Source organism: Numenius arquata, chromosome 12 (genome assembly GCF_964106895.1).
Source record: "Numenius arquata chromosome 12, bNumArq3.hap1.1, whole genome shotgun sequence".
Taxonomy (NCBI): domain Eukaryota; kingdom Metazoa; phylum Chordata; class Aves; order Charadriiformes; family Scolopacidae; genus Numenius; species Numenius arquata.
In genome coordinates this window covers 13,529,255-14,045,785 of record NC_133587.1, presented here as the reverse complement: position 1 = coordinate 14,045,785, position 516,531 = coordinate 13,529,255, and the positions used below count along the sequence as shown (strand labels likewise).

Below are 516,531 nucleotides of genomic sequence, written 5' to 3'. Positions count from 1 at the left end.
GAGGAGGAGGAAATACGTAGATAATAAAGATCAGGTTCAGCAAGCTCATTTTATAAAAGTTTTTTAAAAGTTTAAAATGCATGAAAAATCGAAGTTTTTTTTTATTACAAAAAACCAAACCCCACACATCAAGATTGGAAAACCAAATGGCCTGTGAAATTAAATAAATGAGATTACAACACCTAAGCAGCGCAAAGGGACTTGAAACTTTAAGACAGCAGCTGCAGCTCTCCCAGCAAATGCAGGCTACCATTAGCAAGTGTTTTGCATGGACCTGTAATGGGCACCTTCCAGCATGGACTGAGGAGTGGAAGAAATTTTGAGATGAAAACGTGCAGAGCGAAAGAGTATAACCAAGGATAGCATATCTCAATATTTTTAATATGCTTGGTTCAGTGTTCCCAGACAAATGGCTTGTGGGAGATGTCATTCATGTTTTTCTGTCATCCCACTATTTGAAATATGGTTGTACTAGGAAGTTGTGTGGACTGTTACTGTGTCCTTCACATGGCTCTGCCTTTACTCTCTGTGCTCACCATGGCACACCCTGATTTTGGAGTGCAGCTCTGAGCAAGTGAAGGCTTTCTCCTGTAGTTTTCTCTTCCTTTAGCACAATGATTGAAAAAGTTTTGTGCATTGATTGATGTCTGCGCTCTGAGATATTGATTTGGTTTGTTGAAAATGGTCAAATAAAGTAGCATTTGTTTTGGTGCAGACTGAAAAATTCATCTTTTGCAGGCTCCTGGTGATTAGATCGCATTGTGCTTTTTTTTTTCTTTGCACATCTTTGGCTCAACTTGGCACTAAAAGCCCTTGTAATAGCTGAGCTATTTACTGTGGCCTTTCAGATAAGGTGAGTTTCTTAGGGCCTTTAAAAAGAACATCTCCCTCTACAGCAAATAAGGACTGATACAGTGACCTGACCCTTCCTTGATCCCACTCATAAGAGGTGAGATTGTCTTTTTTTTTTTTTTTCCTTTTTAGGCAAAAGTTACTTCTAGTGTGCCAGATATAAACGGTTGTGAAACTGTTTTTGCCTTCTACAAAAAAAACCCTCCAGCAAACAACAGCGCACGCTACCTAACTCCCACACCCCACCCCATCCCACCCACCCCCCCCAAAAAAAAAACAAACCAGATCCCGATGTTTTGCTTTTACCTGTGAAGTTGATTACTGTCATCACTGGGGGCTAGGGTTTTGATAAGAGTTGCTGAACAGTCAGCTGAATTATATTAATACCTTTCAATCTATTAAATCCGATTTGGGAAATTGAAAGAACTCCACAAAATGTGAAGAAGGCAGTCTGATGCCTCTCAGGACTACAGGCATTTTAAACTCGGGCATAGCAAAATTGTTTCTTTCCCAGCCCAGTTAGCAGGGAAATGGCCATACCACTTTGTCAGGAGGGATCTTGCATAGAGTTAGCCTTTTTCAACCTGAGTTCTGGGGTTTGTAGCCTGCAGGAGAAGTTGGGCAGCATACACACAACTGAGGAAAGAAGGAGCTATGTGTTTGCAGCAGTGAGGTGCTCAGAGCATATTTGCAGAAAGCATCAGGCTAAGACCGAAGAAGCACTCAGTTCCTGAAGGGCACTGCAGGAGAAGGGAGAAATGCAGGAGAAGGGAGAAATGCAGGAGAAGGGAGAAATGCAGGAGAAGGGAGAAATGCAGGAGAAGGGAGAAATGCAGGATAACTTATTAGTCTGTTGAGAGTTGCACTGAGATGAGACAGAGTTGGCTCAGAGTAGGTTAAAATAACTTTGCTTACTAAGAGTAGCATAGTAGCCACCTGCAACCTACTGTCCTGGATGACATTTTCCCATAGCAGAACATATGTAGTGCACTAACCAGTGCTTGAACCCTGGTATTCACCAGCTTAAGGGCTTTGGATTGTGTATGATCCACGTTAACGCAGTTATATTTACAACTGCACATGGGAGTCTGCAGTAGCAAGCACTCTTAACCTCGTGTCACCTGATAGTTGCGGGTGATATTCCTACAACTACAGTTTCATTTATTTTGTACTTGTCCATTTGGAACAAAAAGTTATTGTGTAAGAAATGAATGGTTGTTCCTGTTCTGCACTGACAGCTAAACGACTGGATCTACGTTGCTTGTTTGCTTCAACGTACTGCTATCGTAATAGAACATTTTCAGTGGATTAAAGATTTGTTTTAAAAACAGTTGATTTGTCCTTCACAATAGCATTAAATTTTCTTATTCTTTTTTCTGTGAAATAATTTGTTTCCTTCTTTTGTTGTCTCTGGAAGAGAAGTATTTCAACCACTTGGCAGAAGAATAAACAGACCCAGCTTTAAAATAACTTGTTCAAAAATCGCAAGAAGCTTCTTGAAATGGAAAGAGGAAAAAAACAGGAGTGGGGGAAGCTTATTGTTTAATGCTTTGCTACAGCAATAAGTTGCCCAGTTGCAATGCTGTTAATGACATAAGTCCATTTTTTGAAGTCATCAGATGAAAGAAAACTCGGTGCTTCTTGCAACTCCCACTGTAATCTCTGCTTCACAACATTTCTTAAGGGACTTTGGTTTAATATATTAACATGGGAAAAGCTAATAGTTTTAAGGTAAGTATATGTTGATTTGAAGTTTCTTAATCCTGAAGCCTTTGCTGTAAAATACAGCTATTTCTCAGTTGTAAGCATAAATGTCAGTGTTCTGTTGTGTGGGTTAGCAGTACATTGTGCAGCCTCAACTCTGTTTTTCAGAAAACAACCGTTTTATTCAGCAGTATTGTGCAAATGCTTGAGCTCCTGTGGGGGAAATGTTGATGTAATCCAGATCAAGAGCTTTCTTGTTAAACATAGTTGCTTAGCTTTGTCATAATGATAGGAAAACTGGTAAATGATGGTGTCCTTGGTGCTTCAATCACCCTTCAGATTCAAGGAGCTCATGGAAAGACAAAGGAGTTCTTACATCTGACAGAAATATACATCAGAAAAATATTGATGCTGGTGAGAAGCCCCTGGGAAGCTGTTTGGCTGAATAGACTGGAAAATAGTTGTGTGTTCCCCTCTTGTGCTCCATCAAGTCACAAAGGAGTGTAGGGCTAGCAGTGTGGCCAACTGGTTATTCCCATCTCCCCACCTTCAAATGTGCCTTTATCAAAATGTTAGCTCTGAACATCCATAAATGCTGAGATGTTTCCCAGGTAGCTGGTTGTTTGCCTCCTCTCTACAGTCACACTTTGATCCGCTCCTGGATAGACATGGTGTATTAGCAGGTGTCTCCCAGTCCAGATTTTTAAATGTTACCCTTATGTGGGTGTGTTTTCCCAAGTTTGTCTGTGGGAACAGGACTATGATGGTGTCACAGCAGCCTATGGGTGAAGTAAACCATGTTTGCAGAGTGTGCTCAGTATGACTTTTTTAAAAATTATTTTTTAAAAGTATTTACTAATGCAGCTTTCATAACGTAGTGTACAAGGTACATGAGTTAGTTCATAAATGGGTTAAGGTACCTTGGGTGCTACAGGTTTGGACAGAACTCCAAGCTTCATTTTGGCATCCGCGGCTACTGTTGCATTTCTGATGTGTGAGATGCAGGTACCCTGTTGGCAGTGCCTAAGGGAGTCCTATGCCAAGTAAAACTGGTGAGCTCTTGAGTGCCTTAGGAACTTTATATTGTCTGATAATCCATTTTCTCCTGAATCGCTTGCTTCATTCCAGATTGTGTAATTAAATGGATTGATGAGTGCCAACAGATTGGACCTCAAAGTCTGCATGCGCTATCTATACCTGTGTTAAAGAAAAAAGAAAGGGGGGTGGTAAGGCTTCTGAAAAATCTAGATAGGAGAGCACCGAAGAAGCATCGAGTGCCTGCGATATTCAGAGTTGGTTTGAAATGAAATTGTACTTTGTGCCAGTGTCTCCTGGTGTATTTTCTCATTGTAGGGCTCTTCTAAGTATCACTGAAGTGCTGCTTCTATGCTATAAATTCCTAGAGTTAAAACCAGAGAAGCAGGCAGAGCCACCTCTCCAAGAGACCCTGTAATTACATTTTTGATGACTCAAGGCTGGTGTTTGTCTTTTTGTTTGATGCTGGCAGGTAACATGTAACAAAATGGCTTTTGAAGTTACCACCTAATTAAGATGGATGGAGAAGGTCATAGCACTGCTAGAGCTATTGGTTCAGGCTGTTGACTGCCTCAGTAAGACATCAGTGAGAAGATTTACAGGGAACTGTTCTATGCATCCAGGATGGGAAATGTTATTTAAAAATCAATCGGTAAACAAAAGTTCATGAGTTCTGCACCTGGAGATAGCTGTCTGCCAAACATGAAAGCCAAGCTACTTAGCTTGCTTTCTTCTAAGAATATCCTTGTCTTCTCCTCTGATTAAACGCAATATAAGAAAAGTGAGATTCACATGGACGAACTGGAAATGCTGCTATATTCACCGGTGTGTAATGGAGATGCACTCAGTGTGTGGCCATCAGGCTCTACCTAGATGGGGCAGCCAAGAGCACCCATGCTCATGCACCCCACTGCTCAGCTGTGTTCTGTAGCCAGTAGTGTGATCTGTGCCACTATAGCTAGATTACTGCTGCTACCCGTGGCAGCACAACACTGGATCAAAATACAGGATACAAGCACTGAAATATGGATAGGGACAGTTCTTAAGTGTACACCTAATCCTGAGCTGATGTTACTCTTTCTATGGAAGCTATGTGTGAGCTTTAAGTGAACCCTAGACTATAAGACACAGGAGAAAGGGAAGCACAAGGCAAAGTTTTAGATAACACTAAATTAGTTAACACTTCTCAGAACCCAGCTCTGTTCATTGTGCGGTGTGGATCTGAGATATATACTGAGCTAGAGGTCAAACCATCTTATGATAATATTAAGTGGAGAAGATAGCCAGACCATTTCTTAAACGCATGATGTATTTTGTGTGACTAAAGCAGGCACGGACTAATGAGTACCTGTGCTGTGGGAATTCACACTGCTGTTAGACTAGAAAAAACAAACTAAAAGGCATACGCTGCTGTAGTCTGCTGTGCGTACCTCTGAGTTTATGGATAGCAAAAGTCTAATCTGTCTTCTTCCTGAATCCAGTCCCTGCTTGTTTATATTTTCAGCCTTACTGCTCTTTGCTCACCACTTCTGCTCAGCTGGCTGAGAGTTTCCCAAACCTTAGATGAGGCATTACAGCTGAACTACAGAAATCTGGTCTCACGGTGGAGAGCTAGAAGAAGGTGGTGCAGTTGGGTAAGCCCCACTTGAATTCATTCACGCAGGCACTAGCAAATGTTTTTCACCATTCAAAATTCAGGATAAATAGTGAGAAAACACTGTTAGATAATGACAGTACAGAAACTAGTTTCATCCTGGATAATTCCTTCCAGCTGAAAATCGGGTCTTGTTGGTGCTTTCTGAAGAATGAAAGCGCTTTTCGGGACCTCATTGGTAACCCAGATACAAGCTTCCTTTGCACAGGGTGGGTCAGTTGTGTCAGAGAGATATAATACATATCTAGGTCTAGCGGTGGATGGGTTGGCATGTTAGATTGGAAAAAAACTCCCCTAAATTTTCCACATAGCTCAGTTTGTGCTAACTACAACCTTGTTTCTTCATGTCAGTTTGTTATTACTGCCTCCTACACGTTCCTTAGCACATTGGCCCTGTCATGGTCTCTCCTGCTGCTTCATGTAGTTAGAAAAATATACACTCGTGCCTGCAGTAAAAGTACATGGTTAAACAGGGAAACTTTGGAGGTGTGTTTATGAAGATGTGGAAAGACAGGATGGCTGGTTTAGTTGTTAGTTCTTGTGTGAAGGTGTGTGGGTATTATAATTGGGCTTTACACTGGCTCTGCTAGCTGAGAATGGCTGTGTTCTGTAGCTATTTTCAATTAAATTTTATTTTTTTTGCTGCTTATGAAAATATTTAATGTAGCAAAATGCCAAGATTTGTTTGTTACTATATTTCTCTTTAAAATCTTGTAAAGAAGTCCTTCAGCAGTATTAACAGAATAAAAACTTGGGGAAAAAAGCGATAACGTAAGTCTTTTCAACGTTGTTGTAAGTGTGTCATTACTGATTTTTGGAGAAATTTCAGCTAGGATTAAATTAGTCCCTTTGTCTTACTTTGTTCAGCAGCACCTTGGATTAATTATGGGGAGGGAAATTGCAATTTTGCCATGCTAGAAGAGATTGCTCTGGTGGTCTACCGATCTAGGTATTTAGCAAAGATAAAGTGGAGAATTAAAATCTGAGCATTTGGACATCCATTAGTAACGTGCCTTTCTTTAGTTTTTAGAGGGCCTATTCAGAAGTGGAAACTCAGTCCTGAATAAGATAGAAGAAAAACCCTTGATCTAAAGGTGTTAATGGTTTGGTGTGTTTAAAAGTCTACAGTACAGGGCAGTGGCAATTTATAAACAGACATTGCAATATAAGTGTTTTCAGTAGATCTGAGGAATTCCTCCTATTTAAAGACCTGAAATGTGTGTGTGACTGTGGGGGTTTTTTTTGTTTTTTTTTTTACTGAGCAGACCATCTTTTTTTTGCATCAGTATTTCAGCTGAGTGGGTGAGGATATGTGTAGGGACTTGGGTAGTATATTGCCCCGTGTATTGAGAATGAGTGTGTTGCTAGGAGGATGGAGAGGGAGGAGGAGGAGAACCTTTAGGATCATCAACCAGAGAATATGTTGGCTTTCTCATAGCTGTTTCAGGGGATGGATCCTTGTTCTGCTGGCTCCATCTGCTATACAGAGTGCCCAGCTATTGCCCTGTTTTCTTCCTTCCTTTAACCATGAGTGCTCCTGATTTGTTTGAAGCCAGTGATAAATATGTCAGCATTCAGAAAGAGGCACCAGGAGTGCTCACACTGAGATTTACACTGGACATTGAGTGTTCCAGGTGAAGCTGCTGGCACCTTTCAGAAGTGAAAGACTCTGGCCAGTCAGAGTCATCCTGCTCCTCTTCCATCCTTCATGGCACGTATGCTGCCCCTGTGTATTCACCCAGTGTGTTTCTTATGTCCCTGAATTCATTCCTCTGATCCTCCTGCATTAATTCATATGGGAAGATCATATCAGATAAATGATGGTTAATGGAGATGGATATTAAATATTTGGTGATGAACTCTGAAATACTGTAGAGAAGTGATATCCATCAGGGTGTTGCTGTACTGTAAACTTTGCAGGATGTAAACACAAGTGAATGCTGAGGTGGTGGTGAGATTTGTTTATTTGGAGTCAGGATGTGGCAATGTCAGGACACCAGAGTAATGTCTGGGGGTAATGGAGAACACAGAGGTAAAATAGACTGTGAAGAAGAAACAGAACAGGAGGAGGATTTTTTTTGAGGACTAAGGAACAGGAGAACTTAAGTGTGTGAGGAAGAAGAGTAGAGAAAGTAGAGGAAGTTTGTTTTTTGGAGGAAACAAGTCAAACACTTCTAAAGAACTAAAAATAAGGAGGGTTGACTAAAGGAATTGCTATAAAACAAAGCACTTGTGAGACTGAGGAAGCAGTTACTAAAATGTCATACAAAGGCAAGATCTAGCAAGGATGATTGAGGGTCTAGGAATATATTATTTGGCAAGGATTTTACAAAACTTTAATCGTGTGTAATATTTCCCATGTGAGTGAGGAAATCTCTGTGTTCCCAGGCTGATGAGCCTCTTGAGGACATCTATGTTGCAGTCCCTCGCAAGGGACAACGCGAAGCTCTGCGTCAAGGCTCCTGGGTGCTTTGCTGTGTGTCAGAGCTTCCTGAGGAAGCCCCAGCATTGGGGAACGTGGGTTTGGGGGCAGAAGGGACTGTATGGCTGCAACTGCTTGTGTCCTTTCCTGCTATCAGGGACTTTGAGGCTCCTGGAGGGAAGACCCTGAAGTTTTCAGACTGCTTTAAAAAAAAAAAATTGCATTATTTTTAACTGGCCCAGAGCAATTGTTCAATGGCCTTGTGTTGAGCAGTGGGACAGCATGGGTTTGGGGTCATTATTCTTGAGATGCTAACCTTGGTCTTTACATCTTTTCCTCTGGTTTTTCAGCCATATTTTAAACTACTGTTACTAATCAGGTTATTCGCTGGGGAAGATGACGTTTGCCACCTGTGTATAGTCCTTTTGCTTTGCAGTTATCTTACATTTTAAGCAAAAATTTTGCTTGTGCATTTGGTCAGAATGCATCACATTGTCACTAGCCTCTTTCTAACACCCTTGAAATGAGGCATAAATGAGATCTCCATCGCTAATATTTATTAGTGTGCTACACTACAAAGTACTTTATAGCTTTTCTATCATATATGTTTCAAATGATTCCACTTCAGCCAAACAAATTGTCCAGGCTTAATTTCCGAGAAATCATTGTCAAAATTGCTGAACCAGTTTAATTCTAAAGCACATATTTATACTGAGCTGCACAAATCACACCGCCAAGTGAGATTACAAATGGGAGAGAGAAAAGTTTAATCAGAAATGAGATTAAATTTGAAAATGTAGAGTGTTAGTGATTGCTGCTGAGGCTTAGACAGGGTGTAAAGTCATAGATTTTTCTTAGCAGGGCTCAGAATAGCTCACTTGAAGAACCCGAAGAGCACATATGCCCTTGTGCTGACAGCGGGAGAGTGCGGTGGTGGCCTGAAAATGGGGAGGCTGTTATTTGTAGCAGGTTGCTGCAGTGTTGTGTTGTGGAATGAAGTTAAAAGTGGGAGGAAGAAAATAATTCAAAAGGCGTGTCCTGGTGCCAAGTGGAGACGGGGGACAGGGAAGAAATGAACTGGTTTGTGCTGATGCTTTGGGAAGTCTGACCCACCTGCCCCCAGTACCTCTGAGGTGACTGGCGAGGGCTGTTGGTTTGTCTTGAGCAGCCAGGAAACCTCTGTGTGTCTCAGCAGAAGGACATGCAAGATGAAGTTAAAGGGGAGAGGTCAGTAAAATGGCATTTCTCAGGGATGCCAGCATCCCTGCCACACTCCAGCAGTAAAATAACAGCACAGTGCTTACTGATACCAAGGCTCAATTTTAAATGCTGCCCTCCCCCAGACTGATGCAAGAATTGCCTTTTTGTATTATTCCTCATACCATTACAGTTGGATGGACTGTCCTTGTTCTTAACTGTTAGCAAACAGTTGTATGAATATATTTTATTTGTATCCATAGAGCTCTGTGGTACTGTGCATCCAAGCAGCCAGTTACTCCATGGGAAGGAGCATCGGTCTGATGCAGGGAGGAGCAGGAGGAGATAGCGCTGTTTTCTGAATCTGTTTTTCAGTACACTTGACAGTGCTTCAAAGTTTCTTGGATATAGCTGTTGATCGCTTCAGCTGTAGGAGAAAATCTGAAGCTTGAAATGGGATGCTTTGTCTTTGGGGAAACTTTTTTTTATTTTAAATGCTTTTTTGTTGTCTAAGTCACCTCTTAAACATTTTCAAATAGGAAAGAAGAATTGGTACAAACCTGCTGTCATTGCCATATATGAAATACGGAAAGCAGCAAAAAAATCCCTTAATTGAGAACTGAGCAGATCCCTGCCCCTGACACTTACAAAGATTATGTGCTGGCTTATAATCGCTGCAGGGAGAAGCAAGATGTAGCAGCAGCTTCTTTTACTACAGAGGAGCCAGGATGTGCTCAGTAATCTCCCAGCCCAGTATTAAATCTGGGAGGCCTCTATTTAAATTGCAGGTTGATTAGAAGTACAGCCCAGGAACAGCATTACCATCAGTTTGTGTACCATAGATTACACTAGCCACCAGTAAACTGCTAGTGTTGCCTGCACTCTGAAATGCACGTCTTCTGGCCACCATGGGGGTCCTGATCGTCTTTAATTTTTTTTATTAAGCATCAGTGAGATAATTCCCGATTTAAGTCTTGCACTTCTCTGTCACCAGTTATTTCTCAGCTCTGTTGGTTCTACCTTCTTTTCTCTCTTGCAGCTCTTTGGTTTTGCCTTTCCTCCTAAAATTTGTTCATTAGGTAGTTTGTTCTTGGTGGTGGGTATTTTCAGTGTACAGTGGGGTGTAAATTAGAGGTGGTATCTGGGTTTAAAAGACTCTCATTTAAGGCATCTTCCAAGTAGCACCAAGGCACTGCCACTTCTCTTCTTGGTGCTGCAAGGGTAGAACGGAGAGAGACAGAGTTGTCTATTCCTTGATGGAGGATATCTGCATGGAAACTTAACCCATAGGGTGTCAATTTGGACCAATATAGAAATGGCATATGCCATAAAAGAGGCATAGACCACCTAGCTGGATTAATACATCAGATGACGACAAATTCTGAGCATCTAAATAACCCTGCAGTAGGCAGAAATGGTCAATAACCCAGCCTCAGGCAAGTCTCCTACCTTGTTCAAATCTTGGCACTCAAAGTTCTGCTGCTTTTGAATGACCCGTAAAGCTGCCTGAAGATACATTGGGTAAATGTATTTGTCTTGGGAATGGGGTGGAACATCCTGGGAACTGGAAAAAATGTTTTTGTTCCTTTTCATACCAGTATTTCATATCTTGCAGTATATGGTGTAATTGTTACTGGTGCTAGATTTGTAGCTGCAGACTAAATTTCATGTTCAGTTACTGTGGCTGTGTTTAAAGAACTAGAAAACTGGGGAGAGCAGTGGGTCAGATGCTCAGCTGGCCCTGGCTGCTTCATACAGAAATGAAACCTGCAACAATGTGCTTAATTGGTTAAGAAAAGGTCAGAACTGTGATATAACACAATAAGCTCAACCTTTCCTTTGCATATAGGTAGCACAGTTCTCGTGAAATGTCTCTCCTCTTGTAAGTATTGGGTAAGCTGATGTTCATATAGTTTAAAAAACAAAACACCACAAAACAAAAAAAACCAAACCATCATCCAAAAAAACCCCAAAACTTTCTAACATGCAAACACCTGATTGCCTGATTTCATATTCTGATTTTATTTAATTTAGTGCAATGCCAGCTAGCCATAAACTAGATTGCAGAGCTGCTATTAAGAGCAAGTATTGCTCTTTGGTCTTTGAAACACTAGGCAAGCTTTAAAAAACCTTTACTGACTTTCAATATAGTAATGGTAAAATCAGCCCAAGAATTATATTGTCACTTCTACCTAATGTAGAATTATTAAAGCATATAAGGAGAGGAGCAGAGCTGAAGGCCTATACATCATGCAATAGACTTTGTGTCAGGCTGCTGAGGGAATGATGCTCATGGAGGATAGGGCAAAAGTGTTCCTTTGCAAGCAAGCAAATTGGACAAAGTGGCAGAAAACTGTGCTAACATTAAAGAAGCATCCAATTAGGGAGGAGGAAGGCACTTCCGAGGAGAAGAGGAAGCTGGTGGTCATAGCGTAGCATGAGCCAGGGGAAGGAAGGGCTGTGTTGATGAGATCAAAACTTGGTGCTGTGGAGAAATCCGTTAAGCATCCCAGAGGGACCCATTAGACAGTAAACACTGTATGCGGTCTTGCACCGGACCAGTTGTGAGAAGCGAAGGATGAATAACGTGGGGTATTAAGTTGGTTGATAGCATGCCCTTAAGTGTAATGATTGCTACAGTGCTAAAGTGCCACGCATAGAATAGACTCTGGTGTACTGTATATGTTTTCTCTGTAGCCATAAAGAGGTGGCATTGTCTGCATATAACAGGAAAATGAAATGTCAAGGAAAATCTGAAGTGTTGTTGCTTCTTGGAAAAATGGTTAGCTTTGCATTGACTGAAAAGAGTCACTCACTTGCATGAGCATGGATCCTCTCCTTGGTTATACGTGTTCTTGCGGTGGCTTCCAGAAGCTCTAGTGTAGAAAGGTACAAATTAGTCTGTAACCTAAATCTGAGCTCTTACACCAGGAGTGAACCTGACTTCTAATTGTGTAGTGCCAATACAAATCGGATGGGTTTGAAATAGCTGGCCTGCACGTGGGTTAACGAAGCCATTAAAAGCATGGCTTTCTGTTGTGCTGCTAGCATCCTATGGAGGACACTTAGCAATTATTTTCTTTTCCTCCACTGTCCCTAAAAACATAGATATAAAAGGAGACAGACTGAAGAGTGAGACAGTAATTTTGTGGCGTTATAAGGACTCTTACTTTTTTCAGTTCTTTCCTTCTTTCCCCTCAGTATTTTGTTCTACATCTACTTTTATTTCAAGTTAGTGCTATAGCTCCTTGCAGAGGACACCGCTGAGATGAGGTGACCCATGTGAGTTAAGTGTGGCAATCAGCATGTAGCAAACTGTGTAAAGGATGAAAAACTTTGGCTATGAACACCAAGTTTACAAAATGTCTTTACAAGAATAAAATAGCACTCGGATCTCAAGAGCTTTATCAAGTATTGAAGAAATTATTATCTTTACTCCATACATCAGGGAGCCGGTAGCAGAGAACAGCAGTTTGATAGCTGCAAGGGAGACTGTGTGTGACCAGTACAACCCAATACTCTAGCCAGGAAACCAAATTTGGGGGTGGAGGGTGTCATTTGAAGACCCCAGAGGAGCTCTATTGCACACTTTGGACCATAAAATGATATGACATTTTGTTATTTTTGCCTTAAAAAGAAATGGTGCCAAGCAGATCCTGTTGAGATTTGAACTTGTAGTTCCACCACAGCTAGCTGTTTAAAAACTAGACCATTTGACCAAACAGCTAATGTGATGGCGGCCAATCCTATGAAGGGATGTGTTTTTGTGATGGAAGGTTCTCACTTGCTTCTGTCAGCCAGCCAGAAATGGGTTATTCTGGAGGAACAAGAGATGGACCCTGGGCTTTTGTCAGCTTCAGAGCTGTTTTTCTCTGGTTGGCAGCCAGCAACTTGCTGTGCTGCTATCCTGTTCCTCAGCTGGGGTTCCTCAGACAAATTAAACAGCAGTGATGATGGAGCAAGAAGTGGCAGCAGCACTAGAAGATGCCCCTTAGACTCACATTTGCTTAGCGAACCAGAAGATCCTGCAGAGTCTTATGGGGATGGAAGTGGCAGTACTTAGCTCTGCTCTGACATGAAATTTTTCTACACACGCCTCCCCTTTCTGCTATGACTAAAATGAGAACTGGGCTATGTTCCAGACCTGTAGCCTGTGGCATTGGGCTGAAGAGATAAGAATTACAGAAATGTAGAGCACCAGAAAGTGTACAAGAAAAATTGAAATGACAAAGTTCTTAAAGTAGAACTTCCATAATTGGAAATGTTTCAAACTGTTTCATCCTTTCAGATAAATGCAGTCAGCTCTCATGCTCCCTTCATATCTTCTCCTGCCATGTATGCAATTATCAAAAATGTTTGTTTAAAAACTTCCCTTGCTTGGGATTGGTGTTCTGTGGAAAACTCTTAGAGCCAGACTGAGCGTGCACATAGGTGCTACCTCCCAGAGGTCTGAGCAGTGTGCTGTCTTCTGTCTCTGTATCTCAAGAACTAGTTGTATGCAGTGGAGCAAGGCTTGGTGTTTACAGACTCCTACAGCCCAGGTAAGCCACAGTCATTGTGTATGCACAAAAGATACACAGTTATTTGCACTGGAAAACAAGATATTGCTTGTTTGGCAGATACAAAATTTTACATATGTAAACTATTTTGCAGGCACGTTATTCTGCTAAAGAACTGCTTGGGTGCTGAAATACAGCTACTACTTTGTTGGTGTAGTTCTCTGATGTATGGGGAAAATGAAAGATGAGCTGGACAAAGATCTTTATCACCTTGCTGTGATCCTCCCCCGTCAGCCCCTCTGTTTGCTTTTCATTGAGTTGTTCTTGCAGTAACTTGACAGTATTTTGGGGGAAGAAATGGCTCTTGACACAGAGAAGCCCTTAATCATTCAGTGGGGCCCTTGTGACTTCAATAGCAATGAAAAATTCATTGCTCCCTAGTTTTGAGAGTAGGTGCTGCTTTGTTGTTACAGGTGGGTGTATGGTACTGTGGTATCCACAGGGGTCATGAGCCAGAACCTGTAGGTTTTTACTTCCTTTTAAATTCTTTAGTTGCTTTCCCTTTGCCAATGGGTAAGCTACTTGACTTCTTACATCCTTAAAAATGTTCTTCTCTTATAGTGTCATTTATCATAGTTTCAAAATAGCATTATTAATCAACAGGTCTTTTCTTCATAATAAGCCTGGCCAAACATCAGGAGGGATGTGTAAGGCATGATCTTGGCCCCATTGTGATGTACCACAGTTCTCGTTCCTTCTCTTCCTAGAAACCAGGATTCTTGTCCAAGACCAGCATTTGGGGATGCCTCACTGGGATGTGATCAAGTCTCTATTGCTTTCCTTTTACTATTGTTTTCCTTGCTCTTGATCCTGAGATGTTGGGTAGGACTGAGAGGATCATCGAGAGAGGAGTTCAGGAGTAAGTATTGCCCATCTGTGCGCGTGTATGCTCTCCATCCTGAGCAATGTTCTCTTGCTAGCAGAAGAAAAGGAAAAGGATAATGTATAAATTTGCTAGATCAAGCTGATCTGATGAATGTCATCAGTCTGACAGAGCTCTTGATGACAATTCAATAGCTGGAATAGATTCAGTAAATTTTCCAAGCCCGGTAGCTCAGAATACATTACATACTCATCTATTGCCGGACTCCCAGCATTGTAGCTATTGACAGTTGTGTAAAGCGAGAGATGCTGTGCAGTTCTGTAATGTCATTCCATGGTAGCGTGATTTACGTTACCAGGTGTAAGTGGTGCTATCTGTTAGAAATACAATGCGATTTTTTGCTTTTATATCATAATAGGGACAAATCTAACACCCATAAAGACTTCTTTATTACACATGCCCTGTTTTATATTATATGCATACATAGTTGCATATGCTTTTCCATTGCACTACAGGACTCTACAGGGCTCTGCCTTATTTAAGTCTCCAGCAGCAGAAAAATCATATGACCAGGTTCGTTAGGGAAAGCCGCATTTTTTTTTCGTGGGGGTTGGTAAAGGGAGGGAGGAGAAATGGGAGGGTGAAATAGCATTGACATTTATGAGTGAATAGATGGTAATAGATGAATGTTGTAACAAGAGACACAGTGATACTTTTCTCCTCTTACTGACATTCAGTGATGCTTTGAAGACAGCAGGAGACTTTGCTTTGGATCCCAAGCATATCAAAATTAGATAATTTAAATTTTTTTTTTGCCTCCAAATATACCTTATCCTCAAGCAGTTTTTATTAAGGATGCTAATTGCCCAGACCCTGACTAATGCAGGCTGTACTGTGCTGCTGGATTATTCTCCTTTGCCTCTTCTGAAGTCAGGCAAGGCAAAAATTAAAGCAGAAGATGTAAGTACCCCTTTAGTGCTTTAATATTGCAAATGCCATTGCAAGTGTAATTTAGCCTGAAGCCATGGCACCAATGGACAGCTTGCATAGTTGCTGTGCCTGTATTCCCTACTAGTACATATGAACCAACAGCATTGTGGACATAATATCTTGCATACCAAGAAGCTGGCTACAAATTCTTTGTTCTATAAATTTAATGTATATGGATAGACACATTGAATATATGCTTGTATAGCGAGATATCCGAATTGGGTCACAGTTTCCATTTATCACTTGGTATACCAACTTCATTAGTTGCATAATTATGTTGTATAGTATAAAGTAGAATAGCCGTCCTGCAGTTGATGCCCGTATATGCCTGTCCATCAAATGTGCGGGGGATGCCTGTGTTCCTATTCCACGGCAAACAGCTGCTTGGCTGTGAGTGTGTGTGTCTCGGATAAAAGGGACTCTAAAGCATAAGTGACAGTGAGCTGGGTGCTTTCCTCCTTTGTTGCTCTAAGGCAGCCTTCAGTTTTCCCTTTTAATTTTTTTTGCATTACTAAATATAATCTCCTAAAATATCAACACTTCCCAATGATTTTTTTTTCTCAAATCAAGCCTTATTTCCCTATAACCTCTCAAAAATCCTTAAATTTGGTTTATCTGTTTCAAGTAATTCGGTGCCTCTTGAAATAATGAATTAACTGCTTGACCATTTTCTTTGATACTACCCTCATTGGTAAGGAATGAGACTATAGATGTTTTCAGGTGAAAATCTATAGGGCAGTGTAGTTTATGCTGGGTAAGAGCCTAGAAATCTTAACTGCTTTCTTCACAGACTGTAAATACAACTAACAACAGCTGTTTATGGATTGATCAAGTTCTAGCTCTTCAAAGTTCTTGATACTTATTTAGATGGGTTTTTTAATAAGGATGCAGGATGATACCATAGCATGCACTATATATTTTCATTGTCCTTATAATTTACATTTCAATCTACTTTTCCTCTTATAAGCTTTGCCAGTTTAACTGGTGGCTTATCTTGCTGCTTTTTATATGGAGAAGAAACTAATTAAAAATACAGCAGCAATCCAATTCGTCAGCTGACAATACACAGCAGCTTTCTGGGTACCCACAGGATCTCACCTGGATTCTGCTGGCAGTTTTGTCTCTCTGCTCCCTAGATTCACTTCAGCATTCCCATTTTTTTGCTGCACCCTACAAAGGCACACATCTTGTGCTGCTATTTCTTTTTTAGCATGGGGGTGACCTGGGAGAAGAAAATTCTTGTATGCAGCGCCCATTACTGGGCGTACCAGAAGGAACAGCTTGATCTGAGAATGAAGATCTGGAAGGTCCTTCTTTGCCCTTGTCGAGAAGGACCGCATGAATCCATCATTGCAGTGTCAGATCAGCTTCATCTCAAGTGGAAGTTCAGGGAGTCAGCAAAAGTTAGGGTGCTTGTGGTTTATTGAAGAATAATTGCTCACCTTATCCTTATCTAATTCAATAGCCTACAGAGCATCTTTCAAGTTTCAGGACAAGATAAGCTGTTTTAAAGAAGTGTCCCTCTTATTTGCTTACCTCAGGTACAGCTGTGCGTACAAAAAGGCTTGAAGTTAATGCTTTTGTTCAAAGAACAGCTTTGCTCTGTGTGCAAGGAGCGATAAGTATGTCTGAAACACAAACTTTCAGAGGAACTGAGCTCAGTCATGTACTGACCAAGGTGCAGGTTTGCTCATAGTCTAAGCCAATTAGTCTTAATTTGACCATCTTAAATAGGTAATGGCAAGCAGAACTTCTTGTAACCCTGATGAGGCGAGTAGCTATGAAGAGTGGTGAAGTTTTATGGGGGACTAAAAAGAGTTCAGAAGTACCACCCTCCCCACCTCTTGATTATCAATTTAGATGTCATGCACAAGTCTGTAAGTGGTTGAGATGCCACAGGGAGAATTTTCACTATTTGTCACTAATTTGCCATTTATTTTGACTTGTATATTGTGGAAACCCTTGCAGTAGCAGTGTCTGTGATAAATCATGTGAAGTTGTGTCCTAGAGAGGCATTAGAAATACTGTTTGGATCTAGAGAGCTCTACAAACCACTAACTGGAAACCTCTATAGGTGATATCCTGTAGCTTCTGTTCACCACTGGTGGATTCCAGCTCCAGTGAAAGCATGTGCCTTAGAGGTGCAGGCTTGGGTGTTTCCACTCTGTACTTAGAACGTCTTTAGGAATTAGAAAATGTACTGGTCGGTACTGGCCTGCTGTGAACTATTTCTTCAGCAGTGCAGCCCGTAGGACCTTGCCACTGATATTAAAGATTTGGTTATGCCTGGAACTTGGCTTGTGCAACATCACAGTTGAAGGCTGAGAGGGAGGAGGGGTCAATATTAAATTCTGCTAAGTGTACCTTGTAGTCTACTGAAATGTACTCCTAAAATTGTGATCCTCTTCCTCAGTCCTGTTTTGAACAGAGAGGGAGTTTGGAGAACGAAGGTACATGGATGGATATCTCTGGATGTGCTTAATCAATGCTTGCAATTTACCTTGAGCCTTTCAGATGAAAAATGCTATGAAAGAGTCAAAATACCATTTAAAACAAAGACCTGTTTGGAAGATACAGTGTATGTAAATGAGCTAAACATCTGGTATCTGTCCTTAGTTGAAGCTTTTGGGACAGATCCTCAGCTTACAGAAAACAGACTTGGCTGGGGCTTTGGGGGAGATAAGGCAGGGGAAAGGAGAGCTCCGCAGGCACTTTGCAGCAAGGACAGGTGAACTTTGGAGTTGAGGAGTGAGCTTTTATGTTCTGATTGCTCTTTATTATTTGTCATTTCTATTGAGTCTTCCCACTGGGTTGGTATTAGCTGTATAAAATATGTCTTCATGAAGGTGTAGAAATGTGTCATAGGCTCCTTTTTGTTTTGCTTCCTAAAAAGCACTGCATGCTGGGCAAAGTATGACAAAGTGCTGTGTGTTTACAAACTGCAGGCAGAGAATAGAATAATAGGATCTTTGTGAATTATGCTGTGTATGGTTTTAGCTTCTTAATAGAGAAGCTTATCTTGAAACCAGTTTTGTTCATCAAGGTGATGCCACACTGTCATTTTTGTGGCAGTTTTGGTAGATTTAAGATTGAAACAGAAATGGGTATCTCTATAAAGTCAGCAATGGGCCATATTTAAGAGTTAAGCCATGTCAATTTGGTCTTTAGCTACTAACTTCAGCATCCCTAATGACCATTTACACTGCTTCACAAGGTATAATTTTTTTTATTAGGGATGATGGTCGTAGGGGAGAAATAATGTTTAGTGTTTTTTTTCCCCATGGTGGTTGGGCAGGGGAAAAAAATACTTGCCAAGTTTTTAAACTTGTCCAACTTGGCCTTGCAGACATTGCTTCTTGTTATGTCGTTCTCTATTACATTAAGAAGCTCTTTAGTAGCTGGTATCTTATCCCCAAGGACACACCTATAATCAAGTCCCTTTCAATCTTTTTGATAAAATAAACAGACTGATCAGTCTCTTACTGTCCATTGTGAGACACTTTCTCCTCTGGCTAAAACAAATAGTGTCTGGATTTTTTCTTTTCCCCCAGTGTTGTCTCTGAATATGAACATGAGTTTTAACAATCTCTGTTCTGCCATATGTAGTGGTGGGAATAACTGCTGTTCTTGTTTCATACATCCTGGAAAGTTTCATTTCTTTAAAATTGCTCATAAACATTTTATTACTGGGGTTTTTACTGATCAGTATGACCTGTTAATTTCTCTTGATTTTTCCTTACCAGCACCTCCCATTCCACAAGTACTCACACCCTTTCTAGAAAGAGCACTTAGCATGAAGTTGTACTAAAATACTTTTTTATGGGAGTGGATGTGTACAAGTCAAAGCCCTCCAGTCTGCTGGACATGACTGGCCTTCCTGATCTTCGTTTACTAGTTCTCCAGACACTTGTAGTCAATGTGTTTAGGCTTACCCCAGATGGTCGATAAATGTGATGCTACCTGATGGATTTATTCTCCCTTGTTGGAGATCTCAAGACTAAACTGTCTGATCACAGCTCCTGGACGATGACCACTGTTGTGGAGCAATCAACTTCCTACTGCTTATTCCAAGGGTTGTATTTTCCTTACAGCTTACAATAGCAATTAAGAAATTGGTATTAGGGAATGATGTGCATGACTAAATCAAATGCCTTAAAATACTCAAGACATCTCACATCTGTCAAGGTCAATTTTCCCAATGGGAATCAACCCAACCTTCTATAAATTCCTGTTCTGTATCTCAGTTAAATTGTTGGGCCCGTTTTTCCTTTTTGCCAAAGACATAGCCCGGAGCTAACCAGCTTTTGTGAAGCTGAGTCATTTCATTTGCCTTACTTGGATATTGGTATGATGTTATTGCTCTTCAGAGATGTTTTAAAATTAGTACCAGCATGTCAAACACGTCCCAGGGTGTTTTCAGGGAGTTCCTGTTGTTATCCTTTCTGAGTTGCTCCTGATTGCAGTTGCAGCATGAAGTACTTCATCTTTCTCAAGTGATACAAGTATATCCTCCTGCTTCTTTCAAAAATGTAAACTAGAAATATTTCTGCCATTACTAATAATTTTACCCTTCTTATGCAGTAAAAGGTCTATGCCAATGATAAAAATCTCATTACGCTTTAAAACAACTACTCTTTATCATACTTAGCTCTTCTGCTCTGGATTTTCCCTAGTGTCTTTTGATTCGTCTATCAGTTATTCCACATTTTATAGTCTCTCATGTATATTGACTACCCTCTATTAATTTGTAAATTTTTTTTTTAATTTGAATTGCTCCCTTCACTTTTTTTTTTTTAGCTGAAGCAGGATGAATTTTTTCTCTCCAGTTTCCCATTTCTTGCTGAGAGGGGTGTTGGCTCCATGTTAACTGTATCAGAGGTGATAATGATAGAACTGCTCAGATGGGAATGAAAAAAGAAAATTGGGTGTTAGAGCAATGCTATGTGCAATTGACCTATTGTATGTGATAGTCAAGTCTTACCTAGCCATTAAATTCTGATGGTGGATAGCACATAAAATATTATTTTAGAGTAAATCAACTTTTAAGAAACTTCTTTTTTTAATGTCACCTGAGGGAATTAATTTTTACTTTCATGGGATTTATTGGAAGCTTAATGCTACCTTTGTGTGTCTCTAAACTCCCAGCCTAATCTTTTCTTTTTCTAAATGTCATGAATATATGCTTAAGTGCTGTTGACTTTCCATAAGAAACTGATCCCGGTATCACTTTCAAAATTGTAACAATCCACTTTTGCAAATTGTTGCTTTTTAGTGTTGAACAGCCAGTTGTATGTCACTTAACCACATGGTGCACAACATGTGTGCAAGGTGGAAGCGGATCATGCTCTAGGCTTGGTGTTACACACTTCTCATTCATAGGGGTATATTTATTTGGGATTTGGGGGCAAGAGATACCAGATATTGCAGAGGGCCAAAGTTGTACCAGCTTGTGATCACTGAGAGTGCTTAATCTGATGTTATGGCTGAGTGAACTGGATTCTTATAATCTTTGTGCTGTGGTTGTGCCCTCAAGTTCAGAGGAAATCTTGTCTGTTTATCTCAGAGGGAAGCAGAACTAAAGACTTCTGCTTTCTACGAGCTGTTTCATTGCTGTTACCATATGACATGGACAGTGAAATTTAATCTTTAGCTTGCTGAGCCTTAAGGCTAAATCTGGTTTACCTGTCATGTAAGGGAAAGTTTGAATATTATTAACTAGTACTCTGGGAAGCCTGAGATAATGCAATGGGGGGGGTGTCATGTAGGTGAAAGTGTTGGACTATATAACCTGCATTTTCTTTGGCCTCTTTTTTTTTTTTTTTTTTTTTTTTTTTCCCCCCCTTTCCCCAGTAGCAGGTCTGTTAAGTGGCTTAAAAAAGAGGAAATCCGTTTCTGCTGGCCGAAGCAGTAAGAGCTGGGTGAAACACTTCCTATCTGGAAGCCACTCGGATGCGTATTACAATTAGTTAGCAAAATGTTCCCATGTGAGATTTCTCTGATTATATAGATTTCGGAAGTTGTGCTTTTACAATTTCACTCGTCAAGGTATTGCTTTTACTGCAGACTTAACAGGTTTATTTCTGGCTCCAGCAGAAAGCAATTACAGCAGAAACCAAAATATTGAGTATTGAACTAGAACGTTCAGCTTCAGAATTTCTCGGCCTCTTTTTTTTTTCCTCTGTGAAGCAGAATTTGGTGGTGTTATACAGAGATGAATTTGATTTGTGGTAGTTTGACTTAATAAAAAACAAAAAGCAAACCCCCAAAATCCCAACCCCAAGCCATGGTTTAAGGCTTACTGCATGTCAGGGTAGGTTTTGTTGGGGTGAGGTGTGTGGGAGTTTTTTGTTGGTGGTTTGGTTTTGTGTGGGTTTTTTTTTGTGGCTGTTTGGTTGTTTTGTTGGTTTTTGTGGTGTAGATTGTTTCAGTGGCTTTTTTGGGGGGACCTTGATTTTAGTACAGCAGTGTGTCTTGTTTTCACTTCTTAGGTATGGTGACTAGCTAGTGGGTTGGTGGTAGGCTTGCTCCTCTTAAATCAAAGGTGAGATGAAATCTCAGCTGAGGATCCTGGTTTCTATTTAGATGTCCAATTTGAATTCAGTCTTATATTCACCAAAATCAATGGCAATGCTCCTATTAGCTTCCTGGGCACACAACTCTTCATGGTTTCAATTGCAGCGTCATCTACAGTTACAGGAATAAAACGTTGCACCAACCACTGGATGAATGCTCAAATATTTCTGCAAACACTACCTTCTAAATGTGATTGAGGTTTTCCTATTTCATGAGACATTTAAATGGGGCATGTCTATTTTAGCAGATATACCTGAAAGAAATACTATTTTTTTTTTTTTTTAAATTAAACTATTGCTTGGTGTTTAATAGAAACCAAATTTTGGCATTCCAGCCTAACTGCCAGCTGCAGGCACTGGGTGGTCTGAGTGGGTTGAAGCCAACCAACAGCAGAAGAAGAAACTCCAAGTACCAAATCCTTGCAACGAGCTGCTTTCAGAGCACTGTGGGACTGCTGCATGCATCCATTGCTCTATCAAATGAGTCAAGCATGTGCAAAGAAGTCTACCTGTGGTTGGTTCATACAAATAATTGAAACATTTCCAAATATCTTTCCCGAAAGCTGAGCTTTCGGAAAGAAACTGTGGTTGTCTGCTATGTTTTCAATCCTTGGTTTTTATTTGACTGCTGTGGGCCGTAAGGGTACTGATAACACTGTAATAACACAGTAATAGTTACAGGTTTTAATCCTAGTTCCACTATGTACCTCTTTAGTGTGTTGGGAGAACTTGACCTCTCTGTCTGGTTTCCATCTGTAAAATGGAGATAACGATGCTAGTCTGTTTGGCAGGGTTATTATGAGGGTAGGCGCTTGAATGTGTATAAGAGGATGTTAGCTGAAAAAGAAGCTTAAAAAAAAATGTAGGTATACCTATATGTCATGTACATAACCAGAAGAATTAGTATTCTTAGTTTAAGAGCAGGAGTATGATAGCCATACAATCTCGTAGCAGGAGGGCTGAAAATGAGGTGAGATGCTTTTATAGAGAACTCTGTAAAACTCTTTTTTTTTTTTTTTTTTATTAGGTGGTAAAGCTGATGCTTTTGGGTACAGAGATCCTTGCCATGCTCCCAGTAGGGGACTGATTCTTCACATATCTCTTTGAGTGCACAGCCACTTACTAACTTCCTAGGCTAAAATGTTTTCTCCCATCAAAAGCGTAGAGCTTTTGTGTTGCTGGTTGGTTTGTTGTGGTTTTTGTTTGTTTTTGTTTTTTTTTAAGAGACCCTATGTGAGTGAGCTAGAAATATCACCAGTAGCTGTGATTCAAGTGAAATTCCTGCTGCTAATTACACAGGCTTTTTGCTAAAGGTAGTAAATAGAAATCATTCATGGGTCCTTAGAGGCCTCAAAATCATTCAGTATTCATGGTAAATATATCAGGGAGCTTCATAAGAGAATCATTTTAAAACAAAGCCTGGTCAGCTGTTTAATAATTTATTGATAGTGATAGCAAGGAGAATATCTAATAACTAGCAAGATTTGGCTTTCAAGTAGAAAATAAATTAGTGTTAGAGGAGTGTTTTTTCAAAGAATCATAATTACCATTAGAGAAACATTTAGTTACCCTGTCAGTTCTTGATTGCTTTACAAACACTTACCAAGGCAAAGACACTTTATTTGATTATTTAGGAAGCTGCAAAGCCAAATTTAGTCACGTGACACTTATCTGAAATGGGCAGTGCTCTTAACAGTTTTATAGAGTCCAGCTTCAAAATAAAAAAGCCTTTTATTGGGCTGGGTGCAATGTCTGATGCTAGGCCATATTTGCTGTTCTGTCATGGGAGGGGACATTCCTTGACTTGGGCTGGCCGTATACAGCTTTATTTTTAAAAGCCACATTTAGAATAGCTACAGGAATTCAACAGGAGCTGAAAACTTGCACAGAAAGGCAAGTCCTCACTGTAGGATGTATTGTCTGTTGATGGTGGCGGCTTTGGGAAACCCAGATTATACAGCCTGCAGAAGGACAATAAGGGGGATAAAAAGGAAATGTGAGCAGTCCTTGGCTGCATCCTTTAGGCCTGGGGTCTGTTTTGGTCCCAGTGGCCAAAGCAAGTTGGCCACTGAAACGGCAAGGCCAGGATGTTTTGGTAAATTTGGTTGTTATGGTGGGGTTTAGGCTGTCAGATAAAGGGAGGTCAAGAACCTTAATGTGGAAAATGTAGGGAGGGTGAGGGCTTGCACCCTTGTGCTGTCCTTGAGCGTTCCTCTATGATGGTTGGTTGCATTCATCTAAACAGCTTTAGATTGACTGTACCAAGGGGTGGGATGGTTGAAGGAGGAGGTAAAGTTAATTAAGAAAGGGTGGGTGGGGATTTTGAGTTTCCTACAGGTCCTTTGTCTCTAGCACCATATTGGCATGAGGGAGAAATTGTTTCTCTGTTTCCAAGCTAATAAAGATCTGCTGTGTGATACTGTGCTCCTGCCTCTTCTACTAATGACTGTTAATGACACAGTGCTGTAGCACTGAGAGGAAAATATGGCCTTAACGAACCCTGATGAATACTTATCACTTCATCCCTTTATAAGACTTTTTTTTTGAGGGGGGAAGAGTGAAGATTCAGAAATTCTGATTTTGTTTTTTTAATGGTGCTCTATATTTTCCAAATACTTGGTAAAGTTTATGCTGAGTTGTGGTGCTGTAGTACGTTCCTAACAAAATGTTTTCTATTATGTTAGCTTATAGATTTCTCTCTAGATTTTTTCAGATGAGCTTCATGAGTAATCCATTAAAAATGGGAGCTCTAGAGTTTACAAGTTTTCTGTGTAGTTTTTTGTAAGCTTCTATGCTTTCCTGAATGAGTGCATAATGGACGTGACTCCTTAGTCACAATTCGTTGGTATATTGCTGGGGCTGGTGTTTAGCATGCTGTGCAGGAGGAAAGGCTTACACCTCCTGCAAATACTCAGCTGCTTTCTTTTTTTGGGCTCAAATCCCTCAGGTACAACTCCTGAGAATAAGTGAACAATTTATGGTTCTGTGAGCTAACGCACATCATCATAAATTTTAACATAACTGGTTTATTTTTAAAATAATTTCTCCCCTTCACTAATGTTCTATGCCTTTTTCTCCTCCTAGAGGCCGCCTTATATTGATCACTTGTGTGGTACATCCATGTAGTGACAGAGATGCTGCTTTTATCTGCAAAATGGAAGTGAAAACCCTGCTGTAGGTTCACAAGCATGAAGTGCTGAGGGTTTTTTGCTTTTCTGTTCTGACAAACTGTGCTTTTGTAAATTTGATGAGTTGGAGCTGTTGAGAGCACTCTTTGCTGACAGTCATTCTTCACTGATTAACTTAAATGGCATTAACTGATTTTTCTTTTTTGTTTGCTTTTTGGTTTTTTGAGTTGGGAATTTGTGAAGTGTGCCTTGTGGAATCTTAACTTTCCAAGTAGAATTCTGCAATTTCTTGGAGGGAAGACAGAGTGAGGCAATGAAAGAACTGGCTGTGATTTGTCATACTGAGTTTGATGTATTTGGGGGGGGGGGACAGGACACATGATGATGACGACGACTTCCAGTTATGCTAGCTAGAGTTAAACTTGGCATAGTTGTTTATTCTTCCTTCTAGCCCTAAAAATCAAGAAAAGATACAGTGGAAATGACACCACAGCAGCAGAATTTGTATCAAGATAACTGGAGAATATACCTGTATACTGAGGAGTAATAATTATATTTACATTAATAGTCACAAGTTAAACAGATTTGCCTCTGAGTTTGATGCAGTAAGTCAGATATTCTTATGATTATGCTTCATATTTCTGCTTGAGCCTCTCTTGCTTCTTAATAAGCTTTGCTTGCAAAAGCACATAATAATATTCTTACTAATCGATTACTTGGCTTGTAAGGAGGAGCTGTTTTGGCTTTATTGGAGCAGCAGGGCATGATTTAGAACTGCTAAAGTGAATGCTCAGTAAACTGGGGACATAAGAGATGGTGTTGGTTATGCTGCCCTGTCACCTTCTGACAGGCCCCACTGTCTAATTATTAATCCCATTTATTATAGTGGTTTCTGATGGATCCACTGCTCTAGGCATTGTATACACAGGGTCTGTGTGCCTGACAGGTTTCCGTGTCCAGGGCAGGTATGTGATGAGGTGGCTTGGTTTAACCCAGTCTGTCTCCCCATGCCAAACTTGGATGTCATTAGGAGACTGAAACTCCAAGGTTCAATGTGCAGTTGGTGGAGCGGAAGAGGCTCTTCCATGGGACAAATCAGTTTCCTCCAAGACCAAAATCATTCCCTGTGGGTACTTTTGTTTTTGCCAATTCTCCAGTCAGTATGGGGTAACAAGACTCTTAAGTTGCTTAAACTGGGATGAAACCTGGCAAAAGTGAACTCTAAGATGGCAGTAAGTCGTGTGTGAGTTCCCTTATTTTTCGTGAATTTGCTTGAGATACACTTTCTTCTGCCTTCTCCCTTTTTATTTTTTGTATTGAAGTGGTGTGGAAGAGCAAAGGAATAGAGAAATTAAGGTAAAGGAACAGGGCTGGGGTGGGGCTGGGGGGGGACAGAAATCAGATTGAATTTCTAGAGGCGGTTCCAAATACTCGGGGTTTTTTATTTATTTTCTGAGATACCTCTGCTGGCTTCTCTTCTGTTTGCCAAACTGGGTATCTATGGTCTCCAACAGCTGAATATCTGAGTGTGGTTTATTCTTTACTTACAAGCAGAACACACATCAGTAGAGGGATGACTTCCATATTTAGATATGAAGCTGAAGGACAAAGTCTAGGTTGGGTTTCTACTTTCATCAAAGAAAAAGATTAATGACAAAGGATAAATACTATACTGGGGGTGGGGAGGGAGAAGACTTTCCTCCAGAGGTGCTGATGCAGTCACCCCTGTTCTGTCACTTCCTTCTCTTACAGCAGTGAGTGTGCTCTGTCATTACACCTGGAGATGGGGGAAGCTCCCAAAAGCTGGACAGTTGCATTCAAAATTCTCTTTGTGTGTGATTGTTTTCCTGAGTGTAAGTGACCTTGAAGTGCCCAGACCACCATTTTTTGAAATATTTGTTAAAGCAGAGCTGATGCTACCAGCTGCTCCAGAAACTGGGCTTGGAAGAGTCTTTCACTGGAATGAAACTATTTGGCCTCCCTTCTTTATACCTGACAGATTTGATGGCTATTTCTGAATCCCAATAGATTGTAACCTACAATGATATCATATCACTTCCAGATGTTTTTCTGAGTTCTCGTATTACAATAGGAATCTGTGAGATGTCTGAGGTAGGTAGCAACAAATTTTTGTCCCCTACCTGGAGGAGCTCTTTCTGTTACTTGTGACTAATAGGAACCTGCTCCCACATTTAATGGCAGCATCCTCTAGAAAGCTGCGCAGAATAGATTTAACCATCTGCTTGGTAATATGTATATAATCCAGATCCCTATTTCATAATGTTAATTCAAGAAAATGTTGTCTCGAGCAAAACCTGCATGGAGGCTTTTAATAAGAAAAGTGAGCGGTGTCGAGGACTAGTGCTTGGAATGTATCGTAAGAGATGAAACTCAGTCGAACACGAGTTATACCTCTTCAGTGTTTTGGAAACAGCTAAAGATAATAGGATTAGTGGAAAAATATTCCATGCAGAGAAATATGCTCAAGGTAGTACTGAGTCAGAAGATGGCAGTAATGACACCAACATCCCTTGTCTTTGTTCTTTACTTTGAAACTAAGTTACAGCTGGCACTGTGAGTATTGCAAACTTTCTAAGATAGTACAAGCTCAGAGTGATCTGGAAAATATTGAATAAAAATAAAAGGTCGGCTAAGCAAGTCTTGCCCTGCCCACTCTGCTCCTTCAGGGTCAGCCTTGTCCTTCAACTTTGCTTTCAGCAAACACCACAGTGGCTTCCTGCAAGTGCTGCAGCATCTATTCTGGGTGCTTAGGAAAAGCCTTTCTAGTCCCTCCAAGGCTGGCTGCGTATCTGCTCCTGTTCTTCTTTGCAGTCTCCCTAACTGTGCTGCTGATGTGGGCTCCCTTTTGACTGGTGCTGATTTTTTCTGTCCCTGTCATCTCAACCTGCACATAAGGAGCTTTCTCCACTGAGGATGTTCAGGTGTTTTCCAAAGGGAATATCCCCTCTCCCAGCACAGGGTTCTGTCCACCTGGAGTCAGCAGCCAGCACGAAGAGCCAGGTGCTGCCTCTTCGGCTGTTCAGCCTTTTAAAAAAAGCACAATGTGTATATAGTAAACTGCAAACAGCCAAATTAAATGTCGTGTATTACAGCCGTCTCTGCAGTTTCATTAACTTTTATTTATAAATTGAGCTACAACCATGAAAAATTGTGTTTTATTTTAGAAAGGCGCTTATTGGAGTACTCTGACTCTTATTCTATTATATATGAAGACAAAGAGTTTAAGTTCAAAATTCACTGCTAATGGAGAAGAACAGTTTGGCTGTTTGACATTTTCAGACTGTTTCAGTGTCGCTGCTTTGCTGTACCTCTCTACTTCCTTTTCCATGATAGAGCATTGTAGAGAGAAACTGCCGGATCCAGGCCTTTTTGGCATTTCCTGGAAAGTGTCATTGTGTTAGTGTATAAAGGTGAACTTGTAGTTCTGAATAATTGATGGCTGGTAATTAGTTCTTTATCTTCAGAAAGGAAGAAACTTATTAATGAGGATGATGCATAAGAGATCAATGCCAACGTGCCTGACATCGATTAATGATTTCATCGAGTAATGAGATTTAGAAAAAGCAGCTGGTATCTGTATTTGCTCACATAGTTATCTGCAAATGTGCTGATAACTTGGTGGGAGCAGAAAACAGACAAGGTACCACTTAAAGGGTACAGGCAACTGGGCAGAGGTCTTCTCCCTGATACTCGCTGAGTTAGCCTACTATTAACTCGGTATTTCAGGTGATGAGCAGCTGTGGTTTGGGTTTCTTTTTTCGGTGGGGGTGAAATGTCTGTGCACATGTACATGTGTAAATATGGGTGAGCCCCTATTTGAAGCTGTTCCTGAAGACAAAGTTTTATTAATAAAAATTGAAATTGGGAAGACAGATGGGTGAAGCTGCAAGTGGTATCAGGAGAACAGCACAAGGTGTTAAGTTTCCTTCCTTTAACCCTGGTGTGCCCACTAGTGACAATAAAAAAATTAACAGATCATGTTTTAGACCAAACTTTACAGTGCACAATATAAGGAAGTGGAAACTTTAATCTACCCTTTGAACTTTACCTATAACTTTCACCCATGAATCCTGCTGTGACTAATTTGTAAGGATGATACTGCATAGTAGGTAGCTCTGTAACAAAAGCTGCAAACTGTGTGTGTATTTATCTGAAGGTATATACATACTGCTTGCCCTGGGGGAGAAAAAAGTTTACTATATTTGATCAGACTGATCTTGATGTGCAAGGAACCCCTCAAAGAAAGATAAGGATCTCTGTATGCACCCATAGGGTGTGTGATGCTGTGTATATGGAGCACACTTTTTCTAGCCTCTCTAGGAATCTGTCTGTGCCCAGAGAGTTGACTGGCAGTCGTGTTTTGGTGACCTGTGCACCATTGAAGAAGTGTGTAGAACTGCTAAAAGACGTTTTCCTTTCCTTAAAAGCAGCGCGTGGGCTGTGGAGTATTCCCCTTAATTTTGGGAAGAGGAACGGTGCTGTCTCTAGGGGGCAGAGGCAGCCTGGCTACTGCCTGTGAGCTGCCTGTCTGCTGGAGGTACCAGGGATGTACACGCTGTAGGGCGCTGGAGGAGTTCCTCCGCAGTTCTATTCTAGCCTGGTAGCAGGCTTAGATATTTGCAGACTAATTTGTTTGTTAAATATTTCAAAAACATATATGTATTTATTCAAGTCCAGGAGCTGATTTTACTTTTTTTATAGGTTTTCTTGGTCAAATGCATTTGGTGTCATAATATGATGGAGCTTTTAGTTGTTTCCCGGGGCAGGCTGTACCAGGCTGTACTCATGCACATGGGTAAAACTCAGGATTAAATTTTCTTCTCTCACCTGACCCAGTGAGGGAACAGTCTTATGGAGTCAAGGAGTGTCAAGCAAAACTCGAGAAAACCTCAAGTAAACTTCAGAGCCTAGGTTAACGGTTTCTTTTTTAAGCTGCTTGAGACCTTGCTTGAGTTACTAGCAACAGCAAAATAAACTGTGATAATATACACTAGGATGGGGTCAGATTAGAACTTTTGCCATTTTTATAAAATAATATTGTATTGGAGACAATAGCCCAGAAAGCTAGAGATCTAAGAAGACCTTTTTGCAGGGGTTTCAGTTCTTTGTGCTGGATCAAAGGCCACATTATATAAAAGTATATACAGTTGTGTGTTACTTCTCGGTTACTGTCAGCATTTCAGAGCACAACTTGTCCTTGTCTTGCTTGATGGTTCATCACTGAACCAGTATCATGGTCCTGTTTTGAATTTCAGGGGTTCCCTTGGCTGCAAATGAGTTATACTGATGGTACGTCTGTTTTATTTTTAAATTATACGTTCCTGATCCGGCAGCATGTTTTCTCATTGCCCTTCTCCAGCGATACAACTTATTTTAGTAGCTGGATTTCATCCCACCGCTATACATCCAGTCCTCAAAGATGTTGTTGTTGTCTGGAAGACTATTTCAATCTTCTTGTATTGCTAATATCTATTGACTTTTATCATCAGAATTTTCTATTGGAAGCCAACCAGTAATGTTAATGTAATAATTAAACTTTAACAAGACTCTAAAAGTACTTAACTGTTAACCTCATGTCCTTATGATCTCTGCTGGCAGCCCAGTCTTGTTGCCTTTCTCTTCTAAGGCAGTTCCTTGCTGCACGTATTTTCTGTAGTAATGCCTATTTTCATATGTGCTGTTCAATTGGATGTTCTGCTAAAACATCGACAGATGTGACCTCATCATATTTGTTTCATTTACAAAATTACTTGTGTGTTGTAGGAGTTCTGGGTGTTTGTTTGGTTTGTTGGGGTATTTTTTTTTTAAGGTTGGATCTATCTATTTCCACTTGAATACCCATGTTTTATTTTAGCTATTTTTTTGTTTAGCTCTACAACTTTATTCCTTCATAGTTTCTTCTACCAAAGGCCTTGTACAAAGACCAGTGGCTCTGGAGTTGATGCTGTGCTGCTTGTTCAGCAGTTAGATTATTACCAGCTCAGCGTTGTCATTAACTGAAATATTGACTTCAGGGTATGGGAGTTTTGTGCTAATATCTCCCTCATTTTAGTTTATCCTGTCCTTGCTGCAGTCATCCTGCATCCTCTTGTGTTTTTTGGTTTCCTTTCTCACAAGAAAGTGTTCTTGAGTTGAGATGATCCTTTATAAGGTTTTAGCCTGATTTAGTTCAACTCAACATTTGGCTTTACACTATTTGTGTAAAGTTGTCTTTTCTGATCGGTCCTTTTTCTAGATTCTTGTAGATTATTTCTAACCTCTTTCTGCTTACCCAGTTAGAGGTAAGGATCTTATCTTCTACTCCTCTTCACATTGCTTATGATGCAAATATTTTTTTTCTTGGGTTGACACCTTTCCTTGGAAGAAGTATTAAGTTGCTCTGCTTTCCATTCCCTAAGCTCTTGGGACCTCAGTAAATCACTTAGTTTATCCAATTTTTATCATTCTGAACATGAATTGCACACTTAAATTTGTTTCTTCCCTTTTATTTAGTTTATATATAAACAACTGGTGATCACTTGAATTTAGGGTTGGATTTTTTTTTTTTTACAGCTTGTTCTTTGCTGCTCTTTTCTTCGCTGCTTTGCAGCACCATCTCTGTGTTTCAAGGCTCTGTATTGTCATATTGTCATATTGTCTGTATTGAACCTGTCCCGGGTTAGATATGGGTCCAGAAGACATCCAGAGCCCCAAAAGAAAATCACCTTCATAGTTACCGTGTGACTTAAGGCTCTCAAGTATTTCATGTGAAACGGGTATTAATGGTACAGTTTCCCTCCTGGTTTGGGCAAGGGTCAAAACAAAAGGGACTGGAGCATCTCTCTGAGGAAAGGCTGGGAGACGTGGGTTTGTTTAGTCTGGAGAAGACTGAGAGGAGATCTCATCAATGCTGAACAATATCTAAAGGGCAGGTGGGAAGAGGATGGGGCCAGATTCTTTTCAGTGAAGCCTGGTGACAGGACAAGCAGCATCAGGCACAAATTGGAACACAAATTCTGGCTGGGCTTAAAGGTGCCAGAGCCCTAGAACAGGCTGCCCAGAGAGGGTGTGGAGTCTCTGTCTCTGGAGATATTCAAGTGCACCTGGACTCGTTCCTGTGCAACCTGCTCTGGGTGGCCCTACTTTGTCGGGGGGGTTGGACTAGATGATCTCCAGAGGTCCCTTCCATCTCCTGCCATTCTGTGAGAAGAAGAATAAAAGCGCGGGGGGGAGAGCTCTTCCTGCTGTTGAGGAGCCTGTGCGGCTTGTCCGAGCCCTGCTGGTGGGGTCCTGCAGCCGAGCTGGCTCCGGGAGCGGGGCCGGGAGCCGCTGCCAGTGCAACACCCCCCCCTGCGGGCTGGTCCCGCCGGTGCCGCCGGGGCGGGGGGGGGACACGGGCTTCGGGGAGTGAGGGGGCAACGGGACACAACCACAGAGAGAGGGGGAGCCAGAGGTTAAATGACACTAAAAGCAAGTGTTAGGTTTAATGAGGAAAAAGTGTTTTATTACATCCAGAATACTCTGAGTAAAAGCGTGCCCGGCACCGCTGGAATTTCTTTTGCAAGTTGAGTGTCTAAAATAATCCCCTGTTGTGTTGATGATTAAACAGGTGCTTTATCCTGTTGGTCATCGCTTTCCTTTTCCTGTGCAAATTCAAGCTTGGTCGATATTAATATGCCTCCTACTTTCTGCTCTTTATTTCTTATGAGAGGCATGCTTTTTTTTTTTTGTAAAGAAGTTGCCAATGGAAAGCAATTTTTTAGAAGGCTGTTCAAGACTGTGTCTCTGCCCGTGTATAAAGCCTAGGAGTGCAGTAGCACACGATGTGATTAGGTATTTAGCAGTTAACTCTCTCGAAAGTAAAGTGAATAATCATGAAAATTACTATTTTCAGCTGCAAATGCCTGTGAGCTGTTCCTAACAGCCGCTCTAACAAAAGACCCTCTGAAACCTGCAGTTTCTCGCCGCCTGGCTCTGCCAGAGGGTCGCTTCTCCCTTCCCATCCCCGTGCCGCTCCGCTTAACGCAATTCCCTGCATTTACTCTCCATCCCCGCTGGAAACAGGGCAGGAGCAGGAAACCTCGATTTGCTGGCGAGATGCTGCACTTCAGCCGCTGCCGATAGGAGATTTGTGTGTGTGTGTGCGCAGCTGGGCTCGAATAGGAGGAGGGGAGGGGGGGGGAAAAATCCCCAAACCAGCCCACAACCCAGCCCCTGAGGAATCCGTGGGAGGGGGGACCGGGGTGCTGCCCCCCGCCGCGGCGGGGCAGCGGGGCCGGCTCTGCGCGGGCGCGGCCGGCGCTGGGCTCGGGGGGAGCCTCCCGCCCGCCTCCCGCCCCGCTCCCCGCGCCTCCCGCCGCCACTTCGGCGGCTCCGCCGAGCCCAGCACCGCGGCTCCGGCTGCCGGGGCCGCCGCCGCGCCCGGGCCGCCAATGCGGGGGATATTGGCAGGGAGGCAGCGGCACGGCGGCAGCGGGTAGGGCAGGTGAACTCCGGGGAAGGATGACCGGCGTCGCCGCGATCGTCTTTCTCCTGCAGCTTTTGCCCAAGGCGGAGGGACAGGTCTTCGCAGGTGAGTGCCGCCCGCTCCCGCGTCGCGTCCTTCCCTGCCCGGCTCCCCCGGGGCATTTCTCCCCCCCCACCCCGCCTCCCGGGGCAAGGCAGCTCTCCCCGGCAGCCTGAACTCTTCGCTCCATCCTCTTCCTCCAGCCCCTCGGCCTCGCAGCGAGCTCCCTGTGCCAGCCCCGGAGCAGGCAGGGGATGGAGCCGGCTCTGGGAAGGCGGCTGGGCGGCGGGGGAAGGAGCAGTCTTATTAAAAGTCGGTTTTTCCGGCGAGGCGTGGAGCCCCGGCAGCGCTCGGTGCCGGCGGGGGCTGCGGAAGGCTTTGCCGGGTGTGCTCGGTTCTGCGGGGACCCTGCTGGGGCTAACGGCAGTGTCGGCATTTCGGACTCGGGGGGCTCGCTCCTGGGAAAGTTGCGTGTGGGGGGAAATGAAAGCATCGCCTTTATTCTTGGATTCACGACATTTGGGTCCTTTCTGTAGTAAGCAGCCTCTCCGAGCGCAAGGCAGGAGTTGGCTTCTGAAGGATGTTGCTGCCTTTCTCCGCCGGGCGAAGGGCTCTGGGGCTGCTCGCAGAAGTTTCGCAGCAGCTTTTCCCTACCTTGCATCCCACGGCTCAAGTAACTTTCTCGGGGGGGGGGGCCCTCAGCTACTCAGACTGGCTCCTTCCAGTTGTCACTTTCTCTGATGTTAAGGAATACTTTGCTCCCTGGCATGTGTACATTAATAGTAGCCAGCTATTTTCCTACTACTACAAGTTCCTTTAGGCGTAGTTTGAATTACTTGAAGATGACAGGTGCTCGTAGAGCTAGTTTTCTCCTCTTGTGCTGTGTTGTAGGTAAACCAGAGATATGCATGGCTTGGATTTTTCCATTGGATCTTTTAATATGGCATTAATTTTTTCATGCAGTTTCTATTTATATTTAAAAAAAAAAAAAAAACAGTTATAACTTTCTTCTCTCCCGACTTCATGTATCTAGCTAAGCTGGGGTGTTTTTAAATTTTTTTTTCCCCTGTCTGTAAAAATTCTGTGTGCAACATTGCTTATTAGGGATAAATGTCAGTGCTTCAGACTTGGTTTCGTACCTCCAACCTGTCCAAGTTTAGTTTCTCTCAAACAGTGGCAGATTTTTTCTCAGTTAAGACTGAGAGCTCAAATGACTTGCTCTTGTTGCTTTAAACTAGCAATAGTGCAGAGTGCAGGAGATGCTGAGTCTGCAGCCAGAGCACTATATGTGCCTTTAACTGAGGTCTTCGGTGCAGTATATGGCTCAGAAGAAAGTTTGGGGTGTGAAGGGCCGGGTGGGCACGGGAGACCCCCGCGCAGCTCAGGGAAGGAGATGGTGTAATCATCCCACCACCATGGGATCTTGTTTACATTGCTAGGCAACTGCACAGATCCGCAGATTTATTAGAAAGGCTGGAAAATCTAACCTAGTTAAACAGCTTCTTCCTTGAGTAAGCAATATGTGGAGCTATTTATTTTTTTTTTTCTTTTTCTCTCTCTTCCAACTGTGTTTTCATGTTCTCGACACTTGTCATATCTATTGAGATTAGATCCTCGGCTTTTGATGAATCATTTAGCCAGATGCTTAGAAAAAAGAGTTTTCTGTGAAAATGGCGAACTTTTAAGGGGGCAGAAAACACTTTGCATTTGAGGGAAATAGCAGTATAACATAAGCTATATGAGCTAAACACATGCAAATTTAGGGATTAGTCAGATGACTTCATTATTTTCAGAAAGCCATGAAATATTTTGTTTTAATCATCAGTACGGGGGGGGGGGGGGGGGGAAGTGACTCTGAGGTTTCCTAATCACTGGCATCACCTTTCATCTATTTTGGTGCACTCCTTACCATTCAAAATAAGAGGAGCTTATTTTAATAAATAATGTTTTCTGAGCTGCTTCTATTAACTAAGTTAAAAGAAAAGTTTTCTTCTCTTAGACTATATATCTGGCATGAAGCATAGTGATCTGGACTCTGTCCATATAGCTGATATTTTTATGGTAAAAAGCGAAGTTTTTCAGATGCACTTTTGTCTCTAACATTTCAGTGAAGTTTGGAGAGATTCCAGTTAATGCCATCGGTGTGTTTTCGCATCTTCCATCAGGTGGTGCTGTCTCCATAACTATTAGGATGCAAATACTGCCTGTCTCTGACTGAATTATTTTTCAAAGCCGAATGCATTTATTCAGCAGCCTTTTGTTAAACATCCCGAAAAATCACTGTACAAGAAGCTGGCTGGGTTTTTTTGATTTATTTTCTTATATGGTAGTTGGGCTAAGAAGAAGGAAAGCCCCAAGTCAAGACAAAATGGTATTAAGTTCCTACCCGAGTGGCACAGCTGCTGCTTCCACACCTTATCCACAACATATAAAATTAGAAATACTACGAAGTGACAGTAGAACACTGATGGCTTCTTCCTGGAATACCTAATTTCATGTGACAGAGCTGGTTAACACTCATTTCTTTATGTAATTTCTGTATTGCTCGATTTATAAATCTTCTCCCCAGCAATTATTTTCAGTTGCCTCTGTATTTATTTATAACTGAAGGTATTCTTTTGAGGTTCTGAACTTTTTGTTAGCTTTTTTTAGGGTCAGCTACTAATTGAATTCCTCTACTTGCCCACAGAGAGAGAAGTAACACCAGGTAATTCTAGTAATTAGTGATTCTTTCAGGGTTTCAGAAATTAAGGAACTTTGCTTATGGGGAAGTTTTTTTCCTTAAGGCACATGTACAGTTTGTCTCCCACCAAATACGTGGAGTATTCTTGCAGTTGCTGTGCACTTTGCTACGGTCTGTTTTGTGTCCGTTTTTAGCATGACAGAGCAGAGAATAGAGAGATTAAAGTCATTTGCAGCTGTGAAGAAGCATTCAGGGGGAAAAGTAGGACAGGGGGTTTACATTGGGACTGTTCACCTGAACACATGATTACTCTGACATCAGAAGGCAAAAAAAGGGTCAATGTTTGATTTCTTCATTATCCTCCTCCTTTTCTTTGCTATGGCAGAGCTCCCGAACGTTTGGACATGGAGCTGTTTGCTGTCAAAGACTGCTGCCACCTCAGAAAGTTACGGGAGCTGATAGTTCATTACCCATGGTTTATCCAGGGAAGATGAAAGGGGAGCGAACTGCAAGGAATTTTTGGGGGAAGATTAATTCATTTACTAGGAGTTCATTTACTCACAGGTTTTGCTGTCAGTAAATTGGCAATGAAAAATGGATCTCTCGGAGCAAGCCACTCTGTGTGGCAATTGTTAACAATGCAGCCATTTAACTCAATAATCACTTTTCACTCCCTCTGGGGAGCTGTTAGCTCTACAATTCAACTTTATTTTTCATTCCTGGCTGGCTTGGTTTGTTTTCTAATACATAAACAATTATTATTAAAAAGATGTTGTGAAATTGCCTATTTCAACAGTGGCAAGGAAAGGTCAGTGTGTGTATAAAGGCATATGTGAATCTCTGAGTGATAATCCTTCTCTCTTACAAATGCAGAGCCCTTCTTTACTGCCTGTCCGAAAGTCCCTCAGCTCTGCTCTTCCTGTTTAATTGTACTTTTTTTAGTCTGTTATGCTTTATGTGCAGGCCCACGTGCTCTAGTTTTCATTAATATTATGGGAATGATTTGGGACACTTACTGTAGAATATTACAGTATTTTTTTAGAAGGCACCATCATCTGTTACCATGGAAACCTGTATAGTGGTAAAGATGTAGGTCTGAGGCTTTGTGAACCTCGAAAGATACGGACAAGGGTTGTTTCTTACAGGAACAATTACTTTTGAATATAAAATCCAGTTAAGTGGAGAGAAGAAAAGGAAATAAATTGATCTGTTCAGCATTGCACTGACAATCCCTCTTTTGAATAACATTCTGTATAGAAGGATCAGTGTCTCACTGATTCTCTCTCTGTATGCGTATGGGTTTTTTTTTTTTAAAGCTCATTATTTATCATAATAGTTGTTTTATGCCTCTGGTAATTTTCATTATAATTTTATAAATTAGGTAAACGAATGTGTATTGGCAGGTATTGTTCTTTGCTTGAATGGAAAGTGCTGAATGTAGAATGGAGAGGTGTGCAACATTTGCGCTGGAGCTTAAATGTTTTGGCAATGAGCAAATCTGAGACTGACTTAGCATGGCCCTAGTATTACAAAAATAAGACAGATGCCATCTGAAATCCACTTCCCAAAATCTGATCGAGGTATATATGGGTTTGCTCACTAATGCAATCAATAAGAGCAACAACACTTATCTGTTTTGCCGCAGAAATCCTGAAGCCTAGTTAACATTCATAAAAACTCTTGTGATGTTTGGGTGACGAGCAGCAGGAGCGTTTGTGTGTATTGCTATATAAAGCATACGTCTTTTAGAGAGAGATGTCTTAATTTTTTATGGAAACTGCTTCAGTCTGTTTCCTCGGTGTCTTGTAATGCCTAGATAAAATATGTAAAGAAGCTTCTCAAAGGTGCTTGTAGGTACATTTATAGACAAGGCTTTCCTTGCAGAGAATTTAAAGAGGAGCAGTGTATAGAGGTCCCCCCGCTGTTATAAACTGACCCAAGCTGTAGTCCAGATTTTCCAGCTGCTATGCGAGAAACCTCCTGTTGCCTCAGTACCGGAGGGCTCCACTTGCACAAAGAAGGGCTTGCGGGTTGATGTTTCTTGGCTCTGTGTTGTCATTCTTGAGAAGAACATGGTGCACTTGGCTTTTATGGTATTTCTGAACATTTTATGGAGCAATATTATTTAGCTCATTTAAGCCAGTGTATTTGGCCAAAAGTCCTTTTTTTCTGGTGCTATTCACATTCATATCACTTCATTTAAATGATACTTGCTTATGGGCGGAAATCCTTACCCACCTTTTGACCAATTGCCTTCTTGGCCCTGTGTTGCCTTTTACTTTTTGAATGCTGTTTCCCTCCCACCACCCTGCCCTGGGCAAACCCAAAGGAAAAGAGCACCCCAAAGCAGAGACACAAAGAAGGTGAACGGTGTTGATGGCATCGGTAAAGGACATCTCACAACCTGTCCCTGTCTCTGTGTACACTTGTGGTTGCATAATAAGCAATTGCTCCTAGTGTTCGTTACTGCAAGCTCTAAAGATTGTATCTCTTCATGGTGGAAGAGACAATTACTATGTCTTAATCAGACTATACATCATTTAATCAGACCCACTTGTTTTTTTAATATCTGATAAATACATCCCATCTATCATACCACGGTTCAGAGATGTTGGACGCTTTGCAAGCTGAATGGCAGGGCATTGAACGTTCCAGAAAAAAATGCTGATAAGTCAGTTAAAGAAGACAAGGACCTTTATTTGGAGAAAGAAGACTGTGTTGTTTAATGCCATAATTAAAGATGATATAATTCTGGGGAGTGCAAGAATATCTACCTGTGAACAAGGCCTGGTAAATAGGACAAGAAACCCTGGGAAGAGTGAACCTACTTAGTGCTTGGTCTCCTCTGGCTTTCTTGTTTTCTTTTAACTAGTGCTTGTAAATCAATCTAAGGCCAGCTGCTTGTTTTCTTCTTTTCCTCTGGCTAGATCTCCCTGGGACTGCGGGCTTGGGAGTTGAAGCCAATGTGGTGAATTCTGCCACGGCTTGAAGTGGTGTAGCTCATGTAGTTAAGGAATGATTGAGCTGCTTGTGAATTTTGGGAGGATGGGACCTGGCTCTTGTTCCTTGATATTTTTGAGTTGATCTCGCAGGAAGGCTGTTGGGGTTTGACAGCTGATGATGCTGTGTGGGCACAGATCAGTGCTGCAGCCTGAGCAACCTATGGTTATGCAAACCTCTTTATTCAGCTGTGCCATTTCTTTTGTACTGGAAACGCTTGAAGTATCCCATATCTTATGTTTTGTTAGCTGAATTGACTCCAGACTCAACAGAGAAAACAGTTTACCACATTTTTTATACACATCCTTGTCGTAATCTCAGCTTCATTCCTGGATAGTGACTATGTTAAATCACTGGGAAGCAGCTCTTGGCTGCTTATACAGCTGTATGTTGAGCAAAGGAGGGCTGTTTAACTACTTTTCCTCTGCAATGTTGTGAAGAACAACAATATCAAAAGTATAATGACTTAATCCAGGGTTTATCCATTTTCATGTTGGGGATCAATCCTTCTTTCTTTGAAGAGCGTATCATTATCTGCTTGAGCAGAAGTAGGGCTTAGAACTGTGTTAGGGATGATGATCTTGAGATGATGTAGTTTTGACTCTTAACACTGCTGAATTTGTTGCTGTTACTGGAATGACCTTAATCTGCATGTGTGTGAATTTTCATTCCCTTAGTATCAATTCAAAGGTCAGCTCCTCAGTAATGGAGGGAGAAGCTTTGCACATAGGAAAAAAGGCCTAAATAGGCAAATAGAGGAATTGTGTGCAGTGGGCTTTCAGGTTCTTTTTTTTTTAATGAAAAAGCACAGAGTTGAGAATGGTATCAGTGTCACATGGCTTTATTTAGTTAAGAAGATAATGAAGACTGGTAAAAGTGTATCTTGGCAGAAAGAGTGTGTGGTTGTGACCACCTTGTAGAAGTAGGGGGTGAAGATGAAGTGGGGGAGGAAGACAGCAGTTAGAGCAATTTGACTGCTATATAGATGGGTCTTTCTTCCTTTAGAAATATACTTATTGGAATTGCACCAGTATTTGCTGGATAAGCAGAAGAGCACTTCTGTCAGCAAGATGGGAAGCTGCTGTGCTTGATGGTTCATTTCTCCAGAATAGGGATTTTCTGTCAACGTGTACCCATTTATGTGCTGGCAGCCCAAACCTTATTCTGCATTTCTAGGTGTGAATTCCATGCTCTAGTAGAAATGGTTGTTGATGAAACTGTAAAGTGGAATGTATTTCTACCACAATTGGTTGGGAAGTATTTCACGTTCTGATAGTTGTTCAGAGGTGTGTGGCTGAAAGAGGTATATTAAAAAAAAAAAAAAAAAACAAACAAACTCCAAAAAAATACTTAAGCGAAGAGGCTGTGTGTATGTAACTTCATACTTGACTGCATTGGGTTGGTGCCGAGAATTTTTACTACTTTATTCTCTATGTTCCTAAGAACTAAAAAGTACCAATATAAACATTCACCAGTTATTTATAATGTTTTCCATGTGAGTCCACCTGCTTGCAAGAGGTGCATGTACCTGCATTTCTGTTCTAGCAAAGGGACCCACTGGATTATCTTTTAGCTTGGATGCTGATCTTTCAGCTGGCTGAGCAGAATAGTTTGTTGCCTGCCTTCCCATTCTGGACTTGATAGGCAATTGTCAGTTTGTAGCGGCATCAAGTCATCTCTCCTAGTGAGCATCTTTAATAGAAAGTCCCTTTTTTCCTCCAGATTGTTTATTAAACATAATGTGATTGCTTTATTGTATAGTAACTTTGAAACATCTGAAGAGCCAACTGTGTTAAATGCTTCAGAGGCACAAATGACTCATTTTTGTACCCCGAAGAACGCTTTCATCTTGCAGTTGTACAGGAGAGAAACAACAGAAGAAATGGGAGCAGTGTTGCAGCCAAGCAGCAATGTGGGAGCTGATGAGTCGCTGGTGTGTTTGGGTTGGGGGTTGGTTATGGAGAAAGTGATGAAAAGTGAGTGTGCTGAGGTTATAATAGTAGGAAGAGGAAGGGAACAAGTATCAAAAGAAACGGGAAAGGTAAGAGGAGCCTGACAGGATAGAAATGGTGGGGAAGCAGACATAGAGCTCAGAAATCGGCTGTGGTTCCTGATGTTTGCAAACTGGGAGGTGGCTGTCGCTGCCGCCGTCCCTGTGCGTTAACTGTTGAGCAAAGTTACTGCTAGATAGCTCGTTGCTGCAAATTTTGGTCCTTAGGCCAAAACATGGGCTGCAGTACCTAGTGTTCATTGTCCTTCCTTAATTTCACCGTGATGGTCTCTCAAACTGGTTGAGAATATCTCTTCACAAACCAAGCTGTTACGAATGGTTTGAATTTAGCAGTAAGCCATTTTAAGTTTGCTTAGAAAAGTGTACGAGCTTTATATGTTAAACTTGTCAGTCACTAATATTTTAAGAGCCTAAAATATGATAGAAGCAGTTTTCCCTGTTGTTACTTTAGGTCAAGTGATGTTTCAGAGATCTGTTCCTGTGTTCACACTACAGTTGTGTGCTGTTTATTTCAGTAATGAAAGGAATAAGTCTGCAGAAGGCAAAGACTTTGATACATTTGCCCTCTGAAGTACGTTGCTCTCCATTCCTGCCTGTACCAGTGCAGCTTATTGGGACAGCAACTGTGCCTGGGTACCTCAGCGCATCCCTGGGCTCAGTTCGGAGCCTGTGCCAGGCAGCCCAGATGTGATGTGCAGTTTTACTCAGCAGCCAAACAAAATTAAATGGCCAGAAGCTGTCACGTCCATCAGCAAGCTAAAGCCTTTTGATGAGCCTATTGCTCATCTTTGCTCCTTCCCTTCAAAAAAAATTTTTTTTAACTTCAGTATGGGTTTGATTCAGACCTTTTTATTGCATTATTGGCGCTGACTAAACAGGACGTAACCTTCTGATAAATTTGACTTTCAGATTGGTGGCTTCCAGCTCTCCCTGCTCCCGTGGTCTGGCTGTTTGTTGCCAGCACTGACTCATTCCCTTTAGGGTGAATGGATCTCTTGGAGGCTCCCTGCAGTGCTCCGCTCACGTCCTGCCTGCAAAAGGCAGGTAGAGAGGCAGTGATGGCCTCTTTGCTGGCCAGACAGCTACTTCATGTTACTCCTGCATAAAAACACAGGCAGATAGTTATTGCCAGGGATGCTGCTGACTGTTTGGATGCTGCCCGGTAGAACTGGAGTTATTTAATTTTTGTGCAGGAGAAAAAAAAAAATTCATTAAATCTAGAAGTAGCTGAAAAATTTCCACAGATCAATTTGTGGGAAAACAGCTGTTTTAAAACAAGCAGCTCCTCTGCAGTCTTTGAGATTTAAACATTCCAGCATTAATGGGGAAAAAACATCCATATAATCTAGAACAAAATAATAGGTTTCAATAAATCTTATAGGAAATCTTATGCATGTACTTTTAAAAGGGATTTCTACTATGAAAACATTGGTGAAAACACTATTCCAGCTCCCCGAATAAATTATTTTTGTTAGCAATAGTGTCTCCTAGACAAACAGTAAATATATTTTTATGATGAAAAATAGGAGATGGTGTATGTACTAACAAATATCAGCACGTGGTAGCAATAATCAGAGAAGCGGAAAGCTTGGAAATAAACAAACACACTGTCTCTGTTGGCACAGGGATAACCCTGCAGACTGCCAAGGCCAGAGCCTGCAAAAATAAGAAAGCATAATTAATTGTCCTTAAATGAACCTACAGAGCAAAAATAACCCTTTTTAAGTAAACTCTTAACTTTGCATTTTTTTATATTAAAGCTTTTCCATGTGCCAAACTCTTTTTTTTTTTTATTCTATAATGTGCTTATTTACACTTCTGTGCATGTTTAGTGTGAAGAATTAGCATACGGCATATAGCTGCGTTGGACATCTGTGTTACTTTTGTGCTTTGCTTTTGTAGCAGTAATACAGAATTATTTCTCAAAATGGCTGAGAAGTAATGTTTTGGAACAAAGTCTTGGTGGTGTTTGAGGGTCACTCAGCAGCTATATTAAATCACTCCCTTGTTTTATTTAGAAGAGACTTTCTCTTCCTTCCAGTGGTTCTTATGCCTGTGTTGATGTAAAGAGCTCTCATGGCAAGAAAGGAAAGTGTTATTTCCCTCCACCCTTCCACAAAGCTCTTTGCTGATGAGCTTCTATTGATAACAGAATGATACATAAATGAGAAAGTTTCAATGACATAAGTACTAAATTTCCTTTTGTGACTTAGTAACCGCTGGGAACCATACTGACTTCAGGGTGACTTGCAGATGTTTGGGACCTGGAGTGTGCAGGAAGCAACAGAATCATTATCAATACATGATGTAAGTTTGGAGTGTATCCTGCTCGGACAGTGTAATTCATGTCCAAATTTCTGAAAGAGTACAAAATGAGTGTTTGGATTATGTAGCATGTAAAACAACTTACCCATAACATAGTATAGGGCATGGCAGAAAGATTGTTTATCAGGATTGGGCTTCAGATACCATTTCCATTAAAGTTCAGGGGAAATGTAGAAGTAGTGCCTTTAAGTTTTTCTTGGTGTAGGTAAACTTTAAAGAACTGCGAACTGCAGAAATGATGTTGGAGTTAATCACAGGCAGAAATTTAGCCCCAGTCTTCGGAAATATTGCAATATAGATCCAGAGTAAATATAAACAAAGTTATTTTAAGTGGATGGGAGAAATCTGGGAGTGATTAATGCTGAGATTTTGAGAGGACTGAGAATTGACAGCATACATAATTGCATGGAACTGAATATGAATTTGAAAAGAAGCAAGTACACTAAAGGCAGAATATGCCACCTGCTGTGTATGTAGGTTGTTTGTTGTGTGTTTTTTTTTTTTTAAAAAAAGTGTGTGTCTGGGACTTTTTTTCTGTCTGGAATACTCCCCTCAGCCCTGAACATCAACTTATTCCTGAGAGTGATAAATTAAAGTATTGAGAGTACCTACAAGTGGCAATTTCTCCACTTCCTGAGCAAAGATTTACAATACCTAAATACATTCAGTTTCTGGACCTGTAACTGAGAATGGAGCTGTGAAAGGGATAGCATCTCTCGGAGGAGAAAAGGAAGGGGAAGAAGGGAGAATTATTTAATGTGCACCGAGAGTAATAGAATGAGATTAAAACAAGAGAATAATTTACTTTGAGCATTAGGAGAAATCTTATTGCAAACCCATGAGGTTGTAGATTTGTGTCCCAAAGGAAATGGTGGGAACTGTTGCCTGAGTCGTTTTAATTTAGACAGGACAAAATAATTGAGTATCTTCTGTAGAAGGGAAAAAAGTACTGCACTCTGAGAAAACAAATTGAATAATCCACTGCAGGCTTTTTTTCCCTCTAAATTTCAAACTTTTTTGTAGTGCTGTTGAAGAGGGAAAGGAGGAGGAGGTATACTAAAGAAAAAAGAAAGAGGATGCTGTATTTAGCATATGTATAAGGGATTACACTACAGTGTAAGGGTTGTTAACACAAACTAATGCTTCTCAACTGTTTTTAATTCATCTGATTAAATATCTGTTGCATGTCTGTTAAATATCAGCAGCATTATAGTCAAGATTGTATTGTGTCCCTCTCCAAATTCCTCCTCCACCCCCCCAATCTGTGTTCAGACCTGATCTAACCTAGGAGCAAATAGGGAGTGCAGTATTTAAAACAAACAAAAATCATCCCGACTACAAGTGGAGTGAATTGTAGGTGCTAAAGTAGTACATAATGTACAAGTTGGAGAGAGGAGGAGTGTTAAGCATTTGATGTCTTATTTCTGCTTCAAAGTTCCTGAAAGATACTGAGTGAGTTGTTGAAGCTTTGGCAGGTGAGCATGAGCTGTTACCTAAGGGGGGGGTATGAGTCGAGGCCCTGGATTTAATATCCAAAAAGGCTTTAAAAGTCCCATCTGCAGCTGAAATCAGTGCTGCTGTGTTTCCCATGTTTTGTGGGATTGATTCCTGAGGACCCTGAAAATCCCTAGGTGCTTCCGATGGGGAACATGGAGTTAATGTGGGCATCTTCCCTTAGCCTCTCTTTCAGTCCCTAAAATGGGAAGGGTTGAACAGTGCTGGGAGGTAGGGGGGCATCTGCAAATGTTTGTGAAGCAACAGAAATTCTATAGCTGTAGAGAAATTCAAGAGGAAATTAATAATTCTCTCTGTGGAGATCAGTTTGCATAGCATGCAGTAAATTATGCATAGGGCCACGGAGCTAACAATAAGAATAAAACAAAATATTGAATAGCTGCTCAGTTGGTAAGTGCCATCCATCTTTTGCATGGAACAACAAAAGGTCCCATGGCAGAAAAGAGTATGTGATCAGGCAATTTTTTAAGTCAAATCTACAAGAGGATTGATACAGGGTTTTATGGACAGCCTTCTGCTAGGGCAATTAATACCCTTCAGAAAGCTTGATTATCTTCTTTAATTTTTTTCATTGTTAACAATATTACTTTTTCTTAGTCTCCCTCTGTGATAGGGAAGCCCATCACCAGTAAGAGCTGGACAGTAATTTAGGGGCTTCTCTATTTGACTGCATGAGTGTACTGGGGGGGGGGTTGTCTGCTGCTTTGCAATCACGAGTGGGTCTGCATAACTGTGCAATACCCTGCCTCCTCTTTCTTTGTACAATATCCCCCCAGAATAGGTAAAGTTAGGCATACGAGCAGAAGTTTGGATACTTGGGCAGAGTGAGCTATGCAAACAAGTCCTCTGTGTGATGATGGTGGAGGGTTGTGTGGAATTGTATTGTGGCTTAGACCTGACCTGAAAGCAGACAGTTGGACTATAAATGAATTGGGATTTGAGGTTTTATGATTACTTGTTTATAAAATGATGCTTCACAGTGCGCTCATTTTATATTCCTTGTTTGAATTGAAATCAGCATCATGTATGCAATTAAGGTCATCCTGTGCTTTGTTCCCTTTAACTGAAATAGTAGAGAGCTGGGTGGGGAAACCAGTGCTGCTGTAACTAAATTGAATAATTGATCATTTGAATTCCATTAAAGAAAAAAAGGAGGTGAGAAACTGCTGTGTTGTTTATCAGTCAACTTGAGGGAATTCATCTCATCTGAAAATTAACTTCAATTCTATTATTTTGTTATTGTTCTCAGTATTTACATTATTGCAGTGCTAAAGAGAACAAATACTGAGCTGCTTCAAAACTTTATCCTTTTCCTTTATATCCTCAGGCTTCTAATTAACTTTCCTTACTCTGCTCTTTTGCCAGCCATATATAGTGGCCATTCATTCCTCCAGTGTCCACAGTGCGTTTCCTGTAATGCCCATCAGTGTTGTTAGGTGATGTTCTAGGAATTAATTGTGGTGCAACAGCAGGTGTGTGTGGCTGTGTGCTCACAGCATATGCCTAATAAATATGTAGATCAGTGCCTGTTCTGAGGCCGTAAAGGTGAGTGGATTTATTTAGGATTCCTCTCTAAATTCTCCACTGCAACAATTCTTTGCTAAGAAGAATAAGAAGGTAAGGAAAATTCAGTGATTAAAAATGTTTCAGTAGAGCTGCTTCTAAGAGGATTTTTCTTAGAGTTTTCTGTCTTAAAAACTAAATGCCATATGTGTTTGATAGATGGAAGGCAGCACTGTGGTGGCTTTATGCCATGCTGTTGGTACAAGGAGGAAAGCCCTAGTGAAGGGGGATCTTCTAGTGGTGTTGGGCTCCTGGGTTCAGCTCCTGTTGTTCAGCTCCTGGGTTGTGTTTTCCCAAGGCTGGTCCTGAAGCTCATCCTAACCAGCCACTGACACGATGAAACCTGCCCACTGCTGCTGCCTGTTAAAGCATCTTCTGCCCAGAGTGCACACTGAGGATCTCGATGTCATGTAACAAGCTTGTGACAGGTCACCAAAAGATGGGAGAAGTGTGATGGGATTAATAAATTTGCTTCTTAATGCTATGGATTTAGTTTCTACTGGCATATCTAATTCATGCAGGAAGGGAAGGCTGCCATTTTTCAGGACATCTGCTTGCGTCAGAAGGGTGAGTTAGTTAATTGTTCAGAAATAGATGGCACTTACAGTTTTTCTTCTATGGGAACTTGGGACAAAACAGAAGTGTGGAAACTTAAACTGCAGTTTATCGATAGTACATGTCCATACGACACAGTAATGAAATAGCAGGAGGTAACAGGAGTGGGAGTCACATATTCAAGCTGATATTTATATAGGACTTGACCTTGGCTCGCTCTTCTCCCTTCCTTCCACTTTAATGTTTTAAAGTAAATACAGATGAAGAATTACTTGTTGTATTGAATACTGTTCCCCAGGATACCTCTCTTCAGATAATAACTTTGCCAAAGATGTTACAGAGGAGGAAAATGTTTATATTGCCATTTTATAGCAAGGCGAATCGAGTATGAGAACATTATCTGTAATATATGTATAATTACACAAGGGAAATGATTTAAAGAAAATGTATTCTGAGATGAACATGAATCAAGGTCTTCCCCTCCCCCAGTCCTTTATGATACTTCACTGTTAATTAATCTTTTAGAAGTAAGTATATTGCAGCCCTCTGCACTCTCTGTCCTCCTGGTCTTCTAGGAGAACTGAAGAGCTCTGACTCATTGTGCTTGTATTTTGTCATCTCACAGGTGAAAATGAAACCTTGCCCTTTTTAGCTAGCTTTAGCTTTCCTTGATGACAAAGCAGCCTATTGAATGTTGTACTGAAGTCATGCAAATTGTGAGAGAAGCTGGCTCCCTTCATAATACTTTTTATACTCGCAGGAATTTCTGCATTGAGAGACACTCGGGCAGGGAATAGATGAATATTTTGTAATGCTTAGATTGGGGATTTGGGATTTCGAGGCTCAGGTCTTCTGTTCCAACTCTGTCCCTATCTTGTTTTATAACCCTGGGCAAGTGAATTTTTCCATGTCTCAATTAAGTCTATTGTAAATGGCATATATGTTTCCTTTCTATCTTACTGGAGTCTGGGGAAGCTTAATTAGCACTTGTGAAATACTTTGAGATCTTCTGATGGAAGGCAGTATGAGTCCAGTGTGCTTTGAGGCTGGCTCCCCTCTCACTCCCAATACTATTAAATGATACCTTCTCTAGAAGGTTTGGTAAGATGTTGACTGCCATCCATGAACATGCATTGAATGAAATCAGTACAGCTACGTGGGTTTTTTACTTTCCAAAAAGTTTCTTATGAACACTAAGTTGTGCACAGCTCTTTCTTGCAAGAAGAGATACCAGTCCTCTACTAATCAGTTGAAATGAGAACTGGTGGTTCCACCACTGTGTGTAAAGGTGGTGGTGGGGGGGGAAGCTGTCTTGCAGAATTTATTTTAGAGTACGACAGTTTTGTGTCTTAAACTCTTCTGCTCTTGTTGCCCTTTGTAGCCAAAGCGTAGAGGTCAGGGTTAGAAATGAAACTGTGCTTTCATTGTCGAGCCCTGTGTGCCAGACAGGCAAGATAAATAATGGTTTATCTTGGGGTTGTTGGGAGAAGGTGGCTGTAATTGTCTTTGGGGAGCTCCTTTGGGTTAGGTACTGTGTGCAGGCTTTTTAACAAGAGAAATCGAAGAGGTTTTCTGGGGAACGTGGATATCTTGCTCCCCTAGAATGAGTTTTGTGCTTCCTCAGGCAAAAGCAAACTCCCGTGAGCCCCTGACCCAAGGGAATACCCATGTGCACTGCTCATGCTCCTTTTCTCCTTGCAGCTGGTCACACTGCTGTTATAAGCAGCCTCAGGGAGCCTTGTGTATCAGACTAGTGCCTGAACAAGTAGTGGAGCCACAGCCACGTTGCTTTTGCAGTGTAAATGCCTGCGGATGTCTCCATTGTAACTGGATTCTGGAACCTGCCTTTTCAGAGGGTGCTCTGTGGCAGGTGATGGATGCATCGAGGCAGGGCAGACATCGATTTTCACAGAGCTGACAAGTTTTTTTTTTTTTAAGAAAGACAGTGTGATAGTAAATACACAAATGCTGGGAAGTGAAAGAGGTTTGGGTTTTTTCCATTTGAGAGGTTGTTAAGAATTGATTTTGAGGTGAGACCATGTTTTTCATTTGTGAGTGATTTACGTCTATGTTGTAGTAGAGATGAATGTAGTAGAGAATGGCTAGTAGAGAATGTTGTAGTAGAGAATGGCTAGAGAGCAGCCCCGAGGAGAAGGACTTGGGAGTGCTTATGGATGAGAAGCTCAACATGAGCAGGCAGTGTGCACTGGCAGTCCAGAGAGCCAACCGTGTCCTGGGCTGCATCAGGAGAAGTGTGGCCAGCAGGTCTCGCGAGGTGATTCTGCCCCTCTACTCTGCGCTCGTGAGACCCCTCCTGGAGTACTGTGTCCAGCTTTGGAGTCCTCAACACAGAAGGGACATGGACCTGTTGGAACGGGTCCAGCGGAGGGCCATGAGGATGATCAGAGGGATGGAGCACCTCTCTTATGAAGACAGACTGAGAGAGCTGGGGTTGTTCAGCCTGGAGAAGAGAAGGCTCTGGGGAGACCTTATAACAGCCTATCAATACCTGAAGGGAGCCTACAGAAGAGCTGAAGAGGGACTCTTTGTCAGGAAGAGTGGTGACAGGACAAGGGGCAATGGTTTTAAATTGGAAGAGAAGAGATTTAGATTAGATATAAGGAAGAAATTCTTTACAGTGAGGGTGGTGAGGCACTGGAACAGGTTGCCCAGGGAGTTGTGGATGCCCCATCCCTGGAAGTGTTCAAGGCCAGGCTGGATGGGGCTTTGAGCAACCTGCTCTAGTGAGAGGTGTCCCTGCCCATGGCAGGGGGGTTGGAACTAGATGATCTTTAAGGTCCTTTCCAACTCTAGCCATTCTATGATTCTATGAAGTTAAATGTGTTTCTTTTGGGACTGGGGGCACTTTTAATGGACCCAGGTTATTCTTTTTGATTTTGTCATACAATGACAAGCTTGTGAGTGGTGAAGCACAATGCTATGCAGATAAGCTGTTGGTTTTTCCTTGTGAGTAAACAAAGCATTTAATCTGACTGCTGAACCTCCTTCCCCAACCCCTCCTTGCCCCCAAATCAGCCAGAAGTAGTTTCTCTTATCTTTATCATGTGTGCTTTATTGAACAGTGAAGATGCCTCCAGTTTAAAACAGCCTAAAAGGGTACTTTCCACCTTCTTGATCTGTAGTTGTTCAAGCATATGTAGAGAGCTATGCAACTGTTAAACAGTATTGATATTGGAACTGAACTGCAGAACGGTTGAGGTGAGGCAGGACCTCTGGAGATGGTCTAATCCAACATCTGCTCAACACAGGATCACCACCTCCAGCTGGTTACTCACGGCTGAGTTCAGGTGGGTTTTGAATATACCTGAAGATGGAGACTCAGAGCCTCTCTGGGCAACTTGTTCCAGTGTTTGAGCACCTTCACAGTAGAAAAGCACTTATTATCAAGTTTAAATGGAATTTCTTGTACTTCAATTAATGTCCTTTCACTGGTTGCCACTGAGAGGAGTCTGGCTCTATCTTCTTTACTCCTTCCCATCAGGTATTTATAGACAATAAGATCCCTGTCAGCCTTCCCAAGGCTGAGCTTTTCCAACCCCGCCTTGTATGTCACCTGCTCCAATCTCTCAACCATCTTTGTGGCCTCTTGCTGGATTTGCACCAGTACATCTGTGTCTGTCTGTAATACTTGTGTCTGGGCACGACATGCACACACATTTTTACTCTCTGCTCTGGATTTGCATATTTTGTCTGTGTATTTTTACATGTATATCTATTTTAGGGTTTTATTTGGAGATAGCTGGTACATAAGGCAGGATTTCCCAGGTGGTTCTGGTTTGATTAAATTTCAGTTTGTGCTTCATCAAATATTTGGCTTTGCTGAATAAATTGGTATACTACCTCATCCTGATTTACCGTCTCAGTGCTGTCTGCTAGGTACAGAAAGGCAATAATCAGTATGTCAGTTGCTGTTATTTTCATTTAAGGAAAAACATACTAATTCTTTTTTGAGACAATATACAAGAGGGGAGAGGGATTTGTAGGTGGAATTCTTGACCTACCTAGAATGTTTTCTGATAAAAGCTGAGACTTTTTTTTAAGGCATCTTGAAAAATGGGGGTCTTTTGGAGACCTGAAAAGGCTGCTAGGACTCAGACCTCCTAAAAATCTGGAGGTATCACCACTGTCCAGGTGGCTTGGCTTTGTAGAACTGAACGTAGAGTGTGTTCACATTCTGTAAATCAGAAAACAAAGACAGTTTATTCTCTCTTATGGTATGTTGAATGAGGTTGTTCGTGTTTGTCCTGGTTTGAGGTAAAACAGAACCAATTTTCACTTAAACCTTTTTATTGGCAGTGGTGCTACAAAGTAATGTTGCTTATTTGGTACCTCCAAGACTGTAGGAAAATCCTTTTTCTGCCAGCACTGTATTTTAAACTTATTTTTGCATTTGTTCACATCTTAAATAAAACAGCATAACAGTCTTTGTAGGAAAAAGAGGAGGGCCGTTTCATTGTTGGAATTAAATATGATCAGATAAAGCTCTCTGAAGAAGATTTCTACTCTGGATACGAGCTGTCTGCCCGAACCCATTGCAACTTTATCTGGCTGAGGGTTGTTCGCTCTATGTTCACACATGGCTCTGGTACTTCTAGTTCCCATTACAGGACTGATAGTACCACTGCTCTGCCTGCTCAGACCGATCTTATTAAATTTAATAATTTGCAAAATATGACTTTGACAACCTGCTTCCAGTAGTCTGTAAACTGCAAGCCCTGCAAGTAGTCTTTGAAACACAGTTAATAGTATTTTAAATGCATGCATTAAACAAGGTAAGAGAAGGCTCGCCAGGCCAGGCCTCTGCTTTAAGCTCCTGCTGCTTCAGTGAGGAAAGGTGTAGCCATTTATGTAGGCTTTTTGGATGTGACACGAGATCAATAGACTTTTCTTCCCCCGAGTCTGATTGAACTCCTGGTTTGTGATGATTCTTGTCTGAGTCAGCTGATTGCAATGGTTGTACAGGCTCCTCTCTGGCTGTAGAGAGGCTTCAGTTAGTCTGCGTGCTCACAAGGTAGCAGCCACGGCCAGACCAGAGCTGGACTCGGAAGCATCTTTAAAAGACATGAGATTTCTCAGATAATGGATGTTTCCCAGTCATAATGTCCCATCTTCTACTCAAAACCGGAGAGCTCCACAACATTAGCCCAAACCCTGGGAACTTCATACCAATCTGGGCAGAGAAGGGAACAAACCCCCTGTGTCAGTATAAGATGTGACCCTGGCTAGCATAAGGATCTGTAAATGTGTACACATCTTGCTCCTTTCTTATGGCCCATCACACCTATCGTTGGGAGAAGGTAACCTATTAATACAGGGCTATAGGTGTGGATAGCGGACCTCCTGCATTAAACTTTGTTTTCATAGCACTGATCTTTTGTGGTCTCGCACAACTAGGCTGGCTGGCGCTTCTAGCTGAGTGAGGCGGCTGGGCTGGCCGTTCAGCATGGCCTTCAGCAGAAGGGACCTGTCTGTGGTGCAAAATGCTGAGCTCAGCAGCCTGTTAAGGTAACTGCAGCCCTTCAAATCTGACTTGTGGATGGAGCGAACTGTCTTCAGTTTGGGTCATTGACCAAGAGAGCTTCCCTCTATGTGAGAAAACCCACAAATGCCTGTGTAATGTTATCCTCACATTAAGTTACCAGTAATATTGGCTATTAGTCTTGTTTAGGAACGATGAAAGGGAAGGACAGTAGCAAAGAAGTACAGGTTGGAAAGTGGAAGGGAATTTGAGAAGCTCAGGAGGAGAAAGGAGTGAAAAAAGAAAGTAGTGAGAGAGAAATGGGCTGTGCTGAGCCCAGGCAAATATACAAGCAGATGTAAAAAAGGGACTGTGTGCCTCTCTTTTCAGAGCCTCCCAGGCCATGCTCTGTTCTGTATGCCTTCCTAAAGAACCTGCTACCAGGTGCAGGAAAGTGAGGACTTCTTAATCCTTAAGAAACTGGGGGGGGACCCGGGCTGCTGTTAGTCTGCTTGGTGACTCTTTCCACAGATGATTTAAGAGTTCTCCCTGCAAAGACGTGCCGCAAGAAGCGTTTTTTCCAGCCTTGAAAGAAAATTCCTTTCCTCAGTGGAAGATAGGAGGGGGAAACAAAGGTAGTGCTGAGTAGGTCTCTCTTCTGAATGTGTGTTGAAAGCTGCCCCGGTTTTGTACTTTCTGTTTTGAGCGCTGTTTGGGTGGGAGGCAGGTATCAGTCATGCTGATAAATGGCCCAAGACTGAATTACTCTGTAAAGTCACTTCAGGGAGTCCTTAGATGTGATGGTTGGTAAGAGGAAGGAGGCAGATGGAAAATCAAAAATGAGAGTAGTAGGGCAAGAATGGGAAGAAAACAATGTGGGGGATGTTTTGGGTCAGCTGAAAACTGGTAACTCTTATTCCTGCTTTTTCTGTGAGTCTGGGTGTTCTGAGTTGTTATTTGGAAAAAGCCTAGTTCCTTTGGCCCCTACTCTGAGGGCAAGTACTCCAGCCCTGACTGTTCTGATGGCTCCGCTGTGCTCACTTTCCCCTGTCCTCCAGTCCCTCCCTTACCCGAGGCTCTAACCTCCATCCTAGTTCAGATGGATCTTGGTCAGGATGGCAAATCTGCTGGCAGAGATACTCTTGCTTTCTCTGTCAAATGGATGCTGTCTCTGGCTCCTGGTCCTCAGCCCTTGGAGGGTCCTGGGGGTGTAAGAGCCAGAGCTCTGTCTGGGACCCCAGCTGTGCAGCTGTGTTCAGTGGAACTTCAACCAGTATTTCTGCCCAGTGGGATGCTGAGATCTCATTATGACAGTATTCTTAAGAAATAAACCCTGAAAAGGAGCTGTGATACCAGGTAGTTACCAAAGGCTGTAATGTGGCTTCTAGTAAGTTGGTATTTCAGGGTTCTAGTTTCAAAACATCTTAAGATAGTTTTGAGGTTTTTTTCTGCCTTTTTAATGCAGAATCCAGACCTGTGTTGCCTTGTTTAATGTCCCTATTATGTCCTACCACTGAATTTTTAACTAAATCTGTTTTTAAAAACTGTTAAATAAGTGCATCCTGGTTTGTTTCTTGTCTGCTCTGAAGAATTTTAACAGCTGACCAGGATGTCTTGGACAGAACCATATTCCTTTAGACGTGCTTATGGTAGCAATGCAGCTGATAAAACAAACTTTTTGGAGGGCGTGGGAAGACAGGAAAAAAACCTGTGACTTTAAGCAATGCTCTGACTACAGTACATTTTTCTGTTGAAAACTCAAGTTTTATATTATGGGAGGTTGAAATTGAGTTTGTTTTACTGCTGAGAAAAATCTTGATCGATACTCAATACTTGTTGAGGAGCTTTCTTTAGCAGAAAATGTGGAGACTTTTTGCTTCAATTCAGAACAAAACATTACTTTGCACCGAACAATTAAAATCTATTGATTTTTAACTTGGAGGTATTAAAGTAAGGAAGTTAATGCCAGCTTCTAAATTGCTTTCTCTTAGTGCTGCTTTGTCATACAGATAAAGCCTTGCATATATAGAAGACTACTCTTCTTTTTTTTTTTTTTTTCTTTTTCTCCCCTACCTTCCTCCAAATCTCTTAAAATGTCTGGGCTGAGCGGTAGATCTGAACAGACTAGTGCTTGTCAGAGTTGCTAATGGGTGCCTGTTTGCATATACAGAAATATTTCTGAATTTGATAGAGAAGTGCTTCTGTAAAGCCTCTGCTGGCTTTAGGAATCTGATGAACTCTGAAAGGAAGTTCTGTCACGTTTCTCTGCTCCATACACATCCTATCCCAGCCACATGTATTTTCTACTGTGGCAAAAAAAACCCCAAGTTGTAAATTTTATCCCAAATCAGAGGTTGAGTCAAGTGACGCTCTTGGGGTTTCTCTTTTGAACTGAATGATAGTAATCTGCACAAAAATTCTCCATACAAATTAGTGATCCCTGCTGAGAAAACAAAGCTGGGAATAGCCCCCCTGCTCCTACAAAGCCGTGTGGCCTTCTGAAATAAGTTTTTATGTTATGTCCTTAAAATGTGAAACTATTTGAAGAAGTTTTTTGGTTTAGGGTTGATTTCCTCTGTTCTCCCACACCTATTTTTAAGGCTTAAAACTTAAAATAATGTAGCTGCTTGCATTTCAAACACTTGGCACTCCTGTGTTTTGACTCTTAACACTGCAGACAGGTTTTCTATATCTTCATTTTGCAACTAGGAAGGTTCAAGAGTGTGTGTGTGTGCATATACACATTTGTGCACATAGTCCAATGCAGAAGAGGGGACAGAGGCTTCTGGGGGAGGTCTTGAAGTGAGTTCTCATAATTCTAACGAAGCTGGAAAGTTAATTAGTAATCCCATAAGTATTTGTTTTTAACTTCTTTGCTATTAATTATTAAAGGTAAATTACAGTGCTAAAAAAGAGTCTGTGGAAAAATTGTAATTTACATATATGGACCAAAATATATGGGCCAAAGTGTCTTTTCGGGTATCGTAATTTCCAGTAAAGCAAGAAGGATACTTAAGAAAAGGCTTGGGGCATGGGGAGAGTTGGTAGATGAATCTTTAGACTGAAGAAAATCTGTGTTTCTGATCTATCTTGCTTTTATTGATCCTGCTCACAGATAAAACACAAGCAGCTGAATTTTGGATGTGACTTCAGCCATATAGAGAAGATGTGAAGGCGTTCTTTGAATTTATTTAAAGGTTTGCATGTTAACAACTGAGCAGCTGTGCTCAAGGGGCTGCTTGAAAGCCCATCAAGATATGTAGAAAGGCTCCTGTTGACTTGTTGGAGCTGACCCACAACCATTTCCTACTTGCAGCTTTTGTTGAAACAGATGAGTCCCAGCAATTTTTGAGCCATCTTTCTTCTTGTGATCTTCTTTCATGAGCATGATATCTCTTGTTTGCAGACCTTAGACAGGGTTATTACCACCAGTTCAACTGATAGACCAAGCACTCCTAGGAGGTGAAGGTGCTTAGTTCAAGTCCCAACAGGGAGAGAGACCTTATGCCGCTTTGATTGCGAATCCTCACACTGTCAATATTTGGTGGTTCTACTTCTCATCTGTTGGAATATTGCCCTTCTCAGAAAAGCAAACATTTGCTCTTCCCTTGTTTCAATATTGGGCTGTGAGAGAAAGGTGGTGATTACTGCTTCATACCAAGTCCCTAAAATGCATCTAACTGCTGCTGTGTTGTTTTTTTTTTTTTAAATGCCAGCTTGTTTTTCTGCTTGGATTGCTGAAAATAATGTGTGTGTGTGTGTAATGGCTCACTAATATGCAGATGGAGGCCCTGACTAACTGTGAGGGTTTGGGAGTAGCTTGGCCCAGTATTAAAAGGATTAATCATATATGTGAAGCTATGCATGTAGTTTTACTTTTGCTGAATATAAAGCTTATCTGGCACCTACAGTATTATATTTGGGCCGATATCCAAAAATAAAAAATGGTCAATAATGATTGCCAGCTACCCTGGCAAGGAGCCAATTATCCCATTCTGTTTCCATCCCTCTATGCACATGTCAATAAATAATCACTCAGCCATGATCCTAATCAACGTGTTCTCTGATTAAACATATGTGTCCTGAAAAGCTTCTAAACTGTAAGTGGTGACAAACATCAAAATGCCTTTACGCGTTTGTATTTCTTTCGATCTGTTAAAATACCTATTAAGGCCTTAAGTTGTTTGACCACACTTAACGTATACTATGGAAAATCAGTTACACGTTGAAGGGAGTGATCCGTATTGACACAGAAATACCCATGCACTGTATGAACTCTGTAAGAGCTCTAGGAAAGTGAGCACTAAATAATGGGACACTGTGCCACAAGTAACTGCTTTTCTGTCCGTTTTTTAGAACTGTTCAACTGTGGAAGTTGTACAAAGTGACTTTGTAGTTGTTCTTGTTTGCAAGAAGATTTATAATAAGCTGTTCTGCATGCAAATTATGCATCCTCAGGACTTTAAGATCAATCCAAGATTAAAAGAATTACTTTATAAACAGTAGATACAGTCAGTAATAGATGTTGACAGGCATGAGTGATTTTAAAGACGGTGGGGTGGTTTTAGTGGTTGTGAAAGGCAGCATTGCCTGTAGATTCCCCAGCCCACAACCATGCTGTGCTTGAAAATAATGATCGCTTCAGCACTTTGGTCCATACTAAGACTACAGCAGGCAGCATCAATTTGGTTCTTGGACTCTGCAAAAGAGAGCACTTCAAAACAAAGGTGGTATTTGTGTTTCTCCATGTGCATGCCCTGTACTACTGGGAAAAAAAGCAGTTGTAGAGAAAACTGTGGTGACAACAGTGTGGGTGTTTCTGGGGACCCTCTGCACTGTCAGTGTGTTCACCGTTGCTGTAAATACCATGTTGTGATGTCAAGTATTGTGTGACGCATCTTTAATTTTGATGACGTGGTTTCCGTTGATCAAAGGCAGATGTTCTTTTAGTTTAGGAGTCCATATGTGGATGTTGGAACAGTGGGGCAGGAATCACTGCTGGAGTAAGAGACTGAGGGTTTGTAAGCAGAGAATGAAGTTTGCCAGAAGGACAGTTTAATGTTAAATGTAAATGCAGGGCTGCAGATGGCATCCTCAGGTTTAGAGCATGTGAATTTCAAGCTGTTGCTGAGATAGTTTTGAATTGTCTTCCAGCAGGGAGAAGCTGAAGCTGCACAAATTGGACCTTGGGTTTTCCTTTGTTTTGAGGAGAACAGATTGCTCATTTTATAACTGACAGCATTTCGCACTGAAAAAAGAACAAGTTCTTACAAAGTTACAGGTGCAAGGTGCCTCGGCTGCGACAGATTTTTCTTGTCTTACTGTTTTGTTTACCTGATCCCAGCCATGTTTTATTTCATGCATCAGTAATCACTTAATTTGTAATGATCTTGCACTTCCATGAACTTTCAGTGCCTGGTTTTCTACCAAACAAAACTTCTTTTTTTTTTTTTTTAAAAGTGCTGCTTTCTGTTGACTCTCCCAGGAAAAAAAAAAGGCTAAATAGTAGTATTCTACCTATTTGCATTTGTTCTTTCAGTTTAATGTGTCATTTTTTTCAGTCCTTGCTCCAAGTGTTAGCAACTGGTTCATCCCTGTCCCATCTGCATTTTAGTGCAGTATGAGCTATAACACCATCAATTTTGTCAAATTAAAATATCATAACTTTAAATATAAAAGTTTTTATTCATCCCAAGAAAAAGCTTACAATGTCTCAAATCTAGTAAGGTCCTTTTCTCTGCTGCATCAAAACCTTAGCTGTTTGATGTTTATTTTGCTGTCTTTCCTGGTGCTTACGTAAATGAGGTACATCCATATAAATCAATTATTTGAGATTCTGTAATGTACTAACTGCTATGGTTTAAAAATGGGGGGATGAAGATAAGGTTTCTATTGCAGATTTTCTAGCCTAACACCCTTGAATCTCCATTGGGCTGTTATTTTTGAAGAGCATTTGCTCCAAAAGATAGTTATGTTTAGACCTTGATCTCAGTTTTAAGGTAGTTTAGCTCTTAAGATCTGCCTGCTTGACTTCAGTGGGAGTGGACTTGAATATATAAACTTTATGCAAAGAAAGTAATATTTATCAAATGGTTCTTTCAAAGATCCTTCTGTGTATAGTGCTTCCTCTGATTCTCTGTTTTGGGGACTTTCCTGGGTTGTGGTGTTTTTTTTTTTTTTTTTTTCCTTGCTTAATTCATCTGGAGCTCCTGCCTGTGGTAGAATTTGAGGTTGTTTGGGCATAATGTGGCTATATCCAAATGCGTTGCAAGGCTCTTTGATTGTATATATTATGCATACAAAACGTGTATTGTCTAGAGCTTTTCGGATACATTAAACGTGTAGCAAAGGTGCTGTTCAAGTAGCATTGCCCGTGCTGGTCAATCCAGTGCTCTTGTGAGGTTCTGGACATACTATTTGTGCCAACACAGCCCAGGTCATGACACACTTGCCCACTCTTCTCTGAAGCTGCATAACATCAACTTCCATAAAACTTGCACGACTGCGCTGAGAGAGTTATGGAGGGGACCATGTGCTGGATCCATATGAAGGAACCAGAATTCCAGCATCTTTTTGAACTTGAGGCACAGTTGAATTCCATTCCAGGAATGCATTGAAAATATACTCCTTTAGAGAGAAATGTGTTTTCTGTGCCTGAAGTCTAAAAACTGGTGTGCAAATTTGACTTCAGTGCACAGTTGTCTCCCCTCTTGCAGAAGGGATGTGTAAGGGCACAGATGTCACATGACAAGTATTAATTCCTTAATATACCAAGAACCAATTTAACTACTGCTTTGTCACTTCTATAGTAAAGAACTTATATATAACAGAATTTGAGAAAAATCATTTGTAGAACTAATTTTTATGGAAGAAGTTGGAGGGTTGGTTTTGTCGTTCTGTTATTTAACCCCCTGAAAATATCATAGAATCATAGAATCATTCAGGTTGGAAAAGACTCTTGGGATCATCGAGTCCAACCATCGACCCTACTCTACAAAGTTCTTCCCTATACCATATCCCCCAACGCAACATCTAAGTGACTCTTAAACTCATCCAAGGATGGTGACTCAACCACCTCCCTGGGCAGCCTGTTCCAGTGTCTGATCACTCTTACTGTGAAGAATTTCTTCCTAATGTCCAGTCTAAACCTACCCCGTTGCAGCTTGAAGCCATTCCCTCTTGTTCTGTCGCTGTTTGCTTGTGAGAAGAGACCAGCACCAACCTCTCTACAATGTCCTTTCGAGTAGCTATAGAGGGTGATGAGGTCTCCCCTCAGTCTCCTCTTCCTCAAACTAAACAGTCCCAGCTCCCTCAATTGTTCTTCATACGATTTATTCTCCAGGCCCTTCACCAGCTTCGTTGCCCTCCTCTGTACCTGCTCCAGCACCTCGATATCTCTCTGGTATCGAGGTGCCCAAATCTGGACGCAATACTCCAGGTGTGGCCTCACCAGTGCTGAGTACAGGGGGACAATCACCTCCCTGCTTCTGCTGGTCACACTATTTCTAATACAAGCCAGGATGCCATTGGCTTTCTTGGCCACCTGGGCATACTGCTGGCATCTAACATCTAAAATAGTTTAGAGAGTTCAACAGGAGTTGTTTTCAAATTAAGGTGTTCTTTGTAAATGGTAATTAAAGCTCCCTCTGTGCTTCATAAAAGCATAAAGCATCTTCATATATTGTCTTTCAGAGCCTGAATTTTGCAAACCAGATACTGACTGCTGTGTTTGGAATGGAGTTCACTGGCCATCCTATGAGACTGGGGAAACCTTGTCAACTGCAGGATTTTATCCATTCCAAATAGGCAGAGGCCTCGCTAAAAGTAATTTGTGTGTTGAGAAGTGTGTGTGTCCAGAGGGTTGTGTAAAAAAAATTCAGAAAGCTTAACTTTGGTTACGTTAGGGCAAGTTAATAGCAGTTGTCATCACAATGAATGTGGAAAATTGCATAATGTGAACATCCTCTGAGCCAAAGGAAACTTGATGGCGCTGTAGATGACACAATCAATAGAACAAGAAATATGAACAGATCAATAGTTTCAGATGGCTCTTCTGATTTGGAGAGAGGCACAGCATTGATTTGTAAAATAAGAGTATGAATGCAGCAGTTAAAATACACTGTGTGTACATGCATTAGATAATAAAATAATGTGAAATGCCCTCAGCCTCAATCAAAGGCAGATAGTAAATCATCAAACAGTAGCACGTGTCCCCTCTGAAGCAGGAGGCTATGAAGCATGCAAATGAACACTGGAGCCGTGCAGAATGAACTGTCCATGAGAGAGAAAAATAAAACCCAAAGATGTTCTTCATTAATCAGGAAGATGAACATTCCTTGCTCTATGTCGGGTAGTTGTCATGCACAATGCCATGTGAGAATTAAAAACGCTAAAGGATCACAGCAAAGCAAAAAGCAGCATCTGCTATTGTAGACATCTCAAATTTTCACCAGCAAATTCAGGCAACTGTTTTGGGACCTACTTCAATATATAAAATCAGGAAAATTCATCTTTCTCTCCTGACGTATCATGCTTCTTGCCAACATAGAAACACAGAGAAGAGCTGACTTCAACTGGGACACATTGATGTGCCAGAATTCCTTTGTTATGTTTATTTTGTTGTTAGATTTCATTCTGTTTATAGCCAAGGTGGTGCACCCTCTCCTAGCCTCAGTTGCCTACGTGGGTACGAGTGTTGTGGGGACAGATCTTGCATGTGATTCCACTGTTCATAGCGGTTGAAGTGGGGAAATCCAACAAGACTGCAGAAGGTCCAAATGGCATTCCTGTAGTAAACAGCAGCAAGCCCCTATAGCTGGATGAGAAAAAGATCTTGACATTGCCCAAATATTGTTGTTAGAAAAATTGTATTATTTAACAAAATAATTAAAAAAACAAACCTATGTTCTATGAAACATCAGTGCCCCTTCCTCACATCCTTGTACCACCGTGACTTTAACTATTGCCATGTTTCTAGAAATGCATATCAGTTTTAACATGTCATAGGTTATACTGCTTCAGGTTTGGGTACTTATTAAGCTAAACTAGATGGGTTTTGTGTGTGTATGGGGGTGGGTTTAACATGTGCAAAGGCAAGTTATGAACCACCTTATAAATTTCCTGCTCTGAACACATGATTGAAATTGGGCATCTGGGACCCATGTGATATGGCACACCGCAGAATCACTCAGAATTGAATATTGATCTGCAGGTGTTCTGGCAGTCTTCATTTCAGGTAGGCAGTGGCAATTAATTATTAAGAACCATACATGCAGTGGTGATGTTTAGTACTAAAGTTTGTTTCTTTCATTTGTGGTGTTTTGAGCTGAGTGTATTCTTCACTTGCTTTGGGGAAAATTTATAATATTAGTGAGAATCAAAAGCTGCAGTTTTGTAGTTCTCAGGTGCCTTTGCTGCAGTGGTGGAGAGAATGACTGTGCTTTAAAGGGCAGATTTTGGGAGTGTTTTCCTCTGTCAGAAAAGATGCAAAGTGACTGCAGATGTGTATGCTACACATGTGTATTCTGTTATAGAATCATATAATGATTAGAATTGGAAGGCACCAGGAAGGGGTCGAGGGAGGTCATTCTCCCCCTCTACTCTGCACTGGTGAGGCCACAACTGGAATACTGCATCCAGTTCTGGGCTCCCCAGTTCAAGAGAGAGAGGGAACTACTGGAGAGAGTCCAGTGCAGGGCAACTAAGATGATTAAGGGATTGGAGCATCTCCCTGATGAGGAAAGGCTCAAAGAGCTGGGGCTCTTTAGCCTGGAGAAGAGAAGGATGAGGGGAGACCTTATCTATGTTTACAAGTACCTGAAGGGTGGGTTGAAGGAGGAGGGAGCCAGACTCTTTTCAGTGGTTCCCAGTGACAGGACGAGGGGCAACAGGCACAAGTTGGAACATAGGAAGTTCCATTTAAATATGAGGAGAAACTTCTTTGTGGTGAGGGTGCCAGAGCCCTGGAACAGGCTGCCCAGGGAGGTTGTGGAGTCCCCTTCTCTGGAGATTTTCAAGACCCACCTGGATGCAGTCCTGAGCGATGTGCTCTGGGCAATCCTGCTTCCGCAGAGGAGTTGGACTAGATGATCTCTAGAGGTCCCTTCCAACTCTGACAATTCCATGATTCCGTGACCCTAAAGATCATCGAGTTCCAATCCCTCTTCCATGGGCAGGGATACCTCCCACCAGACCAGTTTGCTCAAAGCCCAATCCAGTATGTCTGTATTAAAGGGGGGGAAAACCTCCAGGTGCCAAAATCATATGGACATTAAGTCTTCCCTGTCCAACTATGTAAGACAAGCCCATATTCAGGTTTAGAAGTTGTAGAAGATAAGCATTGTCATTTGGTGCTCAATGGATTCAAATCCAGCTGGCGGCTGGTCACAAGTGGTGTGCCTCAGGGCTCAGTGTTAGGACCATTTCTGTTTAATGTCTTTATTGATGATCTTGACAAGGACATAGGGTGTATCATCAGCAAGTTCGCAGATGACACCAAGCTAAGCAGGAGTGTTGATTCCCAGGAGGATAGGGAAGCTCTACAGAGAGACCTAGATAGATTGGATCATTGGGCCAACATCAATGGTATGAGTTTCAACAAGGGCAAGTGCCAGGTTCTGCACTTGGGCCACAACAACCCTGTGCATTGCTACAGGCTTGGGGAAGTGTGGCTGGAAAGCTGCCTGGAAGAAAGAGACCTGGGGGTTCTAATTGACAAGTGGCTGAATATGAGCCAGCAGTGTGCCCAGGTGGCCAAGAAAGCCAATGGCATCCTGGCTTGTATTAGAAATAGCGTGACCAGCAGAAGCAGGGAGGTGATTGTCCCCCTGTACTCAGCACTGGTGAGGCCACACCTGGAGTATTGCGTCCAGTTTTGGGCACCTCAATACAAGAGAGATATCAAGGTGCTGGAGCGAGTGCAGAGGAGGGCAACGAAGCTGGTGAAGGGCCTGGAAAACAAATCATATGAAGAGCGGTTGAAGGAGCTGGGACTGTTTAGTATGAGGAAGAGGCTGAGGGGAGACTTCATCACTCTCTATAACTACTTGAAAGGACACTGTAGGGAGGTTGGTGCGGGTCTCTTCTCACAGGTAATTAATGACAGAACGAGAGGGAATGGCTTCAAGCTCCAACAGGGTAGGTTTAGACTGAACATTAGGAAAGAAATTCTTCACAGAAAGAGTGGTCGGGCATTGGAACAGGCTACCCAGGGAGGTGGTTGAGTCACCATCCCTGGATGTGTTTAAGAGACGTTTAGATCCGGTGCTGGGGGATATGATATAGGGGAGAACTTTGTAGTGTAGGGTAGATGGTTGGACTCGATGATCCCAAGGGTCTCTTCCAACCTGAATGATTCTATGATTATGGTTATAACTTTAACAAAATAAGCTCCACATTGGGCTTCTGAGTGAGCTCCTCTGTGCAGACAGAAGAGAGACTTCGTAACACTACCTTTGTTGCGGTCTTTGCAAAGCAAATCCCTGTGTGAAGTCCGTGTGAGACTTACTTGAACCTGAACAGAAACTCTACTTGAGGATTTGGAAGCCTCTGTGCCTATGTTGGTATTATCAGGAAAGCTAAAGACAAAATAATCCCTCCAAAAGAACTTCTAAATAAGCAGTCTTAGTTTTTCAGCCTTGCTTTGTTCTAAATGATACGTTGGCAAAGATAACGTCGAGATGTTGAAATATTTTAAAAATGTTATTGAATTAAAATGTGAGCAAGATCCAGCCCAAGCCATTCTGTAAGTATCTTATTATGAAAGGCTCAGAGATGTTTCTCTTAGCAAATTTAAAATAATCATTAGAAACCTTCAGCAGATTGCTGTTAATTGGATTGAGAATTAAACAGCTTTGTATGAGTGCAAAGTTAATTAATAGCTCATTACTTTTTAATAAGGTAAATTCATTTGGAAATAAAAGAGATGCTATAGAGTTTACCACAGATTTGATATGAGATTGGGAATATCAGCCATTCTTTTTGTGGGAGAAAAGATTTATAATGAAGTTGAGAACATTGGCTGGTGGTGGGGGAAATGGAAAGGAATAGAATTGATTTCCAGCCTCTCAAAGGGTTCAGCCCCTGAGATGCCCTGGGGGTCCCTGCTGCCCCACAGCAGCACAAGGCACGTCTCTAAACCCTCTCTGCTGGTGGCGGTTTGGTGCTCTGGAAAGGTGAGGCACTGCAGAGCAATGATGGGAGGCTAAGAAGCACAAAAGCATTGTGTAGTTAACATTTGGAAAAAAGGCATTCTTTTTCAAAAGTGCCTCTTATGTATGGAAATATTCGTGGCTTTTTTTTCTTTGGCAAGTATTTATCTTTCCCAATCTCCTCGCCAGAACGAGCTTGCTTTCTCTATGGCTTCCTTCTTCCTCATCTCTAATGTCCTCTGCCTGTTTCTATCTGCAGACAGGCTATTCTTTCTATGACTTTTCCTAGTCCATTAAGCTGTCCGTATATCTCTCGGGTCTCAAATGTGCTGGTTTAGCTTCATACCAGCAAATTGGGGGAAAAGGACCTGCACCTCAATCTCTGTTGCATTTCTGGCTGCTTTTATTTATGCCTCATAAGCTGTGCTGAGGAGATGTTTTGTGCTGGTGATCCTGAAGGAAGCCTGGAAAGTGGCCCAGCTGGCCCTGGTTCTTGAATATCAGGGATGGAGGTGATGCCTTCACTGTGTAGTAGGTCTGGAAATGGTGCAGTTCTTGCTCTGTGCTCTTACAGCAGGCTGCTTAATTGAGCAACACCTCAAATCATGGCAAGTGAAACACCTTTCGAAAGTCTGAAGTAATCTTTGTCAATACTTACCTTTACTGGTATTAAATGTGGAAGAGATCATGTTGATCTTGTCAAAGGCCTGTTATTTCAGTCATTGTGGGTTTATGCATGAACTGTATTAGTTTTCTTTAATTCTTTATTAATTGAGTTATTAATATTAATATTCTTTAATAATTGAGTTATTAATTTAATTCTTTAATCAGCTGTTCAATTATTTTACCTGGGATTGATGCCAAGCTGACAACTCTATAGTTGGACAGGTCATGTAATTTGCCCTTTAAAAACATATCAGTAAAACCAACCGCAAACTCCACTGCACATCTCCTCTAGGTGGTCATAGTTCTTGCTTTTTACTCAGTAAATAAAAGTAATTCACGTAATTTCTTTATCTCACCACTGCTCCTCATCACACACACTCTACAGGGCCATTTCTGAAGTTTTTGTGTTCTAGAGTTTATATTTCTTCTGTTTCCCCATTTGTAGGGGTGTGATGGGTATCTTCATGTGCAGGGAAAGAATTAAAAAAATATCACTTCTCTGTATGCATAGTTCCACAAATCTGTGGGTTTTTACATTCCTCTTTATTTTCTTCCTTGGCGGCAGTTAGCAAAGTGGTTTCTGATCATATTAAAATACGATTAACGCTTTGTGCCATTTATTAAACTTGTTTTTAGAAATTGGCTTTGTTTTCCTCTTTTTTTCCCCCCTCCCGAGGGAAGTCAAGATATGATCCCCACCTGCTTTCCTCCCTTCCACCTCTTTTCTCCCCTATAAAATACAACTGATGCAATACAACTTGGCCAAGTGCAAAGTCTATTTGTGATGGCTGTAAAGAAATCTTTATTGCTTCTCGATACTTTGGAAGGGAAGGAAATCCCCTTTCCATTCCCTTGCCTCAGCCAACCCTCCTGGTTCATGCTGAGCAGGATCTGGCCATGTAGCAAGACCAGCCAGTTGGTTAACAAGTTGCTTTTGCAAGCAGTAACTAGAATGAATAAAGAGTGCAAGCTCCTTACTCTTAACGGCTTCTTGAACTATGACTTTTGGGAAGAGGTAGGAGATCTGAGACATGGATTAAAAAAACAAAGATGGTACCAAGTGTGAAAGCTGGGGGGGCCTCACTCAGCATCTTTAGGGAGTGCTACAACTCCAGATAAAAGCTCTGCATTAGCAGTAGCTATTTTTAGAGTAAGAACAAGGAAAGTAATTTAAATATTAAGAAGCAGTTTTGTTCCTGAATCAAATAAAGCTTCACTAGAATCACCCTGTGATTTGTTGTGTCAGTTAAGGAGATCTACGAACTGATAAATACCTGACCATGCATTTCTGACTCTCTCCATCACTTCTAATCCTCGGGACTCGCTGTGCTATAGGGATATACCTTGTACGTGGATCCATCGCTGCTGACCTCAAAGGTCTCCAGTGATCAGTGGTTTGTCATTTGAAATCTCTGCTTAAAAAAAATAAATTGGAGAGTGCTTAAAGCCATTTACCATTCCACCCCATAGTTTATCTGTTACTAATATTTTGAGAAGCATAGAAATCACTGGCTTAGAAATGTAGTTAAGGATTTCCAGTATTACCTGGAGAGAAAGGAAGGGGGGAAATGCCCCAAACCCCTCTGGGCTCATTTAGAAATAATTAGGTCAGAACAAATGACTGAACTGCACAGCTGATTTTTCAGCCGTTTCTAGGCTATGAGGACTTATTTCCAGGACAGAGCACCCTGTTCCTAGGAGTTTTCTCAACTGATTTGGAGTGTTCAGGTGAAGTGATGGTCACCGTATCAGTGATCCCATCCAAAACTTTGTGTTATTAAATGCTTCAAATGGAGGAATTGTCTAATTGAGCCTGCATCATTGTAGGCAGATAAGCAACTTGGCTTGGAATGTAGCAGGATTGGGGCGTTTGCCTTTAACATTAGGATTTCACCAGCCTGTGCTCAGCCTTAGTTTACTCAAGCAGGGTAAATGCTGTGTGCCTCTCCCATTTGCCCATCACTGCCTGCTTTACAGCCAGAAGAGTTATTCTAAATCCTGATATGATAATCCACAGGACTATAATTGCTATCTAATGCCATTCATTTTTTTTTTGCCTATTAAGATGTTGTTTTGCTCCAGTGGTGGGGAGAGATGGTAGTTCAAAGATCGAGGATGCACCTTCAGGTACGATTGTCCAATTAGCACAGGAAAGAGTTGAGGGGTTGCATCTTGGGATTAAAAAAGCAAATGTGACCCTGATTAATGCTGCAGGCAATACCAATGCAGGCACTGAGAAGTTGGTTAATGCAGCTCTTACTGCTTTTTAAAAAAAACACACCAGACTGAGTGGGCATCAGTATCACTTTCAGGCTTTCTGAGGCGTGAAACCTGGGCTTCCTCTGAACTATTTTTTTTTTATTATTATTTCAAGATGTTTTAAAATAAGCTGAAGATCCACTGGTATTTTTGATTCAGCGGCTTCATTCCAAGGTAAAAAAGCTGGAAATAAAAATGTTTGTATTCTTCTAATATTGCAAACACAGTCACTGGATCTTTAAATGTACTGAAACAGTGGCCTTGAAGAGAACAGGAAACTTGTTGAACACAAGAAACCTATTTATTAAATGAAAGCCTGTGAAAACTATTAATTTCTGTAGCTATTTGTTATCACTTACTTCTGACCAGAGAAAATCCTTTCTTGACCACTAAGCCATTGCAAAGACTAATTTGTGAATAAAAGGACTAACGGGGTAGATATTTTCAGTTCTTTTCTGGGTTATATATGGCTTGCCTTAAACATCATGGGCATCCCCAAATTTTGGCTGGTTTGTGCAGATGCAGCTTAGAGGAGAATTTTATTCCCGTTAGTGTGCTTTGTGCCATGCCAAGCATTTGCTGCATCCTGATTGCTTTGTGGAGCACCTTCTCCAACAGGCATGTCTGGGGAGGAGCAGCACTGGGCAGAAGGAGGGTGCTGCAGACCTTATCCTCTTCTGGCTAAAATCTGAAGATGCTACTTCTGCTATTCTGGGAAAGTGGCCTTTAATCAAGAATCAGGAAAAAAACAAAACAAAAAACCAAACTAGTTGAAGGTCTTGGTGTTTTAGTATTGGTATTAAAGTATTAATATCTTTGGTATTAAAGTAATAGGTTCAAGTTCTTTATAACACTGATGTTTCCTGGAGTCTACTTGGTCCCTCTTAACTGCTCTCTTGTTACCATTGGGTGGGTGCATTAGGTGGTCGAGCTCTCTGGGTGTTTGCCAAATGGTCCTGAGCAGCTCAGCAGGGCTGTGGAAGCCTGGGTAGTTCCACCAGCAGCATCACCACCTCTGGCCAAGTCAGGGGTGGAAATGGGGCGGTGATGGGGGCAATAATGAGACTACTTGCTATAAAAGCCCCTTTTCAGAGAGTGGGTGGGGATGAGGTGTGGCCCGTGCTTTGTTTTGTGCCTTTTGCTGAGAGCTGACAGGGAAGAAGTCAAGGCAGCAAGCTGGCTTTTGCCTTAAAGAAGAGTTAATTGTATGTGATCATCAGGAGTGGTGGAAAATAGACATACAGGTGTGAAACAGTCTGCTTCTGTGCATTGTCTTTGGCAGAACAGCCTGTGATTAAAAACTCTGGGTTACCATCCAAATCATCTCTCAATTTAGGGGTCAACAAGATCTTTCCCTTGGTGATGTGCTTAAAAACCTGGTAAAAACTCAAATGACTAAAACAACTTGTTTCCTCTCCTTACATGTAGAGTATCTAGTATTTGCTGGAGGATTGGGATTTCCTTGGTTTTTCTGAAAATGTTTTGTTTCTTTTGTGGCTTTATGGCTTGTGAAAAATGTTAAAGTGATGCTAAATTTGGCTCCTCCTTGTACTTAACTTCATTGCAACTTCTACTAATTATAGTAGGAACTTAATCCATGCAAACTCTATGAAGAACTTGAGTTGTGTTATTGTTAAACTAAAACATTGATCATCCTACAAGCAAACAAACAAATTGAAATAGCTGATGTTTCTGACAAGGCTATGGAAGATGACAGCTGAGAGCTGTTTTGAGGGTTGTTGTATTTTTATTTTTTTTTTAAAGCTTCTGTCACTTCTGTTACATTTTTAATACATACAAAAACCACGAGTCGTGCATGTAAAATGCATTTTGCACTGGTGTGCAGATAGCAACACTGCTTTTATTTACTTTGCTTTTGGAAAACGAAATTCTCTTGAAATGTTTTTCAAGAGGAATCGGTAACAAATTTGTAATATGTCTCTCTGCCCAAAGCAAGTGTCTTTTAAGGTGATGAATAGCTGGAAAGATGAAATTTGCACCTTCTGCAGACTGTTTTCCACCACTTACCTCCAGACGTGTATAAATCTTCCAGTATTTTCCCCTCCAGCAGTGCTGTGAGATGTCTCAGTCTTTTATCTGGCATTTTCATTATATTTCAGGAATGTTCGAGAGCAATTGAATTTTATATCAGTGAATGTAGCCAGAAGATGGGTTTGGTCACTGGTTTCCTCATAGGTTAGCCTTGTCTGCTCTGTATTTCTCATCTTTTCATAAAAAGCCAGCTTTTATTCATTTTAAGACCTTTAAATCTCTGTTAAGGTAAACCAGTTATCGTAGATCCACAGGTCACAAACTTCTGCTTGTATTGTATGTGGTCAGTCCTAAAGTGATATACCAATTGCAAGATCCAGTTGTCTCTAGGGAGATGCAGGTGAGGTTGGATGTCAGTTTGACTTGTCCGTAGTTTTTGGTCATGGTACCCACTATAAGTTTAATTTCCTACTACTTCTTTCTTTTTCAATTTAAAAAGGTAAAGAAGAATAATTAGTGATGAGTAATAATAATGATTGGCACTCAATATGAACTAGATGATAGGAGTTCATAGAATGGTTTGGGTTGGAAGGGACCTTAAAGATCATCCAGTCCCACCCCCCTGCCCTGGGCAGGGACACCTCCCACTAGATCAGGTTGCTCAAAGCCCAATCCAACTTGACCTTCAGGGATGGGGCAGCCACAGCTTCTCTGGGCAACCTGGGCCAGGGTCTCGCCACCCTCACAGCAAAGAATTTCTTCCTTCATATCTCATCTAAATCTCCCCTCTTTCAGTTTAAAACCATTCCCCCTCATGCTATGGCTCCCCTCCCTGATCAAGAGTCCCTGCCCAGCTTTCCTGGAGCCCCTTTAGGGACTGGAAGGGGCTCTAAGGTCTCCCCAGAGCCTTCTCTTCTCCAGGCTGAGTTCAAAGGCATAAATGGCTCTTCTGTGCTATAGTAGCCTCACAGTTGGAGGGAAGCCAAATCTGTGGACACAACCTGTCCTTTTCCCATTGGAGCTGAGCAAGTGACCACAGACACCCTGTGGTTGGTATCCAGTTGACAGCTGCTTATAAATCCCATCCCTGTTTCCAGGATTGAGCCGTAAGGTGACGTGTAGGACAAGGCTGAGGGAAAGGTGTAGAGTCAGGAAGCTAAATGAATTACTACTTAAGTTCTGTTCTAGCTTCTTGTCAAACCTCTTTTCTAAAAGGGGCAAATAAGATGAATGCTGCTTTCAAAAAGAATGATGATACTGGGGAAGAGATGTTTTGCCTCAAGGAAATACATTTGAATAGGTGCTAGCTTAAGCAACTGAATAATTTATTTTGAGAATAAGGTATAATTTTGTATATCTCAAGTATAAATTTTTGGGGTTTGTCTTATTTACCTGATTTGTCAAAGGTTTTTTTAAGGAATTAAAGGAAACATTGGGGTTTTGTCCATGTCAGGTAATGCAGTGCTAACTCTTGTCAAAAAGCTTAATTTATTTCTCCTGTCTATGTATTAGCTAAGCTTGTTTTCACACAGGGGTATTTATAGAAGAAAACAAAGCGTAGATATATGCAGTATCAGACTTTGATCCCTGATTTAACCATTTGGCCCAGCCATGGTAATGGTCCTGGCTGGAGTATTGCACCCCTGTGGAAGTCTGAATGCTCTCCAGCTCCCTATGTACCCGAAAGTCTTTGTGGGGCTGGCCTCCAAAAGCACCAGGTATCAGTAATGGCTTGGTTGCCCTGGGGCATCTGCTCTGGGGGAGAAAGGCTCCGTATGTTGCTGTTAATATTCTGACAGCATCCTTAAGAATGCTTTTGTTTGGTTTGAAAAACTTCTGTGACAAACACTTGTGCCTATGTGGAATCTTGGTGTGTTTGGTTTTTGTGGTTGTTGGTGGTTTGTTTTGTTTTTTGTTTTTTGTTTTTTTTTTTAAATAAGATGTTATAGTTTCCTTCTGTATTTTTTGTGTGTGTGTATTTGGGAGGGGCAGAACGCAGGTCATCTGAAAGCTGCACCTAAAGCTAAAGAACACCAGAATCATAGAACAGTTTGGGTTGGAAGGGACTTTAAAGATCGCCTGGTTCCAACCCCCTGCCCTGGGCAGGAACATCTCCCACTAGACCTGGCTGCTCAAAGCTGCCTCCAACCTTGAACACCTCCAGGGACGGGGCATCCACAGCTTCTCTCACAGTGTCTCACCACCCTCAGTGTAAAGAATTTCTTCCTGAGATCTCATCTAAATCTCCCCTCTTTCAGTTCAAATCTGTTCCCCGTTGCCCTATGGCTCCACTCCATGATCAAGAGTCCCTTCCCAGCTTTCCTGGAGCCCCTTTAGGGACTGGAAGGGGCTCTAAGGTCTTCCCAGAGCCTTGTCTTCTCCAGACTCACCAACCAGTCAGATTGAAAATTACTGTTTCTTGAGATCAGTTCTCCTGTGCCCTGAGATTTTGGGTGATGCATGGTCAGTGCTTGTGGTTAGGGGTAGGGTAGGGGAAGTGTTTAAGTCCCAAGCTGAATAGCTTCGTGAACTAAATTCTGTACAAATAAGTGTCTTTTGTGATGCTTGTAACTCACAGGTGTGTTTGGTCTCCAGCAGGAACAGAGACAAATTTTGGGGGGAGAATTCTAGGTAGCAATAAACTTCACTTGCATGTTTGCAGAACAGCCCCTCTGCTGCACAGTGGCTTCTGGAAGGTGAGCTGAGCAGCAGCAGCTGTGATACAGGGATGCTTCAGAGGGAGCAGCTGTTACTGCCTTTTTATTTTGCTGGGCAGGGCAGATCATTGGTGATTCATGGAATAGAAATGTTGCTCTGAAATTTTAAAGCAGAAATAACTGGAGTCAAGGGGTTTATTAAACTTGCACCCTTATGGAGGAGAGATGGTTTACAAAAAACATGCATAACTAAGCAGGTGCTTTTATAAAATAAGGGTTTGCATTCAAAATGTGCAAGGACAAAACAAGTGACATTGCCCAAGTCATGAAGGATTTCCAGTCCTTTTCTGTCTGAATGCATTGTGCAAAATGCATGGTCTGATGTAACAAGTCCTTTTGCCTTTTGCTCTTGTAGTCTCCTCTGCTTCTGTGTGGTGACTTCTTTTATTTTTTTATTTTTATTTGAGATTCATTTCGGTGTTTGAAGCTGAGAACAAAACAGATGCTGATTTATCCCATCTGGAAGGGGAGCTGCCTCCCTCCTCCTTCTCCCTCATTGAGCTCCCCACAGTGCTGTCTCTGCCTGACTGAACATGTCCATTTATACCTATTTAGCACCACAGACAAGATAGCTAACCTGCGCTTGATGGATTTTTGGCACTCCCCACTCTACAGCTTCTTATTTCTTCTCTGTTGAAGCCTTTGACGGCTTAAGGATTTGATATACCTTTTCTTTCCACATGGAGCGACTTTATCACAATTCAGAGCAGGCACAGCTGATGCTCTCCGTGTTCTTGCAAATGGGAACTATGGTGCCAAATGCCACAGATGAGCCTGCCGATGTGATGCATGGGTGGCTGTGGTGGGTCGGATTTGATAACAGCGTCTTACAGAAATGCTACTCCATAATAGCAGGTTTGATGACCTCATAATGTGTAAACAGGCTGTCTTGGACACGCTGCTGCTATGAATACTCGTGTCAGCTTTGTAGCCACTTTGGAGAGGGGAGGAGAATCCTTTGCTGTGACTCCTGTGCCAGCCTAGGATCTTGCTCTGCAACCTCCCCCCAGATGCCTTGTGCTTGTGCCAGAGTTCACCCAGAAAAGGAGCTGCTGGGTCCTCTCCATGTCAGTAGCAGGTGAAGTGGAAGAGGTGAGACCTGTGAGCTGAGTAAGACCTTCAGGAGGGAGGCTCTGGTGTTTGTGGGAGAGAGGTTCAGTACAGATGGACTGGTTTCAGCTGCTCAGGGGTAAAGACCACTTCCTTCTCCATCTTAGCCTTTAATTATTCTTGGGAACAAAACAAAAGCTCTGCTAGAAGAAACATCACATCACCTTCTGGTATGGATAATTCAGGAAGGGCTCTGCTGAATGGGCTTGTGATGTTTCTTCCAAATGCCTTTTATTGGTTTTGTTTGCTCTTGGTAGAAGGACCACAAGAGGATTTAACATAGAAATCTGGCTGGTTTGTACTGGGGGTGCGGATTAAATTAATGATCCCAAATTTAAGGATGCTACTTATCTTTGCTTCTACTGCAGTCTTCAAAGAAATGAAATTCATGAGGTTTATTGGCTTGTAGTTATAAAGCATCAGTAACATTCCCCTTGGCAGGCTTTTGTATGTGTGTCTGAGTGTGTGTGTGGTGAATAGAGGGAAATGCAATCTCCAAGTTATCAAACTGTTTTACAGTGTTCTTCTGAACTGCAGAAACCCATGGGAATATTTATGCCTCTCCTGGGTCTTATTACCACAAAAATTATATGTGTATTTTATGGGATAGGAAATATATTGTATTTCTTTCTGATAATAAACAAAACAGAAATATGAGCTCTTACAAAAAAAAAAAAAATGTAGTGGATGCTTTTGGACTTGTTTCAGTTGTTGAATCTCATAGTGATATTTTTTTCCCCTTGATTCTTGACACCGCCACCCCTGAGACAGTTCTTGGGTTCATTTGCTTTCTTCCCCTTTGGTTGCATCCTGTGAGCTGGAAGCTCCTGCTCATCACAGTTCCTCATCCCTCATCAGAGCTGCTCCCCAGGCTGTGTGAGGGCAGGCAGCTGCCCAGAACCCTCAAAGGAAACTCGTGAGTGAAAGGATAGACGGGGCTGAATTCTGACTTTAATTTTTTTTTTCCCCAGATAAATAAATTGGTACAGCACCTTGAGAAGTGTCTGCAGATCACATAGACTTGACTGGGAAGTGAATAGCTTATGGGATTGCAAGATCAAGCACTTCTGTCATGTATTCTTGCTCTAGGCTCTTCCTTGGGTTGTGTATATCCTGCCTCTGAGTATGAAAGGATTGTTTAATGATGTGAGGCTGAGCTGCAGACCAGGGTTCACTTGCCTTTTCACAGAATTTTTGCCTAATCTTGGATAACTGAGGTCTCATGGAGCTAATGGAAATGCCTGCCAAGGCCCTCGGTGTTGAGGCACCTGCTTATCTTGACAAATCTGAGCTGTAGTTCTTGTGACTTATTTACAGGTGTGCTGTCAGAATAAAAGTTCTTTCATGTCCAAGGATCTAGGCAAACTAATAAAAAGACTTGATGTGCCCAGATGCCGTGGTCATGGGGGACTATGTAATTAATGTAGATGTAACTTAAGTGTTGGTAAGTGGCTGTACACCAGATAATACATGTGTTCCCTGTCCCAGACAGTATCCAGGCATAGAGGTGACTCTGAGGACTAGGGTTTGGTAGCTTCAGCAATGCCAGTATCTTTGAATTTTACCCATGTTGAGAGAGTTAAATCCAGGTGCAAGGAGTAAGTGCAGTGTGGAATAAACCTGCTCAAGTGGTTCCTCTTAATCCACTGTAGGTCTTTAGTTAGATGTGTGACTGTAAAAAGCATTTTGATTGCTCCACAAGTGACACATACATGAGCACACGAAAGGAGCATTCAAAACCAGTATTCTATATTTCATTGTACTTGACATAAAATCTGCCTTTTACAAAACTTACAGAAATGTTTTCTGATAATTTAAGCTCATAATTATCACTTGCTTTCAAGACCATTTCACTCACCTGAAGGTTAGGAGGAAGGTCCTGTACTAGACTATTACTGTCTGGGGGGGACAGAGTTGGGGGAGAAGGAAATGTTAGCTTTTTATGTGCATGAGCACGGCCTCTTGTGTTTTGCTTATATATGAAATGCCTGACAGAAAAACAAAAGTGAGAGCACCCTGGCCTTGCTTTAAAAATGGAAATCTGCTACGTACTAGATGAGGGAATACAGCGTATTCATCTGCTCGATGTGCTGGTGAGTAAGTCCTACTGCTGCATCAAAGACCATACCTCGTTGTTGATGGTTTTTCCAATCGACTCTATTTCTTTTTTTTGTGGATGCTGAAATCAAATGGGGTTAAAAAAAACCAACCCAAAGGAAAATTGGACCATTCCTTACCAGAATACAAGAACAGCTGAGTAAATTACTTTCTAGCCTGGCCTGTGGCCCTGAGGTCACACATGCACCATTGTGTTTGCTGTGGTGATGCTAGTGGGGAAATTGGGACAAGCCCCTATAGGATGAGGCAAGCTGGCTTTAGATAACCTTTTATTAAGAAATTTATTTAGTTTCTGTTATAATATTATGCTATCACCAGGAATTCAAGAACTGCTCTGGCAGTAGGGGCTGCTCCTTTTCTTTTTTTTCCTAGCTCAGTTTCTCTGTAAATATTGTTCAAAGTCCTTTCTTCCCAAGAGACCCTAATTATTTTTAGAAATTGCTTGGTATTTTGTGAACTTCTTTTAGCGCCAAAGTGCAGCTACCCAGAGAGCAAAATACGGTTCTTGCTCTGTCAGTACAGAGCTACTCTGCACTTGTTGCCACCGGTTTCAGGCTCACAAGCCAGCTCTGGATTGTTACTTCTGATGTTGAAAGGTACTGTGCTGGCAATCCTAATTAGGAGTGCCATGAGCCGCAGTTAAGAACAGAGCAGCTAACTAAGACAAACAAATGTGCAAGTGACAGTATAATTGAAACTGCAGGGGAGTGTAGCAGGAATAGTTTGCAAATGTCAATTCAGCAAGGGCATTGACGAAAACTATTACTCTTAAAATTTGCAATAGGAGTTTCTCATTGACCATAGGCAGTCAGGACCTCTGCTGAGTCTTTCATCCATTTTTAATTAGCTGTTCCCTTTGGATTGATTCCTGCCTCTTCTAACAATCTTCATCTGTCCCAGCTGCTGTATTGGCCGAATGGATCCACTGGTGTCCCCAGCTGTCCCCATGGCTGCTCTTGCATAGATAGTGTTCTTGCACAGTCCTGCAAGTTGCGTGGTGCCTACATAGCTGTTAGTGTGGGTGAGGTGGATGCAAGTTCTGGAATTCAGTACTAATTAAGTTCCTGGACACGAACTGCTTCACAAACTCCACTTAGAGGATTTGTCTAATTGACTGAGGAAATAGTTTGAAGTGGAAGAACATTTCTTTCCATTAATGTTCAAATGAACTGCAAATTACAGAACTTTGAAGCCTCCATATTTCCTTAAGATAAAAGCTTTTTAAAAAATGGGAATTGAACTTTGTTTTAAATCAGAAAGAGATGCATTTATATGTGGTGGGGGAAGGGGTTTTAAGTAATTTTCTGCATGAATAATTTGAAAGCTGCCGATGACTAGTGGAGATGGGCTGTAATGTTTCTCAGTCTTAGATTGGGGAATATATATATATTTTTTTCCTTTTTATAGAGTGGGGACTGATGAGAGAGAAAAGAAATTCCCTAGGCTTAGCAAATGTCTCAGCACCTGAGTTGACTCTACTGCAGAGTTGCTCCCTTTATGCAGTTGTGGGTATTAACTGGATTCAGGATCTACCTTGCTATCATGGTATCGTAGCAGAATTAAGGTGTGGATTGCAGAACACAGATGTGTTCCTTAGGGGATGAAATATCAGGGGGAGGAGGAGTATGTGGAGGGAGGCTACTAGGATCAAAATAGGAAGGAACAGGACAGGGCTACCAGATGGATGTCTGCTTTTCCCATGACTCTTTAGAGATGTATACAAGATCTCAGAGGGTCTTACGTGGTCTGTGCGTTTAATTCAAGGTCTGACACTAGTGTATACCGGCTGAACTGTGGTGGCTGACTCAGCAAATTCAGGATGCGGTTGTATGTCTCTCCCTGTGGTAGATCACTAAGCCTTGTTGTACGAACTCGCATTCGTTGCGAGCTGAGAGTGTTCACGCACGTCGTTACAGTGTGGTACCAGGTTGCCTGGAGTTTAAACGGAAAACTGAGTAGAGGGTATATCTTTTTGTGGCAGAGGGGAGGCTGGAGATCATATTTTGGATAAAACAAACATTTCTTTAAGAGGATCTGTGATGAATGAAAGATTGAAGAACGTGTGCATATCTCTCCTCCTATTATCAGTCAGGAGCTGAAGAGGTAATGATGCATTTAACCAGGTAACATTTGACAGTTTAACCATTTGGCATGAAAAAACAGAGGCAGGTGGGTGCTGTAGTCATGGACTGATGTGACAGGAGACCACCACCACCACCATCTCATACTATTTTACCATATTTGCTTTTTCTTTTAATCCAGATTACATATGGAACACTTTAAGTGTAAATTCTGCTATTCTACTATAAAGGATGCTTATTAAGATCTACTCTATGTAATTTTTAAATTTCCAGGAGCTGCAGTACGCTTCTACAATTCACTCCTTACCCTTGTGTAATTATATAAGGAACAGAACTGTTCCATGTAATATGGGGTTGTCCTAATAATATCCTTGTATTGTTTTTCCCCATCTGTTCTGCAGCCATTATATTTCTGTGCGGAGTCGTATATAAGGAGTAGAGTCTTCACCTACAGCTAATGTGGATACTCTCAGGGGATATAAATATCATGACACTTTTTCTGGAAAGGGTGACAGATGGCATCTAGCCACGTACATGCTTTGATTTTCTGTGGGCTGCTTTGACGCTATCTTGGGGAAAATAAAACTTTAGTGTGCAGCCATTCTTGCTATCCTCAGCAGCCAGAAGCCTTAAGTGAGCTGACCTCCGGTGAACAATGTCAGCATGGTGAGCAAAGATGACAGGGGAGTCTTTGCATATGCTTTTATTTTACGGAAAGAGGATGCCCTCGAGTTCTGGTTCGCAGATGTAAAAGGCTGATGGGTTCTCGCAACTACATCAGCTCATCCACATCCTTAAAACAAAGATGAAAGATGTTTCCTAGGGAGAACAATGATGCAATATTTACTCAGAAGATAGAGAGGCAGATAAAAGGAGCCACTTTGTTCTTTCTCTACACTGTATGATGCTGCTTTGTCTTGAAGAATGTTAAAGGAAACTAGCTGTTCAAAACAAAGCCTAAAGAAAAAAGATAATAGGGATTGAATTCCATAAGGCTTATTTAGCTTCATAGCTCTGCATCTCCTTTTTGCTGTGGAGAAATGATCCCTGGTTTGTATTAAATTAATGTAGATCTATACTGTGTTAGCTTAATTCTGATCTATAGCATGTATCTTATCCATCTTTCAAAGTATTTCAGTTTTCTAACTTTTAGCAGCTTAGCTTTGCAAAACTAGTTTAGGTCTAGAAATTGTTTTTAACCCTGAGCCTGGATGCGATGATCATCAATCTCTGACCTAAGAGCATTGCTGGTATGAGGCATTGCAGCTCTGCTGGTGTCAGAGGAATTGAATACCTGTGTACAATCACTCAGGGAGATTATTGTGTTTACAGAGACATGCAGGCTGAGTGTGCATACAGAAACTGTATTGCACAAACTAAAGAAATTCTGCACACACTAAAGAAATATACTCTTTTTGAGCATTCCAAGTGTCAAGTAATCCCAGGTACCTGCCATTAGGACAATGAAGCAGAAAAGGAGGATTAACTTTACTTTTTACCATTTCCTATAACAAGCTCTGCCTTCATGCTCAAGACAAGTTCTATTCAGTTTTGCAGGTTTTTGCAGTCTTTGCTAGAACCTGGCATCTCAGAGCCACAGGAGAATCCCATTTTCACAACAGCACAGGTTTACTATGGTTAGATTTTATGTATCTTGTGCTTAGCAGAGGTAGTTTTAGAGGCTTTTATCATTTGTCAAGGAAGAGTTAGGAAGGAAAAAAACAAATCAAAATGAATGGTTATTGTCAGAAATTTCTCTGGCTCTATGCAGTGAAGAGGATATGTGCAATATTCTCCGCCACACAGATTAAACACTTTCTGGAATGTTTTGCCCTAGGGTAAAAATGATCCCAGAATAATGTGATGGTCCAAGAGAAGTACGTTATTGGCTGTTGTCTGTAGGGCATAAGCTGCATGTGAGCATTATCTTATCAAACTGAGCTTCTGAACCAGACCCTAAATCCTACACTAGGTTCTGCGGAGGAGATACAGCCAGCTCTGGGCGCTGGGGCAGGGCCTTAGTAGCATCCTGTGTCCACAGAATCTCCATGGTTGGAAGGGACCTTTGAGATAGTCCAACCACAAAAAAAAACAAAAAAAAAAACAAAAACCCAACAAAAAACACCACACCACAAAAAAACACAAACCCACAAACAAACAAAAAACCAAAAACAAACAAAACCCCAAAAAACAAACAAAAAAAACCTCTACCACACCTACCCACAGACAGACACAAACCAACAATCTCAGGCACTAGAGCATGCCCTGAAGTGCCATGTCTACATGTTTCTTAAATACCTCAAGGGATGGTGACTCCACCACCTCCCTGGCTGGGCAGGCTGTTCCAGTGCCTGACCACCCTCTCCATAAAATAATTCTTCCTAATATCTAATCTAATCCTCCCCTGCCACAACTTCAGACCATTTCCTCTGCTCCTGTCATTATTCCCTTGGGAGAAGAGGCCAACACCCACCTCTCTACAGACTCCTTTCAGGTAATTGTAGAGGGCAATGTGGTCTCCCCTCAGCCTCTTCTTCTCCCAACTGAACATGCCCAGTTCCCTCAGTCTCTCCTCATACCACTTGTTTTCTTCTGCTCCAGCAGCTTTGGGTTGTGTGTTTTGAATCAGTGGTTCCTTAATGCAAACCAGTATTTAACTCTACTGAAGGCTTGGAATTATGATATCTTAGGGCACGCTTGAGGCTTTCTACCACTGTTGGTTCCCCTTCTCTAAAAGCATTACTTGGTGAAGAATGGATTGCCAAATTTTTTAGTGGTATGAGCTGTGAATGAAAACCCTTGTATGGCTGGGGTTTGCAAAGTAATTGCTGTGTAACTCGGAGTGAGGAGGACAGTACGATCCAGGAGCCCGAAGCAGAGAGTTTCAGCTGGAGGAGGGGATCCTGCCTCTGCACTCTGGCATGGGGCTTAGCATAGCTAAAACCCTCAGTGGGGCCAGACCTGGCCCTTGCCAGAGACAAAGAATATCTATCAGCAGGGTGAGGTGCCCCAGCTCTGGTGTGGAAACTTCTCTTGAAGGCTTTTGGGCAGTTCCTAGAGCTCCAAAGGTGAGCCATCCAGCTGTAACATAATGTATAGGTAGCATCCTATAGAAAATCAGTTTTCTTCATGTCTAATATCGTCAGTTCATTCATCTGTTGAAAGGAAATGGTTATAATAATAGCTCTAAATGCCCTTAAGACTGCCCTATGCAGTCACACATATCTCTCATTTTTCCCCTCAAGGCTGCTAAGGAAAAGCCTAAATGATAAATCTGTGGAGACAACTAATGGGAAACGATATTGATTGTTCTTTCAGAGTGTTAACTTTTTATGTGAATGGTCTGTGTGTCAGTTGTTCATATTCAGGTTGGGGGTTTTATTTTTTATTTTTATACAAGTTTTATTATGGGGCCCTAGGGATGTTTGGAGTGACAGTAGGTGGTGGAGTTGGTAGGAACTTGTTTTAATTTACTTTAAATTCTGTGTTTCTGAGAAATAGCAGATGATACCCAATTCCTGAGTGTGTCGTTTCTATCTATCAAGTACCCTCAGTGCAAGGGCTTTTTCTAGCCCTATGAGGACAACTGTTAGCACTCTTTCTTTCAGCCTCTTATGTTGGTGGAAGGAGTGTTTTACTGATGAACACCACATAACAGTGGATGCTTCTGCATGAAGCTGTGATATCTGTCCATACAGTATAACTGTGATATAGGTTCTGCTAATAAAGCTACACCTTTTTTTCTTATCACTGTCTTTTGCATAGCACTGACTCTGGCATGTTGGAGCCAAGTCCTTGTGTGAAATTTACCTTTTTTTTTTCAGTATGCCATAGTCCTCAGTGTCTATCACTGGTGTCCAGGACAATTGCAAAAAACTGGAAATTAAGCTGTAACGATAGCAAATTTTCTGGTTTGCTTATCTGATAATGAGTGACAATAAGAGCATATTATGCCTTGGAAAAAAAAAAACAAACAAACAACAAAACACACTAGATCTCTTGTTAGTTAGGATTTTCCAGCTATCGCAACCAGTGTACATTGCCATCTCCAGCAACCGTCACGAGCAGTGGGGTGCATCTCTGGTGAGATAAGCAGGTAAGGTTGACCTCAAGCCTGGCTTGTTTGCAGAGGTATTGATAAGTAACTGCAGATGCAGCACTATTACATTGCCCTTACAGCCTCTCCTGAGTGTCTGTAAACCAGTTAGGTATTGCCTTCCTCTAAATTCATGTTCAGTAGCCTTGTTCTACTTTGGATGCAACCACGATACCAGTAGAAAATGACCTTCTGCTATCTTTTTGCTGCCAGTGTTACCGGAAAATCCCTGATTTTCTCAGCCCTTTATCAGACAGCTTTCTAAACTGTTCAAGAAAACATTGTGCTATTGCACAATTAGCAAAAATGTGTATAGATCTCCTGGAATATAAATGCTATGTCTACTTTCAATGGAATAAAAATGATGAAGTTTGTTTGTCATGGGCTGCCCGGAAAGCATAAATCTCTTACTGGAAATCCTGAGAAGAGATGGAGTAGCGCTTTTTTTGTCTCCTTGAAATGTCATCTTTAAAAAATACTGTCACATAACTCTGGATGATGTGCTGTATAGCCACTAACGCTGAAAACTTGGTACTTTTCTGCAATCTCAGATGTTTATCTAGAACATATGTTGTGAGATTGGAAGAAAAGCCATTGCAGAGAAGAAATAGTTGAGGCTGTTCTGGGTAGGCTGAAGATGTCATCTTGGTTTTACATTTTCAAATGTCGGAAGTGTTGGCTTAGCGTGGGAGAAGTCACAATATTTGGTACAGGGTTTTGAGGTTGGCTTTCCCCCCCCCTTCAAATCTTTACTCTCTTCACTGTGTGTTTTTTGTGAAAGTGTCAACTGATGTTATTACACTTGGCATCCTGAACCCTAAGGTTTCTAAAAAAGAAATTTCAAGTGTACAATTGCTTTCTCTTCAATAAAGCAGACTTTTTGATGTTGTAAGATCTTTAGGGCAGGTACAGCTGTGTTTGCACGCTGCCTGGTACAGGGAGCAGGATACTGCAACCTTTTCTCAGTCACCGCAATATAAATATACCACCACCAGATTATTTTGAAGGGGGGGGGGCCCAAAAGAAAATCAGTCTAATCTCATGGCTTCTGGTACACTTGACCTTTGCAGCAGCAGTTTAATCTCTGAGTTTCAGCTGCTTCTTATACTTGGAGATATGGACTCACTGAAGTTTATTCTACCATACACAATGGTGTATGGTAGAATTTACATTCACAGCAGTCCTGGATTTCTGGACTTTGTTCTCTTGCCTCATACATGAGATGTTCCCTTTGTGCTGGAATAGACCATAGTACTCGGTGCAGGTAGTTGAGTTGGGTGGAAAAATGAAATATAAGACTGTAGATATCTATAACCTGCACAATTTGTGTGCACCTGTGTTCTCAGTCTTTGCTTGTTTACAGCAAAAACTGCTGTGTAAAGGCAGAATAAGTTTCAGGGTAACAAACTGGTGAATGTTGAACATCAAAAATAAATCAATAAATAAAAATCTAATTACTTTTAAATTCAGTGTCTTGAACCCAGGAAAACTTAAAAGCAAAAGGTGCCCTCAAAGAACTGTGGCACACAGATGTTACAGTGGGCAGTTGCATTGCTCTAATCTTTACTCTGTGATTGCCTCTCTTGGCATTGGTTCTGGCATCAGTATGAAGCGGGATGGGGGTGAGTGTGAGAGCCCCAGTGTTCCCTGGCGGCGCTGCCCGGACAGTCAGGCTGTGTTTCCAGCTGGGGTGGTGAATAGTGGGATTGTCACAGGGGAGCGCTGGTGGTGGCATGGGAAACCTGCTGGGGCGGCAAGGAGCCCTGGGTGCTCCTTTCACACACACCCCCCGCATGCAGCTGGAAGCTGTTAGGTGCTTCATGCACTGCCCTGGGGCTCATGTGCAGGTTCCACATGCTGTTATGTGTTTCTAGCTATAGGTACCCATTCTGATCAGATTCAACTCTTCTATTACCAAGGTTTAAGTGTACATTGCACTTGTTTATGGCCATTTGGCAGGGATGCGTTTCCTTTTCCTCTTCCCTAAAAACCTCGTAACCTTATTTTTTATGCTATGTAGTATCAAAACCCCTCTTTCATTCAAAACTATAAACATAATAAAGTAATTATAATCTGGGGTTTTTTTCCCATTATAGATTTGTGAATGTTATGGTAATAGTGCGGCGTGTACTTTTAATCTCTTGTTTAAAGTTTGAGTTAATCTTTTATTTGTGTACGTGCATACTCAAAAACCCTGAGCTACTTCCAAAATTACTTTCTCTATAGCAAGTACTATAGTACTGCTTTTTGCATGCGGTGTCTGTAGCCTTGTATCTGTGTGATCATAACTGTAAAGTAGGTAAATTACTCAAGGGGGATTTTCTGCTTCGGAAACGCGGGTTTACCTTGTGTACTAATAGACAGAGCCCTTGCCAGTCTTTCCAATTTTTTATGGCTTCTTTGTGTAACTGTGATCGCTGAATGTGAGCTAGGTGTTAACTGGTGTTAAACCAACAACAGTGTTAAAACTCGTGCTTTAATTTGGATTTTTCTGTCTGCAAAGAACCTGACAGTGTGTGCTGTGCCCTTGGGTAAAGGGGTTTTTTCAGAAGTTTGGGCTTTGGGCTGCTGTTCTACCTCCTGCTGTGGGATCACTGTGTCGTTATTTAAGTTTATTTCTAGGGAAGACTGTAAAATAAGAAAGGGAAATGTATTTAGAATATGCCATGGATGGGGAGAGACAAGGAGGGAAGCTTTGAGAGCAGAAGTCCAAAAGATTTCCTCTGAAAACTTGGAAGTTAGGAGAGGAATGAGTAGTTATGCTATTATACACTTATTGTGCTTTTCAGGGAAGTTCAAGAAGAATTAGCAAGCAGGGAAGCTGTAGGTGATATTTTTTAGCTGACTCGTGCAGTCACTGGTTTTATACCCAGGCAAATTTTTGAACCTTGAGAGAGCCGGGTGGAAGAATTCATAGCAGAGTCTCGAGCCCATGGATGGTTAATCTTATATCCTTTTAAACTTGAGCTTTCAAATTGAAACAGACCATAATAATGCTGAGATTGGGCTCTGCTGAGTTTATAGCCAAAGTAACTTAATGATGTAGTCCTTTTCTGCTTCCTCACCACTGCCCTCATTCCCAGAACACTGCAAGTGCCTGTTTTGATTTTCTTTCAAAATCAAAGACATCCATATTGGGAGGCAGGATGAAGTCTCCATAATAAACAACCGCTAATGGATGACATAAAGTCATTTTCCTTAGTAAGAGAAGTCAAGGTCTATAGTAACCTTGTGGCAAAAGCAAATCTAGCATCAGCTATTCAATTTAGCATCAGCCAGCAAATTGGAAATGTGTAACAAAAAAAGGTGACTACGTCTGCCAAGGAGTGTGGGAGCAAAGGAATACAGGGCAAGCATTATGAATTGCTATATTGACAAGCATGTGATGGCCTCTGTGTCCCCTGGGGACTGCTTGTGGCAAGAGCAGTGTGGCTTTGTCCTTGGGTTACTTTGGAAAGGGATGTTTTCCAAAACTGACTGTTGAGCTGTGGCCAGGATTCATTCCTGATGGATTCACAAAGTCAGAGGAGGAAAGGAGATGAGAAAGGAGTGTTCTGCAGAATTACCCAACAGAGGGGCTTCCCAGATACATTGAGAGAGCTCCTGGTTGAAATATTGGTTTGAGTGGAAGCAAATATTTTTGAACAAGAAAATCTTCCTGTCCTAGGGGAATTTATAAAGAGACTTCTCCACTGTAATCAGGTTATTAACATTCAGTGGATCCTGACACATCAAAGGGACTTCTGTGTCTGAATGCATCTTACTGTAAAGCAAAGCCGTTCTGTGGAAAGCTCAACTGGGAAGTTCTTCAAAAGGGGGAACGTAACCCCTGGTCACCCTGTCACAAAGCAGGCGAGAGCAGTGCAGCTTTTCCAGTGGAGTCTTGGGCTCAGATTTTAAGACTTCCATTTCTCTTCCAATTCAATTGTCAGCAGTGCTGTCACAAGAGGGTAAGTAATATTAATGATATTACCTTAAAAAGTGATTACTCTTATTGGTTGGGTTTTTTTTTCCATTTTCCGGAGTGATTGTGTTGGTTCTCTTGGGGTGGCCTGTGTGGGACTATGCCAGGAGCAGCCCTGGGCTGGCTGCAACCAACCCTGAGATGGAGGGTGGCCTTCACAGTTGGCATGTTGGTCTGGAGTCCACCTATTGCGGTCTCTTCCACAAGTTATTTTGCAAGTCTCTAGTGGGAGCACTTGATAAGGAGGTTTAATGAGAAGAGGGTAGATGGACAAGTGGTTATTTTTCTGGAAGCGGCTCGTTGACCAGCCCTCTGCTGCGGGGGAAGGTTTTCCCAGGGGAGCTTGGGAAGTTGGGTGCCAGTGTCTTGCAACCAATGACTTTATGATGACTCTGGAATGGGGAATTGGGGGCAATATCTCGCTTCAAGAATGGCTTTTACGGTCTTTAGAATAGAAAAAGCGGGGTTATAACCCTTGTGTGCTGGAGTGGGTTGGTTGGTTGGTTTGTTGGTTGTTTTTTTTTAACAAATAGCATTTCTAAGAGAGTGGTTAACAGAAGATAATTAGATCATTTTTTCTAAGCTGAAGAAACCTTATGTCCCATGGAGAACAAGGGCAAGGAGGATGGACGGAAAGATTTAGAAAAGCTTTCATAGTATTAATGTCTGATATCTCTATTATGCTTATTACCTAATTTTGTTAAATGGCAAACACAGTAAAAATTCTTTATCAAGCACTTACAGCGCAGTATTAAGTTCTTACAGTTTGTGAGTATTGTACAGCACCTATAGCAGAAACACTCTGTAAATCACCATAAAAGGAATACATACTATTGAGATGGATAATCATGATTATTTAAATAGGAAATAACTTTTGTCAAGTAAAATGCGAACTACTTTTTTCCATTTAAAGACCACTCTAGAGAATAAAAAAACTTGTCTCCTGTATAAATTTAGCACAGAAGATTATCAGTTAATTTGCCTCTGCTTTCATACTCAAGTATGCAAAGCTGCTAAAGACTATTTTTGCCTTAAACATCCCTGAGCTTTTTTGTCCTAATTTATTCTGTATTTCCAATTAAGCTGTATGTTGTCAAAAAAAACGTTACATCTTTCTCCTTTTTTTCTGAAAAATAAATTCCTCTTCTAGTCGAATAAATCCCCAATGGAAGCCTCCTGCAGCCTTTATTAAGGCAAAATTACAACATTTTTTTTGTGGAAGATCAAGATCTACTCCAGAATAAGACAGACATGGTGGCCCCTGCAAGAGCCAATCACAGATGAAGATAAAGACATGATATTAATGTTATAGCATTCTTACACTGGTCTGAAAATTCAGATGCAGAACACTTAAAGGGAGGAAGCAAAAGAAAAGAGCTTATTTAGGCTTTATTTAACACTTTGGGGATTATTTCACTGAAGTTAAGTGCAGCTGCATCAACGGATTCTAGTACTGAGTCATTGCAGCCACGTGGTCATGATACAGGTATTCTTTTATTGGAAGCCACAAAGAAGCGATGCTCATGCACCATAAGGACAAAGTGGAGGGTCATTTTTAGATACAGTGTCACTGCTGCCCCTCAGGTACGACGCTACTGTACATTATTGCGAGGCCTCAGTTCATCTGGTTTTTCTTCTTTCTCAACCTGCCATTTGCACTGCAGGTGTGGGAGCTGGGAAATCACCTTTGAGATACCTTTATTGCTGACCTTTGTAACTGAAGCGGGTGAATGTAAGAATTAATTACACATGTATATGACGGAGGAGAACTTGGTGGTGTTCAAGGTTAGGATCCCGTCGTGGCAGAGGGGGAAGGATAAGGGACGTAGCTTATAAGAATCAGTGAAACACAACTCTGGGTTTCCACTGGAAGAAGCTGTTATGTTTAAACTGAGTAGGTTTGCAATAGGTAGGTTTGCAGATAACGATATATTAATGTTCCCCTCCAGGTATAAAGCTTCTTTGATTCTCAGTTATGGGTATTTCCCATAAACCTGGAGATGTTGATATATGTCTAGGAATGGTAAAGCCAAGAAGCTAATCTCTTGCAAAGAAGGAGGAAAATGGCTCTTTTTAAGGCAAATTCTGAATTAGGGCTGTGCTGCCTGGGACGGGAGAAAGTGAGACTGAGCCCTTTGCCTCAAGGACTGTGCCACAGAATATTTTCCCACTTTGGGACTACTCTCTGTCCTGTCCTGGTCTGTGTAGCTATGGCAGAGCTGTATTGTTCTCTGTATTGCCACCCATAGGTGGGTGCAAGTGGTACTGCAGGGTGCACAGAGGCATTTCCCAAGACAACCGGTGCTTCCCTGTGCTAAATTAGTGTTTTGGTTTTGAGATTCTCAGGCTGTGATTTTTGAGCCTCTGGGCTGTGATGAGAAGTTATTGGGAATAAATTCATTGGAAAACCAGGGCTGCACTTGCAAGATGCTTGTCAACACTAGCTGACTTTTTTCCTAAAGCCTGGTGCAAAGAGGTATAACAAGAACGTTGTATTTCTGTGTTCATGTGACTTTTTTATGTTGTTTTAAGATGCGTTCAAGAGTGTGACAGTGGATATCTTTTTTTTTTTAATATAAGTAGCAAATACCTTGTGATTTACATAATACTATCAAACATCTATATGCAGGGGAAAATTAATTACTGCACACAGTGCTTCCCAGGCAAAGGCAGGGCACTTTCTTGATAATCACAGTATCACTGCAGAGTAAATATATCAGTCTTCAGCTGACAATGTAATTAATAACATCTATTGAGCGATTTGACTGCTGTACTTAGTTATTGTTACAAGAATGATTTCTTTTTTTCAGTAGTGCTGAGCAGCTGTAAGTCCCGTAGCTGCAACTGGAGCTGTTTGCTCAGTGCCTCTGGAAACCACATCAGCAATACCCACAGTTCATGCATTTCCCTTTCTGATTGATGAGCTATTGGATTCGAAGAGTTGGGATAAAAGCAAACTTGTTTTTTGGTGTTTTGTTGGTGGTTGTTTGGTTTTTTTGTGACCCCTCCTGCTCAATCTGAGAGAGAGAAATCCAGAAATACAAATTTCCCCTGTGGGCTTCTGGTGCAAAGTTTTTGACAGTTAAATCATGGAAGTTGTAAATTTTACCATTTTGGTAAAACCTGTGCTGAGGACACACAATTTTAGCCTTTCTGTTCTGACAGGACATGCTGTGCAGATGAAATTTTAAATGTGTCACTGAAGGAGCAAAGAGTCTCTCTCCCATTTTGCTCTCCCACCCTCTGTTTTCTGACTGCTGCAAAGTCCAGTTTTGTAGCTCCTGAAGCCTTTACCATCTCCAGCCCATTAGTGGTTGTACTTAACGCCTTTGTCCATCAAATGATGTCAAGAGATAGCTTGCTGATTGCTTCTGTGCTTAGAACACAAGAAAGGAGGGAGGAAAAAAAAAACCAAGAAAAAAATTCAAACAAATAGCACCTTACTGCTGTCTTTCCAGTGGCCGGTATGTCTCTGCATTGTTTCCTTCACTGACAAAAACATGAGTGTCTTGGACAAACTGCCGTGTTTCATAATGGTGGTGCCTGCGGGGAGTTATTTTGTTTTTAACTTAATTCTCTGCTTTTATAGCCTCTACCTTTCTGCTCCTGTTTGTTGCCAGGGGCATTACTTAAAAAAAAAACAAACCCACAAACAAACCCCAAAAAACCGCACACAAAACCAAACCACAACCAAACCTTGAAACTAAAAAAACCCCAAAACATGCTTTGTTGGCCGGATCTGTGAAACTTTAAAGCCATGGTAGTATTAATTAATTCCATTAAGATTATATTGCCTTATTTTTAACGTTAAGCCTCAGGTAATAGTTAATGGTGCTGCAAAGTATATTAATAAAATTACTTGTAGCAATTAAGGAAGAACTGAGTGTGTGAGGAGCTCGGAGTGGTAGGTTGGAAAGAAAAGGGAAGGCAGCCCAAGGGGCTTCTAAGGCTGCTTGTCTCCATCCTCGCTACTGCGTGTGGCTGACCATGGGTGGACGCATGGCTCTCAGAGCTGTGTGGGAACATCCTCTGCCCCTCTTCCGGTGACAGGGGACTGATAACACACAATTATAGCTGTCTTTGCCTCATTAGCATTTACAAAAAGGCAACTGAACGATGGATTGACCTGTAAGTGTTAAGTAAGAACAGGATAGATTTAATTCTCTCTTCATTTACTCAGAAGAATTAGTCATGGATCATTTGCAGTGTTTTTGCTGCTGGAGAGAAGCAGTGTAAAGACCTGAAGATTGATTCCCACTGCCGCTTTGCAGGAAGCATCACAAGTAGTTGTACTGTCCAAGTATCCTCCAGCTTTGGACAACAGTTGTATCAACAACTTCTGGCACATAAAGTAACACATGTATGAACTGAGATGTGGGAGCAAATGAGATTTTGATTTTGAGCAAAGCTGACTAATGCTGGTCTAACTTGCTCCATTCTTCCTTCTGGTCAGGTAACTTCTTTACAGGCAATCATTAAAATCAAAGGGCTTTTGCTGACCATATACAGATTACCTATCTTGCCAGTCTATCTGATTGTTTTCCAGTAGATGGTTGTAATTGCTTTGCTTATTGCCAAGCTGATTGGTTTGAATTAAGTGTGGGATTTTGCAAAGTGGAGGTCAAAACACACACCTTCAGTCCCATCCTGCTTCCCCTTCCTAAAGCCCCAAAGCACCCCAGGATCATCTCTGCCCCTTTCAAACATTACTGCATCAGATCATTGTTCATGTCACCTACTTTATCAAGAGGAGAGAAATAAAGGTGATCTCTGTATTTTGCTTTTCTTTCCCTGACTTCAAACTTTGGCACTATCCAGCGTTCTACGATTAAATCTTATGGCATAACAGCTACCGATATTGCATGCCAGAGCGTGTGGTTTGTCAGCAGATCTTTCCTTCAAGGATAGTGTCTGCTCAGGGTAAGAGCATACCAGTGGGAGTGAAGCAGGAGAAGGTGCCACAAGAAATAGAAAAGGTAAAATATTGCCTTAGGATCTCTCTTTTGAGAGAGAATTGAAGGGTAGTTAATTACTTGAGATGCTATGTGGCCTTTTTTCAGTCCCATGCTATACATAGCATCGTGCTAATTACCAAGACCTCAATGACTGCAATATTTTATGTTTGTTCTGGAAGCTTCCCCTCTGTATTTAAATGAATCTGATCATTCCTCCTGATGCAATAGGAAAAGTGAATAAAAGTAGATCTCCCAGAGGTTATATGAATATCTATGTCTGCTGAATTTCCAAACGATGTTTCTCTGTTCTGGCATTGCTCGTTTGTATTCCTGGCTTCCTCAGATGTTTTTGCTGGCTGCTTCAGAACAGATGCAAAAGACAAAAAAAAGGCAATTGGAAGATTAATGACAATTGGAATTAATTGCAGGGAGGTGCTTGTGGCCCGTCAACCAGTACCCAGCCCTAAAGGAACACTGAGGGGAAGAGAAGTTGCAATGAACAGTTCAAGTATGACTTAATTTAGTTTTTTATGTAAAAACCATTTGGGAATTATTCATCGTAATTATTTTATGGTAGAAAGTGCAATATCTGCAAAGTCAGTTTCTCTGTGGAAGTTCCAAGCCTAGAGTCTTGAAAACAACCAAGCAGCATTTCTCCCTTCCCCTTTAAAGACAAGAAAAGCAAGAATGCTCTTTTCACGGTCAGTACAAAAATATTAGTACTTGGACAGAAGCGTCTGAACTGTCTTCCAGTGTTTACCTTTTGAATCAGAAAAAATTGTCTGTGGCTTTATTTTTCTATGAACTCCTTACTGTCTAGGACTTGTGAAGCTGCTGAGAGCTCAGCTCACAGATAAAAGGCTTGAGCTTCATCTCCTGCAATAATGTTCCAGACTTCTGACGGCTCACTAGAGACCTGCAACGGGACGTCCCTGGAAGAGATGGTCCCGCCAGCCTCTGAGGAGAAGCAAGCTCTGGGTCGCAGTAGGAAAACATTACTTAATACTGACTTGCAGCTTTGAGAACTGAAAGAGCTGTTTTGGAAATATCAAAATGTGTCATTTTGATTAGGAAGGCTATCAAAACAGAGTTTGACAAGGCCTATTTTAGAGGTTAAAAGAAATTCAACTCTTTATTCTGATTCGGTGATGCAGAGAAATATTTTCATGTTTGAATTTTTCCCAGCCTAGAAATTCTGAGTTTAATTCAATTTCTGTTATAGCCTGGCAAAAATATCTGGTGTGTTTGATCCTTCTGTTCATTAAGGAGAAATGTTAAATTAAGATGAGAATGTTTTTGGTTTATCCAAATGCGAAATTCTCTAATTTGGGACTTGGAGCAAACAATCAATGTGAGTGTTTTCCAGTATGGATCTATTTTCTCTCTGAAAATGTAGCAAGATAAAAACAAAATAATCCAGATTGCGTTATCCTTTCAGTGATAGTAGCCTAAAAGAGTATTGTTGTCTAGTAGATAGAAGAGCACCAGATGGAGAGGCTGTGGGCTGTGTTTCCAGTTGAGTCCTTGTCTGTTTTATGGCTTTTGGGCAAATCACTTCTACTTTCTTAATTTGTAAAGTGCAAATAATAGTACTTAACTCCCAAGAATGCTTAATGTACTAATCTTTCTGCAGACATTTGCTTCTATCATAGAAATGGAAAAGATAGTAATGTGCAAAGCCAGATTTCATTGTCTTGTTTTCCTTAAGCATGTCAGTTTAGGGTGGAAAAGTACTTGATGTGATCTTAGTTTTCATTTCCCCATGTAAGCCCATAGCAGTCCTCGTGCCAGCTTTGTCCTGACTGGAACTGAACTTTGCTTGTTAAAAATATCCCACTCTCAATTTTCTGTAGTTACATAAAAAAAAAAGGTGTTTACCAAGTGAAAAGTAGAAATTAGTTTTCTTTCAAGGTTTCTAGTAGCATCCAGACACCAATATAGGTTAGGGGTGTACTTGCTGGAAAGCAGTTATGAGGGGAAGGATCTTGGGGTCCTGGTGGATAGTAAACTGTCCCTGAGCCAGCAATGTGCTCTTGTCACCAAGAGAGCCAATGGGATCCTGGGCTTTGTAGGGAAGAGTGTGACCAGTAGGTCGAGGGAGGTCATTCTCCCCCTCTACTCTGCACTGGTGAGGCCACAGCTGGAATACTGCATCCAGTTCTGGGCTCCCCAGTTCAAGAGAGACAGGGAACTGCTGGAGAGAGTCCAGCATGGGGTAACAAACATGATTGAGGGATTGGAGCATCTCCCTTATGAAGAAAGGCTGAGAGAGCTGGGGCTCTTTAGCTTGAAGAAGAGAAGGCTGAGGGGAGACCTTATGAATGCTTACAAGTATCTAAAGGGTGGGCTGAAGAAGGATGGAGCCGGACTCTTTTCAGTGTTTCCCAGTGACAGGATGAGGGGCAACGGGCACAAGCTGGAACATAGGAAGTTCCATTTAAATATGAGGAGAAACTTCTTTGCGGTGAGGGTGCCAGAGCCCTGGAACAGGCTGCCCAGGGAGGTCGTGGAGTCCCCTTCTCTGGAGATTTTCAAGACCCACCTGGATGCAGTCCTGAGCGATGTGCTCTGGGCAATCCTGCTTCTGCAGAGGAGTTGGACTAGATGATCTCTAGAGGTCCCTTCCAACTCTGATAATTCTGTGATTTCGTTATTATATAATAACGGATTTTTATAAATGATTCTCTCTCTGGGCTTTTTGGGCTGTCTTGGGCAGTAAGTAACAGAGGAAGGTCAGTGTGGGTCAGGAGGCTGCTGCCTGGGCGATTTAGCAGCTGATACAATATTCATTGCACTGGTAGCAACACTGTACTTCCTGCAGTTAATGTAAGGTAAATGAGAAAGCTGGCCCAGGCAGTTTCCTCAGAGTCCCTGAGTGAACAGGAATTTGTCAGATTTGTACTTGATGGGATCAGGGGAGAGATGGATAAAATGATGGATGTAGCTTGCACTGGGATGCTCTCTCCTCCGCTCTGCCCACACCTTGTGTCAGTGCTGCTTACAATAAAGTTTGGGGCGAGGCCTTTATTAAGAAGGTTAGAAAAAATACCAATTAGCCCGGTCTCTCCAAAGTGACTGGTATGGATCATAAAGAACATAAATTTAGTGTGCTGCTACCGTTCCTGCCACCACAGCCGCTTAATGCGCAGTATCGCTCTGGGTGGGAGGTTGGGGCTTCTCTCTGTGAAATTTGAAGTTGCGGGTTTGATCCCAGGCTCGATTGGTAACCTCTGAAAGTCACTGCCATCTGCCAGCACTCTCACATGGCCTGTGTGAGAATGATTTATCCGCTCCTGTATTCTGATTTATAAATAAATGCACCTGTTTAGTGCAATGCTGTTCTGGCTGGCATTCACTTCAGAGCTGACCTGTGATTTTACCTCTATATATGGGTTCTCTACTTTTTCAAGTATGTGTTCCACCTTAATTTTCTCTTGTTCCTGTTGCTGCAGATGGATAGCCGTTTTCAGTCGTGGGCACATTATGCTTTTTTTAACCTCTTGGAAGTATGTGCCTTGGGTTGCCTTCTGTGCCTGCTACACAGCAGGTGAAAGTCTATTAAAGCTCTGGCCGGGGAGTTTCAGATGACTTTTTGTTGCTGCAGGTAAAACAAAAGCCAGCTCAAGCAGTGAGAAAGGCATTTTTCCTTGTATACAGAAACATAATGCAAACAAGTGGCAGTGTCGTAACAGCCAGCCGAAATCATCTGTCTCAGGGCCGAGGTCGCAGGCTGAATGAGCCCTGTAGCTTGAACTATGCTCAGATGCAGTGCGAGGTTGAAATATGTCTGCAGTGCACTGTAGGAAGCTTCTTGTTGCAATTTTCAGTTTGTAATTTTTTCATGGAATGTTTGGAAGAGGACTAGGCCAGTCACTACTGTTTGCAGCAGCTTCTGAGGTCTAAATTCCCCTCAGGAAGAGAAGAGCCTGATACAGCTTTGTGCTTCTGTGATGGCACTGTCACGTGCTGAATTCTCCACTCCTCTCCATCACCATCTCACCAGCTGCCATCATGAAAATCAAATATAGAGCACGCCTGCTCTATAGTCTGCTTGCAGCTTGAAGAACTATCCCTTTAATGGCCAGTGTGGGCATTATAAAATCCGTATGCTTACGTAGACTGTCCAGAGGCTTCCAGAGATGTGAGGGGGCACTAGTGAGTTAAATTTGGAGCCATTAAACCACAGCTCTTCTCCCGAGAGAAGTTTTCGTGAAACAAAAATTGTATTTGATAAAGATGTTCATGTTTGCATTGTGGGTTTCATTCTCTGGAGCATTATTTCATTAATGTGTGATGTTCGCTCTGAATTTGGAAAGGCAACACTGAAAAGGGAGCTAAAGGAGAAAGAAGTTGTGTGGTTATAATGCTCCCCTATCTGATGGGAGGGAACTGGGCATCAAAAGGATGATGTTGCTAAAAGATACAGAGGAGCTTGGGTTTATGGTGAAAGAGAGGTAGCAGTTTGTATTTGGCGCCTCCTACATCTTAAATGTGTCTTGAGTCCCTTCCTCTGATTTTGAGAGATTGAGTTGGGAGGAGCTGATGGTTCCAAGGTCCTCTCCCTTTCTTCCCAGGTGTTACTGAACAACAGAATTGCTGAGGTTGGGAGGTGTCTCTAGAGATCCTTCAGTCTAACCACCATCCTCAAAGGAGGGTTAATTAGAGAAGGTTGCTCTGAGCCTTGTCTAGTTCTAAATATCTCCAAGGATAGAAACTCCACAGCTTTTCTGGGCAACCTGTTTTAGTTTAAATAGAATTAACTGTGTCTTCTCTTGTTCCCATTATCTCTTGTCCTTTCACTGGGCACCAGTAAGAAGAGTCTGCCTCTATCATCTTTATTCCCCCCTGTACATGAGTCAGCTGGAGCAGTTGTACCTGGTAACAACACACCCTTGAAGCTGCTTCTCACAACAGTCCCTTCAGCAGAACTTCACAGTGTCTTCATCCCCTCCAGCTGTTCTGCTGAAATCTTAGTTTTTCACTTATCTGTTGCCAAATTCACGTCCTCTCAGGCTTCCTCTGACTACTAGCTGATCTTTGATTTTCTTTTACCTTGCTGATGGCACAGAGATGAAATGGGACTCCTGTATCTCCACCGTGTAATTTTGCTGCTTCCCTTTACTCTAGGCTGTCCAAACCCTCTGAGAGATGCAGGACCCCTTATCACTTTAAACCGCTGTGCACGGTCTGCAGAGCTGCTCTGATAGTTTGTCCACGGGTCAGTACAATCACCTAATGCACTTAATACTGCTGTGTTCTCGCAGCTTGTTCCTGGTGATTATCACCTTGCTCTTTCCCTTTGTTTTCTGTCTCTTGGAAGTGCTGTACGAGCTATAATTTTTTGTCAAATTGGTGGTCAAATCTGAAAACAGATTTAAGTAAATCTGTGGTAATTGGCATGGTAACGAATTAAATTGCAGGTATCTGAGGATCACTGTCACACCTAGATGAAAACCTTGACTCAATTCATATTGTGAACGAAAGGCTGTTTAAACGCTAACAGTAATCAGAGTGGTTATTGATACTAAAGCTCATACTCCAGGGAGATAGGAGAAAGTTCCCACAGAACAATTTCTGCTTTATCTTCTTCCCCCCTTCCCTAAGATATTTCCTGGATTTTTTTATTAGCATTTATATATAAAGATTAAAATTATATTTTAAGTAATCGAAATTTAAATCTTTGTCTCCTTTAAAAGCACTGTCCAAATAAACCTGTGCATTTCAGAGCTGTGACATTACCAAGAGATTTGGATGCATTATTTTGGTAATCTTTATGAGCTGTTAAGAGAGCTACACAGATTCCCTAAGCAGCATTTACAGTTTGTGGGGAGGCTTAGGATGAGGACACAAAATCCAACCAATCTAAACAAATTACAGAGCCCCATCCTCTTAGTCAAAATATGTGGAGATATTTAAAGAGGAATTAGTGAATAAAATAACGGCTCAGAATTAGTAAGAGTGGGAAAGCTCTCCAATCCCATTTTCATTACAAGCTGCAAGATAACTGTTTTCTTGCATTTCACAGTGTACCAGTGCATTTCAGGAAGGGGTGCTGACCCTTACTGTCCTTGGCAAGTCTGGAGGCCAGGAAGGATTGTCTTTTGTGGTGGGTAAAGGGAGGTTCACAGCTCTGTCCTGCCAGATTTAACCCTAGAAAATGCCCACAAACAACAGAAGCAGCACACATCTGTAGATCTCTGCCCATGCATTATATTGCTGCTACCTGCAAAACCAGCTTCCGGGCTTCTGTCCTTCACTAGGATAAATAAGTTGGTGGTAGTCTTCTTTTTTTTTTTTTTTTTTTTTAATTGGCCAGATGTGGCCAAAAAGCCAGAGCTGCCTCTGCTGCTATGCCAATGGCTTTCCCACTGATGCTTTATTATTTCCATGGTGGTGTGTTTTTAGTTTAATTAGTTGTGGTAGTGCTAATCTGCTGCCTGTTGTTTTTTCTTTTTCCTGTCTTGGCATTCAGAGACTGCAATACAGATACTGGGAAAGTAATGGGTCTCTTACCAACTTCAGCTTACTTGGCAGTAGGAGGAGATAACGACCATTTTGATGATGGCTTGTAAAATGGGAATCTTCAAGAATCTCAGAATAACATGATAAAAGAAAAAATTTCCCCCAAAAAATTTTAAATGTTACATTGAAATCCAAAGAATTGGTAATCCAGGGCATGTTTCTACTGCAGAAAAACATTCATATTTGATATAGCTACTAAAGGAACATTAAAACTGTAACTCTGCAAATCGTGCCCCTTGCCTCTCTTCACAGTCTTTTCTTTATATTTTCCAGGTATTGTCTCAGTCACACATAACTCTGCTTGTGGAGTCAGGAATAGCAAAGGCAGGAGAATCTAGCTTTGGTAAAACAGGTCTAAATCAAAGGTACTGCATTTGCCATAACAGTCTACAGCAGTCATCGGTCATCTATAGTGTCTTATTTCTAGCTATGTCCAACACTTGATCCTTAAGAGAAAGACAATGCTCCTCCCAACAAACAACAGGCCTATTCTTTTGGTAAAATAATCCTGTCTTGATCTGCTTCCTCCAAGAGCAAATCTGTGTGTGATTCTGTACTTTCCTGTCAGTATACTATGAGAAAAAAAATGACATTCATACCACTCTTTGTCACAGTGTTAGATGCAACCAATTATTTCAGCTGATGGATCCACTTAGTCTGTAGAAGCTATAGCTAGCTCTTTGATATCTAATGAAAGTATTTGCCACTTTCAGTACTTTACATCTTCAAAGCACTGTATAAACATTTAATTTAATACAAAACCCACTAGGGATGGTAAATGAATGAAGTATGTACAAACTTGCACTTAAAGGACTAAAAGGCCTTTCACAGAATTGATGGAAAGTTACGCTTGCTTTACATGGCATGTCATTTCTGCCAGTGCTGACCTCTGTTGCAGGCATTATGTGGGTACATCTTCCCAGGTCAGATAAGCATAGATAAAACCTTGTCCCCCCTCCTTGGCATTCGTTGCAGCTATTCCTTTTACTGCTGTAAAACACCAAACTTGTTCCCCCATCAACTGAAGTGGTTGTTCTAGGAAGGAGGTTTGCTGGTCAATAAACTGCCAGCTTGAACCAAGCAAAAGCTAGAGTTCATCTTTAAAAATTTTACTGCAGCTCTCGTACCCTGATTCAGTGTCCCGGGTGGCTGCTAACTTTTAGTTGATAGCACTGAGGTTTCTGGCTCGTGAGACGTGTGGTATATTATCATGCTGAAGATATCTAGTGAAAGGTCTTAAAAGGAGCCTGTGACTTGATTCCGGTGGATTCCCAGTGTAGACCAAGTACTTTCTGAAAGAGTCTTAGATGTGAGTGCAAGTCCCCAGGTGTCTGTAATAACAGTTGCTGCTCTCCTGTGCCTGCTTACCTCTCCCCTGTGTTGACTCAATTTTGTCAGCCTTTTCTCAACATTGAGTCTGATCTACCCACAGAAGTGTTTTTATTTCAGCTGTTGCTATTATAACTTAAGCTTCCCGGATTAATCTTTGTCACCTGCCTTGTCTGTGAGCAGCACACAGCTCCTGTGTGGGGTTTTGGTTAGGTGTGGGATGCACAACGCTGTGGCAGGGGGGTGCAGTGGGGCTCACGCAGGCAGCGGGCACCGCTGGGCATTGGCTACAGTCCTGCTGTGTTAATTGCCACTGATTGAAATGCAGCATTCATCCTTTCTGCCACTGCTGATGCCCACTGCCACGCTAGGTAAAAAGGTGCTGAGTGTTTTGGTGTTACCGTATAAGTTACAAGGCCTGAAAAGTGGAGGACGAGGTGTAAGCTTAATATATTGCAAGTAAAACTGCTGATTTCCAGCCAGTCATGGAGACTGGAGGAGTTAAACTACCTTACAAAAGTCATACTGCTGACCAGCTCCCAAAGAGTTTCTTTTATCTTAAACCAAGCAGAGATGTGGAGAAAGTGGTCTGTCCTCCAAGGACGTCTTTTTGTGCTGTACTCTCTGCTGTGTTTGCGGCTGGCAATTTTGTGAGCTATTTCTCTGCTGTAGCTTCTGGTAAACAGATATCTACAGAGACGCAATTAGAGATGGGGATCTGTGAAGTGTGGTCACTACCGAGTCTTCAGCACAGGTTTTGGTGTGAGCTGGGCTGCCCAAGAAGGGATGCGGGGTCCTGGAGCTGGCACTTCATCAGTGTCCAAAGGCAGCGCTGCCAGCTGCCCTGCAGATCCATCTCCCGACAGCACAGATGTACTTTAAATCAATGAAAGAGAGTCAAAACAGGCAACTTATGAGCACGTGCCTAACAGACATGATACATGGTATTATATACTTTTTGCTTTATGCATTTGATTCTCAGAAGTGTTTCCATTGTCCCGAAGGTGTTAGGTTTGATGTGATCAAGTAATTAATGCCTCCAAGTAGCTGTTTCCTTGTGCCGTGTTCCAAATTCCTCATGGGTTTGTTAGTAAAAAATCTAACACAAATTACCTTACTAATCTATCTTTTGTAAATACCACTGTAAAAGAAGCCAACTTTATATTCATGCATCCTTTCATTATTATGGTAATTAATTTCAATTTATAACTAATTAATGCTGTTCTATATCTAACCTGCCCCTTATTAGCAGTAGCACGTGGGAATCGGTGAGCGTATGAGTTGCAGGTGCTGGGCTGTGGGTTGACAGAACAGCTACCTGGCAGCAGCCACATCGTAAGGATCCTGTCCCACAACGAGCTGCCACTTTGAGACCGTCACATTTCCTGCTGCTGTAAACCATGACGGGTACGTGGAGCTTTGCGTCCCTCTGATGTCCGGGGAGGAAGGTGAGACGTGGGAACATCTCGCAATTAAAAGAAACAATTTAGCTGACGGAGTGATGAGAAATACAAACCTGTCTCGTGGAGCAAAGAGAGGGCAGGAGGAAATACAATAATGCAATGCACAGGTGCTCTTTGATCTTGGCTATAATTCAGAGCAGCACAGTCCTGCTGCAGGTAGCATTAGATAAGAGGATGTACTCCCTGGGTGGATTTCGCTGGCACTCTGAAGCAATTAGCTTTTGCTTGTTTGTAAAGTGACTATAACCAGGTGCTCCCCCCCCCTTTTCCCCAGAAAAGTATGTTTGAGACAATCCATTCGGGAGATGGGGATAATTATGGTTTCATCTCCCTCCTGGATCAATTACAGAAGTCTATGCTACTGGGTTTGCTAAGGGGGTTTCTTGTTCCCTTTCCCTCTCTTTTTTTTTTTTTTTTTTGAAAAAAGGTGCTCTTGAACTGAAATATCTCTTAATGGATGGAAAGCAAAAAGTACAGAAGTTCTATAGCATTAAAATGAGACCCAGATAGTTTTAGTTCAAGGGCCAGGAATCTCCTTGCAGGTGTGCATTGGCATTTTGAAGGTGGAGGAGGAATGGGGTGAGATGCAAGAAGAGAGTACCTTAGGGAAGAAGAGATGCTCTTCAGAGGGCAGAGCTGCTGCACATCCTGCTTCAGCAATATACTGTTATTTTCAGACTTTGTTACAGAATACAAATCTGCGTGGTGGCTTTTCTGCTTTGTCCTAACTTTGTGCTAGATGACCCTTATGATAAGTAATGGCGTGCATTAGGAACTGCAGTGGGCCCAGAGAGCTGCAGCAGAAACAGGGAGCAGCTCTGGCGCTGCAGATCAGGAGAGGCAGGTATGACACTGCTCTGGAAGGCAAACCTGCAGCCCTACAACCCTAGACTAAAGCCTCACCTTAGCAGGGACGTTCTTGCTTGCATTCTATAGATGCTTCTCTGAATACGGTCCTGGAGGCAGATGGGAGCTGCCCATCAGGAGAGGGCTGCTCTGTTGAGAGATCAGCTCTTAGAGCTGGAGGCAAACTCCTACTGCAGCTTATAAAATGCACATTTTAAATAAACCTCCTTTCTCCTGTGAAGAAATTCACAGGTAAAGAGTTGAGATGGCTCAGGTTACTTTCTCACTCAGTCCTTTGTTACCTTTATTTCATCTCAAGGAAGATCCAAGGATCCATTCTGTAGCATCCCCTAGGAAGTGTCGAGATTGCATTTTGAGCCGTCGCTTACTAAACTTCTTACCTCCAGGAATTAGTCTAACAAATCAGCTTTCTGAAGATCCTCAGCCATTTGCTGCCTTACAGTGTAATTGTGCGTGACTGTTTCTCATTAGACAGCAATATTTACCTCTGGGGAATGGGGCTTTTCAGGCTAGGATGAATTAAACCGAAACTTTGGCAAATGTCACTGCTTTTGTCAGGACTGAAATAAATGAGCTGGCTTTGAGCGTGTGTAACTCTCAGCACCTGGATATTGTGTGGCTGGATGCTACGGGGGGAGGCAGTGAAGCTTTGATAAAGCTGCCGCTCTAAAATCCCACTCCTTTCCTGTGGAGCTGGGAGTTACAGAACCTGAGCAATGTTTGAGCGTGTTTTATTGCGCACATTTGGTTTGCACTGGAGACCAATTGGCTGGGAAGCCTTATTCATACCAATGCTGCGCCGGCTGCCAGACATGCTAGCAGTTGTGTTTTAGGCTATACACATCTGTGACTCTGACTCGCATCCAAACTATTAGCCTACTTGTGCAGGAGTGCAAGAGGTACATTCCAGCTTTTAGCTGGAAGGTTGTAGTTCTCCCCTACATCCATCTCTGCAAGGGAAGGATGGGAATTCCCCTTTTTTTAGGCTTTTGACAGAAGGTGGTAGTGGTAGGGAAGTCCTGCTTTGCTCACTTTATCATCTGTTATTTTATCGTTTTGTTTATCTTTTGTTGTCTTCATACAATTCTGTTTTAGACAGTGGATTCTTATCTCCAGGGTCCAAGCAGAAGAAGTTAATGAACCGTTTGAACTCCAGTAACCACTGATCTCTGTTTAAGCTGAATAATGCAGGCTGCAGCTGCCTGTGCTCCTGTAATCCGTGCAGAAAGGACAGTGATAGGATCGGGGTGCTGGGAGGGAAAGGAGAAAGAGGTGAGTTTGTAGAAGTGAACTAGCCCGAGATTATTTTTTATTATTATTATTTATTTTCTTTTACCAGGAGCTTACTCTTTAGGGTTGCTGCCTTCCATGGAAACAGAAAGAAGGAAAAGCAGAAGGGCTCTGAATTGGGTCTTTTGCCCTTACAAAATGACTGTTTCCTTTGGGTTTGGAGTGTATTTATAAGGAGATGTAAGAATATAGTTGAGACTGCCTGGTGACTGCTATTGTGGTATTTCTCTGAAAATCCAGATGTTCCTCCATGGATAGGTGAAGGGTCTGAGTTTCCATGCCTCAGCCTGGATAATCCCTGTCCCTCAGGCACTCCTGGGAATGCCTGGCATTGGTATCTGTCAACCAGAATTGCAATCTTATAATGTCATAACTCTTTTTGCGGAGATTACTGCAATTCTTATCTCACTCTCTACTGTCCACATTTCACTTATCAATATTAAACAGTATATGAATTTTGTCTCGTGGACTGTAGGTTTCCAAACATAAAACGGAGGAGTCATGCTTTTGTTAGGATGTCAAGTGGTTCAGTCTATCCTGAGAAGCATCAATGAACTTCAATGAGAAGCATTTATTCTGGTATGGTTATGAACTAAATTCACGTGGGGGTTAGATCCTTTGTTTAAAAAAGAACCAAAACCCAACCAAACAACAAAACCAACCAGTACTGAAGCGAAGGAGCCATATCAGTCCAGGATGGCCGAGCAAAGGGACTCTGGTCATGGAAAAACATGGCTGTTCTGAGAACTGAGGTGGTACTTTTAATGCCTTGGTCAAACTTCAGTGGATGGATAAGGGTACCTTGGGTTTCTGAACCATAAAATATGAAAGACAAGATTCATCTTGCTTACTTTTAGATGTCTGCGTTATAGACAGCCGCACTGGAGCGAGTCTTCAGCTCCCTTTAGAGTCAGTGGAGAGGAATAGGTGGTTCTCAAGGATGATTCGTCTCACCTAGACATCTACATGAGGATGAGATGATGTTCAGAATAAAAGCACTAGTTTCTCCTCACTAACTGTAAAGAGAGCATAGATGATATGGGTGTCTGTTATAAACATCTAAGTTTTAGATAAATCCCACCTCATGTGCTTTCTTTTCCTCCCTGGAGTTGGTAGGATTTCAAAGCATTCAGTTTGATGCAGGGGATATTCAACATTCACCAAATCAAGCCTGAGCTGCCTGTGTGAGATGTGAAAGCCGTTCTGCATTTGTCCTAAACTTCTGTGGGCGGCGAATGCATTGCTTTTACTTGTCAGGTGGAAAAGAATTACTGTTGGCTACTATGACAGTAAGAAAGAAATATATGTTTTTCTTTTGATCTCCGCAAAAAAACGTAGTGTGGAGATTTGGAATGAGCCACTGTCCGGTGACATTGGAGCGTAGCTCAGTGTATCAGCTTAAAAGCTGAATATGTCCAGATGTTCAGAATTTGCAAAGATCTTACTTTGCTATACTCATTTTAATGCATTCCTAGGGCAACATAGTTCATTCTCTGCCTCACGTTTCGGATGGAAAGCATCCAGTTTAAATACAAATTAGTCTGAAAACAATCCTCTTTTTACTTTAAATTTTTAAAGCTTGGATTTAGCTTTTAGGCTCATTTGTATTCACAAACACTGCTTAGTTAAGCTTGCTTTAATTTCTCTGTGTGCTTTGTTAACAGGGATTATAGTGATGTTTGCATTTGCATGCAAGAATTTTACTATTGTGTAAATTTTGGTCATTATTATGGAAAAAAGAAATGGAAAAAAAAATGTTGAAAATCTACGACGGTCCCTCTAGTACTTCCTCTAACTCTTGTACTTGATAGTTTGTGAGAGCATTTCTTTCCATATTTATTAGGTGGATTTTTCATCTCTCGTTGAAAGATGTTTGAGAGTCTTGGAACCCCAGAGGAGAAGGCAGGCTTTTGGTCTCCAGGTATGCCTCTGGCACACGGTATCGACAAGGGAACATACCCCTTCAAATCTGGAAAGCAAAGACAGCCTTGGAAGAGCCCCACAGTCGTACAGTTTTTCACTCAGCTGAGACAGTTGTAGGCATTAGTTACCAGCCTCCATTGCCCTGGCCAAATGAGCTGGAAGGCACAGCAGCATTTTCCTAATGATGTTCCGCAGCCAAAGCCTGCTCACAGCAAAACACCTGTATTTGCAGCCAGTGGCTGGCTGGCTGCGGAGGCTGTGAAGTGTTTACAGAAGGATAATCCGTAGCTTCTTTTTTTTTTCCTGTTTAATTCTAAATGTGTTCTGTGTTCTTGAAAAGCAGCAGATTAATAGCTCTGGAAGCTGCAGCCTGTTACCTGTCCTGAGAGAACACCCAACTTGAACAGCCGCCGGGCTGGTCCAGCGTGTAACGCTGACTACACCACAGATCTGCCCTGCTGAAGATCTGGGGGTGGCAGTTCCTCTGCGTATGGAGGTGGCAAGTGCCCAGTCAATGGGGCACTTGATTGCTAGAACCAAGATTGGTGCCACAAGATTGTCTTAGATAAGCAACCAGTGCTGCTGTGTTGACTTGGGATGGTTGGAATCACCTTCTGAAAAGTGGCAAGATTTGATTTAATTTCCACTTTTCTCCTGAGTCACAGCTTTAATGTGTAGAACCTTTGGGGCGATATTTTTTGTTTATCTCAACATTTCACATATATGTCATTATAGTGCTCCTTTAATGCTTAGTTTTTAAGTTTATTTCAGTTCCATCAGGTAAGCCTTTCCTCCTGCTCAGTGCCACTGGTACCTTTATTCCTGGTGGGAAAGACAGCGCAAAATAAGTTGTTTCCAAGAAACGGGATGGCAAATAAGAGTTTGCAACTAAGGTAGAATCTTGAAACTTCTTGTCTGCAAGGTATTTTATTACACCTGCCCAGGCTGCTAGATGTGACAACCCCATCACCTGGGGAAAACTCCTCCAGTTTGCCCTTCAAATGGTGTCTTTGAGAGTGCCAATCAGTGAGAGGGAAGACACTATACAGAGGGTACGGAGTGATGAACAGGTTTGATCTTGAAGGCATAAATTTGCTCTTCTGAATCTTATAGGGTTCTTTAGGCGCATCTTCTTTCGTTGTAGAGCAGTTTGTAATTTTCTTCCTCCTGTCAGCCTGACTTACAGAAGTACTGTAGCACAGCTTTCATGGTAACTTCCAACCTGTATCTTCTAAGTCATTGGCAGCAGTTGTCTGTAGAGGCATCTATCCCAAATATTAATGGTATAGAGAACTTATTTAGTCTCTGGAGGACCTCAGGTTCTGGGGTTTTCTGTTATGTATTTACTGCCAGGTTTATCTAGGTCTGTGAGTGACTAACATAGGCTGCTTCTGTCCTGAGCTGTAGAGGAAAATCAGTGCCTGTGTGAAAGCTGTGTGAGCGCACCAGGGCAAAGCTGGAGCTGGGCAAGCAGACTCTGCCTCTCAGCTGGGCTTTTTAGCTTGGACTTGGTGCATGTGGCTTTTTGGCAAGCAGGGAAGAAAAAGGAATGAAAGGCTATGTCATATAGGCAACCTCCCCTGCATATGAAGAGTGAGAGGGATACAGATCACTGCACAATGTTGTGGATGATCAAGAGGAGCAGCTCTTCTGTGTGTATAAGTTAGGATAACTCTACGAAGGGAGCAGAGGTCTGCTGAGGATACCAGGAGATAATCTTGCTTCAAATGTTACTGATGCTTGTCTGAACCCTAGAGCTCAGTGTAAGAGCTCAGAGTGGGTATTCCCTTTCTTCTCCTCATCCTCTCCCTCCCTGAAAACTCAGCTCTCAAATCGGCACCCAAAGGAAATTTTTTACATGTAGGAACTTCCTATGCAATGAGAGAGCTTCCTTTATTTACCCTGTTTTGAATGCACGCATATTGCACCTTCCTTTGGTGTCTTTGACAACATGTCCCCTGCAGTCTGTAATTTCATGCATCCCTGTAATTTTTCACTCATACAGTTTTGGCTTATGTAGTGAGAGAAGTAGCAGAATCTATAAATTGGATAAAAGATTACTGTGCTTGCATAATAACAAGTATCTATATTTATTTCATGTTATGTCTTCAAAAAATGGCTCTTGGTGGGTTTTTTTTGGGGGGTGGGGCATGTTAAGGGGATAAAATACAATGGAATTCTCTGGCAGACCACCTTTTGCATTTGGACTTGGCAGGGGATAATTCATTAATTCAGTACCTACTTCAGACCAACAGTCTGCCCGCTCCCCTTTCCAGAGTGAATGTCTGCTGTGGGGTACATCACAGGGGTACGTAAGAAACACAGGAGGAACCTCATGGTGTAACTCTTCGGGGTATTCCCTTTCCTGCTTCAGCTAGAAAGGTGCAGAGAGTTAATACGCCTTTGGATTTGTTTGTTTATTTATTGAAATTCAATCTGGTGGATGCAGGATTTTCCATTATCCATGTCAGTATCTAATCTTTTGTTGAACCAGTAGCAGGATGCAGTCTTTGTTTGCTCCAGTTTAATAAATCATGGGAAAGGATTGGGAGGATAATAGTTTCTGTATCTTTTGCATTATGGAGTGCTTCATCCAATGTGTCATTAAACTAATCTGTCCTGCTCAAAAAGAGGTGAGAACCTGAAGGTAGCCTTTGGTAAAATCTAAGATAGAAAGCAAATAACCCCTTTGTCTATTTAATACATGTAGCAATTAAAACTTAGGTTGCATGGCAGTTCCATACATAGTTTTTGGCATCTTTCTGCATTTATGAAGGAGATGCACATATGCCTGTCTTGCTCGTGCTTATTCAACTGCTTTACAAAGTCAAGTCATGATGGGTATTAGTCTGAAGAGTCTTGTAAATTTGTGTAATAGCTGTCCACACAAGCGAAGATTGTAGGCTTGGGAAGTGTAGTTTGCAAGCAATATTGTTAGCTGTTCTCTGTTAAATTCCTTCACAAGGATCCACTTTTCTACTTTTATTCTATAAAATAATTTTTGCTTTTCTTGCTGCAATTACTGCTGTACCCTGACGGCCAGCACTGGTCACAGAGACATTGCTTTAGGTCTCTGTAGAGCCCTATTGAATGTACTTGTGCAGATGTGCCATGTGGACTGGATTTGGGGTTGGGATTTATGTACTGAAGAGAATAAACAGATGCAAAACGTGGTTATCTTCTTGTAGTTCAAACTGTCAGAACCTTTGGGGACAATATTGCACTAAAAATCAGTGTTGGCTTTGGCTTTTGTGTTAGAGGTTCTGGCTTTCTGATACTGATTCATTTTGGGATTTTTGTTTAGTTTTGTTATTTGAGTGGGCTCCAGCAGAGCAGTGTTCAGAGCAAAAACTTGATTCCGTCAAACACACACATGTGTTGCTTGAGTCCTGCTGATTCAGATCAGAGTGCTTTAGATTATATTGATACTCATTTATGTAATTTGAGTTATTTAGAATTAAAATAGAGAATCTGCCATAGTTTACAGAATCTGTCACTCCAAGATAAAGTAAAACTGCCAGAAAATGAAGTTTTGAGACTTAAAGTTTAGGAAAATAAAGTTTAGAACTGTGAAAATCATACAGCATCGTAATCATGGAAGTAATGGAAGAGTCCGAGTCATTAGATCTTCCACAATTTGTTTTGGTGCAACAAACACTGCCTTGCTGAATCCTGCTGAAGGGAAGGATGTTCTGAGAAAGAGCTGCTGGGGCTATTAAAAAGCCCTCTTCAGACGTGCTTCCTTCTCTCTCGCTGTGCATCTATAAGAACTATTGGTATATCTTACCTAAATAGAAATTAGTCACTAAATAATTGATAGTATTTCTAAGTATTGTTTATCTAGAACCAACTAGTCTTTACTGTCTGTAGTTTTTGTTGTGATATTTCAGGGTGAAAACCCCACGTATACAGCCCCAATATTAAGGGATTAATTACCTGAAACTTTACTGTTACACACTTAACACAAAGAAATTATTTTTAAGTTGTATCATGGCTTCAAGGTATTATTTGCATCCATAACATCTGAGCATGGGAATAACTTTGAGCCTGAGGCTTAAGGTGGGTTTCTGCTTTGTGTGCAGCTTAATGTAGCATCAAGGCTTAAGAATTCATCTGTGACATTCATTTATTATTGTGAAAGAAAAGGACTATAAGAAAAAGGAAGTGACTAAAGATCCTGTAAGAGCCATGAAAACATCCAGTGGCACAGATCTGTAAACGGGAAATCTTAGTGGTAAAAATGAGATTGTTTCTGAAAGCATGCTGAAATAACGCACTCTTTGCTTTTGAGACAACGATGAGTCCCTTCATATACTTTGTAATTTTAAGAGATGAAAACTGCTAAGCAACAGAATATTTTAGCTGTGTGCTAGCAAGATTTTTCTGATTATGTAGGAAGGTAATTGCAAAAAAATCACTTTTTTTAAAGAAACAGCAGTAAAACATGCTTCCAAAGCAAAATCACCGTTTTCTCTACTTTAATAGTCAAGTTCCAAAGTATGTGTTGAAATAAACCTAAAGTAGTTCTCTCTACACAAATATTTTCACTTATGTTTTTTTATATCTTCAAATTTATGGTATACTGTGAAGGGATCAGTGTTGCCAGACGTTCTTCTAATGTAGTGTAACTCTGCCTATGAGCTGGTTTTCTCAAGGAACCTGGGAAAGGTGGTAGGTTAGAAATATAAACCTTCAAGGCTGGGTGAACCGGAAATGAGATTCTTGTCTGGATAGTGGTGAAATCAGAAGCTGTGAGATTGAAATGGTTCTTTTTTTTTTTCCTCACCTTTTAGTTGAGTAAAGTTTTTAGAGCTCAGGACATTTGAACCAGTGCACAGAAGACAGAACAGACTAACTAGTTTATTGAATCCTCTTTGCTTTCATGCTCAAGCCATAGCAGTCACTTTTATTTGAAACAAAAGAATAGTTCAAACTCAAGCTATGGCTTATCATACTGTGATAAGAAAATGCTTGTTAGGAATGAAAGAATTGTTATCTAAAATAGGACTGTTCCAACATCCTATGGCTCTGTAGGCTTGAAAAATCTCAAATTACTGCCTTAAAATTCTCTCTCATAAAATCCGTAAGCTCACTATAAAAGGGTTCTTGTTTCAGTTCTTCTCTCAAAAGTGGATCCTCTCTTTTGGTCCACTGAAGCATGTCACTATCCTAAGGAAAACCTTGTAAAAAGTATTTTATGGAATATGCTACATGAAACCCCTTGGGGGGTTGTGGTGAGGATATTTTCAGCTTTGAGTCATTTGCATCCTTCCCTTTCCCACTCCTCCTTTTGCCATGCACACACATATTCTTTGCCCTAGTAAGAATTCAGCACTAGAGCTCACATGTGAATCTACCCTGAAAATACAAAATCACAGTAGATTGGGTGTCTTTGGTAAGCATGTGAAACAGTTTCCACAGCATCATTGTTATGTGTGTATCTCTTAAATTACTGATTTGGTTTGGTTTTTTTTGTTCTGCATTAACCTTTCCAGTCCCTACCCTTCCAAAAGTACACTTAAAAACTGTGTCACACTTAAAAAACACTTCAAAAAAGGTCACAGACTGGTCCCAGAGAGAATCTCACTGTAATACCTGTCTTTTTTCAGCTGATCTTTCTTGAAAGCTTTGACCATACTCCAGAGGTGGAGCATCCTTTTTTGTCAGTCCTTGCCATTCTTTCAAGGCTTTTCTTACTCTTGCAGTTCTGTTGCTGCCCCTCCAATGGTACAAAGGAAGTAGCAGGAGCAACTGTGGAATAGATTCAATGGGGTTTGTTAAGTTTTCCTCTAGAAAAAGCCCCAGCATACTGGCATGTAAACAATATTGGTGTACATTTGTCTAGATTATTCCCAACAATGGCAGTATTTATTCCCAATAGTGAGGTTATGTTCTCAGCAGCAACTTCACTAGAACGTTTTTTTTAAGCCTGCTTGTTACATCTTTGGGGTTTCCCTTTTACCTGTTTCTTTAAATCAGAGGGGCATATAGTCATCACCCCCATATAGTCCTCACCTGAAGAATTATCAGTCTGTCTCTTGCTCCCTTTCTTTGCTGCTTGCCTGTTAATTCTCATTAAGCTTCTGCCTTGGATTTTAAAGCTATTAATCTAACCAACAGACTTCAGTAAATATCTTACTGTATGAGTTTTCCTAAACTTAGAGCGTCTGCCTTGATTTTTATTGAAACAGGCTTTCCCAGGCTGCTTGGCTTCTCTGTTTTCAGCAAGACAGCAAATTTATTACTTTCCTCCAGTTTGCTATTTTCACACCAAGGGGCTTTACATTATGATTAAGAGTTGAATCACCCAAGGACTTCTCAGTCTCCGCAGTTGTATCTTGTTCTGTTAAGGTATAGAAAGTTCAGAAGATTGCAAAATTGTGTGTGGGAACAGTCATTAAAACCCATGGATTCACAGAAGGGACCATCTAGTGGTACCACATCCTGTGGTAGTCAGGTTACTCATTTTCACTTATTTTTTTTCTCACTCAGAGCCAATAAATGAACTGTAACTCTTGCCAAACCCTACCTTTTATTTTGGCTTGCACATCTCTTGGAAACTTCTCATCTCGAACACCAAGATATGGAAGATACAGCTCTTCCCTTTGTGGGTTTGCAATAGTGGTTAATCACCCTAACTGTTAAAAATGTCTCCCTGCCTTCTAATTTGAAATTGTCTGAAATTCTGTGGAACAGCAGCTGCGAATCTGACAGAGCAGTGTTTCATGATCTTTCCCTGAAGTCATCTAGTAGCATTTAACATCTGCGGACCACTTGGGTTGCCAAGATTTTTACAAGCCTGCGGTGAGAGAGTTTGTGTTATAAAGAACACCCCACTTTTGTACTCTTTTTGTATGTGTGATTTTGATGACTTTTTTAGAAATCAGCTAACATCTCTGTATCCAGGTAGATTTATTGTGCTTTAGAGTATTAATGCAAATGTGCATTTGCTGTGTTCCTCATCTTCCATCCCTGTCTCCGTTCTGACTCCACATTCTCTATGCTGTCCTAGAAAAAAGTATCTTGGACAGAAATAGTAACTGGATTTGGGCAAATGTTGCAAGTGTTTGTCAATGCTAGAGAAGTAAAAATTAAAGCCTGGAGTGTGCACTGGTTTGTGCTTGAGCTCAAGGCTGGTTTAAAAAAACAAAACACACTTTCGTTACTTAAGAATTTGCTTCAAGTATGTTTGTGCTGCTTTATATTGCTTTTTGCAAATGAGAGTTTTGGTGGTACATGAAGAAAGAGCTTGTTTTTACTGAGGGGGACACATTTGGAGGCAGAAGAGAGGATGTGTGCCTGAAGCTTACATGTTGTCTCTTCCTGGGTTTTTGAGATGCCCCAACGAGTTTCTGAGGCAGGATGGTGTGGTGCTGCAAAGCTCCTTGTAGAGGAGATTGTCTGAGTAGCTTTGGGGTGGTTGTGAGAGATGTGAACAGCGTCTGAAGTCATCAGAAAGGAGAGAAAAAAAAAAAGTGAGCCCCAGAGGTGTGTCAGTTGTGAGATTCCTTGGAAAAAAATAGGGGCTGAGAGCAGGAGGATGGGATGAGATGACGGTTGGGTACCTGTGCCTGGGCAAGGGCGAAACGGAGCATGTTGTTTGCAGTATGTGTTAACTGTTGTGCTGCTTAGTTCTACTTTTGTGAAGTATTAGATGTCAGCAAAAAAAAAAAAAAAAATCCCTTGATATCATGGACTGCTTCAGAATGCCCTAAAACCTCAGAAAGGACAATGTTGCTTGCACTGCAAGCTGCTTAGGGCGTGCACTGAGCGCTCCACTTGCCTGTTAAGATTATTTTCAGGTACTAGAGGTGGTGTCACTCGAGTCTATTATAACAAGAACAGAAATATCGTGAGAAATGGAAATAAGAGAAGGGTCCCTGTCCCAGAATTTTCCTACTTGAGAAATACAGTATGTTTGCTACTCTTATGGCTTCTACTTTCAAATTATTTTTTCCTTAAGCTAAGCTCTACACAGGTAATATCTCTAGAGCTTTTGGATCAGAGGCACAGAAATGCTGAGTATTTGTACCACACTAGTGTGTGCCGAGTTGTTGAGTCATTCTTGTCCTACTGGGTGTCTAAGCTACAATCCAGCACTCGGCATCTCTAGCCTTTTCTGGGCTCACTGGGAGAAGAACAGATGACCTGGTGGCAGGTAGATAAGGACCCTGGGTGTTGAGGATCTCAATTCAGTTCTTTGATGTCCCCCAGAGGTTTTGTGCTAATTTGATAAAAATTTCAAAGGTGTTAAGGACACAGGATGTATATAGGAACTTAATGCCAGTTTTAGAAAGGTGTTAAGTGATTAGTTCCCACTGGTTTTCAGTAGGAGTTACATGCCTGGCTGCTGCTTTAAACCTTGCTAATTACCATCTTATAGCTTTAGGTACATTACTATCTGAAAGTGTTTCCTGCAGTCTTTATGTGACAGTTTCTCACTCATACAATAGGCGTAATGTTTCTTCATGTCACAATAATGAAAAGGGCGAGCCTGGAGGAGAGAAGTCTCTGGGGGAGACCTTAGAGCCCCTTCCAGCACCTAAAGGGGCTCCAGGAGAGATGGGGAGGGACTCTTGATCAGGGAGGGGAGCCATAGGATGAGGGGAACAATTTTAAACTGAAAGAGGGGAGATTTAGATGAGATCTCAGGAAGAAATTCTTTGCTGTGAGGGTGGTGAGACCCTGGCCCAGGTTGCCCAGAGAAGCTCTGGCTGCCCCATCCCTGGAGGGGTTCAAGGCCAGGTTGGATGGGGCTTTGATCAACCTGGTCTGGTGGGAGGTGTCCCTGCCCAGGGCAGGGGGTGGGACTGGATGGTCTTTAAGGCCCCTTCCAACCCGAACCATTCTGTGGTTCTATGAAAAATTGTCAGATCCTTAAGTTCTGTGGAATCATGGATGACACATTTAAACTAATCCTTTGAAGGGGACTTGATCTTCGCAGTTCCCTACTCATAACTTTAGTTACTTGGTTTTCTCAGCAACATCTGTAAGACTTTGTCTTTTATTTGGAAGCTGAGTTTTGTATAAAAAAAAAAAAAAAAAAAAAGTGTTGTCTTTATCTTGCCTCTGGAGCAATGCCCTATGAGCATAAAACACTGGGGCAGACAGCATTTCAGAGAACTACAATTGACGCAGATTATTGAGAGCGGAGGGGATGCTTGAATTAGTTTCATCTTGTTACAGGGATACTGAACAGACTGTGTTCTGCATCATGGCAATCTCACTGTGCTTCCAGTGGCTTTGGAAGGGATGGGATTAGAGGAATAGTGATTAAGATTATCCTTTCCTTTTAATGCTTGTGTTATGTCTATATTGGAATAGTCACTGTGATTATCCCTATACCGTGAGGTTGATTTCTTCTTGTCCTCCTGAGATGATGGAGCGGGAGTGTGGTTTTTATGCATAAATTTTGTGAGTGTCCGACAAACTCAATATTGGTTATGAGCTGAGAGGATCTTTCTTTAGGCATTGGTGTGAGATGCAATCTCTTTGTATTTTGCTTTTACATGAAATATCTGTCTCTGGCCTTCAAATGAAATATTTTGGTCCATTCCTGCTCTTGATCTCCTGTAATGTCTCTTGAAGTGGAATTATTTTTTCAGATTTGGAAGTGCTGTTTTGTTGGATACCACTCCATACTGCGTTTTACTTCAAATTATGTTATATTAAAGTTCAGTGAAGCTGAATCTCTGTTTTTATTTCTCTGCCAGTCAAATCAGTATCCTTCATCAATGGGAGGCAGAAAAAAAAAGTGGTTTGTGTAGGTGGCAGTGGCTTGATTGGCACACATGATAGGAACAAACAGGAGGAGATAAGTTGTTTTCTTTTTTTCATGTTCCTTTGTTTTCGAAGTTCCAGGTTTTCCTGTAGGGTCTTAAGCAGTTCTCAAAATAATGCAATTTCATCTTCCGAGGAACACATGCCCTGTCAACATATAATTTGTTGTCAGCTACAACAGAAGGCTCTTCCCTAGTGAAATCATTTAGGACCAGTTGCTGCTGCAGGTGTCTGTCTTCCTCATATCACCCCAGTCAGACACAGCTGATTTCTCTAATGACACCTGGAGACACGCTAAAAAGATAAGTTTGCTTGGAAAGGAAAGCATCAGTATGACCAACTCCATAAATCTATTCCTGCTTATAAGAAATGCTAAGAAAGCCTCTTCAATTCTTGATAGACTTGTAGGATTTTTTTGTATTGCTCTTTTTGAGTCAAAGCTGAAATACCACCTTGATAGGCTGTGGAACAGGGAGTAAAACCTGTAGGATAGGATAAAACTGTAACGTAAGGGGTAAACTACAGTCATAGCACCCAGTCGAAATATTAGTGGAGCTTAAGATTTTCAAAAATATGCTCCGTGGTGCCCTAATTCTGCTTCCTTCAAGGCATTGTCCGGAGCAAACATAAGCCAACGAAGAACAGTTTGACAACTCCCTGCTGTAAAGGTTTGGCCGCCGGAAAACCACAGGCTGCTTTTTAAACCCCTCATCTCTAAAAAGCTTGCACTGAACCAGCTCTAGGGTGGCTTGGTCTTTAAACTTCACTTTAACATTTCAGTTTCTGATTATGATTGTGAACTTGGCAAGCTGGACGTAGGCTTGTTTTGCTTTTCTACCTGGTTATTTTCCCAGGTAAGATTCTCAATGGATGATAAATCCATTTAAAGGTTAATGCAAGATATATCCTTAAAGTTGAGTTTTTCAATGCTAAGACTGCAATGTAGATGTAAGGGCTTATTTAAGCACATTTACAGGTTAATATGGTTATGGGTTCTTGGTTTTCTATATTTTTCTATCAGCAGGTTGTTTTTATTAGATTTGGTGGTTACTTTTGATTTGTCTACATGTGTTTGAATTGAAATTAAAATAATGGGGAAAATGATACTTCAATATAATCAGATACATAAACCAGACTTAAATATACTGTCTAGAAAATAAGCTTATAAGAATGTATTCTATTTAAAATTGATTTATTTAACTTATACAAGGTCGAATTAAATTGAGTATTTAATATAAGGCACATGGAAACCTGCAGTTACTTGCTTTGAGTGCGACCTACAAGAAGCGGGGAGGTTGCTCGCTTGGTAGTTTGAATGAGCAGGGAACTGAGGATTCCTTCGTTGGTGACAGCCCTGTCCAAATGGTGCAAATCATTACTCTGAATTTGAGGAGCTTTATCATGCTCTAAGGTCAAGGGCTATTTTCCTTTCAAATTCTTTCTCAAGTCAGCAAGCTATTTCCTAGCAAATTGTAATACCTTCCTAGTCATCTTTAAAATGTTCCTTTGCATGAATCCACACTCCAAATTTTTACTTAATTCCCATATTTTCACTTCTGCTCACCTTCTGATCACCTCAAATCCTCTTTATCCTAGTGAATTGTGCATGTGGAAAACTTCTTTTAAATAACGCTCTGTATGAGCACAAGATAATTATGTTTATCTATTTCACGCAAGCCCAGCTTTCACACCACATTAAGTCTGGGAAGTCAAGCATTTGGAAAAAAGCAGCATTACAGCTGAACAGCAAATCTATGTGATGCTTGTGTTGCCACTTCAGAAGTCTGCTTCTGTCAGAAATCCCTTTACCTTGTTTCTTCCTGTGGTTTTTTTGGTCAGCCTGACTCCAAAGGCTGTCCTTGAAGACAGTATTTCTTCTATTGGAAATCTGTTTCCTCCACTAGTCCTTCTCCAGTGCTGCAGAGTAACTTTAGTAGTGGAGACAGCAATGACCTCTATGGCTAGTTCCCATCAGGTGAATGGAAACCAGCTGATGAGGGAGTAGCACTGACTTTCACAGCTTGAGAAGTGAATCTATGAAGCTTCCTGTGTGGCTGGGATGAAAACTGGTAACTCCCTTTGCCAGCAGTAGCAAAGTTGGTTTCTTTTACTTTGATGTCCAGGAAGGTTATAAAGTGATTCTTCACATGAGTTGTTGGATTCACCTGTTGGGGCTTTTTAAGAGCTAAGAAGTGGGACTTGCTAGCACTTTATTTTTCAAATATGTATTTTTGTCTGACTTAGTTGAAGTTACAGTTTTTCTTTCGTTCTTGATAAGTGTAGAGCTTCAGTAGACTTTCGGATAAAACTTAAGTCATCTATTGGTGAACTCAGCTGCTGATCAGGAACAAAATGCATGTGCTTTTTTTATTTTAACACAAAGGATTAAGATGGAAGTTGCCATCTCATAAATTTTAAGCAAGGCTGCTGAAGTGGAGTATTTTATACTTTGTGAAACTGCATAGAATGCAAGTGCTCAATGAGATTGGACCCCATAGACACATCTGACAGCAGCTTTATAAAGCTGCTGTACATACAGTGAAGAAAAAATAATAGATAAAGGCCAGACATTTTTTTCAGACAGATACATTGCTATTGATAAACCACTATTGATTCACAAATGTGGGTACCTTCAGGTTTTCAGATGAGCATCTGGCACAGGTGTAGCTCTGCCTGGCAAAGAGCACAGGAGTTTTTGCCCTTTCATTGACAAATATGCAGTTAATAACTCAGGCTCACTTTGGTTCCAGAAATCAATCATAAGACTTTTACTCAGCCCTTTGGTATCTTTCTACTCCTTAATAAACAAGACAGCTGTCCTCTAAAATGCCAGGATTATAAATCTGGATGAGCATCCCTCAGTGACAGCACCTGGCTTCCCCCTGCTCCTCCTTACGGTAACTCATAGAAGTAAATTTTGCTGGGTGTGATACAAACACAAAGTAAAGAGTGTCTGTGCCCCATGGTGTTCACAGCATAAACGCAAGGTGAGAGAGCATGTGGGTACAACGATGTGCAGAAGGATAACGTGAACCTGTCCTGGTTTTGTGTCATCTTGGAGGGAGGAGTGTGAGGACAGAGACACTGGGTTGCCAGCAACAGGGTGAAGTTTCTCCTGTCATCAAGCAAATGCTGTTCTGTGATGAAGGTGCAATCATTCTCTACAAATGGTAACTTTATTACAGACTGGGCAAAAATTTGTGCCTTCTAGAAATTTTTTCATGTTATATAAAGACATCCTTTTAACTGCCAATGCTTGCTACTGTCAAGATTACAATGAAAACTCCAGGGCTGCTTCTCCTGATTGAAAATGTCATTGCTTGGTGTATAGGATATGTTTTTACTTGTTGGAACAAACCTGTACAGTATTTTACAGCTTTCTGTATAGTAAAGCTTCAAACTTATGCTTGCAGAAGGACAGAAAACCTATTCAGAGGGAATTCTCATACTTCCCTTTACAAAAGATCTCTTTAGTGGCGAGGACAGTCTGTTTGTAACTGTATAGAGATTATGTTCGTTGCTTTGCTGCTGCTGTGTGGCTGAAATGTTAGCTCACTGTCTGACTTTTTCTTCAGCTCATTGTAGAAATAGTTATTTGTCAGCTGCATCTAATGTATCAGTTGAAGATGACTCAAACAGCTTGGATGGAATTGTCTCGTCTTGCTCTCCTTGTCAGACCCATTCTTTAACCAATTTATTATGATGGTGAGGCATCAAGTGAAACAGTATGTTTGCATACCTAGAAAAGAATGAGTAAGATGACAGGCAATTAATTATGTTTGGTTTTCTCAAACCTTTTCTTCTCTTGTGTATGCTCTGTGTCCAACTAATGTTTTTTAGATATAGTGGCCAACTGAACCATTTGAAACTTTTTGAATTCAGTCACTGTGGAAAAAGTTGGAGCCTTATTTTTTTTGTCAGCTCAATTGCTGTTAGTCAGTAGCTGGGAGAAGAGAGAGACTAAAATTTGTGAGTAGCTGTGAGACAACGCAGTATTGAGCAGTTCTGTATTAGATGGCTGCTGCCTGACCAGTCCATCCATGCAGAGCTCCAGACTAACCCCATACGCTGTCTGTGCCGCAGGGAATGGGGCAGGAGTGGGAGCTACTGAGGGGGGATGGAGAGGGAAATAGATCTAATGGAAACCAGGCTTCTTTCCAGCTTCTGCAACTCGTTTGGTGCTGCCTTTGCACACCTTTCTCTTCCAAATCATAGAATGGTTAGAGCTGGAAGGGACCTTAAAGATGAACCAGTTCCACCCCCCTGCCCTGGGCAGGGACACCTCCCACCAGACCAGGTTGCACGAAGACCCGTCCAACCTGACCTTGAACCCCTCCAGGCATGGGGCAGCCACAGCTTCTCTGGGCAACCTGGGCCAGGGTCTCACCACCCTCACAGCAAAGAATTTCTTCCTGAGATCTCATCTAGATCTCCCCTCCTTCAGCACCAAACCCTTCCCCCTCGTCCTATGGCTCCCCTCCCTGATTGAGTCCCTCCCCATCTCTCCTGGAGCCCCTTTAGGTACTGGAAGGGGCTCTAAGGTCACCCCGGAGCCTCCTCTTCTCCAGGCTGAACCCCCCCAACTCTCTCAGCCTGTCCTCACAGCAGAGGGGCTCCAGCCCTTAGAGCATCTTCAAGGCTCACAACACTGCAAAAGCATCTGTGATAAAAGTATTTCAGGGGCCAAATAGAACTTCTTCTCATGGAAAAAACCACAACCAAACTTTAAACCCAGGTGTATGGAAGAGTGGTAGCTGCTGATCCCGTTCTGAGAGCTGTAACACTGCAGACCTCCATTCGGTTGGGTTTCTCCAGATCACGTCAGCAGAGGCTGTAGCTTGGCATTCTGCTCTTTGCTCTCTAGGAGAGGGGTGTTCAAGATAGCATTAGTTTTGTGGCTTTTAGGACTATTGTTTTTTTGGGTCTAAGACGACAGAGGGGCATATCCAGCTGGTGTCTTGTTTTAGTGGGGGGAAAAAAAACACCTTCTGATTATGATGGGCACAGGAGGATCACTGCTTGAGAGCATGGATTGGAGCCAAATCCTGTTCTGAAATGCATTAGTACAGATGTAGAGTCACTGCTTTAAATAAATAAATGAAGACATCTGGATTTGTGCTGCTGTAACAAAGCAGAATGTTGTCCTCTGGGTATAGTTCCTGCACACTGAATAGATAGAGGCTCAAACATTTTAAATATTGAAATGCTGTTATTGTTTCAAGGCATTCATTTAGCAAAAACTAACCAGGAAAATATGGAATGTGGCTACTACCTTTTGATGTGCCTCCAAGGGAGAGAATCCATCCTCACGGAAGGAGAGTGCTCAACAGCTCACCTGGAGACATAGGAGCTCCCTGGTGTAGTATGGCCCTTCCCAGGGATAGTATCTCACAGCTGTGGGGAAAGCCTTCCTCCAGAGGGGCAGCCTTTTTGTAACCCATAGTCTTGGACTTCAAGGTCCACAGACAGAGAGCTGTTGGTGATAATGTAACCTGAAATCATAGAATCATAGAATTGTCTAGGTTGGAAGGGAGCTTTAAGATCACTGAGTCCAACCATCAACCTAACTCTGATAAAAACCATCACTAAACCATGTCACTAAGCACCACGTCAACCCATCTTTTAAATACCTCCAGGGATGGTGCCTCAACCACTTTGCTGGGAAGCCTATTCCAATGCTTAATAACCCTTTCAGTGTAAACATTTTTCCTAATATCCAATCTGAACCTCCCCTGGCCCAACTTGAGGCCATTTCTTCTTGTCCTGTCGCCTGTGACTTGGGAGAAGAGACCGACCCCCCCCCTGGCTACACCCTCCTTTCAGGGAGTTGTAGAGAGCGAGAAAGTCTCCCCTCAGCCTCCTTTTCTCCAGGCTGAACACCCCCAGCTCCTTCAGCTGTTCTTCATAAGACTTATTCTCCAGACCCTGAAATCTTGCCTCACGTTTTGGTTTGATCTGATGCCCTTAGTTCTCTTCGCCTCACGTATTTTGCATTATCAACAAATAAGTAAAGCAGAGTTTGCATAAGTGTTCTTTGTTCTTCTGCTTTTGGCTTTATTGGAATTCATAATTGTAAATTGTGTATTAAAAATAATGGTAAATGTTGACACAGCATCTCCCTTTTTTAATTTCCTGCCTTTTCCCAGCAACCTCAGCATCAAATAGTTGTTTTTTCAACCACTGATGCACTAGATTGACCTGAAGACTATTCCAAATTATGTTCTCTCTGTTCTGCCAAGTCAATATTTTCTGTCTGCTCTTCTGTACATACCCCACATTATTAAGTCCTTTCCTTTATTACATCTCACCGTACCCTGGCTCCTGGGATAGGGCAAATATTTGCCTCCATGGGACTGTAGTGAGACTCAAATACTAAGAGGCACCACCAAAATTTTTTTTTTTCCTTGTGCTTAATTAAGGTGACTATTTGTACGTGTGTGTTTTTTTTTTTTACGCAGCCTAATTGGCCATATCATTCTGCACTACATAAGTCTTTCTCTGTTTAATTGCATGGCTCATTCCTTTGCTGTTGTAGAGGTGGTGCCTACTTGTCAGAGCACTGTTTCTGGCTCCGCTCAGTGATACACATTTCTTGGTCATGTCTGAGTATTTTAAAAGTCTGGCAGCTCTACAGATAGCGCTTTGTCTCAGCTTTGGTGAATGTATGTTTTGTGTGGCATTCCTGGGGTGTATTCTTGTCCTGAAGGTGCTGTGAGGATCAGCCCATTCTAGGTCTTGTTTTATTTACTGGAAACAAAAGAGCAGGAAAACAATGGAGAGACAGTTGGTTAATGAAACTGTGATAACGAAATCCATCCTCTCTACGTCCTTGGTCTGCAGTCTCACCTCTGCTTCCCAACACAAAATAGTAGGAAGGAAATTAAATACTTGATTTCTTTAAAGTTTTAATGCCATTGAAATCATGGTTCTAAGATTAGAGGAGACTTAAGCGGGTCCTGCCATTTTAAGTGGCTCATTACCAGGATGCTGAGAACAAACTTTCATCTTCACTAGATGGCATTAACAGTGACTGGATTATGCACATTTTGTATTATGTGACCTACCTCATTATCTCAAAGATTATTCACGATGAACCATTCCATTTCTTACGTGTCTTGGGCATGTGGTAGATTTTTCTGCTACTTTCCAAAACCCAGGTGTCCTCCTGGGGTCTTGTATGTTTGCCTTGATAGTGAAGTCTGCTTCTTCCTATTTATTAAGGAAGGCAGAGATAGTATTTGGCTTTCTCTGCCTTTCTCTCGTTATTTTCTGGATATCTGTACCTAAAAAATGAAGGGTCAGTGTAATATGAAGTGATTGGCTTGTCATTTCTGTCTCGAGTTGTCATCTGCAACAAAGGGCCCATCGCGCTGGGAAACGCAGGAGCTTGGTATTCCGAGAAAAACAACCACCACTGCATCCTGCAGCCTCTTTGTGCTGCTGAGATGTCTGGTGGCTTTCAACTGAAGTTTATACATCCAATTAAAAGAAAATCATTGCCCTAATTGTGAAGGACGTGGAAGACTGGTTTATGGATGATGTCAGTTTAAGTTTCCTACAGCTAGTTACCATGTAAGCAATGTAAATTCGCTGGGTGTGTTTTGATCCAGTAAAGGCAGGAGACTTTTCTGCCTTTTTGAAAATCTGAAACGCCAAATCTGTGTGAACCAATTTAATGTGATCCTGTGTCCAGGAGTGCAACAACTTTCTTTAGTAGCTGCTGGACTGTATTTAGATGAATACTTACTGGCTTCAGCCACTTTATATGGTGGTTTTTTATTTGCCTTTTTTCAGCCTTTGCCCAACAAAAATACTAACAGACTTTTTTCAGTTTATTTTGCCTAAAGCAGAAAATCTACTAAACGATTCTGGAAATAGAAGCTTGAGTAATAATGTAAGAATTTAGAAGCATTTTGATTAACTACATGGCCCTTTTGTATTTTGGGATAAAAGAAAGAAAGAAATTCTGGACCTTTTTTAATGGGAATTTTAATTATTCCTGTGTCTTTGGGGCAATACTGAATTGGAGATTTTCTTGCTGGGTCATATCCATGGGAGTGGAGGGAATACTCCCCCCTGCTTTGCTATTGCTCTTACAAATTCGTCTGATCGTTCTTTTAATGGACTGACCTGGAGCGAATCATGGAATCACAGAATAGTCTGGGTTGGAAGGGGCCTTTAAAGGCCATCTAGTCCAACCCTCCTGCCATGGGCAGGGACACCTTCAACTAGATCAGGTCCCTCAGAGCACCATCCAACCTGTCCTTGAATGTTTCCAGGGACAGGGCAGCCAGAGCTTCTCTGGGCAACCTGGGCCAGGGTCTCACCACCCTCACAGTAAAGAGTTTCTTCCTTGTATCTCATCTAAATCTCTCCTCTTTTGGTTTAAAGCCATTACCCCTTGTCCTATTGCTCCTAAATTGCTATGCCCTACTAAAAAGTCTGTCCCCATCTTTCTTACAGGACCCCTTTAATTACTGAAAGGCTGCAATAAGGTGAAGTATTTGCTCTACTTCTAAATACCCTACAGAAGTGACATTTCCACATTAAATTGCAAACACCTCACTTTTTGAATATTGGTACTCCAATGCCACAACAAGGGAGGAAAAAGTTTATTTACAAACTGCAAAAGAGCCTGAAACAAGATTCAAAGTTAGGTGTGATATTTGATAAATAGAAATAAATATTGTGTAGTGTGTTCTTGCAGAAGTAGAATCATAGTTGAATACATGTTGGGCAGCACGTTGCTGGACTCCCTGATTTCGGTGCACAGAAGATAAGGCTGTTAAAGATGAAAATGAACTCATGGCTAGTCTTTAAAGCTTGCTGTCTAAAACGGGCTAAAAGGGAATGATTAATGTCCATGTAGAGTAAGAAGACTATTCTTTTTTGAAAAACATAATTCTTATTATCCCTTTTGAAAAGCTCAATGTAACTTGAACAGGTCAAGATTAAAATTTCAGCTGTAGAAAGACGAGGCATTTCATACCCCGTGTGCAGGCACCAAGGCTCTCCCTCCCATGTTGGCTACCTGCTGAGAGGGGAAAAGGCTGCAGCCATTAAGTAAATGCTTTACGTCTTACTCGATGTGTGGAGGATCATCAGCTGAGATGAGAGAAGTTTTGTCATAAGAATGAAGTTGTCACCTTATATATCATACATAGTTTGTGATGTCCAGAACTTGGACTGTGATTTTTCTTGTATTTCTCAGCCTGTGTTGCTGTGTCTGGTAAGTTTAGTGTGATTAAGTTTGTCTGCTTTGTTGTTTGATGTGAAACAGTTTAGGTTACAGGCCTGAGCCTGTGGCAGTGCCCTGAAGCACAGCTGCTCAGATTTGGATCTATGTCATCAAAGCTATATAGGATTTCCCTGTGTCTGCTGATATGGAGCTTAGAAAAGGAAAATGATTTTCCACTAAGTATTCCATTCATTTTTCTGGAGACTGTTAGCACTTAAAAAAAAAAAAAATCTGAAGGAAATCTTAAGTGGCGGAAGGGGCACCTATGACAAAATAGCACTGTTCATGAGGCGGTCAAGAGGAGAAAAGCAAAGTGTGTTTGTGTGGCATTGAATCAGTGCGGAGAGAAAAGAACTGCAGGGGAGTTCTGCATGGCCTTTGTGTTACGGGGATAAGAGTCTGACAAAGGGAAGGTGGATGTGGAGAAACATTAATGAATAAAATGTCACCTATGAAAGCCATCATTGTCTTCTTTCTCCCTGTATCAAAGAACGCACAGGAGTGTTGGATGGCTAGCAGCACTCTCATTAAGTGGAGTAGGGAATGGAGGGTTTATCCTGGCCTTTTAGTTATACACAAGAGACAAAAAAGCTGTATTGTTATCACTAACTAGAGAAGACTTTGCACTTTTTTTCCTCCTTGTTCTTTCTGCAGTGAGATTGCACACACCTGCAACTCATAGATCAGTCCTCTTACTTGTTGACTACAATCATCTCTTTCTTGCCTGGGCCTCCTCTTGCTATTTTTTTGTTACAAATTACTTGAATTAAATATCTGAGTTTTAAACTCACAGAATGACATTGCCTATTTCTTTGCGATACCCATCCTATAGTTACTAATACTGATACTGCTTTTTCCCTTGCTTGAGCCTTGGGCAGTAGGTGCAGATACAAACTCCAGTGATAGAGCTTTTCCATCCTGAGTCAGCATGAGGCTGTTCATGGTCGACTCTTCAACACTGAGTTTGAATTACCTTGAGCAATGGGGCTTCTAAACTTTTACTCTAATAGTCTCACATCAAAAAATGCATTGTTTGCTGCCTTTAGCTCTTTGGCTCTTTCCTCATACCTATACATGAGCAAAACACCGTCTTGCACGTAATACGTTCCAAGGAGAAGATGAAAAAAACAAAGCTCAAGTGACAGATGTTAACCACAATACTTAATGCTCTGCTGGAAACAGAATGCTGATGGGGGCTGGATGAGAACCTGCAACTGCTGATTCTCCTCTTTGCATACAGGGATGAATGTCAGCAAGGTAACTGATGTCAGTGGAGTGGCTCTAGGTTTACACTAATGTTACTGCGTAAAAAAACATGCCCTTGATCATATTTGAAGACTGGCAAACTGAAAACTTCTCACTGATTGCAGTTGCAACATTTAAAGTAAAATCATATAGCTTTATTACCCCTGCTGCTCTTACTGCCCCATCCTTTCAGGTTTCCAGGGACCTGAGGGGACCCCTTTCATCTCCTAATTGAGGTATAGGAGGATACATTTTCTGCCGAGTTCTGGTTTTGCTTGCTTAAAAGCTCTTCCTTCAGGCAAAAGTCTATGCGACACTCTGTTAACACCAAGTGGCAGGGGGTTTTCTCCCCCTTCATCTGGGAGAAATCACAGAAAAAAGAAAATCAGCAATTTCTGTAAAACTCTGGAAGTGGATGATAACTTTTCAATTTTCATCAGAGCATAGTATGCATGTATGAATTTCAGAAAAAGTTGGTATTTCTTCTCTAAGTTACAGAGCATATAATACAGGAGAAAATATTCAGAAGAGATAGAGTTAAACCAATCTTTTAAATTTTAGTGGGGTGCATGACTGAGTCTGCTTTAAGTTCCTTTGTGAATCTTCCCTTTAACCTTTGGGATTTACCTACCTAGTGGAGAATGTGGAATGCACTTAATAGCTTTTTCTGGATAATTTCTTTTTACTCTCAAAATCTTTGCTGTTCAGTGAAAGGTTGCTGTACTTGTGTTTCACATAAACATGTAGAAATTTAACTGGACATCTTGTGTCTGCATTTATGCAACCCTGGGCCATCAGCAGTGGGGGAAGAGCTTCTCCCTCCCTGCACACCCTCCCTCGGAAGCAGCCCCCCCGACCCACTCGGGCAGATGGATGACCAAGGCTCAGCTTTGCCATGTGCCGTCAGTGTAACAAGAGTCAAGGAAAGGGAATTCTGGAGCTCGAGGCCATCCCTAGGGAATGGATCGCATCGTGCCCTCGCACACATATCTGTTTTTCTCCACTGCTGTCTCAGGGCATTAGCAGAGAAACTAAGCAATTTTAGCTATTCCCTGGAGATATCTCTAGTTTTCCTTTTAGCAGACAAAACACTTCGTTTTTTCCTAAAACCCTGGAGCGTTGCAGACTTTAATTTACAGAAATTAGTTTCTTAAACTGAAATTAGTTTAAATCCATGAATTTTGCAGAACTTGAGGAAACTATAGGGCATAAATAAAACAGCAGCACAGAGTTGAAAGAGGTCGAATGCACAGGACCAGCGAGCAGGTTTTCTACAGAATTGTTTGGGGCTGATCTTTTTCAAATGGAATAATTTAGCAGCACATAATGCATTCATATTCAAAGTGCCTTGTGCATATTCCAAGTGATTGCCTGCCAAACCCCTTTGCATTGCTTCAGGAAAGTGCGAAAAACTCTTCCGATGTTATAGATGGGGGAATTGGGTTGCAAAGTGACTTGTTTAAAGCAGGAAGGAACATTCTGTACCAGAAATGGTGCTCATATTTGAAAATTCGTTAATCTTCGCTTAGATTTCCTAAAACTAAGTCAAAGAGAGACACTGGGCATCCTGTCCTGAATTTTGTTGTAAGTGCAACCATTGATGTCAATGAACTTTGCATTGGGTCCAAACGACCATGTGATATAAGGCATTGAATTGTCATTGGTTTTATTTTTTAAAAATTTGTATTTCTGCAGATACATAAGTGACATGCCCTGTCTACAAAGGAATTTTTATACATAATATCTTTTTGGATGTTACCTCAGGTAACATTTGTATTACAAAACAGCTTGACTTTGCAGTGCTTGATTTTGAAAGCTGTCTGTGCATTTTCTAGCAATTTAAAATGCCTTGAAAACTTATAAATCCTATTTATAAAGGAAAGGAAGATACGCAATGTTTCTATGCCAAGTCTGAAGTGGTAATCAAAAAATGCATGTAGCTGTAGCAAGCATTGCTTTCCTATTTTTGTGGTATAACTTGGCTTTGTAAATGTAAATGAGTGCCTCTTTGTAACTTATTCTTGTATTACTCTTTAATTAAAACTATAACTATTAATGTCAAGCATATAATGTGAATCCTCTGTTTTTGTTGGCTGTTGCAGTGGCACAGGTTTTCATGGGCACCACCCTATTCCTTTACACTCAGAGGAGTGAACACATTATTGCAAATAAAAACAGTGTATTTTGCAAGCAGAATAAATTCTGGCGAGTCCACGAAGTGCTCTGCAGCAGCAGAGGTTGCCCTTTGGCTTTGCAAGAAAGGGTGCTTTCCTGAGGATGCTAGCTCTCATCCCTCTTGGAATTCTGCCTGTCAGTGAAATGGATGCTACAGGAGCTTTAGTTGCAGTTTCAGTTTTCAGGAATCTCTCTCTCTTTCAGCCATGAAAGACCAAGAAAGTTCTGGCTAATCCTGCCCTACTGTGTGCTGTTTCTGATAAAGCTCAACCACAACTGCCTCCTGATTCTTTACATTAACTTTGAAGCAGCTTCACCATGGAAGTGAACTTAACTCTAAAATAAGGGTGCACCGGGCATGTGTAGGGTGTTTTTTCTTTTTCCCCTCTATGTGTGTAACAATTCATTGAAAAACGTGCACAAGACGGCACTGGGAGACAGCTCTCCCTGTGATGAGCACTGCACCTCCTTAAGGTTTGAGTAGCCAGGATATGCTTTACCGTTTTCTCATTGCAGTGAAGCAATCTAAACTTTACATGAACTTAATTAGGAAACTTAGCAGTGGGATAGGTTCAGCAACGAAAGGTTCAACCTCATTCAGCAATGAGGCTGGGCTGTGAATGCAAAAAAGATGTGGTATGTGTGGAGACATTTGACAGTAATTTGCACAGATCAGTCCTTGGATGCTCATTGTAAATTGGTTGCTATTGCCTAAATGTGGAGAATAAGCCAAGGAATTTTTTTTTTTCATGGATGGTGCTGTGTTGGAGGCTTTTTCAAACTCCTGATCAATAAAAGCACTTTGATCCCTTCTTATAACACTGTCTTCATAACCAAACTGAAGATTTCCAGTTGTGTACCACAGATTGTTATACTAATTTACTTTTACAGTCTCTTATGCTGTTCGTAATCACAGAATCTTCTTGGTTGGAAGGGACCTTTTGAGATCATTGAGTCCAACCAAAAAAAAACCAACAACCCACAACAACAACAAAAACAAACAAACAAAAACCCCAAACACCAAAAATAAAACAAAAACAAAAAACACTTATTTGGGTCCTGCTCCTATTTGCAGAAAAAAGAACTCTTCCATGATGTCACTTTATGATCCAGTAGAAATGTCCTGCCACGCTTGATTCTCTTCAGCATCACAGTTTTCCTTCACGTCGGTCTCGCTGCCTGCCTCCTCCCCTTGCTCCTTGCCTTCACCCAGCATTCTCCCTACCCTACTTCTCCTTTCAAACCAATTTCTTCTGTGCTTTTCTCACTGTGCATTCCATTGATTAACTAATCTGGAATGAAAATACAAACCTGTGATGTTTATTTTTGTGTATCTCACTTATAATGCACAAAAATCCATCGGAGGGAACACAACATCTGTGCAGTTCTTCGTTAGCAGCTATTTGCTGCTCTTGTAACACAGGAACAAAGAGACATCCAAGGAATTTGGAAGGTAGTGTATTTAAAACTGATAAAAAAGAGCACACATTTTACTTGTGCCATTCTGTCTTGAGGCATTTCAGGAAAATAACTGAGTAGGCTTGGCAAAAGATTAGACGCTTAACTTGAAAATCCACAGTTAAATTATGTAGGATGAAGTTCTAGAGGCGAGATAAAGCTGCCTGCTTTAGGACATCAGCCAGCCATGCGCTGCCTGGGGTTAGGCACTGCCTCCCTCCCCATGAGCCTCGTTACTGCACATAATGATCTTTTGCTGGTTGCTTACACCTTCCTCCGTAGCCAGCGCCTGTTGGAGGCCGAGCGCTGGACGAGCTGCTTCATTGTTTTAATCCAATATGTTACTCTTGCTTTAGTTTACCTAAGTACACCAATTAATTGGTCATAAAGTTGTTCAGGCATTTCATTAATAGGGACCGCGAGTGATTTACAACCCACGGGAATAATGTATCAGATGAACTGTGGAGTTTGGTCTGGCTTCTTTCTGAAAGACTCTGTATGGCTATGCCGCTTGCATAGCAAAGAGCTGCGCTGCAGCCATTGGTATTCAAGGAGTGCTACCCAAAGGGAATTTTAAAAAAATAATTAGGGCGTTTTATCCTTTTTCTTCCCCTCTTTCCTTAGCACTTTGCCTACATGATGATTTTTGACGGAGACGTACGCGGTGCCGGGCTCCCTCCCCCTTCTCGATGTACTTAGGCTTATTGTTACTGCAGCAAAGGGAGGCTGTTGCTATGAAAAGGAAGAAGGTTACTAGATCACAGCCCTCATAAATATCCGATGAAACCAGCGGGAGGGAATTTAGGTTGGGAGTAAATGACACAAAGCCCTGTGTTGGTTTTACACGTGTGGGGGGAAACCTAAACAATCAATCTTTCTGTGCTGACAATTGAATATTTCTTCCCTTTGCTTTACTACGGTATTTCTGTTTCTATGGCAACCAGGGATTTTTGCAGGCTGGCAAACTCTCCTACAACAAATCCAGGGAAACAGGTGTTGGCCAAGGCTTTTAGTTTTGCCAGGGATGCTCCAGCTGTGGTCTCCAGAGGAGGATTTGGCCCCAAGTCTGTGGGATGCTCCTCGTGAGCGATGCTCTGCCGTTGTGTCCCATGGGTCACTGCTGCCCACGATTAGTGTCTTGTCTGTTAAGGGTTTAGCCTGAGAATTGAAATGGAACTACCAGGACGCTGATTTCAGAGTATAAATCGAAGATACAGATGGGGTCAGAAAGCCATGACTTATCTTTCATACAGGCAATTTTGTGGTGGTGTGGTATTTTAAGAAGGTATTGTTTCCTCTTTCACATCAAGTGTGAGTCACTGTGGTTGCGAGTTCAGTCGCCTCATTACCTTATGTCCTCCAGATTGTTTCATTGATCCAAGCTGTTTCTAATAAGCTGCAGTAATACCCAGCACACGTTATCTTTGGATGCTAAGGAGTGTAAAAATTAGTTAGGCTTAATAATTTAGATCCATGAGTTGCCACTGGAATAAACAGCCTGGGCAAGTAGGCTCAGAAGGGAGCTATTCTGTTTTTGTATCCTCTGTGAAGAAAGGAAAAGAACTACAAGCTTTTTCTTAATCCTGTCTCTGTAGGCAGCCAGCGAGACGTCTTACTGACGGTTGTACCGAGGGGAGAGGGAGAGCTTTCCATAAGCATGACTTCACATGTCAGCCCCCGGATGGGTGTAGTGGTCCTGGCAGCTCAGGGCTGATGGTGGGGTCCCTTCTCCGTCCCTCCTGGTGGTCTCAGAGCACAGCCGTGTCCTGATGGTTGCTTTTACCGTGAGATCGGACAAAAGAGAATGCTTTTTAGACTCTAAAATCAGGCCTGTGGACTTGTATCAGAAAAGGAATTTGGGGTTTCTTTCTCTGTGCAGAGAAGGGGTTCCACATTGCGACAGCCCACCAGTCACGTATCGGTAAGGCACCGTATTGTACTTACACTATGATTATAGTATTTTGCTCTCTGTATAATTTCCCTACTGCTGGACATGTTGCTGAATGAGGGGAAGGGCAGGAAGACAGTTGTCTTGCTAAGTGCGTCTCTTTCATTGGTAGCACTGAACAAAGCATAAAATAGTCACTAAAGAAAAAGTTGTTTTGGTGCAAAATGGTACACCCTGTTTTCTTGCTGGGGAGAGAAGGTAAAATAAAACAAGTAGAGATTAAAGAGGGATTGTTCTCCTCCCAACACAACGTTCAGTAATATGAAGATGTGAACTGCAGAGTATGAACTGGTGTTTGTAATGTTCAGGAAAAGCTGGCTACCTGACAGCGGCATGGACTTGCCTCCTTCTATATGCTATCCAGTCTAATGTGTTTTGGAAGAGGCAGGTGAAATTAAGAAATTGATTCTTATCGAAGTGCTCAAATTCTTATTGCGTACCCAAGTCTCTTCAGACTTGTTCTAGAAGTGTCACTGGATATCAGGCTGCCATGCCACGGCAGGATTGAAAATGCTCTGAATAACCCCAACGGGTAAATTTGGACATACCTATTTTTGCTTCAAGGTGGAGTCTGGAGGCGGAGGCCAATGTTTAAAATAAATAAAAATTGGAGCTTTAAAAGGTTTTGTAGCAGCTTAGCTGTGAGTGTTCTGTGTTTATATCTGAGTGACAGAACTCAAACTACCCAAATGTAAATGTGCTTCATAAGTAAATGTAACTGGGGTCTTTATTCAGCACATTGTGGAATACTTCTCTTTCTCACTATGGCTGTCATTTTGAATAGTTTGTATGTTCTGTGGATCATGCTCAGGAAAGTATCCATCCACAAATGATTCCTTTAAAGCAGTGTGTCTGTCTACTCACCGTGGTGTTCAAGCAGTATTTACTTCTGCTAGACCTGGAGGGCTCCTCTGGGTGGAGTGGCAGGGCAGAAACCACGGCGCTGGGAGCTGAGCGCTTTCAGGCAGAGATGATTTGATTATGATCCTTCTGGATGTTCTCGCTCTGCCTGTGCCCATTGAGACAAGGATGAGAACTGAGGGGATGGATTGTGGTACTTGTCTCAAATGAGCTTTCAACTAAGTCCGTGTGCTGGTTGAACAAATCAGTAGGGCCTATGATTTCTCCTGACTGAGTAGAAAAGAGATGGATTCAGGTCCTGTGCCAGCCACTTATCCTCTTCTTCCACTCACAAATGTAAATAAATGTTCTTTTGCTTCTTGTACCCCTGCAGAGATTAGAGAGCCCAAGAATTAACCCAGCCTGAGTGCTCAGAGTTGCAGGAGGATTCAGTTTTTGCTGACAGAACCTTGAACTAATCATATAATCACTTGTTGTCTCATTTAGCTCTCTGTACAGGGACATACAAGGGGTGTTACTTATTAGCACATAAACATCTTCAAGTGATCAGAAAATTAAGGCTGGAAGTTCAGCAAGGCATTTTTTCAGGCTCTCCCCCGACACAAGATTAAGTCTGTCTAATCTTCATAGGAGAAGTTTGGTTTTTTTTTAGTGTCCAATGCTGGAGAGCCAGTAGTTTTCCCAGGCAAACGGTCCCATTGCTTGCCCCCACTCCTTTCAATGAGAGATTCGTAAACATCTTTCCTCTGGTGCGGTTCTCCACGGTCACTTATGAAAGTGCTTCCAGATGCTTCCAAAGTTTTCAGCATCATGCTAGATCATGTTTTGTTTTGAAGTGTCAGATGCTTCATTAGGATTTTCTGAATGATTGTTGGGAACTACTGTACTTACAATACAGAAACAGGGTTTAGAAGTCTGTCTGACAAGACAGTGTCAAAAGCCTCACCGGAATCTAAATAACTAACCTTTGATATTCCTTTACCCAACAGTCCGTTACATGGCTATGGAAAGAAACTAGATTGATCCTTGACAAATCTGTATTGGCTGTTACCCATTTCCTTATCATCCAAACGCATATAGGTGGTTTGTTTACCAATATGTGCTATTGCTTTGAGGGGGAATTTAAAGTTAAGCCCCCTGGTCTATAATTAGCTGGCTGGTTTTGTTTGTTTGTTTTAAATAAGTACTATGTCTGCCTTTGTGCCTCTTCTGCATTCTCATCAGTCCTCTGAGTTACTCAATGAAAACCTTTAATGAAAACACTGGTTCTGAGAATTTGAGGTCCAGCCAAGTTACAGATATCTGACATCATCTGATATCTGGGTAGATAGGCCCAACTATTCCCCCCCCCCCCCAATTTTACCTGCTATCATGATACTGTTTTCTTATTATTAGCTTCTCTAGTTTTACCTCTTTATTACAGTACAATATTTTCTCGGTAGTTTTTATATCCTTTCTTTAGTTATCTCAGTGTTACTGGCCTTTCTGATTTTGGTCTTTACCTGCCCCTGCCACGTCTTTGAGCTCTCTTAAATAATATGGTCCAGTTTTCACCTTCTTTAGACTTCCTGCTTGCACAGGAGGTCATTGAAGAACTTGTGATCTAGTTCTCTCAGTTTCTCACTGCTATCCATTCTCTGTGCTGTGAAAGGCTTTTTTTTTTTTTTTGATGTTGTTGTTTTTTAAGAACTGCAAGATTTCCAGAACTGTTGCTATCTTCTGGCTTGTTTCATGTGGCACATTATCTGCCACTCATCTGAACCCACTGAAATCTGCTTTTTTTGATTGTTTCCTTTGTTTTTGCCACTGTTCTTCCATGAACTGTGAACGCTACTGCTTTGTGGTTGCTGTCATTCAAATTGGTTTCAGCTTTCATACTGGTTTCAACCACTTCCACTTCATTTGGTCAAGTTAAAGCTAAAGAGTCTCTTAGCTGCTCGTTCTCCTTTTGTATCAAAACCTGATTCCTAATATATTTATTTCCAAGCCTTTTTTTAACAGTCAGTGATGGTTAGTATTACTTTTCCAACAAAGGGGTGTTCCTATCACTGCAGTTATCCAAGTGTTGATCATGCTTCTGGCATCTGGGTGAAAAATACTTCTGCATGATTGATCTTAGTCCGAAGGCAAGAACTGAAAAACGTAACTATGTGCTTGTACCAGAAGTAGGGTCAGCAGGGCTGTAACAGGCTGTGTAATCAGGGTTGCCCTTTTCTCCTCATCTTTCCACAGCTGTTAAAGTTGCCCAGAATAAGGAATATTTTCTGCCAAGCTGCAAATCGTCTGGATGAGGGATGATACATCATTAAGCAATGAATTTTGGGAAAACTTTGCTCCTGCAGGTGAAGTCCAGCAGCCATTTGCCCTCCAAAGAACCAATCCCAAACAGCACAGGCACATAGAACTATTTCCTACTGATGTGGTGTGCTCTGGTCATCTACAGTTCAAAATAAGAAGGTAATTTAGCTCTAAGGAGCTATAAGTGAGGGTGGGATAACTGATGGGCTTTGCTGACTATTATCCAGGGTTAGATTTTTCAAAATGGAACAGAGGGGTTCAACCAAATAAGAATGTGAGGGAATGCCTTGCAAAAAGTGGTGGGATTGGAACCATCTCTCTGGTTCCAGTACTAGCACAGGCTTCATTAATAAACATTTCTTTCTTACTGTTTGATCTGATTGCAGTTTAATTTTTTTGGGTTCCTTCCAGAAGGAGCTTGTGCCTTCTGTCTCTGGCTCTCTCCACCTCATCCCTCGCAGGAGAGGGAGCATCTAATTAGATTTCATGTTCCAACTTAGGAACAACCTCTGGTTTTGGCTGCCACTTCACAAAACCGTACTGAGAGTGTGAGGGGGAGATGAGAGCAAACAGTGATTCAGGCAGATGTTACAACTTCACAAAGAAGAGGGGGGAAAAAATGGGAACACGTTATCCTTCTCTAATTATTGCAGCATGGCTTAATATCTTACTTTTCTGGGGGGCGTACAGCAAGCTGTAGAGTATTCGGGGCTTTGATTTCAGGTTAAAGATGAACATTCTTATTCTCAAGAGTGTCGAGTTCTCCATGCCTTCTCAAGGCACAGAAGGGATAGACGCAGAGAACGTAGAGTTAAACAAAGGAACACTTGAGACTGCTTCAGAAGATCATAGGTATTCAGTTCTGTTTTCACCTTTTCCTTCACATACTGGTCCTGGTGTGCTCCTTGATCTTCTGGCAGCTGGAGGTGCACCTGTTGCCGCCTGTTAAAAGTGACATGTTAGTGGAATTACAGGGACTTCATTTCAATTCATGTCTGAGAAACAAGGAACAGTGAGTTTAGGGAAAACCTGACTAATAAGAGACCTTAAGCAATGTGGGTTTTTTAAGCTATGTTATGTACCTTTAATCTTTCTGAAGATTATAGGGTGACAGGATTTTCTAGAAATGGGCAGGATCGTTAAAACAGTGTGTGGAGATCAGCTGTGAAATGACTACTTCTATCATAACCCCTCAAAGAGACCTCTCTTTATGCTGTTGGGAGATAAGCGTAGGTTGTACCTGGAAACTTATAATAAATGCTAATTGAGTTTAAGAATTACTTCTAAAACTGCTGTTTTTTCTATTTCTAGGGAGGAAAGAAGGGGAAGAGGGTAGAATTGTGACTTCTTTGAATGGTGACTGAGCTAATTGACAAAACATGTTATTAGGCTGTGTGTGTAAAAATACTTTTCTGTGCTTTGTAATAGATTCCTCTAGTTTACAGAAACACGCTTTGTTTAGAAACAGCTATGGTTGCGTGAGAACTTGCTTCACCCACCCACGTGGTTGAAAAAACAAGTATCTGAAGAATGAGGAAAAACATCCCCACTCTTCATCGTTTTTAGCTGCTTTCATAATACCTGCTGAGGTGCATGTTTCCTTTGCTTGCAGCAGACATAAAAAAGCAAACGTGGATCCTGCTGTCACCCAATACACACAGATTTTCTTGGTTATGTAGGGAGTGACACTGCTCCGGTAGTGGGTTGAGATGTTTTCTCTCACCTGGCAGTGCAGGTTTGCAGGTCTCTCGTGGTGGCATCTCGTAATTGTCCTGCTTTTTAATCTGGGTCACGGGGAACTGTCTGAGTAGTGAAGGTCTGGTGCCTGTGTGGCTTTGTCCTCTCTGTGGGTGTCCATGAGTGGGGTATGTGGGTTATGTAGACAGCTGTTAAAAAAAAGGCACTATAAAGAATAAAAGGTTGGGTCACCTTGTGGCACAGGAGATCAAGGTTTAAGATGACCTCTTGTACACAAGTTCTACCTGTCTAAAAGCTTACGAGACAGCAGCCTGGCCTAACCTGGCTGCTTTGTCTGAGCCTGATGGCATGAACTAGATTTGCCAACACAATCCCTTTGCTCTCTAGGGAAATGTTTGCTGTTTTTCTTATCGCAGGTTCTTAGCTGTGACAGGACACATCCTCACCTTCCCAGAAGCCAGGCGGGTTTGCCCTTCCCAATAAATAACAAAGTCCGTTGCGTCTTTGTGACCCTTGATGTGTTTTGTCGAGGAATAATCCTGTTGTTCTCTCTTGCTCCATGTACCTTGTAATTAATTCTGAACATGAGATATCCAGTGCCGCAACAGAGTCTTCAAAACGTAGGTTAGTATTAAGCTATTGGGGAAATTGTCCCTCCTCTCTATGCTTTCCCAGTCTGGATGGATGTGATTGCCAGGCACTCTGTGCAAATTCTTCCCTTTGGATTTTGCAGCTGTCCCGGGAGCAGGTTTTGCTCCTGTTTGTGCTCTCCCATCCTGGGCAGAGGGAAGGAAACTGTGTGCTGAAGCCTACTTCTGATGAAAGGAGCAGTGTCGACAATAGCTAAATTTTCCCTGTGGGCCTTTACAACTGTCAGGGAAAAAACCAGTGTGTTTTCTCCACTTCAAGCACGTGCAACATAAACAGTGTTCCTGCTCCCGTCCCTCCCTTGTGTCACCATGCCACCTGAAGAGCTCAATGAGGCTCAAGTAAGCAGGAGGCTGAGATGTGGCCGTCACTATCCCCAAAGGCAGAGTGAGCTCTTCTGCCAGCAGTGACAGCAGGAAAGGAGAAAATCACCTATTTAACTACCTATTTAATGGTTTATATGCACGTAGGCTGGGACCAGTAATTTTTTTTACTGTAAGTTGCCCATGACACCTTTACTGCAAACACAGTGTAAATGCTGCAAACCCCTCTGCGGGTCTTGGTGTCTCTCCAGGAGCAGCATCGCCTGCTAAAGGTGAGAGCTGGTGCCTGCCTTTGACCTACTTCTGGAATTTGTGTGTCTAAATCCATCCCATAGCATTCATTCCCCTGAAGCAGATTTCAAGTAGAACGTCATTACGCATAAAGCAGCTACTAGGGAAGGGAGAAAATACCAAAGAGCTGATGTTAATGTATGATGCAAAGTGCCATGTGCCACAGAAATTTAAGTACTCTGTGTGGGGACTGAACTTTGTGCTTCCAGGCACAGCAGCAGCACCCAGCGCTTGGGCTGGAGGAGGCAGGTTAGTTTGTAAAGAATAATACATTCTAACCTATATAGGTAGACTGGGAACTAAAGAGAAAAAAGCTGATGGTGTTGAGGAGGTTACAGAAAACCAAGTTGGGGAAAGATTGAATTATGTTTTGTGGGAACAAAGAAAGAACTTGTTAATCCAACAACTTCATTGACCCAAAAACACAGAAGAGGAAGAGTGAAAGTCCCTGTCACTTGGGGAGGAGGGGGGAACATTGAAATTGGAGGAGAGCTGAAAATTATGCCTTCTGAATTTGTGTCAGAAAAAAGAGAGAAAGCTGAAATCTGGCACCAATAAGTATGACTAGTGTTAGTCTGTGTACAGGAGTGTTGTTTTGATGGGGTTCTGCTTCGGGCAGTTATACCTACTGAACGCCAGCAATGCCAGCAGTTAATGACTGCAGCAGTAGCAAAAGTTTTTACACTTTAAAAGCCATGAAAACCATAATTTTTAAGAAGTATCTGTTCCAACTTTCAAGTTCTTTGGTACAGGCAGATTAACCCCATGTGATCCTTTTGATTTGTCTTCTGTACTAAGATCTCCATTTAAAAAAAAAAAAAGGAGAAAGTTGCAGTCCCATGGCAGGATGAAACAGCTCTTTTTACCTGTTTTTCCTAGTGCAAACTGCCAGTAGAAAAAAACCTGGAGGTTGTTCATGAGGTATAATAAATACTTTCTGTTGATGCACTGCCTTAGAGTTTATTTGGGCTTTTTTACATCATTACAACAGAAATCCTGATCAGCTGTGTCTCTACAACAGGAAACTGATCATTACAAGCAGGAAAGTACAAATCTAGAGGGTAATTTCGCTCAGGTCTTGAGAGAAAAATAAGCTGCTTGCAGGGGGTCGGGAGAGAGAGGGCAGTCTGGCGGAGGTACAGGTAGGGAGATCTGGCATTCAAAACCCCTCTGGTTGATTAAAGAAATATTTTCCTGTTTTTCTTCCCTCCCTGTTCATGTGAAGAAAATAACATGGCAGAATTCTTCAGATGTCATTCTAGGCAGATGCGGATGCTCTTTCATACAGAGGACAGGGACAACTATGGGACCAGAAAGGTGGTGCTCTTTGAAGCTTATAAACCCTCCAAAGGAACTGCTGACCACAAAAGAAGATTGGAGACCTGTACATCTATTTTGGATGCAGGACAGAAATAATTCATAACCTCACACGTTTCAGATCACAAGACAATGAGAATCATGCCTATATTTTGTGCTTAGAGCAAACCCATGTGAGATCGCATACCCACCCTAGGCCAGGCAGAGCAAGGGGGAGCTCTGCCCTGCATTTCCCTACCTTTTCAGGTTTTGGAGAACTTAAAGCGGCTTTACATTTTTAGCTGGCCAAATCAGTCATCTTCTGTGACCTACTTCTCATCAAGTATGAACAGGTTTTTATCTATGGGGGTAATAGCCTGTGATCTACACTCAACGTTTTCAATGTAGGTGCCGCTGCTGAAGCATGGCTGACAGTAATAACCTAAAGCACCTTTAGCCTGAGATTCCTAAACTTCACTTCCATGGCAAATTATCTTTACCAGTGTTGCTCTGTACCTTTTTTCCTAATTTTTGAAGCAAATTACCAACTTCAGCCAAATTCCAAACAGGAGTTAGTCTTGGGTAAAATTTTGCGACGATGGGGTGGGGGGATGGTAGGTAGGAAGGAGCCCCCAAATGAGCTGGCTCAACTCGTTGGGTTCTGCTCCAGCTGGCTCGGGTCCATGAGCTGCTGTGTTGGGAGGGGACGGGAGGTGCTGTAATTAAGTTGTGGGAATGTAAGGAGATAAAAGGGACAACAGTTCAGAAAGCTTATTTCTGAACATCACATCATGTTTTTGCTGGTTGCTTGTTTCTGTTGTTGGCATGTTTTTAATGATGCTATTCGTTCCCTATTAATTAACTTTGCTTCAGACTACCTTATGGCTTCTAACAAGCCTTTTTGAGAAGCACTCTCCTGGTTCAGCAGCCACAGGCGTGTGTTTGTGCTTTCCTATTGCTGTACATGTGCCATGCTAAAAAGTGGGAAGGTGTTTGCCCTGCTCTGGCTTGTGTTCTTACATGATCAAAGGCTTCTTTGCTGCACTCCAAAAGCGTAAGTCTAACTACTTTTACGGTTCCTTTCCAATTAGCTCTATTTAAATACTCGGCTATTTGACTTTATATATGGAGAGGGTTTGAGCAGAGTATACTCATCCTCACGAGGACTTTTACGCAACTGCTCCAAGAGAAGTTCATTTTGGCTGGAGCACTTCAGGCTGAAATTGCTGGTTGCGAGTGTGTGGAACCAGCAATTTATAACTGAAGGGCTTTTGAAATCTTCCCAATAGTGGAGACCTCCAGCCTGTCTCTGGCTTCTGGATGAAGTAATGCTTGTCTTGAGCTATGATTCCTTATTTAAGGTCATCAAAGCTAATGCTATGGCTGAATCTTTCATAATTGCTCTTTCTCTGAAGTCCCCTTGGCTCACCTTATTATTTGGCCTCAACAAATCGGGGGGAAAAAGGCAATGAAGTCAGTGGAGATTTCTGCTTTGGATTATCCTGGGCCATTCAACTCTAATCTTCAACCTGGTGAAGTTAGGTTGAAGTTGATATTTTTCCACTGGTTTCAGCGAACTGTTGCAAAGGGATTTTTTTTTTTCCTCATGAGCTGAACTGGTATTAACTGCTCTTTTAATATTTTCTGGTTTGTATCTCTTTTATAATGCAGGACAGTTAATGCTACTTTGTTTCTGAGGTACGGATAAACATGTTGTCTTTCTGTGTTATGCCTCTGATAACATTATTTAAAAAAAACAAATCCAAACTGACCACCAAAAAACCCCACCCCAAAATCAAAACCAAATCAAACTCCCAAGGCTCTCATCTTCTCTCTCCCCCCCCAATAAAACCCCAAAGAGCGAGCTCCAGGTTGACCAGAGTGTTGTTTGAGTCTCGGTACCCTTTTGCCTATACATTTTTTGGGGTCTATGTGGCTAGAGACATTCAGATGAGTAGAGAAGACCTCTGCTTTGACAGCCGTATGCTTTGGAACAAATCTAGTTGTTACTTTTCCCTTTTTAGTTGGAGTTGTCTATAGACATTGTAGTGCTCAGTATTTTTGCTTCAGCATCTTTTTCAAAGTTAGTGCTTATTTGCAATCCTAGATCTGTACACAGTTGATTATTTCCTACGTGAATGAAAATTATCTCAGGCAGTATTACAGATGCAATTTTTATGACAAGACAGCATGTATCTGTAAACATATTTTCAGTGAATATTTGTACACAGTCTAATGTCTTATTTTCGCGAAAGGAGTGTGCCAGAAAGGACTGCATTTAAGAACTGTACACCTGGTATCAGTGTGATTAGAGGCAAGATTGCTTCCCAGCTTTAGAAAGAGTTTTTGCTGTTTGCTAACTAGTTGCCATGGTGGCACTAGTTTTGTTTCTGTAAATTTAGACTGTGCCTTCTTTGTTGTTAAGGCCTTATGAGGACTATATCGCTATATATGTGCTTAGAGTATAGATTGCTTGGATGCTCATTGTTTAAATAGGCAAGTCTGGAGATCTTGTGCATAGAATTGGCAGATAGACATTTAAGTGGTTTAGCAGAAAATTGCTATAGCCATTTCCCCCAGATTCAGCAGTTTTAGATTATTGGTTCCAAATTGCATTCTTTTTTTATTCACTTTGTTTTTTTTCTCCTTTAACAAGTGAGGGTAACAACCAAAGGTCCTGTCATCCTCTGAAGAGCCCAGACCGGGCTGCTTTCTTCTTATTCTGGGCAAGTGGTAGGCATTAAAGAAAGTAAGAAAGTATTCTCTCCATGCTTTTTATCCTCATCGTTTCAGGAGCTGGATTGTTTGACTGTAATGGGGCATGTATTTCATGGAGCTAAATCTTCTTCTGCTTTTAGCTATTATGGAGGAGGCAATCAGGCAACTGAGAAGCTTTGGAGGAATTGAACAGTGTTGAAACAGTGTGGAAACACAGTGTGAAGCAAACATCTCTGCTTGGCCCTCTGATAATATTTTTAGGCAATTGAATTTGTGACAGTGGATGAGGAATGGAGGAAGAGTTTGGCTTTGTGTAAATATTCCAAATGAAAAGTGCTAATTTCTGCATCATTTTTGATGTGCTAATGATAGCAGTGCTTTTGCTCTGTTCTGTACTGTCAGTTCAGTCTGGAAATCAAGGTTACTTTGGGTTGTCTGTATCTTCTGCAGCGTTGGAAAAAATATTCTCCTACCTACTAGTTGTGCCACAGGGTCTGTTCAGGTCTACAAAGTCTGAGGACTTGGGGTTTGGTTTACTGTTTGTAAAACAGATCAGGAAAACAGCTGATGATGCCTATACGTGGTTCTTGCACTGTTAAATAGAAAGACTGACATTTTTAATGAGACTTTCGCTGCTGTGGAGTACGTCTAAACAGTTCATGTGGATGAGAAATTAATTTTCTTTGGTCGAGTAAGATTGTTTCTTCTCATAGTTGACTACATGGAGAACGCTACACAGGAGAAAAGGACCCAAAGTAACAATTTAGTATTTTTTTAGCTGCTAAAAAGCACCTGGCACTTCCAGTAAGAGCACTTTTCTAATATTAGGGCTTGCAGCACCCATTTTATAAGTGGGAAAGGAATCCGATCTGATCGCAGCCAATCCTAATTCCTTCACTTTGGTTTTCCAATTACTTGCAGCTGCAGGAGGTTTGAATGATGATTTTCTGATTATTGACAAATTCTGCAAGTGTTTCAGGGTAGGGAAATGATAGATTTTTGTGACTCCTGACTTTATCGGAGCTTTTCTGGTTTAAAGGCTTTGTAAAAATCACTAAGAATTAAGATTTGTATCTGCTCTTCCATTTGTAGCACATGTAGGGTCACAGCTGTGAGTACAGAATTGTCAAAGAAAGTTCAATGTGTGAAAAGCTCGAGCATTCAGCAGCGTTATTTACAGTTTGCTGGTTGTTTCTGTCTTGCACTGTTGCTGCTTTGTGTATAGTAATTGTGTCAGCAGAGGTTAAAATTGGACGTTAGGAAAAATTTTTACACTGAAAGGGTTGTCAAGCATTGGAATGGGCTTCCCAGGGAAGTGGTTGAGTCACCATCCCTGGGGGTATTTAAGATCTGTAGATGTGGCACTGAGGGACATGATTTAGTGGTGAACTTGGCAGTGCTGGGTTGGACTCAATGATCTTAAAGGTCTTTTCCAACCTAAATGATCCTCTGATTCTCTTTACTGCTGGCAATCCCAGCAGCTGGAGAAAGGGCTAAAATCACAACGGTGTGGGGCATTGTGTGCTTCTTGGGGGGTATGAATCTATCTTCTCCTAGGACACCCCCAGCCCTAACCACCCCTGGCCCTTCATAATCTGCTAAAGTCTGTGCTGCTCCCTAGATCCCATGAAGGACATGCCATACTGAATCCACAGTTTCTCTTAGTCACTAGGAGAGCAGAGAAATTTCTCTGCAGAACATGTTGTGTAGCTTTGCTCCAGGAGACAATGAAGTCCCCTTACAGTGCTCCAGCACAGGTTATCGATCTGTAAAGCAGAATTGATATATCCTAAAAACTTTGGTGATTTGACTTGGGCTCTACAAATCAGAAAAAGTAGATTTGCTGGAGTTTTTTAGAGATGGAACATAGCATTGCATTTCAAAATGATGATACTTTGATTTGTGGGAAGCATTAGAAGAATGGAAAATTTCCCATTTCCACACTATTTGTGGAATTTCTCTGTTCATCCTGGGGAAACAGTGGCTACAGCAATCACTCTCTGGGATGTAAAGCAGGCACATATCTATCTTAACCTCTGGGGGGAACTGACGCTGTTTAATTTGAAAGACAGTTTAAAGTCACTTGTATTCCTCTAGAACAATCACATTGTCTCTGGGGGATTCTTGAATTACAAGATCACGTCATTGCTTGAATGCACTGAGCAGAAGGATATTCCTTGTGAAGCAAAAGCTGCTTGTACTCCTGCACTGTGTGAAGGTAGAAGAAATCCCAGCTCTCCTAACTGCAGGTCAGATAACAGGGGAAGATGATCCGTGTTCCTGATGGCCACAGCTTTTTCTGTGTATGTGGTGGCACGGAGGGGTGCAGCAGGTGGGAATGGCTCTGGTTATTTCCCCACGTAGCTTTCTTTTCCCGATGACACTCAAAGCTGCAGGTGGCGGTGGCGTTCAGAAAGCTCCTCGGGAAACTGCAACAAACCAAATGAATGTTTTGCTGTCGTGCTGTTTCCTTTCCTCCCAGCTACCCCATGATGGTCTGTCTCCAGAGTGCTTCTTGCTAACAGCAGCTGCTGGCTGAAATTTCTATCAGGCCTTTGGTATTTTAAATTCAAGGATCTTGAGATATTTAAGATCTGTTTATTAAAAAACAAAAGGTACCAGATGCTTGCTGTGGGGTGGGACATGGAGAAAAGAGCATGGGAATTTTAAGTAAGCAAATACTGTGTGTTTAACAAAGGGTGGCTCCACCTGAGATAGCACTATGAGGCATCTTCAGGAGATGCTGCGAAGGCTGGAGCCCCTCTGCTGTGAGTTGGGGGTGTTCAGCCTGGAGAAGAGAAGGCTCCAGGGAGACCTTAGTGCCTCTTCCAGTCCCTAAAGGGGCTCTAGGAAAGCTGGGGAGGGACTCTTGGTCAGGAGGGGAGCAATAGGACTGGGGGGGAGCAGTTTTAAACTGAACAAGGGAAAATTTAGATGAGATCTCAGAAAGAAATTCTTCACTGTGAGGGTGGTGAGATTCTGGCCCAGGTTGCCCAGAGAAGCTGTGGCTGCCCCATCCCTGGAGGGGTTCAAGTTTGGACGAGGCTTTGAGCAACCTGGTCTGGTGGGATGTGTCCCTGCCTATGGCAGGGGGTGAGACTGGATGATATTTAAGGTCTCTTCCAACCCAAACCATTCTATGATTCTGTGAAATCCATGTTTCTTTATGTTATGTTCCCCTGTAGCCCCAAATGTTTCTATAGTCAGTCCTTTAACCTGTAACAAAGAGACCTTTGTGGAGTAACTGTGCTCCTGGTGGGTGCTTTGTATTTACATTACTATGGAGTAGGGTCAGTGTAAGCTTTTGTGGGCAGATGCACGAGCAAAAACTTCCCAAGTCTGTTCAGGTTTTTGCACTAAACGGATCTCTGCTGTTCTGGCTGTGTTGTGGGGAAGAGCATTGCTGCTCCACTGCCTGCCGGGATCAGGACAGTGATAAAAAAGCCAGGAGATTGTGCGACGCAGAATGGGCTGAAATAGAGTTCGGCACTTCTGGGTTCTGTTCCATGGAGTTGGCAATTGTCTTATATCTTACTCAGAATGCTGGAAAGTTCCTCATACTTAACAATTTTTTTTTTTAAAAAGGCAATTTACCTAGGGGATTAAGTGATATCTCTACATGTGAAACTGTAGTAAAGCTGGGGACTTGCAGGGACTCTTGTCCAATGCCCTGACAGGTTCAAGTCCTAACATCGTCTTGATTCTGCTGTATGACAGTAGTTGGAACCAGGGGTCGTTTTCCTACACAGTCATCAAAAAAAAAATCTCTGTTGTTGGGTTTAGTTTTTTGTTTTCAACTCCCCCAAGTTTTTACAATTTCTCAGGAAGATGAGAGCTTTGCTCATCAAAGAAGCAATAGAAGGGAAGGATCTGCACAAGGAGCAGTGAGTTAGCTGTTAGGTCCATGTACAAGCCCACACGAAGACTTGACTGGAGCAGCAGCGGAGGTGGGAAGGGTGTTAACGCTGGTATGAGCTCTGGAATGTTTTGATATGAGTAAGTAGGAAGAGAGGACGAGGGGAAGCTCACACTGTAGTGTATGTTTTGCTTTTAAATACCAGCTGTCCTTTACACAGCCCTAGAAGACTTATCAAATCAACTCCCCTCTCTTCCCATGCAGAGCTTTAATATGTCCACTTGTATTGCAGGAAAAATGCAATTAAGTCCTTGCTTTCACTAAGGCATCTGTACAGTGAGAACATTTGTTCGTTTACAGCTGTGGCAAGGCCACTAGCTGTAAACTTATTTAAATCAAATTTTTCTCCATTCCTGATTCTGTAGTTGACTTTTTAACTGAAATTTTCAGGTCCATAAATTAAACTTAAGCAGTGATTTTTTTTTTTTAATATTTTTTTTTCCCCACCTGGGTTTAGCAATTAAAAGGGGAAGTCTTGAGAGGGAAAAGCACAAACATTGCTTTCTGCTAGTGTTTCTTGATTTGAATTCTGTGGGATGCAGTTAGTATTAGGGAAAAAAAAGGAAGAACCTGGGAAGGTGAAACCTAGAGCTGTCACTGGTGGGGACAGGTGAACGGAGGGGAGATGATATAGGTTGTGGTCAGTGTAGTGTAGAAGAAAGGGAAAGGAGAGATAATGCAGTTGTTTCAGTGTTAGATAATCACTTTAAGCAGTATTAATTCAACTTAGTTTTAGAAAGTTAAAAGCATTGTATTAAAAGCATTCTTCAGAATAATCCACTATCAGAAGCTACTTCTGAAGCTAAGCCATATTTTCATAATACACTGAGTAGTTGTCAAAGGAGGTCTTCAAACTGTCCTGCCCCTCCATCTGATGTCCTGCTCTTAATGTCCTTGGCTACTTTTATTCCCTTATTTGTCCAGTAAACTCTTCCTGGTATGGAGTGTTAGGGAAGTCTGCAAACAAGCCCAAATGAAAAGTCTTATCAGTATTTCAGTTTCTCAGAATTAAGTCAAAAGCACTGCTTTCATTGCAGCATTATTCTTAATGCCACATAATTCTATGAAAAGGTCTAAAAAGAAACACTTAGAAGACTTTTTCACATAATCTAAACTGATGGCAAATATTGACCAAAAAACATTGCCTTTTCCAGAAATACTGCTTTCCCTCTGGAAAAGAAATCTGGTTATTCTTCTATTTAGGCTTCTTTTCTAAGATAGAATTTGAAGGGGAAATGACTGGGCTGCTAATTTCACTGAATTTCACTGAATTTTTAGAGTTGGAAGGGACCATAAAGATCATCTAGTCCAACTCCCCTGCCGAGGCATCTTATCCGTGATTTTAATGTAATCACCTAAGGATGCATTTGAATTGTCTGTAGATGCGTTTATCCCAGGATTCCATGTTATGAAAGCATTCCCAACATCTTTTGCTTTTCAGGGAATTTTAAACCTAAATTGTAAGTGAAAGCTTTATAGTCACAGGCGCTAAAAGTTTGCTTGCTCGTGAATGCAAACATGACGGCGGAGCGTGCGTGTGAATGCAATCTTGTATCAGAAAATAAACTGCCAGGTTCTGCAGTTGTCTGTTGTGCGAGCAGAGCTGCATGTTCCACCAAACCAAGCCTTATCGTCTCCTTGCTGCTGGGCTGCAGAGCGAGAGGAACATCAACCCGGTTTGGTGGGTTAACTGCTAGGGAGCTTTTGAGTTTGCAAAAACCCAGAAATGGGTAATGGGAACGCTTACAGACGGAAGTCTATGCTTTCTTTTCTGCTGCAAATGAATCTGTCTCTGAAGGAAAAATAAATGAGTGATACTGGATAATAGCATTTGATTTATCTGAACATGGCGTTTCATACCTTAGGGAAAAGATAAGGAACAATAACTCTTTCCTCAAAAGCAGTATTTGTCTTGAAAATTCCTGTTTGCTGTTGTATGGTGAATATTTGAGATCTCGGAGGAAATTAGCGTATCCATTACTCTCTAATTTTCCAGGAGCAGCAGCACAGAAAGTAGAACATCACTTCTATAACCTGTCTCCCTTTATAGATAGAAGGGTAAAGGTGGTGGTGGTATGAACTTTGTCAGTGAAGCTTTCCCTGAGGCTTTTGCATCCTCCAGGCAGAGCAAGTGTGTTACCTAAGCGAGAAAAATACTGTGATGGTTTTGAAGAGTAATTAAAATACCTAGTGACCTAAATTAGAGAAAGCCTTCAGAGTTCTGTGTGGGGAAAGGAGATGAACAAGTCTTAAGACTTGAAGTTACCTTTTTCCCCCGATCTGGAGTTGTCGGTGTCTACAGTCTGCCTCCCTGTGCCGTGAAATAGTCAAGTCAAAAGTAATCAAAGCAAACTCTTGGAGCCTTGCATTTAAAAAGCAGTGACACCTTCATGAATGCGAGTGGCCTGCTGGTGGGCTGGCGGATTTAAACTGGGTGAATCAATAGCAACTGCTTTTTCACTGGTCTGGGAAGTGGTAGGTATAAACTTGGTGGGTCAGTGTTCTAAAATGGGGAATTAAAGTACCAGCCAGGGACTCTGTTGTTGAAAGTAGAGTGTTATCCCTCTAAATATATTCCACCAACCTAAATATTACACATTGGGCTGTAACTGCAGTGAAGAGATGCTCCAGCATTTGCACATAATGCCTGACTGGTTACGAGGTCTCTTGTCCCGTGGTGCCTCACTGCTGCCGGTAGCACCAGGGCACGAATGTAACCTAAAAAGGAAATTAAAGACACATTCAGATGACTTGGGCATCATTTTTGGGGAACACAGCTTCTCAACCATGTTTTAAAAAACAAATTATACCCAAATTAAGATGGTCTATAATTCTTCAGCTTTCCTCTCCAACATGTACCCTTCTCATGAGGGTTCACTGCAGGCGGTGGCCCTCTGGTCAGGCACAGGAAACCAAGGTTTTAGGAGGTGAATTCGTGTTATGGTGGCACAAATTCTTAGAGTAATTCTTAGAGTAATATTTGGTCTTCTAGTATTAATCCTAAACTCTCAGCCTCCCAGCACATAGCCAGAACATCATTCATCTAGGGAATCCATTAAAGATTCTCACTGGGGACTTTATAACGTACAGTGTAATATAAATTCCAAAGAAACGAAGAGGTTTAGCACAATATCATGAATTTGTTCAGATTCTGGCCATCGTTTGGGTCTCTAGGGTGCTATGATAAGACAAGTTGCATATTCAGCTGGGTATAGTTTTCATCTCTGGAAAAACAGTAAAAGGATGAATATCCATTCTAGGAGACATTTTTGGAAAAGGCCTGTGATTGATATCTTGGCCAGAAAGATTTTAGACTCTTAGAAAACATTTTATACTTGCAAAAAAATGCTGGTGCTTGAAGGCAGTAATTTGAATAATTTAAAAATTAAGATTAAAATATAATGATTTATAATCTAATGTCTCTTTACACACCTGTGGTGCGAGGAGTTTCAAGTAGATCATGTTTCTTTAAAAGTCATACAGGAAAGGAACAGAACTTAAAAAAACCCTTAATAATAATAAAAAAGGTGAAGAATGGGTAGTTTTGTGTATCTCCTGGCAACATTTTCAACATATCCCATGTGAGACAGTGGTTAGTCATATACAATAGCTTAAGAGCTAAAGCTCTTGAAAAGCTCATTAAAAACAGGTGAAGGCTTTTTGGTCTGTTGTAGAAAATCACATGTTAACGGATAGAATTGCGTGACCTTTGTAGGTACCTCCAAATATGCTAAGCTCCCTGAAAAATCATACAATATATTAAATAAACAAACTAAATTCCCTGGTAGGCACACTTATTCTCATGTATTCAAATATCTTCTTTTTGAGAAAACCTTAAATGATTAATGGTAGTTCAAAATTATGTGGTTGGTTTGTTGTGGTGTTTTTTTTTCCGAGCAGTCTGACAGGGGGTTTTAAGTTTGATATCTGGCATGACAGCTCTACCGCTCAAATGTAAATGCAGTGTGGACCAGTAGAGGGAAACAATCGTCACAGATGATTTATGCTGCTCATTGACACATCACTGTTCAATTAATAATAAGTATTTGAAGGGTTGCTTGTGTTAGTATAAGTAAATCATATGGAGAAACCCGCAATGTTTTAGTTGTAATGAGGAAAAGACTGAACTTTTGAGCGGAAGGCTTCATTTCCATAACACAGCTCTCCAGTGATGAGTGTTCTCAGTCTTCTGTCTCAAGAATTTAAGTATAAGCCTTTAACTTGGGTGGATCTGTAGCAAAGGGTCGTGGGGGGGGGAAGGGGGGGAAAGTCTTATGATACTGTGGTCCACTGGGATTTAGCAAAATAACCTTAAAAAGGACTTCAGTTATTTTTCTGTGCTTTACCAGCTCTGTTACAGCGTATCCCAAAGATCATATAGTACCATGTTATTGTCCTATAAAACAAGGTATGTATTTAATGTTTTCAAGTTTCCAAACCAAGCGCTCACCTGCTGCCTTCATGAGGTTACCCACTGCTTGCCTTGCATGAAAAGCAGAGCAGTGACTGCTATCTGTATACGTGTTTTTTCACAATTTGAAGGAAAAGCAACAGCTACTACCAGTCCAGGGGCAGAGTAGATCAATTCCTGAATTTTACAGTTAGCAGAGAGAGGACAGGATCTCTTACTAGCTTTGTGTATTAATACACTGATTTTTATACGTATATAAAAGAAGTAAGCTTTCAAAGCCAGGGTAAGAGCCAGCACGCTTTCTCTCCATAGTGTGCATCAGCAATATTGTGAAATTCTCCCATGATTCAATGAGGGAAAAATCTAAGCTTGTATTAACTATAAAGGTACTTATGAGTTACTAATTCTAGATTATTGATGCTTCATGTCAAAACAGTAACTTCAAATTTGAGAAAGTCAAATGGAAACTTGTTAAATGAAGGGTTTTAGAGCAGGTATACTTGTTCTGATGTTTCTCATCGTCGCTTTCCTATCTGTTAAATACTGTATCAATTTGACAGTCCTGGAAATCAGATTCTATTTAATAATTGCCCAATTTAATCAGTACCAGCATGCTAGTCCACTAGCATCTTATCTAAGATATTAAATCACATAGTCAGCACCTTTAATATCATAAACCATGGAACCGGGTGGATGGAAGATTGGTTCAAGCGCGTCCAAGTTTTTCATTCACTACTGAATCTTGCAAAGTTGATTGCTAAAGCTAGAAAGGTTTAATTTAAAGTCTAGATTTTCAGAAATGTGCTCACATAGGCCCTAAAAGATAGACTTTACAAGGGAATCAGTATATGGATATACTGTTTGGATGTTACTGAAAAATTACTTGTGGGTTTGAGATGCAGTGCCTAGGGATGGACTGCTTCGGAAAAAGTAGTGCAGTAGATCTGTCTCAGGTTTTATAATATTACTATAGGAGAAATGTGTTAAATGGGTGAGTCTAGGTCTAACCCTGGGCATTATTAGCTTTTTTAATGTCTTTCTACTCTATAAGACTGGAGGCGGGTTAACTAAATTTAAAAGGTAATTCAAGAGATATAAGGTTTTTTTCACTGATGTTCCCAACATAAAAACAAGGAATGTGCTAATAAAGGTTATCAGACACGCACAGTTGGAGGAGGGTAAAATTATCAGACTGGAGGAATTAGGACTTTGAAATGTGATGAAATGGGAAAAAAAAAAAAAAGGATGTAATTTAACATTACAGAATGCAAGGTCATGCATCTCAGGACTAATTAGTTTTTTGCTTTAAGATTAGAAATCAGTTGGAAGTGACAAGAAGCTGTTGGAGCATTAATACCAGGAGATTGAGATGAATCTCTGAGATTTGCTGGTGGAAAGAGAATGTGTTTCTGTAAGGTGAGATGGTGAAATGAGAATGCTATTATACAGATCAAAACTTATTTTATCTGGAGTATTCTGTAAAATGCTTTCATCTGGAGTATTCTGTACAACACAGGTACTCCTTCAGAAGAAAGATTAATTCAGCACATCACAGATGCAAAGAAGGGCTATAAGGATTATTGGCAAAATTGAGAACTTTTCCTATAAGAAAATTGTGAGAGTGTGGCTCGCTTAATCCAGAGACACAGAGGCCAGGAGGTGTTCCTTATGACAATCCATAGAGATAAGGAAAGGAGAGCACAGAATGCTCCAACCATGCCAGGTTAGAAAAAGAATGAATTGGCCAGCCTCTCACTGGTTGTGAAGATCCAGAAATGTCATTGTAGGACTTCTAGTTTCAGAAGAACAAATGAGAGGTGCCCTGGAACGAGAGACAATGGTTTACGTGTCTTGGCACTTTCCCCTGGCTGAGGCAACTGAGTATTTTGCTTTCTCTCCTTGCGTAGGTATATGGAAACTTCCTTCTTGCGTCCCCAGCTCTGGTATTCAGCCGAGCACAGTCCGTTGCAGGTTTGTGAGGATCATCTTCATAACAGTGTGTGTTAGGTGAGATTTTTCTTTGGTGTGGGAACCTCACCCTAGCACAGTCAAACTTTTGCTCAAGTGAAACTGTTGTTTACACAAACTCCTTCAGAGTCCAAGTATTTTCTTTTCCTAAACAGCAATAAACAGTGTTTCACTTTTACCCTATTCTGTGCTCACCATCGTGTCTTCCAGCCGCCCCAAGAAAGCTATGACAAGATGATCCCTGGTGACAGTGGCAAGAAAACGGCATATTACCAAGGGATGCCATCTCACTGGTCATAGCTCTCTTGGGTACACATAGTTATTTTTTTCATCATTCAACGTAGGTTAAAAAAAAACCAGATCATTTAGCTGATTATCTGCTAATAAGTGCTGCAATTTTTACTTCGGGCGTACAGCTCATGCTGTCATCATGAGTAGCGTTCCCAGTGGCTGCTGTCAACTCTAAGGAAAGAGGTCACTTTTTAATAGCTCATATATTCATTTTCTTGTTTTCAGACTTGAATGTAATCAAATTCCATGTTTGTGATGATAATACTCTATTAAAAAAGTGTTGTGGCAATTAGCTCTACATACATGAGAAATCTCCCCGTGAAGATTGCGCTGAGCTTCGGTGATTTTGTGAGGGGCGGGATCACTGAAGCGTAACTGTCTTAAAAGTTGGTAGTGTAAGTAAAAGTCAGGTCAACTGTGTGCAGTAAGTCAATGCTCACACCGGTCCTGCTGCTGACTGCAGGTGACTTACGGCTGTATAATGTCTTTCTCTGAGGAAAGACTGGAGAGGAAAGGGGAGAGATTTCATTAAAACAAAACCTGACCTGTGCCACTCTGATATAATCTTTTATATTTGAAACCAACTCTACTCACCTTGATTCTTTTTAGCCTTTATGGTAAAAAAAAAAAAAAATATAACTGCTGATTAAATATTGCTCTTTTAAAGTCCATACTAATTGTAGTCTCTATTCTGGGAAATATTATTAGTTTTTGCCACAGATGAGCGTTTTCAGATGTGGTTAAATAACATCTTTATTCCAGCTGGGACCTCATCATCAAGTTGCTATTCATTATCTAATCTTAAAATAGTCTTAAACTGCTAGAAATGCTACAATACAGTCAAGTATCATAATTTTTTTCCTCCCTGTGAGACAGTGGCTTAGAAGGAAAAAAAAAACCCAACAATCCTGTAGGTTGATAGCGTGTCTTGTCCCCAAGTGCAGAATGTGATTTAAGGCAGTTATGCCTCCTGGGTGCAGCCTGACAGGCGCAGTCACTTGCCTGGAAAAACAATGTACTGCAATCCCTTTCTCATCACTGCAGTGTCCGTTCAGCCTATGTGGCAAACGCTTTCTCTGCAAACGTAGTGCCACTGTCCCATGTTTGTATGGCCTCGCATGAGGACACAAATACCCCCACCCCCTCTGTCTCTAGCTATCTCCATGGAGGTAATAGCCAGAAGCTGTCAGAGTATGGCTAAGATGGAGAAGTCATCACGGGAGCTTATGGATTCCAGAAGTACGTGTAAATTCTGAAAATGGTTGGGCAAATCCATTGAAAAAGAACAGTCGGTATCAGTGAGACAGGACCAGAGGAAATGGTCTGAAGTTGCGGCAAGGGAGGTTTAGATTAGATATTAGGAAGAATTACTTTACTGAAAGAGTGGTCTGGCACCGGACCAGCCTGCCCAGGGAGGTGGTGGAGTCACCATCCCTTGGAGGTATTTAAGAAGCGTGTAGACATGGCACTTCAGGGCATGCTCTAGTGGCCGAGATTGTAGGGGGGTTTTGTGTATGTATGGTTGAACTCGGTGATCTCAGAGGTCCTTTCCAACCATGAAGATTCTGATTCTGTGATGTGTTCGAGGCTGGGAAGGTGTTTCAGGGAAGATTCAATCTGTGTTTGTCCTGCTCTTCCGTCTTTCCTAAGCAGTGTCTAGCAGATGTCTGACACACTTCAGCCACTCCTCTGGTTTTCAGCTGGCTGTGTGAGATGATCTGTTGTCTTTCCCTTTGCCAGCCTCAACTGTGCGCTGGTCAGGGGATGGTGAGAGGACTCTGGGATAAAAAAAGATGGTCTGGTGCCATAATTCATAGAATCATAGAATGGTTTGGGTTGGAAGGGACCTTAAAGGTCATCAAGTTCCAACCCCCTGCCCTGGGCAGGGACACCTCCCACCAGACCAGGTTGCTCAAAGCTCCGTCCAACCTGGCCTTGAACCCCTCCAGGGATGGGGCAGCCACAGCTTCTCTGGGCAACCTGTTCTAATAGGCTACAGATTGTGTAGATAATAAACGGGGATGCCTGATTAGCTTATTTTATTATTGTTTTACCTTACTTTATGCAGTGTGCTCAGGCTTGCACCTGAGGGGTTAAAGATTTTAGATTGCCTCAGCTTAAGAGAAGGGACCATAGGGCAAACACCAAGAAAACATTGCTTTCACTCCATCTCTCTTATATTTTTGGCTGCATTGCCTAATATGTGTAGTTAACTGAAGTATCAGTATAATTGCAGTATGGTTCTAATTGGGTAAGTATATTTAATGCCAGTGCAGTTGATCAGAAACTGAATCTAATTCCTGAATTACTTAATATCATAATCATAATCTTCTGAAGCATTGTATATTTAATGAATCAGACTCTTGCACAGGTGTCTTAAAATTGCAATGACCTGTATAAAAATGAATAATGAATTTATCAGAAACTTTACACCCAGCTGAACTGCATAGCTGAAATTTGTAGGAGGAAATTTGAGGAGGAAACAAAAAAGTCTTTGTTTCTGAATGTCTGCACTTTCATCTGGGGGCTCTGGGAATCCATTAGATTTTAATGAAGTTTCCCATGCTGTTAAATACTGTATACAGCTGTACTCACAAATACCTTTCCATCTACCAAAATCAAGTGGAATGGTATTTTATAGGGCTTGACAAGGGTGTGGATAAAGCAATATCATGCAGAAGGTATTTGTCGAATTTATGGAGACAGTGTCATTCAATTTCTAGTGTCGGAGAAATCTTTTAAGTGAAGACAATCTTCATAAATTGCTGATAAGACCTTATTTCAAGAAGTAAATGTCCAGTAAGTGAACTTTTTGTGCATCTGAATTGTACTTAGGAGTCTAGACTATTTCAGTGTAGGAACAGCAATAGGAAATTTGTCTCCAGTACTTCCCAAGTGTCTTGTTTTGTGGTTACGTACGTAGATGGTGTTAACACAATCCTCTTAGGTTACTAAATGGAAATATTGATGTACTGTCTGTTAAACTATTTCAAAGCATATTTCAAATTTAGGTTTTTAGTATCTGTCCTTCACTGGGCCATCCCAGCTGCACGTCCATTTGGACGGCAACATGAAGTGCAGCCGTGCTTGGGGATAAAAAGCTCAGAGTACCTAGTTGACATGTCTCGATGAACCGAGGATTAAACGATGACTGAAACCATGGCTTATGTGACAGAAAAAGGGTTTCTTATTAGATTCTGGTCATTCAGTATCTCTTAAAAGTGATTGTATTTAGATTCCTTCACCTTGTGCCTTTCAAGTCTTAGAAAGAAATGCTTTAAGCATTTAATGCTTCCTTGCAGAGTTCAGGCTTGATGCTATTTTAAAGGAATAAGAACTGGGGAATTTAAAAAAATATTATCTGTCTTTAAAAATGTTTTCTGTTGGAAAGGTATTATTCTAAGTTTCAGCTTCAAACTGGAGGTGATCTATCCCAGAGACAGGAAAAAGGCCTTGGATGGTGGAATAGGAATCTCTGTTTGTTACCAAGCAAGATTTGTGTAACAAGGATAGCACCGCCTGAAAATGTTTTGAAATGAAGTGTACAGTGCACATAAAATGTTGACAATCAGTCCATTTTACAGTTTGGAATTCCTCTAAAATAAAGAACTTCAGGAGACACTAAACTGTTCACAACCTGTTATTAGCAGATAATTTCCCCACGTCAGAGGATGGAGGCAAGCTGCCTCGTGGGACAGCCTAATGGGGCTGCCTCAGCAAAACGTGGCCAATTAGTCATTTTTTGAGATTCCCTGTGCTTTGTCCCTGGCTGCAGGTGGCTAAGGATGTGTCAGAATAACACACTGAGTGGTGAGATGTGCTGGGATGGCCTTCTTTTTAAACAAAATCTGAGCTGCCTTTAGCAATAACTGCATTTGCGTTAATGTTGCCTTAAATTTTCTCTCCTCTCCCTGCTGTCCCTCTTTTAATGCAGAGTTTAGAACACTGCAGCTGCAGCTCTGCTAAATGCATGTTCCGGGTCAGATATTGTAAGCAGGAAGATTCATAGCTGTAATTAGAGAGGCACTTTTGCACATAAGCTTACAGACTGTAGTAGGAAATTTGGTTAAACGGAAAAGAAGCTCTATATTTTCAAGAACTCACATATGCTCTTAGGCAGAGATCTATTTATTCCTAGCACGTATTTACTGTATGTTTTGCTCTTTGGGCAAAGAATCTACACGGAGGAGTCTGGAGGCTAAAAGCAAGCAAATCTTGCCATCGTTCCCATGTTTACAATGTGCTGCAGAGGACAGCGGGGCTTCCAGCGCTCTGTGTTTGCCCCACTTCACCGTGATCCTGAAAAGCATCCCGCATATTGCAATGCGAGTGGTGCACCCAGGAACATCCAGGGAGAGGAAACACGTATGAAAAATCCAGAGAGAGAATAAATGAAATAGGGGAAAAAAAAAAAAAAGATTATTAAAAGATCAGGTAACAGATTACTGAAATTTGAGTCTCTAGCTGATTGTGAGTGCCTCAACCATCAGTCCACAGATCAAACTTTGCAAGGGCTTTTGCATAGTCCAGCATTTGCCCTCCTACCCCCAGTCTGACTCCAGGGCACCTGAAAGCAGAGCAGCTGGTTCACCGCTGTCATTTCTGGGGCTGGCTCGCTCCTGACACATTGAATGAAGATCACAGTTTAACTGAAAACAGTTTAATATATACATCTCCAAATATCCTTGACATTGTACTTTATATGTAATTTGAAACAGTAACTGCCAGCAACAAGTAAAAGGATATTTTGTAAGAGATAACCTTGATCTGAGAAACGTACAAACTTGTAGCGATGAGAATTGTTAGACCTCAATAAAAGTTATTTATGCCCCCACTCCCAGGGAGCAGCTTCCAATAACCACACTATTAAATTTAACAAGATATACCAATTGCAACACTCGTTGCAAGTTATTACCATTGTATTAGCCAATTAGATTTTATTTGTTGATACTGAGTAACAGATGATAGCTATCTTTTTAGATAAATTTCTGATATTCAACTAGTGTACAGTTAAGCTGGTACATGTTAAGTACTCTAGCTCAGATATCAAGGAGCAGTCTTTGGAGACCTGCACAATGCTGGAGCTTTAATTGCACATGTTCTTCAGACGCAATTTAAGCAAAATGTCAGTATTGTTCACCAAGAATCGACCCACTGTATTAGTCTTCTACAAGTACTGGCATTTCTTTTTGGAACCACTTAGAATACAGATGGGATGTGTGTGTGTATACAGACATACCTTTTTTTTGTCCTTATGGATACTGTGGCTGGTTTTCTGTGAGTGCAAAGTAGGATATCCCTAAAGCATGGTAGGTGTTAGCAGGGGTTTAGCTTTGCTCATGTGGTGGTGAACCTTCAGAAAACACCAACTGCAAACAGCTTTACAGAGGCCTTTGCGGACTGAATGGTGGGAACTTCCAAAGAGAACAGGGGACTTTGTAAAGTTCAGCATTGATTTAATTTGTTTACTTTGGTTTCATTTGGGAAGACTGTTGGGCTAGTGGAATGATTATGAAAATGCCAACCCAATAACCACTTAATTTCTTCTCTAAAATGATAAAAGTCTGTTCTTGTTACATTTGATTGTAACTAGATGCGTTTAATTTTCACCATGTTCACTGGTGTGGCAATAAACCAGACTCACAACCCTTAGTTAAGCTACTGTCTTCATGTTTTCTGACTGTAATCTTCAAAGAAAACATCTCAGCTGCATGGAGGTCTTCCTCCAAACCAGGAGCCCCAGCAGCATGAAAGGAATAATAGTACAGGGAGAGGAGAAAGATTAGAAGACTTGTATTGGAATTCCTGAAATTGTACCTTTTAAGACAATATTTTATTCATCGCGGAGGATAATATGAGTCAGTCAATGACTGCTTCTTGTTTAAAGTTCAAGCACATTAATTTGAAGTTTGTATAAAAGCTTATTGAGAAAGATAGGCTTACTAATGGAATATAAAATAAGTTAGAAATAGTTATCTCTAGACAGTTTTTTTTGCTGCCTTGGTGGATGGTAAAAGTAAAATAAGTACAGAATTTAAACAACTGCTCAGCCTGAATAGGTATTGCATGTGAGACTACAAAATGCTGAAATGAAGTCGGTCAATAGAGAGTTCTGACTGATGGAGGCTCCAGTGCGACAGTTGATGTAGAATTTAGTGAAAATGCACCATAAATACCATGTCAGATAATCCTGTTATGGGACACTGAATAATTAGACCTAAGAATTTTCAGATGCTGGATGGAAAGAAAAGCAATGTTATCTTTTTTTTTTTTTTTTTTTTGCAGAAACAGTGAACACCCACAAATGGTTTTTACTGACAAATATAGCTAAGCACATCTTCAACCAACATGGTTAATCATTTAAGATGGATTTCTGGAATACAGAGTGACACTATTTTAGGAAAAAGTTCGATCCTGTAACTTAAGAAAGCAAATTGAAGCAAAGTAAGGCTTATATTTATTTAGACTACAAGAGTAAAAGCAAGTAAGTGCTACAAATTTGTGTTTTTAAGAAGGAATTTTCATTTAATCATATTATGAATAAAGCAGGAGCCTGCTTCAAGTGTGAAAAGGCACTCAACTAATCAATTAAGAAGACTACTAGCTAGACTCGTAAGAAAAGGCGATTGGGAATGTCTGTTTAAGAATATTCTATGGTTTTGAAAAACTGTGGTAATTTTACAAGTTTCATTACATTGAGATAGTCAAGTCTGAAAACTCTTCACATAAATAAACCTCGGCGTGTTTCAGCCGACTGAAACTAAACTGAACGTGCAAAGTTAGGGCTCTTTGAAAAGGTGCAGTGTGTTAGCTGACTTTGTTCCTTAGCGTAAAAAAAAAAACCAAACAAACAGCGAGATTATAGAGATGTATATACTTACACTTAAAGCAATAAAATGTTAATATTGAGCTATTGAAATAGTGACAGCTAAGCTGTCAGAAGGAAAAAGATATTCTTGCTATTAAATAAAGGGCATGCATTCTGGCAAGCAAAGTTAGATGAGTCATCGTAGATTTGGCCATATAAATTTAAACAAATTACATTTAGTGTTAGTTTTACTCCTAGGATACTTCAAAGCGATTTCACTTGGTGGATTATGAAGTACGGAATTAGTAATGAATGTATGAGCTGGTCTAGGGCTCAAATTGAGACTTGTAGGCAAGCTTTTGCAAAGAGAAACCTATAATAATGAATTTAAGAATGAAAACTTAGCTTAACCTGACAAGTTCAGGAAATACAGCTTAACCACTTGTTCCATATAGATCAGGATCCTGGCCACGATGCTTGTTTTGCAGCAGAGTGGTTCTGTGGGATTAGGATGATAACTGATAAGCTTTGTCAGACTCTATTCCACGTTTGGGACCAATAATTTCTGCGGAGAAGTGCTGGAAGAAAAACTTATTTCTGGGAGGGTACTTTGTCTTTAGATGTTTCACTGGACAATCCTAGACCTATTTGATCTGGCCCTTTCATAACACTAAGCTGTGTTATTGGTGACGCTCATCATGAAGACCATACTATGATCCTCTATGCAGCATAGGCAATATTTTGATTACAGCAAGGTTTCTATGCAATGAACATGCAACCATTGATTGTATTCATGCACGTGTTATGTGTGTGGGGAGGGGACCTGTGCTCATCAGCTGCTTCAGACTGTGGAACCAGATATGTAATTCTGAACCTCCAAAGATAGCAATTTGACATGGCATATAAATTTGAAAAAGACTTTTTAAAAAAGGGTATACCCACAGTGTGATAGTATTCCTTAATAGGCTGATAGCCCTTGAAATCACTGTGATACAAAAAATTCTGATCTTGAACCTGCTTTGGGACTATTACAGTTTCCAGTTGAAATGATGAGCTTTTTCTAAGCTGCATTCAGTTTTTTCAAGGATTAGCTTGATATAGGGGAAAAACCCACGAACTCACCACCCAACAAAAAAATCCACTATCCATATATTTTTTTAATCAATTTTCATTGCTTCAGTTAATACCATGTATATACTTTCTGCCCTGCCCTGTGCCCTCCTCCTCGGCCCCCCAGTCCCCTCCCAAAAGATCTGATTGCCAGGACAGAGATCACGAGAGGGAATGAGATTTAGTCAAATCTAACAAGAACGATCCATTCTGAAGCCAGGCAATTGTTACCAATATCTCAAGGGACCAGCACCTTCCGGAGTGTGGATAAAACCTTCTCTGCTTATATCTAATAATACTATGTTAAGAGTAAGATGGAAAGAGAAGAAATGGAACTATCCTGGGGCAGATGAATCATGCCTTGACAATGAGGACTGATATTTGCAGCAGAAACCAAATCACATCTGGGAATGTGTTTGAGGCACTAGAGAAATCACTGATGTCTACTTGTAAACCCCAGAACATCTGGATACCTTGAGAGAAGCACTTTTGTGAGCAGCAGAAGTAGAGAAGCCTGGTTTTCAGTGGATTTGTGTTTCATGGTTGAGTGACTTACCTGAATTTATGCTAGGTCTAAGTTCAGTTGCTAAACAATTGACAATGAAAAAAAACATGTTATGAATGCTTTACTTTGGAGTTTATACCTTATTGCACCTGGGGAATCCATTCCTCAGTTTCTCCTGGTGTAGATCCTCTGTTAACTAATGAGGCACAAAAACGGATCAAAGCTTTCCCTGCAGTTTGTGGAGTCATAGCATCTTTCTCTCCCTTGCAGAGTCTGTGTTTAAATACATGGTGAACGTGTGGTACCCTTTGGCTCAGTGAAGATAATGCTTTTCTCTTTGCAGAAACCTTTTCCTTGAAAATCCGGGAATATAGAATAAACAGTTGAGTAAAATAATAACGTACTGATTGGAATTGGCGAGTTACAAGAGCAGGTTGGTAATGTGATTTTCTGACAAATGAGATACCCTGTTGCTGTTGGCCCTTCTGAAACTTCCTGTGCTGTGCAGATACTTAAGGCTATACAAAACACAGTGCTTTTGGATTGTTACGGTTGAAACTAATGACATCTCAAGTGACAAGTGTCCTCCTTCAATCCCTCCACACTTGTCCTTCTCTTCAGCATCATGTCCACTGAGAGCTGAGGCTGTTGGACAGTGCTCCTTAGAAATAGGTCTGCTCTGCAGAATTTGGATCTGCTCTCTTGTTCAGTTTAGCATTTTGGGTTGCTTGTTTTGCGTGTTTCTGATGTTTTCTGTCTTAGCCTTTCTGGAAGGAGCAGAAAGCACACAAATGATTAACTACTCTTCCTGTGGGAGGAAACCCCAATATCCCTTGAGTTATCCCATCTTAAACAAAGCAACTCAGCACAAGCTTCACATGTGTGTTTTTATTCTCCTCTCCCTCCCACCTCCATAAGAATATGTAATAAGATTTCTCAAGGATGTGAAGTCTACAGTCTGAAAAGTAAGTTATAAATGGATTTTTATACAATAAATCCCATAATAGAAGTCATCCTAATGAGCCAAATGCATCTCTTATAGCTCTTGTAAACAAGAATGTCATTGGAAGAGATGGGAATGAATGATCACAAACAGTGGTGTGTTAATTTCTGGAGTTTTATAGTTCATAAGTACTGCCTCATCATAATAGCATTTGTTTCTTTCTCTACTTGTGTCCTATTTTGTGAGGCTAAGAAGGTCTAAATTAATGGACTAATTCTCAGCTTTCAGGAGGGTTTCAAAAGGGATGTTCCACAGAAAAGTTGTTTGTTTTTTGTTGGTTTTTTTTAGTTAATAAGTGAGAAATCTAGTTATGCCCTGGGAGAAAGACCTGGAGTGGGACAAATGACTGCTGTTCCTGCTGTCGTTACCCCTCCCCACCTTGGGAATGCCATAAATGCTTGAGCAAATTATGTCTGATGCTGTGCTGTTTTCTGAGTGTATTTAGAAACATGGGATAACAGATGAGATTTCTCACATCAGTATGTTTCTTTATCCCTTTTTAGAAGTATCTTTTTTTTTTATCTGTTGAGTCCATGAGAGTTTGACATTGGATGACTTTATAAAACATTCTGCTAATTGGATTTGTTAAAATAAATAAATCAAACACTAATTGGAACGTGCCCTGCCATTATTTTTGCTTACTGAATTAGATATAATGGCGTGAAGTTCTTTTTATCATATTTGTGCACTTATTTAAACACCCCCCTGGCGCACACTTCTGCAAATTCAATTATATATTCAAAGGAGGCATTCAATTTATGCAAGGCTGGTTTACATTTAATCCGGGGGCAAGTCTCAGTAACTGATGATAGGTCTGCTCAAGATTAATTAGCATCACTCAGATGAGCAGTGGCATTGTTACAAGCCTGCAGTGTAAAACAAGGGATATTTTATCCTTCCTGCGTGAGCTGTTATTTGCTTCAATATGACCCTTTTCAGGAAGGGAAAAGCTTCCTCCTTGTTTGGGTTTCATTTTGTGAAAAGGGGTCAGCATCACATGCGTTATCTAACAGTATCAAAGTCATCTCCATTTCCTTTTCTTTTGCCCCACTTAGCAATTGCATTTGTCAGTGTTTAATTTTCAGCCAACCAAGGGAAAGACTCCAAGATCCCAGTTTGCTTCCTAAAAATTCTTGTTGTTCTTAGCAATTTGTGAAGACATAGTACCCCATTTTGGTGAATGTGTAAATGTTTTCATTTTCTTCGAACAGCTTTGTGATGCTGAGGCTAAAATTATTACTTGTAAACCTGGTATCTAAATTCATTGAGTGGTACATTTTTCTTTCAATTTGAGGATTATTTTTTCTACGTTAATGAATAGCCCTGTTTCGCTGCCAAGCAGTTATGTTTCAGTGATGAATGATTTTGTATTAGGATGGGTCTAACCTTCCCCCTCCTCTTTATGTTCCAGCATATTTAGATGTAGCTCATATTTAGGTATCCTCACAGGGGGTTTGTCTTAGGAAATACTGAATATTAAGCTTATGCTGACATCAGTGGAAATAATACACTTGCTAGTTTTAGCCTGTTGGCCTATGTTGGAGTTACTTTCCTTACTGAAGTAGACGCCTGAAAGCTATTAATAAATTTTTAGTTTAAGCTGAAATTCATTAGTGGGGATTAATTGAATTTCCAAGGATCTTGCAGGCAGGGGCTTGTGTAGCCAAGTGGATCACTGGATCCCAGCGGGTGAGAAGGAGGAGCGCGTGTGCCATCGGACACCAAACACCCTGTGTCTGCTCACCAGCTTGCTTTAGGAGCTTATAGTCCTGACCACGCGCTTGAACATAAGCACAGTTTCATCACCTGGGTCAAGAATGTTCCACAGGAAAGGTATTATGCCATGCTTTTCTCAACCTTGTCCTCCTCATCCCAGTTTACCCCCCTGAAGCTGGGACTGGTGCCTGTGGGGTGTGCTCTTGTCAGCAGGGCCTCATCCTGTGGTGGGTTCCCGGTTCCCCACTCTGGTGCAGAGGTCTCAGCAAGGGCTGCGGGCCCCGGGGATGGACGGAACCTGCTGGGCTTGTCACCTGAAACAAAAGCTCTTGAAACCACAAGCAGTTTTGAGAGGAGATACTGCTTCATTCGACCTCGGGTGCTAGGTGGGTATCCACAAATCTACCACACCTTACCAGGGACACTCGCCCGTTACTTATACACAAAAGAGTCTCATAATTCCGCCTACCTGATCCGTAACTCCACCTAGACTTGCATATTCATTAAGATGACCGAATACACGCCTATTAAATTAAACCTATTAAACCACACCTCGGTGGTCATTTGGGCAGGGATGCCCTTCCCCACATTACCCCTAAGGTATTAAGTCATCTCGGCACAGTGAAAGTTTACTGTAAGCTTGCCAGCTTCTTGAGGATGATAAGGGTGTTCCTTGAATTAGCCGCAGCTCTGTCCTCGTTGGTATAGGAGTACGTACTTTGACATACGAGAGAAACTTGACGTGATTACCACCTACTTGTTATCCCAGCCTTACCACTATCAGCTCCGTGACTTTTCTCACACAGTAAGAAGCTCAGTAATTAACTATGTTCTCACACAGTAAGAAGGTTAGTAGGAGGCAAACACCGTTTTAGTTAGTGTATGATTATAAACAAAGCAGAGGCCTGTCTTTGGTGTTTGTCCAGAGCCGTGGCTGAGGTGGACCTGAGTGTAGTGATGTGTTAATGGCACTGCGGAGCGTCCCTCGGTCCGCCTGGCTCCTCTTCCAAGGGGAAGGGTAGAGGGAATACAGCCCGGCTCGGCCCCAGGGCTGGGTTCGCAGCTGGAAGCGGATATTTTTGGTTCCGAGAGCTGTTTGTGCTCGGTGTGCCGGCAGCAGGGAGGGCGGGAGGATCGGACGCCCTGAGGAGACGCTGGGGCTGCCCCTGCCCGCCATGGCCACTCCCTCAGGGGCGGGAGGGACCTGGTGGCACCGGACGGTGTGGGAGCTGTGGGAAAGCGTGTTCCAGAAAGGGCAAAACAGCAGGAAAGGGTGAGAGGAACTGTGTGAGAAGCCATCCTGCAGAGACGGAGGTTAGTGGAGGAGGAGAGAGCGTGTTGGGTCTTGAGTTCCTGAGGTGAAGTTGGGTGGAAATTTGAATGTGGCTGCCTGTAACTAAAGGTGTTATGTCCTGCCTGCCATGTTCTCCAAAGAACAGGCTGAGGGAGCTGGGGGTGTTCAGCCTGGAGAAAGGGAGGCTGAGGGGAGACCTTCTCGCTCTCTACAACTCCCTGAAAGGAGGGTGTAGCCAGGGGGGGTCGGTCTCTTCTCCCAAGCCACAGCTGATAGGACAAGAGGAAATGGCCTCAGGTTGCGCCAGGGGAGGTTCAGGTTGGATATTAGGAAACATGTTTACACTGAAAGCGTTATTAAGCCTTGGAATAGGCTGCCCAGGGAAGTGGTGGAGGCACCATCCCTGGAGCTATTTAAAAGATGGGTTGACGTGGTGCTGAGGGACGTGGTTTAGTGATGGTTTTTGTATCAGAGTTAGGTTGATGGTTGGACTTGATGATCTTAAAGGTCCTTTCCAACCTGGACAATTCTATGATTCTATGAAGATAGGACTAAGATCACCGTTGGCAGATGAAACCACTATGACTACTGGAGTAACACCAAAACCTAAGATATTCTGGATGTTGTGATTCTTTCCTTCCACTTTTTGAAATTTCTTTCCTATTCTGTAATGCAATGTGTGCTCTAATAGTACGAACAGAGGAGCTGCTGACTTCTTAGCTCACAAGTTAATACGGCTGTGGGTCCCACCTGAGTCTTTGCTGCACTTTTAATTGTGCTCTCTTGACACGCTATAGCAAGAAGCAGATGGAGATTCCCTCTTCTTGGCACCAGAGATCCATGCAGCCAACCTGTGTGTCGGAGCCCTTCAAATTGATTCCATTTTCTTCTTGTCCTCATTTCCTGCAAATTCACCTCTCCAAATTCCAGTGCTGTTCTTTCTAGTAAATTAATCCTTCTGGCTTATTGCCCTGTCACTTTGCATTTGGAAGTTTCTCCACTAACCTTTTCTTTCTTTAAAATGTAGATGTCTTGCTGCTACTTTTAAGGCTCTCCACAGTTTATCCTTTCCTTTCTTATCCAATTGTACTACAAGGTTAGCTTTGACTTTCAGACGAGGCACTTTAAAGCTTCCTCAGGTGGTGTCTCTCATCTGTGGAAACTCCTAGTTAATTTCCAGAAGTTCTCACTGTATCTCCTTTTCAGCTCCTCTTCCAACTTTACATACCTCAGCATGTATTAAATAACCTGTTTAGCTGATTATACCAAGGTATCGACAATTACATTCCTTGTTAAATGAGGACTGCTACCCTGTATTTTGCTACTACCGCTTGTTTTGCTTCTGGGACTTTATAGCAGCACATGTGCAATTTTCTCCATGTACACAAGGCCTGGTACAATTGTCTGGCTCAATCAGAGAATTTGTTTACAATCCCTTCAAAGTAATAGCTGAGAGACAGCACGGTTATTGTGCGCCGTAATATGCGGAGCAGAGGCCGTGTGGAAATGCTGTGTGTCTGAAGTTGTGCTATTAAAGTGAATCTATCAAAATTAGAATGCCCTGCTTGCAGGCTGAGAGCAAAGTATTTGATATCGTCTCACATACCCAGTCGCTATGAAAAAGGTGACTTTCAGTTGCATTGCATACTCCCACACAATCCAGACAACCTTTATTTTCCCTTAGACATTTTAATAAACATGTTTAATATTTTAGATTTGAACTCTTTCACTTAAATTTAAAAAGTTAGGGAAACAGTCTAAGTGTAATCCTGCTCATTTTGACAGCTGGGAAAGCTTCACAAATGCAGTAAATTTAAAGCAAGAATTATTAAAATATTGTAAAATAATGATGCTTCAGAAATATTTGCAGTGACTACTGAAACAGGCGAGCTTGTAAAGGTCATAAAAACTGCTATAATCAGATCCTGTTTATAATGAAAATGTACAATATATCAAATTAAATTATTATTTCTTGGTTTAAAGATTAATCTTTAAACTTTTCTTTAGAAACAGAGTATTTCGGATATTTCAGATATTCTACCCAACAAATTCTTCTAGTATATACTTAAATAGAAATAATGTGAAATTTTTTAGTACAACTTAGAAAACCAGTTGCAGTTGGAGTGCACGTAAAGTCCTTTAACAGAATAAGGATTGAATACATATTAATGATATGGTGTATATTTGTGTTTGTCGTTTATGAGGAGTTCCACAGGAACTGAGACAAGTTTGGGCTTTCTTGGGAGCTAGAGAGTAGAAAATACAGGTGAAAACTAAAGGGCTTCAGTGTCCCCATTGTTGGGTCATCCTTATTGCAAAGGAACTACAGATCACTCGTGTACCGGCTATTTATTGTGTGTGTGTGTAGGGAATGCAGCCTGTGGGAAGGAGTTAGAGAGTCAGGAACATTGCTCTGTGTATAACTCTGATTAGTGTCAAGAGCAATTGGCAGTTTGGCTGGCAGAGTAAGTCAGCGTTGCCTTAAGCATTGCTCAGTCCTTGCCGCTCTGAAGTGTTAGATGTGTCCAGTTGACTTTGGAGGACTAGTATCCGCAGAGAAAAATTATCCTTGTTTCCCTAAGAGAGAAAACTAAAGTGCTACAGAGACACTGTTGGCGTGATTAAGGTCTAACTGAAGGATCCAGGCTGCCTGATCTCATGGATCCACTACTGAAATATGTTTGGCAGATGAAGTTGGGTGGACATAAAGAGGAATGTGCCTGAGGTAATGTAAGGGACACTAACGTGGGAATATCCTACCAGGGAATAAACTAGCTTGATTTGTCTGCGTGACACAAGTTTTGAAAATCTGCGTTGGCATACAAAGTTTCATCCCACTGTTTATGGGTTTCCCTCTGTTCACAAGTGTTCAGGCAGCTGCCAGGTTATTTATGACAGTTAACTACTTCCAAGTATTTCAGGAGTTGCAGTAGGAACGATCACTTAGTCAACAGTCTGGAAGGTGTGAATGCTAGTTGCTATCCGCTTCTTGTTTTTTCTCTTGTTGTCAAGAAGCTAGAGGGTTGTACTCAAAAGTACTGACTCACAGGACCTCGAGGAATGGTCATGGACCACACGGAGCTTCATGTTGTTATGCGTACGAGATGGTTAAAAGGAAAAGGAAGGTTGCACTTCTGTAGGTGTAACCCAACCTTGTGTAATTTAAAGCTTAAAACTGAAAAGTGAGGATTCACTGTGGGAAAAACGATGCTGTGCTTGTTTACCGTTTGTGTTCATTCTTCCCCACCCTTTTTTTTTTTTTTTTTTAAATATCTGACTTGCAGGTTTATGTAATTAAGTATCAGTTACTGGGGCCCAAATGCAAATATTCCTGCAATGTGCGATTGTCCTTGAAAATGTAAAGACAATAGGTTGACATAAAGGGAATTGATTTTATAGACAGTAGCATGGACTGAAGAAGACAAAGGCTTCCAAAAGATAGAAAGGGTGGAAAGTTATTATTTTCAGGATAATTTCTCTGATGCCCAATATCTAATATGCAGGAAATTTACTTTATTTTTCCTTTTTTTTCCTTTTACCTTTGTAATTGGGTACAAAATATTAAAGTAAATGAATTACCATGAAGCAATCTAAATAATTAATGCAGGAATTTATTCATTTTTTCTTGTTTTTAGGTGGTTGTTCATTTGATGAGCATTACAGTAATTGTGGTTATAGCGTGGCCTTGGGAACCAATGGATTTACCTGGGAGCAGATCAATACCTGGGAAAAGCCAACAATGGATCCTGCTGTCCCAACTGGTGAGTAAGAAGCCTCCGCAACTGGGAGGGGTATCGTTCTTTGAAAAAAAACAAGTGTTAGTCCTATATGGGTGTATACTGGGTCTGGGTACCCCACAACAATGGGGTAAGATTTTAGATTTTATTCAGTGATAAAAAGATTATTTTAAACACAAAAGTCATCTGGCAATGGAATTAATAAGTGTGAGATGGCTTTTTACAACATTTACCATTTGATAACCTTGCTGAATCCTTTTATGCACCTTATTCCTATTTTATTCCTGCATTTAATAGAGAGAAAATATTTCAGTATAACATTCTAGGGTTTGGCCAGCTTTTGGCACGTTTCAGAATCAAAGAGCTGTCTTATCACAGGAGATGCATGTCTGAGAGGCCAGAAAAAGTAAAGCTTTGTAATGTCTGGGAATATTGGACCTTCCAATTACCATTTGACTTATAACTGACTGCTTTTAGTTCTCATTCTAAGACAGACAAGAAAATTCCTAAAGAATTATCTGTAGTAGCTAGTGCTTGCTTTGGCTGGGATTTCAGCTGGGGGGGGAAATTGTCATATGCAAGAAAAACATTTCTAGCAGAATGAGTTAGCAGAATATCTAATTTGCTAACATATATTGGGAACCATCCAATAATAGTGTAGTTTTCCGTGTGATACTTGGAATGTTCTCGGAAGAGCTCATAGTAATGGTAAATTTCTAGTAGTTTTGTGTCTTGTTGCAAATTGACGTTATGTTGTACATGGGTGTATATGGGAATGAGTTCTCTAGCTTCAGTCAAAGTGTTGTGGAATGCTTTGTTCACATTGTTTTAAGAAAGCACGCTAGAATTTTCTAAAAATCATAGTTTGTTTGTGTTTCTTGCCACCTAAAATAGCAGCGCAAGCCCCTTTGAAGCTGTGGACACAACAGCAAACACACTTGAACAGACAGTTAAGGCTTTGATTTCAGTCTTAAGAAAGAAGTATTTGTTCTGGTTAGTGTATTGCACTCTGAGAATCATGAGCTATGTGGCAGAATCAGACTATAATGTTGTTCAAGAGGTATTCTTAGGCCTGTAATTACCGGAGGAAGAGGCTTGTAATTGCTGGCTGCCTGTTAAGGATTCCATGTAGAGCTGATAGAACAATAGCTCCCTGCCATAGCCATTGATAGCCCATCATCCCTGTGTGCTCCTTGTGAGTAGAAAACAAGCAGACAAGATGCCAGCCTAGCTGTGGTTTCTCTGTCACCAAAGGTTGGTTAAGTTGTTTTTTTCGTTTGTTTGGGGTTTTTTTGTTTGTTTGTTTTTAATTACAGCTTAGATAGGAATTTGTTAGGAATGGGATCTTTCAAAATGTGTAGCGCCTAGTAGCACTTGGTTGGGCAATGGCAAAAACAGTTAACCCCAAAGCAGTTAATTGTGAAAGTTGCGGTTTTTTGATCTTGTCTGGGAGAACGTATTTCATCATTCTGGATGTTGTTTTTGGTTTTGGTTTTGTTTTAGGGATGGCAGTTTTATCTCTATGGTTCCTCTGCTTCTACTCTGTTTGTGTTCTGTTCCCTGTCCCTGGGAAAGATCTAGCTAGAGAGGGACGTGACAGATCTTTGAATTAACTGATCCCAGAGCAATCTGAAAGAATGGGGACGTACACAGTTTTGATGCAATTTGGAAAGCGAGGAGTAAATGGGAGGGCTTACATGGCTTGGACTGGATGAGTTCAACACTTTGTCAATATCTTTCTGGCCTCCATATGGAGGTGTACTGTCATCTGAAGTACCCTGGAACCATGGGGAAACTGATAGACAAACAGCAGTCTGGAATGGCATGGTGAAAAATAAATAAACCCCAAACAAACATAAAACTAAGCCCAAAACTACAATGTAATTTTTAATAAGGCTTTCAGAATTGTCTTTTCTAAAACTAGAGGTGTGTGTTTTCGCCCTTAGTATATCATTTCACAATATCTAGTAGCACTAATAAATATATAAAGATGTTGGAGCAGCTGCAAATTTAATAAAGACATCAAATAAGAAATACAGAAAGCTTTATTGTAGAAAGATGGAAAGGTAAAGCAGCCATCAGTGTGGAATGTATTGGTAAAGAAATGTTATCTAAAGAGATTTTAAGGAGTGTAAGGGGAAATGACTCAGTTCCTCATGTTACTAATTGATGTCTTAGGACTATTCACGCAGAACAATGGGCAAAATAAGTAGGTAGAAAAAGATCGACCAAAGCAAATGTGTACAGGAGGGTCTAGTCACAAAAACATGTTTTCAAGAGCTGTCCAAATAATGCTAACCTTGAAGTAAATTACAGTGGTCAATTAGACTGCCCCAAGTCAGCAGAGACATTAGAGCTATTATTGAGAGCTGTATTGCCAGATAGAATCGTAGTGCATGTTGTTTGTATTGGTTACTCATTGAAATTCTGTTTTATAAGAATAGATGTTTACTTAAAATTCATCTTGTGGCAAAGCCAGGTGAATAAACTAGTGAACAGCAAGTTCCACTCCTACAAGCAGGGACGTCCTTAAAACCAGAGTACTAGGATGTTTGGTGATGCTGGTTGACTTTCATAAAATCATCTAGGTTGGAAAAGACCCTTGGGATCGAGTCCAACCATCTACCCTACTCTACAAAGTTCTTCCCTACACCATATCCCCCAACACCACATCTAAGCGACTCTTAAACTCATCCAAGGATGGTGACTCAACCACCTCCCTGGGCAGCCTGTTCCAGTGTCTGATCATTCTTACTGTGAAGAATTTCTTCCTAATGTCCGGTCGAACCCTACCCTGTTGCAGCTTGAAGCCATTCCCTCTTGTTCTATCGCTATTTGCTTGTGAGAAGAGACCAGCACCAACCTCTCTACAATGTCCTTTCCATTCCGTGTCGTTTCTCCACGGCAGCTGAAAGCAGCAGGGTGTAAATCCACTGAGTTGCAGGGTGTAAGAGGGGGTAACAGACGTATTCGTGGATAAGCATCTTCTGGTGGCCAGCTGTAGCCAGGAGAGCTCCTTAGCACCAAGAGTGGCGCCAGGAGTGCCAGTACGCATAGGGTTCTGAGAACGCAAGCAATAATGCAAATCTTCTATATCAGGGTGATATTTTAGACATTACCTTGTTTTTGTGGCTATAAATATATTAAAATACTGTATTGTGGCAATGGGGAAAAAGAAAAAGCGGGCAGGTGTTAGGCTGGTGGAGTGATTCTGAGCAAGTCTGCAGCGCAGCCTGCTGGGAGGTGTTGGCAGAAGGCATGGCCTGCCCCCACCCTGGCCAGCCAGCCTACGTTAATGTTGCCGTCAGAGCTATTTTCTTTTGTAAAATGTATCGGCTTTCATAAGTACCAGCGGGTCTCTTTGAATTCAACCATGCCACAGAATTCTGTCCTCCTGAATACTAATGATAATATCTAGCACTTTTTACAGTACTTTCCATCGTTAGATCTCAGAGTGCTCTTCAGAGGAGGTCAGTACCATGAATGAGAACCTGAGTCTATAGTGCTGTGTAATTCTCTGCTGACACACTGCTGCAAAGGTCTCTACCCAGGGATGACTTTCTAGTCTTTATTTTTCAAATTAGAATGCCCAAAAAAGAAGGGGTGGAGGGGGTGGGGGGGCAATTAAACTGCTTTGTTAGCAGTGTAGAAGTTTGTAGGCAATTTGTTTTACTCCATTGCTGGCAAATAAACTGTTTTCCGTCAATTCTATGATTAATTCCTTAGGGCTGGAAACAGTGTTAATTGGGGAATTAAGAAACAGATGTTTGTTGTTCTGAATAAATGTTTCAAAAACGTGAAAGAAATTAATTGTAGGTATCCAATCCCCAGACTTTGGTGGGACTCTCATTCCACCTCCTTGCATAATAACAGGAGTGATTATAACAAAATATTCTTTAACAGATGGGTGTTTACTTAAGCCTGAATACCCTGAATACCCTCAGTGATGGATATTCTACAGCCTTTGGGCTGCTTGTTCCACTCAAAGTTATAAAGATTCTCAGTCCTTCATTTTCCTTTTTATGGTTTCATTATTTTTTTTGTTCCATCTTTGACTAGGGAGAATAATCAGTTGTTGCTCTTTTATAACCTCGTTTATATAGTTGTATGCAGTTAGGTCTTTGTTTTGCAGGACTAAATGTGACCCTATCCTTTTAACCTTTCTTAATTCAATGTCTCATTTCCTTCTCTCTACCCTATGGCTTCAGTCATTGCTTTCTTATCTTTTTCGGGTATTTGCCTAAAGCTGTATTATCAAGCAGGGATTGAATATTCTGCCTGACAGTGCTGGAGAGGCACAAGACTTTATTTCTGTTATACACGTCCTAAGTACAACAAGTAGATTTCTCCTGCCCCTCTCTGTTTCCGTCTTGCAGTTTTAATTCCCCCTTTTCTGTAAATATTTGGTCTTTATGTGCTGGTACTAGATGATCTAAGATGGACATGGCCCTTTACTTTGTGTTGGATCACAGAAGTTATTTCCTTGGGGGTAAAGCAGGGCCTGAACTTTTTGGTGGTTTTGAGGCAGATACTTGGTTAGTAGGAGATGTGTTGTGCTTAAACTGGCCAGACAGAAGTTCTGGCCTTATTTTCCATGTTACAACATTGCAGCATTCCAAGGACCCTGGACCTGCCTGCTCTTGCAGCAGTTGCGCGAATAATATTAATAATGTAAGCATTTAACACTTGCACGTTCAGAGTATTTCACCATCATTTGCTAATTAACTCCAATGGAGACTTAACCAGGGCTGACTAGACTGCAGTAATTACTTTAATTGTATTAAATGCAATTCTACACTGAATACAAAGCCATCATGCCACGTGCTTTTCTACGGCAGGATTCCTTGGTGTTAAAGTTTGCTTTTCTGAAGTTTGCCTCTTCCAAGTTAGCGGGAAAGCCATCAGCACACAGAGGCTGAAGATCTGTCCCCGTCTGCCTGATGCTCACTTCCCTTCCTCTATGTAAATTGGCACTTGGTGTAACTGCTACTTTACATTGTGTATGTGTGCGTACGTATACATAGATACGTATCTATAGGCACACTCCATATCACTGCTGTTTCTTGCTGAATTGCATTCTAAGTAGATGTCCTGTCCTGTTTGTGTAAGAAACAGAAGTTTAGATACTGTGAATTTAGGGATGAGCAAAACATTTGGAACAAATTATAGCATTTAGTTAGATATATAGAATTGGAGTTACAACACTTGTATCTTACATAGCAAGTGAAAATTGCCTCGCTTGGCTTGCTTATTCCACAGAATCCACAAATTTTCTGCAAAGAGAAGCAGGACCTGTTATCGACCAAAGGTGTTTTTGTAGTAGAAATAGGTAATTTTTTATTTTTCAAAGAGCCCAACTTGCTTGCGATGTCTAACTCGTGGTTTGGAAGATGCACAATAGTTGTGGAAAATGCCACTGTTACATAGTTTTAGGATTTTGTGTGTGTATTTCTGTAAAGCTTATCAAGTAGCTGACAACTAGTATTGCACCAGAAGTGTGCACAGAAGTTTCTTTGTGGTTCCTCTGTTTACAGTTGAGCTAAAGAATTCAAGCTGTTTTATGGTGCTTCAGAAGCCTACGGCAGGGTAGTACCAAATGGCTGGTAAGTACACGAGGTGCAGCACTGCCAGGTCTTCAGAGATGTAGTTGCTCTATAATCTTCCCTCATGGACTTGGAGGAGGAGTCTGTGCTGAATCCCCTTAAGGGTGGACACTATGAGGTACTAGTTGGCAAGGTTAGGGCACAAACGGGTTCTGAGTGCTTTCTTATGTCAGTCTGTATTGCCTGGCCCAGTGAAGAGAATGCAGCTCAGGAGCTGTGTAGTGTGTGCAACTCATCACTTCCCTGGAATGCATTCCTCCACCTCACTGAGGATTTGTAGCAGAATTTTTCTTTTCTCTTGCAGCAGAGGTAGGGGATGTGGACTCCTCCCGCATGCAATTGGGTGTGTTCTTTTGTTCCAGTAACTGGAGGGCTCTCTGAGCATCTCACTGAAAGAACAGAAGGGTTATCATCGTTAGTGTTGCTTTGTGAACTACTCATTTAGCGGGTGAACATCATAGACACGATGTATATTTGAATACCAGATGGCTAAATTCTTCTTGGACTCCAGTGAACTGAGTGAAGTTTTATGTTAGCCTAATAGGCCAAATGCTTTCCTGTGTCACCTTCCCCTTTTTGTTGAGTGATGCTATGGAGTTTACAGCATGAATGAATAATTATGAACCAGCTTTCCTTAAAGAAGGTGATAACTGAAGATGGGCAGGATCATTTGATTTTTTTCAGGAGATTACTGATTTGAAGTTAGTGTTACCTTCTACGGAGAATCTCTGTGCATAGGTCAGACATTTGTCTTTTTTCTTTCAGGCTATTATGGATGCCAACAGGAGTTAGACTCGACGTTTGTAAATTTGAAAGGCAGTGCAATAAAATTAACATTTTCCTGTGTCTGAGTGTATTAATTCTTGCTTACTAGAAAATACACAAACAAACTTGTTAAAGGAATAAATTAAAATTCGACTGTGTATATGATGAATCATGATCCAATTTTGTCTGAGAGGGAGAAAGAAATTTGGCTCAGCTGCCTGTATATCATTTTTCTCCAAAAAAATTTTTTTTTTCAGGGAAAATTACTAAGAATGACTCAAATATGCTTCTCCCCACTCTTTCAATTCCATACAAGTAAAATACATTAGTCTGGGGATAAGTAATGAACTCAAAGTAATTTCTTAGCTTTTAAGGTCTAAGCAGAAAGGGATCTCTGGAAACTTTCCCCAGTGCATTTTTATTTTGCTGTTCACTATGCAGCTTCATTGGGGTTCTTTCCTGTAGTTGCAGTTGTAAATAGTTCCTCCCTATTTCCAGAACTTCATCCCTATTTTACACAAACCTGAGTTTTGGGGGTTAATTGCTTAGTTTCTTCAGTTTATTTTAGTGGGTGGCATGAGAATGTTGAGACTATTGGGCAGGTGCACTACTTTTGCCTGTGTGTGATTATAGCTTTGGTAGGAATGTAGCCTTGCAAGCAACTAGAGGGAACCTTTTCTCCACTATAGGCTTTAATTGCTCTATCTTTAATTGCTCTATCTTACTCTATCCAGTAAAGCCCCCAAAAGCCATGACTAGAACTGACTGTAGTGCCTGTTCAAAGCTCAGCATTAGGATTTAGCTGTCCCTCAGAGGAGTGTTGTCACCCATATTTTTGACTATCTCATACAGTGTCTGGGTTGTCAGTAACTAAATCAGACCTGCATTAGTATGCAATTTTGCTTCTTCAGGCAGGGAAAGCCAGCAATGGAGACCATGAGCAATTGCTTCTTTTGCACAGAATTGATTTCAGAAAGGTAACAACTTAAAGGAATTAAGACTTAGATTCTTACCAAATATCTGCTTTCTGTCTTGTGTTTCTGTTTTCTAACACCAAGTAGGACCTTTCTTTTGCAACTAGGCGTACTAATTTTGGAGGGAATAAAAATAGTGTTGGACGATTTCACCGAAGTATGTGCAAAATTGCAGACCTGTAAATTAAGAATATCACACTTAAAAGCTAAGTAGTTAGCTAGCTATTTCATGATGTAAGATGCAAGGGGAGTTGATTTAATTAAGAACATCTACCCCTCTAGAGGCCTTCTGCTGAAGGGAAATTACATCTCAGTTTTTAATACTTTGTCATTCATATTTTAAATGTGAGATAGAATTTCTCCTTATGTGCCACTGAGAGAGGTTAGCAGAAGCATTCTTCCACTTAGATGTAGATGGTGCTTTGGTACTGAAATCAAGCTTAGCCACAAGGATGTGTAGCCTTCTCTGAACATGCATGGGATAAAGAAGTGTTATCAAAGGAATCAGAAAGACTTCTAGGAAAGCCTTTTAATGACCCTGAAGGGATTGCTGTCTTTAGGGAACACATGTAGTTACTGCACCTTGATGTGTTACAAAATGGTATGTTTGAACTGTTGTCAGTCTATTTCTGATCCTCTTCTGTGAATGTCTGTCAGAAACAAAGCTGTTTGTGAATGTCGGGACCTTTCCATTATTACCATTAGGGAGACCATGACACTTTCAAAGCAGTGCCATAACATCATTCAGCATCACGCTAGGAGGAAGGACAGGAAAGTCATTCGTAGTCATACGTGGTTTTCCTCCATGGTTTCAGTACTGAAGCATACTAATTTTTCTCAGCACCTGTTGGCTCTCGCAGGAACTGATGCCTTTTGGCATCTTAGCACACAGTCTGCATATTTTGTAATCTATTATTTTGAGCTCTATTAAGACATGCTGTCCAGATGCCAAGTGTGTTAAAACTGTTTTTTGTTTGAGAGCCAAGCTAGGGATTTGTATAGCCACATCAATGGAAAAACATTTCTCAATAAAAACTTTTAAAGCTTCTAGAGTTGAGGGATAGAAGGAAGAGAGGTTTCTTCCAATAGATGAAATCTAGTTTAAATTCTGTTGAAATAAATATGGTTGTATTGAAATAAGGCTAGAATACAAAACAAGCTTTGACTAAGATCTGTTATTTTAAATACTTATTTCTGTGGAAATTCTTTTTACAGTAGGGGTTGGCTTGATAATTTAATACCCCTTCATTCATATTAGAAAATTCAGAGCAAGAAAAGAAGCGTGCTTAAGGAAGAACAGGAGTAAACAAGGTGCATAGGTAGAATGAGGGATGGGGAGGGTCTTTCTGGTGAAGATGGGATACTAAAAAATGATAAATGTGACACTAGTGGATATTAAGGAAGAGAGGAAAAGCAGTGGCTAAAGTAGCAAAGAAAGAAATGTTTTAGAAGGAATAGGTAGACTCTAGCGATATTGAAGGAATTGACAGGATTAGGGAATAGTGAATGTCTAGTGAGAGCTTAAGGTAATTGTCACACAACCTCCTCTCCATTGGGTATTTCTGCTTTATGCTGGAAGGTTGGTTAGCAACCTAGAGATGGAGAAATCTAACAGGAAAGAGGTTTCAAGAGGAGAATGCTCTGAGAAATCCACATGGGGCGGATGGCCAAAGTCAAAGACAGACCGGGTTTGAAAAAAGGAAGAAGGTAGGAATGAACAGACAAATGCTGACAGATAAGGTTTGACAAAAGGAAATGCTGAGGAAATAGTAGGCAAAATTACTCTTCAGAATTGATCCAAGAAAGCAACGGAGGCATTAAATAAGCATTCAGAGTAGAGGCTGGGCAGAGTACAGGAAAGGCAAAAAGTGTAGTTAAGGCTGTTGCTCAGTCCCTCATGCTTTAATAGCAGAGCCTCACTAAGTCGGTCTGTATGAATTTTCAGCTTTTTGCAGTTGCTTTGCATAGTCAGCAGAATTCTTTTGAAGTCCCTTAAATTCAGTGGAAACTGGGTATAATCTCTTATGGAGACTGTGCGCTGCAGTGGATTGTCTGGATAATGCACTACTTCTTTTCCCATTTGTCTTCTTTTTCCCAGTGAACTCTTGTCTTTCGCCTTTCTTACTTTTTTCTTTTTTTACTTCTATCACAAAACCGTCACACCACTTAACAGACACTTAGCATCTGAGTACAAAGCTGTTGTACAGTATTTAAGATTCCAGTGTTTTAAATTATTTAACTTATGCTGTTTCTTTACCATAGGCCTGATTCAGCGTATAGTGAAATAAATGGAAGTCTTCCTGCCAACTTCAAAATAAACAGAATGGGAAATTCATAATGAGCAGTGTACATGGTCTTGATTTTCAAATACTTCACTATTTGTGGTGTCCGTCGGGGCTCAGTTTTGGGGCCAGTATTGTTTAATATCCTTATCGGTGATCTGGTTGAGGGGATTGAGTATACCCTCAGTAAGTTTGCAGATGACACCAAACTAGGTGGGATTGTTGATCTGCTTGAGGGTAGGAGGGCTCTACAGAGTGACCTGGACAGGTTGGTTGATGGGCCAAGGCCAATGAGATGAGGTTTAATAAGGCCCAGTGCCGGGTCCTGCATTTTGGTCACAACAACTCCAGGCAACGCTACAGGCTTGGGGAAGAGTGGCTGGAAAGCTGCCCAGCAGAAAAAGACCTGGGGGTGTTGGTGGACAGCTGGCTTGACATGAGCCAGCAGTGTGCCCAGGTGGCCAAGAAGGCCAGCAGCATCCTGGCGTGTATCAGGAATAGCGTGGCCAGCAGGAGTAGGGAAGTGATGGTGCCTCTGTACTCGGCACTGGTGAGGCCTCACCTCGAGTGCTGCGTTAAGTTCTGGGCCCCTCACTACAGGAGGGACATTGAAGTGCTGGAGCGTGTCCAGAGGAGAGCCACCAAGCTGGTGAGGGGTCTAGAGAACAAGTCATATGAGGAGAGGCTGAGGGAACTGGGCATGTTTCATTTGGAGAAGAGGAGGCTGAGGGGAGACCTCATTGCCCTCTACAACTATCTGAAAGGAGGGTGTGGAGAGGTGGGTGTTGGCCTCTTCTCCCCAGGGAATAATGACAGGACCAGAGGAAATGGTCTGAAGTTGCAGCAGTGGAGGATTAGGCTAGATATTAGGAAGAATTATTTTACTGAGAGGGTGGTTAGGCACTGGAACAGCCTGCCCAGGGAGGTGGTGGAGTCACCATCCCTGGAGGTATTTAAGAAATGTGTAGACGTGGCACTTCAGGGCATGCTCTAGTGCCTGAGATTGTAGGTTGTTTTTTTTTTCGTGTGTGTATGGTTGGACTCGGTGATCTCAGAGGTCCTTTCATCCACAGAATCATCCATGATGATTCCGTGATTTAGTTAACAGGATACAGTTTGTTTGGATGGAACAGTAAGAACAACCTCTGTTCACTGGTTCCACTGAGGCATTAAATTCTCCACTGAGAACTGTTGGTATTGGGAATTTTTGAGGGGGGAAAGAAGAGTTTGTTTTTTTTATGCTTAGGAAATACTAGTATTTGCTATCCCCAGTATCAGATATTTAGTGCATGTAGTTTGGCATGTGAAAAACGCTGGCTTTAAATAAGTCTTTTTTTCCTGAAAGGCATTTATACACGTACAAAAGGAAGTTGATAGCAACAATATTCAGATACTCTCATGGGGAAATATAATGTATGCGTCTCCTGCAGAGGCAGTCCAACCTCCTCCGTATCATTCACCTCTTAGAAGGGAGTGGAAACCGTTGTGGTTGTGTTCCTTTGAGATGAAAGTTGTAATATTACAAATTATCACTTGTTTTCTGTATTGACTAGAAAAATAAATGCAATTATCTTTATGAATGTTGAAAATTAAGGAAAATAAAGCGATTGTATGTGTTTGAGGATCTTTTCAAATGAAAAGCCGTATCCACTGAATTCTCATCGGCTTTTTTTCTTGCTGTCATGTTTCATGATGTGAACTCTCAATTGAATGAACAGCTGCAGTAAAAATGGCACCAGCCAAGTCACAGGGAATTCACAGGAAATTCACATTTCAGGCTGTAACACAAGCCCTTTTGGGCCCTCATTTACCTTGAGAAATGCTTGGCTTTTTATTAGTATAATGTCTATAAATACAGAGAGGTGTCAAGCCCTTATTTGCAGTACTTCCACTTCATATTTCAGGTAGGCCTCGGGCAAACAGGACAAAGGTGCTTCACTGTCACTGTAGAAAGGGTTTATATTTCTAATTGTGGAAAAGTTTTTTTCTTCTGGTATTCTACTTTGGATTTATTTACAATGCAAGCATGAGGGTAATATGAAGGAAATGTCAGTGTTGATCAGAAGGTTATTCTAAAGAAAGCAGAATAGGAAATCTATAACACAGCTCAGGTGTCCAAGAGCCCTCCTTGGTTCATCTAATTCTTCTAAAGCAAGACTGTACTTAACACTAAAGATCTGACCATGTCCCTTTGATCTTTGAAAATACCGTCTATTGCCTTGCATGGGTGTTGCCTGAGTGAGGCCGGGATCTCAACGGGTGTTTTATCCATCCTTCTGCTGTGCCTGTGGCGCACGCAGCAGTGTGAGCTGTGTGTGGAAACAGGCTGAAAGAACTACCTCAGAGGCAGTAAGTCCCTTCAAACGATCTTCAAACCCACAAAGTAGCCAAGCTGTTTCTCTGATTAATTTTAAGATGCTTTAGAACAAATGTTTTATGTACTGAAAGCTTATGCAGCACTTCCATTTTTAAATTTACTGTTATACCACCCATCTTTAACACCCAAGTTAGTAACTCTTTAAGCAGTGTGATTAACATTTTCGCAGGATAATTGTTAGTGACACCTTCTTATGAGTCAGTCTGCCCCATAAACGCAGGCTTAGCTACTCGCCATTCAGATACCAAACGAAAATATATTGCTTTTTACTCAATCCCTCTCATTTCCCGTGTCTGTGAGAGACCTTTTTCGATTTCCATTTTCTCACAATACCGTCTTGATTTTATAATCTGCTCCAGTCATGGTAGTGAAGATCAAGCTGTGAAGAACCTTGGCAATAAAACCCAAATCACCTTCTCCCTCACCTCCAGCCTAACTAGGATATAATCAAGGTATTTAAAAAAAACCAATAAACCAACAACAAACCAAGCACAAAACAACAACAAAAAACCAAACTGTAAGCTAAATTAAGTTCTTGCTAAATTTGATCCAGTCTAGGGTGACTGAGAGAACATGTACCCTGGCTATTGCTGTGCGTTCTCATGGCCAGTTTTACTGCTCCATCTGTCCATAGCAGATAAATGTCTTTCCCCTTTTCAGTTTTATAGGTTTAAGTTGTTTAGCGGCACAGTTATGGGAATATTCAAAAGCGGAATCATAACCAGAAAAAAGTGTTTTAGCTTAGTTCTCATTAGCTGTTCATCTAGAACAGATTGCATAGGATGGTCTTCTGGAGTGTGTCTAATTGCTGCAGCATGGTAATTTAACGGGGACACATTTTTATAAGCTTGTTTAAGTGCATCTGTGCCAACTGACCTCGCAGCTTGGTGTGCGGTGATTCAGCTCTAGAAACTCGAGTTTAAATATAGGATCTGATTTGTATGTCCCCCTTTGAACTTCATTCACTGTTATGCATTTGTTTGATTTCTGTATGGCATCTGGCATCACTGTGATGTCTGAACTGAAACTCTTCACCCTCTATCCCATTTGTCTTCCATAAATGCTTGTTGTTCTTCAGTCCAGCTTTCAAGTCCAAACAATCCTATTCCTTACATTTTTACTTTTTTTCCTTATGTTCTGAGCTTTTCTTCTCATATAACATTTGTGTCCCTTATACTAGTTTGCCTGGGAACTAAGTTTTCCTCTTTTACACAGCAACAAACCAAGAAGTTTTCAAATCTCTCTACTGCTGCAACTCTTGCCACACCATTTCTGTGTGTCTTTGAGAAAAGACCTTGTGTCGCTTTCCTTTGCACCTTTGTTACCTTCTTATTTGGCCTCACCCCTCAGGATTCTCTGTCACACTCAGCCTCAAGTCCAGTGCAGGCAGACCTGTAAAACTTCCCCTCAGGCTGCCAGGCAAACAGGACATGCACACTCTGGTGCAGTTCTGCTGAACTGCTACAGAAAGTATTCCTCAGCCTTGCAGCCTTTAAGTGAGAAACAGGATTTCAAAAGCTAATTTGCTTGTTTTCATAGCACAATCTTAATTCTACAAGGGAAAGAAGATGATCTAATCTAATTTAATTTTGCTCTTTGAGAAGAAGGGAGATCACTTGGCCAGCTGCTGCTCTGAGCAAACATGGAGCGTGCAGGCTACAAGATAAGCTTTGAACTTTATCAAGTCTCTCGGCAGTATATGCTAATGTGGGCTGTTGGGAGATTTCTGAAACTTTTGCCTCTGATTGTATTAATTAGTGTGCTGCTCCAAATGAGCTGTAACTCACTGTAAAATAAGTGAGCTGTTGCACATAGGGCTTTCTCTACCCCTGATGCTTTAGTATTTGGGCAGGGTGAACTGTGAGGAGGCGTATTTGGCCTGATTTGTGAAATCACAGTACTACTGTCTATTTTGACTACTTTTTTTTTTTGTTTTTTAAACTTTAAGTACAACCTCTTCTATTCAAATTGTTCGTTTCTTAGAAGAGGAAAAAGTGTGTGCTTCAATCCTGTGTTTGAAGAGGAAACCTTTTTCTCCCCAAATATTTGAGCTTCTAACACATAAGGTAAGGAAGCATCTCCAGAGCTTCGGTGGTCATACTAAATTTACCACTAGACTCTAACAAACTCCCTTGAAAACCAAATAATTTATATATACTATAATTTATAGCCTCAGGGATCTTAGCAAACCCACCTCAGGGGAATATTAGTTTGTATTCTTAAATCTGCAGTTTCCAGGTGGTGTAGGTTTGCCAGTATGTTAAGACATAGTTTCATGTCTATCCCTTTTACAACAGTCTGCCACCTTTCTCCTGCAGGCAGTGCCTCAGACCCTCCAAACTGTCCATTAGCTGGAGTTTGCCGTCTCTGCTTCCATGCCTACTGGGCATCCCCAGTGTGAGATCTGGCTTCCCACGAAATCTATAGAGGCGTACTACAAGGTGCATAGTGTTGGCAGACATGTTATTTACCCGTGTACAATAATATAAAAGTCATACATAATTTTCAAAAAACTTGGAGCTTTGTAGTGATTACCATCTTAGCTTATCTTGCTGATGAGCTCGTCAAGGTAAGCTAATACCTGTGGAATAAGCAGCCTGCCCTGTCTCTTTACGTTTTTTGATCTTCTTCCATGCAGTAGTGATTCAGGCTGCTTGGCAGAGACATGCCTGTCTTCAGGAAAATAAAACTAACCAGGGATTAAGTTACAGGTATTGTGTCCTCTGTTCTTAGCTGTACAGCAGAAGTCCATGACCATTCAAGGTAACAGTCAGTGTTATAGTGCTTGAGAGAATTCACTGCTGCCCTATGCTGAATAAGACATGGGGAGAACCAAAAACCTGTGAGATAATACTGGGTGGGGGTCATAATGTAGAGTACATTAAAAGTTCTTCCTCTTGTCGGGAGGTTACGAATGTGTGAAGTTGGTAACTTTAGTCCATCTCACTCCCTGCATTCCGGACTTTTTTCTGTCCTCACATCTGTTTTTGCAAAGTTGCAGTCGGTTAGGACAAAAAGCTTGACTTTCTCTTCATTATATAATCTTAAAGATATTATAATTTCATACATGTGGTTTAAATCAGATAACTGCCTTTCTCATCACCAGTTGTGCGATCCTGACAAGTACAGGTCCAGACTACAGCTTCACATCTGGTCTGGCCCAATGCTAAACTTGACACGTCACATGCCTGCAGCGTCTAGGTTATATTTAGCCCCCTTAGACATTTCTCTAAGCAAGGAGATCAAAACATTGATCTAAAATCTTGGTATTGGCTCAAAGACGTGTGAACTGCTCAGAAATTCTTGTTTGGATCTAGGCACTGCTCTATGAGAGCCTTTCTGATACAGGTAATACTTAGAATTATTTTGGTTTTCTTATTCTATCAGCTATTTCTTTAGATTTCTATTTCCTTTTGTCTGAGAGAGACTTAAGAAATAGATGAATCGCCAACATCCTCCTCCTGAAATAAAAAGTTTATACCTTTCATATTAAAAATAAAGCATCGAGTCCTTCATGAGGACTCCACTCAGTCTCCATCTTTTGTGGAAAAAGAGAAGCCACTGACACTTCTATCTGAAATTAACTCTTTGCTCAAATTGAAATCAGCCTAAGGATTCTCCCCTATTACTTTTAATTAAAGGAATGTGACTGGCACTAGGGGTTTTTAAGTGACTCTGCATCTCCCTATGATTAACTCTTTTTTCTCTTCAGATAGCAGACTTAATCCTCCCACCTGCTTTTCCTGAATACATTTTCATTATTCCAAATGGCAATAAGTATTATCTCACTTGATGATAAATATATTTAAAGCTTTCTTAAATTAAGTTCAGCGATGAAATCTGAGAAGCGTGTATCAGGGTCATAAATGTATACCTGAATAACCTGTACAGAATTTGGTGGGCTACGGCAAATTTTGTACAAGCACGAATACTCTGCTGTGTATTTTATGCATGTACTCCCATATGTCTGCTCTAACTTCAAGAATGTGGTAAAACCCTATCAACCTTAGAGCCTATCCCGTACTGTGGCTAATAGGTGGGTTTAGGGCATGGACTTTAAGTCTTTTCATTCAGTTTACATCCACTTACTCCTGGAAATATCTTGGCCATGTAAGCGACTCCTTGTTTGAGTTAAGAGATGTAGCTCCTCCCTGTTGTACCTGTGTCCATCAGGTGTGCTTGGACCAAAGCTGAGACTTCTTGTGCATCTATGGTATAATTCAGCTGTAGAATGATTTATAGGGCTGAAGAATGTGTACATAATTTGCAATTAAATGGTTTTTTCTGCCATTACCTTATCCTGCAACCTGAGATCCAAACTTCAATCTATATTTTCTCTTTGCTATTTACATCACCATAAATAATGTTTTTACAAACAGTAAGTTCAGGTGCATGGGTGAAATCTGTAGGTTTGGTAGACAGCTATAGTAATTAGTTCAGGCATGTAAGCTAATTTTTGATTAGCTAAAAGTAAATGGAGAGTTTGGTGCAGAAGTGAAGGAAATGGTTCCAGCTTCAGTAAATACACAGTAAACTATCTTTTCTGTAGTCTTTTCACTGCAGCTTTACTTCAGAATATTTAACAGCTCAAAGTACTTAGCTCTAAAAATCCCATAATGAACATTAAATTTTTTTTCTTTCAAGATACTGGTATAACTGCAATAACAGTCAGTCAACATTACAGTAGTGCAATCTTATTGAATTTCTGCCAGGAATGTAAATGAGAAACCCTTCTGTTTTAAAAGCTTCAGCTAATATAATTAATTGCATTCATTTTCAAGGTGATGTCTTGCTTGTTTGGGGGAATGAGCGGTAGGGGATAAAAAAATGGAAATTTCATCAGTGATTACAAAAGAGAGAGTGATTTACTAATTGCCTTTTGTCGTTTCCTGACAGTTTGTATCTCTTACCAGTGTAACAATCTGCCTCAAGTCATTGAAAACATTGGTGTGTTGAGAGCTTGGGAGAAATATACTACAAGTAATTGTTTAGTTGTAAATTTGTTGTTTTCTTCCATGGGGAACTAGATTTGTCTCCTGTGTTTTGTAGCAAGAGTGGCCATTTGCCCTGTGACCCCTGTGCTTTACATAAAAATATATTCTGAAGACCTTCAGTGAGGTTTTGGCAGAGCAGAATGTGAGGGCACCTGTATTCTCATGGTTTAAGCTCCAGGAAACATGAAAAAATTTATCCAATCTTTTTGCCTTTTTTTTTTTTTTTAAAAAATTTTTAATTAAGTATTCTAAAGGGGAACTCGTGAACTAGAGAGAAGCAACTTTTGAGGGTTTTGGCATAGTGGGAGGGCCTCCTAATGCCGGTTTAAGCTCTTGTTGCTACTATAGGCCAAATATATGAGCAAGCAAATGAACAATATACATTGTTCCTGTCGTAGCTGGTAACTGAGGGAGGAAATAAAGTAACTTGCCTGTTGTAAATTGTCAGCATCCCTAAGAAAAATTATTTGAGAGTTGGGGTCAGAACCTACTTCTGCTGAATCTTAAGCAGAAAACGTTTCCTCCTCATGTCCTGAGAGCAAAATCTAAAAAGGTGGAGCTTATTTCTTTTTTTTCTTTCTTGTACTTTACAGGTATGTTATTGAGTTGCATGGGCTGTAGTATCAATGGCCTGTAGTATCAATGTAGTATCAACTACATGGCCTGTAGTATCAACGTACCATTTGTAAGGTATAAACAAGTATTAAAGAAAAATGGAAATAAAGAACACGTGAGAAGAATGTGATCCTCTGTATGTAAAAGTCTGTTAGTGTCTCTTTCAGGCATGGGTTTTATTCCAGAGCCCTCTGCGCCCTAGCTGGGAGTGGGGAGAGGATGATGATCAGTTGTGTGACTGCAACTGCACCATGTGAGCAGGGGCTGAATCAGGGCAATTTTCCCTCTCTGCACTCCGGTGTATCCTCACTGGTGGCGTGTGGAGAACTTGTTACGTTAATCTGTACAATGAGATCCGTTTGATTCTGTTGAATTCTGTAGAAAGACATCTTGAATGTAGATTGAATCATGGAAGTGGAGGCTCAGACAGGTGTCTGACGTGTGGGTTCCTTCAGGCATTTCTGAGTTTCACACACAAATAGAAAAGGTGTTGACTCTGTGACTCGGGTGAATCGGCAGATTGGGATCCGTGAGCCTGTGGATTCAGCGAGGCAGAGCCCTGCTGATGCCAGCAGTAACGTGGTTCCAGGGTGCTCAACAAACGACAACAGGAGCCTCTAAAAGGTATCAGTAGATAAACAGAGAGTATCAGAAGGTGAATAAACAATAGAGGCTTAGACAGCATATGGAAAAAGATCACAAATGATGCTTGCTGGTTCACTGAGGCTTTAGTCATTTCCCTGTACCCAATTCTATTTGGGAATGAATAAGTAAATATTTTGTACTCCAAGACTGGTTGCTTCTCTAGTTAAAAGCAAGTTGACAGTGGTGATTTTTTTCCTCGAAATACTTTTTTTGAAGTAAAATCAACACAAAAGAGCAGACAAACCTGGAAGTAATAAGATGTTAAATGAAGTTGCCCTTGATAACTGTGTGCCAGGTCTGCCTCTCTCGCTGTTGTAAGAGGAATATGATTCGACATTTCTCTGATGACTTTGAAATTATCCTGCAGTAACTTTGCAAGCTGGCTCTGGTAAATTTGCTTCATTTTCCTTTGTTAATCTGCTATTCTTGAGGGAAAAGTGTGGGGCAGGAGGGAGTGAAATGGAAGCAGTACTGCTTCTCGCAGAGGCTCCTTCTCTCTTCTGTGCCAAGCTTGACATTGCCCGTGTCACCCTAAGTGGTGGCAGAAATCTGAAAGTACTTAGGACACCCATTAAACTCTAAACCCAGCACTTACTCTTTTTAATCCCGGTGGTTGTTACTAGCATTTAAAGCCCCTGAAGCCAGTTGAGTTAACTGTTGTGACTGTCACCCAGTTGTTTTTCTTCCCTGCCCAGATGAGATGTCTCCCCTGAAAATAATGAGTCTTGGATGCAGGAGGCACAGCTTTCAAATGTTAAACCAGATGGCAATTATCCTGAATTAGTCTCTCATTTGCAATACTTCCAGTTTTTGGTGGGTTTTTTTTTGTTTTGTTTTGTGTTTTTTTTTTTTTTAAAAAAGACATTTGTGATTACTGTAGTTTGACATTTAAAGACTTGTTTGCTTTTTAACTGGTTGCTGAAGTCATATACTCCTTCTTGTCTATTGGAAAGGCAATGGAATCTTCCTGGGGACCGCACAGTGGTACAGATGTGCAGGAGGGACCTGGCTTGCTCCTCATCTGTGTGGAGCATTAATGGTCCAGTACATAGCAGGAGACTATATGACCTATTTTCCCATTCAGGCAATCTACATAATTTCTCTTTAAATACCTTTTTTGCTATTTGCTGTATTTCTCTGAGTTTTGAGCTTTTTTTAAAATAAATTTTACTTAGAGCTATAACCTGGAATGCAAGTTAGATGCTTTCGTCCCTCTCCCTCCTTCAGACAGGAGATACTGTTCTTGTAGTACATTTGAAGATGCAGAACAATTTATTTTTATTTTGGAGTTTTTTAAAGCAAAATTACTATTTGATCAACGAGAAGAGTAATGTGGATTTTTGAAATGTGAATGCTGATTTCTGAAATATAAAATCTGAGGGTTTCATATAATTTCTCTGAAACAAAGGAAGTCAGCTTGACTGGATCAAGCAAACATGGAATCATTCTGCTTTTCATAGTTGCTCAGTGATCAGTTTAGGGTTGGGACTGCAAAGTGAAGAATAAGTGATAGGGATTGTTTCATTCCAATGCCTTTGGGATGATTTTTCCAGTTTGTACAACTCACACGTATTTCTACGTGTGTTCTGATTTGTACACTCACTTTTCATGTCCTGGCACAACCCCTGAGAAGGTGTTTGAAGAGCAGTGTGATATAAAGTGACTGTTATTCTGGAAACGTCTGAGGAAGTGGGAGTTGTGTTGCATAGATCCAGGTTTGCTATTCCAATGGCTTTGGTTTTTTTTTTAAGTTTTCCTAAGAAGAGCTTCCACTATCTCCATTGATCGCCAGTGGTAACTGTGTTGAGTTTCTTGCTCTACTCAAAAAAATAATATCTGAAAATTTTGGAACCCACATCTGGAAATGGAACATTTGAAAAGAGTATTGCCATTTTGTTATTCAAGATGATGAGCAATTCTCAGCTTCCTTTCAGGGTCTTGCTAAAAGAAAGACTGTCAGGCAAAAAAAGAAAAAAAAAACACAGCACCTGAAATAGGAGAACTTGGCTGCATAGTTTACCTAATCTTGTTCCTTTTGAGGACTAGCAAAACTCCCATTTGTTGAAGTAACCTGGGCATCAAACCCAAATTTTTGTAGCTGTCACTCCAGAGACATCTTATTATCTCTGAGATACGTGTTATCTATCAGAGAGATTAAATGTATTTCTTCTTTATCTGTCAAAGTCCACTTGATTGTCATTTATAAGTTTGCAAAAGAAATCTTGAATTAGAGAATTCTTAAATAAAAGTGCTCGTTTCTACCATCCAGCCTTAATTATTTCTTTTAATGATAGACTCAACATTTGCTTTGACTTATGGTGAGGAAGAGGAGATGATAAATAGGATGGAACAGAATTTCTTTTCAGCAGATGTGGAAGCCCATCTCGTATATCAGAAATTATTAAAGGGCTGATGATAAACATCTGTTATTTTTTTTAAACCTTGCATTCTAGTGCTGAATATGCGGAATATAATCAACAGTTATATTTAATATTTTGAGGCAGTTATGAGAATTTTTTCTTTATCAATTTAAAAATATAATAATAGAAATTTACAGAGAACTTTCAGTAAGTGCTCAAGGGATTCAGGTACTTAAATTCCATTTTCACAGATGACTCAATGTTTTGAAATGTAAGTCCTATTGGTATGCTTTCTTTGTCTCTCAGGTACTTTGGAGAATGTTACATATAAAGTATTTATTTGTAGCTGTAGACGGTTGTAGGTACGTGCAATAAGATACTGAATATTTCGAATATAATTCCTATATATGGTTGTAAGAGGCCACTCACAGGTTTCCTATATCACAATCAGTGAGTTGATAACAGGATCAAAGTGTTCAAGGATGCAGATCGAAATTCGAAAACAGGAGACTGGAAGTTGTAAAAAGGTTATACTCTTCAGTTCTCTCCTTATGCAGATGTAGGGCGAGATACTAAATGCAAGAGAAAATCAGCTGTTGAATTTATTCTTGAATCTAGTTGGATTGAGTAGGCAACAGAAATAAAAAGTGGAGTTGTTCCTGTGTAAAAGTGGTGATAAAAGATCGATGAGCATAATCTGAAGTAGGGGAAGGGATTGCATCATCCTCTGGAATGAAAGTTGATGTTTGTATACATCAAAGCAGCTAATTAGAAATATTTATGGAGGAGGAATCAATTGAAGATCCAAAATGGGTGTGTGAGCTGGGCTTAAGTCTGTATTTTACCTCTTTGCTATATAGCAAATTGTCAAAATTATAACTCTTAGAATTGGCCTGTGGAATTTCTTACGAGGATGCGACTGGGAACTCTGTAGCATGATGCTGAAAATACAGACTTAAGGTTTTGTATAAAGGTTATTTATAATCAAAGGAATAAAAAAGATTAGAACTTGTTCCAGCCTAGAGGTCAGGACAATATATGATTTGGGAATTCTAGATAAATGTAAGGCAATGAAGCTGTAAAAGCTGAAAACACGGGGAATGTAAGTAATCATACATTTAAAAAAAAAAAAAGAAAGAGGTAGTAATAGAAAAAAGGGTTATAAAGGATAAAGTTGATGCCTTTAATGCATTGCTCGGCAGCATAAAAAGCAAACAAATTCCAGAATGAATGAGCAGAATGAGTGAAAATTCTAGCTGTCTCTTCAGGGCTGCTGGGGTGACTGCATGAAGTGGAACTCTCCCTATTATAAAAAGGCTGTTAGAAAAGAGGATACAGCAAAGGTCAAACTGGAGTGGTCTGGGGTCCTGAGGATCTAAAAGTATTAAGGGAGTTTGGAAAAATATAGCTTTAATAACATTTAGAAAATAGAGGTGGGAAAAGTGATTAACAGGGGGTCTCATTGAATTATATAAAGATGTTCTGCTGGGAATAAAACAGGCAGATGCTACAGGAATATCTGAACTGCTGATACATTTAAGAACAAGGCATTGTGAATTAGAAGTGAGAGAGGGCTATGCATGTGAATCACAATTCCTTGGAATAAAGAGAAATACATCAAATAGAGACTTTCAAGGAGAAGAGCAGGGTAAATGCTCTAAGTACTTTTAAAACATTAGCTGAGCTGTGACTCTTGGTGTGGGGAGGCAGAGAGAAGTAGCTTCCCACCAGGTTTTTACTTCAAAAAAATGTCCCAGACTTTCTTTGCAAAAGTGTTTTATACATCTAAAATCTTCTCACGTAGTTGGAATAGTGTTGGAGGGTGGAGATTTTAAGGTTTCGTGTGGCTGCTGGGATCATTAATGAAAGCCCAGGCTGAAGAGGAGAGAAAGACTGAAGTTACTCTGAAAAATGAGCATTGCTTTCATGTTGCTGTTAAACTGGGCTTTCCCCCCAAAAGTTGCTGTGTGGTAGTTCTAGAAGTGTAGCCTTCTTTATATTTTCTGAGTAGAAGTTTTTCTGAAGACACAGGCATCCCAGACAAAAAGATACTTCTGCAAATATACTTTTATAAACACTCCAGATGTTTGAGCCTTGTGCAGCATCTGCAGTACTAAAGCAGTGGCCTTTTGTAACAACTGTGTGTAATCTTTCTAAAAAGGCTAAGGAAGGATTCATGCTCTGGTAAAATAAAGATTTCTAGAGAAATGTACTCCTTTTAATTTAAGATGAATGAAATTAAACCTGAAACTTTATTGTCTGTAGTTAATTTCCAGCTGTCCTACTCATCCGTCCCAGCTCTGCGATGATTATGGGTTCACTTAGTCGTGACAGTGCTCCAATATGTGCTTTAGTCCTGTTGTTTTTCTCAAACTATCCCAACTACAGAAATTAATAGAGTTTGTTGATGACATTTCTTTATTGAGAAAATATGATACGCAACACTGGACTTGTGACAAAATAATATACAGTAGGGCTGAAGGCAAAGAGCTGAAACCAAGCTTCCTCTTTGTATGAGCTCACTTTAGTGCACGTGGGATCGTATATGGTACTACTGTGTTTTTCTATTGTCTGTTATATTTTTAATTGTCTGCTTTAATTATATATTAAGCATCCATTTAGACTGCGGACATAGTCAAAACAACGCATTTTGTACATTCTGTATATCCTAAACATTCCATTTGGCCAGTCTGTGTGTTCTTCCTGAAGCGGAGGAGTATTTTGTGGCTTTTTGGTGCTGGTTTGACTAAGAAACATTCTGCTCATTAGCTTGCCTAGATGCTTACTGTTTATATGTCAAATTTGTCAACACTTCACTTGTACAGATAATATTTTTCAGTCTGTGAACATATCACTTTGTCCTCAAGGAGTGATAGTTGTTTTTCTTGGTGGATAAGAATTAATATAAGTATCCTGATAAATAGTAAATAGAACAAAGCCATAAATATTGATACTTTTATTTATAAAAAAACCTATTTTTTAACACGTTTCCAAACTAATTCTTGCAGGCAAAAAGACATTTAAGCATTATTTTTGTTCATGAAACTGTCAGTTTTTCCAGAATGTGTGCTTCAGGTTCCCAGGTTGTTTTTGACATCTGTACACAAGAATGCAATTACTACACTGTAAAAATGTCTGGTAATATTTGAGAGCAGAGGAAAAACAGTTCTGTCTGACTCTGGTCTTCACGGGACACTAATGGTGGGAATGTCCCTCCTTTTCCATCGATTTGTCCTGACTCACCCGTGTATGTTTGAATATTTTAGCAATTCCCTCGAAATGGCTCCTGTGACAAGTATCCCATCATTTCTCACAGGTGACTCTCACGGCTTAAGTTGACTTCGCTTTGAGAAAATATTGTGCAGTATCCAACATAAATGTTTCTTTGATTAGTTGTATCTCCTTGGAGGATTGTTCTACTGTAGGAAGAAATTTTAAATAACCTGTATCAGGTGATTTTTTTTTTTTTTTCTTTATAATATTGACAAACATGAGGGATGGCTGCCATTGCGTAGAGCTGTGTCGTTAACATAAAGAAGTTCTACAGCACGTAGTTGTACTGCTGCACCTCAGCCCTAGGATGAAGGACTGTGCTGTTCACCAGTATGGTAACGGTAATAGGTCATGTATCTCTTCCGTATGGAATTAGTGTGCTCACTGTGGCCCTCTTTGTGGTAAAAATTAAAGCTCTTTCACCCCAGTTTTATTTTTGGGAAGTCCCAAGAATAAAAGTGCCTCTTAATCTTTCAGTGTGTTTTCATCTCACCTCCAAAAGTGTAATGTGAGGAGTAATGTTCAGAGTGGCCCCATGGAGAGCTGGTTACTGTGGTGCCTTTCTTCTTCCAGTAAGAAGTGCTGGTAGGAAAGGTAGAGATGATCCTTCAGAAACTCTCAGTCTTTGCCGAAGTACTGGCTCTGGATGGCTTTCGGTGAAATCTAGGATTAAAGTGTGAGCCTTCAGAATAATTTTTAGGGAAGAGATGGGTTGTTTTCTGTCATTGGGCAGAAACACAGTCTATTGTGTCCATTTGCCGTTTGAGGTCTGCCGCTTAGGATGAGGTCATAAATCCCCATTAGCAAGGAAGGGAACTGCACTTGAGAAATGTTGAAGATATGTGCTTACTTTATGGACTTTGCGAATAACAAAGGCAGCTTTGTGTCCTTATTTCCTGCTTGTGTGGGGTTTTTGGCTTCGTTTTTTTTTTTTTTTCTTTCTTATTCTTAAATTTACATCTTAGCCAACAGGTCAGGCTCTCCCATGATGGTTTCAGTGTGTCTCTTCTTTTGGCTTTCTTGGAGCCTGGCCAGCTTGCAGCAGTTGAGGATTTATTTTATTCCTTGAAGGGCACATCTCTATCAGCTGCAGTTGTTTTCCCAATGAAAAAAACAGTCATTTTTCCCATTCTGCAACCTTCCTTTCTCATTCATGGTGCTTTTCAAAGGTCATAATATCTTAGCACATTCTAAATGTCGCAAAGGATTTGAATAACTTCTACTTCAACATATGGTATTTATCATCAGCGAACTGTGCTACAAATACTGAGAGCTGAAAGCAAACTGCATGACGGAGTCTAGGCAGAAAGTAAATTAGGTGGGGAAAAATTAAAAATGTGAAATTAGTGGAACAGTGAGATAAATCAATAAACCCTTTTTAAATATTTGGATAAAATAATACGCTCTAAATGCCCAGGAGAAATTACTGGCTTGTGTTAAGTCCATGCTCCACATTTATTTCATTATATGTCTTCTGCCTGTTTGTAATGTACTACTTAAAAATACTACTAACTGTGCACTTCTGAGGTAATTTTAAGTAATGACAGAAACGGATACTTGCAATTTAAAAGTGATTGTCTTTATTAATTAACAGCCATAAGACAAACCAGGCTAAACTTGCTTGTGGTCAGAGAAGCACTGTAGACATGTAGAGAAGGAAGGAGTATTTCCTTTCTATAGAGTCATCTCTATAGAAGGGTTGGAAGGGACCTTTAAGATCATCAGGTTCAACCATTAACCCAGCACTACCAAGTCCGCCATTAACCCATGTTGCTCAGCACCACGTCTACCTGTGTTTTAAATACCTCCAGGGATAGTGACTCAACTACTTCCCTGGGTAGCCCTTGATAACCCTTTCTATAGAAGGGTTCATATCCCCAGGAAACCCTGTGTAAGCACAAATTATTTATCAAGAGCACACAGGTCAGAGTGGTACTTGGTACTTAATGGTATTTTGTGGAATTTGTTTCTTTTCGTTGTGGTTATTTACAGCTGTTGAAGTACTGTATTATGCATGAGTGTACTATGACTATGTATAGAGGCATTTCCTACTAAGAAAGGGATGGAGCAGGCAGGACTACATGGGGACTTAATGAATTTCCATGTAGGTTGTTCCGAATTCCAGTTTGACTGTTGACTCTTTCTGTGGGAATGTCTGACTGTAGCCTTCCTTGACTGAACAAGTCATATGAGGAGAGGCTGAGGGAACTGGGCATGTTTCATTTGGAGAAGAGGAGGCTGAGGGGAGACCTCATTGCCCTCTACAACTACCTGAAAGGAGGGTGTAGAGAGGTGGTAGTTGGCCTCTTCTCCCAAGGGAATAATGACAGGAGTAGAGGAAATGGTCTGAAGTTGCAGCAGGGGAGGTTTAGATTAGATATTAGGAAGAATTACTTTACTGAGAGAGTGGTCAGACACTGGAACAGCCTGCCCAGGGAGGTGGTGGAGTCACCATTCCTGGAGGTGTTTAAGAAACATGTAGAGGTGGCACTTCAGGGCATGCTCTAGTGCCTGAGACTGTTGGTTTGTGTGTGTTTGTGGGTGGTTGTTTTGTCTGGTTTTGGTTTTTTGTTTTGTTTTTGGTGTGGGTTTTTTTCCTTTTTTTTTTTTCTTTTGTGGTTGGACTTGATGATCTCAAAGGTCCCTTCCAACCAAGAAGATTCTGTGATTCTGTGAACTGGTGTAATTGGATGACCAAAATCTACAGTAGTGCTCTTAAGGATGCAATTGTGCTTCCCCAGCCTGCCTTGGCAAATAGCTGAATGCCTTTTCACAGTTGGCAAGGAGATTGTTTTGAACACTTGGCCATGCCTCAGAAAATGAAAAAAATAGCTCAAGTGTCCTGGAATGGCATTGAAACTACTTGTGGAAGTAAATGAGTTAACTTGCAAGAAGCCAGTCAGTCTCTGCTTGCAACTTACTGTGCATATGTAGTTGAGAAATTAGTGCTTATTTCACTTTTTTATTAGTGCTTCCTGGCCTCTCTCGCTTCATGTGTTCTGTGGAAAAACACTGCACTGTTCGGGGCTTTATTATCTCATTGGGAGCTTTCTGATGCAGCAGGTCATGGCGAAAAGATAATGGTAGGGAGTTGTATGGGATTTTTACATTGCAGTGAAAGTGCTTTCATTTAACTTGTGGCTTTTTCTGCCGCCCTCGTCTGAGCAATGTTCACTTGTTCGGTTTTGCACAAAAGGTATAAGTACTGCGTCTAGTTTGTCTTAATCGCCTCAGTCTTTGACTCCAACCCATTGAAGCAGACGGTCAGAGCCTGAATTTCCCTTACAGCAGCAGGAATTAGGACTCTTTAGAGGGTCATGATTTATCACATGCCAGTGCAATGTGTCTTGTCAAACTGGACTTCCATAGATTTAATTGAACCCTGGTGCTGTTGGGGGGTAGCTGTGGTTTGGTCTTACTTTACTGGGAATCCAAACCACAGCTGTTAAAAGGCAAAATTTAAGCTGAGTGAAAAACAAAACTGCCAAAGAACAAAATGTTACAGGAGGCAGCTACCCCTATACAGAAATAGGACTTAAGTTGCCAGAGGCGCTGTTTGTGACTATAGCTGAAGTTGAATTCTCTACAGCATGTAAAAAACTAAAAAAATGACACAGTATAATGCAAGATTTAAAGATGTAGACAAGCACCGAGCTGTTTGTTTTGTCTGGAAGCATAGACGAATTGGTGGTATTTTAGAAAGAAATCACCTTGGATGAGTGACACAGGTAACTAATAGCCTGGTCTCTTTACTGTTCCTTTGCTGTGTTCTCTGTTGAGGCACAGGCTACATCACAATCATAGAACGGTTTGGGTTGGCAGGGACCTTAAAGATCATCTAGTTTGACCCCCTGCCATGGGCAGGGACACCTCCCTCTAGACCAGGTTGCTCAAAGCTCCGTCCATCCTGGCCTTAAACACCTCCAGGGATGAAACCATCCAATCGGTAAGATTTAAACAAGTAGTATGTTAGAATTTAACAAATTTCTTGAGAAACTTAACACATGTTTTAAAACCCACATCTGCGATACATCCCAGCACTTGTTTTCAAATAGCTATTACCAGGAAACTTTTGGAAGTGTTTCCATGCTTGGTTGCTCTTTTGTGAGCCAACAACATAAATGTTTTGCTGTGGGTGTGAGATGGTGATGGTGGGGACACATGCAGCGTAGGCGCGTTGTGTCTGAAATCCCTGAGGATAGCAAGGCACAGCTTCTTGGGGTTGTCCCTGTTCGATCTGTTAGAGATAACAGATGTTTTGATGACTTAAGATCCTACACAAATGCACTCGTAGTTTGTCATATGCTATTAGGTGTTATTGCAATGATCTTGGGCAACTTTCTTTTCTGTTTGTATTCCAGTAGGTGGCAAGAACGTTTCCCCTTAGGGGGAAAAAAATATGGAGGGTCTTGTTTGAGGACATTTGCACACCTTTGAGTGGTGACATGGGCTACATTGGTGCAAAAGGATCAGAATAGAATGAAAGGCTAAAGGAATACTGGAGACCAGCAGTGCGTTCAGTAGGATATTAAGCTCCTGTTTTTGAGCTAAAACATTCCTTAAAATAATTTTGGCATTGAGCACTAAATTAAATATTTGCTATAAATGTTTCGGACCCAAAATCTGTTAATATACAAATACTTTAAAGGTGATTGATAATATAGCTTCCAAATGCAAAACATTTAAAAGCAAAATTAAGCATTAATTTCATTACAATGTTTTTTAATTAAAATTCTTCAAAGGCATTGCTGTTCACAAAGTATGTTGGAAATATGGTTGCTGTGTCTTCCTTGTGCATCAGTGGTTATGTTTTTTTCCAGATTAGTTGTGTCACTAAGACAAAACTGGTGTTTGTTTCTGCCGCTTTAAGGAAAAGATAGGTTCAGGAGCTGGAAAACCAGATCTTTTCTGCAAGTGCTGCTCCAGCTCCCAAAGCTGCTCCAGTTCATTCCGAATCTGCTCGTGTGCTCTCCCCGGCACTCCTGTCAGACCCTGCCCGCACTGGTGGTTCTTGTGCATTTCTAAGGATGTTCATGGTATTCTCTTAGTCAAGGCCGAATAAAAACCGAACTGGGGAGAGCAAGGGAAATATTGGGAAATTAGTCATCGATGTGAGTGGATTTGGGTTTTTAGGTGGTGGGAAGCTTAGGAATTCAGGCGAATGGCGGTAATTGAGAATTCCAGCCTGAAAAAATCCACCCGTTATTTGCTATTTGCTGGGGAAGCAGTTGTTCCTTGCTTGTAAATGGCTTAGTGAGCCAGGAATAGAAACAGTGCTTTTGTTGCTTAGAGGCACATGTTGTGATGAGCAGAAGTGAACAGTGAGTAACCCATCAGCTGAAAAATGCCACATACAGGATTTAGACTGTTAGAGAACCCAAACAAATTCCTAGGTGTCAAGCTCGGCTGGTGAATAATTCAGGAATAAGAAAAGTGCTCATGTTACTGGGTAAACCACTCATACATGGTTTTGCTCAGCTCCTTCTCATGGTGGTTACTTAGAAGCTTGTGTAATTCTCCCCACGCCCTCACGACAATCTTTTTTTGTTTCATGTAACTGAATGGCTGTGCCAGGAATTCAGCTGGCATCCATACCGCTCTGCCAGGATTTCACAAGGAGCTGAGGTGGGGACCTCTGATCATCACCTCTTCAACAGGTGGCCTACTGGGAAAAAAATAAAAATCCAGTTGATGCCACGATAGCCACATAAGTTACTTCCCCAAGATCCTGGACAGTAATGCAAAGCATGTGCTGTCACATTCCTTACAAGTATTTGTGGAGCAGTGTGGCATGGAAAGCTGATCCTTCCTGGAATGCTGGTGTGAAGGGCTGCGTGTTTCTAATGCTTATACATTTTTCTGTGCATTTTTTTTCCTCTCTGAGAGATGCTTCGCACCGGGAAAGTGTAAGAATATCAGTGATTTATTCATTTTGCTGAGCATAGGATCACTCTTGCTGGGATTATATCTTCCAGGGAGTTACAGTTTTATGTTTGTTTGTTTTTTGATGTTGCGGCAATAAGCAGAAAGGCTCTGTCCTTAAGGGGCAAGGACGGCAGCTGGCAAGAGAATGGCAGAAGCAGCTGAACCACTCACGTTTGAATCATTTCTAATGTGTTGCCACCTCCTTTTTCATTATTGTATTAGAGTTCATTAAAAAGACTTGGTTCTTTGAACTGGTTGACACAGTATTCACTGAAGTGTTTTGCCCAGCTCCTGAAACAAGCTTGTATTTTAATAAGTCTAAATCTGACCTTTGGGTTTGAAATCCTCTGCATCTTGTGGTAGCACGTTGATACTGGGGAATAAGCTTGTAATTGGATTTTTAACAGATACGAATGTTTAAGTCCTCCTTGAACTCTGTGAATGGTACTGATAGAACATACCAGTAGATAGGGAAGAGCCATGTAAACACAGAATTTGGAGCATAGTGGTCACTCTGCATCCCCTAATTTCTGAAGGAATCTCTGGGATGCTCTTACGGCAAGTGCAAGTTAGCAGGGTCAGAAAACTGCTGTGAATAATACTGGTGGCCACTTCGAATGAAGATTCAAGTGAAACGCAAACATTCTGGATTTTTTTTTTTTTCTATTTAATTGTTCAACATGGAAAATTAATGTATTTGTGTATGCTGCGTGCATTAATAAGGTGTTAAGTGTAGCATCTGGATACCTTGCGAGGCAAAAGCGCCAAAGAAAATCACAAATAAAACTTAGGAGTTGGTATGTTGAGATCAGACAGTATCAGCCTGGAAGGCCTCGTTGTGAATGTAAGTAATAGATTCATAGATTCATAGATTGGTCCAGGCCGGAAGGGACCTCCAAAGGTCATCTAGTCCGACCTCCCCGCAGTCAGCAGGGAGGGACACCCCCAACTAGACCAGGTTGCCCAGGGCCTCGTCGAGCTTCACCTTGAATATCTCAAGGGAAGGGGCCTCAACCACCTCCCTGGGCAACCTGTTCCAGTGTTCCACCACCCTCATGGTAAAGAATTTTTTCCTAATATCCAATCTAAATCTCCCCTTCTCCAACTTAAAACCATTGCCCCTCATCCTGTCGCTGCAGGCCTTTGTAAACAGACCCTCCCCAGCCTTCCTGTAGCCCCCCCTCAGGTACTGGAAGGCCGCTATGAGGTCTCCCCAGAGCCTCCTTTTCTCCAAGCTAAACAACCCCAGCTCCCTCAGTCTGTCCTCAGAGGTGCTCCAGCCCCCTGATCATTTTGGTGGCCCTCCTCTGGACCCGCTCCATCAGGTCCATGTCCTTCCTATATTGAGGGCTCCAGACCTGCACACAGTACTCCAGGTGAGGTCTCACCAGAGCAGAGTAAAGTGGCAGAATCACCTCTCTGGATCTGCTGGCAACGCTTCTTTTGATGCAGCCTAGGATGTGATTGGCCTTCTGGGCTGCGAGAGCACATTGCCTGCTCATGTCTAGCTTCTCGTCAATCAGCACCCCCAAGTCCCTTTCCTCAGGGCTGCTTTCTAATACCTCATCCCCCAGTCTGTATTTATACTGAGGATTGTTTCTTTCCAGGTGCAGAATCCTGCACTTGCTTTTGTTGAACCTCATGAGGTTCATCTGGGCCCACCTCTCCAGCCTGTCCAGGTCCCTCTGAATGACATCCCGTCCCTCCGGTGTATCAACAACACCACACAGCTTGGTGTCATCTGCAAACTTGCTGATGGTGCTCTCAATCCTCTGTCTATGTCTTTGATAAAAATGTTAAACAGTACTGGTCCCAGGACGGACCCTTGAGGGACACCACTAGTCACTGCTCTCCATCTGGACTTCAAGCCATTGAGTACCACCCTCTGGGTGCGACCATTCAGCCAATTCCTTATCCACCGAACCATCCACCCATCAAATCCGTATCCCTCCAATTTGGCAAGCAGGATGTTGTGAGGAACTGTGTCAAAGGCTTTACAGAAGTCCAGATAGATCACATCCATAGGTCGCCCCTTGTCTACTGACCTAGTCACTTCATCATAGAAGGCCACTAGGTTAGTCAGGCACTTGCCCCTAGTAAAGCCATGTTGGCTGTCCTGAATCATCCCCCTGTCCTCCATGTGCCCAAGCATGGCGTCCAGAAGGATCTGCTCCATGATCTTCCCAGGCACAGAGGTGAGGCTGACAGGTCGGCAGTTCCCAGGGTCCTCCTTTCTTCCCTTTTTAAAAATGGGTGTGATGTTTCCTTTCTTCCAGTCTGCAGGGACTTCACCTGACTGCCATGACTTTTCGAATATCATGGAAAGTGGCTTTGCAACTTCATCAGCCAGTTCCTTCAGGACTCTGGGACGGATTTCATCAGGTCCCATGGACTTGTATATCTTTAGATTCCTTAGGTGATCACGTACCATGCCTTCAGCTATAGTGGGATGGACTTTGTCACCTGGATCCTCAACTTGTGGGCCATCAATACAAGAGCTAAGAGGAGAGGGGTTGCCAGTGAAGACTGAGGCAAAAAAATTATTGAGAACTTCCGCCTTCTCCTCCTCTGTTGATACAAGTTCCCCACTGCTGCTCATTAGGGGGGGTACATTTTCTTTAACCTTCCTTTTCTGGTTAATGTACCTGTAGAAGCCTTTCTTGTTTTTCTTTATGTCCCTTGCCAAGTCCAATTCTAGCTGTGCCTTGGCCTCCCTGACCTCATTCCTACACAGCCGGGCAACATCCCTATACTCTTCCCAGGTTGCCTGTCCCTTCTTCCATTTCCTGTGTAGCCCCATCTTACCCTGTTTGACCAGCAGGTCCCGGCTCAACCATGGTGGTTTCTTGCCTTCCTTACCCAATTTCCTACATGTTGGGATTGAGATCTTTTGTGCTCTATGGAGAGCATCCTTAAAGATCTGCCAGCTTTGTTCTGCTCCTTTGTCCCTAAGGGCAGTTTCCCATGGGGTCCTAAATAGGACTTGACTATTGTTATCCTAATGACTTATTCATTAAATAGAAGAAAATCTATATGGACAGAACAAGATAAATCCATGTTTCTTTGCAAAAACTTATGTATCAGCACATGCTTCAACAAGTACTATAAAAGTATGTACTCTTCCCTAAGGCTGTCATAAAGGACTGACTGCTGCTGCTGTGCTGTGTGGTGGGTATATATTTGAGCAATTCTAATTTTAGAAGCTAAGGACATGCCTCTCCATTAATTAGGTTTGTTGCATTTGCCTTTGGTCAGGGAAACTGCACTGATTGGACACTTTGAGGAAGGACGACTTGTTTTCCTTGCGCACCTTTTGTATCTACTTTCAATTTGGAGACATTTATGTGACAGGACAGGAAGGGACAAACCCCTGGTGAAATTGAGGTATCAGGACAATAAAACATGAGGAAAGTGTCTCCACTGATTTGTGAAAGACAGAAGATTCTGTATTTTATGGTGTTGGAGGTGGCCTTCAGATCCTTAACTTATTTAAAACTTGTCTTTGCAACAGATTTTCTGGTAGCGTATCTTCAAGAAGCAGCAAATGTGATTCTCACTAGCTGAGTAGAATTTATTTTTCTTGTGGTTATTTTTCCCCCCTGTATAATAATAATCCTCAAACATCTTAAGTTTGAAGGTTTCAAGGTTGAGCACTAATTATCCAGCCTTACAAGAATTTCTGTAAAAGGTGTTATTCTGCAACTGTTCACTAGAAGATTTCTTGTACTATTTTATTTGAAAGCATTACAGAACAACTGATTCTAAAGAGAAAATACCAGACTAATTAGTTGCTTATCAATGTGGATGTCAATGTCTCTATTCTTTATCTGGAGTAAAAACCAGCATCTCACACTGATGAAATATATAAACTGGTAGGACTAATTTCAGGCTGACCTTAATGTTCGCTCTGTCTTTGCTCTGAAGGAAGAACTCTTCTCCCAGTATTTGTTTGAGGAAAGTGTTGATTTTTAAGGAGCTGGTGGGAGATTTGCATGAGGAGGCGGCATCAGAATTGATTTCATTGCTTCACTCCTGCATTAGCTGTTGGAGTTGCTCCTGGTTGTGGACTGATAGGCTTGAGGCCAAAACTAGTTTGTGGTTTCCTCTGTGGCCACCTCAGCTGTTTTGTCAGCCCAAGCAAAATAAGTGTCCCTTCACATGTTGTTGCTGGCTGTAAGAACTAAACAGCCACGGCGTGAGGAACGAGTCCTAGAAACCCTGCCCAGCCACTGCCACCACCTCAGTCACAGAATGATATGGGGTTGGAATGGACCTCTGGAGATCATCTAGTCCAACCCCCTGCCAGAGCAGGTTGACCCAGAGCAGGTTGCACAGGAATGCGTCCAGGTGGGGTTTGAATGTCTCCAGAGATGGAGACTCCACCATCTCTCTGGGCAGCCTGTTCCAGGGCTCTGATACCCGCAAAGTAAAGAAGTTCCTTCTCATGTTGAGATGAAACTTCTTATGTTCAAGTTTATGCCTATTACCTCTTTACCTTGGCCCCTTGGCATGAGGGGCCTGGGCTGCGCTTCCACTGCGGCTTCACAGACTGACACCTGGGAGTTATTAAACCTTGGACATGGTTTAACGATGGTTTCGTTAGTGTTAGGTTGATGGTTGGACTCGATCTGAAAGGTCCCTTCCAACCTAGACGACTCTGTGATACTCCGATGTCATACTGCACGTGATGCTTGGTTGCACCACGCAGAGGAGGGAAAACTGAAGATTGTGGCTTGACTTGTCAGTAGAACATCTTAGACATCAAAGTACTAATAACAATGTCCTCTAGAGCTTGATGAGTAATTAAAATTCACACTTTGAATAAGTTCCAGATACGTAGTGCTTCACATTCCAGTGCATACTGTAAGCATGCTTGAGACTTGCTGTGTGAAATGGTGTGGGTGAGTACGTGAAATCCTGCCATGCAGCAGGTGTGCGTGCTTCAGAACACAGAAACGGACAAACAACAGGCGCTTGACAATTGTACCTGTAGTACGGAATGTAGTTTTAAGGAGCCTGGATCTGTAGGGAGTGCGGATACCGTATGGAAAAAGAGTGTTTTGCTGTCATTGACATGGCTGCAGTTTGTGCTCGGGGTCCTGGGCCAGTTTTCAGTGCTGTCACAGCCTTGGCCAAAATTCTTGGGAACACGCTGTGCTGCTGTTAATGTTGCAGTTTAGCTGTCCAGATCTCTATTTTACATTTCAGAAAAACAACAAAATATTTCACGACTTGATGCTATATGGAATTTCAAATGCTTCTTGATGTTTGATTTCTAGCTCATTGTGTATGAAATAGACTTGTTTGATAGTTTCCTAAGTAGCAAGTGGTTAAATTACACTCCTGCAGAATGGAAATACATTAGGGAAAAGATAATTATGTTAATGACCCAGAGAATTCCAGGAAGATTAAGGATATACTCTTTGGAAACACAGCTCTTAGAAAACTACTATGGAGACGGTTGCATGCTAAGTCTAACCAGTCCTGTGAACAGGAAGAGATTACGCTCTGTAGTTCTTCCAAATTAGTCCCCTTGATAGAGGCTTTGTGAATACAAAATAGAAACTGATCCAAATGAGGCAAATTGTCTTAATTCTTGTTAATTCGTTTATGCGTTGTCACGAATACACTGACTAAAGAAATAACGAAAATGGTCTAATACTGGATCCACTATTTTAGAAGAAAAGAAAAATAGGGCAGGCTCCTTAAAGACAGTGGTTTTTTTTTTTTTTTTTTTTTTTTTGGAGGAAGGGTTACATTTAGCAAGTGGTACCTACGGCTCTGTGAAATCAAAATTTCATAAAGGTATCTGTGTTGCAAATGTAAACCTAGGGCATGTTACCAGTTTTTAGTGGAATATGCTGAGCCTTTGCCTTACAAGGGTGAAAGGTAATTGCATGTCCCTCAAAGCCCAAGCTGCAAGTGGTACGTGTTGAAAATGGAAAGAAGTGCTTTAAATGGACTGCCTGTAGGTTTGGAAATTGGATTCTTCCTTACAGTATAATGAGGCGAACCCACAAAGGAAATTGTCAGATGGGAGGACTGCTCAAACTCCATTCCTCTGGTGGCTCGCATCATAGGGCTTTGTATACCAGAGAACGCTAAACAAATGGAAAAGAACTTTGTTTTTTTAAACATAGTACATTTGTATTGCAATCAGCAGTGGTCCATCTCAGGTAGGTTTTTTTACTCAGCCACTGAAAATAGTCTGTTTATAGAGCTGTTCTGAGCAGAGCGTTACCAAGGGACTATGTGTTAAGCTCTTAACATTTTTACTGTTCTTTTAGACAAAGTGTTTGCTTTAATGTAGTGTATTTTGTCTCTGTGCCTTCCGGTCCACAGCTGGGAAGGGAATAGTTCAGTGTGCGGAACAGCACTGGGCTCTTCGTGCTTGGTTGCAGCACTGCTGTCCTGGGTTATTGCAGATCACTGACACAAATAAGATATTAAACTTGAAGGATTAGTGACTCACACAGTATTCAGGTTCTGTGTTCCAGTGTATCTCAGTGCTTTATCAAAGAACTGGAGAAGGCACTCTAAATGCCCTTCCATTATTTATTCTTTTTTTGGAGAAATTTTGATAGCTTGACAAATACTCAAGTTACCCAGCATCCGATACCATTGTTCTTAACAGGTTAATTGTCCTGGCAACACAGTAGGCTCTCTGTACATACACTCCCAATTAAAGGAAAATATTATGGGTTTCGTGAGATTACTCATCACAATGAGTTTAACGTGGCAGTGTTCCGTGTGCATGACAAAGTCATGAGCAAGTTACACAGATTGCTCTGATGTAGTGTCAGTAGAACCTCCAGAGTTAAAAATGCTGTTGCCTACCTGCAGTAAAAGTGGAGATTATTTCAACAGTTGTTTTCCAGAGGTATAAACTTTCTAATTTAGTCTTTACTAGTCTTCAGCTGTGAGTGGAGTGCTGTTCTGTGGATGTACCTGTGGATATGGAGTGTGTGTGCTGACGCTGCACTGGTGCACGTGGAGTTAACTCTAGCAGTAGTTAATCAAAGTGAGGGTGCCCTCAAAGAATCAATAATGTTTTTACTGTTAATACTGTTTAATGTTTAAGTAACTGCCTATTTTTGGGGCCATGTTGTGAACTCAACTAATGTTAATAAATGTGATTCTCTAATGATACATTTTATGTGGTATACAAGCACTGAAGGAAGAAATCTTACTTAAATATGCATTTTGAGACATTTTCTTATTTCTCCTGTGATTTTTGTCTCCAAAGCTGCCTGGATGAATGCAATCTGTAAAACAAAAGTGGCACTCGGTTTTGAGTTTTCCTTTTGAGTTGCCTTTGTATGCAAAGATGGTTTAGGTTAAAATATGCTGCTGATTCTTGTGCTATCTGTCTTCTGTGCAGATCCGAAAATAGTTCTGAACAGTTATTTGACAAATGCTTTAAAGATTTGGGGGATGTATCTGCAAAAGTTGAAGTTTTCAGGCCAGTTTTCTTGCATGAAGACATCTGAAAGCTTTAATCACTTGAGGGAAATACCAGCAACTCGTAACTGTATGACATGCACAGACACATGTGTTTTTCAAGAGTCTATACTGATTTACTTTCTTAGAAGCAGGGTATCTCTTCAATGCTTAGTTTGATATTGTGAAGACAGCAGAAGGAGTGAGGGAATAAGTGACACCAAGCAGTATTTCTAGGGGCAGTAGAAGAGCAATGAGTGTCTGCACACAGCATATGGTTTTGACAAAACTGGTATGCACCTTGAATTGCCATATTATTGTCAGTGGATTAAAAATTGGTGTGGCCACAGCACGACAGGGACCCAGGATGTGTGTTTGTGCATGTAGAGGATGGGATCCAAATTCTCTTTTTTCAACTCTTGGTTGGAATTCACAAGTGAGAAGTCGAATGAAAATCAACCCAATTTGTCAGAAACTCACCTGGCCGTTTAAACTGGATTCTAAAAAAGAACAGGATGTGGGTGCTAGGGAAATCTCTATCCCAAAATCTATATTGGAACAATGTTGACTTTTTGGAGTGGTCTACAACACAAATAACTCTCGCTGTAAGAGACTAATTTGATATAGGAGGAATAGAAATATGATCCTGGACTAGAGTTTTGTAACAGAGATTAATGGGTACACTGGAAGCTTAATTGCATCCACATGCTTGGAAGGTTAGTCTGTTTGCATGAATTTGTGAAAATTCAAGTTAACTCAATGTAAATCCTACATAAATTGCTCGTTTGTTTGCGAGGCCATGAGGAGCAATTATTTTTCAAAGGTAGATAATCCTACTGAGAAAATGCTTGTTAATAACTTGGCACTGATCCTGATCGTGCTGGGTTCAGGGGAGAGGTTCATTTGTCTGATTCATTTAGAACAGGATCAGAACCTGAGAAAACCCCTCAAGTGTATTTTAATTTGAGCTCCTTCTACCCAAGGTATTTACAACCTGTTTCAACTGCAGACTCTTGGAATAGTTGGGGTAAGTATTGCCTATGGAAAAATCTCTGTTCCCTTTTGAAGTCATGCCAGTACTGAAAACTTCATTCATGTTCTGAAACAGTCGTTGAAGTTTTCACTTTACCTCTTGGCCATCTGGAATGCTCTGCTTTAATTGCCTAACACTCCAATCAAGTCTCAGTCCTTTATATTGTTCCAAGATATTTAATTTAGAATTTTAATTTTTATTCCTATTTATGCCAGGAACATCTCCCAGATTTCATTGTCTGGTAAAGACTAAAACGTGTAATCCCCAAAAGATGTTTCATACCTGCTTAAGTGACAACAGTTTTAATAAACAGAATTAGTGACTTGAAAATGTGTTAGAGCTGCCCTTTTACTGAAATACATGAATATCTTGCTGTTGATTTCAGTGGGAGAACTAAGATTGAGGCTGTATGCAGGGAACTACACTGCCGTTTGTACCTTAGATCAAGAAGTGTACCTTATATATTGGAGCAAGTCATTCAACCGTTGCTACATTTGGTGGCATCTTTGAAGACTGAAAGTGCCAACTGAGAGAGACTGCTGGGACTGTGATGACTAGCACATTAAGTGTAAACTTTGAGGATAAAAATGACATTCTACTTTAAAAAAAAAAATGAAAAGGAGCCTACTAAGAATGATTTCAAGCTGTCATGTAGACACTTGAAATTGGGGTGAAGATAAAACTTCATAATAAAATAATCTGAGATACTAGGTTTATTTAAAAATCCTAGTTGCAGGAAGCGAGAACTGGTGAGTCAGAATATCAGAAATTAGCTTCCTCAGTTGGTGAACAGTGTATGCTTCAGATGGTCTAAATGATTACTTTACACTAGTCTTAATTCTAGAAATTACCATGTCTTTTTTTTTGGACCTTTTGGACCTCCATGGATGTCAGGCTAAGGTGCTTTTGGGCAAACGACCAGTGTTGGTTTTGGTAAGGAACAGCCAAGTCTTTTTGATAATGTGAGGAAATTTTTAAACGACATGGTTGTTTTGCTAATGTGGGTTTTTTTATAGCTGTTTAATTGTCCACTTAAAAAAAAACCACCACAGGGATTTTTTTTTCTTTAAAGAAAAGAAAAAAGGGATGATTCTAGAAAGCTTGGAGGTAAAAGGATTGAAACAATAACAAATAGATGAATCCACTTAGATGGAATCCAGCACAGAAGACTAACCAGCAGAGCATGTGCAGAGGAAAACTATGACTTTCTACTGTATAGAAATTACTTCTATGCCAGTGTAATAATGGATTAAAACTGGATTTACCAGGGATTTCAAAGCTTTTGAAATACCACCTGAGAGTTTATTATATAAAGTAATCCTCAGGGGGAACAAAATTCTGTGTGGGATTTGAAGACTAGTGGAGACAGAAAATAGTCAAATGTGGCAGAAGGTTAACAACTGATGGCCCAAATGTCGTTCCTAATAATATATTAAATTGCATTCCTTGAGAGGAAATGAGCAATTAAATAAGCAGTGCGGCACTGACAGAAAAGCTTGTTGAGAGCTGTGAGGAACTTGAGACAATCTGAGGGCTGGCATACTTGGGATAGGTTGGGGCTGTCTCACGTGTATCTCATGATTTCTGGTTAATATTATGAAGTCTTGTTAAGTCTTGTTCTGGTTTCAGCTGCGCCAGAGTTAATTTTCTTTCTAGTGGTTGTTGTGTTTCAGATTTGCTATAAAAGCAATGTCAATAATACATATTGTTTTAGTTGTTGCTAGGCGATGTTTATAGTTTCCAAGGAGTCTTTTCAGCCTCCCATAGAAGCTGGGAAGAAGCCTAGACAGAGGGATGGGATGGCTGCTGGAATATTCCATACCATAGACATCATGCTCAGTATAGATGCTGGGGGGGCTGGGAATCAGCAATCACTGCTTGGGACTGTGTTAATTCACTGAGTGGTGAGAGTGACTTGTGTCGTTGTTATTATTGTTATTTTCCTTTTCTGATACTGTTCTATTAAAATGGCTTTGCCTCAACCCATGAGGGTTTTTTTCCTTTCCCCTCCTTTTCTCCCTCTTCTCCTTACTCTTCCTGGGGGGGAAGGGAGGCGAGCGAGTGGCTGCTGCTCGTGTTAAACTCTGCAAACTGAAAAAGCTCTTTGCAAGCTCAGTGTTGTCTGCGATTTTTTGCTCCATCCATTTAAGTGAAGTGCCAAGAGCTGGTGCAATGTTCGTAATGTGATTATATTTACCTTTTACTTAAGTGAAACCCTCCTCATCAGTTCAATGTGTTTATGACCTTATAAACCAGTCCTTTTGGTGTGGCAGGTACTACATAAAACTTACTTAGTGGGGAAAGAGGTTGGATCAAGGAACTCACCGGGTACAATACTTGAGGTTTCCATCCAAGCAGTGGTACCCAGTCACTCTGCCATCACCTGCAGAGCTCAGCATGGGTGTTGTAGAACGCAGCCCTGTTGGCTTTCACCAGGAAAATCTTGACCAGAAAATGTGATTCAGCAGATACCATTAATTTCTAATAAAAATTGGACATCATGCATATAACACTGTTAGGTTCTAAATGAACTGCAGTCCACAGGAAATAAATCTCTGTGTACTTTTGAACTATTTAGTAAAAAATATTTACACAGGCATCCAGCTGGGCTCAAAAAAGCACACAGGAATAATAGCCTTTGTAGATACTGGTAATCCTGTTGCTGCCTAATATCAAAAACCCCAAGAAGCGAGTCATAATAAAATATTACAGATCTGTGTACGTTAAGTGTATTGAGCATATTTGTTTGATTAAAACATGGGGACTTACACAGTGGCTTAAAGGCAACATATTTCAGGCGGCTCAAAGAAATGCTTTGTTACTGAACACAACTGTCAAGTTATTTGAGTAATAATATTTGTCAAGTTTCAGTAACTATCAGATGTTTACTTAAATAATGATTAGACTTTTGTGTAATGATGGATCTAGTTTAATAATCTTTATCGCAGCTACACCTTTGGGGATTTTTTTTTAAGCGCAAATACTGTCTTGTGTCATGAGACAGTCACCAAATTAATCATGTTATGGAGAAATATCTTCTATATGGATTAAATTAGTATTTTATCATGGAGACTTAGGCACCTTCTCTGAATGCTGGTACTAGCCACTGTTGGCAACTGAGCTGTTTCAAGGTGGCATTTCCTTTTCTCTTCTTGAAATATGTCAGTAAGATTCAGCGAGAAGGTGTCCACGCGAACAGTGCGGTACCCCTGAAAAAGACGGGGCTGGTAGTAACACCTCTGTTTAGGTTGCTGTGATTATAACAGGAGTTAAGATGGCCAAACAAACTTGCCCATTTAAAGAAGAATCTGGTCTCATTTAGTTCCCATGGGAATGAGCAAGTGATGGTGCTCACAGCTGGTAGAGGTGTGGGTTGGAATGAGTGAGGCTTCTTTCTCCTGTGCCCATAACGCCTCCACGGAGCCCTGCATCAGCCGCTGCTTTTGCAGTTTGGAGCTGCTCCTTTTGAGAAATTCTCGTGCTGCCATACCGTGGGGTGGCTTGTGGGATGGCCTTAATTATTTTCTGAATTCACTGTGCCAAATCCCATCCTTGGCTATACCCCAGTACACCCAGAATAGCATCACTGACTTCAACAGCACCCAACACTTCACTGAAACTGAGCTCAGCAAAGTTGGAAATTTGATGCAGAAAATAGCTCAGTGTATAACCTTTAACATGTTCTGAGTTTCGAGCCCTACTGTTGATTTCTTAAATGTGTAAATAAGTGACCATATGGTTCGAACACAGTTCTGCAAAAACAAACTGTTTGAGAAACAATTCCTCTTCAGACATCATTTGCTATAGTTGCCTTTTGGCATTACGTTTAATATGTGTTTTCTGTCACAGATATGTCACAAGGTAATAATCCCTCTGCAGTTTCCTAGAAAATGTTACATATACAAAACATATGGAAGCTTTACACAAGTTGCAGAGATCATGGATGTTGGCTAGAAATATAGCTGCATCCTGCTAATGAGATTTTTAATTCTGGCTGATACGTAAACCACTTCTAATACTCTAGAATTATGTAATAAAAATATCTGGCCATTTGTCTTTAATGATTATACAAACAAAGAGTCCAATATATTGAAAACAAGGATGTGCTTGAACTACATGGAGTTCAGTACTTCCTAGTAAAGTAACATTTTCACCAAAATACTTCTGGCAGCTGTCTTGCTGATGCCAAAGGCAAGTCTAGAGTGTCTACAGAAAGTCCTCACTGGTTCAACCTTTAGGGTCCAACTGGCCCAGAAATTTAGATTTTGTGTCAGTTTTAATTAAACACAATAGCAAGAAGATCAGCATGGTTTATTAACTTATCAAGAACGGGAAGCAATGGACAGAGTTGTCTCAGCTGATGATCTCATGAGGCGTTGGAGACACGCAGTCAGCTTTGATGCAGACTGTAAGAGATAGTATTCGATCTCAGTGGCTTTACAGTAGCCAAATTAAAACAAATTAAATTGAACTCATTGTGAACCTTGAGCCATCCATCCACACACCTCTCACGCATGAGGTTGCATCCAACAGATACCTGTTGTGTCCTTGGAACGGGAGAAGGCGGTGTAATGGAATTTGTAGTCTGTCTTTCATCTTTTAAAACGATGTTAGAATTAGGCAAAAGTGAAAAAATGTGTCCAGAGACAAACCAGAGTTGGAAAACAGAATCAATGCAAAATAAAAGTAGAGAGCAAAGGGTACCCTGGAAAAGGACTGTTTTTAATGTTTTAAATCGATCAACCATTTTATCTGGATAATGCAGAATAGATAGTCTATGAGGACAATCATATTTTATTAGGGGTTTTTTATGTATGTTGACCATTACATATACCAGACATTCATGGAAAAGACAGCTTTTGAAACAGAAATTATAATCCTAATTTTGTGCATGTCATGTACATTTAGAAATATCAAATCCTATTTCTGTTGACAGTTTTCATAACGAGAGGCAGCAGAATTTTGACTCTGTCTTGCTGCCCCCTCCAAGGAGAGTTGATGTTGCAGCAGCTGAGATACAGTGATTTAATTATTTCATTGCTTGTAGTCACCAACCTAAAACATGCTTTCCTTGAATCTGTATCTACCTGGTTGGGGAGATTTTTATTTTTAGCCATGGGGTTGTAACAAGGTACGGAATTTTATTTTTAAAGTAAGTTTGAAAACCAAGCTGAGGCATGCATATTAAGGAGCAATTACTTTTTCAGTATAGTCTTTACTGACCGCTACCTCTGAACTTCTCTTGGTGGCATTTCATCCTAAGAGAGTTCTTTAGCATCTAATTATAAACTATGCTCATTACACAAGCAGTTGTATATCTTGAACTTAAAAATTTGATGAGGTTTTTTCCAGAGGGTGTATACAGAGGGTGCTTACTGAAATACTGCCATTTCCATGGGAGGGAGAGGCATTTGGCAGCAGTTTATGCCACACGTTAAATTGTAGGAAGAAGATATTTGATATTCTGCTGAATCCTGAGCCTTCTTGAGCTGCATTTGCGAAAGGCTTTGAGCAGAAACTGGTTAATGTCCCTACAGCTCACTGCTGTGGGACCTCCCTGTCAAGGCTTATCTGTAGTAAAGCTCTTGGGTGCTAAGAAAAAGACCTGCAATGTCTTTAAATGAAGATATTATATTGAATTATGGCCATTCCCCCTATTTTGTTTATTTCCCATTTAATAACCTAAACTTTATTAATTGGTAAAATGTAGGCAACTGATTTAAACAAAGTGTTAAGATAAGATTGATAGGATAAATAGCTGTCAGGCTACTGGAATTAAAAAGCAGCAAAACCTGTTCAGTTTTCAGGTTTTAGTGTACATTTCATCACATTTAAGAGGTGACGATGTAACAAAGAAGGTATAATTAAAATTGCAGAGCATTCTCGTCTGTTGTTTACAGAGAATTATATGTTTATTATTACAAGATTCCTTTACCTGATAGACTGGTGTAGCTCTATTGCTAATGGACCCTTTTTTTCTTTTTATAGCACTGCCAAACATTTTGTAGCATATTTATAAATAATGGAATAAGGACACTCTTGAAGCATTCTACAGCAGTGACCTTAGCAACATTGAATGCTGGCAATGAATCTATTAAAATGTTTTCCACTGTTGAGATTTATAGAATTGTTTCTGACTCTACAGCGCGCACCGTTTTTTGTTTCTCAGGGTACCTAGGCTTACAGCTGTGGCAAATGATCTTTTAGTAAAGAAATGTTTATAAAATGTGGGAAGAAAGTTCTAGAAATAACTGTGGAGCCTAGAGATAAGTGTGAGATATGCAGAACATTGCCAGGTGGCTGTAACTTTAGAGCAGTGGCTCTCTTCTAAGAGTTGACAAACAATGATTTCTGCTCTGGAAATTCAAATTTGAGTTTGTTGGTGAAGACGAAAAGGTGATTTGAGCTCTGCTGCTATTCTGGCAAACATCAGTTGTGAATGTTCTTCAGCTGATTGGTAAGGCGGGAAGGACTGTGCTCTAGAGATGCAGGAGGAAACAACACTGGACATCACCTCGCACCACTGGAGTGAGAAATTGTCATGAAACTTCGTGATGTCCTGTGCAGTCCCTGCTATAGTCTGGAATTGTTAGATGTCAGTGCTTTCAGGAACTGTCTGGTCCAATGTTTAGAACAAGCTTTTGGGACTCCTTGAAGCATAGTCACTGCTGTGTTTGTGTCTATACAGATGTGAATTAACCTTTATGTGCTGATACAGTGTATCTAACAGTTTCCCATACTGAACACAGGCTACTGGAGACCACTCTGGCCTGTACCTGAGCTCAAAAACTAGCAATAGAGAAAAGGCCTTTTTTCCCCCTCTTTTTTTCTCTTTTTTCCCTTTTTTCTCTTTTTTTTTTCTGCCGTGTCATTTCTGTCATGTTGCAGTGCTCAGTGAGCATGCCTTTGCGAGAAACTGAGATGAGAAGCCCTTCCTGTGCTTAAAAATTTCCTCTTTCCTCTACTACGTTGGGTACTATTACTCTCTTAAGTGCTTCTTTTCATTGTTATTTTTATAAGAGTTCTGCCTTCACGTTTCAGTTAAATTTTCTTCAGGCCAAAGAAAAAAAATCCCCATTTGTCACAGGAAATTATGAAGTCAGAACCTGAATGCTGCATGTTGGCTTTATATTGCAAATATGTCAGTCTCTATTATTGGCTGTCCTTGGGAAACGCCACAGAATTATGTGACCAAGAGCTACACGTGTGTTACATTTTTAGAAGAATGCTTTTAACAATAGAACAGGGAAGAAGCTTTCTTCACTTGATGATTTAAATATTCTTGTAAGGTTAAAAGGGCATCCCTGTAATGAACAGGGGCCTTCCCTGTGCATGAAGTGAAAAAAAGCAGCATATAGAAGTAATAAAAATGGGCAAACAAATTTTGGGTGGATTGCAATTTGTGTTGCTGGGACAGCTGTAACCTAGAGTGGACCACAAAGCTTCTGGACTCTGAATCCCACCTCTTAATGAGACCATCTTTCTGTCAGAACTGGGGTTCTGAAACTTTTGACAAAACATTTAATCCCCAAGTCTTTGCTTTGCAGCCCCTTGCAAAAATTCCATTATCCACCTTAAAGCCTTCTGCTAATTAAGCCCTTGACTTGATCAGTCATTTGATCTCTTCCCATCTGGATTTCATAGTTGAAGGGGGCTTGCTGACACTGATCCACCTGCATGTAAAGAGGCAAGCCATTAAAATACGGTGGTTTTCTTTGATATATTTTCATCTTGTTTCTTCTGTCGGGGTAGTTTAACGTTTCCCATTTTGGATTGTAAAGCTTCTGCAGTAGATGTCGCTTGCTTCAGCATTTCCTTCAGGAGTGACTAAAGGGAAGCTGTCACTTGGCTGGAGGCCATTGCTGAGCTGTGAGCATCTTTCGGTGGCTGGGGGTCACCATTATCCAGCCCTTGGAAAACATTTGTAAAAGGAGTGGAGTTTGCTAACACCTGTGATTGACTGGGAACCCTGTCTGGACGCCAGTGAAAATGCCAGCAGTCATTTATGGCTCAGTGGAATTGATGAAAAAGTCTGCAGTTTGCAATTACAAAACTGTGGGAAACCTGGTTTCCCTTCCGGAGTATTGTCCTATAGTTATTTGGGTTTATATACAACAAAAGAGTTGCAAACTTCTCCCCTCCCAAGGACATTTGGAAATGGACAAACCAGACTCACTTTTGTTACACGCTGATCTTCCCTGAAAGACGAGGTGAAGCATTTATACCACAATCTCCACCTTATTTTAATAATCACAGCAAATATTTGCAGCTACTGAAGTAATACGGGATCCATTTTGTTTCCAGAGAAGATTTTTCTTACAAAAGAAGCCCCCAACAACGTAATTCTTTTCATGACGTTAATTTCCGGAAGAAAGGCTCTTTACAAATAGCAGATTCTCTCTTTAAAAAATACTTTCTTATTATCCGACAACTTCCCAAGTGAGTGAGTTTTTTCATGAATTTTACTGTGCTCAACTTGTCTATATTCGTATTTATCTGTGAATCAAACTCTTTTTATGTCACTGGTAGATTAATTCAGTATGACCCACATTTGAGAAATAAACCCCGTGGGTCTGATTTTTGTCTTAATACTTGAAAAAGGGGTATCAGCTATGAGATACACCTTATTTAATTTTGAGTTTGTACAAACGCCGCTGCCTGGAGTACATCGGTTGGGGGGCAGAGATTTCTGAACCTTGTTCAGTTGTTATACACGAATATGAAGAGTAGGAATAGAAAAATGTGGGAAGCGTGAAGCAGGTAGGTAATAATAACTTTTCATGAAATAAGAACTGCAAATTAAGGGGCAGTAGTTTAAGGCAAGTGTATGGAAATATTTATTTATTTATTTCCCCATCACAATGTAAAATTAAACTATAGAGCTTGTTGACAGAGTCTTATTCCTGACTGACTGAACAAAAATTATGGGAGGAAGATCAGTCTGTGGCTGATGAATGAAAGGTGTAGATGCAGATTTTGACTTTAAAAATCTTGATACAGCTGACTGTCAGAAGCTTGAAATGGTAAATTTTGCTTCACAGTACCCTGATTCTTCTGTTCTGCTTAAAGTGGCCACTTTGTCACTGCGTGAAACCAAGTGTTGAGGTAGAGGGACTTTTTTCTTATATTATCCTTAAACATGTTTTCTCATACTTAGTATAGGTGCTTTTCAAGATCTGTTCTATGGCACTCGGATTGACTTGACTGTTATAAATAGTACTTTACCAAAAGATATGCAAAAACATGGTACGTGGAAACCTCACTAGGAAACGCATGAGGCTGCTTAGCTGGCTTGCAGAGGTGCCTCTTGCTTCATCTCTCCTTCTGCAAAAAAACCTGTGGTAAAGGGCTTCCAGGTCAGTATAGGAGATAGTGAACTGGCTCTGACCCTAATCCATTGGGAATGAAATTCTGGGAAAAAGCCAAAGCACTCTTGCAAAGGAAAGTCACACTTCACAAATACATTGAAATACTTTGATGTTTACAAAAAAAAAAAGGCAACTATATTGGATTTTGTTGTTAAAATGACTGTCAAAAACAATGCAATGGATTTCCAGAAGATGTTTGAGAGTTCCCTTCCTTTAAAGAAGGGAGGCTGCAGTAGAAGAGAGAAGGTGCTCAAAAGGTGAATAGATACGAGGCAAGGACCAGCAGTAATGTCTCAGGAGGGGAGGTCAGCAGAGGTGTCCCCCTGCGATCTGTGCTGTGGTCTGAGCTCACCTTGAAAGGGTGGTGAAAAGTACGATGAGAAATCATACCTGTAAAGCTGCCCATGTAATTCTCCTGTTTTATTCTCCTTGACCGTGAACTGTCCTTCATTTTGATATTTATCCACACAGGGTGTGTGGCAAGGTTTTTCTTGGGCGTTGGGTGTTTGTGAGTAGTAGACTTTTCTTCTCGTGTATCATTTAAAGCTGCAGAGATGTATACTCATTCACTTACATATATAGGTTAAAAAGCCTCTGGTAAATACTGCGGTTTACTATTCTCATAAGCATCCTTCTTAGAACATATTGATTTTGTACCCAATTAGAACAGCTTAATTTCCCTCATATTTTTGATTAATTATGAAATTATCCGAATTCTCTAGGCACTGTAGGTGAACTGCAGAAGAGTAAGTCCTATGTGGCTGCTGATATCAGAGGCAGGACAGAGCTTTATGCACTTCCAAACTAGGGTCATATGGTCTGGATGGGTGGTGGCAGTTAGATGAGTCAAAGCTGCTTGGATGGAGCTCTCGATGGTAGCTCTTGTTTGCAGATGGCACCAAGATGGAGGGAACAGTTGATACGATGGGGCGCATGGCCACCATTTAGAGGGACGGACACAGGCTGGAGGAATGGACCAGTACGAAATATGGTATGGACCAATATGGCGATACCTGGGGGAGACAGCCTGGGGGCTAACTGGCTGGGGAACAGCTCTGCTGAGGAGGACCTGAGGACCTCGGCAGATGGCAAGATGAACATGAGGCACTGGTATGCTCTGGCAGCAAAGGAGAGGCTAATGGCATCCTGGGTTGTTTTGACAGGGTCATAGCCAGGAGGCAAATGGAAGTGGTCCTCCTTTCGTTGCCGCTCGTTGGATTGCATTAAGTGTACTGTGCCCAATTTGGGGCATCGTAATGAAGGGCTGGAGCAAGTTCAACAAAGGCTACCAAGTCTGTGGGGCTGGAGCACTTGCCCTGTAGGAAGTGTCTGAGGAGTTACTGGGAATTGTTCAGCCTGGGGCAGGGAAGGCTTTTGGAGGGACCTAGCAGTGGCCTCCAAGTACCTACAAGGAAGTTATCAGGGGTACCACGTTAGGATCTTTACTGCAGTGAGTGTCTGAAGGAGGAGAGACAAAGGGTATAAGTTGAAATGAGAGGGTTTGGACTGAATATAAGGAAAAACTACGACGGCAGTCAAACAATGGAGCAAGTTTCCTGGAGGAGGTGGGCAGTTCTCCTGGAAGGTGTGTAAACTCAGTAGGTAAAAGCTCTGAGAAAGCTCATCTGGCCTCAGGTGACCCTGCTTTGAGCAGGGGCTTGGCCTGAGGCCCCTTTCAACCCACGTTATTCCACGTTGCTTTGTTCTACCTTAACAAGGACAGATGTCAGGCTTACTTCCTTAGAGATAAGAGTTGTTCTTTGGAAATAAGCAAATTGGTGTCTAAAACATGCTTGTGCGCCTGATGGAGCTGCTGGAGAAACCATTATTTTGGGAAGCAGTTTGCTCTTTAGAAAAAACATTCTGTACCTGATTCTGGTTTTCAAGGTTTTAGATGCCTGGTTTTGCAGTTGAGCGTTTTGACAGCTTTCTTTTCAAGTTTACATTTAGTCTTGAATGGTTGCTATAATTTCACTTTTAAACAGCACGGTTCTTCAAAGCCAACAGTGAAACAGCATCAACTGAGGTCTGTCTGGTGATCACGAGGGGTTCTCAGTGGCTCATTTCTTCAGCTGTCATTTGTCAGAACACACTCATGTAATCTTAATGAACAATGTGCAAAGCCATTAAAAACTCAATTACGGCTTTCTTTTTACTGCAGACGTGAGAAAATGCAATCATAAAGTGCTGATGTGTAAACACAATAGCCACCATCTGCTACAGAGTAGCGTTTCAGCTCCAAAAAGAGGATATATGTTGCAGATGCATCAATAATAGGACGCTTATCAAGGCATCATTATGCACCAAGCAGGGGAAAAATTGAAATTTATGGCCAGCTAGAGAGCACTTCATGGTTTAATTCCCCAATTTTCAGTGGTATGTTTAATAACTATGCGAGAGTGCCGTTTTATGTTCCTGTCGTTTGAACGGATTTTTAAAAATGAATTTATTTACCGTCTTCCCATCCTCCTTGCTGCTGACTGATCCAAACAGAGCACATTCATTTTTGGTTATTCGGGACAAAACCAGCAAGATATTAATTAATCTAACCTGTTGATCCAAGAGCACTAAATTTAATTGACCTGATATTCATTCTGCTTTAATGAGCGTATACTTCTGTGTCCAATAAATACAGAAAAGAACTTTTCCACAGCATAGGTCATTTTTCTCCCCAAACTCACTTTTTCAGCTCAGTGTTGACTTTATGGCGTTTGAACTTTCTGGATGGAGGTAAACAAAACAACGAGGCTAAAGGATTTTTTTTTTTCCCTGTTATTGTTTTTCAAAATTGGATATGCAATGGTGTAAATAAGAGTTACTCCAAGAAGCCTTTTGTTTTATTCAGATTCTTGCCTGGAGACATTTAGGTGGCTTTCAGTCATTCCTTGATCAATAATTTCCATTTGTGACATGTTAATTCATTCCCTAGTTCTTTATATGAGTGGAAAATGTGACAAGTGGTTTGTTGGTGCCAGACCAGATTGTCTCTCTTTTATTTGCACATATAGGCCTATAAATTGAGAATAAGTCCCTTCAGCTTCAATTCTGTGTTCAGTCTAAAGAAGGCTGTCAGACTCTGAATCACAATAAGTCAATTTTTATTAAGGATAGTAAGGAAAACCACACTTGTCCTTAAAAGGCTCTTTTGAATTTAATTTTCTTTCTTCTGGTGGGAGCAATTTTCATGATCTCTCACCTACCTCTGAGTGATGTATCCTGCCCAGACAAGTTTCCTTGGATATGGACATTTATAATAGCAGAGTGGATCTCGGCTGTTGATCATGGAGAACGTGGAGCAACCTTTTGAAGGTCTAGGAGACGGGATGGGATACCCAGTCAAGTTCCCACTGCAAAAAGAAAAATGAAGACGTGTACAGATGGGTGTATTTGGAGGCCAGTTCATAGAATATAATTATAGGTGTAATTTACTCACAACTGAATTTTGTAGATCGGCATATTCTTGTATCCAATGTCAATTATAGTCTTGATGAAACTATCCGTTTACAGCCCCTACGATGACCAGGCTTGAGGTGTTGTATGCTATGGCTGGAGTAGCTTGGAAGTTGCCGCGCCGAGTCCCCGCAGAAGTAAGGAATGTGGTATAGTTAGTAGGTGACAAACTGATTTAAACAAGGTGTGAGTACTTTTCTCTGACAGAGACGGCACTATAAGTGGAATTTTTTCATCTTTTCCACTTCATATAAAATCATACCTCTTATCAGGACTTTACTGGAGATCGTTACATTTTTATAGTATTTTCTCCTGTGTCTCCAGACATACTGTATTAAAAATATAAGCTATAAATAAGAAGCTGTGAATAATTTTCATATGACAATTGTTTGTAAGGCTATTTTTCTAGTAACTAAGAGTAATTATTTTGCTAAGTACTTTTTGGTAGATGGATGTTTTACTTGCTCGTGTTGTCAGTCACTAGAGTCAGGCTCCATACTCTCTCTAGAATTGTCAGCAGTTGCACAAAAGGCCATTGTCATACCTCAAATAGCTTGTGATTCATTTTTTTTGTGGGTGGCAAAAAAATAAAATTGTAATTATTGCCTTGAACTTTTATAAAAGCTGATGTTTTTTCTCTCAGAGGAAAGTTGTTATTTTTATACATAAATCTGTAGAAGTGAAATACTCCCTAACTTTTTCTATCATTGAAACACTTACCTTACCCCAGTGCAGTTCAAGACCATATTGTGTTAGACGAAGTACAGCTTCAGAGTAGTTCTTCAGGATAGGTATCCAAGTATTATCCAAATTTAAAAGTTAAAAAAAAATAAAAATTGAGAAAGATGCCCAGAATTGAAATGGTGCGCCCTATGAGCCAATCAATGGTGGTGCAAAAATCAGTTTTCCTGGATTCCTACCCAGTGTTGCAGGCGCTTGCTCAATACCCTTGTGGATGCACAGCAGCTCTGCTTTTTCTTACTGAGTGTTTTAATTGACTGTACCATCATCCTCAACTATGAGATCTGGTGAACGTAGAACTTGTCTTCATTGTTGCTTGTGCTGTTTCTGAAAATGGCATTGAAAGGCTGCAGGCAGCACGTTCCTCGGCAGCTGCCGTGCTCCTCTGTACCTGTTACTCAGCAGTTCTACAGTGCCTTTCCTCCCAGATTCTCAGCAGAAGAGTGGTTCTTACAACTGTTCCTGCTGTATTTGTAGGGGAAGATAAGGAAGGCTACGTGTACTGACAGAGATCATGGAAATGAGTGTCATAATTAGCCTTGGAAAGGCAGCTGTGAGGTTTCCAGCCTGCTGCCTTGTGACTCTCAGTCTGTGCTGCCTCTTCAAGCCTCTTGGCAATTAGGCTTTCTGATAATAAATTATCTTAGGTCACAGAAACAGAATCCAAATCTCAGTTTTTCAAAACTTTAGCTTATTTGGGTAGGTTTCTAAAAATAATATCTGTGCTGTACTCACTGAAGAAGGGGATGTTGTCGTTGACTGGGAGCAGATTTAGACCAACAGTGCACATTTGTCAGGATCCCATCTTATGGACTTCAATTATTAAAAACATTAAAAAGTTTGGATTCAGCTTGTTTCTCAAATTCCTTACTGGAAATCTGAAATTCCTTGATTTGGGACCATTTTGATTTTCAGCGTATCAAAATGAATGATAGGATTGCCAGACAGCATCTTGCTTATAAATTTTCATATTTCTTAGTACAGCCTCTTCCCCAGCTGCACTTGCATTGTGCTTGAATTTTCCAGGGTCTCTAGAGTGTGTGTGGTTTTTTTTGAAAGATTGACTTCATTCTGCATCCGTGCTTTTCAGTTCTTTGCAAAATGCATATATATCATATAAACATGGGGGGAGGGAAAAAAAATTGTGGGAGAAAGTTGCTGGCATCCGTTGATATAAATAGAATATATGGCTGTTCAGTGCACAGAATTGATCAAAATGTTTATCTGGCTCCTCCGAGTGTCACACTGCTATGGTATGGAATAGGGAAAGTCAATATGTTAGAAGTGAGGCAGGGCTTTTCAAACTCAATCTTCTGTGAACTGCGAGAGGCCAGCAGAGAAATACATTTGGAGCCTGCCTTGGTGGCAGCAGCACAACCCAGGGTGTCAAGAGGGCTGCGTTTGATTAAAAATTATCATGCCTGGCTGCCGACACACAGATTTCCCCTCTCAGTCTTGGTATTTTCTTCAGCTTTTTCTGAGTGTGAGTGTCTGTACACACATAAAGGAGATCTTTTAAACAGAATGGAATCAAATAACTCTCATAAGGTTTTTCCTTATTGCTAACATTTGTCACCTTGATGCATCTGTGAAGAGATGAGTCGAGACACAATGTGCTGTAAAATAACTGCTTGATGAATCCAAATGTGAGTTCAACATCAAGTGCCATGGTTAATATCATGCAAGCTTCCAGGTTAACAAACTCACAAATTGCTTATGTATTTCCCTTCCTAAATTCAGCCTGTCCTTCCCTCCTAGAAGAGTAATTGTCCTTGGTGCGTTATTTCTGGTCCAGATGTTGCCGTTATGCTAACAAGCCTGATGCATTTGGGCTCTGAAAATTGGGGTTTTCTTAGCACATTACCTTCAAAAGTTTATAGTGCCAGGATGCAGGGTTCACAGGTACAGATTGGCACGACGTGGGTAGGGGCCGTATAGGCAAATATCAGCTGAGAATTGGGTCCGTTGTTGGAGTTTTTGTATTGAAATGTGCCTTTGGGGGACTGTTTGCAGTAGAAGCCTCGTTGCTGTTTGAAGTGTGAATATGCTTTTGTTTAGAGTGTTTTATCACAAGGTTATAAAATAATAAAAGCAAAATAGTATTTTTATTTTGATATTTTTTTAAAGTTATCTAATTAAAGTGATTCTAGTTGGCCCTGGATCTATTTGTGTATATACCCTGCAATTTTAATGTCTTTTCTTTCTGTTACCTACCAGCTAGCATAAAATAGCTAGTTTGAGTTCTTCAGATGAATGTTTTGTTTTCTGGCTTCTAAGGAAATCACTTTTCTCATAGAACTGTTTTTACTGAAAAAGCCAAGCAAAACCCACTCTCTCTTCTCTTTTTGCTTTCCTCTCCAGGCTCCTTCATGATGGTGAACAGCTCTGGGCGGGCGTCTGGGCAGAAGGCTCACTTGCTGCTGCCCACGCTGAAGGAGAACGACACACATTGCATCGACTTCCACTATTACTTGTCCAGCAGGGACCGGTCCAGCCCTGGCTCTCTCAACGTCTACGTGAAGGTGAATGGAGGACCACAGGGCAATCCCATATGGAACGTCTCGGGGGTTGTTACAGAAGGATGGGTGAAAGCAGAACTTGCCATCAGTACGTTCTGGCCACATTTTTATCAGGTATGAGTTTGTAATATTTTTCTCTCTTTTTCCATTGATCGTTTGGCAAGGTGTGAGCTAAGCTATTGTTAGCAGTGGGTATCCTGACTTTTTCCTGGGAGAATGAATTTTTATATGGCAATAATATAACAAAAGGGTTATATAGGCATCTTGACATAGTTCTTTCTGCTTTACCCTTTTTCTTCAGTAGTTGTCAGGTCCCAGAGTGATGGATAGGCTGCTGGGAGTCAAATTATTGCCAAGTTAAGACCCGCACGTTGATCATGAAATTGGCACTTAAACAAACTTGTATTGGCACTTTCCATGGCACTATGTAAATGTAAATGCAACTGAGTCTCTCCATGTGTAACTGTACCTCTGCATAAATTTGCCTAAACTATTTTTGGCCCCGAGTTGGTTCCATAAGAAGGAACATCTGTTCACTCAGTTCTGCATCTGGACTTTTCCTGTGGCCATATGAAGGCTGTAAGTACATAAGGCACTAATAAATATTGTACCACGTTATCAACATGAGTATACTCTTTACCACATCCTCCCCTCCTGTTTGTTTTAGCACTGCTTGTAACATAGTTTTACTTGTTCTGTTAGGAGATTTATTTTTTGAAAAAAAAAAAAAAAAAAAAAAAGGCACAAAGTTGAGGAATGCAATAGGGAAGTTGTTTTTAGGTTATATTAATTTTACAGCTATTTGTTTGTTGTCCACTTCAAACTTCCCGTGGCAGCTTTGCAGCCATCGTTTTAGTCTTAATTAGGTAAGATTGTACACAGTGGACTCACATACTTCTTGTTAGGTGTTGAAGGTGTTCTTTTTGTCTTGTTTTATATATTGAAGACTAAAAAAAAAAAAATATGCCTGGGAGGTAATTGCACCCTAAACCTTTCAGGGAAAGCTGATGTACATATGATACTAATAATGAAAAGGCAGCAAACAGTCTGTGGATAGAAAACAGCAGGTAGAAAAGCTTGATTTTATTTTTTTTTCTTTTTTTGCTTCTATTAAATAGGCAGGAGGTCTATAAAATCTGAGCTGAAGTAGAATGCTTTAATGTTCTTCCTCTGAAAATGAGAATACAGCAGAATACATAGAGCACACTACGCAGGGTGAGAGGAAGGGATAAAGAGATGCAAATGCGTGGAAAGTGGTGTTTTAAGGGCTGTGCACAACTCATCACTTGTTCTGAAGTCATATTAAAGTGCTTCTACTCCATTCATATTAACATGAACCTGGGCATGAACCGGAATTCGCTTCAGAGTAGGTGCTCCACAGAGATAACAAATGATCTTTCACCCAGGTAATCAGCGCTTGAAAAACCTGGAAAAGACAGTCTGATCTCACACTAAGAGAGATCCTACTCTTAGATATACCGGTAGTAGACTTCCTGAGCCTTACTTACTTCTTTTGCAAGTCCTTTTGCAGGTCAAGTTTGCTTTTCCTGAGAAAAAAATCCTTTAAATCAAACAAGAATTTTTCACTGCAGCGCAAAAATGAACAGATTAGAAGGCAGCAGTAACTGCCTAGGAGTAGTTCCTTCCTTGAAAATGGAAGGGGTTTCTTTTTTACTTTTTGATGAATGGGGGTGATGTTTCCGTCGGCTTATATTTGTGTTCTTATTCCTTAAGTGTGGCTTTTAAAATTTGAGATCTATTGTGCTGTTATGGATGACCCAATAGACCAATCTATCATCGGTCCCTGATTTTATAAACCCTCTTCTGTTGATGGTCTGCAATCCTGTGAGTTTCTACATTTAATCAAATTTTTGTTTTTAAAAAAACCCAGAACTTTAAGCTTCCAAAAGTGAAGAGGAAAACACAATGAAGGACTTAGTGAAAATGACTGTTATTTGGCAGCCTAAAGTAACACTTCTGGCTAAAGGAGCCCCGAGGTGGAAGGTGACAAAAGCCTGGGTCTACTGTTGCCTATGGAGTGTCTCTTTTCACGCTCACCATCCAGGATGTGCCGTCAGAGTGTTATTTGTCAGCTTTAAATCAAAATTACGTGCCTGGAGAACTCCTTGTACGCAAGAGGCCTGAAAGCATGATCAGTATTTCAAAAGCACCAGGTAACACAGGAAAAAAAAATAGCGTTTTTCCTAAATAATGCAATCTGCGTGAGGCAAAATGCGAATTGTTCTCTCAATGCACAGAAACCGCACCATCTTGAATTGCAGCGTGCATCGAAAATTCAGTCAGGCAAAAAAATCCGAAACTCTCTGCCGAGATCTGAGGCTTTGACAAGTACTTTGAACTTCGGAGATGTGACTAGTGGAAAACTAGTTGCCAGAGGTCGTGTTTTAGGTCTGGCAGTTCTGTGCAAGGGTCATAAGAGTCATCTGGATCCAAAAGCATCTGCCAAGATATGCATGTGGGGCTGGTGGAGATTTATATCTGCCCTAGAGATACTCGTACTTGGATTCCCAGCCTGCTAATGTTTTTAGTGTAGCGAGAAAAAGCTGTAATAGTTCTTGGAGAAAGGTAATACATGTAATCTTGAATTACTGCTTGCCATAAGGATGAACTTAGTCCCAGAATGCACCAAGGGCAGCACTAGAGCCTGCCAGGAAGAGGTTTTTTGATGTATAGCAAGGAAGGATATTGATCCCTGCCTGAAGAAAACGGTGGTACCACAACAGATGAGCCAGGCTGCCTTGCTAACACAGACATTGCTGGGATATAGCAGCAGAGGAAGGTAGGATTGTTTATTGGAAAGGAAACATGAAATGACTTGGTATTTGCAGTTCTCAGGAGCGTTTAAGAATGTTTGTTAAGAGTGAAACTTTGCATTTTGTCATCTATATTTATTTCTGAGAAGTTGCCTAAATGTAAAGCATTGTTAAATGCTCATGTTTCCACCATTATACTGCATTTCTGACTGAAGTTAAAAGGGCATGAGAGATTCAGTGTGAAATTTGCAGAACTGGGCCCCATAAGCATGGATTCCTGCCTTTTCCTCGTGTCAGGTCTCAATTCCCTGTTCTCAGGAAAACCCATGTGCTTCTGTGCTTCTTGCTTTGCCAGGGCTGAGGTGCTGCAAAATAGAGAAAAAGACAACAATGTGGAAGTTTGAACCGGGAAGTAAGAAGAATATCTGAGTGTAAAGGGGAACAGATAATAAAATACTCTGTTAAAACAACATTGTGTCAGTTGGGAGGAACCCTTTGCTCTTTTCAGTGGATTGTGCACCAATGTGAACAGTAAATGCATGGGTTATTTAGGAGCTGACTTGGCTGTTACCGACTTAAGTTATATTGAGGTGTATTAAAGACTCTGTACATGTCAGTAATTAACAGAAGACAATTCTGGATATATTGGTGCTTACTTTTGCCATGCACTATTAACTAATGCCCATGTCTTGGAGAACTTTTCTTTCCAAGTTCTGGTCTTGCAGGAAATTGGGAGTTAGTTCATTGTGTTTCATAGTTTCACGCAAACGCAAAACTGAAATAAGATTTTGTAGCTGCAATGTTGCACCTTAATTCAAGTCTGAAGGGAGTCACAGTAGTTGCTTATGTGACCTTCCCAGTACAGTAATTTTTATAATGAATGGCATTTCATTTCTAAAATAAATTGTAATTTCCATACTAAGGACTTAAATTATACTCTATACAGTCCCTATAAAGCCTCTCAAGAACCTTGATAACACAAAAAACTTGTTGATGTTTTGGGGATTACCTTATCTCTCAGAGACTTGCTTCCTCCTAATGCTTCTTGGACAGCCTTTTATTAGTCCACCCTCCTCTGAGTATAACTTTGTTTTTACGTATTTTAGCACTTGAGCTTTTCTTAGTTTATATCTTTGCCAGTTATTTTTTGTGTTCTCCCTGGTTTTAGCATGCCTTTTTTCTTACGGACATATTTCAGAAGATCTTTGCATTTGGATGTGTTTAGAATTGGGGGAACAGACCTTAGGACATCATGGAAACATGAGTAGAAACTAGGTTTTGGAAGCCCAAATGCGAAGCAAAGTTATTAACAGTGATTCTGTCCTTAGGAAGTGCACACTGGTCTGTTTTTGTAGCCTGGGCATGCAGTGATCAGATTTGGATCATTGAATCTTTTACTGTATTAAGTCTTCTGATGAAGGAGATGAAGAAGAGGCTCAACAGTGGCAGATGGGGAATATCAGCTTTTATTTAGGCTGGAAATAAGTGTTGAAAACTGGCTTTAAGTAATTAACTTTGTGTTCTAGTAATGGATTTTAGAGGTCACAAATTACTAAAATACTTTCTCCTATGAAACAAGTAGCTGCTCTGGAATACTGCTCTAACAGTAATAACTGTGCCAGCTGAACACGTTAATTAACTCTGTCCTTGAAAAAATGACTGTACACTCCTGCAAAAATGAGCACCTTCATACAGTGTGAACGTTGCCTCGATAAGAGGGAATGAAACTGGGGACACCCCTTTCAAATGCAGAGGACAACATCCATTACATCTCTACCCATCCATTTTATTTATTTATTTTTTTAATGGTAAAGGATAGCACTTCATTTCTTTGGGAACTGAATCACTAACTGTATTTTTACTAACAGGATACTCCCGATCAGGGCAGTTTTCCAGGTGCAATCACAAAGCCATAGGGAAGAATGACGCTTTTGTTCATCTGTAACTAAATATCTGTCTGTTCAGACACAACTTAGTGGAATACTTTCATTGTCAGGAGACATAAATAAAATAGAAAGTGCTAATTAGTGTACCATTAATGTAGAGATGTGATTTTTAGGAATATTCATTCTCAGGCCATGTTAGTTAAATCAGGGAAAGGCAGAAACAACTTTATTATATCTGGGAGAATCTTACTTCAGTCTACTAACTAGAATCCAGGATCATCTGTTGCTCGTAATTTGCTTTCTAATACTGCGATGGCATACATGCCAAATCAAGGTTTTCTCCAAAAGAATCCTTGCCAGGGTTATTGATGAAATAAGATAATTTTATCTCATGTACAGCATTCTCCAGCTTTTTGAGGCATACTAAGAACAAGATGCCAAGTGATTATCCACTTAATGTTCTTGGACTGGTGCTTAAAGTGAATATAGGTGTGGGGTTTCTGCTTTTCCAAATGAAAGAAGCACATAGTTGTCTCTAATCCTAATGAATGTTGCTGTGGCATTTTGTTTTCTGTATCAAAGAGATGTTCCGTCTTTGGTGGGCATGTGCATACTGCGTTGCATTGGTGGCCCTTCAGTATTAATGATGAAATGCCTTGAATAACTCAGACATTGGAATAAGAGCCAAATATGGTGACTGGCCAAATGACTAGCGTAGCTGTTCTTTTTAAGAAAACTTTTTCTTACTTTGTATTTCAGGTGATATTTGAGTCTGTCTCTTTGAAAGGACATCCTGGGTACATAGCTGTGGATGAAGTCAGAGTTCTCGCCCATCCATGCAGTAAGTGCTCTTTGTTTTTCTAACTGTATCAGTGTGTTTTATACCAGGCTTTGCAGTCTAAAGGAGTGTTTTACCCAATTTGGTCGCACTAAAATGTTGTCTTGTCTCCCTCTGAGACATCTAAAGACAATTAGCCCTGCATAATTACCTAACTTTGCAAGCTCTGCAAAAGGCGAAACTGCTCTCAGTCTGTAGGTAGGGCCGGGGCATCTGTGGAAGTCTCTCCCTCTCTTGTTATGAGAACATAAAACTAATTGTTTTATTATTTCTGAATCATACTGCTGTAGAAAGCAATCTGAAAAGCTTCTGATAATATCCTGTGTGGTTATCTTAGGAAGAAACAAACAGTATTTCCTTGGTAAAGGACAGATCCCAAAGGTTGGTGTCTCTTAACAAATGTTAAACTCACTCAGCACTTCCACAAAGGTATAAAAAAATAAATCTAATTCAGACAATACATTTGCACAGGAGTGGAAACTAATGCAGGTTCATTATGCTGTTCAAAAATATTAGTGGCATGTTTCTTCTGTCACTGCCATAATAATAAGCTTAGGGTTTTTTAATTCTTCTTTGTTTTTTTCTATTAAAGAAGCCTCGAGCCTCATTCTTTGAGTCTGAACTTGTCTGGTTTCTCTGTGCATTTACAGTTTGGCTGGAGGTCTTTAGTGTGTCTGTACTGTGTATGTAGTATACAGTTTCTGCTACAGAGGTTTTTTTACCAGCCCTTCTCAGTAGTTCATAGTTTCAGTAAGTCAGTGACAGCTGCTCACAAAAAAAAAAATAAAAAAAAATGGATTTTATTCATGGAATGAAATGAGCTGGTTTTCTTGCAACATAGAATTTCAAAGAATAGCTGCCATTCAGTGTGACAGACATGGTTCTGCTCAAGTTTAACGGGACATTTCTAATAACTGCAGTATGGTTAATTGCTGTTTAACTGAATTATATTTGTATTTACCATGTGCTCATTGCTCAGGCCTTTGGGTGCATTTACTTCATTAAGGAATACTTACAATCTGTATTAACCAGATGTTGCTGATAACTGGCAGCATCCAAACAAATCCCTGAAATGGTCTGCGCACATTCCACAGCACCTTGGGTGATGGCTCATCCCTTTACTAGGAAAGAGGCCACTGAACAACCATGGGGTGAAGCCTAGACAAGAAAATAATGTGATTTTAAAAAAAAAGAGAGACAGGATGCTGTGTTACACCCCTATTTAAACTGATTTTAAATCCATTTCTCCAAGTATATGTAGGTCCCTCTTCAAAATTAAGTGCATTCTTGGTGACTCAAAGCCAAAATGATTCAAACAGTTCACTGTTCCATTTTGAATCAGTTTGCATCCCGCAGAACAGAACTCATTACAAGGTGCAGGTTCTCTGCAGGCTTTGTAAATGCTTCTCCGGTCTGATTCCCGCTGCTGCTTTTGTTGTTCAGCAATGACAGCCACCGGGGTAAATGTCACCAGAGTATATTCCGTTGACTTGTACGGGCTTTGTCCCTCATGCTCGTTTTACAATTGTTATAACTTAAAACACATGGACCATGAAGCTCCTGATGACCCTGAAGGTTACTGAAATTATTGGTGTTATTTTTTTTCATTTCTGCTTTACCTTCATTGAGGACAGTACAGCAGAGAAACCTGAGTATCAGTAAAAATGCTGATTTTTATTTTTTTTTTCATGGGAGGGAACGCAGTGGAGTATGGATTTTCAGTAGGCTAAAAGCTCGTTGAGTGTGTGTGCCTGAGCACTTGCAGTTGTGGCACAGCCCTGTGCCCTGGACGTCGGGCAGACCTGAGCACCAGGAGTTCAGGGTTGGTGTGGCTGTGCTCACCCAGGCTGCGCGGTCTCTGCCCACCTCAGCCTGCAGGCAGAAATTCCTAGGATGAGCCTGCAAAGATCATGTAGTACCTTCTCACTGTCACCCAGAGGTAGTTTTCCAGATGTTTTTTGTCAGAGTTAGGTTGATGGTTGGACTAGAAGATCTTAAAGGTCCCTTCCAACCCAGGCAATTCTATGATTCTAAACTTCGCTAGAAATTACTGATCCCCAGAAAGCACCATGGTGTAGAATCACTAGATTTCAGGAGTTGTCAGCAAACTGAGCATGTGGTGAATGGGATACAGAAACTAAATAAAAACACTTGGCATAGCGTATAGGCATTTGTTCCTGTGTCTATAGTACACAAATACCTGTACATCAAACTTCATGCACGCCCAGATGCAAATGCCCATGTCCTTTGGAAGCTATTTAATTCCAATAGAAAAAGAGGGGTTGGTGTGCCCACTGAAATGATATTTTTCATTGGTGTCTGATCGTACTAAGAAATGCAAAGATGAAGTTGAAACTCTGACCTTTAGAGTCTCACAAAGCTGGTCAGTGTATCCTACTAAAAGTTTTCAAATGGTGCACGAACCTTCCTTTGAAACCAGCAAGTTCTTTTAAAAGTGTCAGATTCACTTCTGTAATCTTTCTGTTTTCTTGTAAGTTAATTACAGTGGTAAATGAGTCTGGTGTTTAGTCAAAAATAATCCTCTGATCTATTTCCTTTGTGAACAAATGTGGTGTCTGCACTTTAATATCAGTGGTTTAGTATTGAGTTAATACTGAATTTAGTATCAGCAAAACACTGATATCGGTGATCTTAAACTGATACAGCGATACAATGCTGTCATTTATATGAATAATTCATTTTAAATCAGTGATTTGATATTAATACATTATTTTAAAGCCCTAGGATATATTTGATAGTCAAAAAATAAAAAGGGGGGAAAAAAGACCCTTATGGAAACTTGGTTTGGGTCAGTCATGCTTGATAAGCTCAGAAGCATTTGATTTTATTTGTTTTTACCTTTTTAGAACCACATTTTTGTAAAGAAAAGAAATTATTCAAGTACTCGTTATAGCAAACAGTAAGAAGTTGTGTTGATGACCATGAACTTGTGTTTTGATCTGATGTAAGTGTGTTTTTAAAGGTGCCAGAGCTCTGTATGATCCTGTAGGGCATCCTCTGTCAGCTCCAGCACCCCCCTCGCTCTGCACTGAATCCTTAAATACTGAAGGATGCTTAATTTTACTAAATCGCTTTGTCAGGGCTGGGCCCTAACACTTTGCTGAGTGTTGATATCTGGGTTGGTGTAACACAGCCAGTGATTGCCTTGCTCTACCCTTGCAATCCTTTGCGTCTTTTGTTAGGAAAAGCACCTCATTTCCTACGACTTCAGAACGTGGAGGTTAATGTGGGACAGAACGCAACGTTCCAGTGCATTGCTGGGGGGAAGTGGTCACAGCACGACAAACTCTGGCTCCAGGTAAAGTGAACGCTTTTGTTTGTGGTTGTTCTTTTTTTTTTTTATTTGTGTGTGTTTGTTTGGTGGTGTTGGTTTTTTTTGGTTTGTTGGGGTTTTTTTGTTGTTGTTTTTGTGGGTTTTTTTTACTTTTCCTAGTGAAATAAGTAGATAGAGAAAGACTGGGTGGTGGGGCAAAACCTTTTCATCAAGATCCTTTGAGAATTGCCTTAAATTATTTCTAGGTGAAAATTTAAGGTGACAAAGTACAGAATTGTGATACAGAAGATGGGAAAAAACGGCCAGTGACAGCAAAATTTTGGTTTCAAACAAGTGCCTGTGCACCTGTAAGCACTCAGTTGTATGGCAGAAGAGAAAGAACAAGTAGAATAGTTCTTCACTTCTGCTTAATTATGCCATCTCCTTTCCTCTCGCCCTCCAAAAATGTCCTCCGCCCAGAGTGATTGTATATTAAGAAGGAACCTACTCTTAAGGTCTGAGATGGTGAAAACAGGCAAAACCAGAGTGTACCCACTGTGTTTCTCCCTCCATTTCCCTTGGCTGCATTGATAGCAGATTGTTCCTTTTAGTCACTCACTGAAAGACCAAAATGTCCCCTCTCTTAACGTCTATATTTTCACCTGACTGGGTCGTGCTGTTCAGGTGGGTATGGTGACAACCTTAATAACTCATTTTCAGTTCTGGAGTTAGAAATGGAATATATATCATACTGAAGATGTGGAGTGCTTGTTTCCTAGTGAAGGACCAAATTATTTTTTCTGCCCCTTGAAGTGCTCTCATATGTGGGTCCCAGCATTACCATGCTCTGTACATGGAGCTCTTCTAGAGGCTTTTAAAATAGTTGAGCTCTTCGCTTCTGCTAAACTTCTGTGCTGTTAAACACCTAATATCCCAAACAAGTCAAGAGGATTCTGTTGCTAAACATACCGTGCACGTACATAGGGGCAACATAAACTTCCAGAACACTTAAGCCAGTCAACAATTTTTATTCTCAGCTTGGACTGATGTGACTGGGGGCCTGACCACCCCATATTTGTAACATCTGCGGCAGACAAGAATGGCCTTTGTCACGGTTGTGATGCCATTTGTACTCAAATAACTAACAGATTTTCTCAAACTTTTTTATTGACTTCAGACATTTTATTAAAGTTTAAAAATAAGAATTTCTGATCTAGATTAAATATTAGGGGAGGAATGAGTTTACCTAATCATAAAAATGAAAATTAGTACTGGGATAAAGGCTTGAGTTGGTGAGAAATGTAGCCGGCATCATATAAAAATGACTTAAAGTCACTTTAACTGTACTCTCATCACAGCTGTTCTCCTAAAAAATTGCATTTTTATCTGAAATTTATTAACCTACAGTGTACTTTTAACATCCACTGAAATATATTTTTTTGCTTATTCTTTATCTTTTCTGAGTTCTTTCAGTGAAATCTTTCCACAGTTCTGACTAGATGTGTGTAAAAACACTTCTGAACTGAAGCAGTATGAACCTTTTTCTGTGAGAAGCAGGGGTTTGGGAGGAAATCGTTATGGTTGCTAGTGGAAACCTGTTTTCCATTTCCTAAAATTGAAACATTTAATGAAAATAGCCTTGGAAACACTCCCAAAAACAGATTACTGGAAATCGACAAAACAGCGGTTTGTTTTCCTTTGAATTTCCTAATAAACTAGACTAACTGAGCAAGTTCAGGTGTTTATGCTGTGGAGAACTTCTATTTCTAGCTAATTCTTCATCTCTGCCTTTTCCAGTTGGGAAAGTGTAGTCTGACATTGGTAGAGCAGTTTATTGAGGAATGTTGGACATAGTTGGATGAACAGACATCCTTATAATTTATTTAAATTGGTTCCGAACCACAGTTTTACATCGGAAAATGCCGAATTTATAAAACTGTTCAATTGTAGCTTTGCCAGGTGTACAAAACACATTCATTTGTAGTATTTTCATATCTTAGCCAGGCCTCTAAATATATACCTGTACAATTGCATAGCCTGAGCTGTCGCTCTCCAGCCTTTTCAATACATATAACACATCAAATGCCCAAATATGTTTCAAAAATCAAATAGACATGAAAACTTAAATATTTATGTGTAAGAATATTTAGCCCTAGTTCATACAACCCTGTGAGTTTTCCAGGGGTATAGTTAGCAGTCTTCTCTTGAAAGATTGTGAATGTGAAGGTCTGAACAATGTTAAGAAGCATAACAAAGAATGGATTACATATGCATGCATAATCTGTGTGTCTTATTAATTTACGTTATTGTTGTCTGCCTTTACAGCAGTGGAATGGAAGGGACACAGCGTTAATGGTCACTCGGGTGGTCAACCACAGACGGTTTTCTGCTACTGTCAGTGTAGCTGACACCTCTCAGCGCAGTATCAGCAAGTACCGATGTGTCATTCGTTCCGATGGTGGATCTGGAGTTTCAAATTATGCAGAATTAATAGTGAAAGGTAGGTTGCACTAAAGCAGCAAGATGAGTGTTTCCTCCCAGATGGCATCTGTGTATAAAAATTGACATCCTATTGGCCCTTCTTCTTTCATTCATAATAAATGTAAGTAGGAAAAAAGGGTAGAAGTGACATGAACTTCAATCATTTTCTTAAATATTTGAATCAGAATCTTGTCTGGATGCAGCCCTCTTCATAAGCTTTGTAGTAATGCAGGGTAGCTATGGATACTTTAATGTAGTCAGCTGAGGAGTTTGGCTGTCAGTCAGCTTCCTCTGCATCAGGCATCAGTAATTCTGGGACAGAGCGGTGCCTGTCAGAGGAGTCTGCTCTGGGAGTAAATGAGGGGATTGATTCAGCTGATGTCCTGAAGTACACAGTAGAAACGTCAGTAGTTCTTGAAGGATGCTGGGATTTTAGCCCTGTTATTTACTGTGATTCAAGAGCCGATGCTGTGCCTGACACATGCAAGATGTGTCTTAATCTTGCCTCCATGAGACATGCATGCTATTTACTGGGCTGCTTTTTTTCTTTTTGTAATTTCCCCTGAGCTGCAGCACAGGGATGCTCACTGCCTCTTGGGTGGAGAGATCAGAAGGTGGTCAAGTTGCTCCTGAGACATTCTGTGTTTGGGGTAGGGGTGATGTCAAATGGGTGATCTAAATGTTTCATTTTTCTGTGAAAATGGAGAGCTGCTGTAGAAATGAGATCACTTCTGCCCACTGTAGTGCTTTCTGCCAACTCTGTCTTTAACGGTCAGTATATTAATACCTTTGCAATGCCTTAAATATATAGAGTGCTGAGTGGTGCAGGTATTCAAGCTACACAGATCACAAAGAGAATGCTCCTATTAGATGCTAAGTGCTTTTAATTCCCACTCAGTGATCTTGCATCTTGTTCAAATCTGGAGGAATTAATTCATGATTAGCATTGAGTTGGGTTGCCAGGAGTAGCGTATCTAGTATTGTATCATAGCTGAATAGAGGGAAGGTAATCTTCCAGAGCAAGCAGGTATCAGAATATGCAAAGTTGAGTGGGTGCCTGACACTTTTGTGTTCATTGATGTAAGAAGGGAAAAAAAAATAGAAGATTAAGTTTTAAACATGAATGGTTGGATTTCCATCAGGAGAGATGTTGATAGATTCATTGCTGGATACAGACCCCTGGCTAGAACATATTTTAGGAGAGCAGTATTGTTCTGGGAAGGTGCACGGCTCTGCTCCTTGCTCCTGTTTAGTAAAGCAGGCAAGGTTAAGTGGTTCATTGGAGGTTAGTTTGCAGCGCTGTGACACGCTGGGATTGCATGGATGAATGCTTCCGAACAGGCTGACTAATTTTAGTGTGGATAATAGCAAATTTGTAATGCATGCACACAGCCTGAAATGAAAGCAAATTGGAATTGTTTAATTCTGAAGAGATGTTTATTGAATTGCAATAATGTACTTGGGTATACATTAAATTAGTCTGTAATTGAAGTTTTGCTCAATTGATAGTTCTGCCCCTAAACCCACTAAATCCCAGCTAATACTCTGCTGCTCACGTGCTTTCTCTTGATAGTTGAACATGAAATCATAGGGGATTTCTTCAACAAAGGTTAAGGTTTAAAAGTGTTTCTGTGTATCTTTTTAATGTAAACGTCTGTTTGTTTCCCTGTGCGTAAGATGTTCTATTGTAGTATTGAGAAAGGAAAGAGTAATTTACATTTCTCAATATTGAATGATAATATTTGGTAGATACAGAAAGAGAGGTTTTGCTTTGAAATATACGTACTTCTACACCCTAAATTGGAACAGTAGATAACTATTTCAGCAAATGAAATGATCAATGAAATTAAACACGTACCACCTTCTGCCACCCCCACCCAAATCCTCCCCTGACTTCTCTGTGTGCACAGCTTTATTACAAACACTGTATTATTGTAAAGTACTTACTGGAAATCATACAAAAGATCATAACTTTATTAGTTTCAAATTATTACAGTCTATTTAGTGGCAAGAGGTACCTCTATAGTACTGTGAAACTGCTTTTCTGAAGACAGCTATTTGCTGTGTATGCTAATACTTCTCTGTCTTCTGACTCTGTGGCAAGGCTTGTATAAATGACAATACATTTATTCTTCTCTTTGCACTCTAGAATCATAATAGTCAAGCCAGAGAAACCTATCATTTCCATCTGTACACCTTGCCATCCTTTGGTGCTCCAGTGGAAATAGCTCTTCTCTATTTCTTATCTCTCGCTGTTGCACATATAGTAATTTAATACAATTTTGTACAGGGCAGTTTTCTAAAAAACAGAGACTCTACGTCTTGCTGTACTGATCACATCTGAATGGAATGCCTCTTGTCTGTAATTTTCTTTTTAAGTAAAAGCTGTGTGGCAGTTACTCATGTTCTGAACTAAATGTAGGTTTTGTTTGTGTAAAGATTGTTTAAAATACTGTGGAAATTGGCTGGAATCTTATCATTTAAGGTCTGTATTAATGATAGAGTCCTTCCGGGACACCTGTCACATCATGTAAGGTTGTGAATAACGTTTTAAACTCTGTGTGTGTCTGTGTGTGCAGAGGTTTGTTCGCAATTGGTTTTTTTCCTGATCCCTTTCAGATATTTTGGATGCCTAAATTAATTACTCAATACATAGTGGGTGTCTGTGGAGAGCTGATAAAGAGGGAATATTATAGCTTCTATAATGTATTTTTCATGAGCCAATTTTTCAGAGATTTTCATTCTCAAGGAAGTCTCTCAAAATTATTTTGTTGGTACCTGATGCAAATTCTTCTAAGGCTCATGGCATTTTCTTTGGGCCTGTTCTGCTGCTGCAGGGGTAGGGGTACTCAACAGAGCCACTCCACAGACCTCCAAAGGTATGTTCTAGTTCTCGGTTTTGTCTTTGTAGATTTTCAAAGTGTTGGGTTAGACAAGAGGGTTGAGAAACAGTCTGTCTCTGTGCTGAGCGGCTTTCTGTCAGCCCTGTGATATTTGGGACAGCTTGTCTTTATCAGGCACTCTTTTCTTAAGGTTTTTCGACTTGAGAAGCTGATGCCTTTAGTCACACCAGAGGGAGAGGTGGTTTCTTTTTGGGGGTTGCTTACTATTGTTTTTTCTCTAGATCTTTTCTGGTGTGATGCTTGTTGCTGTAATTGCACTGTGTCTTTGTTAACTCTCCAGCTTCACAGCGGAAACTGCTCTAGTGACCTGAGTCTTTTACTCATAAGTAAGCACTGGAGGTGGCCCTAGAAATGTCATGTCAGGCCCTCCATAGGTTTCCTTGAATGAACAAGTGCAAGGGAGATAAGAAAGTATATAACATGGCGTTACACATGTACTCTAGAGTAGAGTTTGTTCCTGGAATGAAAATATAATTGCCTTCAATGTAATTTTTTAGGATGCTTACAAACTCCAAGGTCTTTTACTTTGTATAAAGCAATTACTAAGAGAGGTGCTGGATACGAGAAAGATTCTTTAAAGTTTTTTTTGTTGGTTTGTTTATTTTTTTTTAAAAATTTATGTTCATGCATGATGCAGAGATAGTTCTATTCCCCAGGATATTCATGCCAAATGTACTCATGAAAAGTAACATAATATCCTTGCCATCATGGGTAATATAACTGCTGTTTCTGTGGTGGTACTCAAGTCCCCATATTTCCCTTGGGGTATTGGGGGTGCTGGTAAGAAAAGTAGACACTGGACTGCAACTGTCCTCTTCTGCCATCAGGGTGGCTGGAAGACAAGTCCATTCCTTCCCTTGGAACCATTTAGGAGATGAGCTCAGCGGTGGTATGCGTGTGGTTTAGATTTTACTATCAGATAGGAATTTTCCTGTCTTCCAGCTACTTATCAGACCCATCCAAATCACAGAAGTTGCTGGGTAGATTTGAATTCATCTGCTTGAGTAATGCACATTAATCAAGGTCCTCAAAGTTATCACCTTGTGAACAGGAGAAAGTCTCTTGCTGGTGCTACCAGCCATATCAGTAAAGCTGGGATAATGAGGGGGCCCCTCAGGCTACGTGCTATCTCTTTCCCTATTTTTTCCAGTTTACACAAATAGATTCATTCTGCAGAATTTACATGTGCTGTACTGTGAGAAGTTCAGTATGGATTTGATAAAGCATGTAATGATGCTGCTCTCTTGAATGCTGCACCAGCACAGAGTAGGTTGTGTGTGTGTGTGCGTGCGTGCATGCAAAGCATTGATGAAGGTTGTTGAAATTACGGAACAAGGGAGCATGGCTTCATGATTGTAGGGGGTCTGAAAAAGCCACTTACATTCCTTTATTTCTTTGCAGTCCCAGTGGCGTAGGGATTGTAATACTCCCTTCCTGGGTGTTCACATCAGGCTGGTAATTACTTGAACTTGTCATTACTCTCTTTAATCACCCAGTTTGGTGTAGTCTATTAACTCAGTTTTAATCATTAGGTGGGTGTGTGTAAGAAAAGGGAAGGCAAAGAGATTGCACACACTCATTCACACTCATCAAGAGCTTTAACTTCACTTTCTCTTCTTTCAGTCCAACTTAATCTCTTCCTGTGAAGTGGATGGGGGAGGTAAGAAGACAAAGCTATTGTTTCACAGAAATCGACAGTTAGTATGAACGATGTGTGTTCTTTCAAAAGGAAACATTTTCTCCTTCTGGTTAACCTCCCAAAATAGAACTGGGAAATGAAACCATTTCCTTGAGAATGGATTAATTTATACTTTATATACAGCATCCAATTTTCAGAATTGCAGGGAGTGCCACACAGAGTTGCAGTCGTGTTCCAGCTCGTGCCTTCCTTGTTTCTCATATTTACATTAGTCACCAAGGTATAAATTAGAGTAAGCATATCCAGAAAAACTACAAAGGTACAGCTGGGGCCCAAGGAAATTTCATAAACTAATGGTATATTGACAATTCAAACTGTATTTTTTTTCCCAACTTTTTGTATCTCTGGCTTCAGTAGCCCTTCTGTTTGTGTAAAACGAGCAGGGAGTACTGTCTTAGTCTTGATTGTAGCCACTTGAGAAATTATACTGACTCTCCTATCACACCACAGAGCTGAGTTTCAGGAATTTCTTGAAGGATTAATGGTGTGCTTCATTTGTGGGGTTTTGTTTGTTTGGGTTTTTTTGTTTGTTTTTCTTCCAGAGGCAAACGCAAGTCCAAGAGTTCTGGTTTTATTCTGACTGAAATGTCACTTGAGTCTGGTAGGGAGGTAGGCATGGAATGAATTTGCTTGGACTTGTTTTAATGTATAGATTTCTAAATATGGTGTATAAAGTTCTTGACTGAATACAAGATATAAATGCAATAATAAATGGAGAAAGATTAAGGAACAAACTTTTTGAAACAGAATGGACCCGAGTAAATACTCTCCAGTTTTCCAAGGACAGAAGAGTATTATGGAAAGCTGTTTCTTCCTCCCTTGTTTGTGGGATTGTCTCCAGCCTCCTTGATGCACCGGTTGTAGCTGTGGTGTGGGGAGTAGAGAGCTCATTTCAACCGCGGTTCTGCTGACTGGAAGTCATGGGGGAAGGAGTCCTCACTGCTCTAAGAGAAAGCTCTAGTAGCTCGTAGAGGTATCTCTTTCAAGACTCTAAGAAACAGCTTTTCCTTACATGCAGGCGTGATTATCTTGTTAAAAGATTTGGGTTTTATATTTATCTTTAATTGCAGTTACTTGAACTGAGTAACTGCAAGATTCCCTGTGGGGAGAAGGAAGCTTTCTTGCTGCTTTGGTTAGTAACTGTCTCTCGTACTTCATCTGTGTCATGTTCCTTCTCACCTCCATTCAAAGGGAACAGACGGAATCTCCTAAGAACAAAAATAATGAAAGGGAAAGCATCACTGGGTGGTAGACCTTCTCCTTTCTCTAGACCCTCTCTGTTTTCCTTGACTTTTCTGTGAATTGATCTTGTAGGGCAGACCTCTGTAGAAAAGATGCTATGTCTCTCATCTGCAGGTCTGAGGTGCCTTATCCTGTCAGTCAATATAAAGGAGAAAATGGGCATCAAAGTTGAAATAAGCATCCTCAATCCTAAAATGTTAAGAATGCTTCAAGAATTTATATTAAATTTTGTTTGTCAGATAAAAGATACAATCCAAAAATTAGTGGAAATAGAATGGTTTTTATTTATGTATATTCCACTAAACCGTACCTGCCTATTAGCTTCCTATTTTACAGAAGGCTCCCAAAGAAACAGTGGAGCTGGTGGAAGCAGGGATGTTGGCAAAACACAAATGAATGTCTTTCAGCCTGCCTAGGATTACACTTCTGTTTGAAAAGTGTGGACAAGGTAATTTCACATATTTCATGCTGCCTTACATCTTGCAGAAAGGTAACAGTAATGTGACTTTCTAGTATATCACTGCTGGGTGTAAAGAGCGTTAACTGTTAACTTGAGTTCTTGGGTTTTCAGCGCTGGAGGCTTCCATTGAGCTGTAGCATCCATTTGTCAGTCTGCAGAGTCTTGCGACTACCAGTTCTCATTTGTTTATTTTTAAAAGCAAGGGAGGAATAGCAGTTACTTGGCTGGTATTACTTCTGCAATGTTTGCCAAGTGTAGTCAAAATACAAATTAACACTCTACATCACTTATTTTCCAACCTCTGCTGCTGTTTCTAGTAGGGTGTGTTCCCGTTAGATTATCTCTATGGTTTACGCTCTGTAGTGGGAACTCTCAGCCTTTTCTGTTTCTAGTTAAGATTATCAAGAAGGTTTAAGGCAACTGCACAGAAATTAATTCAGGACTGTCGGTGCTCAGAAAAGAGCATCAAGTGCTAAGGACATATCCCGAGTGCCTTTGCTAACTGGAAACTTTCTTGCAGTGGGTAGGTTGGTAGCTCAGCCATTGTAAAACATGTCTGGCAGCTTTTCATCGTTCTCTGTTTCTCTTTTAATGTACAGATTTTCATGCAAGTTGATTGCTAATGATACTCATGTGGTATTACAGTTCAGAATTACACTTTTTTTTGCTTATGCCTTAGCTAAAAGATTTAGCAGAAATGATGAGTCGCATTCATTGTTAACTCTCTTCTGCTCATCTTTCTTCTGCCTGTTTAATTGTGGGGAAATTATTAATGGGCTTCTCCTGGAAAACAGAATCTAAAGCTGTTCTTAATTTACCCACCCTGTGGTTACAATCCTGTTAAATGCCTTTAATTCAAGAGAATTCCCTTGAAGTATCATCTGTCACCATACTTTGTTGTTTGTGAAAAGTCTGGAATGATTTAGGCATACTTGGACGCTTGTGAAATATAATTGTTGGGTATGAGCTGTTATCTCAGCAGGAAAGATACCCCTTTCACTTCAAAAATACTAATTCTGTTGCAATGGGAAAAAAAAAACCAACCTAGGAAAGTAGTGCTTAATATGAAATGAGGGCAAGGATGCATGAGATTTCTGAGTACAGAAGGATGATCATTAATATGAGAACCTTTAAGAATAAACTGGCAAAACAAAGAGGGTATTTATGATACAGTGAGACCTATAGATCCCCTTTGTATTGGAACTTGCAGTGAAGGGAGTAGACTGTTTCTGTCGATGCAAATGCCTTTGACCAGTGTGATTATTGGAACTTTTAAAAATTTTGCAGCACTAGACACAGTGTAAAGAAGTGCAGTTACTGATCTCTCTCAGCAGTGCAGTAGTTACTGCAGCTAATAGGCTTTTTGCAAAGGTATTTGTTGTAGGAGGACTGAACTAAGAAGTTGAAAATCACCTGTGGAAGGGACAATTTCTGTCCTGAGCAAGGTGCTGATGAATTCCCCAGCCGTCTTTGCCTTGATTTCACAGTACTCCGTTGGCATTGTGCTGTGAAGCTGGTCAGTACATAGTTGGGTTTCTTAGGATCTGTGAAATGTGTGCCCAGCTTTTATTTTTATTGTTTTAAAAAAATTTGTAAAGCAAGAGATAGAGCAGTTAAAAGCAGTATGTTGGTTCTCAGTGATCTGTGCAAAAGATCAACTTACCTTGATTTATTTTACTTAGCTTTTTTCCCTTTGTACATCTTGAATCACCTTTGATTGTAGTGATAGGACGAGGGGTAATGGTTTTAAACTGAAAGAGGGGAGATTGAGATGAGATCTCGGAAGAAATTCTTTGCTGTGAGGGTGGTGAGACCCTGGCCCAGGTTGCCCAGAGAAGCTGTGGCTGCCCCATCCCTGGAGGGCTTCAAGGCCAGGTTGGAGGGGGCTTTGAGCAACCTGGTCTGGTGGGAGGTGTCCCTGCCCATGGCAGGGGGTGGGACTGGATGATCTTTAAGGTCCCTTCCAACCTGAACCATTCTATGATTGTGTTGAGGTCTAATCCTTTCCTAAACAATCTCTCTGCATGTTCATACTCCACCTTCTTACAGACTGCCAGGTCTGTGTATTATACACACCCTCCTACATTTTCCTTTGAGCCTGTGCTGCAGCTGATCTGCTGTATGGGCACTTGTTAAACTGCTCTGCTGGGTTTGGGCTTGGCGTTTACAAGCTGAAGCTCTAATCCGAAAGTAAAGAAGGTGGCAAGTTTTGGAGGAAAGAACGATAGAGCCTTATAAACACCGAGTGAGTTCAGAGCTAAGGATATCAGCATTATGGCAGCTCCAGAATCTTTTAGCTTCAAAGATAGAGGGTGACAAAAGTCTTTTGAAGCCCGTTAGTGGTGCTGAAGGGAGGCTGTGCAGCAAGGTTGTGTTGGGTAGTCAGGTGAACAGGATTTGTAAAGTTTGGGTAGCATTTCCCTCTGAATGATGGAGCTGAACTGCTTTGCTTTCAGAGCCAGTATAACTGAACTCGAGGGAGAAGCTGGGTGTTGATTATGTTTGCATCTGTCCTATCTGAATGAAGAAATTAAGGAGTATGTTTCTGTGTTAAGGAAAGAATGATTACTTTGAAGTTCCCTGCTCAACTCTGAGATTGAGGCAAGAAAATAACCAAAATAGCAGTTTTGAATTGAGATTTTGCAGTCATCCTCCATCTCTACCCAGTTGAAGAATGCTTCCGTTTTCGGAGGAAATAATTTCCCAGCATCCATTCTAGCTGTAAGATGATGAAATACACTTCTCATAGAATCACCACCCTAAAATCTGTTGTGCTGTTTTTTAGCTTTGATGTGATGTGTTACTCTTCTGCCATGTTAAATACCACCACTTGTTCCCCTCCTTTGCTGGTGCTGGGACACGGGTTCACATTTCACATCACGTCCTCACTCTTACCCCTGCCCTGCTGTCGCTTTTAAAGAACACTTCAGATCTAAAAGCAGAAACTTGCTGAGCAGTAGTTAAATAGGGTAATGATTACAGCAAACCCTGCCACTCTTTTAGTCATTAGCCTATGAATCTGAGAGGGGGAAAAAGCATAGTATGATGTTTCGTAGGTCTCTCCAGTCTGTACTGCCTGCTGAGCAGCTGGGCTGTAACACCTTCAAGGTGGCGCAGAGGTGGCCCTCTGGCTTGGCTTATTCATAGACCTCTCCTAGTTTTCCTGATTTTTCTAACTTTCCTTTTCTTATGACTAATTTCAACCGCAGCATTGTGCTCCTCTTGCTGCACAAATATGTAAAAACCCCTCTCTGAAGAAGTTCTTCCAGTCCTCTCTCTTCTTTTTTTCCAACCAGGTTTCTCTCCAGTGCGTCTCTTGCCTCTCTCTCTTTCTCAGCAGGAACCTTTCCATTGGTGCTTGTTGTATGTGAGGGAGATGCAAATAGCTGCAAGACTTGGGCAGACTCTTTGGATCCTATAAATCAGTCTTTGCATATGCTTTACTGTCCTATTTATTAGCCTGCAGCTAATACTGAATTACATGGCAGACTACAACTTACAGACTGTTTGTTCCCACAGCAGGGTACAGACATAAATTAAAATGGAAGAGATTTGGATTTCTTACTTTCTTAATTTTCTCTTTTCTTTCCTTCATATTATGGCAAATGCTTCTTTTGTTGCTGCTGCTGCTTATGAGTTTCTGACTAACCCTTGTGAACACTGGTGATCGTATCATACTGCCTTTTAATGAGCAGCATGGTATTATTCAGTCTTCTAACCCAGGTTGCTCACTAAATAGAGATTTATCGGTATTTTCCATTATTTTGATGTTGAAAATCTAAATATAAGCACTTCTGTGCTTGCTCTTACATGGTTTTCTACCATCACCCTTCTACTTAACCTTACCTCTGTTACATACCTTTGCTCTCCTTGATGAGTCTTGCAAATTATTTACTTTTGTTTGTCTTGTGTCAAGAGTATGGTACTTTAGGGACAACCAAGAATTTTGGTACATGGGTTTTGTTGCCTGTTGGTTAGGCCATTCCGAGTGTGCTGCACTCACCTCACAGAAAGTTTTATGATTATTGTTGTTGTCACAAACTCATATGCTTTTGAGAACTGAAATGTTGTAGTTTGTATAAACTCCTGTGTGTCTGAGAACTGCTATGTGTTAATTTATTGGTAATTTCTTCTTCAGGATTTAAAATTAGGGATGTTCACTCGATGCCAATATTACGTGATGTATTCAAAGCTCTGAGAGTTGAGTTTGTAAATGATGTCTGACAATTGAGTGTTTTGTTTATTTTCTACTGCCTACGAAGGACAGGACTACATTGAAGGCTGTACAGATTGGTGGCACATGTTGAAGGCAGGCAAGGCTTAGCTCCACTATCTAGAATTGAATTGCACACGGACAGTAATTAGGAAAAATACATTCTTTGTCTCCAAAATAGAACCTTTTCACCATATGCATGGTCCTCGCCACAGCTCTGCCAATTTGATATAGTTTAGCATTACTTAACACTGAATTGAGTCAAGGAGGCTGAGGAAACTCATTCTGGCCCTTGTGGCCAAGAAGGCCAATGGCACCCTGGGGTGCATCAAGAAGAGTGTGACCAGCAGGTTGAGGGAAGTCATCCTTCCCCTCTACTCTGCCGTGGTGAGGCCTCATCTGTAGCACTGTGTCCAGTTCTGGCCTCCCCAGTTCCAGAAGGACAGGGAACTGCTGGCGAGGGTCCAGCAGAGGGCTACAAAGATGATGAGGGGCCTGGAGCATCTCTCTTAAGAGGAAAGGCTGAGGGACTTGGGCCTTTCTAGTCTGGAGAAGAGAAGACTGAGGGGGCATCTGATCAGCACCTATAAATACTTAAAGGGTGGGTGTCAAGAGGATGGTGCCAATCTTTTTTCAGTGGTGCCCAGTGACAGGACAAGAGGGAACGGGCACAAACTTAAACATGGGAAATTCCACCTAAACATGAGGAGGAACTTCTTTCCTGTGAGGGTGTCAGAGCCCTGGAACAGGCTGCCCAGAGAGGTGGTGGAGTCTCTGTCTCTGGAGACATTGAAAACCCGCTTGGACACGTTCCTGTGCAACCTGCTCTGGCTGACCCTGCTCTGGCAGGGGGTTGGATGAGATGATCTCCAGAGGTCCCTTCCAGCCCCATACCATTCTGTGATTCTGTTACAGAATTATCCTTGAATTCACCATAATTCCTTTTTATGCCATCTTCTTGGACTCACAGTACTGTTCTAGTCTTTGCAGTAGGTTTATTGGTTTTTCCTGAGCAAAAAGCAAATTTTAATAGTCTTCGTTAAAGCTGTGATAGTTTCAGTAGGAATGAGACTATTGTCTCTTCCAAGATTTACTTTCAAAATAGAGAATCTGAATTTTCTGCGTGTCTCAGCCCCAGGTGTAGCAATTCTATACTCATAAGAAAGTTATTGTTTTTCCTGTATCTAATCTCACTTACAGATGTGATGACAGAAAGAAAAAATGTTTAATCTAATTTGACCTTTTGCAATATGCAAGCCATAGAATTCACAAGTCATTCTTGCATCATGTGCAATACCATATAATAACACGGATTATTTTCCAAAAGAGATTGATCATGATTAAAAGTTTTTAAATTATAGAAAATCTCAGCAGCCTTAGGTAAGCGCTTTAAATACTTAGTTATCTTCTTACCGTCTATACCTTATTCCAGCCAAACGTTTCCAGCTTTTGCATCTAACAGTCAGAGCCTAAGTCTTCCTGCTAAATATGATAAATCTTGAAGTATTGAATGTTTTGTTGTGTAGGAACTTGTATTGACCGTGATCTTGGCTTTGTTTGGTGATCTTACGTGTCATGAATATCTGTGCAAGGTCCCTTGTTCTGCTGAAGCGCTGCTCTCGGTTCTGGGGAAAGTATCTCAATCTGAACTTTCACATACGTTTGTGAAACATTCTCTTTGTTTCCACAATTAATACTTTTCCTTACCGTGTTTGTTCTCTTTCTTGCTAGGAAACTTTTAAGCACATGGATTATTTTTTATTTATTTTTTTCCCCAATTCTCACACAAGCCTCTTCAGCAGTGACAAAGAAAGGAACTACAAACATGTACTACATGCTTAAGAAAAAGAAGTTTTTCACAGAATGTTTCAGATTGTTTCACGTGGCAGGAGATGGTGATTGCCTACATGATGAACTTCTGGACTCAATACAGTAACTAATAATAAATGTATTAATAAGAAAGTGTATTGGATGCCTCAAGAAACAGCTAATGGAGACTTGAAGGGTTGGTTTTCAGGTGTTGTAAGACAACTTTTTTTATCAGACAACCTTTTGATGACTGTCACAAAAATAAATGTCTTGAGCACCCACCCCACCTTGGCATTTCTGTGTCTCGGAACTAAGTGTTCACAATTGGGACATGCGAGTATTTTTGTGTGTGCACTTGCATCAAATTTCTAACGCTGCCTGTGTACCTCGAAGGCTGAACTTGTTCCACAGGATGAAGCTGTGATCCCTGGCAAGTTACATTTGAGGTAGTTTGAGGGAATACGGGGGCTCTCACACACCTGCTGTGCCCCTGGCCTTTGGATCGGTGCATGAGTGCCTTGGAATCCTGTGCTGTTTATCAACATTGAACTGGGTAGCAAAGATGTGAGCAAAAGGATAAATGAAGGGAAGTTGTCTGTGGCCGCCTTGCTCTGATAGCGAACTCCATCGCCGTCATCTTTGTTTCTCAGCTCCACGGCACATCCTGTGCAGATCACTACCTCATTAGGAGGTATATTTTCCAGATTTTTAGTTGGATTTTAGCAAAAGTTTTTTAGAATGCCTCATGTTTCTTTCTGTATTGATGTGCTTTAACCCTGGTAGGAATAGAGCACAGAAAGTATTTTGTGAGCATTGGCAACTGGCCTGTCATCAGCAACCAGGTGAACTGCTGGTTTGGCCATAATGGAAAATGAAATGTGTATGTTTCCGGAATAAATGAGACTCGGATCTTGTTTGGTGCTGGCTCTCCCACCCTTTTAGTTCTTTGCAGGAGTATTGTGTGGTAGTTTCAATCCTCCCCAATGTCTCGCAGGCTCTGGAATGCTTTTTGTGGAAATACCAAGACCTATCACCCATCATTACAGCTATCGCAGTGAACAGCACACCATGCAGCATATTGGAATTTCTAGCATTTATTACTGCCTCAAAATGCATTTTGTGAGAAAAGAGAAAGAATTGATCTCTCAGTGTAATACTTTGGAGTCTCTCATAGGGAACAACCTAAATCAAGAAGTAAGTTTCAGGGCTGAACTTTAAACTGAAAATCAGCAGATATATGCAGCCCAGGAGAAGTGAGAGATGGAAGGGGTGTTGTGATCTGCAGGGCATTCTGAAACTCTATATGTCATAAAAACCTGAAATAAAAAGATAAGTATTGAGCGGTGAAGAAAGATTCACCTGGTTTTCATACGAGTTAAGAGGTTAGAAGTGTTCTGGTGTGTGCTTCTGGTGTGTCTGCTTGTTACATCCATGGCATTAGATTACGAGGGGTGGTGATGAGACTATTCGTTGCACTTGCTATGGGAGGTGAGGTGGGATTTTTGGCACAAATCCTGCCGTTTCCTTCAGCTGAAGCTTGGGGGTATTTTAGGTGGGAAGGGAGAGAGAGGGTTCCCAGCCAGAGGAATACCTTCCTGGTTATCAGACGTTGTAAGGAGGTCTGTGTCGACTCAATGGTCAGACTGATGGAGTAGAGGCTGGATGATAATGTTCACCTGTCCAAACCAATGCAAGGGGTTGACTGGAGCACAAACATGTAGGAAAATCTTAATTAAGGTTCACAGGAAGCTTAAAGGGCTTCTGTTGCTAACTACTCAGGGCAACACTGTAATGTGTAAGGCAGAATCCAGACTTGGGTTAGTTTTGGAAAACTCTGGGTTTATATGAACACTTAAGTTGCTGCTTGCTCAATAGAACGGTTAATGCCTAAGACTTTTTAGACATCTAAAACTTACTAATATTTAACAAGAGTTCTGTTTTTATCAATTAAGTTTTATTTTTGCTGCTCAAATCTCAGTAGGTTGGCAGCCTTAGCTGTTTCTTTTTCTTTCAAGTTTGGCTTGAAAATTTCAGGTAAGTACACCTACAACCTGACCTTAAAACAGCTTTTTTCTGTGACTTACGATGCTACTTGCTGTTAGCTGAGATAGAATCTCTCTAGCTCTTATAGCTAGAAAATAAGTTAAATGGAGTGAAACTGGGGGGAAAGAACTGAACAGATGTATTTACTTGAAAAATACAACTCAGTGCTCACTATCCAAGCTGGCTGGTCTTGTGAATGGCTTGAATTTTCTGTGGAAACAGCATATGAATTGGCATATGCACAATGTGGAATGTCTGTGACCTCTAAAGGCGTGCAAAACACTCCAGTATATTTTTATACGATGTACTTGTATGTTTTGCTTAACTCTATAAAGTCTAAGAAACCTCTGTACCATCTTTCTTAGTGAAAGCTGAACTTTCTACAGGAGCCTGCACTTTATTCCTGGGCTTTTTGGGGGAGGGGCTGTTCCTGAGTTTTGGCAGAGGATTGTATGTCCTCCTCAAAAGCATTGCAGCAATAATGAATGGCAGCATTGGGTCAGATTGTTCCGAGACGTCAGCAGGAAAAAATAAATAGTGTAGAGGTAAGTACATCAGCAACGGACTTACTGCTTGCCTGAGAAAGGGCTTCTGCAATGACATTGCGAGGAACTTATACTCAATGCATGATCTGAAGATCGCTTGAGAGTATGAAGAAACACCCTTCAAAGTTTAATACTGTGCAGTTGGTGAGGCACTCTAGATGAAAATTATTTCACAAGGCTCATGTACACTAAATAAGCCACCTCCAATATTTATGTCATTCGCAGGTATATCCTGTACTACCTGCTTGAAAAATAAAAAAGGGAGGTTTCTGTCTTGGGTAAAACCATTGTATATCTTTGTGTCAGTTCTTATATTTTTATATGCACCTGTTACTTCTCTTTCTCATTAGCTGCTCTCCAGAGCAGCATTTCGAGTGACAGACCATAATGTTACCCACTCATCGATGTGTCTGTTCACATCAAAACGTTTTGCTGCAGGTGAGGTGATAATTTTCGTTACATCAATCAACATCGTGTCAGTAAGATCAGACAAATGGCCCTCCGGTTTCTGCAATGTGTATTTATCCTGTTTCCAATCTGAACAAAGGAAAAATGCGGTAGGTAATTCTACTAGATATGAATGGAGAAAATAACTAATAATTGGTCAGTGAGACATTTGAGTTGCTAGGGTTACTCCAAAGTAGTCAAGGTTTATTTGCAATTACAGCAGTGCAGTTCCTTGTGTGGGGACTGTGCTGTTGATACCCGTTGCTTTATATGTGTTTTTGTAAAAAGCAAAAGAGAAAAGCCAGTTTATTTCAAAACAAGTAATGAGAATATTGTACACAAAGTGTTGCTTTTTTTTACTTTTGTTTCTCCATTAAACCAGAATTGCTTGGGCATTGCTAAGCAGAATTTGCTGTCAGATACGTACAAGTTACAGTCTCTAATGTGTTCTTTCTCTTACCATTTGTTTTTGTGGAACAAACTAATGTTCCAGGCAGTCGTGTCGCAAATTGAGAGTAAAAAGAAGTCAGCTTGTTACTGGATATGTGAGATACTATGTTGATATCCATGGGGAGAAATGAGTCAACTTTTATGATCAAACTAAGATGCAGAAATGCTTTGCGACAAAATGTATTTGAGTAACAAAAAATTGAAACAACCCCCAAAACTGTATTAGTACAAAGCACAAAAGAATCTAACTTGGACCACAACTGTTGATTACCTCCACGTCTTCTTCTTGTCCCACTGGTCGTTGCAGACTCCATCATGATTTGCTCGTCTTAGAATTTCCTTTCAGGGAACAAGTCATCTGTACCTGACAAATCTGGACTGCGGGATCCAGATGTTGGCCAGTGGAGCTACGAGCTTGTAAAGGAACAGAACACAAAGCTCTTCTCTTCTGCTGTTTTCTCCCCAGATATTACCAAGTGGTTATTCAAAAAAAGACATGTAATACTTCAAGATCTAGATAGTTTTTTGGTTTTTTGCTTTTAACTGTATTTTTTCGATACTTAGCATTTCCTGTCTGGCTGGGTAGTAGCTCTGATTACAGGTGTTACTCAAAAATTGCTTCACTGTCACAGAAGTATACGCACTGCATGTCAAGGACCTCCCATGCTTTCAGACTCTTTAAAGGAAAAAGTCATTCTACATGCACAGCGGATAATCAAATTGAGTATTTGCTAGACCTTTGTAAATAGATGGAGATAGGAGACAAACTAAAAGGGGGTAATTCTGGTGGTGTTTGTAATTCCCGGAAGCTTTCAAACAGAAATTTCCTTGTTAGTTGACAGTACCTGGCATCCGCTCTGCCAGAGCCGAGTACCTTGAGCAGACCGGATTTCACTGAATTTTTGGAGTTGGAAGGGACCATCTAGTCCCTTGATGTCCCTAGTCCCTAGATGTCCATCTCGTCCCTAGATGATCTCTTCTCTAGGGAAGAGATCATCTAGTCCAACTCCCCTGCTGAAGCAGGATTGCCTAGAGCATGTTAGAGCATGTTACTCAGGATTGCATCCAGGTGGGTCTTGAAAATCTCCAGAGAAGGGGACTCCACAACCTCCCTGGGCAGCCTGTTCCAGGGGGCACCCTCACCGTGAAGAAGTTTTTACTCATATTTGAGTGGAACCTCCTATGTTCCAACTTGTGCCCATTGCCCCTCGTCCTCTCACTGGCAACCACTGAAAAGAGTCTGGCTCCCTCCTCCTTCAACCCACCCTTTAGATACTTGATTGATACTAGCATTGATAAAGGTCTCCCCTCAGCCTTCTCTTCTCCAGGCTAAAGAGTCCCAGCTCTCTCAGCCTTTCTTCATAAGGGAGATGCTCCAATCCCTTAATCATCTTTGTTGCCCTTCGCTGGACTCTTTCCAGTAGTTCCCTATCCCTCTTGAATTGGGGAGCCCGGAACTGAACACAATATTCCAGTTGTGGCCTCACCAGTGCAGAGTAGAGGGGGAGAATGACTTCCCTCGACCTACTAGCCACGCTCTTCCCTATGCAGCCCAGGATTCCATTGGCCTTCCTGGCCACAAGAGCACACTGCTTGCTCATTGTCATTTTGCTGTCTACCAGGACCCCCAGATCTTTCTCTTTGGAACTTGTCTCCAGCAGGTCCACACCTAACCTGTATTGGTGCCTGAATCTCCTCTCCAGAACTTCAAGGGCAGCTGCTTTTCCAAATTAACTGCGTAAGCGACTGAGGCACTTGTTTTCTGAGGCCATTTCATTAGACCACTAAAACGAATGCTCAAAACAGCCATACTAGATTTCACTTAATGTGCATATTATTTCTTATTATTTCTAAAGTGGCTGTAGCTGTATGCCACGGTGAGCTTGAAATAGGCTGTGTACTTGGTTAGGTCAGTGGATGCAGCCACCCAGGATTGCAAACACAGGTACAGAGCTTGCACTGCAGTGTATCACGTGCCTGAAAGCAAGCATTTGCTCTGCTGCAAATCTAAGCCTGTATTTGTTAACATTTGGGAAAAACTGAACCCAGGGGACTTAACACGATATCTGACTAAATGACTGTGCGTGGGGCCCTGGGGCTAATGGCATAAAATGTGGCAGTGCATTAGGATCGCTTACCTGAAATAATACCTCAAACAATTTATATGTTAAATGAGTTGTCACATATCTTGGTAGGGTCTGCAGCCTGCTTTTCATTATCAGTGTTATTATATTCCTGTTTGGAACCATCACTTGGAGAGGGGGGAAAAAAAAAAAAAAGTATTCAGTATTCAGTAAAACCCCGCTGGGTTCAATTTTCAGGAAAATTAACAAATGCAAACTTAATTAGAGTAGTAAAATGGTGAAGGATGGGGTGTGGTTAATATTGCATGAAATACATACCCAAGAAGAAAAGGAAAACAAAATTTAGTAGGGATGTGCATTTCTATCCTGAAGTCCTACCAAGTGTGCTGTTCACATCTACGCCTGTTGCTCTGGGATCCTGGAAGTGAATCCCATGTGGCAGGTATGAACATTGACTTCTGGTTTGAATGCGCTGCTTAGGCACCCCCTCCGGGATAGTAAGGAAATTCACTTTTTCATTTAGTTCTATGTGGTTCATTTGGATTGAGGGGTGTTTGGGGATGAGACCTAGATGGATGTCAGAAGATGTGATCCGAGCTTCTCACACTGAGTTGACAGTGGTCAGCTTCCAGCATCTGCAGGACTCTTGGCCATCCCTAGCTCTTTGCTGGGCTAGACATATCACTTAAATCCACCCCTTCTTGCATTCTTTTGCACGCCCATCAGAACTAGAGCTTTCCACGTTGCTTATCCTCCTGCTATATCTCTCTTATCTTGCCCAGTTCTTCCTGCTTCTGGTCCTATTGCTGTATCCTGACCAGGAAATGGGTCTCTAAAGCACAATCTGGAATAAGTGGTGAGACTTGGAGCTGGGAGTTCTTGATGCCTTTAGGGAGGAATTAATCTATTTGGATCTTTGTGTAGTCACACCATGAACTGTATGAAGGGAAAAATACATTCCCCTCCTGTCCCCAGCCACAACTCTTGCAAAAGTAAGCCATTATATTTTTACTTGAATTGGTTCCATCACACAGTTTCTGTGGAGTGGGAGACCTGAAAGGAGACATTTTCTAGATGAATATTGCTGCTTGTTGAAGTCATTGTAGCATCAAGCCACTGCCTGATGCTACTGGGCTGAAAGAAAATTTGAATTCTCCAGTTTTTTTCCAAGTGAAAGGCAGGCAGACCATTAGCACAGTGCCTGCAATATCTTAAGTTACATCAGTTACAGCCAGTTAGCATTTTACTTATCAATTGAAAATGGGATTTCAAATTTAATTAGTCAACAAAAGCCTTCCCTGTTCTTTAAAGACAGCCTTCAGGAGTGCTGATTTTACACAGGTTAAACCTAGTTCATTTTTAATATGGTCAGTTTGAATGTTGTAACAAGGTTTATTTTAGTCAAGAAATTTTACTGTTGAATGGTTAAAAAGAAAGAATCTTCTTGAAAACAACTTTTTGTAGGAAAAGAAACTACAGTAAATACCACTGCCACCTGTTTTATGTAGGAAATTTTGGTCTGTGAATGTGCTTGCAAAAGCTGAAAAGCCCATACAGATTTTCTTAGTAGTTAAAAATGAGTAATTTTAGAATTTTTGTTAAATTTTTTGTTGATTTGATTGCATTGAACCATGTTTTTTTTTTTTTTCCCCTAAGAGCCTGCACCAAATCAGTGTGCGTGTGTGATGTGTTCTTTGAGGAAAATATGTGGCTAGGAAATTCTGAGAGCCTGATCTAGAGATGTGAAGATGCATTGTCTCACACATTTCTTAACACTTAAGTAAGTATGGAAATAGCTGCAAACCTGCTGTACTAGCTGTGATGAATGAGCTTATTTGTCCAAACAGCTTTTCTGTGTACAATGCACATTTTTTGCATCTGTCCACTCCCTTCCCTGGTGTTTTCACCGTGAAAGTAACACAACTTTGATGCCAGAGTGTGTTTTACTCTCCGAGATAGCTTTCATCACTGTTACGTGCCACGTCAATGGAGCAAAAGCTATGTATCGACTAGAACAAGTAAAACTTTTGCATTGGCTGGAAACTGCAGATGTAATCATGAATGCTTTTATGTATCTGGAAACAGTGTGTTCCTCTAAAAGCTTGCTAATTTTATTTTAAATAGGGAACATAAATATCTGACTCATTCTCTCATACGTCTGCTGTTCTTCTATAGAAAATGCCTTCACTTCAGTATTCGAGGCATCTAACAATACTTATTCACATGCCACTTGTCTTTTTAATAACTAAATAAGGATTTCTGAATAAGTACCATTAAACAAATTAGTACAGAGCATAAACATCTATTGTATTATTCCTGATAAAGAAATACCCTGTATTTCCACTCTCTGATTCAACCCTTTCTTTTATTGATAAGTGTCTTCTGAGGCGTTTGTTCTAGCAGATCTGCTTGACCTCTTTAATCTTCTGTACCAAGCTGACATGTAGCGCTTCTTTGGGAAAGGATTTTAGTTCTTATTCTGTGTGGTGGATTAAATAAGCGTCACTGAGTTTCTGAGTACCTTCCAGGAATTTCCTCTGAGTGAACCTTCACTACTCTGTGTGTCTGAAGAACTGCAGTTCCTGTTGGTGCCATAATTGCTAGACTTGGACTCAAATTCTCCGAGTCGGAGCCTTTGAGTAGCAGTGTTTGGCACTGTGGGCTGACCTTCCGTTTATATTCATGGTGCATCTCCAGGCATCGTTACTCTGAGCAGCACCCGTTGGCTCTCTGAAAGCTTTGGGCGAAGTGTTCTGCGTTGTTCCCTCTACAGTTCCTCAGATTTGGCTCCTTGATCTCATTCCTTTATCTGTTTCTTGTCACCAGTTGTCTCCTAAAGTCTGTTGCTGGCATTCTTGAACTTCCCCCTCCCCTTGTTAATGTGAAGAACTTGCTTGTGGGTGGTTCTGAGCTCTCAGTGGCTTTGCAGGAGATGAGGCCTCCTAAGCAAGTAGTGAACAAATAAAGCCATCTAGCTTGCATTATGGTAACGATGATTTGCTCATCCTCTGGACTTTGTTGCTGGGGTCAGTAAAGCTGTCAGCACCTGTAGGCCCTGTGTCTGTATTCCTAAGCCTGCTCCCTGAGCTAGGTTCTACCTTGGCTCTGATTTCTCGTCTTATACCCGCTGTGATGAAAGACCCCAGTGCGATCCAGTGGGCAAGATTCCCCCTTCTTTTGTCTCTATGGTTGTGCTTCATGTCATCACCCTGTCTGGCTGTGTGCTGCTGGTCGGGCCATCATTTTAATTCATCCTTGGGGTCTGATGAGTTTGTAAATATATATGGAAAGCCATATTTTTTTAATTTAACCTTCATATGCCATTATTTAATGTGTAAGAAATAGTGAAATTTTTGGTACCATTTTGCTATTAAGTTATTTGACCTAAGCGTTGTTGCCTGGGTGTGTTAATGAGGAAAACACCAGGGTACGGAATGTTTTTTCTCTCTTATCCCGATGGCAGAGCAATTAGTGCATCTCTGCTGGCCCCTGACTTTGAATCATGCATGGTTATAGTGCTTTTATTCACAAGCTGTCACTATTGCTCTCTAATCTATCTAGTTCACAGGCAAATAAAGTATGCCATCTTTCAGGATTGCATTATAGAATGGAAATAAAAGAAGAAAAGATTTAGTAAAAAAGTTGTGCCTAAACAGTAGCCTTATTCTTCAGGGAGAAAATAAAATACCTGCTGACAGCTCTTACCTTAATGATGTTCTTGCTTCTGTCAAAACATCAGACGCCCCATCATTTCCATTGGCATTTGCAAGACTCTAAAGAGATGCACAGGAAAGCAGAGTGGTTTGATGGGTGTTTTTTTTTTTCAGTTGGAATCCCTTTCCGTAGCCGCTGTTTTACTTGAAAAGGATCTTTTTTCCATCTGTCTCCTCTCAGATTGATTAGAGAAGGGTTTGGGAGCAAGAAGAAGTGAAGAGTAGATAAGATATAAAAATTTAGCCAAGTCACAAGTTTCTCTACTGTAACATAATTAACCTGTGGGAAGTGCTGCTACACAGTATCACTGTGATGATTACAAAAAGAGGTATTTGTGACCTGGACAAGCTGGCAATGGGGATTCTGGGTACTCTGCTAATCCCAGTCACTCCGGGGTGTCTGTGTTTATCTACAAGATGCTGAAATTCCTCCTTTGCAGACATGTAAGGTAGAGAGGAGGAGGGAGCACTGGATTTGGGGTGCTGAGCCCAAGTGTTTCATAGAATCATAGAATGGTTTGAGTTGGAAGGGATCTTAAAGGTCATTGAGTTCCAACCCTCCTGCCATGGGCAGGGACAGGTTGCTCAAAGCCCCGTTCCAACCTGGCCTTGAACCCCTCCAGGGATGGGGCAGCCACAGCTTCTCTGGGCAACCTGGGCCAGGGTCTCATCACCCCCACAGGAAAGAATTTCTTTCCAGTTTGCCTGAGCTGTCATTGAAAGTGAAGGAGGCTTCATTGCCTATGGGGAGAGAAGGCCAATAACTGGGAAGTTTGGCATCCTAAACTAGTTCAAACATGACAACAAGCCATCTTTCTGGCTTCCCTTGATTATTTTTTTCTTTTAAATCTCTATCACTGGTCTTGATACTACCTGGAGAGGGTATTTTGCACACAGGAGACTTGTCTGCTCTGGCATGGGGTGTCCCATAGGCTGCAGTGTGGATATCCACCCTAATCCTCTATGGGCTGCAGGTGGACCACCTTCTTCACAAAGGTCTTCTCCAGGGGCTGCAGAGGAATCCCTGCTCTGGCAGCTGGAGCACCTCCTCTCCCTCCTTCTGCACTGACCTTGGTGTCTACAGGGTTTTTTACCTCACATTTTTCACACTCCTCTCATGCAGAGCTGCTGCGCAACATTTTTTACCCTTTCTTAAATATGTTGTCATGGAGTTGATGATGGGCTCAACTTTGGGCAGTGGTGGGTCCTTCTTGGAGCTGGCTGAAACAAGCTCTGTGTGACATGGGGAGGAGGCCCCAGTCTTTTCTCGCAAAAACCATCCCTGCAGCCCTTCCAGTTCCAAAACCGTGTCATGTTAAACCAAATATAACTATATAAGGGGCAACCACAAATCATCTAGTGAAGAGAAAGCAGCATCCAGTGTTCATAGAATCACAGTTGCTCATGGCTGGCTTGCTTTGGGGTATAAATTGCTCTAGTGAGTTCAGAGAAGGTTCCCTCCCTCCTCCTATAGAAGTATCATTTAAATAGGAGGTATGGCTACATCTGTCTTTGAGATTGCCGGTAACTAGCCAGTACTGGGGCAGGATACCACCACATCGATAAACTGCTGGTCCGTGAGAGCTGGACATTTCTACTCTGTGCCTGGTGCTGATGGAAAGGATGTCAGACTCAAAGACAGAGTATATTAAGTTGTAACAAGTTTTACTTCATATATTCTTTATCACTAGCAAAAACCCTAGGGCACCAATCTTTTTTGTCCGTGTCCACTCACAAGGCAGAGAGAGGATGAAACTATAGAGAAATAGGCATTATGGAGCCTAAGCAGCGAAAACGAGAAAGCGATTCCCTGTCCAATTACCCTTTATCTGCAGAGTTGGTGTTTGCAGTCGCTCTGGCCGTGTCACGCTGACAGGCAGGGAGTGTGGGCAGGGTAAGAATAAATCCATTGCAAACGGACAGCATTTTCTCTTTTACAACGTACGTTTAACAATAAGTTCCTTCTCCCAAAGTTGAATCAGCTTGTTCTTTACTTGGAGTTCATTTAAATGACCCTTTCGGTATTCTGGGATTTATTTCATCTCTGGCTGTCCCTTACTGTTCTCATGACAAAATTCAGGAACTGGAAACATTTAAAATAGATGTGCCATCAAAAATAGATATATTTTAGCTGACACAGAGAGGAATTCTAATTCTGATTTTGATTTATGTCATGGCTTGTGCTGCTTCCCACAAGTAGTATTGTGGTTTTTAAAATTATCTGTCTCTCAGGACTTTCCTGAATGTACTCTGCAAAATCTTGGACTCTGCTATCCCCAAGAAATTAAGGTGCTCTCAGTGTTCACATTTCACGGAAAGACCAAGCTCTTCCTGTAAAAATGATCTGCCTCTCTGTTCATGGGCAAGTTTTCTATATTTTAGGGTCCGTACAGGGATATGGTGAGTTTGTGCCACCCTGACCGGTGAGACAGGACACAATGCACTGAGTCACGGAAAGTTTGCACTGAAATCATTGCTTTATGAAAAGAGGTTTTCTCCTTAAACTGTTCCTTCCTTTCTCCCCGTATCTTATTTTCTTGACCAGATGGAGTAGAATTCAAATACAGGCAGCTCTGCCTTCATTCTAAGGGGGCTTTTAAAGGAAATAACAGATCATGGAAGTAATATTCTTCCTTTCTCATCTCTGCTCTTCAGAACAGATTTAGATTGCCTCATTACTAGTCCTATTTTCTTTACTCTGAGAGCTTCCTTAGAAGCTTTGTTTTCCATTTTATACCTCTAGAGTGTGGAAGCCACTTTTCTACTGTCTGGATTTTTGTGTGTTTTTAACAAGAAAAGTTAGTAGGGCTGATATTTTAGAATGCACAGACTTAGGGAATGCATTTGGGCGGCTACTGTAAATGCAGGAGGTTGTCTGAAATGTCAGCCTTTCTAACACTTTCCTTCTCGTTGTTGTCATGGAGTAATTTCCAACAGCTGCCCCTTTACTGCAAATTCTCTCAGATTTTGCAACACATCTTAAAGGCTAAAGGTCTTGATCCCTCGGGCCAGTGCTGGTGAAAATACGTAAAAAAGTACTAGCGTGACCACAAAAATATTTATTTTAAAAATAAGTACAACAGCAGAACCTGTTGTACTGTTAAACACTGAAAGGGCGCTGTTGCTGCCATATCAAAACCGTGCTGCTGCTGCTGCTGCTCCTCGCTGGTTCATCTGTTGGGTATCTCTTTATCTTATTAAAGGAAATAAAACAAGCAGTCCTTTAAGCCATTACACTGCATATACGGGCCACTGAACTCTGGCAAACAACCAGAAAAGATAACCCGCTAAACAAGCTGGCCTTAAAACTGCATATTACAGGCATAAATCCTGGAGTGTTCCTGTCACCTGCAGGAAGGAAGAAGCTGTGTCCTTTGGCTGTGATGGGCCTGTGTAGGCCTTTGTGGATCCACTCAGGGGTTGTACCTGGTCTTCCTCATTTGGTATTTGGAAATTTCTTGTATCGTGAACACGTTTGACATTATATATTGGGTATATAGCTGGTTAGGTGATGAGAAATGCCTAAACTTTAATCATGATATACTTGCCCCCAGGGTGTGAAGTGAGTGGGCAGAGGTTAGCACAGAATCTCTCAGTCCCTTGGGAAGAGGGGGCAGAACAGTTCCTATGGGCCCAAGAACGAATCCCTGTCCTTTTTTGAGAACCTTGCAGGAAAAAGAGAATGGGATCATGTGTTTAATAGAGGTGGGGTGAATCATTTAGTAAGGCTGGATCCACTTACTTGTCTGTAAATTGGACACACTGACATGGATTAACCAGAAACTGTAAAGACCAGGTAAGTTGGAATGGCAGAACATAGATCTTGCCTGTTGTATCATTGTAGGCTAAAGCACATCGCAGGGTTTGCCACTGACAGTGAATTCTTGTGCATTACATTCTATCGTTCAATCCTGATGGTGCAAAAAAGAAGGGGTTGGAAGTGTGTAGCATATTCAGTTTGCAATTCTTAACTGTTTCATGAGTGACTTGTCATTTGAACAATCGTAAATGATCCATGATCACATTTTCCACTGCCATTTCCAACAAATGAAGCAATAGTAGTGTATCCTGTAAATCCTATAATACAGGTAATCTTGGGATAGAGGTAATGAGAAGATATTTTTCCCAGTATGAACCATACTGCAGTTCTTAGCTCCTTTTATGTGTCAAATTCTATCTGTGCCTTACCTAGCTATGACTGTATTCAGCTGTTGTGTTTGCACATCCATCATCTAGAGTCTCTGTCTTCTATAGACAGGACTTAATACGTTTGCCTTGAAATTGGCTCTGTACAGGAGAGCTGTGGTGTCTAAGTGTTAGTTTGAGTCATTGCGTTTACCTTCTGCATTACACTACTCTATAGTCAAATCTACTGAATAAGTGGTAGCAACGTTCTGAAAGGTGTTTTTTAACAAGGAACACAAGAATCCCAGGACTGCAAATTCTCTCATCATATGCAGCTACTAAGCATTTTTTTCTTGTTTACATATAAGAAAATGATGCCTTTAGTTTTATTTCACAGCTACTTGTGAGATGTATATGCTATTACTATCCAGGTAAATTACTTTTCATTGAAAAGTCTTGTATGTAAACACAACTGAGTTGAATGTGGAGGCACTTTTAACCGAACAAGGAAGAATGAATAATTCTGACTAAGCTGCCATCAACCCTGGAACATCTCTCGCTCCAATGAATTTGAAAACAAGACGGGGTGCTCAGAAACAAATGAGCTGGTGGTGCTGCTGCAGCCCTGCCTTAGCCCGGTTGTGGGAGCGTGTTGTCCTGAGAAGGTCTTAGGTGTGTGGATTTTCATCACTGGGTCTTGGATGTCTGGTTCTTATGACTTATTTAGGAAATGTTGATTCCCAGGCTTGGAATCATAAGTCTGTACTGTGATTTCTGAGGATAGAATTGGGTGCAATTCAGTGGGTAAATTAACCTAGCCAAGTCATCAATTGTATTAGGTGAAATTTTTTAAATCTCAGCTTCCACGCGCCTGTGTTCCTTTCATGTGTTTACCTTAGATCTCCTGAAGGATTCTGCTGATTGAAGAGCCAGATACTGCTGTTACTAAATTTGTGAGAGAGGCCTTGAACTTAATAAAAAAAAAAAACATTGAAGGGGTTTGTAACATACAATTCAAGTAAAAGGCATTTAAAAGGTACTTGAAAAGGCCACGTGGGTCAAGTTAGCTAATTGTGGATATTAACTTGTGGATTTTATTCTGGCCAAATAATAGAGAGACAGCTTTGGATACCTGTGGGAGTGTGCCATGGGAATGCGATGTGTGCTGCTTTCTTCATGGTCTGGTACATTGTCTGCTGGTTTTACACAAAGAAAGCTTAGTGAAGGCCTTACCTTAGGCTGGTAAGACAAACTGTACCACAGTCTAGTTTTATTTCTTCAGATGTTTTTTTGTTTCCTTGTGTTGAATAATGCAAATAAATGGTTTTGGTTTAGGTTGATTTTTATTTTTTTTTTTTTAATCTTTCAGAATGCTGGAGACCTGCTCTTAATTTTTGCAAGTTCCTTTTGGAAGGCGTTACAAGTAGATCTTTAAAAGTCCAGATCTTTAAAACCAAAAACCTTTTTTATGCCTGTTGTGAAAACAGGCTTAAACATTTAAGTGTAAATTATCACAGTAAAAACACGTACGCAAAACCGTTATGAAAATTTTGGCTTTCTGATGAAGAAAATCTTTAGTATACTGCAAGCACAAAATTCATGGTCTGTCTGTGGAACCACCAGCAACTGATTTAAACCCTCTCTGGCTTCACTGGGTATGGAGTTCTTCCCTAGTCCTGAGCTGTTTTGCAGGCTGCTGATGTCTACGTTTCCTTGAATTCTTGAGTTGTACGTGTCATTCTGCACTGAGTGTGCTCTGCAGAATCCTGAAACCAGTTCCAGTAGCTGTATGTTGTCAATGGTAATAACTGAATGAGCAGCTTATTCACCAGGTAACATTGAGCTTTGATGGCAGTGATCGTTGAAAGTCAGCCAGTTCTTCTGGATCTGCCTTCTTTCCAGGACCCACGGGATTCTTCCAGGCAGAACCTTGAACAGGTTGATTCTTCTAGGCAGAACCTGACATCTAGGGTTAGGATCCTGCTTAATGCCTTGTTTCTGCCTCGGATTTCCCAGCAAAAAAAGTGCTTCTCTATGTAGCAGGATGACCTTCCAGTTGTTCTAGGTCACACTCTGGAATGTGAGGCCTTCCCAGTCATTTCAGCTGGTAAGATGGAAGAGGCAGCGGTCTTGTCTTGTTTTTCCCGTTCTCATCTGTTGTGGCAATGTCTCATAAAGGAGGACCTTAAACTTTTGTGGTTAAATTTAACCACAAATCTGTAAAAGTAATTTTAGTATTGAAATCCTTTGCTGTTGAACAGAGCTTATTTTGTAGCCTCCTGTGTGTTCTGTTTCCATTATAAAACACCGGGCAACGTTGCATCCTGAGTGCACCTTATTCGGGAGGTGGTATGAAATGTTAATACTGTGATTTCCACAGGATAACAAGATCGTCTAAATAGCAAGCAATGGACTGTAAGGACTAGAATCCCAAACTGGTGCCACAGGCAGTTAGAAGTTGTAAGTTAAAATTGCAAGAGATTGTGTAATGGATTGGCAGCTAATGCAGTACTTGAAATTCATTTGGCATTTACATGCACAGTAAATTCCAAATGAGCTCCTAAGAACCCTATAAAAAGAAAAAAAGTGTGCGTGAGTGAACTGCTTGTTTCTCCCTGTAACGTATATCCGCTTAGTTCTAGGTTATGATGTGCCTTTGTATCATTGGGAGTCTTTTTAATGTATATAAAGAGGTGATTTACATTCTTAGATAAAGTTCAGGCATTTCCAACAATATCAGAATAAGTGGAGCACTGTTGTCTTTGTAACCGAACCTTGTACATTCCGTGTGAATTCATCTCAGTTTTACTCTCCATGTTTCAGGGCATCTTGCTTTTATGCTAAGAATATTGATAGATCCCAGGAAAATACAGCCATGGATTTTATGAACACTGAAGTGAACGGCTGCCAGTCGTGTGGCAGATCGCGTCCAAACTGGCAGTGTGTGACAGATGTGTATGTAATGCCTCTAAATCACTCTGCGGATTCACCGTGTTCCATATTTTACTCAACTTCCAATAAGAGTTACACAAATAAATTAAAGTGCAGCTGTCAAGGTCAGCTGCGGAGTTGAAGGCATATGTATAACATAACGTATTAAAGAGCCCGTGTCTTCTTCTGGAAAACCTTTGAAATACATTTTGCTAGATGAAAGCAGCAGCTTTGTTTCCACTGTTTGTTCTTCTTGTCTCACTTCTAGTAATCAAGAACACTTGTAATCAAGCTGATCCCACAGGGTTTTGTCACAGTTTTGGGACTGGTCCTATATCTGTTCCCTTAGTCCCAGCACACCCTTTTCTAGTTATTTCATCACTTTAACTCTCCTGGAAATAAAATTCTCTAATGCTTTGCTTAGGGTGTATAATAACTGTGCATGAACCAACCGTAGTTGCTCAGAAGGTCCAGGTGGGTTTAGCTCAGTTCTTTCCTCTTATGAAATTATTGCACACTTCTTAAAATCAAGGTTTTGCATAATCTTTATCACAACCCATCTATGGACTACACTATTTAAAACCCTATTATTTTATCTCTGTGGCCCAGAGAGGCTAGTGTTGGATGTTGTCAGGGTGTGCCTGCCGGTTTGAGTAGCTCCCCAGCAATTTCTTTTGTCTCCAGCCACTTTTTATCCAATTGGCATTGCTTGTTTTGACTGTAAGCTGCTGGCTCTGCTTTTCCCAGGATTTGTCGGGGCATCGAGCCAGACCCTCAGAGTCAGGCTTCACTCTGCTGCCTCCCAACAACTGTGTTGGCCGAGTAGCATCCTTTCTTGCCTAACTCTCTCATCAGCTCCTGTTTCCCGGTACGCCAGGATCTAATCAAATATTCATGTTGTAGTGAAGAGTACAGGCACCCACGCAGTGGTTTCTTTTCCCTCGCCCCTACTGTTTGCTCCTGGTTGTTGCAGAGTTTTTGACAGCCATCGGTTACTGGAATTAGGGTGCTTGAATTTGGTTGTACTCAGGTCTATAGACCTATCGTTGCTTAAAAAATTCTAGAAAGCATATAGTATTTCTGCCTAACAGACAGTGTTTTTCCTCTCCCTCCAGACCAGTTACAGCCACCTGTTCAATAGACTACCTTCATCAAGTCATTTTTAATCATGTTCATTGGACTGTGGAGCTGTGCCAGGGTCCCACTAAGCAACAAATGGGTTCAGAGCAGGCACAGTGCAGATTCGGTTAGAAAATAGTTCCCTCTGGTGCTGGTTCTTATCAGCTTGTGAAGGATAAGAAATCATCAACATTCAGAATACTGGGAACAAAAGAGCAGAAACTTGATTGATTTGCATCACAGTGGTAACTCCATTTATTTTGGATTTGTACCAGCGTAAACTAGAGAAGAATTAGGCATGAAGCCAAATAATCTTTGCATTTCTTAAATAATTAAGCAAATCTACAAGGAGCTAAGCTGATGAATGGTTAACGAATGATAGTGAAATGATCAGAAGCTATTCATTAAAGCAGAGTATTACACCGTAATCTGTATCTGCCTGTTCTCAACTTGGGAGATGTTTGACTGTTTTAAAGGATACCTTGGAAGGAGGAACTCTGAGTGAAGCAGAATGGATTTGGTTTCAATAGCCTTCCAAAGCAGTAGACTTCCCTGGTACAAGTACTTTGGGTAAAGTTTGACCTCTAATATCTTTCTCTAGCTCTTCTGAAGGTCGTGATTGTATCTGACAATTCACTTGTAGAGATTTTTTTTTGAGCTCCAAGGAAGGAATGTAAATTTACAAGTTTGAGCAATAAAAGATTTTCTGGGACACTGAAGAAAGACCTCATTAGTTATTAACTGGAGTTTATTTGGACAGTGTAGGTTTCTGCTTGTAAAGACAGAAAATAAATAAAAAAAAAAAAAGGAGGGACTGAACACTTTACTAGGCATAATTAGGTCAGGTCCTTTCAGACAAGTGTGCAAGACTGTTCTTCTAGGTGTTTTGTGTTGCTGCTGTTCTTGACAGTTTCTGTGGTTCAGTGAAACGCTGCAGTGCTGTTTCCTGCCGAGATGTGTTTGAAATGGAATGTTTCACCAGGTACGTGACAGAAGTTACTGACAGTAGGAAAGGTGAATTTTGACCCCATGCTTAATAATTATGTAGCAATAAATGCACTAAAATTTTTAGCACAGACATTCACAATGATATATATGACAGCTTATACAGTGACTTAAAATTTTCCAGTGATCTGCATCAGCAGGAATTCCACATATAGAAAGTAATCAAAAAACAAACCTGTATGTGTCCTAACTCCGTTTTAGGTATGTAGCAAACGCTCGGATAATCAAACTTTGATATTTTAGTTCCATGTGAAAGATGCAGCTCTAGAGTTCAAAACTTAGATTTCCAAACTCTGTTTCCTTCCTGAACTTCTTTATCCATTAACGCTTCAAATCACAGCGTAATGGAATCTAACAGAATGACTTTTCTACTGAGTTAAGAAGTACAGTCCTTGTACAAAGTGGTAAAGATTCCTTCCAAAGGAGAAAAATAATTTTGCAGATCATAATTTGAAACTCCAATATGGAAAGAAAACTTTTTGTACCTAATAGTGTGTTGGTCATTTTGCATTTCAGTTGCTGATTCTTCAGTTTTACAGGATGACATGTTGTTCAGGCTGCTGCTAATTATGTGCTCGCTATTATGGTAATTGACATCTCTCAATTTTGTTGTTATGACTACAAAGTACTTGGTAACAGGCTGATAACGCATAAAGCCTGCAGCCTGTCTTGCTGGCTGAGAATAATCCCTGGTTCTTTCTGTCCTGTCTTTCTGGGGGTGCGGAGTTAGGAGCTGGTTGGTGTAGGGGCTGTTTGTACAGTGCTTATCACCCCCGCCTTAGAGACACAATACAAATACTGCAGGTAGGTACATACATAAACACATATAATCCACTGCTTTCGCTCAGTAGTGATTTCAGCTCCCACTCTGGAGTAATGCAGTGCTTAATCAGATTTTGCCTTGACATTTAGGTAGGCTGATGATCTTGTTTCGACCAGAAAGCATTGGTGAATTGCTGTTTCTTGATGATTCTTGCCCTGTTTGATCGTCGTACTTGGGGAATACTGGTATTAGAAAGGGACAGGTTGTGCAAAGCTTGTGTACCACTGTGCATCATCCCAAAAGGCTGACCAATCATTACGATCTCAATCCTTTGTACCATTCTTCATAATGTTAAAAAGAAATAGTTTCTCCCGTGTCTTAGTAGATTTCCCATCTTCTTTTCCCCCTGTTTATACCCTTTGGAGTACTCACTGAATCTCAGGAACTTACTAAATGTATGCCTGTGGGGGACCAGACTCTGTAGGAAACTCTCACCTGATTAAACCAGTAAATCCAAATTGAATCTGAACCTTCTCAGGAAAGCCTAGGTTGTATTTGCATTGGTTGGGGGAGTAATCATATGCTGTGAACAGAAAATTCTGGACAGAGAGGTTTCAATGAAGAAACTACTAGTAATATACTTAGTCGTATATCGAGATAATGCTTGGATGTCTGCAGATTCTGTTTTAGGAAGATTTGCAGCAAAGTAAATGCTCTCTCTGTTAGCTCCTTGATAAAATCTCTTAACCTACCATTTCTACCATTGGAACAGATATATTTATAATAGGGTTTTTCTTTGAAGGAAGTTGATAAGGGGTCTTAGATATGCACAAAGCTTTCATGGGACTCAGAGGCAGCTGCATCTCTAGGTGGAACAGGTTTCTGTTGCGTAACCTCAGACGCAGGATCCTGCCTGTGCAGGACCCAGGTTGTCCTTAACATTGACTTAACAGCGGTTTTCAGATACAGGACCTTGTAAAAAACAGTTCGACAGTCTGGACTCCAGAGGCCACGCTGCAGCTCTTCCGAAGCCTAAACAGGCTCCCAGATTTGGCTGATGGTAGGAGATCTTGGTTTTATTAACTGCCTCCGGAGCAACACAACAACAAGCAAGGAATACGTGTGTAACGAAAGTATTCCTTAACTAACTGCAGGCATTCTTGGGAATATTGGGAGCCTTCTGAAAAAGCAGTAAAAGTGTAACATCCAGGATCCTTGATCTCTGGTGGCCTTCAAGTCTTATATCCTGTTTGCTTTTCCTTAGTTGGGTTATTAGATTTATTGGAGCGGTCTGGCCTGTTGGTTAGGGAATTGTTCCTTGTGCTTGGCCATTTTTTCCATTGTGCTGCCGCTGGGGAAATTACCAGCTCTCACTTCCCATCCCCCATAATTTCCATGCTATTGGCTGCTCCCTCGGTTGGTAGCGCTAAGAATAGATGAGTAGAAATGTCATTCATTGTTCACCACTGCAGATTGCTGTCTTAGACCTTCAATCTCTTGTCTTTAATGGCTACAAAATAGGTTCTTTCCTACACGAGAGATTTTGAAATGCCTCTTTCATGCTGTTTCACAGGGAAGGTTGTGATACGGGGGTTAAGACTCTTGAAATAAAATGGGGTTTATCAGACATGAAGTTTGTGGTGTCAACAGGTGTGACTTCTCAGCTGCTGGCAGGTACCGTGTGCCACTAAAACTGTACACGTATTGTGTGGGTTTGATCCACATGGATCCTCAGGTGCCAAACCAAGCCGTTCTTCAAGAATTATTATTTTTTTTTATATGAATGTGATTAATATAAAAAACAAAAAAAAAAGCAAATTGAGTGTTGTTTGCAATGTCTCTAAATTAGCAAGACTTTTAGGTGTATCTAGGTAATGCCAGATACTTTTGAACTTCAATGATTTAGTAGAGTGAAGATCCAAATGGTCCAAAACCCTGTTCAACTTAAGGTAAAATGGAATTAGCAGAGAAAGTATTTTTTGAAAAAAAATTCTCATATTATTGGAGCGTATTTAGGGTTAATAGGCTTGACTGTCAGGTATTCTGTCAGCTACATTCAGAAGTAGAGTTTGTTTGTTCTTTCAGGGAAAAAAAAAATAGTTGGAATGTGTAAGCATTAATGTAAACATTCGGTGTTGGGAGTTTGCCTCTGTGGGGCCGGCAGACTTCTGTGCATATTGTACACTAGCCAGAGAGAGTGGCAGAGGGTGGAAGAGTTCCCTTTACGTTCTGGAAATTGCCATGAAGCTTCAAGTTGTTCTTCTTAATGTCTGTCTTGCTAGACAACATGTTTCTTTTTGCCACCAGAAGCAAAGATTCTTGCCATACTGACATTTTAATAAATGATTAGATTGCTCCCATAGCTGGATAAGCAGCTTGGCCTTAGTGGCAGCAACTTGGCTCTTTTTCACGCTTTGCTGTGTATTTGTTGTCAGTAAAAGCAGAAGGGTAATTAATCTCTGTGTTGAATTTCTGAGATGAAAAGTGCTACTTTAGGTGTAAGCCACAGTACAATTTCTGTAGGTGTTATTACTGTGAATGTTTTGGAATCTGCATAAGGAATATTTAAATGTCATTGATAGCCAGCTATTGAAGTAGTTTCTCTACGGTTCCTAGGGTGTACATCAATGCTTACGCCCAGTGAAAGAAGTAAAGAGAGAAAACTTAAATTTGAATGAAGTAGGGCTGTGATAACAGCAAACCCTGTTCTTCCCTTGTGCTAACCATGTTCCCACAGGCTGCCCGAGTGTGTCATTTCAGTCAGTTATGGCAGGAGTGACTTCCTGAAATGAGCACTTGGCAAAGCTCATTTTAAAATTAGTCAGTTCTGATTCATCCAGGTTCCGTACGAACACTGAGATCTGAACTGTGTTCTCGCTCAGGTTAATATCCAGAAAACATCACTCAGGTGATGGCACTCAGGTGGCCATCCCCTCTGAGACTTAGTTGCCTGGATAGTTTGTTTGATGCTGCTTCGCGTGATACAGGTACGTTAGTTGAAAAATTCCTGGGGTGCTGCTTTAGTGGTGTGTCTCCTCCACGGTGGCTTCCCGAGGTCCCTGTTGGGCTGTTTGCTGTTGACTGTTAACAGCATCAGATTTTAGAGGCTGTGTCAGATTTGACCTGCCTCCTCATGGTCAAATGTGATAAGTGTTTTTCACAGATCTGTCATGGGAAAATAAATGCTTAAATGAGAACATTTTGCTTTATGGGCTGAAAGAGCTTAAATTTGTTTGTCAAGCCTGGCATACGCTTCTTTGTAGGGGGTCATAAAGTCTGTAGGCTGGAACACAAGACTACCTTCAGTCTCTGGCCCTACAGCCATCCCTTAATCATTATTTCCAGTTATAAAACAGTCTCTGGCCCTACAGCCATCCCTTAATCATTATTTCCAGTTATAAAACAACATACTTATACTTGCTTCACCAATATATTGTGAGGATTAACTGTGAGCAGTTTCTTGAAATGCACCGCATGTGCACACACCGGTGTCCCCCCTCCGTAAGCTGCTCCAGCTCTGGGCTACACGATGTATGTGCAAGAAGAGAGATCAATGGTGCAACAGCAGAGTGGCCGTCGTCCTTGAGTCTACAAGTTTCCACCACAGTGGTCTCTCATGTTTAAACTCCAGCCCGGCTCTTGCCTCACTTCTCCTTGCTGTTCCTCATCTGTTCTGCACATCTTTAGGTGGTGGACAGGGTGGTAAAGGGCAACAGGATGTTTAATTCCCCACTTTGCCTTAAATGAAAGGAAGAATCCTGCCTCAGGCTTTTCCTGCAAACCTAGCAGGTTGCTATGGATTAAGCTACTTAATCAATCCAGACAAACCATTCCATGCTGCTTCATAGTAGTCAATACCTCCAGTCACTTGCCATTTCAGCAGCTTAGAGACTAATGATCCTTCATTCTGCGGACAGAGATGTGCCAGAAAGCAAAAGTTGCTAAACAGCCTCTAGAGAGGAAGCTATAAAATCTTGTTGCCTTCATCCTTTCCCACCATCGTAAGCTGGTAGCATAGCAACTGATGAAGGTGCTTGAACTTGAGTTGACCTGAAATTACATGTTTCACGGTTTATGTGTTTATTCCCGCCTTTCTACATTTTTTTTTTTTTTGCTGCTTGTTGAGTTTACATTTCTAGTCCTTATGGGAGATTAGCAGCTTGTTCATGCAGAAAGCGGAAATAGATTTAATAGCACATAATATATGAGCTTAAATAGTCTATGAAGTTTGAAACACAAGAGACAGCTAAAGCTGGCCCTGACCGCTGACTGGTGGAAAGGACCTTCTTGTCGATATGATGTGGAGGAAGGTTTCCATATGTATTTGTACAGACTTGGTGGAGCCATAAGAAAGAAGAGCCTCCCATGGACTGATGTTTCAAATTGTAGTGGTACAGAATTGGCTGTTAAAGGAGGCAGTTTAGAGTGTAAATACGCTCAGATTATAGTGACCCTGGGATTTCTCACGTGGGGGAAAGAGAGAACTCGGACTCAGGTTCAGGAGTGACCTGCGACACGAATGTCTGTTGGTGCACACCCAGATGCAGCAGTTTCTGGTGGAGAAATCACTATGTTTGCACCAGAGTTTCTGTAAAGCTCCAATATTTTAATTTCCCTTATTGAAGGAGAGATGATACTCAGTTGTCATAGTTCATGATACTTTTTTAATTACTGCATTCAGACGTGTCTTCTGTTAAACCCTACCTCAGTTTTCTTCATAGGTCATTTCAAGACTAATATGAAATGTTAGTCCATGCATATCTGATGCATCTGTCATCAAGGGCAAGCTCTAAGAAAATGAGGGAAGTAGAAAAAAATTGAAAATTACTAATTGTTGTGTGAGGAAAATATATCAAAGATGAGTTTGGAGACCAGGACGTGGTTCGAGCACGCTGGACATGCAGTTGGATGTCGGTTAGAGAAAGTCACGGTCTTTTTGTTTTAACTGCTTTTTTGGTCAAATGAAAACTGAACCTTTTTTACTGCGTGTGACACAATCTCAATAGATGGGGCTAAGATGCTCCAGCCTCAGAACAGTCTTAGCAAGAAAATGAAGAGAATTCTTTCTTTGACAAGCGCTGTAAGTATTGAATTATTAAATCAAAGGGCATCACTGTCACTGGTGCATGCTCTGGCTGCATATATAAAAGGAAAGTGAGTTGTGCTTATCATTTCCAGAGAAAAGCATAATCATTTATCTTCATGTGATGATTTTAGACTGCAGCACCTGAGTTCTGCTGCCCTGAATGAGGGTATTCAGAGAGCATTCAAAGACCATACAGGTGGTCAGTATTATTTCTTGCTGAGCAGTTCTTTGCACAGCTTGCTTTGTGGCTTCCCCCTTAATGGGCTAACTGGTTTGATACCTGACTGTATACCACACTGAAGGCCAGCAGCTGAGAAAATAAAAGTAAGGGGGTAGAATGCATCTCACCTAAATTTTAATGCCAATCAGAAGAGGGAGGGATCAGGGAGCAGTTAATTTTATGTTTTTTAGATATGTACCTTAAGATGAGTTGTACTTCTCTGCAATTAGCCGTTTCTCTCCATGCACTATAAAGGGAACCTGAGATCACTAATACAGGCTTGAACATGTTGAAACTACATAGTAAAAGACGAGGGTATTGGCAATCAGCTTAGAATCACAGAATGGTTTGGGTTGGAAGGGACCTTAAAGACCATCTCGTTCCAACCCCCCTGCCCTGGGCAGGGACACCTCCCACCAGACCAGGTTGCTCAAAGCCCCGTCCAACCTGACCTTGAACCCTTCCAGGGATGGGGCAGCCACAGCTTCTCTGGGCAACCTGGGCCAGGGTCTCACCACCCTCACAGGAAAGAATTTCTGATATCTAAATATCTAAATCTCTCCTGTTTCAGTTTAAAACCATTACCCTTCGTCCTGTCACTCCGCTCCCTGACCAAGAGTCCCTCCCCATCTCTCCTGTAGGCTCCCTTTAGGTACTGGAATGTACTTATGGATGCCCAACTTCTTAATGCACGGAAGTCCTTGTGTTGGACCTCTCGTGGTTCATGAGAGAGCTCTGTAAACAGAATGTTGTTTCATAACCATGTCATTCCATAAGCAGCAAGAAGCATAACCACTGCTCTTGTTCGTGATGTCGTTTTGTAGCTATTTTGCAGTTGAAAAACTCAGTAAATTACATGCACTTTAAAAATGAGAGTTAATTGTCCGTGATTCCCAACCCTGGGGAGCTTGTCATTCTTAGAGATTACCTGGAGAGCAGGGCCGGCCTGTGCACAGCACAGGGTAGCACTCCTGGCCTTGGGAAGCAGGGTTTCCTTCTGGCACACTCCCTGCACAAGACTCATGAATGTGTGTTGCTGTGGCGCTGGAGATTCCTACCTGGCAATACTGAGCCAGTACAGAGCCATGGGAGAGTCTATAGGCACCTTTTTTCCCTCTTTTGCAGTACAAATGATGACTCAAAGAGAAGCATTCAGTTCTAATCTATGGGAGTTCTTGTAATAAGCTTTACAATTAGAACACAGAGTCTTCTATCTAATTCACTTAATTTACGCTGGGAAATGAGATACTGTTCAACTAATCCGATGCTATTTTCTTCTTTACTAGAAAATGAAGGCATCCTCCGAGGCTCTGGTGGGATTCAGGCTAAGCTTCTGAGACACAAATTGTGTGAAATGCTAATGAAATAGTATGCTACTGTAATTCCCACTTGGTACCCGGTCCCCCTCCCCTTTAACCTGTAACATGGTCAGGGAGGCGATGGGTCTGTACCAACTTTTTCTGGTCTCAGGACGACTGTGTAAATTCTTGTTTGACAAGAGGACACTAACATAGGTGACCTTTCTTCAGCCAGGGTTTGTTCCAGCTGTTCTGTCTTACCTGGTGACTGCAGTGCTTTTAGTAAATGGTTAGGAGGTTTTCTGCTGTTTTATAGTGACTCCTGTGAGCATTACTGTGTTCTTCTCTTTAAACCTAGGCAGCCCAGTTGCTTAATTCAGAACATATGTATTCAAATCACCAAGGAGCATTTCCACTGCTTCTTAAGGGGAAAATACATAGAGAAGATGTGTTCTTCATTTTCACCAGGCTGCAGCGAGTTCTCCCTTTGTATATAAGTACTACATCTACACTGCTGTGAGATGTAAAGGGAATAGTCTGTAGTCTTTGAATTTAGGGTTTTGGGGAATGTCAGAAGACATGCATCCTGCCAAATATTGGCTCTCTTGCTCCATTTGCTTTCTTTGGTGTTATCGATTGCTGTCCCCTGAGATCTGCTCCTCTCTTGTTTTTCATTGCTGTTGTGCTGATTCTTTGACTGCTTTGCTCAATTCTTTCACATCTTTCTGGATCGTTTTCTCCCCCACTTCGAGTACATGAAACGCATGGCAAGTCCCTTATAGACAGGAGTGTTATCGCTTAAAGTAAAAGTAAGAAGAAAAAAGCGCATGACATGCTGTGACAAATGAGTATTCTGTATTGTAGAGCACTAAAGTTACTTATCACTCTGTTAATAAATTCTGTGTTGGGAAGGAGCATCAGAGAGTACTGACACTAGATTTGCTAACTCATAGAACAATATCGCAGCAGTAAATGCAGCCCCCCCACACTTGCTGCTAGAGTGTCCTAGCTCTTTAGCCAAATAACCAACCTGCCACAAGCTGAAAGGGTAAATTTCCATTTTTGTCTGTCACTCTTTCTTTCCTAAGCACATAAGCATCCTGTGGCTGATGGTTCACGAGATGAATGGGGCAAGAAGAGACTCGCGCATCCCCAGGGCTGCGTCACACAGTATGGGGATGTGCACGGAGGGGAAGAGGTTACACTTTGCCATCTAAGGGTGACGTTTACCTGCTGGGACTGTTTCATAGTGGGATGCAAAACCAACAGTAAAGGCTTTTGCACCTGTAAAATGAATCATTCTGTGAAACCATTGCCCCTTGTTCTGTGGAAATCCTAAATCTTCCTCTTCTCTCGCTTTCCTAGATTTTTGCTTTTATTAAATATTCAAACTTGTTGATTTCAGAATTGGTTCTGGGCACTTTCTTTGCGAGTAGACAGACCGTATCGCTCACTGGCACAATTTACCCATCCAGGTGAATTAATGAATCACTTTATTAATGCCACTGGCACACTCTTCCAACACGGTTGACATGTGCCACTGCTGTCAGCCGGTTACGTTACTGTGAGACAGACCTGAATGTCTCTCTTTTAGACAAAAAACTATTAGTACAGTGTCAGCCCAGTGAAATAGTCTCATGCTAAATATTGTAAAATCTTTGTGCCATTTCATTGTGCAATAAATGGAACTGGAAGTGCGGACAGTCACTGGAAAACAAAATTCAGCTGCTACATTTATTACAGCGGTGGGAAGTGTGCTAATAAGCAACGCCAATGTAAATCCTGTCATTCAGAGCTCAGGCTCCTTATTGCTATGGGGTAAAGCTGGGAAGGGGGCTCACGGATGATGCTCAGACAGTCAAGGGAATCTCTAACGGCCAGCAATAAGGTGTGCAAAACAGTTGTGCAAAGGTGACAAATTCAGCCCAAAGGATGGAGAGGCAAAAAAAAATAATCAGAACACAGACACTTTAACGTGATTACATTTTTTCCTAAGAGAGCAGAGCTTGCCTTCTTAAATGCAAATTTAAGTATCTATGTTCTCAATAGCTTTCAAATTGTAACAGTCTGTGACTATTGTGTAGAAAACTATACAAATGTGTTTTGCTCTGTAATTTTTGTTAAAAAAAAAGTTCTGAGAAGCTTGAAATTCGGTTTCCTTGCCTTCCAGTCCCATCCTTATCCATTTGGCAAGCATGGTCTGCAGCTGCTTGTTCAGGACGCTGGGAGAAAAGCTTACAATTCCCATTAGCAGGGGAATAAGCAGTATCATGTTTGAAAACACAGATCTTGGTTGTGAGGCAAATATCTTTTGATAGCAGCTCCCATCCCCACCTTTTCAACCCTCAAAGAATAAAACCCACTGTCTCTTCTGATGTGATTTTTCAAACCTGTGCTGCGTGGAGAAAACAAGCCAGGGCTCTGTGTGTGTTGCTATTACCTTCCTGCTGCTCTGGAGCTCTGGCTGTGCGTGGGGCACGCACTGCTGATGTGCTGGAAGGACTTGTGGGGTCATCAACTGGTGTGAATGGTACAAACTGGGTGACACAGCCAGACACAAACCTCCTTTCCTCCTCAACCTAACAGGCGCGTCAGCCTTTGCTGGATCCACTCTGCTTTTGTTTTCTGGTTCTCTTCAGTCCTAAATTGCGAACCTGTTTCAGTGCTTGAGGGAGTTGTGTTAGGAATTTCACATGTTGGCGTGATTATTCAGTAACAAAATAAAGGTATGGATTAGCACTTCAGAAACAGAATGGTTGAATTTTGCAATATACTAGTGTTTTGTAGGGTTAGGGGTTCTTTTTGTCTGAAACCATCCATAAGCCAACAAATGCAAATGAGGGCTCATGGTTGTCTTGGTTGGGCATTTTATCAGATGGTCTTATGAACAAGGAAGGAATTTTCAAAAATTAAAGCTTCACTCATATAAAATCTATAGCTTAAGCAGTTTATCCACGTTTTAAGATTAAATTTTTATAGTTCCTTTTTCTTATGGATTATTTCACAAGAGAGAGTGAAAACAGTTGATGGGGATTTCTGTCTCATGTTTCAGTCTTCTCAGATGCACCTGAAGGATGCATGGAGCTGTTGTTCTTCCATCTCCCATCTTCCCTGTTAGAATTACCTTGCTTAGAAAATCACACAGAGAGATATTCCAGTAGCAGAGTAGAAACACTTAAGAACAGTTGCCAAAGAGTAAAAACATGGGTTTTCCACAGTAGTTGGAAAGTATAGTATTTCACTGAATTTCACTGAATTTTTTTTTTTAGAGTTGGAAAGGACCATAAAGATCATCTAGTCCAACTCCCCTGCTGAAGCAGGATTGCTTAGAGAATGCTACTCAGGACTGCATCCAGGCGGGTCTTGAAAATCTCCAAAGAAGGGGACTCCACAACCTCCCTGGGCAGCCTGTTCCAGGGCTCTGTCACCCTCACCGTAAAGAAATTCTTTCTCATATTCGAGTGGAACCTCCTATGTTCCAAATTCATGGCACCGAGCCAGTCAGAGTTCAAGGAGCATCTGGACGATGCTCTTAACCTTACAGTTTAGTTGTAGGTAGTCCTGTGGGAAGTGGGGAGTTGGACTCGATGGTCCTTATGGGTCTCTTCCCACTTGAGATATTCTCTGATCCTGTTTGGTCTTTTGTGGTCCTTCTCGTTAGTTTTGTTTTCTCACGCTCTTTGCACTACTGAATTTTCTGTCATTTTAAAGCCCTAATAGTGTTCAGCCTTCCCAGCTGTGGACCACAGCTGTATTGCACCTTCTGATGGGAGAAGAAAGGCTCACCCCAGATTCCCTTGGTGGCTGCACAACAAGGGGACCTGTTTTGCACATACAGTAAAATCTACTCGTGTTCAGTAACATCCTTTTTGAGCTTGTACTACATCAGTCTTTTGTTTCTGTAAAAGAGCGCACCCAGGAACCCCATTTTTCTTTGTCCTTCCTGAGTCTGGGATTCAGGCTTGCTGTTGTCCCAGTTGCAGCAATCCTGTTCTTGATGTCCCTGTTCCTGGGAAGCCTGTGGCTTTCTCCTCTGTGCCTGGAGGACGAGGGACAGTGGCTGAAAGGGAGCAACAGGCTGGACAAAGCCTGCAATATAAACTACTGTCAGGATCAAATGGGGCTTTAAATATGGTTGATCACAATTATGTGTGTACAAGGCCAATCTGTCACCAAGTTTATTTAATCAAGATCACATAGAGATTTTAATTAAAATAGTGGGCTCATAACATCAGGCTGGTCATCTGGAACTAACAAGTGTGTTTAGTTACAAAGGGCAAAAAATGGACCTTATTTATGTGCTAATTTTGCTAAATAATGGGTAACTTGTTTAGATCACTCACAGTTATTTGGCACAGAGTGATATTAAAAAACCTGCTTTTTGTCCAGTTGGTGCTAGTAGGAAAGAACTCATTATTTTCAGCGAGTGGGATTGGGCCTCGATTAGCTGCTATAAAGGCTGCTTGTCTTAGTTCCTTAAATTGGGAAAATGGGAGCAACAGTTTAAACTCCTAATTTTCTGATATTCTGGGGCACCTGTTTTTCAAATGATACTTAGAGAAAAATTAACAGGGGGAAGAAAGGGAAAATCACCATTACTTTTTTTTGTGTGTGTGTGTGTGTTCAGATTTGGCCTAAAATAAAGAGAGAAGACAGTAAAGCTGGGTGTCAACTTAAATCAGATTGGCAATAGTAGTTTGTAAGCTTGCTAGACGAGACTTTCATGCCTGTTTAGCAGGACAAACTGCTCTATTAATTAAGCTCAGTCCTGTAAATGTCTTCTAACTTGCAGTCAAATCCCAAAGTAACCTGAATCGTGTTGCTATTGAAGTCTCCAGCCCAGGAGAATGGAGTTTAATATTTCATTTGTGTTATGTTCGTCTATGATGTGACTTGTAAGATGTCATTTTTGCCTTGGGAATAAAAATCACTAAGTCTGTCTTTTAATTGTCTTGCACCAAGAAACAAGTAATAAACTGGTTGTGATTTATAATAATTTGATTTTTTAAATGAAAATGTGTCTACATGCATTTCTTGAAGACAAATTTCTTGGAGAAGTAACCTTACTAAGTAAAAATTTAATCAGTCTGACATTTCATATCTGAAAAAGATTGTGGCAGGAGTTAGGGGAACAGTGCAAAATAAAAGCAGAAACAAACATTCCACAAAAGACTTAGCTCATGACACTAGTTTTTGTTCCTGTTGGATACCTGCTACAATTAAAATTCAAATTGCTTTTTTAATTTTTCCAGAGGTACGATGCACAACTGCTGCAGTCAATCTCAAGGAGATAGCATGGTTTGTTGTAATTAGTTAGCCAGAGGAAATGAAATTAAGTAACATTTCAGTTGATCATTTTGTATAATAATGGTTTCTGTGCGTTTGTTTCTCTTCGCTGAGCAGATGTTAACCTGCAAGACTTCTCCAGAGGGGAGAGTCCCATCTTCCTCCCATCATGTGCGGCTCAGACTCCTTTCTTCCATGTTTCTGGGGGTCTCCAGACTGGGGGACTCCAAGACTGGAGTCTTCCAGTTCTCTGGGTTTTTGAGGAATCACTTTTAAGAGGGGTTTAGAATTACTCCCACAGAATTCTAAAATTAATGGCAGGCTGTAACATTTATAGGTTTCTTTTTCTGAGACAGAGATGTCCTTTGTGTTACCTTATTTTCACAAGAGAATAGAGTTTGTGTCCTCTGGGCTGAGGGCAAATCACGTTAGAGTGTGACAGAGGGAAAGCGAGATGAGATTAAAGAAATTGCTCATAATCTTGCACAGTTCAGCTCAGGTTTTCAAAACCATAAGGCATATGCTATTCATGCAGCTTCCAATATGTAAGTGTTATTTATACACTGATGGAGGGGGGCGAATAAAAATCAGGCAGGCAGAGCCCTGTAGACTTTTTTGTAGTTTCCATCAAAGGGTGCTGCTGAGATGTCTTTTATTGCCTCGCTTTTCTTTTTATCTCAGAGGTGATACTCAGTGGCTGGGTTCCTGCCTCCTCATGATGCTTTTCAGACATCTAGGCACTCATCAAGTTCCATGCAGACTTTGCTCGAGTACCTTTGCTCAGGAAGTTAAGCAAACTTTGTAGTCAGACATGAGGTGTTCATTCACTGGTGCCTTAGAGCTTTTCTTAGTTCAGAGCTACCAGGAGCCCTGGTTAGAGTCAGTTGTAGCAGCATCCTGCCTACTGCTATCATTGACCATGGGAAGATCCCTAGTGTTTAAATTTGCTAGTATTTTCCCAGCCAGCCAGTGATTTGATTAAAAAAAAAAAAAAATATATATATCTTAATCTTTATTTTGCTTGGTAAAATCACAACATGAGCAAGTGATTTGAGTTTTCCACTCACTACTAATTGTGTCCTGTTAAGCATTACACTTCGTCTGACCCACAGTACCGTGATCAATGACTGTGATATTCTGCCACGTGGGGTCACAGGGCAGAGGAACAGCTCTTGTACTGGAGCCTTTTTTAAACATGGTATATGCTGAGTACACTCGGTTGTCTTCCTTTAAGACTTCTTTCCCCCCTCACCCTCCAAGACTATATTAACCACTGTTGCTTAAAGGAGGAAATAAGTATAAACCTTCTGATCTTTGGAAGTGACTTTTGTGTTTTATTTTAAACAGAAGTTACTTTGCGGTTACTGTATTTTTGCAGGTGTTTCTGAATCAGTAATACTAGCCCTAGTGTGAGGGGGCTGAACTATTAGTGCAAATAAAAGAAGCCAAATTCTTTCAGTAACAGATTAAATACAGATTAAATTCTTACAAAAGATTTGGTAAATGACAGGAGAATCTGTGCCTGTGCCCCAACAGATTTTGGGACAGCGTCGCTATACAGATAAATAGTGGAAATTTGATCGTTTTGACAAAACTGTCTCAGGCCTCTCATGATTTCTTTTTGTCTACAGAACCCCCAACCCCTATCGCTCCTCCGGAGCTGCTGGCTGTCGGAGCCACCTACCTGTGGATCAAACCCAACGCCAACTCCATCATTGGAGATGGGCCCATCATATTGAAAGAGGTGGAGTATCGGACGACCACTGGGAATTGGGCAGAAACACACATTGTAGACTCTCCTAATTATAAACTGTGGCATTTGGATCCTGATGTGGAGTATGAGATTCGAGTGCTGCTCACTCGCCCCGGAGAAGGAGGCACAGGCCCCCCTGGACCACCACTCACGACCAGAACAAAATGTGCAGGTAGGGTTTCTGCTGCTTTGTCATATGGCAGAGACACTTTGGTTCTCTTACTAACACGTTAACAAATGCTCCTCACACATCCTCATTGTAGATGTGCTTTGTCAGTGATCTGAGTTGACATTATGATTTTTCATATATCCTGGAATCCTTTTTATTCCATAGGCAAGTGTTTAAGAGACGGTTGTTTTTATGCACGTAGTGTAAGCAAACTTTTCTGCTACAGCGTACGGCTGCTTTCTGTTGAAAGGGGCAAGCAGATGAGAGTTTGCCGACCACTTCTCCAGTAGGCAGACTGTTCTTAAAACTTGTCTATAATAAAATTTTCACCCTGTAAGTGCATAACAAAATCTATGTTGTTCTTGGGTAATGGCTGAGCATTGGTTATTAACGAACCGACAGTGCTATTGATTTATGAGTGCAGTGTGGTGAAGCAGTAAGTGTTTAGTTTCTAAAATACATTTTTGTGTTCAGTTTGATGGAACTCATTCTCCTCCTCACTTCTGACGGAGAAACCTGTTCAAACACTGTGCAGCTTCCTTCCCTTTGTCTTTCATATTGGAACAGATCAATTTTGATCCAGGAACAGGAAAATTCTATCTTCTTTCTAAGCCATATTGGCCTTTCCAGGAAAACCTGAAGGATCATGTTCCTCATGTTTCAGATATATTGGCTATTCGTCCTGTTTTCATGCATTAATCATTAGCTATTAAGGGAAATCAAGCTCCGCGCCTTGCAAGGGGATGAGCAAAGCGGTTTTTACCCAGCAGGTTTTTCCCACCACACAGCTGTCTTCTCAAGGTTCGCATTTTTGCAATTTTTACAAGGTCTTTACTGTGGCGCGAACAAAGGCCAGAGACGAAAAGGCTGCTCTCCTTTTTCTGCAACCGCCCTTCCCTCCCCACAAATCAGTGGTTTACAGCAAGTGGATTTAAATAGCGGAGAGCTTATACAAAAGCATTCTGGTTCCAGTTGCGCTTTCTGACTAAATAACAAGTCTGAAGCGTGGAGAGTGCATCAAGAACAGCCAAATGCCATCCTGGGATGGGATTAAGCGGTGCAATGGTAGCGTTCCTCACCCACTGCCACAGCGTGAGCATCCTCTTCCTCTACCAAGAGACAAAGCCTGGCAGGTTGAGTGCATTGTGGGGCAGGGAGGCACACCCTTACTGCCTTCCTGTGTTTTACAGATTATAAAGCAGTGAACGTTTAGTGTCTCTTTGAGAACTTTTTTTTTTTGTTTAAAAAAAAATAAAATCTGAGCATGAGGATCTGGCATGGAGGTGTTTGCTATATTCAGCACCATCCGTTGGTAGAAAACAGATGTCTGGAGGCTTTTCTGCAGCTCGGTGGAAAACATGAAGTGACACGGGTGATGTCCTGGCCTATTTAGGAAACTGGCACATACTCTGCTACTTGTCTTGTGGCTGTCTCCTCCTTCACCAGTGTGGTCAAACTCTTTAACCCTCAGCAGAAAAAACTGCAGGCCTGGGCTGGGACTGTGCGTTTGCACATGGAAATATGATGTGCTGAGATTTGGTCTGTAGTTGATGCACTGTGGCTTTGCAGGCACACTCTCTGCTGCAGCCAAATCATAGAATCACAGAATTGTCAGAGTTGGAAGGCACCTCTAGAGATCATCTAGTCCAACTCCTCTGCGGAAGCAGGATTGCCTAGAGCACATTACTCAGGACTGCATCCAGGCAGGTCTTGAAAATCTCCAGAGAAGGGGACTCCACAACCTCCCTGGGCAGCCTGTTCCAGGGCTCTGGCACCCTCACCGCAAAGAAGTTTCTCCTCATATTTAAATGGAACTTCCTATGTTCCAACTTGTGCCTGTTGCCCCTCATCCTGTCACTGTGAACCACTGAAAAGAGTCTGGCTCCATCCTCCCTCAAATCACCCTTTAGGTACTTGTAAACATAGATAAGGTCTCCCCTCAGCCTTCTCTTCTCCAGGCTAAAGAGCCCCAGCTCTCTCAGCCTTTCCTCATAAGGGAGATGCTCCAATCCCTTAATCATCTTTGTTGCCCTTCGCTGGACTCTCTCCAGCAGTTCCCTGTCTCTCTTGAACTGGGGAGCCCAGAACTGGATGCAGTATTCCAGCTGTGGCCTCACCAGTGCAGAGTAGAGGGGGAGAATGACCTCCCTCGACCTACTGGTCACACTCTTCCCTACGCAGCCCAGGATTCCATTGGCCCTCTTGGTGACAAGGGCGCATTGCTGGCTCATAGATAATTTACTGTCTATCAGGACCCAAACTTGCAAACTCTTCTGTATTACCTGTAAAGAATGCTTGCTTTAGCTTAATTCAGGGGTAAAAAAACGGATGTTGGCTTTGTGCTTAATGGTGTCTTGTACTGGATCCCAAGTTGCTGAGTTTCCTTGCTCAGCCATAGGTATTGACTGACACCATGAAGGATGACGGAGATAATTTGTTCGAATTGGCTAAGCTGTGCCACTCACTATTTTCCATCCTAATTTACTAATGAAAACCTAACTGGAGCAGGTCGTTCTGTTAATGTTAATTGTCATACAGAGCTTGTTGAGATTGATGGTGATGGCATTTATGTTTTGTTTTAGGGCATTGGGTGGGAGAAAATGGTAATGATCTTGATCTAAGCCTCGGCTCGAAGGGAGGGAGAGACTTATCCGATATCTGAAGATGTACAACTTCCACAAAATGCCAACTGAAATGATAGGCAGGAAAATGCAACTCATTATTCCAATTTCCATATGTTGTGGAACTCCTTCAAAATACTCTATTTCAAGGATAATTATACAAAACTTCCAAGGTAAAGGTTTTGAAAATCATGCCGAACCTAGAAAACAGCACTACTTCCTTGATTTTCCTGAGTACCTCACGAATGACATCGATGAAAACTGAGGGGTTTTTAAATAGTTGAGGGATGAGTGATGCTGCTTTTTTTCAAGTGATTTTTTTGGTTCTTTTCTTTGGCATTACTTTTTCTTAGCGAGAGGGAAGTACCAAATTCTTACACATTTGTATGCAATCAGTAGGTGACTGGAATAGTCCTGTTTTACTGGATTGTTCAGTGTTGGTACTGTGTTTATTAGGCTCACTAATAAAGATAACAAAATTGACTGCAGAAGTAATAGTAAAGAGTATCACCTATACTGGAGAAGTAGTATTTACTTAATTAAATTGCAAGGAATAGGGTTAGCCATAATTGTCTTTTCACATCGACGTTGTGTATTTGTGTGCTGGGAGGCTGAGGAACTACCGGCATAGCCTTTAATTTAAGCACACTTTGCAAAGAGATTCTTATTTTTTATTTTCATTTCTAAATTAGAACAGGATTTAGGAAGGACCGTGCTTTTCTTTCTACTTCAGATCAAGCGGCAGAAGCTCATTTACAAATTGGCGGTTGTTGACTGTGGGCCTTGCGTCAGAGCAAAAGCACGACCAGAATGGCTCAGCCTGAGCTTAGAAAGTCATTTCACCACAGTGCGACTCTTCTCCAGATCATTCATGGTTTTCAGATTTCTGATCAGAATTGGAGTAGTTTTACATGGACTTTAAAGAGCTTTTCATTATATAAAACCCATAAAAACTAATTACGAAAGGCCTTGCTCTAAATGAGCACAAAGAAGTTTTATTAAACTGGATAATATCTTATCTAAATTTCTATAAACAGTGTGTGCCCGGGCATCCTTATCCCACTGGTGATGCTTTTGGTTTTCTACAGGACAGCAGTACAGGACTTTGTTTATATTCGATCTTTAGAAATGATACTGAAAATTAAGTCCCAGCTTGCCCCCTTCCAGAAAGAGCCAACTGCCAGAAAATATGTCAAACCCTGCCTTTGTAAATGAATCTCTTTTTTTTTGTTGCTGTTTTGGATTTTATGGGGGTTTTTTGTTTGTTGTTTTGTGGTTGTTTTTTTTTTTCCCATAGACTGTGATAGGTCGTGACTTGGGGCAGGAGAAGATTAAATGACCTCGAGGCATAAAGCAGTAAACTGTCAGTCAGAGGGAAGAGTTGCTCAGCAGGGAATTGGGAAAAGAGAAAGGTTGCATGAGGTTAAGACCAGGCACAGGGTTGAGGGGTGGTTAAAGGAAAGGAAGGTATAAAATATTAGTTTTTACCCCCAAAATAATAGGTTGGGGGCATTAACAGGGATAAGAGTAGTATGTTTGAACATAGTCCCAGTAATGCCTAATAGTTCAGGGCTGGTCTTTTGAGTGTGGATTTTTTTAGCCATCCTCAGTAGTTAAACAGAGCTCTTTAAAATCCTTGTTTTATGGGCTTCATTCAAACGAGTGCGCTTTGGAAAGCTGTGATTTGGGAAGCTTGGGGCATGTTTTCTTCTCTCTGCTTGTTTACTAGATTGATCCCCTAGATTTTTTCCTTCTTCAGTTGTCACAAAAAGGGAGAAGAAGGGAAAAGTCCTTTTTTCCCCTGATGGATGGGAAAGAGACCTCGCAATTGAGGGGGGAATCTCATCTGAAAAGTGTTTGCCTTCTAGTGGGACAAACTGGCGCGAAAAGCAAGGCCAAAGAATAAGTTTTAAATTAATATTAATACAGGGAGAGAGGTAAGACTTTCAAAAAAATATTTAGACCTTGTTAAAATAGTATCTGGAAAAGCTATCTTGAACATCAGTTTCTCTGCCTTTTTGGATGGTGACAACAGGTGACTCATAAGCCAGGGAGGGATTTGTGACCCTGAACCTTGGAAGCAGCAAACCTTCCAGTCTGAGAATTGTTGCTTGGTAAGAAATGGGAGGGAATAAAGTCCTGAGAAACCCTGTAATCCCTCCCCCACCCCCCAAAACATGCGTGGCAATGATTCTTCTTAGAAAAGCTTATGATAAGAGGCTGCTTGTCCTCGTATGAAACAATTCACATGGCTCCCACGCAACCAGTCTCTTAAACTGCTGGAGACTGGGCTGTTCGGCAGCAAGATGGGATCCAGCTCCTGGAGAAAGAAGTGGTTCTCGAGATCAATACTCAATTTTGTTCTTGGCCTAGGGAAATAAAAGTTAGCCTTGAACAATGGGGCTGAATTCAATACTCCTTTTAAAAATAGTCAGGATATAGTAGCTGATATAAATGCAAATAATCTGTACCTTCAGAGGTTGATATGGTATTGCAAAGTACGTGGAAAATCTTTTCCTTTAAGTTATTATTAAAAGGTACTTTGTTGCCATGAAATCCTGAGGAGTTTAGAAGTAGTAAGCAGCTTTTGCCATTTTTTTGGGTCATTTTAAGACTACATTTTTATATTTTATAGAAATGTTTTTGTCTGTTGCTCTGTTACAAATGTTAGGAAAAGGACGTAGTTGTGTACTGGTTTGAAATGCACAAACTGAACAACCAGGAGGTTACTTTGTTGTGCACTGAATTAGTATAAGTTTTTACAACAGATTCAAAAATATTTTTCTGATTTGATTTTAAGATGATAGCTTCCTGTTAAATAGAAACATTCACATGTTGGTGTTGAAAAATAAGATTCAGAGTTGCTATACTGCTGCCTTCATTATTTTTTTTTCCAGCTTAAAAAAGAAAACCTGATAAAAAAGTCTGATACATGAGTCAAAGCACTACACAAATGGCATATCAAGTGAATTGAGAGAGAGCTCTGTACAGCTGACGTGTAGGTATTATTAGAGCCACTGTTTCACAGACTAATTTAACTTGGAGTTACTCTAAGCCTTGTCCTGAAACATACATTAATTTCCCTATTAATATTAGTTAAATTTTAACTCTTAGTTCCACTCTCTTCTATACTTTTAAATGTAGACAGCTGGGAAAATAGATGCATTTTTAGCAGGATTGCCTGCTTTTGGAAAAGACTTAGAATCATAGAATCATAGAAGGGTTTGGGTTAGAAGGGACCTGAAAGATCATCCAGTCCCAATCCCCTGCCCTGGGCAGGGACACCTCCCACCAGACCAGGTTGCTCAAAGCCCCGTCCACCCTGGCCTTGAACCCCTCCAGGGATGGGGCAGCCACAGCTTCCCTGGGCAACCTGGGCCAGGGTCTCACCACCCTCACAGCAAAGAATTTCTTCCTAAGATCTAATCTAAATCTCTCCTCTTTCAGTTTAAAACCATTCCCCCTCATCCTATGGCTCCACTCCCTGATCAAAAGTCCCTCCCCATCTCTCCTGGAGCCCCTTTAGGTATTGGAAGCTGCTATAAGGTCTCCGTGGAGCCTCCTCTTCTCTAGGCTGAACCCCCCCAGCTCTCTCAGCCTGACTTTCTGTGGAATATCAGCAGTGAGGGACAACCTTCCCTGGGTTTCTTGTTTTCTGTATTGATAAATGCTGTGAGTGACTTTTCTCAGCTCTGGTAAGACAAGCTTCCACGGCATGTGTTCTACTTGGGTTCTGTTTTGCTCTCTGGCTGAACTCCCAGAGTCGAAGGCTTGTGTAGCACGATGAAATGCAGTTGTTCTCTTGCTGGTGCCTGTTCCCAAGAGCCGGGGAGCGCTGCAGGTGAGCTGTTGAGAATGGAAGGATCTTCTCTTGGAGCTTGGGTACGTGGATCCCACAAAGCCTGTGGGACTCGTACCTGTTTTAGTGACTTTGTTATCTTAGCTTGATGATTGAAACTCTGTTTTCATGCCACCTCGATAGCCTTTGGCATGTCAGCTAGAGAGAGAAGAGTAGAGTTACAGAAATGTGATATTCCTTCTTTTTGATCCCTAGTTTGTGCTTGGAAACAGCCTGGCAGCATTGTTGAAATACAGGGGCTTCATCTGTATCGCATCCTGACAGCCTCAGCCCCTTTGCATGTAAGATGTTGATTTTCCCTGCCCAATTAATTAAGCAGATAACAAATGTGTATTGATTTTTCCTTTTATTTTCCCCCGTCCTCTATTTTTATTTTTTTTTGGGGGGGGGATTAGAAAGACAGGATCTACCCTTTAAATAACAGCTGAAGGAAAAGAAGTATTTCTGGATCACGCGCATTTTGTGGCTGTGAGCCTGTCAGCGTGGTACGCTCTTCTTGTCTCTCAGTGTCAGGTTTCCACTTGTGTTTAGCCCATGATGTGTAACCTTTAGCCCTCCTGGACAATAGAGACAATGCTTCAATTGAAACTACAGCGCTCTGTAGGAAGCAAAGTGTATTTCTGGTTTCTCCTCAAGGTGCAGAGGTGCCGTTGGTTGCCTCTATAGTGGTGTTCCAGGCAAAGATATCTCTTTGAGATATCACTATCAAGTTATGGATGTATTGGCCATAGAAATGTGGTCAAAATGGGAAGATATCTTTCAAAGAACAGAGGATAGATTAGATCTGTGAATTAGTTACTGGAAAAGAATTGAAAAAAGAAGCAGCTGTGTTGTCTGGGATATAAACAGAGACGACCTATATGGAACAGAAGAAATTTGGGAGGTGAAAGGGAGGTAATTAAGTGGTGAAAAGGGGAAGCAGGGTGTTTTGTTGCACTTTGGGTGACAGACTGAATCCAGGACTCCTGAAAAGCCAGGTTGTTGGAGCTGAGGATACTTGGTTTGGTGTGAGGCCACGGTCCATCCAACGTTGAGGCACTCAATTCAGTGTGTTGGGAAGCATCGATGTGCAGAGGAGAGGCTGGGATTTACAGCTGGGGCATATCAGTATGCCATAAATCTGGTATTTGTTTCTAGCAGTGACCAGTGCCTGAAAGTTCTGGAGTCTAGCAAAGCATCTTCCCCATTGCCTTTAACCATGGTACATACGGTGAGGAATTTTCTTTATCCTGATCCCTGCAGATCGGCTTTTTGTCTTAAGGCATGTGGATTGATTGCCCTTATCTTAGTCTGCATAAATACAGTTATGAATATAAAGGCAGTCATAATAGTGCTTTGGTCTGGATTTTTTCCAGAGGGATTTTGCTTGTGATGGATTTAAATTCTAGGGATTTATTTTTTTTATCTGCAAAGGCAGTTTGTTATCCGGAAATGTTTTTTTATTTTTATTTATTAGGATGAAGTCCTAGTTATTCATTTCCACATCACACTGATCTGCTTGGTGGTGTTGCTGTTTAATTTAATGGCTTTCTATAATGTGGTTTGAAGATAGCATTATTCTCAGAGTGGGCAGGCTGGGCAGTAAGGTGACAACTTTCATAAAGGCATTAGGTTTCATGTCATGAAGAATAGTTCTCGTGAGTGATGGGACCTCATGACTTTCTTCCAAAAGAAGTAAGCCTGCCTAGCACTTATTTTCACATCAGCTGAATTGAGGACACTGGGGTTGGCTTTTTTTTTTTTTTAATTTCACTGAATTTCACTGAATTTTTTTAGAGTTGGAAGGGACCATATAGATCATCTAGTCCAACTCCCCTGCTGAAGCAGGATTGCTTAGAGAATGCTACTCAGGACTGCATCCAGGCGGGTCTTGAAAATCTCCAAAGAAGGGGACTCCACAACCTCCCTGGGCAGCCTGTTCCAGGGCTCTGTCACCCTCACCGTGAAGAAATTCTTTCTCATATTCGAGTGGAACCTCCTATGTTCCAACTTGTGCCCGTTGCCCCTCGTCCTGTCACTGGGAACCACTGAAAAGAGTCTGGCTCCCTCCTCCTTCAACCCACCCTTGAGATACTTATAGGCATTAATAAGGTCTCCCCTCAGCCTTCTCTTCTCCAGACTAAAGAGTCCCAGCTCTCTTAGCCTTTCTTCATAAGGGAGATGCTCCAATCCCTTAATCATCTTTGTTGCCCTTCGCTGGACTCTCTCCAGCAGTTCCCTGTCTCTCTTGAACTGGGGAGCCCAGAACTGGATGCAGTATTCCAGTTGTGGCCTCACCAGCGCAGAGTAGAGGGGAGAATGACTTCCCTCAACCTACTAGCCACACTCTTCCCTATGCAGCCCAGGATTCCATTGGCCTTCCTGGCCACAAGAGCACATTGCTTGCTCATTGTCATAATATTTCTTGACTCATGATTTCTGTCCAGGTTTCACCCTAAATAGCCTGAGTGTTCCTGATCTGAAGAGGCAAAATGGAGGCAGATATGAAAACAAAGCAAATATCGGAACAGCAACAACAAAAAACCCCTTGTGCTGTGTTGAGCTGAAGGAAATCCCTGAGCGCTGGTTGACTTGGTGACACTGTAGATTTGAGGCAGCAAAACACCTGGGGGGTGTCCAGTGCCTTTCTAGGTGAAAGTGGGGTTGAATGAAATTCTAAGTGACTACAAACCAGCTTGACTTTTCTCTTGTTGCGGTTTTTCCAGGCTGTATTTCCGCTAGAAATACTCTGCGTAGATGCAAAGGCTCTGTAGAAGCAGATCTGTAGAACAGGAGAGTCAGGTCCACGTTAATGGTTTCAGATCTTCTAGACTGGAGCCTGGACACAGGTGGTGTGCAGGGAGCCTCAACCAACATGATGCCAACTTCTGCATTACCAACCCACCCCAGGTTAATCAGGGAACTGAGTTCTCATCTTTGTGAGCAGTATGATGTTATTTGAATTTTCTTGTACACAGTTAGATAATTGTGTGGTTCCCCTTTTTCAGCTCATTTAAGGAAACTGTGGAGGGAGCGAAGCAAAATAAGCAGTACTTGATGTGTTAATATCTTCTTTTCTCTTTGCTTATGCAGCTTCATTTCAGCATCCTCAATCTAAGGGTGCCTCCAGTGTGGTCCTAAAAACGTGACTTCACAGGACTATATCCTTAGCTTGTGCAAAACTGGCACTGCCTTTTATACCCGCTGAAAATCTGACCCACAATGTGCAAAAATAGGCCAGGCATTTTTTTCTTGATTGTCACTCAGTCCCCTGCTAAAAGCAATTTATTTAAATTGCATGGTGTCTTTTAGTCTTCAGTTAAGTGGCATCTTTCATAAAATTTCATCCCTTATTACCATATTATTACTGCTTCTGTTAGTTTTTTGAGGGTGCGATGAGATGATCGTTTCCAGATGTCGCTTTATATGAGCGTGAAAAGCCCAGTTAGTGGGAGGAAACTGGGAAGGATAATGCCATGTGTGTATTCTTGCAGTGCGGGTGTTAGGCATTGAACTTCCACTGAGGAGCGACCGAAGGGAGGTGCCTGTTTTCCTTCTGGGTGTAATACAGACCGTAACTCATCCTGGGAGTGAAGTGACAGCCCCAGCCTCGTAAAGCATTTATTAAGCTCTCTGGATTTGCATAGTCATGAGCCCATTTGTCCCGGGACAAACGCTGCTTCCTGCTTATGTTTCTCTTTTTGCTTTTCCAAAGACAGCTGAAACGTAAATGCCTTTCATTTTTAAATGTATTTTTAATGTACACAAGTCTGCATTAGAAGGCACTCAAATAATAAGAGGCGTTTAGAGTTTATACACTGAAAGTGCCCAATTTTGAGCATTTCAAAGAACAAAATACACGTTAATTGGCTTTCTTGGAAGCTCTAACAAAAGCAAGGCAGGGGCCAAGTGGAAGAGTGTGCTACATTTTTAACCTCATGTTAGTGCTTTTAACCCTGAGATATTTGTAAGACATTTAGGAACAGTTTTGTTCCTTGCATGTTTAGTTGTTTTACATTTTGTCATAAATATTTTACCCTTTTATTTTTCCCCTGTGAATTCTGAAATACTGAGATGAATATGACTTCTTGCTTAACGCTTGCCAATTCACCCAGATGAGCAGGGGTGTTGCACAGCTTGGGGAAAAAGAATACACATGTGGACGTCTTAAATACTGTTGCAGAACCAGCAGATGGAGTATGAGAGCACAAAACCTGTTTTGTAATGGTGTGTACGGCTGTCTGCACAAGTACGTTGCGTTTTCATACTGATTGAGCTGGAAAATGGAATTTTCTTTGATTTTCTTTTATTTTAACCACCTGTTCTGTGCGCTTCTGACCCAGTATGTTACAGTACCTGGGCATGACAAAACCAAGAGTGAAGCGGAGACTTTATCTCACTCGCCCTTGGGAACCCCCCTTTGTGTCTTAGTTCCCATTACACAGGGGAGCAGCAAAGACCCTCAATGTCCCCAGGCTTTGGATTGTGATCCAGAAGATTGCCGTGGCCGTGGGACTGGGTAGGGGTTATAAACTTAGTCACCATTTAAATTATTTGTTATTCAGCTGAGTGCAATGAGGGAAAAAAACCAAGGAAATGCTTCCAACTCCTAACTCCTTTTAACTTATTTTTGTTTTTTAGTTTTATAAGCTAAAAAGCTTGAAAGCTTTCTCTTTTCTTTTCTTTTTTTTTTTTTTTTTTTTAAGCCGGGCTTTTAAAAAATATGAAGCAGTGGAATATTTTATGACTTTAGAAATAGTACTCAAATAGACCATAGCTGTGACCATATCAAAGTGTTCAAATATTGCTGGAGAGGCACACGGGCCTGAGCATCACAATCAGACTGACAGTTGTTATTACAATGTATTTCACTCAAGATCCACAAATAGTCATTTTAGCTGCCAATAATCCTTTAAATTATTGGAAGGGGGTTTAAAGCGAGACCACAACTCACAGGATAACAAAATCTGAAAGCCTTAATGTCCCAGTTTCCTCCCTGTGGCACTTTGGAAGGTTTTCTAGCGTTTATGCGGGAGAGAAAAAGAAGTAGGAGGGAAGTGGGTCTTGCAAAGAGATCCAAACCTCCAGAAATTGATTTGCCAATTAATGAAGTTTGACAAAAATCTTTGGTGAGCTTGAAAGATTAGATTATGTATCAAGGAAGTCCGCCGCTTTGAAGATAAAGCCTGCAAGCGATAAATTTATTTTAGTAATGTTTTTAATAGGAAGATAAACTGTTGGCACGAAGTTGTCTATTTTTAACAGAGGAGGGAGAGAGGCAGAGTGGGATGTCAAATTTAAGAGAAGAAATACTGCACCAAAAGCTATCTTGTGTATGAACTACTGTATCTAGATGTATAAAACCAGTTCTTCCCAGTTGGTTTTATTCTCCTCAGATGGATTATTTGTTAACTTAGTATAGCAGTAAATCTTTCTACCTGCTGTTCTATAGGTCACTTTGATATAATGTTTATTTTTACATTCATAACACATTCCTCTGCAAAAAGGTCCACATGATTCTTTTTCCTGGGCAGAAAGAATCCCATTGTCACTTAAGAAACTGTGCCTGAAAGCAAGTGATGGGTTTTTCTTTCATGGAGAATTAACGCTGTGGTTTGCCAACTCGGACAAAGCAGACGCCCTTGCTGCGTTACAGAGCCCAGATGGCTTTGTGCTGTTGTCCCATACCTGCAATGGATTGAAATACTGGTGTAAAGTGTTGCAGGTTCCATTCTATAATGTATAGAAATTGCTATGTTGCATCCTTTAATTTCCCTTGTGGTGATGGGAAGGGGCTTGGGGTGATAAGTTTCTTGTTAACACAGATTCCCATCCCTCGATACATACATTAAGGTCTTTTTCTTCTAAATCACTTGACAATGCACTCGCACTAGTTTCAGTTTGCGATGTGAAAACTCAGCTTGATTCTGTTCCCTGTCCTACTCTCCTAAAGAAACCGGGAACCCCAGAGTTGTAAAGTGAACTTCGCAATACCTGACATAACATCCACAGAGCAGAAGTGAGTTTTGCGCTTACTGCTGGCGTTCCTGAAGCCGTTTTCAATAGTTGTTCCTTCCAATTATTGTTGTGCATGCGAACTCCGGATACGCACCTTCTGCCAGCCTTCTACTGTCTAGGAAAGGCTTGGGCAATTTAGAGCTTTCCCCTCATCCAGCTGGCACAGCAGAGCAAATATTTACTTATTTTCACACAGAGGCAAATACCTCAGTGTAAAAGAGTTGGAATCGAACTGCGTGCAAACAGGTGCTTCATATAGTACCGGAACGTTCATGCTGCAACCCATCGGGAATTTATCTTGAATTTTCAAGGCTCTGTCAGCGCAGTTGGACAGAGGCTCACAGGTTCATGTCAGCGCTCCCGGGTGATCAGACGGGTTCGTTAGTGTGAGTGATGGTTTGTCTATCCTCATTTGTCTTTGCCTGTGTCTCAATGTAAAAGGTGCTCTTGCTTGTACCAGGAAGTAGTCTCCAAACCGGATCGCGGTGGCCTGAGCTAAAAGTAATATTATCTTGTTAAAGTACTCTTTAGGCTGTAGAAATGTACCTGTGTGCTGAAGGCATAATCGTTATCGGCTTGTTATTCCTGCCTTTTCTCTGCCACAGGGGTGTCCCTTGGCAGTAAATCACTGAGATGTTTTATAAGTAAGCGCTGTTTATGGATAGAGGGGAAGGCAGAGCATTGTCCGTGACGCAGCTGTGTTAAGCAAAGGTAACATTATTAAAAGTACAATGGAAGAACCTAAAAAGAAAGGAGTGGTGGCATATTTTTACTCTATAGCAAAATACTCTAAAAATTCTTTTTGAACAATATACTATGTGCTGGGGTGTATGTTTTCTGTTCCGAATGGCTTCAGTGCTGTTGAGTGTCTTTGCTCAGGAAGAGATTTACATTTTTCCTACTACGAGCAATTTGTGCTAAAATATTTGCACTTCATCACCTTAACTTTGTGTGTTTCTTGTAACAACAATAACTGAAAATGAAGGCTCGTATGTTAGTTCTTAAAGTGTAATATTCCAGTAGCAATCAGATCCTTTGACCGCCTCCTCTCATTTCCAACTCACAGCTCTGAAACCTTCATCCTGTGTCTTATTTATTCAGCTTGTTGGGGTGGAGTGTCTGCCATGGAGAATCTATAGGACACCTGGCACAGTAGAGCCTTTTTTTATTTTTATGAGGGAGCACAATCTTATCTTCTGTTTTTCATGCCAAACGTCTAAAGGTTCATCATCCACAGCCTTATGCTAGCATTTGTCCTGTGTAGAAGCTGATTCTAGAACGTTAACACCAGCAACAAGATGCCGTACTTCTCCAAAATGATGGGAGTTAAGGGGAAGTAGGAGGAGTTGTAGAAACTCAGAACATACCTGAATCTCAATTTTAGGCAGCACAGATGACAGTAACATGAATTAAGACTAAAATCTGGGTACGTTCTATGAAATGTACTGTCTGTCTAGCAAAAATAACTGAAGGCTATTTGACGTGCTGTCTGCATGGTCACGTTGGCCGTTTGCATATATGCAAAAGATGGAATTTTCTGCTCAAAATTCTTTTGCCACGAGGGTCAGCACTCGGTGGGGTTGGTGGGAAAAGGGATGGGTTTTCATTTAAATATCTTCCAGAGTACTTAGGCTGCAGAAACAGCAATACTTTAAAGAACGGGGAGTGAGTTTTGCTTTTTTCAAATACGCTTCCCTTGTTCATAGTATGAAAAAGGACCTTGCGAATAATTCAGCGTTTCTTTGTGATTGCTGTGGTGTGTCCATGATTGCCTAATTTCAGATCTGGCGGTGTTAGTCTCTACAGAAGTACTTATGAAATCACAATTTAAATTAGTGAAATAGAAGGGATTATGAGGCGCTTTGCTATTCATATTTCAGAAATATTATAATTTTTTCTTGTACGAGTATTGGGAAGAATAATGCCAGAACAATATGATGCTGTGCAACCCCTTGGGGAGGAGGCACCTGAGGTTTCTGCAGGTGCATCTGAGGTGGAGAATTGTGTATTAGTTTTTCAAGCCAAAGAAACAGCCCTGCTCTTCCCCTGCTCCAGGGAAGCAGGGTCTGGCAGCCACGGGGCAAGTGTGTTGTGTTAATGGCTGCACAGAGGTAGGATTGTGGCCCAACTGCCCCGGGACCTGATGCAAATTGCCCTCCTGCCCTCGGCAGTCAGGTATTTGGGGTGCATGAGTTCTGAGAGTGCTCAGCTGGGGGGACTCTGGGTTTATAGCTTCTGTGTTGGGAATAGCCCATCGTTCAAAATGCATATGACAGGGTTTTATAAGTGAAATCAGGTCTGATTGCTGCTGTAAAGAGCACAAAGATTTAGACATCCATATGCATTTTTTTTTTGCTCCCCAGTCCCTGTGTGATTCTTGGGCAGGATTTGGATGAGGCTGTTTCAGCTAACTTAACTCTTCCCTTCAAACGATGTTTTCTCTCGCTGTCTCCAAGTTCTGAAATCAGGGTCCAATTTTCCTCCTACATGACTAAAATCTATACCCTTCAGTCCCTGTAAAACAGCTTTTCCTTACCAGGAGATGTATTTCTCTCTTGCTGTGGCAGCTGCCCTCTGCTAACTGTCTGCTTGGCACAATCAGGTTTATCCCTTTGACCACGTCCAGTTGGATTGCTCGGACCTTTTCAGTTGTCAGCAAATCTTCACAGTTACTCTTTTAACCCAGACATGCCGACCTAGACATGCCTACATTTGTCTGCTGACCACGTGTTTCCCATTGCAGGTAAATAACTCTAAAACCAGGTTATCCTCTAGAGATTGGGGGGGGGGGGGGGGGGAAGCGGGATGAGATTAAATTGCTGCTTGAGTTACAGACTTCATAAACATCATGCAGAAATCTCCTGTATTTGCCACAGGAGGACAAAACCTGCCACACTCTGCATGAGATTTGCACAGGAATCATGAAATGGCATTGCCTCTGATCATGTACTTGAATGTGTTGACAGATAGGAACGCTTTTAAACTCAAATACCTTTAAGATTTTATGAAATAAATCCTACCTCAGGTTGTCCCCTGGGTTAAGGACCAGGGGACTGCCGGTATATCACCTTCAGCATTTTCTTTAAATTTGTCTTCCTTAAAGGAGTCAGGCTGAAATAGGAAACTGTAGCCTGCAGCTCTCCATCTGTTCCCTCCTGAGAGCACGAGGACAGCGGGAGATGCTCTGGGCACCCTTCACACCACGGCAGGTTGCCTTGTTGTGGATTCAGAGCACAGAAATAACAATAACGTGGTCATATTCCGGGCAGCAAAGCTGAGCGATTCCCAGATTGTGTTGACAGGTCTATCCTTAAAAATCCTTTCTGCTTTGCTTTTGTGCTATTTATGAGTGTTACAGCACTCTTGGTCCAAAAAGCTCAAAAATCCTGAGTCAGAAACCAACTATCTCTCCCCACTCCCTACAGAGTAGACCTTCACTGAATTTGGTCTGGTTTTTGTTTGTTTTTAAATCTTCCTTTTGCTTATTCTTTCATGAGTACATGACAGTCCCAAATCATTCATTCTGCAAAACTCCAGGCATTGACCCCCTGCTTCCCAGCTGCTGTCTGTGGTCCTCCTCTGCTGCATCGCTCCACCTGGGGATGGAAAATCTTTCCAGGGTGGCAAAACCCACAGTTTTCCCTGTGATGACCAAGCAGAGGAAAATGGGAGTTCGTTTTAGTTGCGTGGTGGGTGCATGTTTAGTTCTGTGAATAAGGAGAGTAAGGTAGATGGCAAGTTGTTATAACAACTTTTTTGGATTTGATCACAGAATGGTATGGGGTTGGAAGGGACCTCTGAAGATCATCCAGTCCGACCCCCTGCAAAAGCAGGTCCACCTAGAGCAGGTTGCACAGGAACGTGTCCAGGTGGGTTTTGAATGTCTCCAGTGACGGAGACTCCACCATATCTCTGGGCAGCCTGTTCCAGGGCTCTGCCACCCTCACAGGAAAGAAGTTCCTCCTCATGTTGAGGTGGAACTTCCTATGTTCCAGTTTGTGCCCGTTCTCTCTTGTCCTGTCACTGGGCACCACTGAGAAAAGACTGGCCCCATCCTCCTGACAACCACCCTTTAAGTATTTATAGGCAGTGATGAGATCCCCCCTCAGTCTTCTCTTCTCCAGACTAAAAAGACCCAAGTCCCTCAGCCTTTCCTGGTCCCCCTTTGCCTTCATGTCTGGCCCCAAGAGAGTCACCAGATGGTGACTGGCTCTCATGCAGAGCCAGAGCTTTGTGCGTGGCTGAGAGACTGGCTGAAGTGCTCTTCTCCAGCCTCCAAAGGATGCTGGGAAAGCAGATTCCCTCACTATACCTACATTTACTCTTTTTGCTGTACTGGAAGGGAGACAGCAGAAGATCTGGTGTCTGTTCCAGATATCCCCACAGCAGCTCTGTGGCCTCTACTGCTCACAATTAGCCCAGACAACTCCTTTGGGTTTTCTGAGCTTCTTAAAAAGGTACCTGCCAAATTATGTAGCTTACAATAATTTTAGCTTTGCTTACACCAAAATACTCTCCTAGACTGTGTGGGGACATACGGGTGTCAGGATGTACCGTACTAGAGAGACATTTATAAGGGGAGGTTTGACACGAAGTTGCAGAACAGCATGGCTTCTTGGCAGCCTTTGCATTGCATTATACCAGTTTGTCTGTGTATGGTGGTTTGGGGGGGTGTGCGGGTTTTTCTGTTTGTTTGTTAGGGTTTTTTTAATACAAAGCTGTTATGGTATTACTAATATGCTGTGTTTGATTTAGAGGGGAGGCAGAGCGGATTGTCATGGTTTCAGCCGAATTTACCAAAACCAGACTGACAGATGGCCCTTCACCCCCTCTCTCCCCCCAAAAGAGAGGAGAGAAGGCGATAAGTAGATTTAGAAGTTTAGAATGAACTAAACTACTTTAATGAAGAATTAACATTAAAATAATAAAAAAAAGAAAATAATGAAATAGATACAATATATACAAAACCGTGTCAAGCTCCCAGGGTGACAGTCACATCACCAGCAGGCACTGGGGAAGTCCCAGACTGGACTCAGCAACAAATGGGAACTGGATTCCAGCTCTGGAGTCAGGAACACACGGATCGGGATCAAAGGCAGATGAACAGACAGAGTCCTCTCTGGACATCGGCCATCGAAAAAAAGAGAGCTGACCCTTTGATCCCTCAGCTTTTATACTGAGCATGGGGCAGATGGGATGGAATACCCCAGTTGGTCAGGTTTGGGTCACCTGTCCTGTCCACTCCTCCCCACCGATGTGACCCCTCTACGTTTTTTCCGTTTCCGACCCTCTAAGGGGCAAATAATGAAATTGGGCTGACCTTGGTTGTTACAGCAATAAGTATAAGCAAGGGCCTCTCTGCATACCATTCCTTGGCATGGAGCACAAATATTGGTCTTATCACTCTGAGAACGAGCAGTTTTCTCCACAATATGCCGTTAATTTCAGAGAGTTAGAGGAGGCCTAGCTAGGATGTAAAGTTACAGAACAGAAAATTGGTTTGGTTTTACTTCAAACCGGGACACGGATGTCTGGAATGCTGCAAGAGTTCGCTGTGTGAGAGCTGTTCGCCTTTTACATTATCATCTCTCGCTCCTGTTTCCTATATTTTCTTTAAATTTTATAACTTGCTCTCTTCTAGTGAAAAGGAAGTATTTGAATTTCGGAACTGAGCTGGTGCTTCATCCTCCTGGGAGTAAGAGCTCGGCTTCTCCTCCCTCCAAGCACAGTCTCAGATCCCTGTCTCCTTTAAGCGCTGTGCCGGTGTTCGGCTCTGGGGAGCCTGTTTTCTGGGACTGGTGTTAGTAGGTACTGGGTCCTGCTGCCTCCGGATTCCAGGTGCTGTCCTGGCAGGATGCGGCATCACCAAATAAGTTTTTTTTTTTTTCATCCTGCGGATCATGTTGTCTGTGTAAGACCTTTGGGTTATAATTAATCTTCTTAGAAACTTGCATGGCACAGTACACAAGGCATTTTCAAATAATAATTAAACCATTATAACGTTCCTTAGATACAGTTTCATAACTGGGGGGCAAATTGCCTGAAGACCTACACTTAAAAAGTTGTGTGTTTGGAGCGAGGCGGAAATAACCTCTGAGTAAAATGTACAGCAATTAAATATCTAAGCAATATCACTTGCTTAGAAGCAGCTTTGGGGAAGATCTCATTATTTGATACCATATAATGTTCTGTTCTTTATAATAACGTAAGTTTGGGGACATTTTGTTTCTGCAGCGTATTGTGCAGAGAAAGTGATGCCCGTGTGTGCGCAGTAGAAGCTGCCATCCTGTGTGTTTGTGCTGTGGGAACCCGATCTTTATCTGTCACAATACTGACAAATGCACAGAGAGGCATAAAATGTGGTAAGATCATTGTTCTGTCATTGCATTAAAGTTTGGTAACGTGATGGATGGACTTTGCACCTTTTCCATCCTGCCTGTGCCCACACACACACGTGCACACATACACACACACACACAACTGCCTTTGTGAAAGGAGAGGGTCCAGCCCCCGGATATTGCAACTCACTTCAGTGCCGTTTCTCCTCCCTGCTTCTTCGTATAATCACTGTTAATTTATTTAGACACTGTATAAATAGTTATTTTTTTATTTATGCACTGAGACCGCTGTCTAGAACTGAAAAAGAAATCTGAAGATTGTTACTGTTTTCAGTGTGGCTGAGGCTGAAGTAACAGATGAAAGAGGAGGAATCTACTAATTATTGCCTAATCCTAAGCATTGGTGTTCAACTATAAAGTGTTAGTAAAGTAATTAAAACGGAGAAGCAGTGAAACTTTCCCATTGCTGAAATGTTAAGATTAACATATAAAGGGGAAAATATAGAAATTTTGTGTGAATTGTTCGATGTTAATCAGTACTGAGGAGCTATTTCTTTATAATAGCATTTGCGAGTATCTATCAGTAGCTTGCAAGTGTTGATTGTATGTTACAATACTTCATTTTAATTAGACTCCATAGGAGATAGTTAAAGGGTTGATGGGGAAGGATATTGTAGCAGTAAATATTATGGCACATTTGGAAACGGAGAGGGTAAGAATATGTTGGCTTCAGCGTTTGATATAACTAATGCTCTGCACTCTGGGACACACTTGTCACTGCTTTTGACTGCAGAAACTCGGTGATATATCGCATTTCAGTTTGGTAAATCTTCCTTAGGGGACTAGTTTGTCAGTGAAACACCCTGGTGAGGCAGATGCAGCGAGTCTTGCCGGTGTTAATCAGCCAGCGCTGGGTCCCACTGGCAGATGAGACGGGATGTGGGCCCCTGGTTGGAGACCAGCTGATGCCACGTCGGATGCTGGACCCAGAACCAGAAGAGGTGAGGGGGGACCGGGGCTGGTTGGGGCTCGGCACCCGTCTCAACTTGCTGTGGTGGAGGAGGCTCCGTCACAGGGCCCGGTGACACGAGGAGCAGCTCGGCAGGCAGGAGGGGCAGGTCCCTGTAAGAGGAAAGATAAGGGCATGCGCTCAAATAACTGTCCCAGTCCCTTAGTGCCAGGATCTGGCATTGGTGCCTTGATTGCTCTTTTGTATTGATTGATTTCCTTTCAGCCCATAGCTCGTTCAGTGAGTCTCTAGCTCTTTGCTTTGGGCTTTATTGAAATCAGAATCCTTTTCCTTGTTTTTTTGGATGGAACTCATTGCAGGGTCAGCAGGCTGTGACCTTTTTTCACTCCCAAAACAGACTAAAGCCTAATTAGAAAACTGAGCAGCTTCCTTCCTATCCCTGCACATGGCAGAGAAAATAGTTTCAATGCAATGAAGTAACCTAACTTAGGTTCTAAAAATAAAGAAATAAATAAAATCGGTGGCAAATGTGGATTTAAATCTGACTCCTGGCCCAAGCAGTAACTATCACATTAAAAATGCGGTGCAGGTTCTCGTCTGGATTCCTAGTTACTGGTTCTGCCAGCTCAAGACGAGACAAAATGAGGTTTCGTCTTGTATAGTAGGTGGCGGTTTGAAGCATTAACTGCTGTGGAAGAGGATTTGAAAGGCAATTTCCCTTCTCAATTTTCTCTTAAGTCATTAAAATTCATCTTCAGTTCTTGAAACATCAAAATTTCTGTTCTCCTTAGGTATCTGGATTTGAGATCTTATGGTTGTTCACTGCACTGAATATCCCTTAAATTTATGGCAAACTGTTTGACACCATTTTACAAATAGTCCGTGATGCTACAGATTTATCTTTAGAAGTTTTAATTTTTTCCCCTGCTAAATCGACGCTAATCTCACTATGAACTGAGTTTAAAACTGCTTAAACCTCAAGCTACTTCTTTGCTTTTTACTTATTAGAGTTTTGCACTGTTAAGGCCCTTTCTTGTTACTTGTCTGTCTTCAGACTGGACTTATCCTGACTACTTAATCCTTTGGTTTAATACATTGTTCTGTTCTACTAATCACCCTGTCATCGGTACAGAGAATGGAGCGAGGAGCTGGAGTGTGGTGTTTACTCATCTATGCCTTAAAAGCACCTGTTTGGGAAATGAGGGGACTCAAAGTTTGTCTTAGAAGTGCAGAAGAGTATAAAAATAACTTAATAATCTGTGCCACCTTGTTTGAATTTAAAATAGCTCTTTTTTTTTAATTCATAAAAGCTCGTGGCAGGAGTTAGTCAGGCTCTGGGTGTCGGGAGGGTGATGAATCTGTGTGGGAGTGTGGGGGCTATAAGAACGCACAGGACTTTCTGTGCCTCTTTTCTTTAGGAAGCCTGTGGAAGGGGAACAACCTGTTGTCATACTCGTGTCACATTTTATTTTGGTTTAAGACTGATGAGAAAAGAGAGAAATCTGGCTGCCAAGAGCAGCCTGTATCCTCTCGCCTGTTGTTTTTGTCCCTCCAATCCTCAGCTTCCACTGTACAGAAAAGGAAAAGCTCTTAGTTAATCCAAGCAAAAGCATCTGGGGGGGGCTTTTCTTCTGGCCTCTGATGTTAACTGTCCCCTTGTACCACAGACTTCTAACGCAGTGATGAACTCTCATCTCTTCTTAACGCTGGCTCCCTGCCACACTTGGTTTCACTAGTTATGTTTAACTCTATCACCAATTTACATGTGAGCACTCCTTGATGTGTTCATTCACCTGGGACATGGGAGCTGTGCGTGGCTTTTATGGCTAGACAATAACCCTATTAAATGATAATATCAAAAATGTAAGGTTAATCACAACGCTTTTTTCAAGATGCTACGATAATACGTTAGGAGGAAGTGAAACATGGCTATAGACAGTACGTATTTATATCCCAGCCCTGACACTTCCCTGTCCTGGAAGAGACTGTTGGCAGCTCTTACTGTCTGTCAAGTTCCATAGAAAAATTGAGGGTATGAGGAGGTTCATCTTGTTCTCTGAAGTTATTTTGTCTTTAAAGGCAGACACTAAAAGAGAAGGTTAAATGAATGGTGAGAACCTCTTCTTTTTGTCCTTTATTTTTTCTTCGATTGTGCCTGTAATTGCTCATTAAGTAGCCAAAGGCCTTTTGAAAACTCGTTTCATTCGAGAGAGATGCCAGACAGAGCTGCTTGTGAAATAATTATAGAAAATGAGTGTTGATGCATGTTTTGACTCTGCTGCAGAAGTAATTCTGTCTTCTCTAGTTGAAGTAATTACATTTGTTTCTAAATAGAGGAAAAGAAATGGTAAGTGTCAAAAAATGCATAGGTCCGACTTCTGCGTTTACACGCTGAGAGACAGATGGGAAACAAAAAACTAATTGTTATATTAGTGCAGTCATTATTGTGTATTCATTGAAGTGAGGTGCAGTTATTAAACACGTTGAGTCGTCAAAGATTTGTGGGATTTAGAGTCGTTTGCCTGATAGTTAATTTCTTTAGCACTGTAGAGTATAAACATTTTTATTGTATGTTGTGTTAATAATGGATTTAGTGTAGATATCTGCAGGAAATCACTAGCCATTAATTACTTTAATTTTTTTCCAGGTAAAAGTTTTCAGTGAGGGAGTTTTCAATGAGATTAGAATCCTCACATTGGGAAGGGACTACAGCTTCTATTTCTATGCCTATGAAGTTTCTGCTCAGTTTGGATGGCCAGAGGGGTAGAATTGTGCTGGCGTTGGTGGTGATGGATTTGCCGCTTTTGGAGTGGGCTGGAACTGCTGTGTTTGGTGTGGGTCAGGAAACAGTCCTGAGCCAACACCGCTGCTGTCACAGCGGGCAGCACAGACCTGGAAACCCTGTCAGTTGATTCCCATTTCACCCTCCAGCTTTTCAAAAGGATGAGAAATAGGAGAAGACCGTACAGCAGCCTTTCCAGTACCTAAAGGGGGCCTACAGGAGAGCTGGGGAGGGACTCTTCATCAGGGAGGGGACCCATAGGATGAGGGGGAATGGTTTTAAACTGAAAGAGGGGAGATTTAGATGAGATCTGGGGAAGAAATTCTTTGCTGTGAGGGTGGTGAGACCCTAGCCAGGTTGCCCAGAGAAGCTGTGGCTGCCCCATCCCTGGAGTGGTTCAAGGCCAGGTTGGACGGGGCTTTAGATGAGATCTGGGGAAGAAATTCTTTGCTGTGAGGGTGGTGAGACCCTAGCCAGGTTGCCCAGAGAAGCTGTGGCTGCCCCATCCCTGGAGTGGTTCAAGGCCAGGTTGGACGGGGCTTTGAGCAACCTGGTCTGGTGGGAAGTGTCCCTGCCCAGGGCAGGGGGTGGGACTGGATGATCTTTAAGGTCCCTTTCAACCCAAATCATTCTATGATTCTATGGTTGCTCACCCTGCACCTAATCTCCCTGAGGTTTTTTTGTGGTATCAGATGATGCAAGAACTTACTGCCTTCAGTAAGGACAATGGCTAAGTGTGTGTTAGGGAGGAGAATTCAAAAGCACTGGGTGGGAATGTCTAGGATGCAGCTAAATGCTCGGGTTTGCTGATAATGTTTCTGTCCTGAATGTGGGTCTTGCAAAAAGCACCTGTATTCCCGGTCTGCAAGATAAACTAAAATTCCTAGAAATATAGATGAGCCTACAGTGGGCTTGCCAGCAGCCCTGGCAAGAGAAACCCTGGCCCGAGAACACTGCTCCTTCTATATGAAAATGGTCACACCGTGTCTATCAAACTACAACAGGCAAAGAAAACATGTTATTGTGCATGTCGTAGGCAGCGCTGTGGGAGATCCATGTGTCCTTGCAATAAGCAGCTGGACAGGCAATTACCTGGAAGTAAATGATGGCTCCACAGCAGGAGCAATTTTTCCTATGTTGGCTTTCCTGAATGTCATTGTGCTTCTGCTGACCACGACGATGAGCCAGGCCTTGATGAGTTCAGAGTTGCTCATGGTTTAATGTGCTGAACACAGAATTGTCCTTCATGCCCTGCTGTGGTATGTAGTGGTTTTGGTTTTACCTTCATAGTCTGGGAATGCAGGGAAGAAATCTGTTCTTCTGGTGACTGCAGCTGCCTAAAATGGGAAGGTGTATGGAAGGAATCAGAACATGGCAGAGTAGCAGTCTTCATTCTTGTTTACATGACTGCATATCTATCAGGTATACATCAGTGTGGCATCATGCTCAACATGAGCCGGTAATGTGCGCTGGCAGCCCAGAAAGCCAACCGAATCCTGGGCTGCATCAAGAGAAGTGTGGCCAGCAGGTTGCGGGAGGTGATTCTACCCCTCTACTCTGCGCTCGTGAGACCCCACCTGGAATACTGTGTCCAGCTTTGGAGTCCTCAACACAGGAAGGACACGGACCTGTTGGAACGGGCCCAGCGGAGGGCCACGAAGATGATCAGAAGGATGGAGCACCTCCCCTATGAAGACAGGCTGAGACAGCTGGGGTTGTTCAGCCTGGAGAAGAGAAGGCTCTGGGGAGACCTCATAGCAGCCTTCCAATATCTGAAGGGAGCCTACAGGAGAGCTGGAGAGGGACTCTTTGTCAGGAAGTGTAGTTACAGAACAAGGGGTAATGGTTTTAAATTGGAGGAGGGGAGATTTAGATTAGATATTAGGAGGAAATTCTTTCCTGTGAGGGTGGTGAAGCACTGGAACAGGTTGCCCAGGGAAGTTGTGGATGCCCCATCCCTGGAAGTGTTTAAGGCCAGGCTGGATTGGGCTTTGAGCAACCTGGTCTAGTGGGAGGTGTCCCTGCCCATGGCAGGTGCGTTGGAACTCGATGATCTTTAAGGTCCCTTCCAACTCTAACCGTTCTATGATTCTATGATTCTATCATGGACTTTTAATGGACGTGTACCGGTAACGGACATAGAATCACAGAATGGTTTGGGTTAAATGGACCTTGAAGACCATCTCGTTCCAAACCCCTGCCCTGGGCAGGGACACCTCCCACCAGACCAGGTTGATCAAAGCCCTGTCCAACCTGGCCTTGAACCCCTCCAGGGATGGGGCAGCCACAGCTTCTCTGGGCAACCTGGGTCAGGGTCTCACCACCCTCAGAGTGAAAAATTTCTTCCTGAGATCTCATTTCAATCTCCCTTCTTCCAGTTTGAAGTCATTACCCTTTGTTCTATCACTGTGTGCCCTTGTAAAAAGTCCCTCTCTGCTTTTCTTGTAGGCCCCCTTTAGGGACTGGAAGGCTGCTATAAGGTCTCCCTGGAGCCCTGTCTTCTTCAGGTTGAACCCCCCCCAACTCTCTCACCTTGTCCTCACAGCAGAGGGTCTCCAGCCCTCTGATCATCTTTGTTGCCTCCTCTGGACCTGCTCTAACAGCTCCCCTTTTGGCATTCCTGAGATCTTTGATGATTGGGAAAATTCTGCATCACCCAGTTGTTCTCTGATCATGGCAAACCTGTCTGTGTAGAATCACTTAACGGGTTCCAGGGTGAATGTTGTGAGCTTGATTTGGGTTTCAGCGTGTTTTCAGAAGAAGACAGTGTTCAGTTGCTGACTGCCCTTCGCATGGTGAACTAGCAGCAAAGTACGCAACAAACTTCTCTGTTCCAGACCACTAGCAAGATCCAGGTTAGATTTTAACCAAAAAATAAGTTCTTTGTTAATTTCAGTGGCTTTTTATCATCCTCCAGGGTTGGATTCTATTTACGAGGCAACTCTTTCAGTTTTTAAGGAAGAGCTGTCAAACGTGATGCAAGAATCCTCTCTGCGTTTTGGAGAGCAGAAGGTCAGAGTCCTAAGAGTTTTGTTTTGGCGTAAAATTTTGATGAGTTAACCAAAGCACTGTGCAGACTCGCATACGAATCGTCCCTTAGTGAGTCATGAAATAATACTCAATTTCCATTTTTATTTTTTTCTTGCTTGTGCTGGAAAGCTTTGGAAGACACATGATGCTGTCAAGACTGTCAAAACTTCATGTAGTCAATTTCAGGCTCTAAAAAAAAAATAAAAATAAAAAAATACAACTCCGGTGTGAATGGGAACAGGGAGAACCTGGCAAACTCTCTGACATCAAGGAATGATGAAGGTGTTGAGAGATTCCCTCTCTCCAAGCTCACGAGCAACATATGTTGGGCCTGTTTTTTTCTTGTTTCCTGGGGAGTGAAAAAAAAAAAAGGCCATCTTTTTTCCTCCGAAATTCCCATACTTGTAAAAGAAAACAGTATATGCTACATTTTTCTGCTGGCGTAGTTTTGATGGGGAGGAATGTCTGTCTCTAACTGGCTTCAGGTCATAGGGTAACATGAGCTGTGGACTGGCAGGTGGGAGGTCTCTCAGTGGGGTCTCCTGGAAGCCTGTGGGTTACTGGAGCTTCTTGGAAATGTTGTTTTTATGCAGCAGTTTTATCATGTCCATGGCTGGACATGACCAATCCAAGAGGGTTTTGGAGTGCAGCAAGAATAACTTTAGGTTGCAGGTGCTGGATGAGCCAAAAAAGAGGAGATCCTCAGTTGGACCTGCTGCTCATGGACAGTTTGGGACTCTGAAGGTTAGTGGCAGCTTTGGCTGCTGTGACTGTAAGATGATCAGAATCAGAATCAGAATCGTAGTGGTTGGAAGGGACCTCAGAGATCATCGAGTCCAACCAACAGTAAAAAAAAAACAAAACAAAACAAAACAAAAAAAAAAACACCACAAACAAAACCACCACCCACCACCTGAACACACAACAACAACAACCAAACCAAAAACCATCACCCACCCACACAGCACCCCACCACAAACCAGTAATCTTGGACACTAGAGCATGCCCTGAAGAACCATGTCTACACGTTTCTTAAATACCTCCAGGGATGGTGACTCCACCACCTCCCTGGGCAGCCCATTCCAATGCCTGATAACCCTTTCAGTAAAGAAATGTTTCCTAATATCCAACCTGAACTTCCCCTGGCGCAACTTGAAGCCATTACCCCTTGTCCTATCATCTGTGACTTGGGAGAAGAGACCGACCCCCGTCTCTCTACAGCCTCCTTTCAGGTACTTGTACAGAACAATAAGGTCTCCCCTCAGTCTCCTCTTCCCCAGACTGAACAACCCCAGCTCCCTCAGCCTCTCCTCGTAAGACTTGTGCTCCAGACCCCTCACCAGCTTCGTTGCCCTTCTCTGGACCCGCTCCAGCACCTCAATGTCCCTCTTGTGGTAGGGGGCCCAAAACTGGACACAGTACTCGAGGTGGGGTCTCACCAGTGCCGAGTACAGGGGGACGATCACCTCTCGGCCCCTACTTGCCACACTGTTCTTGATACAGGCCAGGATGCTGTTGGCCTTCTTAGCCACCTGGGCACACTGCCGGCTCATGTTCAGCCGACAGTCGACCAACACCCCCAGGTCCTTTTCTGCCAGGCAGCTCTCCAGCCACTCTTCCCCCAGCCTATAGCGCTGCCTGGGGTTGTTGTGACCGAAGTGCAGGACCTGGCACTTGGCCTTGTTAAACCTCATCCCGTTGGTCTCGGCCCATCGATCCAGCCTGTCGAGATCTCTCTGCAGAGCCTCTCTACCCTCCAGCAGATCAACACTGCCACCCAGCTTGGTGTCGTCTGCGAACTTACTGAGGGTGCACTCGATCCCCTCGTCCAGATCATTGATAAAGATGTTGAAGAGAATTGGCCCCAGTACCGAGCCCTGCGGGACACCACTCGTGACTGGACGCCAGCTGGATTTAACTGATTTAATGATGATATGTGAAGTCACGAGGGAAGAGAAGGCAGGTGAGTGGCTGAATAATAGCTGCAGTAAAGGGGACAGAGCAAGATCAGCCTGGAGATACTCAGGGAGAGGACCAGAAGAAGTAGATCTGTTTGAATTTCAAAGCAGAATGTTAACTTCGACGTTAGCTGTGCTTTGGGTGAGGAGTTCGACCAAGTGACTTGCAAAGGACTCGAATTATTCTATGATTCATTTTGTTCCTTATTTGTCACGGCCTTTAGCGGGGTATGTCACAGGTTCTTGTCTCCTTTAACAGAAATCTTTAATTTACTGTTCCTCTTACTCAAAAAGCTCGCTCTTCTGACCAGGAGTCGGAGTTCTCTCATCCTTGATTTTTAATGTTGAGGTATCAGCCTTTAATGTATGGTGGCGGTGGGATGATGGGTGAGGAAGCTGCAGACTAAATCAAGGACCTGAGGATTTTCAGTCAGGGGTCAAGGGGAACTGGGGAAGTAAACTGGACTTCATGGTCATCCTGTTAAGGATTGTTGTTCCTACTTCAGGCAGACCAAAGCCAAAGTTCTCCCAAAGGTGTTATGACTGAGGAAGGCCCTACTGCGTGGAGAGCTGCTGCAGAGATCTTCATGCAAATAGTTTTCTCTACACTCTTCTTCATGAACCTTCACTGTGTGTTTTTAACTCTGAGGGAATGGCATTTTATGTTAACTCTATTATGCAGGCTTTAAAAATTGCCTGAGCTACCAAATGGATCAGAGAGCGCTGAAGAGCAGCTGTGTGGGGAGTGCAGTCGTTTTTACTCAATGGGGAGTTGCATACATTGGACTTTGAAAGAGACTCCATTTAAGGGAAGAGAAGAGATCTTCAAAGCTGGCATTTATCAAGTAAATAACTCTTTAGCTTTGATATGCCTGCTTCATGCTGCCTTGTCGGTCTAGAGGAAAGATGTACCTTAAATCAAAGTGGACAACTAAGAATAAAAGCTAATAAAAGATTACAATAAAAGAAAGGAATCCCTGTCATAAAAAAAAAAAAAAAAAGAAAAAAAAAGACATGGTTTTATATCCATTCAGGAAACGTTTGTAGGAGGGAATAGCTACTGTACAGTCTGGGCTGAGATTCTCTTGGTGAACTGTTATCACGAACTTAAAGCCCCACAAAGTGATGTAAAAAATAATAAGGGGGGGGAGGGGAGGGAAATCCCCAACTGTGTTTTTCCTGTCACCTTGCAGAATTTCACAATGTTACCATTAATGACAGGAAAATCTCTAATGGGCAGACATTAGTTTTGCTGAGCAGGCAGGTACACAGCGCGTAAGAACACGGACCAGGATTCGGTAGCCTCATATTTTATAACTGAAATCAATGTGATTAATATTTAGCAGAGCAGGAGGGCACTGCCCCTGAGCGGGCCTGTAGAGCCTGTTGTTACGCACCAGGCGTGGGGGAGGCAGAAGTACGTTGTTATAATTGAGAGCACTTGTTGCTTTTAAGGAAGTTTATTTGAGCTCCTTGACTGGAGTGAGCATTTCAAACTACAGGCACTGCTGAAAGGAGATTAAGCCGGTTTGGAGTTTAGTTCTCTTTTGCCAAGTTCTCCAGCGTTGCTGCTGGTTTGGGGTAGGTACGTGTTTCCAGCTTGAGCATGTTTCCATGCCTAACTGAGCGGTACAGCATGGGGTGCACATATGTTGATGTAACGTTTTAATGTGCGTGGCTCCATGTGGCCCTGGGTGGCCCTCAAAGTTGCTAAGTTTTTTGCTAAAGCCTCAGAATGGAGAGAGCAGAGAGGATTGTCAAGACGTGTCCATTCAAGTACATGGGACACAAGTGGAGAAACAAATCTGTCCTTGTAAGAGTATGAGATGTGTTAGGGAGGTGGTGATGGGAGGTGCAAGAACAGGATGAACACAAATCTATCTCCTTTTGAAACCTTGCAGTGCATGGAGGACGCTTTGGTGTGACCTGTCCTGGCACCACTACCACGTACTATTTCTAAACCATTGAGTAGAAAAAGGGGCAGAAGGTGTCCTCCATCACATCTGCGTGACTTGGTTCCTTTTCTTCTAAGTTCTGAATGGTTTGTGGGAAGGAGGTAGCTCGGGTAGAGGACTGAATTGTTGAGAGGCCTGGGAGGGCCAGCTTGAAGTGGTGGTGAAAATAGAGTCAATTGCTTTGCTTCATTTTCCCTGTGGATAAAAGAAGGATTAGGAACGCTTCTCCTGCTTTGTATGGTGAGAACAGGTATGCCAAGGGTTGTTTGTTTTAGCTAGTGCCATTGTAGGGACCACGCCACAGCTGTAGCTCTTGCCATCCTGTCGTCTTCGGTATGGTGAATAGCAACTGCACGTCACCCCAGAGACGGTGGTATATTCAGCATGTCCACAGTGCTCTTCCAGTGGGCTCTATTTTGGTGTTTGTTCCCTTCCTAATTTGTATAATAGTGTTGCACAAGAGATGTCAGGACAGGCTTACGTGCAAAAACATTTAGTAGCATCTGTTGCTAATGACGATGAAAGTTATGGGGAGTGGTAAACCAAACTCTCCTCTTCCTCCCCCCCCCCCAAAAAAAAAAATCGGTGGAAAAAAAAGAGAAGGGAAAGACAGAAAGGAAAAGTCTTCTCAGTGGCCATTTGGGAAGAGAAGCGATCAGATCCTCCCCTCAACTCTGCAGCGAAGGTCTCTAATGCTTTGATAGGGGTACTGTGGATTTTTCATCAGGACCTTCTCAAACTCTCTGTTGGTTGCAGCCACTTGAGTTGGGGTTCGTGCTGAGAAAGGGGAGGTGTTGCCCACTGAGCTGAGCTAATGGAAAGCCTTGTGCACGTCCCACATGCATGTCCCCAGTGGGTGTCTCTCACTGGGATAGAGTATAAGCCTCTTGTAATTAGGGATTTTCCGCACTCTACTTTTCTTGCCAGGAATTCTGTAGAAGAAAGTGGTAGTATGGAAAAGCTCTTCTTCCAGATAGACACCTTCATGACTTGGCAGGTGAAACCAGATGCTGCAATTCAGAAGCAGAAGAGCATGTAGTACATGAAGAATAGGTCTTGGCTGACCCTCAAAATACTGTTGGGAGTTTCATCCTTTGTAGGGAAGGATTTCAACAAGTTTTACCTTTTGTAGGCAGATGCCCTGCAACAAAGGGAGACTCTGAAAAAGCAATAAAGCAATAGTATCAGCACATCCCTCTCCTGCTAGTGTCCTGCTGTTTGTACACATCCTAGAAAACCATTCCCACAGTGTGGAAAATTGTCAAAGATTTCCAGAGTGCTTCATGCTGAATTGCACCAGAACTGCTGCACACTCCTCCAAATGTCATAACGGCTCGTTTGGGTTTTATAGTCAATGCAAATGAATTAATAATGGCTTGCCACTTGCTATAAATAATGCCCTATTTCCTCCATGTAACTGTGTGGATCCTGCAGAAGATGAGGTTTTTGACAGACCGTAGGCCTGACAGAGCTCTTTCTCCAGAGACAGCTTGAACTGGTAGAAATAACGTGTGTGTGGTTTTAGGCATTGCATAGAATCATAGAGCGGTTAGAGTTGGAACAGACCTTAAAGACCATCTCGTTCCAACCCCCCTGCCCTGGGCAGGGACACCTCCCACCAGACCAGGTTGCTCAAAGCCCCATCCAGCCTGGCCTTGAACCCCTCCAGGGATGGGGCAGCCACAGTTTCTCTGGGCAACCTGGGCCAGGGTCTCACCACCCTCACAGCAAAGAATTTCTTCCTGAGATCTCATCTAAATCTCCCCTGTTTCAGTTTAAAACGATTAGCCCTCGTCCTATCACATCTGGGAGCAGCTGGGTTTTACTTCCTTTCCTTCTGTGTTCTATCCTACTCCATTAAAAAACCACCTTAACAGTCAAGTGACCAAACTGTGTTTGACAGAGACTCAGTTCTGGAAAAATGAAAAGATTGGAACTTAACCATGGGATGAACATGGAATAGGGACTCCCTGAGTGATAAAGGAACAGCGAGGAGTGGTGCAAGGAGGACAGCTTCAGTAGGGAGAAGTAGCAACAGATGCAATATGCTGTATGCAAAATATGTTATTTCCTATAAAATATTCCTGTTTCTCGCTGTGTCAGTTCTTCAATAGATTTGCATGAGCACAGACTTGGCATGAACAGAGCTCTGTCCAAGCCGATGGAGTTCTGCTCAAGTTGGGTTTACGTGGTCAGATCCCATTGAAGTTTGAAGTGCAAATCTTCAAGGATGGCACTTGGCAAATTCTGGGGCATGGCATAAATAATTTCAAGACACAGAATATGTTATAGGTGATGCTTGTTACATTGCTGCAAAGCAGTAGATTGAAACTGCGCAGTATAAAGTGTCTTGGGAAATAAATTCTGTCCATGTTGGGCCTTGCCCAGTCGTATGTGGCTTGTTAAAGTGCTCAGGAGAAAAAACCCTGTTCTATAGGAATACAGTGTGCCAGAGGAACAGCCTGACTGAGGGATGGAGGGAGAGCAACACCAGCTAAAGGTGCTTCCATCAAGAGATACTCGCAGGCTCCTGTGTGATCCTTTGAGAGCAGTGACTCTCTGGGAACTCTCATTGGGAATCACGAGGGATAACTTGGCCCCGAAATGGCCTGAAGCGTTCCCGAACACTTTCACCTGGATTTGCAGTGCGTAAAGGCTTACTTGGAGAGGGGTAAATTCAGTGGCAGTTTAGATGTATGGCGTGACCTGGTATTTTTAAAATCTGTTGTTCTCAGCCTGTAATGATCTTAAACTAAAATATGCTCAGTGCTGCAGCGTTCTGTGTACAGTGGTACGTGAAGAAATGTGTAGGTTGTGAAGTGTTTGTAAATGTTTTTACTTCAATTTTAGAAAAAACATGTAGTAGAGAAGAGAAAAATAAGGAAAGAGAGGTTGAAGCAGCTATAACAGCCTTTTTTTTTTTAAATAGAGAACTGACAAGATTAAATGTCAAGGCCGTAATAGCAATTAATTCAAAATGCTTAATTATCATTTTGTATCCAGATTTGCTCTCCATGCTACAAAGCCAAATACAAATTAAATTGCCTACCGCTGAAACGCGGCCACTGAGAGACTAAGACATAGTAGGCATTTTTGCTTAAAATGGGGTGGAAACATCTCTTCAGTCTCTATTTTAGTATGCAAAAAGGCAACATCTCGGCGTGTCTCACAGAACGGTGTTTTGTCTCAGCTGGAGTGGCTGGAGATTTACCTCCAAATGCTGGATGTTGCACCAGGGATGAATTTTTCGCAGTTAGATCCGTTTCCAGAGGCACACAAACGCTTCGCTGCCCTGGGCTTTATGCTGTGTGTTTTGAGTAAGAGAGTTTGTCAGCAAACAATGCAGTGTATTCCAGGAGAGCAGGGAAAGCAATTATCTTCCCTGGCACCCTCGGCCCGAACCCCAGCAATATTGTGGGGCAGGGAGCTAATTGCTCCATCTGTTGCTCTGGGCCCCTCAGAGGGAGAGGAGCTCTCTCTGCCACGTTGTCACACCACACGTGAAGGGCAGGCTGTCCAGACAGGCTGGGACTCGGGAGCAGGAGTGCAATTTTGCTCTTATTGTATTGGCTTTATTATAACCTTAATGATTTTCAGTACATCATTGCGGTAGCCGGAGTTCTCCTGTGTGTTATCTGTCAGACGGGAATCAATGAGGTTGGTTGTTTTCAATCAGAACTTGTGGTAGTTACATTTTTCTGCCTGTTGGTTCGGTGGGATCTTGAACAAAGTGAAGCTTTCGGGGGGGCAAAAATGCGTTTTGGGGTTTGCACAAATTGCCGTGGCCCCGATAGTACATCAACATTTGCAAAAAGGTCCGAAGCGTGCACCAGTTTGTACTGCTGGTCTGGTTTACTTTGTGTAAAAAATGTGCGTTGGCTTTTCTGTCTTCAAACTTGTCCTGCGGTGTCTTTATGCCCTTATACATATGTATGATGTTCTGATCTATATTAGCATTGCTTTGTGATCTTACGTTTATGAACTGCTTGGGGATTCTGGAATGGCAACTGCAGGATGTTTGTGAATTAAAAATAAGGACCGAGCTGTTTACTGGCATATACTTTTTGTTACCATTCACACTATGACTTAAAAAGCAAAAAGACCTTAATGCACCTCTCTCTAGCTCACATGCAGATGGAGTTTCAGCTTCCATCCAGTAGATCCACGCTCCACACCAGGCCTCTGGCACCTGTTACTGTTGTTTTAGGGAGCTTAAAATAATAAGAATAAAATTCAAGCCCTAACAGGGACAATTTTTGATTACTGAGAGTTTTACCAATGTTAATGAATTGCTTTAACTGGTCAGCACCTGCCATTGTTTAAGATGCTTGTGAATGTCCTGCTTCTAGACTACGAGGTGTCTCGGGTAGTGACTGAGAAGTCGTGAAAGACCTGGATTTGTGTCACCTGAGCTACCTCCCGTCACAGCACTGCCTTGCCTTCTATTTCTTTCTGGGAGCTTCTTTCTTCAATATCAGTTGTAAAACCTAGTTTTATCCTGTTTATTATAAATGGCTGCTGGAAAGATTTGTGAGTCATTTGCAGAGTAGACGGAAGAGGAAAGGGAGGGAAGTTACTAACACTCAAACATCATTTGCTGTCTGGATGGCTCTAACGGGACGCCAGTGTGAGCTGCAGTTACACCTTTCTGGGTGTGTACCCTGGCCAGGTTCAGCTGAAGATGTGTTTATGTAGATACGTCCACAAACCATGGTGAGATGGCAGTGGGGTATCTTTCTGGAAACAAGAATGTGGCTATATATGTAAATATTAACCTTGAACTCATAGTTTTGTTGGGGAATGTGGTTGAAGGTGAGGTCTCGGGAGCCTTTTGACCATGACCAAGGGATGTGGGAAACAGTTCATGATTCTGTCTATCTTGGGAGGAAAAAGAGCTCGCATAGGCTGAAATGGGGAGTTGAACTAGATGATCTCTAGAGGTCCCTTCCAACTCTGACAATTCCGTGATTCCATGAAATAGCAGTTAGTTACTAAAGGTACAGTAGTTTGTGAAATAAGCAGAGATGGGAGAGCCCTGGAAGGATTGCACTGCTTCTGATGGTGCTGGCTTGCTTTGTGTAGAAAGTTGTACTCTTGTGTGTTGTGTCCAGTCCAGATTTAGGTTACTAAAATGATGGGGTTGTCACAAGGTGCTTGTACAACTGTGGTCTTTAGGTGCCTTTTGCCGCTTACATTATGCATACCCCAAAACTGGAGTCAGCTCTGCAGATTAGCTCATCAAACGTGTGAGCTCCTCAGCACCAAACTTTGATCTTTGCTGTGTTAGAGATTTTAATGATAAAGCCAGTCTGATTTTCTGTTGAGGAGTCAGAAATAAAAAGTCCAAATTTAAAGAGCCCAGGAGGTTTCTTAGTAGTCTTAACATTCTATTTATGATACTTTATTTTGCAACGTGCTCCAATTAAATCTCCCTTTTTCTCTAAATACCATCATTGAGCTTTCCAGCCAAAGACACAATGAATGATGTTCGTTGGCTCAGGCTGCCGGGGGTATATGCAGAGAAAGCAAAACTGAAGCACCAACTTGCAGCTTCCTTCCTGTCTGGCTGGCCCAGGAGATCCGAGGGAGCAGCTCCCTGCCTTCCCAGCTAGTTAAGGGATAACAAGACTGGCCATGCTGGGAGCCACTACCACAGTTGTTTTTTGCTTTTCCACCTCTTTCAGCCCCTTTGTGGTGGCGGCAGCAGCAGTTCAGAGAGGGAAGATGGCATAGCTCTGAAAAGTACCACTGGCAGAGGTAGGAAGCACCTCGATACAAGGAGGTGTTATCCCTGGGTCCTGTTTGTGGTACCCGGGTCTGTGGCAGTTCCTGCGTCCCTGAGAGAGGGGGAGGATGCAAGGCTGAGTCATCTCCCTGAGCCACATGCGGTGACAGGTCGTGAATCAGGCCATGGTGAAAAGGTCCATTTTGCTTTATTGACTTCCTGAATTTTTATGTTTTGAGATTGAGAAGCGGATGAGTTATCTTTCTTATTTGTAAGATTAATTTTTACAGTTTACAATTTATATGAGTGTGCTTTTAGATGGATACTGCTATTTCCAACTTAAAAATACAAACTTTGACACTTTAGTTGGGGGGGAGGGGTGTTTCTCAGTTTGAAATTAAAGATAATTGAACTGGAGAAAAAACAGGAGGGGAAAAAAAACAGGAGAAAAACAAACCCAGGGTTGCATTTAAGGCCAATTTTTGAGGAATCGTTAGCTGTAGTAAGTAATATTGATTTGGTTTTGGTGATTCAAGAGTTTAGAAAGAGCACTTTTCATCTTGTGCCTGGTTTTGCTGTTACACAAAGGAAAACTATCAGAAAGACTTTTTTTTCCCCTCTTATTCTCAGTACCCAGGTACCCAGCTTTGCCTAAGCTGTCCAACTAAGCGACACAGCTGTGACATCAACGTCTTCTTGGCACCTGCAGTAGCGGCTGCAGCGTATTCATTCTTGTTACAGATTTCAAACAACCCCATTCCCAGGTGGTGGGGGGGCTTCTTCCAGGTCAGGAATTTGGCTTTGTTTAAAATGTAACAGTTATGTACTGCTTGAAACACTAAAGAGCTTGTAAGAACATATATTTAAACTAAAAGCAAACAGAGCCAAAAGTTCCAAAGAGTTAAAATATTTAAAAAAAAAAAAAAATCAACCAAACAAATAAAAAAACAGAGCCAAACACAAATCCAAAACAACAAAAAAAAACCAAACCAAACCAAGTTTGCAGATACTGAAAAATTATCTCCCACATTTTCCCCTACACAAAATGAGTTTCATGATCTTTACACTCTTTTCGTTTAAAGCCCCCTGAGTAGGTGTGTACTTACTGGCTGCTACAGCAGGAAGGTCAGTGAGGAACAAGTTCTTGAGGCTGAAATCGCAGGTGCCTCCCAGTAGAGCTGCATCCAAAGGGAGCTGGAGCATCCCAACAAGGTGCGAGGGGCGGAGGAGGATTTTTGCCTGCCGCTGCTCATGTGCTTGTTTTGTTGACACCCGTTTCCACAAGAGTCAGAACTGAATCCTCTCATGTCACCTCCACAGATCAGAAGAAAGAAAAATCTGAGGCAATAACAATCCTTGGTTTGATTTTTGTAGCTTAGAACAAACATGACAGGAACAAGCTTGCTCCCTTTTTTAAAACCAAACAAAAAAACTTAGGTGCTTGGGTGTTCTTTGAAGATTTATTTCATGTGCGATAAAACATATAACCTAAGGAAGTAAAGCTTCTCGTAGAGCATGGCTCTCTGAAGAACTAGAGTAGGCAGACATATGCGGAGACAGGCATCCATGTGCATTGCATGCATTCACATGGACTTTAATAGTTCGTTTTATATACATGAAAGTCAATGACATGTAGTAAATGTGACCTGACACACTTTAAATAACTTTGTGATTTGGTGGTGTTCCATGTTCTAAAGCTTGAAAGCAATCGCTATAAAGAGATTTTGGAACATAGATGATCTTGGCAGAGCGAACCCTGAGTGTTTGATTGGCTCGGAGAATATTGCAAACTAAGTGATAAGAGGAATTGCATAAAGACGAAGTTTCAGTTCCTGGAAGAAACTTGGATAATATAAAGGTGCAGATAGTTTGACATTTCTCTGTTTTGAATTTTGATTCATTTCTGTACTTGTGGATGTCCTGCTGATGGAATTGTACGTGTGTAATCTGCGTACCAGCCTGTAGGGAGGAACTCGTTAATTTACAAAGCTTTCAGGGATACGTGAGCATCAGGCCACCAGGAGGAGTGCCCAGCCAGGCAGCTCTGCTGGGGAGCAGATGGGGCTCCTGGCTCTCCTTCCCTCTTACTGTCACGCCCTGCCAGTCTCCGTGGGATAAGGACCCTTTTCCTCTGGTTTTTAGCACTGGTACATACAATTCCATGAATAGCACTTACCTGCAGTGCTGAAGACCCACATCAGACCTTTATTCACTTGTTTTACTGTCAAAACTGTTTATTTGAAATCTGCTCGGAAGAGGCACTAGATGGAGGCACTGTATGGAAGCCTCCGAGCATCCTGCATCCTTGTTGGCCCTTTCTGAGCTGGGCCAGCAACCGTTCCCCATGAGCAAACAGCCATCGTGGGACTGAGAGGCAAGTTGAAGTGAGGGGTCTGGAGAAAAAGTCATATGAGGAGAGGCTGAGGGAACTGGGCATGTTTAGTTGGGAGAAGAGGAGGCTGAGGGGAGACCTCGTTGCTCTCTACAACTACCCGAAAGAAGGTTGTAGAGAGGTGGGTGTTGGCCTCTTCTCCCAAGGGAATAATGACAGGAGCAGAGGAAATGGTCTGAAGTTGCAGCAGGGGAGGTTTAGTTTAGATATTAGGAAGAATTACTTTACTGAGAGGGTGGTCAGGCACTGGAACAGCCTGCCCAGGGAGGTGGTGGAGTCGCCATCCAGGGAGGTATTTGAGAAACATGTAGACGTGGCACTTCAGGGCATGCTCTAGTGCCCGAGATTGTTGGTTTGTGGATGGGTGTGGTGTGTGGTAGTGGGTGTATTGTGGGAGGGTGTTTGTTTTCGTGAGGTTTTTTGGGGGGTATTTTTTTGTTTTTTTTTGTTTGGTGGTTGGACTCGATGATCTCAAAGGTCCCTTCCAACCATGAAGATTCTGTGATTCTGTGAAACCATCAGAAGACATCCTGGCAGCTCAGGCCATGTCTGTTTTTCTGTGTACTGCAGCTGGTAAGAGCTGTGGAGCAGGTAAGAGGAGGCACTGGAGGAGCAGTGGGTGCTGTGAAAGGGTAGGTTACAGTCGGGGGAGAAGGGGAAATGACGTCTTCAGAAACACTCTTTGGTTTAAATTGGATTATTGTCCCATAACACCATTTCCAGGTGGTATCCTGCACGCAGCCGGCAACTTCAACTTCTTTTAAGTCCCCATATGCATATAGCTTAAAGAATTAGGCCATATTTGCATGTCAGATCACAGAGGAAGTAGAGCAGAATATAGAAATCCCTTTAACAACAATATTGTATCTGTTTTATCATAACCGGACCCAGAACAGTAGCTAATCTTCTCTCTTGAAAAGAAACCCCTGAATGATCCTGGGTCAGCGACCCTGAATCCGTGGTTGTTCCGTGAAGTTCAGGATGGGGATAAAATGGGAAACAAATACGGTGCTAGCTGATATGTAGATAGGTGAAAGAGGAAGGAGAAAATGGCAGAAGGGATAAATTGAATATGTCAGGACAGGGAAATGTACAACACTGCAGCATTTATATAGCACGGGAATGGAGCCATTGGTCCTGGGAATCCGCAGAAAAACCAAGCTGGGAAACAGCAGAGGTCTTTTTCACTATTAAGCCTATGAACCTTCAGGCTACTCCCTATTAAGGGCATGCAATAAAACATTCTCAGCTGTTTCCAGAACACATTTTGTGGTGGTGACCACAGCAATATAGTGAAAGCATTGGCTGCATTTCATAGAGGCTTCTGGAAGCATGAGATACTTGAAAAAATACATTGGAGAAATGCTTGAAAACACTTTGGGTCTGCCCTCGGGCCACTACTGTAATGTCGGGCTGCTCGCTTCTTCCCCATGTTGTTAATCTGTCCTTTTGCTGTGCGCTTGGTCCCACGCCAGGCCTGCAGTACAGAAAATCAAAATGTCAGCGGTGACGAAGACGTTTGAAGAGTTGAGTCAGTGCTGACAGGGAGCTGGGTGGTGGCCACCCTGCCGGCACCGTCCTCTCTCTGTAACTGAAAATTGTTACTGAAATAAAATTGAGCAATACGCTTTCCTGGTTTTTGAGGGTGGCTGATGTTGAATGTATTTTGATGAAGAGATTCAACTGAATTGCACTGCCTTGTTCTTTTAAAATACTTCATTAAAGTAAGTAGTTATTTAATTGCCCTTGCCGGTCAGAGCTACAGACTGTTTCTCATTCCCATCCATCCCTGGAATCATTGCTGAGTTTTAAGCAAGGTTTCCCTTTTCCTCTAGTGTTTTATATTAAATTATGCAACCAATTGTGGTCTGTTTCCATATCTTGTTTTCTGTTTCTCCTACCAGTTGCATTTCAAACTGTACTTACGTGAAAGGGGCACATCAATCACTTCCAAAGGAACTGGCGGCGGGTGGGAAAAGGATTTGCTGCCAGTTCATTGGGTGACAGTTTCAGCCCTTCCTCGCTGGCCTTGTGGTCCCTCAGCAAACCCTGTGAACAGGCAATTAGGTTTTTTGGCTGAAGGGTCTTCTGCTTCCTAAACAGAAACTGGGTGCTTAGTGTGGTTCTCAAATGTGTGGAAATCCAGTGATGTAAAATTGGAAATTCTTGAGTGCTGCAAGGGGTCCCGTTCCAGTAACCACTTGTTTTCCTTTGGCCATGGTAATACTGGTTTTAAACTGTTACTCCTCATGAAAGATGGCTGGTAGACCGTTGTGATCATGCTAGTCATAAAAGTAGAAGATGTAGGATGACAAATGCAATTTCTTAGTGGACCCAAAAGGATAGGACTCAGTATGTCAAGGACTCAATATATCGAGGACTGTTCCAAGCGTGCAGTGAAATAACTGGATCCAGAATTCAGTGGCTTTTGCTGAGTCAGCAATGTGTGTTCACGCTTATCCGAGGGAAGTGGTGTCTAAGTCATGTGGTGGAGAGATAATGTTAGTTTTGAAATGAATAGCTAATTTCACACATTTTTGTAGCTGATGAAGAAGCTGGAGCTTAACACCAGTGTAGTTTCCTATTTGTAAATAGGCAAAGAATGGTGTGACCCCGAGTACTCCGGCACAAGTTGTCCTGCCTCAAGGCTTCACTGTGCTAAAGATACTGCCATCCACGTCATCTCTACCCCTGTGAACTATATCTGAAGAATTTATTAAGGGTGAAAGCGAAGAGATCCTACAGGAATTACTTTAAAAACCAGTAGAAATTAATAAAGAATTATGTCTGCTCCTAAAGATTTTTAAGACCACCCTATAAAATTCTACAGCAGGAATAAAATTGTTAAGTTCTGTGCAATGATATGAAAACACTAGGTGTAGAATGTAATAGAAAATTAGATGTTTTGTAAGGTACTTTCTCATAAGGGATAACTAAATATTACTAGTCTGCCTGGACCTTTAATCAAGATGAAATTCAATTTGAAAGTGAATAAAAGGGGTAACAACATTTCTGCAAAGAGAATACCACAATGTATCACAGTCCTGGGAACACAGGCAGTTCTGAAGTACAGCAGAAATGTTTCAGCAGCAGCAGATGACAGGGAGAAATGTCCTCGGGATGGTGTTTGCCCAGCAGAGAAGAACGGCTGGCAGAGCGCTCCAGTCTCTCATGGTGGGAGAGAAGACATCAGTGATACAGAACGTGAAATGAAGAAATCCAGGATTTGTACTATCAAATAGAGGTGACTTTATGTGTTGGTTTGTTGGTTTTTTTTTTTTTTTTTTTGATAGCCTCAATAATTTTACCGGTGTTCCTTATTCAGTAGCAGAACAGGGACTAGTATTCCCTCTGGCTGCGCCTGGGCAGACCTGGGGATAGATAATAATTCAAATCGCCAGAACACACAGACTGCAGAGGTGTAAAACTACGTTGCAAACGCACCGTTTCTCGTTGTGGAGAAAAATACTGTTTGGTTATTTTCTGAGGGCTGCTGGTCACAAATTGTACTTGTTCAGGTTTTCAGTTGCCTTTCTATGAGGTTTTGTTCGGTCTGTAATTGCATAAAAAACGGAAACTGTCTTATAAACAACATCCGAGTTGATGACCTGTGCTATTTGGAGGAATTGCTGTTTCAGTGATCCTTACTGTGAAGATGCAGTTCCCTCAAATATTTACCAACAGATGGGTTTGGTTTCTTCGGGTGTTTGGTGAAACTATCGAAATCCTCCCCCTACTGGTTTGAAAGACACTAAGGGTGTTTGGTACAAAAAGCGTTTTTTCAGGTAGCTGGACTTTTTCAGTTCCGCTTACTATAAATACAATTAATGCTCAAGTTTCTTTAGAGCTGCAATATAAAGAACTGTCAGTGGCACATTATAGCTGATTTGATGCTTTAAAAGAGACGTATAAGAACAGAAGAAATAAAGAGAAGAAAATAGTCAATTTCATAGGAAAATGGGTATTTGTAGAGGTGTCTCTTATCTGTACCTGTCACTGTAGCATGGTCAGACTGGTATTTTTGATATTCTGTTTTGTTTGGATTTCATCATGAATGTGGTAGGTGAGATGTATTTTAGTCCAAGATCTCTCAAATCACTTGTTCCCATTTTAAAAACTAATTTTTAAAGGAGTATGTGTTGAAATATGACAAAGGTGTGCTGGCATGAGGGCTTTCCAGTGACCTTGTGCCATTGACCATATCTTAATAACATCTCACGGTTGCCTCACATCACATTAAAGTCACATAAATCATTTCTTCCTCCACCCTGTCCTTCTCCTACATCAGAAACGAGATGGCTGTGGTACCTGCAGAATGGGGTTTTGCCTCGGAAAATGAAAGCAGGCAGCAGTCAGTGACCAGCATTTCAAATGGAGCTAGAAGCATGGTTCCAGGTAGCTATTTTAGATTTAAAATAACTTCTGACAAAAATACAGGGTTTTAATATTTAGGCCAGTACTGTGAAGTAGAAAATGGCAGAAGATAAAAAAACATCTTATTGTTTGGGCTGCATGTGTAGCGGTAAATATTTTATAAAGCTATGGCCAGCCAACAAGTAAATATTCAGTCTGTCCATTGTGAGTAATTAGGAGATATCTGACCTTTCTACTGACACAGGGCCTTCAAACACGAATGGCTAGCAGCGCAGCGAAGAAATATTCCTTACTGACTTGTACGGTTTTATGTTTTTACCTTTATTCTGTACTGCTGCAGACAACGTTAGACGTCTGTCTGCTCAACCCCAAATCTAATTGAGCTTCCTGATCTAGTATCTAGTTCTAATAACGTTAGAATGGATGGACTAAAACTTTGTTATCACTCTCTCTATATTTAAAATTAAACAAACAATAAAAAGTAGGCAGAATATCTGTATTTTATAGCTGTAGCCTTTGGCAAGAGCAGTGTATGCTTCTATAAATTCTGTTTGATATTGTTGGATCTCTTATGTGACAGAGATGTTGAAATGAAAAGAGTATTACTGCAGAGAATCCAGGCATGAATAACACGCCAGCCTAGTGGTGTTGAGGTAAGGGAAGGTGGCCACAGCTTTGAAACCAAGGTGTTCGCTTTGCTTTCCTTTGTCCTTCCTGGAAGACTGGGAGAAATGTGTTTGAACGATGCTCATTTACAGCAAGTAACTTGGTTGTTTATTTTTTTTTTTTTTTCCTTTCTCTACAAATAAATTTTTAGAGGAAAGTGTGGCTGGAGAAGATGTTTTTAGATGCCTTTGAAGATGTAAAAACAGCAAATGGAAACTGCAGTGGCATAAACATCAAAGATCAGCCCAAGGAGAATCAAAGGATTTTTTTGAGTATATCAGCTTGCCCATAAATTGAAATGCTTCAACTGCTGTATGTATCCTCTGCACCAGGCACCTCACTGTTGATTCTGATGCCACCCAAACATGAAAGGATGTGCAGTACTTAACAACTGCTTTTCTGTAGAATTCTACATTTTGATTCTAAAACAATGGTGTCGCCAAACTATGCCAATCTTTTTCATTAAATCTCGCATTTTTAAAAGCCTGGGGATACAGCCAGCAACCCTTCTGGCTCAAAACTGGGAAGAAACCAGTTGCTATCGTCCCAGAACTGGTAGTGGGTGTTGTTAGCAACCTTTGACTCTACTCAGGTTGGCTAGTTGAATTATTATTATTGGTCTTAGTACTAGTGTATTTTGTTATCAAATGTTATATGTCAATATACGTAGGTGGAGCTTAGTATTAAATACATATTAGCAGTACTTATTAATTGGCTAATTGTTCTGGGCCCCTAGTTTCTGTTATGGTGTTGGGAGGAGGAGGAGTGTGCCTGGCTTTGCTGAGGAGGGAGAAGGAAAGAGGAATGGCTTACCCTGGCTTGGACATGGCTGCGACGGGCAGTTACAGATTGCCATGAGCACAGACCCCCACCTCTGCCTCCTGTGTCCCAGTCTCCTCTGTGTCTCCCCCAGATACTCCTCTGTCAGGGCAGCCAAGGATTAGTATTATGCCCACAGGACATGTACGTTATATTATTTTTGTATTATTATGGTTATTTTCCTCTTTGTGGCTTTTCAGACTGAAAAAATAAATTGAGCTCTGTGAGTTGACCTTATATTGCCCACGGCTGCCGGCTGCCTCAAACGGAATCTCTTTGTTCTGGGGACGATGACCTTGTAGGGGCAAGTGACAGATCCTTCTCAGTGCAATGCAGAGAGGGAATTCCCTGGTATTGAACCTGAGGGGTTCATAGTGCAGGTGTTTGTTTCTTCAAGGAAGGGTAAAATGCTGTTTTCACAAAATTTTATTCAATTATTAGGTTTGGATGTGTTCTAAACTACTGGGTATTAGAGTTTTTTTGGTGGGTTGTTGTTTTTGTTTTGGGATTTTTTTTTTTAATTTTATGAGTTAAGGGTATTTTATGCAATAGCTACTTATTGCTATTTATTGCTTATAACACTAGTTCTATTTTGATATGATACTGTTTCCTAAAACCACAGCAGAAAAACTAATTTATTGGTTAAGCTCTCTTCCTGAAAGTTTGAAACTTGAAAGAGCCTTTATGATCCATCCGGGAACAGAGGGAGACTCAAAATGCTTGGTTGGGAGGGGAGCCAAGGGAAAGGATTTGCTCTGAGTATTCACCAAGCTGTCATCCTGCCGTCTGTCTGTGGCTGAAAAATTTTTATCATTAGAGGAAAAACATCTTGAAAATGCTTTAATAAATTCTAAATGCATATAGGTTTGATAGAGGGTCTGTTCTTTTGGTGTAGATGGGCAGTTCCTCACCTTTTGAGGCAGTGCTGTAGGAATTATGACCCATACGCCACAGGGACCAAAATAGTGCTCCTATGGAGTGAGGGTCAGGCTCATCAGCTGGAACTGCAGCCGTAGCTCCTACTTTCTGCTTTGTTTGTCTGCTGGAAGTGCAGAAGGGGATTTGGTCAGCAGTTACTGGGAAATAAAGCTGGTACTACCAGCGTAAGGAAACAGATATTCCTTTTGTTTTGCTTCCTTTTTGTTTTACTGAACAATAGTAACTATTTTGTGTTGGACAACAACTAAATAGCCTTCAGTGGTTGCATGTGCTTTGGGAATTTTGAGGCCAGGAGGAGAGAACAAAAAGAGACGTTTCTGGGTGAAGCCCTTGTTTTGGAACCATAATTAGGACATCTCAAGGGGCTCTCAGTTTGATGTGCACCAGGCGACCATCCTTGACGTGAAGCCCCACTGAAGCGCTTTTGGCATCTGTACCTCCTGGGCAGGTTGCCCTGGGGACCTGGGAAGTCCTGCTGAACCCTGCCTTGCACTTAGGAGATTCTCACTCCAAAGCACGATGCTTGAAAGGAAATCTCAGTTGCTTGAGCTTCAGATACTTGCTGTTGAAATTTCTGTTTCTTTCGACAATTTTCAACTTGCTTTAGTCTCTGTGCGTATTTCTTGAGTGCCTCCAGCACCACAATAGGCACTTTCAGGGGAAGTTGTTGATGTTAAACTGATAAAAGAGTGAAAAGAATAAAAGGAACAGCTTTGACAACTTGACAGTAAAATACCAGTTTAATAGCTGTACCCTGTAAAACAGAGCTGCTGGCTCTAGGAAGTGTCCCTGCCAGCTTGGCCTACAGAAGCAACGCACAGGATCCACTAGTTTTATTTCTTCTGTAAACGAGAAAATTCCTCTTACGTTTCCACACACATACCTTGCCCAGAAGCTGCTCAATCCATTTAACATCTCTCCTTTGGCATTAATGGAGTTAGGAAGGTGTGATAAATGGAAAGTATTGTTTGTTTCCTTTCTGCTCTTGCAATCCCCCAAGATTGGCCCATTACTTGAGTCCCTTTGTTGGCGTTCCTGTGAATGCTAAAAACTTGTTAGATGCTTGATCTAGTTACCTTTCTCACTGCCTCAATTGAAAAACCTTATTTCCTTTTCCCTGACTCACCCCAAAAGCTTTTCTCCTGTCCTCTGAGGATTTTATTGCTTTCAAAGGCTGCAAAGTTATATCCTTGACCATGAGGTCAGAAGTATGGGGGAGTGTTTACAAGTGATTGGTTTGAGAGAAAGAGGGAAGATTGCATGAGATTGGTTCCTTCTGCCAAGCTGGATTAGATGGAAGTGTCTCTCCAAATGAGGTGGTACAGGTTGGAGCATCGCTGTGTGTCTCTGCTGCCCAGTGCTGTACTTGTTCTATTTAACAACTTTTCCAGTACCTTTCTGAGAATTAGTGAAAAATGTTCTTCTCTCAGCTGAGGCTCTTTTAAGCAGGTGGTTCTTCACGGGAATGAACAAAGAAGTTACCTGCTGGTTTGAAGCTTTTCTGTTGCACGTAGTTGAAGGCAGGACACCAGACTAAGGGGTGCTGTATACAAAGGGACATCGCCAGGCAGCTGCAGTGACAGCGGGGATCCTTATTGCTTCCATCCAGGGGTTGCTCCAATCCCGCTATGGTGGGGAGCAGCAATTCCCTGTCACAAGACTTCACACAGGGTTCACAGATTACTTAGGTTTCTATGGATAGACCTCTTTGTGTGCACCAAGTCCCTTTTTTCAGTTTTTCATGGCCCACCTTTTATCTTGTCCTCTTAAACTTGCTTTGATACAGAGATTGTCTCATTAAAACTAGAGACAAAGGAATATGAGGCCACTTGGAAATACCTCTTGTTTCTGAAGGACAAGGTGCTGTGTGTTGGTCTTCTCCTGTGTGGTATTTTTTGCTAGAAGAACCGTAGGTATATAACAAATCTGAGCAATGTCTATATTTGACGTAACAAAATACTTGATTTTTAGAGTTGTTTATTAAAGACAGAAGTGCAATTTTGAAACTACCAGGACTATGCAGACTGTATATGGAGAAGTGTCATCATTCAAAGTAGATTATGTTATTGAACCACTGTTGTAACTCTTTCTTTTTTCCCATTCCTGGTGGGATAGGAAGCCAATACAATTATCTAGGTGTAAAAGCTGAACTTGGGAAAAATCATCCCTTTCTATACCGTGTTTTGCTAGGAAAAAAAAAAATGCATGTAATGTTTTATTCTGGTGTAAGAAATCAGACATAGAAGTGAGAGGTTTTAAAACAGGAGAGCCTTGAGCCGTGGTGGTGGACTTGCCCATGGATGCAAAGGAGCACAGAACCAGAATGCGTCTCTCTACGTCTGGGGAGTCTGTAGCGAAGGATTAGAGTGTTTAATAAGTTTGTGTTGGGCATCAGGTGGGTTTTTATGAAGATTTCTCTGAAATGGTTTTGACCTACAGCAGTGGTACTTTGCTTTCTCGTTTTTACTTTATACTAAATTGTCTGTGCTTTGCCCGGTGGTCACTGGGATGCCAAATTTAAGTTGGCTGTGATAGAGTTAGTCACAGTGGAGTGGAAGGAGCTTCAGCCTCTTCTCTTCAGGGACAGGGATGTGAGTGTCCACCAGAGAGGAGCGATAGCAGGAGCTGGTGGTGAGACCACGTGAATGCCCGAGCTGTGGCTGGAACTGAAGCTGTGACAGTACTTGCATTAGAAAATGATGATTTAATTATAAATGGCATGATAGATCGGTATGATTTTAAAAGGCTCTTGGTAGCAATTAGCTGAAGTTGTTGGTACAACATGAACACCGTGAATAAAACGTTAGGTAGCATGCAGTGCTAAGGAAGCACTGACATTTTTTTAATGATATACATCCATAAACTCCTAATAACTGCCGTTCTAATCTAACTTTACAGGCATTCAGAGTCTCCAAGTCTTATGGTTGATTAAAACTTCTCTGTAATTTCATATGCAAGGCTATATTCTGCATTTCTGTGCCTATATGGATGGGAAAAGTTGATGTCAGATTTCATAAATGTTAAACTACAATTAAAAACTTCCAGATTCCAATTTTATGCCTCATGGCTTGACAAGTTTGGACAATATGTGTTCATTTAAGAAAAAAACAAAAAAGGCGGGGGGGAAGCTTTGTTGTCTGTTGTTTGTGATATAGTCAGCGGTCTCTGTACAAGACAGGTCTCTGTATCAGATAGCAGCTGGGCTGCTTCTGAAGTGGGCAAAAAACCAGCAGGATCCAGTAGAAACTTTTTTCTTTGAATATTTAATGCATTTTCTCTCCAGCTTGGAGGAGCATTGTTTGTTGCTAAGTTCCTCTTTATTCTCCCCTTTCTTGAATGGCCTGGAATGTGTTTTTACAAATAAAACTTTACTATCTACATAAAAAGTGCCTATCCCTATTAACACTCACAACAGCACTACATCTAATTCAGGTACTTCTTGGGGAAAACACACAGGTCATTCAAGTACTGGTTCAAAGAATGCCCACTGGGTCAAAAACAAGGGAACACACATCCTAAAGCGGTGCAAGGATTACATGTATAATTGCTGAAAGATCAAACTCCCTGTCCTGTATGGCAAAGTAAATCATCTGAGCTGTTCAAAGAGCTCCTTTTTTATCCCCTGTGCTGACTGCAGGGCTTTGAATGAAAATCTCTCTTAAAAAGCATCTCCCAAGATTACATATTTTTTACTGTTGTGTGTTAAAAAGAGGTGTGTATTGTGTGTTTTGGGAAGAGAAGGATAGAGTTAGGAAGGACGATGCTATTTTAAATGCAAAAATATACGCAATTAAATGCTGTAGTTAAACCTCGTGTTTCAAAGATCTTGAAGCCTACACCTGTATCACTGGAAAACATTTAGAAACTGGACTGTGTGAGAGAGTCCAGGGCAGGTAGAGTGCACTAAAGTTCACTGGTTTTTCTACCACTGTCTCTGTGATTGGCTTCTGCCATTCGTCTGCAGTATCAAATGCTCAGAAATACAAGTGGTACTTCTGCTTTAGGCAGATATGATACATTTTGGTTTAGGGGCTGTTTCGGATTTCTGATGTAAGTCCGGTGGGCTGTTTAATGTCAAATGCTGGTGGTCATACAATTAATAAAATAGTACCGTGTACTATTTTTCTTTCCAACACAAATGTGATACCTCTTGATGCAATTGGCAGAAAAAAAAAACCAACCCAAAACACAGACACAGAAAACAGGAATCTACAGATGTCAACAGTATCTGAAAGTTATTGCCTCCAAAGTAACAGCTTCATTTGCAGCTCTGTGGTTCCACTTACCATAAGCTTTGAAGAGAAAATGGCGTTTGCCTCTGCAATAAGAGCTGTGGGCCCAGAAATACTGGGGAAAGGAAGAGAAGAAAGGTGTTAAAATGTTTTTCTATGCCCTAGGCAGTTCAGTTCTATGTAAATTTGGAAGCTTGACATGTAGATGGAGAAGATTATCCTTTTTAATAACCTACATCTGGCTGCACGATGGGATGGATGGGCTGCAAGACATCACCTTCAAACGTATAGATGGGAACAGGAGAGGAAGGTCGGTGGAGTGGCCTGTTGGGCATCCTCAGGTGGCCCGTTGGGTGGTGGTTGCATCAGATTGCTCCTAACACGGAACTGGACCGTCAGGTTCACTGTGTCTAGTGGTAAAGTGGTAACTTGAACAAGAGGAAGACTGTATTTTCTTGTGTAGCCTGTATCTGTGGTACTTACAGGGGCATGAAAAGAGAAAATGGGATGGTACAGAACAGCTGCATTAATGTCAGGGGCAGATCAATAGCATCCTTCACTGATTAGGTAAACACACCATGATTTATCTCCTCTCACTTTAACGTAGCATGCTGTAGCATGCTGTAGCATGGGAAAACGGGGCTTGCAGTTGTTTCCCCTCATACAGCACTACAGGATATCAGGAGTTTTTTCCCTTCCAAATTGATCATAAAATCAATTTACCATATTTTTGAGCATAAAACGTTTGTGTCTCTCTCTTAGTTACAAAGACATTGCTCCTTTTCCACTAAATATATCCTGAATCTTGCAAATATGTCAAAGTGGATCCATCGGTATTTTAGCCACCACAGACTATGAGGCTGAAGCTCTGCTCTTCTTGCTGCTTTTCTGGTATTCTAGGAAAACAGCCCCTTCTGAACTCATTCAGTGCTGTGGGTCTGCCTTGCTCTGTCTTTTGTTAAATATGTTAATGAGATATTAATTAAATGTAAATCTTATTTGTGTGCTATGTTACCTGGGCAGACCTGCCCTTGGAATATGTTCATTATCCCATACCTTAAAGTCCAAAACAATCAAACTGAACTCTCTTTCAGGGGAGTGAGCTATTAACCTGGAAGGAAGAAAATAAGCACAGGGAGCAGCCCCAAAAGCAAAGTGCTCAGCACCCAATGGCTACGTTTCTGGCTGCATCTGTTTTATGGCAGCTTCTTACTGCAAACTCGTTGAGCGATTCCAGCAGCTTGCCTCTCTCCTGCCTAAATACGTGACTTGTAGTGGTTGAAGCAAATCCAAAAGAGACAACGTTACTCACTATAGACCAGTCTTTGAAGCCCAGTGTGAAAAGCTGGCCAGTAAGTGTTTTGGAAACAACACAAAATGATAAAAGATGGAGTAAGCATTCCCCCGAGGCTTTCCCCGTATCACTGTTACTGTTGGCTGTTGCTTCCAGGCGAACTTCAGGTGCTGCAATCATCATTTAAGAGGCTGTGGAAGTCTTGCGCTACAATGTGTCTTGGTTTGAATCCGTTTGGAAGATGCTGAAAGAGAAGCTCTGTCTCCATCATCACCCTTTTTACCCAAAAAAAAAAAGTTACCTCTTGTCCTGGCAACAGGTCTGTCTGAAGAGCTGCTGGATATCTGCACGCTTGGTTATTCTCTCCTCTATCAAGGTGTTTTGGGTTTGGTTTTGTATGTGATATGTAGCTGTTGAGCAGAGTTTCCTTTAACGTAGTTATATCTTGACTGTAGTAAGACTTTATGGTTTCAACTGAAGAACCAAATCCTGTTCTGGACGCTGCAAAGTTAGACATAGAAGGCAATGAGAGCCCAAGGGAAGCACTAAGAACAATCAGGGGTCTGGAGGGCAGGATTTAATCGTTAGAACAGTTGTGTCTGGATGACAGCACATAAAGAACGTTATGTTCTTCAAGAACATAAAAGGAAAGAAGAGCCTAATCTCTCATGTGTCTATAGTGGACAGGAATTGAAGTAATTGGGTTAAATAGCAGCAAGAAAGATTCAGTTTAGGCTTTAAGAAAAACTTTTTAATGTTAGGGCTACTGAAGCACTGGACTGGGTTGTGGGGAGGTTGTACAGACGTCACATCATTGAAGAGTTTAGCAATCTACCTGTCAGGGATGACTTGGATAAAGGTAATTATGGTGCATATAATGTATTTAAGGTTCTTTCCCATTTTTATTTTTCTGTATGTCTTCTCATACTGTGCCTTATAGGTAGCTGCTGCCTGCTGATTAATGAAATGATAGTACTTTGCAATGTGGGTAGTTTTATAGATGGTGATAAACCCTAGGAGGGAAGGGCTTGGGAGGCTTGGAGCTGATGTACAGACCCACATCTTCACTGGCCAGGACACACCTTGATCAGTGACTTCCCTCACCATATACACAATGAGCGCAGCAGGGCAGGCGGATTAGAGGAAGGGATGTCCTCCTTGCACCCAAAGAGGTTTGGATTCAATCCACTGGGTGGGGTTGCGATAAGCTTGCTTTGGATACGAGTTGATTTTGCAGAAAAGCTGGTTGAGGAAAGCCCTGCAATTTGACCCGACATTAATACATGAAAGCCAAAGCTTGATATATAATTTCTGCTTTAAGATCCATTTGAAAAAATGAAAAGCTGCGCTCCAAAGTATAATTTAATATCATGCAAGAATGAAACAACAACAACAAAGAACATAAATTATATTCTTTAGCTAAGTGAACTTTTTTGATAGTAATGCTTAGAGAGGTGTGTGCTTATAATTAAATGCCTAATTAAATATGAGCATCTCACCTTGATAATTAAGCAATAAAGACACATCAGGCAGTGCATTTCTGGGTGATTATAACCTGCCTTGGATGGTACTATAAGGCACGAGGCCAAAGATTAAGTGGCTTAAACCACCTGAGAAATTCATTAATACCTAGAAATTTGCTGCCTAGAGTGTTTTGTTGCCATTGAGAACTAGATTTGTACCTAAAACCAAGGAAAACAGGTTTTTTCATTGGGAATTTTACGCAATGTGGCTAAGGTGTGACTGAAAGCTTTAGGGTTCTTGCAACATTAGGTATATCAAGTGCTATCAGAGGATCGTTTCAGGCTTTATTGTACTAATTTAGGAAGAAAATCTAAAGGGACAGTGTGGGTTTTAAGGGTCTCAGATGGCTGTAGAACGGTACTGAAAACACCAATAATTTTTTCTCCCCTTCATCTTGTTCCTGTTCATCCCTTCTTGTACTTGCCTTCACATTTGTTCAAAAACCAGAGAATTATGTGTATATTCCACCTAACAATATGCTCCTTATATGCAGTAACAAAATGTAGGTGAATGCATATGCATCTTGCTTGCAATTTTTATCTTTAACTTTGGAAGACTTCTCTTAATATATTCTAAATCATTGGGTGGCCCCTGTGACTTCACCGAGCTCAGTACATCTGTTAGTGCCTTAACCTTAACTGCGTTCTCTGGGTACCACTTTGAGACAAACCTTAGGCAATAAAGCATCCTGTGGTTGGTATTAAGCGGAGAAGAGTCCTGAATTTTTAATAGCTTTGTGATTCTATGTGTTCGCTTCATAAAACAACCGGCATCAGAGTCTTCTCTCTTGCATTCGGAGCTCTAATGCTAATGGAGTTACCCTGGATTTACAGGCATGGAGGAAATCTGAAAAAAAATCAAGCCATTGTAGTATATTTTGACAAATCAAACCATTATACATTTTGATAGTTTTTTGTTCCCTTTGATTCAATCAGGATTTATGTTCTTAATTTCCCTCTGCTCCCATGCACATCCCCGGAATATCGCTCCAAAATTTTGTTTTCTGATTACTCCAATGTAATGCATTCCTTGACTAGCACAAATACCCGCATACAATTTAGTGTTAGTAGGGGCTTGATGAGAGCTGTACAGCTGATAGTTTTGCCTGTCATCAAAGACGGGATGCCTGTCTGTTTATTTTTGATTGCATGAAATATAATTGCTCTTCCGGGTGACATTGATAAATGGTGTTGACTGGAGTGTGTTCTTCTGATTGCTTCGATGACTGATGTGTACCATGTGCTGATTTTTGACTGTGAAACAAACGTAGGAAGAAAGTAGATTATTACCTTCTTGGAATGACATGAGAATTAGACACTGTAAAACAGGAGTAAACAAGGGTCTTGTGCTCCTTGGTGTTTGGTGAGGATGAAGTTTCATAAAGTTCTTGGATCAACAGGAAACAAGCTCAACTTGTGCTCCCAGGATAGGATGCCTGCTTATTTTTTAATGCTAAATATTAGTGAAAGAAATGAAGCTGAGATATTATGTGTAATACCACAAGAACTCCTGAGTTGAATCAAATTTATTCAGAATCCTCCATTTCACTTTTTTTTTTTTAATGCCAAACTGGCATATCTCAGCACAGATGTAATTGCTGTTTCAGAATTAGAACTGAGATTTGGGATGCGCTAAATGTCTTTGGTTACATTTTGGTCCAAGTTCTGCTTCATTTGAATAAACAAACTTTGGAAGGGTTTGAGGGTAAGTGATTGAAAGGGAGAGATTAGAATTTCCTTGCCATTTCCAAAAAGAAGTATCTTCCAGCTCTCCCGGTTTCTGCCTGCAGTGTTTGAAACATCTTACCCTTTCTCTTGTGGCTCTGCAAATGCTCTGCCTGGCGTTCATCTCGTCTCCCTCTGTGTTTGATTTCTAAATTTATTTCTTAATGATTTATTTGTGGCATTTTTCTATGCTTACTCATATTCCTAAAATAATGCCTAATTTTGTGCACTAAAATTTGTCTTCAAATAAGTCTTTTTTTTTTTTTTTTCCCCCCAGAGAATTTCATGGTATTGAGTTCAAAATGAGGGCAAAAAAGAGGCTTGTAAATGCCTGTTTCCCACCATGAATGGAGTACCCTCTAACTTCCTTTGGTTTTTCCAGAAATCTTCCTCACACACACATCTCCCGTGAGCAAGAATTTCTTGAAAAACAGCGAAAATGCTGCTTGATAAGAATTGAATCTTTCATTGCTCACCTAACCTCACGGAAATTGTTTTCTGACTTTTCCTGAGTAAGATAATTTCATTTGTTGCATTCATTTTACGTTGCAGGCAGAGCACTTAGGGAACGCTGAAGATCCTGATGTAACTAAAATGTTGGCAATCAGCAAGAGTGTATTTTTTGCCAGCTGATTATTTTTGTCCTTGTCTTTCTTGTGCCGCTTGCATTTAGAATGTTTTTTTCGTGTTTACTCACATAATCTTCCACATATGACTTCTGGACCTACCAGTCTTACGAGTTGGGAGGCATATCTGGTGTTCTGGTTCAAAGCATGAAGAGAGGTGGAGGAAAGAAATGATGTTCCTGAATGTGTTACAATAATCAGTTGTTATCTTCGAGATGCTGAAAAGCTGGAAGGATTTGAAATAATAGCACTCCAAATGCTCAGGAAAAAAGGAGGAGATATTCTGGTCTGTGAAGAGGTAATTAGACATACATGTTGTGCCTCTATTAGGCAACATCTGGGCAGAAAGTAAAAGAAATAGTATATGATTTAGATATTTGTAAACACTTAGGAGGAAGAAGAATGTAGGATGATTCCAAGAATATAGCTATGAATAGCTGAATGGAAATTAAGAAAGAAAAAAGGAAACTAATTCTGTTAAACCTCAGTCTTGGGAAATGTATTAGAATTAGTAGCCTCTTTGCCTGGGGCATTTCAGCTCAGAATGGAAATTGCAGTGCCAGATCATTTCCTACAAAGGCAGAGGAGATTATCTTAATGATCTGTGGTCCTCAGGCATTTCTAAGTTAAAATTCTTTGTTTGTGTAAACATAATGCTTTGGAAAAGAGGAATATTTATCTTTTTCTGACACCTTTTCTGCTATTTGTTGATGACCAAGACCCAATAGTAATACGAGATTTGTGTTGGCAAGTTAGAATGATACCACATCAAAACTTGTTCCTTTAGGAATAGTGCTCGTGCTTCTGAACCTCTTAGATGGAAGCGTGAGGGATGTGACACGTTTGAGCAATGTGTGGTGGCATGTGCCTTTGCTCAGTGTGTAGCTGTACCACACACTGGAGCTTGTTCCCTTTAGAGCAGTTTTGTGAGTTAACAGGTTTTTTTGGGTGACAGGTGATGAAAATAAAATTCTAAGGAAAAGCTATGTTTAAAAGTATCTATGTTGTAACCTGTGGTTTGAGGACTTTCAGTCATGGTGGGATTGATCTCATTGGTACCTTAACCAAGAATTTCCATCTTTAGTTTTATCCCTTCTGGTACCACATATGCTATTGATTACACATTGAAGGTCAATCACAGGTCGGTTGCTACTAATTTACAAGTGTCCTTTCAGTCTCCAGAACTCCTGAAACTTGTAATGAGCAAATCTGAGAGCCTTTGGCTGGATTGCAGCAGAGAAATAGCCAAGGCATCATCCAGGGACCACTAGAAAGCAGCCAGGAGGATGCCAGTGAACCCTTCCTTCCATTACTGCTTGTATGAATTCTTTAAGGGCCCTTTGATGAAATAATTTTGAATGTGTTGCTTCCTGACCCTGAGGTTTTTTGTTCTTTGGAGTAATGATCTCAGTACAGTCTGCATAGTGCACATCTGGGCTACAGAGTTTCTATTACCTTGGGAGAAAAGCGAGAGCGTTACTCCTATTTCTTGGTTTAGTTGCTCTCTGTATTCCAGCACACGCCTCTCCTATATTGTTGAGTCTGTAGCATAATGTACGTACAAGTTCCTATAATTTGGATGCAAAGTAACTTGTGAAAATAGACAGAAGTAAGTGCATTCAAATGCAAACGGAAACTATTCAAGAGAAATACCATACTGCAAATTGCACACAAGCAAAGCAATGCATTCCTCTTTAGTAAGGGAGATTTCGGTGCTTTTATACCGCCTGCCATGGCAGGGAAATTACACAGCGACGAACCACCCACCCCGGAGTCCTCCTCCCCTCAGCCCAAGCATGTCATTGCAAAAGCCACAAGCACATTGAAGAGCCACCTGTTTCCTCTCAGGATTATACAAGGATGTAAATATCTCACTTCAGAAAATCTTAAGAGCACACGCAAGTACTTGCTGATTCATGAACAATTTATCTCCCAGGTTCCCTGCTCTCTGCAGCCTCACGCTGAAGCACAACCCAAAATATTTTAGAAGCTGCGTGGAAACCTCAGGAGCTTGACACTGGTTCTCCCCGTGGAGCTTCTCCTGCACTCCGGTGCCAGCGCAGACATCTCCTTCCACAGACTTTCCTGCCCCGTGTTCCTTGTTGCGTATGAAAATCTATAAAGATTGAAGGCCTCCTAAGGGCGCATTGGGATCTGAGGAGCGGTCGATGTGGCCGCTGGAGACAATCAACTGTCCTGTCTTCCTGAGCAGGCTAAAGCGAAGCGGTTGCCGTCTGAACAAGGGGCAAAGCCTGTTCTCAATGGCAGCGGCAGAAAACTTGAAGAGAACAGCTCTTTTGAAAGGAGTTTGCCTGAAGACTGTTTTACGGACCAGGTCTGTGCCAAAGGGCAAACTTGCATTTTTGACAAATGGGACCATTATACTTCTTGAATAACGCTTCTGAGAAGTGCCTTTTAAAAAGCTTCCCCTCCTTTGAGGGGGAATTGAGATTTTCAGTAGGTCAATAGAAAGATTTGAGATTTTAAATAGGTCAATAGAAACCCACCAACGTCTGTGGTTATCAGCTGACAAAAGCTTTGCCCGCTGTGGACAAAATACCCTCTGAACACAAAGTTCAGACCTTCCTATTAAAAATGATGAAAACAAACTAAACAAAAGTTTGCTAAAAATTCAAAGGCAACAAAAAGCAACATGGAAATGCTAAACGAAAAGACTACTGATACAGTAATAACAGGAACGTTACGGCTTGTCGTAATCTCAGAATTCAATGGCAAATACAGACATTTTCAGGAGTAGAAGAGGGGGCTGCTCCACCGGGAACAATGAGCTGGGCACCCAGGGAGGTGGCAGGGCACACCAGGCAGTGCCCTTGGTGACAATGGCACAGTACCACAGCACCTGGACAGGAGGAGCCGAGCGTGTCTGGTGATGGTTATCGGGGTCAGGAGACAGACCAGGTGGCTACCGAGTCCATAGCGATCAGGCCGGCCTGAGGTCAAGCCAGAAAGGCAAGTTGGCAAGAAAGGGTCGGGCCCGGGTGGGTGAGGCACGGGCAGAGCTGCTGCTTAGGTCAGGCATGGACCAAGGGACAGGGCATGAACCAGTGCAGATCCAGGGTCATGGCTACCACCCGCTGAGGGCCTGGTCGTGGGCAGCTGAACTCCAACAAAGCTCTGGCAGAAATGAAGCAGCACCTGCACTTTCTAGGCAGAATTTCATTCATAAAAACACCCCTTTGAGGACTGACACACAACAGAGAGAAGCTCCAAATACCAACGTCTGTTAATGTTTATGGTTCTTGTCTACATAGAGGGCTTCTGCTGCCTTTCATCCTTGTGACGTGCTCATCAAAGAAATCTCCCTTTTTTCCCATTTGATTACTATTGCAGTTTTTGGACTAGGAGAAGAAAGTTTAGAGATAAAAGCAGCCTATCAGTAGCAAATGAGAGTTATTTCCCTCTGGTTAGCTCTAGTTGGATCTCTGTGAGCATTGATACTCAAGTGACAAATTCAGTACACAGGCCAGACTTGTTCTGGCATTTCATGCTCCTGAGCACAGCTTTTTGTGGTGGAAGTTCTTTCTCAGTGGTGGCTCCTTTACAGGGGCCACTTCATTCCTGCTGTTGCTGCATAACAATTAATTTTACTAACTTTTATGAGCTGACCCAAGCCCAGGTTGGACAGGACTTTGAGCACCTGGTCTAGTGGGAGGTGTCCCTGCCCAGGGCAGGGGGTTGGGACTGGATGCTCTTTAAGGTCCCTTCCAACCCAAACCATTCTATGATTCTGTGACCTCAGAGCCCTTATTGTTCAAACTGGAATTACTCCAGTAGCCAAGGCAGAATCCTCAACTCTTGCATGGTTCGGGGCCTGGGAGGAGGGCAGATCCCCACAGATAAGCAGTGTATATTCCTACTGCTTCTGATTCAGAGGCAGGATTTTCCCAAACTGTCTGACCTTTTACAAGAATTTTAGATGAAACAGAAATACCATCCAGTTACGGCAGTCTTGGTGTCAGGGTAAGTTGGAGGCTTCCAAGCATGAAGCAGAATGGCTTTCTCTAATTCAATGATTACAAGATTTATTGTATCAAAGGACCAACCTTTTTTTCCTGCTCAACCTGAGGAATATTTTTTTCCTACTGGATATAGGTAGAAATTGAAATCTGAGGCTATTTAAATGTTCCCTTTTTGCACGTCATGCTCACTTACGGCTACAAATGGATAGCAGACTTAAGATACTTTAGTATTTTCCAGTAGTCTACTTAAAAGTTCTAGGAGAAAAAAAACAGGAAGAGGACTTTTTTCCTTACTCCCTATTCCAGGAATGGGATTTGTTCTTCAGAGCATCAGCTACTGAGCACGCAGCCTCCATTTATGTCTCCTTATGTACTACGCTGTACCACTAATTTGGTGTGTTCTTTATTTCTTTTGAAGCATTAGGCACAAAAGGAGAGGAAAAAAAGGCAGTCGTGGACTTCTTATCAAATATGTTAGATCTTATATGCCTCTATCCAAAGCACAAAGTTCTTAGTTCTATTTGCAACAGACTCGGTGTGTTGTAGGCAAAAATAACATAGGCCTGCCTTTTTCAAAGTGCAATTATAGTCTGATCCCAATTACAGCAGTTACCTTCCTAGGAAAGCTCTTATCATATTAACATATTGAAGTAGTTTTGATCTGTTTTCTGTCTGAATCCTGTGGATTTTTTATGCGTATGTAACGATTACTCGCATCAGAAAATCCATACTGTTCTTGAATTGGGGCTCAGCTGCTGAGCCGTGCTTTTGATCTGCGTCACCATCGAGTTATTCATCATTGATGTCTCCAGTTTTGGAACTGGCATCTCGGAAGCCTGTCAGTTCCAAACTTAATTCAGGATACACCGCTCCTTCGCCTTCCCAGCTTCTCTGATGGCCACAACTGTCCCCTTGTTGTCAGCAGAACGTCCTCGCCCAGCAGTCGGATGGAAGCTCCGCTGCTCCGCTTCCCACCCTTCCCCCTGAGCAGACGGGGATTAAGTGACAAGGCTGGCTTTTTAGCACAATGAAGTATAAGATTGGAAATGCCAAAAAATGCATTCTTATGTAAAGGCTGGTATTTCAGCTGATGAGCTAAGTAAGTCTGATTTATGGTTATTTCTACCTGGGTATTAATTTCTGCTTATAATAGAAGCCCCAGAGATGTGCTGTCCACTGCAGCCGAGTGCAGCTTTATTTCATGTCTCAGAGCCATCTCCTAGGAAGTTGGATTTGTCACATCTTGGTTAGGAGGATTATCTTCACAAGAATATTAACCCTGTAGCTGAAAATGTCTCGTTCTTCATTTCTGGTTCTTCTTTCTTCATACATTACTTATTTTCTGGCTGATGGCCTGTATGTTTACAATATACTATGTTTTGGGGTTTTTTCCTTCTCTTTGGTACTGTTGCCTACTGTTTGTGGAGATGTTCCCAAGTTAGTTTTAAACTACCTGTTGGAACCATTTCCCCGAAGACCGTAGGATTTCAAAGGAGAAAACAGCCCTGTATTTAATGAATTTATTCAGTGGCATTTCCAGAGAATATGTTGTTTCAGTGGCTGCACTACCAAGGGTGTGCAATCCGTGCATTTTAAAGCTGGGTTGGTGTCAGTAAGTAGGCAAGCGGACTGGAGAGGTGACAGACATGTCACTTTGCACCCTTAGTCCTGAAGATTAAAATCTCCATCCTCTAGGAAGGCACAGAAAGCTTATTAAGAGAGGTTCCTTCCTATCAGGTGTGTGTTTGCTTTGACAGTGCGGTTTACGATGGGAGGAAATTCTTCCTTGCTTTGTAGTTTCTCCAAATTATCACCAAAGACTGTTGCAGTATCAGTGTCTCCCTCTCATGCCACTCTGCTTGAGATAAAAATAGACTAAGCAATAACATTAATTGAAATGTTTTATGCAGGGGCATGTAAAAGAAGATTTCACACATAACAGCAGTATTTCTTGTATCTCATCTGGCAGAATGACCTCTTCTGTTTGCGGGGTTGGAGCTTTATCTTTTGGCACTGGGAATTTCCTAGATTAATTAAGATGAGGCCCATAGCCCGTAAGGTTGATGGCTTTAAGGATCTTAGTGAGATGGTAGATGCTGCGCGGTGAAAAGGTTATTGCTTTGCCTTCTGTTCTGGAGCTGACACCATGGGAGCCGGAGCTGGGTGCATTGCTTCTAACGAGACAGCCCCAGAGCATGTCCCTTATTCAAACTGACGCTGATGAATTTATTCCAATCAACTGCAAGTCTTGTTGCTGTAATATGTTTGACAAAAATTGAAGTTACAAATTTGAACTGCTATGAGTTGGTATAGAAATGTCCTTATGCTACTCCCTGTATAATAACATTAACTTTTCTTGTGGTGTACTTCTGCAGCAGTTGCTATGGAAGTGTATAAAGAGATTAGTACTGTATGGGTAATCTGTAACTTAGAAACTGTTCTCAGGATGTTTTAGTCTTTTTAATTAACCCTTATGTGACCAGTTGGCTTCCTATTAAATACACACTGCTGGAGTCACCTTTAGCACACCCGGGCAGTGTAGTGTTGGTACAAAGTGTAGTATGAGAGTAAGAAACATTCAGAAGAACATCCAGCAAAACTGAAATGATGGTACAGTGATTTTCTTTTTTTTATTTTATTTATGTACATGATGTTTCAGTTGTGGACTTGAGTCCAGATGAAAGTATATTCCATCTTGATATTAATACACATTTTCTGAAACTGATCATCACACATCATAGTTACTGTGTGAGAAAGTAGCAGCTTTTTTAATCCAGGTAGTTGTTGCCTGGCACAGTTGTTTAACTAAATTGAGCCTGAGCCTCTTCTGTGTCAGTGTAATGCCCAAGGTCATCGTCTGAGCAAATTATATAAATTTTGGTTCCTATTTAAAATGAGTGTCTTAGGTCTGATGGTTTACCTCTTGGTGTATATATAGGGATGGGAGCCTCAATGTTTTACTTTTGAGTTTTGCACTGGCTTTCACCCAGCATTATCACGGATCACTGCAAACTTAGAATCATAGAATGGTTAGAGTTGGAAGGGACCTTAAAGACCATCTAGTCCCAACCCCCTGCCCTGGGCAGGGACACCTCCCACCAGACCAGGTTGCTCAAAGCCCCATCCAGCCTGGCCTTGAACCCCTCCAGGGATGGGGCAGCCACAGCTTCTCTGGGCAACCTGGGCCAGGGTCTCACCACCCTCACAGAGTTTCTTCCCCAGATCTCATCTCAATCTCTCCTCTTTCAGTTTAAAACCATTCCCCCTCATCCTATGGGTCCACTCCCTGATGAAGAGTCCCTCCCCATTTCTCCTGTAGCCCTCTTCAGGTACTGGAAGGAGCTATAAGGTCTCCCTGGAGCCTTCTCTTCTCCAGGCTGAACCCCCCCAACTCTCTCAGCCTGTCTTCATAGGAAAGGTGCTCCATCCCTCTGATCATCTTCGTGACCCTCCTCTGGACTCATTCCAGCAGGTCCATATCCTTCCTGTGTTGAGGACTCCAAAGCTGGATGCAGTATTCCAGGTGGGGGTCTCATGAGAGTGGAGCAGAGGGGTAGAATCGCCTCCCGTGCCGTGCTGGCCGCGTTTCTTTTGATGCAGCCCAGGATGAGGGGAGGTTTCTGGGCTGCCAGCGCACACTGCTGGCTCACGTCGAGCTTCTCATCCACAAGCACTCCCAAGTCCTTCCCCTCAGGGCTGCTCTCCAGCCATTCTCTGCCCAACCTTTATTTGTGCCTGGGATTTCCTTGTCCCTGGTGCAGGACCTTGCACTTGGATTGGTTGAACTTCATGCAATTTGCACGAGCCCACCTCTCAAGCCTGTCCAGGTCCCTCTGGATGGCATCCCTTCCCTCCAGCACGTCAACCATGCCACACAGTTTGGTGTCATCAGCAAACTTGCTGAGAGTGCACATAAAAAAATGCAGTATTCTAGTGTGGAACAAGAAGTCAGAAAAAAATCAGTCAGAACTTAGTTCACACAAAAGGCCTGGGCTGTGTCTGATGGGTCTGCAATGAGTTGTGATTTACTTCAAGGTGTTTTCTCATTTTTCTTTAACATTTTCAGTGCAATTCATGTAACTGGGAACCGTCTTTGACAGTAGCAAGTCTCGTTGCTACCCATTATGATGTAAAATCTTTTTTTCATACAATTAGTGAGGTCTGCTTTAGTACCTAAATAGATTTATTTTTTTTTTAGCTACGCTGAAATGAGAAGGCTATTTCTCCTGGCATTTGGAAATACAAAAGTGTATTTTTTTTTATACTTTATTGGGTACTCCTGGCCCTTCATTTTTCAATGGAAAAATGAAAATAAAGGTAGATGGTTCTTTCCCCCTCTGTCAGCCATCTTTCCCCAGGATCAGATCACTAGATTATTTAATCTTTAGTTTTAGACAAGATGGTGCACCAGCAGTGGTTGATCTGGGGGAATTGCATATCTGACCAGCTAAAATTGTGAGAGTATTGGGGAAAAATTAAATTTACGACTCTTGATCCTGCTCGATCTTGTATACTGTTTGTCTTTTACATGGAAGGTGTCACGACTGCTCTCTGGCTACAGGAAAAAATCTTTCCTGAGTGGAGTTGCTGGAGGGTAAACCCAACAGAGGAGATTAACACCAATGCCATCCCGGAGATGAAGGGAGATGTGATTCATGGTGAATTATTGGAGATAGTTTGCTGACTTCATTCACTTCTGTATCTGAAAGCCATCAGTGCCGTACGTCAGGACTTGCAAACTATTGAGATGAATGCGAGTCTTCTTGTGAATATGTTAAATGTGCTTTGTTGGGATGATGGGATGTTAGCCAGGATGGAAGGGATCCGTAGGCTCTAAATTCCTTCAGTGCTCAGGACAGAATCTGCTGTGCCATATGTGAGTCAAACTGGCGTACGAGGATGCTCCAGAGCAGAATTTCTAACTGAAGACACTCGGGTTGGCCTATTTTGCATATGGATTGATGCATATATTTGAAAACTTAGCTGAGAAAGAGCACAGCGTCAAAAAGACAGATGCATGCTGTGCCTGGAGACAGGCTGCAGTTGGCGTGTGCCGTGTTTGCCCCCTGTGTCTGCTTCGTCGCTGGCCAGCGAGGTGGGGTTCAGGCGCCCTGTTCTGCGTGTGCGTGCCCTCACACAGCCCAGGCACTTCTTGGAGGGCAGATCACAAATGAAAATCCCAAACCTTGTTCTACTACAGGGAAAAAAAACCACCACCAAAATGTTCTGCAGTTCATCACCCCCTGAAGCAGAAACACGTAGTGTGTTGCTTCTTATTTCTCCAAAAAGCCTTTTTAGTTCCTTAACTTACAGTATAAAGTTATTCTCATTTTACTGTTTTTCTGCTATTTTCTCTTCACATAATATCTGAGTAAAATAATTCCGTTTGGCTGATTGATTCAGAAATTTGACTGTCGCATTCGAGGCATGACATTTGAAAATGCATACTAATGGACTTTAAATGTGTTGCTGTAAGTTTTAAAGTGATTTTTTTTTTTTTTTAATGTCGAGGTGGAGCGCTAATATCTCTTCGGGTAAAATCTATGGCCCCTAGAAACAGTCTTTTAAGATTCAGTAATATTCATGACTACGTTGCCCTTGTGATTGCATCACCAAAAGCGGGGTCTGAAACAGCTTCACAAAGACCTGGTGTTTACAACAGTCTGTTACAAAAGAGAAAAATAGTGCCAGAGCACTGCATAGCTCAAATGTAGTAAAAATCCAGCTGCGATGCTCTGGAAGGCCAGTGCTGCATCTCTGCCTGCTCTCAAAGTGCTTTTCTGGACAGTCTATAGGTTCTGCTGTGAATTCAGAGCTCCAGTTCTATAGGGGACTCTATAGGCCACCCGCAGAGAGTGCAACCAACAGCTTCATTTTCTTTGTGTTATGAAATGGATAGTTCCTGCTAGAGCTGAGGAAACAGGTATTCATCAAAAATGCAAATTGGGAGGTGCAAGTATTTCTTTGAAGTCACCGTATTAGGTGACTTGAGGTGACTATTATTTGAGACCTTATAACGGCCTTCCAGTACGTGAAGGGGTCCTACGGGAGAGATGGGGAGGGACTCTTGATCAGGGAGTGAACCCATAGGATGAGGGATAATGGTTTTAAATTGAAAGGGGGGAGATTCAGATTAGATACTAGAAAGAAATTCTTTGCTGTGAGGGTGGTGAGACCCTGGCCCAGGTTGCCCAGAGATGCTGTGGCTGCCCCATCCCTGGAGGGGTTCAAGGCCAGGCTGGATGGGGCTTTGAGCAACCTGGTCTGGTGGGAGGTGTCCCTGCCCAGGGCAGGGGGGTTGGGACTGGATGATCTTTAAGGTCCCTTCCAACTCTAACCATTCTGTGATTCTATTACTGCATATCTACCTTAAAGAAAGCTCCCGTCCGTGCCGTTGTGGGGGATGTGGCTGCCAGTGGGGTCTTCTGCTTGATGAGGTTTAAAATAGTGTTGTTATCCCCCAGGGTACTGTCTGCGAGTTGAACTGTGATTGTAATGTCCCTGCGGCTGAAAACACAGGAACGATTCTCCCACTCCACTGTTCATTATAAAGTCATCCTACTGACGTTTTAAGTTTGGAGTGTGTGGATTTTTCATATTTGAGGAGCTGAAGCCCATTTTGTCTGATGCCTGCCCAGCGACGCTCCCTCTGTGCAGATGGAAAGGAGCACCAGTCAGCTCCTGGTCACGTACCCCTCTCAGACAGGACAGCGAGATCCCGATTCCAGCTGCTGCGTTGGTTGTGATGTGTGCAGCAAAACAAAAATGATGTGAGTCCGTGTCCCGCAGTGAAAACAGAGGGTTGGCACTTAAAAATAACTTCTTTTTTTTTTTTTCTTGCGAGCAGAGCATGAGAAGCTTTTAGTGAGGAATAAATGCAGGCCAGCAAAATGACATTTTCATGGTCTCTTGACCACCACCATGCTTTCAGCTCTTCAGTGGTGCTACAAGTTAGTAGTGGAAATTATATGCCATGTTTGTATTTATAAGTGGTGATAAATTACTAATCGTATCAACAATTAGGAGGCAGCTCACCTGATAAAAGGAGATGCAGTCAGGTGGCTTCTGCTGACTGTCACTTGCTCAAGGACAAATTATGTGCTACATAGGAAAGATGGTAGCTTCAGCCAGAATAATTAGAGAAAATGTAGATGAGAGCTGTACGTCTGATGGAGTTACCCTCCGCTGTTGCTCTCAGAGGGCTCTCTTGAAAATCGGATCCGTAATGGATATTATGCAGATTTGAAAGAAAAATTGAAACATGCGACTTTTTTTATCTGCTTTTGATGTTACATTCAGCTGCTTTCATCTCAGAGGATAAAAGTAATTGAACAATAATCCCAAAGAGAGTCAAATATACAAATCAATAAACTGCTCTCACAGGAGAATTTATTTCGATGAGTGTGCTGGTACCTCACGCTTCCCCGAGCTGTCAGGGTTCCATTAGGTGGCCTTGTTCTCTTTAATACAGATCGCGATGTCTAGGTTGGAGAACACAGACAGTGAGTAAGGCAGATAGACTCTCTGAACATCAAAAAACAGGAACAGCTTTTACCTCCTTTGATTGACATCCTAAATATTAATTGAGTGCTGAGAGCCAGTTACTGTCTTTTTATTTTTGTGCTCTTTTTGGAAGTATAATGAAAGGGAAGGGCTGGGGCTTCCATGAGCCGTCACAGTGACGCGGGCAGTTGTTGGGCGACCTTCCCCGGTGAGCGTTTTCGCATCGTGGCTGAGATATATGGAGAAATTTTGGGTCTTTTGTATTCCTTTCCTCTGCAGTGTTTTCCAGTGATCTTGGATCCTACATTATTTTTTTAATCTATTTTCGTAGTTTTGTAGGAGATTTTCTGAAGATAAAGAGGGAAGAGAAAGTGGTTGTATCTAAATCTCGAAAGGGTAGAGCTGAATGGACGCCAGCTGGAGATTCCTGACGTTGCTAATCTTCTGCTTCTTGAGATAAATTATAACCATCTAGGGAGCAAATGCTAACACATCTCCTCTAGGAATACTGTTATTTTAATAGCAAAGCAGTAACTATTTTTTCCCTGCCCTTCTTTCTTGCCCTCTGCTCTGAACAGAAGGAAATCATTAACAGCTGGAGGACAAGCAACCATCAAACTGACTTTTTCAGCACTTGTTCTAGGTAGGAACATTAGAGGAAAATGAAATTAGGAAGGCAGTATTTTCTTTATATAAATTCAATGGTATATTAAAGGAACAAAAAGTGTGTCTTGCCATAAATGCTGTTACATCTTGCAGACCTGTGGTGCCAAGCTGTGGCAGTAGTTATTGGAATGTTTCGGTGACATATTAACAGATCTTTTCTTAGAAACTCTTAGCTTTCCTTAACACACTCTCAGTGAATGGATTTCCAATAAGCATCTACCTCCTTTCTCCTCTTTCCATTTCAAAATAAACTCTTTCAGGGCACAGTGGTGCATTTGTGTGGAAATGGCTCTGCTGAGAAATTGAAAGGCAGGATCTGGATCAGTTCCCTGCATGAGCTTTGCAATATCCCTGCAAAGTGCCGTGATCTGTATTTGGTGCCCAGAGCATTGCTTAAGCCAGTGAGGGGAAAACGAATCTCTCGCGCTTTCATTGGCAGCACTGTCTCATAGAGTGATCCTAATGGGGTGGAAATGAGCTCAGCTGCCTAATTCTGTTAAAAACATAGGCTTTTTTCCACACATGAATGCTCATCTCCTTCCTTCTAGCCTTGTTGTTAAAGCCATGGCAGCAAAGAATCAAGCCATAGTTGCCGAAGACAAAACACACTGCTTTTCGTTCCACTTCAGCTCTTTGGGGTTTATATGCAGTAACAAATGGCCAGTGCAAGGGACTTAATTCATCCGGGAAAAAAAAAACATTCTAAAGTATAAAGATCTTGATGTGGACAAATGAGCCTTTCCCTAACTTTTAGGGCATGACTAACTAAACTAACTTGCTCATTAGCATTGTAATTTTAAGTAGTGCTGTAAACCTTGTTACACTTGTCTGTGTCTCAGAACCCAAAGCTGAGGGCAGTGAACTCCCAGACCCAGATGTGGCTCTTTGTGATCCAGCTGTGGTCCATGTGCAGACAGTCACCCCCGTGGCTTCCACGGGTGAGTTTGTGTTGGAGGTATTGTCTGTGGTAACACACAGCTCTTTGGTCACCATGAATCCCATTTCCTGGCTAGTGGAAGACCAGTTCCTTGCTGCTACCTGCGAGAGATGAAGAAAGAAAGCAGAGCTGTAAACCTACCTCTACACTTCCATCCATGTGCCTGAAAGTGAGGACATGACAGTGATGCACTGGCCCAGGTTGCCCAGAGAAGCTGTGGATGTCCCATCCCTGGGATGGTTCAAGGCCAGGTTGGACCGGGGCTTTTAGCAACCTGGTCTGGTGGGAGGTGTCCATGCCCATGGCAGGGGGTTGAAACTAGATAGTTAAGGTCCCTTCCAATCCAAACCATTCCATGATACTCGTCATTATTCCATCCTTCATCTTTTCCCTTCTGAAAACAGAAGAGAGTTTCCTGGTGGCAGACTCTGGTTGCATTCTTGAGGGAGCTGTAGATGTCCCTTGCGTGGAACTGGCAGCGTGGAGGGAGGATGTGTGCACGTGTGTGAGCGTATACACAACTTCATGCGAGGACGGCCCTTGGAAGTGACTTCCATCACTATTAATTAAATTGTGTTAATACTCTTGTAAAACTGTAGCTGGCTGCTAATCGCTTGCTTTGCTATGCAAATGAGCTGAGAAGTGATTTAAAGCGTGTGTCCGGGACTGCATGGCAAATAGGGATTAGGGAATGGGAAGTTACAGCTTTCTATTAGAAGATAGTATTGAGCAAAAGAGAACAGCAATAATTTGATATTCTTTGGTGAACAATCCTACTTCTTGGGGGTTGGTTTGTTGTTTTTAAACAACAAAGCCAGAAGTTCCTCAAAGTTTACGAAGCAAGCGAACTGAAGTTTTCCTGGGGGATTTTCCTGGATAAAATCAGCTCTACTGTGAGCCTAGTGGAGACTCCAGCAGCTCCTCAGCCTTTCTGTAGGAGCAGTACCGGGGCCATTGCAGGTTCACGCCTCCTGCAGTGCAGAGCGTACCCTGAGCACCTCTGATAAGAGATGCCTGCAGCGGTGCCGTGTGGCAGCAGGGAGATCACAGGTGCTAGGAACAATTCGGAATCGTATAGAATTGAGTCATGTTCTGAGCAGGCAATTAATCCAGTTGCATTAAAAAAGAAAAACAAAAAAAAAAAGAAGAATGTTGCTGCATTTAAAAGGTATACTTGGTCCTAAAGAAAGACTTGAATTTCAACGAGACTTTTGAAAATGTGTGTTGGGGGGTATAAACAAGGCTCCTGTGATCCTGACGGTATGGCCTGTATGTTCAGATTGCACTGAGAGTCCTGGCTGTGTTAGAGGCTACGCTCTCTTTATAGGCTGGACAGTGTTTCTGAAGAACTGGTTTATCTGTATTTTCTTATACGTCATGCTTTTATTGAAATCCGTTACCAGTATTTTCCTAGTGGTATCCTGATAGAAATAAACGGTCTTAAAGAAGTGCTGGTTCTGCCCCTCACACCCTGCTCCCCTCGCACTTCCCTGTGGCATAAATTTATTCTGCTTTATTTTTTGTTTGAGTCAAAAGCGCAACTGTATCCTAGGAAAAGGGCAATTATTGGGCTAAGTGCTGTGCATTGATTTTGTTCGGCACAAACTTATTTATCTCTCCTCCGCTATCCCGAAGAGCATCTATAGCAGTTGGAAGTGAACATTTGTTGGAATACTTACGTTCACAGAATTGCTCACCATCCGTGGCGCTAATGGCATCGCATTGCTGGCTTCAACACCCCCATGGACGGAAGGCACGAGCATGAAATTAGAATTAAGCAGCTGGTCATAAATTGTATCTAGAGCCTTCCTAAAAGTGTGGTTCTGGAATACGTTGCAAGCAGTACTCAGCTGCAGGAATTTGAAGGTCTCTTGGTCTAGTTCAGGGAGTAACTGGGAAAAGAAACTGGTTGATGTAGAGTTCCCATCTCTGCCATCTTTTTCACCCACCACCCACCTTTTTCACCTCCCACTCCTTGGAGACTCCCCATGTATTTAACCTTATCATTATGGTTGTGACACATTCTACTTTGCTCTAAGTAATTATCCAATCCTGGTATTCTTAGCAATTCAAAATGTGGATGGTTTGGTTTGTGGTTTTTTTTCTTCTGCCAACATGGCATGTTGTGGAGAGACAATCCCTTTAGATTCCCTGAGTACAGGGAATCAGCTGTTGCCCATTGTGCAGAGATTCCTCCCCTACGGGTACCTGTAGCTGGTGAAAATGGGAGTTGCTGCTGCTCCTGAATAGTGAGAAAAATGGACGAGTTTCCAGTGGTTTAGGGCAATGAGGATATTTTAATAGTGCCCACAAAGCCAACGCTTCCTCAACTGATAGGTTCTTCTGCTAGATCTACAAGTTAAACCGGAAATTTAAATGTTTCTTTTTTATTTCTGTTTTTGAAAGACGAGTTTCCAAAAGAACATAGAGAATTTATCTGGCTGATTGCACAGACACAAAAGGAAGCCCCAGTTACAAATGGGGGAAATCCCACCCGCAGGAGCAGTGCTTTTCTCTGCTGCCCGGGATAATTCCACAGACCCGTGGCTGTGTAGAGGAAGCCTCTCTTTTACCTAATATTTTGATTACCTTGTTTATTTTTATGGAGATAATTTATATTTTGTCAGGAGCTATTTTATATGTTAGTCTAATCTCTTCCACTTGCTCCATTTGAAGATAACAGCAGAAGTAGACAGAGGAAGAGGTAATAAAAATAAATGCACGTGCATCATAGTAAAATAAATAGTTAAAATAAGTATTTATACATAAAATAAACTTGGGAAAAACACATTTTACTTCTGTTTGACACAAAACAAGTGGCTTACCTCCTTGTAATCTCACTTTCATTAGCATATTTAATTATGCTTTTCTATTTAATCATCAAAACACTCAATAATGTACATTTTGTTCCTAAACATGGAATACCACTGCTATGTGTATCCATGACAGATGTTTTTAATAAAACCAGTAATTACCCTTTATTGTTGTTTTAAATTATTACTTTAAGTTTGTTAGGGAGCAATAGTTTTAGGTATAAGAGAAAGAAAGCTTTCATTTTACCGTTTTGTAACATAATGAAAAAAAAATATCCATTTAAACAGATGCTAATAAACCTGTTTTAAAAAGTCACGCTTAATTATCTTGAAGTTGTTTACAAGTGAGGGTTTGGCAGCTGGGGGTGTCCCTGGAGCGAGCACAGGTAGGCTGTGCTCGGCGGGCGCTGGGTTGTGGCCCGGTTCTCCCACAGCTTGGCTTTTCCTCTACCTTGGGCACTGGCCACTGTGTGGACTTCTACACGGTGCGACAGGCCCATTTTGTGACATACTGAAAGGTCTGCCCAGTTTCTCAAACATCAGGTAGATCTGGGCTCAGCTTAAAGGCATTTTTCTTTTTTTTTTTTTTTCTTTTTTAAATTTTTTTTTCTTTGTTTAACAAGGTTGAACTATGAGATCAGAGGATGTTTAATGGGTTTTGTAATATATCAGAACAAAACCAGATCAATCAGAAAAAGAAGTAAATGTGTTGTGAACTGAAGTAAAATGGTCATATTAACCATTGAGGGAGCTCAGTCCTTGGCTTATCGAAGCACATACTCCATTATCTAACTTATTTCATCTTTCTTTTATAATAGCTTCATCTGTGTGGCAGGGCTCCTCCTTCTTCGCTGCTCAGAGAATGTCATAAAATAGCTTATTTCAGTTCATCAGCCATAATGACACCTATTTCTTTGTGTGTAACTTGGGGTTTAGCTGATTGTAGGTATCTCAACAAACAGGTTGTTTGTTCTGCGGTGATTTTATTGTGACAGTCTCGCTCCTTTTTTCTCTTTTCTCTGTTGCAAGTCCTCTATCAGAACATGCCTTTCTGTATAATTGCCCCCTTTCAGCTTCGTCTGCACCGTCTTTGGACCAGTGATGATACCCAAACTAGTTTAAAAAATTATAAAAATTAGATCCAAATATTAGGGCGATGTTCTTTCTGCAGAAAAGGGCAAAGTCAAAACACTTCTACGGTATCGAAAGACTGGCGAACTCTCTTTAATCAGTGTTTTTATCTCTCGTGTCTGAAAAGGCATTGAGCTGTGATGGGCAGCGGCTGTGTGAGCCGGGACGCCCGGCAAAGGAGCTCTGTCACAAAGACATGCTGCCCTTCGGGGCTGGACAGAGTTGTCCGTCATCCTGAGGTGTCCACGTACGGGACACTGAGAGGGAAGCTGCATATAGAACAACTCCTCTGTCACAACCTCTGCAGAGATGAGCAGCAGGCACTGTAGAGGTGGTTGTTTTATCCTGAACCATCGCACACGTGAATTGTGCATTTAAGGCAAAAAAAGCTTGAATGCTTTTGCTCTCCTTATCCTGCTCGGTTTTTTGATAGTGGGTGTGTTTCCCTCGACTTGTTTCACCCTGTGGAAATTTAAGGAGGGAGAGGAAGAATAGGGAATAAAGGCAAGATAGAGAAGGCTTCAGCTCTGCTCTAATACCTAGAGTAAAATCATTGTCAGACAAATTGCTTTACTGTTTGGTTTTCCATCTGTAGAACAAGAACAATGTCTTTGAAAAACACAAAGGAAACAGCCTTAACTGCTGATTCACCACCATTAGGAGTTTTGATGTTGTTGATTTTTATTTCTCAGTTTATTGTGAGATTGAAATATTCTATGGAGTTCTCAGCCATTCTGTGTTACTACTAAATTTATATTTTGTAAATTAAAATGAATTTAAATATTTTCTGGCCTACAGAGAGAGGTTGTACCATGCTGGTAGTTGGGAGAACACAAGTTTTGGTCTTATTATCAACTACGAATGCACCCAGTCTTCTTACCTCCTTCCAGACTGCCTCAGAGGAAGGGATGGGGACCTTACTGGGGTGCCCAGATGTCGGTTGGCCTGCTCTGGTTGGCATGACTGGCTGATGAGCTCAGGTGTGTTGAGGGGAAGGCGGGAATCAGATTCTCACCTATTTTCCTTCCCTTTCTTTGTCTGAAAGCATCAGTTCAGGACTCTCAGAAAGCTGCTCTACCTGTCACGCTCATTTTATTTCCCCTTGTGCATTCTTGGTCTCTGTAACCTACTGCTGGGAAACAGAATGTAATCAGTGGACACCTGCACTGCTAATAAACTCTGCTTCCTGCTCTCCCTGGGGTCAGGAGACATGGGCATGGGGCCTCAGACACGTACGGACATCTTCTGCTCAGTGTCGTGTCTTTACTGACAGCACCATTTCTTGCAATTAGGCTCCTGCAGTGGGTAGTTAACCCAGGGGGCAACAGCCGATTGTTTCCATTTAACTTCACTGCTCAACTTGAGCTTTGTGTTCCAACCCCAGTGTCTCGCCATCGCTTCCTTTCCTCTCTGTTCTTCTCTTGATGGAGGGGTATAAAGCAGAGACAATTGTTATTAATAATCTAAATCAAAATTTGCCTTTCTACACCTCACCTTGACTACAGTGAACAAAATGAGATCTGTAACGCTCAATAAGGAAAGATCAAAACCAGTCATAAAAGTCCACTTTTCTTTAAAATTGTGGTAGCAGAAAATGCAATCTATGAACATTGCAATTCACTGTTGGGTCAAAAACGACTGGCAGCTCAGCTGAGGGATCTCTGGGGAGAGCTTGTTTCCGCTTGGGCCACTTGTACACCATCATTTCGTACTTCAGAAGGGTTCCTCATACCTAATACGAGGTACTTCAGAAAGGTTCCTGTCCTGCTGAGTGTTTGCATCAACCGACCGGAGTAATGAGAGGTATTGAAGCATCGGTGGGAGATGTGGTATTAAAAAAATACTGTTCAGTCACTGATTTTGATGTGAACTTTCAAAATGTAATTAATAGTTCAACCAGGCTGAAATGAAAATACAGCATTTGCACAGTGAAATCCCAGAGGCTGCAATTTCCTTTGCGTGGGTTCAAGAGTAGCTTTAATCGATCGGTGGCGGCTGTTTCATTGCTCTGGCCTCGCATGCGTTTCCTTTGGTTTTTCCAAGGTCTCAGAACGCTTAGAAAATTTAACTTTGATTTATGCAGGTTACACCAGGACTTCTTGTATATGATCTTCAAGTATTCACATTGGGCCAGTCTGTTTCTGTCTTGCTTTGGTGGGAATTTGTGTACAGCTGACATTGAGATTCATATTAGCAGCTTTTCTTACACAAGCCAAGGGCAAGGTTAATAATTTTCAGGTTTTTTCTTGCATTATTTGGAAGCTATAATTCCAGGAATACAAAAGGAATACAGTTTCAAATACTCACCACTACTAGAAGATTGTAGATCAATTAGAAACATTTTTAGTTTTCTTGTTTGGGGGAAAATAAGTCATTACAACATAACGAAAAGCAGGTGATGTTAGACAGCGGAGTCCCAGGGATATGGACCTTTTGAGATTGTATACGTACAAAGCTAAACTGTGGAAGGAATTAAATGGAGAAGGTAGTAGGACCAAGGTCCTTTGAAAACACCAGTACAAAAATCTCATCTTTGAAAATGAGAGTTTCAATGGCTTACGCTGCAGAGGAAATCAGTGTGGCAACTGGAAAACATTTTCAAAATTACATAGTCTCGGCTTTCAGAAAAAGGAGATGGAAACTGAGAGAAGGGAGCCGGAGAGAATATCAGTGTTTCCGGGTCCAACTCCTATTTGTTGATTCAATTCCAGTCTGGTTTCTTCTTCTCTGAACCTAAAGTTTCAATAGCTTTTACTTATTTATTCCTCCTTTGCTCAAAAATCTAGAAGGCCATTAGATGTCAAGTCTCTGCGTCTGCTGCCGGAGACTCCTCAGGCTGTGGGTATTTCTGAAACCTGCATCCCCTTCCCACTTTCTCTGTGAGCTGCAGCATCCTGATCTCGTTTTTTTCACTGAAAAATCTCACATTTTGGGATTATCAGCCTGAGAACAGATAGTTCTTGGGAGAATGTGGTATATTCTGTGATTGTGCATTGGGGTCTGGACTATGTTTGGAGTCTGAGTTTTAGTTTCTCTAAGTAATCTTGCTAATAGTCTGGTTACTTCATCGAAAAGATTGTGTTGAAAGGCCTCAGGATGTATCTTGGAGCATCTACATTAAATTTTGAGTAGAATTAGAATCTGTTTGATACAAGGCAGGTCCCGAGACTTACCATTATGGGTAAAAAAGGAAAGGATAAATCTGAACAAAATAAGAAGCAAACTAAAACCTGCAGGTAATCTTCCGTACTCTGGGTGTTGGACATAGGACTTGGTGAGATGATGCTGAATCAGAATCGTTCCTTACCCACTGATAAAGTCAGCACATCTGACATCAATAAACCAAACACCCTCTAATTACCCATTCATTCCATAACATGACTGACTTAAAGAAAATAACTATAATTGAAAAAAAAAAAAACACTGTTACATTAACATGGAGGTTAATTGTCATCGTCAGCTGCATCGTTGTCTTGGCATGGAATGTTTTTGCCGTGTCTCAGCCACGTTCAGGGTCTGGAGTTGGTCACATGTAGCGGAGAATTCTAAAGGACAAGCATCTGCTTTTGATTATGTATTTTCTAATTACCTTGCTTATCTCAAACTTACATATCTCAAACACTGATTTTACTCCCTCATCCTTCATTCTTTATGTCTGTGTGTCTAGCGGTGCATGCATTTATATTTTATATAAAGGAAATATATATAAAATGATATATATATTATATATAATATAATATAATATATAAATAATAATAATATATAAATATATTTCTTTCCTTTCGATGCATCTTGGAACAAGGCTTGTGCTTACCTTTGCAGTTCCAGAGGCTGCAAGATTTCACAGAACCATTCTTTTGTTCACTTTATTTATCTATAGAGTTCATCTACAGCAATGTTCTTTTCATGGGTTTATGGTAAAGGAATGATTATCACCTAATGCTCAATATATATGTGTGTGTTTATTTATGCAATCAAACATTTTAATTGCTAAATGTGCTTTTTTTGACACAGAGAGTACTAAAAAATATCATTTTATTGGTGTTTTCTGCATGTTGAGGGAATGACACGACTGATATCAAATCCTAAACCAGTTGCTAGCTTCAGACCCCCGGTACTTCAGTGTCCGTCATATCTCAGAAGTGTCTGCATGTGTGTGTACCTGTCTAAAGACTGAGAATACCATTCATTTCAGACATAGTTGTTTTCCCATTGCCAGTTGCTAGGGGTTTTTTAGAAGTAGTACGGAATATGTTGGTGGTTATAGTGTATGTTCTGCTTATGCATTAGTAGATTGAAGTCAGTTTTGCTGGTGCATGCTTTACTTTCAAGAATTATTAGAAGGCTCTTTCTCCACTTTATCTTTCAAAGAAGTGTAACTGGTGTTTGGGAGCCCTTGTGACTTTTTTTTTGTTTGCGTGAAAATGTTCTGTTACTTTCGTAGGTTAAAATCGTGAGAGAACATGAGAAGTGGGCGAAACACTAAATTGTGCTATAAATCAAGAAACTTTACGTGAAATTATGTATTTTCTAATTACCTTGCTTAGTTATATATTAAGCAAAAAAGCAAACGAGCTACACAAGTTGAAGAAATGTCAGATAAACAAAGTCTGACATGTGTAGTATTATTACCATCTGACATATCTCAAACACTGATTTTACTCCCTCATCCTTCATTCTTTATGTCTGCGTGTCTAGCGGTGCATGCATTTATATTTTATATAAAGGGCAGAGTCTGTAGTCAGAGCATTTGAGTTATGCTGTTAAAAATAAATTAAGGAACAGCAGGTGAAAATGAGTCCTACACATGAATATTCAAACTGTACCTCAGCCAGATACTCTAGAAAGAATAATAAAGAGCAGTGAAACTTTGGTGGGGCCAAGGCGTTGATATGATGTGAAATAAAAATTTTATTGGAAGGAGGTTGAGATGGCTCAGAGAACGTGCTGAAGGAGTGGCGTGATCTGCTCGTGTGCCCCATTGCCCAAACATTCAGGACTTTAAAAAATTGAGGGGGCAGCAGTACTGGGCTTGTTGGAAGTCTGACAGTTGGGGACTTAATCTCAGTTCTTACACTCTTACTCTCTGAGTAAAATGGGCTTCGGGTCGGTGGGAGGGTGTTGGGGCTACGTAGCTACATCGAAAGCTGAGAGACCTGAGTTCGTTCTTTGTCTGGCAGAAGGAATGCAAATACATTTCCTGTGTATGTGCATCAATTAGGGCTGGACTTAGCAAGGTACCTGGGCACTTCAGTCAGACCATCAACTGGTTTTTTTTTTTTTCTTTCTTCTGTAAGAATGAAGAAAGTGCAACTTTGACCCTACTTAACTGATGTGAATCATGTTACCCTTGTTGGATTCTATGAGGTTTCACAGGAACCAGGAGCACGACCACTGTTCAGGGCCCTATGACGGGGAATTTTCAGGGCAAACTCCTGAGCCAGAATACATTTGTGGAGCTGACATTAATTTGTAAAGACAAGAATGTACTTAGATACTCTGGCAATATGGAGGGAGGCATAGTAATGGATGACTGAGTTCTTTTCGTGTCAAATTATTTATTTTTATTGTTTTCTTTGCTTACTTTGCAGATCCTGTCCATGGGCCACAGAACGTAGAAGTTGTTGATATCCGCTCCCGGCAGCTGACGTTGCAGTGGGAGCCCTTTGGTTACGCAGTGACCCGCTGCCACAGCTACAACCTCACCGTCCAGTACCAGTATGTGTTTAACCAGCAAAAATTTGAGGCAGAGGAACTCATCCAAACTTCTTCCCACTACACCTTGCGAGGTCTTCGGCCTTTCATGACCATCCGGCTGAGGTTGGCCCTCTCCAACCCGGAGGGCAAAATGGAAAGTGAGGAGTTGGTTGTGCAGACTGAGGAAGACGGTAAGTTCTGTTGGGTTGGCTTGATTGCTTGGGTTTTTTTGGGGAAGGCTAATATTTTCAACTTGTAAATAACAACATAACCCTCTGTCCCATCAGACTTATAAATGGCTTCTCTGTACAGTGTGTGTTGCAAGTAAAATTTGTAGGAACAAATCATTTCTGTTTCACAGCTGTGTTCTTGAAAGGGCAGGGCTCCCTGAGGAGCTGGGAAATGACAAATGCCAGTCTAAGCAGTTACCGATGGGCGGTAGGTTTAAAAGTCTGTAGAAGTCATGTTCTGAGCTGCCCAGGACCCGCAGGGCAGCTTCCTTTATCATATGGGTAAATGTAATCCTGGCATTTGTTGATTTTTTGTGTGCCTTCCCATCACTGTCCCAGAAAGAAGGATAATGTTTTCCTTTCCCGAGTGTAGCTTTTCTTAATGCTGGTGTCGTGGATGTAGCATTTTGCATACGTCTCGGAAGCTGAGTTCATTTAGTGCTAACTCTTCCATTCTTGATACAAAAGAATCATTTTCCAGAAGCACTGATGGAAAGCTTTAAAGTGTTATTATCCCATCTGAGCTGTTTCAGACCAAGGACTCTCAGAGAGAGAATGGAGCCTTGCAGTCTAATGTGTTAAAAAAGAAGCGTTCTTCCTCTGCCAGAGCTGTAAAGGAGCTGCTGCCTTAAGTTTCTCCCAGCTGAAAGTGGCTCTAGCAGTCCAGTATATCATATGGGGGGACATAAGAGGACGGCAGATCCATAAGAAAAATGGACAGGGTTTTTAGCAGACAGGCTTGGGAGTGCATTTAGTTAGTTGTCTTCCACAGCATTAAAATTTTGCTTGAGTAGGTGGATTTTTTTTTTAGCTGGCCTTGTAGCCATAATGAAATATAAATCTTCCATTGTTACTTTACTAAGGAAATCAATCTTTGCTATTGATAAAGGTGTGCAGCCCAGTAGCATCTTTATGCCAAGGTGCAATCTGGCTGTTTAGGTGATAGAGCTTTGCTGTTGTGTGGGTGGAGAAGGACAAATTAAATTCCCTGCTGTGCTGTACTGGAGTAAGGACATACTGAAATTAGCTTCATATTTTAATGGATTCTGGTTTTATTTATCACTTAGTGGTTAGATTAGGGTGTTCTTATTTGAACCAAAGGTTGAGAAGAGGCCTTTCATATTGTTAGTACCTTGGTAATGGTAATGCATTGAGGGTTTTTTAAAATTATATTCTTTTTATGGTTTTTATTTTCAACTCTGGTGGCCTCTTGGTGTCTTCTGATGTGTGTGTGGCTGGAGCTGGTAGTACCTTCTAACACAATTTTTTTTTTTTTTTTTTCCTTCCTGTAGTTCCTGGACCTGTTCCCTTGGAATCCATCCAGGGAGGACCTTTTGAAGAGAAGATCTATGTTCAGTGGAAGCCTCCAAATGAGACAAATGGCATCATTACACTCTATGAGGTGAGGAGAACAGATTGTTGTCAAGGAATACATGCCACAGGGCCCTTTTCATATGTGTTTAAGCCAATCCTGAGCTCTGAGATTTCAGCAGGTGCTAAAAGAAGCCTGATTAAAATAGATAAGAGTCTTCAAGATAGTCTGCTGCTGTCACTGAAAAAGTTTTCCAGTTCAAAAAAGAGAAAAGATTTCTCTACCAATATTTGTGGCAGAATGAGAGCTGTGTAATGCCCCGGTGCCTCAGGTGTTCAATTCCTGCTCTTTTTTCTCCAAAGTCTGTTTTCTTTCCTTTTTTTATTGAGGTAAACCTGTGTTAGATTTTATACCTAAATACTGCAACTAATTCGTCTCTGCCTTTCCAGTAGTCCTAAGGCTTCCTGGCAATCTCAGCAGAATATAGCCATTAAGTCTTATCTTATAGTGTTCTTGTTGAGTCTTTCAGCGATACATCTATCTCACCCAACAGTTTTCACTGCCACCAAACAAAATATACAGCAGGTTATAGGATGATCACTGACCACCCTATGCTGGATGAAAAAAAAATAAAATTAAATGTGATTGTAGAGTGTATCAGAGGAAATGTTTCTTGTTAAAGTGAGGAAACGTTACTGTTGTCATGTGCTTCTGGTGAGACTGCGTCCATAACGTCAGGTACACCCAAATATGCAGAAAAGGAATATAAAAGGAGGACTGCAGTAGAGGATCGTGTGAAATGAGACACAGTGCTACAAGAGAAGGTAGAGGCACTTTTATTAAATAGCAGAAAGCAGCACGCCAGTGGTGGCTGAGTGTGTTACAGTTTGTAGGTTCAGCATTTACCACAGTGAGATCAGAAAAAATGGGAGAAAATTTTCCCTTACGATGATGTAAAAATCCTCACTGGGGGCTTGTGCAGCATTTTCTGATACAGAGGGTCAAACCCCTACTTTTCTGTTTTCTCTTTTACGCTGGGAGAATGTACAAACTAATTCTACATGGTTGCAAGAAGCAACTCTGCCATCCCCAATCAGGTTCTGCTCCTTTCCTCTTCCTATCCAGCTTCTCAGTTTGGAACAGCACATCTTATAACATGTCACTCCTAGATCTCCTTGGGAACACTTGCAGTCCCTAGCACAGTGATGGTCAAATGGAAAAAATAAAGCAGGTTTAACATCAGTGAGCTCTTACGCTGTGGCATGAGATGGCAACTTTCTCCTGGGCTTAAATGTAACTGCACTTTTTGGCCTTCTCTCCAGCTGGCTCGCAAAGGATAAGACTGAATTGGGTACAGCATGACTAAACACATGAATAGAAGTTCCTCGTGCTAAGTTTGTGTCATTTCAACCAGGTGACAATCCTTGAGTAAAGTAAGGAGTCACTTTTTGTTGGTCACCGCTGAGACACTTGTGGAAGTCTGTGCAAGTTTATACCACCTGTCTGTGCTAGGACAGAACTATCCCTGGCAATTTCAAGTTGAAGGTGTGCTACAGGCTGTCCTGTGTCTGTGTAAGGAGCTGTGCAATAAAGCTGTCTGTATCTTTAAGGAATTAATCTGAATAGAATTAGTTGCAAATTCATTATTTTATTGGTAATACAGGTGACCTATAATGGAATACATTTAAAATAAACCCGGTGAAATGATGCAAAAATAACTCCTTTTAATTTTTAAAAAGGCCGTTTCATACTAAAATATTGCCTTGGGCTCAGCTCCTTGAAAGGACCTCGGCAACTGAGTGGCTTTTCTGGCTGAGCAGCTGCATAGAGATACTTCAATGCCTCCAGGGTAGTGATGCATCATGATGGTGCCTTTGCCCCTCAAGTCATATCATTGCTCCAGTCTCAGTAGAGGCACAAACAAATTTTTCTTTTCAGATAACAACTCTATGCATATTTGGCAGCTGAAGCCAAAGAGAAGTCAAGGTGAATTCAGACTCTTCCTCCTTTTCCTCCTCCCCCTCATCTCCAAAAGGATGAAAATCCAAGTGTTAAAAACACCAGGAGACCTGGAGTGCCTGAAGGTTGCCATGAATGGAAATGCTTTCCTTTCCTCTCCCTTCTTGTGTGGAAGTTCATACAGAACATTTCCATTCTCCATGGCATCCTGAGACGAGTTCATCAGCTCAAAATACAGATGAGCAGTTACACGTAACCTGGAGAGACGGCCAGAGCGTTCTCAGGCTGTTGAAATCTGTATCATGAGCAAATATGAGTGCAAGTGGCAGGAGATCCTGGGTTTGAAATTGCTCGGTAAATAAAGTTACAGGTATGTGCACAGAAATACCTCATCCTGCTACAGGCCACTGAAGTTAAATCTTCCTTAAAAATACAGAGAAACATGCAGTATTGTCCACGTAGTTGCATCTTTTGTATTGCTTGCTTAATCCCTAGCATACTGTACATACTTAAACCTGCGCCTTTGTCTCTACTAGTATTATTTCAGGATTTCATGCCACCAAAGTGATTCTTCAGTAGTAATCACCTCCAAAGTGTTATTTTAGACGGGGTTCAGCTATTTCTCAGTATCATCATGGCCTTACACTGTTTTCACAGAGTTCACCTGACCTATTTGTTAAAGAGGAGGGAATAAAAGCTAGTGGTTAATCTCAGATGGATTTTCAGTTCTTTCCCATGACCTACGGTACTGATCCAGGTATGAGCCAGGACAGCCCTGGCAGTCTACGGAGCCGAGAGGCTCTGTGATGTCACAGAATGATATGGGGTTGGAAGGGACCTCTGGAGATCATCTAGTCCAACCCCCTGCCAGAGCAGAGTCAGCCAGAGCAGGTCACACAGGAATGTGGCCAGGCGGGTTTGAATGTCTCCAGAGAAGGAGACTCCACCATCTCTCTGGGCAGCCTGTTCCAGGGCTCTGCCACCCTCACAGGAAAGAAGTTCCCCCTCATGTTTAGATGGAACTTCTTATGTTCCAGTTTGTGCCCGTTCCCTCTTGTCCTGTCACTGGGCGCCACTGAAAAAAGAGTGGCCCCTTCCTCCTGACACTCACCCTTTAAGTATTTATAGGCATTGATGAGATCCCCCCTCAGTCTTCTCTTCTCCAGACTAAGAAGACCCAAGTCCCTCAGCCATTCCTCCTAAGAGAGATGCTCTAGGCCCCTCATCATCTTTGTAGTTCTCTGCTGTACCCTCTCCAGCAGTTCCTAGCAAACTTGCAGTTGTCTAGAAACTGCAGGGTTTGTGTCCCTGTCATTAGGGAGAAATTAAACCCAAGAACCTACCACGTTTAAAGAAAAATGCAAAGTACAGAGTAAGAAATACCACTTTATGAGTTTGAGCCAGTGGTGTTCTGCATTACACCTGGCAGTAGCTGGCTCGATTCACATCGTGCAAGTGACGATTCCTCAGACTCCCTTGGGCACAGACCCTCCTAATAAAAACAAATAAAACCCCTCCTCCTTCTCCTAAGTAATAGTTCCCTCCTCACCATCACCATCAAGATCTGATTCATTGTGGCTGGACACTGTATTTTCTCTCTAGTTCTGTTAAAATATTTTGTTGTAAGCCTTTAAAATGCTTCCAGACAAACACACTGTCTATTCTACTTCCATCTCACTTGCTTTTCCTTGGGACAGATTTTCTTCTCAGATCCCTAATCGTTCCTCCAGTTCCCTACCAGGCAGACTTCCGTATCGCACAAATTGCTGTTGCAGTTCACACACGCACCGCTTCCGTGCCAACTGGGCTGAAATTCAGCAGCCCAACCTTCAGCAAGTCATTTGGCAGCCAGAACCCCTAATTTCATAATGACTGAATATTTCTACAGAGCCTAAACAAAATGGAAGCACCTTAATGAACCTTTTTGACTTATGCAAGTTTCTTCCGTTTGATTCTAATCCTTCAAACTGCTATTGTAGTCTTTTAATAAAGGTGGTCTTGCATTTAAAACTGGTTTAACCCCCCTCGTGTTCAGTTGGAGAAGTAATTGTCTCACTGGGTACAGCCACAGCTGGATTTTTAAACAAAGGAAGCTTCTAGATCCCCAGATCAGTTGTGTAATTGCAGTCTGTTTCTAGGGAGTGGAAACAGAATCACAGAATCACCTAGGTTGGAAGGGACCTTTAAGATCATCTAGTCCAACCTTGAAAAAAACAAAAACCAAAAAATAAACAAACAAAAAAACCCACCAACGCTAAACCATATTCCCGAGCACTATGTCATCTTGTCTTTTGAATATCTCCAGGGTTGGTTCCTCAACCACTTCCCTGGGCAGCCCATTCCAGTGCTTGACAACCCTTTCAGTAAAGAAATTTTTCATAATATCCAACCTGAACCTCCCTCAGTGCAACTTGAGGCCGTTTCCTCTTGTCCCATCGCCTGTTCCTTGGGAGAAGAGACCGACCCCCCCCTCCAGCTACACCCTCCTTTCAGAGAGTTGTAGAGAGGGAGAAGGTCTCCCCTCAGCCTTCTCTTCTCTAGACTGAACAACCCCAGCTCCCTCAGCCTCTCCTCATAAGACTTATTCTCCAGACCCTTCACCAGCTTCATTGCCCTTCTCTGGACACGCTCCAGCACCTCAATGTCTTTTTTGTGGTAAGGGGCCCAAAACTGGACACAGCACTCAGGGTGGGGCCTCACCAGTGCCCAGTACAGGGGGACGATCACCTCTCGGGTCCTACTCACTACGCTGTTCCTGATACAGGCCAGGATGCTGTTGGCCTTGGCCACCTGGGCACACTGCTGGCTCATGTTCAGCCGAGAGTCGACCAACACCCCCAGGTCCTTTTCTGCCAGGCAGCTCCAGCCACTCTGCCCCAGGCCTGTAGCGCTGCAGGGGGTTGGTGGGACCCAAGTGCAGGACCCGGCACTTGACCTTATTGAAACTTATCCCGTTGGTCTCAGCCCATCGATCCAGCCTGTCCAGATCCCTCTGCAAGACCTTTCTACCCTCCAGCAGGTCAACACTCCCACGCAACTTGGTGTCATCTGCAAATTTACTGAGGGTGCACTCAGTCCCCTCGTCCAGATCATTGATAAAGATGTTAAAGAGAACTGGCCCCAGTACCGAGCCCTGAACCTCTCGTTGGAGGGAACTTGGAAAGCTGCGGGAATTGCAAGTCTGTTAATGAGGATGCTGGAAAGACGAGGGTGTGAGCCATGTAGAACATGAGATGGTATGGTTTATTATGGGGGTGTTCGGGGAGCGGTTAATTAAAGGAGCCTGTGCCGGGGGAGTAGGTGGCAGTTGATGTGTTCAGTCAAGTCGGCCATGGGGACACGCACGGGCTGCTGTTCCGAGTCAGCCCTGCGACGGAGATGAAGCTGAAGAGCTGGAGTCAGGTCCGCAGGTAGCTTCGAGGTGTGTAGGTACTTACAGGAGATAAGGAGATCAGTCTGTGTTCAGAAACACCGCTGAACAGCGATGATGGGCTTTGCTGGTACACTGTGTGGGTAGGATGCTCTACAGAGATGGTTTTGCATGTGACACTCATGAATGAGGCGTTATTACAGCTGTCTCTTGTAGCGAGCTCTTGAGTGGCAGAATCTATTAATATTGTAATAAGTCCTGTCCCCCCTTCAGTCTCCTGGCAGACTGAACACACCACAACTTGTTGAATTATTTTTTTTACCAGTCCTGAAAAGCTGCTATGCTTTAAAATCCCTAATAATCAAATGCTGCTTATTGTGCCTATACCGTGTGGGAGTTCAGCTTCAAAGCCTTCGTGTACAAAGACATGCAACAAAGATATTTTAAGTTTTTTTTATTTTTTTTTTAACCTAAGAACGTGTAAAGTCAAACCACCATCAAACAGCAGGAAGACCTATGCTGTCATTGGACTGCAGAAACAAGTAATCTATTTTAAGGTCGTGGACCAGCTTTGGCACTTAAATTCTCCTGCTTTTAGATGATATGAAGTTGTTTCAAGCATCTCTTCCGTGATCCAAATGGAAGCCTTTCAGATACATGTGTGAACCGAGATACTTTGTGCAAACTTGCATTTAATCCCGAAAATCTAGATAAACAAAACTTACCTATGTCTGCGTTTCACTGCTAGTTTGGGCAGCTGGAAGCTTACGTGTGCGCTCAGTCAGTGATGTTGGCTTTTGCCTTTGTAAATACATTTTTCATGTGTAATCTATTTCTCAGAATTGTGAATTTTTAGAATATTTTGCTCTTAAAGAGGAGGAAGAAGAAGAAAAAAAATCTAGCATTCCTTTCTAAAGTATTTGTTACTTGGGGGCGGGCATTGTTATAAGGTGTTACAGTCCCAGAAGCATTTAAAGGGTGACTACAAGTATATTCAGCTCCTTGGCTGGAAGATTGACTCTCGGACTGTTGAAGTCCTTTCAATGAGCCGTGCCTAAAGGCACTGTTTAAACAGCAAACTGTCTTTTCAAATATTCTAAGGTGTAGTCTTGTAATCACTTATGTCCTCATCTTTATGATTATTAAGTCCTCTGTGGGTTGCACAAGGGTCTTGGGAAAAACAAGGATGCATTTGCAGCTTCTAACGAGCTGGTTTTCTGTCACTGTTTCTGAAATGCTGTAAATCTCTATTTAGATGCCAGGAATAATAATATAAGGGACTTTCATACACAATTTCAGCTTTTTAATGGGATGCTTGGAGCCTAGTTCCTCTAATCCCAGTGGATTTGAGTTTAAATTGCTCTTCGGAGGTTACAGATCCTCTTAGTTGCCATGTAAAACTGCAGCTGCCCTTCATCATCTCTCCAGTTGCCAATATGCCATTTCTTCTCCATCACTTCACACACTTTTTCTCTGCAGGAGAGGTCGTTACATGGAAACTGCCTCGTAGAGGGTCATGCATAAGGTCAATATTTGTGGGATGCACTCCCTGCATTGACAATTGGGTGGAAACAAATTTCTTCCACCTTTGATCCCTGAAAGTGCATACTTATTCTAACAGAAGGTGTGATTATCTGCTGGGGTAGGTATCTGCTGCACAGAGATGCATGCGTTTCTATTCATAGCGCTTTTTTAAGCTATTCATGAAACCTGACACTTTTAGGATAACATCTTCCCTGCTAAAAGGTGCAGCAAAAAAAGGTTTCCTGGAAAAGCTGAAAAGGTTGGGAACTCAACTTGGCGTAGTCGTTTGTTTATTTAAAGGCTTTTTTTTTGGTTAAGAGTGAAAAACGGCTCCCACAAGAAGGAAAGCAACAACCACGAAATCTTGCAGCCAATTTATATACAGCCCTACAGTTGAAAGAGTAGAAAGATGACAATTCTCAGAAATTGCCTTCAGTGAGAAGTGGCTTTGAATGTTCCCATGAAAATCAATCACGTTACAGCTTCTCAGTTGCGTTCGGTGGATGCCCGATACTCCTGGGACGGAGCTTTGGCACTCGGGCTGCCTAAGTGTGCGCTGAAGGAAGTCCGTGCTATACACAGCTGGCTGCTGCACGGGGCTGAACGTTCAGAGAACGTTAAGGAGACATCGTTAAGTGCTGAAGACCCAGGAAATGATCAATTAAGGATTGTATATTCGGTCATAGCTTTATCACTCTTCTGTAAGGGCATTTGACAATGCACTCTTCACGCAATTGGGTATTATTCTCCGTTCATCTGCGGCACTAATGTTGTTTTCCCTTTGACACTGGATTTATACGGTGCCTTGTACCACAGTATATTGTCTGTCCAGAGTCCATGAAAGTCAATTACACGAAGAATAAGTGTTTTACTGCATCTGTGCTAAGTTGAATTAGAATTCTTTAATAATCTAAACTAGCAACGAATCTGTGTGGCCATGTATAATCTGTTTAAGTTTGAATCTCTGTCAGCTCTCTTGTAGGCTGCTTCATCCTCTCAATTACACGTGAGGGGAGCTGTGCATGTGTAGCCAGCTAAATTAGTTCTGTAGTCAATGGCTTTTTGCACAGAATTGCCCTGGAAGTGGGGCTGGGCTGGCTGAAGAGAAATTGTTTATTATAAGGTTGCTGACTGTAGTTTTTACTGAGCACTTGGTGGACAGGTTGGTCTGAGGCTGCCAGCGTTCTGGGCCCTGCTTACTCGGGATTCAGGACAGAATTTGGACAATGAATGGTACTGATTGCACTGATCTGTTATCTTTTTTTTTTTATTTTATTTTGACAATTGAGAAGGGCTATAAATCTGAGCATTGCTCACTTTCTTAGCAGGTTGGGATGCCGTGTCATCCACAGACCCTCTTGTTCTGTTTCTGGGACAAGGCAAGGCTCAGTGAGACAATGAAATTTGAGGAGCACAAGGTGACAAGAAATATCTTTTCAGTCAGCAGAATCCCACAGAGAGCCCTTTTCCCCCCTTCCATGCTGTTCAATGAAGTAATATGCCTTATAAGCTCCCTGTCAGCCCTAGAATTGTAGTATGTGCTTGAGTGACCCCTCTGCCATGCACAGGGCATTTAAGGTGGCTTCTCTGGTGCTGCAAGGAAAAGCTAATTTACCTGGGCGCAATAATATAGAAGCCAACACATGGAGCTGGAACAATGATGGCTTTCCTTCCCTTATCACCTTTGGAAACATAAAATGCCATGGCAGAACCAAAGTCAATTTGAGCCGTGTTGATAATGGGCATCGGGCTCTGCTGTCTGTCTGTCCATGCTCCTTCCACCCAGGAGGGCAGAGCAGGAGGATGCACCAGACGTGGTCTGGCTGATCCCTCAGCTGCTAAACCCTGTCGAGAAGCGCCTGCTCTGTCCTTGTTGCTGTTGTTTCTCTCCATCCTGTCCGGGTTAGTTTAACACAGCCTTAGACTTAGGAGATGGTTAAACGATTCCCTAATTAGGGATACTTTTCTGAATGAACACCTTAGCTTTTGAACAAACTTCTTCAAATAATATAGGATTCTTAATTGTGTGCTACTCCCTCGCTGTTACTTGCAAGATGTACTTAACTTGGAAGCGTTTGTTAATGACACTCTTCTAAATCGTGTGGTTTCCAGTAACACCATGATAAGAAAATGAGAGGGTTTTTTGAGAAACTCAGATGTCATACATTTAAAAAAACCTGACAACCTCCAGGTAAACAGCACACTGGTGTTATAAATAGTATGAATCAACTGTTTAAAAAAATTGCTTATCAAGCTTTCCAGAAATAAAAGCATAATACGGTCCCTTGAGCACAACAATTTCTTTGATTACCTTTTTATTGTTCTTTTGAAGCCAATAGGCGTTCAGCAATATAAATCCAATGCAAATGAGAAAAGATATTTGGCTACAACAGAACATTTTATTTTTTTTTTCTTTAAAGGAACTGAATTACTTTAGTGTGCATGTTGTGCTCTTTCTAAGCCAAAGTAAGTGATAAGAACTGAAAAAAAAAACCCAAGACTTAGTATTTCTTATAAAAAAGTTCAAATTAAGAAAACTCCTTTTGTAGATGTGTGAACATCTTGTCTTTCTGCCTTCCAATGCTTTATTTTCTTTTCTAGAAAAAATACAATTTTGGTCTCTTCTTTCTTCTTTCAGAGATGCTCTTTGTTGCTCATCCAGGAAAACAGTTGATTCTTAATCCCACTTCTTCCATCTCGTCTTTTCAAGTGCCAGTGTACCTGTGCAGTTATGGTAATAGCGATAAAGCTCTTCAACAGTTCCATATTCAGGTCTTACAATATCTTGTTTACCAAAATGTAGTCATTAACTAAGTTGAAAGCAAACTACAGGTATGTTTTTGTACTTCCTTCCTAGATGGTTATTTCCCTTTCACCTTAAGTGTTGCTTAATTTAGCAAATAGATAGGATTGAAAAATCCAGAAGTGGTGGCTTTATCCTGTTGCTTGGTGCAACTGAGGAACTGTGTAAAAGAGGAAAAGCCAGGCAAGGTGATCTCATCACCTTCAAAAGGAGGAGATGCCAGTGTTATGGTTCCTTTTGGGAAATTAATCTTATTGCTTTCCTTCGCGTGCACATGTATTAGACCCAGTCTTTAACTATAAGCCTTCCATCCAGTGGACACATAAGCACAAATGGATAGTGGACTGATAGGACTAGGGCTGATATTTTATCTATATACGTGGCAAATACATTTTACGCAAACATGGATCTTGCCTCTGTTGCTTTATGGTATAAAGCAAATAGAGCAGCTGCAGGTGATGGTGTTAGTGCTCCATTGTGTTGGGTTGGGGTTTTGTTCATCGCCCACAGGTTTCGCTACGCCCAGTGTAGCGTGGCAAACCCGCGATGAGATATATTAAGCCATGCTTTCAGCATCAAGCACTAACTGAGGAACAAGTATGGAGATTGAATAACCGCCTCAACGCTGCAGTCCTATCAAAGCAATTTCTATAGTTGTCATTTTCTGCTATTAAACTGAACAATGAGGCTCTCCAATAAAATCATATGAAATAACAGCTCATTAAAAACTCTCCTTAATATATAGCATGCTAATTAATGTCAGTGGGGTGCAAGCTTGAATGGCAGAATAGGCTATAATGTTTAGAAAGTAGGTAAAATAAAAGAAGATATTTTATCATTAATGACCTTCTAGTAAACCTAATGAAATCTTTAATGGCCCAAATACATTACTGAGGCACTCCCAATTGCTTTGTTACCTACTCCATTCTTCCTCCCTTTCTCATAGACATTAAACTTGGTTGTATTTATAGAAAACAAAAAACAATAAAGTCCCAAGGAATTATGAACAGGAAGGAAGGAGTCTCAGCAAGAAGAGGAGTAGATGAGGCTTCTCAGCCTGTTCCTGGACAAGAGAAGGTTTGGGTGTGGGACTACATTCTATCCTGCCTTGTGTGTTGTCTGTGTTTGTGTTCAGGTTTGATTGACTCCGTGTTTGTGTGACTCTCAGTAAAAAGGCAGGGGAGCAAATGGGCCTCTTTTATTCACGTGGGCTCCCAAGGTTCACTTCCATATTCATTCCTAGAGCTGCACTGTGGCTTTTTAGACTGTTACCAATCATGCTGTGCTTGTGCTGTGACTAAATTAAAGGACTTTATTCTTCAGGGCTTTTAGTCTTTCATATGTTGCCAGCCTTAAATATAACTTGCAAAAATGCTGTTTAACTCTCCCTTAACCTTCTCCCTAAAGGAGTAGTACAAGAACGGAAAAATTAAAGGCCTTTGCTTCCTTCCATTTCCTGGATGAAATTTAGTGAGCTGGGGAGGGATGTAAGTAGCAATAATTGCCTGGCTTAAACTGAGTTTTAGGATGGAAAATGAGCCCAATCATCTGGTCATAAAATATATTCTTTAGTTCTGAAGTCCAGCACTGGAGCAGGATTGTTCACAAACCTGTTCACTAACTCTTTCCTGTCCATTAGAAGATAAATTTCCTCAAATTATTCCTTTTGTGTAACACTTGGTGCAATTAACTTTAGTCCTGTACCCCAAATGTCTGAAACTTCCTGATAAGATTGAACCTAATGTCCATCCCAGCTGCAATCCGAAGTCACCTACAGTAGTAATTGTTCCTAAAAAGCCTAGGCAGTTGGAGAGCCTTAGAAAAATGGAGCCCATGGCTTGCTATGTAATCACGTTTCAATCAGCTTTATAGAAGCATGAAATTGATTGTCCCCCTGACATACCGTACGCTTCGGAGCAGATACTGTGCTCGGCAAGTTAATTCCTCATTTGGCTCCAAGCACACAAAAGAAGAGAGCTTTCTGCATCCCCTCCCATTCTCACAAACCAAGGAGGAAGGGAGCACAAATCACTTTGAAATCAGAATTTGAGAGCAGAGCAGCGTCAGCCGGCCCTGTTTGGTTTTCCTAATCATCCAGTGGAAAGCATGGTGATTTGGGAGAAGGATGCCCAGGCCGTTGGCTGCACATAAGGGAGCTTGGATGAATGACAAAACCAGCGGTGGTGATGACCAGGTAATCAATGAGCTACAGGAATCCCAAAAGTCTGACAGAAAGAGAGCTGAGTGAGTGCCTTGTTAATATGGTGTCTGCTTCCATATTGGAGTCAGCTTCTCTCTTCTGGAGCCGGAAAAAGGAGGACGCTGTGAAGATGCATTCTTGAGGCAATGAAGAATATTCCTCTTCAGATACCTGCAAAGAAAGTCTGGCCCTGCCTTCGTATAATTTAATTTCTGCTTCAAACTCCCTCATTTCAGGAATATTTTGATCTTTCAACATAAATGAAACTCCATTCAAAATAAATCCAAAATCAATAGACCAGTGCAAATTCTAGGAGCTCCTTCTTAACCTGAGTCTTGTACTTGGAAGATTTAACACCTCCAACATTTTTGTGTTTTGTGTTGAAATCTTCCCAATCAGGGTCACTCTTCAGTCTGAAATGCTGCTTCTGCTGGAAGTGGTTCATTAATCCCTGAGCTTTCATGGGCTAACTCTGAAGTTCACAATAAGGAATCAAGAAACACAAGACTCTTCTGTCATCCTTAAAATGCTCCTACAAGGCGTGTTGGATAGAAACTCTGGGGGTCAACACAAACTAGTAAATATATAGCAAAACAACCAGCTGGGACAGCAAAATGGGCTTCTCTCCAGATTTTGGTTGTCTTTTAGAATGAATGATCTTTTCTCTAAGGCTTGGTGATTTTTCCAGAGTCAGAAGTGTCCCCCAGACTGCAGGGCAAATTTAGGGCTTTCCTCCTCCATGAGCTCCCGCTCAGGGCTGCTCCCAGACATGAATGGTGGGTGCTCCAGCCTGCAGCTCCCGGCTCTTCCCGGAGCCAGGATACTGGCAGCAGAGCAATGGAATGCAGTGGGGATTTTTTGTTTGTTGAGGTTGGTTTTTGGCACAAACCGCAAGGAGCTTGTAGCTGTAGAATGATTGTTAGTTTGTTTTTTGGAGAAGAGAAATAGGAACACAAGTCATGCACACAGAACTCCCGCGTATTACTGTCTAGGATGTTTTTCCTTTTAGTGTTTGATGAGATTCCTTTTTCCACTGAGCCGAAAGCTTTTTCTAAGCTATTTAACTTGATCTGTCTCCGTGACAGTGTAGAACTTGTATTAAATTTAGAGGGAAACAAAATAACGCCTATACAGCATTATTAACTTGCCATTGTCTTATTTAGGACACAGATTAGAAATTATTCAGGTTATCCAGACACAAGTGACACCCCCACCTAGCTATCGTCCTTATTAAGGATGAACTCTGTGAACTCATCCCTGCTGCCGCTGAGCGAACAGCTCTTGGTAGATGTAACTCAATCCTTTTCCTGGATACTGTAATCTTTCTCATATTTTATAAAGTCTGTCGTGTAATGCACCGCTTTCCAGAAAGGTTCTCTCTTCTTTCCAAACTTCTCTGTACAGTAGGCCAGATTTCCAGCTAAATAAAACACCAGCTCCCGCTTTGGGAGGAGCGCCAGCAGGAGACAAGTCTGTTGCTCAGCTGCCACTGAAGTTGGAACAACCTTGGCTTGGGCAGGAGTAATGAGACACAGCCCTGGGCTATAAATTACATTGACTTGGGAAGGACGGGAATTCATTCTGCTTTGCCTGAGGCAAAGGTCTGCTGTGCTGTCAGCTGAGTTTCTTCCACTCTCGGTTCCCTCTGTCATGGTAATCAAGTACCAAGAAAGCTGCTTATGAAAGAATTTTGAGGAAGTCCCCCGTTACCTGCTACAAGTTTAACTTGTGTAATCTCAGCAGCGGCGGCAGCAGAGGGGCATCTATTTCTAGCTGCTTTGCCAACAGATTTAAATAAAGATGGTGGAGTTTGTGGACCTTTGGAACAGCCGTTCTGGACCATGAGGAATTCCCTGCTGCTGCAGTGGTTTGCTAAGAGTTGTCACATGAAGAAAGGGTATGGATGAACTGCAGCTCTGTCTGCTCCATGGAGATCTTGGTGTTTTCCTTTGTTACTCTGAGCTCCTCAGAAGAAAAATTACGCCAAAGTGTTTGACGTTTCTAATAGGGGAAGCGTGGTAGCAGTGTGCTCTTCTTTTTTTTTTTTTCCAAACAAATTGGAGACAAAGAGGCAGCTCTAGTGAAGCTTTTGTGCCTGGGAAGAACCAAGGCGTGTGGTTTGCCCACTGCTTTTTCACGTCATTACATAGTTATTTTAGCAGCTTTGCTCCTAAAGGACTCCACGCACATCTCGGTGACCAGATTATTTGCTGGGATTTAACGCAGCATTGTCTAAACAGAGTGTCTGTGAACACAGTCCTTAATGGTATGCTGGGGGCACACACTGCTTGTGGAAGCCTTGCCTGTGATTAATCAATTAAGAATAAGATAAATCCAACAGTGGTTCCTCTGGCTTGGTGGATGATTCGAAACATGCTGAGGCTGAACGTGCATCTGTGCTTGTTTACAGTTGTCTCAAATTAGATAAGCATAGAAATATAGTATTCTGCCAATTGTTGCTGTGCGCAGCAGGTCCTTTAAGAATGACAGCATCTGGTTTCTGGAGAAAGCTTTCTTCTTGTATCAGTAGTAATATTTGTGGTACAGGCCAGGACAGCAATGTTTTTAAACTCTTAGTGAACAGTCTGTGTGTAGGTGGGTAAGAGAATGTGTTTGGTGTTTGCTGATCTGTCGGTGCTATCGGGCTGTTTGCAGGTTGGGTCCTTGATAAGAGTGGCTGAATTGCCATCTGGTCAGGAGGTTCTCAGAGTTTTCCTAAGCCTTTTATAGGTCCTTTCTGACCTTACCTGCTATGTCAGTGTAGGGGAGAAAACCACCAGAACCTCTGAGCCAGTAAAACATCACTGTTGTACACGCAGATGTGTCCCCGAGCCATCAGGTGCGTGCATCGTGTGCATGTCTCGTACCTCTCCCCAAATAAGCAGAGTAAAATAAAATAACTGCAAAAGCAATTAGCAGCTTTGAATTAATTTGCATGCTCCATATTAACTGTTGAAGAGAAAGGTGACATTTCAGAAGATAGAGATGCATTTTATTTCTCATTTAGTTACCTTCAGAAAATTCGGGAGCTCCTGCTGATAATGTTTCTGGGCCTTCGTACTGAAAATGGGCAAGTATTAATTTGTGGGAAGAACCCTTTCCTCTGCATGCTCTTCTCAGCTAAGGGGATGCAGGATTTGGGCAGTGTGCTGTGTGACATGGTTTGTACAGCTCTTAGCAACGTGTCAATCTCTAAATTTACTGTTTATAAATATTTCTGCATATAAACTACTGATTATAAATATTGCTGGCAGCTAAACGCATTACAATCTGGTACAGCCCATTCAGCCTTGTCTGCCCCTCAGAGAGCCATTATTTTGTTGAAGAAGGTAACAGATGAGGTGACAGAGCTCTTCTCCGAGGTGGAACTTGTTTTTTCTACTTCTTGCCGTTGCAAACAGATATGTCCCTGGATGTAAACGCAGAGGAAGATATGTTGCCTTCTGTTCAGCAGCTTTTCCTTTTCCCGCTAAAGTCCCTAGAGAGAAATATGCTTCAGTGGATGGGACTGGTGCTAGGTATCATTACAGTCTTCTGCTACTAAGTGAAGTTTAACATTGGTGCCAAGAACCTGCTACATTAAGGAGCCAATGTCACGCATTTGAGGAAGGGGCAAGAGACGACCACCTATGAGCTTATGGGTTTCCACCTTCTTTTAAAAATTTGCAAACTCAGTTGATGGCTGGATACAGTGTTGTAGCTCAAGAACCTGAATCCCTTTGCAGATGTCTAGGTGAAAATCTCTCTAAATCTGACTTGAGTCTGACTAGAGAGATTTCGGGGCTCATCACCCTCATTCAAAACAGATACACTGTAAGAACAGCCTTGGCTGTGGGGGTTTTGGGTGTATCTGCATCCAAGTTCTAAATAATTATGGTGATAGCCTTGGAGTTTTATCATCGGTTTTGCTTGGCTCTTAACCAAAACTGGCTTTTCTTCCCTAGTTTCCTGGCTTGTAGCTGTGGTCCCTGGCCAGTATCATTCCTTGGAAACGTTACCATTTCTTTCGCCTCTCTTGGGTGTTACGGACACTGCAAAGGGACAGTCTGTGCAGGGGACCTTCTCTTGTATCCAAGTGTCTCTAACATAAGTGTTTCTGGCAGCTGTGTTCTCTGTTCATTGATTTTCGTCAATAGGGTAGTAAAAATAAAAGTGACTGTGTTTGAGAGTGGGGAAAAAAAAGGAGAACAAAAAGCCCATGTACCTGCCAGTATCTGAAATGAAGCGGATCCTCGTTGTTCTAAGTGGGAAGAGTGCTCTCTCTGCAGATGGGTTTTGTGAGCAGCGGGTCACGCAGACATCAGAGCCTGGAAAATAATGTCTTTGTGTCAGAGCATAGCTTGTGCTCTTGTACTTGCATTACTTCTCTTCCCACTTAGAGTACTCGTTGTACCATATTTCTAACATGATAAACATATCTGGAATGCAAATGCTTAGCTGTATTCTAATTATAGGAGCGGAGCTGCTTAATTTGGGAGGTATGCTGAGGTTATGATGACATGCCGAACAAATGCAAAGTGGTACTTTTCAAAAAGGTTTGAAAGAGTAGTTCTGGCTTGTCTTGCTTCTGTTAACATTGTTGGCATTTTGGGGTCAGTCTGCTTCCATGATGGATGTGTTTTCACGTTGTCTACTGGTACAGTGCTGTCTTAGGCACGCTGGGATTCATCCATCTCACCATTCTCACCATTCTCATTCTACTAGTCACCTGAATTCTTGGACCTGCAGAACGCAAGTTAGAAATGGCAGATCTCTGTGGATCTGCTGGTGAGAGTACATCATCTGTACATAGCAGATGGACATCATCTGGGAAGGTGGATGCAGTTGTGAGATGTCACAGAATCACAGAATGATACGGGATTGGAAGGGACCTCTGGAGATCATCCAGTCCAACCCTTATGTCTGTGTAAACTAATGCTTCTGGAAGGAGTAGGTCTGTCGTGTTCATGGACATTTTAGCTTCATGTTGTGAGGAGTGAAAACTTTAGTTTTTAGCCTTATACAACCAGTGCTCTACAGCAGGGTCCTGTGCTTCCCCATGGCTCTTCGTCATGTCCTGGTCACATTGGGTTTGTGTCACTCAATTCAAAGAAACAGGGTTTGAAAAAAGAGTCATGGGTCGGATTTGACTTTTAGCCAAAGTTAGTGAGCCGTGAGAAGAGCTGGGCCCAGCTTGGCACTTGGAATAAAAAGTGGATTTGTGAAGCTGGCAGCTGGAGAGCGTGGGTTTTCCGTGAAACAACCAGCTCAAAGAGCCCAACTCCACCATCTCCAGCTTCAGCACAGTTCTCCTCTTTACATCAGCCCAGAACTTGGTGCAGTATTTTCTTTGCCAACTTCAATGCATTTTTTTTAATAAATCCAAGCCATTAAGAATGAAAGTCTGCAATACATTTCTAATTTTTAAAAATTGCTTAAAAATAGGATCATAATTAGATCAGTAGGAGGCAAATTTTTAAAATTTATTGCACCATGAAAACTAATAGAAACTTGATGCAATAATCAAAGTGCCTGGCTCTGGTTTAAGTTATGCTAGTTTTCTCCAGAAATGGCCCATAAAAATTTATATTATTTTTAGAGCTTTAATTAGCTAAGTACGTAAACTAAAATAAATTTGAGTTTTGGAGACATTCAGAGGGGAAGAAGAGACAATATAGGTGTTCAGTCTAATTCTTATTTATTTGAAGAGTAATTATTTCCTTTGATGCTAAATCACCTTTTCTTCTTCTCACTTGATCCATGAATTTTCTCTCTGCTAACAGAACCTTGGGATTTTATTCCCAACACTTTGGCCCTGTCATTCAGCTTTATTAAACTGGCAGTTTGTTTGAACACTTCAGTTACTCATTAAATTTTACATTTTCTCTAGCTGTATTAATCACTGCCTTTTACGAAGTGGGAATGTAAATGATCCCTTTGCCATCTACGCTGTGGGATAATTTGCCTTTGTAAGAGGCTCCTCGGCTTTTTATGCAGTTTTCCTACGCGTGTAATAAGTGGGTTTTTTCCCTTCACTGTAAGATTTACATTGGATCTTGCTTTTTTACTATTGTTTTCCACAGAGCAATTCCCCCCAAAGTCAGATTTTCATAAAGCTGACATTCCCGTTTACGGGCTTAACTGGCGTTAAACTCTCTGTATCCAAATGGCAAAACGCAAACTTAGGAGTGTGTTCCAACAAACCACTCAGCGGCTCGGGGAGAGGAATTGCTTCTATCAAATCCTTGAGCGTTGGGAGCATGTACATGAAAATGGGAACTGCTCAAGTCCCTGGTGAAAATTTAGCTTATGGAGATCAATAACGTGCCCACGTGCCCCGTGTGCTGCACAAATAGCCTGTTCATGGAGACTAAATTTCTGATGAATTTGCTTGCGGTCTGACTGCAAGGTAAGGTGGTGAAGGCGGGTAAATGCGGTGTGCCTTTCTTTTGGTGTTTTACACTCATTTATTCACAACAGATTTTTCTCATAAACATGAGTGCTTTGTAGCGAGGGGCTCCAGGAGAAATGGGCTTGTCATCTCAAGAGCTGGGGAAGGGAATCCAGTGTCCCAGTAGCTCTCCCAGGGGAGTTGGTGGTGGTAGGAGCACCTGTGAATCTTGTTCCTTGCACAGCTGAGGAGGATGAGGGAAGAAATACTGTTTCTGATCACCGGTTTTGTGCCCACCTGGTCCTACTGGGACTCCAGTTGAATCCTGCTGCTTGTAGCCTGTGACACTGTCCCTGTCACTCTGGCTGTAGGGAACCTGGCACTGAAAAAGAGACAGACCATCTAAATGCTAGGAATATTAGGGAAATGTTGGTATGTTCATTTTTTGAGGAGCACATGAGTGCCCCAGAGATTCTCTAAGCCTGCTGTAATCTCTCTAGCATCAAGGTTTGTCTCGGTTCTTGTTGAAGAGTCAAATCTAACTTTAACAAACACCAAACCTGGAAGACTTGAGCTTCCCCGTGAAGCAAAAGGCTTCCCTTGTCAAATGGGTTTGATATGGAAAACTCCAGTACTTGTGGGACCGAGACCTACACTCAGATGTCCTCTGTGGTAACCTGAACTCCCTGGGAATAGTTCAGATTTGCTGTTTCCCAGGGCTATGAACTGTGTAAGGAAGCACCTCAAATTTCCCATGAGGACAAAGGCAGCTGACGAGGGGTCCTGGGACTCGCCTGAAGGCGTAGGACGCTTTGGTTTCATTGCTTGGGAGGGACAGGGTGCTTAAGAATGACCAGGCTGCTCGTCAGAGATTAAAAGAGGGGAGAGGCTTCTCTTGAAGTGCCAAAGCATTGAGTTATCTCAGAACAAAGTCTTGTGACCCGTTGGTTTTATCTTGCTGGGTGGGTGATGATAAGCTGAAGCAGCAAGAGCAGATCCGTGCTGGTAATTCCCTCTGCCAGCAGAGTGAGCCGCACCGAGCAGTCTCTGTGTGTGTGTGTGCAGAAAATATATCAAAATACACTTAGACTGCTGTGTCTTTAGGCAACGTCTTTCATGCAAATCATGGCTTTTTTTTTTCAATAAATTACCCTTAATTTGAATCAATAAAAAAATCTGCCTTTCCATTACTGTGTGATGACACTCTCCGGCTCCCTAGTGAATTCATAAATCTGTTTCACTTTCAAGCCTCCAAATTATTTTAATAAGAAACAAGGAGAAGCAGTATAAACTAAGTTTTCTGCATGACTTTTCGGGACCAGGTGTCTGCACTCTAATTTGCCACATTTTGATGCTACCCTACGCATGTTTTATACTTAGGAGCCTAAGCTGAGCCACATTCAAATTCGCGTTCTCGTTATTACTATTCAGAGCCTGAATGCGTGTTGGTAAAAGGCACTAATATTGCAGTAGGTCCAGGAGCAGCTGGTAAGTCTATTGAAATTATACTTTGTAGCAAGCTCAAAAATGTCAATATAGGTTCTTTTTTCCTTCTATAAAGTGCCCTGAAGTTTTTTTCAGGGTGAGTTTAGGCAGCAGCCACCTGAAGGTATTTTATTTACCTTCTAGGTATGGCTAAACATAATGTTTCTGTCTCTTTTTAAACCAATTGCCATCTTTCCACTTACTAGATTTGGAGAACTCATATAAGGGGTCTGTAAAATCTTGAAATCGGGCTAGAAGAACCTGGCACAAAATACTGTATTCACAGCTTTGATGTGTTTCAATAATTCAATTATTTTTATGCTCTTCGTGGCTGAACCGCTGTAGACTTTGAGGTTGAACCCGTGAATCACTTGAGACTATCAGCAAATACAGGCCTGCACTAATCCAGAGCTTTTTTGTTGAAGTTCCAGCAGCTCAGGCTTGACCACAAATAGACATACCTTTTCTAATGTTGTCATTTAGATTTTTGAAGCCTTTTTTGCAAGTCCTACAGGAGTGTGTGCATACTCTACCTAGTTTTGATTTGTGGAAACCTCCGGATTGCTGCCATCCCCTGAAATGTATTTCTGCAGGTGCCGACCACTGTGCAGCAAATGTCACTGTCCTGGCTGGCTCGTTTTCCTTGCTCACCTTTAAAATAGCCTGCAGAGTGTCAAGCGTCCAGAGGGGAAAAGAAAAAAAGATGTTAGGATTTGGAAAGTGTGCTCTGGATGGAGGGAGGAGGGGGTGGCATAAAAACTATCTGCGTGAATCACTGTGACTCAGTGTCCTTTACGTACTTGCTGGGGTTGCACAAGATTCAGAGCCTGAGGGGGATCCCAGTGCCCCGCTGCAGTCACCATGCAGTGTAGGAGGCATGGCTTAGGGTTACAGTTTTTGGAAATACGGCATAGTGTGGGAGAGAGTACTAAAAGAAATGCCTTAAAGAGGGAGAAAATATTTTCTTCTTCATCAGAGAAAATATCTAGTGTTTCTTGTTCTGTGCTCCTCTACTTCTGCTTTATAATTGAAACCTAATGAAGTACATTTTGAAAAGTGCCCGAGCCTTTCAGGTTTAGTTTTAAGCATGCCAAGCTTAAGTCTACATCTGCAGCAATTAACCTCGTTCACCTCCTCTCCCTGGCAAGTTAAAAACTCCTGGCTTCCTCGGGCTGCTCATCGAGGTGCCGCTGCTCTGCCTCTCTGCCACCCACTCCAGCACTGGGTCCAGACGTCGACACAGCAGTGGGGCTGACAACGTGGCTTTTCTTGGCACGATGTGACGGTGTCAGTGAGAAGCCAAGCTGTTTGCTTCTACTTCTGCCCCCTCAAAACACTTCAGGAGTTGAGGGTAGTGGCAGATGCCCGCTGGTGCTCACGGAGGATGGGAAAGATCCTTGCCAAGGTGGAGGGCTCTAACAGGGGGGGACCAAAGAGTTGAAGTATGGTGGCTTTTTTTTAATAGAGATTTTACTTATTTCTAAAGCAGAACTGGAGCTAGTCAGACTCATCTGACAGCTTGGTGCTTGGTTTTACAGCTCATTAGTGAAAGGGAAAGAAGCAGCAGAGCTAGATTATCCTAAAGGGGGAGTTGGAACAATAAATTGGACTATTTTAAACTTTGTCTTTTGAGACTCCTTTAACTGTGATGCCTTTTAATGCAACATAAACCATTCCAAAGAATCTTTGGAGCATCACAAGGAATTTGGTGATAAAAAAAAGAGGGGTGGAGTGAAGACTGCTCGGAATATCACTGCTGGTGGGGAGAACAAAGAAAAGGAGGTTGAGCCAATCTAATGGATCATCCAATGAATCATAGAATGGTTAAGTTGGAAGAATTACACGATTTATGGTTGACTGTATTCCTAGAGATGAAGTAAAAGGAAAATGTAACAGACCATTAAAAAAGAGAACAGAAATGTATCCTTTTTCACTCGTTTTGAACTCAAGAGAAGGGAAATATAAAGGAGTACAGCCAGGGGGTTATGCCAAGAGTTTTGCAAAACATTTTTGAAAGTGCAATAGCAGTGTTTCGTGTGGATTAGAAGTTGATTACAGGGCCATGAAACCAGAATTAGAATCGAGAGGTATCAAGAGACCCTAACAGTTCATTTTTCATTCATGGGGTCTCCACAATGTGCGTTCAGAAAACAAAATAATACAGCTGAAAAAAACCCACCTTACAAAGTAAAGTACACCATAATGCACATAATACAGTTATTTCTGTGCTAGTCAGTGTTTGAGTCAATGCCCATGTTTTCTCAAATTGAATAAAAACCAAAAATCAATGTAACATGGGGAGAAAGGTCTAAAGCTGGCTTTAGTTTGTCCTTGTGCTGTTTACGTCCTGTCCTCTGAACAGCCCCATCTGGCCAGTCCTTTCCAGTGTCCTGGGCACGGGGTGGGTGAGATGCCCCCACTGATGCTGCATCTCTATGAAGAGCTGGGGGGAGGGATGTTGCTTCAGCTTCGGACTCTTGAATGCATTTTCTGCACTTAGGCTACTGTGTGTTTTTTCCTCTCTGCGAAGAGTATTTAGTTGTTCAATGAGACACATCTCACTTTCAGCTAATGGATAGCTCAGAGACACCTTTGTGTGGAAAGTCACTTTAAAAAAATTGAAACGTTTTCCTGGTAGGAATTTTTAACTTGCTTTATACACTGTGCATTTTACAGCCTCTGGCTTTTATGAAAGTATAGTTCAGGTGAATAAACCAGAAAACTTACTGCAGCAAACCTGATTGGAGACGATGACTTCTGCAGTAGTAATAGGATTTTATTCATGTAGTACCTAAAGTATCTGCAAAAACTATATCCCAGTTATTTGCTCTAAAGCAGTTATTTCCTGAAGGAACGAGGGATGTTGTTTTTCCAAGGTGATGGAGGATTTCCAGCTCTCTTCTGACTTTGGACTCTCCCCAGGACATTAGGAAATCAGGCCCAGGATTTATTCAAGAGGAAACCAGCAGCAGTGACTTTGTTCAGCAAAAGTCGTAAACAGTCTGTGCACAAATGAAAGCCCTGTGGGTGTAAACACTGTGAAGTCTCTTTAAAGGCCCTGATATATCAGGCACAAGATTCATTCTTTCTGATGAAATATTTTGATTAGGGTGGAAAGCAAAATCACAGCGTAAAGTCAGATGCCCCTGAGCGAGAAAGGGAGCGGGAACTTCCCAGCAAGGGTGGGAAGAGGGAGGATGTTCTGTGATGATTTGGAATTCATGGGTTTAGGGGAACTGAAAGGCTTTTACGAATGAAAACATAGGACAAATCCTTTAAGCTTTAGATGATAGGGAATGTATAAAGTTGAGATGTAGAAAGATTGTCAGAAAAGATTTTTGGGACTGAGGGGCGGTAGGCTGTTTACTCCACAGGCTCAGCTCCTGCACTGCTTTTAAATAGGGTCTGTGAAGGCGGGGTGTCCCTGCCTCTTCCCCAGAGCCGATGGGGGGGCACAGCCTGGTCATCCCAACCCTGCTGGACTTCTTCTGGGTGCCTCACATCCACGCCTGGCAAAGGGGCTTGCAAACATGGGGGCACATGGCACCCTGGCAAGGGTTGATGCCTCAGCCATGGGCGTATTTCTTTTTGTTCACGCAGCTGCAGGGCTTCCTAACGCTCTTCCTGACGCATCCACCATGAACTGCTTGGCTCACAGGTGTTCCCTGCTTGGGGTCCTCCCTCCGTTTCAGGGGACAAGATGTGGCACAGAGGGTGGGTTGTGTTCCCGGTGTAACCCCGCTCTGTGGTACCAACTCTACCAGGTCCTGTCCCCCTCGCCGTTTCCCCAAATCCACACCCGTGGGATGCGCCTGGATCCTTGAGGTTTTATCTCCCTGTTCTAGCGAGTCCACCCACAGTTTGGGCCAGCAGGTGGATGCTCCAGACTACCCCTACATGAACAGCTAAGTAATATTCATGAGAACTTCAACCTTGTCTACCTTTGCAAAACTACTCAGGAAAATATGTTCCACCTTGCTATAAACCCTAATATGCAGGACAGCATCGTAACCACTAAATTCCAAGCAAATATTTTGCATGTAAAAATTTATTTTCTCCACTCTGTTATCTAGCTGCAAAGCTGACCGTTTTTCTGCTAGAATATTGCAGAAGCAACTTGGCTTTTTTGCTGGCTGAAGCAGTTCAGGTGGATTTATTTGCTATTACTTAGAACATTAAAACAAGGATTTTTACATTGGCTTCAGGAAGAATTTCGTGCCCTCTTATTTATGATGGGTGTGAGTTAGTGGGGGAGCTGGGTTTTCTTCCCTTCTTTTTCATAAGGCTGAATCAGACTTGCAGCAGGTTTCAAAAATCTTTGTAACTGGCAGCCTGCATTTGTGGGAATTATGCTAGACAGGAAGAGTGGAAGTATTAATTTAAAAAATAGAAAAAAAGCGTTCAGAAATTGCACAGCCTATTGCATACAGCTACTTTTTAGTCTGTCTGATGGGAAAAAATCTGAAGGTGGAACAACTTGATCACATAACTTGAGAGACAGCTGTAAAAAATGCAGCGGGTGTCAGTGTTTTAAGACACAATGCCAAAAAATAGTCACACCTTTCATTGTAGTGCATTCTGCCTCTCTGGCGCGCTGTAGCAAACTCATCTCCGTGTATGAAGAGCAAGGCAAGGTACAGGCAATCAGATGATTTGGTGATTAGCAAAGCATGATAACTCTTATGCGTTTTATTCAGGGGTGTTTGGTGTTTGAGATGCCAGTGTTTTCAGTCCTATAATTGAAAGGTCCAGGCAAAAAAGGAAGTACCAAAAAATCAGCCTATACAAATAAAGTTTGGTTTAGGGATGCTTGTGTGGAAGCGGAAAGTTCAGCCAAACATTTGGGTCCTGGATTGTGTCAAAACTGATTTACAAGTGAGTTGTCATCCTTAGTGCTCTGTGATTCCTTCATTGAAGATGAATTTTTAATTTTTTGTGTGAGTTTTCACAGGTTGATCTTAGGATAGGAATGCAGCGATGGGCTTAATTGACTTACCCTCTGCGTTTGAGATGAGCAGACCTGCACTTACAATTCCCTTGGCAGTAGAGGAAGCTGAATGTGTGTTTGAGTGGTTTGCTGGGCTAAAACCATTTCTTTAGGTGCTTCCAGTTGGTGTCCTGTCTAAAGTATTCTTACTGATGGTGATACCTTGCCCATGTGTAGCCAGGCTTCATAAGATTTTTATTCCTGATGAGTATCAAGACCTTTGTAAGACTTTTCTTGTGGCCTGGTGTCGTGGTTTAACCCCAGCGGCAACCAGGGCCACGCAGCTGATCACTCGCTCCCCCCATGCCCCGTAGGGCAGGGAGAAGAGGGAGAAAAAGCAGAAAAAAAACTTCATGGGTTGGGATAAAGACAATTTAATAGGTAGAGCAAAAGCCATGTGCAAACCGAGCAAAAGAAACCAAGGAATTCATTCCCTGCTCCCCATGGGCGGGCGGGGGTTCAGCCATCCCCAGGACAGCAGGGCTCCATCGTGGTGACTTGGGAAGACAAACGCCATCACTCCAAATGTCCCCCCCTTCCTTCTTCTTCCCCAGCTTCATATGCTGAGGATATAAAGGGGTCAGCTGTTCCCCCTCCCAGCTTATTGGGTACTCCCCAACTTCTAGTTTGCAGGCCAGTATGGGAAGCTTCCCATGGGTGCGGATGGGATGTGTGCTGAAAACCCTGCGCTGGGAAGCACTCCTGCTCTCCTAAGCCTACATCCAGAAAGAGTTATTTTCTTGTAATGTCTGCCAGGTTGATCTGGCCCTCTTGGCAGAGGTCAGCTCGGGCAATCAAGGATGATATGGTCTCTAATATTGCTCTCCTTAAAAAGCACAGCAGGGCACAGCTGGAGGGGCGTTGTACAGGGATTGTACCTGTCTCCTGTTTCCTTCAAGAAAACCAGCAGCTCTGATAATATATGTGGAAGAGAAGGAGTTCCTTATGCTCTTCATGTCTTCTCTCTTACACCCAAGTGAGACTTGTACTGGAATGCGAAGACAGAGGTGAGCCAGACAAAGTATTTCTGTGCTTTGATGTAAAAACACAGAGCTGAGTCCTCCACCTCTGACACTCTCAGCTTTGAACTTGAAATCAAATGTAGAGTCCACATCCAGGGCCCGGGTTGTTTATGATTTGCACTTTACTTGGGATCAGCCTTGGAAATGCAAGTGGCAAGTGTTATCAGAGAGTGATGTTGAGAACAGGATGTGGCTGGGAACGCGGGGCAGAGTCTTGCTACCAGGAAGAATAAGCTACTTACAATTATACAAAATAACAGTTACGTTTTGCTTTTGGGAAGCAAAACAAATATATGTTTAATTGTCTGCTGAAATTGCACTTTTGCCAAGATTAAATGTAGAATTAATACCAGAAAGTAAAGAATTTGCAGAAAATTCAGTGTAACAGAGGTTCGGGCTCTGTCTCGTGAATCTGTAGCTGCCCTTTGCTGCTGGGATTCGGGTGACAGTGACGCTGCTTTGTCATTGACTCCCTGTATTGCAGCAGCTTCTTACAACGTTCGGTAGTTGTCTGTGGTGTTTTACCGCGGAGGTATGGTTCGGAGAGTGACCCTGAGCAGGAGACTGTGGCGAAGAAAACAGCTGATTTTCATTCTGAAATAAATTTTAGGCTGGGAGAAGGTGTTGGATTGCCAGATTTGACTTTGTCAGTGCTAATTGTCCTATTCAACTGAAGCCCTGATCCTAAGAGATGTCACTGAAGAGCAGGGAGCAATTAAACCTTCATTGGTTAGTCTGGTGTGCAGGGAGAATCCGGATCGTGCTCTCTGGTGGTGCTGGGCTCATCTGTGTAAGGAACACGTATATAATTTTAAGAATATCTTGCTAATCCTCTTGTTGTCGGGTCCAGCTAGATGGTAGGAAGGGAAAGCTGTGGTTGGGAATGGCTGTTCCTTCCTGTTCTTTGCATTGAAACTTGAAGCTGCTTTTGCTGTTGGGTGTCTTATGAGCGACGCAGGTTTAAAAAGAGATGTTTTGGAAACTCAGCGTTGACTGTGTGAGGCTAATCCAGCTGTAGTATGAACTGAGGAGAAGTCTTGCAAAATTTCTGGAAGATCAGTGGTGCCTGAAATGGTAGCAAGTGAGATGCTGAGTAAAACACCCTTGTTACGCCCTCTGGACACGCTGAATTCAAAGAAAACATTTCCAGGAGACACCATGAGCTGGAACTGGTTTCCTTCCACCATAAAAAGTCATTTGCATGGTTAATACACATTGCACGTGGCTTCTTAACACCTGGCTCGGGGAACAGTGCTTCCCTGAGGCGGCAACTCAGGAAATGAAGGAAATGTTTGGATAACTTCAAGTTCAAGGATGTTTCTGTCAGGCTCTAATGCATCCGTTTATTTGTCTTTATTTTTGGGAAACGGGGGAAAAATGAAGTTTTCTTGTAGGCTTTACTAGAGCATGGTGTGAAATATGTAAAGCAAGATTAAAATCTACATAGCCTATTGTTTCCCAAGGTATTTTCAATCATGAAGCCTTTCAGTTGGTTCCCCCTCCCCTCCATCTGCAGGGCTGAAGCCTGTGAAACACACCCAATGCTCTCCACTGGTACCCGGCTGCCTTATCTCCATGCTCTTGCAAATTGCATAATGATTTCTAGCCCTGGAAAATCACGCTTTGCCTGTGACAAACTTCTTTCTCATCCATTTGTGAAGTTTTGTGCCGACCTTGTGAAATTGAAGCAAGTGGCATAGGAAAATAGGGGGGGAAGTTACTGGGTTTTGTAGCCTGTAGCTGCTGGGCAGGCAGGAGCACAGCCTGGCAGCCAAGATCTTCTGCTTTGGGGTGGAGTGGGGATGCCCCAGTGAGATGTTCTGCTGTGGGGTGGAGTGGGGATGCCCCAGTGAGATGTTCTGCTATGGGGTGGAGTGGGGATGTGCTGGTGAGATGTTCTTCTGTGGGGTGGATGTGCTGGTGAGATGTTCTTCTGTGGGGTGGATGTGCTGGTGAGATGTTCTGCTTCGAGGTGGAGTGGGGTTGTGCTGGTGAGATGTTCTGCTTTGGGGTGAAGTGGGGATGCCCTGGTGCTGGGCTCCAGACAGCTGAGTACTGAGCTTCTCTCACGCTGCACTAAGTAGGGCTAAAAGATCACTAAGTCAGCCTTGTACCCCACTGACTCTGCCTGGTTGTCTTCTGGTTAAATAGAAGTGATTCTAGTTCAAGGGAGAACTATGTAGTTGGGAAATAGCAACATCTCCCTATTTAAGTGGTTTTCAAAATGAGGGGCCCCTTTTTAAAAGAAAGGAATTAAAGCTGTGACTGATCTGCAGTTTTCATTTTCCGGGATGCCAGCAGTTTGGTTTTTTCTTAGTTCAGCGGTTTTGATATCGGCCTTTTCCATCAGCTAAAGCTGTCCAGGCGGTGGGGCTGGCCGGGACGCGGTGGCAGCAGGCGATGCCCACGGGGACGGGGAGAGGTGATCCCAGCCCCAGTGCGGGGTGCGACTCCAGTTGATGGGCTGTTCTGGTCTGCCGGGCAGGCTGCCCTCCTCGCCTCCCCTTGCTGGGGGGGGAGCTGACACCTCTGACAGCCCGTATTCCCAGCGCCCCTTCTGCGGGCAGCCCACCCCCCCGTGCCCCTGCCTGCAGCAGGGTATGATAACAACCAATGGATAAAAAAAGCCTTGATTCCAGGCCTTGCTTCACAAGACAGGAGCGAGTTCAAAAAACCAGCAATTATTCGGGAAAAGCTTCACTTTCTTCTGGGTCGGTAAAGTGAGAGACAGGAGTCAGGGTGTCCCTGCAGACCCAGCTTCTGACCTGGCACCGTCACACATGTAGTGGCTGCGTAATCCTCCTTCTGGCTCTCCTCTCGTGCGTAGCAAGAGATGGTTTCAGTCTTGAGGCATTACTAAATGAAAAAGAGAAAACAAAAAAATACATCTATATTGCAGCTACATGGCAGCTGGAAAGCATCCCCAGAAGTTGGGGGTTGTGTGAGGGGGATGGAGAGGCAGAAAGGGCTTGTTTTATAAAGACGGGGAAGATAAAGCGTCAATGGGAATGCAGGGGATAATGTAATGGATTTATAGGTTTCAAATGCCTTCCCCAAACTGCTATGCAGGCTGTCAGTAAAATGGAAAATAGATATAAGGTTGCATAATGTATCTACAAAGTAGTGTTTGATTTAACAGCAGCACTTACCATTTGCATTCAAACAGGCTGCAATTGCTAAAATCAGAGGGGAAGCTTAAAGTCCTAATATCTGATGGTGAATATGGTTGTAGAGAGCAAAATTCTCCTCGCGGTGGTTGATTAATTCTATATGACAAAAGATATAAGATGAAGTGGTGTGTACACTGGGATCAATTGCTGTGGAAGGAAACATATGAGCATATTTTTTTGCCTTGACTGGCAAGCTCTCAATCCTGAGACATTAGAGTTTGCTGCCCTCAGTTTTAAGGTTATGAACACATGAAATCCTGACAACTCAGTTATTCATCAGCGTGAAAGCTTACTCGAATGTATCAAATGTATGGGAAGGCTAAATGGATACATCAGCCACGATTTGAGCAGAATATTCTTTCTTGTTCATTTATTTATTTAAGAGGATTAAAGAGAATCTGAACAGCCATCTCGGGTTCCCAAAGGATTTTCCTAGTGGAGGGCAAGAAGGACTATTACGATGAAGTGATGAGATCTTTATCACAATTTGTTCTTGTATCAAGCTTAGGGCCTCATGATCATGCCATAATACATTCTTCCAAAGGAATGTCTAAACCCGAAGGGTGACTTATCACATTGCTTGATGGTCCATTTCACTGTTTAATTACCACATTTCTAACAATATGTACTCTTTTTTTTCTACAGGGATTTTTTTAACCTTATTTTCAACTACACTTAGACTTTTATTTAAAAAAGCACAGGACAAAGCCTCTCCTGCCTCCACCATGCAAGGATGGAGTAAAATTCACCAGACCTCTGTTAGTGTCTGTGTTTGCGAAGTGCAGAGACTGACCACCCACCCGGGCACTGGACACGGTGTCACTGCTGCAGTTTGGGGGAACCGCTGAATGTTAATTCAGCTTCTTGAGCAGACCATGAAATCCTTGCAGAGTTTTGTGCTCTGGTCCATGGTTGATACTTGGCCTGAACAGGCATGTTCAAGATATGATGAAGCTGCATAGAAATAGATTCCAGTATCACAGTCTCCTTTTGCTTGGGTGGACACGCAGTTGCCCATACATACACCAGAGGGGTATGGGAAAACCCAAGTGGGTTAAGGGGAGAACTTTTTTATTCTTGGACTTGGGGGTGTTGGTGGATGACAAGCTCAACATGCCCCAGCAATGTGCCCTCACAGCCCAGAAAGCCCCCCAGGATAATGGGCTACATCCCCAGCAGCATGGCCAGCAGGGTGAGGAGGAGGGATTCTGCCCCTCTGCTCTGGTGAGACCCCCCTGTAGTGCTGCCTCCAGCTCTGGGGCCACCAACAGCAGAAGGACATGGAGCTGTTGGAGCGGGGCCAGAGGAGGCCACGGAGATGCTGGGAGGGCTGGAGCCCCTCTGCTGTGAGGACAGGCTGAGAGATTTGGGGGGGTTCAGCCTGGAGAAGAGAAGGCTCTTCCAGTCCCTAAAGGGGCTCCAGGAAAGCTGGGGAGGGACTCTTGGTCAGGGAGGGGAGCCATAGGATGAGGGGAAGGGTTTTAAACTGAAGGAGGGGAGATTTAGATATTAGGAAGAAATTCTTTGCTGTGAGGGTGGTGAGACCCTGGCCCAGGTTGCCCAGAGAAGCTGTGGCTGCCCCATCCCTGGAGGGCTTCAAGGCCAAGCTGGACGGGGCTTTGATCAACCTGGTCTGGTGGGAAGTGTCTCTGCCCAGGGGGTGGAACTGGATGATCTTTAAGGTCCCTTCCAACCCAAACCATTCTATGATTCTATGATTTTTTACTATGCTTTTTTCCTTTGAAGTAAGCTTTGCAGTGGAAAATAGCCCTGTGCTTCCTACTTTAGTAAATTCTCTGCTGTGGTCTTTCCCTTCACAATGAAAGTTTTATAAGTCCTTGTATTGTAATAGAAGTTTTACAGTTGCAGATGATGACAGTTAGCAAAGCGTTCACGTTTCCCTAGAAAATTGTGTTAAATCAGGCTCTGTGAAGGAGAGAAGAGCTGTTCTCATGCTATCAATATTATATCTTCATCTTGGTGGTTGTTAACATAGTATTTGCTCAGTGATCTCAAGGAGTTAATATTCTGAACTTCTAAAAGGATAAAAAGGAGAGGGGAGGATGGAGTAAGAGGGGGTGCTTGTGGTTAACGGGGACTGAGAGTGCGCTGGCATAGACTAGATGTCGGCTTAAATAACAATGAGTAAACTCGCAAACCATCCCATTTCTTAACGCTGATCTGTTCTTATTTTATTCTCCATAGTCTATCACAGCAATTATATATCACCAAACACTTGGAAATTAAATATATAAAACCTTTTTGGGTAATTTCCAGTAGACTTGAGCTTGTACTGCTGACCTTCTTTACATTCTGCAAAGAATTTGGACTCCTGTAGCCAAATTTTGCACAGGACGTGAATTGTCTGAGCGTTTCCCAAGTAAATTGTTCCTGCCCAGCCGGGTTGATGCTGGGCTCTGTGTTTCATCCCTCCTGTTCTGGTCGGAATGTGGCTTTTCTTTTGCCTTCCGAGTTCCTGTGCCATCTGACTTTCTGATGACTTCAGATTTACTGCTGTTGTTGCTTCAATTTGAGGACCCTTTCATTAACTCAGTGAAGGAGATCCCAAGGAAGATTAAGGATTTGTTAATGTGTATTTCTTGGTTTTGCTGTATTGTAGCCTGCACCGGTACACGCTGGGATTAGAACCACAGAAGTGTTGGCCACTAAAACTTTTCCTTGGGACCATTAAGTTGCCCTGGAAGCCGATATGCAAACTCAGGGCAGCCATTCCAGTTTGCAGAGCAAAGACAACTTTCAGCGTCTGGCAGGTGCCTGCTGTGCAGGAGATAACCAGGGAGCTGGTTAAAAAACATTGAGTTTTCAGTCTTGTGAGAAATTTCCTCATCTTTGTATTTGCATTTATTCTGCATCAGAGTAAACCCAAATATTTTCAATATTTTTCAATCAGAGTGAAATTCTTAAGTATGTTTTTGAGTATTTTCTTGGGTTTTTTTTCCTAGGTTTTTAAACATTTAAATGAATATTATTGTTCCTTTTTTTTTTTTCAGAATACAGAAGTATTATATGACATGGCTTGTTGTTAAAATAGATTATTTTAAAATAATTTAGAACAGCTGCTTTCTAGTGATTGAGTCATCTCATTTTCTAGATTAGAGTCTCTTGTTTGTTTTGTAATGAAATGGTTTGACACTTAGAACAAGAAATTAAGATAAATAGCACACCAACTAGGAGAGCAGGTGGTTTTTGCAGCATCCTTCTTATTCTAGGAAAGTGCTGTATTTCTTCTCCATACGTGTTTCTGGGCATTTATAAATTACTCCAGAGTTGGAAATTTCCATTTTCTTCTTGACAATTTTTCAGTGTCGGATACCCTGAAATTTCTCTTGCTTCAGAACTTTTAGTCTAAATCAAATAAGAAGAGCAGCAACTTTTGTGTCTTACCTGAAAACCAACATGTGAGTGATGTATTGCAGCATCGTTCCTTCCTATAGGAGAAATCCCCTGAGGTGCATACACACAAATGCACGTGTTGTAGCGCGTTTCAGAGATTCCAGGGAGGAAATAGCAGCAGGTTCAGTAACTGAAGGTGGTCCTGGCTTGTGAGAAATGGTGGGAAGGGGATGGCTGGGGCACGGGGACATTGCAGGGAGCCGGCCCCCGGGGGACGCTGCTGCAAGAACAGCTACAGCTGGAGCTGCGGTTGGAGCTGCTTTATCTGTACTGGGAGGCCCATAGAGGAATAGACTGAGGCAGCAGGTATCTCACTTGGAATTATTGTTTTTTCTATTTTTTTTTCTGAGCTGGAAGAGAATTTGTTTCCTTTTCTAAATAGAGTGCTCTGTTTTTCAGGGCTACTTCATCTGTCTCACCTGTGGTTTTGCTGCTTAACCATCAGCGCTCGGCAATTACAGAAATCCATGGAGTTCCTCAACCACAAAATGTTTGTGTAGAGGAGTGTAATAGCCCTCGTTATATAAATGGCAAAATGGGGACTCGGAGAACATCAGCTTATCGTGGTCATGACGAAAGCCACCAGCAGGGGTGGGCACACAGGCTCTCCTGGCGCTGTCTCTATGTACTGTCCTCGTCACTTCAGTCATTCCCAGCTCTTCTTGTGGGAAGCGGAGAAGAGCTGGAGACTAACTCTGACGAGAGCAAAAAGCCGGTAACTGGCTGTGTCTGCTCACCAGTCCCTTAAATAGTTCTCCTTCTGAACCACATGCCCAATTTCGTACTGTTGGTTTCCTATTCTCTGTGTTGCATCCAGGTACTGCTCGTGTATTAAATGTTATGTTGTAGGGACTAGTATTGCTTTCTTTGAATGTCTGCACATCACCTGGTTTAATAGGGAAGCTTTTGGAACAGAGAGTCTACTGCAGTAACAATAATCTTGCGATTTGGCTATGCCACAAGTCTGTCTTTGCTGCAGTTTCTATATCCTGAAATTTTTTGGGAAATACTGAAGTCTGATTTGAGTGAGCAGACAATCTTCACCCACACCACAATCTCCAATAGTGGCCATACTCTCTCTCAAGTATAGTTTTCTCCTTCCCTGCTTCTTGTGAGTTGAACCCAGATTGTTTTAATGTCCCTTGAACTCATACTCTCTGCTATAGTCAACAGGAAAAAAGAAAGACTGTTTTGGTTTTTTTTTTTAAATCAGTGGCTTTTTTTTTTATCCTGAAAGCTTTTCTAGCTCTATTTGCCTTAAGGGGATGGTTTTCTTAAATTTAAAAAAAAAAAAAAAAGCACACCTCTTTTTTTGTAGTGATTTTAGAACTGGTGAAGGTAGCTGAATAACTTGCATTTATGTGAAGATCAAGGACAAGTGCATCTTCCACTTATATTTATAGCCTTCTGTATAATGTGCTTGAAAATAAATGTCACTGCTTTCGCATAGGCTACGGCTGGGCATCCTGTGAATGTGCTTTTCAGTGCCCCAGCAGGAGGAAGTTCCCTTTCTTTTTTCCAAAGTTCTATTTTACTGATTGTCCTTGGGAATTTTACGGAATTGCTGTTTCTCTAGCACTTGATTTGCAAATAGAGCATATGGATTGCATCGATTCATTCCTAATGACAGAGTTAATACGTTTTTCTTCCTAGATTTGGCTGTGGCATCCACTGGGTCCTGTCTCTTAATTTAAGGTCTTTGATGCTCACTCTAATTCTGATGATGTTTTTACGCAGGTTCCCTTGCCCTAAAGTACGTTGATGCAATAAGAGCTATCAAAGTGTTGTCCCGTGCCATGCTGCATTGCACGGTCCTCGCCTTACCTAAGGAAAAGGAGCAAGTGTCATGATTTCTCCTCCCTGCATTTAATTTTTTTGTTTTAATGGCCATTGTGCTAAGGTCTCTCACAGGTTTCTGGCAAGTAATAAAAATTTAAAACCATGTTGTAATTCCTGGAAAAATTAGTCGGTTTTCAATGAAATCACTTGCAAGCTGTTCAATCATAATCCCTTTAAGAGTTCTGCTTTTGTTATTTCTTGCTGCTCCATGGGCCTGGTGTAATTCAAGGCCCTTTTCTGTTGTGCTGCCTTATCTTGGGTGTCAGCTCTGTCTAAATTGTTCTTCTCTGTCCAAATAATAGGATTCACACGCTCGCTCCCTTCTCTGGTGTCAGTAGCATCCGTCTCTGTCTCTTATTTATCCTGTTATTATTAAAGTTCCCCTTTTTAAACGTTGTGTATTTATTTTTCCTCAAAATGCAGCATTTTCCTCCTGTCATAAAGCAAGCGACTTAAAGATTTTCAAAGGCTCTTTCAGCAAAGCTGGGAATTAGATTCTTGTGGAGTCCTTCATAAAAAATTGAAGACTTCATGTATTAACATACATTGATTTATTCATAGTGTTTCATTACAAATAAGCGAGGATCTCATAATATCAGGAAAGGTTAGGAGAGCAGTGGAGCACGTTATATTATATTGACAGCTCAGTTGAAATTGAGCTGCCTTTGGATTGAATTTGGAACGCGGGCAAGGAATTGGCTGGTAAATAACTCATGAGTTTTACTTGCAAGTGTCTGTATATCAACAGGGTTGCCACGGGTGAGCGTAATGGAGCTGGAGCAGAATTTCAAAGGGGTGCTCTCAGCTGGGGTCCCTCTAAAGCTGCGTTAGCCCCGGCAGCGGGGTGTTCATGAACGGCTCTCCAGGTCTGGAACCCTGCTGGATTACTCTCTCGAGAAGGCAAAAGCTGGGCTGGTACCATGTGTAAACCTGCAAACTGGGGCTAAAAACAGGTCTTGGGAAAGGACAGCAGAAGCTGGCTGACAGGCTCAGAGAAGAGAAGGGCTTTTGCCTAGAGACTTGATGATATTTATTTCATTTAAACATACCGCTTAATCTCAACATTTCATTTTGGCGTATTTTCTTTAGCGCAGGAAAAGACTTCCAAACCCTTTGTTATCAGTAAAAGGCTTCCATTGTTTTCAGCGGCCTTTTGAAGAGACGATTTACCAGAAGGAAAAAATACCTGAAGAAAAATGTATCTGTGTTTGCACCAAAAATTTTCATATGGTATGGGGGGTTGTGTGGGAAATTCTCATGAAAATTCTTCACCCTGGTTTGACCGCAGAAGTTCTGAGACTCAGAACAAAAAGCAATTGTTTGCATCTTTTGTTGTAAATCAGCACATGCTGAGGTTCTAGTGGAGAGAAGAAATTAGGTTTTTTGTAAGTAAAGCCTTGGAAAAATTGTCCTGTTTGTTTGCTAGCATCCGAACAGAACCTCTCACTAGAGATACTGAAATTATATCTGTCCTTGTATTTTCAATGTCTAGTCTCAAGAGACGGCCAAGTAGGGGAGCAGAGAAAGGCCAGGAGCAGAATGCCCCTTATCACCTTCTTCTCCTTGTTCTTCATTTGCAGATTACGTACAAGGCCGTTGGGTCCCTGGATCCCAGTGCTGACCTCTCCAGCCAAAGAGGGAAAGTCTTCAAACTAAGGAATGAAACCCATCACCTCTTTGTAGGATTATACCCAGGGACTACGTATTCATTCACCATCAAAGCCAGCACAGTCAAGGGCTTTGGGCCACCCATCACAACACGGATTGCAACTAAGATTTCAGGTACTGCCTTGGAGAAGAAGAAAAAAGAACTTTATAGGGCTTTATTCTTTAGACCTGCAGCTGATGCATAAAACAATATAAAGGTATTTGGTTTAGTGTCTCTACAAGTTTCATAGGGCAAATTTTTTAAAATGGCCTCAAACCAGTATCTGTGTTTGTTTGGGTTACAAATGCCGTGGATAATTTGTGGATATCTTCAATATCCATTAATATCTTTGTAGAACGTTTTTAAATGAGGTCCTTCATTAGTTCTACAAATAAACTATCCCTATATTAGTTGTTAGTATTATCTGCCTGGCTGGGGAAGCTCCTTCATTGTGGCTTTTACTTTCAGATTGCACCAAAATGGATGTAATGAGGTAATTGAATTAATAGTGCAAGGAGACTAAAAATAAAGGAGAAAAGCTGTTTTTATGTTTTCTTTCAGAGTAAGGGCAGAGGGAGGGCTTGAGGTAGGCAGACAAGTATATGAAAGGCACTAAAATCAGGAGGCATTGCAAAGAAGAAGGTGCATGTCTCTAGAATAAAATGGAAACTTAGGGTAGGTATCAGAAAAAAAGATGGATAAAGGGATGGTAGAGATGATATTGGGCAGACATACATAGAATTTAATTGACAGCACTAAAATAGGTTGTCTAACACAGTTTAAAACTAATTTTTTGGAATACCTTACCTGTTATTTCAGTAAAGCCAAAATAAACATTTGAGACCTTCAGGACACTAGTAATGCTTGAAATTATGGCTGGGTGCCACAGAGGAGAGTCCACAACAGTGTCTGTTTTCCATTGCCCTATTTCAAAATTGGTTAATAAAAGTAAGTTGTTAGTAATAAGTGACAGTGTAAATTTTAAGGAAATAAAAATGTATCCGTTCCCTCCACTAACCATCAGCAGGGTTTGAGCCCTTAACATTTAGTCCAAAAGCCCATGTTTTGGCCACTTGCGGGAAAGCCATTAACTGTGTTATCAGCTTCCCCGGACCGTTAGGGTTTCCACAGCCCTGCTGGGAAGGGACGGCACCCACTCTGTTCACTTGTGACCAGAGAAATAGAATAGCACAGTAATGCTAGTGCTTTCCCCCTCTGATTCCATTTATTTGCATTTTTATTATTCAGTGAATGCTCAAATTCTGTTAGACGCCTGCATGATTATTAACTGTATGCACACTGAGCTTGGTTTATTGTCTTTTTTTTTTTTCCATCTTCCTAATATCAGGTTCACAACAGGTAGGCACAGACTCCATGCAGGCATTAGGGTAGTCTCTGACATTGGATTATCTCATTGCACAGTCAGTCCTATACATGTAGCTTGGAAATTACTTTTAAACTTGCTCTAAGAAGCAGTGCAAAGGCTAGTAGGGAGAAGAAAGATTTCTGCATTGACTGGCACGTCCTTGTAGGACTACATATATGTTAAAATGAAAAGACATCTATGCTGTAGCAATGTGTGGGTGTATATGTGGGGATATGTTTGTTTATTATTCTTAATCACAATTAAATGGCAGAATTCCTGAGGACTTCTCTTTGGGCAGAACTGGGATCTTGCAAAATAGGCATTAAATTGATGAGTAGTAGTTGCTATTTTAGAGAGATCACTGCCAATTGTCTTATTGAGGTACCACACAACTGTTCCGTCTTGAGATCACAGGAAAATGACTGTATCTTATTTCAGTGTCTTGTGACTAATACAGACTCTGATTGCTGAATTATACTTAATACCATTATCTAGTCCTGCCAAGACCCATGTTTCTTGCATTTACTTCTTAACTATAAGGTGTCTGAAAGGAAGATTGTAAATCCTCTGTGGCAGACACAGTGTTTCACCCAGAAGATAACTAACCAGGTCTCACGCACAGCCAGGAGGAGACACCGAGCTGGCTAAGGCATCACAAACAATTTGGTGGCACCAGTGCAGCGCCGCAGCAGGGCTGGAAGATGATGGAGCCTGCAAAGACAGAGCCCAGGTTGTTTCTGGTGTCCAACCTGGCCTTACAACCTCCTGGTGCTACTGCGTTACCATCCCCTCAATCCTTGTGGTGGCATCTCCAGCAGCTGCGGTGATCTCTGGTGTAGAAGACTGCTGGTGAGGTGCATCTTCTTTAAATGCCTGGCACTGCTTCCCCCTGATGCAGAGCACCTTTTTTGGAGAAATCCTCGTTAAGGGATTGGCAAGGGTTCTGAACTCATTGCCAGCTTAATGACAGGGAAGTCAGTAGCTGAGCTGACAATAGCAACCAACATTCCTTGACAGTTTTCATGCATCTAGATAAAAATCCTGATTGCAAACAGGATTACAGTGGAAGTCACTGCGAGAGGATTAAATATGGGATCCCCCACGATGCGGCTTGCCCTTGTGAGTTACAGATGAACTTTTTGTGTGAATTCTTCTGTTCGCTTTGTACTTTAAAGATATTTCAACAAAACTTATATCTTTGGAATAAATTTGATGCTGTTCTGATCTCGTGATCTCTTCAGTTCTTCCACAGTAAAAAGTGTCCCAAACAGATGTCTGTGTTGGGGAAGGAAGAAGTAACGAACTAAGTAAAACATGTTTCCTAAGGAGAGATATCCGGCTTTCCTGAAAGGATCCTAATAGAAGATAACAAAGCAGAAGTAGAAACTAGACTTAGGCTAAGTGTGAATATTCAGTGGTTTTCTGTATTGCTTTGGGGAACATGCCAGCAAAGCGATGGGGATGGTCTGATCCAGTGACCAGGACAGGGAGCAGGAGCCAGGCTTCCTCGGTGCTCTTCTTAGCTCTGCCGCTGAGTCACTCATCCAAAGCGGTCTTTTATCATGTCCGTGCAGTTTTCTTTCTTCACCTTTAGAATGGAAGGAATGATCCCATCTCAGAGGATTACCAAGTCTAAAAATTCAAGACGGCAACTTAAAGATTTGGGTTTCTGATTCCTGTTTAATTTTAAAAGGAAAAGAGTGTACAAATATTTAAGTGATTTTGACAATTTTGATCACAACATTGGGAAGTATTTTGATGTTTCATTTGAGAAATGTTAAATGGTCTCTGAGAAATGTTAATATTACGTTGCCATCACTACCAAAGGCGGTAACTGGTGTATAACTAACGTGTTGCTCTTTGTTCTGCTGTAGCACCGTCGATGCCGGAATACGACACGGACTCCCCCCTGAACGAGACTGACACCACCATCACTGTTATGCTGAAGCCGGCTCAGTCCCGGGGAGCACCCGTCAGGTTGGTGTTTTGTCTTCTCTTTTCACAGTTCTCCCCTCTCCTTCCTCCCCAGGCTTCGCTCACGCCTCTCTCATTCTGCTCTGATAATGGAGCTGCTGAAAGCCAGCGCTGACTAAAAGGCCAACTCTGCTGTTGATTCTGCCTTTCACAGTCTCCTTTTATAGACGCCTCAACCTACTCGCCTCCCGCTGTTAACCTCCGGGAGGGATTACTGATAGCATTGTGCAGGGTTATTACCCTTTCAGCAGCGCTTCAGATGCCTCTGCGGCACCGGAGCTTCCGAACGTGCAGCTGTGTACTGTCACGCTGCCAACTGAGCATCGCCATCGAAGGTGGAGGAGGCATCAGGCCTCCCATGGTGGACAAGGCCTTTTTTGTAACTATCCTGTGAATGTCCAAACTATCCTCAATGCTTGCACATGTGTCTGTTCAGATTCTGGATCTATCTGTGCTCCACACACCGTCATGTGTCCAGCTCTCGAGTCCTCAACACAGGAAGGACATGGACCTGTTGGAGCGGGGCCAGAGGAGGCCATGAAGATGCTCCGAGGGCTGGAGCCCCTCTGCTGTGAGGACAGGCTGAGAAGGTTGGGGGGGGGGTTCAGCCTGGAGAAGAGAAGGCTCTGGGGAGACCTTAGAGCCCCTTCCAGTCCCTAAAGGGGCTCCAGGAAAGCTGGGGAGGGACTCTGGATCAGGGAGGGGAGCCATAGGATGAGGGGGAATGGTTTTAAACTGAAAGAGGGGAGATTGAGATGAGGTCTCAGGAAGAAATTTTTCACTCTGAGGGTGATGAGACCCTGGCCCAGGTTGCCCAGAGAAGCTGTGGCTGCCCCATCCCTGGAGGGGTTCAAGGCCAGGCTAGATGGGGCTTTGAGCATCTTGGGCACTGGGTTGAACTGGATGATCTTTAAGGTCCCTTCCAACCCAAACCATTCTATGATTCTATGTTATAATCCAGCTGTGGCTCCTGGGCTGATTGCAGAGGGAAGCAGTGATCTAGTGCAGAAAAGATGAACTCGGGTTTAAATGAGGCTTTTCCACTTGTAGGCGAGCAGTTTCCAGTCCTGGAGGAGAGGATTTAGGAGCAGGGAGCTGCACAGGCACTAGTGGAATAGAACGAAGACCTGGCAGAAAACATTTCTGACTGTCCCTGAGCTGGGTCCCATTCTTAATGGTGAGATGTTGAAATGGGACACTCAGCTGCAGATCACTCCCTGACTGGAAACCTGGCTTAGAGAGCTCTGTACTTCATCGCTCTCTTCTGTCTGGGGAAATTGGTGAAAGGTGCCAGCACAGAGGAACAACCTTCCCTTCTGAGCTGGCACTGCCTTTTCTGTTGCTGGCAGAAGCTGGTCGTTCATCCTGCCGGTCTCCTCAGCTGAGAGTGTGAATTAGAATCACTGGAGATCCAAATGCTGGATCCTGCTTTGCAGAGGTGTCCAGAGCCTGTGGGCTCTTCAGGCTTATACCTCCAGTTTTCACAAGAGACTTCTGAATTTTTTCCTATGGGTGGTATTTTAAAATCCCATAGTCCCTTCTTTCAGAAGTGACTTAGAATCGCAGAATTGCCTGGGTTGGAAGGGACCTTTAAGATCATCTAGTCCAGCCATCAACCTAACACTGACAAAAACCATCACTAACCCATATCTCTAAGCACCATGTCTGCCCGGCTTTTGAATAACTCCATGGATGGTGACTCTACCGCTTCCATGGGCAACCCATTCCAATGCTTAATAACCCTTTCAGTGGAAAAATTTTTACTAATATCCATCCTAAACCTCCCCTGGCACAACTTGAGGCCGTTTCCTCTTGTCCCATTGCCTGTTCCCTGGGAGAAGAGACCAACCCCCCCAGGCTACACCCTCCTTTCAGGGAGTTGTAGAGAGCGAGAAGGTCTCTCCTCAGGCTCCTTTTCTCCAGGCTGAACACCCCCAGCTCCCTCAGCTGCTCCTCACAAGACTTGTGCTCCAGACCCCTCACCAGCTCCATTGCCCTTCTCTGGACATGCTCCAGACCTGGGTTCCTACAACCCACTGACAGGTTCTTAGTGCTTTTGAAGGATGTCCCACTGAGTACTCAGGAGCAAATCGCTCAGATGTAAACTCCTGGATTTAATGAAATATCCTGTACCAATTGGTGGTCCAACCCATGTCGCAGCTCTCCCCCAAGTTGCGTTTATACTTTCGAGCAAAAAATCTGCTCTTTAAGACTTAGCACCATCCTTTTCCTAGTTTTTCTGAGTAATGTATTTTAAAGTTTCCCTTTCAATCTCTGGTACTCCATATGAGCACATTTAAGAGCCTGTTTTCTGAGTCCTTTAGGGATGTTTTTCTGCTGGAAAAGAGCAGTAAAATCGCACAGCTCTGTTTTGTTTTATTTCTTTATATGAGGGAACATTCCTGTATCTCGTTTTACCACCTGCTGTCTTAAGAGTGTTGCTATTTTGTCTTTTTATTGAAAAGTCTTGTGATTTTTCTCAAGGACAATTTACTATACTTTAACTGCATTCAGTGAATAATGTCTTTTTCAGCCAATGCATCTGTTATAAAAAAAAATGGATTTTTAGAAATTTTTATTCCGATTTCTTTAATTGCATTGTAACCTGTTATACGCACATTTGCAGAGAGTGCAATATTTACCTGCCACATCCAAGTGATAAGATTGCTTCCTGTAATGAGCCCGTTGCATTGATTTAGACGTGTGTATGAAAACCAGAATGGACAGGAGCGTGTGTGTGGGGAGGGGGGTCTTGGGGAGAATTTTAGCTTTTTATTAACCATGACAGCCTCAGAACGTATGAATACCTTTCTCTTGTGTAACCATATAGACTGTTCTTAGCGCCAACAAATCCAGTCATTTCAACCTTAGATTTTCCCAAGCTCATCCCTTTTCTTTCAGTCTGTTCTGCACACTCTCCAATTTGTGTAAATTCTCTCAAAATACCGTATCCCAAAGCAGGCAGCACTCCCTCGGAGGCTTCAACAGCACCCAGCGGATTAGAAGAATAGCGCGCTGTGAGCTGCTTGTGACTCTCTTAACACACAAGAATGAGGTGTTTCTTCCCCCTCAGTGTTCTTTTCGTATTCAAGCTGAGATCCAATATATCCTCTTTGTTGTTCTCTGGTTAGTTTTTCCACCTTTTGTTTGTGTGTGTTTTATTTGCCCTTCACAAATATAGTATTTTCCATTCGCTTCTATTAAATATGATAAAATGGGTTTTCAAAACGCTTTAAAATTCTGATAGAAACTTAAATGACTTGGAGCCCCTCTTAGCCTGATGCCATCCTCTGTGCACTAGTGAGAACACAGATTTGAGACAGATGCCTGAGGAATCTCCATGCGCAGCAGCGAGCCGGCCCGGAGGGCCCGGAGGGTGTCCTGTGTGATGCAGCGTGCCAGTGGGATGCCTCTTCTCCTGGCCTCCCACAGGCATGGCCATGCTTTCCTGCATCCCTTCTCACGCTGACCTTTCGTATCCTAGCCTGCCTGAGATGGTGCCGAAAAGGTACTTGAAAGTAATCTGAAATAGATTTTTCCTCACACCTTCTTGTAAAACCTCCGATATCGAAATCTTTCACTATGCAGGAGTAGGTTGACCCCTCATCTCTTCAACCTGACAGTTCTCCAGGCAGCCAGCATCTGCTCTGCGGTGCCCTGGCTTTTTATTGTAGTCTTTCCGAACTGTGAAACTCAAAAAAACCTGACTACAGAGTAATTATCCTTAATATTTCCTCTTACATACTGGGGATGGTGAGTTGGAATACATGTGGGGGTGTGATTGTCAACTGGTATCTCTGCATAAGATCATTATGTGACTCTGTGTTATTTCCTTCTGCTGCAGGCTGAGCAGCATACAGATGGGGTATGGTCTGGAAGATCATTTTTAGAGTAATATTGTAGAATATTTCAAATATGATTCATTGTATTTCCATTCATCTGAAGTGCAGGTACACCAAATCCAAAGTCACTTTCAACATTAAGACATTTCTGATGTTCCCCTGGGCTCATGATAAATAACTTAAATGAGGCAGTTTATAAAACTAATGATCACGAACTCGGCATTGTTAACGATCTATGGGTAACAGTGAAGACACTTTCATATGAACTAATAGAAATTATATAAACTTAGATATTCTTTCATCTATTTTGTCCTGTTGCCAAAAGAAAGATAAAACATCAGCAGGCGTTAAATATTCTCCCTCGTGGCACAGGCGTTTCATTCTTGCCTTTATTTTCCATGGTATAACCTGCAGAGCTTGACTCCAGGTTGCCCTTTAAAAATAACTTTTAGGTGTTCTTATATCAATCTAAAGCCCGTGAATGGAGCTGTGATTGATTTGCTGAAGACTGACATTCATCTATAATGGATTCAGAAGAGGAAAGAAGAATGCAAGTGTTCCCAATCTTTACTCCTCAACTCTTTCCTGAAAATCTCCAGTGTGATTTTGAGGATAATTCTGCCTTTGAATCTGTTATTGTCAGGAGGGCTGCGTCAGTCCTTCATAGATTATTCACATATGACATCTTTAGACCTCTATTTGAGAATTTATATCCCATTCACTACTTGAAAACACCACTGTGAGGGATTTTATCTACATGACGTGTCCACTGGGCTGCTTTTTGTGTGTTGGATACTTGAAAGTCCATCTGGTTTATTAACATGCGGTTGGTTCTATCAACCTACCTATACTATTATTATGGAGAAAATAAAATTTCCAGAGTGTGTATTATTTTTGAGGATTTCAGACTTTAAATAAATGCTCGCCTTAGGTGTGATTGCCTTGTCGATATGCAGCTCTGTGTATTGGAGCTGTAGGACACTGTAGAAGGTCATTAGAGAAGAGTCTGCAATTATTTTGTGGGGTTTCAGGTAATGGAGACCTTTTTTGTCGGAAAAAGATGCATTTAATCTCCCTATCTTCCTGCAGTTCTCTGAGGTGTATCAGTAAGTGATCTGTGATGTTCCTTTGTGTGTCTGTCAGCACCGCGGGTACAGGACAGTCTTTAGGCACTGACCTCCTACTGTGCTAAAGAACAGTATTATTAGAACACGGGTATTCAATCTTTGCACTTGCCTTTTATGCATATATATATATATATTGGGGGGGGGAGTTATATATATATATATATGCAGTGTAAGTAGCATGTGTAAGTGATCCTGGAGAAATATATTCAGGTAAGAGTCATTTATAGTGTATGCGTGCCGTGGTCGGATACTTGTAATCACTTTGATGGTGAGGAAGGATGGGTTAGTTTATTACTGTACATCTTAAAGGAAATAAATCTAAATAGGAGAAGAGGTTTAAATATTTTAAATTTATTTAGAAGTACTGAGCAAAGGTGAAACAGATATTTTCATATCAACAGCCAGCCAGTAGGAGAAATGAATTTATGTGGACCAAGCCCCATGTTGCTTTTGAGTATTATGATCTGATTCTTGGTCTCCCAAGCATGAAATAAAGGAAATATTTTTCTTCTACATGTTGCTAAACAAAGAAAGAGAAAACAGTTGTAGTGTTATTTAACAGAACGCTTAGGAACAGTGCTTTTTCTGGTTTTATGCTCGAGCTTTTCTCCAAGCAAACAATCCTGTATGATGTCTGTGTGCTTACATGTTCCTATATATATAAAAAATGGAAATTTCCTTTGATGGTGGGGAGTGGTATTGCTTCCATTTTATGTTGGAGAACTGAGACTTCGGCAGATAAAACCTGCCTTCCGTTTCAGTCTGCCACAAAGTAGAAATAAAGAATCTCTGGAGCCATAGGCGATAACTTTAATCTCCAGATAATTCTTTCTTTTCGTGTGATTTCAGGCATCTGTTCATCCTGAGCTTACCTTTCCTATACCCCTCTCAGCAACACCCTTCTTTTGATTTGGTTTTTAACGCACAGTAGTTCTGTCCGTCCTTAGGAAGGAGTGGTTTGCAAGCCCTAGTGACCTTGATTCCGTGGTGAAGGAGGAATGAGACGAGAAGCTATAAACTCGCAAAATTTGCTGGGGTTTTTGTTTGTTTTCCAGATGGTGGCTTTGGTGGCTGGATCTCCACAGCTATACTGGGAGCAATGCTGTTCAGCTCGCTGCTTTGCAGCTTCTCAGTGGCATCACATGAGCTTGCCTCAGGCATTTATGTTGATAATTAATTCATTAATGCCAAGAAAGGGTGGCAATTTCTTGTTCTTAAAACTCCCACGCAGCGTACCTTGTGCTTAAAAATAAAGACTGGAGTCAGGGATCAGCGAAACAATAAAAAAGGTTCTAATGTTGAAAGCCATGGGGAGCATAACAAATTATCATGCCCTTGGTAATTGTGAAAGTTCAGTTGCCGTGATAGGCGTGTTATAAATACCTGGGAAATAAAACTCCTGGCCCACTTCTTCTAAATGCGTATTCAAATGTATGCGTCACGTGACTGGGTTGATTGAATGCAGGGCAAACAGTCATCACATTAGATCTTTTAATTTTGTGGTATCTAATGAGGAATGAGATTATCAATCTAGGCTTCTGATATTATAAGCCTAATTATCTGTATTAATTAACATCTCCTATAATATACCTCAGGGATATTGTTCCGAAATCATTCAAGCTGGGTTTCTCCTGCATGGCATTCTGCCTTTAATTGAGGCAGGAGTTTGAAGGTAAATGAGCAAGTTTCTTTCCTCTTCAAGATAAAACAGATCTGCTGTTTCTTTAACTGTGTGTGAATGTGAGAGAGAGAATGAAAATGAGAATTTGGGTGAAAGGCGTGGAATAACGGCAGCATGATGTTTATTATACCAAAAAAAATGGAGGAGAATAGAGTTGCACATTTATAATAAGCATTTGTAGGCTCGACCTCATTAGTGCGTCTGAATCCTGAGCAGACCGCAGTGCCGGAAGCCGGAGCACCCATTGCCATTTCAGCTGGAGTGGTGGAATTGGGGGGGTTAGATCATACTGGATGACTTCAGCGGTACTTGAAGTTATCCCAGATCTTAGACGTGCTTTGCCTACTGTATCAGGAGATATAGGGGTGCTTCAGGATGCAAAGCAACAACTGTAAGTATCAGGAAGGAATGTTTAGTCTTTTATGTAGCATGGCATAATTAATTGAATTGATGTTTCAGGCTTTTTTTAGTTCCTCCTGAAGGGTCAGGTGTTGGCTATAGAATGTGAGGATAAGGGGCGGTTTGTGTCAATTGTCTCGTCTGGTGCAGGAAATGCATTTTCTTACTGGGCCAGCATACTGTGCATCTGAGGATACCGTCACTTAAAAGGTCATAAAACTGCCTTTGCCCATTTATCAGCCACCAGGACCGTGGCCGTTCTCTGGGCCTGGGTGACCTGCGGTCTCTCACTAGCGGTTCCACAGAGAGCTTTGGCAGTAGACAGAAATGGAAGAGGGAAGCCAGGAAATTTGCATATATTTAAATGATAATATTTTAACCATCAAATTACACATAGACACAATTCTTTTGTGTCAAGCAGCATTTTATTAGCTCTACAGTGAAGCTTTTGCTAACAGTGTTTAGTTTTATGAAGGCCTGAAACTACTGAGTGGGGAAATGAATGTTTTTGCATAAATCTTTTATGCTGTCCGCATGAACTGTCAGATTAAATTCCAGCAATCAAAAGGTTAATGAAGTCTGAACTTTAAGCTGAAAATCACAAATTGATGGCCATTTTCTCACATCAAGCTGTCAACCAGTAGAAAATACCCATGGTTGCCAGCTTGAAGGTTTCTTTTTCCAAGACATTTCTTTTCTTCACGGCTCCCAGAGCCAATATGCCCCTTCCTTGCTATCATAGAATAAAAGGATAATAGCAAAAGTGTGAAAGATTTTAAAAATGAGAAACTGTGGATTTCTTGAGGCGTGCTGCCCAGGCTCCTTTGGCCTGTGAGAGCCCTTGGATGGGCTGGACTGAGCCTGAGCGCAGCTACCCCGGGTCGGAGCAGCCCAAGAAGGAGCTCGGCTCTTTTGGTGGACAACAGAGGATGATTTACCTAATCAAAGCAGCTCCTTAAGGTTCTTAAAATGAGATGGGATGAGTCCGGGCACAAGTCCCTGGCAAGTGTCCACCGCTCAGAAGCAGCACATGAGGTTTATCCACCCAGCAGCCCCTCTGCAGGAGTGAGGATGATGAGTTCAGAGGGCAAGGGGGCTCGTTTCTGTCGCACGTGGCAGGCAGTGTTTACGCCAGCAGGTGCCCCTCAATGCGTCTATAATAACAGAAAAACGCAATAAAAGGGGAGATGAGTAAGCTCTGCTTTGCTGTTGCAGACTAAGGCATTTCAGGATTTAATTATACTACAGGTATATAAATTCCGGAAACATGTTAATGCTCCCGTGATTAAAATTATAGAGGGCCTAATTGAAAAAGCATAAACCGAATTGAAGAATTCCTAATTATAGTTTGCTTTGAGGTGTTAATTTCCTCCATAATGAATGCATAATTTCTTGGAACTAGAAAAGGGGGCTGCTGCACAAGTGCGTGGGCTGCAGATGGAATGAAGGGATTATCATAAATGCAGCCAGACAATTCAGAAGAATGAACCTCTGCAGCCATGATGCTTTTCTGCCTCTCTATAATTTCAGTTCTCCTTGCACAGCACTTTTCCAAAGCAAAAGGCAGAGCTGGGAGATGATGAGGGATTTGCTTACGGTGCAAAAGGAAGGGGAAGTAGGCCTGGTTTAATTAACAGTAGTCATGGTGCAAAAGAGGAAAGCGAGGAGAGAGGCAGAGAGCACAGTATTTTTGGTGGAAGGGTCAAGCAGCAAAACAGCAGAGGAGGCAACGCTGACTTCCCTGGGCGCCCACCTTGACAGATCCCTAAGGAGCTGCAGGAGCTGATGTTGATGCAGGATGATTTTTTTTTTTTCTACTGAAGGATACACCATATATTTTGTGTTTTCTCTTGCATCAACAACATGCTTTGCTTTGATGGGACTTGGTGATGTACAGGATTATCAGATACAAACTCCCGATGTTTAAATCCGTCCCGTTCCCATTACGGCGGAGGTAAAAGTTGTTTCCAGATGATTACAGGCCAGCTGTGAATTGATGCAGAGGAGTCCTTGCCCTTGGGACTTTCCTTCTCCCCTTTCTCCGTCCTCAGTTTTCCTTCGTTCTGGGGCAGGAGATGTTATATTGAAGGTACCACTTAAGACCTCTCCCTGGTGTCAGAAGCATGATCACTTTGCACTTTCTGAAAAGCACAAACTGTCCAGAAAAGGTGGAAAGAATCTGGCTGGTGCTCCTGCAGCTTCAGGTGCTGAAAATCTATATTATCCTTACCCAGGAGAGCTCGTCTTCTCTGTTGTACATGGATGATATAACTGTGAGTAGACTGTTACCTGGCCATATGGGCCTTCTCTAGTAATGAAGATTCTCCTGAGGTTAGAAACAGAGCAGGTTCCTCCTATTTGTCTTGTGGTTTTCTCAGCCTTTTACTTTTGCAAAAAAAAACACCCAACCAAACACACGCAAAACCAACAAAAAATATTTTTCCAATGTTCTCTGTTAGAGAAGACATGAGATTCGTTTGTGTGAGTTTTGCCTCCACGGTCTGGTAGCTGTGGTTGTGGCACAGGGAGAGAAGGCTTTGAAATCCAGCTTAGATTATTTCTGCAGCCAAATGGACCTAATTTCATGGAAGCCATTGGAAATACCCACATTAATTCTGACTGAGAATACATGCAAATAAGTATACTTATCCCTTGTCCAAGCCAGTGCTGTTACGAAGGACACGGCAGAAGGTACTGGCCCATTCCAGTAACGGTGTCCCACAGTCTCTCCTCACCCTGCACCTCGCTCGAGACCCACATTGGCTCTTCTTGTCCTTGAAATTTCCTTCTGGTCTTGAACCAATGATTGCTGAGGATGGCGACAAGCCCTCAGTCAGCGATGCCTGTTTAATGCTAAGTGACGTTAACAAAAAGGGGTTGGGGTTTTTTTTTGTGTAGATCAAACAGATGGCAGGTGGCTCAGGAGGGAAAAAACACCTCCAAAGCCACTAACATTAGCTCCTGTTGCAGCGAAAGCTGTATCTGTCTGCACTTATTATCTTTAATCTGCCAGCACAAAATAACATTGAACTGGAGAGATAGGGACTGGGCCGGTTCCACTGGGGAACGGCAGCTATTATGTCTAATCTGTGTTGCAAGCCAGGTCAGGCTTATGGAGATGGTTGAGATAATGGAACACACAGCTTTGAAATGCCCTCTGGTTCTGTATTAATTTTTTTTCTTTCTTTTTTTTTTTTAATTTTTGTTTCCAAGAAGATTAAACTGAGAGATTTTAAAGCATTTGAAAGAGTGATGCATGTATAACACGAGTAAATAGATGCAGTAGCAGCGTTCTGGTGGTCTGGGGATGGAAAGGAGGCAATACTGTGAGTATGGATAGCGTCTTTTATTAGACCAAATGATACGGCTGAGGAAAATGGGCTTTTAAGCACACAAATCCTTCTTTTTGGTCGGTAAATACTGACTGTCAATACAGTTGTCTTTTTGACAACTACTTACGTTTAGTGGATGTTGCCACGTTTCTGTTTGCTGTGCGCAGACACTGCGGCCATCATTAGACTTGCTCAGAACTGAATGGGAATAATTGCATTTTTTGGATTTCTTTCAATACCTGTCCTTCCTTGGAAAGACGTGGTCATTAATCACTCACAGAAGAGTAACGGTGAGTGGAACATTATGAGGTTGGATGCGCTGTATTTAATATATGTGTTTATGTGTAGATATGCATGTATGTGCACACACATGGGTATTTAGATGGACACACACGCACACGGCTGTTTATTTAAAGCATCATTACACCAGCCCACCTTCATCTCTGCAGGTCACATCTCAAGGGATGCCCAGAAGTAGCGGGATTTTTTTGTTTTGCCTTTTTGAAAGATTTTGTAGGATTAGCATGTGTTCAGGCTGGAAACTCCAGACTCTGTTAGACGGGAGATGTTGGCTGGTGGGTGGAAGCAGGAGTATTGGACAAGAATGTGGGGATTTGTTACAGACAACTGATACTGCGTGATACAGGCTGAGAGAGTGGGGATGTTCAGCTTAGAGAAGAGAAAGCTCCAGGGAGACCTTATAAAGGCATTCCAGTACCAAAGGGGCTACAGGAGAGATGGGGAGGGACTCTTGATCAGGGAGGGGAGCCATAGGATGAGGGGGAATGGTTTTAAACTGAAAGGGGGGAGATTCAGATTAGATACTAGAAATTCTTTGCTGTGAGGGTGGTGAGAGCCTGGCCCAGGTTGGCCAGAGAAGCTGTGGCTGCCCCATCCCTGGAGGGGTTCAAGGCCAGGTTGGAGGGGGCTTTGATCAACCTGGTCTGGTGGGAGGTGTCCCTGCCCAGTTCAGGGTGTTGGAACTCGATGATCTTTAAGGTCTCTTCCAACTCTAACCATTCTATGTTTCTATACCAGGCAAGTCACTCATTGGACTTTCTCTGTGCCGCTGTTTATACATCTGCAATGGTGGGTTAATGATGTATTGCACCTCAGTGGTCTGGCAGGATAAAAGTCTACCCACCTAGGGGCTGATGCCATGCAACATTGACATTTGACATTACACTATCACTTCTTTTTACCAAAACAAAAGAAAAACACAACCAAAAATAATGACAACAAAACAAAAGAACCCCAAAACCCTGCTACTTTTTAATAGGTGTTTCATTGTTGAGTCAGTTGTGGGAGCTTTACGTGATGCTGCAGTATGACTGCAAAGAAGTTTCAGGCCAAGTATTGTGGCCAAAGTTAGCATTTGATATAGTGATGCTGACAGGATGCTTTTCTACAGTTAGAAATACAAATATTTATTTTGGTTTTGCCTTTTTTTTTTTTTTAAGCTTGACACAGTGCACAATTCCTTAAATAGATACCAGCGCCTGTCCCACAGGTGGTTCATCACCTGTACTGGTACTCACTGGGGAGAATATGGGACCATAGCTCTCTTCTATACAGGGAACATGCAGACTTTAAACTTCCTTACTTTTTCTAGTATCCATTTCAGTCACTATAGAAATTTTGGCAAAGCTTGAAATTTTAGCAATAAAAGAATGCCCATGTGAACAATCTGTCTCCAAATAGTATTATCCAAGTGTGAAATCGCTACCCTTTGTTTCATGAATTCCAGGGTACAACATGCCTTGGTAGTAAATCTAGACAACTGAATATGAGACTAGAAAATGTGAAGAGACTTTCTTATCAGCCTTCTTGATTAAATGAATTACATTATTATTGGCTCTCTCTCAGCAGGTTTTTTTCCCAGCAATGGCAGTAATTACCATCTCTTCTTCCTCTGCCATTTTTACAAATTTGGCTCAATTTTTTGTTTTTGTTGGTATACTTCAACTTCAGTGAATGTAGTGGAAAAGTTGTTTAATTTAAATGAATGTTAAAAGAACACACAAAAATAACTTCAAAATGAAGGATCTGGGGTGAATAACTTTGCAATGTGAGAGACTATTTCCTCAAGTAGCATCGCTATTATAAGCTTTATTTTTGTGAATGCCTTGCAGATGCGAACAAGCTGATTTCTTTTAATGATTATATTGATGGTAGTGCAGCCCAGTATTCATAATGGGCTAGTTTTTGAATCTCTGAAATAGCCAAGCATATTCCAGAAAATGACATCACAGAACAATCTCCGTTTTTTCATATTTTCTGCCCAAAACTGTTTATTGAAAGCTAACCTTAACTTCAGCATATTGTATTCTGCATGGAGCTGTTCCAAAGCCTAATGGGAACAGTCGCAATCTTTAATTGATTTTAATGGGTTTCGAATCAGTTCTTAAATAGACAGAAGATTGCAGAACAGTGCACTGGGTCCTGTATGTACATCCTGGGTGGCTGCGGAGCTCGGTTCATTATGTTTTGTAGATTAGTTTCAGAGCTTCTGATTCAAGGTGCTATTGAAGATATTAAGGGTGACATTTTAGAGCACGGGAAGTAGGTAACTCAATTCTCAGGAATATATCGCCACCTGTTTGAACCCAGAAAACTTTATGAACTTGGAAACTGTCAATCCTGAGTGCCTGAAGGTGGGATTGCAGGAGGAGCCTGCTGAGGGAATGTTCTCCAGTACGGCCAGAGGAAAGCGATGCTCTAGATGCAGTGTAGGCTCAGAACAGCAAGTCTCAGCATCAGGCTTGATGAGAACTATCCATTTAGTTCTTGTAAATTTTAGTAGAATTCATGCTGTATTTAGAAGTTGTGGCTGCCCCATCCCTGGAAGTGTTTAAGGCCAGGCTGGATGGGGCTTTGAGCAACCTGGTCTGGTGGGAGGTGTTGGAACCCATGGCAGGGGTGTTGGAACTCAATGATCTTTAAGGTCCCTTCCAACTCTAACCATTTTATGAGTCTATATAAAACTTTTCCAGAATTTAGTGGGTTTTGGTTGAATTTTTTTACAAAATCCCTTCTGTGCAAGTTCATGGCAGGGCTGGAGGCACACCGTAAGAAGGATCTTACCTGCTGTTTAATTTCACAGTTTTTTATAGAGTACTGATAGATTTTTATAGGATATTTCTAGCTTCCATCCCTGTTATATTTCCTCAAATTTTCCATTACTTTTTTTCCTTATTGCCTGTGTGGCAGAATTCAGGTTTTTATTTAGATACCTTTAAGAAAGAGAAAATAACGTTGTTGATGCTACGTTTTGGTCTCAGTTTCCACCACTGAAATCAGCTTGGCCATAAAACAAGCATATGCACATTCAACAGCTAATCTGAATTCTAAATGTGGGTGTCAGGCAAGGCATCAAACCCTCTCCCATCCCAGTAGCCTGGGAGATCACTCCATGCTGTCAGAATAAAGGTGATGAACCTTCATGGATATATACAAATATATTTAAATTGGCTCAACTGGATTTAACAGGGTCATAAGTTAAATGGAAAACCAGACAATAAAAAAGCTAGTGTTAAGTGTCTGTAGCCTGGATTCTGTGACTTAACTCTTAACTTGAAAAATGGGCTCTGAAAAAAAAAAAAGCTGGCTGGTGTCAGGACTGCTGTGTTTAAACAACAACCAGGGAAACTGGTCTGAGGGTGTGTTTCCAGTGAACATTTCCAGCGCGCAGGCCTGGTGTTCGATGGCTGAACTTCTGTCTGATTCCTGTAGTTTGTGGCAGGGCTCTGAAGTAGGAAATCAGCTCTCGGTGTTTGAGGTCTCTGTGTGATGCTCCCCAAGGGTATGAACCAGTGCACTGGCAATGCTCTTGTGGTCCTCAGGGCATCTTCTTAAAAACATTTGCTTTGTAAATAAGAGAAAAGACTGAACTGATTGTTGGCCCCTCTAATTATTGTACAGTTGGCTGTGTTCATACGCACCCGATGTCTTTTATTCACCTCTGTGCAGCGTTAACTCTCGTGGATTGGTCAGGTAGTATTTGGGTTTAATTTTCATGGTTTTGGATAGCCTTTTCAGAACTGCTGAATCTGTTAATTCTACAGAACAGGTGCAACAATGGACATTCAATGTCCAGCTCCATGTCAGCTGCTCCCTCCCACCTGCCTTCAGTCTCAGATGACACGGCTATAGAAGATGCACATCTTTTCCATCCTTACTTCGTTTGTCCTTTTTGTCCTTCATTCTTTGAATTAAAATAACTTTTAATAAGGAGACCTCTGCCCTTTGGTAATATCTTATTTCCTGTAGCCTATCAAACAGTTATTGTGAAAGTAAGGTGTTCATTTGAGCTAGGAATGAGAAGTTTCTGTTCTCTGTTGGGTGAGCTGCAAAACCTGCTCACAATAATCTGCTAAAAAATACACTGCAAGATGAGGCTGTACTAATTGCCACTTATTTTTGTTCCTGAGGAGAAAATATTATTGGAAGTAATATATGGCTGATAATATATTTATGTGTTAAATATTAAAATTAAATGAAAACCTATGAAATCTTCATATGATATGTTTAAGAAAATTTAGTACCAAAATCGGTCCAGAGGGAGTACTAAGCTGCAGAAGCATTGTTTCTTTTCAGCTTTAATAAGTCAGGTGAGGGGATCACTGTGAGGTTACAAAGAAATGATATTCCTTTTCACATCCTACCATTATCGTGAAGATTTCACCTTGTTGATATCATGTCAGGATAGCAAAGAGCCCTGAGCAGATGTTGAATGCTTTACGGAAAGCTCTGACTCAGTGTTTCCCCTCCACATTCGTGCACATTTTACATCCAAGACTTGAATCTGGTCTAAACACATGGGTAGGTTTGTGGGCAAGCGCTTCCCCGGTCCATCCTCATGTCGTGCTGCACGAGACACAGAGAGAAACGAAGAGCAGGGGAAGAAGAAATCTGACAGTGCTCAGAGAGATCTCAGTCGCACAGAAACGGGCTGTGATTTGGAATGTTGATTATCCGCACTTGGGCTTCCATGCTGAATAGAGAACTCATCATTTAAAAGATTACCTTGCAGATGATGATAAGAGCACATTTTCTTCCTCTGCAGACAACATTTGTGCGGTGGCGACCATTATGGCTGCTGCTTTTATCAGTGATTTAGAGTGGAGCTGTCAAAAACTTTAAAAAGCTTCTATTAAAGAAATGTGGATTTATCTATCTGAGACCTGTGAAATTTCTCGAGGAATCCAGTTTTGGCCTCCTTTTCTAGTAAGAGTGTGCAGCTGCACAACAGGGCAGTTGGCTCCCCAGACTTCTAGGAAGCCAGGCATTTGATTAGTCGCCCAGATTGGAGAATCCCTGGAGAGCTCTCTGGAGAGCAGAGCTTATGGATGTCTGGAAGCCAGTCCTTCCCTGTCCTTACGGGGACAGCAGCATCACTTGGCTGCAGGGAGGTAGGATGGAGTAGTTTAGCATGAGGAACGTGAGAGCCCTGCTTTGGTTGCTCTGCAGCAGACGTGTGTGCGTTGGATTGCAGCGTTTGCAAATTCGGCTGAATATTAAAAATTTAAATGTAGCTGTTAGTTTTACCATCTCGTCTTTCAGTTTATTGGTACTGAAGTTGTTATATAGTGTGGGGAGCTTTAATGCTTTCCTTTTGTTGTCTCTTTTTAATATCATTTCAATGTATGACACTGCAACTTTCTTTTATCCAGCTGGGCATTTTCAACTATCAATCCTGCTATGATAGTGGAGCTTTAGCTGGTGGTGGCTGGAAGCAGCAGCTCTGAAGCTTGAGAGGGGGAGAGCCCCAGGAGATCCGTGTTGCTGCCTAACTGGTGGCCAGAATAAGAGCTATTAGAATAGTTTGGTTATCGCCTCCTTATTTACATTGCCCACTGGTTTCTTCCTTCCCTCTAGCACTTCTTGTTGGAAAAACAGCCCTGCTTTCCCTTGGCTGGAATCCCACTGTGGTGTATTACAAAATTATCAGGCCTAACAAGTTGCAAATGGTTGGCCCTGCCCAAGATTGACACAGAGCTGTGATTGCAGCCAAAGAGCTTTTGCAGGCCAAAAGGGCAGATCCTGCTCACCGAGTTTATTCTTGAGTTGGTGCCCAACCGCAATCTTGGGGCTCATAACATATGGAATGTTACCATCTTCTGAGCAAAGTTGAATTACTTTTACTCTTTTGAGAATTGTTGGAGTATGGAGATGTATGTAGGAGTGTAGGAGTGGAGATGGTTTGGCCAAACTCTAGGGTGGGTAATGGGATGCTTGCTACTCAGAATTCCCACCGGAATTCCATTTGGACATAGGATCACTGACTTTTTGCTCCAATGAAAAGGCAAACAGTTGTGAGAGCATCTTAATGCTGATGGTAGCGGGTGTGGAAGGGAAGCCCTTGCTGTGCTTTGCAGCACTTCACTTGTTAATGCAGAGAAGTTGATCTCTGAAAATGCCCTAAAGGCAATTGGGAGGATTCTGCTGCTAGGTAAAAACAAAACATGAGGAAAAGAGCATAACCTGAAATACAGAGATGTGGCAGAAAAGAAGAAAAAAAGGAAATGAGACTCTACCGGTCTGTGTACCAGCCAGGGGTGAACTAGGAATCCTGCGCTTCTGGAGGGTCTAAAAGACCAAAGTACTGGGATCAAAATGTCAGAAAGTGGGACCCAGAGTAATCATCTGACAAGGAAATAATTTCTCAGAGTGATTAATCTTCACTCCGGAGTAAACTTTGAAATTAGCCATGCTCTCGTCCACTTGACTGCTTCCTGTGAGAGTGGCCACTTGGCCACTACCAAATACCTGAGACTGCGAGAAAAGAGTGAAGCCGAAGGGTGATGGTCCCCGCATCACACAGGGAGAGCACACGGAGGCACACGTCCTGGGTCAGTCGGTGGGAGCAGGGGCAGAGAGGAGAAAACTGCCAAGAAAGCAGTCAGTCAGTCGCGCACCCTGAGCTCCAGCAGAGCAGGCGTTAAACAGGGTGAACAGTGAGCGCAGCGCTCCCTCGCATCCCGGTTTCATAGAAAAGGAGACAGAATTCGAGCAGGAGATTAATGGGGTTTTAACTTGAACACAAATGGGGCATCTATCACACTTCAGTTGAATGCTCATGAACGTACCGTTGTGCTTTCAGGGACTCCTCAATTTATTCCAAAAGAATAAACATTAAAAGTAAGATTTCAGGTCATTAAAAGAGTAAGTTATCCCCATGAAAGGAAGAAGTGCATTATGGCTGAGTATGAAAGCGAAAACGTGAAAGAATGCAGGCAAAAGAGGATCTGTCAGTAGGTTCTATATGTATCAAAACTCTTCTCATAGAATCAGAGAATGGTTTGGGTTGGAAGGGACCTTAAAGATCATGAAGTTCCAACCCCCTGCCCTGGGCAGGGACACCTCCCACCAGACCAGGTTGCTCGTGATATAGAAGAGGGCCTGTGCTGGTGGAGGGTGTATCAGAACCCTGAAGGGAGAAACGGAGAATGTCTTCAAAGATAAGTAAGTTCTCTGGTGATTAGGGGAAGAGTTCAGTTATCTGGCAGTTCATGGCCCTGGGACATGTCTCTGCAGACAGACAAGTGTGTAAGAGGGATCACCAGGAGAGTAAGTCACCCTTTGGATACTTTGGGAGGTAGGAAGAAGGAACCCTTGGCCTCCGTCTAGGCTGAAAGGAGATTTAAATATATTTATACATATATATTTATGTATATACCTAAAGGAAACATTTTCTGTAACCAGAAAAGACAAGCGTTTGGGATTGTGTAAAACAGAAACCAAGCATTTTTAGGTTCAAAGGCGTGTGGCAAATGCCCATTAAAATGTCAGTCACAATTTTGCATGTTGCTGACAAACAAAATGACAGACTTTCCCAGTAGGTTGATATTGCCAGAGAGAAGGGTCAGAATAAGAATCTGCAGATAGACTGTTAGTGAGTAGTGTCCAAAATGGCAAGCAAAACGTTTCTGCTGCCAAGCTGAGGGGACGGCTTAGGTTAAACAGGCTTTTGCTTCCAGCTCCCACTACATCCTCAGCAGTAATACTTAAAGTGTTGCTGGGAAGCCTGTGTATCTTTTTAGAAATTGTAAAATAGATACCAGAGAAGGTCTACGGTATTTTATTAAGGCCTCTAATGGACTGTAGGATTGAGGAAAGTTTTCCAAAATGTTGATGGGATGTCATTAAGGGCTGCGATCCGTACGCCTGGTGGGTGCTCCAGCTGCATTAGCAAATGTTAGTAGCGTCCTGCGTAAGGACAACTTCAGTTCTAAGTAATTCATAAATTGGTCTTGTGAAAATTAGTTGGTTTTGTGTCTCGCAGTGGGAGCCACATGATTTCCAAGTGACTCGCTGACCGCCTCGTTGTCGTTAGTATTGAGCATGCCAGATACCCGCAGACCTGCAATAACAGCGAATTCAAAAGCACGAGCTTAGGTTTTGTCTCACTCCAGCTCGACAGTGCCAGAAATTCACTTCCCGCAGAAGCATTGATGAGCTATTGCTATGCTAGGAATTTTTCAGACCAATCTTTCTGCAACAATGAGCCTGTGAAAGCCGGGAGAGTGATACACTGCTGGCTGTTTCCAATCTTTTAATCGATCTCCCCTGTCTGCCTAAACAAAGGGCCAGTCTCCCACAGACAGGTGAGGGCAGCACGTGGGAATATCCTGACAAAAAGTAAAATGACTGCAGCGGTATCTTTCTTTGTCAAACGGGTGAGTGGTGTTAAGCAGACAGTAAACCTGCCTTGGCCTGTAGCAGTATTGAACTCGGGGGCTTTGTTAACTGCCTGAGAAAGAAAGAAAAAAAATAAATAAAAAAATCAGAGTGCATTTGAATACTTTGCAAGCTCCTCGAGCCTGAAATAGTAAGCTAGAAATAACAAGATTGCTGTTATGTATCATAAAGGCCAAAAGCTTAGCGGGAATTGAAAAGGATTAACATTTCATAGAGTTGGAAAGAATACGAAGAGTTGTTATTTCCTGAAACAAAAGTGACTTGGGAGAGGAATAAAGCCACCTGCTCAGAATATAACCCAACATTTAGTGATGGAAGGTAGGAGGAGACTTGCTGTCCAGAATTAATGTTAGAGGACTCTTCATCTGAGGACATATCCCAAAGAGAGGTGTGAGGGAGGGGCAAGAAAAGTTACTTTCTGAGAAGAATTGAGAATCTTTTTGACCTAAACTGGTTCTTGCACCCTGAAACTATTGCAAAAGGGACCTGACACCATTGCCACCTGCTAATGCTCTCCTCTACCGCAGTCTCCATTTGGCCCAAGCAAACAATTCCTGTTTCAGCTTGGTGGCTGAAAAAGAAAGTATCTACTTTCTAATATTCAGTACATTAAAAATTCATTATAGACTGGATATTTTGTCATTTAATCTTTTTCCCAAAGTGTGTCGTGACTGAAATCTATTCTGACTTCCACCAAAGTGTACCTTGATTAAGTCAACTAAATCAACAGAGCAAGAGGTCAGCATCTTGCCCACATAATAACATTCAGTGGCTGCTGCTACTGGTGTGCCGAAAACGGTGTTTGCTGCGATGCCCTCACAGTGTTTCTCTTACGTTGCCTTTTCCTTTTCTTGTTGGAAACATTCTTGATATTTAAGGCTCTTGGGGCTCTAATCTTACCTTCCTCTCTCCCTCCTAGTGTCTATCAACTTGTTGTCAAGGAGGAGAAGCTGCAGAAAGCACGGAGAGCTGCAGACATCATTGAATGCTTCTCCGTCCCAGTGAGCTACAAGAACGCTTCCAGTCTCGACTCCCCGCACTACTTCGCAGCCGAGCTGAAGCCCATCAACCTGCCTGTCACACAGCCTTTCACCGTGGGTGACAACAAAACCTACAATGGCTACTGGAACGCTCCGCTTTCTCCCCTGAAAAGCTACAGCATATACTTCCAAGCTCTGAGCAAGGCAAATGGAGTAAGTACAAAGAAAATTGAAGCTGGATCTCTACATATGACCACCTCTGTCTCTCCTCCCCACCTTTCTCCTTCCTTCTCCATTGGATACCAGTTTAACTGTTTCTCATTGTTAACCTCTTACAGAAATTTTATGATAAACGTGCCACTAGTTTTCTTTCAATCAAGTCTCTGATGCCTAGATCCAATGAGAATCCTATTGGGGAGCCAGACTATGTAAAGACACATGCTGGCATGTGATTTACAAAATTAATTGCTTAGAATTTGGAATTTTTTTTCCTGGCATATGCATGAATGTCAGAGTAGGGACTATTATGCTTTTAAAAGTCGTAACTGCAATATCCTGGTAGTCTCCAGTTCATGGTGCTTTTGATTTTGGAGGAGGCATTAGGAGATGAGATCTACCCAAAAGCTGTGAATTTGGGTTACCTCGTAGCTTGCATTTGGTCTTATCATAATGTAGCACTTTTGGTTGGAATTTTCAGCTTTGGTAAGTCATACTGCAGTGGGGACTACCTGCATACCTTTCTTACTCCTTTTGAATACCCTGGGCTATATTTTCACATTAACTTACTCTGTGATATTAAGTTTAAAATGGAGACAGCACAGGAAACATAGTCTGTGCTATTCTCAGACTCAAGTGATGTGCATGTCACCTGCTGCAGCAGGTCCCATCACAGGAAAAGTGAAGGCCTTTTTTCCCTCTTCCGTTCCATTCCAGCCTAGAATAGTTTGTGCCCTGCTCTTTTAACTTTCCTGTTTCAGGTCTGTTCAGCTCACAGCGTGCGGGTCACATCCAGCCTAAGCAGTCATTCGCCTTCCTCCCTTTGACTGCCCTAATTGTTGTTCGTTATCACATAACGTGATATAATTTGACACTCTGGCTTCACGAAGAGTCTTAGAGCATTAACATGGCATCAAGAAGTTGGGTAGCCGAGTGTGTTACTAGCACGTTTGCCAGTGCTTTCAAGAATCTGACTTTGACATGGATAAATTCTCTAAGACATCACCTCTGAAAGAGCGAAATTAGAAAAATCAATCAAAGGTGAATGGTGTAGGCTTTGGTCTCCACTTGGGATAGTGTCTTTTATACCCAAAATGCCAAAATGCAGCTACACATCACAGAGGGCTGCATATTGTTTAACGAGCCAGCAATGCCAGAGCATGTTCACAACATACCGTGGTGTTTTACTGCCTTCATTTATCACCATTCTCCTGCAGAGTTTCTGCTCTGTGCCTGACAAGCACAAATCTCTTCAACACTCTGCTGGTTTTCACCTCGGTTTCCTTTCTGGTCGATACAGTCTCCTTCCAGTACCACTCAGTTAATTCTATTTTGGATTTGCCTTTATAAAGGAAATGGTGAAATATATGTGTATATCTCTCTGTGTCTAGTTAGTTCCCCCTTGTGTGATAGTTAATTGCTAGTGAATGGATCCCCAGGGAAGAAAAAACTTTATTTGCTTAAGTACAATATAATATGCCATAAATGGGTGGGATGAATGGAAGTGTAGGCTTCCCTTGGCGTTCTGGATTAAGACAGCACTTAATGTGTGGTTCCTGCTTTTTCTGGATCTCTGTAGCTGTCAGGTCGCATCACACTCTCCACATACAAGGTGATAAGGTCTCAAAGAAGGATGACTCACTTGGGCTGTTCTGATAGGAACACAAGACTGTAAAGGACGTTTTAAGCATAATTAATCAAAAGAGTCTGTATGCAACAAGACCCAGTTTGTGAAAGCGTGAGAAGTGTCCTGCCAGACAAAACAAATTCCTGTTTGAGTAAGAAATTGCCTGTTGTGTTAATAATTTATCTTGGTACAGTATATGATTATATATCCTTGAAGTGCAGTGCTATGGGAAAAAATATAGAGGAAATGTCCAAAAGTGGAATGTGGATCTTGCAAGGAGTAGCTGTGATAGTTTTTGTTTCTGGATAAAATCCTTAAGCCCCACATTTCAAACGCTAGGGTCTGATTTTCATCCAGTCTTTTGCAACTGTAAATAATAAGTTTTGTTTCATTCCCAGAATTGTTTACAGGTATAGTTTGTATTTAAGGGTTCTGTATTTTCACTTATGTCTATAGCCTGAGCAGCTTTGACTGGGCTTCGTGAAGCCTACTAATAATTATGGCTGCAACGTGGCGCTTCTGATAACGCGCATCTGCACAAAATCTGAAATGGTAACAATTTAGCTCAATTAAAATACAGCCTTATGTTCCCTTGCACATGAGAAACTTAACATCGCCACTCATTTTTTAATTAGGATCTTCTATAGTTTCATTAATCACTGACAGTTGTGGAATGATGAAACTTCTTTCCACACCTGGAACCTGCAATGAGAAGCCTTCGTGCAGTGAACCAGAACATCTTCCTTTGGAAATGTAGGGCTCTGGGGAGAGCCTGATTTGAACAAACAGTCTGCGTTTGGTCAAAAGTCTTGATGAGGAGGAGGTAGAAGTGCTCTAGGAGTTCTGCATTGTCTCAGCTCCTCTGGACGTGGAGGATTGTGCTCATTTGGTGTTCTTGTCTGCTCTGCAACCATCAGCCACCATTGTTACAGTGAAAGGAACATAATTAACAGCTGGATGCAAAACAAGTGTGGCAAATTGCTGCGAAATCAGATCATGAGCTTTTCTGCCTTCTCTTGTGCAGTGTTGTACTTGCTGTTTGAGACTTTGAATGAGCTGTCGCCGCCTCAGTTCTTTTCTGAGGGCCGTTGCACGAAGTTTGGTCAACGTGGTGCTGCTTCCAGACAGGGGTCTAAATAGAACACGTGCGAACCAGAATGCTTTTCAGCTTTGGTATACAAAACGCTTCCAAATTGTGTGAGTTTCCCTCCTAGGGTCTGTTGAAAGCCAGATGCTGAGCTGAAATGTGTCAGAGTTTTGAAATAAGAGGGGAGAAAAAAAGAGAAAAAGGAACCAGAAGCTGCAGGGTTTGTAACTGGGGGGTAGAGGGGTTGGGGAAGGAGAAGCAGCATTAGTTACTGTTTAATTGTTAGAAGGAGTTAGCACCAGAAGTGACAGAGGAAGAAGAATGGACAACTGGCTTGGCTGTCCTCTGGCAGGATCTCCACACACGCTGTCGCAGCCATCCAGGTAGTTGGCTGATGGTTGTCCCAGTGCCACCTGCTGCAGATGGCTGCCTGACAGGGCACCATGTTCTCCTTGGCTGAAAAACCTCCCCGAGCTCAGCCCCATTAAAACACCAGCCCTTGCAGCGCTAATTCCTCTGAAAGGTAAGGCCAGGCTGGCAACACCGTGTCACTCCTCATCCTCCCTTACCTTTATAGTGACTGCGTAATCAAAGCTAAACGTTGGAGGTTTTATTGTCCCCAAGTTCTTTATCTGGGTCGCTGTAGGTGACAGTCTCTGGTTAGTGATGCAGTAACACACTTGGATGTGTGAAACCTGCCTGAATTTTTGAGCAGCTGAGAAACCAGAGCTTCCTAAAAGCCCTTCCTGCACTTGCATCTTATCTCCTTGAGTTACAGTGAAACCTGTAACGGCCCAGTTGCGATCGATAACTCTTGGCCATTTTTCCTCTAAATGGGAGATGAGGCAGGAGCCTTTGTAACGCAGCGGGAGATGATGTGGGGGATGCTGCCAGCTGCTGGTGGTCCAACAGGTGAATGATGTTTTCAGGCCCGAATTGTGAAAAGTAGCACCACAGGAATCAATGAGAATATTATTTTTGAGGGAATGATAGACTCTACAGAGATTTTTATTGATTTTTTTTCCCTCTCTAATGACTTGTACTACATGCACAATCAGGCAGTTCATTATTATCAAGGGACTTCAGGCTGGATTTCTAGATGCTGACAGGTCTGCTCACCGTACACAACATTCTTCTGGGACGTTTTGAAGGTATGGCTAGAGCTGCCAGCAGAGAGGTGGCATTCGTCCCTGTGGAGATGGCCCAGGAAAAAAAAACAGTGAAGTATTTCAGTTCAGCACGAGCTGTGTTCTGAAAAATGAAGTGGCACCAAGGCACCTGCATTGCTTCTGCAAACTATTAAACAGCTTTGAGTTCAGTAGGATTTCAGGTGTACAGTTTCCTTCACTCAAGTTTACTCCTCCTTAATCTCATGTTGGAGTAGCTGGGGCAGAAATAAAGCAGCTGTGGAAGCACTTCACTCTTTTTAAGCCCCTGTTTCCACATCAGGTTGACTGTCTTGGGCCAGAATATGTGGACCTGAGTGTTTTCTGGGTAGTAAATAAAACCCACCTCCTGTCTACTTCACGTTTGAGAGATTGAGAGGTGTGGGTATTCCATGATTAACTATATATCATTGCGATAGCTTTCTATTGTAAATAGTAAAAGCCCTAACCACTTGGTTAAACCTCCCTTCTCCAAACGACATGGATAGTAAAAATAGCTGATAATTGGAAAGACAATACCAGGTTTGGCATGGTCTGTCGGAGAGCTAGCAGTTTCCTTAAGCTGGCAATAGATATTATAGGGGAGTCCATTGACCCTGCACAGACATAGGCACATCATTTATTTTAAAGACAGCAAACAGTTGGCTTCGGTGCGATGAAATAGAAGCACATGATCTAGAGCTCCTCTGAACTGGGGCAAAATTTGTTGAGAACCACAAAAATAATTCCGTAAGATGTTCAGTGGACACGACAACAGTTTCTATCCTGTGTGAAGCAGGTTGCCAACAAGCACAGTCAGTGTGGAGCTCTGGAACACAGGGAACTAAAGTTGAAACTGAGACCAAGTGGGAGATTGGTCATTTCTTGTCTGGTCTAGGCACCAGGAAAAGTTCCAGTTGCCTGTCCCCAGCGGGAGCTGCCTGATGAAACCGTGCCTGTTGGAGGGCAGCCCCAAACGGTACATCTGGGGACAGCAAGTCTCGCCGGTGCTGGCAGGTGGTTCTTCAGACAAGGCACGCACTGTTTAACTAAGGCAAAGTCATAATAATAGTAAAGTAAAGGAAAAATTGTGGGTGTGAAAACAGATGGATGAAAAAGCTCTGCTTCTTTTATTGTTGCTCATAGTCTGTAAACAGCATGCTGTCATTTTAAAGGAAAAGGAAAAAAAAATCATTTGCCCTTTTAGGTTGTGAAGATGCAGCTGTCACATAAACATATGTCCTGCTGCCCTCATAGCCCTTTTCTGCAGCAAATTGTTCCCATACAAACACTAAAGAGACAGAGGCAGAACTTGTCTTGTTATCATCCAGTGTACTTCAGTGAAATGTGCATTTAGGAACCTAAATAATTAGTAGACAGTGTTGGCTCCCTTGCTTTGAAAAAGAAATAAACAAAGGATATTAAAAGAATGTTTAAAAAAATCTTGAAGGTTCAGAGGGATGCTAAAGCAGGCCCATGGTGTTGTAGTTTCAGGTCTGTGTGCGTGAGCTGCATTGGCAGAGAGGGGCTCCCCCAGCTCCTCAGCACAATCTGGATTCTCTTCAGAGGGGTCTCCAGCCCATTCCGACTGGTTCTACTCTGATACGGGTCTGCTCTCCAGCAACAGACTGCCAGTGCTCTGAAGCACCATCCTCATGTGGTCTGTGTCCATGCTGTACGGACTTAAAAATTTAGCTGGGGTTCAGCCTTGAGTGAGGGTACACTGTAATCCTGTTTTATTCATGTGGAAGTTCCAGCAAACAAACTTGCATAAATATGTTCTAGTAAACATGTAGATGGGCTTCATACTCAGTCAGCTTCCTGGATACAAAGCATGTTGGAAAATGAAAGTTGGATCAAGAGCTGTGGGACGTATTCATGGAGTGTTTTCCTGTTCCAGGATCTTGATTAAAATATGCCTATGTTGTTCTCTTACTGTTTGGGTCCAAACGTCTGCCATAACCTGGCAGTGATACAGAGCCGAAGAGTCGTGCTACTGGGATCTTAAGTTAAGTTACTTCTAGCATTTCAGCCACAAGACAAAACAGGTATCTTATACTGAATATGTAGGATCTTGGGTCATCATTAAGGTTGTTGTAGACATAAGGCCCTGTAAAACTTCAGTGGTATCACAGCATTTGAAAGAACATTCAGAAGCACCAAAGAGACTGAAATTTGGGGAAATGACTTCCGTTTTTCTAAAACTTTTTTTATTATCCCTTTATTTCATTATTTTTCTTGTAGTTGCTTTAAGCCATCTGGATAGATAATTGAGAATTACCTACGTAAATTACCTCACGTAAATGTGAGAATTACCTGCTTTATTATTGGCTAAAGAGAAGCATCTTTACTGTGGGCAGGAAAGCAACTTGTCTGAATCAAAAGTAGTGTTTTTCAGAAAACAAATGTGATTGTGGGGAAATGGTTCTACTCTTTTTTTTAAAAAAAATCCCTGTGTATTTATTTATTCTGCTTCTTGGTAAAAAAGTTCATACAAACTCAAAATTCTCAGCATCAATCAAAGAAAAATAGAGTAAATTTAAAGGGATTTAATTTTTATGAGACACCAAAGAGATGAGCAGTGGGTTGATCAATGAGATGATCAGTGAAAATCGATGGAATAATCAGGTCTTATCAGGAATATGGACTGAATTCAAGTCTTTAAACTTTAGCATCCCTAATAGCTGGACGGCTGGTGTCTGTGCAGGTGTCTTTTATGTTTTCCTTCTCAGAAGGTGCAACTTGAGATGAAGTTCTGAAGTCCAGATGTCTTGTTCCCCTAGTGATTGGTCGCCCTTGCTTTTGGCGGTGCCAGATCATGGTCTTCTAATAACTGTGATTGTCTGTGCTAAGTGCAGCAATTAGTAGATGTGGATGCAAAGGGAACACACTGCATCCTGTCTTCTCAGATTACCCCGTGGGAGGGTAATGTGCAGGGATACGCACATGCTCAAATGAGATCAGTTACAGAATCATTAACAAGATTTCGCGTTTTGTTTTCTCACCTCTTCTTTTCTAAACGTTGACTAATTTATCCAGCTTTTTGTTGCACTTTGAAGCTAGCGGAGAGAAATAAATACACAAGAAAATTTTCCACAACAAAACATGAGCAAGCGCCCACCTACTTTTAGGCTGCAGAAATGCTATTTGATATTTTTTATTTATTTTATTTTTCATTGCTGATTTTCCAGGTCACCTTGTCTTAGATTGCAAACTACATCAGAATCTATCTGTCTTATAATTCCCAGCATTATGTGCTGAGGCTGTGCTCTGAAAATAAAGCTGTGTTTTTCCTGCTTCATATATCATCACTAGTAATAAAGATTTTGGATTTCCAGAATAGCTGGCAATTCGAGCTGATTATACGGGAGGCAGAGATGAATGGGGAGCTCTGCTGGTGACTTCGCAGTGCCAGCGATTGTACAGGTTGTGGGGGGGAGTTGATTTCTGAGGGAGAGAGGGGTGAGGGAGCCAAAGAGAGGTGCCTCTGGTTTACTGGGATAAACAGTACTTCAGTCCTGCTCTAGGGGCTGGGAGAGGATGTCCTTAATAGACATGATTTGTCCTTGGTCTTCCAGGAATTCCCTAAGACAGTTTGAAGGTGACATCAACAAAGGGACAGTTTCTCCTGAATATTTCATTGTTTTTAGACTAGACACAGGGTTACTTGCATCCAGAGAGTGTGACCGACTTGTATGTTGAGGGATCAGAGGGAATCGCTCTTGCTTTCCCAGTGTGGGTCCTACCTACACTTGTCCCCTTCCTGCACACAACGTAAGTTGGTGAGGAGAAGGGGCACGATGGGACTGTGGGTTTCTGCTCAGGCCAAGGAGGGTCTGTCACAGATGGAACAGATTTTCTCCAAGAGCAAATTCAGACTTTCGCAGTGTTCATCTCATTGCTTGAGGCTGGAGTGAGGTGCTCAGCGGTGCATTTGCTGGGCTGTTGTTTCCAGAGCGCAGACAACATCCATATTAATGTAGCGTTGTTAAACACAGTAATTTATGCAGTATTCATTACACCCGAGATGTGTACAGGGGCTTGTAAAGACATAAAGTGCTACAAAATCCCTGCAGGTTACTGCCTGGCAAAGTCAGTTTTTAACCAAAGCAGGACATTAAGATTTGGGCGGGGGTCAGGCATCGAACAGGAGCGATCCATGCCAATCCGGGTTGTAGAATGAGGAGCTGAGGCTGCCAGAAGGAATGCGTTTTCAGCAGAGGTGGCCCGAGAAGGCTGCCGAGTTTGAGCTTTTAGTGAAGCCAAATACAACATCTGTGTTCCAATCCAAACTCCTGTTTACGTGGATCCGCCGGCTCTGAGGTGGATTGAACAAAAAGCGCTGGGTTTTATCCCAGCTCTGCAATGAAACCTGCCACGGTGTGGGTGGTGTTTGAATGGTTGGTTTGGCAGAGCGAGCCATGCAACACACTGCTTTGCTTCACATGGAGTGGAGAGCTGGAATAGTCAAACGACTGCTTCAGTGTCTGTTTGCCATGTGTTTAAATAAATACTCAATTTGCAAAATTTGCAGTAATGGTGCATGAAAATTCGATGTACAGTTGCGTGTACTTTTGACCCAAGGCTTGTCTGCTTACTACAGATCAGGTCATTTAACTGGTAAATTCTGTCAGTTCCTCAGGCAGTTCCATGGGACCCATCACTCTCACATTGAGTGGGGAAAAACATGTTGTCACTCTTCTCAACAGTTTAGAGAAGCAGCTGTGTGCGAGTCCATTAGTACGGAGTGGTTTATGCAACTAAAACTGTTGGTGGTATTTTCAGAGACTAAGTGTCAAGAAAAACACTTGTTTTAGTAGATTTTAAAGGATTTTATGTTTATTGTAAACGGGCAAATTACACACCTTGATGTTTTCCTGTTTTTTATTTCTATTTTTCAGGAAACAAAAATCAACTGTGTCCGGCTGGCGACAAAAGGTATGTGGGTCTCCTTTTCCTGTGAAGCACAATGCCAGTAATGTACAAGCTGCAGTGGTGACACAACTTGATTACAGTTACTATTCAAAGAAAAAGCCTCTTTCTTTTCTTGTCTGGTTTTTTTTTTTTTTTTCCCCAAGGAAGATTTCAAAAGCAGAACAGCACTTTCCCGAACCACTTGACTTATATGTGTGCACTGTTATTTATACTTTTTTAAAGACAGGGTATCTGTCTCTCTGTGGTTCCTCCTCTCCCTTGCTCTTGTCGACAGCTTTCCTGTCCTGAGGACTGTTCTTGCTATTGGCAGAATGTCACTGAAAAAACTTCCCATTAACTTTTTTCTCTCTACCGCTCTATTAAGTAGATAATTAAGAGAAGATCTCACACAAGCCTAACCTTGAATGCAGCAGGGCATAATTCTTATATTCTTATTTCATGGTGTAATTCAACAGAGTAGAGTACATTCCTTATTTTCATTGCAATTAGTTCAGAATAGAGCAAACAGTTAAGTCAAATAGACCAGGCTGAGCAAACCTGAGACAAACATTGTTAAGATGCGATGCTCCGTCCCCAGGTTGCTTCACAAGGTGTGGCTCTTGAGGGACCAATGATGACAATGTCTGGGTTCTGTCTTGGAGTTTAGAGTTGCTTCAAAGTCTTCTAAGGACTTCAGAATCACCCCAGGGGCTGCTTTGCCAGCGAAGGTGTCAGAAACCAATTTACTTGTAACACAAACAGAGGAGTAGCTGTAAAGAGAGTATCTCAACACACGTCATGGTCTCAAAATGAGCCCTAAGGAAATGACAGGGTAATTGCCATCAGCCATGCTACAGGTAGCTCCCTATTTCCAAAACTCAGGGTTGCTTCTTGTGCTCTCGCTGCCTTGCTGTCATCTGAAATAACTGTGTTACTGCCTATGGAGTCTTTCCAGAGTTGAACAAAAATTGGCAGGAACCTATGACCCTTTTTTCTTTGAGGCACCATCCCATTTTTTTCCATTTTTTCCACTTGTTTCTGTCTTGAGGCAGTAACAGAAGTTAATTATTTCTAGGTACTTTATCCTGATCAATTCTGCACTTACAGAGGGGTTGGGAGGGATCAAAGAAGCCCCAGCTAACAGTTGTTGAGTAGCAGAAGAGGACTTTTTCCACCTTTATATGGGGACACCCCCCAGGCTGTTACAGAAGGCCATGCCCTGGGGTGGCAGGCGCTGCATGAAGTTGCTGCTGAGCCTGATGTGTGAACTGGTGGGGCTGTAAGCAGTTGTGTCACCACTGAAAGCCAAGGAGGATGAGCCATTTCTCCCCTTTCCCCCTTTCATCTGTGGCTCCAGTGCTCCCCCATATCCTCTTGTTGCTTTCCTTTTAAAAGTTTCTCGTAAATTTTTCGTGTAATTTACTCCTCTGGGTTACAAACATTCTATGTGTCTCAGTCTCCCCTCCTCCCCCCTCAGTTTTTCCAGCTGGTGGTGACGTGACTGTTTTGGATACCTTATTTTGGCTTTCTGGTGGTAGAGAGAGAAGGAGCAGGACTGGGTAAGATGAGTCTGGGTGAAATGAGTCTCCCCAGGGTTTCCCAGAGCATGACTAGAGATTTCTTCATGAGATCAGAGAAACTGCATTGATTCTTTTTTGGGAACCTGTAGTTTCTTCAGTTTCAGTTGTTCATTTTTCTGGAGTTGGTGGAAGAATGTTGTCATACTGGCAGAAAAGATACTTGCTCTGTGCCTATTCGAAGAAAAATAAAAACCCTGCGTAGCTTGAAAAGTCCCATTCTTGTGTGACCTTTTGATTTGCAGTGGCTGATCTGGGTACTTCAGAAAAGTGTCACATAAGTGTTTGACCTTGAGTTGACTTTTGCAAACTGATTTAATTTTCATCAACCTGTTAGGTCACCAAGAAGAGTCAATAAGCCACACTCATCCTGTCATTTCTGAACGTTGGCTCTTTTTAAAAAGGAGTTTTTACTAATATTAATTTTATAAGAGACGTAAAAGAGATGGTAAGAGCCGGAGGATGCCTGGAGCCTGTTTTTTGGTGATCTTATTCTTGAGGATTTTTCTTGATTGACATGAATGGAAAAAGACAAGAAATGATGGTAGTTCTAGTGTTTATTCTTACTGTCGCAATGGGTATCACTTTTGATTTATAGGCAGATGTCTTATTTCTCTCCATGGAGTGTGAAATCTCTGTGGAAATTCTTTTTTTTTCCCTCTCTTGTCCTTACTGTGAATTGCAATGTTGTATTTCTCAGTGCCTAGCCATTGGCAAGGACAGTGGAATATGCACAGCTGTGGCTAATTTTATGCACTTTTAGCTCTTCAAAGGTACAGTATTGCCTGCAGCTCACAGGCAAGGTGGCATCACAAGTGATTTTCTAGTCTTGATAACGTTAACAGTATCTTCCATTGCTGGCACCTGTGAGGGACGAGCAGCTGAGCAATCACTGAACAATGTGGTTCTGTGGCTTGGAGCTTTCCCAGAGTTTCACATTTCCATATGTCATGAGGCTGAATTCCCTCCATACATTAACTCCGTGTGAACAGAAGGACTCAGACACTCCGTATCCCAGCCCCTGAAGAGGGGAGTCGTATCTGCCCCCTCCGCTGTGCGGCAATGGGCAGAGACACTCAAACTAATTGCATTGTGGCTTGGTCAAAGGCTGAGCTGGGATGTTCTAGATGACCTACTGTGTCTGTGCTGTCTTCTGTCTACCTGTTATATTGATTATCTTTAATGGCATTGCCCTGTATTCGCCTTCATTTGCATCGTTGTCTTTCTGAGGATGAAGTGAGCAAAGTCTGCCTTGAATGAAATCATCAGGTACCGCTGCGGTGTCTTTGGTAAGAGTCAGGAAAAAAGACACTTTATTGGAGTCAGAACTAATCTCGACATTAAAAGCTTAAGAGCTCTGCTTTGAGTTGGTACCAGAGAAAAAGCATATTTTGTTTTGATGCAAGAAAATAAATACATTCTAGGTGCCAGACAAAATGTTCATTTTGGGATATAGGCCTAATCGTTCCGTTCCCAGACATCTGACACTGACATTCCCAGACATCACACATTAACGTTAGGGAAATGGGTCCTGATTTACACCAATGACGGGAAGATTAGGATCGAGACATGTTTAAGCAAGGCAAGTATTCTCTTCAAGTACTGGATTAACAAGGGCACTAAACATGAGTGTGGGAGTAATTAGGCAATAAAATGTGTTAGGCAGAGTGTTACTGGGGGATTCTAACACATCTTGGGTGTTGCTGCAAGGCACCTGCTCAGGAGCTGAGGAGCTTTAATTACTTGGGAGACGCATTAGGCTGTTCCGCTGTCTCTACTTCAGCAGGCTGGGAGGCAGTTCCCTGTGTGTGTCCCGTTGCCTCAAAACCGAGAAAATGAAAGTAGACAACTCTCTAAAAAGTGTTTTAGTCCATTAAAGAGAGTTTTGGAGACTTTCCAGTTTTCTCTCCTCCCCTTTTAGCAAGAAATAGACTGTTCAGATCGACCCCTGTTCAGTTCAGCTCCACGCAGGGGCTGCTTCTTGTCTCTCCTGGTGGTGCGCTCTTCTGCATGGTTTTCTGCGAGCTGCTCCTCTTCACACGAACTTGATTCTTGTGGTTGCAAGAAAGATCTCTCCCACCTTTGAGTATTGGCTTATGGAATGCCAGGGGGGTTTCAGCATTTCAGAGCACTAGGTCATGGCATCAGTAGTGCATCCTCCAAAGCAGAGCACTCACCCATGGCACATTTATTGAGCTCGTTTCCCTCCATCCAGTGTCCCAGCATAAGGGTTTGCTGACACCGGTGGAAGGGGCCGGTGGCAGGGACTCATCATCAGCCTTTGCTGTGGGGACACTGGGCATCAGAAAGCTCTCTGCGTTTGTCCGGTCTGTGTAGCCATTTCACGCTTTGCCAGCATGTTTTAAACCCACAAGCGTTATTAACCTTTTGTATCTTCGTATGTATTTATTTTCAGGTTCATTGGTCTCGGATTTCTTACCATTTTTTTTTTCTTACCATTTCCAGCCATAAACATCTCTCCCCACATGGGCTACTCCTCTTTATTAAATTACTGGAGTAATGTTGTCTTCCACAGCATTAGCCACTTGGATGCGTATCATTAGCATAAAACACTCTTTAAAAATAAGTTTCTAATTAAGCCCCAATTTACCAGCTCTCTGCCATACAATTTTCATTTAGCCAGTTTATTTATTAGTTTTGCCATTTGGTTTCCTTGATAGCATTTGTTTTAATATGTCCCATTCTTTCTGAATCAACTGACTTGTTCTCCCTGTCTTAAAGTAACATATTTATATTGATGCTGTGTTAGAGAAAATTGCAACCTCTTACCAAGAGAGAGTGATTACCTCTTGTATTCTTAAAGTGCATTAAATTAATTTCACAATGTAATTGAAACCAAGGCAGAGGGCTCATTAGTGGTTCCTTATCTCCTGTTACTCATTTCTTCTTTCTTTAAAATGTGAGTTCTTGCAAATGAAAGAATGGAACTTTAATAGTCATTATGAGGTACATTTTTATTTTTTTTCCCTTTTTTTTTCTCGTGCATGCTGCCTGGGAACGATTTTGCTTGTTCTTAGCAGTAATAGGTAGGCAACAGGCGACCACGCGAAACCCGCCCAGCCTCTTGAGCACAGGTGATTATCAGTTCAGGAAAAGGAAAACTGTTCAAACTTCCCAAAGTCTGAGCAGCTTCGTGACTTCTTGTTCCGTATTTGATTTGCATGGGAAAATACTTTTACAGTTATTCTAACTACGGTATAAAGGGGACGCTCCTTCCACGGCCTCCTCCTGCACCGAGGTGAGCGCACGCCTGTGCAGAGGACGTCTGGAGGACTGAACGCCACTTAAACCTTCACGGAAGCACTTGAGCGTGACTGAGGAGCCCCACGGATCCCTTCCTGGCTCTCGGCAGAGGCTGAATATCTCCCTTAGCGTGCACGGGGATGTCCTTGCATTTTTGAATTAAAGTAGCCATGGCGTTTTCTGGGGCTGATCACTACACTTACTCTCAGACAGCTGAGTCCTGCTGCTGAAGAAATGCTGACGGGAAAATGAAAACTAGATTCTGTCAGTCCTCTGAATAGAAACTTCCGCTGCGATCGGAGATGGTGCAGAATTGAGCCTCAGTAGCACTGTGTAAAGTCATTCCCAGATCAGTAGTGGGGAGGTTCAGAACTTCTCAAAGGTTTTGCAGTTCCCATCAGAATGAACTTGAAGGTCTGTGTGTCATAAACCTGCCTCTGTGTGTGTATAACACTGGGACCAGTACCATCTTTTCACTCCAGGAAATTTAAATAGAGAGAGGGAATCCCGTCAGCTTGTGGAAGTACTTTCTTTTCCTTTAGCCTGATGTGCATAGAACAACTTACTGGGATGTGACAAAGTGTGATTATTACAAAAGGGAAGGGAAAGGAGGGTTAGTTTCTCAGTTCTGGGATGGATTAAATTTCTGTAGGAATGTTCCTCTCCCAGTGCTGCATGGTTATATTCCAATCTAGCTATGACTTCCTCACCCAAGAATTATTTTAACTACACATCAGGGCAGCTGGAATGATACAGGGGCAAAAAGGTACTGGGATTACTGTGAAGTTCAAATGCCTTTGAGAGAAATGGTCCTGCTTTTTTGTAGTGCGTCAGCACTGAAAAAGGGAGCGTCCAGGGAGATGAGTGCTTAACAATCTAGAGACCTCAGAAATGAACCTGGGTCTGAAAGGTGACCAGGGAAATCATGGAGGGGGGAGACTGCAAAAAAAACAGTGGAAAATGAGGAGGAAAAAAATTCCTACTGTTCACACGCAGTTTTGCTGCATATGAAAACTGTTCATTTAATCGCTCTTGCTCCCTCAAATTCACTTAAGAGGGCTCTGTTGTTTTCTGAAATATATTCTGGTTTTGTAGACAGATAATGTATTTTTAAAACAGATCTAATCCCACTTCAAATCTGTTTGTTATTGCATTTTGTCTTCTGATACACTGAAATGTTATTCCTTTGACAGGTTTATTCTGTTTTGTCCTATTTATTTCAGAGGGGTTTATCACACTTTTTAAGAATGCATGAAAATGTTTTTTTTTTTATTTTCCCCTGAACAAATCTCTGCCTTCTAAAAGTTATTTTTTAGAACAAGTTTGTGTTTCACCGTAATTAATTGTTAATAACAGACACATTTATGTTGCTCTTACTGAAAAACATTCCCCACTGAGAAGACAACTCAAACTTCCCGTGGATGCCCACTTACCCATTCAGCATCTTTATTTTCACCAAATTTGGTATCGAGACTTACTTAGAGGGGTTCAAAATGTTGACTTTAGGGGCTTCCTTAACCCAGGGAGCTAATGAACCAACTTCAAATTAGTGAAGAACCTGGTGCAAAAGGATGAGGCCACAAGTGAAGGGAGGTTGATACCCTCAGCCCAGTTTCTAGAGGACACTCTGCTCTGGAGCTCTGCTGCCCTGACAGACTTTCATCTTGCGCTTCCCAGTTAAAATGAGCAGGGCGGGGGGAGAGGCTGGGAGAGGCACTTTTTTACCTAAAACAAGGTAAAATTTGGGGTAGATGAACAACAGTAAACTGAAAACACCACCTCGGAAATTCAAAGCATCCACTGCTGGGATACACTGGGTTGCTTCAGAAAAGAAGGGTGTTTAGAAAAAGCAGAATAAAATCGATTATCGCTGTATGAGCCAAGTCCTCCTGGAATCAAAGCAGGTGTGGATTTACATGGAGTGCCACGGGGGCTGTTGGCCCCTTACAACACCCACCTGGTGTGGAAGGCTGCTGTTGACCAGGTGTTGTGGCTGTGGCTGGTAGGTTGTGCAGTCATCTTTGTTGGCAGCTGAACCAGTAGCCAGGCAAAGGAGGAGGGTAGTTGGACACTAAAGCCAGAAGTGAAGGTCAGATAAGAAAGGATTTCTTTTGGTTTATTTAGTTTTAACACCAGCTTATGTGGGTAGTCGGTATTTCTTCTCCATGTCTGGTTACCTGGAGATGCTTTCTGAGGTGGATCAGATGCTGGTCAGGTACTGTGGCTCACTTAAAAAGGTTTTCATAAACAGATTATCATTGTCAGTGTCCTTAAATAGCCACTTCCAAAGGCATGAAAAACTCAAAGCTAGTACAAATACATTATGCCTCTCTTTCCTTTCATAGATTTTTCAATGTTCAGAAACAGGGTTGTTATTAATGCATTAGCTCCTCAGTTTCTTCCAGGAACCGGACATTTGAAAAACTATAGGGTAGCATTAGGGTATGTGACAATGTCACAAGAGAGGTAGGTGTGAGAGGGGCTGTTCTGTAAAGCCACTGTAGAGGAAAAGAAAACTCTTCATTCAAGACATGCCTGAAAGTGCTGCCTGAACTTGGCAAAGTGCAGAAAGTTTCCTCATGTTTTATGCAGCACACGTAGAGCGTGTCCACGCAGACTCCCTAATGCCTTGGCCACATGACTCCCTTTTCACTGTAAAACGGTGAGTACCCTCCTTTGCGTGCTGCTCGCTCGGCTCGCGGGTGAAGTCTTATCAGGCACGGGTTTTGTAGGCCACCGCGGTACCTGAAGCACCTTTGACCAGCCGGGCTCAAAAGATGGCCTTATTTCAGTACTCACTTTATACCCACCTCTGGACTTCACTCACTGGTTCTGTGATTTCTGCAGCTCGTGTGGCTGTGGATTCTTAATAATAACCATGATGAGAGCAGGGTAACTGCTTAGAGGGGACAGGCTGGTGTAAAGGTTAATTAGTTTTTGTTCGCAGGGTGTGCCGAGTCTATTACACATCCGTAGCTTTGTCACGTGCTCTAAAGTTTTTGCCTGTATCCGTCCAAAGATTCATCTCCCTGTGTCTGTTTAAGACCACACAAAAATTGTCACATCTGTAAATTTGAACTTGTGATAAAGGGAATTTTGCTTGTTTTCCCTTTTTATAGTTTCAAGCTAGTTTCTAAAGAGCTCTGCAAAAGTGGAGGGTTGAAATGGAAACATGCTGTCGCCTTCTGAACCATCACATCACTTGTAGGCATCGCAACAGCTGCTCTTTGTCTGAGCTCTTCTTTCAACTAAATGTAATAACCCTTCTTATTCTTGGGGGCCATATATCTGCCTTTAGCACAAATTAAGTGCTTCTGTTCTGAAGAGAGAGGAAGAAAAACAGGAGGAGAAAAGGAAAGTCTTTGTGGTGGATTTGCCTGCAATCTCCAGAATCAATTATTCTCTTACCGCTATTTTTTAATTCTCATTCAGTTTAGTAATGCTAATCTTGATTCCTCGCTGTGTGTTTACCCTCATCCTCCTACAGATTCAACCTGTGTGCCTGATAATCCCTCATATAAATTCTGCTGTCTTTCTCTCCAGGACTGCTTTGTTTTGCTCCTCTCTCTGCTTAGAATATGGTTGAAAGCTTTTGGCGCTCGTCATTCTTTCCGTTCTTTTTGAGCTTTTTAAAAGAAATGAGAATGGCTCATTGTAGCGTTAAGCCTGTGCTGTTTGCAGTCTTCAATAACTGGGGGTGGAAGATTGGTGTAGTGACGTTATGTGTAGCGATACTGTTGGTGCTATTCATTTCTTCAATGAATTACAACAAAGAAATAGCCAAAGTGGAATCTGCCTTTCAGATTTGATGAGCTGTTTGACTTCGTTGGCTTACGATAGGGCATCACTAGGTTTTTTTTGTCCCATTACTCCAGTACGCACTGTCGAAGGCTGCAAACTGGTCTGTCTTCCCCAGCCCAGCTGATGCAGGGGGCTGTTGGTGGGTGTTGCTGGCGAACAGGTATTTCGGATCAAGATGTAAAGCGGTGCCCTTCCGCCTTTATCTCAACGTTATCGTACTTGGAGATACCTGTCTACCCTCGTGTCTACGTATAGGAGACTGTGTTACAGAGGTGTAGATATAATCGGAGTCTGAAAACAGAAGGGAAACCATTTCTACGTGCAGAGACGCTTTTGTCATTTGCAGGCCACTGGCATAGAAAACACCAAAAAAAAAAAAAGAAAAAAAGAAAGAAAATGAAATAATGTTTACAAGTGATTTGAGAATAACTATCTTTTGAAAGTGAGCCTCCAGGTCTATTAGGACATTTTACATTCAGCATGCTGCCTGGGCATTATGTGCTACAAAGAAATTACTCTGATTGAGCAGCTCATTTTAACTCATAATGACTTTGGACCCATTATTTTTCATTAATTTTTCTGGGTTAAATAATGCTTTGAAGTAATTTTTTCTGATTGGTTTTTATTTCAAGAGAGACCTTCTATCTGAAGAAGCTGTATTCTTAGGTGTTACAGGTTTGAAACCAAACCTAGCCTTTGCCAGACTGACTTGTGCTCTTTCTGGGCCTTTTCTGTCATCTGGCCAGGGCTGAACCTTCCGTTCCTTGTGTCTCTTCTCTCGTTTTATCCCTCCCTCATTTATACTTGCATTGCCTTTTTCTTGCCCTGGGTATTTGATCCAGCTGTCCTTAGATCTGTTTTGTTTCCTTCCTCCTCTCCTGCTTACAGAATCACAGAATGATATGGGGCTGGAAGGAACCTCTGGAGATCATTTAGTCCAACCCCCTGCCAGAGCAGGTCCACCCAGAGCAGGTTGCACAGGAACGTGTCCAGGTGGGTTTTGAATGTCTCCAGAGACAGAGACTCCACCACCTCTCTGGGCAGCCTGTTCCAGGGCTCTGCCACCCTCACAGGAAAGAAGTACCTCCTCATGTTTAGATGGAACTTCTTTATGTTCCAGTTTGTGCCCGTTCCCTCTTGTCCTGTCACTGGGCACCACTGAGAAAAGACTGGCCCCTTCCTCCTGACACCCACCCTTTAAGTATTTATAAGCATTGATCAGATGCCCCCTCAGTCTTCTCTTCTCCAGACTAAAAAGACCCAAGTCCCTCAGCTTTTCCTCACGAGAGAGATGTTCTAGTCCCCTCATTGTAGCCCTCTGCTGTACCCTCTCCAGCAGTTCCCTGTCCTGTTGTGGTATCTGATGCTTCTCTCTCCTGAGCAGTGACACGGCTACTGGCTGTTGTGGTACCACTTCCGTTGCAGGACTTCATTCTTTACGCCTCACCAGTTGGAAATCTCACATAAATACCCATCTTTTCCTCCTGCCTATGGCTCTTTTGAATTCTTTTTCCTGTCAGTTACATTTTTTAAAAGCAGTATTGTAATTGCTGCTTTAAATAAAGAACGTTTCAAATTACGGTTTGTGAAATAGGTTTTATAGAAGAAACTTGTATTATCAGTCCTGCTTAGCTACACGCACTCAATAATCATTCTTTCCTGGGTGTTACTCAGTGTGCTACCTCCACAGAGAAGGTCACTTTATAGCTGGTGGCTTATTGTTCTCAAATAATATATCTGTGCATAAATTGCTGGGTGAAGGATTGCCATGGTACCTTTCAGTTAGCTGCTGTTGCTGTTTCTCCTCCCATCCCATTCCATCCCATCCCATCCCATCCCTCCCCTCCCATCCCTATCTGCGAGAGGTTGCGTGGTCTGATGGAATTGCCACGGGGTGTCAGTCCAGAAATGTCAGTCCTCAGCTCTGCTCTCAGGTACCTGTGATGCCAAAGGCATATCCTTAATCATTCCAAATCTATAAAGTAAATAACATAGTTTATTACTTGCCTTGCATGAGCACTAAGAGGATGTATGAATATCTCCCTAGGATGTTTAGCTCTATGAATGAGCACTTGCTGGTAAGCTGATGATTTTTCACGTTCTTAGCATTTTGAGAAGGTTCTCTTTAGTTATGACTGGCAAAAACTTGAGTTTAGGCTGTTGGAATCACTTGCAAACCATCTCCCAACTCAAAGTAGCTAAACACGTCACCTCTTCCTTGTGGACAGAAACACTTTGAGCTGAAGAAATCTTCTGAAAGAAACTCTGGAATCCAAATGGCAGCCCTCTGTAGAGAAATTAATTTTGGATTTCAAAATTCTTGTCCTTAACTTATCAGCCACTGAAGAACCAGCTTTAACCGTGATCTGAAACAAGGAGGAATGGAAAAGGTTGAAAGCCTCAAGGAGCTGGCACAGCATGAAACTGTGCTGCCAGTGGTTGCACCTTACTGAGCTAGTCTGGGATGTAGGTGTCTATGGATCCAGCAGGACAGACGGATTAGACCTTGGGGGCCTGTGAGTGTATTACTGAAAGAAAGTATCAGTGCTTGATGATCTATAAACCTGACTTCTCCTGGGCTGATGAGGCAGGCGACTTGGGGAAAGAACCCATTTGCCCCCACGCTGCTGTTCTACCCGAACAGCATCTCCCGTGGATGTGCTGCATGCAATGCGTTCTGTCTCAACTGCGAGATGCTGGATCTCTGGGAATCTTGAAAGGGGTTGAAAAAGCAAAGTAAAGTAGGTTGATGGGAAAGGTCTAAAATCTTTATAGCTGTGCGAAATAGCTCCACGCTAAAATGGAGTGCTGGGTGAATGCCAGTGCCTGTGAAAAACAGATTCATGGCACTGGTCAAGTTTCTGGGAAAGTGCATTTTGTGCAGCACTAAATGTGTATCTCTGGAAGTAGTAGCCTGGTCTAGTAGATAACGTGCAGATAGGGAGTCAGGGGACCTACAGTATTTGCTTCTCTGGCACTGCCTTCTATCATTGGCTTTCCTTATTAAGAAAGCAAGCTTAGGGCAGAAAATTGTCCTACTTCATGTTAGTACAGTGTAATGGGGTCCTGGCCTCCGCGGGGGCTGTGGGTGCCCCTGAAATATACACAGTAATAACAGTGGTGACCTGTTCTGTATCCTATTATTCCAGTATCCAGCTTCAGTTAGGAGGAACAATTTATTCCAGAAAATGTGGAAGTAACCACCAGAAAACACGGTTATAGTTTATATTCTTTCCCTTTTAATGTCAGCAGTATATAAACATTGTTTTTCAGAAAGAAAAGGGTGGTCCCTGAAGTACGGCAGCACGGAGCTTTCCAAGTGTATTTAAAGATATTTGTAGGAAATGGCCATCTGAGCAGTTTTTATGGGCTTCCATGCTTGGAGGATTTCAGCTCTGCCTGTGTGCCGGTGAAGGAGAGAAGCAAAACTGAATCCTAAAATTGTTGGTGGTGCAGGTGGGAGTACAAGCCACCATAGATTTCGGCACCTACAAGGAAAATAGACCAGAATGGCAGAAAAACAGGGGACTTCTGCAGTAATGTTTCATTGCAGAGCTTTAAGAATCCAAGACCTGGGAATTTAGTGACGCTGTCATATTATCAATTCCCAGGCGCTATTAGCAGAGACACCTTACAAATGGCTGGACTAGTAGCCTAAAGGAATTGTTGGCCTTCGCCAAGACAGATAGAAAGAGTTACATAGAAGATTCAAGTGAATCAGTCACCGCAGCATGTAGGTGTCAGGATGGATAATAAGCCTTTATTCTCTTTCTACAACTGCAGTAGACTACAATGGGACGAGAAGTATCAAATAAAAATACAGTGACCACACATTGCCTGTAGTAACAAGCAACAGCCTGGCAAAATCAAACCAATCTAGTGGATTAGAGGATGGAGTTGACAGCATATTCTTATTTTTTTATCATGTGGCTCACAATTCACGAGGATATTCAGATAGTACAGAAACAGACTGTGCTATTTGTGGAAGAAAACCATTCTCCCTCACCTATTATTTAGGATCATAGGAGTAATTGCAACTCAAGCGAAGGATAATTTGGAGTACAAATAGAGTTTTAGCCATTTTCAGGGAAAAATTGTACCTTTATCATTTACTTTGTTGTGTGATAGTGTCGGGATTGCCTGCATGATGGCACGTAGCTCACCTCTGGGGCAGATTTGATCCAAGATCGTAAGAGATGTTGTCAAATAAAGATGCTAATATGCAACTGATACATTATTTGATTTTCAATCTCCGGATGCCATTAATGCATTTCAGACGTGTGTGCACAGAAGCTACCAGTGAACTCTTAACTGAATGGGAAAATTGGTGGATGCAGCAGAGCAGTAGAGTTGTCAGGGACAAAAAGCTGAAAATTACATGTGTGTTTCAAACAGCCAGCATTTTTGCTCGGTAAATACTGTGTTTTGCTGGGACAAACTAGATTAACAGCTGTAGGAAAAGTGAAATCATTCTTTTATCACTGAATGCGGTGAGTTTTCTTGGTTTGCATTCATTGTGTGTCATTGTTCTATATGTGCTCTTCAAGATATGATGAGAGTAGAATGTAACACTTTATTCAAGATCAGGTCCTCATCCCTGGAAGTCCATCAGCTAAAGCCCTATTCAGAACGTATCAGAGAGCCCTATATTCAGTTGTATGATTTGAAGCATCGGGACTGTCCTTGCAGACAGAGATCTTTTAAAGCCTGTGCAGTTTAACACGTGTCAAATGGGCAAAAGAGTAACCCAGAGAAGCTTTCTTCTATCTCACCAACATACGGACTTGATTGAATATTATCTCCCCAAGGAAATGACTTCATGAACAGAAGTGATTCAGATTTTCCTGAAGGTCAGCAACAGAGAGTTGTTAAAAGAGCAAAACATCACAGTCTTCTGGTGACAGCACTCTCTTCTCACCTTTGATTCCCGTTCCCTACCGTGTTTAAGCTGTAGAGGGAAACTTCGCTGACTCCAACAGCGAAGGTGACGCCCAACATAAGATTGTGATCTCATGTAACATGAATTCATTTAACTTCATCAACTGCACGGGTGATATTTTTAGGAGTAGTTAAGTATATCAGGAATGTAATAAAGATAGGCTTATTTAGTCTTTAGAGTAGCCATGACTCAAATCTTGTGGGGCTTTCTAAATCAAGCTCAGTGGTTTAAGCTGTATCTGGAAAAATTCTGTGTAGCGAGAACTGAAGTCAGTGGAGCTAAGGTATATGGCAAATCCCAGCGACAGAGCAGAGGGAAGCGTTCTGCAGGGTCCTCAGTGATAACAGGGACCCTTAAAGTCAGATCATGACAACGAAGTAAAAGAAGAAATAATGCGCAAGTAACGTTCCTAAATGTGTTTTGGGTTTAGGTGTGGAGGCTTTACTCTTAAAACCCCCAAAATTTCAAATAGAAATTCTGTTGTCTTGCCCGGGCTGTGGGAGAACTCATGCATGGAATACGTTAGATGATGTGGAGGGTGCTGAGTGCATTGGATTAATGCTGGTTACACACATAATTGTAACTGTACGTTTACAAAAGCCGGGCCTCCAGTGTAGTGAGAAGTACAAACCTGTTCTGATTTCAGAAGAAAAAAAATTTCTACAAGTAGTATTATGGGATATGTTACTGCAAACTTTTATTATTTCGATAAGTAAGGATTGCACCTCCAGTTAAGCTATTTGAGATGAAAATTGTAACTGCTATTAATTCTTCTGCTTCTGGGTGTATGCTGAGTGCTTCAGAGGAGTAAGTTCCCCATTACAGTATAATATGGTAAAATATAAGAGTCAGTTGCATTACACTGGGATTTTACACCCTATTACTGCTCTGAATTGTCTGTCATTAGCCCTTATTAAAGGCAGATTTGGTTAGATGGACAATTGTCTATTGCAATTTGATTGCAAATATGTTGTTAGGCTCTGAAATGAATATTTAAAGTGGATCATTGCACGATTTTTCTACAAATTCTCTTTTTACCTCCTCCTTCCTCTCCCTCCATCTTTTAAGGAGCTTCCACCCAGAATTCCAACGCAGTGGAACCAGAAAAACAAGTTGACAGTACGGTGAAAATGGCCGGAGTTATAGCTGGTCTTCTGATGTTTGTTATTATCCTCTTGGGAGCAATGCTTACCATCAAGAGAAGGTAAGTTTCTGCTTTGCTTCCATCTTGGACCTTCTGGCTAGTGTTGTTAATTCAAAAAGGAGGATAAATTTGGTAGAGAGAAAACATTCCTTTTGTGTTACAGCGGGCACTTTTTATCATAATGCTACCAACCAGAAAGTTGTAGTCCCAGAAGAGATGCCTGTTCTGGCAGACACTATAAGAGCAACAGAAGAACGGGTGTCATTGCAAAAAGTTAACGATAATGAATTGATACTTAATGAGAAGAGCTAGCTCATGATAAAATATGGAGAAATACAAAGCAATAATGAGGCAGTGGAAGTGGGCGTGGGAGCCTGTGCTACCTGCACAACAGTGGCCTAGTAGAAGACAAGAATTCTTTCTTAACAGCCAAGAAAAATAATGTTTTAAAATAATGTGATCAAAGGTCTCATTGCCAAGTGAGTCTTGATTCGTTATATTTTCACACAGCAATTTCTTTGCAACTGGCGTTGAGCTGGAATATTGTATCTTGCAGAGGGTTAGTCTTTCCAAGAGTTAGCTTTAGTTTACAGGGGAATGAAACTTGGAAAAATTCTGTATGGTAATGAAATATATTCAAGCAGTTCATTTTGTGTGATTGTCTTTGGACCATTTGCGCTTACACTTTGAAGTAGACTATTGTACTTGCTACTATTTGAAGAGCTTCACATTTACAGTGTTATACACTGATGCAGCAAACCACTTAGGCAAGAGGTTTTCTTGAGAAAAGGGTGTATTTTGTATATGTTTTTACGGTCAGATTTCTGAAGTGAACCCTCCTTCTCAACAGTAATGGGATTCTAAATGAAAGAGGAGGTGGGCATCCTTGCAGCCCCTTCTCTGGGGGGCCGGTAGCATTACGTGTGAGTGCCAAGATGGTTTTACTTGGTCTGTTGCAGGGAGAGTGGCTTTTCAAAGCAAAGCTCTGTTCCTTTGAGATCACTTATCTCTGTGACAAACAGTCACACATCTTCCCAAAATAAGAGCAGCAGTTAAACGTAGATAAGATTTCTTCCAGCTTCACCCAGAGCATGTATACAAATGGAATAGCTCTATGCTACAGGTGCGGGGGCGCAGGGCTGCTTTTCAGAAGGACCTTGAGGGGCTGGAGAAATGGGCTGATGGGAACCTCGTGAAATTTAGCAAAGGTATCTTGTGTTCGTGGCCATCTCCATCCGTGGAGAAATTAAGAACTTGACTTGGACAAGGCCCCGAAGGAGTTAAGCAGGAGGTTGGACTAGAGTTCCTTTGAGCAGCCTCTCCAAATGATGCAGTTCTACAAAACTGATGGCACATGTACTGACTACTGTGAATTCCTGTTGGATTAACTGAAGGTGTGGGCAATCTAGATTTTTAATCCAATTTTTGTTGTGTGTAAAAATTTCATATTTTGTGGACAAATGTGCGTGTAGTCCCATCTACTGCACTTCTGTTCAGTGTTAAGCCCAACAGTATAGATGTCGCTGATTCCAATCCCCTGGGAGCTTTTCAATTCACAGGCAGAAAAAAATTAGATGCCTCCAATGAAAAACAGTAAAAGGGTTTCAGCAAAATTGAGCTGGGTTTCTGTTACCTTCCTAAAAGCTCTTTTCAAAAAGCTTTTCTTTTCAGCTTGCAAGATAAAACTTCTAAGGAAAGCTATCGGAGCAATGCCGCATCTGAACATCCTGGTGTATTTCACAAGCTATTAATAGTTGATCGCATTTCTGTCCCAAAATGTATTATTGTAATTTATGTGTATTGCTGGGCAGAAAACAAACAATGATCATCAGGGTTTTTTGCTTTTATTTGTTTTTAAATGGACTCTCTGTATTTTCTGCATAATATAACAAACATTTATTAGAGGTTAGGAGGAAACGTAGAGACAGTATTATATAGTTCAGTTAGCAGGTATATAAAATCAATGGATTTTAGCTTAATTTTCATTTTTTCTGGTGTATTTTTAACTCGGGTAAGTACTGATGACAAGATCTATCAAGATCCGGCCTTTTCAAATGTAAGATTCTTCTAGTGTTTCGGCTGTTGTGACTGGTGCAATATAAGTTGCTATCTGATAGACAGAGAAACCCAGAATCAAAAATACTCATTATGCAGAGCAAGTTCAAGGCTGGAGTCTGAGGACCCATTTGTTTGGTATAAAAATTCCCAAGCTAGTGCTGACCCGAGCTGCCCTCCCAATGTAGTGCACATGTTCTGTGGAACCAGCCTGGTCCCCAAAAGCAGCAATATTTAGGGAATTTGGGTGTTACGTCCCATGGGCAGAATTTTGCTCTGTCTGGCTTTGCCATAGGCTCTGTTAACCTGGGCATCTTTCTTCAAAATTAAAATTACAGAGGAGGTGAGTGGGAATATTAGAAATATAAATTCTCCCCTTTTTCTTTCTAGAGCTGGAAAATTACATTTTCCTCTGTGTCCTTCCCTGCTCCCCCAGTGCAAAGAGGCAAAATCACTGCAATCTGTATCTCTCTCTGCCTGTTTGCTGTCATTTGTAAGGTTACCCACTGGAATACACACTATTATAAGAAATAAACTGGCTCATCGACTTTAAAATCTTTTCCCATTTAGAAGCCATAACAGTGCAGGAGGAGGTTTTGGGGAGGTTGCTCTCTCTAGGTCTGTGTAGCACAGACTGGCCCCCTGGGAAACCTGCAGATGGCATTGGTTCTGGGTCTCTCTTCAGCAGGCACCACCAGTTACGTCCAGTGGAGTCTCAGAGCTGCATACGGACAAGTGTTCGCCGCAGATGAATGTAAGCCTGCCAGGCTCATTTCATTTGTAAACTAATGTGGATTGGGACCAGCTTTTATGGAAGGAAAGGCCGCTTTGGACCACAGATTGATTTGAACTTCTGGAGGAGCACAGCTGAAAACTCGCACTTGTCTGAGGGAACAGCTTAACAGCAAAGTTCTCTTTCTGTTTTACAAACAGAAACATTAGGAGCTTAAGCTCTTGCATTCGATTTTTGCATTAACCTTACTCTAAAAAGAGTTCCCCTTTTGAGTTCACTAAAGCTAATGCCTCAGTGTACGAGACAGTGTAGTCTTGCAAGGCAACAACGCAGAATAATAACTTAATTAGGCAAACTTGAGGCATTTTCTTCAAATGGAGCCAGAAAATACCACAGTGACATTTGTTGATAGTCCGGGGCATCCTAGTTCACTGGTAATGGGCACAGTAATGGGTTTCCTGAATGAAGGGTTTTGTTAACCAGTGCGAAGAGCAAAGGAAGGAGAGAGATTAGGAGGGACAGAAGGGCTAAGAGCAGTCAGGCACTGGTTTGAGACTGGGATTAGGCAGATCCTCAGAAGGCACTTTTCATTTCTGTGAGAAGCACCAAACCAGCGTATTTCTTTGAACCTTCCATATGCGAGGCATGAGCAAGTGTTGCCCAGTTGCTCATCGTTTCAATAGACCATATGGCAAAAACTCTAGCGATTCGCAAATTCCTGGGGGCTGCCAATGTTTTGTCGGGTTTAGTCGGAAATGTGGAGCTAAATTAAGCCAGCCAGAATGTTCATGCAGTGGCAAATTTGGGTTTGTCTTTACATTTGTTATCTAAAAGTTTTACTTGAACCCTGGGATCTCCTAAAGTCTGCTGAAGTTTCTGTATGTGTTTATCTATGTAAGAATTGTGTGTATGTGTATAAATTTCTGTTTTAAATATGACTGTTTTATAATATCTAAAATCAAAACCTTTATCAAAATTTGTTTTCTTGGTTTTGGGAACCCACTAGCTACATGAGTTACATGTTTGCAGCTCCAATGTCATCATATGAATATGGATGGACAAGTTACTGCAACGTAATTTAGCCTGTTGATTTACAGGTGGTGATCAGTGCCTACATGGGTGCATTTGCCCACATAAGGCAGTACCACGTTCTTTCATTAATAGACACATACCTTGAAATAGGTCATTTTTATTGTATCAAAATATTGCTAATTCTCTAAGGAGCTTCTCTCTTTGTCCTTAATATTAGTTAAATATTTTTGTGTAATAGAGAATACAGGACCAGTTAGTAAAAACAAGCTGAAACAAGAAAACCAAGACATTTTTAGACTTCTTTTCGGGAGAAAATACCCTTTGACTTTGCCCCCTCATAGGATTAGATTTTGGTCAGTTCTGATTTCATCCGGCCAGTTTTAACTCTGGTGTAATTGTGACTTGCATTTCCCTGGAGTGAAGAATGTGACACTTTTCAGGCTTGTGCGTTTGAGCCGACAAAGCCTCTACTGACCCCTTTAAGTGTGAGACTGAATAAATAGGATCAGACAGCCTGTCATAGGTCCACTGTAAATAAGTTCTTTAAACTGCTGTTGGCAGCAAAAAAATTAGATTTGGGGCTACGTAGGGTCTAGGATTAGTTCCTTCTATGAAAATTCAGCTCCTTATTCTGGATTAGGATGTAGGTTGTTACCTTAAACTCATTAAATAAAATCCAAATGCCTCTTGAGCAGAACATACCCAAGCTGTAGGACAGAATTAACAAAGGGATATGTTCCCATTCAGTGGCCTGTGTCCCTTCTGTGTCCATATTTCAGGTGGGTGACCAGCAGGGTTTTCAGGTTGTGTGATACATTCTAGGATCAGGTCATGTTTTCAGTAATCCATAACTCTGACCAGTTTTAACAGTTAGTTTTGAACTATTCCTTAGGAAGTCCTTATTTTAGGTCACATATTTGGGGAGAATTTGAGCCCAAATAGCCTATCCAATTCCAAAATATAATCCTCCTTTTGTTTGTTTTCCTTTATTTTCTGTCCTTATGGAATAAATCTTTCTGAGCTTTCCTCTGTAGCCTTGAGGGATACACAGCTTTTTAATGAGAACTAAGAGTCTCTTGTGATCACATATGTCTGCTGTTTGGGACATGCGAAAAGCAGAAAGTGCAGCAAGATGTTCAACAGAAGAATTACAGTTGATAGTGCTGTGAGAAACCTGGCACTGGTGTATCAGGGGGTTTAATTAATAGAATAATTTTGGGGATGTAGAGGGTTCAGCTGTGTGAGCTCTCATTTTCCACATCCTGGTGATTTTTCCCTTTGTTTAGAGGTTCAGAGGAACTTGGAATTTCACAGTGAAGCTCAGTGGCAATCACTGCACCTTAACTGGTGTGTTGCTGTGGCATGTAGAATTTCCGGGCTTCAGGAGATTATAGCATTATGTTATAAATACATCCAGGCGTACCTTGGAATCAGTGTTATTTGAATAACTTGGCATGTGTTGGGAATCTGGCCAGACTTTCAGGTTTATGGCAAGGGTCACCACCAAACAAAACATGTCATTTCAGAGTAATCCTCTTGAACACCTGTAAATCATTGTCCTTTACCCGGTGTGTGCGTAGCAAAGGGGGCGATTGTGCAGAGAGTAACTGCCCTGAGTCTGGTTTCGGTGTGTCCTTATGAAAATTATGTGCAGAGCAACCGTAAAGGTGAGCACTTGCACCCTGCATTTATACTTCTAAACACTTCCTAGTATCGTAGCATTTTCAAGGAAGGGATTTTGAAGTTGTGCAATAGGTTGAAGTTTGTATTCCATTGTTTTTCCCTGTCTTGACTGACCATGGCTGCTGCTTTCAAGGCTCCCTTGTGCCTTGCTGTTAATCTGTAAACTGTTAATCACAGTGCTAGATCTGTTGTGAAACAGCCTTTTCAGAGAAGCCCTTTTCCAGTTATAAAAGGGAAGACATCACCTCTTAAGTTATAACTGATTGCCAAGGCTGGATTTGTGGCGCTGCTCAAAAACATACCAAAATGTTCTGAAGTGTATTGTTGAAAAACTGCAATAGAAGATGCTTAATCACAGTGACGCAGAAAGCTAATGCCTACCCCCAGTGATCATCTATAAATATGTAGCGACACTTGAATTGTTAATGATCTATTTGCATTTTAGAGTTTGATGAAGCTTGATTTATCATTACACAATTTGCTCATTGTCTAAATATTCCAAAATTGTGGTGTTCTTACATTGTCGCTTTCCTATTTATTGTTATTTATATTAATAGCTTTTACATATTTCTTTCCATTCCAAAAAACCCAAAACACTTTACAGGGAAAGGTAGGTCTCGTCACCTATGTTACTGACATGGCAAAGTTAAGGAAGGAAGAGGTGAGGGGATTTATTGCTGGTGACACAAGGCAGTGGCAGAAGTGGAAACACTCCGGTTCAGTATCCATTCCTCACCAGCCCACGGCTTCTGAAAAAAGTGTAGGAAAATAGTAGCTCAGTACAAGAGGCAGCACAAATACTTGGTATATTGAAAAAAATCCTAGAGTTCATATAAATCTAATTATGTGTTTTTCTCTTTTTCCCCTTTTGGATGTTTTGTTCATCTGACTGGCCGTCAATATTTAGAAGAAATGCCTATTCCTACTCCTATTACTTGTAAGTACTTGGCTGGGGATGACCTTTCTTGAGCGTGCTCACCCTGTGGTAATTTTGTGCCTTGTTGTATTCTTTTCTTTTACCACTGGTGTTTTTTTTTTCACCGTTCCATTTATCCTTGTCTTTCCAACAGCTTGTGTTTTATTTTCTCAATTTCACACTGTTATGTTTTACCTGTTTTACCATTGCACCTATAACTGTGCCTGCAAACACATAAATGTCCACAGATATGTCATTTATGGTTTATAGTTCTTCAAATGCTAATGGACGAATACAGAGTGCCCCAACCGCACCTTTTTTAATTGTCCATTGTATTTAGCCAGACTGGAGGGAAATTCACACCTGAGAGTTATTGTTGGGAATTTCTCAGCCACGAATAGAAGCTTTTTAAAAATGTAGGTTTTCTGACAACTAGGACTCGAAATTATCTCAGGAAACATCCCTGTTCCTGGAGTTGCCAAGTTCCAAGTGTCAGTTCAGACCATTGGATGATGAAGTGGTTCAGATATTTGGATCTGTATCACCTGTCCATTCCTAATGACAATGCTGCATAATTAAGGCAGTTGTTAAGGTGCATGAAAATGCTTCACACACCAGTGCTTCCAGAGCCATCTGTTGTTTAAAGATTGAGGGGCTGGAAAGTAATCGGGGCCAAGCTGTTTCTGCCACGATAATATTTGTCTGAGGATCAGGAGGAGGAGGAGGAGAGGACTGGGTCGATGATCTGAGGAGAGAGTCCTGGAGAACTGAGTTTGACGCCTTTGCTGCCACCAGAGGGTTGGGAGGGATGAAGAAGGCAACTGTTACTGCTGAGAGAAACAGGTCTCTAGGAAGCAGCAGCCATTTTACTGAGTTTCGTGTTTCAAGTTTCACATGAAATAGGATGTTTCATTATGATTGCAGATGAAAATCTTAACTTGTGAAGGACTGTGTAATTCTTAGCCAAAGCTGATAGAAATTGCTACAGCCTCTTATGAGCAGAGAGGTTTGATTTACATTTATTTGAAATGTTGTGAAAATAAGAGCAGCAATATGTATATTTTTAGATTTTTTTAAATAGAATTGGTTTCCATACTAGGACCTCGTATGACTGTTTTAGTCCTGAAGCAAAATTCAGTTGAATGAGTTACCAATATAGAAAAGCAGGTTCTCAAATAGATCTGCTGGCAGACCTTTAAATGCGACCATATGGACTACATCACTTTATTTTTAGTTTCTGGACTTCAAAGTTGTGCTTCTTAGAATAGTTCTCATCTGCTTTCAGATAATTCCTCTCAACCCTTTGTCACATGTATACTGGCACTTCTTCTTAGGGATCAAAATCTCCAACCCTGACTCTTCTAAACAGTTCTTAATGATAAGTCTATTAAAGTCAAGGAGACTTATATCACGAGTAAGTGATTTTTGCAGAGATGGGCCATGCGTGCTGTGGCCGTCTCTAGGCTGGAGTTCTGCCTTCAGCTTCTCTCGTGTTCTGCTGCTCTCCAGGGCTGTGAGATCTGCTTTGTGAGATGGTTGAGTACCTGCAGCTTTGGTGCAATCAGTCAAAATTATCCCTTTATAAGAACAGCTCTTTTAGCTATTTTGTGCGTAGCAGGTAAATAGTTGTGGGGTTTTTATATAGCAACACTTCATTAAAAACTTCCTCTGACCTATAGGAAGGGATGTTGTTGTGGCTGAAAGAGAAGGCCATAAAGATCTTAAACACACTTTAGGTGGAAATGCGAACCCAGGAGGCCTCTGTTTCTAAGTTGCTAAGTCATCATACAAGATTGACATCATTTTGTGTACTTCGGTTTAGTCACCATTAAAAGTTAGTTGCTTACAATTTGAGATCCTTGGACAGAACTTGGGTTTGTGATGGGAAGAGAGGGATGCGGAATGAGGAGTTCCTGTCCCGGAGCACTCATTGCATCGCTGCCACCAGGGTGATGCAGGAACCTTTTCAGAGGAGTTACTCTGTATTTACACCAAAAGAAATGCTGTCTGAGGTTTGTACGGAATTGCTAACTCTGTCACATTGCACTTCAGATGAATGCCTTGTAAGATAGGATGTGCGATGTAAGATAGCAACCCATCCACCTCTGGAAGTTTTTGTTTCCTTTCCTAGCTGAAGCTGTAAAACACAGACAGCAATTTGTCTGGCTTAAAGGAGGTTTTACATTTAATGACAGACACCTCTTTTGTAACAATATTTTCAGCTGCACCAACCCGTATCGAGGGTTTATTGTTTCCTCACAAGGAACAGGAATAGAAATGTTTTCTGTGTGGGGGCTGAGGTTGTTTTGTTTTGTTTTGTTTCTGTCTCCTGGGCTGGGTAATGGGTATAGAATGAAATTTAATCAAGAGTGATATCAGATCAGAGAAGTATTTCTGGAAATACATCAATTCATGTATGTGTTACAAGCACTCACTTTAATGTTATTTATAAGAAAAGGGCACTTAATGGCCAGTCTCTTGTTTTCCTTTTCCTCTGAACTGGCCGGAGTATGAGGACATGATTGCAATGTAGGAAAACCCTTCAACTCCCATCGTAATTTCATACCAATTTTAATTATACTAGTGGTTTCAGACAGGAGTTTCTTTTCATGGGAGAAGTGTTGTCAGAGGTATTAACCTAAATTTATACTTGCATTTTCTGAAATAACAGAGTTCGTGCTGAATTTATTTCCACTGTCTGCAGAACATCTGAAAAGAAATAAAACATTATTTTATTTATAGGCACACCTCTGTATAACCACATACAGACATAAATAACTCCATATATTTCCATGGACAATGGGATCTGCCTGCACAGGTCAGCTTGCTAAATCAGAATTTTAAGAAACTGGTGTTCTCATTAGAATCATGAATCAGTGATGTACTAGTTCAGTGAAAGCAAATTTTTAAAAAAATCCTAAAAGTTTGTGAGATTTTATTTGGAAAATGTTTGTGTGGTGATTGCAAGCCTAAACTTTGCAGAGGGCAGTGCTTGCTGGCTTGCTCCAAGTATACACTTACATGGCGTGGCTGCTATATAGAATCGTAGAATTGCCTGGGTTGGAAGGGACCTTTCAGATCATCTGGTCCAACCACCAACCTAACACTGACAAATACGCCACTAAACCATGTCCCACTCAAGGTGAGACCTCGCCAGTGCCGACTACAGAGGCACCATCACTTCCCTACTCCTGCTGGCCACGCTGTTCCTGATACAGGCCAGGATGCTGTTGGCCTTCTTGGCCACCTGGGCACACTGCTAGCTCGTGTTAAACTGGCTGTCCACCAACACCCCCAGGTCTTTTTCTGCTGGGCAGCTTTCCAGCCACTCTTCCCCAAGCCTGTAGCGTTGCCTGGGGTTGTTGTGACTGAAATGCAGGACCCGGCACTTGGCCTTATTAAACCTCATCTCATTGGCCTTGGCCCATTGATCCAACCTGTCCAGGTCCCTCTGTAGAGCCTTCCGACCCTCAAGCAGATCAATGCTCCCACCTGATTTTCTTTTCCCTAGATTAAGGATCCACATGTCCTTTGGCCTTTGCTTGTAGGTCATGTTTTCTGGATTTACCTTTCTTCTTCTGCTGTTGTGTGTCCCTTTGGCACACACCTTATTTGAAGTGCCGCGTTGCAGCAGAGGCCTTAGCAATCCTCGGTCAGAGTGAAAGGATTACCCGTGGCTTGCAGACCATAGTGCCACGGATAATCCCTCCCTGATTTTAACACCAGCATGAAACTGTCCTTTCAAATTGAGTTTGCGATCATCTACAGATCTAGAGGGACACAGATCCCTTTGCAACAGAACTGCCATTTAACCCGTGCTCCCTGTTGGGTATTCGCATGGCTGATCGCCACCTGCCTTAAACTCGTGCAGGTTTCATCATAAATAATCTGTGTACTCCTAGCAGGCTGCTGCGCACAAATATCTGAAAGGAATTGTATTTTGTAGCTTTCTTAAATTGCTTACTGAGAATGAGGGCAATATGCAATTCTTGTCTGTAGGAGGAAATTTCATGTTTAACTTACATGATCTATACCTAATGTCTAAATTACCTGTGCATGCAAATCTACATTATGGTGTATATAATCCATCCTCGTGAAACATCTAAAATTAAATCTGTCAACGTACGTGTACAAGAGCTCTTTAGGAGTGGCAGTTACAGATTTAACATTCATGCATGTAAAATTGATATAAAAAGTTAGAGAAGAGTTTGCAAGCTGCTTTTAAAAAATAATCCTGAAGTTTATCTAACCCTCTGCAAAACAGGAGTCTGATCCATCCTGCAGATACCTCCAACTGAATATATTGCTTGAGCTTTTGGACTGATGCCCATGGCAGTAAATGCTTGATACTGAGTTTGCATTCCTTGACTGTTAAACTGGAACTACCACAATTTTAACAAAGTTTTTCAGCATTTTATATCATTCTGTTCTCTGATAGGGGTAGACGTTTCAAAAATAGCTGAATCAAATCCCCATCTTTTTTCTTTTTCAAAATTCACACTTAGTGGAGGGTCGCTGCCAGTAGCTTTTATCCTTGCTTTGGTTGGGTCAGCTTCAACTGCCTGATTATACAGCTGCTCTCGGTTTTTTTATTCTACTTTGAGCATCTTTCTGTCTCATCCCTCCTGTGTGTGTGTAGTGCCTGTAAACATCACCTCTTCATTTACAAACTCTGAAAAGGGCAACCCAGTAAACCCCATCTGTGGACTCCTGTTTTCTTCTTGGCACATTTTCCTTGCGCTTAAATGTAAACCAGCCATTAATATCACCTTATTCACATTTTGACATTTCAATCTCTTTACCTCGTGTTGATTGTATCAGACTCTTCCTCCAAATACCTGCCCGGTCCTTTATTTTTTCCCCTTTTCAGCTGCATAATGCATGAGATGGAAGGTGTCTCCTGGGCGCCTGGTGTCAGGCTCTGCCGGGTCCCCTCTGTGATTGACACTAATGCACCGATGGCAGCTCCGTCTGGGGGCTGCAGTGGTTGCGTTTTGGGGAGGCTGGTCAGGGAGGAGAGCAGGAGCCATGGCACTGATGCAGCTTGTCAGTGCTTCACAGAGATCTCTTGAAGTGCCCTATTTTTGGAAACAGCATTTCCAGATAAATGCTTTTCCAATTCCAAAGGCATTTTGACATGCTGGGGAATAAACCTCTACCTAGCTGTGGGTTTAAGCCACATCCCGAACATTCTAGAAAGTGCCAGTCATTTGATTTTATAATCCTTTCTATGAATTATAATGATGGTAAGGACCAAATAGGCTTAGTCCTGTGCTGCCACTCTGTCCAGACACATAACGGAGGCAGAAAAGGCACATTTAGAAACCGAGAGCCCCTTGATGTGTCTGGGAAGCTTAGCTCTGAAATCCTCAAAAGAGATCTGTCTTCCTTTTCCCTCTAAATTTAGATGAAGAATTTTCACGTTCTTGGAACAGAGAGGGAGAAAGGTGGAAACTGATAACACGCTGTTGAAAGAAAATTGTAGCGTTTTCAGATGCAGAACAATTTTCTGTGTGGCTTCTCTCTGAACTGCGGGAGCGTTAGCTGGTCCACCTGCGAGCAGCCTGGTTTGTGTGTGCGAGTTAGATTGAGAACTTTAAACTCATGTCACCTTTTCTTTTTAGGCATTCAAGCCAATGTTTTAGGGGCCTCTCTGTCTTCTACAGGACCAGGTAGAACTGCTTTGCATAGGGCTTTTGTAAGCAGGCCTTTGGGGACTAATGGGCTTGGGTTTGGGGTTATTTTTTCCTGCATAGCACATGCAGAAATGTTATTGCTCACTCACTGAAAGAGAAAATGACTTTGCCAGTTCCGGCTCTTTGTGGCTTGTTGGCATCTCTGAAAAGATACCAGGCAATGGGATTTACAGATAATTATTGCCATAAATAATTTAATCTGGATTTAATAAGGAAGTCACCCTTTTTGACTCACCGTTTTTAACCATGAGCAGTCTGTAATGGTTGTCTGTAATGGCTCACCCCAGCAGTCCAGAGCGCTTGTTATTAAGGACTTTGGCATTTTGGATTAGTGTTTCCCACTAAGAAATTTTAATTCCTGTAGCCAAAGAATTCACACAGCCCTGTATGATTAGCAAATCTAGAGGATTAAAATAACCACCTGGCAGGGTTAATACACTTCAAGACTGTTGTTGTTACCTCAGGTACCACAGCACAAAAAAAAAAAAAAAAAAAGAGGGCTCCCATGGCCACAGGTCATAGTTAATAAATCTGACTGTGGTAGCATTGCTGAACACTGGAAGCAAAGCTTTTAACAGCATTGAACGCCAGCTTTTTTGCTTCATCACTCAAGGATGGTTCCTCTGTTTGCATCTTCATCTGCAGAAGTGGGTACACTGTAGAGATTTTGTGATATCTAAATATGCACTCTGCAATTATGTGCCCAATTTGAATAGCTATGGGTTTGAATTGGAACCACTAACCGTAAAAGCCTGAACCTCAACTGGTTGAGCAGATGAAACAGATGTATCTGTTTGAAAGTTTGCATCAAACATTGGACGCTTCTCCATAAATCTGTGCTCTCCTGGTCTGGTTTATCAGCTTGCCTTAAAATAGTCATTTCCCACAGACGTAAGCAAAGGTTTTAGTTCTCTTTGACCCTTCCTTGCAAATGAGCGTACCCAGCCAAGCTACCCATCTTGCGAAGGGCTGGGGCTCAGCCGTGTGCTTCAACTTGCTTGTAAATGCCACTCTGACATGTGCTGTGAATAAATAAAGCCTGTTGGAATACATTGCAAGGAATATCCTTTTAAGAATCTGATGAAGTTTAAAAGATGGGTAGTACTTACAATAAGCATGTCATTTTAGAGAAGAAAGACCTCTTTGCAAAATGATTTGGTTGTTAGAATTTTTTTTTAGTTGAGTTGGAGGAAAAAAGAAAGCTAAAGCTCTGTCTTAGAGTAATCTGTTTCTCTCCCTTTTATTTTGTTTTATTTTCTTATCTACGGAAGTCGTGTAAGCAAAGTTCTTTGCTGGTGCTAGGGATTTGTGTGATATTTTTTCAAGGTGCGGTTTGTAGAATGTCACACATTCATTTTTAAACAGTTTTTCTCTCTGATATGAACGAGGCACAGGGCAGTCAAATGTCAGTGGAAGCTTAGCAGCTCACTTTTCCTGCTTCTCTCCATTTTCTTATTATTAGCTGTGTTTGCAAAAGAGGAGCTTCTTACGTTCCTGGCTTTGTTAGTGTTTTCAGAGCAGGCAGCGTTTCTGCTTTTGCCAATGTTTTTGACGTCGCCTCAAAACAAGCAAAGACCCATTTTCCCAAGAACAGAGGCATATTTGGACATTTCTAAAAGAACTTCAGCCTTTAATTTGCCCCACCCTTCACTGGCTATCGCTCCTCCGTGCAGTTGGGGTTGTGTGTCAAAATTTCACCGAGGCTGCCCTGCCTGGGGACAGGGCGAAGCTCCCACTCCAGCTCTCAGGCTGCACAGAGTCAGGTCCCACTCTCCACCCGAGCACTTAAAAGAAATCCCGGGGGCAGGTGTTCCCATGGGATGGATGCAGATGTTCCATTTACACCCGCTGTCACCTGCTCCAGGGGCTTTACCTATGCCACCCTCCTCACGGGTGCCGTAGCACTCCCACTGCTGGGGTGATGCAGGTTTGCGCGAGATCAGTTACCGGGGGGGGACAGCTAAGCTCAAAGACTGGTATCGTTGTATCTATTGTGCTCCACAACAGTTATATTAAAAAGTTGTGGGGTTTCCTCTCGTGCGGTTTGTCACATGCCCTGCATGTCTGACTAAGTGGGATAATCGTGGTTTTCAAAATATTTTATCTTTGCTTTGTTTTTTAACAAGGGAAAACTGACCTTGATTTCTCCCCTCTTCAAAACACCCTAAAGGAAGCTAGCCAAGAAGCAGAAGGAGACTCAGACCAGCACGCAGAGGGAGATGGGTCCCGTGGCTACTTCCGACAAGACCTCTACCAAACTCAGTGCTGTTCACAATGAAGAAGCTTTTTCTTCCAGCTGCCAAGATGTTAATGGATTCAGTAAGTTTAACTTGCTTGCAATGGATATGTCCCCCTTGGAGAGCTCTGGGTTCTTAAAAGGACCTATTCCTATGGGCACAATGTTGAGGAGCTGGGAGTGACAGTGATAGAGATCATTGCAGAAGCTCGCTAGAAATCAGTTGTCTGAAATGTCTCTGACACTGCCCCTATTTTAACTGTCAGGTAGAGAGCATTCCGCCTGACTCTAAACCTACTGAGAATAATTTATAAAGTCTGTTCTAATAACTACATCAGACAATCAAAAAGGCACATGTTTATTTGTTCTTCAGGAATATTTTTTCCTTTGTGAGTAGAAGAGTCGAATCAAATCACTTAGCTGACTTGTAGGAGGAAATAACATTTTCTGTATGAAATTGTTATGAAAGAAAGCATGGTCTCATGGTCAGAGAACTGGAATGGAAAGACAGCATTTCTTCTTTTGTCTGTGTCCTCGGTTTATTCTTCACGTGAGTTCAGTAAAACTAATCTTAGTTAATACTTGTAAACTGCTCATACCTCTGTAGCTGGAAGAGTTTTGTGGGTAAAAGCAGCACAAAGTCATACTTTAGCCTTGGTAGATCCAGATTGAGTGCATGGTGGATTGCATGGTGGATTTGTAAACTTTTTCGTATGAAATAAATTTTAACTTAGACACTATGGGCATGTCACTCCTTCTTCTGACACTTAGCCTGCTAGTTTGAACAAGGAACAGCTCTGAAACACAAGTACGTACTAAAGCTCTTTTGTCTTTCTTAAACGTCCTTAGTGAAGTGTTTTTTCCCCTAACTACTAACGTGGAAGTGCTTATGGTACAAAACCAATGTTTTATCATTGAAACCTTTTTACTCTCGGATTGAGTGGGACAGGCTGAGTGAATTCTTCTTTTCCCTCTATCTGTAGGTCATGTCAAATTCCATCTGCATGCCTTGCTCCTGCCACTCCGGGTAACTTACCTGTGGGATGGATAAATAGGAGTTTGGGCCCATCAAGGCTAGCAGGGAACACTTCTCTCTGGTATCAAATTGACTTGAGTCAAGATCTAATTTTCTCAGGTGCTGAGTAATTCTGTCTCCTAAAGAAGACAGCAAGAGTTGTCAGTGGTTCATATCTTTGAAAGACAGGATAGCAGAGAAGGGCATCGTAACAGACAGCCTAGAAACAGCAAAGGTAGCTTGTTTGAAATGTGTGGGGGAAATCAAGTTTTTAACGCTTTCTTCAGAATCTGGGTTTTTAAAAGTTTTGGGATTTTTTTCCAACCAGAAAATAAGAGATGAGCTTGAAATGTGACCTCATTTTTTTTTTCCCCTTGGTATTTTGAGAGACTAATTAAAACAGCTGCGTCATTTTCTTGAAATGGCAACTATAGAAAATATGTTGTATCTAATTTTGTAAAAAAGCATCCCTCCAGGTTTTCTTTTTTTTTTTTTAATCAGTTAGTCCTTTGCTTGACATCACTGCAGAATTTATCACTACCTCCCTCTGTTACACAGCCTGAGTCAAGTCACAGGCCGATTCTTTTCTTTTTTCCCCTCTTTATATCCATGAGAAACAATTACCAGTAAGCCTATATGGTTTCTCCAGATTTTTTACTGCCAAGTCCAGGATGCTGAGGTGTTGGAGGTAAGTTCTCTTCTGTGCAACAGCGTGCACATGCTGATGCAGGAATTCTATGGGTAAAAGACTTCCTTTTAAAAAATTTGCCTTAACAGAATTTAATACTTGAGGGTTTCTATCCAGGCCCACTCTAACTTTTGATTAACACAATAGGATTACTTCTTAACCTTCCTGCTAACTAATTGAGTTTTACAGGGGGTTATCCATCCTAGCTTTTGAAATGACCTGTCTATCTTAAGCAGCAGTCAAATTCCTTCTTAAATTGTCCTTTTGCCTCCCCACAGAAAATAGCATTTGCAGATATCTCAGGAGAGGTAGTCACTCTCTCCATCTGCACCCTCAGTTGTGGGAGCCCGAGTTGGCTGTAGCAGCAACATGGAAAAGCCCCTCTTCTTTCTGAAGAAAGTCCACCAAGAGGAGCTGAGTGTTCTCAATGCCAAGATCACCTTGCTAGCTTACAAAAGCAATACAATAGAAGAAGACAGCTTGTTAAGTAAAACCTCACAATTAGTGAATGACTTGCAAACAAGTTTATCTCCAGGGGACAGTGTCTTTGCAGGGTGTGTGTCCTTCCCTCCAGTTTTTCCTTCCTGTCCCAATAATTGTAATGACTTTTCAGACAGAACAAAGTCCACGAGTCCCTACAGAAGCTTTTTTCTTCCCATAGTCTCTCTAACCACTGGTCTGCTCCTGCTGCGGGAGGACTTTTGCTGTTCTTGGGTGTCCCTGTCCTCTGTAACTTCTCCATTTGCTGCCTGTCTCGCTGCTGCGTGCAGCTCTGTCACTCGCAGGGAGCTCCCACTGACGGGGCACTGAAAAAGCAATGTCCCCCTTGTCATAGCAGGTGGCACTCTGCATCATGAAGGACGCCAAAAGTGAGGAAATGCCTTTCTGCTGACCAGCCTCTCCTTTTCTGAGGGGACATAGACCTGGGCACTTTTACAGGCAACTTTGAAAATAATGGTGATTCTGTCACTACTAAGAGTTACTGTTCTCCTGGCTGCTGCTAGGAAAAATGCAGATTTCTTCACCTGCTCCATCTCAGTGATTTAGGGGGAAACGCTTATGTTTTCAATATAAACTCGTGCAAATGGTGTCATCCATAAAGTTGTGCTGTTTGGGTGCAGTGGAGTCCTTTGTGGAGGCCAGTGAGGTGCTCGAGAGCACACAGTCCTGTGGGACCTTTCATCCATTTGGCAGAGATGATCATTATCAGATGTAATTACATTCTGGAAGATCTGTATCTTCTGTGATGGAACAGGGAGACCTGAGGTCTTGCTGAGAAGTGGAAGAGAAATGGGCATTTATCTTTCCCGACCCAAAGCAAAGCCCCTCATCCCTCTTTCCATTCTACACTGTTATTTGTTATTCAGGCAGAACTCTTGCTCCTACATACAGGAGTTTGAACTGAAGAGATTTTATGGACTCAGCCTCTGTCTCCGACACCGTATGGAATCAGAATATTTGCTGAAAGATAAATTAGTCCATGGCTGTTCCAGTTTGTCTGGTTTTACCCAGGGATTATGTGCAGGTGAAGTGGGCTAATCCTAATTGTTCATTTTCTCAAATATCTTTCTTTCTAAAAAATAAGAATATATCCTAAATCCATTAAATGATGGTACTTTCAGTGTTTGAGCCTGCTCCTCGGTTCGCAGGAATTTTTGGAAAGCAGCTGCCTTTCCCTCCGAGTGGCACAGCACAGTCACCTGTAAGCAGTGAGTCAGTGCAGGCTTAGCATGAAACAAGGTGACAAATTGAAGACAAGGTGAGCCTAAAGTCATCCACCAGCATCTGTGCACTGACCAGAAGGGTGTGCAAGGGCTTGTTATTGCACTTAAGTTGTGCACAATTTGGCAGCCCGTCCGTGTGATGGGAGAAGCAGCAGCGCATCATCTCAGCAGTGATGCACTCATGATACCTCCTGCGCAAAGGCACTGCTTTTCTGGCTCTGCGATGCTGAAATGCAATGGATAGGGCTTGTCCAGGAGAATGCCATGTCACCAGCACAGCCATCTTCACATCCTTGGAGTGGTTCTGGCAGGAACTCTCTGATTCTGAGATTTAATCTCTTAAAATGCAGCCTGTTTTGCTAGAGGCTGATTTATTAGGGTGTGCTTAACTTCTGTGACATCTCCACTTGGGAGGAGACAGATTCACAGACAACCTTCAGCAGTGAGACTGGTACAGATTAGGGAGGTAGCTTTAATGTTCCAGGCAGAGGCACAATTTGAAGGCAACATTTTGGAAGCTGTAGGGAACCGAGTTTTTTGCATTATTGGGCACTACTCTACAGTTACCAAGTTAGTGTTCTTTTATGAGTGAGAACAAGGAGATAAGAGGAAAATGTAGGCAAGTGGCACTCAGGGTGTTAAGGATCACTTTTAACCAAGAAACATCTGAATTCACACCTTTCCATCTCCTGGATGTTTTTGTGATGAATGAAATGCAAAGGTCTTTAGATTTGGTATAAGTCACAACAGATACTTACATCAAGATCTAGTTCTTATTCCTACTAATAGATAATTTTCACTCTTAGTTAGGTTACCTGCTGAATGCAGCCCAAGGACTTTTAGGATCATGACCATGAGATGTTTTCTTTATTGAAAAACTCTAAAATGAATTTAAAAATAAAAAATAAAGGCAAATTTCATCAAAGGCGTAAAAGGAAAAAATACCAAAATCCCTTTTATTGGTTTTCATGCTAGTTTGGGATTTTTGTGGGGTTTCCTATTTCAGAAAATCTTATAAAAAGTAAGGGAGAATCATTTTCAGAGTAGGAAGGAGCCTCCACCATTCTGCATTACTAGAGGGATCTGTGTGGCCTCGTGCTGCTCCAGGGAGTACAAAGAGAATTTTTAATGAAGTCTTAATGCCTGCCCTGACGTGAAATCCTCTCTGGAAGTGATTGCACACGCTAGTGCTTGTAAGAACTTCTGGTTGGGGAGCAGCAATGAGTACACGTCTCTTGTTTTACAAGCCACTACCCCACTGATTTTGGGAATGAGCTCTCCAAAGTTTTGGGAAACTTGGTTTTTTGGTAGGTTTTTTTTTCCCTTCTGAATCTAGAAATCACCTCCCTGTCTCACAAATACGGTTCATTTCATAAACCTCAGTTGGTAACGTTTTTAATCAAAGTCACTGAAGCGAGGTGTATTATCTCCAGCTGCCGAAGTAATTTATCGTTAGCAATTCCTGGAAAGGCAGTACAGCCCACAGAGTTCTTTTATACTCCCAAATGTCAAAAAATCCTAGTCCTACTCCAAGCCCTGACTGTTGACTTGCCCTGTGACCCTGGGCAAACAAATTACTCTTTTTAGACCTTATTTTGTGTATCTGTAAAAGTGATGTTCCAGGTTCCAAGTACAGTAAGAGGAGGGTCTGATTTAGGCTGCAAACAGAGGGGAGAAGGTACAAGAGGCCCAAAGGAGAGATGCTTCATGGCTTGAAGGCAGCTGGGGTAGAACTCCAGCAGACTAAGCTATGAGGAATTTGATTATTTTCATGTGTTTTCAAGCGATGTAAGTCTGAAAATATGGTGGGAGAATGCAGAATGAGAGCGAGTTTATTTGCTAGATGATTATAAACTGCTTAGGAGGTAATTCTGCTGACTTTATCAAACTCCCTAGACTAGTGACTTCTTTGGTTCACCCCATAGAATAACTTGAAATTTTTAAGTGGTGTTTGCTCTAGAGATACAAAAATTGCTTCTGAAATTACTTTGATGTATACTGAGTTTTATCTACTTCTATCGGATTATGGAATAGTTTTTCCTGTGTTATCTATTGTCATCTTCCTGATGTACTGAGATTTGTATTAGCTTGTTTCCCAATATTTTGAGGAGATAAATAAATGCCTGTAACTCTAAGAGTGAATGCAGAGTGATAACAAAAGAATGTCTTCAGAAATTATGGATTACCATAAGAATGTACATGTATGCTATTGTAGATATAAACCAGCCTCATAAATTTACTATCACGAAAAGAATCTAATGTGAAGATGTTGAGCCTTGCCTCCTTTCCCTAAATATTTTATTAATACGGAAATAATTCGTGGATTCTTGTGCAGAGGAAGCTAATGCTTTAATGGGAGAAAGCAGGGATGCTTGTCCTGCTGAAAGAACCCAGGTTGCAGGGGAAAGGATTATAGGATTTCCTATGAACAGTTCTGGGCTGGAGAACAAGTCCCTGGTTATCTTGTATTGTTTTAACAAAAAAGAAAAAAATTGCTACTTTACCTGTGTATTTTTGTGGTACCAGTGTACGTTCTGTTTGAGCAGGCTTCTTTTACTGTTAATACTGCATTTGATTCTCTGTAGTTTGTATTTTGGGGATCGTTTGTAAGGATCTTTCTCCTAGAGACAAAAACATAAGTTTGTTCCTTTGGTTAAAAAAGAAGGATATCTAGCATATAGTCCTATATCTGTATCCTGTGTAGGAGCACATTGATTTACAATAACTATCGTACTATATTTGGGGTCTGAAGTGCTTATATTAAAGAAAATCCATCATGATGACAATGTAATAAATGTAATATGCATGTTGAGATGAAAAATATAATTCATTTTGATAAGCCTTATATATCCCATATTACTGTGTTCTTTGAGGAACATTCTCCCTGTTCTCTTTCTCTCTCTTAATATATGTCTAAAGTCTTTTCCTTATGTCTTTCCTACCTAGCATCACCCTCTCCTTGTTCATTTTCTGTCCAAAGCAAAACCCTTCAGAGCAAATCTTTGTTGAATTCCTACTACTCAGGTACTAGTGCCAGACTTTTCTTTCATTTCTAAATTTTCTTTGCTTTTGTATGTTTCCCAATATGACCTATAGACTGAATCTTCTGAGTGTGAGATACAGCTAACCTTGTTTTCATTTTTTGTAACTTTTTTTCCTGTTGATCTTCTGTTGATTTCCATTGATCCGTGTCGTGTGGGTGAACGGAATTTCATCTCAAAGTATCATCAGACACTGTTCCATCGACCACGCTTTTAGGTAAGAAGACAGGTATGGTGTTACTGCCCTTCATTGGAGAGCAAACACACTCATTGCATCTTAAAAATAACTCAGCATTGTTAAGTGGCTGGGCTCCAAAATCATAATTAATCCTGTGGTCATATGTTGTGTTAATTGCCTTTTGTTTCACTCATGTTTAATTATTGTTATTAATTGGTTTTGTTGTGTTTTTTTTTTAAGGAAAGAACAGTTCAAAAATTAAGGTTTAGGAGTTCTATAAAGTATATGTTATTTCTTTTTGTGAATGGGATTTGACATTCTGGGCCAAATTCCCACGTGCCGCTTTGCCTCGGCTTAGTTTTGACTCACGTAGGTGGTTGTGCCTGTGCAGCTGGCAAAGCATCAGAGAATGGTTTGTGTTGGAAGGGACCTTTAAGGGCCATCTAGTCCAACGCCCTGCCATGAGCAGGGACATCTTCAACTCGATCAGGTTGCTCAGAGCCCCATCCAACCTGACCTGGAATGTTTCCAGGGATGGGGCATCCACCACCTCTCCGGGCAACCTGGGCCAGGATCTCACCACCCTCAGTGTAAAAAAATTTCTTCCTTAGATCTAATCTAAATCTTCCCTCTTTTAGTTTAAAGCCATTACACCTTGTCCAGTGAGTGAGGCTCAACTAGGTGGCCTCAAGGTTTGCAAATGTGAGGATTTGCACGTCCAAAGCAGGTGGGAGCTTACGGTTTTGGGCTCAGTTGCAAGTATAAATGTTATGTGGAGAGATTGGAGGCTGGGTTTGGGCAAGTGGCCCCACTTCATTCTGTGTATGCTGGGAGTTAAATGCTCAATATAATCATGCAGTTTGGTATTGGTTTGAGAGGATAACAAAAAGGCACCTCTGAGAGGCTGCTGATAACTTCAGAGGGAGGTGTTAGTGTTCAACATCTCTAAAAATTAGCTGTTCTTGTTCAGATGATAAATAAAGCATCCAGTGTGCAGCTCTTAGGTTTTGGGTTTTTAAAAATAATATGTTTTTACAGTAAGTTAACAGAGACAGCAAAATTGGCAGAAACTGTTGGCTGATAAAAGAAGTTATCCAAAAACTTACTAGAGGTGTACTCTTGAAAGTGAGTAATAACAGCCTACAACTTCAGGCTCTCCCTGGAGGATGCTGCCTGCGTGTGGAATTTGAAGAAGGCAATTCCTCTGCTATGAATCAGAAAGATGATGTGTGGTTGATCAGAATCTAACCAGTGGTATTTATCAGACCTGTCATTTTGGATTATCTACAGTAAATGTTCACTTCCAGACACAGTAATCTACCGTGGCTGCTTTAAGCATTACTCTGGGCATGTTGAAGGCCCACAGTTAGACCAGGAAGAAATTACAACCGATCGCTTAAGTGCCTTGGCTTACAGACTAACAGCCGGGGCGCGGAGGCTTGGAGGGACCGCCACAATCCATGCATTTACCCTGCTATCTGTCAAAACGCTGACGGCAATGGATGAGCCCTCTTTTAACCAGGCGGGGAAGGAAAGGAGTCCTTTTTCCAGAAGGTTTGTTCTCATTTCCCAGAGTCTGTGTTGTCAATAGAAAAGTCTAAAGGCAGATTTATCTTTTGGCTATACTTTAGAAAAAGGGTCCAGGCCTGCAGTTTGCTGGAAGATGTCAAACTGCTCTTGATCTGGTACTTGGCATCTGTGAAAAACAGACCCTCATTTGAGGAAGGTTTTTTCCCCGCTCTGTCCCGATAGGGAGAATTGCAGTGTGAACTGCACACTTTGTAATCTGAAGCTCAAGGAGCCATGAACAGATTCAATCTGTACTTCTCAGGGGAAAGCAAAAGCCAAAAAAGCCTCCCAAACTTTCAAAATCCCAAATTATAGAGTACAGAGCACTTCTAAGACATGATTTACACAAATGGTCACTTTGGATGGTTCAGTTCCATCTGAATTTAACAGCCACAGATGCTGCAAAACAGCCCTTGGCATTGAAGAAATGTCTACCTGGTGACTTGAAGACAAAACAAAACATTGGTGTTCTGGCTTCTCGGACAGCTTCACCAGACATTGGATGTTACCGTATGAGCAAAATAAGTTTCATTTTTGAGGTTTATTAATATTCATTCCTGGGAAAGAAAAAGAGATCTTAAAAAGGGCATCAGATCTTAAAAAAGGGCACCCACTACCAATATCCGTCTTTGGGCACTACTTGCAGTTCAGTGCTATTTGTTCCCATCTGTTATGCCTTCTGCTAATAAATGTTGTGTATCTGTGAGAGCGGATCACCCCCTAGGCTTGGCTGTGACGTGATTTGTTGATAGTAAGATATAGGGGATTTTGGTTTTGCCTCTACCCTGTCCCGTGCTTGATTAATACTGGTTTATGTGATGCATGGTTTTAGCTCCCTACTTTTCTCTCCCAGTCGACTCTGGATTTAAATATTTTGTGCAAGCATCTTCACTAGAGAAGCGAATATTTACTATTAGCAAATAAAGGAGGTAGATTTCCCTTCAAAAAGGCCCATGTTGTACCGGCACTGTAAAGCCTGAACACGAGCCAGTACAACCTTAGAGGTTGTTTTTGGAGAAAATGTGCATGGCTGAGTTGAGCTGAATTTGGAAGAATGAGAAGAGCTGCACTCGCACGTAGTCAGTAGCCCCAATTCTTAGCCTGCCTCACCAAAGCATCTTCCTCGCATCTTTAAGAGGGTTTTCTTCTGTGCTAGCTGATGAAAAATATGCATGCAATAGTTTTTATAAGATTAGAATACACTTGTGTAAGATGTTTACCAAGCGATTCTTAAAAATCTCTCTAGAATCTAGAGAAAATTACTTTCTCCAGCTTTTTTTTTTTTGATTATGCTCATGTGGCTTCTTCATAGCCTTTGAAATGAAAGATGCATCCTTTGCTCTCTGTCAAACCTGATGTCAGAAGGCTTTTTGTTAAGGAACGTGCCTTTTTACGGCTCAGTTGATATCATTAGACAAATGGTGTTTTAACTTTGGTTTGCCATGCCACTGTTTGTATTGTATATAGCATATTATAGCTGGTTATTTATCATATAATACAGCCTTGATGCACACAAAAAAGCAAATTAATTTTACCAGCTTGCACTATATCCCTAGTGTAAGGGGAAGAGATATTAGCCATGCAGTAGTCATCCTTGGAAGATGTCAAATAATTGACAACCCTTACTCTAGTGTAGAGAGACTGGATATGTGGGTAATTAAATCCATCACAAACACCACTCAAACTATAATTTATTTTGTGCAAAGGATGTCTTATTGTGTTACACACTTGCCAAGGCTAAGAGAATAAAAATATACGCAGAGATGATAGGCTTGTCATTTCAGACACAGAAGGAATTTGCTGATATTAAAGCAAAAAGTTTCGAAAGAAACTTCTTTCCATCTCCAGGATGACACACGGGTGCAGGATTGCTTTAGTTGTCTGAGGCATGGATTAGTTTTCTGGTCAGAAGGCAGAATCATGCTCTGTGTCTGGATACCTATCTCTCAAACCGACACCACTATGTTTACAGAACAAGATGACATCTATAACAGGATCTAAAGTTTCAATCCCCAGAGGTGCTCTGGATGAGCCCATCCCCTCTCAGCAGCCTTACTGGGACGTCTCACAGGGGTCTGATCCTACAGAGCCACTTCCAGGCTGGGAATCTAATTTCTCAGCTGCTCTTCATCTTATCTGTGACATCTATGGAGGAGTTTATCCGTTTTTCTGTGGAGGGAGACATATATTTTACTTGTCTGGGTAGCAACAAGAGTATATAATACGCGGGGTTGTAGCAGCGGGCGAGCAATAATATTTCATCCTCGGGGTTACTCACCAGACAGGGAAGGATGGCACCTGGATGGCCTCTGCTTCAGCTTGTCTCTGCCCGCCAGACTCCCTTCTGCTTCTCTTGGCAGAGGAAGACCTCAGAGTTTACTTCAGCAAGTTCACGATCATTTCTCCAGCAAAGAGGAGAGTCACAAGAGGCACCATTTTCATAAGCAGGGAGTTTTTGAATATGAAAAGTGGAGTCAACGTTGTTCAATTTGATGATCTGCTGTTACACACTAAACAGATAAGCTGAGATGCCTGAAGAGTTTCCCAATCAGGCTAGTTATGTGAGAGCCAGTGAATCATTGATTTAATGTCTTATACAAAATTTCAGGGTATTCTGTGAACTCTTAGGCTGATAAAGAAAGTGTCAGCTTCTGGGTACCAAAATATCTGCGTTGGCAAGACATCTTAGTGTGGGGTGTAAGAGTGTTGCACTGAAAAGGGTTAACAAACAAGCTGATAACATATTTTGCTATTGCAAACTGCTAATATTAGACAGTCCTCTTATAAACAGCATATTTCCAGCAACATACAGAATACCTGGTTTATTTACAGCTGCACAAAAAGAACGGTGGAAAATTGGAAATGGGTCTAGGAAGGAAACGGAGCCCTGAACAGCCTGCCCTAATGAGACTTCAGAAGCTTGCAATTGATTTACTTTATCAAAGAGAAACTGAAGAAGTGATTTGATCAGTGCCTGCACGGGTCAAGATTTCAAATGCTCAGAGGGCTCTTTAATCTAACAGAAGGTTTAATAAGATTCAGTGCCTGCAAGTTGAAGCTAAGCAAAATCAAACTGCAATTAAGAAATGTTTAGACAGCAAGGGTAATTAACCGCTGCCACAACTTTCAGGGTCAGAATGGAATCACCATCTCTTCAAATGTTTTAATTTGGATCATTTCTTGGAACTGTATTCCACCTTTGGTACGCAATGAAATATGGTGGTATGTGTTCCTATGGAAAAAATGAGGACATATGACTAGAAATAAGATGTGCATATGAAATGTAATCCAAAAAAATGTGATGCACGTTTCTGTATGTTTAGTAGTTTCTGAGAATTAGAGTGAATGATTTCAAGTATTTTTCCAAAAAAAAAAAAAAAACCACAACTATTTTTTTGGTTTGCTAGTTTGCTATTCTCACCGACAACTCATACAAGGCACACATGTTTTAGAGGCACTGCCGAAACTTTAGTGAAAGTCTTGGCCAGTTTCTCCTACAAACTCATCTTCATTTGCAAGGGAATGGCAGCATCTTTGTGAGAAGGGGACAGAGGGAAGGGACTCTGGAAAATTGCTGAGACTTGCCTTTAGAGCAACAATTAAAGCGGAAGCCTGACTTTGCTGAGGGGCTGGCATTTTTGTTGTCTTTTCCAGTAGTAACGGTGCCAAAAGGAACGAGATGTTGTTTATAGCTGCAGCCTGCAGGAAGAGCAAAGCCTGTTTGCAAGCCGTCCAAAGATTCTTTTGGTCGATTGTCCTCGTGGGAGATCAGTTTGCTGCTCCCTCCCCTCCTGCCTGCACTTCCAGTTGTTCACAAAATTGCTTTAAGCGGCACGTCTCGTGAGAAGGTGTCCTGCCTTTCTTCAGCCCCTCGTTATCCATGCTTAGGTTTGGGCTCATGGAGTGATCAGACAGAGAAGGAACCATATGTTTCTTGCATCAGGCTTCATTAGCAGATCATACGAAGGCTGAGCTACCCTCATACGTAGCGATTCGTCTCCATAAAAGCCCCTCCACTCTTTCCTTGGCCCAGATAAAATGCTGGATAACCGACAGCCATCCTGAGCTGGTGAAAATGTCGGGTTTTCTTTCAGGTAGTGCAGAGGCCATCCCAGATGTGTTTGTCACAGACGTCCAGAGGAGGTGATCTTCTGCCTAGCTTCAGCTCTGTGTGTCATTGGGTTGAGAGTAGGACGACCCAGATGTGTGATGCTTTTTTAAAGCAGAGCCTGGTGACTGGGTGAGAGGCAGACAAACGGTGTGATGCCACGGACCGTGCTGCGAGAGCTGTCACTACAGTCAGGGCGTTTTGTGCCATTTTTTTATCTGACCAAAGAGACCAGAAACCTAGTTGTCACTATAAACCCAAAGACCAGAGTCAGATCCTTCTTTGCTGCTGAGCAGCTTCTTCTGATCCAGGTTCATAACGCGGGCACCTCCTTTGAGGGAAGTTACTCTGGAAAGGAGGGGACACCACTTTTCTGGCTTTCACCTCTCTCTATGGTACTTCTCTCTGAGAAGAGAGCCAAGTCTACCAGAATTAAAGGACCTGATGAAGAGAGAAATTAATAATTGCCTGCAAAGAGCTGAATGATCTGAGCTATGTTGCATAAGTAGCCTGTGCTCTGCGTGTGCCCTTACTGTGTTACACTAGAACCGCACATTAGTTTTAAGACTCCCTCTCGAATAGGGGTATAGTAATGTTTTTTAATTGGGGCTGATAAAAATGTGGCTTTGCTTGTAGGTTCTTCAGAGAAGCCAGTTGTGAAATTGGGTTTGTATTAAACCTAATGATGGAAAATTAAGCGTAGTACGTCTGTTGGAAATGGTCCGCAATAAAAATCTTCTCCTCTCCATTACAGGAGGTTAATAGGGAATAGGGGAGGAAAGATGCACTGGGAAAGCGAATCCAACTAGGGGAATTAATAAGCCTTGAAATTCCCTCTGTTCAGAGTTCTCACACTGTCATTAGTCGGAGCATTAGGGATGATTATACAAATGCTTTGGATGTTACTCTTCCTTAAATCCTAAATTTATTCACATTTTGTATGTGAGGGTTGCTTCTCTAGAGCCATAGCTCTGTAAATCGCTGAGTGTCCTGGGAATGTGACCGTGTTTATGAGAACCTGGGATTCAGAAATCCTTAAATTCAGCAGCCTCATCTTCAGAGCAGATGATGACTTTGTGCTAATTTCAGAAGAACTGGGATGTGTTCAGCATCTCTGATAATTCAACCACCAGACCTTGTTATCTCACACTAGAGATGAGCTCGCCCTGCGGCAGTGCCCACTGCTGGCACCCTTTTCTCCTCCTCATAGTCCTGCGAATACAAAACGGAGTGCCTGCCTGTCTCGGTTATCTCCCCCTAATATAAGAGTAAGCCAGCTAAAGCTTTGTTTGTCATGTTTTGTCACGCCGCTGGTTTGCCAGCTGCTGGGAAGGGCCAGGCTAATGCCCTCCTCGCTCTGCTCCTGCCCAGCTTCTCAGTGAGGGACCACGGCAGAGATCCCCGCTGCTCCTGATCAAAACTCCATGGCGATTTCTCAGGGATAGCAATGTTTACAATAGCATTCCGGCCATATTTCTGCCTCACAAAAATCACCCTGAAATTGCAATTTGATTTATTTATTCTTCATACCTTCAAAAACGTGACTGCGGTGTTGCTGACAAGGGGTAGTGTTTAGGCTCTTTGTCAGTGAGCTTTCTGTGAGACACAAGCCTTGTGTTATGCAGTCTGAGGGGTATTTTATGAACAGTCTGAGAGAGATATATTTTCTGTTTGCTAATACCTTGGGTTTGGGTAGGACCAGAAAGAATTGATGCCAGCTGTTAAGGTCTGTATGTGCGAAAGAACCCGAGCATCTCAGATGCCCGTAGTCGTAGGAAAAAACAAGGGTTTATTTGGCCAGCCATTTAAATTTGGTCAACTCTGGTAGAAAAGAAACTAAATTTTTCATCTAATCTGAGTTTCTGTTGTTAAAAATAGCTGCTGTGACAGGCAGTTGTTTGGTTATTTAAGCTGTTTTCTATTAGTTCGCCAGGAGTGTTTTGTTGTGTATATGCGTTGTGCTGGGGTTATAAGAGGTTACAATTCCATCTGCGTGGTGACAGAGATTTTGTTAATCCATTTCTTTCAACAAGAAACTTCTTCTGTTAAGCTTACGTATCTGAAATTTAAGTTTCTGCATGCAAGTTAACTATATTTTAATGCTGGTTTATTCTTTCTGATAACATTACATCTTTGTAATTGACATAGAAATTTTAGGCCTGAACTAGCAGAGCAGTTTAATTTGCCTCGAACATCCTGTGTGGCTTATTTGAAATGCTAATAATTTGTTTGCTATTAATTTGGGCCTCTTTCAGTTATCTCATGTTGTACGCCCCGAATCCTGCTTGAATATTGTGCTCATCTGTATGTATCTTTCAGTCATGTTCTTTGCAGGTTTGTAGGAACAGGTACGTAATTCGATTGGAGTCATTATGCAGAGCTCACCCGTACAAGATGTGCGGTTTCGCTCTATGTGCTCTATCCTCGTTAGCCCAATGGGCTCTTTGCTCTGTTTCTCATCTCTTTGGATTTGTCCCCTTGACACAAAAAACACTTGTGTGATTTAGTTTTTCTAGGCAGCCGTAGGCAAGTGTGTGTTTCCTACTTATTTCTTGACTTTTCTTTTGCCTGCACCAACATACGGGGTGGTGGAGAAACAAATTGACAAATGGAGCAAGAACGGGAGTGGAAATACCAGATAGGTGAAAGCTTGTTTTGCCTCCCTGTCTTTAAAACAGACAGTAGCCATGGAGAGATGACCCAGCCAACCCTGACCATCCAGACCCACCCGTACCGGAGCTGTGAGCCAGTGGAAATGTCCTACCCCCGGGGGCAGTTCCAGCCAGCCATCCGAGTTGCCGACCTGCTGCAGCACATCACCCAGATGAAGCGAGGACAGGGCTATGGATTTAAAGAGGAGTATGAGGTGAGAGGAACCTTTTCTGACCTGAATGAGTAGAGACGTTGCACTCACGGAGGATAGATGCTTGGGAGGATAACTGTTTTTAACACCTTCTTTTCCTTAATTCACTTACCCTCTTAATCCTTTCCTTTCTCCATCTTATTTCTGTTTATGAGGGTAGGATTTTACAGCACTGCCAAGCTCTGGTGGTCCAAAGAAAAGGTGTTTACTGCAGCAGTAAGAAAACAGTGCTGTGCTCATCCATTAGCATGTGCCCTCTCTCCCATAAAGAGCAAGCAGTAAATATTTAGCAGGTCCTGAACTCAAGGAAGGACTTGCAGTCCCATAGTCCCTTACTTACTGATGTGCTTTTGTTGACGCTAGTGCAAGCCAGGCTTTGAGAAAAGGAAGGGGTTTTGTTTGAGCGTGTTGGGAGCTCCAAATACTCCGTAACAATTGATCAAATTAAATCACAGCGTCATGACCTGAATGCGGAATTGTAAAGGCAAAAGGCAGAAACCTTGTGTAGCTTAAATGAAGGTGGAGTTTTCCAATATGCTCAAACCTCTGGCTTGGAACATATTCGAGTGGTGCATGTGCTCTTCCAACTCCATGTGAGGAGAGAAGTAGAGAGTAAGCTGCAAAAATGAAAGCAGCTCTCCTCCCCCCACCTCTTCCCACAAGCTGGAATGACCAGGAATATAATCCAAATGACAAGGAACATGACACTGGGGAGGAGTTGGAAGAGAAATATACATTTAGAGGAGAAAGAAAAGGGAAATAACATCAAACATATGTGAGAATTTGCTCTAGCAAGCGATAATTATAATGAACGTAGTAAGCTTGTGGGAAGGCAATAAGCAATTAATATGCATAGTGGCATTAAAGCTACTAAAAAATAATGTAACAGCTGTGAAAAATAAGTTACTTAATGAAAACAGCTCACTTTTCCACCCTGCAAGTAAGAGTGCACGAGGTTTGTATCACTGGTGCTGGGTTTCGCTGTAATTGAGAGGCAATCTTTTCCTGGTTGTCACCAGGGAGTATTTCTTTAATCAGATGGCACCAAAGAGTCATAAGAAGTGTTTCTGGTAACTGTATGTTAACCAGATCTAGTCACTCATGCCCCACAATCAAGCACGCTAATTAAACTATCAATGAAAGAGCTCTGTTTAATATTGAAAAAGGGTAATAATTCTCTTAGGAGATTTACTTAGCCCCCGCCCTTGGCCTCCATTTCCATGAATAGCACCCAAGACTACATTCAGCTCAATTACACATGCCCTAAGATCCAGTTCTTGATGTTCAAGAAGAAAACAGGTGCTGGCATATATGTAATTTTCTGGCACTGGCATGGGTAATTATCAAAATAACACATTAGCATGAAAAATGTCAATGCAACTTTCAGCTCCACAAGTTCTGCCTTTCCCAGAAAGTGCTATCTACATACGTATATAATGACGATGACATTATATAGATTTGCATAATTCCTTTCTTTACAAGAAATAGCCTGGAGAATGCCACAAGCTCTCAAATCACATGTGCTGTTCTACCCTTCAATCAGAGGTAATTGCTGGAAGGAGCAGTCGTTTTCAGTGGTGGAATTTGGGTTTCAGAGCATGGGGCGCAGGCAGCACTTCAGCTCCAAAGAGCTTCCAGCCCCCACCAGCAACACCACAGCCGCGGGGAGGATGTCGGGGGGAGGTGGGAGGTTCACGCTGGCTGAGAGGGATGTCTCAGACCGGAATCTGGAGGAACACAAAGCTGCCAAACTGGCTTTGCAGAATGGTTGATAAAATCTTAAAAAACCAATTTGAAGTCTCTCTTAAAATGTGTTTTCTTAGGCTAGTATCAGCGTCGCCTCTAAATGTGGGGTATTTTTCTTCTAAGGAGCTGATTTTCTACTCACTTTGCAATATTGATAGCATAAATTACAGCCTGTTTAGTGACATGTTACCAAATAATTTTGCTCTCATGAAGAATCACTTTGAATGGAGTGTATCAGGCACACACGACAATGTCTTATCTCTGTACATTCTCGTCTCCACTGAGTAACCTGGAAATTGCATTCGATACTTGTTTAAAACACACCTTCACCTACAGACCATTGGAGCACAGGCCACGTGTTTTACCAAAGGCATCTAGAAAAATACTTCTGGTGCTTGCATCTTGCACATACCTCCCCCCGGAGATGACAAGCAGGATGTGATTGTGTAAGTGGTGTCACTGCTGGTGTGAAATGGATGATAACTGTGTGTGAAGGTGGGAATCTGTCAGCACTTGCTCTCTCTCTGTGTGTGTGTGTGTGTGTGTTATTTTGGGTCTTGCTGCTGCACCTGAGGCCAAGATGTGACTCGGATCTTTTTGGCTGCTGCTTCTGTTCAGCAATAAAATGTGTAGACCCGCAAGAGAAAAATATATCACTGGCGCTGGATGTAGATAGCACTATTTGGGATTAGGCATAGCTGTAAACATTCAAACGGGACACATTTAAATGTCACCTCTTCCTTTTCCAGCACATATCAGCCCTGATTTGTTGTGAGCTGCGGGACCAGTCCCACAGACTTAATGCGGGCGCCAATTACTGGCCATGAAGATAATAAGCTTAAGCATCCAAACTCATTTTCCAATATGATTTAGGATGCCACTAAAGTGCATTCTCCTGCTGCATTACAGAGACTATTTAGTTATTTTGGCTTTTGTGGCTCCTTCCTTGAGCATCTTAGTATTGAGAGTCTTCAGCTTATTGAATTCACCTCTGGACTTTAACCCTTTCATTTCTGGCTGGTCAGGAGAATGGATCCTGTGGTTCGGACTATGACATGACACTGTAAGAGGTTTGGCAGCAGAGCATTACTTTAGGCACTGTCCTTGGACAGTATTGGCTTAAGGCTTTGCTACAAACCAGAATGGAGAACTGAAGGGACTGAAATATTTCTTTTCAGGTTTTTTTTTTTTTTTTTTATTCCAAAGTAGTTTTTAACCCTGCTCACGGCAGAATTGTGGGAACGGTTTTGCTGCCACCGTTGAGAAGGTAGTGGCTGCAGGGAGAGGGGCAGGACTCCGTGGCAGGCGTTGAGATGAGCAGCAAGGCTTTTAATTGATGTTGTTGCCTCTGGCAGCAATACTGCAGCGTTGGGGTAGATCAGTGCAAATGAATGATTCAAGTTTTCGTATTTAAATTAAAAACAAAGAGCAAACTAACTAAATGCATCCATTGGAAATTTAAATTGACTTGCAGTAAGCCTCAGTTTAATGGGAACGCTTTAGTTATGTTTGGGCCACATTGCCTAGAAAGCTTGATGGAGATGAAGCTGACTTTGAGATCTGTCCTTGTAATTTTAGATAAAAATTAGATCTATTTAGTTTAAAAAGCACCATTGTAACATAAGTTCCACTACTGGAAAGATATTTCAGTATAAATTTTACAAAACTTCTCTAACAGAAGGAAAGTAAAAAAAGCCTGAAAATCAAGTCCAGACTTTTGGACACTGAAATTTTGCTGTTAATAAATCAAAGAAAGAAGGGGGAGCGAGTCCTGTGAAATGCAGATCAAATACCGATGCCCAAGTGATCTATCCTGATTTACCATTGCTGATAATGCAGAGAGAAACAGAAATATTAACCCTTTTTACTATCGTAGAGATACTTACTTTATAAACAAAACCTGAAGGAACAAGCCATTAGGCATGCTCCTCTTTTGTCTGGATGCAACCGAATTATAATTGATATTTTTGCCTTTTTATTTCTAATGCAGTTTCAATTCTTGGTGCTGCATTTTTAGTGATCTCACAGAAGAAGTTATTTGTGCTGTACCACCCGTGTACATGCAGTTACCCCAATTCGTTCATCCGGCATGTATAAAAGTAGGGGTATAAAGTACAACTCTGCAAAGAGAGTTTGTGTTCCTCCCCGACCAGAGCTGTGCTTCCTCTTTTCAGGGATGGGTAGTTCTGTGAAAAGCAGAGATTTCTGCAGTATTGAACGAAATGAAAAATCCTGGACTCTTAAATCTTTGGAGGCTGTATCAAGCAAATATAAAAACATCTGTTTTAATGGAGAATTTCATGTTCAAATCACATGAAAGGATAGGGTTTCTTGAAAAGGGATTTATTGGACCTGAGTATATTTTCTTTGGCTTCTCCCATGTGGAAATGATGAGAAAGGATCTTGATCTTCCTCTTCTTTTCCCTCGTCTTTTCAGATGGCTGTGGTTAGGTGTCTAATGACTGTTGCCATTCTCTGGTCAATCTGCTGTAATTTGATATTAGTGGAAAAATAAGGCACCTTTTTCCTCAGTCTTTGAAGATGAAAATGAACCTTCCTCACCTCTTTTCTTTTACTCGGGGATTATTTTTTTTTGTTGTGTGTGGGTTTGTTGTTTTTCTTGCTCAGGAGAGGAGCTGCTATTTGGAAACAGCTGTCTGTAAAGGAAATATATGTGTGATCAAAGCCCTCACCAATTACGGAGTTATTACTCTTTCTCCTGGGCTTTTGAATAGGAACTCACTGTCCCTGTCTTCTGTCAGCAATGCTCCTGGCAGTGCTGCGGTGCCTGACGTCTTCTCTCCTGCAATCCCTTTGGGGGAAATTCACGGCGATCTGGTCTGCCAGGGGTTTGCTCATATTAAGTTCAATTGTAATGTCAGTGTTGTAGATCCTAATAATTGTGTCTCTCTGCTGTTGCATTCAGGCACTGTAATAGGCCTGGATGGCTTGGGAAGATGAATATAAATTCATTTTCCAGCACAGCTGTGGCAAACTACCTGCTACTAGCTGAGGCAGATACAAATCTACAATGATTGTGGTATAAAAACCCCGCAATTCCCTAGGGACCGGAAATAATACAATTGATAATGTTGCTGTTGTTTTTAGTAATGTAGGATCCTGTTAGGGACTTGATCTCGGAGGAGGCAGACCTAGAGAGGAAATCCAGCAGGAGCTGGTCCTCTGTTCCCCTGTGTTTTGGGCACAAGACACGGCTGCAGATGGTGGCTTTCCATCCCGTTGGGATGCTGGCCATACCCCGGAGCTGCTGTTCCAGCAGAAAACCCTGCAGTGCTGTGCTTTCATCTGCCTCCATTGCCATCCCTGAGCATCCCGAGGTGGGGAGAGGGACCATCTTGCCTACCGGCAGCCCGGGCTGGGCTTCCAAGCAAGGAAAGATGGTCCTCCAGCCAGATCCCTTGACAACTACCGTTTTCCTGGATTTGCCTTGAAAATCCTTCCTGGACGAGTCTCAAGGGGAAAGTGGCTCATTTGAGTGTGTTCAGAGTAGTTACAGACCAAGCTATAGCATAGGGTGGCAATGTGTGCTGCCAGTTTCCTCACCCCATCCTTTCTCAACTGCAAGAGCAGATTTTAGGAAAATTACTGTATATTTTCATAGTTTGTGAGCATGTTTTACCTCCTTTTACCTCTCTTCCTTAGACATGATCTAAAACTGGGCTTTTTTAATTTCCCCCCCAAGGAAGCCAGCCACTGGTTTATATTGCATCACCCCATCACTAATATAGAAATAGGTGAAACCACTGTATCTGTTTTCAACTTAAATATGAAAGACTGAGCACTAGGTTTCAGCCATCTGGGTTTTTCTTAGAAGTGTATGTGTCTGAAATCTCCACAAAACCTGTTCTACGGGGAAATGAGGTTAACCTGTGACTGTGCAGCCAGAAACAAATTCTCCTGATCCTTTTAGATCTGAAGTAACAGGAGGAAAATGATTCTTTGCTGGCAGAAGCCAAGAGATGCAAATGGTCTGCACCAAGCTCTGCTGTTTGCATTAGTGGATATGCCCTTCCCTCAAGAACAGCTGTTTGCTTGCTTGGCTAGTGAATTATGCAGCACTTTTATTTTTGCCCTGCTTAGTCATCTTAATCCACCTGAAGGTGTTGGCCAGATTTTTATAAACGCTCTGCTATTGTTTATTTTGCAGGCACTACCCGAGGGACAGACGGCGTCCTGGGATACAGCCAAGGAGGACGAAAACCGCAATAAGAACAGATATGGAAACATAATCTCCTGTAGGTGTAAATTCACATTAAACTGGGCTTTCTGTAAGATTTTATAAGCATCCTGTGGAAAAGGGTGTGTTTGAGAATCTCACTATTTAGAGTGCTGAGCATTCAGTAGTTCAGTCTGTTTGTTACAGGCTGTTTCTTCTTTTTTTCATTGTTTTACATAAAACCATTGCATGACTTTATGATTTTTCACACATTTTCTATCTACCTTTCTTTGTGCTTAATGATTATAATTTAAGGGCTAAATCCTCATCAGATTTTTGCAGTGGGTGATGGTGCCCATTTTCTGTCCATTTTTACTACATAACCCAGAGCTTTCAGTTCCATGAATGAGAGCACAAAAGGAGATGCAGATAGATCAGATTTTTAGATATGGATCAGAGATCAGATTTTCTCCTTCCTTGTGGTCAGTAGCTGGTGGAACAGTCACTGCTTGTCCCCAGAGAGCTGGTTTGATATGTGGGACAGGGTTAGTTTCTGCCTCAGAATCACAATAACGCAGCTGCAAATGCACTGAAGCTTCTTAATTTTTCTTCTTTCAATAACCAGTTACTGTTGATGTTATAACAATATTGATACATCACAGAACCGCAGGGTGGTGAAGGACTCCATAAAACCATTTAGGTCAACTTTATTCTCCAAGTCAGGACTAGATTCACCTCTGTCATTTTTATCAGGTATTTGTGAAGCCTCTTCCCGACGATCTCCAAAGCTGAGCTTTCCACAAGCTCTCCAGGCAGCTTACCCCAGTGTTTCATTATTCTTTTAATGGCTGGGGAGAGGAGGTGTGAGAAATCATTCTTTTAAGGGCTGCTGAGCAGCATCAAGTTGGAGAAGCCAATCCTGAGAGCACCAAAACAAGAAATAAGAATATAAATGGATGTGCCATAGATTTTCATGACTGGATAAATCTATGCAATGCTATACGAGAAAAATTAAGTCACGTTGAGTGATGTATTTAGTACTTTGTTTTTTTCTCAGGTTAAATATGTATGTCTTCTAGAACAAACAGAATTAAAGAAAAAAAAAAAACACAAAAAACTTGGCCACGAAGAAGGATCATCTCACACATATCTTAACTTCTCCTCTCTTTCTTTTAAGACATGAAAGAAATGATTCATTTAAGTTTTCAGGGAATGACACAGAACAGCCCAGTTCAGGGACCCCCAGGTAAAGGTGAAGAAATCTGAAAATGGAGATCAGACGCTTTTGAGCCCTGATCTGATTCCAGTTCTGCAGCTGGATTTGTGTGTTGGTTGTGAGCATGTCACCAGTTCCGTCAGTCTGTCTTACTCCATGGAGAAAATGGAAGTGATTGTGCTGGAGTATTACAGCGTGAAAATCGTCTCCCGTAATTTCAGCTGTCCAAAAGCTCCACCTCGCTATAAGCGTCCCGTGTTCCTAGTGGCAAAGAGAGATACCTCCAGACAGAGGTTCGATTTACCTGTCTGTATGATTAGCTTAGATTAAATTAGTCTAAAACAGATGAATCGCCCAGCTATAACAACTACACATTGGATTGAAGGTGAAATCACCATAGTATGATATACAGAAGGAAACATGAAAGACACTTGGGTTTTCTGTATGATTTTGAGGAAGCAGTTGACATAATTTAAAAGTGGAGGTGAAAAGAGACAAGACTGTGTGCAGTAGCCACCATCTAATTTATGTTGAAGGTGGTCACAAAGAAAACGTTGAACCTCCAAGTGAAATGTGAGAAGAAATTAAGGAAGCAAAATCGAGGAAGATAAATGGGCTATTATCTAAAGGGAGAGCATTCACAAAGATGAATTGTTGTCTAACGAAGAGTGATGTTAGCCTTTTAGCTATAAATATAAATACAGTAGCAATACAGATAGGAGGTGATGCACTTGAATAAGAGAATGCAAAATGTACTCAAAGCTAAGGAAGAAGTGTCTGCAGAGTATAAAACATCAGAAAAGAAGCTCCAGTTTGAGGGCAGTTGGGAAAAGTTTCAGAATGAGGTTGAGAGGGTAGAAAGGCCTAGATAAGGACAGCAAGGTAGTGAAAGAGAGAAAGGATACAGAAGAGTTGAAGGTAAATAACGTAGTTGAGTGGGTTTTCTTTGCTTCCCGTATATATGAAACAAAGAGTTTGAGGAGGAGACAACAGCTCTTCAAAAAGACAGCAAGGAGAATTTAGTGACATGCAATAAAGAGTGATAAAGTAACATGGAGTTTTTGCTTCAGTTTGAAGAGGCTGGGGAGAAGGAAGGGAGGATGCTGTAGGAAGGGGCATATCATTCATCAGACATTTTGTAAAACCAGTGGGAAATTATCAGTGGTGTCACTGGCTAAGCCTTGAGCCAGACCCTGCCGACGGGCGACATCAGGCAATTTTCCTGGGAAAAAACAACGCCAGTATCCGGAATAGAGAATTGGTAGCAGAGCTGGGAATAGCAGCAGAGCAGCTCCCGCGGGGCAGATCATGAGAACGAGTTGTGCTCACTGGGGGCAAACTGTGCCAAAGCCTGAGCAGAGCAGGGGAGGTGGGAAACGATTACACCCTCAGCTGCTTTGTTGTGCTAGAATTGTAATTGCTGGTAAGACCCAGAGAATGCACTGATTGCTCTTACTGGTTTATTTGGTAAAAGGCTGCAGATGGCATTTACCGTTATTTATTTAACCACAGTTGTCATTTCATCACTCCTGGAACAAGATATCACATGCCTTTTGGGGAGTGAATTGAAAAGTCAGCTTTTGATCTAACTTTTGTAACTGCTTCAGAGACTTTTGTTAAAACGTGGGTTTGTAAGCTCTGGCAATAAGTAGCATTGCTCAGTGAATCACAGCAGATTAGATCTTGTCTTTATGGCCTTCTGGGTAATAGTACACTTACAGGACTGTTTTACTTGGCTCACTGCTTTCCCAGGGCTGTATTAACATCGTGCCTCTCTATGAAAACCTAGGTCTTACTGCCAGCCCCAACATCTGCTCTTCTTACATGTGTAAACCAAAACTCCGGATGAGTCTAATCTGTTCATGGAGAGGAGATGCAAGAGAGCTGTAAGCTCTCCCAAGCTTTAAGCCTCGGCTTTTCAGGGTTCCCTTCATTCCGTGACACTGGTATGGGGTTTTTTTTAGAGACAAGGAAAGCTGAGGAGTGGTCTGTATGACCACAGAAATCCAGTGTTGATGGTGGAAGGATGCATGGTAATTGCACTGTTTTGCTGTGCTAGAGGGAGCTGCCCTACTTGAACTTTTGTTATATTGGCAGAGCCCATGAGCTTTGATCCTGCACTTTGGGGATAAAAGCAGTGAACACAAAGACAGTTGTGGAGATGCAGGACTTTTCTTTCAGGGGCAAGGGTAGATAGTGCATCCATTTACGTGCTGAAGCAAAATCTTGTAAATTCACTTTAGAGCCTAGATATTGAGACCTTCAATGTGCATCAGCAAGTGGTTGTTAGGGGAGGGATGCTGAGCTTTTGTGGGTTGAGCTGAACCCATTATGTAGCAGAGGAAACATCCAGAAACTGTATGGATTCTGTTGGTTCTGTTCTGTTTCTCCCCATCTTCTCCAAATTTAGTCATGACATATAAGAGAGTGAAAACTCTCAGATAAGAGCTGAGGAAATGAAGGCATCAGATTGTGTTTTGCTTCCACTTACAGGAGAGCACTTTCTTTCCCTTTCTTTTCTCCTTTTACTGACCATAATATTTACAGGAGGAGGTCAGCACTCACAGGAGTGCTCGTACCGGTCCAACTTCACACCCATCCTCCCATCTGCATTGCAGCTCTACCATCTTCCCACTCAGGCACCACGGGTTTAAAGTCTTGTGATGCTCCCTTAAAAACTATTGAGTTGATGACAAAAGACAGTAGAGAAATTTGCTTCATTTCCTTCGTACTCTGACTTACCATATGCTTTGAACTGGAAGACTGCGAATTAATCAGAGAATTTTGTGGTGGAAGAGATGAACAGAGAGAGATTAACGGAGCTCTCGGCAGAAACGCAGGTGGAGTGCAATTCTTGGCCACGGACAGGGATAACGCATGAAAGAAACCAACCCATATGTCAGTATTGGATTTAGAATAGAAGTCTTTTATCTTCCAAGCATTTTTATTCCATGGTTTCTTCAAGAGTTCCTCAACTCTTACTTCTGTGTGCAACGGCCTGGTGAGTGATCCTGAGAGGATGGGCTATATCACACCTTCTGTTACCCAGGTCCCAAGGCACAGTCCAGCATCACTGGGGGTAGAAAGGGGAGGACAGTGTGTCCTTAAGAGGGCAGATCATCCCTTTGTACCAAAACTGGGTTGAATAATTTCAAAAGATGTCTGTATTTCTCCATTGACAATGTGGGGAACCTTGACAGCCAGTTTAGACTAGCTGTGTAATATTTAGATGGCGAAAGTTGTGCGAGATTAATCCAGTGCTGGTGTCAAAATGAGATGTGGAAAAATTGCAATGATATTTCAAATGATCGCTAATGGGAATTTTGACAGAAGTTTGAAATGATAACATTTTTGTGCTAAAATGGGAGCACAATGCTTTTCAGTGAAATTCTTGTCATTTTTGAAATCTGTTTTAAGACCAATTTTCAGTCAAAGTACTCTTCATACAAATTTAGAGTTCTGCTAACTTGCATACGGACTATAGTAAACAGGGAGAAATATAATCATTTGTACATTTGTTAAAGTATATTTCCATTTTTTGTAGTCCTGGGTGTTACAGACGTGCAATTTTTCTTCTGTTTCTCCCTCCATTTTTGAAGTTTCCTCCAGTCCATCTGTAATACACAGTGATACGATGCCTGATAGATTTACAGAAGAGTTGAGCCCCACTTTCATTTCATTGTGCCAAATATGTAATCTCTTTTGCTATTGCAGTCCAGTGGATAAGGGTGCAGAATCAGAAGTAAATGTTAACCATTAGAAGAAGATATAGTGAAGACATTTTCTGTTCTTCAGAAAGCCCTTAAAGGTCTGTAGATGAAAAAAAAATAAGTACAAGATCATTACTGCTAATAGTGTAGTAAGTTTCACTGTGTTTTGTGCCCACCCTCTATTAAATAAAAGCCAAATTCCAAAGTTTTGGGGAAAAAAAGGGGATTTACAAGGTAAGTTATTTCAAGAACTTTTATCCAGACTTTGCTCCTAAACTTATGAACAAGATTAAAGGCACCAGTACGATGTCATTAATATTTCTCGTGCTTATCGTATACACAGATTATTTTTTCCTGCTGCACTGTTGACACTGACAAGAAAAATAAATCTCCCACAGGAATTAATCTCATTTTTGTAAAATGTGCGATCAGATATTTTGAATTCTCCTCCCGAAGTGAAGTTCAGCTAAAAGTATTTTCCACTTGGTCCCAAAATATAATTGGACCTAAACCTGAATGTCTTCCTTTTTAAAAGTATCATTCATTTCCAATAACAATTTCTTCATCCTTTACTGGTTTTCACAGATAGAATGACCATATTTGGCTTAAAGGAAAAAACCAACAACAACCAACTACACTTTTTACAGTTAAAGAACCTCTTTTCTTTATCCATAATTGTCTTAAATGCACAGACCTCTTCTGCAGTCTGCTTCTTGGTGCATCTAGCGCTCCCAGGAGGTATTCATCCTGTCTGTTTTAAGTTTTTAACTAAAGAGTGACTCTAAGAGGTGGAACTTAATTTGGGGGTTTGGTTCTATTAAATGAAGAGAGGCAGGTTCTTCCTTCAGGGCTGTTGGGAGCACTTCAGCTACACACCGTGCATGCACAGGGTCTTTGTCCCACTTGAAAAATCAACCCGAGATGCTTTTCCCCTGTCATCAGGGTCATTTTTGGTCTTAGCACTTTTTAGTTCTATTGTTGCAGTAAGTTAAGACTTCCATAACATTATATCGTGGCATCACAGGAGGAGTTAGTTCCCTTCCCAGCCGTTTGCTCTGGAGTTGTTTTTTTTCTTTGCTTTTGTTCTGTGTTATTCTTAACTAGCTTAGCTCGCTGCCTTGAATTGCAAGTGTGAAGTTGTCTACGGGAGATTTTGAGTGTTTCATCTAGATGTCCGGTTTAATCAGCTTTTTGTCTATCCTTGTGAATTGCTCCAAGTATAAATTCTTTTGTTGCCTGTCTAACCACATGATTTACTGCAACTCCCAGTGCGGTTGCCTTGAGCGCAGGTAATTGTCTGGAGTTGGGAACAGCATCAGCACTCTGAGAAATACACCAATTTCCACTGCGTCTACAAAGGTTTTATTTATTAATACAAATATAACAGAGCTTTTGACGGATTCACCTACTTAACCTTTTTTTTGAATTCAAATACGGGATTTGATAAATACAGTGATGTGGTTGTATTTTTTGGGTTTGAAAATCTCACCCAAAGAATGAACGGAGCATGAGAATCGTTGCTACAGAACCAAATGAATATTTAATATATATCCAAATCTTGGTTTTCAGAACTGCATGCACATCTGTCTTCACAGTTATTATCTGATTCTGCATTTAATTAAGGGATGACTAAAACCCTTTTTTCTCTGAGTTACTGCAGAATCACACCTTGTATTTACATGTTTCATTGCTCTGATTCTTTTTAATTGAATGTAAATCATGCTTAGGACTGTATTTTGCAAAGTGCTTCTAAACATTAATGCTTTGCTGACAGAGCTAGGGTCTACAGAGCTGGCAGAGAGGAAATAAACTTAACGGACTCTATATTATACGTCTTTAAAAAATCCTTTAAAAATGAGCCCAGCACGCCCAGCAGTGACCTCTGTGACCCAGTAGCCTTTGCTGAGCGACTGGCCCTTAGAGAGCAGTTCTGCAATTAATTGCACACCAGCGCTGGGATTGCCAGACCAGATCAGCTCAACAGCCCTGCTCACTGAGTATCTCCTTTGACAGAGCCCAGCACCAGCTGTTCCAGAGAAAGATCAAAATACTCCCTTGGTGGAAAATCATGACATAATCTGCCTGCTGGGGTAGCGCCTTTCTGCGGCTGAACTACAGAGCATGCCGGGAGATGGAAAGATTGATATGTGTTATTTTATTGCCTTATCTAAAGTAACTTTGAACGTCCTCAAAAACATGAACATTTCTAATTTATTTTGTTAACGCTGCCTTGGTGCTGTTTTGTTGCTGTGAGTTCTGTGGGTGGCATAAAGGAACGTTGCTCCTATTTCCTTTGGTATTTCCTTTCAGGTTTCTGAGTTGCCCCATTTCTTACTTTCAGGATTTCATTTGCCATTTTACCCTTCTTAATCTTTTATACTTCTGTCGTGACCTATTTATTTTAATCCTGATCTTGCCAGTTTTAGCTCCTGCCTCAGTTTCCGTAGATCAGATGAAGCCAGGGAGGCTGTTACTTCCAAGCACAAAGCTGGCTTTTGTCATGGAGATACGTCTGGCGAAGGTCTGTCCCAAGACCCCCAAATCGAGCAACGTTTGTGGTCTGTGTAGAAGCTCTATAAGGGTTATGGCGATAGCAGTGAATTTAGTGAACACGGAGTATGAATGAATACTAGCCTAAGGATCTATACATTACATCTTAAAAGAAAGGGCTTGTAGGAACAGGAATATATCTCTCTGATATTCTTCCATTTTTTTTATTATTGTAAGTATTGAATTACCCATTTGCAGGAACCAGCAGATAAAATGAAGCACTTACAAAGTCCTCTTTATCGTTACTGTCACTTTTTCTTCTTTCCTTCTTTCAGATGATCATTCAAGAGTGAGATTGCAGCTGCTGGATGGGGACCCTCACTCTGACTACATCAACGCCAATTACATCGACGTAAGGCTCCTGGACGCTCCCTCTGCCAAACGCTCCCGCTGACAGCTCTGCTTAGGGATTCAGTGCATCCTACATAGGGACAGACTGTTGATCTGATATGAATGACAGCTGAGCATTATACAAACGTCGTGTTGTGACAGGGAGAAGGTTCTTGGTCTCCAGTTTATTCTGTCTGACCAATCTGGGCAGATGGAGATTTCCTGTGCTTGACAGATCCACCAACAGAAGTGGAATGTGGGCTAAATGACGTATGCAGACAGTGATATCGGCCCCTCGCAGTAGCTTTAGTGGGTATTTGAGACTTAATCGACTTCTTCCAAAGTTGCAGTGCAGAAGGCATGTCAATAGATTGACATTTTTTTTAGTCTTGTAAAATAACATTCAAAAAGCAGCCTCCCTTGCACGGACAGAATGATCAAATGAACACGCATTTCTTGTGTGCAACTCCTAATTCTTAGGAACATGACAACGTTCAGAAGAGTTTCTTTAAGGGATGAAAAATACACCTAATTACGTAGGACTGATACACAGGATTTTCATACAGAGGCAAATGCACACTTTTCTTCTTTTTTCGAACAAGAGGGTGCAACTTTGCCTATTTTCAGAGTTGCCCACAGGGTAGTCAAAGGACTTGTGTTTCTTTGAGGAAATAGTGAAAACTGCCCCATTCCTGTTTTCTCTTTGGCATAATGAGATCTTACTATTCAGCCTGAGCGAGATAACCGTCACTTAAAATATCACAGGGCAACCTCATTGCCTATCTTCACTCATTCGATAAGCAGGGTTAGTACACTGTTAAGTGTGTGGTGGTTGTTGGCACCTGGAAAGTATAAAATAGACGATGCTGTGCTTTGTCTGAACTGTCGTCTCACAGACTTACAAGTATTTTCTTTTTTTCCAGGGATACCACCGGCCTCGCCATTACATCGCAACTCAAGGCAAGTCCATTCTTGTATGTCTAAATATTTGTAAAACTGCTGCTGTTTTAAACTGTTGTAAGAGCTATTTATAGGGTGACATCTTCTGGTTTTGGGAATGTCTGAAAACTTGGCACAGGGGCACAAAAGGGAAGGAAATGGGATGTTCCAAGGTCTTCAAGGCACTCAAACACAAAACCTCAGTTACAGGAATAAAAAATGCTGCAGACTTAGAGGCAGCAGTACAATCTATAATGTGTCCGTTGTGCACGAAGTATGAGATTAGAACTGAAAGGGACTTTACGGAGCTTGGGTTTAACTTCTGGAGTGAAATTGCTTGGGGAGGGCAGTATGAATAAGCCCGTGACTGATGAACTTTTGGTTAGCAGGAACTAGTGGGAAATGCATTTGAACACCACTTTCTGTAAATTAGTTAATGAGTTTCCTGTGCCTTTAGGGAAAGAAAAAAAAAAAAAAGAAAACCCCAACACAATTCAATGCTGAGGGCTCTCCGTGTTGGATGACAAACCTCTTTACTCCTGTTCTTTACCACAGGGTGCTCTATTTCTGCATCACTGGCCAAACTTTTATGCCATAACCACTTCCTTTATTTTTCCTCATTTTTGCGTCTTCCTTACCTGCAAAAGTGATGTTCACAGAAATGACTCTATTCTTAAATTCTGCTTTATGACTTCATTCCTGGCTTGTCCCTATTGAAAGAGTAAAGAAACTAACTTAGAATAAAACTGGCATTTGAGAATGTACGGGTATAGGGAGTGCAGCATTTGAGGACGTATGGGCATAGGGAATGCAATAAGGCAGAGAACAGGGAGGATGGAGGATGGGCAGAGTGGGTGAAAGGAGTCTGTGGGAGAAGAGAGGAAGGAAAAAAGGTCGAAGAGAGATTCTGGTCTAATAAACCCCTTATGAGTACTGGCTGTTTGGCTGTTGGAACTTGAAATTTTTCTCTCTGGGGGATCTTCAGAAAAAGGCTAAATTCTACATGTTTCCTTCTTCCTTCATAATGAATAAATATTATACTGTGAATTGGAGGAATTCTAGTGCTGCATCAAGTACAAATTTCAATACAGCTTTAATTACAGACTCACTATAGGGTGCATCCATGTCCCATTACTTATACATGATTACCTACTGGAGCCATCTCCACTATTTACAATACAACCACCACCTCTGTTTCCAGCATGCTAGAACCTTAAATAACCCCTGCGAGGGAGTTCTCTTAAAGCGCTCCAGCCTGTTCTGTGCCCCATAACCCTGAATCGCAGAGGGATGCTCCGAAAGGGAGGGTAGGATCCTGTGGGAACAGGGCAATGGCTGAGAAACAGCTGAAAAGAGTTGTTGGCATTCCATACGCTCTCTTAAGATGTCCTTTTGTCTTTTCTCCTGCCCCAGGGCCGATGCAAGAGACAGTGAAGGATTTCTGGAGAATGATTTGGCAAGAAAACTCTGCAAGTGTTGTCATGGTCACCAACTTGGTGGAAGTGGGCAGGGTAAGGGTACCGCTTTCCCAACATCTAAAGCCAAACCAGCGCTGGGTATTACACAGCAGGCTCATAAAGTGAAATGCCTTTTACTTACTGTAGTAAGGGACTGAATTAAGCCACCCTGGGTTTTTCTCTAAAATGCTACGTTTTGTAATACTTAGCTGCTTCCCTTCTAGACTAATAAGTATCGTGTTCCTGGTGTAAGTCTCGGCTTTAGCAGAGTTCCACAAATTTATGCTAGCTGAGAAGCTGTCTCCTTTTTCAGTACAGAAGGAAAAATGTACTTCTGTAACAATTATTCCTTATCTGTATAATTTGAATACTTCTCTACCCACAAAAATCCAGAGGGGCGAGAACATGCAACAGCTGTTCAAACTATCAAGAGAGCTCTGTAAATGATTGTTCAAAGTCTAGAGTTTCTAATCATGTCAGAAGATGACTGTTCCGTGGTGGTTTGAGATTGTGAACAGCTGGATCCTGGGGCCACCCAGCAACGTTGGGATCCTCAGCACCCACTGCTTCATGCTCTTGGGCTTTGATGAACCAGAAGTGCCTGTGCCAGCACAAGGCAATTGCCAAAGCCCATGATGGGAGCAAACGTGAATAAGTCAAAAGGCATAGGTTAGACTTTAGAGAACAAGAAAAAGACGTGTCTGGAGTGGCTTTCCCCAGCATATTCTTCCCACTCCTGCTGGTCTTTGGTGTAGAGACATTCTCAGCCAGAAACTGGAGCTCTTAAAAATTTTGTCCTGGTGCTTGTCACCTTACATTGCTCTGGTACTAAGAAAAATTTAAATTATAGTTTACTCACAGCCATTAGTAATTCAGCTTCTTTGTATTTGATTTCCTTTAGATGTCATGGTTGAATGCCAGCTGATTTTGTTCATTTATTGTTATTTATTCTATTTTACCTTTTACTGACACTTCTGTTTGAAATAAATGCCTCTCTAAAAAAAAAAACACAGAACAACAAACCTACATTAATCATATTTAATATTTATAAAGCCCTTTCTGATTATGACTGGAGCTGGAACATGAAACCTGCTTCGCAGTAGCTAATTGCTTCCGCTTTTAGATGCTGTTCCACTCTTTCATGCTAGAGCATTTAATAACTTGATAGTCTTTGTTAGCCTAAATATCCCTTCTAGAGCTTCACAGCCTTGGTTTAATTTCTACTGTTAGTTTTGCACATGGCTTCTAGAAGTGGCTAAGCTTGGGATGTGTTTATGTGATCAGGACATTTCTTTCTTCAGCCTTAGTTGAGCCCTGTTGCAGCTGGTAAAATGTCAAATTTGTGTCCACATCTGATAAGGAAAGCTTAGAGTCAAACATATTTAATGTATCAGCAAGTATCTCACAATCCCTATGAACTGAAATTCTTTGGCTGAACAGAGAGAGTTCAGAATCACAGTAGCAATAGGAAGAGCATAGACTTTTCTCAGAGGGGATGGTGGTAGTGACTGCCAGGTATTCTGTAAACCTGATGTATGGTCAGGGCATGTATGAAAATTTAAGGGAGCCTCTCTTAAAGGAGAGCTAAATGCGTCCTTTTCATTTGTATTCACAACAGAGGAAACTGAAAAAAATCCTCCCTGTGGTTTCTGTATATGGTGAAGGAATTTTGATCTAATTTATACAGTTAATTTTGACAGGGTCTGAACATCAGAAGAAAGCCCAATTTGCGTTGGCTTCAGCTTGAAAGTGGAGTAAAATGTAGGTCAGCTCTGACTCAGCTTGAGCTAGTTCCTCCCAATGTTTTCTATTTTCCCCCCAGGTAAAGTGTGTTCGATACTGGCCAGATGACACAGAGGTCTATGGAGACATTAAAGTCACGTTAATTGAGACAGAACCATTGGCAGAGTATGTCATACGCACATTTACTGTACAAAAGGTAAGGAAATCTTCAATCAGCTGAGATTGGGATACAACACTTAATTTGTATTCAGAAATGTGAACTCTGGGAAGTATATCCAGAATGCTTTTGGAGATGGGAGCTGTTACTGTTTGAACAGGTTTCACTTTAGAAACCTAAATTTTTGACAGAGATTCCAATTTTGGACAAATGATTTTAAATGAACATCTTGATGTAGCCACAGAAGTAGAATCCACAGTGCATGAAGTTTAAATGCATCCAAAAGCCAGCAGATAGTTGATGGTGTGCCAGGAATAATAACTGTCGTGTTTCACTCTGGCAAATTGCAGATGACGAAAGGTATCAGTTAAATTGGGTGCCAGGTAGGATCCCCTTTCAACAGAAATAAAAACATAATAAAGGCGAGAGTGTAAAAATTATCCCCAAATTGGCAGGATTTGGAAGAATTTTGTTACATGTAATTAGAAATTGGAAGTCTTAAGGGTTAGAGTCTCCCAGGTCTGTCCAAATCACTCTCCAAACACTGTGTAAGTGTTTTTAAAGCTTTTCAAAAAATCGTGCTAAATGAACTTCAGCCACACTGGGAATATTGCTCCAGTTTTCTAATACATCGGCTCCATATTTCATTAAATCACTGAAAAACTTGGTAAGAAATGCTAATGCCAAAATCTGACACATTGAAGGACCTGCTGCTGGATTCCATCTACATTTCCTGTATGATAAAATGTCACAGCCAACTGACGCTTCTGTGTTACCCTTTGCAGGGTGTATACAAGTGGGGTCAATTTTCATGTACCAATAACTCGATCTCACCAGAAAAGCCAAGCGATGGGTCTGGGTACCAGTTTCTGCCCTTTTTATCACCAGCTGTAATCTCAAACTGAGATTTTTTGACAAGAGATGGCAGAAAATCTGCCGTTCCCTGGGGCATGCCCACTCTCTGGGTGTTGATTCCCCAGGCTGTTCCTTCAACATCTCAAAAAGGATTTAAGAGTGACTTCTTGGGGGTTTATGGCCCCCCAAAGGAGGCTGCATAAGTGCAGCCATGGTGTGCTGGGGCTGAAATCACCCTGTAAAGTTCCTCATCAGCTGGGTTTGAACTGTAAGACAACAGGTTTGGATTGGGAGCTGGCATTCGCCTTCATAGTCCTCAGTTGTGTGTTACCCACTTCATTTGTCCTTGGAGCTCAGCTTGAAATCGCTGGGACTAAAAGCGGCTCAGGGCATGTTCCTGCCTATAATGAGAGCTAAGTGCTTGTTCAGCGAGAGGGAAGGGAGCAGTGATCAGAATATGCTGATTGCAGTCTGATGGAAGAAAAATAGAGGCTTTGTTGTCTCCTCAGAAAGGCTACCATGAGATCCGAGAGATTCGGCAGTTCCACTTCACCAGCTGGCCGGACCACGGTGTTCCTTGCTATGCCACGGGCCTCCTGGGCTTCGTTCGCCAAGTGAAGTTTCTCAATCCCCCAGAAGCAGGACCCATCGTTGTACACTGCAGGTATGCCAGCTCTTTGTCTGAGCCTGTCCTCCACCAGCTTTTTCAGCTTTTTTCCTTTTTTCTTCTCATCTGGCAATAACCAGCTACATTTTGTTTGTTTGTTTAAGAGTAAAATTTGTGGGCCTCATGAGGAAACAAAGTGGAATTTGGTTTTCTTTTCTAAAGTGGCAGCTCTGGAGCTTAGCTGGCATGAATTGGAGATGATATAAGTAGGTCAGAGAGGGCCATTCGAATGTAGAAGACTCTCTGGTGGCCTATACTCTCTTAGATACTCATAGCAGAGCTGGGAAAATGGTAAATATCTGGGACAGCCATTCCAGTCGTTGTCTACAGCAAACCTCACGTGTAGAAGGGACAATGCCTACAAAAAGACAGGGAATTTTAAAGCAACTTTGCTTTTCTGTGCCCACATGCACTGCAGTTCAGCTTTGTTCCAGCTTCAATAGTCTTATCTGAAATGTTAGCCTGCCTTCCCCGGGTCTGGATGCCAACCATTGAGCATCTTGGCCTCTTCAAAGCCCAGGAGCTGGAATGGGAATTTCACTGAATTCCACTGAATTTTTTTTAGAGTTGGAAGGGACCATATAGATCATCTAGTCCAACTCCCCTGCTGTAGCAGGATTGCTTAGAGAATGCTACTCAGGACTGCATCCAGGCGGGTCTTGAAAATCTCCAGAGAAGGGGACTCCACAACCTCTCTGGGCAGCCTGTTCCAGGGCTCTGTCACCCTCACCGTAAAGAAATTCTTTCTCATATTCGAGTGGAACCTCCTATGTTCCAACTTGTGCCCGTTGCCCCTCGTCCTGTCACTGGGAACCACTGAAAAGAGTCTGGCTCCCTCCTCCTTCAACCCACCCTTGAGATACTTATAGGCATTAATAAGGTCTCCCCTCAGCCTTCTCTTCTCCAGACTAAAGAGTCCCAGCTCTCTCAGCCTTTCTTCATAAGGGAGATGCTCCAATCCCTTAATCATCTTTGTTGCCCTTCGCTGGACTCTTTCCAGTAGTTCCCTATCCCTCTTGAATTGGGGAGCCCAGAACTGGACACAATATTCCAGTTGTGGCCTCACCAGTGCAGAGTAGAGGGGGAGAATGACTTACCTCGACCTACTAGCCACACTCTTCCCTATGCAGCCCAGGATTCCGTTGGCCTTCCTGGCCACAAGAGCACATTGCTTGCTCATTGTCATTTTGCTGTCTACCAGGACTCCCAGATCTTTCTTTTCGGAGCTTGGCTCCAGCAGGTCCACGCCTAACCTGTATTGGTGCCTGACATTCTTCTTGCCCAGGTGTAGCACCTTACACTTTTCCCTGTTGAACCTCATGAGGTTCTTCCTTGCCCAGCTCTCCAGCCTGTCCAGGTCTCGCTGGATGGCAGCACGGCCCTCCGGGGTGTCAGCCACCCCACCCAACTTGGTATCATCAGCAAACTTGCTGAGGATACACTCGGTCCCCTCGTCCAGGTCGCTGATGAATATGTTGAACAGGACTGGACCAAGTATTGACCCCTGGGGGACACCACTGGTTACAGGCCTCCAGCTTGAACCTGTTCCATTAACCATTACCCTTTGGGTCCTGTCACATAGCCAGTTCTCAATCCACCTCACTGTCCCCTCATCCAGCCCACACTTCCTTAGTTTTCCAATGAGGATGTTATGGGAGACAGTGTCAAAAGCCTTGCTGAAGTCAAGGTAGATGACATCTGCTGCCCTCCCCTCATCCAGCCAACCAGTTATGGCATCATAGAAAGCTATCAGATTGGTCAAGCATGATTTACCCTTGGTAAACCCATGTTGCCCACTTCCAATAACCCCCTGCTCTTCAACTTGTTTGGAGATGACATCTAGAATGAGTCTCTCCATTACCTTCCCAGGGACGGAGGTGAGACTAACTGGTCTGTAGTTCCCAGGGTCCTCCTTCTTGCCCTTTTTGAAGACTGGTGTGATGTTGGCCTTCCTCCAGTCTTCTGGCACCTCTCCTGTTCTCCATGACTTTTCAAATATGATAGAGAGTGGCCCAGCGATAACTTCTGCTAGCTCTCTCAGCACTTGCGGGTGTATCCCTTCTGGGCCCATGGACTTATGAATGTCCAGTTTGGCCAAGTGGTCCCGAACCTGGTCCTCTTCTACTGAAGAAAAAACTTCCTCTCTCCATACCCTCCCCCTGGCCTCCAAGGCCAGAGGTTCATGAGGGGCAGCCTTAGCAGTGAAGACTGAAGAAAAGAAGGCATTCAGCAACTCTGCCTTCTCCGTGTCTTCCACCACTAGGGTGCCCATCTCATTCCTCAGTGGGCCCACATTATCCCTAGTCTTCCTTTTTCTGTTTACATACTGGAAAAAACCCTTTTTGTTTTTCTTAACTGTAGTGGCCAAGATGAGTTCAGCTTGAGCCTTGGCCCTTCTAATTTTCCCTCTGCATATCTTCACTGCTTCCTGGTATTTCTCCTTGCCTACCAGGCCCTTTTTCCAAAGATCATAAACCTTCTTTTTGTTCCTGAGCTCCAGCCAAAGCTCTCTATTTAGCCAGGCTGGTCTTCTTCCCTTCCTGCTTGATTTTTGGGACTTGGGTATGACTCTTTCCTGCGCTTTTAAGAGTGCCTCCTTGAAGTGCGACCAGCCTTCCTGGGCACCTTTGCCCCTCAGGACCGCCTCCCAAGGGACGCCCCCAACCATGCTCCTGAAGAGGCCAAAGTCTGCCCTTCGGAAGTCCAACATGGCAGTTTTGCTGGCCCCTCGCCTTGCTTCAGCAAGAATTGAAAATTGTATCATTTCATGATCACTCTGTCCAAGACAACCTCCAACGTTTACATCCCCCACAAGACCTTCTGAATTAACTATCAGCAGGTCCAGTATGGCACTTTCCCTAGTCGGTTCCCTCACCAGCTGTGTTAGGAAGTTGTCTTCCATGCACTCCAAGAATCTCCAGGACTGTTGCCTCTCTGCTGTGTTGTATTTCCAGCAGATATCTGGGAAGTTGAAGTCCCCCATGAGTACAAGGGAGAGTGATCGTGAGGTCTCTGCCAGCTGCTTATAGAATATTTCATCAGTCTTTATATCCTGGTTTGGGGGTCTGTAACAAACTCCCACCACAAGGTCTGCCTTATTGGTCTTCCCCTTGATTCTTATCCATAGGCACTCAACACTGTCTTCATGTGTATTGCCAAGTTCTAGGCATACAATACTACTCTTAACATAAAGGGCCACCCCACCACCTCTCTTTCCTTTCCTGTCCCTTCTGAAGAGTTGATAGCCGTCAATCACAGCATTGCAGTTATGCGAGTCCTCCCACCATGTTTCTGTGACGGCAACTAGATCATAGTTTTCTTGCTGTACGATGGCCTCCAGCTCCTCCTGTTTGTTGCCCATGCTGCGTGCATTCATGTAGATGCACATCAGCTGGGCTAATCGTCCCACTATTTTTCTGGGAGGGCAGGCACTAATTCCCACCTGTCCGTGTGCAGACATTTCTGCAGTTACCGTCTTATCACTACTCCTTATGTCTTCACAGCTGCATGTATCTTTCTCTCCCACATCGACTGCTGCAACAGGCTGCAAGGCCTTACTGGCACCTTTACCCACTAGCACACTACTCCTGGGCACCCCTTTAGTAACCCTGGTTCCAACCCCGTCCCCCTTCAAATCTAGTTTAAAGCTCTCTCAATGACCCCTGCTAATTCTTGTCCCAGTATCCTTTGTCAGACTGAATGTCAGACTGAAAACCTGCCCAGTGCCTTCCAGCTAGTAAGTAGAAGAGGAGAGCCTGAATAAACCTTGCTGCTTGGTTTACAGCTGGGAAAATTCAGACTATGGTATCACGGGCTTGCTCAGCTCCCCGGCGGTTGCTGTTACTGGTGAGGGCTCTTCTGCACTGTTTTCTTCCAACTGTGCTGAAAGCCCCACTCTGCAAGGCACTATGTGGATATGTAAGAGAGTGTCCCTGCCATGAAGAGCTTTTTTTGGGGTGTGACCGGGCATGCTGCTGATGCTGGGAGAGCAGACACAGGCTGGCATCAGAGTTAGGTGGCTTCAAATGCAAGGAAGGACATTGTTACAAAACCAGAGTTTGGCTTTGTAGCAGCTGATTTTGGGGTGCTCAGGCCACAGCTCAGGGCACGGGTTCTATAAAGGAGATGTGGCTGGAGAGCAGAGCTGGCTGTCCCAAAATCTCATCCCTAATCAATCCGCAGGCAATTACCTCTAAGTGCCACGCTGTATGATCAGTAAGAGAGAGAGAACACATCCCACAACTACTTTGAAAGGGAAAAATCAATTAAATCTTATATTTTTTAAATGGTTTTGGGTTGGGGGTGTGTTTTGTTTTGTTGGATTTTTTTAGCAAGCAATGAATCCGTTTTATAATAAAATAGAGGTAAGCCTGAGGAGCTGGCAGAAGGGAGTTCATTCAGAGCTCAGGGCCTGAATTTGCTTCCTTGGTGCCGTGACACGGGTCTGGCCCCGGAAGGAGTCTCAACCTGATTCGTTGTCACCAAGAAAGCAAGGAGAAATTTTTCATCCTTCACATTTTAATGAATAAATGCCATTTCCTCTCCGTTATTTATCTGCTTTTGAATTTTAATTACTTGCTTTAAGTGGTAATTACCAAATTCTCCCTACCGATGCCTGGCTGGATAATATCACTGTTCGATATTTATGAAGTGCCAGGATCCTCTAAATATAGAAATGTTATAACTATTTGTTAAAATTCTGAAAAGCTGAGAGATAAAGGGAGAGGAAATGCCACTTATTCATTAAAATTCTGCAAATGAAAAATATCTTCTCTCTATTCAGCAGTTGATTAATCTGGTCCATTAATTTATGGTCATTCATATCTCCTTGCTTTCGGCTCTGCTGGAGCTTTGTACCACTGAAGTTTCCCTGATTTGAGCCGAGTTTTCCTTCTTTCTTCGGAGTAATGTGAAGAGACGTTCTCCTCTCTCTATCCTTCACACCTAAACAGCTTGGATGATTTCCCAGGAGGGATGGAGGACACAATGACAACACCATTTTGCAGGAGATGGTCCAATTCTTGCGAGCAGCGGGGGGCTCTAAACTGAAGGTTTTGAGTAGCCTCAAGCTTCTTTCTCTATAATTTTACAATCCACAACTTGAAATCACTCTCCTCGGGACCCAAACTCCTCCAGATTCAAAAGGGAAAAAAAAGTGTTTGAGGTGGAGGACTGAGATTCTTTCATCACGCCCACTTGAGTAAACGTGTGCATGCCTTTTAAAGAGTCACATGGAAGAAAACTTCTGGAATTGTGTCTATTTGCAACCTGGAGGCTGCTCTCCCACATCCTGTGTGATGAGAGTTGTGCAGGTGAACTGACCTGTAAAAACATAATGATGATTTTCCTAATTTTTTTATTGATGTTCAAGAACACAAAGCTTTTCTTTCCTACTACCTGGCTCCATTTCCCTTTCAAGAAATATTATTTTACCCCATTCTCTTAAATCCTAAGCTAATTGAGCTACATACAAAAATCACCCCATTAAGGAAAGGGGAGCAGCTTCCAAGAGAAGACAGCTGCGTCTGTGATACAGTTATTTTCTCCTCTGTAAAGCCCTGCCCCTCCACGGTCTCTTGATCATGCGGACCCTCATTGGTTTTTTTTTCTTTTTTCAGTGCTGGGGCCGGGAGAACCGGGTGCTTTATTGCCATCGACATCATGCTTGACATGGCAGAGAACGAAGGCGTGGTAGATATATTTAACTGTGTGCGAGAGCTGCGATCCCAGAGGGTCAATCTGGTGCAGACAGAGGTAGGTGCCAGCAGGTCTCCTCTTAACGATGTGCTGCTTCCCTGTCAGCTCTTCTGCTCAACGGGAGCCCAGCAATTCATTAAGTCAACGCTTGCTTCCTCTGTGATGTGATTATACAGAACTTTTCGGTGGCTAAACATGACCAGATGTGCACCGAATCACATTCACTGGCAGCTTCTCAGGGCCTCCAAGACAGGAGGGCAGACCTTGAAGTTTAGGTCTTAGCATTGCTGATTAATTTTATTCTCACGGCAGAAAAAAGCTAGCTCCTGAATCCTCTCATGACTCATTCATAGATGTACTGCAGACTCGAATAGTACCTAGTTTATGTCAGTTGGGAGCTAAACAAATGAAAGATCCTTGATTAAAGGACTGGGTGCTGATTAAGCAAGCTGCTCCATCACGTAGTGTCTGGCAGCTGCACAAACTTCTGTGCAACTGTGATCCTGCTACACAAGTTCTTCCTATGGGCTTCAGTGCCTTCCCCTCCTGAGGGACAGGACAATAGCCTGGGGCAGAGAAGAGCTTTTAGCTTTGGACTTCTCATATTTAGTTCAGGGGAAAAACTTTACCTGGAATACCCGGAGTCCAGGAGTTTTGAAGACGGGTGGAGCAGAGGTGTTAGTACAATTGTTTCTGCTGGTGTTATCACAGGTCCAAAGCACAATCCATTCCTGACCATCGCCTCGTGACAGTGAACAGAAAAGCTTTACACCCTGATTTCCTCCTCAGCCCACCCCCCTTTTGTCCCAGCGTTCCTGAGAGTGGTGGCTTCCCATTTTACTTGTAAATTTGAAATGACTACATGAGACCTCACGTTCAATGATGGATGAAATATGCTCACAAAGCTGTCACATAACACACTCTGTAATTTGTCTCCACATGAAACAGAGCCAAATATGCATATTGGGCATGATTTAAGAAAAACAAAACAGCGATATTTCATGAACTGTATTAAAAATATGATTTTAATATCTTATCCTCTTCCCTATGCAGGAGCAGTATGTATTTGTCCATGATGCCATTTTGGAGGCATGTCTCTGTGGCAACACAGCCATTCCAGTTTGTGAGTTCAGATCCATATATTACAACATCAGCAGACTAGATCCACAGACCAATTCCAGCCAGATAAAAGATGAATTTCAGGTAATTTCATGTGTCTCGGTCATTGCAGTTGGTGTATTGAAGGTGTTTAATCAATTTCTGTGCGTTGTTTTACGATTTCCAACAGAGCAGAGAAGGGGGACACTGAGCCAAGGTCTGATTTCAGCTGTTTTTTGTTTTTTACTACTGAATCAAGCAGAGATTTGTTTTTGAGCTTGGACTTACCAGCCTTCGGCAAGGAAAAAATTCCCCATTACTTCAGTAGAGCAAGGGTACTAATTTTCACAGATAATGTTGTACTTCTCATTTCAACAAATATTCTGTTGTTAATTTTCTTCTGTAATTTATGCAGAAACATTTATGCCTCAAGGTCTCTTATTATCCGTTCTCCTGGCTCATATGCTGATTCTGAGTCTTAACAATCAACTTGTTGATGTCCTTCCACACAGTAGGAGAAAGGGAGCTCAGTGAGCTTTACTTTCTCTATTTCTAATTTTCAATGAACCGAATCCCTCAGTTCACCATCTACTTTGTACCAAGTAACTGGTGGTGAGAACTGAAATGACATATAGTAAAACTCACAAGGGCTGGCGTAGCGCCGTTTGCCTGGGGCAAGCGATGAAATGAGGGCCACTCCACCTTCTGCTGTCACCATTGCTTGTCCCACCCTAATAAATGGGCTGGGGACACATGAGCCATGAGCCCTGTGAAGCTGGACCTCTCACACTGGAGAGAACTCACCCTGCAGAACAGTGAACTAAGTTTTCCAGTCTTATTCCCCATGTATCTGTAAATCCCTTGAGGATTTTCAGCTGACACCGACGTATGGAAAAACATAATACTGTGAGAAATCTGGGCAGGATGATTTAGATGGGAAAGAGAGAGAGGGACCTCTGCTATTCTTCAGGAGGCCATTCTTCTTAGTCAGCAGGAGAGAGGTGGAGATTCCTTTAGTTGTAGGAAATGCCCAACCCCTTTCCCAGCAAAGTGTCTTTTGCAGCAGGAAAATGTCTTTTCAGAGCCCCAGTCTGAGTTAGATGCCTCTTTTCCTCCCTCTCTATGCGAAGGGAGAACGTGTGTTTTTATCTGAAACCTTACAGGGAATCATCAGGGTTGGGATAGTGAGATAAAGAATGTGGATCCCAACTGATGACAGTTCAATTAAAAAAAGATCTGTTTTTATCAAGCGATATCAGATCTGTAAAAGTATTTCTGGTTCTGGACGCTTGGCACGAAGGAATCGAAGCCTAACTTCATCAAATGCTGTTATGCTATTTAAAAAAAAAAAGTCATCCCTTGCTGAGCTTATTTTGTCATGAGATGAGACGCGATTTGTCGCCTGTGTGCTTGTTCTTTTGAGCTGCCAGGGGCTGGCAACTCCTGTGGGAAGGAAATGCTCTGCCGTACTTTGTATAAGAGGTTCCTTCTCTGTCTAGTTGTAGAATCTATTTTTACAGGGTTTTGGCTCAGAGCATTCTTCAGCCCTATTTGTCTGGATTTAATGCAAAAGATGGTATCTTTTGCTATAGTCTTTTTGAGCCAGTTGATCTAACTGTAGATCTGTTGGTGCAATTTGTATTATTTAGCCCCACTGGCCCTCAGGTAAGGCTTGGACGTATTTCTCATGCGCTACATGTTGCCTGAACATGCAAAAGCTTGTTCTGGAGAGATTTTGTAATCTGAATAAGTACAAAAACAGGGGGGAGAGGGGAAGGGCGTAAAATAGACAGGAATAAGTCACTAACAAGTCACCTGCCTAATTATCTGTACTGTCAGAGATCTGAGATTTCATGTTGCTTCCCCAGCCAGACTATCTGCTTTCCATCTCTAGACAAAGGGACTTTTCATGTAGAACCTGTATAATTTAGAGCAACTATCTTATTTCAAATTTTGTACTAAGACACATTCCTTTATCTTGGATAGTTTGACCCTCCTCTTTTCTCCATTCATAGCCTGTCTAGCAGAAGTCAGGCCCTTCGCAAGAATTTTTGGCCCCTAGATATTTTGTTTTCCTCTGATGGCTGGAAAGGAGTTCACTGTGTGACTGCATGGGCTTTATTCAGGAAGAGGACACATAACAAGGGAAAGTAGAATGACATCTACAATGACTTAAGTGACAGTGTTAACATGCATTCACTTTGATTTGCTATTTTTGATCCCTGCTGACCAACCTGGACTGGTTTGTCAGGAAGACTCCGCAATGGATTACACAAAAGAAAATTAGATTTAAAGAAACACAGTCTGTCAAGCAATGGGAAAGGTGGATAATGGTGTAAGACTGACAGCAAGACCGCAGAGATAAGCTATGACTATGGAAGTGAAGCATCCTATGTGTCACTCCAAAAGGAAAGTAGCAGTCTAAATAATGAATGAAATGGATTGACTTTCCGGTTTAAAAACCCCCACATTTTCTCTTAGGTTTTTATATACATTGTTAAGATAAACCACTAGTTTGACTGAGAAATCACTGGGGGATTTGAACCCAGTCTGACCTGCGGGGTGAGCCACGTCAACACTCGGAGCACTTCTGCGCATGATCCACTTCAGGAAGGAGAAGGATGAGTTCTTCCACCCCAGGGTGACAGAAACATGGGGAGGTTTCACTCCATGACCAGGTCAAGGCTGCAACTTGTACCTGTGACAGCTATTTCCAACCTCTAGGAAAGAATAGAAATGTTATCTACCTGCTGTGGGGTTTTAGAGCTGGAAGTTGTGAGTAGATGTGTAGTGCTCTCAGTTTATGCTGGAGCTTACAGTGTTTGGACAACATGCAAAATGCAATGTATTGTTACAGCAAGCAGCTCCTCATGCTCCTTCTTTTTCATTCTCTGTGATCCCAAAGATCTGCTAGTCTGAGTACCTTTAAAATAAATGTATTGTGCAGATGGCATCCTTCTTGGAAGCAAATTCAAAGACACTCAGCCTGCTTCTCTCTGTCTTTCCCTTTTTCCCTCTCCCCTTTGCAGACTCTCAATATTGTGACGCCGCGCGTGCGACCAGAAGATTGCAGCATCGGTCTTTTGCCAAGGAACCATGACAAGAACCGCTGCATGGATGTGTTGCCCTTGGACCGGTGCCTGCCTTTCCTCATCTCCGTGGATGGTGAATCGAGTAACTACATCAATGCTGCACTCATGGATGTAAGCACTGTGCTGTCCTCACTGCTCCTAGTCTGCGTCCAGTTTATTTTTCTCAAGATACTATTCTGGGAGAAAAGAATCTTTATTTGTGGTTTCTGGGTCTGACATCTCCCAACTGGGCAAAGGCAGATGGATTTTCTCTCCTTCGCACAAACGTGTCACCTAGACTATGGTTATCATACTGCAGTTGTAGTTCTGCCTCACGTTGGTGGAAAATCTTTGACGAAGGAGTTCATGAGCGTGCAGGCTGAGGTTGTGTCGTAGAAAGGCAGAGGGACAAAAAAGAGGTGGGACAGCTCTTCTCATACACTGGTTGTCATATAAGTTGAAAGAGAAATGTTTGCCAGGTCAGCTCTTTGAAAAGAGTCGTTTGCAGCGCGGAGTGAGTGATTTATTTGAGCTTATGCAGTTAGTATGGGAGTACAGGGATCAGATGTGCAAAAACACTGTAAGGCCGAAGGACATGAGTTAAGCTGATGTGAATCTGTCTGAAGGCATTTTCCCTTGCTTTGTTTATAGGCTAGAATCTCACAGCACAGGTCATTTCTATAGGGTGAATTTTGTTGATGGTTTCCTTTTGCTGTGGTGCCTGACTGCCTTTGGGCAGAGATGTCTTTAAAGCCACTAATTATTGCAGTTGGAGTATGTGTAAATATGATCCAGGGTGAAATGTCATCATTCTTTCCCCAGCAATGTTGGGGTCGGTCTTTTTAAATTTTGTCTGTTCTTTCAGTCTTTGGGAAGCAATGATACTGCTGCATTTAAGAGGTTAAGTCAAATGGGCATAGAATTAATTTTAGATTTTTTCTGAGATTGTGATGTTTCCATTGTAAATATGCCTAAGGAAACTTTTTTTTTCTTTTAAGTGCGTTTTGTGCTTTGGCAAATCTTCAGGAGCACAATCTCTTCTTCTCTAGTTTCTTAGGGACTGGGAATGTGTTTGCACATTTCAGTCCTCATTACCTGAAATCAATTTGCTGATACTTGTGTCCTTCCCCACGAAATTCCTGCGAATTAAAATTTTTTCTACAAAGGAATTTTTCACCTGTCATTGAAATTCAGCCACTCTGATGTTCTCTGGCTCTCCTTTATCCTTCCATAGAGGAATCAGCAGCTTTTGAAAAAAAAAGAAATCAGAGGGGAACAGCCAAAATCCCACATTTTCATAGGCATTCCTGTTGAGGACAGACCTTGCCAATTGTTTGTCTTTTCCAGTAGCTTCATGTCTGCAGTCTAGTACCGAGCATGGACTCTTACAAGAGATCATCCATCCCATATTGCCTTGAGCTCCCGTTAGTTCTTTAATTGTGTGAAGGCAGGCACATGCTGGGGAACATCTGACAGCACAGTCCCAGTGCTGATCATTTTATTTACCTCTACCTTACCGATTTCTCATGTGATCTTTTTTTTTAAACTTCTCCCCAAACATTTTTTGACTTGCAGCTTGCCCTTTGTATTACATGAAAGCTATGATGGAAGAAGTGGCAGAGCAGGAAGGGATGATGGTACCTCTAGAACAGGTTACAGTCTGAGGTTGGAAGCGTGAATTGTCCCGGGAAGGCAGTCTGGGAGGATGTTTTGGGCTGTGTTCACCAAAATTAACCTGAGACACAGAACACCACCTGAACCCTCCCTCGGGGTGAAGCACTCGGTCTGGGCTCCTGGCTAAAACTGTCCTGGAGACTGTTCCAGTCTGTTGGCTGTAGGGCATAAAAAGCAGCCTCTTCTGCCTTGAGTTTTGGGAATACAGCCAAAGGGCTGCTGTTGCCCACAGAAGGGAGGAATTCTCCTTCAGCAGATCTCAAGACCTTTCCTCTTCATGTCCACTTCCAGGAAGTTCTTGGAATGTGTCGACGACAACTTTCTTCTACAAATAATAGAGGAACCAACGAGGAAAGGAGCAGTGCTGGACCTTGTCCTCACCAACAAGGAGGGGCTGGTCGGGAATGTCAAATTCAAGGGTAGCCTCGGCTGCAGTGACCATGAGATGATAGAATTCAAGATTCATAAGGCAGCAAGGAGGGTGCGCAGCAAGCTGGCTACCCTGGACTTCAAAAGAGCAGACTTTGATCTCCTGAGAGATCTGATTGGTAAGGTAGCGTGGGAAAAAGAACTGGAAGGGAGAGGGGCCCAAAAAAGCTGGGTGGTATTTAAGGATTGCCTCCTCCAAGCTCAGGAGAGGTGCATCCCAAAAAAGAAGAAATCGGGCAAAATAGCCAGTAGGCCGGCGTGGATGAACAAGGAACTGCTGGACAAACTCAGGACCAAAAAGGAGGCCTATAGAGGGTGGAAGCAGGGAAAGGTAGACTGGGAAGAATACAGAGAAGCTGTCCGAGTCACCAGAAACCTGATCAGGCAAGCGAAAGCCCAGGCAGAACTAAATCTAGCCAGGGATGTGAAAAATAACAAGAAGCACTTCTACAGATATATCAGGGATAAAAATAAGACGAGGGAAGCTGTGGGTCCCCTCCGGAAGGAAACGGGAGACCTGGTCACCCAGGATATGGATAAGGCTGAGCTACTGAATGACTTCTTTGCCTCAGTCTTCACTGGCAAGGGCCCTAACCACACTGCCCAAGTCACGGAGGGCAAGAACAGGGGCTCTGGGAATGAAGAACCACCCACAGTACAAGAAGACGAGGTTCGAGACCTCTTAAAGAACCTGAAGGTGCATAAGTCCATGGGACCTGATGAAATCCATCCACGGGTCCTGAGAGAACTGGCGGACGAAGTTGCTAAGCCCCTCTCCATCATATTTGAGAAATCGTGGCAGTCTGGTGAAGTTCCCACTGACTGGAAAAAAGGGAACATAACTCCAATATTCAAAAAAGGAAGCAAAGAAGACCCGGGAAACTACAGGCCGGTCAGTCTCACCTCTGTGCCTGGCAAGATCATGGAGCAGATCCTCCTGAAATCCTTGCTAAGGCACATGGAGAATAAAGAAGTGATTGGAAACAGCCAACATGGCTTCACCAAGGGCAAATCGTGCCTGACAAATTTGGTGGCCTTTTACAATACCGCCACAGACTTGGTAGACAAGGGCAGAGCGACTGACGTCATTTACCTGGACTTATGCAAAGCATTTGACACTGTCCCGCACGACATCCTGGTCTCAAAATTGGAAACTCATGGATTCGATGGATGGACCACTCGGTGGATAAGGAACTGGCTGGATGGCCGCATCCAAAGGGTTACAATCAATGGCTCAATGTCCAGGTGGCGGCCAGTAACGAGTGGCGTTCCGCAGGGGTCGGTACTGGGACCAGTACTATTTAACATCTTTGTCGGTGACATGGACAGTGGGATAGAGTGCACCCTCAGCAAGTTTGCTGATGACACCAAGCTCGGTGGCACAGTTGACACGCTGGAGGGAAGGGATGCCATCCAGAGGGACCTAGAAAGGCTGGAGAGGTGGGCTCGTGCAAATTGCATGAAGTTCAACCAAGCCAAGTGCAGGGTCCTGCACCTGGGACGTGGCAACCCCAGGCACAAATACAAGTTGGGTGGAGAATGGCTGGAGAGCAGCCCCGAGGAGAAGGACTTGGGAGTGCTTATGGATGAGAAGCTCAACATGAGCAGGCAGTGTGCACTGGCAGCCCAGAGAGCCAACCGTGTCCTGGGCTGCATCAGGAGAAGTGTGGCCAGCAGGTCTCGCGAGGTGATTCTGCCCCTCTACTCTACGCTCGTGAGACCCCTCCTGGAGTACTGTGTCCAGCTTTGGAGTCCTCAACACAGAAAGGACATGGACCTGTTGGAACGGGTCCAGCGGAGGGCCACGAGGATGATCAGAGGGATGGAGCACCTCTCCTATGAAGACAGACTGAGAGAGCTGGGGTTGTTCAGCCTGGAGAAGAGAAGGCTCCGGGGAGACCTTATAACAGCCTATCAATACCTGAAGGGAGCCTACAGAAGAGCTGAAGAGGGACTCTTTGTCAGGAAGAGTGGTGACAGGACAAGGGGCAATGGTTTTAAATTGGAAGAGAAGAGATTTAGATTAGATATAAGGAAGAAATTCTTTACAGTGAGGGTGGTGAGGCACTGGAACAGGTTGCCCAGGGAAGTTGTGGATGCCCCATCCCTGGAAGTGTTCAAGGCCAGGCTGGATGGGGCTTTGAGCAACCTGCTCTAGTGAGAGGTGTCCCTGCCCATGGCAGGGGGGTTGGAACTAGATGATCTTTAAGGTCCTTTCCAACTCTAGCCATTCTATGATTCTATGATTCTATGATTCTATGTCCTCTGCCCAGACCTTAGGATTGTTCGGATGAGAATCTTTGGAAAGCCATGTTGGCGTCTGCGGAATGGTTTGTTAAGAAGAAAGGAGAAATACTGTCCCTCTCCTTCCCCTAAAACGATTGAACATAATCCTTAAGCAAAGAGACTTAGCCACTTCTGAGTCAAGCCATATATAAGTGGTGATAGGTTTGTATTTAATGCAAACTATGTCGTGTCCCTGTCATCACTGTTACCCCAAGATCCTATATGTGTTCTCTGACATAATTAACATCTCTGTGTCACCTTCCCTTTAACATACAACAGTGAACCTGGTTCCTCACCTGTAGCAAACAGGTGGGGAATGCTTCTTTGTTCTCCTAATATCAAAACCCACAAACACATCTTACCTTCAGGCATCAGCGTTGCCAATTACGGAGTTTGCTGTATTGGTGCACAATGAAAAAACATAGCAGAAACATTATGATGAGGTTAACTCTAATTAAGAGATAAGATTCACTGTTTCATTTACCACTCTGTTGCCACAGTTGGTCTGGTACAACAACTTTTGACCCATACTGGTGCTCCTAGGTTTGAAATACGGAGTAGGGAGAAAGAGAAGAATCCATTCCAGACTGATCATTTCCCAAGAAATCATTTCCTTTTCCTTCTCCCTGCTCCCCATCCCATCGCCCTCCTCACCTGCACACTCAGGAGCACGGTGCTGGTGCGGAGCGTGCACAGCACCTTCTCCCCCTCCCATCATGGTCTGCTCAGCACTTCCACCCACATCCACCTTGTATGGAGAGAAAAAGGCGAGCTCCCACAACAACCATCTTAATACTTTGGGGTTTTATTTATTTCTTTACTTTAAATCCAAAATCTTAATGTTGTTTGGGTTTTTTTAACCCAGAAATACCGTGCCTTTTGATCCAAGCCTGCTTCACAGATGTACAGCACAAAGGACTGGGCGGTTTGTAGGCTCAGCTAAGCTTTGCCTGCCACGGGTGGAAAGCGATAAAGTTTTGAGCTTGTAGCCTTTCATCTCAAAGGGTCTTGCAAACATTCATTAACACAGCCCCGCAGAGGTTAGGGACACAGTTCCTCCCCTCCGTGGTTAGGGAGGTTGAGGTCAGAGGGCTTTTTTGAGGTGAAAGAATAGCATCAGAAATTAAACGCCAGTGTCGCAGGCTCTGAATATTGCCCCACAAGCTCTTAAAGGATGGCTGGGGTCCAAACGTGTCACCTCTGTAGCACTACATCACCAGGGAGCAACGGCAGATGGGGGGGATAATCCCTTCTGTAGTTCCTGAGTCCATTGCAGCAAAAAGGAGAGCATTTGCTTCCAGCTGTTTTCTTTCCAGTTATTAATATTACTGATAGTAGTAGTAGTAGTAATAGTAGAATTAGTGTTATTTGCTGAGTCTCAAAATATAAATAATTGATTTGGGTAATCTCTGCTCTTGTGACACTTCTTTAATGAAATGTCTTCATTGGGAGCAAAAGAATCCCATTATGAGACATTCATTCATTGCAGAGCGATAACAAGGAGAAGGATATGTGATTTGTATAATCTGGTTAAATGGCTCAGATTGCCTAGCCATAGCCTCCCGGGTATAATATTCGTTTGAATAAAAGTTGATTGAATTTTTTTTTTTTTTAACTAATCTTATTCTTTTGTTAGAGCCACAAGCAACCTGCTGCCTTTATTGTAACCCAACACCCTTTGCCCAACACCATAGCAGACTTCTGGAGGCTGGTGTTTGATTATAACTGCTCCTCGGTCGTGATGCTGAATGAGATGGATGCAGCGCAAGTAAGTGATTTTTCATCTGTTTTCATCAGTGTTTCATGTGTTCTGTCACGTTACTCTCCTCTCAAATCCAGATGGTTTTAAGAGCCTTTCTGCTGCCATTTTATTGTGCCCCCATCCCCACCCCAATAAATAAAGGAAGGGGAACTGGAAAGTAATAGGTAATGTTTTAAGATATAACAAAGGATAAGTCCACATGCTTGGCTCCTTCTAAGGCAGCTAATTCATCCTGCAATTAGCAGGGATTAGATATCTAAATACATTGTGTTTGTGAACCTAAATCTTCCTCCCAGACCTGCTTTCTTCCCTTTCTTATTTTTATCTTTAGTTCAGAACAGTGTTCCGTACCACAGCCCAAGTGTGCTTCACGGCTGCCTGTTCATATGGCATTTCCAGGAGAATAAAACCAAGTGAGATGCTGAAATCATTCAAAAGATCTTTTCCCTGAGATTTCCAATGTAATTCTGTAATACTGAGGAGTGTGTTTGCACAGCTTCTGGAGAAGCATGTTGTGTTTTGATTTTTTTATTTCTTTCTAATATCATGTGCAAGTTGGTTTCTTGGCTACTAAACACACCATTATTTTCAGGAGTTGAGCTTGCCAGGGGGAGGAACCGCTATAGTTCCTCCTGTAGTAGCATTTCCAGCCACCTTGCTGATGGAGTGGCAGAAGATAACAGCTTTCAAAAAGGCGTAATCATGCAATTTGTGTGAAGAGTACATTTGGCATGGCTAATTCACCCATTACAGCACTTGTTAAACAAGAGGAGAGGAACCCTCAAGTAGTTGGTACTTCACAGATTAATTTTTCATTTGTCTCATCTCTATCTTCAAAAATCTTACCACACTTGAAGGCAGTGAGATTATTGGTCTCTTTATTTGATGTTAATGGAAATGCCAGTCACCCCAGTCATCGAGGGGATCTCCCTTCAGGGTGAGCGCTGTGGGATTTCATTCCAGCTGCAGCAGGAGCTCTGCCCAGAAGTGGAATCTCTTGGTGACCCATAGAGTCCCACCACTCTGTGAAGAACCAGAGATCCTGGGGCACTTGCTGCCTCCTGTCTGATTCACCCAGCCTGAGTCTGCGTCTTGGCATCGAATCCAGAGGCGGATTGCATCTTTGCCTTTTTTTCTGACACTTCAAAGAAAACCACAGCTTTTTTTGGAAATTACACACTTTCTCATGCTTCGTTCTTGGAAAACACAAACTTATCAGCCTCAGCCAGTGGTATTCTTGTGACTATCTTTCTGCACAAGACTTTATCTGCTTTGGTTTTTTCCCTAGAAAAGTTAGTTTTTATGGGATAGTCTGTAGGCACAGAAAAGGAGATTTAACAATACGTAAAGTCATTTCTCAGTTATTTTAGTATGGTGTCACCTACCTCAAGCCTGCAGCCAATGCCAAAATCATCCAACGAGCACTGGAAGTTAAGGATGATTTTAAAGTTTGTAGTTTAGGACCTCTCAAGGCAAGGTGTGATGGTTTGATATCAGTTGGGAAAGTGAGGTTTCTTAAAAGGAAACTTAACCGTGTTGTGCTTGCACTGTAATTGTATGATGATGTTGTAATTATCTAACTGTTCATCATCGCCTAATCCGAGCGCGGTACCCGAAGCACCACAGAACCATCAGTGTACAGCTACCGTGTTTGTTTGCGTGAGCAGGGCGTGTTATTCATCTCTGTGAGTGGAACACAAATACAAAAATCGCTTATATAAAAGCTGTGCCTGAACTGCAGAGAGGAAGAGAGTTAAAATTAATAGATAAGTGAACCTTTAATCCACTATGCAGGAAAAAAGTGCAAATAAAACCACGTGGAGGTCAGAGAACATAACAGACCATTTTAAGGATTGTATATGCATATGCATTTGGGTAGATCGCCATTCAGTGCTTTACGAAAAGCAGATTTTTAATATTAGGGGAAGGTTTAATCTTTTTCTTCTTTCCAATGCACCTTGAGGTTGTTTCCTAAAGCACCTGCTCAGCTCAGATCTCCTTGCCTATTGGACAGATGCTTTGAGAAGAGATCTGTAGGCTGCTTGAAAGTCTGAATGAAGAGTAAAGACAACCTTCAAAGGAGGACTTGCTTATGTGGTCTTGGCTGGCTTAATCTTGAAAAACTAACAAGGGCAAAGATGCACAAGATTGCATGAATATCCCACCCAATTTCAGTCCTCTATGATCAAAGGAATAACAGGAATACAGAATTAATGCAGTAGCATGCACACACTTGACGTTATTACTGGCAGTGATTGAACTTGAAAAGCTTGAGATCAAGTTCAAATAAGCATCTGGGGGTTTCAAAACTTCTAAAAAATTACACTTGAAAATAGGAAATAAAAAAAAAAAAAACCAGAAAGAAATACAATCTCAGCAGAAACTGCTAATGAGATCTCATTCAAAATATTTTCTCGCCATGATCTATTTCCAGATGGATTTGAAATACTTAGATTGTAATTTGTGTGGAAAGGATTTTTTTTTTTTTGTACTTTCAATTCAGAAATATATCAGCATAAGAAAAAAGGCTTCCAACCTGCTTCACAAACTTCAGAAATTCAGTTCTTGTTCCCTCTGAAATGAGAGTTGCTCTCCTTGCTCTCAGAACAAATTCATTCTCCCTCACTGGTAGAGTCAGAAAGCTAAAATGTCCATCTTACAGAAAAAAGAAGTTCCACTTCCCTTGAATTAAGATTTATTTTGTTGCTGTGTGTGCTGTTCCTTCTTTAACACCAAACCTCTGTGATTCTTATTAAATTTACCTACAGACACTGGTCTTTTAATGTTAATTTTAGATCTATACCCCTACAGAAACTCATTTGTTAGCCACCTTTTCTGCATCTGTAGACCCCAGAATTCAATCAGTTACAAATTGTGTTCATACAAAAAAAAAAGGGAGGGGAAAGTTGAGCTTCTAAAATATGTATATTTTTTCCCTCACAATTATCACATTCATATATAAAAAACTTTTACTGAGCTAGAAGGAAGTGTTCTCTGAGCAAATACATGTAATACAAGATTGGTTATAGATTTTGAGCTGGTTATAAATTCGAAAGATGAGAGAACTGAACATGCATTACTGTGTTAATAGTTAAGGTGCTTTCTGTTTCTTTCGGTGTTTTCTCCAGCTCTGCATGCAGTACTGGCCAGAGAAAACGTCCTGTTGTTACGGGCCAATTCAAGTAGAGTTTGTTTCAGCAGACATCGATGAAGATATTATCAACCGGATATTCCGGATCTGCAACATGGCCAGGGTAAGATCAGTGAAGTACCAGATTCCCTGTTTATTCTCAAAAATATATTTTAACATGAGGAAGAGACAGAACCAAGACTTGTGGTTTAGAGATGCCAAGTCTCTCACCTAGGAACAAAATTCCACTGCAGAATTTAGTAGCTACTTCCTTTAATTAACATTCAATTGCAGCAGTCTGTATTGGTAAAAGACTCTTGGCTGAAATTAGAAAGTGGATGATATGAGCTGAAAATCTGTATTTAAATGGAATGCATTTTTCTGTGTATATTTGAGAACAATTAATCACTTAGTAGCCAATATAAAACCATCAATATTGTAGGAAATAAACTGGGGTAGCGTCAGCAGCGCTCCATCTGTCAGCTACTCGGCAGTGTCTCTGAAGACAGATGCAGCGTTTACTGGCTAGACTAGGATTCCCAATTGCCGCTGTTTTTCCTATAAATAAGCAGCTGCCATTTCTGAAAGCAACTCTTTGTCTGTGTCCCTCGGCCCCAGGACAGCTGAAATGATAGAAACAAAGTTTATCTGCACGCTGGACCCTGGCGATGCAGCTGTAGGGCTGCAGGAAAGGGTTTCAGTAGAGGATTTTTCTCTCATTAGTTGTTTCCCAGATTGATTATGCCTCCTTTTTTGTTCCTTTTTCACTTTCTCTAATCAGAAATGGAAACAGGCTCCACAAACTACGTTTCCATGCTGTTTAATACATCAGTCTCTGTGTGGTCAGAGCCTGTGCAGCAGTCAGTCGTGACATTGCAGAGTGGACCTTGTGGTCCAACAACACAAACTGATAAATCAGTTAGATAATCACCTTCCTGTGTCCCAGGCCACCCACCTTTGAACCAGGGACAGCCTTGAAGTCCTATAGCTGGTAGGACTAAGGGTCTGTGACTCTCAGGCTGAAGCCAGCTCCTAAATGCATAGCTGGCAGGATGGATGCCATGAACTCTGTTCTATGCACCCATCTGTGCTCAACACCAATGGCTGCTGCTAAAATCTTGATGAGGATCCTGCCACAGTCCCCAGAGATTTTTTTGAGGGCCGCCTTTGCCTCTAGTTCTCATGGCACAACTAACCTCCGGGAAAGACGTGTTTGATCTGTTCATACAGTTTGATGAGACTTTATTCTCTACTCAAGACAAAACAAGGGTTCCTAAGCACCTAGTTTCTACCTGGCTCTGTATTATCTGAGGTCATCGTTGTTATCCAGATTACCAAGTCCTTATTTCCCCGCTGTATCGGGTATCCAGAGTGGAGGACATTAACATTGATGATATCAGATCCAGAGGGGACGATGCCGTGTAACCAGTGCCCCCTGCTTTGCCCCATCTCTCTGCTTCCTGCCCCATTCCACTTAGCATCTTGAAAATGCTCTTTGTTTCAGCCTCAGGACGGGTATCGCATAGTCCAGCACCTGCAGTACATTGGCTGGCCAGCGTACAGGGACACCCCTCCTTCCAAACGCTCACTCCTCAAGGTGGTCAGAAGGTTGGAGAAGTGGCAGGAACAATACGATGGGAGAGACGGACGCACTGTTGTCCACTGCCTGTAAGTAGGACTAGAAAATGTCTGTAACCTCATGAAATGCTTTCTGAAGAGCACTGATTATGGATCTGGAAATTTGGTGGTTTGCTAGGCTTCAGCTGGGGAAAATGAGGTTAAATTACATTTGTAATACACTTCAAGTTGAACATTAGTGCTACATTATAGCATCCTGGCCCAGAGATCTTACTGGTTGCAGTGAGGAGTAACTGAAAAAGCTCTGCAACTTTCTGATGGGTAGGTAGATCTCATGGCTGGAGCCCAGACACAACTGAAGCAGCACTGCCATGTGTCCAGCTCCAACCACAGAGCTGCTGTAAGCCCCAGAGCAGTGAGGAGCAGCACTGCGGTCCCTGGAGCTTCCTTGTCCATCACTGCCAGGGATGGGCTTAGTCCTTCCATCCCCGTCTCTTGTCCTGCAGGTCTCCACTTTTCTTCAATGTCCTTAACCAGTCCATATGTTACAGACCTTTCTTTGTACATACTCCTTTATATATACAGACCTTTCTTAGTATATGCTCCACTCTCATGAGACTCTACCTGGAGTACTGTGTCCAGCTTTGGAGTCCTCAGCACAGGAAGGACATGGACCTGTTGGAACGGGTCCAGGGGAGGCCACAAAGATGCTCCGAGGGCTGGAGGCCCTCTGCTGTGAGGACAGGCTGAGAGAGTTGGGGGGGTTCAGCCTGGAGAACAGAAGGCTCCGGGGAGACCTTAGAGCCCCTTCCAGTCCCTAAAGGGCTACAGAAACACTGGGGAGGGACTCTTGATCAGGGAGGGGAGCCATAGGACAAGGGGTGATGGTTTTAACCTGAAAGAGGGGAGATTGAGATGAGATCTGGGGAAGAAATTCTTTGCTGTGAGGGTGGTGAGACCCTGGCCCAGGTTGCCCAGAGAAGCTGTGGCTGCCCCATCCCTGGAGGGGTTCAAGGCCAGGTTGGACGGGGCTTTGATCAACCTGGTCTGGTGGGAGGTGTCCCTGCCCATGGCAGGAGGTTGGAACTGGATGATCTTTAAGGTCCCTTCCATCCTAAGCCATTCTATGACTGATGCGTGAGCTGCTGTGTAAGCCCTGCTCCCTTCCATTCCCTCAGCCTTTCCTACCTTCACGTGTTGCCTCTTTTCCTCTGTACCCAGGAATGGTGGGGGACGCAGCGGCACCTTCTGTGCCATCTGCAGCGTGTGTGAAATGATTCAACAGCAAAATATCATCGATGTGTTCCACATAGTGAAAACGTTACGGAATAACAAATCCAACATGGTGGAGTCACTGGTAAGCTTTTTTCCTGTGCCTACCCCAGCCAGCATATGCAGAGGGACTTTAGGACAGGTAAAACCATTTCATGGCTTGACCCAGAATGAATCAAAATGAATCATAACATAAAGCCGTCAGAATTAAAATCAGTCCCATTTTACCGTGTGAAATGGATCCTCCAGTCCCACCTCTTCTCTCCTTGAGCAGAGAGGGCAGACCTGCCCTGGCAGTGGGATCAGCAGTGTCTTCCACCCCCAGCTGCCTCCAGGAGGTTAAACCCAAGTAGCTGCACCATGGCTGTGGGGCGAGGGTGGGATTTGTCCTCTTGTGCATGTTTACAGGCCAATGCTTAATGCTGTGATGTGCCTTGAAACCAGAACAGTCCCAACCCCAGGCCTTGCCCCCTGCAGCCAAAGAGATTAAACTGTCCTGGATTCAATCATCTCAATCGATCACGCTGAATTCCTTCCTCAGAAGCAATGCGTGCAAGGAGGACGTGAGCAAATAATGAATAGTCCGTACTGTGCCTGTCTCTTCGAGTGTTTTTGTTTTCCATTGGTGATACCATCTCTTAGTAATGCTTGTTCAGGATCACATAGAAATACAATTAGTGTTTGCCTGATCCTGCCAAACAGTATAAGGAAGAGGGAGGACGGAGTTTTGGAAGCTTTTAGAATGAGGCTGTGAAGAATTTACCCGTATCCTAATGTCCCTGATTTCTGTTCTCTCTTTCAGGAACAATATAAATTTGTATACGAGGTTGCACTGGAATACTTGAGTTCCTTTTAGCCCAGCGGAGGGAGGGGAGCCCCCGAAATGCCAGACCCCGATCTCTGGCAGACACTTCTCCCCTCTCCCACACTGGAAGGCAGTAACAAGTGTGGGAAGGAAAACCTCTCCTTCCCGGAGCAAGAGACTGAGATTGCACAGACCTCGCTGGAAGGAGGAGACAATGCCTGTGTTTGCTGCTGCCTGCTTTTTATCGGAACATCTACCGCTTCTTAAATAACCTATTGTAAAAATTAGCAAAATGGGAGACAGGCTGAAAGACTGGACTTTCTAATTCCCTCTGACTTCTTCTGTCCTCTTTTGGATTGTATTTTTGCTCTCCCTGCTGCAAAGTGGGGAAAGAATGAAACCCTTAGGAAATTCTCTTTTAAATGTCTCCTTTTTAATTTATAATTTTGGTCTCAAATCCTAGTCTTTAATTTTTGAATTTCATGCAGCAGTCATTTGGGAAAAATGAGATAGCCATAGGGGATATATGAAATATTTCAATATGATTTGTCTATCTTATCTGTTTCCTTTTTTTTTTTCCAAATGAAAAGGCCAACACAAAAAAAAAAAAACCACAAGACTGGAGTTCTCCTCCCATACATAATCCCTTTTAGCATGTCAATAGATGGTAGAGATGAGAAGCTGTTCATGGATTCACTGCCTCGGCTTCTACACAAATGTTTCCTCCCAGTTTCTGCTGGACTCCCCAAGGCTGTGCATGAACTGGTTTCATCTCTCCAGTCTGTGTTCCTTTCAGTGCTGGTGAAGCAACACCGTTAATGAGTTTCCCAGCCACTTGAACCTTAAGGTTAAATATTTGCATCAAACAAATTGCATTTGTCTTGCAACTTTTGGTAACTTTGTTACCATATTTTTCAAGTATTTGCTGAGGTGCAGTGTGTCTTTGAAAAACAGGGTATAAAGTAGGTATTATTGATCATGTATTAAGTATTATTATTTTTTATTTATTATTTGTATTGCTGTAGAACTTAAGACCCCTAGTTATGACAGGACCCTGCTGAACTAGGCACTGTGCAAACAAGGAAGGTTCCTGCTCAAGAGCTTAAAATCAGAAGATAATGTTAAAATTGGATTTGATCAAGGTTTCTTCACTATTTCCAAACTGTTGTACAGTCAGATGTAGTTGAGTGATTTATTCAGTGAGTGATTTATTCAGATTTCCAGCCCCTGCAAGCTTCAAAATGGTAACCCATCCAAGCTGTGGGAAAGGTGATGTACATACACAGAAACCTGTTCCGACACATGTTAAGAAAAGTGTTAGACCAGCACAGCAACTTTCCCTCTTAAACAAAACAGCTTTTGTTTTGTTCTGAAAAAATGCCTGTGCAACTCTCCGTCTTTGAAACAAACACCAGATGTGTTTTGCCATGGTCCTGGATCTTACTCTGACTTCTTAGCAGCTAAGAAATTGCTTTTCTGAAAGAGTACGTTTAAGTAGTTAATCATTAAGGTCTGCAAGGTGATATTGGAGAAAAAAATAATTGAATGAACAAGGCCTTACAATATTCAGTATTTCAATTTAGCCATTTATTTATCTTGAGGGTGCAGGGGTACGAGGTTGTTCTGTGTGTAAATTAGATTCTGGGACGTGTCTGTGTCTTCAAATACAGACTTGCTAAAAGATAGACTGAAGGTAACAGTTTAAGGATACTCCACTTTCTTACCACTCTGTAGATTTCCACCCTCAGGTAGATACACGGAGACTGCTGGGAGCTCTGTCATGTCAATGCCTGGCATAGAGCATGCCAGAAGTTCAAAACAATTTGCTAATTCTGTATGTAAATTCAAAAGGCACCTCTGCTTCATGGTCATTCTTTTTTCAATAGTCATAACCTTTGCCTTGACAATGAAGGATGAAAATGAAATCTGATAAAAGCAACTCTCAATTCAAACATGCCAGTATCTAACCCAACAGTTATCTCTACCAAGACCTGCGACAGTCTGAGGAAGGATGTTTGGAACAGCAATAATCCTCTTCCTGCTAAGCAGAGGGCCCAGCATAGGATGCTGAACCGCCTGGCTCATACTCTTTCCATACTCATCCAAGCTTTGGATTCCGGGCTTCAATATCATGAAGGTCTTAAATGAGCTTGAACCACATTGTCCCTGCTGTAGCCACTGTGCCATAAAGTATTGGTGAGAACCCCCTCACAGGTGCCTCTACTGGGTTTCTAGTTGGTCCTTTCTGTTGTCTGCAAGAAATCATGAAATCACCGTTAGTTCCTGTTGGGGCTGTAGGTGGATGGATGTCTGGTGTCTCGTGAAACTACTGGTTTTAATTTTATTTTCTTTCTTTTGCTGTTAAGCAACACAAACACTTCTGCAGAAAAATAGAAGGCAAAGCAAAGCTTTGAGATAAAAAATGAGAAGGCAGGCATAATATTAGTGTTTTGATTACAGGTGGCTTGCTGTAACAGTGTAGGTCGGGAGCTGGGAGCCGTTAGCAAAGAAGAGGAAAGAGGGAATCCTGATCCCAGTACAGGATTTTTCAACAACTGCCCAGGTAGGAAGAAACTACGAGTCAGCAAAGTGCTTGTGACTGCTAACAGCAGAAAATCAGAAGGAATTACTCCCTGAGGATACTATGGAAATATTAATTAGTATTTAGCATTCCGTTAATTTTACGTGGAAATTGCATCACAATAGGTCCCCCTCCTGAGTTGCTGAAAGCCTGGTGCAAGCGCTGAGGGTGCCAGCCCAGGGTAAAAGGAATAGAGAGGTAGAAGAAATGGCACTAGGACTGAGATGTGATGTGTAGGAGGTAATTCAGGGTTTAACAATAGTATGAAAGAAAGTGGATAAAAAAGCCAGAAGTAAGCCCATAGGAGGGATCTGTGCACGGGAAGAAGGAGGTATGGGATGAGCAGAGCAGAATAGCACTTGCAGTGGAGTTGTTTAAAGTCTTTGAGGTAGGTTTGAATGTGTTTTAGGGAATGAAAAATGCTACTGAAGGGTCAGGTGAATGTCTCAGCTGATCCACAGCAACTCACCGTGTGCTTTTAGCCTTCTGCAAGTGCAAAGAGACGTTAGCATAAACTGCAGGGAAAGATATTTAAGCTAAATTTTACCTTGTATTTGCAAGGAACAAGTTTAATGCAAATGCTGGTTACTGCAGCCCAGCTGTTAGTCACAGCTTATTATGTGGCAACTCAGCCATAGTGTGTTAACCTTCTTCCAATGTCCAGCCTGCAATCCATGTGGAAGGATGCTCAGCAGACACTACAGATGATGTTGCCGAACTGTTATACTGTCATGCAGTTACGTTGCATTTGGGGGACTGACCCAGCGCCCGTCTGTGTTGGCTCAGGGATCTTTATGCTGTTCCTTAGTGCACAGTGTGTAATGCTGAGAAGGGAATTGCATGGCAAGAGAAGAGAAGCTTGCTTTAAATAACCTTATTACCTTGAGGTTGCTTAAACCACAGAGAACAGCGTATAGCAAAATGGGTAATGTGTTTGAAGCAAGATTATGGGTGATGGGTTTGGTTTTGCTGGGAAGGGGAGAAATTATGAGACGAGATAAAGGAGGCTTTCTCACTCCTGAAAGGATTAATAGCCAGGGCGAGCTTTCCAATGTAAGCATCCCTGCTGTGGATGGAAAGCGATAATATATGGTAGAAAAGGTGAATTCCTCAGTGACTGAATTTTAGGCTTGAAAAATATGATATGGACAATATTTGAATGGTCGTAATGAAGATAAAGTTATCCCCATTCAGCCATCCTTCAGGGGTGAAGGAGCCCTGTTTATTAATAGCATAGCGTTGGTCTGAAGTGTAATCTGAAATACAGGGAACTAGAAATAGGTAAAGAAGGGTGGTTTAGGGGTGGCTGTCTCATACAGGGAGTAACTAACATCTTAAATTATTAAGGGATGTAACTGAAACAAGGAATTCCAGGGCTATCTAGGCTGGCTGCTGGAGAAGGAAGACCCTGAGTTGTCTGCAGGAAAGAGATAGACCAAACCCCCTAAAAGGTACAGTAGGTCTTAACGATCTTTTCTTTTTAGTTTTGTGTTTGTTTGTTTAGTGGTGGTGGTTTGTGGGTTTGGGATTTTTTAAATTAAGATCTCTGCAGGAGCTGTGTCCCATGGTGGGGTTTTTTGGGGGGTTGGTTTTTTTTTTTTCCTTCTTCAAATTACCTGTGAGAAAAAAGGCATTTGACCACCTGTAAATAGACTTGAGGTACTTGTTTATTAATGTAACGATAAGAGACTATGCAAGGGAATACAGTGTATGTGTGAAGGTAACTGAATCAGGACCTCAGCAAGCAAGCAAGTGGGAAATTGGTGATTTTATTTATGTCTGCAGCTATAGTTCTTATTCTCTGATCTGGGAAGTCTCTGGACTTTGGTTAGTAGGAGGCATTTCAATTTGTGATTGAAATTCTTTAGCAAGGTTGCATGGAACTATGTCTACCTTTGCCATGCTCGGCTCCAACCAGTTTTATTAATGCACGGGTGGGTCCCTCTTAATTTATTAACATTTTAGCCATTTATGTGAGCTTGAGTTGTCCATTTTGATCCACAGGCAACAGGCAGTTTGCATTGAAAGATTCTTACATGCATTGAAAAACTTCCATGGCCTTTACCCTCAAATCAAACTGCAGTTTCTGTACCCTGTCTCTCCTGCTCAGCCCCTGTCCACATGCACACACATTGGAAGAATGTCCAGGTGACTCCCAGAAGGCAGACAGAGATTTTGGGAAATGCCTGTGACCTCTAATTAGCCTGGTCCGTGCAACTCCGTAGGGTAGTGGAGGGAATCCCAAAGCTTTTGCCTAGAGAAGCCCATATTTGCGTTGGTATTTTCCCACCTTTTATTCTGGATCTGTAAACTCCCTGTAAAAAAAAATGTCCAGTGGCAATGTGGATCCCACAGCAGTAGATTTAAGCCTGCAGATGATAGACCTGTTTTTCCATTTACTATTCGCAGGCCCTTTAGTAGTAATTTGTGGGAATCTCAAGCCAGGGATTGCTGGTCACTGCTCGTGATGTGCTGTAGAGTCAGAGAAAGGAGAGAGGCTCCTGCAGCAGGTGATTCAGAAGGCGGGTAAACCAGTTGCCATCTGGAAGAGAAGGACAGGAGAAGAAATCTCCTTTGGGAGAAACCAGACGTTGGAGGAGAAGGCAGATTAAATGGAGTCCTGAAACAGGTAGGAAACTTGCACCGTGTTCTGACTCTCATCCTTGCACGGCTGCTCTTAAATCTTTCTTACTCTTCTGAGTTCATGCCAAGATCATAAAGAACAGGTAATGCCACGTTCCATGCTGTGGAGCTCTCTGGAGACGGAGCAGTCAGAGTGTAACAGAGGGAATAAATCCTGAGGGACGAAGATAAAAGGAGATTTGCTTGAGAGAGGAATCTTCAAATACGAGGTGCCTCTATCTGTCACACTTGCAGAATTCTTAACAAGTCATTGCCAAGCAGCGCACAGTCCTGACGCGGTCCTGGATGTGCAATGCAGTGGAAATGTTCCACTCGGAAAACTTCTTCATTGTCCTGTAATAAATGTTAAGAATCAACTCAATTTCACTGGTAGCACAGTTAACTTTTATGATATCTCCAGCCAGTGCAAGGGGCATCTCAAGAACTCGGTGTGAGCCTGCTATATTTGCATTTGAGATTCATTTGTCTTAAGAGTACAAACTTCAGTCAACCCCAGTTTGTTTGAAAAATAAAGGGGGCCATGTGGCAGAAGTTACTCAGCATAACCACTGCCTTTGGGTCAGAAATTGAGTATACGTCCTAGAAGACTGTGAAATGTAGAACAAACTACTGCATCTTCCCTGCACAGATG

At 41.9% G+C, this 516,531-nt stretch overlaps 1 protein-coding gene across 1 annotated transcript; it reads left to right on the top strand.

Annotated features, from left to right (window-relative positions):
* The first annotated feature begins 33,438 nt into the window (after positions 1-33,438).
* Positions 33,439-510,727, top strand: PTPRT (protein tyrosine phosphatase receptor type T). Its single transcript, XM_074157294.1, has 35 exons — positions 33,439-33,508; positions 166,709-166,834; positions 221,017-221,288; positions 226,594-226,675; positions 229,876-229,991; positions 232,272-232,446; positions 277,500-277,793; positions 354,237-354,533; positions 355,865-355,974; positions 391,608-391,809; positions 394,916-395,018; positions 415,016-415,289; positions 424,053-424,089; positions 428,681-428,737; positions 438,715-438,850; positions 445,201-445,230; positions 450,834-450,881; positions 453,076-453,224; positions 459,515-459,592; positions 459,791-459,826; positions 468,143-468,330; positions 474,242-474,329; positions 482,002-482,078; positions 482,980-483,016; positions 484,409-484,506; positions 486,275-486,391; positions 487,717-487,871; positions 493,493-493,628; positions 494,625-494,774; positions 497,699-497,872; positions 503,766-503,897; positions 507,020-507,145; positions 508,526-508,689; positions 509,821-509,956; positions 510,674-510,727. Exons 1-35 carry the CDS (start codon positions 33,439-33,441, stop codon positions 510,725-510,727), a joined length of 4,524 nt encoding a protein of 1,507 aa, XP_074013395.1.
* The last annotated feature ends 5,804 nt before the right edge of the window (positions 510,728-516,531 follow it).

Coding starts and splice junctions, on each gene's coding strand:
- PTPRT (XM_074157294.1), top strand. CDS start 33,439: ATGACCGGCGTCGCCGCGATCGTCTTTCTCCTGCAGCTTTTGCCCAAG. Junction 459,827..468,142: donor TCCATCGACCACGCTTTTAG/GTAAGAAGACAG, acceptor TCTTTAAAACAG/ACAGTAGCCATGGAGAGATG. Junction 497,873..503,765: donor TCAATGCTGCACTCATGGAT/GTAAGCACTGTG, acceptor TTCTTTTGTTAG/AGCCACAAGCAACCTGCTGC.